The sequence below is a fragment of the Crotalus tigris genome, unplaced genomic scaffold, assembly GCF_016545835.1.
Source record: "Crotalus tigris isolate CLP2741 ecotype Arizona unplaced genomic scaffold, ASM1654583v1 scf7180000017576.4783729, whole genome shotgun sequence".
NCBI lineage: Eukaryota > Metazoa > Chordata > Lepidosauria > Squamata > Viperidae > Crotalus > Crotalus tigris.
The window spans coordinates 1,130,622-1,647,320 of record NW_024096487.1 but is presented as its reverse complement, the minus strand read 5'-3'; the positions used below and the strand labels follow the sequence as shown (position 1 = coordinate 1,647,320).

The 516,699-nt window shown below is 38.3% G+C and overlaps 7 protein-coding genes, 1 long non-coding RNA gene and 1 other non-coding gene across 35 annotated transcripts in view; 3 read left to right on the top strand and 6 right to left on the bottom strand.

Annotated features, from left to right (window-relative positions):
- Positions 1–77,293: 77,293 nt before the first annotated feature.
- Positions 77,294–234,089, bottom strand: AMBRA1 (autophagy and beclin 1 regulator 1). Of its 3 annotated transcripts, none has more exons than XM_039358410.1 (19): positions 233,920–234,089; positions 225,244–225,480; positions 224,674–224,732; positions 223,971–224,154; positions 223,277–223,449; positions 221,961–222,027; positions 221,212–221,358; positions 219,854–220,935; positions 180,689–180,775; positions 174,463–174,645; positions 159,971–160,051; positions 159,769–159,869; positions 134,911–135,021; positions 123,315–123,503; positions 122,780–122,934; positions 106,142–106,281; positions 88,670–88,762; positions 87,858–88,051; positions 77,294–78,584 (listed from the first exon to the last, which is right to left on the bottom strand). In XM_039358410.1, exons 2-19 carry the CDS (start codon positions 225,376–225,378, stop codon positions 78,109–78,111), a joined length of 3,657 nt encoding a protein of 1,218 aa, XP_039214344.1. In that variant the 5' UTR covers positions 225,379–225,480; positions 233,920–234,089; the 3' UTR covers positions 77,294–78,108. The 3 variants fall into 3 exon arrangements, with proteins under 3 accessions (XP_039214344.1, XP_039214349.1, XP_039214336.1); XM_039358415.1 differs by having other exon boundaries at positions 219,854–220,266; XM_039358402.1 differs by having other exon boundaries at positions 219,854–221,358.
- A 2,642-nt stretch (positions 234,090–236,731) lies between these two features.
- Positions 236,732–241,785, bottom strand: HARBI1 (harbinger transposase derived 1). Its single transcript, XM_039358391.1, has 3 exons — positions 241,328–241,785; positions 237,716–238,414; positions 236,732–237,464 (listed from the first exon to the last, which is right to left on the bottom strand). Exons 2-3 carry the CDS (start codon positions 238,383–238,385, stop codon positions 237,088–237,090), a joined length of 1,047 nt encoding a protein of 348 aa, XP_039214325.1. The 5' UTR covers positions 238,386–238,414; positions 241,328–241,785; the 3' UTR covers positions 236,732–237,087.
- Positions 241,786–241,925: 140 nt separating this feature from the next.
- On the top strand, positions 241,926–275,958 carry ATG13 (autophagy related 13). 7 transcript variants are annotated; one of them, XM_039358306.1, is made up of 18 exons: positions 241,928–242,594; positions 246,678–246,759; positions 247,464–247,544; positions 247,977–248,096; positions 248,769–248,815; positions 253,827–253,967; positions 257,373–257,413; positions 258,061–258,157; positions 258,433–258,531; positions 259,331–259,421; positions 260,726–260,824; positions 264,028–264,138; positions 265,254–265,393; positions 266,335–266,452; positions 266,696–266,773; positions 266,943–267,059; positions 269,677–269,805; positions 271,925–275,958. In XM_039358306.1, the coding sequence occupies exons 2-18, from the start codon at positions 246,691–246,693 to the stop codon at positions 272,000–272,002; spliced, it is 1,656 nt and encodes a 551-aa protein (XP_039214240.1). In that variant the 5' UTR covers positions 241,928–242,594; positions 246,678–246,690; the 3' UTR covers positions 272,003–275,958. The 7 variants fall into 7 exon arrangements, with proteins under 7 accessions (XP_039214249.1, XP_039214266.1, XP_039214240.1 ...); XM_039358315.1 differs by lacking the exon at positions 266,696–266,773 and having other exon boundaries at positions 241,926–242,594; XM_039358332.1 differs by lacking the exon at positions 258,433–258,531 and having other exon boundaries at positions 241,927–242,594.
- A 2,150-nt stretch (positions 275,959–278,108) lies between these two features.
- ARHGAP1 (Rho GTPase activating protein 1) lies at positions 278,109–314,278 on the bottom strand. Of its 3 annotated transcripts, none has more exons than XM_039358370.1 (14): positions 314,140–314,278; positions 312,547–312,608; positions 308,099–308,253; positions 307,288–307,380; positions 292,619–292,706; positions 292,022–292,153; positions 291,410–291,496; positions 287,956–288,054; positions 286,914–287,021; positions 286,544–286,620; positions 285,981–286,058; positions 285,707–285,835; positions 284,990–285,093; positions 278,109–281,450 (listed from the first exon to the last, which is right to left on the bottom strand). In XM_039358370.1, the coding sequence occupies exons 3-14, from the start codon at positions 308,229–308,231 to the stop codon at positions 281,271–281,273; spliced, it is 1,308 nt and encodes a 435-aa protein (XP_039214304.1). In that variant the 5' UTR covers positions 308,232–308,253; positions 312,547–312,608; positions 314,140–314,278; the 3' UTR covers positions 278,109–281,270. The 3 variants fall into 3 exon arrangements, with proteins under 3 accessions (XP_039214304.1, XP_039214312.1, XP_039214299.1); XM_039358378.1 differs by lacking the exon at positions 312,547–312,608 and adding an exon at positions 297,771–297,800 and having other exon boundaries at positions 314,140–314,274; XM_039358365.1 differs by lacking the exon at positions 312,547–312,608 and having other exon boundaries at positions 314,140–314,274.
- LOC120314788 (prothrombin-like) lies at positions 314,251–367,591 on the top strand. Of its 6 annotated transcripts, none has more exons than XM_039358250.1 (19): positions 314,382–314,422; positions 314,539–314,732; positions 326,931–326,992; positions 329,219–329,523; positions 331,816–332,910; positions 347,964–348,065; positions 350,357–350,520; positions 351,191–351,215; positions 351,605–351,655; positions 352,471–352,576; positions 353,959–354,095; positions 355,623–355,934; positions 356,691–356,804; positions 359,019–359,145; positions 359,465–359,632; positions 361,250–361,423; positions 364,272–364,450; positions 366,529–366,599; positions 367,322–367,591. In XM_039358250.1, the coding sequence occupies exons 2-19, from the start codon at positions 314,553–314,555 to the stop codon at positions 367,463–367,465; spliced, it is 3,516 nt and encodes a 1,171-aa protein (XP_039214184.1). In that variant the 5' UTR covers positions 314,382–314,422; positions 314,539–314,552; the 3' UTR covers positions 367,466–367,591. The 6 variants fall into 6 exon arrangements, with proteins under 6 accessions (XP_039214201.1, XP_039214184.1, XP_039214210.1 ...); XM_039358276.1 differs by having other exon boundaries at positions 314,417–314,422; positions 314,539–314,647; XM_039358267.1 differs by lacking the exon at positions 314,539–314,732 and having other exon boundaries at positions 314,251–314,422.
- Positions 367,592–369,758: 2,167 nt separating this feature from the next.
- Positions 369,759–438,167, bottom strand: CKAP5 (cytoskeleton associated protein 5). Of its 8 annotated transcripts, none has more exons than XM_039358133.1 (47): positions 438,038–438,089; positions 428,727–428,774; positions 424,257–424,349; positions 420,007–420,200; positions 418,282–418,488; positions 417,571–417,742; positions 416,716–416,848; positions 416,395–416,498; positions 415,992–416,105; positions 415,303–415,407; positions 414,723–414,812; positions 414,470–414,634; positions 413,101–413,229; positions 412,254–412,436; positions 410,327–410,440; positions 408,933–409,043; positions 408,171–408,263; positions 406,744–406,929; positions 406,562–406,656; positions 405,752–405,809; positions 405,551–405,676; positions 404,945–405,081; positions 401,746–401,920; positions 399,616–399,729; positions 398,149–398,277; positions 397,162–397,356; positions 396,077–396,206; positions 394,841–394,929; positions 393,985–394,053; positions 393,553–393,678; positions 391,997–392,146; positions 391,429–391,632; positions 390,199–390,334; positions 389,428–389,621; positions 386,242–386,414; positions 385,969–385,992; positions 384,037–384,210; positions 383,281–383,401; positions 379,771–379,950; positions 378,573–378,760; positions 377,738–377,813; positions 377,177–377,365; positions 376,951–377,088; positions 375,485–375,568; positions 374,074–374,230; positions 372,831–372,985; positions 369,759–372,276 (listed from the first exon to the last, which is right to left on the bottom strand). In XM_039358133.1, the coding sequence occupies exons 3-47, from the start codon at positions 424,311–424,313 to the stop codon at positions 372,031–372,033; spliced, it is 6,189 nt and encodes a 2,062-aa protein (XP_039214067.1). In that variant the 5' UTR covers positions 424,314–424,349; positions 428,727–428,774; positions 438,038–438,089; the 3' UTR covers positions 369,759–372,030. The 8 variants fall into 8 exon arrangements, with proteins under 8 accessions (XP_039214067.1, XP_039214077.1, XP_039214062.1 ...); XM_039358143.1 differs by lacking the exon at positions 438,038–438,089 and adding an exon at positions 433,656–433,839; XM_039358128.1 differs by lacking the exon at positions 428,727–428,774 and having other exon boundaries at positions 438,038–438,167.
- On the bottom strand, positions 383,097–383,207 carry LOC120315688. The gene has a single exon (XR_005558750.1). It is a non-coding gene; the product is annotated as a small nucleolar RNA SNORD67 (small nucleolar RNA).
- Positions 438,168–438,324: 157 nt separating the features above from the next.
- On the top strand, positions 438,325–474,184 carry LOC120314786. Its single transcript, XR_005558528.1, has 3 exons — positions 438,325–438,504; positions 439,439–439,506; positions 474,070–474,184. It is a non-coding gene; the product is annotated as an uncharacterized LOC120314786 (long non-coding RNA).
- Positions 442,418–516,699, bottom strand: part of LRP4 (LDL receptor related protein 4) — a 112,452-nt gene continuing 38,170 nt past the window's right edge. Inside the window, exons 1-38 of one of the 5 annotated variants that reach the window (XM_039358232.1) lie at positions 504,556–504,667; positions 495,563–495,613; positions 491,342–491,458; positions 490,619–490,732; positions 489,599–489,715; positions 483,111–483,239; positions 482,755–482,874; positions 482,521–482,646; positions 482,297–482,422; positions 479,910–480,044; positions 479,077–479,202; positions 476,723–476,953; positions 475,934–476,090; positions 474,739–474,956; positions 474,074–474,250; positions 472,706–472,831; positions 471,084–471,292; positions 470,711–470,792; positions 469,720–469,825; positions 468,350–468,551; positions 465,997–466,186; positions 464,837–464,968; positions 463,806–463,946; positions 462,763–462,849; positions 462,345–462,516; positions 462,059–462,221; positions 458,688–458,913; positions 458,074–458,377; positions 457,704–457,922; positions 457,213–457,347; positions 456,778–456,886; positions 455,477–455,621; positions 454,034–454,147; positions 453,279–453,399; positions 452,801–452,868; positions 452,295–452,382; positions 451,300–451,441; positions 442,418–448,855 (exon numbers count right to left, since the gene is read on the bottom strand). In XM_039358232.1, coding sequence (XP_039214166.1) covers positions 448,523–448,855; positions 451,300–451,441; positions 452,295–452,382; positions 452,801–452,868; positions 453,279–453,399; positions 454,034–454,147; positions 455,477–455,621; positions 456,778–456,886; positions 457,213–457,347; positions 457,704–457,922; positions 458,074–458,377; positions 458,688–458,913; positions 462,059–462,221; positions 462,345–462,516; positions 462,763–462,849; positions 463,806–463,946; positions 464,837–464,968; positions 465,997–466,186; positions 468,350–468,551; positions 469,720–469,825; positions 470,711–470,792; positions 471,084–471,292; positions 472,706–472,831; positions 474,074–474,250; positions 474,739–474,956; positions 475,934–476,090; positions 476,723–476,953; positions 479,077–479,202; positions 479,910–480,044; positions 482,297–482,422; positions 482,521–482,646; positions 482,755–482,874; positions 483,111–483,239; positions 489,599–489,713 — 5,274 coding nt within the window. In that variant the 5' untranslated portion in view covers positions 489,714–489,715; positions 490,619–490,732; positions 491,342–491,458; positions 495,563–495,613; positions 504,556–504,667 and the 3' untranslated portion in view covers positions 442,418–448,522. Of the gene's footprint in view, positions 448,856–450,887; positions 450,954–451,299; positions 451,442–452,294; positions 452,383–452,800; positions 452,869–453,278; positions 453,400–454,033; positions 454,148–455,476; positions 455,622–456,777; positions 456,887–457,212; positions 457,348–457,703; positions 457,923–458,073; positions 458,378–458,687; positions 458,914–462,058; positions 462,222–462,344; positions 462,517–462,762; positions 462,850–463,805; positions 463,947–464,836; positions 464,969–465,996; positions 466,187–468,349; positions 468,552–469,719; positions 469,826–470,710; positions 470,793–471,083; positions 471,293–472,705; positions 472,832–474,073; positions 474,251–474,738; positions 474,957–475,933; positions 476,091–476,722; positions 476,954–479,076; positions 479,203–479,909; positions 480,045–482,296; positions 482,423–482,520; positions 482,647–482,754; positions 482,875–483,110; positions 483,240–489,598; positions 489,716–490,618; positions 490,733–491,341; positions 491,459–495,562; positions 495,614–504,555; positions 504,706–516,699 lie in introns of those variants that run through there. The other 4 variants (XM_039358223.1, XM_039358199.1, XM_039358213.1 and 1 more) reach the window with 4 other exon arrangements.

The window sequence follows — 516,699 nt, the reverse complement described above, 5'->3', positions numbered from 1 at the left end:
TCAGCCTCAACTTAATTCCGACGGGAATTTCAGCACTGGACAGCGGCTCGCGAAGCGGGGCGGAATGCGCAAGCGCTCCCCGGCTCCGAAGACGCGACCAGGGAGGGAGCCGCCAGAAAAGGCTCCTCTTCTGGATCCCATCAGCCAAAATTCCCAAAAATGAATCCCTATTTTTAGAAAATGGTCATTCCTGCCTTTTCTTTAATAAGCCTGGAGTTTTTAAATTTCTCTTTTGTCTTCAGGGTGTTTAAGCGATCCAGGAAGAAAAGCATATTATCACTTGGAAAATAATGGTAGTGTCTAGAGAGGTCATCCTCTCCAAGATCTCCTAATGCTTAATGAAAACCTTCCAGGTGCCTTGCCTTTTAGTAAAGAAAAATGCCAACTGTCTTGGAGAGAAGTGTAAGAGTTTCTTCCAATGACACAGAATTAGTTTTTCAAATAGTATGTTATGTATATACAATATTGCTGGACAAAAGCTGCCTTGATGACATCCAGCTACATCAGGGTGTCAAACTCAATTTCACTGAGGGCTGCGTCAGCATTGCGATTGACCTGGGGGTGTGTGTGGCTAGAGTGGGTGCAGCCTACTGGGTGGGCGTAGATGGAGTGGGTGTGGTCTACCGGGTGGGCATGGCCAGCTCTACATCATTTGCGTCAAGGGTGCCTGTGGGGGCCTGGGCAGAAGTGGGACAGATCTGAGGGTCTCTGGCAGAAGGGGTTGGGATCAGAGCAAGTGCCGAGGCATAGTCCACCAGGGCAAGTGCCAAGATGGCCACCACAAAATCCGGCCCCTGGGCCTTGTGCGTAACATGTCTGAGCTACATCAACTTGTGGCTATTGAAAATGAGCATTGAGAAGGGCAGATAAATGTATCTGATGCTGCTCTTAGGTGAAGTATGATAAGGCCAAACAAAATTAGTATAGAAGAAGATGAAATCCATAGCTTGCAAAAAAAAGGCTGAATATAACTTTATTTTAAATTATTCTAAGCTTTTCCCAACCTAACGCCCTGATGTACAATTCTTATAATTTCCAGTCAGTATAGATATTGCTGCTGTCCAAGGCACTGCAGATTTTTAGTTGACAGAAACGTTTTTGTCCTTTACAGTGACACAAATTCAACAATATTTGACACACTGTCATAGACACGGGTGAAATGAAAGGTTTTTCTCCTTGGGGTGGAGGCTGTTATTTGTTTTTAAGCTCATTTGAGCGTGATCATAATATCTTTGAACGATCAGCTCTAGTCAATATTTTTTTACAATTGCAAAACATTAAATATAGGAGTAATATTTTCTCAAAGTATTTAAAAAGTAATTTTATATTCATTTCATGTTATATAAGGCAGGGGAGATTAAACTTTGAGTCACAAACCCCCTCTAACATTGCAGGCAAACTGTGGGGAGGCTTGCAAATTTGGAGACAGAGTTTGTGCACACAAGGAGGACCATAGTCACAAAGCACATTCAGTTATTCTGGATGAACCAGCTTGTCCAACCAAACCCAAACAAAAAGCCTGGAATATAGTCTGGCTCCATCTTTGCTTGTGCCAACCTAAAGGTTTGTACCCGTACTTGGATTACTGTCAGAACTTTAGGCAACCAAGCAGCTTGCTTGTTCTGTCACAGCTTTAGCTGGTCCACCTAAAGCTGGATTGCCTTCAGAATTCACTCTTCCACCTGGGCAGCCTAACAGCTGGTGCCTCCAGACAAAGTGGAGTGCCAAGAACATGACCTGATAGGTTGCACAACAAACTTTGGGTCTTTGGCAGGACTTGCTCCTGATCTGCCTAGATAAGTGGATAACAAAGCTGGTATCTGCTACAGTAGCAGTTATAAAAGAACAGGTCTTGACCCAAAACAGTGTGAAATGAGAAATGCCATGACTGTACCAATAAAACCTAGATCTCAGGAATTATATATATATAAAGCAAGAGTATTCTTCCCATTAAACATACATGTGATTTTATTGCTTATTTCCAAGGAAAAAGTTTTATTTTATGAAATTGCAAGGTTCTATCATTGTTTTATTTGCTACATTAAATTTTAATTATTAAAAGCAAGTGACACATTCATTTCTGTCCAACCCTAACCTTAATGAAATAATTGGTTGCATTCATGCGGGGATCATGCAAATTCATTTATTGTTTTAGGAAATCATGACAATCCTGATATAACCTGATATAGCTTGAAACTGCTGGTATTTTTTAAAATGCAAAATATTTATGGAAGATTTTCACAGTAAGAGGGCAAACAATTTTGAACAATGCACCTTTAGACAAGAAGCCATTAGGTTTTGTTCTATTTTGTTTTTAATATGCTATAGGAAAGAACTGTGGAGAGAGAGAGAGAGAGAGAGAGAGAGAGAGAGAGAGAGAGAGGGAGGGAGGGAGGGAGGGAGGGAGGGAGGGAGGGAAGGAAGGAGGGAGGGAGGGAGAGTGATGGAAATATATAGAGCAATTATATTCTATGGAAAAAGAAAAAATGCCCCCACCTGCCAATACTGCAATGGAACTAAAACAATTGAGAAATATATGTTACATAGATACAAGTCTTATTTGAGTTTGTGTCAGCCCTAGGTGGCTTGACTAAAAATGATAGATGATGGGTATTGCAGGCCAAGAATGCCTGCAGAGTCTCCTGCTGCCTGCTCCTGATTTAAAGCTGTGCTCTTACAGGCTGGGCTGTGACACCCTTCCTCCATAAAATTTCTGGCTATGGGCATGGGACCTGCTCTGCATTGCTGGAATGGAAAATTTCACACAGACACACATGCACACAATAACTAGTATCAAAGTCATGACACTTAGTAAATGCTCCTAGGATGAAATATAATCCTTAGTAAATGTCTGAGTTAGAATCCTTCCTAAAGATCTGTTTGGCTGAAACTGCAGAACTTGATATAAATGCTTTTTCTCTGGGAGTAACGTTTCATTCCAAATTTTATCATTTATTTCCCTTTATGTATTTCTCTCTTACGCACAGAGAGAGAGAGAGAGAGAGAGAGAGAGAGAGGGAGGGAGGGGGAGAGAGAGAGACCTAGATTATGTTTGTCTGCTCTGATTATTCAAATACTTCTTCCAGTGCAACAGATCAGGGAGATCACTGATGCTATCATAAAAAAACAGTCAGAATCCACAAAAGCGGCAGCTGCTCACATTTCAAAATATGACACAGTGATCTGAAACCTGGCAATTTTACTTGACATTCATCTTAAATATTGATGAGGAATTTTATTCTTCTTTTTAGCATCCCCAATGTACTTTCAATTTGGCGGGAAATGCCATTGGATTTTTATTTTATTTTTTATTTTTACATTTATATTTACATTTATTTTATTTTTTATTTTATTTTTAAAAGGGGAGGGATATCAAACACTTTGCAGGTGGTTTTCATGGAAGTCTCTGTGCAGATATCCCCAAGAATCTAGCTTAGGAATTCAATATCAAGTAGCTCCATGGAAAAACTAGCCACAGATTAGCACCCTGGTCAAATTAGCACCCCGCTCAGAGTGAGCCCACTCACAACAGAGGAAAACATACACAGTGTCTTGACTCCTTTGTGATATTTGGCTCAAATGTATGCATTTTCTTCTAATGCATTCCCCTCTTTTTTCCAGGCTTTTATGTTCTTGTGCAGTTTGCTTTATTGCCTGTCTTCCTTGGGTGGAAAGCTAGTATATAAAGCAAGCAGAGTAACAGTTCAATTTAATGTCAAAGCAGGTCTAAGCCATGAAATTAGGTAGTGAAAGTGATAAAACTTGGAAGTTCCCCACAACAGAAGAAGAGACTCAAAAAACAACAACAACCAGTTTTGTGTATCTATTTATTTTGAAGAATCAAGTTAAAACTGTCATTTTCTTTTAGCAATCTGGCAAAACAACCCTCCACAATCATGCTACACCAGATAGTCCATTGGTACATTCATAAAAGTTATAAAGGGGCACCACCTTTTCTGATCTCTTGCTTCACATGTTCTGAAAATTGTTCATGTTTCTTTTTTACTTTTCCGGACTTTCCTCATTTGAAAGAAGGGCTCAGTGCCACAAGTTAGGTTAATATTCCTCAATCCAAACTGGATGTGTCATTTTTCCTTTATCTTGTGAAATCCAGACTCTGTAATCATAATAGTAGTATGGAAGAGGAAATTGCATTGCTGGTGGAATAAATTAGAATTATTTATTCATTCAATTTCTATAGCCACCCAAGTCAACCAAGTGACCCTGGGTGGCTAACAATCCTGAAATTATAAAACAAACAATAAATATTAAAAGAACAAAAACATCCACAAAAATAAATAAGTACAAACAGCAGCCATGATGATTAATCAACCACTGGTAATGCCATGTAATGGGTCCTTTAACATATTTTGAGCTCAGGCCTGGGTATATAGCCAAGTTTTTAAAGCTTTGTGAAAAGCCAACAGAGTTGGAGCCTTTTTAATCTCTGAGGAGAGAATACTCGATAAGGCCAGGGCTACAGCAGAAAAAAACCTGTCTTCTGGTTCCCTCCAATCAACACTCTTTCGCTGATGGGATCTGCATCGTGCCCAATCAGATTAGATGGGTGGAAACTCTTGGAAAAAGACAGTCTCTCAGATAACCTTGTCCTAAGCATAAAGGGCTTTAAAGATAACAGCCAGCACCTTGAATTGCACCCAGAAACACATTGCCAAAGAGTGCAGTACACAGAGCAATGGTGTTGCACGTGCCATGTAGCCGGCACCAATTATGGCATGTGGTTAATGCAGTTTTCAAGGAGAAATACAGTCTCCCCATTTAAAAAACGAAATAGGACTTGCTGCAACAAAATGCTATTTTTCAACCATTTATTAGCCTCTTAGCTACAGTTTGTTCTTTTGGTTAAAATATGTTAAATAAATTGATTGAAGAAAATAAATAAATAAAAATATAGAGACCTTCACGACATCTCATACAGATATTCCAAAACATTGGTGTCAGAAAATCTAAAAGTGTATTTTCTCCATTTAATGAAATTCAATTAGCAGAGAACACAAATGGGCAAAGGTTTTGTTAAACAAGAAAGGTACAAAAGAAAAAAGAAAGAAAAAGGAACAGTTCCTAATTAACTCCAGTTCTTTTCAGCGACATATCCATGGGTGAATGTCCTGGTTGATGGTTGCCTGGTTGAACATTCGCCTGTTCTTTATTGCTTTCAGAACAAGTCACCAGAGGCAGCTGCTGTTCCATATTTTATTCCAGGACTTTCCAAGCAACAGGCAGGACTCTTGCAAGCTTCAACCGTAGAACCTCTCTTTTGAGAAACTGAGCAGATTTTGTGGAATCCTATTAAACTGAATTGTCAGTCTTTCAAGACTCCAGAATGTAAAGATCAGTGAGGACGATGCTTGCTGTCTCAGCTGTTCCCTTCTTTGGACTTTCTTGCCCTGAAAGAAGAAGATATTTCTGAGTCACTGCCAAGATAATACCATATTGTAATTGAGGCCATTTTCACTCCTGTCACTTTGTCAGCACTGGAAGCTTCAAATGCATCATTCCGTCTCTGGAAAAGGTCAGGCACAGAATCTGCTTGCTACAGCTTCTTGTGTGTTGCTCTCCAGTGACTTGGGACAATCATCTATCTTCTTTGGACACTGGGCAGACCACAGAAACATCTTTGTTTGCTCTCAACACCAGCAAGTCACACGTACTGCTCAGCCTCAAGGAGGGAAACCGTGTCTTCTCTACAAGACAATAATACAGAAAACTGGGGCAGTGCAGGGACCCAATGGAAAGTGAAAGTCCTGGGTGTAGAATTTGTATTATTGTATTATACATTTAATCCAATCTATCACATAATGGCAGCCTTCCCGATCTACTAATTCCCCCTGATATCTGAATCCTGTTTTTCTACATCCTGTTGTTACTTTGTTTTATATTTTCATGTTGTTTTTACTGGTTTTATCTTGTTTTATTTTGGAATTATACAGTAGTGTATTTACTATATATAAGATGTTATAAAATGGTGCCATGATAAAGAAATACTTCTAATACATTAAATAGTTGTTTTTACTCCCAATGAATGTGCAAGTGAAGGAAACTAAATTATCCCCCCCACCACTTTATCTTCTTTCATATCCTCCATGGTGCCAATATTACATCCATTGTTCTCTGCAAGACAGAAAATGGGGAAGATTAAGCCCTAGTATTGGAAACTATCACAGGTAACTCAGAACTGGGAATCAGAACCAGGAGTTGATCAATTATGTCAAAATTAACATAACAAAATTAATCACAAATTGACGTCTTGTGATTTAGATATGTCAAATAGGTCTCTTATTCTTCAAGAGAAGTCCCAAACCTAAGGACACCATTTGCCATTATTTTGGTTTATACACTGCCTGTCTGTCCATGTGATAGATATCTCATAAGACATAGCTTTGATAACTTGCTGGAAGGGGTATCCAATATGAATAGAAAGGTTCCTGGATTCAATTTAACTTAACAAACAAGTAATTCCTCTCACTTGTTCACCTCTTTTGATACCACAAATCATATCATTTTCCTGCTGGAATAAATAATCAAGTTGAGTTTGCATGCAATAATACCAATTCACAGAATATCTCTCAGCATTTTTAGTGAGTCATCAGAAGAACCACTTTGTCTCTATGGAGGAGGAGTAGGTCTTATAACTTTATTGTCGTGCACAGCTTAATGCTGGGCTAGCAATGCCAAAGAAAGCATCACTATTTAAGCTTCAATTACTGAAGTGTGTTCATCCACATCTAGATAATTCTAAGGTAAATTGGATCATCCATCTCCTATTATCCCCAAGCCGTATGCTGAATGGAACAATAGAAGTCTAAAATATATGGACTGCCTCAGGTTGACGAAAAACTGTACGTATATTCTAATTCTCCCATGAGTGATTTCAGTATCGCTGGAACATGAGGTCAGCTCATCTGGCAGCAAAAGTGAAGACAATCAAAACTATGTTCCTTAGTATCTAAGGCCTAAGTAGCCAAATTATAGACACAAGAAGCATATACCCTGGAATACCTGAAGCTGTCTTTTGCTGTACTAGGTCAGACATCGGTCTATTTCATCCTTCTCCAGTTTGGTGTCCGCTAGGAAATTTGGATCCCATCAGGTTTGGAGAGGTGGGGTTTTTAGTCAGTCTAGAATTGTGATTTCAGTGGCTCTACCAAGATCTTAATATACTATTATTTGCTATCTGAACTTCTTTTGTTTTAGTGATGCCAGAGATTGAATCTGGGTACTTCTGCCCAAAGAATGCCTTGCCCTTAAAAATAAAAGAAATTCTGTAGTGGACTATTTATTTTTATTACTAAACACTTTTCCATCATGATTTTTTTTATTTGCTAATCAGTTGATTCCTTTCCTGCCCATTCTTTCTGTATCCCTTGTCCCCGACATCAAAGCTAAAGAGGAATTATGAGAAATTTTGTACTAAGACTGTTGGAGAAATGAGCCATATTACTCAGCTTACTTGGCTCCAAAGACAGTTTGATTTTACTGGAATTGTGTTAGGTTGATTGGATTCATGTTTCAAGTCTTGGCTCCCTACAGATGGACATAAGACTATAATGAACAGCATGGATTTTTTCCTCTAGAGGTAATCTGACACTAAGATAAAAACATGTAGTCGAACAGGATGGGAGAACATGAATGTTTGCATGGTTGTCATCCTAGTTCCATCCAGCCTCATTAGCAGAGGAATATAAGTCTGTACTGCAGGAGCAAATGTCTCACCTAATGGAAGGAGGAATAAACAGCTAGTCCTCCACACACCAATACATGCCGACAAGCTTATAGGCATATATAGAAATGCATATATACCTGCATTTTAATATGTTTATCCTTGGTTCCTATCGTTTTAGAAGATGCCATTGCAGAGAGTTTTCCCTCTCATATACTCAATAGAGAAAACTGTCTCTCCCACCCAGCCTGCAATTGTCAAATCTGAGCAACAGGAAGTGGGAATGCACTACTGAGTGGTCTTATATAGAGTGATCCATCTGCTCTTGTATGCACTGCAGCCTGTTTGCTTCAAAGGGCTTGCAATATCTTTTAGTTTATTAATCTACAGACCTTGTATAGATGTTTGCATAGCATTGATATATTACAGACAGGAATTGTGATGTAACTGTCTTCCAATGTTGGCTAAACAGGCTTAATTATTTTACACGTTAATGTATTGTATATATTTGCTATTTAATCCATGACCTGGTAAATCTAAAGTTTCTGATGATTTCCGACCTGGATTCTTCATGATCTCCTACTATTCCAATTCACGACTTACCCATGGAAATCATATAACATTTAATAACTTTTCTGCTGGCGTAATATTTTTTGCACGTATGCGTATTTGGGGACAGAGAAGCTGGAGCCTGTGGCCCAGCCCCATTGGCAAAAGATGCCAATGGATTCAGAGACATAATTGTTGTCAAACCTGTATGGTTTACAAGGCTGAACAAATTGATTCTTTTGTTAGCTTTGTATGATTGAACAAATCATTGTAGAAATGTTAACCTCTCACAGAAAGATGAATTGAACTTTGCAGGTTTACAATAGAAAAGAAATTGAAGCCATTGTCCTCCAATGCCCTTATGCTTTTGAGTACAATTCACTGGAAAACTGTTATGCAAAAAGGTCCATGGCTAAACATTGGCTGCCCAAGAGAATACTTCTTCATTGTACATTGTAATTCTGAAATTTGTAACTTTGGTGGCAAGAATAATACCTTAGTTCAGTGGTGGCGAACCTATGGCATGCGTGCCAGAGACGGCACTCAGAGCCCTCTCTGTGGGCACATGCACCATGCCCCAGAGATGGCAACCATCCCTCTTCAACCAGCTGCCTGCTAACTTATTGAGGTCCCACATGGCCAGATGCATCCCAGCACCCATGTGCTTGCTGGACTCTGTGTGCAGGGGCTGATGGTGTCAGGCAGCAGCCGCCCTGGCCCCTGCCTCACCTTGCCCTGTGACAATGGCACCCCTGCCCTGCCTCGCTTTGCCTTACCTCACCCCGCAGGACGAGCCTCCTGGCCACCACCCCACCTGCCAGAGACTCCCTGGATCTCCCCCAACCCTGCCTAGCCCCCACAGATGTCCCTCCTCACGAGCAACATCAAGGTGACCACACCCACCTTGGCCACACCCACTTAATCTGCCATGACCCCCCACAGCCACGCCCACCCAGTGGGCCACACCCACATGGCACCCGGCGATAAATAAGTGGGTTTTGGGTTGCAGTTTGGGCACTCGATCTCTAAAAGGTTCGCCATCACTGCCTTAGTTAATTATCCCCTACAGTTAAAGACGCTTTGCAAACTACTTAAAAAAAAGCCAGAAAAAGTGCTCAGTCTTGCTTTTGATTAAAGTACTAAAAAAAAAATCATGTCTGGAAAAAATAAAATTAAAAAAAGCCTGGTACAATACTACAATTCATGAGGCAAAAGACCACAACTGCTTGAAATGACAACTGAAAGGAAAGTTTCATGGCAACTTTCTGTCATGGCAATAGCAAAAGCTACAACTAAAGACAAGTTGATGAGGTGTTGTGATTGTGGCATATGGGTTTTAATGGCCTAGCATGGTTGCTATTCTGTTGGCATGAGCTGCCAATGGAGTGAGTAAAAGGGGAAAAGTAGCTCAATTCTGGTTTTGAAGGACAGCCGTGTTGTCTTGGGACCTGATGAGCTGACCTGGCTGCTAGCCAGGGCTTGTGTGGTGAGATGCTGGTGAGATGTCAAGACTGCAGCCCCATTGCTCCAGATTGCTGGAGACTAGCTCCTTGGGAGGACAGCCACCTCCTCAGTTGCGGAGGGACACGTTTATCTAAAAATTGGAGAGAAAGAAGGAAAGGGGGGGGGAGGAGGAGGAGACAAGGAAAGAAAAAGGAAGTCTGTGCACAAAACAAACAGGATGGCTGGAGAAGAAAGATGGAGAGAGAAGTTAAATATCTGGAGAAATTGTCGGCTCCTGATCAGGTCCAGGGGTGGCTTTCCTGGAAGAAGGGAAATGAAGGCCCAGAGGGAGGAGAATTTTACCCAAGACCCAAGAACAGAAGACAGGACTCAATTGGTTACAGGCAGCTACTTTACCCAAGACCAAGGGGAAGAGAAGTTGTTGATGATAAAGGCCTGGTCCCTGGGCAGAAGACCTTGACAAAAGATTCTTTCCCCAGTGGAGAAACAGTAGGTGTTGAGTTGAGCAGATCCAGGGGAAAGTCCAGCCATGCTGAGCACACTACAGCAAATTCCAGCCCATTACTTTCTTTTCATTCTCTTTCTTATCAAGACCAGGAACAGGGCAGAGAGAGACTGAGAGAAAGAGAGAGGAGGATAGACTGGGAAGGAGACTTAGGAGGGTACCTAACACTGGGTGAACACTGGGCCTGTGTTGTAAATCCTTCTTATAAATAGCCTGACTGTAAATAGTAAAAAACATAAACGCCTCCATTGTCATACTTTTCTGTGTCAATTGCCAACCTTGCAAAAGCAAATTAAACCTCCAGTTCAAAAGAACAATCCCATCATACCATGACAGTGACATACTAATATTATTTGCCTGTTTTATCAACAGGAAAATAAAGGCAGGAAATGGTGGAATAACAGTACATTACTATAATGCATTGTACATTGAAGATGGTTCAAAATAGACCGTCCACAATATATCTGCTAGATGACTAACTGAAACCAATTATTGGATGCAGCTTATATGGATTGCTGAGCCACTTTTTCAGCATAACTAAACCAATTATTATCATTTTCAAGGTCTTTAGAGCATACAATTTAGGAACATGAATAAAGCAATTGCCTCTAATCAACCTTATTCAACCTGTTCCTATCCAGATATGGCCCTTCCTAATCGTGATATTCTGGCTGAGAAATTTTGCCTGGTATAATATATAGAAGAAACGTACTTAAGTTGATTTAAGAAAAGTCATTATATATCCAATGTGCTCAGAACATCTGTGCAGAACCTTCTGTGGGTGTTGCTATTGTTTTAAATGAAGAGCACTAGGAGAAAACCTTTTACAGGCAAAGTATTGTAGTAGTAGACTTGTTTCCTCTGGAGGAAAATGCCTTGTGGTTTTTTTTAAAGAAACTGAATTTGTTTTTTGTTCAGCTAATGTTTTCTAACTATAGATTTGTTTCCTCAAAGTAACTCACCTTTTGTTTTTCTGAAGAAATTGAAGTTCTTTCATTTTCACTGGCTTTCCCCATCTGGTGTTTTTCCCTCCCATTTCACAAATATTTGCTTTATTGTATTGTACTGCTTTTATTTTCTGAATAGTATTGGCAGTTTATTTCTCGAAAGGTGAGGTAGAGTAAATAAATCCAGGGCTGAACCTGCCTTTGGGCTTTAGGTAGGTATCCAAGTGGCTGCATGGGAATTTTCTGTAGCAAATTATAGTGGAACAAAATATCATGCATACTCTGAAGAGGTTTTCTTTGGTTTCTTATTAAATTGTCTTTGGCTGTATTTGAAAGAATCCAATAAAAACTAATTATTCATCATCTTTAGCACTCTGATGCTTCTCTTCTTAGTCTCTGGAGTCTAGTTTTGTGTTGCTTACTTTCTGGGCTTATATACACTGATATCTATCAAAACTGCAGCCATTCATTAACATTAAAGCTGACTTCAGCCTTGATGTCCAAAGTGGGAGATGGGACCATAAGATACTTGTTTGATAACAAGGTCCATTGATCCTCCCAGCCTCTAAAGGCCTTGATTTGATGCAGTTTCAGTTCCAAAATGGCAGATTTTAAAAGAATTTTCAGCACGATAGCAAAAATGAGTCATAAAAGAAAAAAAAAATGAGGTCACCTACCTTCCAGAGGAGGATCTCACTATTATCCTACTTTATTATCAGTTTTCAAATGGCTCCTTTTTATTGCCTTTCCCATAAAATTATCTATGCCTCCTGTCTGCTTTTAACAATTATTTTGTCTCCATTACCCATTGGCAAAAATCCACCAGCTTCCTTTTATGTTAAAATTTCCCTGTTCCTATCTTCAATTAATAATCCTGGGAAACAATAGATGGTGTCTCTTTTATAGCTTTCCTCATAACAATATCTGTGACTTGCATCTGCTTTAATTACCCTGTTGCCATTATCAACTGGCATAGATCCACCAAGATGCTTTTGCTTGATTCTTCCATACTGTCACATGCTGTCTGCCAGCCTGAGAACCTATAGCTCTATCCTTCCAAAAAAGCAGAAAATGAAATACAATGGATCCTCAGTATAAATTTATACAATATTGTTTTGGCCTTGAAAGGATATTAATTTCATAAATGAGTAGCAATATTTTATTAATTACCACAAGGCAAATGAAAAATTGTTCCAAGAAGAGGACAGCCCCTCAGGAAATGAAAACAATTACACAAATGGAAATGAACAATTAAACAAACTCCTCATATAGTGTAGCAAGCTAAATTGTTGTTGCAAACCCTTTCCACAATATGGAATTCCGGTGAAACCATAATGACCGGTATCCCTCTGTACTTTGTGACTACATTTTCATTTCTTGCCTCACCACAAAAGAAGAGAAAAGATACATTTTTATGGTGCAAACTCAAAACTCTGTTCCCATTATATAAACTCTGAAAAAACATCATCTATCATGGTTGCTAAGCAAATAAAATGAGAAGTGACGATTTGAGATAATGGAAATCCTAACCTCTGGAAAGGAACTAGATGTAAAGACCAGCACAGGTAACAAAAACACTCCATAAATATTGTAGGTATTTCCCACCCCTTTGAGACAGAAGACTTTCTGCTGTCTTCCAGAAATAAGAAACATGGTATTTCTAAGTGGAGAATCAAATAAGCCCTGATACTCTGTGTGTATTTATAACATGCAGCATGCCTGCATTTGTTGGGCATGGAGAACTAGATCTCTAAACTAAAGTCCTCACTAATGTTTTAGTTTTCCAGGTTCAGATAGATTTATTATATATTTCTTTGGCAGATACTGTCCACTCCATCAGGAGGAAACTCATACTGGCAAGTAGAGACGTTGTTAAACATGACAAGATTATTTCATGAGTAGTTCATTTGATCGATGAGATGTTGTTTAGCTACATATGAACCGGTTCTGCACTTTAGTCTTGGAAGCTGGTCAATTCAGATTTGTCACTAAAGTTCCAGTTATGCCTTCCACAAGAAGCAGGATTAAAATGAACCCTAACACAGTGACAGGCAGAAATTGATTTAGCCATAAAAGTGAGGATACCGTATGCCTATGTGTATGCATGTGCATGTGTGTGCAGGTATGTATGTGTAGTGAAGCAGAATCTGCTTAAATATTGCAATATATATTAATTGTATGCCTTTCAAACTCAGAGCTAACTTATTCAAAGTAGCGTTTGATGCTTCAAAAGCTCTCCTTCCCTGTCTAATTCTTGCTTCCTTTTTCCTTACATAACATGCATACACACATAGATTATGACTGGAATAAAAACACAGTACAGGTATAAACTATGAGCAATGATCATGTGCAGTAAGTTTGTGAAATATGTTAAAAGCTTTTGCTTTCCCTTCTTATGGGTCCTCAGTTTTAAACCAGAACTGGACTGGACAGCTAGGTCTTTCAGAATGTTGATGAGGAAAAAAAAAAAGAGAGAATGCTATTTTCTTTTAGGATAAGCAAAATTGTGCAGAATTCAGAAAAAAGAGTAACCCGCACCCTTAGCATTTCACATATCTCTCCATATTTTTTTTATCCTTATAACTACGTATTCTTGCATCCTCTTTTTCATTCATTGCACTTGGTTCTTTATCGTCTTTGATATAATTACCAGGGATGATAAAGAAAATTGATTGAATTATCAAAACGGTTCCTGAACATGGAATGAAACAGGATATTTTTAGAAAGCTTTTTAACCAATAAACAAAACCTCTGCAGGTAAAAAACTAGACATCAAGAAGACATATTTTATTCTAGTCATTTCCTCAATAAGCCAGTTGTTATTCAGGGTTTTCTCCATTCAGAAGCATTCGAGCATGCATTTGGAAGGAAAAGCCGACTTTAAATGAAATACTTTTAAACATATATACTATACTTGTGATTGAGAGCCAATTTGCTGTAGTGGTTAAATAAGGTGACCAACTTTTTTACAACAAAAAGGAGGACACGAATAAATTGAAGAAAAAAATATCGTAAATAAAAGAAACATTGTATTTATTGCAACAATAATACAGAATACACTATAATATGATAAATACATAATAAAAAACATTTGTAACAATAACATTTTAAATTGTAATTATGCTTACATGCCTATTAATTATTTAAATGAGTACTTTTCCATTGAATGAATATTTTTTGTCAATGTATCATCTTCTAACAATATATTGGAAATATCTGAACAAGAAATATCCTTCATATTGAATGTTACGGCACGTGCTGCAGCTAGAGTATCAACATTCAATCTTGATTTCTCACTTATCCAAAAATCTACATGACTGGACTGCGTGGGGGTGGGCGGCGGAGGCAATTGTTGTGAGCCAGGCGCTCCAGGACAGCCACGTAGGTGCGCAGGGTGAGGTGGTGGCAGCGCAGGTCAGCACTGCGTAGACCACCAGCTGGTGCGGCCCATGGAAGATCAACTGCCTGCCGCCGCCCCTGCCCACAGCCGCCCCAGCAGCACCACTGCCCTGCTGTGGAGAGCTGACCCCACGGCTCGCAAAGCATCAGCCAAGCCATCTCCGGCCCTGCAGCAGCCCCCCCAGCACCACCGCCCACCCTGCGCATCCCCGTAGAGCCAGCCCCACGGCTTGCAAAGGCAAAGCACCAGCCGCGCCGGTTCCGGCCCTGCAGCCACCCCCCCCAGCCGCCCCCCAGCACCACTGCCCACCCTGCGCATCCCCGTAGAGCCGGCCCTGTGGCTCACAAAGCACCAGCTGTGCCCCCCAGCACCACCGCCTACCCTGTGCATCCCTGTGTAGAACCGAACAGGGAAGATCAAGAGAAACTTACTGCTCCAGTCTCCTCCAGCTATCTGCGGAACTAAGTAGGAGATGGTGTAGTTGGGTAGCAGTGAGGGGTGCAAAGTTCCTGCAACTTGCACGTGCAAAGTTTGCCGCCTGGGTGTTTTGGCACGCTTAGCAGCAATTCCTATTGGCTTTCGAAAGCTAATAGGAGGAACAGCTCCTCCTATTAGCTTTCAACAGCAAAAGTTGAAAAAAACCATCAAAAAAAGGTCCCAGAACGCCTTCTGAGTGTTCTATGAGGGGAAAAAAAGCCCTGCAGATAAGTGTTCAAATATAGAAAAAGAGGACATTTTCGAGGGAGGACAGAACTCCCAAAAGGAGGACTGTCCTCCCAAAAGGAGGATGGTATATGGAAAAGGAGGACATTTAGGAGGACACTTTTTGAGGGAGGACAGAACTCAAAAAAGGAGGACTGTCCTCCCAAAAAGGAGGACGGTTGGTCACCTTAGGTTAAGGCACCAGTCTAGTAACCGGGACACCATAAATTCTAGTCCTGCTTTAGGCACAAATCCAACTGAGTAACCTTGGGCGCTAGTCCCTTCCTCTCAGTCCTAGGGAGGCGACAATGGAAAACCATTTCTGAAATATTGTGCCAAGAAAACTGCAGGAACCTATCTAGACAGTCTCTGGGAATCAAGCACAGTTGAATGGAAGAAAAAAAAATATTTGTGATCATCGCCTAATTATGTTTGCTTCTTGAGCATTCTATAATAAGCTAAGCCAAGTACTGCAAGTGCCTTTGTTTCCTGAAGTTGGTGCAGCCCCATAGCGTGAAGCTTCAGGAAAAAGTGAACCATAATTGAAAAGGCCTAGGTCAGGGGTAGGCAACCTTGGCTCTTTCATGACTCGTGGACTTCAACTCCCAGAATTCCTGAGCCAGCATGGCTCAGCTTGGAAACCTCTCCCTTTCCCCTCAGCATGGCTGGCTCAGGAATTCTGGGAGTTGAAGTCCACGAGTCATAAAAGAGCCAAGGTTGCTTACCCCCGGCCTAGGTCCATCATAGTGAGAAAAATACTTGGGTCATAAAATACTTGAAAGGGCTCATCCAGGCTTATGGCCTGAAGGTTCCCTTTGTTTTACTTTCTAGTTTTTAACATGTTAGCATTCAAAAGAGAAGGATCAAGAGAAGCCCTCCAATAACTTCAGCAAAACAAATGGCAGGGCTCAGAGATAGCTTGGATAGTTAACACTTTGACAGCTATTGCTATGGCACTTCACCCAGCATGTTTCAGCGCTGGGCAAAGTAGATCATTGACCCCATTCTCACTTCTGCCCTCCATCATGTGGCCTAGCAAACTTTACAGAGGCGATGACAGGACAAACAGTGACAGGCAATGGCACTCTGTAGCTCTGAGGTGAGAAATGCTAGGCAAAAAAACCCTCCCACAAATACCATTTCCTGGAAAGATGCCTAGAGGAGGCAAAAGGAATTCAGGGAGCCAAAATTATTTAAATTAAGTATTAGCTGTGGATGGTAGAATCCAAAGAGAGAACATTTGCTGAATCTGAATCTTCAAGTTACCTGTTTGCCCATGTACAGATGTAGCTAGTAGCTCAGGTACAGAGCAATTCATCCGGTGTATTAGCAGATGTCAATCAAAGCAGTTGGCAATTTCTGATGTAAGATACTGAACAATGGTGATGACTTGGCATAATTCTTTTCCAAATTCCTTTAGCAAGGAAAGATGTTTCTTAGAGAAGCAATGAAGCCACTGTTGACAGACACCATACACATAGATCCACTAGGCCAAGGCAGAATTTCTCTTCTTTCCTGAACAGGCAGATAGTATCCTATTCTCATTCTTTGGGAACCAGTTGCTGACAGAGTCTCTATATTTTTCAAATTCTGAAGTCTGGCAAAATGCCTCACTTAGACTTCTTTCCCTTCTACCAGATCCAAACTTAGAAAAGGAAGAAATCTTTTTACCACCTCTTTGTGAGAACATTGATTTCCAACTTTTAATATATATCAGGCACAAAAGACCAGGTCCGCACATAAAGGTCCTAAAACTTGGTGTATTGCTAAATAGCCTATGCACAGGAATCTTCTCAACTAACGGTTAGGACCTGCTTGGAGGTAAATAATGGCCAATGGAATTTGGGGGGCAGGGGGAGGGGTTGGACTTAGCCAGTGGTGGGATTCAAATATGTGAACAACCGGTTCTCTATGTGGATGTCACTTCTGGAAGGCCATTCTGGGCCTGGGCAACAAAAAATTAGCTACCGGTTCTGCCGAACTGGTGCGAACTGGCTGAATCCCACCACCTGACTTAGTCTGCTTGTATGTAGCTATGAAGGGATTCTGGGCTGATCCTTGTTTTAACTCCACCCCCCAGTTTCTCCACTCCTTCTCCTACTCCATGTTTCTGAGGTGATTTTGCCTATGAAGTCTTTATTACCCCTGTTTGGTACAATGAAGGTTCAGCATCTGCCCACAGAAAAATGTGTATAAATCATCCAAAAGAGAAACATGTTTGGTTCATGTATAAGAACTAAAGAACTACTTTTCCCTGGCCTTCTTATAGTGGAAGTGCAAGCAATGTCAACTAGACATCTAATAGAGTCCTTCCCAAATATGCCCTTTAGAGATTTTTTTTAATTTCCATATCTCACATCCTCCTTCAGCTCTCCACCTCTTCCACATACTTTGACAGACCTCCTACCCGATTCCTATGCTTTTAGTATTCATAAAAGTCAACTTCAATCTAAAGAAAACATGTGGCTGCTGCTGAACGCATTTACATTGCAAATCACTTTTAATAATCTTTCTCTAGTTAATCTGGTGACATATTCTAATACTTTTATCAACAGAGAGAGAGAGAAAGAGAAAGAGAGAGACTTCAATTCCTTTCTAGTTTAGAATCTAAAGAGAGATTATAGAAATGTTGTCATTGCCACCTGTTTCTTTATTCCACTAAACTGAGACCATATGTGCAAGAATGTTATCAGAAAAAAAGGAGCCTTAATGGCTCCTTAACCTTAATGGCTAAAAAGCTAAGTGCAAAAAGTGTTAATATGCAAATCAGAGTGTATATGTGACTACCACGGAGGAAAGATCTTTGCATGAATGTGTTAGCATATATTAACCTTTTCCAACCCAGAACTCTCTAAATGTATTAGACTTTTAACTGGTAAAATTGCCAGAGATTTGTAGGAAATAAAGTCCAACACATCTGGACAACACCAAATTCATTAGATATGAACTCAGAGATATGAAAGTGAATTGTTAGTGAATTAAGGAAGACGAAGCATATTGCAAATTATATGTAACTTTGCCAAGTCTTACTCCTGTGAACTTGCTTGACCCTTTACAATCTAATGTCCTTCAATAGTGTTGAATAATAGCTTGCTTCATCCACCATCAATACTATACCAGATAATTGGGGTAACAGGAGTTGTAAGTCTGAGGGGGCACACTAGGGAAGGTTATACTACGTTGTGTATAATGTGGCAGAACAAGTATTTTTTTTAGAAAATAACTTTGAGACATAGAAAGCCCCAATCTCCCAACCTGAAATTTGACACTGTAGAAAACATGTTTTCATCTACACACAAATACCATTTAGATAATATCCAAATAGTGTCCCAACAACTAGGCATTAATGAAAAAAAAACTGAAAGATGTCATGCTAAAGAAAGAAGAGAATTGGGTTCTGTGATCAAAAAGTCTTCATCATAACTCTAGCAATCAGATCACCATTAGGCATCTCAGTCAGAGTGACCTTTGTGATCTCATCATCCCTGGTTTCCCCAATCATGGTTTATTGGGAAAGGTAGATAAATATTGGCAAGATCTTTTCCTTAAGATATTTAAGGTAAATTTTCCACTGATTTGTAAGTTATTCATCTTATTCTGTCCCCTGTCAACTGACAATAGTATCAGAAAAAACAATGGTAGTATAGTGTTATGTGAGTCAACAGAAAATATATCAGAATTAAGAGTTGTATAAATATGTAGCTGAAAACGTGTTTTCTACAGTGTCAAATTTCAGGGTGGGAGATTGGGGCTTTTTATGTCTCAAGCTATTTTCTAAAAAAGTACTTGTTCTGCCAAGAATCCAAATAAAACTCCAGGTTCATTCTGTTTCTAAAAATCTTGCTGTACATTGAATACACTGCATGGTAATGTTGAAGCAAAACTAACTCTGAGGTTCCCAGACACACACCATAGAATTTAACAATAATTTCCACAGCCAAACCCCCAATCTCTCACATAATCCATGTAAACAATTTCACTTTGTTATGGGAACCGTCTATTTCCTCTCCACACCTGTTGTAGCATCCTTGGAAAGGTTTCAGGCTCTAACAGTCTTCAGCGGAATCGTAGAGGTTTTGCTTCTCCATCTAACCCATTCTAAAGCAACACCTGCCCCTCCTTACTCTAATGGCAAGTTGAAACAAAGAGGCACATAGCTGCCAAAGTTTCATTCTTGACAGCCACATTATACATAATCTAGTATAACCTTTCCTAGTGTGCACCCTCAGACCTATAACTCCTGTCATCCCAATTATCAGGTATAATGTTGATGGCGGATTAAGCAAGTCATTATTTTGGAGGACCTCAGATTGTAAGAACCAATCAAAGCCTTCATTCCAGTTGATGGTGTTCCTCTTGTCAAAGAGATCTCCAATGGAAAGGAGGATTTTCTCCTGATAAACATGATCGCTGCCTGGTAGTTCCATTTAGAAAGTGGTTCTCAACCTTTCTAATGCCGCGACCCCATAATACAGTTCCCCATGTTGTGGTGACCCCCAACCACTTATACATCACCGGGTGCCAGGGGCATTGCCAAAGAAAAGGGGGGGGGGAAATGGCAGACAGCCTTGTTTGGCGACCCCCGTGAAATGGTCATTCGACCCCAAATGGGGTCCCGACCCACAGGTTGAGAACCACTGATTTAGAAGCAGAATAGAGAAACAGAAGTGGCCAGGCAAGACAACATCTGTGTTGGGTAATCAAAGCCACACAAAGATTGCTGTCTGAGATACAGACAGGAATTAGCTTGAAGCATTTCTTCTATCATTCAATGCTTCTCCGTGTAGGAAATGACATTCCTTTCAGAAAACCTATTGGCTTTCAAGTGTTACGGTGCCTAGCTTTCTGTGACTGCAAGCCCAGCAAAACTCAGACTAGCTCCTCATTTTTGCAAAGAAAAGGACATGTGAGTTTGGGTTTCTTTAAGATTGATCACCATATCACAGCTCATGTGTTTATGTAAAATCAAGTGCGGGAAAGCTGGGGGTGGGTGGGTTTCCAAATATTGTGTGAAAGTGCATTGGGATGGACTGGTGACTTGAATCCTAAGTTCTAGGCTTAGTTCTGTAGAGCTAAAAGAGGAATAATTCTAAGGAATCCACCTTCTCTAACTGTGTATTGAATTCAACTTTCAAAAAGTAATTAAAGCTATAGATGTACTGTACATTCACAGAATCTTATCACTTCAAAATCAAAGAGACTTACTTTTGAATAAATAGGGATAGGATTTCACTGCAAAAGCCTTTTCTTCTCTTTAAATTTATAATAACTATGAAAAAGTACTACATGCACACACATAGGGAGCTATGAATTGTAACGTTCCTCCGTTCCTTTTGGGGGAGGCGGGGGAGTGGTACATACCTAGATGGAGATCTGAGGTGATGAAATTAAAGGGGTTTTTTTGAATTGGTAGCCTCTCATGATAGCAACAATACAAGAGCGGTTATTGTTGCCTCCTACTGGAGATACTCAAAGGCACTTGAGGTTTTAAAAAAAACCCTTACTTTTAGTGGATTGTGATTTATGGGCATTTATATAGCATATGAGTTTTAATTATCACTTTGTCATCTGGGTTAACCAGTGGCCCTGTGACATAAAGTTCATAAATAGAATTAAAAATGTGTTCTAATATAAGCGCAGCCAATTTTTTTTAGACTAGAGGTTGCAGTCTTGCTGCTAAGCCACAGGAAGCTTGAGCAGTGATACTGTGATATCAATACAGTAGGCAAGATACTTTTTTGGGGGGGGGAGGGAGGAATGGCATAATAGGGGCAATTGGTTCTTTTTATCCCCACCAGAAGTACAGCAAAGATCTGCTCAATTTGTTCGGATTATTGATTTTAAGGAGTGCAGTGGGTATTCACAAAACTAAGCAAGGGTGCAAAAGATCCAGTGTACCAGCAATTCTTTTGAAGATTCTAAGACTGGGGGAGAGTCAAATAACGTCCTTCTTTGAGGAATTTTTTTAGGGGGAGGGGAGATTAGTGAATATTTTCAAGGGTAAAATAAATCCGTTAAGCCTTTAAAAAATTCACCAGTTCCACCCAAACCTGAGACTCCTTTAGATTCTGATTCCACTCACTCTCAATTTATGGAGTATCCCTCAAGCCAGTAGAAACTGAGTATGTGCCATTACGTGCATTTAAATTCTCAAATCCTCCTCCTCCTCCTCAAAAAAAAAAGATTTCAAAACTTCCAGGTCTATTCACTGTTCGGGTGGCTCTTGGAAGTAGAAATATCTTGAGGGTGGCATATAACTGGTGACTTGCACATCCCTGCTTTAAAAAAAAGGAGAAAATCCTCCCACAAAGGGCCTAATAATGGAATTATAGCTGCTTGATTATTCAGAAAAATAACAGCTTTAGTTTGAAGATGATTAGTTTGTAAGAACAATATTTGAAGCACCACATTTTGCAGGCTGTGTATCCAGACCCAGACTCCGGAGGCATCTCATTCTACTGTTTTAATTCCCATCATCTCATCAAGTATCAGAGTATGTAAACAGGCTACTAGAATGTTGTTATATTTATCATTAATAATAAGCAATTAGATGCTTATTTTTAATCACTCAGATGCTGGAATGGAGAAATCACTTAAACATTTGTAAAGCATTCTTCGATAAGATAGAAAAATGTGGGTTAGACAGCATCACCATCAGATGGATTCGTAGCTGGCTGACCGGCCATACTCAGCGAGTGGTCCTCAATGGAACTGCATCTACATGGAGGGAAGTGTGTAGTGGGGTGCCCCAGGGCTCTGCTCTAGGCCCAGTGCTCTTCAACATCTTCATCAACGATTTGGACGAGGGGATAGATGGGGAATTCATCAAATTTGCGGATGACACCAAGCTGGCAGGAATAGCCAACACTCCAGAAGACAGGCTTAAGATACAGGAGGACCTGGACAGACTTGAACACTGGGCGCTATCTAACAAAATGAAATTCAATGGTGAAAAAAGTAAGGCTCTACATTTAGGCAAGAAAAACCAAATGTACAGGTATACTATAGGGGGTACCTTGCTCAATAGTAGTAACTGTGAGAGAGATCTCAGAGTCCTAGTAGACAATCACTTAAATATGAGCCAGCAGTGTGCTGCAGCTGCCAGAAAAGCCAACACAGTGCTAGGCTGCATTAACAGAGGGATAGAATCAAGATCACGTGAAGTATTAATACCACTTTACAATGCCTTGGTAAGGTCACACTTGGAATACTGCATCCAGTTTTGGTCACCAAGATGTAAAAAAGATGCTGAGACTCTAGACAAAGTACAGAGAAGAGCAACAAAGACTGGAGGCTAAAACATATAAGGAACGGTTGCTGGAATTGGGTATGTCTAATTTAATGAAGAGAAGGATGAGGGGAGACATGATAGCAGTGTTCCAATATCTCAGGGGCTGCCACAAAGAAGAGGGAGTCAAGCTATTCTCCAAAGCGCCTGAGGGCAGGACAAGAAGCAACAGATGGAAACTAATCAAGGAGAGAAGCAACCTAGAACTAAGGAGAAACTTCCTGATAGTTAGAACAATTAACCAATGGAACAACCTGCCTCCAGAAGCGGTGAATGCTCCAACACTGAAAGTTTTTAAGAAGAGACTGGACAGCCATTTGTCTGAAATGGTGTAGGGTTCCTACCTGAGCAGGGGGTTGGACTCAATGACCTCCAAGGTCCCTTCCAACTTTATTATTATTATTATTATTATTATTATTATTATTATTATTATTAAGCATCATACACTTAAAATGCCCCTCCCTTTCAGTATTCTCTAGAGATTAGGGTTATCAGATGCAGGATACAAAAATCCTTATGGAAGTTTTCTGTTTCTCTTTCCTGCATCTAGTGGCTGTTTGCATCTATGGATGTTTGCATCCTAAATTTGACAAATATATTAGAGATATCATTGCTAGTAATTGCAGTCAGCCAAAAAAACAAAACAGGTAGTCCCCATTATTTCTCATGTGATTATATCAGTAATTTTGCCAAGAACTGACAAAATTCTTGCCACAGTCTTCATTGTACCCCCTTCCAATTTGGTAAACATAGATTAAGATAATGTATAAATAATAAACAGCTCTCTATATCGAAAGAAACCCAGAAAATTCAGAACTAACCTGATCAAGGTCAGTGTCAAAAGCGTCCTCATAATCAAGCACAGCCTACAGGCCTGAACTGCATAAGAAATACAGGGAAGTTTCAGATTCACTGCTTAGTATATTGTATGAATCTAGCCATGGATTACAGTGTGTGAACCCAGCCAATATGCTAGAGGGGGGGGGGACAAGAAACTACAGTATTTAGTCTGTCTGTCTGTCTTGTTGTCCTTGTTATATCCCGTGATTCAAAATGAACATTCTTGGATGAAACAATTTTATTCCATTGTACTTCTTACTGGTTGGACGTCATTAAAATCCAGCCCTAAAATATACCTATTCTCCATTTTGCTGAATTACAGAATTATTCCATTGTCACAAGCTTAGTGTCTCCTAATGGAAGACCTTCCAGATTCACACACTAAATCCCAGGAACAATAAGGATTAGAAAGTGAAGTTTCTGCTTCAAGATCAAGTTTTTGCTAACTCTTAATGACCACATAGATAGATTTTCTCCATGACGATCTATTCCTAGCCTGATCCTTTAGCTCTTCCAATGGTGCACTCATCACTACTATGAGTCTATCCATCTTTCTGTGTATCCTCATCTTCCAACTTTCCCAGCATTAGAGCCTTTTCCATAAAATGGCCAGTGTAGGATAATTTAACTCTAGTTATTTCTGCCTTGAGTGAGAACTCTGGGTTGATTTGTTTGATGACTCATTTGTTTTCTCTTCCCCCCCCCCACCTCAAAACCTTCCTCTTTTAGCATTATTTCTGAAGAAAAATCTTTGACTTGATTTTGACCAGTTCCAAGAATGCACAATGAAAGGGGAAATCAATACAAAATGTTCTATAGATGGCATTTAACACCTGCGAGATTGGCCAAAATGTACAGAAATATGAATCCGGATTGTTGGAAATGTAAAAATAAGGAGGGAACATTCTATCACATGTGGTGGTTGTGCCCTAAAGCAAAGACCTATTGGGAATGGATAATGAACTGGATACAGGAGATAACTAAGGTGCAAATTGAACTCAAACCTGAACTATTTCTTTTGGGTATAATAAATTTAAAGATGGAAAAACAACTCCAATACATCATTATACATATATTAACAGCAGCCCGCATAGTATATGCCCAGTGTTGGAAGGGTGAAAACATACCTACAAATGATATGATTATATACAAAATTCTAGAATGCGCGGAAATGAACAAACTTACGCTAGAATTAAAAGACAAGGAGGCAACAGAATTTTATGAAATATGGAACAAATGTTATGATTGGCTAGAACAGAGAAAGAAAAATAGATGATTACTGATGTAAATAAATTGTAAATAATATATATGAGATATATAACACAGTTCTGTTAAGGGGAAAATGTATTTTTTCATTTTTATTTTTGTTGTATTGTGAAAAAGGAATAAATAGAAATTAAAAAAAGAAAGAAAGAGTGGAAGTACACAGGCAGTTCTAAATCTGTCCTTAGCTTTGTTCTGGCTGGGCTTTCTTGAATGGTAATGTCCTGCTTAGTTTCTTTTCTCTATCTCAGTCTCTAGGTATCTAAAACTAGAGTTCCCCTTCTAAATCAACTATCTTTCCCTGAACCATTTCTTATCCCCTTAAGCAGCTTCCCTACTTCATAGGCAGATAGGTTATCTGAATTTCATAGCATCGTTTCTAGTGGGAACTATCGAGTACATTGGATAGAGAGCTAAAATGCTCAGACTGTATTCTAATTTCAGTATTTTCCTGTGTTTTCATATTACTATTGCATACCTAAAGGCCAAGCGCTACATAAAGACACTATGTAATAAATAACATCTGTTATCCCAGATTGTGATGTTTTAATGCTATATATTTCTTCAGCCAATAAGAAGGAATATATTTCTTCAGCCAATAAGAAGGAAAAAAGGAACAAGAGCACCACAATACAGCATAAACCATCACCTGTATATTATGCTAAAAAAATTCTTAACTTGTAGCCATTTTCAGCTACAGACTGTTTACCCTATGTTCTTTTCTGTTCCAACCCAAAATTGGAGCTTTAAAGTTTAGATTATTCATTTGCCAAAGAAAGTAGCTAAATTTAAATTCAGCATTTATCTGTGACGCTTTCCTTTTTTTTAAAAAAAGCAAATATTTAGTCCGTATGAATGTTATGAGCACTTTTCTGATGTTTTCTGCAAATAGTTAAATGATTTAAATATAAATCCTACATGTATATAATCTAATAAATGTGATAAAAAAGGAAAATATGGATGGTGATGGAACAGAAAGTCCGGCGTTAATACTTATTTATATTAAACTTTCTTCCAACTCTTCCCTGATATCTTTATATTTCAGAGATCTCCCATAATTTTATCCCAACAAAACCCAGTGGAATGGTTATTGAGGGAAATTGTTCTGGGACACAGACACACACAGACACACATACACACATGCAGTTTTTTTGCAGCTGAACATTATGGAGGCGCCTTGTTATTGGACCTCTTCCCCGGGACACTGAAGACAATTGAAATATGTTACAAAATGTCTGTCATAGCTTTTCTAAATCCTGTACTCTTTATATGTCTCCTGTACAGCTCTCAGAGCCAGCATGACCAATGGGCAGATGTATTTATAAAGGTTGAAGGCAGCAGACTGAAAAAAAAAAGAAGATAGGCTGAAACAGATTCTCCCTCTTTGATGGAGATGGGTAGTTAAGAAGTATAAATGAATAAATAAATAAATTTTCTATAATTTTTTTTATACTTGACATATTTCCTTATCCCTCCCATTAGAGATATTTTTAAATGCTAAGAAAATCAGGACTACAGTGTAAATTATACAAAAAAAAAAAAAGAATGTGTACAAAGTTGCTTAATTTTTAACATTTAAACGTGCTGAATTTAGTTGATCTGCATAGGTTGGTTGGTTTGTTTTAACGCAGAGCGGCCAAACAAAAAGTCAACCAAAAACAGAGCGGCAGTTGTGATTTCATTTTAAGCATAAAATGGGGACAATTGATAATTACATTGGGATAAAACACTCAGGGCAATAACCACATGAACGCAATCTTCTCCTCCTTGCTGGATGTGTAGGCCATGGCTTTCCCCAGGCAATTGTGACTAGTTGCATTTTCTCTTTTTCAGCGTCCCCCAAATACCGCACTCCATTCCGGTTCTCGATGCACCTTTTATGGAAATTTGAAAAGCAGCAATGCACAATAACAGAATCCCAGAGACCTTTGCTGAACGCCATTGATTGCCATCAATCCATGGTTAATGAACCTTGTACGCCAAGGCTTCATGTGTCATCTTGCATTTCATTACAGCATGTCACTTGTTTCCCCAGGTTATAAGCAATTTCAGAAAGAATCTGCCAATCCCCACCCGTATTCCAGGACACCGACTCAACTGGAAAAGAAGCATGACTACAAACAAACCTGACAAAACACCAGCCCATGTTCTGGGAAAGAGACCTGTTCATTCCTCTCAAAGTTAAGTGCACTATTCTTTTCTTCATTCTGGTGCACTATGTTCTCATTTCCCTCAATAATCATCCACTTTTGTGTTTTAAAAAGACAGCTGCTGCTATTTTAAGAATGCACTCAATTTTGTCACATTTGTCACAGAGGCACGGCATGAAGTATTTCAATTGTTTTGTTGCATACTCAGCTAGTCTAACTCTAATTTTTGATAGGCCAAAAAAAGGGGGGGGAGAAAATATTTCATTTTAAAATCACTCCTTTTATGGAGTTCATAAAGCAAAACCTTTACCGGATTGCATTGCTACTCTATTCCTGTACAGTTTTCCATGCTGATGAATAAGAATCAATTGCTTAAATACCGAGTCTATTAAAAACTCGCTCAGAAAGAACGCTGTTGGCAAGCTGTATAAAGAACATTTTAAGTAGATATCATTTCTATCTGATGATCTTACTTCTATCTATTACCCAGCATTTCTTTTAGGGCCTTGTAGCTATAGAAATGAATCTACTACGTATGAAATGCTACCAAACGATGCAGCAATATCACAGTTCAAACAGCAGAATGTCTTGGGCACAGAGGTGAGATTTCATCCTTCCATACTATGCATGTAGAAAAAGTGCAGCTAAAAGGCAGAGGCAGGCTTTGAATCAAGAAGGCCCTAGATTCAGTTAGTAAAGTTATGAAGGGCTAGGCCAGGAGTAGGGAACCTTGGCTCTTTTATGACTTGTGGACTTCAATACCCAGAATTCCTGAACCAGCCATGCTGATTCAGGAATTCTGGGAGTTGAAGTCCACAAGTCATAAAAGAGCAAAGGTTCCCTACTCCTGGTCTAGGCATTTCTAATCCTGAAAAGCTGCTGCCAATATGGGAACATTGAAGCAAATTGATTGAGGTGCTCACTCTACAGATAGCAAGATCCTATTTAGTACTGATCTAGAGTAAACCTTTTAACATAGTTATGCCTGTTAAGCAAGTGCTGGGTGTTAATAATACTTTTTTTTTAATTAATTTTTTTTAAAATTTTACAATAAAAACCCCTTCCCCAATCCCTCCCAACCCACCCCAAAACCCTCCCCCGTTCTTCCCAGAGCTGAATACAGATTTAACTAGATCTTAAAAGAAAAAAATTTTAAACCCAAATAAACCTTAAGCAAATATAATTACACTCAATAAACAAATTGTAAAATACTTTAACTCCATTATATATAAAAAACAAAAAGAGGAAAAACAAAAGAGAAAATAAAAAAGAAATAAAAAAATAAAAAATTAAAGAATAATAACAATTACACTTCTAAATAATATCTTAAACTTATATAAATTATTCAATAGCTAGATAATATTAATAATACTTTTTGACCTATTGCAGCTCAGGGAGTTTGAAAGAGCTAGATCTGTTAGACATGTTTGCAACTGATTCCTACAACTTTTTTCTCTTTGGCCTGCTTCTGTTCCTTCAGGTCTCTCCTTTGCACCCCACCGAACATTCTCAGAAATGTTAAAACCAGAGGAAAATATTAAAATCCCACGAAAACGCAGTTCCTTGAGGAGAAAAGACAAACATCCAACAGTCAAGACATTTAGGAACAACCATCTAATTTTGATTAGATGATTACATCTGCCAGATGCCAATTCTAAATATGATTGGGTTGTAACTCAGACAGCAGTTGTTTAATATGACAACAAAGCTACAGGAACCACAGATTCCATAACACCCATGCTGTAGGTTGTAAAACACTCCATCTTGGCTTGGTGTGACTGCCTCTACTGGAATGAAGCTCTTGACTGCTGTTTAAGGGGAGCAGATGTGACCACCCACCCCTAGAGCTCAAAGTCCAAGTTTGCACATCCCAAACTGAGGCTGTGATTTAAGACCTAATACAGTAATAGAAGCTGAACGTTAATCAAGCAGCCCATTACTAAAGATGGCAGACATAAAATCTGCAGTGGCACGTCTGAGGCTATGGGCTAACAAGTGCTCAAAACCCTTTTTCAAATACAGTGATACAAAAAACCATTTGCAATCACAACCATGCAAACTGCAAGCTGTACTGACAGGGTATTTGCCAGAGGAGCCTGGGCCAGGCTGATTTCAGGCACTGAGAGCATAATTACCCAGTACAAGCAGTGCTTGCAAAGACAATTTTAGTTACTTGGGGGGGAAGTAACTTAGAACTCTAATGAATAAGCAAGCAATCAGTTGTGCCGCAGTCGGGAACCTGAGTATTTTAGACAAATGAATGGGGGAAAGATGCTTATGCCCTAGAGTCAAAAGGGGGAGGGGGGCTCCAATGGCATTTTATCTCTCTTAACAATGAAGGCACCAGTAAATAATGCACAAGGAGCAAGCTTAAGGCGTCTGCTTTGCAGGCTTCCCAGACAAACAGCGTGCAATTGTGTTCCCAGACAAAGGCCGTGCTATTGAGGGTGCCCAGAAAGGAAGCACAGATATTACCATCAATATTGGCTAGGTCCATCACACCAAGCCATGATTTAAGTAAGGTATATTTGGTTGAAAAAACAATAGTTTTGGAAGTCACAATAGCTGGTTTCTCACAAAACCGTAGCCCAAGCCAAGCAAATCATATTATGTTGCATGTTGTGGGGCTCATGAGGTCCATAACTCCGTCAAAAATATTTCCAATTATGGGGATGTGGCAGTGATAGCAGTGGTAGAATGATAGCAGTGTTCCAATATTTGCGGTGCTGCCACAAAGAAGAATGGTTCAACCTATTTTCCAAAGCACCAGAAGGCAGGCAATGATCGGAAACTAATCAAGGAGAGAAGCAACCTAGAATTAGAAATTTGCTGCCAGTGAGAACAATAAACCAGTGGAATGGCTTGCTTTCAGAAGATGTGGGTTCTACCTCACTGGAGGCTTTTAAGAAGACACTGGACAGCCGTTTTTCTGAAATGGTATAGGGCAGAGGTGTCAAACTCGCAACGTTACGTGATGTGTTGTGACGTATCATGACTTTTTTTCCATTGCTGGCAATGGAGTGGGCGCGGTTTTGGCATGACGCATCTGGCCCGCAGGCCAGCAGTTTGACACCCCTGGTATAGGGTCTTGTGCTTGAGCAGGGGGTTGGACTAGAAGACCTCCAAAGTCCCTTCCAACTCTGTTATTCTGTTCTGTTATTCAGTGGTTCTCAGAGAATCAGAGTGGACAGGACAGCGAAAGGGATCTCAAAGTGGGTGCAGTCTTCCTGCCACAACTGTCAGCACCTGACTAGTTTTCACTCACTATCCCCAGCATTGTTGCATTTCAAAACTGAAGGTCAAGGTGTTTTTTTACCATTTCCACATCTCAGTTGTTGTTGTTTTTTTTAAAAAAAAGGAAACTGGAAAGGGTTATTAGATGGTTCCTCTCAATTCTTACAAGAATGGATTAGCCCTCCATACATTTCTGTTTGAGAGTGTCAAAAAAAAAAAAAGTCAAGAGTTGGCCACTACAGTGTGATTGAAAGTTCCCTCTGTTTTAGTGTGAATCACATGTGCACATAGAAAGCATCTGGAACCTCAATCACTCTATCTTGGCCTTTCGACTCATACCTTGCAGACACCCGCAGGTATGTCTGTGCTTAGCTTTTAAACGTACAAATGTTTCTGTGTTATTTATTACATACATTGTTTATATATGCTTTTTAATATGTCTTCCTGTCTTCCTCAGGAGCCTGTCTCATGCCACTCAGAAGTGTGTCTAGCCCAAAATTGCCCTGTCCCGAATCCCCATTTCATCAGAGTAGGGCTGCAGTCTGTTCATAATACGACTAATCTTGCAAAGAGAATAGTTGGAGATGCATTAGCAAAGAACAATGGAGTTGATGTGCTTAATATCCCCTCAGAATAAGAATTTATCACCGTTCTTATTCTGAGAGACAAAGAGTCTGCAAGCCTCTCGGTATGCAAGCACCACAACCCACAAATCAGCAGTTGCGGCCCTCTTTGTTATGCCTCTCTCCTTTGAGTTAATTTCTTAGTGAGGCAGCTTGATAAGACCTGACCTGCAATAACCAAGCAGCTTAATAAAGATTTGCTTTGATGCACACATTGTTCAAGGTTTCTATTAACAAGGACGGGAAAGTTCCCCTCTGCTAGATGTAATCACTAGCGTGCTCAGGCACAATGAGCAGTGTGTGTCTCATCCCAGGCAGCCCCCATCCTTATCGGCAGAGTTTTGGACAGAATTGAACCACCCACACACATATTTGCCTAAGTCAGAATCTCATTAATATTAATGCCAGGCACAGACCCATTTAAAAGCAATCAAGCCAAGAGAAATGCCATGGCTCAAAGCCTGTGAAACATCATCTTGACCTTTTAAATGAGAGTGCAGAGCAACAGTTGTTAAAAAACAGTCAGCAATTGCTGTGTCAACAGAGAGCTTAATACAGGCATGTAATTTCATCTTCTAAGAAACAAGGCAGGCTCTCAAAGACTGAAGGAGTAATTGTGCGAGCAGGCAATTTCTCTAAGCACAGCCACATTTATGAAATTCTCTTCCATTCATGCTTCCCTCTCCTTGGCTTCCTTGCAATAAGAACCTGTCACGCTGATTGGATAATAGGTAAGTTTGAAATAAGCCAACTACCAAAGCAGCAACTGTTTCTCTACACCCCCCCCCCATAGACCAGTGACTGCAGGAAACAAGCTAGCTCTATGGCTGATGGTAAATACTTGAGCTTGTTGCAAATTTGGATCTTCACCTAGAACAATGTTTCTCAACCTTGACAATTTTAAGGCATGTGGACTTCAACTCCCAGAATTCCACAAAATTGTCAAGGTTGAGAAACACTGACCTAGAAGTCTTTCTGAAGTTTTGTAGGAGCCTATAATGGAAAAGTTAATGAGTCATTGGTCTCAGCTGTCAAGTTCCTCATATTCACAGTCTTGGCAGATTTCAATATCTGCATGAAACTCATCTTGCCTGGGAGATGCTTGGGAATTCATGGCTGTCATAACAACTACGGGCCTATTCAACCAATATTGGATCCAATGCATGTAGCAGGATGTGGTGTTCTATTAAGGGAGCTGATGATTCATTGGCACAAAAATCCTTGCTGGCTGTTGGATAAGCCTGTTTAAGATGAATTCAAGCTAGCTTTAAGTTCTATAGAGGCAAAGGGCTGATCTGAATAGATCAGCAAGTTTTCTGAAATCTTCCTGGCAGTTTCTTGACATTTTAACTGACAATCCAAATATATCTGCCCCAAATGTAGAACAGTTTCAACCTTTTAATATTATGAAGCTTCAATAGTGAAGCACTTAAGGTAATGGTTTTAATTAGGTCCAATCAAAGATTGCTCAATTTATTTCAAGATCAGGGCTCCAGGAATAACCCATTCCATTCCTTATTGGCTCTAAAGCAGCCCACTACAACTCCTTCCTGAATATAGAATGTGATTTGTGGACATTTGCATTCTTATTATTGTAAGCCGCCCAGAGTTACTTCTTGTGAGATAGGCAGCCATATAAGTTTGATGGATAAGTAAATAAATAAAATTTCCAATCTCCCATTCTCTAGTATAAGATAACACATAAAAACGCTTAAACACATCTACTGTGTTTTAGAGTTTTAAAGAATTAGACTGCAAGTGGAGGAAAAGTTGATTATTATGAAGGAATAAAATAACATGTCACAATCCACTATATTCTTCCTCAGAGATACTATGAACAGAGACAAAATGTAACAGGGATGGAGTTCAATTTACCAAGGGAAAAAAAAAAACAGAAAGAAAGCAGCCATGTTTCAACTATATTATTTACAATTTTCTGCCCACATATATGTATTTTGGGTATATTTATTGTTATGCAAAGTACCAAGAAAGAATAAGAAATAGTACACTGAAGAAATTAAAAGTATGACAAAAAAGTAAAGGAAATACAGCTATACCTATTTTAGATCAACATAATACTTTTTTTCCTTGCAAACTATCCTTGCTTCCACCATGTCCATCCACTAGTTCATACTTTGCTCTTTGTTCAATAAGTCTCTTGCCACTCTCTTGTTGAGGACCTCATCAACGCTGTCCAAGCATAACTTTCTCAGTATTCTCTTTCTTCTCAACTCTATTTATTTTAAGATTCATTAGAATAAGCCTGCTGGGTTAAGCTGAGACTCATCTTAGTTTATAATTTTGATTCTCATAGTAGCCAATCAAATGCCTCTCAGGTGCTTCTGATTAGGAGATTGATACATCTTGTTCCCCTGAAACTCGTATTTGGAGTCATGCTGTCCCCAACCTGGAAGTATTTAAGTCTTCAAGACGATTAGCCATTGGTAGACTGTCTTCGATTAATTTATTCAATCCCTTTTTAAAATCATCCAAGTCAGTGGATATCTTATATCTTATAGTACATGTGCTATGTGAAGAAGTGCTTCCTTTGATCTACTTTAAATGTTTTTCTATTCAGCTATAGCAATAGTTTTTGGATCTAGTGTTTTGAAAGATGGAGAAAAACTTCTTTCTGTCCACTTGATTCACAACTTCCATGAATTTATATATCTCAATCATATCAATTGGTCTTTCCCAAGCTGAAGAGTTCCAACCATCCTATAGATAAGTTTGTATAGCAGAATTGTATTCTTTTTCCAAATATGGAGACCACAAACTATTCCAGATGCATATATTTGTATAAAGATCAATGCATAAATTAGTATAAAGATCAACAACATTGGCATTTTATTTGCAGTTCCTTTTCCTAACCTAAATTCCCTAACCTGGAATATGCCTTTTTTACAGATGTTCATGCTGAATGAACATCTACAATGTGCTTTCCTCTAAACCAGGGGTCTTCAAACTTGGCCCTTTTATGACTTGTGGACTTCAACTCCCAGAATTCCTCAGCCATAGCTGACTCAGGAATTCTGGGAGTTGAAGTCCATGAGCCATAAAAGAGCCGAGGTTGCCTACCCCTGGTGTAGGAGAACCTTTAGTGGCTAGGCTGGTTGACCTCTTTGCAGTTTCTCTTCTAGCAACACCTTTTGACTGGTGGTTTGCTGGTCCTGAACTAACCTGCCAGACTTGAGTCTGAAGCTCATTGCTGAGAGATAGGCCAGAGGAAGGAGAAGTGCAGGAGAAAGGGGCCATGTTTTGCCAGTGAAGTTAATAGTCCTTGATTAAATTATGACTGTGAGTTCTATATTAACTGTCTCTTTAGATTTCACAGCATAATTCTTGATGCTGCCTTGTCAGGGATCATAATAACAATCTTCCTACTTTATCAGAGCGTAATGAGGAAGGTGAATGCTGTGGGTGGAAACTACAAAGGGAGGCAGGGAGATGTGGGAAGCATAGCAATATGGTCAGTTTCAGCTTCTTGGATATTTACTGAATGTACAATTAAATGACAGAAAAATGTTTAATGATGCCACATGGCAGATGAGGACAACTAATGAGAACTAACAACAGGATCCAGAATTCACGTTTTATTAATTGAGGGGCTTAATTCTTAAATTTCAGCTTGTCCTTCCATACGGTAAAAAGAGACATTAATAGGACTATATAGTCTTCAGTTTGGAAGACGAGACAATATATATGTTTGCTATATATTAAAGCAGAGACATTTTTTGCAGGCTTGTGAGAGTTTGAGAGGTGTTTAGTAATTTCAGTTTATTAAAGCAGCCTTTCAGGCTCATGTGACTTTTTTAATGTGTAGGAGAAAAGTACTGTGCTTGTGTACAGGAAGACCTAAAGCACTTCTTCAAGATCATGTTTGAAATGTACATACCCCTAGGAATTATTTACTAGGGTAAAACAGATTATATAGGTCTTTATTTTAAAATAAATATTTCTTATTATCCAAACTATGGAACTACTGAACTTTGGGCACATACGTGATGAGTCACCATATGGAAAAAAAGAGAGAAAATGTAAATAGATTTGTAAGTTCTCAATGATAAGAACTTGGATTAATCCAAGAAAGGGAGGAGAGAAAACCACTACAGCATCAACTGGATGTAGGCACATCACGAACTGCATGCAGCCCCAAACCCATTAATAGGTTCCAATGCCTTTTTAAAATATATATTAGATCCTTTCTGGAATGAGAGGAGCTGAAAATAGTTGCATCTTTCATTTTTGTTGCTGTGAAGAAAAAAAAAATTAAGAAACAAAATTGGTACCTTAATTCTTGCCAAAGGTTCTCTGTGTGGGTGCCATTGATTCTGCCTTTGACTTCTAGTGACATGCAATTTCTTGGCAATATTTTGCAACTAGCTTGCCTTTGCCTCGTTCTTCTCAGGGTTGAGAGAGAATGACTGGCCCAAAGCCACCCAGCTGTCTTTGGTCCTAAGCAATAGCAATAGCACTTGTATAGTGCTCCATAGTGCTTAACAGAACTCTCTGAGAGGTTTACAGAGCCAGCATATTGTCCCCAACGATCTTGGTCCTTATATTACCAATCTCAGAAGGATGGAAGACTAAATAAACCTTGAGCTGGTCAGGATTGAATTCCTGGCTGTGGGCAGAGTTGGTCTGCAATACTTCATTCTAACCACTGTATCACTATGCCTCTAAGGTAGGATTATAACTCATAATGTACCGGTTATTTAGCCTGGTGCCTTTAGCCACCACACTACACGATGTCTCTAATTGCAGGGACTTAAAGGACCTTTAAAGTACCTTTAAAAAAATTAAAAAATATTGACTTTTTTTCTGAATGAACAAAATGGTCTTAAGTGACCCATATGGCTTATTCAACTCCCCTCAACTTAGTATTATCTATTTTGGCCACTTCCCATTTCACCAGACAAGCCACCTTTATCAAAATATTTGCCCTTTTGTGCTATAGATCAGTGTTTCCCAAACTTGACAATTTTAAGGCATGTGGACTTCAACTCCCAGAATTCCACAGCCAGCAATGCTGGCTGTGGAATTCTGGGAGTTGAAGTCCACATGCCTTAAAATTGTCAAGTTTGGGAAACACTGCTATAGATAAACAAGCTTATAAGTCTCTCTTCAGTCACATAATATATGAGATGAGCAGCTAACAAATGGGAATAAAGACTACTACAATCTTACCCATCCTTTCTTGGGAGTAAGATCTACTGGATATTACAAAACTTCTAGGGAGGGAGGGAGGGAGGGAGAGAGAGAGAGAGGGAGAGAGAGAGAGAGAGAGAGAGAGAGACTGAACTGCCCCATTGAAGACACATAAACTTTTGAAAGTTGTAAAACACACTCATTCATTCAAGAAGCATAAAATAGCATGGTTTCAACCCATGCTTTGCTTCTAAAAGTTTTTTAAAAAGTACATTTCTTTGTTTTTGTTTTCTTTTTCTTCTTTTACACTCTCAACAATTCAGACAACCTTACACCATAAAAAGGAATTTTCAGGGGAAGTAAGATATTTGCTAGCAGGTATGCATCATGTTTAATGGATTCTGTCCAGAGCCACAACTAGTTGATTAAAACACATCTGGAAAACGTCTGTGGTAGAACAGTCCTCCTCCAAAGTGAAACCAACTGGAAATTTAATGCACCTTCCAAGAAACTCCATTTTAATCTGATGATTCTGCAAAATCCCTACAAAATTTCCTGGCAAATAAAAGGCCCACAGTAAGAAGAAAGGGAAGCGGGAGAAAATTGTATGACTGATAATTCTAGTCTGATTATAGTTAAACATTTTATCGGCACTTTACAATCTTATTATTTTAAGGAGAAAATCTAATGAAGTGCAGGATCATTTCAGTTTCCAGCACTCTCTCTACTAGTTGTTTCTCCAAGGAGCAGGAATGTTAAAAGATTTTTTGAAGATGGATATTTGGGGAAGTTTGCATTAGATGCTTGCTTGAGAACGTGAAGATTCAAGTCCTTCTGCCTCTTCCAGTGCAAATTCTACCTCTATCATTCATCTCTTTTTTTACTGACTTTTCTGTGATTAAAAGAGCCGAGGTGGCGCAGCAGTTAGAGTGCAGTACTGCAGGCCACTTTAGCTGACTGTGTTCAGCAGGTCAGCGGTTCAAATCTCACCGGCTCAAGGTTGACTCAGCCTTCCATCTTTCCAGGGTAGGTAAAATGAGGACCCAGATTGTTGGGGGCAATGTAAATATATATATACATTGCTTACTGGTGTACACCGCTTAGAGAATGCTTGCACTTAAAGCGGTATATAAGTCTCATAAATAAATAAATAAATAAATAAATAATAGTGTCAACTGAAAAAAAAACCCATTCCATGGTATTTTCAATTGATGAAACAGGTTTAGATGTATTGATGCTAAAAAAAATTGACATTTTTTCCACTTTTTAATGCTTAGTGTCAGTCTCTAAACATCCCAGTTAAATTGATTAGAGAAGGACTATCTGGGCCCACTATTAAAAAAAAATGAGCAAAATTATAGGCTTGCCTTGTTTTGATTCCCTTCTTTTTATGTAGAAAGATCCTTAAATGTACAAATCTAACTTTCACCCAGACTCCCTAACTCTTGCACTAATCCTTCTGAAGTGTTGCAAATTTATATATATATAAATCAATAATAATTAGTTTCTATATTTTTATAATAAATATGTTAGTTAATATGTTTCTTACATCTTCACTTCACCTGATAGTTTTCTTTTTACTAATGTCTTTCTAATTCGTTTTTCTAGCCATTGATAGAAATTATCCCATGTTCTAAAATATACTGAAACTTCTTTCTCTTTTATCTTCAATGTCAATTTGTCCATTTCTGCACAATCTAAGATTTTTTAAATTAATTCTTCCTCCATTGGTAGGTTTTCATTTTTCCAATATTGAGCAAATACTATTCTTGCTGCAGTTAATACGTGTAAAATTAAGTATGTACATTCTTTCTCATAGTTTCCTACTATTATGCCTAACAAAAACAATTCTGGCTTAAAGTCTATATGTTTTTTAATCATTTCTCTAACCATATGTTTATTCTTGACCAAAATCTTTTAGCTTTAGGGCATATCCACCAGATATGATAGTAAGTACCTGGGTTTTGTTTACATTTCCAACACTTATTAGACATATTTTTAAACAGTTTTGCTAATCTCACCGGTGTTAAATGCCATCTATGAAACATTTTGTATACATTTTCTTTATATGTTGCTGCTTTCATTATTTTAGAGTTTCTTTCCCATAAGCTTTGCCACTTTTCTAATTCTATATTATATCCAAAGTTCTTTGTCCATGTTATCATTGTTTGTTTTACTTGTTCCTCTTCCATCTTTAAGCTTAGCAAATATTTGTAAAGTTTTTTTGATCAATTTTTCATCTGTTTTCAGCAATATCTGGTCAAATTCTGTCTGTTCTTTGTAAAATCCCATTGTTTTAACATATTTTTTGTATCTTGTTTAAATTTGCAAATATGGCCACCATGATAAATCAATACTCTGTTCTTCTAAGTCTTGTCTATAATTCAATTTCCCTTCATTGTCCAGAATATCTTTATAAATCACAACTTTCACGTAATTAATCAAGTTGGGTAAGCAAACACTTCCATTGTTGAAAACCATCCAGATATTTTAATATAAATTTTTGCTTTTTTTCCCATTCTAAAAACAATGCATTTCTTATATAATGATTTTGAAAATATGTCTGTATTTTATTCTTCCCATACCACAGAAAAGCATGCCATCCCAGTTGTAGGTCATGCCCCTCTAGGTATAGTAATCTTTTGTCTCTAAGCATTATCCACTCTTTTATCCATGTTAATGTAGTTGCTTGGTAATATAGCGTCCTGTCCGGCAGTCCAAGTCCTCCATTTTCTTTTGTTTCTTGTAACATTTTCAGTCTGATTCAGTCTGATTTTTTTCCTTGCCAAATAAATTTCAGTATTATTCTGTTTAGTTCATCAAAAAAAGGTTTTTCCCAATCTTATAGGTCAAGGGTAGGCAACCTTGGCTCTTTTATGACTTGTGGACTTCAACTCCCAGAATTCCTGAGCCAGCATGGCTCAGCTTGGAAACCTCTCCCTGCCCCCTCAGCATGGCTGGCTCAGGAATTCTGGGAGTTGAAGTCCACGAGTCATAAAAGAGCCAGGGTTGCCTACCCCTGTTATAGGTATTGTTTGAAATAAAAAAAGTATTTTTGGTAAGATATTCATTTTCACTGTTGCCATTCTCCCCAGCATTGAAAGTTGTAGATTTTTTCCATTTTTCCAGATCTAATTTTATTTGTTTTAATAATCTTACATAGTTATTTTCTTTAATTGTTGCACATCTTGCTGTTAGATGGATTCCCAAATATTTAACTTTTTTTAACTATTTGGAGATTTGGGTTTTTTGCTAGCTGATTTTTTTTGTTTTTCTTTAAGATTTTTAGTTAACACTTTCATCTTTTCTCTATTTTCAACCCTGCCATTTCTCCGAATTCTTCTCTTTTCTCAATAAGCTTTATGCTTGTTTCAAGCAGTTCTTCTAATATAAAAACCAAGTTGTCTGCAAATGCTTGTAGTTTATATTTTTCATCTTTTATCTCCAATCCTTTAATTTCTATATGTTGCCTGATGTTTCTATTCAGTTGAAGTGTTGCAAATTTCTATGTCCAGTATCAAAATACAGGAAAATAAACAGAACCTTTTTTAAACATTCTGAAACAGTAAGGACTTTAGTTATATGCACAGTTTTAAACATATTTGTACAAAAATTGATGTGCCTCATTCTCTTCAAAGTAGCAATGCCTTCATATGTGATATAGTCAGCAAGGTACTAACCAAGTCATCTGATAATCTTGTGTTCTTTTAAATCAAAATCTAAGTTAATACAAAACTACAATCTATTTACCAAAATTTTAGCAGGCTTCATCTCTTGCATGGATCTATCATTATTGAAGATTTGATCCAATTCTGTACAGCTAGATGTGTAAATATTTGCTGATTGGCAGAGATCAAGAAAATCAGTGCTGAAATTCTACAAAGAAGCAGATTGAAACTCTACGTTTAATTAGGCAATGGCTCTGAACTGATCTTAGATAAATTGGGCTGGTTTCTCTGAATTATCAATGTTCAATCTACATTAAAACCTGCTATATACCCTAGTTATGCAAAATAAATTATGATTTAGGTAATATCTTGCAGTTGTCAAAAATAATTAACCCCATAAGATGACTTCACTGAAACTTACCAGTCCTGCTGTAAACTCATTCTTTTCAGAAACTGCCTTTGATTCCCCACAGGGGAGTCAGATGCAAAGAATGACGCTTCTGAGTCTCAAATAGGGAGAAGTCAGTGTCATATTAGATTCAGCTTTCTTCAATCTAATATGCTAACGTGCACCTACCAAAATTGCATTTTCTCTGCCAGATAGAATAATTTATGATGCACAGGTAACCAATCTGCAGGATTAATATGATTGCCTTTATATTAAGTTGATAGAATAATTAATGAATATCTGCTTCCTTTCATGTATACTCTCTCTCAGCCACACATGTTTTCAGGAACAAGTTACTAACTAACTAAAAAGATGAAACTAAAAATGTGCACTGAGCATTTTCTCAGCACCAGTCCATTATTTTTGCTACTTAAAACAGATGGGATGGCACCCTATGCTATTTCATACAGAAAAACCAATAAGACAATTGAATCTTACTCTGATATTAAGGAAGAGAAGGCATCTTCGCCTAAGGACAGCAGGTGAATGTAAGGCATGGGAAATCTTTCTTTGTCCCTCTGCACCTGCTTTCATAGGCAGGAAGGATTTAGCAAGAACAATTCTTGACTAGAATGCCATAATATCAATTGAAATTTACAGACAACCCTTTAATATGATGGTTACCCAAGTTCATGCTCTAAGAACTGTTGCAGAAAAAGAGAAAGATTCATGAGTTTTATATCTGAAATGTGAAGTGCAGTACTGCAGAACATGGAAGGAAGATACTCGGCTTGTGGTTGGAAAATGCCAAAAAATAAAAACATAGTTGGACTGTATGAGCTCAAAAGAGGAATAAATCAGAAAAATGACTTTTGATTTCTGTCAACCCAATGATTTCTTTGCTGCTAACAGATTCTTCAGACAACCACAAGCAACAGCCACATACTGTACATGGTTGTTCACTGTACTGAGCATATGGGAATCAAACTGACTCTATTATTGGTAGAAGCAGATGGGATGGCTCAATTATAACAGCAAAGGTGTGATCAGTTGCTCACTGTGAAATAGATCATGAACTCCTCATGTACGTCCAAGCCAAGCTAAAGTGCAAGAACAAGGCCAACTAATTTTAATGATAGGATCAAACACTCATGAATTTCAAGCAAAAGATCAGGAATTGCTTTGAGGTCCTGAACCTCACTGAGAAGAAACCAGAGGAAATGGGGATGAAATCAAAGAGGTTGTTAAGAATGAACATGAAAAGAGACTGTCAAAGATGAAGAAACAGAAGAAATCAGTTGGGTGTTAGAACAGATTGTGGAAGTTGCCAAGAGGAGAAGAGGTGTCAAAATGAAAAGAGATAAAGGTCTCAGAAATGATTTTAATAAAAAAAAATCAACAGTTGTTAGAAGAGACAAGAAACAGTATTACAATGATTTCTCTAAAGACATTAAAGCAGAAACAGGCATGTAAAAACAAAGTAAGTTTTTTCCCAAAGCTCTTCAAACTCAGAGGGAGGCTGCAAGCTCAAATTAGTATGCTAATGGATGCAAATGGAGATATAATAACTGATTCAAAAAAGATCAAACAATGACAGAAATTCTGAAATCCTGTACAGCAGAGATGTCAACATCCAAAATACCTTAGAAAATGTTCTCCATTTATAAAACTCACTAGTCCTGGAAGATGAAGTTAGATTTGTACTCTGGTTATCACCAAGTGGGAAGGCTACAGAAATGGAATATCTATAGAAAGATGGCAAGTGGCAGAAGAAAAATCCATAATCTAACCAAACAATGCCAGCAAATCTGGAGAACAACCGTGAGTAACAGATTGTAAGAGATCAGTCTTCATTACCAATAGCAAAGAAGAAAACGTCCAGTGTGCAAATGCTTGCACAATATCCTTAATTTCACAAGCTAGCAAGATAATGCTTAGTGTCATCCAGTACAGATTAGACCCCTACATGGAAAGAGAAATGCCAGATATTCAAATTGATTTTAGAAAAAGCTAAAAAACAAGAAACATTGCTAAAAAAAAAACCCAAGAGACATTGCTAATGCATTATGGATAATTGAAAAAAAGCCAAACAATAAATGCTTCATTGATCATTGAAAGATATTCAGTTTTATGAATCATGTCAAGCTGTAGAATGTCCTTGAGAAAATAGGAATCCTAGAATATCTCACTGTCTCTGAGCAAAACCTATGGAGGGTTGGAAAAGCACAGTCTGGAAGGAATATGGTGAAGCATACTGGCTCCAGGTTGGCAAAGAAGTGGCTGAATACCTCCCCTTATTCATACTAAATATGTATGGAGGGTAAAAAGAAAATAATAATTATTTTAAATTGGAAGAAAAAAAGCATTAATAACCTACTCTGAGAAATAAAAACACAAGTGATCTGGAAGCTCTAGTGATGAAAATTAAGAAACTCAGTGAAAATATGGGGCTAAGATTAAATATAAAAAAAGACCAAATTAAAGAAAATAGATACAGCAGCCGGCCTTACAATTACAATAGACATTAAAGCACTAACTTCTACATTTTAGAGTCAAATATCAAGTGTAATAGAATCAGCATTCAAGAAATGCACGACAGACTACAAATTGGTAGAGTAGAGATGATGGCTTTGAATAGAGGAGTACAGAGAACAGAGATAGAAAAAGAAATTTACTAGATAAACACCAGTTTAGCCCTGGGGTTAGGGCTAATCCCAAGGCACCTAAGAATTCTGCCTCCTGAAGGCCCTACAATAAGTTTCATGAAGCTATATAGATGACTCTGAGTTATGAAAGGTTTTTCTTCTGCTCTCTATTGGAAGCCCCAGTATTTCTAAGAACAAGTTGGGAAAAGTCATATAAATGCTTTGCTAATGTTAAAAGTAACAGACTGAGTCAGGAAGGATCCATAGTTCTTAGAACTGGTTACAGTAGTGATAACTGGTTTCCTACAGGTAAGTATGCACAACCCTTCATAGTAGCCACGATAGTCTGATGGACCAAAAAAAAAAAGAGTGAGATTGAAGTCAAAGAATCTACATGTTTAATAGCTGTGTCTCTCTATACTTTAGATCTGAGGTCTGCAACCTCTCTGGGCTTGCGGCATGGAGGGAAAGAGAGCAGCTTCCAAATTGGTGCACGCATACACGCAAATGGACCCATGCGCACTAGCACGGCACTAGCGGCCCCGTTTGCACATGAGCAAACAAGCCACGTGCACATCCGCCCAGCACTAGCGGCCCCGTTCGCACATGCGCAAATGGGCTGTGCACACCCACCTGGTGCTAGTGGCTTCATTCGCGCCCGTGCACATGTACAAACAGGGCCGTGGGCACCAGTGCAAGTGGGAGGAGTGTATACATGCACCAGCCAGCCATTTCCATGGCCCGCCGTCCAAGAGGCTGTGGCCCGGTAGTGGCCCGCGGTCCATAGGTTGGGGACCCCTGCTTTAGATGCTAAGAGAAGAAAAGTGGCCATGTTGAAATAAGAAAGCGAATATGTTCAAAAGTGACCATTTTATTGTTTTCTCCAGTACAACCACTGGGCTGGATTAGATAATAATTAGAGCAGCTAATATTCTAAAGTTAGATCCAATGACTGGATTGTGTGACACTTTAGGCAAAGATAAAATGGAGTTTGTGAGTTCCAGCAAGTTAGATGATATATATAAGAACTGTGAATTCAGTCTATATGTCTATGAAAAGACAGGGAGAGAAAATAAGGAGAATCTTGGGAAGGGGGGGGGAGTGAAAAGATAAGAGAGCCCATGAGCAGGATATGTGAAGGTTTCTGTGTTGGGAGAATTTGGCAGATGTGGGGATGCTAGTCTTTCTTATTAGATTTTTCTAAAACAATGCTCTCTGTCTCTTTTTACCACAAAGCTAATCCCCAAAGCACCAACAAAGATACAAATTGGAATCCTCTGTTTAGGCAGTAATCCCCTCTCTCTATTTATTTCCCAGTAATTGCATCATTTATTTAAATAAGGCTCAGAGCAGCAAGTGTAGCCAAAATGAAGCTATCAGGCTAGCCTTGCTCTTCTAGGCAGCCTATTCTGCCCCCCCCCCCCGCCTTTTCACTTTTTAAATAGCATCCTATAAAGAGAAGTCACAGTGATGATGTCTTTGCATTACCCCATCCATGTACATCTGCAACTGACAGCCAGCTCCTTGCTGCTAAGTAGACGAGCTGCTAATAGGCGTTGTTGCTGCTGCTCTTTGACATTTAACAATTGGATTGCTCTTAAACCCAGAAATATGAAATAGTTTGATGCTGCTGTGCTTTTGGTTAACAAATTCCTGTTTACCAGAACATAAAGAACACACAATTGCTTTGCTCCCTTGCTTTTCTTTGGGAGCTTTGCCCAGCATTTGCATTTTATTTTTTCAGCTAAACCCCAGGCAGGACACAGAATTCCCTTTCAGAGGAAGGGGTTTCCTAGCAGTAGTAGATAAAGAATGAGAGGAGGAGGAAGAGGGGAGAGGAGGAGGAGGGGGCAAGGAGGAGAAGAGTTTGCATCTGGTTTGTGCTACCATTGATGAAATCATGTATTTTATGTGAAAAGTGACAGCAAACCCCAAATTTGGATTCTTTCAGCCCCAAAACTAAAGCATGTATTAAGCACTTTATTAATGGTGGGTCAGAGACCATTAGTGAGAACGATGAGAACCTTCTGTGCAGGGTCTCTGGCTGAAACAAAGGCCAGAGCGAGTTGCTAAAAATAACTGATCTCCATATCAGTTAGATAATTGGGGGGGGGGAGGGAGAGCAGCTGAAAGACTGAAGATGGGCTGCTGAAAACGTATGAGTGTAGCATGCAACCAAATAGGAGCACAAAAAATGATCTGCCAGAGATTTCAGGGAGAATGAATGGGTACAAACCACAAATCCAGATAGGCAGTAATTAATCGGGTCTACTAGAATCAATCCTTTTCCACCAAAACTGCACACAGAAAAGCATATTAGTGGAAAAGGTATATCTAAACTTAATAATAATAATAATAATGATAAAGTTGGAAGGGACCTTGGAGGTCATCTAGTCCAACCCCCTGCTCAGGCAGGAAACCCTATACCATTTCAGACAAATGGCTGTCCAGTCTCTTCTTAAAAACCTCCAGTGTTGGAACATTCACTGCTTCTGGAGGCAGGTTGTTCCACTGGTTAATTGTTCTGTCAGGAAGTTTCTCCTTAGTTCTAGGTTGCTTCTCTCCTTGATTACTTTCCATCCTTGCTTTTTGTCCTGCCTTCAGGTGCCTTGAGTGTATAACTGGGATATTTGCATATGAAAGGATGTGAAAGTATATACAGTGGTACCTTGGTACTCAACTGCTCTGAAACGCATCAAATTTGGTACTCGACACATTTTGACACGAAAATTTTGTCCCAGTACTTATAATTTTGTTCCAGTACCCTGGTACTCAACACTCAAGCTAGAACTTGTCAGTCTCGGTGCCTTGTGACTCACTACATTATTTCTTATGGGGAAAAAATGTGTTTGGTATTCATCATTTTTGGTACTCATCGCGCCTCCTGGAATCGATTAATAATGAGTACCAGTGTATTAAGAATAAAGATAATACACCATCCATATATACATAGGCATTCACCACAAAGAGCAAATGGTTTTAAAACCTGATTGCCACATAGACTCATAGAGCACCCATTCTTGCAACAGTCCCTTTTCTATCGGAAAACAAAGAATACTGTATGGCTAGTGCAGGTCTATCTTTCTAGGAATTCCAGAAATCATACACTTCAGTGGAAAAGGATTGTTAAAGGTCATCATTCAATGTACCTCAGAAACTGGCAGGAATGGCACAAAGCCTCAGAATCTGGCCTTGAGGATTGGTGCTCATTCAAGTGAAACAAGGGTTCCTTCAGGTGACCCAGACCCAAGCCACGTGGAGAGATTTGTTGGCCCAAACCAGCATTTTGAACTGCGCCTGGGGATTGTCTGGAAACCATTGTTATTGCAAAGCCAGACTGTGCAACTTTTAACATTCCCCTCATCAATCAATTACTCTGCTGGTTCATTGTTGATATTGCTTTTCCCTGCATTCCCTCCAGTCCACAAGAGTCTGTTGGGTATAGATTTTGCTTTATTTTAAAATCAGAGCTTCAAGGATGTTGATAAATGATCTGAAACTGACTGCCTCACATCATCCTTGCCGCTGTGCAATGCTGGTGTTCATCTTCCCTTCTAATATGTAAATGCTGCTTTCTATCATGCAACCCTTCATTGAATCTCAGATACCATCTCCTGCTCCAAGCCAAGTATGTAAACTGACCTGGCTTCCCTCTGCAATAGGAACAATTCAACACCATTTCACAAAGTTGTGTTTACTGATCTTCTAATGCTGAGACAAATAAATATGGAGCGCAAGACAGCAATGGTCCATGGGAATTACCTTGAGAGACAGGTAAAGACCACAGCCAGGGGGATGGTCAAACAAGAGACAGCTTAGTCTGCAGCAGGGGCATGGCAAACATCTCAAAAGGAACCCTCCCTAGTTTCTTAGGCTGTAAAGGTAACAAGGGAGAAATGTACTTTCAGACTTGTAAGATTTGTTAATGTAACCTTCCAATAAAGTACAGTTAGCTCATCTGAATGTGCCTTTTGTCTGGACTATCTCACAAAACTGACAAACTAGACTGGAGCAAAGAGGCTATGAAGAATGGCTTATAAATATTTATTTATTGTTCATTGTAGAGCTGTATAGAAACAAATAGTATCTCCCATGGGATCACTGGAACAGGAGGTGATAAGGATGGAAACTTATCTGACCACATCATATATTTCTAGAAAGGACATTTTTCACTGAGAGTAAGCCACACTAAATGTTGAGTCCGTGGCGGGAAAACAGACACGAGAAGCAGCTGGAGTTCTCAGTTTCATTTATTCAGCGTTCAGCTTACAGGAAGATGGCTTCAGCCTCGCCCAAACGCCTCGCAGCCTCTTATATAGGCAACTCCCGGGTAAATGGGTTACTTTTCCCGCGCCAGCACCCGCGCATGCGCACGGCGCTGGCGACAGCCTGTCTGGTCCCGGGCAGCTTTGCACCTGCCCGGGACTGCCTGCAACCGCCCGAGCCGTTTGCAAGGCTCGGGACATAACACTAAACATAATGGGATTTACATGACAGTAAACAAGAATGAAATAAAATGTATAAATGCTGAGAGGATTACATAAAGGTCCTGTGGCACTCTGATTATTTGAGTAGATTGACCGAGGGTTGATTTGAATGACAATCAAGATAGAAAACAATTATGTGGGGAAAATAATCTGTTCCTCCTTTCTGTGGCGTGTCAGCTAAGGCATGTCCACTACATGGCAACATTTATGTATTTATGTATTCAAAGTTTATACCATTGTTTTTAAAAGAAACTGAATAGGTATTTGAAAGAACATAGTGTACTATTACAAACTCCATTTTTCATATGATTTCTCAAAAACTGGTGCGTGATGGTTTTATTTCTACAGTTCACTAAGCCATGACTTCTTTAATTTTTGTTTACAGAATAAATCAGAAATGCCTGGATTCATACGACATTCAATGCCATAAAGAGGACGGGGCATGAAAAGAGGACCCCTGTTATGTTGTTAGACAGCAACTGCAATCATTCCTCACTACTGGCTAAAAGGGCTTGGACTAATATGAGTTCTGGTCCAATAGTATTGCAAAGGATGCACATTATCTGTTCTTGCCATAAACCATGGTTTACAATTTGCAAAGATTGGGGTCATAGAATATACAAAACAAAATAATTAGATGAGTCAACCAAATGACTCCAGACAGTAACTACACATACTTGTGTTAGTCAAAGAATTTATGGACTTGGATGGATATAGTTACTGGGAGCTGATTTTCTTTCACAAGGAACTATGAAGGTTGAATGAAAAGTAATGCTCCTGATATTAGAAGTTGCCAACAGATGGCAGTACTGATATGCTAGCAATTCTGGTACGAAAAGGTAGTTCTCACTTTCTGACAAATTGTTCAGTGACTGATGTTATAATGGCATTGAAAAGGAGTTTTTACAATTGGGCCTTGAAGTTGTGGCCGTTGCAGTATCCCTGCAATCACACAATCACAATTTGGGCACTTGGCAATTGGTGCATTTTTGTGATGGTTGCAACATTCTGCAGTCACATGGTCAACATTTGCAACCTTCAAAACCAGCTTCTGACAAGGAAAACCAGCAGAAAGTCATACATTGAGGTCATATGACTTTACACTTTACAACAATATGTGATTTGCTTCTCTGCTGCAGCCAGATCGGATGTTGTACGTCAGCAGTCACATGACATGTCACTTTATAGCAGGTGTGTCAAACTGCTGGCCCACAGGCCAGATGCATCATCGCAAAACTGCGCCCACCCCATTGCCAGCAATGGCAAAAATGTTCCGATACGTAGCGCGACATCATGCGATGTCACGAATTTGATATGTCTGCTTTACAGTCTTGTCACTAATGATGGGGTTGCTGGGCTCAGTTGCAATTGGAAAGTAAGATCTTATTGCTACTGTTTATGAAATGGAAGCCTGCAGCAAGTAATTGTCAGTGTAATTTAAACAATACACAGTGGTTTATTTATTTATTTTTACTGCCGAAGGATTCCCATTTAAAATTCATAACTGGGTAAAAGTTGTTTATGGTAAAGATTATTGTATTGATGCAAATACTGTGCATTGTAGGGCCAAAATATGTAAAGATGGTGAACCAAAACAAGCTGATTTGTATGATTAGGAACAAAATGGTCAGTTTGATCGCAACACATTTCACATAAGAAACTGAAGGAATATCTTTGTGACATCTGTTTGATTCAAGTGAAGAAGTGGAAATAATTGTAGGAAAGCAGATGAAGATTTGAAATATGGAGATTTATTTTGTTTTTTTAAGAAGCTTACCAATCATTGGCAGAAGGGTGAAGAAGCTGGTGAAGATTATGTGGAGAAGCAAATATGGTAGCAAAAGACTCAATTTATAATTATTTTTCTGTTTCATTTATTAAAATTCACTACTTAAATGAAAGTTGTGGGGATGATATTTTTCATTCAGACCTAGTATATGTGAAGTTCGAATGACCAAATTTGAGCTGGGGAAGAAAACAGTGGTAACAGAGAAGCTGAAGTAGGAGATTTTTATTTTGAGGGGACCTCAAGCAAATTGCCATCAGTATAGATGGTAACACAAGTTTCACGTATACCAGAGACAGTGGAACAATTTTCCTCCACCCCCATCTGCCAGTAATTGTACACCTCAGCCTATAAATATTTTCTAAGCAGCTTTGCCTATTTTGTTAATAGCTACAAAAACTCAATGCCCACTCACAGCTATACAAAAGCCCCCATTAAGCTTGATTGCCACAAAAATGCCAGCCAGCTGCTAGGAAAATGGAGAAACTTCAGGCACCAATATGTAGGATCAGCAAAACCATTTGTTTGACAAACAGCATGAAAACCAGTGATATGTCCTCCTGAAAATAAAAGCTTTAAATGAGTCATGCATTGCATTGAGTGTATTGATTCATTCACACGTGATGTTAAGTCAAGATTTCTTGGCTTGTTAAACAATTCAAAATGGCCAGGCCTACGTATTACTTTAAGTAGTAAGGGGTGAGTGCCAAGCCAGACGAAAACATTAGGATTTTCCAAGCTTATTTTCTCCAATTATTGTTATTCCTGACAGCTTGTATGGTACAGTAGTAAAGGTGCTGGTTTAGGAGCAGAGAGACCTGGTTTTGGTTCTCCCTTAGGAACAGAAGCCACTGTGTGACTTTGGGCCTGTAGCTTTCTGTCAACCCTAGACTGGGAAATCCAAAATTATCCCAGAATAAAGCAACAACAAACCACTTCTGCAATATTGCCAAGGTCATCTTCATAGACCTTTCATGCAGTTGCCCAGAGTTAGGATTGATTTGAAGGTAGCAAATCAATGCAATTTCAAAATAGATTTTAGGAAATCAGTATACAAATTTTAGGAAATCAGTATACAAATGATATGTAAGATTCTATTGAACATTGTGTTATTAGTAATTTCAGACCTCAAATTCAAAAAAAGAAAGTTGGAGTCATTTTTAATTATCAATCACGACAAGAAGTTTATAACAGAACATTATGCTGAAACCACAACTTGATTTCAATATTGTCTCCCATGTATAAATATAGATGAATGCTTTATTTAATCTAAATGTGCTTAGAGCATCTAGAAAATTTCCAGGTATTTGTAGGGAGAAAAGATAATGCATAAATATGGAGTTGAGGCATAATACTTAGGAACATATCGCCCCCAAATCTATCTTGATCCATCATATTCTTTCTCACAATTGCCAAGCAGACATCTCTGGGATGCTGGTAGGCAGAAGGTGGCAATGTACACCACAGGTTGCTCAGTATTTATGGAGGCATATGCTGTCCTCCAACTTCAGCGTAAGATTGAATGTTCGTGTTAACATACGTTGCATTATATATCAGACCTTTGGGATCTGACTGTTTATGAGAAATTGTGGTTGTACTGTGCAGGAGAGGGAAGGGAGGGTTAAAACATCATATTGAAAAATTGGAAAAATCATATTATTCCAGATGTTAAGGAATGGCTTTTGGAAATGTGTATCTTATTCACCCTGGAAAAGCCAATATTTTCCGTTAATCAAAGGATGTGTTCTTTATTTGTCACAGATTTTGTATTTTCCAATAATATATTGTATCTGATGCTACTACAGTATCACATGATATTTTTAGTAGATCAGTCACTATTTATACTTTCAATAAATAATGTGGGTCTTCCTCCCTTTTTTCTTTTTAAATTATTTTTAAGTTTAAGGATAATTTAATCTTGTTCTTGCATCATATCTTATTATATTTTGCCTATATTTTATCATTTAGCATAAAGGATGTATGCTAAAAAAAACAAATCTCTAAATTAATGGACTTGTTCTGCTTGAATTTATCCAATCCTTTTTTCAAGTTAATAGTAATCACTACATCATGTGGTGATGAATTCAATAGATTATCAAATATCACAGATCAATACTTTTGTTACTAATGAATAGGCATAATTAATATGCCTACTATTCAAATTGCAATTATGAATTTTAATAGAATAGAATTGAATAATAGAATAGATCAGAAGAGAAGAGAAGAGAATGACAGAGTTGGAAGGGACCTTGGAGATTTCTAATCAACCCCCTGCTCAGGCAGGAAGCCATATACTATTTCAGACAAATGGTTGTACAATCTCTTCTTAAAAACTTCCAATTTTGGAGCATGCACAACTTCTGGAGGCAAGTTGTTCCACTGATTAATTGTTCTTCTAACTGTCAGGAAATTTCTCCTTAGTTCTAGGTTGCTTCTCTCCTTGATTAGTTTCCATCCGTTGCTTCTTGTCTTGCCTTCAGGTGCTTTGGAGAATAGCTAGACTCCCTCTTCTATGTGGCAGCCCCTGAGATATTGGGGTTATCATGTCACCCCTCATCCTTCTCTTCATTAAACTAGACATACCCAATTCCAGCAACTGTTCCTTATATGTTTTAGCCTCCAGTCCCCTAATCATCTTTGTTGCTCTTCTCTGTACTCTTTCTAGAGTCTCAACATCCTTTTTACATCGTGGTGACCAAAACTGGATGTAGTATTCCAAGTGTGGCCTTACCAAGGCATTATCAAGTGGTGGTAACACTTCACGTAATCTTGATTCTATCCCTCTGTTAATACAGCCTAGAACCATGTTGGCTTTTTTAGCAGCTGCAGCACACTGCTGGCTCATATTTAAGTTATTGTCCACTAGGCCTCCAAGATCCCTCTCATAGTTACTGCTACTGAGCCAGCTATTAGTCTCACTCCCTGATGTTATTCTCTTCTTTCCTCTCCAATGTTTAGTATTTCAGGAGTAAAGCTATTCATTGATTTTTTACTAGTGGTGTAATATTTTATGGCAGAATGAAAACAATTGTCATGATCGATAATGAATTCTGCACTGCATTTTGATTCAGTGCAGAAGGTTTGAAACAGAACAATTGTCTCAAGAACCTGCTTTTAGTGACTCCATAGCCATCATTCTTTCTACTTTACTTTGACCAAGATGAATTACCCCAGTTGTACAAGATTTGCATTGGCTGCTTATTTGTCTCCAGGTTCAGTTTGAAGAATGACATGAACTTTTAAAACTTTAAACAATTTGTAGCCAGATTAGCTCAGGTGACATTTACTCCTAACTGTGTCTACATGGCAGTGAAATTGGCACTAAGAGTTTCTTCCAGATGCTGTGCTTCTGCAAGTTTGGGTGGGTGAGCACCAATAACAGATCTTCTCAATGTTCATATTGAGATTCTCAAATATTGAAGCGCCTCTCTTTTGAGGAGAATTGAAAGTTCTGTGATTTTAGCAAGCCTTTGAATTTTAAGTATTTCCCTTTTGTCTCAGATGGTTTTCTAAGATATTCTTTTGATGCCCTTAGCACTGGTTGAAGACATTGTGATGCCTAAATCGATAATCAGATGGTGCCTCCATTTTATATGCCAAAGCTGAACTGCTAATAATTCTTTTTCAGTTAAAGTTTGCTTTTGAGGTCTGATAAATGATGCCAACTGAACATGCTCTCCATTACTTGGTTGACACTTCAAGTATTTCATTTCAACTTGTATACCTACTTTTTCTATAAGAATCAATTCTTTTTTAATATTTCACTAAGCAAAATTCTTCATCTAAGGTCCTGAGAAGAGGTCATATTGAGCTTCATTATATTTTCTCCTAAGTAGTCACAGTTCTATACAATTTCACTATCATTCTTGTACATCACGTTGTGTTTCTGCAGACAAGAAAGAATGTTAATAATAAAAAATATTCATAAAGGTATACTAGGCAACTGTTTGTAATATAGTTGGAAGGGCATCTGTTTCATCTATTTTAATGTTTTAAGGAGAAAAACCATTGCCAACACTTTTGGAGGTGGTGCACAGAAGCAGCTGACTGGTTAAAATGGTATCTTTTGCATTTCTGGAGACTTACCGGAGAATCATCTAATCGCCATCTGCTGCACAGATAAAGTTATAAAGGGGAAAGAATAAGTGACTAACTTTAAAAATAAAAATAATGAAGTAGTTTCCATTTCAGTTGTTGTTCACTGAGTCTGTGAAAAAGCCAAGTGATATTAAATGTGGTTAGATGAGAGATATCCAGGACATCCTAGCTGTAAGTATCCATACTTCCATATTATTTTCCCATTAGTATTATTAAATAAATTTAATAAATAAATAATATTCTTAACTTTATCTGGAGATGCCAAGGACAAAATCTAGAAATTTCTGTAGGCAAAACAATATCGTATTCCTAAGCTGATCCCCATCATCATAGAAATACAAGTCTAGGGTAATACTATATCCTAGTATCCTATACTTTTTATTCTCTATTTTTTTTCCATTTTATTCTTCATCCCTTTGGGTTCGTTTTAGTTAAAAGTCAATCAATCCATTTTTAAAAGTAAGCAAATAAAACAAATAAGGATCAGGCTAACATTAGCAATGATTTCTTAACTATTAGCTTTTTTATTATAATAGCAGCAATGAATGATACTTTTTGAATTTTCTGCCTTACGCACCAAAACATTTTGGATCATGTCCAGCCTAAATGCCAGACATATCACCAGAAAGTCTAGCTCAGCACAAAACTTTAGGAATCAATGAAAGTTCAGAACTGAATGAAAATGAGTCTAAAATGAATATCATGCAATATGTTCATATAACCCTCGCTCGTTTAAACTATAGTTTGTTATTGGTAATCTATTTGGCTCTAAAAACAAGGGTTTTAAAAACAATGTAAGTTAAGCAAGACCAGACCAGTCTGGCATCCTCAACCTATTTTGAAGTAAATTCTAATCCTTCCTTCTTATTAAAAAATCTGGGATTGCTGAGAATCTGTTCTTGTCAGATAGCATACAGAAAATGCTAAGTATGTATTTTGTAGCCCAAATATGGTGATCCTACACCTACAAGATTCTCTGTATTACAAAAATCTAGACCACCTCTAGATGGCAACAATGAGCTAGACCTTTCTGTATCTTTTTTTTTTTTTTTTGCCATCTGAATTCTTGCTACCCAGGAAATGGTGGTCAAACTTTTCTCACATAGACACATTATTCAGCAAAAGGGAAGCTTTCCTTTTTCTGCAGCCTGAGAATTTTCTGAAAATGTTCAGTGATGGTCCCTACAAAATGGATTGGGACAGAATCTTTCCCACTCTATCAGGTGGTATCACATTTCTCTTTGTCTGCTGATCTGTTGTCTATTGCAGGGCTTTTCAACCAGTGGTATGGGTACCACCTGTGGTACATTGGCACCTGGCAGGTGGTACGCGACCATCCTAGAAAAGTGGTAGTGGGGGTGGGAAATGAGCTGAACAGTGGCAGCACCCCACAAGCCTGAGCGAGAGATGGTTGCAAGGCTATCAGGGCTCAGTGGAAATGCCAGGATCAGCGCCAGGCTCCAGCTGGAGCTCGGCACTGATCCTGGTGCTTCTGCTGAGCCCTGAAGAAGCACCAATCAGCTGGAAAGCAGCAATGATCCTGACGCTTCTGCTGAGCCCAGAAGAAGCACCGATCAGCTGGAATGTTGCAGCATCTCCAGGGTCTTGTGATTTACATTCAGATGCTTGGCAACTGATTCATATTTATGATGGTCACAGTGTCCCAGGGTCTTGTGAAGTGACCAAAACCTTCTGCAACCACCCAGCAGATGAGGGGAATAAAAACCAAACACCCCCCACTCCACCCCTGCTGCCAATCCTCAACAGAAATGCTCACAACAGTGAAAACCTCAGACAGGAGGAAGAGTGCCGTTGTAACTTCGAACAGTCACTAAGCGAACTGTTGTAAGTCGAGGACTACCTGTACTTCATCACTTTTTTCCTCTTTTTTTTTGGTCAAGTTTTTGACACCTTGCTAGGTAACTGGTGGTACTCAGATGTTGCCATATCCTAAAAGCGGTACAATGGGTGAAAAGATTGAAAAGCCCTGGCCTATTGAATTGGAAATGTAATAATCTACAGCAGCATTTCTCAGCCTCAGCAACTTTAAGATGGGTGAACTTCAGCTGTCAGAATCTCCCAACCAGCGTGATCTACAGAATCCATAAAATGCAGGAAAATGATTTCCCAGAATGTCTTCCTCCTCTGACAGTGGCAGACAATTAGACAACGGTTAAGAGGCATGTGTGTGGCTTGAGTACATCCTTTTTTTTTTTTACATCCTACATTTTTTCCTCTTTGAATCTACTATAATTTCTTCCTAATTAATTACACTAGTTGGGCCTGAGTTCTAATAATATAAGACACAGAGAAGAACCTTTGCTCTCTTCTTTCCTCAATCTATTCTAAATTAGAAATTTCCTTAGTGTAGGATTGAGACACAGATGGAGGTTAAATTAGTGGAGAAGAAAGCAGCCATTGTTAAACAGTTCATTAGTATTTAAATATCACCTCCTTTTCTGACCCTGATTCAGTCTGGTGATTATTACAACATTCTTTTAAAAAGAAGCATAGAAACAGATGCCCTTAACTTGGTTGTGGCTCAGAAAAAGGCGTGGGGATGGAATTGAATGAGAATTGGATGCTGGTTCCCTGCTGGTTGTCAAAGCTCTATTGGATCAAAGTATTGCTTCATTGACAATACCTAAAGAAAAAGAAGAGCCATGCCCTAAAAAAGAGGTGAACAATTTAACCACTGTGGTACATGATCAGAGTTCTGAGAAGTATGACTTCTAGGTTAGGGAATTCCTCTGTTATTCATCACTTTGATCAACAGAGATGGATGGGTTACCAGTGCAACTGGCATAAATGAGCTGGAATTCTTTAAGCAGCCCCGAACTGTGGCACAGATTATACTTTTATGAAGCTTTTAAATGGATTTTTAAAAAATTAATTGAGATGGAGCAAGAGCTGCTGAAAGCAAAAGGAATCTTAGTAGCACCAGCTCATTTATCACTGCCCTCAACACAACTATTCACATTAAGTAACTGGAAAGAGGGGGAGAAATGGTCTATGACATTTCACCATCTGGGAAGTGGGAATGCATGAACAAACCACACCTGACTGTTTGCTCACTGTGTGCATCTTTTAATTTTAAAGAAAACCTCAGCGGATGAATAAAGGCTTCATGCATTTCACAATCATTCCTTGATCTTAAACTACCAATTTTTGCTTCTAGTTTCTCAAAAGGTATTAAAATGCTGGCAGACCAAATAAGAACAATTCTTCAGCTATGAATTTTTTTTATGAGGCTATGCTGTAGATCCATAGAACTGCAATACAAACTTTATTCAAGAATGAAATTGTTCCAAAGGTAAATTTTCTAGCACTTTAGGACTTATTGTTAGGCGATCATACTGAAAAATTGAGGAATGATGAATGTTGAATTGAGCTAGTTATTGAAGAATCAAGAATGGGTTTTGTTTCTTTGCACAAATCATTTCAGTTTTGTGGAAAGAGTCCTAGCATCACTTGGGAATATGTCCAGATGTATGTTTTTCTAAATGTATTCATGGTCCATGTTAAAGCAAGTCTACTGATAACGTTGATCTCTCTTAATAACAAAGAATCTGAGTAGAAAAAGTGAGGATCTCTGAATCTACTGTTACTCTTCTCAGCAGGATTTCAAGAAGTTATAATTTACTCATTGAGTACATTTCTGCTACCAGTAATGTAAAGTGCCCTAGAAGGAAGGAGGTTGATTTCCTAATCCATGTTAGAAAGCCAATCTGTCCAGTGAATGTTGTGCCTAAATCTCAGACTTGACTTCAAAATCAAAACAAGTATGAATAACTTTAACAGGTAAGCTAATGGCCAGTTCTAAACCTTCTGTTGCTGCAATCTAATATCAAATGCAGGTAGGCCTTGAAGAGTGGAAATTTAAGAATCACAAGGAGAAGATCCATGAGAGTATTGTGAGATTATTCATGTCGAGTCACTGCTGTGAGCCCAGTTAAGAGTTTCATGATTGTAAGGTATTATTTTCTTCTTGAAGTTTTGTTAGCTGAATCATCCTCAGCATTGACAAGTTCTCCACCCACACAAGAAGCTACACTTTCCTTCTACCTTCCCCAGTAAAATGAGAGTTGACTTTCTTCATGCAACATAGCATGTGCCACACGTAAGACTAATGATGCCATGACAAAAGAGACAGCTAATAGAAATGGATGCATCCTCCTGAAATAATTAACTTGATGTAGACCATCCTTCAAAGAGTTAGTTTAGTGTATTGGTTAAGGCACTGCACTAGAAACCAGGAGACTGTGAGTTCTAGTCCCACCTTAGGCACAAAGCCAGCTGGTGATCTTGAACCAGTCACTCACTCTCAGCTCTAGGAAGGCGACCATGACAAACCACTTCTGAAATCCTGCAGGGATTTGTCCAGGCAGTTGCCAGGTGTCAAAATTAATACAAAAGCACATATACAAAAACGCCATCTATCAGATACAAATCATAGTAAGCCAAAAGCCAAGATGGTATCTAGAGTATTTTACCTCCCAAGGACGCATGGCAGAATGAGAGTTGGAGGTAAAGAAAATATGCAGATTGATAAGGATTGTGGGACATTTGCAAAAATGCTGTGTAGTAAATCTATGTAATTGATGAGGCTTCAGAGCTGTATATCAGCTTTAAAGTTGTTTTTTCTGTCCAACATTGCATACTTTTAACAATCAAGTAAACAATTAAGCAAAATATTTAAGCAATTTAAAAGGCAAACACGTGAACTGAAAAAAATAAAAGCGGATGTAGGGAGAGTTTGTCTCTGTGGAAAGAACATTATTTTACAGAAAATGTAGATACAAGCTATTCCCAAAGTCTCCCAGTTTGCTATTTCAACACTTTCTTAAAAACACGAAGCTGTGAAAGCTTAAAAGGTCTTTGCAAATCACCTACCAACAACAAGGGTAGCAAATCAGGAAGAAACTGACATTTGTAGAGTATTTATTGGCTATTCTGCCAACAGAGATATTGCTGCTGGGGTGAAAGAGGCCTGAGATTCCTGGGAGAAGGTTCAAGTTTCCCAGGGAACAAGGCCGCATATGCAGCATAGCTTCAGACAACTGGAAAACCAGGGGATTAAAGTGAGGTTAATTAAATTAAAAGCTTAAAATCAAAGCAAAATTGTTTCATCTCACTAAATTGTAACCACAAGTATATCATGGGAGAAAGCAAAAGACACAAACAGGAAAAATTTGCACACATATACTATTAAAAAAAGAGAGAATGTGCCATATCAAACTCAAGGTCCGCAAGCCAGGTCCGGCCTGCACTGGGTTTATATCTGGCCCATGGGGCCACCTTGGAAATAGCGAGTGGCCAGCACCCATCGCCTCATCCCTGGCCACCCCAGCTCGGCCGGGTGCTCCACCTGGGCGCAAACACCGGAGGCAGTGAGTGTGTGGGGGCTGGCAGTGCCTGGCTGCAGCTGCAGCTCATTGGCCCCTTGGCTGCTCATTGGCCAGCAATGATGGCCACCTGGATGTGAGCCAGGATATCCAATAAGCCACACTCGGCCCACTCCCATGTGCACCACATTCGTGCACCTCAGGCCCTGTAGCCAGGCATCCCACCCCACCCCCTGCCTCACTTTGCCTCACCTTGCCATGCCTCGCCCCATGGCACCAGCAGCAGCAGCCCTTCCAGCAGGAGCCCCACTGCCCCTCTACTCCCCTCCAGCCTGGGACACTGAGTCTAACTGAGGAGAGTGAGCATAGCAGCAGCAGCCTCGAGGAGGTAAATGTGGCTGGGCGCTCCCTCAGGGAAGCGGGTCTGGGCTGGACCGGTCTGTATGATGAAAAATGGGGAGATGGGAGCATGTTCAAATCTATTAAGATCCTTCTGTATCTTAAGCCTATCTTCTGGAGTATTGGCTATTCCTGCCAGCTTGGTGTCATCTGCAAATTTGATGAGTTCCCCATCTATCCCCTTGTCCAAATCATTGATGAAGATGTTGAAGAGAACTGGGCCCAGAACAGAGCCCTGGGGCACCCCACTACACACTTCCCTCCATGTAGATGCAGTTCCATTGAGGACCACACTCTAGGTACAGCCAGTCAGCCAGCTACAAATCCCTCTGATGGTAATGCTGTCTAACCCACATTTTTCTATCTTGTCAAGTAGTAGGTTGTGGTCTACTTTATCAAATGCCTTACTGAAGTCCAAGTAAATTATATCCACAGCATTCCTCTGGTCCACTAATTTTGTTACCTGATCAAAGAATTCAATAAGATTTGTCTGGCATGATCTGTTTTTGACAAACCCTTGTTGGCTTTTGGTAATGACTTTGTTTGCCTCTAGGTGTTCACTGATTTGTTGCTTGATTACCTTTTCCAGAATCTTCCCAGGTATTGGGGTCAGGCTGATAGGTCTGTAGTTTCCTGGGTCCATTTTTTTTCTTTTTTGAAGATGGGAACTACATCAGCTTTTTTCCAGTCCTCTGGTAGTTCCCCAGTGCTCCAGGATCTTTTGAAAGAATATAGTTCAGTGGTTCTGAGATCACATTTGCAAGTTTCTTCAGAACCTTGGAGTATAATCCATCTGGTCCTGGTGATCTGAACTCGTCTAGGGTGGTATTAGCTTTTTTTGGCTGCTGACTCATGTTTAAGTGATCATCCACTAGGACTCATTCAAGACCATTCATTCAAGACCATTCCTGTAAATGGCTTGATTTGAGTTCCACCCTGAGCAAAAGGCTGTTTCATAAATGTGAAAACGGCTGCGCCAGCACAGACATGTGTGAGGCTGACATAATAACAGGTAACCCAGAAGTTAGTATGAGGTCTGGCTAAAAGGTGAATGAATGGTCCTTGTGCTTTCTTCCCCACTTCTCACCCAGACAGTGTACTAGATTGATCTTGGCTGCCCTCAGAACTTCTGCTAGTCTATTCATACAATGAATGGAGGATTCTGAAATGCAAGGGGGTTTAGTAAGACACATGAATCCTGGCAGGTTGCAAGTGAATGGGTGAATGACCATTAGCCGACCTTCTGAGTTATGTTTTGGTTGAAAAAGGCCCATGTGAGACCCACATTTTGCTACTGATCAAGGCTGTGTGTATTGTAAAATATCTATGTGCCTCAGTAGGCTACAATTAGGCTGCTAATCCATAACACATAATTAGTCATATGGGAAGGGGCCAGAGCAGAAACATTTATCAGCTCCTTTCTGTCTCTGCTTTGATAATTGTTTTCATCTGGCTTATTCAGGAAAAGTTGGAGAACGTGCTCTGACAGGATTTTGCCTTTGTGTGACAAAACCTCCCAAAATTATGACCTTCCTTAAATTTGCTCATGAACCATAGTTTTAGAATCTGATTTCATGGTGCATTATATTGTGAATTTCACAGTTTCTAAGTCAAGATGCAGTCACAGAAGATACATTAAATCGAAGAAACTTGCAGATTGACCAGAAATTAATAATGAAGTCAACCCATTAAGAGGAGTATATAATTATAGTCTGGAATACTATAAGTCCAACAACACTCTATTTTCTTTGGGCATCTTCTACCTAGGCATTTATATAATGTTAGAAGGCAACTTGGATATGTAACTGGCAATTTAATATAATTAAAAATGAGAAGGGAGGGCATAATGAAAGAGAAAGCAACAGAAAGGGGAATCATGGAGATTAAAACCATATTGATGTCTTTATAGCATTTAGTATTTGTATTGTGAATTTCAGACAGGCATAATGATGTGTAACATCATATACTAGCAGAGAAAGAGAAAGTGAAAGAGAGAAAGAGGAAGGAAGGAAGGAAGGAAGGAAGGAAGGAAGGAAGGAAGGAAGGAAGGAAGGAAGGAAGGAAGGAAGGGGAAAACTACAAACAAAAGTGTACAAATTGTATATTCACAAATACATATATCTATATAAATTTCTATATAAGCTTTTCAATAAATAGTGATAAATTTCATTATAATTTTCCATGCCTATTTTATGTTGGTAAGTAATTTGTTTATATGTTCTTGTGTTGCTAATAACATCAACCCTACAGACCCCTGAGAAGTAGGGGCCATATGTTTATTATTGCAGTGCTGAAGAGTAAGTCTTATATGGAGCTCCTTTTTTTGTCTAGATGTCAATAATTTTTAAAACAGCTTTGGGGATTACAGATTTGTCATAACAACAAAACCACAAATAGGCTGTGTTAATAGCTAGTTTTGAAGTTGCAAGTATAACAAATATAACAACCTCTTGCACACAAGAGAAAGTTAGGGTTTCTCAACTCAAAGCAAAACCTTCTGGGATTATACCTCATTCACTTGATAAAGACTGAATGTGCATCAACAGATGGTTCTACTGATTTCAGAAGCTTGGTACAAGAGGCAAGAAATTCATCCTCTGAAAGAAATGACCTTCAGTGGTGGTGGGAGCTTAGCTTAAGCACAGAAGTTTCAAGAGAAGATCTTATACCTTTACTGGTTAGCAGCATGATTCATTGCCAGATTCTGATATTATTTCATTTGCAACAAAGCCAACGGCAAGCCACCAAATATATCTTTCTTTGATACATCAAGAGACTGAATACTTAACTAAGAAGAAACCAGAGACTGCCTTCATTTCTTACATACAATCAGGTGAAAGGAGCATTAAATATTAAATCTTAGATCAAGAAGTCCTATTTTGAATGGTTTATGCAAGATTATTCGAGCCTACAACTGTTGCTGGATGTTCTACTCAGTACTTTCATTGATTCTTATTAAGATTGGGCCTCAGTTAGGGTTTTGGTGTTTTTGTTTTGTTTTTTTGCTGGACTCAGTTGTGCCAAAACCAAGGTAAAAGTGTGCTGTGTAAGCTTCAAAGCTGTATGATCCCAAACAAGCAAAGCAAAAATGGCTATTATAAATTCGTATTACTCAATCCCAATCAACACAAAGGTTCATTTTTCTCAAACTGAAAGCAATAAAACAATAAAACAAAAATAAACAGAACTATTCATATTCCATACAACTCATGGATTGTTATCTAGATCAGGGTTTTTCAACCATTTCACGGATTGTACCACTTTTAAGATACGGCAATATTTGAGTACCACAAGTCACCTAGCAAGGTGTCAAAAACTTGATGACCAAAAAAAAGGAATAAAGTGATAAAAGTACAGGTAGTCTTTGACTTACAACAGTTCGCTTAATGACTGTTTGAAGTTACAACGGCACTGAAAAAAGTGACTTATGACCATTTTTCACACTTATGACCATTGCAGCATCCCCAAGGTCACGTGATTTACATTTGGATGCTTGGCAACTGTTTCATATTTATGATGGTCACAATGTTTCAGGATCACGTCATCCCCTTTTGCGACTTTCTGACAAGCAAAGTCAATGAGGAAACCAGATTCACTTAACAACCGTGTTACTAATTTAACAACTGCAGTGATTCAGTTAACAAATGTGGCAAGAAAAGTTGTAAAATGGGACAAAACTCATTTAATAAATTTCTCACTTAGCAACATAAACTCTGGGCTCAATTGTGGTTGTAAGTTGAGGACTAACTGTTCACCCACTTACCACACTTTTAATGGGAAACTTGTGCCTGTTTCTCTAACATTAGTCTTTGCACTGTTCTATCCCCTTCTCTCTCTCTGATTGTCTCAAACAAGCCCCTGCTCTTCTCCATCTCTCTTTCTCTGTCCCCTTCTCTTTCCCCATCATCTTTTTTTCCTCTCCCTTTCCTCCCCAAAATCTCCTCCTTTTATATCCTCTCCTCTCCCCCCCCCTCCTCCTTTTCTCTTTGGTGCAGATCCAACTGGCTCCTCTCCCAAGGCTGTGCACTGCTCCATCTCTCTTTCTCCATCCCCTTCTCTTTCCCCCTCTTTTTTTTCTCTATCTTTCCTGCCAAAATCTCTTCCTTTTATATCTTCTCCTCTCTCCCCTCTCCTCTTCCTTTTCCCTTCTTTGATAGAGATGATTAGTACAGGACTGCCAGCACTGTTTCTTGAGCACTTGTTCAGTGGGCAGATTGATATTTGGCCTGTTGCACTTCCTTAATATGTAAATAAGTTAATGTTGCCCTCCTAATAACTACCAGTCAATCTTCATTAAGTTATTGAATCCTTTGTAATTAGGCTTATGGCTGAACCCACTGCACTTGTAATTGAGGAAACTTCAGAATAGGCTTAAACATTTCAGCAGGATCAAGTTTCAGGACATTACCATGATATTTACTTGACAGAAGAACTTGCCATCTTTGTATTAATTATCTTCACTGTCTCATTACCAAGGATAATTGAAGATGAACTGTGCCTTCACTATTATCCAGAGGAAGGATGAGGTAGAATACTAAAGCAAATGCATTTCTAGAATTAATTATATCAACCAGTACTGACTATTCATTTCCATGGACTGGTTTCTGGGCTTCAATTGCAGGGATTCTCAAAATAAAAATGGTTCAGTAACGTAGTACAGTTGTGTAGCCAAGCAGAAAAAAAAAAGAACTAGTCTTGTATTCCAAAAGCTTACCACATTTACAGTGCAATTCAGCACATGCTCAGAAATAGATAACACTTTCTAGTTTGATAGGTATAACACCCTTCTTGAACTTGGTGCTCTACAGATATATTTTTCTCATTATTTCCAGTTAAAATTCCAATATATCTGTAGAGTACTAAATTGGTATATGCCTAGAATTGTAGCTTTCATAATTCCAAATTTATATATTATTTTTGTACATGGATGTACACTTTATGATCCAATAACTCCATGCAAACCTTAATATATATATTTGCTAGCCTGTGAACTCCTATGAATGTGCCACTGAATTTTATCTGTATAATAGTAAAAAATCAGTCCAACAATTTCTTGCCATTTTGAGAAGGAATTGTATGAAACTGTATTGTAAGGAAAAACATCTTTGTGGAAAAGCAAAGTAAAAATGTCAACTCTCTACAGAGCTTTTAAAATAATGTGTGTGACTCATCTCCATTACTGCTTGCTGTGTCCCTTCCCTCCCCAAATGTTAAATACAATTCCTGGACACCAAAGAACTGCTTTGTAACATGAGTCTTTCTCCCCTATTCAATGAACTTCAGAACTATGCAAAATAAAAGCAAAATAAGCCATCACAACGTGTGATGTGTTCCTTACATTAGTTACCAACTACGAATTGAGAAGAATTAGACTGTGCAATTTGAATATCAGATAGTATTCTTCATAGTATATAGATATTTCTATAGCACTTTCTGATGTCTAAATTAAGCCAATATTATTTACAGACATCATTTCTTCAATGATTAGTGACAAGTTCTTGTCTTTGGGAGAATAAAAATAAAAAAGTATCTTTATTTCTCAGAGAGATTTAGTATCTTTATTTCAGCACCAGGGACAGCTGCTATCTCCTTTTGACTTGTGGTGTTAATTATGTTTGATAAATAAGATGGCCAGCCCACAATGATTGCCTGTCCAACCAGAAAAGCAAATTTCTTAACTTTTTAAGTTATGTAGTCAAGTTATTTTATATTTGAAGGAACATTTCAGAAAAATGTCCCATTGGAAATAAAAGGATAATCATAATTTAACTGTAAATAAAGTTATTGACTTTTCATAACATCTGGTTTCAGTTACGGCATGGTTGTTGCCTTATCATTGTAATGGTAGGTGTCACTCATATACTTGAATATATCTTGGTTCTATTCACATGACTTATTCATGTGAATCATGGAAATAAGTAACCATGTCATGAAAATTCTAAAGGCTGCTTAATTGACTCAGATGATTGATTGATTGATCAGCTACAAACTGACCCTGTCTTGTTTCCGTTTCAGCTAACTTCCCAAATACATATCAGCTAACTATCCTGTCATGCACACTACTTCCCTGATAATTAGATGTCCTCTTTAACATTTATGGTTCTTAGGAAAATGAAAAAGAATAGAAACAAGTAGTTATGGGAACAGTCCTACCTGAATTTGTGATGCCAGGCCCAATAGACAAGTGTGTTTTACTCCTCCTGAGGGGAAGTAAAGCCTCTCAGACTCCTTTGAAATGGCTGGAAAGACTAAAAACATGGTCATAAATCAATTGGCTCAATCATTTCAGATTGTGAGTCCCCAGTACATGATGTTGCCTGTTATTTGAATGTTGCTTCATGTGGTTTGTTATCTGTATGCTTTATTCAGCTGTTTTCTATATTAAAAGAGTGGAAAAGCAAATAAATGCTTGAGGAAGCAAGGTCCAGTCACTTAGATAGGAAAAAAAATAATGGGGCCCAAATCCAGTTGATTAAAAACAAAGTTCCTTGTAAACTCCTAGAATAATTTAGCTACAATTGCCTTAAACTGTACTGTCTCCAAATAATAATGGATGGCTCTGATCTCTAAATCACACTATCTCTGGTAGGGTTTTTATTAAATTAAATGCACAGAAATTGCCTTGTCGCAATTCATTTAGGCTTGGGCTGAGTTACACATGCCCTAGTTGCCTCACATGGATTGCTGCAAGTTATTTTATGCTTAATTTAATAACGGCCTGGAAACTACAACTAGCACACGCTGAATGAAGCCACATACTAATAGGGCTAGTAGATGTGAAAATTTTAATTTAGATTATGCTTTAGGTGCAATAGCTACATCTAAGGGCGCAACCACAGTGCACGCCCAAATTACTTCCAGAGACTTAAAAAATAATTAAGTAATACACAGATGGATTATTAAAAAGAAAAACTCAGATTAAAAAAATAGTTGGTTCAAAAGATATATATTATTCTGCCAGGTTCCAAACCATCAGCTTTCTAGTACAAGGCATGTGTTATCACTATTGTGTTATTTATAGCATTTTTGACAAAAGTAACTGTAGAAAATATTATAGACCCTGATAATCATTTACTTACTCAGTAGAAGAAGCGTGCCTACCTCTGCTCACTTGCAGAGTGAGCTCTGGTATTAGCCTATCATGAAGTGAAGCTCACCATTCAAACCAGAGAGGAAGACTCAAGCAATTTAGGGGAATAAGCACTTTATTTATTTATGAGACTTATATACCACTTTAAGTGCAAGCACTCTCTAAGCGGTGTACACCAGTAAGCAATGTATATATATATATATATATATATATATATATATATATATATATATATATATTTACATTGCCCCCAACAATCTGGGTCCTCATTTTACCTACCCCGGAAGGATGGAAGGCTGAGTCAACCTTGAGCCGGTGAGATTTGAACTGCTGACCTGCTGAACACAGTCAGCTAAAGTGGCCTGCAGTACTGCACTCTAAACCTCAGCTCATCCTTTAAAAGTACAGCAGGAAGATGTATCCAGACATCCTACTTGAAATTGGAGTAGATGAGTAGGAAGTGACATTTTTCCATTCTTGCCTTCCAGAAGTGATTGCTGGCACATTTTGGCAATAGAGCAATCAAACTAAGCCCAATTCAAAGGCTCCCAAGCTTTAAATTTCCAAAAGGCTTGGAACCAGATTATTTGAAGGGCTGCTTTCATTCATGCAAAACTAGTTACCACTTAAATCCCATTTTTAGGCTTTTTCTTTAATACCCTGAAACCGTGACATTCTTTTCTAGCTCCTTTGAGCTTTAATGCCTGCTCAGGTATAAAAACTACTCTTCAGTTCTGCCTACAAACTAAGATTGAAATTAGTTTGTGCAGATACCAATTTCTCAAATTTTGCAAATGTGGTCATTTCTTTCTTTCCTTCCCTCTTGTTTGTATGCTATTTAAAAATATCAAATAATTGAATTCGACTTCTTTGGGCTCCAGGCTGCTTCAAATGGATTCAGTGCAGGTTTTCCCTGTCCTGAACTGTGTAATAATTCTTGATTAAGTGGAGTCCTATAAGCAATAGAGAAAAAAAAATAGATGAAAAATCTTGCTGGAGTTGGTGGAGGGACTGAGGTTGCCTTTGGAAACAATATACAGTAGCAAAGCATTTTGCAGCCTATTAAACCACTCGGAGGGAGGAAAAAGTTGCTGAAATGTCTGGTCAGCAGTCAGAGAAAGTGCTGATCCTTCTCCTTAGATGTCTTTTCTGTCACAGTGCCTCTCTTTTAGAGCAGCATCCATGTGGAGAGCCAGATGGTCCCACATCTTTTGGCCTTTTGTACAATGCAGGTGGTTCTTTCAGACATTTGGGCTAGAGTGTGTGAGGTGAGTCCTGCTGGTGGTTGTTTCTTACTGATTGCAAGATCATTCCATCTCACAATCAATAAGAAAGAACAACCAACAGGATTCACTTAACACTCTAGCCCAAATGTCTCTAGGCCCCTGGCATGTGATATAAAGAATGCTCCAGAGGGTAAGTTTAGAATTAATGGGATGAAACTGTCAGAAATAAGTCTTCATCCTGGTTCATCCAAGCCTGGAATAAATAGGCAACATGGAGACTGCTTTGGGAAGAAGGTTACAGTTTATTGAAGAAGCAGAAAGATGGTCCTTGCAGGAAGGAGCAGAGGAGAAGAAAGAGGGCGAGCACATGGGCAGTAGGTTTTTTATACCCTCTCTAGCCTTGTTTGGAATAGTTTCCTGTTCCTGTGGCATGAACTTTGAGGCTGTTTCTGAGTGTTTGTCTAGGCCTTGATATCTGTGGTTTAATCCTATTATCATATCCTGCTTCCCAGGTGATGGGGCTAATGACTCCTAGAGTTTGGGTGGGGTATGCAGATCTTCTCTTTGTCTTCTTGAGTGCTCTGGCTTCAACTCTCTGATGGTTTTACATCTGCATTTGTATGGGGCTAAAGTCTTGCTTGGGGCAGAGAGATAGATTTGGGGCCAGGTTTGGTTTTAAAAAAAGTCCTTTTGAGGAAAAATATATTTTTCTGCCCTTTTTAATATTTCCTTCTCTGGGCTAACTTCCCTCAAAACTGAAAGGCTGTAAACGTAGTTTCAATAGAATTAGACAATACAGAATTTGCTTAGCAGAAGAGTCAAATTCAGCCATATTAGGCAGCATATGAAGATTATCTAATGCCACAGATACTTGGTGACATGAAAGAGTCTAGATTTCAAGAGCCCTGCACTGTGATCTCTAAATTAGCTTGCTGACCTCCAATGCAATGGAAAAGGCTGTTCCATCCTCCCTGTCAACGAGATTCAAGCTCCAGTCCAGTTGCCTTCTTCATTGCAAATGTATACCTTGGGCCTGACTTAGAATGTCACAGGAAAAGGTGGCACGTATGACTGCCTGCTATATAGTACTCAAGACCTTTCCTTTGTTTCCTTTTTTCTTTCTTTTTTAGTTCCTTGCTATGGAACTTTGTTAGACCAGCCATTGTAGAATGGGATGAACCATCAACTTGTGAGTTGCTTGATTTATTTTTTTTTAAAAAAAACACAAAACTCTAAGTAACTAACAATGCTCCTGATTGGACACATGGTACATCAGATGTGGTTTTCTCTAATTTGCTACACAGAAGGGGACTTGTCCCATTCTTTTTCCAGACTAAACTGTTCCAGGAAGTAGTTTTGTACAGTACGTTTTTATTGCAGATGTTCTTGTTATAAATGCTAATAGATTTTGTTGCTAGGCAGAAACTAACTATTCCACACTTATTAGCATGAAGAATGGAGTGTTATTAGCATAACCATCCCTCGTTGTCTTTTTCATGCCCCTTTGCTCCTTGCCTTTTCCCTTGACAATCATTGGCGTTTTTCCTGTCAGTAGAGATCCCTTTTGCCCAACACTGGCACATGTTTTGTTATTAAAATGATTTAGATACATTTTGGAACATTTGGGGAAGGAATCTGCTGTGGTGGGATAACTTTTCTTATTCTCCAGATAAGTCTTGTAGAGACTGCCACAGAGCTCTCAGAAATAACCTATGGAAAATGCTTTTTGTGTTTTTAATAGAATAACAAAATTGGGAGGGATCTTGGAGTTCTTCTAGTCCAACCCCCTGCTCAAGCAGGAAGCTCTGGCCTATACCATTTCAGACAAATGGTTGTCCAATCTCTTCTTAAAAACTCCAGCATTGGAGCACTCACATCATCATCATCATCATCATAGTAAAGTTGGAAGGGACCTTGGAGGTCATCTAGTCCAACCCCCTGCTCAGGCAGGAAACCCTACACCATTTCGGACAAATGGCTGTCCAGTCTCTTCTTAAAAACTTCCAGTGTTGGAGCATTTACTGCTTCTGGAGGCAAGCTGTTCCACTGATTAATTGTTCTCACTGTCAGGAAGTTTCTCCTTAGTTCTAGGTTGCGTCTCTCCTTGATTAGTTTCCACCCGTTGCTTCTTGTCCTGCCTTCAGGTGCTTTGGAAAATAGCTTAATTCCCTCTTCTTTATGGCAGCCCCTGAGATATTGGAATACTGCTATCATGTCCCCCCTCGTCCTTCTCTTTGTTAAACTAGACATACCCAATTCTCGCAACCGTTCCTTATATGTTTTAGCCTCCAGTCCCCTAATCATCTTTGTTGCTCTTCTCTACACTCTTTCTAGAGTCTCAACATCTTTTTTTTAATATTGTAGCAACCAAAACTGGATGCAGTATTCCAAGTGTAGTCTTACCAAGGCATTATAAACTGCTACTAATACTTCATGTGATTTTGATTCTATTCCACTGTATATACAACCAAGGATTGTATTAGCTTTTTGGGCTACTGCTGCACACTGCTGGCTCATATTTAAGTGATTGTCCATACAAGCCTTTTTACTGTTGAAGAATGTGGCTTGCCTTTTTTGAAATCTTAACAGAAAGTTCTTTTATAGCCTGTATAATAAATGATATTTTTGTTTATATTGAATGCTAAACAAATTTCTCTTCCCAGAGTACTAGATCTGCTTCATCTATTTCACAGTGCTGTAATAAAATGTCTACCCATACATGTTTTGTTATATAACTGTTTACAGACAAAGAAATATTGGATTGTTATATGAAATTTTTATTCTCAAACGATTAAAAAACCTGCTTTTGATAGTGGAAAATCAAAGAGCTAGTTTTTGAATCTCTGATGTTCTGTTAAATGGAATTGGGAAACCCTCAGAAATGAGAGCTGAGGAAGATAATAAATACCTATTTCTGAATATAGTTTAAAAACATTTCATGGGGCAGAAAAGGAGCCAAATGGGAAGAATCTAGCAGAAAACTACCCTTTCATTAGCAGTGTCCAGGGCTTGGTCTGACAGCTTTAGGGCTTTGCTCCATCCTGCAAAAAGGAACATCAATTCCATAAGTACCATTCCAATCATCTTACTGCTACACAAAAATATTGACAGCAAAAGCAATTTGAAATATTTTTTTTGATGGTTTGCCTACTTGTACTCCAAACCACTATGTGATTCTAATAAAAATTGCCCCCATCTTTTAGAATTAAGATATGAGGGCTAATTAAATTAGTGAATTCATTCACAATGACCTAGTGTGATATGGGGAATCAAACAGCTAAAAAAGAAGTGGGGAATGAGTGGCCCTTCCTACATTGCCAACCATTCCCAGAACACAAGAGTATTAGAATTGTTATCGCTATTTGAAAACTGTAAAGACCATGTATTCCCCTCTTCTGATCTGCCATCACAGTATCTATTGGTCATTCTTTCAGAAAAAAGTTGGTCAAACAGTGGTCCAGAACCAGAATCAAGCCAATGACTTTGCTCTACATCCTACCAGTAATTAAAACAGTATCGTAAGGTGCCATGCATGGAGAATAAGAATTATGGAAAATAGTGATCCTTTTTATCTTTCTGTATTTTTCTATTCTGCACTCGTTTAAGGGATTCTTGGGCTGGAACAGAGGGAAAGATAAGAAGATACTTCTATTAATTGAAGCTAGCAAGATTTTTCTTTAATTCATCCTTCCGCATACAGCACGAATAATCTGGTTCATGAAATTGTTTTTTTCTTTTTGTATGGAAAATGGGCCCACAGTTTAGGGAATTAATCCTTATGATTATAGAACAACCTTTCTCAGGCTGGTAACTGCCAGATGTGTTGTGACTACCATGGCCATTAATTCCTAGCCAGGATGATTGAGAAATCTTGATTTTACAATCACAAAATATTAGGAGGCCCACAAACTACGGAAGGTGTTGTAGAATCCCTCCACAAAAAAATAAATAAAAAAAAAATTGAAAAGTGGAGGGGTGTTAACCATTGCAAGGAATATTTCTGTGAGTGGTCCTGATTGAAGGTTAAGACATCTGCCTTTCCTGCCTGGTTTCCTATTTTTGATATCCTAGGTAGGACACCAGGGTATGAAAATCACAGACCATTGGTGTGCCAGGCACTCCAGATTGGGTGCTGTTCCTTCCAGAATGTGCTGTATGCTAGCGACAATCACTTGAAAGGAAAAACAAACAGTAGCGAAGGGAAAGTAGCAGAGAACAGATGAGATGAGCTTCAGCGAGGGACGCTGTGGGGAAACATTTACGTATATTTGTTGGAACGCAGTGAACATGTTTTAATGAATCTCCCTCCCAATTACCAAGACACTGGCAGTTACAGCAGGGTGGGGGAGATGGGGAGAGTTCTCTGCTGGTTTGGGATGGGGGGGGGGAAATGAGGGTGGAGAAAACAAGGAAGGACCATGAGACAGTAATTGGGAGCATGCATGTCGTAGGGCATTGGTTGGAAATCAAAAGTCAAATCTCCTTCATACCCGTGCTCTCCCTCTCTTCACTGGATTTCCTTTGCTCAGATTCTGGGATGAGAATGACATTTACATGCTGTGCACTGAGATCCCAATTAAAGCTAGGACAGCTCACCACATGGCATGCTTTAATTAATATGCCTTTTCCTGTTGCAGAACACTGTGCTGACAGATTGTGACTAAGTGGGGAGAGCAGCTGCTCCTAAGCTGGCTGCTGCTTCCATCAGCCTCACCCGAGGGCAACCTGGCAGGTCTGGCCCTTGCCCTTCCATGGCTTGCAGAAGCAGCTTTATGATCTCACCTCCCTCAAACGAAGGGACTCTCAATCCCACGCAAAAGACAAATGTCTGATTTCTAGAGGTGCTCCAGTTTCCCCAAAATCACTTGCTTTGCCCACCAGAACTAGACTCATTCCTCTGCATGCTTTTCTTTGGGAATAGAGGTGAAGATCCATTTTTTTTTCCCCTGCAGCAGCATTGCAATAGCTCAAAAAGCAGATAAAGGAAATGGCAAATGCTGCAAGTAGGGAATGAAAGCAGGAAGGATTTGCAGTATTAAAAGCTAGGAGAAGCCAAAGGTACTGCATTGTCTAATAGTTCTCAGATATAAACGAAACTGAGCTGAGTCAGAATAGACTTTTCCTCCAAATGTTTCACAGGAAAAAGTTGAAATACACAAGAATGTATTATTCTTACATCCTCAACCTATTAGATTTATTTCTCTCTTTTTGTACAACTCGAGGTATACAGAATGTTCCCAGATCCTGTTTTCCTCACAACTGACATCTGTGAGATGGGTTGGGCTGAGGGGGACTGACCCAAAGTCTCCCAGCTGGCTTTCATGCCAAGGGAAGACTAGAATTCAGTCTCCCAGTTTCTAGTCCACCACCTTAACCACTGCACAAAATGGGCTCCTACATGGAAGTGATTCCATTGGCAGGCTCAGGAAATATTCAATACAGAAAGTGAATCAGGCCTTTAGGTTACAACATCATGATTTAGCTCGCTCCATAGGGTGCTTCCTAGCAACCTACCATTGATGCTGTAGAGGACTACCCTTATTGTTCCGAGAATCAAAAAACACTGTACATGATTTATTTAGCTATTTATTTATTTTGTTCAGCAATTGCACATCTAGTCCTTTCTTTGGCTCAGCAACACTCCATCATCAGCATTCTAACACAGGGTATGTGCTTTCTCTTCTCTTTATTCTAGATTAATATTAACTAGAAAATAAATAAAAAAGCATCCTCTGGTAAATTTCAAGAATGATGTGAGAGCTGCAATAATAAGCAGAAGTATTTCTTTCGGTTTTCATTTTCTCGTATTTTCTCTCCTCCCCCAGAGGCATGCGGTATTGAAAATATGGGTCCTAAGGCTGTTCTTTGACTATCTACCAGTTCTCTTGAGGTTCTACCAGACGTATATTATGACAGCCCTATTAAACGTTTTAACTTACAACATACTTTTCAGTCTTTTCCAACTGTCAGCCATTTTCTTGTTCTAGCTTCCATTTTCCAGTTCCGTCTTTGTTTTGAGTATCCTATTCAAATGAATAGCATGTTTATTCATTCATTCAATTTCTATAGCCGCCCATTTCAGCCAATGACTCTGAGCAGCTTACAATTATAAAATAATAATTAAGAGTTAAAATATTAAAAAACATTTTAAAACAATAAAAATACATCCAGATTAAACATACATAGGAGCAATGAACTTGGCCAGTTAGCAATAGAGGAAGAAACAGGGTCCTTAGCACATTCAGCATCCCAGGCATGGGAACATAGCCAGGTTTTTAGGGCCTTACGAAAGGCTAACAGGGTTGGGGCCATTCTGATCTCCAAAGGGAGGATGTTCCATAGAGCAGGAGCCACTGTGGAAAAGGTTTGTCTTCTGGTCCCTGATGGGATCTGCAGCATGCCTATTCTGCTTGACCTGATTGGACACTAGAAACTCTTGGAAAAAGGCGATCCCTCAGGTACCCCAGCCCCAAACCATGTAGAGCTTTAAAGGCAATCTCCAGCATCTTGAATTGCACCCAGAAACACACCAGTAACCAATGCAGCTCACACAAAAGTGGTATTATATGTGTGCTGTGTATATAGCACCATTTGCTACCACAGTGGCCGCATTTTTGCACCGGTTAAGAGATCTTCTTGCCCCTAATTTAAATAACACAGAGTTCAGATTGATTAGCTTCTCTTGGTGAGAATTGACTATTTCTATTACAACCAGGTTTAAAATCCACAGAAGAATCTTTCCTCTGTGTTAACATCTGTCTTTTATGAGATACTTTACCAAGTTTTTTTTTATAGTTCATTGGCACTATCTTTTGCAGGACCCTTTTCTCTTATCCATGGCTTTTTAAAAAGATAACTAACAGATGGCTGAGCATACAAGAGCCCTCAGGTGTTTGCTTGTTTTCTGCATTTAAAAGAAAGTTACCTCATCTCATTGCCACTTGGGGAGACTAGGAATATTCACAGGTTTGTGCATGATCTGGTTTACCAGGGCAGTTTCAAATATTATGTCTACAAATCAACACTCTCTCAAAGGTTGTGCATTTCAAAAAAATATGCAATGGTCAGACTTCCGGTAATTGCATACTGCCCAGTTGCTGTTGGTTAAAAGGGCAGCTATATAAATTAGATGAGTGAATGAATAATCCAAAACTACTTCTAACTTTTCATGCAACATTCTCCATCCTTTTGTGGTACCAATGCAACTTTTGTGGTATGAATCCCAGGAGTAATTATGGAGATGATGATGATGATGTGGGCTGCTTAGGAAACGTAGACTAGTTTTCAATGGATCCCAGAAACAAGTGTAATAATATAGGATATAGTAATATATTGTAGGTGTAACTACAAAACGCTTAACTCAAACATGAATGCTTGAATTGGGCTGATTGAGTATAGATAGAAAGGCTTACAAAATTACAGTATTACCCTGATTCCAGTTCTAGTCAAATTATGGTTCCATTATACTCTGCTTAAATAGCTAAGGAGGCTTTTCTCATCCGTGTAATTCAAGCACGGCCAGACATCGAAGACATCAGATCAGTGTTTCTCAACCCTGACAATTTTAAGGCATGTGGACTTCAACTCCCAGAATTCCACAGCCAGCAGTGCTGGCTGTGGAATTCTGGGAGTTGAAGTCCATATGCCTTAAAATTGTCAAGGTTGAGAAACACTGCATCAGATCACAGAACATTGCATTTGCATTAATGTACCACTCTTTCCATATGGTGTGTTTCCCAAAATTACAGAAGTGTAACTTTTTAAAATGATTTTTATTCCACAATCTCTTTGTTTTGTAATCCCCAGCAACAAACATGTAGTTGATGCATCCAGTATGGCCTGTATGAGCACTGCAAAACAAGTCAAAAATACAGTTCTCATATTCATTTGTCGCTTCCGTTGCTAAGTTGAAGGCAGAACTCTATGATTTGGGAATTTTCCTGGACTCACAGCAGCAAATAAAAGCCAAGACCAAGAAAGCCTGATCCCAGCTTGGGCTGGTGCACCATTCATTGGTTATTTGGACTGGGAAGCCTTTATGACAGAGAGTGATGTACAGGCCTTCCACATGGGTGTCCCCTTAGAGACTGCAGGTAGTCCAGAATATGGAGGCCTGGCTGACAACAGACCATTTCAACAGTATTGCGCTTGTGCTAAGGTTATGCTTAAGATTATGATTTCTGAATCTAATTGTGAGTGTTAGTTGCTTCTTTATGAAGTCCTAAATAGCTCAGATTCCACTTACCTTCAGGACGCTCTCTCTCAACTAGATTCAATCAATCCAATGACTGCTTTCCAAGAGGAGATGCTTAGGAACCCCTCCGTACAAGAGATTAGGATGGCAAGGAATTGTAGTCAATTTGTTTCTGTAGTGATAATGACATTCTGGAACAGCTGAGCTTAAATATACTTTGGTTTTCTTTTTGTTTTTTGGGAAGTTTGTTTTGCAATAAGAGTTTTATTCTAAGAAGCAATTGGTAGTAGTGTTCCAATACCTCAGGGGCTGCCACAAAGAAGAGGGAGTCAAGCTATTCTCCAAAGCGCCTGAAAGCTGGACAAGAAGCAACGGATGGAAACTAAACAAAGAGAGAAGTAACCTAGAACTAAGGAGAAACTTCCTGACAGTTAGAACAATTAACCAGTGAAACAACCTGCCTCCAGAAGTGGTGAATGCTCCAACACTGGAAGTTTTTAAGAAGAGACTGGACAGCATTTGTCCGAAATGGTATAGGGTTTCCTGCCTGAGCAGGGGGTTGGACCGGATGATCTCCAAGGTCCCTTCCAACTTTATTGTTGTTGTTGTTACTACTACTACTACTACTACTACTACTACTACTACTACTACTACTACTATTACTGGTCACTGTCTTTTGGGGCAGATACTGTTTTAATATTGTAGATGTGAAGTTTGAAGGATTGGGCCAGAGAATGTTTTAAGTTTGTTCCATTACTTTTCTTTCTTGAGTTATTTTGATTGAGTGTAAGTGTATGCATAAACAGAACAAGTAATTATACCAGAAAAATATGGGAAAGATGTATGATATAAACCTGAAATGTGTGGCCTTCTCAGGTAACAAAAGGTAATTCATAACTGGCAGCGACTTTCTGCAAGATTTCTGGATGGAACGCTTGGAGAAAATCTGTTTTTTAAGCATCACGTTGCAAAATCTGTCTGTAACCGTCTCCTCATTTTCTCTCGTAGTAGAGATAGGTACTCCTCCAGCCTATTGAGCCATTTGTGGATTCTGGGTTTAGTCTCTTCTGATGTAAACATGTTCTAAAACTAAAGAGAGGAATTCCATAATCAGGCTCCCGTAGCTCTGAAGTGCAAACCATCACAGGGCCCTTTTTAGTGCTTCATTAACACTCTGATGAGGACTGGCAGCTAGCTGATTTGATTTAAAGTTTATTTCCATGCTGTGATTTAAGGCAACATTTGCTGAACGTTCTCTAACAGACTTTTCTGACTGTGAGCGTAAGAGCTGCTTAACAAGGGGCCTCATTGTCACTTGCTCACGGTACTGATAACATAGAAACAGGCATATTGGGAGGAAAACCTCTTGCAGGTGCTGCATAAGAATTTGTTAAATGCATGGGGGGGGGGATCATTTCATTGAACTAATAGTTTAACCATTTTTTTTCTTTCCCTTTTCTTCCAGCAGCCAAGAGCTATAATATTGTAGTAGTAGTAATAACAATACCGGAAAAGTCAAAAATTATGCAGCTAAATAGATACAAACCTTTTTATGATTTTCCTGATTCTCTGGAACTAACAAGATTTCAGAGTAGGGGACTTCTGTGGAATAAACCGATCTAACAGAAAGACTTCCCCCTCCCCAAACAGCCATTATATTTGATCAAGAAAAGAAGACAGGAGACCAAAGAAGGGTCTGTCATATTTTAATGACGTTGATCTTTGGTGTTTCCCTCATTAGCACACACTCTCCCCCACCTTCTTGCTACAAGCTCACTGGGATGGAGAGTTACAAATGAAAAGGAAAATCACATTGTTGACTAGAAACAAAAAAAAAAAGTATCAGAGCCTTGATTTCTCCACTAGAAACTACATGTACAAGGTCAAGGTTTCACATGCAACACCTTACATCACAGACACATAACTCACGCCCTGACATGGAGCTAACCCCTCTCTCCCACCCCACATCCTACTCCTAACAGGGAAGTGCAACCTGGCCATGGCACCATGATCCTGCCAAATTTCACCAGATTGAATTACAATATGCTACAACTGGCACAGCAAGAGTTGCTAAGCCTTGGGCAATATCTGTGTTAAGTGCCATCTTTTTGGGGGGAACGGTTCCCACCCTACCCACATGCTTTACAACTATAGGTTGCCCCCCCACCCGCCCACAGCAGCCCTTGTAAAAGTTCTGCTTGCATACAAATTAGATATTCTGAAAACAAAAGGCCCACACTCCTGAGAGGTTCCTGAGCATGAAAAAAATTGAGACACCCAAGCACTGCTCTCCTAGCTCCAGTTCTGAACTGGAAAGGAAGAGTGGGACAGAGTCCTGGAAAACACTGCTGTGCCTTATCCAGCCTACATTCGTTCAAGCAATCCAAATTCTGAACTTCTGAAGAGTTTTCTAGTGCTTACTAGCAGTGTGGCAAGGGATAAAGCTCTGGACTGGAAAACGGAGCCACTCTAGTTGTAGAATCTAGGTGCAAATTTCCTCCACAGTAGCATTTAAAGTTATATACACAATTCAGTTAAGATTGAAGGTCTCCAAAGGAAGAGACGCAAGTCTCCCTAATCCAATTAGTTGGTAGGTCAAGAAGGGAAAGCACTTTTTAAAAAAATAAAATTAAATTAAAAAAGACTAGCATTAAAAGCACTGCAGGGTTAGGACAAAGCTTAATGAATTCCTGTAGCCAGTGAGCTGAGAAATTTACATAAGGCTCAGCTGAATATCAAGGTTTATTACAACTATTGTAGAAAATGTGCAGCAAAACAGATGTGGGAAGCTAAGACACAGAATAAAACCTCTTCAAGAATTCTCCCATACAAGTTATGGTTTCCCTCTATTATCCCACCCCTGCATATCAATGCCCACTGAATTATCAGCATCTGGTCAGAGCCAAAATCCCCCTACTCCTTCAGTTCCTGGTCAGCTGTGAGGTACAAGTCTTTGCTTAGCAGTACAAGGATAGCACCAATTCATCTCTACCTGTTCCGAGACTCTCCATTGGTGCTCTCATTACTATAGAAATTGGTATTGTCAGGAAGATGATTATTATTGGTTAGATCACTATACTCGACTGGTCCCTCAGTGTCCATTGAGGAGTGAGCCTGCTCTGACAGGCTTTGCCCATTGGCTTCTCCTTCACCCTCATTAGATGATGGGCTCAGGCCACGTTCTGTCACCTGCATGGACTCAGAAAGGGTCCGTCCCTCTAGCTCCGTTATCAGCTCCTGTGAAGTTGGTTGAGTCGAGCCTCCTTCTATCCCAATGGATTCAGTTCCAGTCTGAGAGCTGCGGTGGATCCGGTGACTCACAATTATGTTGTTACCAAAACCACCCATGGATGCCATGGTAGTGCTTTGCTCTCGTTGGACGACAGCAGTCATGCCACCTTCAGCCATTAGCCTTTGGATCCTAATCAGGGCATCCTCTCCAGTTGCTCCATAATCTGAACCACCTGGAAGAAAGAAAAGCTTTTTTCTTAAAAAAAAAAAAAAACTTTTAAAGTTTTATATTTGTCCAAAAATTGGTCTCCAAAGCAGACATTATTTAAACTAAACCTTTACACTAAGAACAAGCCAGAGGCAAGAGGCTCTAGGAATAAATCCTATTATAAGCTAAGAACAAAACTATATTTTTATTTCATGTCTGAAAAACAGAAATGTTTGGAACAAAAAAAGTTATGATAGAGGACTGAAAATACAGATGCAAGCAAGTCAAGAAAACATGGTAGTAGCACTTCCTAAATCAATGTATATTGTCGAGAATCTGTTTACCATTCCAGACAGCACAAGCATACGTTTTTTTTTCTTAATGTACACTGGGTGCTCATTTTTCTGCCCTCATTTACATCTGCCTTTAGGATGATGTTATTCTGTAGGGTTTTCACTTCTAAGAAATCAAATTCCCCCCCAGAAAGTTTCTACATTCTTCTATTGAAATTCATTCTAGTCTAGGCTGGAATGCAGCTGTGTATGGCAATAAGAGGTAGAGGACATCATGAGGCTGACCAGAAGCAATACACTCCTGAAATCAGCTTAAAATAGCAGTGCTGCAGAATGAGAGGATGGCAGAGAGGGAGAAGACATCAGAGGCTCAGCAAGGCCTAATATATCCTCTACTGTATGGCCCCTGGACTTTTGATAGTGTTATCAAACGAATTGGAATCAGAATTGAGCTGGAAGGGACCCTGGAGGTCTTCTAGTCCAGCCCCCTGCTCAAGCAGGTGATCCTATACCATTTCAGACAAGTGACTGTTCAGTCTCTTCTTAAAAACCTCCAGTAATGAAGCACCCACGATTTCTGGAGGCAAGCTGTTCCACTGGTTAATTGTCCTCACTTTAGGAAATTTCTCCTTAATTCCAGGTTGTTTCTCTCCTTGATTAGTTTCCATCCACTGTTTCTTGTCCTGCCCTCTGATGCTTTGGAAAATAAATTGACCCCCGCCTCTTTTTTTGGCAGCCTCTCAAATACTGGAACACTGCTATCATATCCCCCTAGTCCTTCTTTTCTTTAGACTTTTGTTGTTGTTAGTTGCGAAGTCGTGTCCAACCCCAAATCCTGCAACCATTCTTCGTATGTTTTAGTCTCCAGGTCAGGACACTGAGAGTAACCCTGATGTCTTGCCCTCAATATTCATCATGAGACCAAGTCAATAAATCTTTGGGTTCTGGCTGCTGTTATTGAACATCAGGTCGGTGAAATTTAACAAAGCTGCCCCACCGCCCTTCTCTGCTTGAGTTGCAGAGGATTCCATGGCTACATTGGTAGTGGAGTCCTTAAGGATGATAATTCTTGAGATCGCTAAGGCTTAATAGTCATTTAATAATACTCAATCTGGGACAGTTCAACAATTCATTGCCCCCATGGTTCTGTCCCAAATAATAGAGGACTCAACACATATATAGTGCTGAAAAAAGTGACCTATGACCAACTCTGGCACTTATGACTGTTGCAGCATTCCACAGTCACACCATCAAAACTCAGGTGCTTGGCAACTGGTATATACTTATGGTGGTTGCAGTGTCCTGGGGTCATGGGATCATCATTTGCAACCTTCCCAGGGGGCTTTTGAGAAGCAAAGTCAATGGGGCAAAAGCCATTTTCATTTATGACTATTATTACCTACTTAATGACCACAACAAAAATGGTTATCAAATCAGATGCAATTCACCTAATGACCGCAGTGCTTAGTCACAGAAATTACAGCCCCAGCTGTGGCCATAAAATTGAAGACTACTTGTAATAAATTTAATGAAACAAATAAATACATAAAATATGTGGGAGTTAAAATAATTAAAATCAAAAAGACAAAAAATGCTTACAGCCTGTTCGATTACATACTATGATTAAGGACTAAGAGTCTGACCTCATTAAAGTATTTTATATACACCCAAAATTTGCACACAACCCATTCTGCACTGTTGGAACTCATCATAGTTTCCTTGTTCTTGTACTCTCTGAGTCCTCAAGAATGGAGCAAGAATTAGATGAATCTGGAAAGGTGAACCTATCACCCAGAAGAACTACTTCTTGAAAGAGGACAAAATAAATTTTTTAAAAAACCATAGTATTTCAGCGTTTCTCAACCTGGGTCTTTTTTAAGAGATGTGGACCTTTGTTTTTCTTGTCAATGTTGAAAAAAAGAAGAAACAGCTATGATTGCCAGCTCATTTGGAAAGTAAGTCAAGTGTCACACAACTAGAGCTACCATCTAGTACAGTGTTTCTCAACCTTGACAATTTTAAGGCATGTGGACTTCAACTCCCAGAATTCCACAGCCAGCATTGCTGGCTGTGAAATTCTGGGAGTTGAAGTCCACATGCCTTAAAATTGTCAAGGTTGAGAAACACTGATCTAGTAAGAAAGGTCAGCCCATAAATGAACTGTTGTTGCTTTCCTTCTCTTAAAGTGGATATATGAGTTATGTTCACTCATTTAATTTTGGCTTTTTACTTGTTTAGTCTATTTAGTCTAGAGCAGTGGTTCTCAAATAGTGGGGCGGGCCCCCCAGGGGGGGCGCGAGGCTCCGTAAAGGGGGGCTCATTTGACCTCGGCAAATATTGTCATATTGGACGCACGTGACACTCGCAAAGGACCCGATTGGATAGACAGTCACGCGGGGGGGGGGGGCGCGAAATGTTTTCTTCTTCCTAGGGGGGCATGACAGAAAATAATTGAGAACCACTGGTCTAGAGAGAGCAGTGGTGGTGCAGTAGTTAGAATGCAGTATTGCAGGCTAATTAGGCCAACTGTCAACAGTTCGATTCTCACCAGCTCAAAGCTGATTCAGCCTTCCATCATTCTGAGGTTGGTAAATTGAGGACCCAGAAAGGCTGATGCTCTAAACCGCTTAGGAAAGGCTGTAAAGCACTATGAAGTGATATATAAGTCTAAGTTCTATTTCTATTAACATACTGCTACCTATCATTGTTCCTTTTTCTCCAGTGCTATCTATAGGCTCTCAAAGAATCATGTGATATGCAAAGTCCAGCTCTCCAAGGGCAAAGCAGAATTAGAAAAAGCTCATTCAAGCTGCTTCATGAAGAATGCGCAATTAGTGGCCTTGCAATTGTAAGCTGTGGAAAAAAATATCTTTATTCAATGGAATGTGCTGAATTGTTCCACAGAGGATGTAGTAACCACCGGCCACCTGATCCTTATTAAAAATATAAATCTTCCTTCCAGACTTAATTGAAGCATCAGGTCTCATTACAAAAGAGGAAGAAGTGGCATTAGCTAATCTACAATGCAGAATTCTGAAGCAGGTTTTTTTTTTTTTTTTGGTTATGTCTGTACAGGAAAACTTACCTTGCACCTTTAAATGCTGCCTAGTGATTCCTCAACCACTCAGAATCCTAAACAAGCTACATGAAAATGTTCTTTTTTTTTTTTTTAAAAAAAACCTTTTAATACTTTAAATCACAATTTTGCCCTAAAATAAACAATAAAAAAGCAACACTAACTCTGAAATATGAGAATAAATCTGTAAGACTTTATAATATTAAAGATTTTCAACTACTGAGGTTTTTGGAAGCCCACTTTCAATAATAAAAATTAAGATTAGTGGTAGTGTAAACCTAAGCAGACAGATTTCCGAATTAAATATTGGCTTAGTGCAGTGTTTCCCAAACTTGACAATTTTAAGGCATGTGGACTTTAACTCCCAGAATTCCACAGCCAGCGTTTGGCTTAGTGGCTTAGAGCCCTGTCTAAGTTCATCTACAGGCCTAGCTAGTTCAGCCCACTATGGGAAGTCGCTAAGCAGAATATAATGAAATTTATGTCCTGAAAACTGCAGGAGGTCAATTTTAAGATGCTAATCAGTCATAATTGCTAACTAATGCTTTATTGACATCAGTTCTAAATGAGCATGTGCTGAGCTTGAAGCCTCCATTTAGGCAGTCCTTGGGCAGAACATGCTGATACTCTACTCATCTCCCCCACCAAGTTCTTTCATACAAAACATCTGCTTTGCTTCTGTGGTAAGGGCAGAACTCAAAGGCTGGGGTTGTTGCCTAGTCACAGAAGCAGCAGGTGCTGTTTCCACAGCAGCAGGGCTGACTGCTCAGTAATTTATCATGTCAAGAGAGATCTGATTAATAAAGACTAGAAAATGCAAAAGAGCCAAAGTTAGTATTTCTATCAAGGGGCTGATCTTCAGCGTCACTGCTAGACCCACAGACGTTGTTTCCCACCCTGTTGCTTTCATTTCTCCGTCAATTTCTCAGTGCTTCAGAAATACATCTCTAAAACAGACACATTTCTACAGAAAAAGAAAGAGAACAGTTTTGGCATATTACGCCAAATATTTGGGGAGCTTAAAAATGAGTGTATGTTTTATATCATAAGCTTATTTCAGCAAACTCATCAATGATCTCCCAGATAATAAAAAATAATAATTATACTTGCAATAAAAATAGTCTTATTTATTTGTACGAATGAAAAGGGATGTTGTGAATAATCCAAAGGGCATAACATTAGGGGATAATGGCTATTTAACTGAAGTCATATGCTACAGATTCTAGAGTTAGATTTATATCCAGCATCTCTACAATCAAGGATCCTGGAGCAGATGCCCTTTTCTCACTATATATCACAACTACCAGGGTTGGTAAAATATCTTAGCCAGATCCTAAAATCTGAAACACTTAGTAAGTTCCACCATCCTCATAATATTAATTGAATATTAAATTTAACAAAAAGTCAGAGAAGGTGAAATTTATAATTTCTGCCTTGCACATTATGGGCTTCTAATGCATTCCCTCCCTTCTCAACGAGATACCTTTGTTTTGTGTATTTAGTTGCAAGGCGTTTAGATATTAGCTGATTTGATACAAACATATTCTCGGCTGGATGCAATAGAATAAAAGAATGTCATATCACAACAATCTTGCTGCTTTATCATTAAATAAAGCTCAGTTTGCACTTATTAGCATCAGCACAAGAAGCGCAACTTTCTAATGGCATTTTTCAAATAAGCATTTGAACATGGCCAGGACTAACTACACTTAAAAAAAAAAAAAAAAAAAGGAGATGCAGACATTGAGAAAGGAAAGTATAATTAAATTATAGCCTGGGAGGGAACCACGAATTGGCACCTATTTATTGAAGCAATATAAATGAGGAAGCAACTCCCATGTTTTTTACAATAATAATGAATTTAATCTAGACCCGAATATATAATAAACAAGTTACTGGGTATTCAGATTTTCTTCCAGTTTGGCTACATTTGTACTATATACAGAGGCTTGAATACAGTTCATTATCCTGCCCTTATTATCTTTTTATAGATACATACCTACTAATCTTTCCTCCCCCTATTTTTCCCACAACAATAATCTTATAAAGTGAATTGGGCTGGGATAATAAGTGTAAACTGAGCTTTATTTAATGATAAAGCAGCAAGGTTGTTGTGATACGACATTCTTTTATTCTATTGCAGGGGTTCTCAACCTTGGCAACTTTAAGACTTGTGGACTTCAACTCCTCAGCAAAGCTGGCTGAGGAATTCTAGGAATTGAAGTCCACAAGTCTTAAAGTTGCCAAGGTTGAGAACCCCTGTTCTATTGCATCCAGCTGAGATGGCTCATAGTCACCCAGCAGAATTTTCATGCCTAAGATGGGTGCTCACAGTGCTTCACAGTCTCCTGCTTTCTAGCCTGGTGACAAATCTAGGGAGTATTCTGATGAAACCATTTTGGAATAGCAGAAGCCAGACAGGCAAGTGGAATCTGCATGATTATGCTTTGAGATGATATACTAACCAATAATGATGGAACATAGATGCTTTTTCACAATCAGATAGTTCGGCCCCAGATTCTGACCACAACAAAAACTACCGACATTAAAATAACAAGGTGGTACTATGTCTTTTCTTTTTAATACCGGCATATTTAGTATTGTTGTTCAAAAGTAAATAGGGTTATTCTAAGAAGGCTTCGCTATTCTGCTAATGAAGTCATATTTCTGTGTTAGTGATCTGAGAGTTTAGCTAGGACTGATAACGATTAATGGATATGTTTTCAACAAATCTGAGTATTTTGCATTACATTTATTTAAATCAGTGGTTCTCAACCTTTTTAATGCCGCGACCCCCAACCGGTCGTAAGTCAAGGACTACTCAACTGGTGCAGCACCGTTTGCAGACTGGGACTTTTGGCGGGCTCAGCAGGACAGAGACAGCCTGGACAATTCCTATTGGCTTTTGAAAGCCAATAGAATTAGACTCTATTCCAGAGAGTCTATTCTATTGGCTTTCAAAAGCCAATAGAATAAAAGGGAGTAGCACAGCTAAGGAAAAGGGGAAAAAAATGGCGGACTGCGTTGTTTGGCGACCCCCGTGAAATGGTCGTTCGACCCCAAATGGGGTCCCGACCCACAGGTTGAGAACCACTGATTTAAATGGACCAAGAAATACGTGCTTGTATCTCCTTTCCTTAGAAGGCATCTTATATTTTTCAACAGCGAAAGATTTCTGAGCCTAACATTTATTTATGTGATTTTTCAGATTTTTTTACACTGAAACTTACTTTCCTTTGACTGATGCAATCTTCACAAACAATAATATACAAAAAGCAGCAATTATGAGACTAAAAGGAACTAGAGGGATTCACTGTTATTAAGTTTACTAACATTATCATCTTTTCAAAAATTCAATGATTTTTCAGAAAGGTAATTTTTACAGAGCCTACAAAGATAAAGGATAGACTGTATTTACTAACAAACAAAAGTTTGGGGAGATTTACTGAGGATTATTTTCAGATTTTTCCATATGACACACGTTCTTTGGTCCACTGTAACAAAGCAGAAAACACCATTTTCAATAAAGAGCTTGCTCAGTGGTACTGATACTACTCAGTTTCATAATTATTTGTACCAAGAAATACTAACTAATTCACAAACTTTGCTGGGGAAATACTGAAAAGTGTTGTTTCTGCTTATTTTCAACATTCAAGAATTTCAAAATCTTCATACAATATAACTTAACTTCAACTATATTATTGAATCCATAGAAAATGCTGTTTCCCTATAATAGTAATGGTTGAATCTAACTTTATAACCTGTCTTGCCTTGTAACTGACTTGATTTGCTGAATTTCTGGTGAAAAAGTCACTGAAAAAAAAAAGTGCTTTTCTCCAGTTTTTTAAAAAACAAGTTAGAAAAAAATCCATCTCAGTTGGAACTCACGTCTTGTTTTTCTACACTAGGTAGAATCACAGTAAGAAGAAATTTTTTTTTAACATGAGCCGTTTCCCATACTTTGTAAACCCTAGATCAGTGATGGCAAACCTTTTAGAGACCGAGTGCCCAAAAACTGGCCCTGTCCCCATCTGCCCACCCATAACCCGTACCGCATGCCCGCAGGGCCACTCACCACCTCCAGGGCCCACTGCAGATCGCCCAGGCAGCCCAGCAGCGCTATGGTGGTCATGCCCTCTGCCCGCGCCCTGCAGCATCAATTGTGCACAATGGGGTGTGAGGGCAGAGTCCTGTCTATGGTGCCTGGCTGCCATGTCCTTGGTTGCGCTGCTCCGCGTGGGCCACGCTCAGGGGCGACTCTCCTTCAGGGGGGCTGCTGGAAAGGAGGGGGTTGCGGGGGAGGCTAGGCTGGGGCAACGGCACGTGTGCCCACAGAGAGGGTTCTGAGTGCCGCCTCTGGCACCCGTGCCATAGGTTCGCCACCACTGCCCTAGATGCTGGTTGAGATTGCTAAGAATTCAGGAACCCAAATTCTTAACTCCTTTTAGGTTAATAGATTTAGGTGAAAAACAAAGTCCATTTCCTAACAGTAAGTTGAGCATGGTTAAAGGAATTACCAACATTCAGGTCTTAAGATTTTAATTGCTTTAAATCCTCTATACTAGCTTTGTCAGTTTTAACTCTCCTGTCTTACTTAGAAGCAAACCTTGGAAAGGTAGATTGGACACAAGAAAAGCATGGTGCTAATTCCTCAGTATTGTGGCCAACTAAAATGCAGATTGTTTTCCAAATCCCCAGTTCTACATTTTGATACACTTTCATTGTGCTAATAAGTTATAGTAGGTCACTGTAATCCAATGGATATATAGCATTGCAAACTAAGTATCTGATAATAATCTTAATTTTTTTCATATGCTCAGGATGACTCTTTTAAAGAACAGATAGCAGATCATAGTTTCCTAAAGAAACTTCCTTTAAGTAAAGATGCTTTTGTATGATAGCTTTGAAGAAATGTATCCTCCTTCCATCATTTGTTTCCTCCCTGTTTAATTGTCAGATTTTCTTCTTTTAAAATTATTTTAACTATAAGTAAAAATCGATGCATTTGACACATGTGGCTGGCTACTGGGATTTAGCACCATTTACATGTATAACAGTATATCATCAGTATTTTGTTTTTGTAAATAACCACATTTTATTACCACGCCCAACTCTAGCAAACTTAAGCTTAATACAAGTAATTAAATCAAGCCACTTTCTTGGCTTCTATATATTATACAAAGCTCAACTGTTTTCCTGTGCGACTGTTAAATTAATTATAATTACAGCAAGGACATAATGGTAAATTGCTGTTTACCTTTGAACTCAATGGAATAACTAAAGTTTATTATTTAAATTCAGGTTATGTTGTTATTTTGAAAACTAACAGTAGAATGACTGACCTGAGCATAAGTCAGAACATCTGCTAATAATAATAATAATAAAAAAACAGCAGCAAGGAAAAAAGTTGAATGGAGCCACGTATAAACAATACACTGCTGTTGATCAATATTTGTCTTCCATTTCTATCGAGTCAAGCCCCCAGTATTGGTTAATTTATCCAGTCTATAATATTTAAGATCACCTTTGTATGAGTTAAGTTTATTTAACCTTGGCAAGAGCATACTTCACACAGAAGTGGGGTTTTTTTCTTTACTAGATTCTTTTGTTTTTAATTTTTTTTGCACACTTGAGAAGCGGCAATAATCCACTGGTTTTAGAAAAAAAAATATTATAGAAGCAAACTTACCTCTCAGGATACACAAGAGATATAAAGGGCAATAGCAGAACAAACAATAAATATTCTTTCATTTTCTAAAAATGGAAGAAACGAATGAGCACATGTATAGCTAAAGTTATTAACTGAAGATGATGCAACTGCTGTGTTTAGGCTCATTCTGTTTGTAAAAATATAATGTCCCTGGTTTTCTTCAGTAATGTCCAGAATAATACATATTTGATCCTGACAATAATTCCCAGTATCTCTTACCTTCGTTAACCCCTGAACTAAGACTTCCTGGTTCCTGAACTTCTCTCTCAGTTTGCGTTTCTGCATTCTGTAGCTGAGGGGCCAGAGTCTGTGTGCCCTGCGAAGTCACAGAGGTGGTTGGGTTCCGCGGCTGCAGGCCAATGGCATTCATTAAGCCCAAATCTCGGTCTGTCCTCCAGGTGGCTCTGCTGGTTCTGAAGAGATGCGCAACATAATATATTTAGGAACTAAAGAGCAAATACAGAAATGCCTGTATGCCCCTGAAACACCCAGTCATTCCTTATGGTTTCAACAGGCATCCATTACGTATTTTAATGAAAAAATGATCGAGAAGGTATTCAAAATTTGGATATAGATAGTTGGCTTATCTATATTATGTTTTCACATCTGATTTTGACTAAAACGATAGTCCTGGTCCTACAGTTAGAAACAGTGTTGGATCCTATAATTGTTTCAAGGTTGGAACTAGTCCATTACTTTTGTAGTACTTTTCTAAGTTTTTAGTTCCCATAAGCTTAATGTTTCCAACTGACTTAGGAAGGTGCGGTATTAACAGCTGGAAGGACTGTGGTTGACAGATTTATCTGAACATTTCACTTTGCATTAGTGAGATAACCAAGTATAAGCAGTGATATTATGCCATCTGGAGTAGAATCCAAGTGCCATAGGGAAAAATTAGTTTTAAAATTTTAGAGCTGCCATCATAATAACACCCAAGGGTAAGCAATACAATTATATCCAGACCTTGACAACAACAATACACACATTTCTATGTATGACTGGTTGCCTCCAAACTCATTCTCCAGACTCACCCCGGGCGTTCAGTGCTTCTGCTGCTGGAATGCACAGTGAAGACAGTTTCATTCAGCTGGTCCCAGTAGTATTCTACACCAGAGTTTAATGCCCTGCCATCCAAAAGCAATAAGTCAAGAGATAAATGAAGCCTGCCTGGTCCATATTAACAAGATTATAATTCCCAAATTTCACTTTTCAAAATAACATTCAAAATCTGTAGCAGGTAATATCAATTGTTGCTGTGGAAACATTACAAGGATTTCATTTTCTGTCCAGTCTTAAGACATAAACTAAAAAGCCCGCAATCCCTAAAGAATCCAATCTGAAATGTAAATTTAATTCTAAAATTTTTACAGGTGGTTTGCACTGTACTAAATCTCGATATACATAGGTATGACTTTTTCCTACCTTCAATTTAAAGTACTTCTAGCATATACCAAACTTAAGAAGATACAAGAACTTTATTTCACAAATATAGCACTGAATATATATTCTTGACAGTAGCCAATATAAACATAGGCTATTCTTATGACCTAGCCCAGTGGTTATTTGTGATCCATGGACCTCTGGGGGAACGCGATGTTGTCACAGGGGGTCCATGCAGTCTAATGCTTTAAATCTTGAGTTAAGTCTTGGTAGTCTGTGGCGATTATTCATGGCCATAAAAGATATTTAAAGTGGGTCCATGGTGAAGAAAAGATTGAGAACCACAGGGGGCCACAATTCACAGGGCACAGCCCACTACTGGGATTTGGTCCATTCAGAAGTGGGCCGCATGAGTGCAAAGCAGCTCCACTTTGTGAGTACCTGCTTGCCATCTCATGTGAAGCTCCATTTGTGTGAGCGGCAGGCTCCCATGCCTACCATTTGCACAAATGAAGCTGCACATGCTCGTGCACGCACCTACCACTCACAAAGAACAATCCCCTCTCCCCCCCCAAAGGTCTGCAAAGCTGGAAAGATTGGGGACTGCTGACCTAACCAATAACTTATCTATAATACAGCAACATAGAAAACTACTAGCTAACTTTATTGTCATTTTTTTTACTGTGAGCACACTGGCCCACATTAAAAATGAAAATTCTGTTGCCTGCTCTCAAAATAAAGTATATATCTACCCACACCCATGCATAACACACATATACACGTGCTATATACATATATACACACACCACACATAGACACACACATTTATATGGATATATATATACAGTGAGAGAAAAAGTATTTGATCCCCTGCTGACAAAGAAATGATCAGTCTATAATTGTAATGGTAGGTTTAACAGTGAGAGACAGAATAACAACAACAAAATAAAAAAAACACATTTCAAAAAAGTTATAAACTGATTTGCATTTTAATGAGTGAAATAAGTATTGGATCCCCTATCAATCAGCAAGATTTCTGGCTCCCAGGTGTTTTTTTTAGAGGTAATGAGCAGAGATTAGGAGCACTCTCTTAAAGGGTGTTACCTGTATAAAAGACACCTGTCCACAGAAGCAATCAATCTGGGCAAGACCAAAGAGCTGTCCAAGGATGTCAGGGACAAGATTGTAGACCTATATAAGGCTGGAATGGGCTACAAGACTATAGCCAAGCAGCTTGGTGAGAAGGTGACAACAGTTGGTGCAATTATTCGCAAATGGAAGAAACACAAAATAACTGTCAATCTCCCTTGGTCTAGGGCTCCGTGCAAGATCTCACTTAATGGAGTTTCAATGATCATGTGAACGGTGAGGAATCAGCCCAGAATTACACGGGAGGATCTTGTCAATGATCTCAAGGCAGCTGGGACCATAGTCACCAAGAAAACAAAAAGTAACATACTATGCCGTGAAGGACTGAAATCCTGCAGCGCCTGCAAGGTCCACCTGCTCAAGAAAGAATATGTACAGGCCCCTATGAAGTTTGCCAACAAACATCTGAATGATTCAGAGGAGAACTGGATGAAAGTGTTGTGGTCAGATGAGACCAAGACCGAGCTCCTTAGCATCAACTCAACTCGCTGTGTTAGTAGGAGGAGGAATGCTACTTGTGATTCCAAGAATACCATCCCCACCATCAAACATAGAAGTGGAAACATTATGCTTTGGGGATATTTTTCTGCTAAGGGGACAGGACAACCTCACCGCATCAAAGGAACGATGGACAGGGCCCTGTACCGTCAAATCTTGGGTGAGAACCTCCTTCCCTCAGCCAGAGCATTGAAAATGGGTCGTGGATGGGTATTCCAGTATGACAATGACCCAAAACACATGGCCAAGGCAACAAAGGAGTGGCTCAAGAACAAGCACATTAAGGTCCTGGAATGGCCTAGCCAGTCTCCAGATCTTAATCCCATAGAAAATCTGTGAAGGGAGCTGAAGGTTCGAGCTGCCAAATGTCAGCCTCGAAACCTTAATGATTTGGAGAGGAGTGGAACAAAATCCCTCCTGAGATGTGCACAAACCTGGTGGCCAATTACAAGGAACGTCTGACCTCTGTGATTGCCAACAAGGGTTTTGCCACCAAGTACTAAGTCATGTTTTGCAAAAGGGTCAAATACTTATTTCACTCATTAAAATGCAAATCAATTTATAACTTTTTTGAAATGCCTTTTTCTGGATTTTTTTTTTTTTTTTTTTTTGTTATTCTGTCTCTCACTGTTAAAATAAACATACCATTAAAATTATAAACTGATCATTTCTTTGTCAGTGGGCAAATGTACAAAATCAGCAGGGGATCAAATATTTTCCCCCCTCACTGTATATGTATGTGTGTATGTGTGTATATACATACATATGGAAAGATAGATAGATAGATAGATAGATAGATAGACAGACAGACAGACAGACTGTATGGAGATAGATATATAATACGCACACACACACATATAAATATTAATCACTGTCCATTTTGAACACATAGTGGAAAGAGGAAACTTGAGAGTTCACAAGTTGATGCTATATGGAACAAAACTGTGGCTGAATTTGGATGTTCTGCTTTGGATACCACGAAGCCTCCTCTCAGAAGGTAACAAGGAAAACACGTTGGGAAGAGGATGTGTAGCATACTTTCATAACTCTGAACACCTATTTGATGTCGACAAAACATATGTAACACAGAATATACGAACTTCAAAAATTATGGCATTTCATCATTAATGGGATAGATATTTCAGTACTTAAGCCTAAATTTTGTATGCCCTGGTCTCAAACTGAAGGCATTCCAAGTTGACCTTTCCCCAAATAACTACTATTTTTACAAGGATGAAATGTAAATAATTTCAAATGGCTCCAAAAGAGCCATTAATGTCATTTGTCCTTACATGTGACTAATTGTTAGTGACATATTGAGTTTTCATCCGGATACGGTTATTTTCTAGGTCTCAAAAGCAGTTGCTTTACAGACTTGCAGAGATGTGCTAGAATCATACTCTTATGTTCACTTCCTTCTATCCTTCTATCCAGCACATGGCATATAAGTAATGCTTGACTAGGGTCCACAGTATTGTCAGGGACTTTACAAATCCTGTCCATGACTGGCTTTTATTATTGCCTTCCGGGCAGAGGCTTCGTAGTATTTGTATCTGTAGCAGGACAACAGATTTAGTAACAGCTTTGTTCCATATAGCATATTTTTTGAATCCAGTTAAGCTGTCATGGGTCTTGCACAGCTCCCATGCATACATTACAATTTAAAATAACATTATTTTCATTAATTTCCCACCTTCATTATTTTTTATAAACAATTCAAAGGTAGTGTACATATCGAATATTCCTTCTTCCTTCTATTGTCCGCACAACAACAATTCTGTGAGGTGAGTTGGGCTGAGAGAGAGACTGACTGGCCCAAATTACTCAGCTGGCTTTCACAGCTTAAGAAATATTTCGGAAGTATAGTATATTGAAATTTGTACCATGTTATGATATTACAAGCATGTAACACTACAGAATAAATAAAGTATGCAAACAGTATGTAGACTATTATATGATTTCATACAAGTATTAATTATGTTCCAGACAAAGAACAAAGAGCAGTTTAGCAACTGAGTGACTGTGATTTGACATTTAAAATTGTCCTACAACATGATACTTAGAAGATCAAAAGTGTTTTAAAATACTCCCTTAAACGAGTCCAAGTTTAGTGATGACTCTAAGCCTTCCATCTCTAATTTGGAACTCCTGTCTTGTAAAATAGCTGGCATATTCACAGCCATAATACAACAATTTGAAAATTGAGGTGATTTGGCAGGATTTTATGAAGCGCTTTGCCAGCTCTCAAGAATGTCTAAGGATGTTGCAAATTAAAATATCTGAATGTATCCTAAACCAGGGCTTTTCAACCAGTGGTACGGGTACCGCCTGTGGTACATTGGCACCTGGTAGGTGGTACGCAACCATCCTAGAAAAGTGGTAGCGGGGGAGGGGAATGAGCTGAACCGGTGGCAGCACCACACAAGCCTGAGCGAGAGATGGCTGGAGCTGCAGGGCTGTCAGGGCTCAGCAGAAGTGCCAGGATCAGTGCCACTTTCCAGCTGATCGACGCTTCTTCGGGGCTATTAGGGCTCAGTGAAAGTGCCAGGATCAGCGCCAGGTTCCAGCTGGAGCTCGGCGCCGATCCTGGCGCTTCCGCTGAGCCCAGAAGAAGCGCCGATCAGCTGAAATATTGCAGCATCTCCAGGGTCTTGTGATTTACATTCAGATGCTTGGCAACTGATTCATATTTATGACGGTCACAGTGTCCCAGGGTCATGTGAAGTGACCAAAACCTGCTGCAACCACCCAGCAGATGGGGGGGGGAATAAAAACCAAACACTCCCCACCCCACCCCACCCTGCCAATCCTCAACAGAAATGCTCACAAGAATGAAAACCTTGGACAGGAAGAAGAGCACTGCCGGGCGGGCAGGCAGGTGTCTTGCTCGGCTGTGGCTTGGGGGACACTTTTTTCAGTGTCACTGTAACTTCAAACAATCACTAAGCGAACTGTTGTAAGTCGAAGAGTACCTGTATTTTATCACTTTTTTCCTTTTGGGGGGGGGGGTCATCAAGTTTTTGACACCTTGCTAGGGGATTGGTAGTTCTCGGATATTGCCATATCCTAAAAATGGTACAATGGGTGAAAAGGTTGAAAAGCCCTGTCCTAAACCATATATTGTCAAAAATCACCACCAGTCAATTGCAAAGGACAGCTTTACTTGGAATAGCTTATATCCTGCAATGATATCTTTAACACCATCAAAACAGACCATCTGTCTATCCAAGGTCTTTGAGAAGGACTTGTGGGTGGATAAAATCATTGAATAAATATCTGGCTAATTGAGAAACAAACCATACTACATTAAAAATCTATATGGTGAGAATCACTCCAAGAATCAGATGGGTGGTGTTCTTAATAAAACTATTCTTCATAAAAAGGTACCAACAGTATCTTAGTTGATAGTTTCCGTGCCTTTAACTGAATTTAGATTTTCCAGCATGAACAAAAGAGAAGTTGCCAATAACTAAAGTAAAACTAACAGAAGTGCATGGAACAAGAGCCAAAACATTCTTATTTTAGTTGGCTTGAAAAATTAAACTTTTAATATTTGTTAACAGTCTGAAGCAAGATTTTGATGTTAAAGAAATTAATTTGATGTTGAATTTAATAACAGCAGCAAGGTTGTTGGTAGGGCAATATTGGAAGAAAGATTCCTTGCCGACTATAGAAGAATGGACCCTTAAGGTCTCAAATTTAGCAGAAATGGCAAAAATTTGGGCTTATTTGAAGGATCATTCACAAGAAAGATATATTTCGGTTTGGAGAAGATGGATAGATTATATTCAGAATAAATATGGAACTAAAAATTTCCATTTACTTTATGAATAAATTTTAGAATATTATTATTGTTATTATTATTATTAATAGTTTATTATAGTGAAATTTTTATTATATTGTATTGTTTATGAATTAGGATTTTAATTTGTTTATATGATCAAGTTTATTTGCAAATTGTTTATTCTGTGTTAAAGGGGAGTTAAAGCGCATTATATTTGTTTATCTATATAGTTGGTTAATGTTAGTTAGATTATGATTATTGTATTTGTTACCTTGTATTCAGCTCTGGGAAGTGGGGAAGGGGGAGGGGGTGGGTGGGTTTTGGGGTATATTTTGTAATTTTTGTAAAACTTTTTAATAATAATAATAATAAAAAAACAGTCTGAAGCAAGGGGTAATGAAAACCAAATCGAAGAAATCCTATAGTCTTTGCTCCCAGGAATTTTATCTCAGATGGTTAGAGGAAGGTTGCTAGTATCAACCTTTACAAAATTTTAAGTCATGGGTCCCAAGCATCTTAAGGACTGTTCAGAACCTCATTCTGTACTTTGGATTATCCTCAGAATCCTCCTCTGGATAGTCTTTCATGCTATGGTGGGACAAGAAGCTACTTGGGATACCCTTTGACCACTAACAGCAAAATGCCCTCCACAGTGAGGGCATCCCGCTGTTTTCTACTTAGGGAATTCTTGGCACCCACTTGGTTTTATTTCAAGTATCAGGCAAATACATTTTTTTGTTTCCTGTGTCTTTTAATATATTAAGACTTTAAAGTTATATGCTGAATGAAATCATTTAATTTTTCTGTTATGTTTACCTTGCTAACGAACTGTATTTTACTTATTGTTATTTCAGTTAAAAAAAAAGATTTTAAACACTTTAAAATGTGATCTTAATGTTTTGCAAGTAAACCCAGGAAAATCAGTTTTGAAGAGCAACATGTTAATTTTTAAAATAAAAAAAAAAGACTGAATTTCATAGTCAGGTCACTTTCTGTGATTTTGCCTCTCAGTGGCTTTACCTATTGTTAAAGTTATTGGTAAAGTGATCGCAGGGATAATGGATTCCTAGGGATTTTCTGTCTGATATGGTTAGCACTCCTGCTGAAACTCTAGGTACACCTACTCTATTTAGCTGCAGACTAAATTTGCACTACGTGTTGTCCAAGGCTTGGAGTCTCAGTGAGGACTGAGAGTGATTATTAACACATTAAAATCATTCTCACATATTGCAATGGAAAACTGATAAGTGCTGCATAAAGTAACGGGGAGAGGGCTGTCTTTGTTACTGATGTTCTTCTATCTATCAGAACTGACAGTCTTTCCACAACATAAGATCTTTGTGGCATTTGATAATCTACCCATATTCTTATTAATATTGTCCAGGAACACAGGATTATAGTTGTTCATATTGTGACAATTTATGACATGATCTGTAGCCAGATGCTTCTATACAATGAATATGGCTAGTGCTATCAATTCTTTTTTTTTTTTCCTATACATTCTTTGCTTACTGTCAAAGCTTTCAGATTTTTCCGGCAATTTCAGATGCCAAAGAAAGCAATTTTTCTTTAAAAGCTCACTCAAATTAATTGCATGCGTGTTGAGTACAGAGTCAGACAGCTATTTACTTCTAACAGATAGAGAAGGATTAAGTAGGAACTTTATTTACTTGGAAGTATTTTCACTTTAAGTATAAATTGTCATAAAAAAGCCAGAACTGTTATATGAATGTTGGTTTAATCATCCTAGAGCACGGGTGTCAAACTCACGTATCGTCGCAACGTATCGTGACTTTTTTCCCATTGCCGGCAATGGGGTGAACACGGTTTTGGCATGATGCATCCAGCCCGCGAGCCGGCAGTTTGACACCCCTGTCCTAGAGCAAAAAATTATTATTCTCCCAAACCAAAAATTCTAAATAAATATCCAGAATAAATCCATTACTGGTCATCTACATTTTTCCAGTCTTTCTTGGATATATTGAATAGTAAGGTAAGAATTATGACTCCAGAGATTGTTCAAGATGTTTCCTTCAAGAAAGCTGAAGCTGCTGCTGCTCTGCATATACACAACCCATTCATTTTCAGCTGTATTCCATATGTGCAACTCTCACACTGCTGGTTAAAAGCCTCAGGTTAGTAATATCAGGTAATATATTTTGTTTCAGGTACAAGTGGAGATTCCAATCAAAATTATGCATTAAACCAGTGGTTCTCAACCTGTGGGTCGGGACCCCATTTGGGGTCGAATGACCATTTCACGGGGGTCACCAAACCATGCTGTCCGCCATTTTTTTCCCTTTTCCCTAGCTGTCCTAATCCCTCTTATTGGTGGCCACACCCACTTGGGGGTCACCACAACATGGGGAACTGTATTATGGGGTCACGGCATTAGAAAGGTTGAGAATCACTGCATTAAACCAATAGGAAACGAATTTTTCTGCTCCTTAGGTACCAAATATTTGATCTCTATCGAAGTAGGGAGAAACCATCAGAATAAAGAAAAACAGGTTACTGTACAGACATGAGTTAATAAAAATGGACCCTTCACTCTCATCCCAGGAAGACATTGTTTTATGACAAATATATGAGCTGAAGCACAAGGAGAAAGAAAATTCTGCAGCTTTGGTAATTTCTTTTTTTTCAGTGATAATATCAATACCATTGAGATAATTGATGCAGTAGTTATTCACTGCCTAAATATTCCTAAAGCAAATAAAAAATATAACTGAGTGGACTCTGTTCAAACTCATGCTGTTTTAAGAAGCTGAGAACGATAGGTTTGCACAAGCATATGTGACCTGTGACATTTTATAACCGTCTTAAGAACAAAATATTGCTTCTGCTACAAAAAGTAGCCATTCGGTGTAAAGTGTAACAGCGTGAATAAAAAGGCTCAGATTAGAAAATTAAATCATTAACGTTAAAGATGATTTTTAAGAGAATATTAATTGCTATAGCCTAGAGATGTAAAAATTTGGAAGTATGAAATGGAGGACGACCTTCCCCCCCCTCCCATTTATTCAAAACCCACACAAACATTTGGGAGAGAAATTAGCACTATTGAAACATCTAAAAGAAATAGGTTATTGTAGGAATGTAAAATGTATTGTGATTAATAGGTTTGCTCATAAAATTCTTTTTATGTTAAATTTAGTGTGGTTAACACTTGACTTAAAAGTGAGTAGGGTGAAAGTTTTCTCACAAAAAAAGTAAATTCATTAATAATTTACATAACATACTAATGTAATTAAAGTTTTAAAATATAGTACAGAGAAGAGCAACAAAGATGATTAGGGGACTGGAGGCTAAAACATATAAGGAACGGTTGCGAGAATTGGGTATGTCTAGTTTAACGAAGAGAAGGACAAGGGGGGACATGATAGCAGTATTCCAATATCTCAGGGGCTGCCATAAAGAAGAGGGAATTAAGCTATTTTCCAAAGCACCTGAAGGCAGGACAAGAAGCAACGGGTGGAAACTAATCAAGGAGAGAAGCAACCTAGAACTAAGGAGAAACTTCCTGACAGTGAGAACAATTAATCAGTGGAACAGCTTGCCTCCAGAAGCAGTAAATGCTCCAACACTGGAAGTTTTTAAGAAGAGACTGGACAGCCATTTGTCCGAAATGGTGTAGGGTTTCCTGCCCGAGCAGGGGGTTGGACTAGATGACCTCCAAGGTCCCTTCCAACTTTACTACTATTATTATTATTATTATTCAATTCAGAGTGTTTACAGCGGTGTAAGAAAACATAGCATGCTTTCTTTGATTTCCTCAATCTTCTTTATTTTTGTAGTATAGGAGACAATTTCAAGGCTTGGAAAAGACGATCCTTTCTAGGTTCAAAGTGCCAGTTCTGGCTGGTCCATCTCTGGACCAAAACACGTGTCTTTTGGACAGAAGTGTTCTAATGTAGGGAGAGAAGAAAAAGGCAAGGCCCTTAAAGGTGGCAGCTAAGTGGAAGTAAAGGACACTAAACTGCTGGGGGAAAAAGATGAGTTGGTAGGAGAGGGATAGGGTAACATTTAATTTTAACTGAATTATAAATTTAAGATCTCTATTTATTGTTTTAATGTTTTATACGGCACATTTATTGAATGTGTGTAAGCTGTCTAGAGTCGCTTTTGGTGAGATGGGCAGCATATGAGTTTATTAAATAAATAAATAATGAATGAATATAATATAATATAATATAATATAATATAATATAATATAATATAATATAATATAAACATGGCCTTGCCCTACTTAACTTCTAAGACCCATCCAGACTGTGTCTCAGTTAAAATCCAAAACAATCAAAAGCTTCTCAGTTTCTGTTGAGTCAGACTGAGATCTCCCAAAGGTTCTGGCTGAACTTCTAAAACACAGTACCTTATGTTTGATTCATGGTTAGAATGAAATCATTCCCTGCCACAAAGAAGAGGGAGTCAAGGTATTTTCCAAAGCGCCTGAGGACAGGACAAGAAGCAACGGATGGAAAGTAATCAAGGAGAGAAGCAACCTAGAACTAAGGAGAAACTTCCTGACAGTGAGAACAATTAACCAGTGGAACAACCTGCCTCCAGAAGTGGTGAATGTTCCAACACTGGACGTTTTTAAGAAGAGATTGGACCGCCATTTGTCCGAAATGGTATAGGGTTTCCTGCCTGAGCAGGGGGTTGGACTAGATGACCTTCCAACTTTATCATCACCATCACCATTATTTAGTACTCTCACTAATGTATGTTAAATATTTATTTACTTTCCTCTAATACAGTGTTTCCCAAACTTGACAATTTTAAGGCATGAGGACTTCAACTCCCAGAATTCCACAGCCAGCAATGCTGACTGTGGAATTCTGGGAGTTGAAATCCACATGCCTTAAAATTGTCAAGTTTGGGAAACACTGCTCTAATACATGTGGTTCATAACGACCCCATCACATGATTCTATGTTATTCTAAGGCTATTATTAGTGTTTCAAAATGTTTGAATCAGTATTCCAAGTTCAAAGTTATGAAACATGGCACAGAATGTGGGTAAGCAACTTTGACAGAATTCCTAGAAGAATTTTAAGAATCAAGAAGTATATCTTACCGATTAAAACAAATTGCTTAATTGATAAGTATGTAGAAAAACATGTAATGTATGCTGCATCAGCCAAAGATATGTTTTCCCGAGGCTTAATGCAGGTGAAAGGTTATCCCCAAAATAATTGTCCCTGAAGGAGAACCGCTTTGGGGGAAATTCATTTCAGTAGTGAAACAAAGATAAGAATTTGGGAGAATTCTTTTTTAAATGTAACCTGGGCTAGAATGAGGGAAATCTAACTGGGATTATGGCAGGAAGGAACTATGATAACTGGGAATTAATTAGCATGTCAGATAAGAACAATGGAGGTTAGTTACATAGTTTGTGCCTACCCTTCCTGCTGCTATACATCTCACTCAGAGTAATTGCAGGTTACTCTCTCATCTGCTGGTACTGTTGTTAAATGCCAGAACAATGAGTATTACAATGCCAACCTGATGTGCTTATAATTAAAATGGGGACTGGGAAACTAGGAGACAGGTATGTCCTCCTCGTGCTTGACTCTGCTCCAGTTTAGATAAGAAAGGGAGGTTGCTACAGTCTGCAGGAAATTTCTTTGCCATTCTAGCTTTCTATGTAACTAAAATCATTGTGGAGCAAATAGTAATAGTAATAGTAGTAAAGTTGGAAGGGACCTTGGAGGTCATTTAGTCCAACCCCCTACTAAGGCAGGAAACCCTACACCATTTCGGACAAATGGCTGTCCAGTCTCTTCTTAAAAACTTCCAGTGTTGGAGCATTTACTGCTTCTGGAGGCAGGCTGTTCCACTGATTAATTGTTCTCACTGTCAGGAAGTTTCTCCTTAGTTCTAGGTTGCTTCTCTCCTTGATTAGTTTCCACCCGTTGCTTCTTGTCCTGCCTTCAGGTGCTTTGGAAAATAGCTTAATTCCCTCTTCTTTATGGCAGCCCCTGAGATATTGGAATACTGCTATCATGTCCCCCCTTGTCCTTCTCTTCGTTAAACTAGACATACCCAATTCTCGCAACCGTTCCTTATATGTTTTAGCCTCCAGTCCCCTAATCATCTTTGTTGCTCTTCTCTGTACTCTTTCTAGAGTCTCAACATCTTTTTTACATCGTGGTGACCAAAACTGGATGCAGTATTCCAAGTGTGGCCTTACCAAGGCATTGAAGAGTGGTATTAATACTTCACGTGATCTTGATTCTATCCCTCTGTTAATGCAGCCTAGCACTGTGTTGGCCTTTTTGGCAGCTGCAGCACACTGCTGGCTCATATTTAGGTGATTGTCTAGTAGGACTCCGAGGTCCCTCTCACAGTTACTACTATTGAGCATGGTGCCACCTATGCTGTATTTATTACACATTTAGGGATTTTGCTGATATACTTTCCACATCAACGCCCAGTTGTTCTTTTGTCTGAACTGATAAATATGGACCCAAATTTTGGGCTGAGAACTCACTGAACAATTGTTCTGAGTTATTTAAGCATCCATACTAAAAGCATCCATGGTTAGAGCAGCCTAAAACTTCATAGCCACCATGACCAACATGAGGTTATCCAGACTAGCCCAAAACATGTAGCTAGTCACATTCTGGATTTTGTGTTCCTTCATGGTTTACTTTGCAAAGCATATTCAGTTCCCTGAGATAACTATAAACTGAATACATGAAATTACTTTAAAACTTATTGGAATTTAAGGGAAAAATAGAAACACAAGGCATTTGAGAAGCAAGCCATTCCCATTTCCACCTTTTATCCCTCAAAAGCAGACACTTCATTCACCTTTCCACCATAAGTCCTCAGGAAAAAAAAAAAAAACATTGAAAGGGATTGGAATTTTGCAGTATTATCCACCTCCAGCTGATTGGGGGAGCCTGTGGTCCTGAGAAAATTGCCCTCCCCCATTTTAACATCTAAAATAAAAATAAATCATGAGCAGCTTCTATATGTGGTTATTAAAGTACCAATATACTCAGCTACTTAAGATATCAAGTTGTTTACCATATATAGTATGTAGCTGCTCTTCAATTTGCTAAAATTATTTTAAATGTATGTTAGTTTAAGAGTTTTACATACAGTATCTCTCACATTTGTCCAGGTATTCTACAGTGAACACCTGAATTTTCTAGCTGCAAGCAAGCTGCATCATATGATGCTTTAACACAGTGTTTCTCAACCATGGCAAGTTGAAGATGTGTGGACTTCAACTCCCAGCATTCTCCAGCCAGCATGGCTGGCTGGAGAATGCTGGGAGTTGAAGTCCACACATCTTCAACTTGCCAAAGTTGAGAAACACTGCTTTAACATATCTCAAAAGGCAGAGGAAGAAGCTTGCAAAGTAAGTCAGATACTTAATGTACTAGAAGGCACAGTCATTAAACAAAATTCTCCTTAATTTGATAAAAACATACTAAATTGAAAAAATGTAAAAACAAAACTTTTAAAAATAATATATACATATGCCTGACTCCATCTTCAGAAAAGTATGTTGTAAAGATCTCAATAAAATCTTTAATCTTAACAAAGGTAATTCTGTTTTGGATGACAATATTATGATTTAGAGGAGCATAGTGCTCCAATAATTACACATAAATTCCAGAATAATATCTGCTTTAGGTCTTCTACAGTGGAAAAAAAATCCTGTGTTTTCTGCAAAACTAACAAATCTGTTATGACAGGGGTGTCAAACTCGCAACGTCGCATGACATGTCGCGACGTATCGCAACTTTTTTTCCATTGCCGACAATGGGATGGGTGCAGTTTTGGCATGACGCATGCAGCACGTGGGCTGGCAGTTTGACACCCCGGGTTATGGCATTAGTTCACAGATGGTATCTGTATGAACTTTAAATCAGAGAACTAATCCAAGAGTAGAGATCAGTACAATCCTGTCTGTCTTCTCTTCTCTAAGCATCCTGAGCCAAGACTTATTTTTCCTAAAAGTAAAATGATGCACTAGGGCACAGGTCTGCAACCCGCGGCTCCGGAGCCGCATGTGGCTCTTTGAGCCTTCCCCTGTGGCTCCCAGCCTCCTCTTGCCATTTGCAGAGAGAGACAGAGACAGAGAGAGGCACTTGCGCTTCCCTGCTTCTCTGTCTCTGTGTGTGTGTGTGTGTGTGTGTGTGTGTGTGTGTGTGTGTGTGTGTGTAAAAGAGAATGGATTCACTGTGTTATCCGACAAGCTGAAAATCTTTTTGGGCGTGGCTCCTCCCTTTACTGCATCTCTGCAGGAAGCAGGAAGGGCAGGAGAGAGCTAGCTAGTCCAGCTATGCTGACTCAGGAATTCTGGGAGTTGAAGTCCATGAGTCATAAAAGACCCGAGGTTGCCTACCTCTGAGCTTGTTGGAGAACAGCTTGAAGCAGCTTGCCAGGTGAGCAGAAGATCGGAGAGAGGGAGAGGGGGGGAGAAAGAGAGAGAGAGAGGAAAGGGGGGGGAAGAGGACTGGCAGACCAAGGGCAGAAAGAAAGAGAGGGAGAGAGAGGGAGGGAGAAAGAGACACAGAGAGAGACCCTTTTGATATCTAAAATGAAGATAACACTGCATATATCCTTTAAATTGCCAACATACACTGGATCATGGAGAAAGCTAGGGAGTTCCAGAAAAACATCTACTTCTGCTTCATTGACTATGCTAAAGCCTTTGATTGTGTGGATCACAACAAATTGTGGCAAGTTCTTAAAGAGATGGGAATACCAGAGCATCTTATTTGTCTCTTGAGAAATCTATATGCAGGTCAAGAAGCAACAGTGAGAACGACACGGAACCACTAATTGGTTCAAAATTGGAAAAGGAGTCCGGCAAGGCTGTATACTGTCGCCCTGCCTATTTAACTTATATGCAGAGCACATCATGAGAAAGGCAGGGCTAGATGAAACAAAAGTTGGAATTAAGATTGCCGGGAGAAATATCAACAACCTAAAATATGCAGATGATACCACTCTAATGGCAGAAAGTAAAGAGGAACTAAAGAGCCTCTTGATGCGGGTGAAGAAGGAGAGTGCAAAAGTTGGCTTGAAACTCAACATTAAGAAAACCAAAATCATGGCATCCGGCCCTCTCAATTCCTGGCAAACAGATGGGGAAGAAATGGAGGTAGTGACAGATTTTATTTTTCTGGGCTCCAAGATCACCTCAGATGGGGACTGCAGCCAAGAAATTAAAAGACGCTTGCTCCTGGAGAAGAAAGCTATGGCAAATCTAGACAGCATACTAAAAAGCAGAGACATCACCCTGCCAACAAAAGTGCGTATAGTCCAGGCCATGGTTTTCCCAGTTGCAATGTATGGTTGTGAAAGTTGGACCATAAGAAAGGCTGAGCGCCAAAGAATTGAGGCCTTTGAACAATGGTGCTGGAGAAGACTCCTGCGAGTCCTTTGGACTGCAAGGCGTTCAAACCGGTCAGTCCTAGAAGAGATCAACCCCGACTGCTCTTTAGAAGGCCAGATCCTGAAGTTGAAACTCAAATACTTTGGCCACCTAATGAGAAGGAAGGACTCACTGGAGAAGGGCCTAATGCTGGGAAAGATTGAGGGCAATAGAAGAAGGGACGACAGAGAATGAGATGGCTGGATGGAGTCACTGAAGCAGTAGATGTGAACTTAAATGGACTCCAGAAGAAGGTAGAGGACAGGAAGACCTGGAGGAACATTGTCCATGGGGTCGCGATGGGTCGGACACGACTTCGCAATTAATAACAACATGTGTGTATATGTGTGTGTGTGTGTGTGTGTGTATGTGTGTGTGTGTGTATATATATATAGTAAAAAAGGATACATGCAGTGTTATCTTCCTTTTAGATATCAAAAGGGTTTTGCGGCTCCCAGTGTTTTGTTTTTGGTAGGAAACGGGTCCAAGTGGCTCTTTGAGTGTTTTGGGTTGCCTACCCCTGCACTAGGGGCTCTCTTGCTGGAAGACATCTACTGATTGAACAGTCTGGCAAAGAAACTGGGTCAGCCTCCAGAAATACACGATAAGGCTGAAGCTACATAGCTAGTAGGACTAAAAACTTGATTTAAAAAGTGCCTCACAGAAGGTGAAAGTGCTTCACAGAAACTACAAATACGTTATAATGTATTTTAATAGATTAATTAATGATTACACCAAACTATAAAGCTTTAGGTCTGCATATTAGGATTGTTCTTTGTTGAAGTTATTACATATTAGGAAATCTGGCACTGACAAAAATGTGTTGCTTTCAGATTAATAATTGCTATTCCTCCCAATGGATTTATTCAACCGTAAATTTCGTGCACATCTACGTATAACTGGAAAACCAGTTTAGACTTTTATTGCAAAGCATATTTCAGCTGGAATGGAAAGTAAATCTGTAAATAGAGCAAGGAAGTGGCTGGTACCAAGGGATGGGATTTCACTAGTGGGCATCCTTATTTTCTGAAGATACCAACCAGTTATGTAGAATAAAATAATTAAAGAATCTTATCAACAATCAAAGCCTAAATTTAAGTCTGATAGAGTCTTATGTTTTGCCTAGGATGTGTTAGTAATATTCTTTTAATCTCACCTATTCTTTGTCCACTGCTCCAGAGAATATACTACCTTCTGGAATTGTTTTTGCTTTATAAATTTTTAAAAGTATTGATTCTGTCTTCTGGTCAGCTCCATTCTTTTTTTATTGATACCTGTTGCTTTTTGGAAACATTATTAATTATGGCATAGACCTGTTATGGAGTTTGGTGGCCTCAACATTGAAATAATAAATAAAATAAAAAGTGGTAAGACTAAGAGGTGAAGTTATCTTTCTGATACTGTGCTGTTAGAGATGTTTTTACTGAGTTATGCCTAGCTCTTTTCTTTCAGTATAGCTGTGATTCAGCAATATACAGAAAGCCACAATTTTCCTACTTCTACCAAAGTTTCTAATTTTTACCAGAAGTTAGAAAACCAGTATAAAGGATTGAAGCCACAGAAGACTTGAATCATGGCATATTCAACTGAAAATGTCAACCGAATCCCCAATAAAAACCCAGGAGAGGAGGAGAGAGGAAATTGGCTGGCTCCACAGTATTATGAGTCAGACTTGTATCTTTGATTTTAATTATTCTTATTCAATATATATTTCTACCACAAAGCAATAGAAAATGATGTGCCTCATTTTTGTGCTACAAAAGAGGGTGGTAAATGAACTATAGGGTCTCTGATTCTATCCTGAACTTCAGTAACATCCAGAAGAAACATCTATATTATGTTTTTATTACTTCTAGAACAGTGTTTCTCAACCTTGACAATTTTAAGGCATGTGGACTTCAACTCCCAGAATTCCACAGCCAGCAATGCTGGCTGTGGAATTCTGGGAGTTGAAGTCCACATGCCTTAAAACTGTCACGTTTGGGAAACACTGTTCTAGAATTCAGGTCAATCTCTGAAATGAGGCTCTTCTTTTTCCTTGCAACAATGACACAGATTTGGTGAGCAAAGCTACTCAGATTTTCCTCTCTTTTCACAATCTCCAAATACACCTCAAGCCCATTTAGCTGTAATAATAATTTGGGTAAAAAAAACCAATACAATTTATCATAAAAAAGATTAACTCTTAAAATTTATTCCAAACAAATTACTGAAACTAAACAAATGCTTAAAAGGTTTCTAATAAAATCAAATTTATTATAATTTTCAAGTTTTAAATCATGCCACTTACTCTGGTCGGCAAATCACCAGATCCCCTTTATTAGTGCCGTAAGCTAATCCTAAACCTGGCTCAGGTAACCAGCGAGCAGAATTTATGCTGACGTGTCTCCTTTGATCGGCAGGCATTGGGTACAAGACATTGAATACTCTCTAAAACAAGAGAAACAAAATAGAATTAATAATAGTTCAAACAAGCAAAACTTAAGTTTGGAAGAAGATCAAACTACTTTTTTTACATCCTGCAAATAAAATAAGTAATATGAATCAAGAAAGTGAAAAATTTAGTATCAATCATCCTCAACATTAAAAAAAACTAGATAGCATTCTTTTCAACAAAACAATTCCAAGTATTAACAAGCTGTCTTGGCACTGTGTAATCTACCACTGGGCTGGACATCAGGATTTTATTTAGCCTGTCTATAAACATTGGCAAATATCACAGACACAAAGATGCATACATTAGTAAAATATAGATGTTGCATTTCTATTGCAAAAAACCACAAAACTATTATGTATCAAAGTTGAAATATCAGAGAACATTGTAAACCAGAATTTAAAGAGGGAGAATAGAATGGGGAGAAGGAATTAAGCTTACTAAATATGTATGTATAAGTCATGTGATTTCTTAATTTATTGACTCTTACTTCTTTCTCTCTGATCATTTAAGGAGATGAGGATATTTTTGATGTATGTATGTGTGCGCACACATTATTATCGGCCCAATCAATCTATGACAGGGGGAATAATGTCTTCCTTCAAGGTTATGTAGTGTAAGTGTAATCTACTAGACCAGAGCAGGCTGGGAGATAAAGGGGAGTTTTTTGTCTTTACAGTCTAGGGCTGAGATGATTGGCCCAAGTTGTCTGACTAGCTTCTATACCTAAAACTTAGCCCTACTCCTAGTCCAGTACCTTACACTAGTGGCTCTAGTGTGTTTGTTTATATGTGTGGGTATTAAAAACACAGTGAATAATGATAGCTACTGAGAAGTTAATAATGATATATCAATAAACTTTCACATCAATAAAAGGAGTGTTAGTGGAATACAAAATGACTTTGTCCACTTTAAAATAACATATAAATAATTTTGGGGGGGCATTTTATCTTCCCCAAAAGTAAGTGGCATTTGGAGAACTTCAGCGTAAACCGAGACCGTCAACTCTTTGGTGTTATCATTAATACCTACATAATTTCAGCATACCTGTCCTATTCTCTTGGCTGTGTAATAAAGAATCCAATATACACTGATTGTATCTGTTGCCATGGAGATTATGGTATGCACTCCAGTTTTAATGGGGCTATGATAACGAGAAGCTTTTTATAAGAGCAAAGTAGCGTTTATTCAGAAAAATAAGCATTGTTTTGAGATATAAGAGAAAAGAAAAGAATGCACCAGGGGATCATAATGCAAACTTGCTTCATGAATAAACAATTTCTCTCAGGCAACTGCTTCTTGCCAAGAAATGTGGCTGGAAATGACTCCTTGGATCTAGCAATTGCTATACCACACTTACTGTTCATTTCCATTGGGAAATTTTAGCCGGTCTGCATCTATCACAAAAACTCAACTTTCTTCACAAACATCAATTAATTGTCTATGAGAGCATAGCTCCATATGGCCTAAATCATCCATGCTAGGGATATTTAATATTGTGAATTATAGGAAGGAGGATGGTTCCTACCACCATGGTGGACAAACCTCCATACAAGACTAGGGGAGAATCTCAACTCCACTGCACTGTTTTGAGGAGAGAATTTCTCCTCCTATTCCCAATCTTTCCAGAAAAACAAAAACAAATCCAAAATTAATTTCCCCTGATGTATCTATCATTATCAGATAAATGGAAACAAAAATCTAACTTCTCTTTTTAATATACTTGATGTGAGAATAAAGATGGCATGAGTACATTTTTAAAAGATTTTAAAAAAGCAGCTTTGTTGGAATAAAATAGAGAATAACTGTTTAATGATGGGGTGTATTTGTTTAATTCCCACTATACAAATACTCCAAGTAGGATTAAGGAAAAAGGGCCGATTTAGGATGTATCAATCCATACTTACAGTACAAAAAACATTTCCTCTCTTATTCTATAGCAAATGTTCTGTCAAATATCACATCACCAAATGATATCCTATCTTCATATCCTTGTCAACTTACCTTGTCAGACTAACAGTAATTGCAACATAAGCAGTCTTCTTGGTAGAGAGCTCACTTGTTCCTCACAAGAACACTGCTGTAGGTCACAGAGATTACTTTTGTGCAGAGTGTTCCTGAGTGAGGTCTTCAGTATTTTGCCTATCTTGCTATGATGAAATTAACCCATCAGGAAAACCACAATGCTTCCTATTGAGTTTCTAAAACTAAAAATAAATTTCACTCCTTCCCCCCACCTAGGATCTGCTCTTATGCCTTTGTTTATTTTTCTTCCAAATCTATGAAATCTAAAACTCTCAAATACTGCTTTTTAAATTCAATATTTTTAGATGGTAATTGCACACCTCGGCACTTGTGTTGCTTAACTGGCTATTTATTAACTTGAACTTTTTCTTTAGCCTTTAAGCCACCTAAGATACCAATCTAACAACTTTTCCATATGGTTCTGAAAAGTTTATTAGACAGAACAGACAAACTAAAACAGTGTGATGGTCCTGAGGGGGAAGGAGACAGATAGGAGAAATCAGATTGTTGCTTTTTCCCTGGTATGCTACAGGCTTTCTATTCTCTCAATTTCTTTTAACACCTACATAAAATCACTAGGAGAGAACATCCCAATATGCTGATAATACATCTCATACATCTCATCCTGGGACATAACACACACTGCAGCAGAAATGTTGATCCAGTAATTGGAAACAAAGGATCTGAATGGGGAAAAATAGACTCCCTGCAAGAATGAATGGCTATGGGTTTCTGGATCTAATGATTCCAGGCCAATATTATTATTTTTTAAACTCTAACAAGAGTCATGCTCTCCCATTCAGAGATGGATTACAGTTTTGGAATCATCAAATACTTATAGCTCCTGCTTGACTAGCAGATGGCAGCTGTGGCAAGAAGTGTTTATAATGCATAACTTATATTTAATGTGTTAATTATGACCATTCCTTGATAACAGGAACCCTATTCTCATTTCTTGGTCACTTCACACTTAGATTACCATAATGCACTCTAAATGCGTCTGTTCTTGAAGAGCCTTCAGAAACTACAACGACAAAATACAATAGCCTGAACAATGATGGATATATCCCAATATACTGGATTAATACTGTTGCTTTGGGAGCTGCATTGGTTACTGGTTGGCTTACAGATGACCCATGGTACTGGTTGTCACTTTAAGGTCTTACATGGTTCTGCATCGAGTTATTGAGAGACCTATATCCATCTGCCCATCTTATCAGATCAAATATTGTCAACTCCTTTCAGGTCTCGTCCTTATGAAACTGTCACATATACTTTGGAATTCCCTCCCGAGCTACTCTTTTTCTCCCTGGTTTCAGTAAAGCAGTCAAAACCTGGTTGTTTCATCTAGCACAGGAGACGGTAAGCCGTGACTCACAGTGAAGCACACGACCTTGTATTTTCTGATTTATAAATGTTGATGTTAATCTTTGTTTATATTGAGGGCTTTTATGACTTTATAGCCCCGTCAGATGGGAAAGACAATTTAGACATAACATTAGCGCACAAAGATTTTATTTCTTGCCGTATACAACTCTAATAGCATTCATACAAATTGTCATTTTATACTCTATCTGTGACTGATTACTGGAAAAAAAACCCTTGCTTTTTGGTTGATAAAGATGATAAAGACAAGTTAGCTATAGCAGAGTAATTGGCCACTGATGTTTCCTCAGTCAAATACTTTAGGCTGCTATTATTCAAATTTGCCCATTATTTATGGATTCATTGTTGTTTGGATCATTGTTGTTTGGTAAAAGCACATTTCACCTTCTTGTATATTGAAGAAGACAAAAACTGCCCATTTAAAGAGATGTCAGAAAAAGTGCTAGTTTTAATTTTTGCACTGACTAAATATATCAGTAACCAGAAATTACAGGAATAGTTAGCTTCTTCTTTCCAATACATGACTGACACTACTATTTCCTATTTCCAACTTATTCTGAACCATGACAACAATACAAAGGCACAGTTCTTGGGGCCCTTTGAAGCTAAGAATAACAGCCTCCCTCCTTTAATTTTACAGGTTCTTTTTCCTAACAAAATATCTCCCCAATGCCTTTTAAAGTGTTAAGTCTTGTCTGAAAATTGAATAGTTTCACATACAGACACAAAAAATAACCCACAACAGTGTTATTTCATATCCTTGCTGTATTTCAGCTCATAAATGTATAAATTTAAGTCCATTCTCACCTGGACTGATTCCAAAGCAAACGAGCACAGTCAAACTAGCTCTTAGTATTGTTGCTCTAAACCAGAATTAATAACTAAAAATAATGTTGAAGCAGAAGATATTTAATGAAAACTAATCACTGAATCACAGAATGAGTATGTAGTAAGCCTCTACCATATGTACTATATAATTTGGTTGTGTACTGTTTTTAACAGTTAACTCAGTACACAGAAGTTAAAACAGACTCTTCTTGATACTGGTATTAATGAGGACAAAATAAACCCGTTGTCAGAAACCTGAAAGAATTCCAAATCAGATCCTATAGAGCTGAAGTAGAATTATAGATAATAAAGAAATAGGAAAAACAAAACCTAGCAGTTGGAGGATGACTATAGAGATAGTGCAGAGGTCAAACTCAATTTCATTGAGGGCCGCATCAGCATTGCAGTTGCCCTGGGGGGGGCATGTGGGTGTGGCCAGGGTGGGTGAGATCTACTGGGTGGACGTGGATGGAGTGTGTGTGGCCTAGTGGGTGGGCATGGCCAGCTCTACATTGTTCGCGTCAAGGGTGCTTGTGGGGGCCTGGGCAGGAGTGGGACGGATCTAAGGGTCTCTGGCAAAAGGGGGTGGGACCGGGGCAAATGCCAAGGCATGGTCCATTTCTTCATTCCTCACAAAGGATGACACCTCCCCAACATGCACCCAGGGGGTAGGGCCGATGTGGCAGGGGCTGGTTCCTCGCTGTTTCCAGACAGCTTTGTGGAGCTAAGACTGAATGTGCTTCAGCATAGATGGCCACCACAAAATTGTATATTGGCTCCTGGCTGGCCTGGGCCAGGGCCAAAGCAGCGGGGGCCATTCCCTCACTGTTTCCAGGATGGCTTCATGGGCCACATGAAACCACTCCGCGGGCCACATGTTTGACATGTCTGGGATAGTGTAATGTAACAAAAAGAAATGGATATAAAGGGAAAGAAGCTGAGAATGGAACAACTACAGTGATTCTCATATGTGCTATATGATGTTAAAATTAGTGTTTTATCTACAGGTTTGATATTAGGAAATTGTTTTTCACTGAGTATTCTTTTTTTTTAAAAAAACACCTCTTAATAGGATTAAAAGTATCAACAATATGGAATATTACGTTGGCTAACCTTTTTATTGTAAGAAATTGAAATTGAAAATAAACAAAAAATAATATTTTGTAAGAGTAATGGGTGCTGGCCATTCAAAAAGCTTTCTTATCCAGTTCCGATGTACAGAACATTTTAAATCAGTTGAAGAAATATAAATGGAGTAACCATTTCTTGATTTTTACGGGAGCTATACATCCTTTTGATTTCACAATTTGCCAGTTATTAAGCTGGAAAGCACCTTTCAGATATGTTGACCTATAACCTCCATAATCTCTAACCAATGCAGCTAGTGGTTGTACTCTCTGGAACCAATAACATTACTGTCCAATAATTTGAAATGTAGAGAAAATTGTTGTAATGTGTCACCAACCTAAACAGGAAGGCTAATGAACTGAGATTCTAGGTTTTTCAAAATAAGCATAAGTCCCAGTGAGAGTTACATTGTGTAACTCTGAAAAAGCAGATTAATTTTCTTCTAACTAGCTGATAGTTGACAGTCACTTAAAAGCATTTTCTACATAATTATCTGGTCTGTTCCTGAGAAGGGATATAAGATCATTCTTACTAGAACACTTTCCCAGATTGCTTTATGTAAGAGTCAGTAGATGGCAGATAAGTAATGAATGACAATTTACAAATCAACCACTCAGAAATGACAATGCTTAGTTTAGCTGCTCTCTAAGCCTACCTTTAGAATATACTTAAGCAGCTATTTAATACTGTCATGGAGATATTGTTTCAATCATGCACAATCAACACAATATAGTTCCTGTATCTGTATCTTCCCTGGGGAGCTTTCAGGAAGGTGGACCGTACACATTATTTCTCTTAACACTTACAAGTGTACCTTCCTGTAATTACTGAGCGTCAAGCCTTGAATAACTCCTAAAGCATTGTATAGAGTCATCTAAACCAGGGATCCCCAACCCCCATCCATGGATCGGCACCAGTAGGAGGCATGCCAGAAACTGGGTCACGCAAACAAGCAAAGCCCCATCTGTGGGATGCAGGCAGCACACGAAACCATGCCCCTCTCTCCATGGAACCAGTCCCTGGTGCCCAAGAGGTTGGGGGCCGCTGATCTAAACTACAACAGTCTGAGGTGAGGTTCTTGAAAATTGCCTCTCAGTCCTAGAATCATAGAATTGGAAAGACCTTTTGAAGATATCATGTATCTGGATACATAGATGTCAATTCCAAGACACTGCAAAGTAGAAAAATCCTAATTAAAATCTGCTTGAAAATTGAGCAATATAATGAACTGCTAAACTACACTGGAAGGAAATATTTTTTGCCAGTGTTTACGGACATTATTTTTGTTTTAACATTTAACATTATCCCACAGTTGTTGTTTTCACAATGAATTCTAAATCTACAGTACTTTTAACTAACAATGTAGCATCTTTTTAAAATATTAATGTCTGATTATGATTCTAGCTACCATCTCCTCCAGTTTTGCCATTCTTCTAACATATTTGGGGGACAAGTTATCTAGAAATGGGAACAATATTATATTATCTCACACTATCATAAGCATGGTTTCCCAAATTCAGTTCTTAAAGAAGAAGGTCCTCAAAAGTCCTCAGATGTTTTGACAAACATATGGATTTTAATATACCATGTTCTGACATGGTCTATATAAAGAAGGGCCTGCTCCATTCAATAAAGCAAAAGTAACCCTCTTTATTGTTTTCTTGCTGATTCCATTATGCATTTTTGTTAGCTATCTGATCTTGTGAGATCTATTTGGCATCTCTCTCTCCAAGTATAGAATGTTCCCTTAAACATGTGCTGAATTATTTAGAATGTGCTTTTTTAGTTCAGAATAAATGTTAAACTACGCTCAGCATTAATTTCCCTTGCAATAAAAAAATCCAGCATATCATGGTTACTATTATCAAATGTTAAGTCCTTCTCTATTGTAAGCTGATCAACTTCTTTCCTCTTTTTCTCAAGGAAGACAAGAAATTCCAAAAGGATCATGTTGGACAGAATCTGTCTTCAAATGATGTTAGGATAATTAAATTCTGCCATCTGATGCTTCATTAGTGTTTTAAAAATGTATAGGATTTGAAGGCAAAGTGTGCTTCCAAAAAATCTAATTTCTTACGAAGCTCACAGTATAAGCTAATTTTGGGGTGGAGAGGGATCGATTCAAACTGGATAATTTTATCAGATCCCCTAACTGTACTTTTCTGAGGGGCAGGATACAAAAACAATATATTAGAAAATTATTCTAGATTTTTAAAAGCGTTGATAGGGGATGGTTTTTTTTTCCATTTTGTTGTTTATGAGATCTGGAAGACTGTTGATTGTTTGCTTAGAAAATTTTGGGATGTTCAATTTCTTCTGTCCATATCGCTGATTGCTTCACATCTACTAATCATCTGTCTTCTACTGCACTTTCTGCAACTTTGGAAAAGAACATCAAACGTTCTTGAAACATTTTTGTTTAGACTTTTATTACACTTTTATTTATTTCCTATCCTCCCCTACATATTCTTCTCATTTTTTGCAGATATTGCTTAGGACAGTGATGGCAAACCTTTTAGAGACTGAGTGCCCAAACTGCAACCCAAAACCCACTTATGCATAGTCGAGTGCCGGGTGGGTGTGGCCCATTGGCTGGGTGTGGTCAATTGGGTGAGCATGGCTGCAGTGGTAACGGCAGACTGGGTGGGACTAAAAAATTCAATCAATTCCAACTTTGCAAGAACTTTTTTTCCCGCGAGAAGTTGAAATTGACTGATTGAACCTTTTTTTTTTTTTTTTTGCACATGGCGGCAGAGGCCTAAAGAAAAAAGGTTTTATAAAACCCAGCTGAAGGCCTAGGACTGGGGCGACGATGTGCGTGCCCACAGAGAGGGCTCTGAGTGCCGCCTCTGGCACCCATGCCATAGGTTCGCCACCACTGGCTTAGGAATTTTTTTTATGATAAATTCCATTTTCATCCAAATTTATATATAAAACCATAACAAAAATGAAATTATTTACTCTTTCAAACTTGAATATTTTCTTTTCCAATAATCACTCTTATTTTCCTTCTGAAGCTGTACAAATTTCTTAAGTAGGATATCTTTAGGCTGCATATTGGGTTTTTTTTAGTTGAATCAGTCCTAAATTAAATCCAATGGTCAGTGCCCATCCTTACTCCAAACCCTATGTTCTCTACAAATTTTCATTTGTGTAGCAGGCCTGCAACAGAAATATGCTCAGTTTACAAATACATTAATTGTAACAGTATGTGGGAATAATCTTGGAAGCCAAGAGCAAAGAAGAGCTCTGCCCCACTAGAAAAGGTTCAGTCCAAATTTCTAAGGGCCATGTTTCAAGTGGCTCTATACATTCCTAACACAGTATTAAGAGGCAGGCACAACTGACTAAACTTGAAACTGACACACGGATTTGCATTATTGCATACTGGTTAAAGTTACAATATTTTCTGAATGTCTTTTTTTCCCTATTGCAAACTATTGTGAATCGATATGGAATAGGCCAATTTTCTGCAAAGCCTACAATACTGGGCTTCTCTAGGGAGGACTTTTTAATGATAGGCTATGACTGAGCAATCATTACATTTAAGAAATGTACCGTACTTGAGATTTGGAAGCTCAACTGGATCAACCTGCCCTAACCAGGAATGACTTTCTGAGCAGCAGCCCCCCCACCCCCCCTTTTTAGGCCAGGAAGTATTTATACTATATAATTGTCCATAAACTCTGAAAAGTACCAATCTTAGCATGTTTGAATAATCTCTTTACACTAATACTTAAAGGCAGACATAGAAAAAAAAATCCCTATGAGTTAACACTGTGCCCTTATGAATATGTATTTATTGAATCCATAGCCCACATCCTAATATCTTGCCTTTTTTTAAATAAGGATGCAAAGCTCCCTATTTTACAATGTATCCAGGCAATTCTTATTTATTCTATCTACAGTTGCTAGTATCAGACCAATATGCTTTAGTTTCTATGAATGTGCCCAAATTTTGCCATACTTTTTAAAACCAGAGATGCTTTGAATCCAGAATCCTGCTGTAAACTACACTGTTTTATTTTGTTTCATCTACTGTTAACGTCTTGTATTCTGGTTGGTGTACATAATAAGATACTTGTAAGGGTTACACCGAAATTTGTCAATTAAGAAGTTATGCATAATTTTTAATTCTGAGCTGAAAGAGCATCATCAGAACCAAAATGAAATGTTATTGTGTTCTCATTTGTCAAACTTCTCATTAGCAATGGGAATGAACAGAAGAAAGGTTAATGAAGCAAAATAAAACTTTGAAGGAACACTTGAAAATATAACATATGACATCTAAAGAAACCATTTAACTAGTCCAAATTGACATTTTTACAGACTAATCAAGCAGAGATCTTGCATTTCATACCATTTTTACATAACAGATTGCTTAACCATTCAGAAGGAAGAAGGGAAGGAGAACAGAATATCAATTAAAGAAAACAGACTCCTCAAAGGTTTAAATAATGGACAATACACACAACAGTCTTGAACAGCTTTGCTGCTTATTGTGAATATTTTTCTGGTTTTGGAATGAAGGTATATAAAAGATGGTATAACCTCATCCGATTCAAAATACAGAGAATCTCGTGACTTCATTTTTTGAATTCCAGTAAAATCCTATAGTTTCATATCACGGCTACCTTAAGACAGAAAAGAAAATCAACTATCTGTCTAGACCTAGGTCTTCAGTTGCTGAAATGCTAAATGAAAAACTTCAGATGAACTCAGAAATCTACCCCATAATATTTACAGTGCATTCAAAAAATATTCAGACCCTCTTCCCTTTTGTAAATTTCATTATGCTGCAGCTTGATTCTACAGTTGTTGATATTCTTTTTTTCCTCATTAATCTATACTCAGTACCCCATAATGACAAAATGAAAACAGAAATTTTGAAATGTCTGTAAATTTATTAAAAAGAAAAAAACTGAAATATCACATTAGCATAAGTTTTCAAACCCTTTGCAACAACACGTGAAATTTAGCTCAGGTGCCTCCCATTTCTCATGATTGTTTCTGACAAGTTTCTGCACTTTAACTGGAGTTGACTTGTGGTAAATTAAATTAATTGGACATGATCTGGAAAGGCACACACCTCTCTATAGAAGGTGTCACAGTTGACAATGCATACTGTAGCAGAGCAAAAGCCATAGGGTCAAAGGAACTGCCTGCAGAGCTCAGAGACAGGATTATTGCAAAGCACAGATCTGGGGAAGGCTGCAATAAAATTTCTGCTGTACTGAAGGTTCCTAAGAGCACAGTGGCCTCCATAATTCTAAAATGGAAGGAGTTTGGCATAACCAGGACTCTTCCAAGAGCTGGTCGCCCGGTCAAACTAAGCAATCAGGGGAGAAGGGCCTTAGTAAGAGAGGTGACTAAGAACCCGATGGTCACTCTGACTGAGCTTTAGAGATCCTGTGTGGAGATGGGACAGAGTTCCAGAAGGATAACCATCACTGCAGCCCTCCACCGATCTGGGCTTTATGGCAGAGTGGCTAGACAGAAGCCTCTCCTCAGTGCAAAACACATGAAAGCCTGCTTGGAGTTTGCAAAAAAGCATCTGAAGGACTCTCAAACTATGAGGATCAAGATTCTCTGGTCTGATGAAACCAAGATTGAACTGTTTGGCCTCAATTCTAAATGTTATGTCTGGAGGAAACCAGGCACCGCTCATCACCTGCCCAATACCATCTCAACAATGAAGCATTGTGGTGGCAGCATCATGCTGTGGGGGTGTTTTTCAGCAGCAGGGATTGGGAGACTGATCAGGGTCGAGAGAATGCTGACTGGAGCAAAGTACAGGGATATCCTCAATGAAAACCTGTTCCACAGCACTCAGGACCTCAGACTGGGCTGAAGGTTCACTCTCCAACATGACAACAGTCCTAAGCACACCGCCAAGACAACAAAGGAGTGGCTTAGGGGAAACTCTGTGAATGTCCTAGAGTGGCCCAACCAGAGCCCTGACTTGAACCCTATTGAACATCTCTGGAGGGATCTGAAAATGGCTGTCTACCGACGGTCACCATCCAACCTGACTGAGCTTGAGAGGATTTGCAAGGAAGAATGGCAGAAAATCCCCCAATCCAGGTGTGCAAAGATTGTTGCGTCATACTCCAAAAGACTTGAGGCTGTAATTGCTGCCAAAAGTGCTTCAACAAAGTACTGTGAAGTGTCTGAATACTCATGCCAATGTGATATTTCAGTTTTTTTTCTCTTTTTAATAAATTTACAGACATTTCAAAAATTCTGTTTTCACTTTGTCATTATGGGGTACTGATTGTAGATTAATGAAAAAAAAATGAATTTCAACAACTATAGAATCAGGCTGCAGCAAAACACAATTAACAAAAGTGAAGGGGTCTGAATACTTCCTGAATGCACTATATAATACAGAAACTAGAACAGTTAGACTAGATTGGGCTAAAAGAGACCTAGATTCAAGCCACTGGATCATAATGCTCAGTGGGTAACTCTGGATCAGATACTTTCTCTCAGACAGCTAACTCACAAGACTGCAACAATGAGAAAATAATAAAGATGTCCTTCTGTGAGCTATGTTGAGTTTTTTAAAAGGACGACAAGATTATAAATGGAATGAACAAACAAATAAGTAAAATTAATGTTTCAGACTTGGTTTGATATGAAAGATATATAATGTCATCAAACTCTATAAGATTTGACATCAAGGTGCATACACTGTTAAATGAATAAAGTTCTATAATAAAGTTATTTTGTTCAGTGACTTTTAAGAGAATGATAAGAGCAATGCAAGTCTCATATATACTTGTCTACAGATATCGGCTTGGAATCTAGGAAATAAATTATTGTTTACATATGCAAAATGATTAGAGCTGCATTCATCATAAAACAAGCTAATATTAAATAGGCGGTTTAAGCTAACTATTTAATCTGCAGCTTAGAAAATCTTTCCGCAAATCATCTACAACTATTTTATACTATGTGTTTTTCTAGGATCCAATCTGGGTCGGTCACCAGGACCAGGGATTTTGTCTTCCGAGATTTTGGACTTGTGCTGGAGCCCATCTTCAGGGAGCCTCTCTCTCTAGCAGAGTGTGTTCTATAGAGTCTGGACTATCTGTACATGGTATTTATATGGTGTTTGTTCTATATGACTTTTTAGATTTGATTGGAGTGTTAATGGCTGGCTATTAAGTGTTGGCTGTTGTTTGCATGTGCTGCCAAGCCTTTGCCTCCTAAGTATTTGATAAGCTGCTGGTTAATCAGTACTCCTATTGACTAAGAGGGGTACTCTTTCCCAGGCTTCAATCACTTCTCTGGCTGCTTTTGTGCCTGTTTGTCCAACAATCTTAGTAGCTGCCACACACAGAGCAGCCCAAAGCACACACTCTGCTAGAGAGAAGTTCCCTGAAGATGGACTCCAGCACAAGTCCAAAAGCTCAGAAGAGAAAACCTCTGGGGTCCTGGGGACCGACCCAGATTGGATACTGCAACATTATCCTGGGGCATGTATCTATCTACCTTTATTCGGGACAGATTTTCTAGAACAATTTTGATTTCTAAAGTTTTAAAACTATAATTATAAAACATTCCTGCCCATCCCTAAAATTATGAAATACATATCATTTTATTATAAAATACATCAAATAAGGAATAATCATATCTACCAAATTATATCTAGATTTCATTTCTAATGAAATATAATTAATTGGATGCTGGAATAGTACATCTGGAATTAAAGAATAATCACCAACAGGCGTTCCTTGCCTGGGTGCTCCAAATGTTCAATCATGAAGCAAATAGCTCTAAGGTACTAATTTCTTTTCATTCCCAACAGTTTACAGTCTAATAATAGAACAAAGAATGAAATCTAGCAGAGTTTACCAGAACAGAAGATACTGGTATGTTCTCAGCAGTACTAAATTTATGGTGGGAACAATTGCTATCAAAGTAAATGAAAAGTTCAGGAGATTATGGTAAGTAGAAAGGGCATGGTTTCTCATTTTATTGGTCTTGTAGTTATAATTCTAGAATGTTTTCCAAAGTGTCCAGCCACTAGTCAGATTCCTTTTTCTCCCCTTCATTTATATATCACCAAAACCTTGTGCCAGATACTTTGTAACCATCTTAGGGCATGCTGTCAGGACCCAGCACTCCCCAGGAAATGAAATTTGGAGATTTTATTGCTACTTCAGCACTGCTGGGTTACTGCTGTTTAGCACCAGTGCCATACTTATGTGATTCTTCATTTTTGACATTCCCTAACAGCTTTCCACAAGACAATGGAGAACCTGGAAAAACCCGATATCATTGCCAAGTCTCCTAGGCACCTTTCCACTAGCAAAGTCTTTGCTTTGGGGAAGCCTGCAGGAAGAAAGTCAATGGGAAAAAAATGGTACAGGCTGTCGACAGAAAGAGAACACCGTCTGAAGGTAAATAGTGCATAACAGTTTTGGGGGCAATTGCCCCAAATTGGGGCATTGTGGGAATTGTGCAAGTCAGCCTTTTTGTGTGGCAGAAGTAGTGCTAGGGCTGAAGTTGAGGCGCAGCCTTGGAGCTACCACTGTTAGCCTAGATCAGGGGTGGGGAACCTTGGCTTTTTTATGACTTGTGGACTTCAACTCCCAGAATTCCTGAACCATCCATGCTGGCTCGGGAATTCTGGGAGTTGAAGTCCACAAGTCATAAAAGAGCCAAGGTTCCCCATCCCTGACCTAGATGGAGGTAGATAGATTGGGGCGGGAGACTGAAGTGTCCCCATAGTTGTAAGAGAAGGCACGCTGCCAAGTAATCGAGTTTAGATCAGATGACAGCAGGGGTGCTGTAACACTCCTAATTTCAGTCAGGAGTTGTAACTCCCTTAATTCATTGCCATCAGAATTTTGAATGGCCACTGATTGGTCATTATGCAAGAACTACCTATATTGGTTTCAATTCAACTTGTCTTAGAAATTGATTAATAATCAGGGAGGAGTGATCTGCCATCAGAGCCAAGTTAGGCATTTCCCAAAATTTTAACATGCTGAGCCCAGAATGTTGACTATTATTGGGTTATGATCAGAGCAAGAAACACCACCCTTGTTTTCAATCACCTCTGCTTTCAATAATGTCAACATATACTAAAATCAGGTTAATATGTATCATTTTGATATTATTTTTATACAATTAACAGGCTTTCTCAGAAGAAAAGTATTTTTCTTTCCAGAAATGTTTCATTCCTATCACCACCTCAAAGTGAAGCTCCAAAATCCAAACATTAAGATCCTTCCTTGAGAGGCCTGCCTTTATTTCAAACCAAATAGTAATTTTAATTTATTTTTTATTCTACGCCATTTTCTTTTTCAGTTTTGCATTCCCATAATGCTATGATATCTTATCGGTTGGTATTGCTAGGAAAAGGCCAATCAATGAAAAATCAGTGCAAACAAGTTTGAAGTAGCATTATTATATTTTGAATGGACAACCTGGATAACAATTGCTTGAGCTACAGATTACAATATTTGAAATCAATATTATTGTAGGTGATTTCAAAGGAAAAAAAACCCCGAGCACTTTCCCCTGTTTTTGAATGAAAATTTAGTGGGGTACTTTTACTGAAGGGATAAAAGTATGTTTCTATATAAAGAGAATTCCATTAGAATAGAGAGGAAGCCTGGATGAAATCCCACAATCCTCACTGTTTCCCATCAAAGCTGCCTCCAATTCAAACCCAATTTATTCCAATTTTCTCCTAACTCTCCATAATGCCCTTCCTCCTTCTGTATCTTTTACAATTTCTGCTCAACTGTTTCTTCATTTGCTTCCTCTCTAATCCTCTTTGTTTTTTTCAACTTTATTTTCCCACATTTGCTGCCAACTGTAGCTCATTTAGAAAACAAAACACAGTGCTGTTTTACCAGTAGATGAAGCTATGGCCGTTGAGTTTCAGTGTTTTATCACTCTCAACTGACAAAAAATAAAGCTGTAAGCTTTTGTTTTAGTGCTATTATTACGAAGATACCCAAGAACTTATAAAAGAAAACAAAGTAAAAATACAAATCACATCACAGTATAATAAATAATAAAATTAAAACAACAATTTCAAAAAGTTGCCACAGCCCTGCGTACTTCAAAGTAGTCTTTGAGATACTATGCAAAGTATAATGTTGCCATCAATACGATAAAAGTAATATATCCTAACTCTGTGCTTGGAACTCCCTTTTAGGCTTTCACAACTCCAAAAGAAAACAACTATTTTTAAACAAGTTCTTTTTAAAAAAAAAATACTGAGAATTATTTAGTATTGAGGAGTAATAGCACATAAATTATAACTGATTTTGAAAAAACTTTAACAATATAATTTTCATGTTGATTTAGTACACCATTATTCTTTCAGAAGCTATTTGATAAAATTCTCAAGGTCCAAAAAAGTATGGAATTATAAGTGCACAAACAAAATAAGAAACTTCATTCAGAACAGTATTTAATAAGATTTGGGGTGATTTCCAATTAAATAAATTGCTTGAGCAAGAACTTTAACTTACTATTTACAATTTCCTTTATCTTAAGAGTATAGAGCAAGGATGAATTATACCAAAATATGAAACAAAGGGCTAACAATTCACATACAGATTCTCTAATAATTTTTTTAAAATAAATGTAGGAGTTGAAGACTAATAATAACTCATGATTTAAGTTCACCAGAGAAACACTGTTTTCTGAAGAAGTACTTCATTTCCAAACACAACATCTAACACTAATATCAACACTAACATTAACTGCCAAATGTTATTTTCAACATAAACCAATTAATCCTGTTTGGATTGGATGTTTGCTCTTTATTTACCCCTATCTATCATAGACCCTATTGACTCACTAATATAAAGAGAAATATTTCTATTAAACTACATACTCCATTAAACATTCATCTGGTGGTACTATTTCACTCTTATACTATTTCTGCCACTAACAATGTCCCCATAGTATCTCCTGCTACCTGTCTATTTATTCTAATAACAACCCCAAAAATCAGTGACAATGAAAAGCAAGCACAGTGAAAAACTCTTACCTTCTGCAATCTTTTAAAGAGCTTTGCTTCATTAATATACCAATTCTGTTTCCAAATAAACAAACGCAGGTAGTTAAAACAAAAAAGCAGGTAATACCACTTACCCTCATTGAAGTTTCTCCTCCATGGGGTTGCTGAAGCCTGAAAACCTGAGCCACCATATGTTCTGTAGATGGGTGCAACAAGATGCGACGAGATGCCAATCCTACCATGACATACCTGCCCATTGGCGACAAGCTCACAGAAATGGCATTGGGACCTAGGCATGAAACAAAACATAATAAACATCTTCATTATGGAATCCTCCTTTCTTCCTTTTCATTTTCCTTATATAGACTGTAGCAAAGTTATTCACAGCTATTAATCGCTAAAAACAAATACTTTGCTTAGAATCATCTTAGTCAACTAACAGCAGTAGCCAAAGTTCAAGACTTAGCTAAAGAAATACATCATAGGAATCACATGGTATATAATTCCTATTTCACCATTCTGTTGCTACCAAATCAATCTACAGTTGGGATTACTTTTTCTTTGCAATTATTACATATATCAGTTAGATTTCAAGAAAAAAATGTACTTTCTAAGAGACTGTTAAAGGACTTGATAGCTTCCCCAAATTTTTGACACATAATCTCTTACCAAATCGCTTTGTGTACAGCATTTCACCCAAGTTGTGCGGCGCAAGGGAATAGACTGCGAGTATCCCCTCATCAGGAAATCCCCGCTGACTGCTAGGAATGAAAGCTGCTAAAAGCTGCCCATCTGCGGAAATATCACAGCTGGCATCATTGTATATCTTGCAGTTTTGAACGAGCACATTCACAGATGCTGCACAGGAGGGAAAAAGAGAAGAGTCTAGAATTTAATTCAGAATAACAGCAAAATCTTGAATTATTTATATTTTTTCCTGTATCACTAAATTAATTCTAATACTTTGTTATTTATATAAATGTGCTAGCCAGTAATGCAGTTGAATAAAACCTTATCCCCTTAAGATGGCAATTGAATGTGTGTGTGTGTGTGTGTATATATATATATATATATACACACACACACATTCATATATATATATATATATATATATATATATATATATATATATATATATATATTCCCAATTATGTTTTAATTTATTAATCTACTATTTTTTAACTTTCATATTTGTACTGTTAATTCTTTAAATTTCCAAGAAAAGGAGGAGTATCTTAGAATTAAGATGACTTTTTTACTGCTACAACAATGCTTGGTATTTATGAATGGGAATATCCACCAGTTGACCGTAAATTCTAGGATATGAACACCTGAAGATACCTGCAACAAATGCTATAGAAGTCAACAAATCCTCATTTTGAAGACTTGGGACTTTAACATAATAAATCATAGCTAGTAACAAAACATATTAATGAACATGAACCTTATATGATATTAAAATAGTTTTTCTCCCATCATAATGCTAAAGAGAAGAGTTGGAGAAATTTCAGTTTCCATACATTCTTTCTAGATACACACCAATTCTGTAAGAAAATTTCAGCACTCACATTTGTCCTTTTGTTATTTGGAACAAAGTCTAGTTGCTTTGAAAGCAATCCCATATGTTCAGTTTCGGGTTAACAATCCAGATATCCTTGCTTTAGGTGCTGTCTGAAGGTAGCTTACCACCCAACTTATGGGACCTTAATTTTTCATAACATGGCTCCACTATTCACTGATACATTCATATGTCATGTTGAGTCAAGATATTTAACCATGGTTATCAAGTAAGTCATACTAGTCCGATTTATAAATAAAGCTGAATCATAGTTCATGGGTTTAAATGTTCTGCTAAGTCAATATCCTCAAATCAGGAGTTTATATCTATGCCCTTGCCCGCTGTTTTCTTAGCACCCTGTTTTTAATTTTCCTGTTTAACAGTCTTGCTTTATTTGGTTCCTTGGATTCCTAGTCAAAATTCTTTGTTTCCTAAAGTTTTCTTTTTCCCACTTCTTTTATGCTAATTATATACAGGATCCTTTTTCTATGGCTGTTTGGTTTTCACTACTGCCTTTTCTGTACCTTATTTCTGCTTTTCTTTTCTTCCCTATCTTTTCCTTAGCTATGCTTTTTACCTCATAGATCAGTACTCAAATTTACTGGTGATGTCTCCTTTATCAGCAATCTATCCTATTTGCCTCTTAATTTCCGCTTTTTAAAGAAATTCTATAAAGACAGTTCCTGACTTATAAGTGGTCATTTAATGACCATTCAAACTTATGACAGACTTTTAAAAAGCTACTTATAACCTGTCTTCAAAGTTATGACTGCAAAACTCCCACTGGCAGTTGTGATTCAACTGTTGTAAAAACAGTTGTAAAATTGAGTCCAGTCATGTGGTATCTCGAATTTCAACCACAGCGTTATGACCAAAATTCTTTACTCCATTGTGTTTGTAAGTGGACAACTACTGTACCTATATCAGCTCAGTTTCCCTACTATGTCCTCACCACACCTATCAATCCTATATCAGTATATGACTTTGTCTCAATGAAACTGGTTTCTCATTGTACCCACAATCTTCAAGTACTGCCGATTTAATTTTTCTTAACATTCACTATCTTTGCTGTTACTTACATAGCACTATATTATAGACTTCATTTTCAAGTGAATGACCAGTGATCTTCAAATACTTGTTCTAGCTAGGTAAATTAAGACTATGAATTATTACCAGCAGTTCTCCCTTACCAATAGTAATTGGGACCAGGAACTCCTGCGCTAAGTGGTCATAAGCATGATGCAATGTAACCACACCAACTTCCAACAGCAATTTGGGCAATCCCAGTTGCCATCATAGGGCAGATCCCACACAGTCACAGGATTCCAGACTCATATGTTTTATGACCTTTTGTCCATTATCTTTGCTTGTTGGAAGCTGGCAGTAAAGGTTGCAAGTGATCCCAGGATGCTGCAACCTTGTAATTGTGGGCTGGTCACCTAGAGCCAAATCATGATCACATGACTGCAAGGACATTGAAATGGCCATAACTATGTGGACCCATTGTAAGTATCCGCTCAGCACTATAACATCAAATGTCACTGAGTAAGTAGATGTTAAATGGTGACTACTTGTATAATATCTGCTAACATGAGCATTTCTGAGAGTTTTCAACAATAGGAAAAATACTACAACAGCACCACTATTCAGCTCTAATTCTCTTTTATCAAACACTTATGTACAATACTGAATGTCTAGAACTGTCAATGAAAAACATACTTAGTACCTTGCATTCCTTAGCTAAAACAGAAATTAACAATAGCAATACTGATTATTCTTAACAACTCACTTTTTTAATTGGTGGTTTATAGTTATACACCTCATTCCCTGTTGAGCAGCATGCAAAAGGAGCATTTACAAAATCACTATTATTATTAAATTTGACCTATGATAATATGGTGACAAGAGGTTTGACTACTTGTCAAATGATGGTTGTGTACTACTATGATACATTTTTACCTCAAACATCCAATATAATTTATTTATAGCCATATGTAATATGATCCTCATCAAATCTATAATCTGGAGAAGCAGGCAATGCAGCCAGCAAATATTATAAGACTTTAGATCAAAGCCATGTAAATTTATGCATATTTACTTAAATGCAATTTAAATGCAATTAAAATCAAATTCAGATTCTACAACTAGTAATGATGGCACAATTTTTTGAACAACCTGAAAACCTTTCTAGAACCAATCTCTCTTGTATTTATTTTGTCTCATACAAGTAAGCAGAAAGTATCCAAGTATCTGTTCTGAATTAAGCTAGTAATAAACTCTTTTTGGAGGGGATCATGTGCTACCCCACCAAACTTTAGCATAATTATACTTGTCTTGAACAGTTATCACTTTACCATATCAATGGTCTTTCCAGAGCATTGTGCTATGGTTTAAATATTGCTGATCATCTGCATAGATTTTCTTGCTCAATTCATTCTCAAGCATTTCTGTTACATGTGTTTCCTACTTTAGATATTATGCATATTATTCCAGAATTTGCTTCTTAGGACAACAGACTGAACAAGATCAACAGAATAACAGAGTTGAAAGGGATCTTGGAGGTCCTCTAGTCCAACCCCCTGCTCATGCAGGAAGCCTTATGGTTTCAAACAAATGGTTGTCCAATCGTTTCTTTAAAAAATCCAGTATTGGAGCATTCACAACTTTTGGAGGCAAGTTGTTGAACTGATTAATTGTTCTAACTGTCAGGAAATTGCTGATCAACTTGGAAGATCTGTTTACATTTATTTGGATTTAAAGAGAAAGAAATGCCCATGGTTTTTTCTTCAGAATCTAACTAGCTGATATGGAAACAGGCTAGATTGGATAGATCTTTGGACTCATCCACTTTAATGGGACCAGTCAAACAGGTCTTAAAAGCACAGAAATCTAGGAGCAGGACTTCTGGCTTTCAAGTCCAATGCTTGCTTGCTTCCCCTACCTTTTCTCTACTCCCTAGCCCACAGGTGGGCAACCTGTGGCTCCGGAGCCGCATGCGGCTCTTTGAGCCCTCCCCTGTGGCTCCCAGCCTCCTCTGCCATTTGCAGAGAGACAGAGACAGAGAGAGGCAATTGCGCTTCCCTGCTTCTCTGTCTCTGTGTTTGTGTTTATGTGTGTGGGTGTACATGTAAAAGAGAGTGGACTCACTGTCTTCTCCGACAAGCTGAAAATCTTTTTGGGCGTGGCTCCTCCCTTTGCTGCAGGAAGCAGGAAGGGCAGGAGAGAGCTAGCTAACCCAGCTATGCTGACTCAGGAATTCTGGGAGTTGAAGTCCATGAGTCATGAAGATAACACTGCATATATCCTTTTTTACCTTTACCTTTTTATGTGTGTGTGTATGTGCGTGTGTATATGTGTGTGTAAGGTAAAAAAGGATATATGCAGTGTTATCTTCCTTTTAGATATCAAAAGGGTTTTGCGGCTCCCAGTGTTTTGGTTTTGGTGGGAAACGGGTCCAAGTGGCTCTTTGAGTGTGTTGGGTTGCCTACCCCTGCCCTAGCCTAAATTGACTGTTGGATGGTTATACAACGTATCATTGGATCAAACAGAAGATTCAATTAGTTCATTTTTCTACTTCCCAAAATGACCAAGTAAATATCTAAAAAAAGTCTATTAAAAATTGTATTCAGAAATATTCAACTCCATAAATATTTAATTTAACCATTGGAACTAATATCAGTTGGTACCACCTTTATGAAGCCTACTCCAAAAGCCAATCTTACTGTCTTTTATTTTTCATTCTACTGCCATGCTAGATATTGTGAAACCATTCTGGAAATCCAGATACTTAAGGAATTCTAAGCATTTCAGGAGCTTAGAAAGCAGGGGTTTTTGTTGTTGTTTAAAAGAAAGTCTGGTTAATTAACTCCTAAATGAGAAAGGAGGTGGTGCAGTGGTTAGAATGCAGTATTGCAGGCTAACTCTGCTCACATTGCCAGGAGTTCGAATCCTTTGATCCTGACAGGCCCACGGTTAACTCAGCTTTCCATTCTTCCAAGGTCGATAAAATGAGGGCCCAGATTGTTGGGGGCAATAGGCTGATTCTGTAAACCACTGAGAGAGGGCTGTAAAGCACAGTAAAATGGTATATAAATCTAAGTGCTATTGCTATACTGTACTTGACTCCTAAAACTAAAACTAACTATGTATAGAAAAAGAAAGCAGAAACACCGTGGCCTTTCCCCCATAAATAAATTAAGCTTTCAGAAATTTACAGCATCTGTAATCTTTGAGGATATGTGAAACAGGAAAGATGAAGGTTTTGTATTACTAATCTCCTAGTTTACTATTTGACTCCAATATTAATTATGGTTTCTTTTTAAAAAGTGTGCCCTAGTAATAAAAAAATAAGATTATCCACAAATAACAAATGGTTATCTTTTTAATAGAATTTTGTAATTATGTTTAAAGACTATGATTATCAAATAATGTGTGTGTGTGTGTGTGTGTATCTATATATCTATATATCTCTATCTCTCTCTCTCTATCTATCTATCTATCTATCTATCTATCTATCTATCTATCTATCTATCTATCTTTATTTGGGAAGCAGCATGTTAAACTCCCAAACCTGATTTAATAAATCAAATTATACGCATACTATATATGATTTAATTAAATAACTTATAGCATCTGAAATAGGACATCACTGAATACTTGCAAACAAGCCACATTTTTAAGTCAATTCTCAGTCATTATATATATTTCTTTAGCTATTAGGCCAGAATGGTCAGATAATATTACCAGTTTTCATATTTGTCCACTGCTTTTCAACCAGTGGTATGCATACCACTTGTGGTACATAAATGAGTGGCAGGTGGTACACAGCCCTGCCTAGCCAAGTGTAGTGGGGGAGGGGAAGAGTCAGCAGAGGCAAGGATTTACAGCAGCGGTTCTCAACGTTTGTGTGACGGCAACCCCCGTCACACAAACGTTATGCGCATGCGCGGCGCGCATGGGGGCGGGGCCCCGCGTGTGGCGCGCATGCGCGGTGCCATCCCCGCGCGTGGCGCGCATGGGGGCGGGGCCCCGCATGCACGGCGCCGCCCCCACGCGTGGCACGCATGCGTGGCACGCATGCGCGGCGCTGCCCCCCGGAGGCGCGCCGCCGCCCCACGCGCGGTGCGCAGGCGTGGCGCCGCCCCCCGGAGGTGCGCCGCCGCCCCCACGCGCAGCACGCGTGCGCGGCACCGCCCCCCGGAGGCGCGGCGCGCCCCCGGAGGCAACAAAATGGCGGATCGCCGCGTTTGGCGACCCCACAAAAGAGGTCGATCGACCCCAAATGGGGTCGCGACCCATAGGTTGAGAACCGCTGATTTACAGTGACAGAGTCCTCTGGAGCTGCAAAGGCCCCAGGCTCACTTCTGGTTCACCCTCCCGCATAAGAAAGGAGGAGGGGGGCAGAGACAAGAAAGCCTATAAAAAGAGGCAGTTTGGGCAGGAGAGGGAGAGAAAAAAAAAACAGCAGCCTTGGGAGGAGGCAGAGTCAGCTGCACCGGGAGAGGGTGGGGGGAGAGGAGATCAAACAAGAGGGCCATGAGCCGATCTACAACTGCTCTGGCAGCCACCTGTGCTGGCAGCAGCAAACAGGTAAGAAATGTAGCGGGGGAGGGGTCACCCTCCAAGAGGAATGAAAAAAGGCAGCAATGGCTCGAGGTGAGGCACGGAGGAGGGAAGGAGATGGAGAGTGAAAGGATTCTGATGTGCTTTTGTGACTTTGAAGTTCTGGGATTTGTGCAATGAGGGCTTTGTGTTCTTAAGGAGTGTTTGGCAATTTCTATTTGGTTGATGGCTGATGTCTCGAGTTAGCTTCTATTGCTCTGCTGTTGTTAGCTGTAAGTTTTGCTGCAAGGGATTTTGAAGTATTTTTCTCCTGAGTGGATTTTGCCTGTAGCATTCCTTTACTTATGAATGGAGCCATTTGGGGAGGTTGCCTTAGCCGGCAGCCAGTACTTACATTTTTTTCTTCCTTAAGTGCCGGCTGCGCTCCTTACTTTCCTTTCTAGCCAGTAGCTAATTCTTAAAGGGGAATGTGCCTTTTAAAGCTAGTTTACTGAGCAGCTTGTCTTTTCTGTCTCTGAAGGCCTTTCCTTGTTTGATCAATATATGGAAGAGGGAAAATATGGGGGGGGGGTTCAAATTCTTCCTTCAGAAAGAGATGGGAATGAGAAAAAGGGAGGCAGGGAAGGGAGGGAGGAAAGGAAGTCCCGCCTTAGCATTTGGCCACCAGCAGCTCTGCCATTGACTTTGCTTGTCAAAAGGTTGCAGAAGGGGATCTCATGACCTGGAACACTGTGACCATTATAAATATGAATCAGTTGCCAAGCATCCAAATATAAATCACATAACCCTGGGCATGCTGCAATGGTCATAAGTGTGAAAAATGGTCATAAGTCATTTCAGTGCAATTGCAACTTTGAACAGGTTTTTTTTTTTGGTCATTAAGTTTTTGACGCCTTGCTAGGTGGTACTTGAATACTGCCATATCCTAAAAGTGGTACAATCGGTAAAAAGCCGATGAAAAGCCCTGCATTAGTCAAAACTTCTCTTATAAACTTTTATTTGTATTTTATTGTTCTTGCTGCTGTTTTTCAGAATCATACTTTTTATTTTAGTAGTCTTATAGTGGCTTCATTACTATAGGTTTCATCCTGAGCTAGATAAAATGCCTTGGATTACATATTTCACTTGTATTCCAGGCACAGCAGAAAATATTTTCTTTTTTCCTATGTAAGTTAGCAACATCTGATACAGCAGGGATCCCCAACCTACGGGCCGCGGCGCACTACCGGGCCAAGGCCTCTTGGTGTGAGTAGCCCTCGTGCCATCATTGCCACGAGTGTTACGGCGCGCGGATAGCAGCATTGCCACAAACCTCATGCAGACAGTGGCAGTGACGCGAGCTGCAAGCAGGCAGCAGCGCAATCCTCATGCAGGGCTGTCGGCGGCACGATCTTCGCACCAGTGGTGACAACGCCACGAGCCTGGCATTGGCGTTGCCACAAGTCTCACATAGGTGCTGGTGTCACTGAGAACCTCTCACACATTGCTCGCAGCCCCGTTTGCATGGTGCACATGCTCGCGGCCTGTTTGTGTGTGCACACGGGCGCGTGGCAACATGTTTGCATGCCCGGCCAAAAGATGCCTGCCCCTCCTTTTCCCACCAGGCCACCAAATGAAAAAGTTTGGAGACCCCTGTGATACAGAATTTGCAGTTTCCATTTTTAATAATTTTACTGTCAGGATTTGCTGCCAGATATTAAAAAGATGGCAGATCTATATAATAGTAGTAAAGTTGGAAGGGACCTTGGAGGTCATCTAGTCTAACCCCCTGCTCAGGCAGGAAACCCTACACCATTTCAGACAAATGGCTGTCCAGTCTCTTCTTAAAAACTTCCAGTGTTGGAGCATTTACTGCTTCTGGAGGCAGGCTGTTCCACTGATTAATTGTTCTCACTGTCAGGAAGTTTCTCCTTAGTTCTAGATTGCTTCTCTCCTTGATTAGTTTCCACCCGTTGCTTCTTGTCCTGCTTCAGGTGCTTTGGAAAATAGCTTAATTCCCTCTTCTTTATGGCAGCCCCTGAGATATTGGAATACTGCTATCATGTCCCCCCTTGTCCTTCTATTCATTAAACTAGACATACCCAATTCTCGCAACCGTTCCTTATATGTTTTAGCCTCCAGTCCCCTAATCATCTTTGTTGCTCTTCTCTGTACTCTTTCTAGAGTCTCACATCTTTTTTACATCGTGGTGACCAAAACTGGATGCAGTATTCCAAGTGTGGCCTTACCAAGGCATTGAAGAGTGGTATTAATACTTCACGTGATCTTGATTCTATCCCTCTGTTAATGCAGCCTAGCACTGTGTTGGCATTTTTGGCAGCTGCAGCACACTGCTGGCTCATATTTAGGTGATTGTCTACTAGGACTCCGAGGTCCCTCTCACAGTTACTACTATTGAGCATGGTGCCACCTATGCTGTACTTGTGCATTTGGTTTTTCTTGCCTAAATGTAGAACCTTGCTTTTTTCACCATTGAATTTCATTTTGTTAGTTAGTGCCCCGTGTTCAAGTCTGTCCAGATCCTTCTGTATCTTAAGCCTGTCTTCTGGAGTGTTGGCTATTCCTGCCAGCTTGGTGTCATCTGCAAATTTGATGAGTTCCCCATCTATCCCTTCATCCAAATCGTTGATGAAGATGTTGAAGAGTACTGGGCCCAGAACAGAGCCCTGGGGCACCCCACTACACACTTCCTTCCATATAGATGCAGTTCCATTGAGGACCACTCGCTGAGTACGGCCGGTCAGCCAGCTACGGATCCATCTGGTGGTGGTTCTGTCTACCCCACATTTTTCTATCTTGTCAAGTAGTAGGTTGTGATCTACTTTATCAAATGCCTTACTGAAGTCAAGTAAATTATGTCCACAGCATTCCTCTGATCCACTAATTTTGTCACTTGGTCAAAGAATGCAATAAGATTTGTCTGGCATGATCTATTTTTGACAAACCCATGTTGGCTTTTAGTAATGACTTTGTTTCCCTCTAGGTGTTCGTTGATTCGTTGTTTGATTATCTTTTCCAGGATCTTCCCAGGTATTGAGGTCAGCTGATAGGTCTGTAATTTCCTGGATCCATTTTTTTTCCTTTTTTGAGGATGGGAACTACATCAGCTCTTTTCCAGTCCTCTGGTAGTTCCCCTGTGTTCCAGGATCTTTGAAAAATATAGTTCAGTGGCTCTGATATCACATCTGACAGTTCCTTGAGAATTTTGGGGTATAATCCATCTGGTCCTGGCGATTTGAACTCATCTAGGCTGGACAGGTGCTCACTCACCATTTTCTTGCCTATCTTAACTTGTGTTTCTATTTTGTTTTTTATGGCACTATTTTTGATAGGTTGGTCTGTTTTTTCCCTTTGTGTAAAGACAGATGCAAAAAACGAGTTAAATAGTTCTGCTTTCTCCCTGTTGCTTCTAAATGTTCTGGATTCAAATTGTCCCTTATTTTTGAATTAAATGATACAGATTAGTGCTACCAGCTGATAAACAAGACTATGAAGGTATATATACAGTGAGGTGTCCCCCCCACCCCGATTTAAGCTTGAACACATTTTAATATAACTGGAGATTAAACATAATGCTTGGTCAATAGCTTTTTAATATAATCCCAGGTTATTAAGAAGGAAACAAATATGTCTTTCCAAGTTGAAAGTTTTTTAAACTCTGGCTGTCAAGCTTTCGATTATCAAAGTAATATGAAAGAGCTAAAAGACAGGACTTCCGGTCCTGCGCAGTAGCGACTGGTTGTGGGCTTGCAGACCGCCACACCCCCGCGGCTAATTTTCATCCTGCCTGGAGACCCTAATGGATCCAAGCTGCCCCGGAGAGGCGGCGAAGAAAGAAGGGTGCCCCGGCGACTCTGGAATGACGGTGGTGATCTGTAATGGTCTTAAGTGTGACAAATGGTCATAAGTCATTTTTTCTGTGCTGTTGTAACTTCTAATGGTCACTAAACAAATGCCTGTAAGTCGAGGACTACCTGCAGTAAGTTTTATAACCAGGAGTACTTTACTTAACTGCTTACTTAACTAATATAAGGTATTTTGTATTATCTTCCTGAAAGAAAGCTGGGATAAAGAAAAGGAACTATATTTCCGAAGAGTTCGTTTACTAGTTATATCTGCAAGTGATAATGAGAAATTGGGTAAGGATGATATTGTTGTCTTCACTATCACTTGATTTGAACATTAATGCATTCAAAATATAATTTCTAGTGTGCAACTAAGTCCAAAAAACTGAAAACTATAATTTGACCTTAGATCTTTTAATTTGCATTAACCTCTATATTCTTCTTCTGTATCATAGTTAGGTGTATACAGAGATTAATGTATTGCCCAAATATTCTGGGTAAATAGGCTGTTGTCAAGGATAGATATGACAAGCAATTCCTAATTCAGTTTATAAGATTTGTGGTACATATGACAAAGAATTCCTAATTTACAAGATCTGTGGATATTTTAATACAAATAATTGTGGGAGAAGGGATGGTAGAACCTGGAGGTAGAGCAAAAAGGGGGATCAACTTAAGAGTCCTTACACAGCCACACTAAAAGTAAGTTCAACTCCCCCTTGAGTGCCATTGACCCTAATTTAAATCTCAGGTGCCAACCATTAGTTGAGAAGATTCCTGTGTGTAGGCTTTTAGCAATAAATCGGTTTAACTGAACCTTCATAAGTAGATCTGATCTCTCTCCCTCTCCCTCCCTCTCTCTCTCTCTCTCTCTCTCTCTCTCTCTCTCACACACACACACACACACCCAGTTTTAGTCTTTGCAAAGATCTCCTTCAGAACAAATAATTTAATTGGTCATTTTCAGGAAATCTGCAAACTCAAATAAATATTATAACATTTCTCCATTGTGATTTCTAGTACAGTAAACATTAATAGATATAACCCATACATAAAACAAAATTCTTTGGGGTCCTCAATTATTTTTAAGGAAGTAAAGGATTAAATTACAGTTAAAAGATTGGAATATTGGAGGATGAATTTATTTATTTATATATAAATATAATATATATTTATATATAAATAAATAAATTCAGCTTCAACGTATCTGTTATCTTTTGAGGAACAACAAACTTCTCCTTCTGTGAATATCCTTAGTTGTTTTTAACTACAGAGGTTAGTAGTTCTGTCTCCAACTTACCATTGCTTATTTCTGGTAAATCGAATTTAGTGAAATCCCACCACTGAAGCCGGTATGTGGTGTTCGCAATATTGCTGGCCACAGCAGACTGTCCATCTCCAATTACAGCCCCTAGGGACAAAAAGAGAACGGAACAGTGAATGAAACTTTCAAATTCAAAGGAATGACATCCAAAACACACTAACAATTTCACAATTCAGAAGTCAAGGTCCAATGACTAATTTTATTGGTTCTTACAAAAAAAAAAAAACCCTCCTGAAATTATAAAGAAAGAAAAAAAGTATATTAAATGGTATCAAACTGTTGGATCAACAGAAGTTTTCCTAGTCAAAATGATTTTAATATACTCATGTTTTAATTTTAAAATATATACACCATTTTATTCTTGTAAAGAAAATATTTAAGTAAATATGTCAATTTAGAATATTAGAGTAAGAATAGTAACAAGCAACGACATAGATGTTAATCATCAGTGATATTCAAGAAATTACGGCACCTGGATACAAAGATAATAATAAAAAATGTGTAATAAATCGCACACATTAACCCTATTCAAAATAATCCTACAGGTGCAAGAGAAGGAATTTAGATGTGGAAAAAGAATTGATCAATCTAGAACCAGTCTCAACTCAAAGCAACAAATCACACGTCCGCCATCCACAGCTACACCTTTTGCAAAGAAAGAAGACTGCTACACTGTAGAAATGTTTACTGCAGATATGAAACCCACAAGGAGGATCAATATCAAGATGGAACTGCTTAGTATGGCCCTTCTTCTCTCATATTTTTTCAGGGCATAACAAGCATTTCTAAGCAGAGCTAAAGTGCCAAAATCCTAGGACGGGGGTCTTCAAACTTGGCACGCTGGCTGAGGAATTCTGGGAGTTGAAGTCCACAAGTCATAAAAGGCACAAGTTTGAAGACCTCTGTCCTAGGACCATAGCTCCCTAATGTTTGTTCCTTTGGGTGAAGATAATCTAGGTTATTTCAAATCCATTATATCATAAATTTTGAAGGTAATTTAGCTATAATGATTCCTAATGTTTTCTAACGATTTAGTACTTCTTGCATTGGAAGAATGAATATTGTAATGGAAAAAAACAACTAATCAATATGTTATAATGACTCTGAAGTTAAGGACATGAAAGCTATCTCATTCAGTCATATGTTTGTCTGAATCACTAGGTCCTCGTGGCATCTGTCCAAGAGTTATTGAAGAACTCAAATGTGAAATTACTGCTCTCTTAGCAAAAATATGCAGCTTGTCCCTCAAATCAGATTACTTGCTAGAGCAGCAGTTCTCAACCTGTGGGTCGGGACCCCATTTGAGGTCGAACGACCATTTCACGGGGGTCGCCAAACAACGCAGTCCGCTATTTTTTTCCCCCTTTCCTTAGCTGTGCTACTCCCTTTTATTCTATTGGCTTTTGAAAGCCAATAGAATAGACTCTCTTGAATAGAGTCTAATTCTATTGGCTTTCAAAAGCAATAGGAATTGTCCAGGCTGTCTCTGCCCTGCTGAGCCCGCCAAAAGTCCCATTCTGCAAACGGTGCTGCAAGTTGTCTGCAGCGAAGGCGAGCTGTCTGGAAGCTTCCACCCCTCCCTGCTGAGCAACTACTAAAAATGTAAGTAAGAGAGGGCCAGGGGTGGGAGATGGGAGGCCGGCGGGCGCAGGGAGGGTTGCTGGCGGGTGTGGGGCCCGGCGGGGCCTGCTCCGTCTCTGCCACTTGCCAGCTACGCCTCGGCCGGCGCATGCGTGGCGCTCCCAGGCAGGGAAAGCCCTCGACTTACGACCGGTTGGGTAGTCCTCGACTTACGACTGGTTGGGGGGTCGCGACATTAAAAAGGTTGAGAACCACTGTGCTAGAGGATTGGAAAGTGGCCATTGTGGCATGAATTTTAAAAAGGGATCCAAAGTTGAACTGAGAAATGATAGTCCTAGTGCTTTAATCTCTATTTAAAAAAATACCTAAGCACATAGAGCAAAAGTCGAATAAAAATCAATATCAAGATGAAGAAGTGATCCTGTGTCACCAAGCTGCTAGATTCTTTTTAGCGCAAACAGGCATGTGTATGGAGCTGACCCTGTTGATAGTACAGTATATATTTGGATTTTTGGCAAACATTTGACAAAATTCTTCATCAAAAGTTCTTGTGTAAACTTAAGCAGTCATGGAATAAGATCTGTCATTTTATAAACTGATACCTGGTAAAAGGAAGAGTAGGAATAATGGCCATTTTTTCACATGGGCCTAGGGAGGCTGCAACGGACATAAGTGTGAAAAAAGGTAATGTCACTTTTTTCAGTGATGTTGTAACCTCAAACGGTCACTAAATGAATGACTGTAAATCAAAGACTAGCTGTAATTGTAGTTATTAAGCTCCATCCAGTTGCATTTAACAAAATGTCACACCATGGTATATTACTCATCTAAGTCAAGATTTATTATGTATCATCAAATAGGTATGTTATGGTAAAGCATACTTAGTGGCAGATGGATTAGAAGTTAACATTTTCTCTCACTTTAAATAAATTGAGAAATTAAAAACCAGCATAGCATCTTGTGCCAAGTATCATACAAGATACATGCAAGAAAAATAACAAGAAAGTAAATTGATGCATCTAGCAGTTTACTAAGCAATGGCTACATCGGTAAAGGGCTAGACATGCAAATCCAGCTCTTTCAGGAACCAGTCCTAGCAATCGTTTGACAAATAGTTTGAGAGACCTCTGTAGCTTCTATTGCCTGGAAGACTGAAAGGTGATGAAAGCAGCTATTCAATAGCCTGGTGCTTGCTACCGCTGCAGGAAAGACATCACAACCTCTCTTCAAAGGTTTTTAGATTTCGACATGCTGAAGGGCAATTGAAATGCAATAAACGTGGGTTTGACTGGCAACTTTCCTGCATCTGTCTATCACTGGATAATAGAACAGTGGGTGATGACAGAAATGAAGATAATTTCTTTTTACAGCTCACCCCCTCCATCCTGTTCCAAACACACACACACCATCAATATATGACAGAAGAGTGAAGGGGTGAAAACAATCTTTCAACCCAAAAATTGGGCTATATTCTCCTACCACTGGAAGTTAAAGGATGTTTTCCTATAATTTAAATGCCTCTAAATATTAATCATTCAAAAATGGTCTCTAAACATAATTAAACATTTATATGAATTAGGTCACTTTAACACTGGCATATATATTGGAATGTGCCTCTACAAGAATGAAGTGATCATGATGCAGGAAGCTCTAGCGCTTGTGTGATCAAACCTTCCACACTTTGACTTCTGTGCAGGATTCTGTTAATTTAACAGATCCATTTTTGTTCTCCGCTACAAGTCTGCCACAATAAAAAAAAAATGAAGCAGACAAAAGAGAATTATTTCTTTTGTTAACTTGCCCTCCAATTTTCAATGACAATTTACTATTGCTGTATTATGCAACAATAGGAACTGTAAGAGTTACAATACGCAATATGAATATGAGATGGGCAGTATATGAATCACTAGGTGTGTAGATTTGAGCTACAATCTAGGATAATCTAAAACCATCATGGGTCCGTGGGCTTCGCTATTTCTTCCAGTGCATCTGATGAACAGGAAAGGAGAAATGTTTATTTCCATTTTCAATTATTGAAATTAACAGTATATGCAAGCCATACAAATTAACAGTATATGCAAGCCATACATAGTTAATCTTAAACAGCATTTAGCAAACCCGTTTCAAACTGTGGTTTACAAAGCTGGTTTATATGAATAAAGGATGGTGCTGAGCAACCTGCCTGTTAGATTGCAGGGGCAGACTCAAAATTCACATCCCAATGAAAGAGAATTAGCTCACTATTGTGCACATGGATACAGAACCAAATTAAGTGAGATCCTCTCTCTGCTGAATATAAAAAAGTTTTTTCTCTTTGTAAGAAACTGGAAGGAAAAGGCAGAGAAAGAAGAGAGAGACAGGCTGTGTAAAGTAGAGGGCTCCCACAGTCCTCAGAAGTCGTTGATTAATGACAATTTACTGTTGTATCTACAGCAGGGGTCTTCAAACTTGGCCCTATTGTGACTTGTGGACTTCAACTTCCAGAATTCCTCAGCCAGGCATGATGGCTGAGGAATTCTGGGAGTTGAAGTCCACAAGTCTTAAAAGGGCCAAGTTTGAAGACCCCTGAGCTAGCTGGTAGTGGTGCATATTAATAAACATGGATAAATTCATCATACATTTGTCAGTACAAAGGAAAAGTGATTCAGCAAAGGAACAGCCACCAAAGAAATTAAAACTGGTACTTTTTTCCTTTTTTTCTACAGTTCGTAATATTTTTATTAGATTATAGAATAAAATACAAAAATACAAAAGCAAATAGTAGAACACAGTGGGGAGGGAAAAGGGGGGAAAAATGACGGGGAGAAGGGAAAAAGAATAGACTTCATCTGTTGCAGTAGAAGGAAGCATTAATTGTTGTTGTTAATTGCGAAGTCGTGTCCGACCCGTCGCGACCCCATGGACAATGTTCCTCCAGGTCTTCCTGTCCTCTACCATCTTCTGGAGTCCATTTAAATTCACACCTACTGCTTCAGTGAATCCAGCCATCTCAATTGCCCTCAAACAACATTAGGCTCTTCTCCAGAGAGTCCTTCCTTCTCATTAGGTGGCCAAAGAACTTGAGTTTCAACTTCAGGACACAGTCGGGGTTGATCTCTTCTAGGACTGACCGGTTTGAAAGTCCAAGGGGGAGTCTTCTCCAAATAGTTCAAAGGCCTCAACAGCCTTTCTTATGGGCCATACATTGCAACTGGGAAAACCATGGCCTGGACTATACGCACTTTTGTTGGCAGGGTGATGTCTCTGCTTTTTAGAATGCTGTTTAGATTTGCCATAGCTTTCCTCCCCAGGAGCAAGCGTCTTTTAATTTCTTGGCTTCCTTTTAGTAAAACCCCATGGACAGTACTAAAAGGAAGCATTAATACTGAACCTCAATTTTTTTACTTTTCCATAATATTATAAACTAGCCATTTCTATAACAACAAATGAATCTAATCAGTAAAACCCCAAATCCCCCCCCTTTTTTTAGTCATCAAGTTTTTGACACCTTGCTAAGCACTGGTGGTGCTCAAATATTGTCATGTCTTAAAAGTGGTATAATCTGTGAAAAGGTTGAAAAGCTCTGTCCTGCCTAGAGGACATGTTATGGCAACAGGAACTGCCTTACTACTATCAAAACAAGAAAAAAGACAAGGGTGTGAACAGTGAGAAGGCTTCTCGAACAGGAGAGCTGGGATCTCCACCTATCAATTCTGTGGGCTTCATTATTTGCTATATATAGTAAAATATCCAAAATTGCCCTGAGTACAGAGCAAATAAACACTGCAGTATAATTAGTTTTTTTTAAAAAAAGGAAAAGCTTCAATTTTCCTCTGTGGGTAATACATTTATCTTAATTTAACATTAAAACATTATATAAATGACAATTTTTACACTGGTAATTGGATTTTGCTGTATAAACCGTACTGAATTGCATTTCTTATGGGCTAGTCTCAAAGAAAAACATAATATGCATATGAAATGAAGATCTGATAGTACAGACTGATAATCTATGTGTGCAGAAAGCATGGATTGCTTCAAAGCTCTTCTACAAGAATTAGTTCAGTTTTCTGATATGAGCTATTCTCCCTCCGCTTTCCTGCTGCTTAGGAAAATAGAGGATGACCAAAAAGAGTACGCATTTCTATCATTTTTTTTTTTTTACTTTGACTTAGACACAGCTTGTTGTACAGCAATTAATAAGAATGATCTCTAACTTCTAAACCCAGACAAAGTTAGTCAATTGCAAAAACCTGCTGAGGTCTTTATGATTCACTCTGGTGCATTTGTGAAGTTATTTACAGTTGTCTTGTTCCATTAATTGTAACTCTTTGTATACATTGTGTATCCATTCAAATTCAAGCATGCAATGGGAGTGAGGATTTGGTATAACCACTTAGTCATTCTTGACTGGAGGACAAAAGTCACATTTTGGTTTTCAACAGTATCCACCAGTCAACAATTTAGAACATACTATAAAACAGTATTTTCCAATTATTCTTGTGCCATGTGTCATCAAATGCACTTTTCAATTACTATCATTTATCCATCTCTCATCTGTAGTGCAACTGATACAGATTTGTCTTTTTTTATGAGCTTAAAGAACTTTATGACTTAAAGAACCTTATGACATTCGTGTGTGTGTGTGTGTGTGTGTGTGTGTGTGTGTGTAAATGCATGTGTGCCTTCAACTTATTACTGACTTCTGCCAACTTCCCAGACATTCCATGAAGTTTTCTTGGCATTTTCATTAATGGTTTGCCATTGCCTTCTTCCTTGCCTGAGAGAGAATCACTGGGTCAAAGAAACCAAAAAGGAACTAGAACTCAGGGCCTCCCAGTTTTTAGCCTGGAGCTTTAACCCAATATACCTAAGTCACTCTGCATATGCAATTAGTATATTTAGAGTGATAGATGTTCTCTAGGACATCAACAGCAATTTCTGTGAGTAAAATTTTGTAAACAAAACACACTTGCAAATAGAGGAAAAAAATAAATACAAGTGTAATGTATTTATACAGCCATCCATCTAATGAAACACTTAATCAGTGGAACAATTAATCAGTGGAACAGCCTGCCTCCAGAAGCAGTAAATGCTCCAACACTGGAAGTTTTTAAGAAGAGATTGGACAGCCATTTGTCCGAAATGGTGTAGGGTTTCCTGCCTGAGCAGGGAGTTGGACTAGATGACCTCCAAGGTCCCTTCCAACTTTACTACTATTACTATAACCAAGAAAGGTATCAGAAAAGCACACCAACCACAATAAAAACTCCCAGTACTTCAGGATAATACTTTCCCATATATCCACATATCATTATACTGGGTCCAAACTTTATTCTATCAAATGTTCACAGCAAGAGCCAGCTCTTCAAGATCTTCTGGAAGATGAGGATGGAAGGTTCCTGCTGGATCTCTAGGGGAAGGATGTATAACAGGGCAGGGGCAGCAATGGAGAAAGCAGGCTTCTTAGGTCCTGCTGGATAACATTAAATGGAAGGGATCTGGAGTGAACTTGCTCTTTCTGGCTTCGTTGGATAGGCAAAATACACTCCGGGGGAGGGGGACAACCTGTTCCATATCATTTAGAGCTTCAAAGATAATAACTTCTTGAATTCCCCTACGGCAGGGCCATCAAACTTGCTCCATCACAAGACATGTCGTGACTTTTTTCCCCTTGCCGGAGCTGGGGTAGGCGTGGCTTCCACGTTTGACACCCCTGTCCCAGGAAGAAAAAAAACCTGGAGGCCAATGTAGCTCAGGCAGTTCAACAGCTATGGTGTAAAATGGGTAATCTATAGAGCACCCAGAATTGCTGTGCATCATTGCCTTCCAGATCAGTTGTGATTTCTGGATGGTCTTACGACAGCAACTCTGTGTAGAATGTTTTGCAGTAATCCAGCCAGGAAGTGACCAGGGTATGTAATCCAGCCAGTAGACCTCCCAGGCCAGGAATGGGCACCCCCAGATGCAGTTGCTACCTGCTTTTTGAGCAGGAATTGCAAATCCAGGAGGACCCCTGAAGTTGCACTTCAGCTCTGTCTGGGGAACTGCTATACTAGCAAGTGTCAAAAATTACACTTCACCAGTGGTGGGATGCAAATATGTGAACAACTGGTTCTCTGTGTGGATGCCGCTTCTGGAAGTCCATTCTGGGCCTGGGCAACAAAAAATTAGCTACTGGTTCTGCCGAAGTGGTGTGAACCGGCTGTATCCCACCACTGCACTTCACCATATTCAGATAAGCCAAAAGTTCTTGTATTTTCTTGTATGTATGTATGCATACTCCAACTACAAAAACTGAATTTTCTTATATGGAAGTAGTATGCAAAATTGAGTACTGCTGGCATAATAAGTTATAAAACGTATCAAAGAAAGGACTAACCATAAGATTCTATTCCTTAATCCCAGTGTCTGGCTACTTGCATCTTCACTGATGTTATAGAACGACTCCTCTCCGCTCCCCTTTTTCTCCCCTGATCTTTTTAAATCTATCATATCTTTATTCAGAAATCTGTACTCACAAGGAGAACTGTAAATATTCATATTTTAGAATTTCCTGCATTTTCACTTCCCATCTAACCCCCTTCCTTCTGATTATTACTGTCATGGTTTCAATAGATAAAACTGTTTAAAAAAACTTCAAGGCAAGGATTTCTTCCTTAAAGAACATTTTATTTAGGAAACAAGGTATCAGCACGTACAAGGGTGAACCCAAGACTAAATTTCCCTCCCCCAGGCTACAAAGTTACCAGTTGCAATTCCCACCCAAAATTACTGTCATAAATCACATTCACCAATTATTTCAAAACACGGGCTCTCCTCCCAGCCCGCCAAAATGTTATCAGCATTGACCTTGATTCTCACACAAAGTTGTTTTGGCTAACTGAAAACTACACCTCCCCCCCCCACTTCTTCCTTTAGCTAAAATCTCTAAACTAATATGTGGCAACAAAGACAAAAACGAAAACGGCTTCAGTTCTGTTTGTCACAGCGTTGACATTTATATTAATACCACCTTTTCTTTATTCCCTTCTTTATGTTGATCAGTTTCATAATTTTTGAACAATTCATAACATTCTGAATTGCCTTAACCAAGCCAAACCAATGGGGAATGGCTATTAGTCTTTGGAACCTTAATGCTAACTTTAATGTTCTACTTTGCATGTCTAATTCCTCTTACTTTCTGTGAAACAACCAGATTCATTTAATAAATTACTGTCTTCTTAAATAGATGCACAAGATAAGAGCACTCTAGAAGTGTGTTTAGACTCTAACACAATGTCACAGACATCAAAGCTGCTTTGCTGATGAACTCTTTAAGACAGAAAGCAAACTGTCATTTTCTGCAAAAAGACATAAAGCTATCAGCTATTTACTTAAATGCTATCAGCTTCATTTCACTATTTTTTTATCTTAACTATGCTAAGACACAACAAAAAAGCCACTTTAATCTTTTCTCAAGAAGCAAAAAAGAACTTTTTAGTTCAACACAGACAATAAAAACATGACAAATTAAAAATGGTCTTTGCTAAAGCCATAAAGAACTGCCTTTGACAGTTGCAATTTTCTGTTAAAGTGGCTCAGCTCAACTGCTATTTACCTGATCTGACTTCATATTAATGCAAGCAGATATTAAAGCTAATCCTGTACTCATATGGGAACTAGAACTTCATTAATATAAATGAAGTCCTTGACAACCTAAATAAAAACCTTTCTATAAAGGCACCCACAATATAACAAAAGATGACAGTTCATGCCTATGAAGTGTACATCAAGAGCACACTCATAACTCATTAAGGGTACCACCAATGATGATGACTTTCAAGCCAGCCACTGTGCCTAAGAGTAGTATTATTTTCCCTTCTTGAAACATATGAAGCTGAAGAACAAGGATTAAGGGAATAATTTATGTTTCTTTCTTAAATCTGATATGAAGGAGCTCTCACCAGGCTGTGAAAAGAGCCTAGTGAGAAATTCTCATGGTAAAGAAGGAACAAATGGAAAAATAAAAGAATTAAATTTCCTAGGAACAGTACACCAGTAAAATCAGTGGGATTTATAACATATAGGCATGAACAAAAGATTTGATGATCAGCAAGAAACAGAAAACATCTTGAATGAATCAATGCTAAAATAAAGCTGAATATTCAACAAGTATCAAAATTTGATACAAAGATACAATTTCCAAGTTGAAAAATTGCTGATGCTATCATTGATATGCAGCTTAATGAGCAAGCAGGCAGGAAAATAGGTTTCATGAAAAGAATCCAGCAAGCCGCTGGGCTAAATAGGACAGAGCAAGTCCTCACATGAAGGAAAGATACACAAACTGTTTTGAAATGAACTGCTACTGCCCAAGCATTCTTGGTTAAGAAATAAGAAAAGGGGGGGAAGAGAACCTATGTCTTGGGCTGTTGGTTTGAGCTCTCAGTTTGGCAATTTGGTTGCAAACATTTTGTAACCATTCGAGGAGACACCATCAGTGCACTTTGAATTGGTCTCATCTGTCAGAACACTGACCTTTAAATACCTTTTTATGTGATGCATGTTATGTGGTGAATGTTATTTGTTTGGATATTTTTGAGTCATGTTCTGATTTCGGGCTGTTTGATTGAATGGTTGTTGTTGCTACACTGCAGTCTTTGGTGTTTAAGTTTGGGAAACACTGATTGGGAGAGCGGAATCCCATTGTAACACCACGGAGGCCACGAAACTTCATCCGGAGATCTCTACATACAAATAACACAAACATTCAAAGCAATACAACAACTACAACAAGAACAACAACAACCAGACAAATCACAATTCCCTACATACAGAATGTTTTAGAAATGACAGCAAGATTACTACGCCAACATGACCTCGCTGTAGCCCACAGCCCTTTTCAAAGCCCTCTCTTTGAAGCATGCAGTATACAGGTCCTCAATGGAGGCAGGTTGGTAGCAATTTTTTTTTTCTGCAGTTCTAATTATCCATTGAAGTCTGTGTTTTGTTTGGTTGTAGTTCCAAACCAGACAGTTATAGAGGTGCAGATGTCAGGCTCAATAATTCCTCTGCAGAACTGTATCAGCAGCTCCTTAGGCAATTTGAGCTTTCTGAGTTGATGCAGGAAGAACATTCTTTGTTGTGCTTTTTTGATGACACTTTTAATGTTAGGTGTCCATTTTAAGTCTTAAGATATTAGGGAACCTAGAAATGTGAAGGTCTCTACTGTTGATACTGTGTTGTCTAGTATTGTAAGAGGTGGTAGTATAGGAAGCTTTCTCCTAAAATCTACTATTATTTCTATTGTTTTGAGTGTGTTTAGTTCAAGATTGTTCCAGCTGCACCACAAAGTTAGTTGTTCACCCTCCTGTCTGTTTGCAAATTTGTTGTTGTCTCAAATGAGACCAATCACTGTTGTATCATCTGCAAATTTCAGTACTTTAATAGAGGGATTTTGTGAGATGCACTAATTGGTATAATGATTTTGCCTAGTTTCACCTGATGCTTTCGTTGGTTAGAAAGCTTATGATCCATTTACAAGTGTGGTCAGGCACAGCTAGCTGATTTAATTTAGTTAGAAGAATATCTGGAATAATGATATTGAATGCCGAGCTGAAGTTTACAAAGAGGACCCTTGCATAGGTCTTTGGAGATTCATGATGTTATAGGAAGTAGTGCAGAGCCATATTAACAGCATCATCTGCCAATCTTTGCTCAGTAGGCGAATTGCAAGGGGTCTAACAGCGGTGGGCCAGCACTAGCCTTTCAAAGTTTTTCATAACTACGGATGTCAGAACAACTGGTCTGTAGTCATTCAGTTCCTTGACAGAAGGTTTCTTCAGCACTGGGATATAGTAGAGTGTTTGAAATAAGAAGGAACATGGCACATCTCTAGTGATTTATTAAAGATGCGGATGAAGATGGGGGCTAGTTGGTCAGCACAGGCTTTCAAGCAAGGAGTTATCTTGTCTGAGCCTGGTGCTTTTCCAGGCTTTTGTCTGTGAAATAGACCTTGGACATCATTTTCTGTAATCATCAGAGATGGGGGGGGGGCAAAGGGATGGGGTCAGTTGTAAGAGGCTTGGCTGTTGTTGGTATATCTGAGATGGGGATTGTGGAGATAGGTGACAGTGGTTTCCTCTCAAACCTACAGTAAAACACATTCAGGTCATCTACCAGTTGTCGATTCCCTTCATCAAGGTAAGGAGGTTTGCTATAAGCAGTAATATTTTTAAGAGTTTTACACATATTTGCTGGTTCATTTGTTGAGAACTGATTTCCTAGCTTTTCAGAGTAGCTTCTTCTCGCTGCTCTGATCCCCCTTCTTAATACATTTCTGGCTTGATTGTACAGCATTCTTTTTTTTTTTTAAAGTTTTATTAATTTTTCAATTTTACAAAACTCCAGGTGTTAAGGAAGCAACATGGTGATTGGGTAGTCCATGCATATATCACGTTACATCATCAAAATTTTCCTCTCTATTTCCCTTGGTTATTGTATCACATTCAAATTAATATATTGCTAGTTATAGCTTAGTCCGTTAAGACATTTATCTATATATTTTAACATACGCCTTCATATCCTGTTTTGAATTTTACCTAATTTCAGTTACAGTATTCCAATTAGCTTAATATCCATAGTCTTTAGATAGCCAAAGTTCCCTTAGTTCATTACAAAATAGTTGTCATATCTAAAATACATTTATTATTTACTCAGATAGATTCTTACTTTATTTCACAAACATATTCTATTTCTCATCCTAATACCTCATCACTTACTAATAAAATAACCTTTATCATCTCAATCCAACTTCTATATTATAATCCAAGACTATTATTCTAGTGACTATTTTTTTTATTTCCCTTATAGATCTAGATCAGTGTTTCTCAACCTTGACAATTTTAAGGCATGTGGACTTCAACTCCCAGAATTCCACAGCCAGCTGGCTGTGGAATTCTGGGAGTTGAAGTCCACATGCCTTAAAATTGTCAAGGTTGAGAAACACTGATCTAGATTCTAAACATTAAGTCAATTAGTATCTTTTAAAATCTCCTTAGGCCATTAAGTAAGATTTTAAACTCTTCCATTATAAGTCACATAAAAAAACCAATTTTTTAAAGTCTAACTCTAGCTTTCTTTTTGTGCAAGCAGGCGTCCATAGCAGTGCCTCTAGCTCCTCAGGTGGATCTCCCTTCATTCCTACATATGTCGTTTGAATCAAGGGAGACCATCCAATTATCAGTTTTTCAGAGGAGCTGGCCCCTTCATTATCATTAGATTGTTGGTCCAATAATTCAAGTCTCCATATTTGGCTCAATACATCTGTTGTCAGTTCAGTCTGGTCCTCTTCTTCCGGTTTCAGCTAGTTTAAGTAGAAAGTCATGTTCAGTGTTGTAGTTGTTTGGTTGTCTGATTTTTCTGGGTTCTCAATGTGCTGTACATGTAGGTATTCAGCACCTTCCATCTTATTGTTGCTGTCTTCAATTTCTGATGCTGTTAAAAGTTGCAGGTTTTTTGATTAAGATCAAAGTTTGGGTATCAGGATTCTCAGTAGGTTGTAGCTGGTATTTTTTAAAGTCCACTTTAATATTAGTTCCTTCCTCTTCTGTTGTCTTTTGGATTGTAAGTTCATCAATTGGAATCTGGGCTGCATTTTGTAGCTTTGAGGTGGCACCTTTATTTTTCAGTCCGGAATTCATTAGCTCAGTAGCCTCAAGGATTTTTTCAAGTGTCAGTTTTTAGTTAAGTTGTGGATAGTGTTCCTCCATTTCTTTGGTGTTTGCAGATAGTCCTTTAGTGGAGGCTATTTTTAATAAAAGTCAATAAGTGTCCACCTCCACTACAGAGAATTGTTTTCACCACCCAGCTGTTTCAAGTTCTTATCTTTTTTAATAGTGCCAAGGCAAAATCTTAGTTTCACAAGTCTCCCAGTCAAAAAGAAATTCACTTGCTGTACCAAATTTCGCCAGTGACATGTAAAGTCTTTCCCAAACTCAAGTTAGGTTTTTATCCGATTTAAATATTCTTTCCCCCCCCCTCCAGCTTAACAAATAAAGTAATAGGTCCCTGTAAGAACAGGAATATTTTGGGGTCCCAAATATCCAAAAATTACAAGTCCAATTGTTTAGTCGTGTAGTTTAGTTGTTCTTTTTTTCCCCATAGCTTTATGTTCCCAGAGTAGGCAGGAGCCGCCAAGTTAGAAAGGGGGAAAAAATTAGAGGCTTTTACAGGAGAATGGTTGGGATGCAAGAAAGGTAAGGTAAGATCTCACCCAATTCCTCCAAGTTGCTTTCTTCATGCTTGGTAGTGCTTTTGGCTGGTACGGCTTAGTGATCAGCCATGTTAATGACCAAACTTTTCTTCGTTGGTCCAAAGGAGCTGCCTTGGATCAAATGGAAGGGCTCCTGCCCTTCTGCGATCTATCGAGGGTCCTTCTCAGCAGTGGTTGCCCCTCCAGGGCGACTTTCAACCCTTTCCAGGATCTTCTGATGGAAGAAAATCGGGCGGCGGAGAGCACTTTCCCCGCGCATCCACTGGATCTGCAATCCGGAACTGGAAGCCTATTGTACAGCATTTATATCCTTTTCTGTAGGCTTCCTCTTCGGCACAACATAGCTGCTTGAGTTTAGCTGTGAACCAAGGCTGGTTGTTACTGTATATTCCCAAGTTTCTGGTTGGCACACATAGGTCTTCACATATCATGTTACAGTATATGTGAGTTCATCCAAGTCTGTATTTAATATGTTCTACAATACATATTAAATACACGGACTTTTAAAGTCAGTTAATTTAAGTTTCATCCACAATTCTGTTCAATAACACATTCATTACTGAAAAGATTTGAGCCATATTCCAATGATTTTTATTATCCATCCTTGAAGGAAAAAAACTGTTTATGACCGACCTCTTTACAAGAGTTTTTAATTATTGTCTCATATTGATTTGGGTACTGTAAATATATATTTCAAAATAAAAGTATAGTCTTGGCTGAAACTCCAATTATTTTCTTCAGCTAGTGTGATTAAACTCATTCTCTGACGTAATGTCTAACAAACTGTATTTTTAAAATAATTTAAACTCCAACTACATTTAGAATTAAATGAAAAACACATGTTCCAGGATTCTGGCAATTTCATTTTTATATTATAACTATGGATAATCCCAACAGAGCATTTGGCTTTTAGATTAAATGATGATCTAAGCAATTATCTTCTATTTGTCCTTCTGCCTATTTAATTATGATGTGCTTTAAGAGGCCTATTTGTAGCTCTTTTTATTTTCTAATGTCATACAGATTTTCCTAATAGCAAATGCATTCTTTAATGGAAATAAAAGTTGGACTCTGAAGATAGAAAGACTATTGATATGCTTGCACTCTGATGTTGAAGAAGATTCCTGAGTATACTATAGGCACCCAAGAAAAGAAACAAAGGGATTATAGAACAAATCAGCCTAGGTTGCTCACTTAAGACATAAATGATCAGGTCAAATTATTAAATTTTAAATACATTATGCAAACACCTAGTATGTGTGTAGTATGGGAAAAGAAAGAAGAAATGAGAAGAAAAGGACAAAGGTGGGTATACATAATTACATTAGTGATAACTGCATCATTGGGAGACCTGAAAGGTCAAGTCTTTGTAGATCATCTTGGAGATGGTCTATCCATGTGGTCATTAAGAGTTGACAGTGACCTGATAGCACATAACCAATCAATGCAGAAATTATAATTATAGAAGATTTTCCCCCTTTAAATACTTTGTTAGCACCTTCTTTAGTATCTTGTGAACATGCACACACACACAGCCCTATTATGATCCCCCAATGCTTCATATTTTGACATTTTAAAACCATTTTATCACAATATTATGATTCTGTTGTTGGTGCTTTTAATTTTTTGTGCTTTTAGCCGAGTAAGATATTATACTCTAATACTATTTTGTAAGTTTACAAGCGATTAAAAAATAAGGGGGGAGGTTGTTCATCAAAGACACTTGGTGAAATAACTTACTCAATGGAACCAGGAATCGTCGACAGTATTACAACTGAAGATCCAAATTACTGTAGATATTATGGTAGTTAAGTTGCCAGTTTTCAAACAAGGAACTATCTAGGTTTTTTAAAATCACTTCTAAATGTGCATAGTAATTACAAAATTGTTATGCAAACAGTGCAAGATAATATGAATACTATGAAGTGAAACTTTAAGTTGGACACATCTGTCAGAAGGCTAAGACTTTCTAAATCATATATTCCAATAATGATTCTGCACAAATCTTCTGCTTTATCTCACATTTTTCAATGTTATTTTACTTTTAATTGCATTGATTTGAAGGGCCATTGATCCAATTTTGAGTTACATAACAATCAGATTATGTAAGGCTTTCTAGAATGGAACAATTACCTAAATTGGAATGACCTTACAGAAAGCAACAAGGATGTTTCAAGTGCTAGAATTCAGTTGAAGAAAAATACTATGTATCTCAGTGTTTCTCAACTTGGCAACTTTAAAGTGTGTCGACTTCAACTCCCAGAATTCCCCAGCTGAGTCAAAGTCCACACATCTTACAGTTGCCAAACCTGAGAAACACTGAAATACATAGTATCTATTTTATATTTTTTGTTCTTTGAGATCGTGTTTCCATCTATTCCTTTCTTTAAATATCACCAAGATTATTTCGTATATTCTCAACAGAGAAAAGTTATAAATTGTGACTATGGGATTTTTGGTTTCCTGACTAACTGAAATTGTTTCGACAAGCAACTTGCGCAATTAAAAAAAAAATCATGCAGGAATGCACACTAGAACCATGGTAATTTTATGAACCAACCTGCCCCCACTAAGGACTTTAAGACAAGTATGATATTTTTTCTCCTTTCTGTTCAATTATGTCCAATTTGTGGACACTGTCCAGACAAGTCCCTGCAGTTTTCTTGAAAAAAAAATTTCAGAAGTGGCTTGCCATTGCCTCCTTATTAGGGCTGAGAACCAATAGCTGGCCCAAGATCATCCAGCTGCTTTTGTGCCCTAGGACTAGATTTCATGGTCTTCCATTTTCTAGTCTGAAGCCTTAATCATTGTATCAAACTGGCTCTTGACCATTAATTATCAAACAGCAAATTTATCCCTTCCTAGTACTCTATTCTCTACATGAAAGAGACATGCTGTCACATAATACATTTTCTTATATCTCTTGATATGAACTTTCTGAATATTAAACAATAGTTTTCTTAGGCAGTTGATCACTTCTAACATACAGATTGAGATTACAAATCTGGAGAAACCTCAGCAGATTGAAGGTACAACTAGTTGGAAAACTGCTTTGGAAACTAACTAATTGTTCATCTTTTAAATAATATATTACTTATATTACTCACAGATAAGGAAGCAATCATACATTGATATGAATAATAATGACTAATATTATATTATACATTAAAGATTTAGTCAGCTTCTGATGGATAAAGCTCAACATTTAAACTGATACCCAGTTAATAAGCCTGAACATAACACACAATTTCATTTACACAAAACTAAAGGTTTAGTTTTAATATGCTTCCAGACCCAAAAGAATGCTATCAAGCTGCCCTGGCTGCATCATTATCTAGCATTACCTTGTCATTTGGTGATGATTAACTACTGAAGTTCAATTTATATTTAGAGCTGAGAAGCCATAATCTAAGATAATGATTTCATTTGTCCCCCTCCAAACCCCAACCCTTAAACTGTTATTCAATAGGTTTGAATAGCACTTATTAAAAGTATTTCTAATCCATTGGAGATGGCTTCTCTTATTTCTTCACAAATATAAAAGTGGTTCATTACCCAAATCGATCATTTTTAAAAAGGAACAGTAGGGCCAATTTTGAAAAATATAGGAACACTGTGTCAACATTACTACAGAAAAATAGGTTGAGATTTGTTTTCCAAAGATTATTTCAAAAATGCCATCTAGATCAATGCAGCAGATAGTTTATATTACTTACAGAATCACACAATCCCAGAATCAGAAAGAGGTTCATCCAGTCCAATGCCTGTAGCAAAGCAAGAAATCCAGTATCCCTAATAAGTGTCATCCAGCCTCTGCTTAGTAACATGTAATAAAGATTTCAGAAAGTCTAAGAAGCAATCTGGTCTAATGTCAAACAATTGGTTCTATTTCACAATTGCCCCTAATATTTACATAAACTCTTCCTTCTGTATTTGACCATTCCTCTGGAACAACAGTAAATAAATTTGATCTATATGTATAATGCAACTGCCTTCCAAATATCTGCGGAGAGTGACAGTATCATTTCTCAGCAGTTCATGATCCAAGTCAAACAAATCCAGCTCCAAATGTTCAGAAGGTAATCCTGAGGCCATGTTACTATCTTGGACATGTTCCACTTCTCAATATCCTCCTTAAACATGGAGAAAGATATTGTCAAAGTGGGATGTGCCTGACTAGAATGAGTTTCCTTTAGGATTCCAAGCATAGGAGATTACCTTCTAAATGTCATGTGTACTATACACTCTCCAAATCCCCCCCCCAAAAAAAGAGGGCCTTAAAGGGGACTGTATGCAGGAAAGACATTATATGATTCAGGTCTGAGGAACAGCTTGGAATATGGTTTCCAAGGCAACTCAACCAGCATGTTAACATATTGACTTTCGTCATCAAAAAAAATGTGAAAGATAATTGGGTTAATTACTGAAGCAAAAGCTAGCATACTGCCACTAATTGTCCATTTACCTAAGGTGTTTAAACACCAGCTCTAATTGCTATCAAGGTAGAATGATTTATAAGCCTTTTGTCTAAATGAGTAGTTTACATAAAAGGCAAGTAATTGTCTTTTTACATTTTCAGAAAAGTTAAGTCTAAACCTAGTATTCCTAATAAATATTCCTAGCTGGTATTATATAATAGACAATGACGTCAATATTATAAGTTGTGGTACCTGCCCTGAGTAACAGCCTCCCACCAAAACCCCTTCTCTATTGGCCTTTGCCATCACGTGTTAGCAGTAGGATTGTTAGCAAAACCCTACAAAGGAAAATTTGGGAATGAGAATGGTATATGAGGTGCCTCAACTTTTGTTTTTGTATTTACTATAGCTGATTTTTAAGTTGTATTTTTGTTTTTATTGGTCTACATTGTTAGTCTCCCAGAATTATCTGGGTAATCCAGAACTGGTCCAGAATGTGGCAGCGCACACTGTTCTGGTTTCCCCACAGTTTGTCCATATTAGAACACTGGTGTGCAAGCTGCATTAGATACACTTCAAGGTGATGGTTATTACTTTTAAGGCACTAAATAGCATGGAACCAATCAAGTTATTTGTGGGAGCACCTCTCCCTAGGGATATCTAACCATCCTGCCAAGTCACATAGGATTCCCCCCCCCCCAGGTCCCTTCCTTTAAATATTGTCATCCAGTGTAAGTTCTCCAAGGCACATCAGTCTAGGAAACAAAGGCCTATTACACTTTTTATTATTAAAACTGTAGTAACAAAATCTTGTAAGTGTAAATGTACCACTTTCTCCTCTCTCCCTTCATCTTTGTGTAACTAGATAGGGCTTATCTGAAACATTTACTCACATTACATTATTGCTTGGGATTCAAATCCTTTTTTTTTAATCAAAAGTTTTACAATATAATTTATTACAATATAAACCCCCCACCCCTCCCCCACTTCTCAGAGCTGATTACAGGATATCAAGAAAAAAACAAACATAATCTAACATAAACCAACTATACTATCTATCAAAACCATAACACACTTTAACTCCTTCTCAAAACAAGTATTAACAAATTAAAACAAAAATAATAATATAATTAAAACTATTAATGATTATCTAAAATCTACTCATAAGCAATATAATACTTTTCAATTTCATATTTCTTTTGAATATAATCAATCCATCTTCTCCAAACCAAAATATATCTTTCTTGTGAATGGTCCTTCAAGTAGGCGGAGATTTTTGCCATTTCTGCTAAATTAGACACCTTAAATATCCATTCTTCCAAAGTAGGCAGTGAGTTTTTTCCAATATTGCCCCACCAATAATCTTGCAGCTGTTATTAGATTCAACATCAAATTGATTTCTTTAACATCAAAATCTAAAATAATACCCAACAAAAATAATTGCGGAGTAAATTCAAATCCCTTTTATCCGACCACTGTCTTGGTAGAAGCTCTCTTTTTTGTTAGGCACAGACAATCAGATCCACATGTACAGAATTCAACCTAACAACTTTATTATGTTCTGCCTATAATACAGAAATCTCCCCTAGGAAATGCATCTTGGGCTTCTGCCCTGTAGAACACCCTTCCCCAGAGATCTGGGAGTCCCCCCCCCCCGGCTTTTCAGAAGGTCTTAAAGAGCTGGTTCTTTCTAAAAGTGTTGAGATAAAGTGAGGCTGGAATCTACTAAGATGGTATGTGGATAATATATGACAAACTAATGCCCCAGGGTGCTATAATATTTTTATAAAGTTTTTCTGATTATTGGAGGGGGATTGTTTTCACAATTGTTTTGTTTTGTATTGCCCAAACTTTTGGTAACCATGCTGTATATGCAACTGTATTGCATTGCATTGCATTAATAAAATGCTTAAGATGAGTGGCCATATACAATCAAATCCTAGGTGAGATTTACTAGTTTCAAATTCTAATGCAAACCATGGTTTCAAGATCAATACATTCCATATATGTACACTCAAGAAATCTATTCTGTCAGTTTTTCCCATAATGGTTAACTGTTAAACATCTTCATTTAATTAAATCAAATCTTAATGTGTAATATAGATCCGACATGAATATATTCACTCTTTGGATTAAAGACAGATAAACCGGTTCATATATTATTTAGAGAGAGGTATGTTCTAAGATTAACAAATCCACCTTTAGATTGCTATACATTACATTTGGATTGAAAAGATTTTCACAATGAGTTTCCACTATGAACATTAATGCTTTATGATGACTTTTGTAAAAGAATACTCAGGAAGTCACAAAATGACTTTTTCACAAGATGAGCACAAAAATCATAATAGGACTTTTTAAAAGTGGTATACTCACTACTTTGCTACCATAAGTTAATGCCAGTGTCATAATAATTTAAAAGATGAAATCAAGAAAAGAGAAAGAAAAATAAATACACATCGTTACTTAAAAATAAAGCAAAAATGCAATTCAAACATTCTAGAAATTCAAAAATCAAAATAAGCTAAACAAAATATAATGAAAGTATAAAGTTGATCAGAACTAAATATAAAGTAATTGCTAAAATTACAATTTACTGAACAGACTATGGCTGCAACCTAAATCAAAGATTACATTTTTCCCTAAAAAAGACATTCAGAGCCCCAAAGGCCACAAACAGCAAGTCTTGTATGCTTAGATATAAAACTGTGAAGAAGCCAAGTTCTTTAAGCGAGGTCTAACATGATCATCTGGATCAATAGCCTTGTTATTGTGTTTCATAGCAATCTTTTCATATTTGGGGATGTCTACCATAATTTGCTCAGTAAATCAACGTGTACTTACATGCTATAATTTCGTATTAAACTTTTAAAATGTTCTTCTTTATGAGCATATATACTAAAGATAAAAGAAGTAACAAAAATGGCTACCTACAAAAGAAGCAACAGTATTCAGAATGGGGAGTAAAATCAGTTGTAAACCAACAAAGCAGAACTGGAAAAGAATCTTCTGTGTTCCCTGGCAGCAAATTATCACCTCCCAGTGAACTATTTCCACTTACCTCAGAATCCAACACAGAAAAGGATGTATCTCACTACAAAGCTACAGGCCTCTCCTTCAGACAGCACTGGCTTATAATACTTAGAACAGTGGTGGCGAACCTATGGCACGGATGCCAGAGGCGGCACTTGGAGCCCTCTCTGTGCACACACATGCCGTTGCACCAGCCTCGCCTCCCCCCACGACCCTGTCTTCTCCAGCAGCTCCCCTGAAGGAGACTCGCCCTTGAGCGTGGCCCACACGGAGCAGCGCAGCCAAGGACATGGCAGCCAGGCAGCGTAGACAAGACTCTGCCCTCACACCCCATCATGCAGTTGATGCTGCAGGGCGCGGGCAGAGGGTGTGGCTGCCATAGCGCTGCTGGGCTGCCTGGGCGATCAGCGGTGGGCCCTGGAGGGAGTGAGTGGTCCTGTGGGCAGGTGGGATGGGGGGCAGAGTGGGGGCAGGGGGTGGAGAGGGGGTGGGGCCAGTTTTTGGGCACTGGGTCTCTAAAAGGTTCATTATCACTGGCTTAGAATCTCAAAGACTTGTTGCCATGCCTAATGAAATTCTTTCTCATGATCCAAAAGGGTGTCTGCCTCTTTAAATATGATACAGGAAGTTACAAAATGTGGTGGGAGACATTTCTCTAGCAAAAGACTTAAGGTAGAACTAAAGTATTTGTAAGAGTTGGGAGGGAAGAATCTATCAGTGATTATCTCCTGCCTACAAAATATAATGGCTATCCTACTTCTGACTTCAAATATACACGCACACAGACACAGTTGCTATGATAACTGGTAGTTTACTGTTTACAAGAAGATGCAAACAAGAAATATGAATCAAAACAGAACCTCTAAAAATAGTTGGCATGAATGGTTGCTTTTAGGAAAAGCACACAGAAGAATAGTCCAAGTCCAATTCATGATTCTGAAAGTCAAATCAGGGTTGTCAGCCAATCCAGAGGTTAGAATTTCACAAGGAGAGTCCAAACAGACATCGTGCAAGACTCAGGGACCAGACCGTTGCTCCTGAGGGATCAGAGGTCAGATTTTTCCCTTAAATCAGGATACAGTCATCTGTTTTAATCAAGAGATTTATTTGCTTGCTTGGCAAGGAGCCTCAGAACCTCCCTACTCTCCTCTCCTTTCTAGTTGCTGGGGGGGAGGGGCAGCTGGGAAATCTTACATGATCATCACCTGACTTTTCCAAATGCTCAGGTGGTGCCTATGTTCTTTATATCTGCTGAGGCTGAACATTCCACAGGTCATGCAAGAGCAACTTCTTCACAGTCAGTCATTGTCTGATTCCTAGCTTGTGACAATGGATAACTATCCTACCTTTTTGTGGAATCAGACTAGCATATACAGGTAATCCCTGAGTTACGAGCATTCTTAGCGCCCATTCAAAGTTACACGATAAGTACCACCCAGTGTTTACGAGCAAGACCCGAAATTACAAATGTTGCAGCACCACAGAAGTTCTTCACCCTTATGAATGACTGCAGAGGTTCTGCAACATTCACCCTATTCCGCCTCCCTTCCTGTCGCGCAAAGATCTGTCTCCTCTCTGCCACGGTTTCTTTGTCTTTGAGGGAGAGGAGAGTCGATGGAAGCTCTTGGGAACCATAATACTGTGCGAGTTCAGGCACCCATTCTTTTTTGCAGAGAATGGATGCCTGAACTCTTGCAAGATTATGGACCCCAAAACTTTCATTATCGCCGCGAAAAGTATTTGTGGTGCCTGTCTCCTGCTCCCCCCCCCCAACTCCTTTCCATCGCCACCAGAACACTTTATGCCCTGACAGAGACTGGAAGCTTTATCTGCGTGCAAATCGCTCTGTTTCCAAGTGCCCCATTTGCAAGCAGACAAAGCTTTCAGTCTCTGTCAGTTCTCCATCTAGGCTTCCAAATACTTTTCATCCAGAGGGAGACTGGAAGCTTCATCTGCTTGCAAATGGGGCATTTGGAAACAGAGCAAATTGCTCCTTTTCCAAGTGCCCCATTTGCACACAGATGAAGCTTCCAGTCTCCTTCAGGTCTCCGTCTGGGCGAAAAGGGTTCCGGTGGTGGAGCAAAGGAGTTTGGGGGGTGAGGAGCAGGAGAAAGGCATCGCAAACACTTTTCGCGCCCAGGAACTTCCATCAACTCTCCTCTACCTAAGAGGCAAAGCAACAATGGCAGAGATTTTTGCAAGGTGAGTCAGGCACGGCAGGAAGAGAGAGGGAAGCATGAGGTATCTTAGTGGGTCGGGGAGGCCTTGGGGGCTTGTTTCATCACATGGCCTTTCCCAACCTGAGATACCTCATGTGCGCTTAACAAATTGTGCATTCAATTAGCGAATGCATGGGCAAAACCAGGGAGTGATCTTGTTCAAGGTACGAGATTTACTCCTACAAATCTTTGAGTGACGAATGGAATAGGCAGGCTCCTGTACTCTGAACTTAGATTATAGTACTTGAAAAGACAGACAACAGGAGCTAAGTCTAATTTTCAAAATGTTCCAGAACAATTTAAATGTCTAAGGAATAATGCAGATTATCCAATGCTTTTAAATACTAAAAATATTAAAATAAATGGAATCTGAAAGGGCTTTATCACAATTTTTCCAAATAAGACATCTTTTTTTCTTTGTTCAAGAACACAAGACTTGCAAAATACGAAATCTTAATGCCAAAGAGATTGTGAAGTCAATAGTTTCTAGCCATCGCTGGTGTCTATTGAAGACTTAATAATAACATATTTTGTGTTCATATATAATAATTACATTGGATACAATTATTACTGTTCTAAATCTTTCCCAGATCTAATTTGGTACATGTATATTCACATAATTCATATCAACTACATATTCTTCTATACTTCAACTTAAAATAGATTTTCTCAACTTTTTAGTTTAATGAAATACAGAAAATATAATAAATATACATGCTTGAACATAGTGCTTTCAAAATCCAAGGGCATAAAAACTATTAAATCATATTCACATCTGGTATTGAACAAAGGTCAACTTATGATCCTCAAATCACCTCTTTAAAAATCTGTCATAAGAAAATTTAATTTCCAGGCAGGGTCCTATTTTATTTGCCTCCTTCCCACTCACTTAAACTCTACAATTTCCTGAATACCATAAGCAGATGCTGCCAAAATTTGAATATGCATCTATTAGAATCATAATTGAATCAGAACTGTTCTTATGAAACTTTACAAACCAGAACATGAACAAGACACCCTATAATTGAATTAAAGGAACCTGGAACAAAGTAATCATTAGCTTGTCAGAATGTTATTTTTAAAAAGGAAGGAAGGAACAGGACCACTTAGAAACTGAGGCTTTGAAATATCTGCCCATCCTCTTTTTAGATTCCATTCTAGAAATCCATCATTGTACCTTCTTTCATAGTATATACAAAAAAATGTATCCATGTGGATTAGTCACTCACGTTGAAATATATTCTAGTTTGAACAGACAATACGACCACTGCAGAATTTGGTTTTCATATTATGCCTAATTCAATTATTTCAGTATTATTGTCACAAATAGGGAAGATATAATACTTACCTGCCAAAACTCTATTGACAGAGGAGTGAGTGGCCAACCCAGGCTGTCCACGTTCATGGAAAATCCCAGCGTAAGGCAAATACTCAGGCAACAAGAAGCGTCTAAAAAGAAGAGAAAAACACTGCTAAAAATGCTGTGAACCTGATAAAGACCTGAGTAATAGACGATTTCTTGCATGCATTATTAGTTATATAGCTCTTACCTTGGGACAAAGCGTCCAAGGGATGGTGCAGACATACGGGCATTCCGAGGAGCTCGGTGTCTTGACCTGTCTCCATTGTCCCTTTAGTGGGGGAAAAATAATTATTAATTCTTCACAGCAAGGTCAGATTTAGGATTCTTTCCCCTAAACTAATCACAGTAAATACTGAAGTAAAACAACTTCCTTATAACTTAATTAACTATTACGGTAGGTTGCCTTTTCACCTTTCTAATCTTCCTCAAAGGTTTAGGACACAACATAATAAAAACACTAACACAATATTATATTAAACATTATGTGAAATGCTACTTTGCTCCGCATCATTTTTATACAGTAGCCAGAATTTACTGAAATTACAGAAGGAACCAAAAGTGTAAACATTCTCTCTCAATTAAATTCATCAGAATCTGAGGTAGTAGTTTGTACAAACCAGCAAGTCTACATTGGCAGCAAAAGTACACAGATCTACAGAGAAAAACAGGCTGTTCTTCATTCTTCATACTCTTTTTATCTTCAGATCATTAGGTACCAGATCAATAGTATACACTTTGAGACCTCCTGCAAGCAGGATATCTGAAGCATGCCTCATGCAGTTTTACATGAATTATATAATCCTTTATCATTTTGCAACTTTTCACTTCCTTTGCTCAGAGGGAGAAAGAGATAAAAGCATTAAAAAGTTCAAAAATACAATTTAAAAATAAACTGCAATATAGAATAAAAAATACAACTAAAATAATTTAATTATTTGCAAGCTTTGCAGAGTTTATGAGACCTTGCAAAGAAAAAGATAAGACATTTAAGAACAAAATTAAACATGAATTAATGGGTGTGATAGAAGGATGGTTTGCAAGAATATAAAAATATGGAGAGGTATACAGAATGGTGTTTGTATAAACTAAATTTGGTTAGGATTTTTTTCTTTGATTTCCTACCTTTAATTTTTTTATATTACTTTAAAAAATTTTGCTTTATATATAGTTTACTTCAAAAAGTAATAGCATGGTAGGTATCTAGGTGCATCAAGATGCACACTTGACAGCACAAAGAAGCTAGGCCAAAACTTCAATATTAGATTATTTTAATAGCACTACTTTATTTCAATGTTTATTATTAGTTATTTATTCTTCCATAGTTAACATTTGCAGCAGAGATTCACATTTCTCTCTGACACTGAAAACTAGATTTTTTTAAATTATAAAATGCTTATTTAAGTCACTGTTGATGCTTCGAGCTAAAAATGATCCTAATAATAATGGAAAAGGTAGCTATTGCAAAAATAGAAGACCTTCCATTATACTGATTTCCCTTAATCACACATACTTTAATGCCTAGTTAAGTCAAAAGCTAATTTTCAAATGAGCAGAACTATAAACAGTTCTTGTATGTTTCTGTATTTCAGAGATCTAAAGCAGAGATCTAAAGCAAGAATAAGGCAACTGGAAATTTATAAAAAAAATCATAATCACAACAGTTTTGATGCAAACAGTTTTTCCCCTTGACATCAACTAACATTCTGCATTAGTAATGTCTGGTTAAGATTCACGTGCAACTATGGAAATCCTATCTCTATTACCTCATCTCGTTTTTCAAATTATTTCTACAACAGCTACAAAATGAAGTTTGTCTTTGTTCTCAGGAGAATTTGCTGTAGGGTAGAATGGACTGATCCAGCAATCTATTTATGCATACCAGTAACATAGTTGTTCTAAGAAAATCTCACCCAAAGAATTTGGCATGGCTATATTACTAAAGCAAGGTCACTGCACTCTGTTCAAAAATAAAACTCAGAACTCTTTTTAGTATGTGAAGATGGATGGATAGTGGTTTCTCCTTTCTTGATAGAATAGAGCAAGACAGTGAAGAAAATTACGTCTGCACTATAAAGAAAATAACTCTGCTAGGTTTGAAGTTTTCAAAACAAACCTTCAACTATATTAAGATTAAAATAATAATTTTTATTCTTACAGCATTCCAGGGAGCACATTTCAAAAGTACCGTATATGCCGGCATACAAGGCGACCCAGCGTATAAGACGACCCCCGTCTTTGTTGCTGAGTCGCATTCCTAGAACGTCGTCTTATACGCTGGAAACTATCAGTATTTCTGGCGTATAAGACGACTCGGCGTATAAGACGACCCCCGTCTTTGGCGCCGATTTTAACGCTTGCGGAAGTCGCCTTATACGCCGGCATATACGGTAAATGTATCATAAGCTTCCAACCTATTGGTGAGAATTGTATTATGTGTAAAGTTAAGGAATTGTGTACTTTTTATTTCTTATATCAAGAGTCAGCAAACTTTGGTATGGTCTACTAGCTAAAAATGGATGGACAGGTGGCTGATTGCCAGGCCCAAGCTTCAGCTAAGTTGCTGGGGCAAGTGGCAAGGCTGAAGACTGAAGGGGAGGGCTGTACCATTTTAGAGCAGTCTAGTTAGAGTCAACTCATGAGGCAAAATTCCTCAGCATCTGTTTCACTGTTGCCTTCTCTGGTATCTTCCTTTCAAAGCCATTGGTAGTATTGTGTGGAAAACTAAAATGTTCAGATGGAATTGTCAAAACAATCAAAGCCTTACAACTCAGAAAATCAACATAAGAAATATATTGGCTCCTTCAAGATCCAGGATAATTGGCAGATTTTTAAAATATGCTTTATTTTACATTGCTTTTTAAAGTATCTATAGGATAAAAATATACCAGATCCCCCCTCACACACACACACTAACCTCTTTTTTCAGAAAAAGAAAAAGGGCTCATTTAGAATTTAAGCTCATTTTTCGTTTCAGTACTTTAAAAACTTAAATACTAAGACAAGAAAAATGACTGATAGATGACAGCTTATTGAAAGTTTAATAGTTCAAAGCTATTCTCGTAGAGAATACAAAAATATGCATCTTGATAGAGTGGTAATGGTAGTAGAGTTGTGCAAATACAATTTCCTTAATTCTTAATGGATTATTTTTTTTAAAGAACGGCTAATCTCCAATATCTATTATAAACTACCAGTTAACAGTCTGACTGGGCAAATGTGAATAGATAACTGGGTCACTATCTTCAATACAAATGAGTTGATGGACATATAAAATACTAAGAAATTGTTATTAGGTTCCCTCTGTAAGCAAGGATGAATATGTTATTTATACCATAACCCAATAAATATAACTGCTGTAGATATGGATCAAATCATCACAAAAATTAAATAGCATTAACAATAAGGGAGAGACAGTTAAAGAAAAAAAAGAACACCAAATGCTTTTCTTAAAATCAAGTCTTAAAATAATGCTATTCAGATCAGCTAGCAAAAAAAATCTTCCATTAAAATGGAACAACTTTAATATTTTGAAGAATTCCATTAGCACTAAGAAATGTATTCTTACTCAATTATCATAAAAAGGGAGAAATGTGCTGAATGTTTTAAAAAGCATTCAAACTACACAAAAGCATTCTTTTGTATGTATTAAACTATAGACACAGTCTCCCAAGGGATGTAGCAATAATAAAATAAAGTCAGCTTTCATAACTTCTCACAGGATACAGGTAGTCCTCATCTTACAACCCTTGAACAATGATTCAAAGTTATGACAACCTTGGAAAAAGTGATCTAAAATCTGTACTTGTACTTATGATCATCCTGGCAGTCAAATTCAGGCACTTGATAATTGGTTCATATTTAGGACAGGCTGAAGCACCCAGTGGTCATGGGATCATGATTTGCAACCCTTTTTGACAATTTCCAGCAAAAACCACCCATGGGGAAAGCTGGATTCAGTTAGCAATCATGTGATTTCCTAATTGCGAGAAAACTCATTGTAAAATCAGGTCTGACTCCACTTTCGGACACAACAATGTATTATGGAAATTCAGTTCCAATTGTGGATTTAAGTTGAGGGTTAGCTGTATTTAAAGAAGAATAAAAAGAATTCTCTCAAGACTGGAAGATGTGGAAAGACCTGGTCCACAGAAATGCCAAGAGTCAGACATGACTGAATGGATAACATCATCATCAAAAAGGATTCTACTACACAGAATGCTCTTTGCAAGATCAAAAACCTCTTATAAGTATGAAATATAAAAGAATTCATCACCCGATCATTTACTACACATTGCAGTAGAACCCTGCTAAATGCTAATAATGAACTACTATTTGACAATCAATTCCAAAGAATTATATCACAAATCTATAATTCTGTCCTATAAGCTCAGTAATCTTCAATGACACATTGTTTAAACACTGCCAATCCAACATTTAATGATTGCATATTAACAATTGTGACAGGCCATTAAAAAGAAATGACCATTCACAATTTCAGGAGAACACTAGACCAATAGACATTTAAATAAGTTGGGATATTAATGGCTAACATATTAAAGCAGTACCAGTACAAGAATGAAATGTTATTAAGGCTATCCATATAAAGTCTACCATTTTAATATTGGAGATGAATATGGTTATTAGCTATACAAATAACCCTCACTTAGCAACCGCAATTGGAATCAGCAGTTCCATCAGCAGTTGTTGTGATTTATGTAAGTTCCATTTGCAGCTATTAAGCAACTCACCATGGGTTGTTATGTGCTACATCATGTGTCCACAACTTGTGACCTGGCAGCTTGCTCATTGACTTTGCTTGTCAGAAGCTAGTTGTGAAAGTTGCAAATTATGATCATGTGAATGTACACCAGTTGCCAAGGTCTCAAATTACAATAATATCACTGCAGGGATACTGTAATGGCTGCAACTTCGAGGATCCATCGTAAGTCTATTTTTTTCAGCACTGTTGTAAATTTAATTGAATGAGCAGTCAGTAAGTGACAACTACCTGTATCTCTTATTCCTTCTTGTTCACAGGTTTGATTTATTTTAAATCAGAGGGATAAATAAGTTGCTGCTATCTAAGATAGCTATATTATAAATTCCATGTTCCAAAACTTTGGCCATGCTGACAGAAACGAAGAAAAGCTGGTATCCAGAACAGAGGCATTATCTATGCTCCATTGTTCTGTGTCCTAGTTATAACAAAGCAGCAGTGGAGCAGCTTATTTTAACATCTGTTAATTTAAAAATAATTCAGCTTCCCATAAGTCAAATTTATCTTAAATACAGAGATGTTAACATTGATGGTTTTAATAGGTGTATGTAACATGTTGTTACTGACATTGTTTTAATTGTTGATTGGGAGCTGCCCAGAGTTCAATATTGAGCATCTACACACTTTTTAAATAACAAAAATGCATTTATTGTAGAATGCTATCTTCTTTTCATTTAAAGACTTTACATTTAAAAGGGGTGTTGTCTTACTTGAACGCCTTTTCTCAGCACGGAGATGGATAATCCACCAATGGGTTAACTCAATCCTCCTGCCCAATCAGATCAAATCAGCCAAACTTGCCACGCCTGTCCTGGGCCAGTTTTCCCAGTCTCGACGAGGGCGAAGCTACTGACTGACAGCATGACGTGTTGGCTCACAGAACGTACCGTAAATGCCGGCGTATAAGGCGACTTCCGCGAGCGCTGAAATCGGCGCCAAAGACGGGGGTCGTCTTATACGCTGAGTCGTCTTATACGCCGGAAATACTGGTAGTTTCCGGCGTATAAGACGACGTTCTAGGAATACGGCCCGGCTATAAAGACGGGGGTCGTCTTATACACCGGGTCGCCTTGTACGCCGGCATTTACGGTAACCCTAGGCCTAAGGACCTAAATGGGTGGGTGTGGATTATCCATCTCCGTGCTGAGAAAAGGCATTCAGGTAAGACAACGCCCTTCCTCCAGCACAGGAGATGGATAATCCACCAATGGGACATACCAACGCCCACTGTCCTTATGGGAGGGAAGCGGGCAAGTTTGGAACAGTGTCACGGGGCACCACCTGTTGCAGAACCCTCCTGCCAAAGGAGGCTTCAGCAGATGCGTACCTGTCCAGTTTGTAATGCCATATGAACAGCGAAGGCGAAGACCACGTGGCTGCCCTACACACCTCCTCGATGGAAGCTTGAGTGGCCCAAGCCACAGATGTGGCTGCACTACGCATAGAGTGAGCCATGACTCAACGTGGAACCGGCAAAGAATTGGACTGATACGCCCCCGCAATGCAAGCTCTTATCCACCGGCCGATCATGGAGGCTGAGACTATTCCACAGAGATGTGAGAACTATAAGCAGACATTCTCTATACAGAGTGTTCTCAACTTGCAACTATTCATTTAGTGACCGTTCAAAGTTACAAAGCCACTGAAAAAAGTGAGATAATGCTAATCGTTGTACTTACAACCGTTATAGTGTTCCTGTGGTCACTTGATCAAAATTTGGGTGCTTGGCAACTAGCATGTATTTATGAGAGTTGCAGCATCTCAGGGTCATTTAATTGCCATCTGTGACCTTCCTGGCTAGGTTCTAACAAAGTCAATGGGGAAAGCCCTTAATGATCAGATGTTCATTTAACAGCTGCAGTGATTCTTTTAATGACTGCAGCAAAAAAAAAAAAAAAAAGTAAAATCAGGCATGACTAACTTAGCAAATACTTTGCTTAATGATGGAAGTTCCAATCCAATTGTGGTCCTAAATCCAAGTCTTTCTGTAGATACTCTATTTGGAATAGATGATCTTGAAGACAAGCAAGCCCCAAACACATTAGAATGTTAAAGGTACGTAATCCACAGCATCTTGAATTGCACCCAGAAACAACCCAGCAACCCACACAGATCCTGTAATAGAACATCCTAATTAGCATGAAGGCTACTGCATTTTGTGTTAGATTTATTTTCTGGGTGATTTTCAAGAGCAGACTCTTGTAAAGCACATTGCAGTTGTTTATTTGTGAGGTTACAAGGCTTAAAGTGACTATAACTAGCACCTTCTTTGTTGTGAAGATGTATACCAGATGACGCTTCTACTCCAAAAGCATTGCTGAACTGTACACCAGCTTTTTCTGAGAGTGCAATCCTATCCAAAAGCAAAAGCTGGTACTGTCCCAGAGCCATTGGTTTCAGATTCACAGTTCAACTGTGAACTATATATATTCTCTGTTAATAATGTGGTTTTCTTTAACATGACTGTGGTTATGTGGTTCAGTTAAATGCCCTCAGGCACCACTGTGTTATTATTGTGTTGTTTTTGATTGTTATTTTTGTTGGTTTTTATTCCTGTTTGCTATCCAGAGCTGCAGCTGGCTTTATAAAAATCAATATAACAAAAAGCAAATCTGAACATCCTCTCTTAGAACCTCTGTAAGACTTCCAGCTATTTCTCTCTCTTCTACAGTTCCTTCCTTCTTATCCCTTTCTTCTCCTTCAAGTACTTCCCCGTCTACTCTCAGTTTGTAACAGTTAGGGTGCTTGCTTCCATTTTTAGCACTCTATGTCTTAGGAGTCTTCTTGCTTTATCACATTGGCATTTAAATATTAAATTCTACAGTCTCTACCTTCTCCATATTCTAGTCATTCTTCATTTGCCTAGTTTCCATCTCTCCCCACTCCCCCCCCCCGCCACCTTTCCCTTTCCAGTTTCTCAATCTCTTGCTTTTCAGTTCCATGCTGCCTTTCCAATCCTCCCACTCTTATTCAACTGCAATCCTCTGCTTTCTTAACCCTGGCTGCTCTTTCTCTTCTGCTCCATTTTGTTTCCTAATCTCCATTTTTGCCTTTTAGTACTGTCCATGGGGTTTTCATGGCAAAGATACTGGAGTGGTTTGCCATTTCCTTCTCCAGTGGATCACATTTTGTCAGAACTCTCTGCTATAATCTGTCTTGGGTTTTTGCAGGTTTTTGCAGGTTTACCTTCCAGTGTTTTTGTGGTGGCTGCTGGAATGCAGTCTACAGAGTTCACTCATTCACTACTCCAGTAATGGCGAACCTTTCAGAGACTGAGTGCCCAAAAACTGGCTCCCACCCCTGCCCCGCCCCCACCCCGCCTGCCTGCAGGGCCACTCACTGCCTCCAGGACCCACCGCAGATCACCCAGGCAGCCCAGCAGCACCATGGCGGCCACGCCCTCTGCCCGCACTCAGCAGCATCAACTGTGCGGGATGGGGCGTGAGGGCAGAGTCTTGTCTACGCTGCCTGGCTGCCATGTCCTTGGCTGTGCTGCTCCGTGTGGGCCATGCTTGGGGGCGACTCTCCTCCAGGGGGGCTGATGGTGAGGGGGTCATGGGGGGAGGTGAGGCTGGGGCAATGGCACATGTGTCCACAGAGAGGGCTCCGAGTGCCGCCTCTAGCACACATGCCATAGGTTCGCCACCACTGTACTACTCTATGCTAGCTTAGGTTTTTATGGTTCTATGGAAAACAATTTCTTGCTTTTTCCCAATATTGGCTGCCCACACTGCTCATGATTTTCTGCAATCGCTGCTTGTTGCTCCTCGAGTCAGCACACAATACTAAGTAGAACATTTTGGTTTCATCCTGTGTCTATTTCCACCATTTCTCTTTAATTTTTTTACTATTTCAATACACAGGGTACATTCTCTCTTTCACCTCTCCTTTATCTATGATAAGTCAAGACTTCTTAAGAACCTCCAATCCTCAAAAGGTAGTCTACTCTTATCATTTGACTGATATACTTTCCCTTCCTCTGGCATCTTACTTTTAAAAAAAGTAAAACAACGTGGACTGGCAAAGCTTCCAATTGGCACTTATAGGTTTTTCAGAAAAAAAAAATCAATTTCAGACTTATAAACTAAATATTTCTCTATCGGTTCTTTGTCAATGTTCATCAAAATGGACTCAATGCAAAAGGTGCATTTTCACCATTAGAAAACTGTTTTTGTTCATAACAGGGCTATTTCTGAATTTTATGCGTATACAATGAGATAATTTTTTTCCTCTCCTCAATGGAGTTACATTGTTTTTAAGTAATCTTCCATAAAACTGACTAGTTTGACAATCTAATGTATTTGCCGTTATTAAAATGATTATCTGGATAATTGTCTGTCCTTTCAGACATTATGAGCCTGAAAGTATGGCATATATCTTTTCCATGTGTAAATAATATGAGCATTTTATAATAATTACACACAGTTCATTTGTCTGATGTGTTCTAATAACAAAATCCTCCTGTATCACATTCTTCAGTTAAATGAGAACAAAGAAAGAGTTCAGTCATGCAATTGTGTTTCAAGGGGAAAATCATATAAGTAATTCAGATGAGATATGAAACATGTCCCTTTTAATGAGCTAAGTTATACTGCAACAGTTACAAAAAAAGGGCCTGCAGAATGAAAGAAAGGATGGATTTTAAACAAGGATTTTTGTACTATAGTTTTTTTTATCTGTATTAAGTAGCTGATTCTTGAAGGTGGGCAGGCTTCAGAGTTAATGAAAAGGTGATGAACAATACCAGCAAGACTTTCAGACTACAAAACAATAGTCTCCTATATTAGTATCTCAGTGGGTGCCAAAGAATACAATCTACATAGTCTTCATCACTTACTGAAGACAGATGGCAAAATTGAGCAAGGCATCCTACATACGTAGAAACATTTCAAAAGACCATGAGATGCTTCATAGAGATCAAACCTAATACTTTACATCCATGTATATAAAAATGATTATTATTTTTTTTACATCTAGTAAATTTTGAAACAACATATGAACTCTGTTAGGACAATTCCCTTGCAAAAAAAAAAAAAAGTAAATTGTAGTTTAAGTAGAATGATGTGTTTCCCTCCTCAAAAGCGGCTCAAGTTAAATGGAATCTCTTTGAAATGCAGAGAGCCCCAAAGCTATATATCCACCTAGACCAGTGTTTTCCAAACTTGACAATTTTAAGGCATGAGGATTTCAACTCCCAGAATTCCACAGCCAGCAACGCTGGCTGTGGAATTCTGGCAGTTGAAGTCCACATGCCTTAAAATTGTCAAGTTTGGGAAACACTGACCTAGACTAAGGGTATGCTGGCTCAGGAATTCTGGGACTTGAAGTCTGTGAGTCATAAAAGAGCCAAGATTGCCTACCCCTGACCTACACAGCTAGGTAGATATGAGAAATCAACTTTCCTTCATCAGCAATAAATTAATTGGGTTATTAAAGAATGTTTCCATATAACCCAGGAAAAACATCGCATAAAGCATTCAATTTTTTAAAGCATGTCGCACAAAAGAAACACCAAAATGACTGAGCTCATTTTCCAAGACCATAAAAGCAACCCAGCCTACACTTTCAAAGCAGCTATTGACAACTTTGTGCTACATAGGATTTACTTCTGATCATTTTACATCTTTAGACACTAAAACATCTAAAAAAGAGAGAAAAGGACACTCCACTCTTGACAAAGGGGGGGGGGGAGAAAAGCCTGCGTTGTTTTTTCCACCCAGGAAAGGGTTACTATAAATGTAAATAAATATATGCAAAGAAAGGAGGCCAAGGTAATCAGCAACAGATTTCTGTGAAATCTCAGAGGAGAAAGACTTTACCAGATTCTCTATTAGCCACAGAGGGAAAGTACATAGAAAGGATAGAATACCACCAATGCACAGAGAGGCAAGATCACAATAGAATGTGTTACCAAAAAGCCGAGCAAGGTCATACAACAGAAGCACCCTTTTTCCCCCCACTCAGCATGAAATCAAAAGCAGCCTTATTGCGGCTGACTGAATCACTCCTGAATGGAAACCTTCCGTCTGTGAATATTATCTGCAGGGGAACACATTTCCCCACAGGTATCTACCTAACTCTGTGAATGAAGATTTGCAGGATGCCTTTGAGCAGTCAAATTTCTTTCCCTAGAACACAAATAAGAGGCAGTAATGGAAATAACTGAGGATCCTTCTCGCTGAGCTCTCCCCATCACAATAGGCTCCAGCAGACTGCCTCTCTCCTACTTCAGCGGCCTGTGGTGTTGTTTAGGGAAAGCTATTAGGAGGCTGATGCTTCTACATCTGTCCCCTCATTTACATTTTACACAAACAAAACTACAATGAAAAGGAGGAAGATACATTCAATCCCTTTGTGGTTAATTGCTGGCGTGGTTAATTGCCGGCGCATGAAAATGACAGCTCCAAAGAGCAAGGGGTTTGCTTTTACCATAAATTCTCTTTTCTGAAGATCGCTCCCTGCTGTTCTAGAAGAAGGTGCAAGCTCAGATGATCAAGTTCAAGAGGTATTTAACAGCAATAGAAGCAAATGAAGGGCTGGCATTTCTATCCCAACTGGTGGCATTACAAAATGAGCACAGATTGCAAAAGAGCCCCCATCTTCTAAGACTCGGCTGGAGACTGTTTTTTAAGGATCATCCTTTACAGGTCATATTCAGAAGCTCAATTAAAGACAACTCTGTAGTTCTGTATTTTAAATTCAGAAATTGTAGCAAGGATAATGAACAAAAGAGCTAAGAATGCCTTCTCCCAGTAGAAAATGCCCAGTTATGGTTCTGGGGCAAAAGTACAGGTATTCATGTAACTTATGACCCACCATTGGACTAGATTTTCCACTGTAAACAATGCAGCTGTAAAGCTAGATATCATGTAACAGCATTGTTTAGCGAATATAATCACAGCAATCCTTGTTGCTGTCATTAACTAAGAAGTGGGTAGCTGTCGCTATCCAAGCCACTTTAGGCTTAGTCCCACCCAGCTCCTAGCCACTGTAGGTAAGAAGTCTGCCTCCAATTCCCCCACCTGCGATCTCCTCTCTTTCACTGCTCTTTTAGCCATCCTGCACTCTGATGTGCAAAGTGGCAAGCAGTCCCAGAATCATGTAGCTCTGGGGCTGTTTGCTATGCTATGGAAAGCTGCAACTGCCCCTATCCAGTCCCAGTTACCCTTACTTTGCACTCCAGAAGTCTTGCGACCCCTGTGCTCCCCACCCTAACTAGACGCTGTCTTCGTGTTCCTGCAGTGTGCTTGACTTGGGCTGCTGTGCCTGGCTTGGGCTGGGGGGGGGGAGGGAAAGGGGCAGAGTCAAAAGCAGCCCCATAGCTCCTTTGCATAAAGCTTCTGCAGCAGGCTGGCCTTCATACTGTGGAGGGGAAAAAACAGCTAAAAGCAATCCCAGAACAGCAATATCCCCCTCAAAACCCTTTGGTTTTGCTTCAGCTCTTTGGGAGGTGGCGGGGGGGGGGATGGACAGACATGAAGCTCAGCCCCACCCAGAAGCTCTTTGCAATGGGCCTTTTTGGTGCCTCACAGCTCTGGAGTTGCTTTGGGCTTTGTTTTGCAGCACAAAACCCAAGCCCAGCCATCAGATCAGGCACACCTTATCAGCAGCGGGAGCAAACAGATGATGATGATCAACTGGGGCACTGAAGCACAGGGTGGCAGGCAGCCAAAAGGACATTGATAGGGTGAGACACTTGGGTAGGAGGACTCAAAAATTCGCATGGATGACAATTATACTCATGAAATCACTAGCTGCTACCTGGGAAAACACTGTGACTAATCTAGATAAAATATTAAAGTAGAGAAACATATTAACAAGAAAGGGACACATATTATCAAGACTATGGTTTTCCCAGTTATGTCGCTGTGAAACTGGAACATCAGATGAACCAAAAAACATAATTCCTTTGAGTTGTAGTGCTAGAGAAAACTGTGGAGAAGACCTTGGACCAGAAAAGGAAAAGATAATACATTACTAAACGAAGTAAAACTAGGCAGCTCACTGAAAGTTCTAATAGAGAAGCTGAAGTTTAAATATTTTGGACACATAATGTGAAGACAATGGTCAATAGATAAAAACCCGCCACTTAAAGAAACAGCAGCAATTGAAAAAGATGGACAGAAGACAAAGAAGTAAGTGCTATGGATGACCCAAGCATAAGCTTATAAAAAAATTAAAGAAGAATTCACTGACACGCAATCCTAGCAAAATTATGTTCACTGTATCACAAAGAATCATAAATGACTGAATGATCGAACAATAACAAGCTACAGTTATTTCATGGTAACATGAAAATATAAATTTCTGCCCACCATAATCAATTAGAAACATAGTATCTGCAAAAAAGAGCTAAAACTCTCAATATCTATATTGAATTAATAATTGTACACGGATAATATGATAAAAATATAAAACTTTTTGAGATCTAAGAAATACTATCATGAAAGGCAAATAAAACAAAAACTCCATCCATATACATGAATACTTTTTCCTTCTCCCATCTCACCCTTTCTCTTTTATGTTTCTTTATCTATCACTACATGGATGATCCTGGGTATTTTCTTTAAAGAGTGAGAATCTGGGTCAGACCTGTTTAGTACTTAGATGAGAGATCAGCAGGAAATTCAGCTCAGTGGGTTCGACCAGAAGTTTTTAAGAAATATTGGAAGAAGCTAATGAGAAAGCACTTCCATATTGTTCACAAGACTCAATGTAGTCACTTGGAGTCATCTGAATTACAGGAAAGTTGATTTGCTTTATTGCTTTGTCAGTTTGCTTTGTTAATTTGTGTTGACTTACAGCACAAATGGATCTTAAGCACTAATTGCATCCATTCCTGGATCAGGAACCTTTGTTTGCTGCTAGTCACGTCCTAGCCACCTCTTATTTGGATTACCACACTGTACTCTCACAGAGCTGGCCTTGAAAACTATTCAAAAGTTATACCTGGTCCGGAATACAGCAGTATTATTAAGTTGGTGTACACCTCAATATGCCCATCTGATCTATTAAATTACCAGTGAGTTTCTAGGGTCAATTTAAGGGCTAGTGTTCTTCTATAAAGCACTTCACACTTCAGAGCTAGAATATTTGTGTGACCATTTCATTCTGATTGTTTCTGTCCATTTTTTTAAGATCAGATAAGGATGGTATTTTATTGATTCCCCTATCAATAAAATAATATAATCACGTGGGATCCAGCAGGTGTGCATTTCCTATTGCTGCATCTACCCTTTACAAAAGTATTCCCATCACCACCACTGCATGTCGCCAACCCTGTGCTGTCCTTTAGGCAGGCCTTCAAGGTGTGGCTCTTCCACAGACATTGGGTTAGGATGATATGTCAGCCTGCTAAATTTGTGTACTGGGCATCTGTCTCCTCCTGGCACAGATGTTTTTATTGTTGTGGTCCTTTTGTTTCTTTCTGCATTGATGTTTTTAATCCTTTTGTAAGCCTCTCAGAATCACTTGATGAGTGAGCACCCTTAGAAACTGAAGGAAGTAGGAAGGAATAAATATATATTGATTGTATAAATTATCTATTTTAATGCCCACATTTTTATATTCACTGAAACAACAGAAATGCAACTCTTTGGGGTATACACCAAATTAGTAATACTGCTAATACTTTGATTTTGACAGCTGAACAGATTCCCAGTATTCGCTTACTTAATTTGTCGTTCAAATGATAAACAGCTTGAAAAGTTAGAGAGGGCAGCAGTGGGTACAATTTGTCTTCCATGCATTTAAAAAGGACAAATTAATCAGTATTGTAAAGTCTAATTTTGAGAAAAATGTATTCAACCTACTTTCTTTTTAACATGTACAAAGCATTCTTAAAATAAAAAGCAGACAAAAGATAAAATAATTAATTCATTGTATTGGAATAAAGAACTTACTCAAAGTCTTCAAATTCCAGGTCATTTCCTTCTACAGATGGACCTGCATTCTCAGAAGTGGAAGCAGAAGATGAGGAAGAGCGGAGGCGATTTTGCTGATACCGCATGGAGCGCTGACGAATGCTATCTCTGCGTGAAAGATACTGGATCATTCTCTGGGCATAATAAGCAGCAGGTGACAATCTGAAAAATTAAAATATTGCTGTTAGCTCAAAAACAAATCCCGCTTTTTTACGTTGTAGGATTATAATATAATATTATTTCTTATATTTTTGTCTGAAATAAATAGAGGACTTGCTCTAGTTTCTGCATATGGATTTAATTATGAGCTAGAGATCTCTGCTTGGACATCTTTATCTAAAATCCTTTATGTTTTGTTTATGCGGTTTCAAATTCACTATATAATATAGAGGTTTAAAAACATTGATCAGAGTAATAAGAAGGCCGATTGACACTAGTCCATGCTTCTATAGATCCAGAACTACCCAAAGAATCCATGACTGCATTGCTCCACAGCACACTTGACTTAACCAAATACATGAAGATCAAAACACCCAGGATCATGGATCTCATGAACCTCTGCTTAGCTACATACTTCCAATTTGACGGACATATTTACCAACAAATAAAAGGGACACCTATGGGATCACCGCTTTCAGGACTTATAGCGGAGGTCGTCATGCAACTTCTAGAAGCCATAGCACTTCCACAAATACAACCAAAAATACGGATCAGATATGTAAACCATATCTGATTCACCCTAATAAAAAAAGACCAAATAAAGAACATCCACAGAGACCATCAATAACATTTTTAAAGGAATCTAGTTTACTAGAGAAGAAGAAAAGGGGCGTTGGTCTTACCTGAACACTTTTTCTCAGTACGGAGATGGAGAATCCACCAATGGGTTTTCTCTGTCTGCCTGCTCTTGAGACCAAGTAGCCAAAACCTGACATGCCCCCTCTTGCTAGAGGATCCATTCTTAACGAGGGCGAAGTGGCTGAAGGTTGACGAGGTGTTGGCTCTCAGTTCCCTAATAACGGCTTAACTGACCTTAGGGTGGGTGTGGATTCTCCATCTCCGTACTGAGAAAAGGCATTCAGGTAAGACCAACACCCCTTCTCCAGTACAACTCACTACCTTTCTAGACATCCTGATCAGCAGAGACCACAATGGCAAACTAGAAATGCAAGTCTACAGAAAAACCACCCATACTAACTAGGTGCTCCACTACCAAAGCAACAACCCAACCTCCCACAAGAGAAGCTGTGTAAGGACTTTATTTAGACGAGCCCAAACACACTGCAGCAACCTGGAACAGCAGAAAAAGGAAATACAGCATCTATACAACATACTTCAACAAAATGGATATCCACGCAACTTTATCAAAAAGTTCCTAACCATTCAACCCAATACAACACAACCAACACAAACCCTAAAAAGAATTACACTGCCATACCTCAAGAATATTTCAGAAACCACCCAGACTACTACAACCACATAGAATCAACAAAGCACACAAGCCAACTGAAATCCTTCAAAACATCCTAAGCAGACCAGAAGATCCAACAATCCCAGCAGAAAAAATAGCCATCATCTATGAAATACAATATAAGGACTGCAACAACCATTACATAGGACAAACAGGCAGAAGACTGACAGAACATATCCACAAACACCAACTAGCAGTCAGAAAACATGGTGAAAATTCTTTAATTTCACAACATAGACAGATTTAACTATAGTTTCAAATGGGAAAATGTGACCATCCTAGAACAAGGCAAGTCCAAAAAGACCAGGGAATTTCTAGAAGCCCGGCACTCTGACAAATCAGCCATCAATAGACACATAGACATTAACAACATCAAAAGACTATCACCCAGCCCAAAAAGGAACAAAAAGACCCAAGCATCTCTCCATCAGCCATCAGCACCTAGATCAGCATAGATTAATTCCAAGGTTAACTTCAGACCAGCAATCAAGTAAACGATACCCCAATCAAAAAACTGCCAAAGAAGCCAAGAATAAACAGCCCAATCAAAGAATCTCTAAGACCACCCTCACCAATTCTGACAGGCAAGCCACTAGAACAGGGGTGTCAAACTGCTGGCCCGTGGGCTGGATGCATCATGGCAAAACCACACCCACACCATTGCCGGCAATGGCAAAAAAGTTGTGATACATCGCGACACGTCACGTGACATTGCGAGTTTGACACCCCTGCACTAGAATATAAACTGACACGAAAGAGCACTCCTTACTGATGACGATACCTAGTTTTGGTAGTGAAACGTCTGCAAGAAAACAAGCAAGTTCAGAGAACACTATGGACCCCTTGTTATTTTGTCTTTAATTTTTTTGTCTTGTGTTTGTTCTTTTTTCCTCTTCCCGTATCTTTTTTCTTGAAAGCAATAAAATAGAGGATAGGGGAACAGCTGCTACAACATTTTACTACCACGTCAAATATTAAGGGTTATTTATTTTTTCAAAAATATCTTATGCTATATTCTTCCTGTAATTTGAAATAAAATATCTACTTCAAAAGAAAGCATTTTTTCATCCATTTCTTGCACTTGAACTCTGAGTGGCACACAAGGGCATATTCCAAAACATTATTCAAGCCAAGGCAAAATAGTAGACTGGGAGAAGGACAAACCAATATGAGATTTAAAGTAGAATATGTGTGCTTTTCTGCAAGTTTATTGTAGGAAATAAGTTCATACTCATAGAGTTTAAATATTATTTATTCACTTCTGGCATTAGACTAATATTGTGAAGTCAAGGTAAAGAATAGATTCGCTTGATTACTTAAACATAATTCTCCTTGGAAATGAAGTAGGTCAGATAAGTTCTTTTCAGGAAAGTTTTCGATTGTTCTAAGTCCTGGCCCAAATCATACAATGAGCTTCTTTGGCTTAGGGTAGACTGGATCTGGGTTACTCTGCTCCTAATCCAACTTTTTAACCACTTCACACGCCTCTCTCTGCTCTCCTGGCCTAGTGGAAAGACTTTTCCATCTGTGTCATGGGGGTCCCACCAGGAATGCTGAAATCATCCAAGATGATAAATCAAGGCCCACTTCTAGTTCAGTCAGAGAAGTTGCCAGGGAACATAATAAATTATCCTATCCTTTATCTGTCCTATCTTGCTGGCCAACATCAAGTACATGCCATCAAAACTGGTACCAGAATATGTTTCTATGTTCTTCCAGATTAAAACGAAGAGCATCTTAAATAAAAGCAGCCACTATAGAAACAATGGCATCCTTTTAATCAACTTTTATACAGTAATACTTTATTGTATCAATACTTTATTCCGATATTCCATAATTTGAGCAGATTGGCTGAGCTTGGACCACTGAATGCTCTTTATATGTGGGACTGCCCATGCAAAGCATTCAGAAGTTGCAATTGACCTATGATGTGGCAGTACTGGCAGCATATCAATATATGTGTATGTAAAGTTACTGCTCTGCAAGCTGCACTGGCTCCCAGTAAGAAATTCAAGATGCTAGCTGTTACTTATAAAGCCCTACATGGCACAGCAGCAAGTTATTTGCAGAACCATCTATTTCTGATGGTTTCTACTCACCCCACCTGCCTACGAATGGTCGCAGGGGCCAGGCCTCTGTCTAGACCGTCCAGAAGGTAATCTATGATCTGAGGGATGGTTAATTTGTAGACATCCAGATGCCGCCTCCTGCACCAATGGCAAAAAATTTTCCAAGTAGAATCATAAATGCGATTGGTCGCCGGGTGACGAGAGGCCTGAATCATGGTAATTGCCCGTGGTGAGAATAACTCTTGTGTCATGCTGCGCTCAAGCACCAAACGGTCAACTGCAACCACTGAGGGTCCGGGTATTGGAGGACCCCTGGTGCAAGGACACGCGATGCGGGGGAATCTTCCATGGAGGAGACCGGGAAAGATTCATCAGGTCAGCAAACCAGGGCCTCTGTGGCCAGTACAGGGCCATGAGGATCACTTCCGCCTGCTCTTGGAGCAGTTTGCAGATGGTCGCCGGAATGAACGGGAGGGGAGGGAAGGCATAAAGGAGACCTGGCGGCCATGGGGCGTCCGTCTCCTCCACTCCTGGAAAATAATAACTGGAGAAGTACCTGGGGAGTTGAGCATTGTTCAACGATGCAAACAGGTCGAGGATCGGATGGCTGAACCTGTGGGAAATCTCGGAAAAAAGATCCGGATATAATCCCCATTCCGAGGGGTCTACCGTAGAGCGACTCAGAAAGTCTGCCTGCTGGTTCTTGACCCCCGAGATGTGTTCTGCCTTGAGAGAGGCCAGGTTGGACTCTGCCCAGGAACCCAGTAGCCATGCCTCGGATATAAGGGACTTGGACCTGAGGCCCCCCCCTGCCGGTTCACGTGGGCTTTGGACGCCACGTTGTCCATGAGGATCAATACGTGACGGCCCCTGATCCAATGTCGGAATTGGCGACGAGTTAAATGGATGGCCCTGAGCTCCAGCCAATTGTGTTGTGTCTCAAGTCTGCGTTGGACCAATGGGCCTGCACAAACTGAGACTGTAGATGGGCTCCCCAAGCGAAGAGACTGGCGTCTGTCATAATAGTGATGTGGTCCAGCTCCTTGAAAGGTGACCCCTTGGTCACCGCTTGTGAGAACTACCAGCGCAGAGACCTGAGGGTGTGAACCGGAAGCCTGACCTGGCGGTTGGATGCGCTGGCATTCACTTGTTGAAATGGTAGTAGGAACCATTGAAGATCCCGCAAGTGGAGTCTGGCCCAAGGGACTATGGCTATGCAGGAGACCATCTTTCCCAGAAGCTGGGAGAGTAAGACCAGTGGAACAGTGCGGTCCTTGTACACCCGACGAGCCAGGTCCTTGATGCTGACCAACCGCTCCTGGGAGAGATAGACCATACAGTTTGAGGTGTCTATGATGGCTCCCAGGTGCAGAAGCCTGAATGAGGAAAACGTCTGGCTTTTTTGGAAGTTGACCGAGAACCCGTGCTGTTGGAGGACCTGAATAGTTAGTTCCAGGTCCGACTAGGCTGCCCGGAAGAAGGATGCTTGGATCAAGATATCATCCAGGTAACACTGGACGCATACCGGTACCTTCTGAAAGTGAGCGGCTAGTACAGCCAGGATCTTGGTGAACACCTTGGGTGCCGAGGAGAGGCCAAAAGGAAGGGCCTTATACTGGAAATGCCTGCCTCTGTAACAGAACCTGAGGAACCGCCGGTGAGCTGGATAGATGGGGATGTGGAGATACGCTTCCGTGAGGTCTATTGATGCCAGGAAGTCTCCTTTTCTGATGCCTCCCAGGATGGACTGGAGTGATTGCATTTTGAACTAATTGTACGTGATGTAATAGTTCAGACCCTTGAGGTCTAGAATTGCTCTCCATCCTCCCGAGGTCTTGGGGACCACGAAAAGGATGGAATAGAATCCCCCTCCCATGTGGTCCAGCGGTACCGGTTCTATGGCCTGAATCTGTCTAGAAGGTGTTGGATAGCCTCCTGCATAAGTCCCTGTTTGAGTGGATCCCGGGAAATGGGACAGATTTAGTTTAATAGTTTAAATATGTTTTAAAAAATACCTAAAACCTGGTCAACCCCCATCCCCTTTTCTTTCAAACCAGCCATTTAAACCTTGGTTTAACAAAGAATGTGCTGCTGTTAAAGCATTGGTAATTTGTGCTTACAGGAATGCCCAAATATATAATCATCCTTCTTCATGGAAAAATCTCAGTACTCTAAAAAATAATTACACAAGATTTCTAAAGGAGAAGAAACAACATTATGTATCAAAGAACTGGGTAAAACTTCAACAGACTATAACAAGCAAAGATGTTCTCATCTTATCTCCCAATCTTCAGTAAAATACAGTTTTGACTAACAACAATAATTTAATGTTTACTGATTCTTGGAATAGGCATTTTTACCTTTTATTCAATATATCTGTAGGTGGGGATCCTTCTATTTTGCCATCTATAAAGAACTACAAAAACTAATTTCTCAATTAAAAAATATCAAAGCTCAAAGAAAAGACATAGTTTTACTCCAGTTCCTAAAATCCAATCCCATCAGGTAAGCATTTGCACTATTCCCTCTCTTCACTGCCATAAATAATTATTTTCAGATTCCAAAAGATTGGCTTAATTCCATTGTTCTTCCTATACACAAAAAGTCTGATCCTACAATTATTGCCCTATCAGGACAATTACACAGAACCCAATTCTGTTCTTACCTAGCTGGATCAGGATAGATAGGATGTTCGCGGGATCCTGCCCCATCGTAACGTGAGAGTGAAATGAGTGAAGATTCCAACAGCCTCCTACAAAACAAAGCAAAAAAAAATATTAAGTATTCATTATTCCACCTCTTTGGTTTCTTGTCTCCTCCAAAATAAAAATTCTGAATGTCTTGAATATCACACATTTGTTTTGAAATTTTTTTTTTTTTGCTTATTTTGGCCCAACAGTCATTCTAAGCACAGCAAATACTTCAACTTCAATTAAAATATTGCCTGCTTTCTCCTTCCCCACGTTTATTATAAGGGTTTGGCTAAAAATGGTACCATTTATGATGTAATCACCATATGATCCAAAATAAAAATTAGCATTTGTGTGTTATATTAATTACCTACCAAGAGGGGGGAAATCCTACAGATTGGGAACCTGGAGCTGTAAGAAATGATATGCAGTTCCCAGGTAGACCTCCTGGTTTAACTACTGTAAATTCTTACACAATTTTGTTTTATTTAATATTACAAAAATGTAAATGTAATAGATTATGGAATTTCCACTGCGTTACAGATATTATGATACACATACAGAGTAGGGAATTGGACTAGAAGACCTTCAAGGTCCCTTCCAACATTATTATTATTATTATCGATCATCGCACAGTCAGCCAGATGTTCAGACTGGATTTGGCATTTTGTCTACCTATCGAGTCCTTACCCAGGACCTGGGATATTATTATTATTATTATTATTATTATTATTATTATTATTATTATTATTATTATTACAGTACCCTTGGCAATCACCATTTTCCCAGTACAAAACCTAGCTATCCTATAAGAAATATTTTTAATCACATATACAGCATAGAGCATATAGAGTGTCAAAAGAAGTGCCTGGGAACTCTTATGCAAAGCTTTCTGCATATATTTTTCAAGTTTTTTTTTCTTCTCTGTACAACAGTACTTTCAAGATTGGAATATAATTGTGTGAGGAGCAAGTCTAATTTCTAAAAGTAGGAAATTATGTGCTGCTTTTGAATACATTTGAGTTACCCATGTTTATAATGAGCAATAAATAATATTAAAAAATACATTGCAAATCCTTCCCCAGCTGAGTACAGGAAATCACAATTACTACATACCATAGGCCAATTGCCAATCTTTTTGCAACAGTAATTAAATTAGTGCAATATACTTTGCTCATGGCTGTCCTTGAAGACGTTTCAGAAGCTGCAATTGATTCAAAATGCAATGACCTGACTGCTGACAGGAGGATGTATGTCCATAGTATGACACCAATGTCGAAGTTGAGATTGTTAGTAATAGGCTTCCAGATCCAACATATAGATCAATTGGTTCAATCCCTCCCCAGTGCAGGAATCCACTAAAACATCCAAACCTGTTTGAAACCTTCAGGAATGTAAAATGTGCCCTAGTTCTAGGTTAGATCACTGCATTACTTAAAAGCTCTCGCCATCAAGAAAATCCCAATTTTCAACCTGAATCTCCATTGTTTTAATTTTAACATGATGGGCCATGTCTTGCTTTGGTTGCAACAAAAACAAGGCTGTTCTCTAGCCTTTTCAATATCTGAAGACTACATTGTACTCTTATGTTCTCTTCTGTGAGTTAAACATGCCAAGCTCTTAACTCTACCTGATAGGATTTGATTTCCAGATCCCTTATCACCCTTTTCTGTAGTGCCCAGTTTAATCAGCATTGAGAACAATGGAAATACTATCTGGACGCACTGCTTCTGATAATGAAGCCCAAGACTGCACTGGTCTTCTTAATGTTGTAACACCCGGTTTGATCATATTCTTTTAGTGATCTACTTGTACTCCTAGATCAGTGGTTCTCAACCTTTCTAATGCCGTGACCCCATAATACAGTTCCCCATGTTGTGGTGATCCCCAAGTGGGTGTGGCCACCAATAAGAGGGAGTAGGATAGCTAGGGAAAAGGGAAAAAGATGGCGGACAGCGTGGTTTGGCGACCCCCGTGAAATGGTCATTCGACCACAAATGGGGTCCCGACCCACAGGTTGAGAACCACTGTCCTAGATCCTTCTCACTGCACTGGTTATCAAACCTGTAGTTATACAATTTATTTTTCTTGCAGAAATGCAGGATCTTGTACTTGTCATAGCTGAACATCATCCCACTGAGTATCCAAGATGTTGTGGCAATTTTGAACTGTTGTTTTCTACTGTAAGCCAGTTTCTAAGTATCATCTGAAAATTTAATAAGCCCTATTTGGCTTGCCTTCTGAGGAGAAAGATAGTAATAATAGTATTTGGAGGAAATGATTCCAACAGTGTGGACACCAGTAACTCCAGTCTGAAGCAGATCCAGCAAGCCCCCAAGACTCCTTGTCTGCACCCACTGATAACCTCCCAGATTCTGAAGTTCACCCTCCCAGTCCCAAACAGAGGCACGCAGAGGTATGATGCAGAAAATAAGCAATCCTTCTATTTCATACTTTAGATCCTTGCCTTTAACCTAGGGCAGAATTTTAGAGGACCCTACTACATATTTCCCACCAGGACAATGCTGGATATAAGAATTCTTTAGGTAAGAATTCAGCCAATAAGGAATACATCAGACTGCTGAACTGATTGCTTGTTTGTTTGTTCATTTGATTTATATAGCCATTAATTTCACACACATAACTCTGCATACTTTAAATAGATAAAAACAAATAAAATATATAATATGAAATAAATACAGCAGCCAAGCTATTTTAGCCATCTTGACCTCAAGAATATCATGAGAGATTTCATTAAACACTTTATAGAGATTAAGCATTTTATATATATTAGCCACCTGAAGTCTTATGATTAGGACAACAGAAAACTTGTGCTAAATAAATAAATAAAGCTGATCCACCTTCACAGCATTCCTTTGCTCTACCAATCTAGTTACTCTGTCACAAATTGTGTCAGGTTAATCTTAACAGTGGAATCTTATCTTAACAAATTCACACTAGCTCATACATTGGTCACATTATTTTTAACTTAACTTAATTTTTATCATTAACTTAATTTTTTAAATTGTTCATTCTTCCTTTAGTGGAATCATTCCCTCTCATTTAGCCATCTACACTCTTTAATTATAAGACTTTGTTTCTTATACATTTCCTTTTTGTATCCCAGCTTGTCAATGAATTCACTAATCATCCATATAAGACTTTTAAAACATTTCTATTTTTTTCTTCTCACGGGGACTTTTTCAAAGATTTCTTATCCCTCTTTGTTTTTTTTTAAATCTTTAGGGCTTCAAATCATGTTATACCACCCATTTTCTGTCTGTTTTCAGCTTCTTTGTCTTATCACCTATGGTAGGGGTAGGCAACCTTGGCTTTTATGACTCGTGGACTTCAACTCCCAGAATTCCTGAGCCAGCGTGGCTCAGCTTGGAAACCTCTCCCTTTTCCTTCAGCATGGCTGGCTCAGGAATTCTGGGAGTTGAAGTCCACGAGTCATAAAAGAGCCAAGGTTGCCTACCCCTGACCTATAGCTTTAAGATCACCTGTGGTATCCATTCTCTTCTAGCAATTTCTTCTATCTCAGTGGTGGCGAACCTATGGCATGGGTGCCAGAGACGGCACTCAGAGCCCTCTCTGTGGGCACGAGTGCCGTCGCCCCAGTCCTAGGCCTTCAGCTGAGTTTTATAAAACCTTTTTGCTTTAGGCCTCCGCTGCCGTGTGCAAAAAAAAAAAAAAAAAAAAGGCTCAATCATTCAATTTCAACCTCGAGGGGAAAAAAAGATCTTGCAAAGTTGGAATTGATTGATTGAACTTTTTAATCCAATCCAGTCTGCCGTTACCACCGCAGCCATGGCCACCCAATGGGCCATACCCAGCCAATGGGCCACACCCACCTGGCACTCGACAATGCATAAGTGTGTTTTGGGTTGCAGTTTGGGCACTCAGTCTCTAAAAGGTTCGCCATCACTGTTTTATCTCAACAAAAACAACTAGAAATGGATACTAAATCATTCAGTTTGATGACCTTTTGTAATCTTTCAACTGTATCTTGAATTGATGCACTAAAAAAACAGTACATCACTCATGGTTGCATATGTCCTATAATGCTATTCTTATTTCGGCTCTCAATGGAAAGCTTTGAGTCCAAAAGCTCGGAAGTCAAAACCTCTGGTCCAGCTGCCAGACCCAGACTGGATCCTGCAATATGTTTATATATGTTTGTCATATGTTCATTTCTTTCACTGAAGTAACATCTTCCTCCTTGGGTTCACCTCTTTCTTGTCTCCTCTGTTTCTGGACAACTTGATTATCCCCTGTCTTTCTCTACAATATTATTCTACTGGCCTTCACAGAGAATTCTCTGTGCAATCTGTATTTTTCAAGTCCCCCCCCCCAGGTAAATCAAGTCCCTTTTCCTTCTTCTTCAGCAAGGGAAAATTTGCAACAGGTATAATTAGCATACTCTTCTGGTATGATAATAAATAACTGAACGCACCTGGCAAATCACACTGCTGCTCCTTCAATGTCCAACTTTTGGCAGAATCTGAAGTCAGACTCTTCCTTCCTGTATTAAATCCCCCCCCCCAAAAAACCCCACCACCTCTTTTCCTGTTTGTTCTTCTGATCAGACATTCTGGTTACAAGTTCCCAGACACTTGCTATAAGTCGTTCTTCCTACAGACCATGTCCTTAGACCAGGCATGTCAAACTCACAATGTCACATGACGTCGCACGACGTATCGGGACTTTTTCCCCATTGCCGGCAATGTGGTGGGCGTGATTTCAGCATGACGCATCCAGCCTGCAGACCGGCAGTTTGACATGCCTTGGACAGTCTGTTCAGCATATGCTTGTGTCTAACCACACAGACTTATGTAATTAGCCAAACTCTTTCCCAAATTTAGCAGATCAGCCCCTCAACTCCCCAGCTCTCTTGTAAAATCCCCTTGTTCCATTCATATGAGAACTGCATATCAAAATATAATTTTGCTGAAAGATCTTAAAACCAAAGGTAGGCAACATTTGGTCTACATGCAGCCCCACTAATATTTCATTTACAGTTTCCCAACATTTGAGAGCATGATACTGAAATTCCTTAATTTATTTTTAACTTTATAAAGATTGAAAATGGATTGGTATCTTTCTAGTCTAGCAAAAAGTAGCCCCTCCCCAAAAAAAGATCGTTCCATTTCTGGTAATGTCACAATATCATCAGATGAATACTTGGGGCGGGGTCCCTTATGAGGTAAGGATATTGAAATGCAACCTCTGACCCTTCAAACACTTCCACCTCTGTCTCAAAAGAGAATTCCCATTTATATTTGCTTAATACAAGTTAGTATTTTATAGACATGTAGATAGTCTCTTCATTGTGACAGGCTTCAGAGTACTTTAGAATTAAGACTAGCACGTTATCCTTTGCTTGGAAGACAAGAATGTTTTTATTCAACTGACATGAACAAAATTCCTAGGTACATGGAACAATCCTTGATGTATCAGGGATATGAAAGGCTATATATAAAACTATCTAACAATACCTGGGAACCTGCGCATAAGAGAAACCTGTAAAATGGTATCAGTTACTCTTGAAGGGGCAAGGAGTACCAAACAAATTAAGAGAACATTGCTCAAGGGGGCATTCAGTTGTGAACTTGCCTAACAGCTTAATTTTGAATAATCAGCTCTTCTAGTTATATAGCAGTTGAACAAAAAAATATCTAACCTGTCTGTATAAATCAGCTGAGTTAAATAGTTTTCTTAGTTTATTAATAAGGTGCTCTGTGCACCATGAATCTACTATCCCTGTCTAGAGACCGGTATCATCAAATTGAAAGCAACAAACCAACTAACCAACTTCTGAGCTCTGCATCTGTCGTGATTCTGTGCCAGCCTGTGTTCCCAACAGTTGAGTCCGGGGACTCTGAGGAGGAGGTGGAGGAGGCATTTGGAGGGCCATCAGGGTCAGAGGGAGGTTCTGATAAATTACAAGACTCAGGGTCTGATGAAGAGCCTGGCTCCTCCAGTCGTGTTATGGATGAAGCTCAGCTGTGTGGGGAGAATGAGTCAGACTTGGAGGATTCACACTTGATGGACATGATTGATGCTCGTAGACACAGGCAATTAGCAAGAGCAGATCAGCAGCAGTAGGCAATACGACAACTCCAGGGGAGGAGGAGAAGGCACTGAGAGGCAACGCCTTGGGACTGCTTTATAAAAAGGGAAGGTGTGGGCGGTGCTGGTTGCTGAAGGCAACCGTTGCAAAGTACTTCATGGGATCACGTTCTGTTAGTATTGCCGGTAACTACTTTTCTGTTCTGCATGGTGTTTCGTGTGGACAATTTCCTCCACTTGGATTATGTTTTGCTGCTTTTGTTTCTGGAGTATTTGGCAGGTTTGTTACCCATATTAAAAGGGGTTTGTTTTCTTTTGAATTTCCAGCCTATTTTCTCAACAGGGGTTTTGTCCTTGTGCCTTTAACAAGGACGGCCATAGGCTGGGATAGAACAGCATCCCAACTATTATATAGTTTGGAATTCCAAACAGGTCAATTTCATTGAAAATTAATTTGCTCAACAGCTTTAAATAAACAGCCTAATATTTATTTAGATTTATAATCTAAAGTATTATTTGAGAGATGATTTTATAAATTATGATAAACATTAAGTTTGTGCAAAGCAATCGGAAGAGCGCTTCTTAAAATGCCCTTGCACAGCTTCTTGACGCCTCTGGGTCCCTCCTCCCGCCCCATCACACCTTACTCCCTTACCTCTTCTGAAGATTGCCTTTCCAAAAGAACACCCAGCCAATGCAACAAGCAGCCTACCTTGCACCGTTCTGGAGGTGGGTGCCATTCACACAATCTCTCAGAAGGGTGTGATTTTTCACAATGATGCCAACTTCCAGTATGGCTTGAGGTAGCCTCTGTGGGAAAGACACACATCACATCGGCCTGTCGCTCTTTCAGAAAGATGATCTTCAGAAGAGATAAATGGAGCAAGATAAATGGGGTAGGGTGGAGGCCCAAGGTCTGCAGGCATCTAGATAGAGACGTAAGCTCAAGAAATGCAGCAGGAAGGGATTGGGGGGGGGAGATAAGGGGTGGGAGGCAAATGCAGTGTTGTTGCAGTTGATCGTAAGGGTGGGCACATTGCCAAGTGCCCAAATTGTGATCACATGACTGCAGGGTCACTGAAGCAGCTATAACTTTGGATACAGGTTGTAAATCCTATATCCTCTGTCGTAATTTCAGTCATTGAATGAATAGCTGTAAGTCAAGGACTGCGTGTATAAAGACTGTGACCTGTAATACTAATATGTTTATCAAAAATCTTCAAGGAACTCCAGACTATTGCTTTATGAAAATTTATGCTCTTTCAATCACAGGTTTAAACTCCACATAAATGCTGATGAGCAAAAATTATTGGAATATGCAAAAGTCAGAAAACTTGCAGAGATATGCTGATACAACTCTGACATATTCCCCCCAAAAAATCTCCACTCAACTCACTAGAGCATTACTGTCAAACCCTCTAGGGCTTCATAAGCAGCCAACCTTACAACATTCATGCAAATTAATAAACCACCTTCAAGTTTAGAAGACCTGGCCTAGCCTGTCAGTCACTGCTATTGCCTAGCTCAACATGAATGCCTTCCTATTCCATTTAAATTAGTAATACACATTTCAAAACATGTGGATTTGCAACTAGCAGCATTAGCGTCCAAGAGAAAAAGGCAAGTCTTTGATCAGCAGAACAGCAGGTGGATTTATTTTTCTTTACTTGTTAGGATTTATTTTGCCTTCTCTTCAGGAGTTCAAGGCAGCTTACATGAGGACTATCCTTTAATTTATCCCACCCGTGACCTTGAGGTAGGGAAGAATCAAAAAGAGTAACTTTGCTCAATCACCTAATAAATTCCATATCTAAACTAGAGTTGATTCCAAACTGTCTAGGCCCTAATCAAAACCTGCAGATCAGGTTTCTTTGTTTCTAACATTTATATAGCTACCCATCTTATAATCAACCAGTATGTTGGCCAGCTATACATGAGAACTGAGTCTGTGTTCGGTCTATAAACATGAACTGGGATTTTTGGCGGACGAGGAAAATTTAAGGAATAAAATGAAGAATTAAAGCAGCAGGCTTCACTGGTGTTTTCTCTTCCAAAATTGTCTTGCTATATTCTAGTCTACGAACCATCGGGGAATCCCCATCCCAATAACACTAATTTATCTTCAGCAAAAGCTGTCCAGATCTACATTAAGGCAACACTAAGCTCTTGAAGCAATTGGTGTACAAGCTGTCTAGACAACATGAACACTGTCACAAGTGCCATCTAAGCACAATTAGCTGAGAAATTATAATTTCCACCCTGTTTTCCTGCTCACTAGGAGAATTGAACCTTACATCCTTCAGATTGTCAATCAGTGCTTCAGTGATTAAGATTAACTTGGCACGAGTGATGCTGTAGACCTCACTTGCTAAATTAGCCCATGTCTACTTTTATTCTTTTTCTTTTAATATCTGAGGTATAAAGTTGCCATCTGTTCAACAGTGCTCTCTGTTGTGCTTGCAACAGATTGCCTGCCTTCCAGATATTAGCACCTGTAGAAAAAGCTTTGCAACTGCAACTGTTCTGTTCAATATTATTCATGGATTGTAAACACGTGCCGCTGTTGGGAACTGAAGAAAGGACGTGAAGACCTTACTTATATTGATGAGTCCGCTTTAGAAGTAAGTCTTCCCTGATCTTCTTTTTCCTTAAGAATATCACGACCAAAATTATAACACAAGAAGCTGGGATTAAAAACAGCAAACAGAATGAACTACTGAGATGTAATGAGAAAATCTTGTTACGCCTCTAGCACTTCTAGAATAGAAACTCAGAGAACGGATTAAAATATTCTGAAAACTGCTGTCATGTCATGGCCCAAAGCCTGCATAAACTAATTTGTCCAACAGCACCTGCTCCAAGAAGGAATCAGAACCAGAATATTTTAAAAAAACATTCAAGTAAGATATTCCTCCCTATATTTTGTACCTAATTCTTCAAATTCCAAATAAGTATCACTCCTCCAAGGGATAGACATTTAACTTCTCTAACAGCGATTTTTCTAAAGTGATCTTTGTTCCTCAGAATCTCACCCTGCAGAAAAAAGCCACTAATGGTTCAATATCACGACGTGAGAAGCTTCGAGAAAATTTCTTCTCTATACTAGTCCCGAGAAACATATCTTCATTTTAAAAGCAGGACTTGTATCTACAATTTTGAGTCTGAAGTCCAATATTCTTGCCTTGCTATGTATTCTTGAACTATGAATTTTAAAGTGAAGAGGTGTTGTCTTACCTGAATGCCTTTTCTCATCACGGAGATGGAGAATCCACCAATGGGTTTGGACTGTGTTCCTGCCCAATCAGATCAAGTCAGCCAAACTTGCTCCGCCTGTCCTGGACTAGGGTGTCCCAGTCCCAACGTGGGTGAAGCCATTGACTGACAGTATGACGTGTTGGCTCACTGAACCTAACCCTAGGCCTAAAGGTCCTGTGAGGGTGGGAGTGGATTCTCCATCTCCGTGCTGAGAAAAGGCATTCAGGTAAGACAATGCTCCTTCTCCAGCACAGGAGATGGAGAATCCACCAATGGGACATACCAAAGCCTACTGTTCCTGAGGGAGGGAAGCAGGCTGGTCCGGTGGGACGCTTCGAGGTACCATCTGCTGGAGCACTCTCCTGCCGAAGGAGGCCTCTGCATAGGCGAATCCGTCCAGTTTGTAATGTCGGATAAAGGGCGAGGATGAAGACCACGTAGCTGCCCTACAAATGTCCTCAATGGACACCTGAGTGGCCCATGCCGCAGAGGTAGCTGTACTGTGGTAGAGTGGGCCGTGACCCGACGTGGAATCGGCAATGAATCAGACTGGTATGCCCCCGCAATGCACACCCTAATCCACCTGCCAATCGTGGAGGCAGACACCTTCCAACCCCTGGAAGAAGGGTGGAAGGAAACGAAGAGAGCCTCAGAGTTGCGGAAGGCCCCCGTTCGTTTGATGTAACAACGGAATGCCCTGTGAACGTCCAGCAGATGCCATTGCTGTTCCAGATCATGAGATGGATTAGGGCAGAAATCAGGAAGCATGATTTCCTGAGCCCTGTGGAATATAGAGTTAACCTTAGGGATAAAGGTAGGGTCTAATCGAAGGACAACCTGGTCCCGGTGAAAGATGCAGAGGTCATACCTGATGGAAAGTGCCGCCAACTCAGATATCCATCGTGCGGAAGTGATTGCCACCAGGAAGGAGACCTTTAGAGACAAGGATCGCAGATCACACGTCCTGAGAGGCTCAAAGGGCGACCTGGTGAGGGCCCGAAGAACTCGCGGCAGTTCCCAAGAAGGTTACCTATGTGCAACAGGAGGCTTAGTGTTTGTGGCACCCTTGATGAGTGACCTTATCAATGGGTGTTGACTCAAAGATACTGCAGTGTCACAGTTAGCAAGGTGGAGAGAGCTTCAACCTGTCTGCATATCGTATTAGGTGCTAAGCCCCTGTCTAGACCGTGTAGTAGGTAGTCCAAGATCCTTGGAATCGTCAATCCGACAAAGGTAGGTGGTGTTTTGTGCACCACTGACAGACATTTTTCCATGTGGCCTCGTAGATGTGGTTGGTAGCAGGCCGCCAAGAGGCCTGGATCACGGAGATAACGCTTGGTGAGCAGGACTCCTGGGATAAGATCCTGCGCTCAAGTGCCAGGCGGCTAGTTGAAGCCACTGAGGATCCGGATGATGCAAGGTCCCCTGGTTGAGCGAGACGTGATCCGGAGGAATCCTCCATGGGTGAACTATGGAAAGATTTACGAGGTCGGCGAACCATGGTCTCCGTTGCCAGTAAGGGGCCACCAGAAAAATCTCCGCCCTCTCCTGAAGGAGCTTGCGGACGACCGCTGGAATAAGAGGGAGAGGGGGAAAGGTGTAGAGCAGTCCCTCCAGCCACGGACTCCAAAGAGCATCTGTCCTTTCTGCTCCTGGGGACGGGAAATAGGAAAAGAACCTTGGTAGTTGGGTGTTCGCCGGGGAGGCAAACAGGTCTAAAATTGGTAAACCAAACCTGTCGGAGATCTCCCCGAAGAGGTCCGGATGCAGGCGCCATACCGAGTGGTCCACTGTCGACCTGCTCAGGAAGTCTGCCTGTCTGTTTGCCTCCCCTGAGATGTAGTCGGCCTTGATGGAGGCAAGGTTGGTCTCTGCCCAGGAGCCGAATAATTGGGCCTCGGTCATGAGGGCACGGGATCGGGTAACCCCCCCGTCGGTTCACATGGGCTTTTGCCACCATGTTGTCCGTGAGGACCAGTATGTGGTACCTCGCAACCCTGTTGTGGAAGTGGCGGAGAGCCAGGTGTATGGCCCTGAGCTCCAGCCAGTTGATATTGTGCCTCAGGTCTGAGCGGGACCACCGGCCTTAAGCCCACTGCGAGTGAAGGTGCACTCCCCAGCTGAACAGACTGGCGTTGGTCGTGAGGGTGAGCTGACTGGGTTCCTTGAGGGAGGACCCTCTGGCCATGGCTGGGGAGAGCCACCACTTGAGAGACTGCAAGGTTTGATGAGAGACTCTTACTCTTCGGTTGGAGGAGCTGGTGCCCAACCTTTGGAAGGGGAGTAGGAACCACTGGAATGCAGCCTGGCCCATGGAACGATCGCTATGGCTGATATCATCTTCCCTAGTAATTGGGAGAGGATGGCCAATGTCACTGTCCGGTCTTTGCATATTTTGAGGATCAACTCCCTGATACTGTCTCGGCATTCCTGGGACAGATAGACACGGCATTCTACCGCGTCTATGACGGCCCCTAAATGCAATAGCCTGGTCGTGGGAACTGTCTGGCTCTTCAGAAAGTTTACTGAGAACCCGTGGTCCTGGAGGACCTTTATCACCAATCTGAGGTCTGACTGGGCGGCCGGGATGGACAATGACTGGATGAGGATGTTGTCCAGGTAGCATTGGACGCAGACCGGCACCAGTCTCAGGTGAGCGGCCAATACCACCAGGATCTTGGTAAACACTCTCGGAGCCAAAGACAGGCTGAACGGGAGTGCCCTGTATTGAAAATGGTGACCCATATAAGCGAACCATAGGAACCGGCAATGGTCGAGGGAGATGGGAATGTGGAGATACGCTTCCGTGAGGTCTATAGACCTCAGGAAGTCTCCCCTTCTTACGCTGCCCAAGATGGACAGGAGCATCTACATCTTGAACTTTCGAAGTGCAAGATGATAGTTCAGACCCTTGAGGTCTAGGATTGCTCTCCATCCCCCCGAGGCCTTGGGGACAAGGAAGAGGATGGAGTAAAATCCCCGACCCCTCTGACCTTCTGGCACCAGTTCTATAGCCCTTATGTTCAAGAGGAGACGAATAGCCTCTTGCATGAGTCCCCTCTTTGAGGGATTTCTTGATTGAGAGCAAGATATGAAGCGCCCCAGTGGACTGGAAATGAACTCCAGAAACAGGCCGTGGTGGGTGGTGTCTTGGACTCAGGCATCCGTGGTGGTGGCCTCCCACTGGCGGGCAAAGAGAGACAACCTGCCCCCTATGGGAAGGACCGCCCGAGAGTCACTTAGACCGTCTGAATGGGCCTCCACCCTCTCGAAAGGGCCGTTTGCCCTGAAATTATTGCCTGGGTCTAGGAGCCTGTCAGCCGGGCGGTCCTGCCTGGCGGTGAAGGGACGGTTGTGCTGAGTATAGCTGGGGCTGGCTCCTGACTGAAAGGGCTGTCTCCGGGCATAAGGTTGGCCCATCTGTCGGCGCATCTGGTAAGGTGATTAAGTACCTTACGTTTGTCTTTGTTTTCTGTCAGGTATGGCGCTAAGGCTTCCCCGAATAATTGACCTCCCTGGTAAGGAGCTGCTGCCAGGCGCCATTTAGACTTAGCATCAGCATGCCAGTGTTTTAACCAGAGCATGCCATGTGCTGTCACGTTAGATGCCATGGCCCTGGAAGAAAACCTGCAGAGTTGCATCGGAAGCATATTCCATTGCCGCTACTAGCTTGCCCAGGTCCTGATGTGTGCGAACATCCTCCGGGGGGATCCTGGCCTGGAGCTGTCGGAGCCAGAGGAGAGAGGACCTGGTATAAAAGGACGCTGAAGTGGTTTAGTTCCTCTGAGAGGGGAAAGGCTGAGTCATACAGAAGCGGGAAGAAAAGGAGCCTGCGCACCCCACTGCACAAGGACCCAAAGGTAGCTGGACAACTCTTAGTTGAGGATCCCCTCCCCCATCGTGTGCCTTGGCTTGTAAGTTAAGAATCCACATGGTCCGCAAAATGGTGGCCACGTCGAAGAAGCCAAGTCCGGAAAGCAAATGCTGTGGCCGAGCGAGAACCGGCCCGCACTTCCACCCAGGGAACCATCCAGCGAAAGGGTAAGCCAGCAACCACCCAGGGGGCGGTGGCCGAGCCCGAAGGCCAAATAACATTCTAGGAGCCTGAGCGATAGAGTGCGAGTATCCAAATAGGTGAAACAGCTGTTGCGCGGATGAGCGATTGCCGGAGCTGCGATCGTAGGCTCCGATGAGAGGAAGCAGCGAAAGAGGTCAATCCCTGACAAAAAACAGAAGGAAGAAAGGAAGGCGCAGCACTGAGCCCAGTGCTTGTCTGGTGAAAGTGGAGGACGAAAACCTCCGTTCTGCCAGAGGGGTGTAGGAGTTGCAATCTTGCTGCATGGGGAAAGGGGGGGGGATGGGAGTCTCCTTTCTGCCAAGGAAGCAGACAGAAACTCAGGTATTTGGCAGTCAGACCGAAGCAGCGCTGATCCCAGCGCTGCTCAAGAGACTGAGGTAAGATGAAAAATCCACCAATGAGACTGCCTATCTGTCTATGAGCCAAACTTACACGTCTGTCCTGGGCAAGATCAAGTCAAGACTGGGACACCCTAGTCCAGGACAGGCGGAGTAAGTTTGGCTGACTTGATCTGATTGGGGAGGAACACAGTTTAAACCCATTGGTGGATTCTCCATCTCCTGTGCTGGAGAATAACTCATTTTGTCCCAGACCGGCTTCCATCAACTCTCATCTTGTTTTTCTTTAATCAAGTTTATTAAATTTTAAAATAGCATAAAATACAAAATAACAAAAAGGGGAAAAAACAGGGGGAGGGTATCCAAACAGGAAAAAAAGGTAAAAAGTGACAAAAAAGGAGGAGGGAATTGCCTTCTGACTTTCTTCAGTATACAGGTATATAGTAAAAGAACTTCTTAAGTTAAAACAAAAACACAAAAACATCATATCAAATATACAGATTAAATAATCAAGGTAACGTTAAAATTATATAACAGTGTTTAGTATAAAAATACAGAATACACGTCTGTTAATATGAATAAAAATACACAATATTCTATAACCATAACAAGATCACTCTCATCTTATATCTTCTCACTTGAATCACTGCTGTTGGGAATATGGAAGCTTGATGAATCACGGCACAGCATGGCTGGCTGCAATTACATCGAAAAGTATTTTGAACTCCAGGGTAATTTCTCCACAGGCACATTAAAAGGAAGAAAATCACAAAGAATTTAATGATTTTTAGGGCTATGTCATAGTCCGTGTGTGTGTGTGTCTGTGTCTGTGTCTCTGTGTGTGTCTGTGTCTGTGTCTGTGTGTATTATTATTATCCTTTTATTCTTCTGCTGTCACTAACTGTAGAGAGTAAAGGAAGATTATATTGCTGGAGATATGAAACTGAAGCATTTTGTTTTTGAAGTTGAGAATGAGATAACATTTGGAACTGGCTCAGATATATTCCTCCCTAATTCACTTAACTATAAGAAGGAGGAACAACACAATCAAACTTGTAAATTTTGTTTTTAACAGCCAACCCCTATAAAAGTAGTGTTGGTTTTCCTGTAGGCTTGGTTTCCTGATCTAGTCTTCCCTAATGGGGCTGATAGTAACCTACTGTGAGCATGCAAAAATGAATTAAAAGTTTCTAAGGTAAGGTAACTAATGAAAAGTTATGTAGCACAGCACAGTAAGGAGAAAAATGATTTTTATTTAAAAAAACCAAAATAGTAAGTTTTTTAAAAGTTCACATTTGTACGAATTATATATATATCTCCCCTCAATACTAGCTAGTCCTAACCCTAATATTATCTCTACCCTGTATCCCGGATAGAGGGAGTTATTCTCAGGGTTGGTCTCTGAGAAGCCCTTAGACCAGGGGTCTTCAAACCTGGCCCTTTTATGACTTGTGGACTTCAACTCCCAGAATTCCTCAGGCCGCTTGCCTGGCTGAGGAATTCTGGGAGTTGAAGTCCACAAGTCATAAAAGGGCCAAGTTTGAAGATCCCTGCCTTAGACCTATGCTTCTACATGCACCTCCACAATCTCTCTTTCTTTAGTTCCTTCCTCCTGCTGCAATAAAATCTGGAAGAGGAAATCATGAACTTGAAGCAGATGCCTCTAAATCAGTTCAACAATTTAGAAGAATTTTAGGAATAGACAAAATTTAAAAAAAAAACTTCAGAGAATTGATTTAGTCCAACGTTTTGAATCCAATCCTCAAATCAAATTGATGCTGATCTTTACACCTCTAGAATTTATTTTATTTTTCATCAACTTGTCTTTAAAATGAGAGGATCATCTTAGAATAAAGAAAAATATAATGGTGGTAGCAGATAATTATCTTCTGTTTAATATTTCTTTTGGATGCATTGCCTTAAAGGTAAGTATTTCTCCCTTTCAATTAATATGCTGCTTATCACTCAAACCATTAATTAGCAATTTGCAATTAATTATATCTTTTCAGATTTTTCTGCTACGTTATGGATAGTGCTTAAATTTAAACATACATTATATTCCCTATGCAATATCCAATACTTTGTAACTATTTGCTTTAAAATAGTGCCCAACCATTTACAAAATCTCTTTCACTCTGAACCACCGGCTTGATATTAACTAAACAGATCTCTCTTCATATGTATCAAGGTTTAGCTTTATAATATGTATCAGATACAATGGAACACTATATGTAACAGAGGAGCCAATATCTTCGAATCTCCTTGCTTTGGCCATGAACTCATTATATCCCCGCTCAGTCCAGCAGAAGGGACATGCTGTGGATTCCATCAGTCGAAGAGTTTTGGCTGACAGGGTCTAGCTCAGGGGTAGGCAACCTTGACTCTTTATGACTCGTGGACTTCAACTCCCAGAATTCCTGAGCCAGCCATGCTGAGGGGAAAGGGTAGAGGTTTCCAAGCTGAGCCATGCTGGCTCAGGAATTTTGGGAGTTGAAGTCCACAAGTCATAAAAGAGCCAAGGTTGCCTAACCTGGTCTAGCTAGAACAGTGGTTCTCAACATTTTTAATGTCGCGACCCCCAACTGGTCGTAAGTCGAGGACTTTCCCTGCCCGAGAGCGCCGTGCATGCGTGGTGCTGCCCCCTGTGCCGGCCAAGGCGTAGCTGGCAAGCGACAGAGACAGAGCAGGCTGACCCCGGCTGGGCCATCAGCTGGCCCAGCCCAAGAGAGTTAAGGCACCCACCGGGCCCCACATGCGCCAGCAACCCTCCCTGCGCCCGCCGGCCTCCCACCTCTGGCCCTCTTTTACTTACATTTTTAGTAGTTGCTCAGCAGGGAGGGGTGGAAACTTCCAGACAGCTCGCCTTCGCTGCAGACAACTTGCAGCACCGCTTGCAGAATGGGCCTTTTGGCGGGCTCAGCAGGGCAGAGACAGCCTGGACAATTCCTATTGGCTTTTGAAAGCCAACAGAATTAGACTCTATTCAAGAGAGTCTATTCTATTGGCTTTCAAAAGCCAATAGAATAAAAGGGAGTAGCACAGCTAAGGAAAAGGGGGAAAAAATGGTGGACTGCATTGTTTGGCGACCCCCGTGAAATGGTCGTTCGACCCCAAATGGGGTCCCGACCCACAGGTTGAGAACCGCTGAGCTAGAAGAACCTTCTCTGCCATGGCCCCCACACTATGAAATATCTTTCCACCCAAAGTGAGGTCTTCCCCCACCCTTTTGGCCTTTCAGAAGGGCACTAAAACCAGGCTCTGCCTATAGCCTGAGTTCTTGACAGCGTGCTCAATATTGGAGGTAGTTAGCTGGATTAAACTGAGAAGATGCTACTGCTGTGCTGATCCTTCCTTCTTTAGTTCTTGTCTTTGTCTTTAACGTTTTAATTTTATATTTAAGATTGTAATTGTAAGCTGCCAGGAGTTTTTAGAATGAGATGGGTGGCATATATATTTAATTAATATGATCTTAGTCACAGTCACAGTCTTTATGTGATGGAATAATACTGGCTTAATTTATAGATCTGCTGAACGGATTACAACTAGTAATACACTGAAAAACGCTCTGATAGGCTAGATGTAGCACTGAGACAACAAGAAATCACTAGTCATTTCTCATTAAAAAAAACCCTACTGAAACCAATTAGTTTGTACAATATTTAAGTAACTGGATGATTTCCTAAATAGCCACTTTTTACCATCCATATGAATTGTCCTTTTTTATATGTAACCAATTAATCCATATTAGGATATAACCATGACAAACATAAATTTAGAAAGGTGGATCCAAGATCAGTGGGAAAGCCAAGAAACATGGAGGCAGAATGCATTCTGCATGCCAGCTGAAAGTTGAGCTAGGATTAACATCTGTAACTATTAGAACCAACCCTTATTTCAATGTTTGCTTGATAATAGCTCTAATAAAAATAATAAATTGCAATAAATATGCAGTGAGACCATTGGGTCAAAAGCTAAGATTTATGAAGGTGTAAATGATCACAAATCTACTGCCACTCTCACTCAGTTTGGGGCAAGTTTCATAAAATATTGAACAAGGAATTTTTGCAATCACATTGTGCATAAAAAGAAAGCTTAAATGATGAATCAAAATGGAATTCCATTCTGAAACTCTGATCACTTGAACAAAGGAGAAAGTATTTGCTTTAATAAGAATGCTTCACACAGGTAGTCCTCAACTTACAACCACAATTAAGCCCGAAATGTCTGTTGTTAAGGGAGACATTTCTTAAGTGAGTTTTGCCCCGTTTTACGACCTTTCTTGCCACAGTTGTTAAGTGAATCACTGAAGTTGATCAGTCAGCAACACGGTTGTGATACGAATGTAGCTTCTTCTCTTTGCTTGTGAGAAGTTGCAAAAGGGGATCACATGACTTTGGTATACAGCAACGGCCGTAAGTATGAACCAGTTGTCAAGCATCTGAATTTTGGTCACATGATCATGGGGATGCTACGAAAGTTGTAACTGTGAAAAAGGGTCATGTCACTTTTTTCAGTGCCGTTGCAACTTTGAATGGTCACTAAATGAACTTTAGTAAGTAGAGGACTACCTGTACTTGAGGATGTCCCGACAGAAAGTGTTTACAGTATTTCCATTCCAAGAAGCTTTGCAATAAGAAACTCATTAGAGACATCTAGGGAAAATACTATGTAGAACAGAATGATTTTATAATTTGATAAAGTAGAATATATAAAGGGCAATTCAGAAGAAGTATCAGTATAATATTAAAAAGCAGAACCTTTTTTATATTTATATTTTATATTTAAAATGCTACGATATTGTTTAGACTAGCATACTGATTACAATCAAAGATCTGAACAATATTCTGTATCATTATTTCTGTTTTAGTACAATTCTGTAAAAATTCTGTAGTAACACAGCTTGATAAGAATACTATTTAGAATGATTAAATCAATCACAGCCAAATCTGCTATCATAAAGCATGATATTTTTTTATTTTAAATAGTTTATTTGTAGCTATCTAGAGCTGAGAGTTAGACAGCACATCAATTTTAATAATAGTAATAATAATAAAAAAGCAAAAGTAGTACCAGTGGTAATAGCCACCTTGGGTGCAATCCCAAAACAACTTGAACACATCGGCATCGACAAATTCACCATCAGTCAATTGCAAAAGGCAGCTTTCCTTGAACAGCTTACATCCCACAATGATATCTGTAACACCATCAAATATCCACATCTGCCTATCCCAGATACTTGTGAAGGACTCACTAGGCAGTTGAAAATGCTAACTCCGGTTTGAACATCTGGCTAACTGTGTGATGGGCAATAATCAGTCAATTGCAAAAGACAGCTTTACTCGAACAGTTTATATCCTACAATGATACCTTTAACATGACTGAACATCAAAATCTGCCCATCCCAGGTCCTTGAGAAGGACTCAATAGGTGGGTAAAAATGCCAAATCCAGCCTAAATATCTGCTGATTATGCAACCAGCCACAATAATTATAATGCATACCTCCTCCATGGATTCCCCCTGGTTGTGAGGGGGAAACACCTATGATGCTCTGATGAGATTGAAAACTATGCTGGTGGTAGTATATGCTACCAGAAGGTCACCCGTGCCAAACAGGTCTTAACTTGGTGTATACGGCATGGGGTATGAACATCTGTAGGGCTTTCCTACAATTACCCAGAGTACATCTTTCAGTGAATTATATATTCCAATCATTTTTCCCTGTGTCTAGACTTGAGAATACATTTCTTCTTCCCCATCCACCAGAAAAAAATAAGGGAGAGAGGAACAGCTTTGGAGTAGAACAGCAAGGGACAGCTAGTAAAAGCAACAACCAAAGGAAACAGGATGAATCATCTTTAAAGCAAGCAATGTAGATGATAGTGCTCTGCATTAATTTGTTGGATAACTGGAAAGGGGCCAAGAATGTCGAGTCCAGCTTTGTCGAAAGACAAAATTCTGCAAGAAGAGCTCAGTCCAATTGTCCTATTGGTAACAGACACAGCCCTAATGTTCCAATAATTGATTCACTCTCGCTACTTACCCTGGATGATAAATGAATCTTAATGCTTAATAGCTGGAAAACAGCTTTCCAAAACATGGATGTAAATTGATATTTGCAATGTGAAATCACATGAGTCACTAAGCTCTTGTACTAAAAACAATATCTAGAAAAGGTTGCACTGTTTCCTGAGCCTGGAATGTATTTGCAAGGAATGAGATGAGCCATCTTTCCACACAAGCCCCCACCACAAAAGTAGTCACATAACCCTCAACAGCAGGAAAATGATTTACTCCTGCTTCATCTTGAGTCGACCATTTGAACCTAACCGTCAAGACAGCAGTCTTACACATTCTGCAAAGTTACAGATGAATTTTCTATGAAATTTAGCAACTTCTACATTATACTTTATTCTAAAATTGGCCAAACCCCATCTTAAATATACTCCCTAGTCTAGCAATAAGGATAATTAGGATACTAGGAAAAAGATGGAATAGAACTGGGCAAACTTAATCTTGAGAAAAATAACTTAGGAGAATATAATAGCACTCTTCAAATACCTTAAAAGATGTCACATAACAGAAGTTCTCTCTCATTTCCGCGTGCAGGACTTGAAATGAGGATTTAAGTTAAATAAAGATTCCAAGAGAATACTAAAAAATACCCTTCCTTCCTAAATTGAAAGTAATTACTGAAAAGAGCACTGGGCTCATCTTCAAGGCATAGGTTCAAGCATATACCAACCATCATTCTCCAATGCCTTCATATAGATTCCTGCACCACTAGAGTCTTAATTACTTAAACAGACCTTTCTGATTCTATTATTCTATTTAGTCTCAGAAACTGGAAAATTAGTCTACAGATAGACAACATGCCAGAAGAGAGAAAGCATCCATATAATATGATTCTGATTAAGGAGACTGACTACTCTGGAGGAAAATGATGCTCTATTGCTTTTCTGATCACTCTACAGAAATGTAAAAGCAAACAGAGTTATATTTTGAACTTTCAGTCACCTAATGTTTTTGAAAAATCAAAAATCAAAGGCTAGGTCAGCAGCAAAAACAAGCATTCGGAGAATGTGGAGGAGAGGGAGAAGATGGTGGTGGAAAAACTAAGACAGTGTCAACTGAAAAAGTTTCAACCCAAACATGAGAAGTTAAAGAGTGGCTCATGAGAAGAAAAAAAATCCCGGCTCTATGTAGCAAATTCCATCATTTTATCTTCTTTTTCTAACAAAATTTTCTGCACCATTTTTCTTCATCCAAGACATCTGGAGGCTACTTACAGCCATTGCAGAAACAAAACAAAAAAAAAATGACTAATGCGCAAATACTACGATAATATCATATTTCTGTTTGACGGATCATGTTATCTTTTAGGCAGTTTGAAATAATGTGTTATCACCGATGGCTCTGTAACATCTTGTCAAGTATACATCTAAACAATTCAAAATGTTTGAATACATAACAGAACCTTCTTTTTGGTAATGTTTTTCCATAGGAGAAAAGAAAACTATTACTGCACTGGTAAATAAGGTGCAGACTTTAAAAGGCTCTTGGGGGAGAAAAAAAAACTGTGGAAAATGAATGAAACGAAGACGTTAAGGGTTAGAAGCCCGTGTTAAATTTAAACAGTGAAGAGCTGTGCTTGGTTTTAAGAAAGCAATATTGGCTGATGATTCTGAGAAAGACTCAGAATTTGAACCTGCTGAAAGAGCACAGGTTCAAGAGAAGTGTAGGTATCCTGAAGTGATCCAGGTCAAGTTTCTGAGAAGATCTCTGAGAGTTGCAGATTTTAGAGTAGCCTGAAAACCACAAAGAGGAGGAAGCACCACACATTTTTATCCCTCACAGAAGGCATCTCAGAAGTTGAAGACAGAAATAGGAGAGACCATGTTCCACCAGCCAGAGACAGACTGCAAGCTAGCATAATTGCTTTTATTTACCGTAAATGCCGGTGTACAAGGTGACCCGGCGTATAAGACGACCCCCGTCTTTATAGCCGGGCCGCATTCCTAGAACGTCGTCTTATACGCCGGAAACTACCAGTATTTCCGGCGTATAAGACGACTCGGCGTATAAGACGACCCCCGTCTTTGGCGCCGATTTCAGCGCTCGCGGAAGTCGCCTTATACGCCGGCATTTACGGTATCTTAAAGTATGCCTAGAACTTAGGAGTGGCAATACACCTATTTAGCTAGCATGATAGATTACACACAAAATAAGATAAGAGTTTACCAGCTGCAGAAGGTTTTACTTTGCCTTTAGAGGAAGCAGTCATTTAAAAAAAAAAATACCTGTCTGAAGTTACAAGGAGTCGGGTGGCAAATCAAATTTAAATTATTATAATTATTACTAGGGCACTATTAACAGTGACATGGAAGATGGAGCCTTAGAGTGAGCAGCTATAAAGTAGGAAGCTTAAGAATGAAGTTAAATGCTTGCTTTGTTTTATTATAATTATTTGGTAATTAAAACATAAATTTGGTAATTTTAAAAAGATAAAAATGTAAGAGGCATTTACAAGTTGTACCTGAAAGCCTACAGAAATCCCCATAATACAGTCTCTATCAAAAGGGCTAATGTTCGTGACTGCATCTTTAGATTTCAAGCACAGGTTTAATGTATCTATCAACATTTTTCCATTTTTCAATCCACATATACTTCTATCATTCATAAGCAATCAAATGAAAAAGGGAGAGGGAGCGGAACTCCTCCAAATTGCAAAAAATCAGTTTCGTAAAACCATCATATTCTTCTATTAAATATAAACAAACAAACAATGGAGTCCCAACCTTTGCAATTGTAAGGACAGATTAAATCACACTATTGATAAGGAATGGTTGCTTAGAAGTAGAGACTTTACCTTTTTTTTTCCTAATAGAAAGTTAGCCCAATTTGTATATCACAAAATCATGTGAGGGGCAGGTGCGTGCACGTGCACACAGCTTCATTTGTATGAGCAGTGGGTGTGTCTACACAGAGGTAACAGCAAGAAGCTCTCATTTTGTTACATATAATATTTCTACATCAGAAATCTCAGTTTCGCATATGCTTTTAAAAAGTCACCTATTCCAAATCTCTATCCTAACACCTTACGCATGGGTCCCCAACCTGTGGGCTGTGGCCACTACTGGGCCATGGCCTATTCACAACCAGGCCGCGTGAGTGGTGAGTTGGTGGGTGTACCACATGCAGCCCCACTTACAAAAAGCAGCTGGCACTCACAGCCACACTTGCCTGAGTGGTGGGTAGACACACCCACTGCTCGTACAAATGAAGCTGTGTGCACGTGCATGCACCTGCCCCTCTCATAAAACCATCCCCTCTCCTCCCCCCTTGTTGGGGAACACTGCCTTACAGTACTACAGTATACAGTTTAAAATCTTCAGATCCACAGGATTCACTCATTTACTCACTGTTCGAACTTTGTACTGTTCCAGCCAAACTCTGCTGGAAGCAGATAACCATTCTATCTGAGATTTCAATGTTTATTTCCAGTTTTCAAAGGAGACTGAGTCACAGCTCCAGACTTTTCAAAGAGGAGACATAATTAAAAGAACAATTATTGCAGAGGAACATGTATTGTTCAGATAATGATCATTCATACCTTGGAATTATCTAACAATATCTCCAAATTTTAATTCAGAAAAAATAAACAAATATTTCTTACATGTAAGAAGTTTCTATCAGTCTTTTGCTTCAGGTGCCATTTTTTATATATTTTATTGAGCCGGGCTAATTGTTTTTCTAGTTTAGTATTCTATATCCAAAAGTAGCAATTATCTTGAAGTAGGAGGACAACTTTGCAGCATCTCTGGAAGATAATATTTCCTATATTTTTTTTAAATCTTTTTCTTTAATGAAGTCACCCATATAACTAAATTTGTAGCAATTCAGAGTTTTTTGAAATAATCAGTTAAGTGAACATGCAAAAAATAATAATTAGAATGCACGTTACTCAATAGAATATGCATTGGACAAGGCAAAAATTATCACTTTTCCATTTAAATCACTGATGTACAGAGGTCCCCAGGTAATGGATCTTAGAATCCTAACTGTGTGTTCTGAAAATGTTATTGTGGTCTGCAAATAGCTAAATTAACTTGGTGTTGATAACAGAGCCTAACATATCCTGAAATAGATTTTACAGGCAAGTAGCTTTGTGTTGCTACAAAATACAAAATTAGCACAACAGGTAAGTTGTAGATTAATTTAAAAGCTCTTTCTCCAAATTCAGGGGAGGAAGAGAACTGTATCACTAACACATCTACTAAAATAAGAAGACGGACATTTAAAATCACAGTATTTCAGCACTGAAATGACCGGCTATGAAAAAGGCTTCCCAGAAGGGAAAACCTTTCCAATGTGAAGCTGGTTTTACTACTTTTTTAAACCATTTGCATTTTAAACAAAATAGATGGATGTGGATTTTTCAGTTAATTTAATTCTTCTGTCTAAGACAGTTTTTTAACGTTTTGGTGTGTTTTTTTAAATATTAATAATATTTATCTCCTAAGCTTTCCAAGAAACATACAGTGGTAAAATAATATATATATAATAATATTGACTCATTTTCAGTCTCTTGATCCACTTCAGGACTATAAAAGTTTTAAGATTGCTACATACAAAGTAAGTATAGCTAACACTAACCTCTTAATAAAATACAATGTCTAAACCCTAAAACCCATGATATTCAGCAACAGAATAGCCCATCTTCATTAAAGGCAATCTTCTCTTAGGCGTACAGATAGTCCTAAATCAGTGGTTCTCAACCTGTGGGTCACGACCCCATTTGGGGTCGAACGACCATTTCACGGGGATCGCCAAACAACGCAGTCCACCATTTTTTCCCCCTTTTCCTTAGCTGTGCTATTCCCTTTTATTCTACTGGCTTTTGAAAGCCAATAGAATAGACTCTCTTGAATAGAGTCTAATTCTATTGGCTTTCAAAAGCCAATAGGAATTGTCTAGGCTGTCTCTGCCCTGCTGAGCCCGCCAAAAGTCCCATTCTGCAAATGGTGCTGCACCAGTTGACTAGTCCTTGACTTACGACCAGATGGGGGTCACGGCATTAAAAAGGTTGAGAACCACTGTCCTAAATTTACAAACACAACTGGGACGTAAATTTCAATTGTTCAGTAATGCGGTCATTAAGGGAATCATCACATGAGGGACATGATCTTACGACCATTTTTATCAGCTTCCCAAACTCATTTTGCTCGTCCAAAACCAGCCAGAAAGGTCACCAATCACGATCACATGACCCAAAGGTACTGCAACCGTTGTAAACCACTTGCCAGCCATGCTGGTTCAGGAATTCTGGGAGTTGAAGTCCACGAGTCATAAAAGAGCCAAGGTTGCCTACCCCTGCTCTAAAGAAAGAGCTTGCATGTTTTCTCTCCACCCACCATTAGCAAGGGACCGAAGGCAAACAGTAAGCAAGGGAAAGGGAAGGAGGAAAAAGATGTCTCTCCCTCGCCATTTGCCTTCACTAAGGAAAGGAAGACTAGCGTCTGGCAACAAAAGGAAAATAAGAGAGAAAACTCAAGGGCTATCTGTATACTATTGTTATGCTTTTACTGTTGTATGGTTATTATTAGACTGAGAATGCCGTGCAAAATTTATTTTCACCAGTCTTGCGATCCCAGTCAAAACTTTTCCTTTTAACTGATGATTCTATTTAAAGACCATCAAAAACTCCCGATTACATACAACACTCTTCTGCTTCCGTGATATTCAGGGACTCTCTCTTTTGAACAATCAGGGAGTCTGAAAAGATGGATATCTGGTGTATTACATAACTTCATTCATACACATTCCAAAGAAAAGATTTTTCCCCCCTTAAATGTAGAACTGTTTATTGTTTCGCGCCACAAACGTTTGTAGTATATACCTAGTAGAACTTATGCCTCTCATCAACAGCTACCAATACAGGTAGACTTACAACCATTCGTTTAGTGACTGTTCAAAGTTACAACAGCGGTGGAAAAAAGTGGCATGACCATTTTTTCACACTTAACGGCTGCTGCAACATCCACAGGGTTATGTGATCAGATGCTGGGCAACAGGCATGTGATTTATGACGACTGCGGTGTTCCAGGATCATGTGACCTTCTGACAAGCAAAAGTCAATGGAAAGCCAGATTTGCTTAACAACCATGCAACAAACTTAACAGCTGTTGTGATTCACTTAACAACTACGGCAAGAAAAGTCGTAAAATGGGACAAAAGCCACTTAATAACACTCTTGCTGAATAATGGAATTTTGAGACTCAATTGTGGTCACAAGTCAAGGACATGTAACAACCCAGGAAAGTTCACACATGAGCTACTTCTTGCTTACTTAGCCAAGTTACATAAATCCGATTAAAATGACTGTTGATGATGAACTAAGCAAAATGTTCTTGACAATTCTAAATAAATTATCCACCTTCCCAAAATAGGCTCTTAACACCAACTGCTCTGTGTGAAAAATCCCTGAAGAGAGAAGGCTCCTATAACAATGGCTAAGTATTTTTATGATTTTATTGAACATTACTTGTAAGCTACCTTTTATCCTGGAAGGTGGTCCACATAGAACTAATTAAATAAAAGAAACATTAGTTTTCTTATAGGATGTTTAGGCACCTTGGAATCTGCAGAAGCTTAGTTTTAGAATGACACAGACTGTTTAATCTGGACAATAAGCTATGATTAGGGTGACTGTGTAACACTTCCTGTTCCTACCATAGGTTTGATGACAGAGTGACTAAATCTAGAAAAAAAGCCGCTCAGATTTTAATCTGCCTCTCCCAAGTGATGCTGATGGTAACGTGATGCCTTTCACTCTCCTTTATGAAAGTGAACTGTGTATATTCCCACCAAATCTGAACGATAAAAAGAACTGAAATAAAGAAATAAATGAAATAGTTGCAGTGAAGTTTTTTAAAATAGAAAGCTACAATGGAGAAAAAAGTTTGTTCAAGTAGGATTCGTAAAAAGATGAAATAACTGCAAAAATTCAAGCTTCTCTTTCCACCACCAGCAGTTTGTTAACATCACTGGGAATAGACAAAATGCCATTTCCCACATTTTACTGTTCTTGCTCATGATTGGTGTTTTTGTTTTTGCAGTCATGAGAATTCCCAATTGTAAATCCTTTCTTACTTGCCTGTTTTACAATCGTGTTTTTATATTAACTACCTCTGATCAGAAGGATTTTTTTTCACATGCCATGACCGCAGTCAAAAAGGAAAGGACTGGGAAATCTATAAATTCATGTAATGCACAAGCTGCTATTACAGATGCAGAGAAAATACATGCATGAGTTAAGAAGAAATGATATCGAACTAAATTTCTCTTTCTGTGACAGAGACTTGATAAAGAAAAATACCCAAAGTATATTTGCTGAAGAAAAAGCGGAATGCTTTAGCCCTTAAATTCTGTGCTACAGCAGTATTGTGATACCATAATTAGAGGAAACGTTATTGACTCACTGTTTAAAGTTTGAGAAATGCACCCTCTGCTGGTTTGAAAGGAAAAAACATTCTAACACATAGAATAATAGGGCTATGCCAGGGGATGAAGGAAGAATGTAATTTGAAGTTTATCTGGGCATGCATGTAGCACCTGTCAAGAACTTAAACCAAATATGTCTCTTTCAAGGAAAGATGTTGTTAATATAAGAAGTTCTCAAGAGACCCTACGTTCACACCTAATCATATTTCAGCCTTCCAATGCTGTTCACCATATTGCCCTACTAAATAATGTACACTACTATTGTATCTGGATGTTCCAGGAAATCTGGGCCAGCCCACCATGACATAGAACCATCCCGAATAATAATTCTAATAATCCTCAACCGGAATGGCCACAATGAACATTGCAATGTTTAATCCCCTGGAAGAATGGGGGGGGGGGGAGAGAAGAAAGCCTTCAGGAAAAATATATGTAAGCTTCTTTACTTTGGCCAGAAGAGAATAATTATTTAAATAAAATAAGTATTTCACAGGAATGCTTTGGAGACTTAGGAAAACTCTCATCTGAATATAACTGAACAAAATTTTAAAAAATGATTGCTGCCAGCAGAAGATAGGGAAAACATGGTTTAGGAGTATGGGCAAGACAGGTAAGACTATGAGGATTTCAAGATCAGTCAGCATTAATTTAACAAATTAAATCCCTATATTTGCACTGTATGATCATACCCTTGTGAAGGGGGCAGAGAAATTCAGTAAGCCTTAAATAGGCAATTTGGAAACAGATGGAATCAAATTCAAGTGGATTCAAATGAATGAAGCTGCTGAAGTCTGAAATTACTTTGATCCTAATTTTAAATTATAACCACGTAAGAGATTTTACAAGAAAAAGGAACAGAATGCCAGGTACAGGTCATCCTCAACTTACAACATTCATTTAATGACTGTTCAAAAAGTTACAAAGGCACTGAAAAAAGTGACTTATGCCTGGTTTTCATATTGGGACCATTGCCGCATCCTCGTGGTCACATGATCAAAATTCAGTTGCTTGGCAACTGGCATGTATTTATAATGGCCCCGTCCCAGGTCATGTGATCACCATTTGTAACCTTGACTTTGACAAGCAATGTCAATGGGGGAGAAGCCAGATTCACTTAATGATCATCACATGATTCACTTACCAACTGCAGTGATTCACTTAAAGGTGGTCATAAAATAGGGCAAAACTAACTTAACTGCTTTGCTTAGCAACAGAAATTTTGGGCTCAATTGTGTGTCGTAAGTCAAGGACTGCTTGTACCTAAATTCAATGGTAGAGCTTCTAGACCTAGTTCAGGGCTAGGCAACCTTGGTTCTTTTATGACTCGTGGACTTCAACTCCCAGAATTCCTGAGCCAGTCATGCTGGCTCAGGAATTCTGGGAGTTGAAGTCCACAAGTCATAAAAGAGCCAAGGTTGCCTACCCCTGAACTAGTTGATTTTTTTACATTTTCCAAACTGCTTAGAGAGAGCTGTAAAGCACTATGAAGCACTATAGAAGTCTAAGTGCTATTGCTATTAACCTTAGCTGATCACCCCCTCCCCCACAGAGTAAGCCATTAATTGAGGTATTTGAGCCAATTCTAAAATATTACGAAAATATCTGCTCTGAATTTGTGCCTAGAACAACAGAGTTGCTTCCAGGGAGGAATGGCAGCCTGACACTCTCCAAAGTTTTCTAAAGCTTGGGGAGCTGCTCCAACTTTAAAAGCCGGCTGGAAGTTGATTTATGGTGGGTTTTTCTCTCCGCTGAATCAAAGAAAGATTGAGAGATTAACTGCACATGTTCTGGACAGCAATCCCACAGTTCATTCTGATAAGTGCAGAAATGGAAAAGATTTTGTAGATAGATCGGAAATGCTGGATTATTATCTACACTCCTAACTCCAACAAAGCCATTACAGATTTTACAGCCTTGCTATCCCAATCTCTTAATCACTTTAAAAAGTAATCAATTATAGCTGGAGAGAGATTTCTTTTTACAGCAAAGACTCCTTGCAGAGAGTTAAACTATTTTTCGAAACTACAAAAAATGCAAGGTAGAGTTTGGTTTAAAGGTCTTCAGATGTGGCCCTTTTATGACTTGTGGACTTCAACTCCCAGAATTCCTGTCCACAAGTCATAAAGGGGCCAAGTTTGAAGACCCCTGCTTTAAAGGTGTAAGACTTATTGGCAAAAAGCTCTATTAAGAGAGGGTCTGAGTTTTCAATGGCTAAGGAAATAGTCTTTGTTTTTTATTCTGCTGTTTTCATTTTTACTACAGGTTGTTCTTAACTTACAACCATTTGTTCAATGATAGTTCAAAGTTATGATGGCTTTGAAAAAAGGTTATTTACAAATGGTCCTTGCACTTGTAAGCACTGCACCATCTCCATGGTCACATGATTTCAGGAGTGAAAAATCAGGCCCACACGTGAAGGTCCAATGAAACTGATTTATCACCAATCACGCCTATGTATAGGAATCTTCCCAACTAACTATGAGGACCTGCTTGGGATTAGATAAGAGTCAACGGAATTCAAGGGAGGTGGGACTTAGTTCGCTTGTGGCTATGTAGGGATTCTATCCTGATCTTTCTCTTAACTCTGCCCCCAGGTTCTGCCACTCTTCCTGCACACGACTGCCATTTGGATACTTTGTGACTAGCTCACACTTATGACCAGTTGTAGTGTCCTGTGGGTCATATGTTGGTGATTTGCAACCTTCTGAGAGAGTTTCTGACAAAAAAATGTCAGTTGGGATATTTGGATTTCCTTAACAACTGTGGTTAAAATGGTTGTAAAACTGGTTGTAAAACTGAATGATGATTCACTTTATGACCCCACCTACATGACGGAAATTCTTGTTCCAATTGTCATAAGTCAAAGACATTACCTGCATGTATAAGTTAGTTCACATTACTTATGCCATTACTAAGATAATTAAAGACGTATGCCATTACTAAGATAATTAAAGATAACAGCACTGCATAAGAGTATTTCTTAATCTTCTCTAAAGTTCTGCATAACAAAAGGCAAAAACTCAGATGTGAGGTTGAGTTACTATGGAGACGTGATATCCGTTCTACTTATAAGAAGGAAGGCTTTTCTTTTTCTATATTGTCTGCCTGGGACATTTTTGCTTTTAGATTAAAAATGACTATTAGAAAAACAACGAAACAGGACAGAAGAGAATCACCAGAGTAACCTGCAATTACACAAGATACACTTCAGAATTTTTTTTTCAATAAATGATAAATAAATTTGGTCAGATGGGGGGGGGAGAAATTGATATTTTGAAAACCCAAATGGAAGATGTGTAAAACTAAGACAGGTGATGAAAGATGTTGATAAAATATCTGGAAAGGTAAAACAACTTAATAGCAATGGGGAAAATTTAGAGAGTAAGTCAGGAGTCCAAGGCAGGGAGTTAGAAAGAGAATTGGATAAACTGGCTCTACTAGAATTGAGAGGAAAAGGATTTTGCCTGAGAATTAGACCTATTCTAGAGGTTCCAGTTGAAAATATTAAAGACAGGCTTATTAATGTTTTGGCAATTTTTTAGATCTGAATGAGGAGGATAAGGAAAATAAAATGGATAAAATGTTGAAATATATTCCAGATTTGCCAGACTGAGAAATGTTCCTAGGGAAAAAGAAAAGAAGAAAAGGGACCAGTCTTGCAGCAGCATTTTAATGCAAAATTGAAATTGGACACTGAATTGTTTTGAAAGTGATTCACATCAGAATTTAGAATCATAGAATCATAGGGCTGGAAGGGACCTTGGAGGTCTCCTAGCCCAATTCCTGCCAAAGGCAGGAGATCTTATTCTATCCTGGACAATCTTTTCTTGAAAACCTCCAGCAATGGAGCACCTACAAGAAGTTCCAGATTGGATCTTTTTTTAATGAATTTCTACCTGTTGCTTCTTGTCCTGCCCTCGAGTCCTTTAGTGAATAAATTGACCCCGTTCTCTGTGACAGCACCTCAAGTCCTGGAAGACAGCTACCATGTCACCCCTAATCCTTCTCTTCATTAGGTAAGACCAGGGGTAGGCAACCTCGGCTCTTTTATGACTCATGGACTTCAACTCCCAGAATTCCTGAGTCAGCTGAGTCATAAAAGAGCCGAGGTTGCTTAACCCTGGGTTAGACATACTTAGTTTCCTTAAGTGTTCATCATACAGTTTAACTTTTGGATTCTTTATCATCTTTGTTGCTCTTGTTTGCACACTTTCTAGGGTCTCAGCATCTTTTTTATATCATGGCAACCAGAACTGGACACGGTATTCCAAGCATGGCCACATTAGGGCACTATAGAACAGTACTTCTCGTGATCTTGATGCTGTCCCTCTGCTGATGCAGCCTAGGACTGCATTGGCTTTTTTGGTAGCTGCAGTATATTGCTGGCTCATATTTAAGTGGTGGTCCACCAGGACAAGTTTCTGGTCCTCTGTTTGATACGGTTTAATACCTTCATTCATCACCTCTTTATTGAGGTGCCTCTTAGTTTTGAGCATACTGATGTTCATGTTTTTCTTTCCAAATAAATATTGTTTCTCGATGAACAACAGAAAATTCAGGAAAAGAGAGGAAAGGAACAAGAAATGTAGATTCCTTTAATTTTCCTTTTCTGCATGTCCTGTTCAGAATTAATAGTTAAATTTGGGCAATAAAAGTCTAAGGTATTATCATTTATTTTTCCTTTCTTCTCCAACTTTTCCTCAGGTCACCTTTCTTACTTTCTATTTTGATGGAAACCTAATATCTGAATATCAAATTAATTTAAACTCTTTAGATAACCAAAGGGCCTGAGCTCTGCATCCATGAAGAGATCTATAGAAAATAAGGAAGCTGACCACAGGTTCAGCAATATTATCTCAGATGAATGGAAAATCTCCCACTCTTCGGAATCTTCTACTATGTGCAATTCAAAACTTTGTCTACCCCCTTTAAAGCCCAATATGACTTAGGACCTGTATATCTATGTGACCATCTTTTCCCAATGAACTGGGAGATAGGGGAAAATGTGCCTAGTCCGGATCCCTTATCTTAGGGAATGTCATCTTTAGACCTCTCTCAATAGGTACTCCCATTCTTAGAAAAGCATTCCTAATCCACTGGTTTTTCAGAAAGCCATTAAAATCTTGTTTTGGGGGAAAGATTTGGGAATAAAGTGATGGGGGGGCCTCCCGCTATGTGTTTAGATGTTGTGGCTGTCCTTCAGGATGCAACTATTGTTTAGCTGTTGTTTATTACGGAGTATTTTGTAATGTTATATTTTTTATTTTATTTATTTTAACCCATCTTGGATCCTGTTGGATAGAGCAGTATATAAAATGTAGTTATAAATAATCTGGAAACGTGAATTAGACATTACTATTTTAAGTTAAAGAGAATCTGCAAACTGTCAATCAAACCTGTAAGTATCTATAACTCAACAATAGAATTTCTATACTATGTTATATTAATATTGTAAATATATAGTAATTATAGGCTTTGTTCTTTGCTCTACTAAATCTGCAATCCTAAGTATACATGCATAGAAATAAATCTACAGAACACAATGGAAGATTCATCTAAGTAAAATGTGTAGATGAGAAGTAAGGCTGAAAGACTTCTTCTTCATGAATGCTACTCAATTATTTTCCTCTGGTCCACTATTATCACCCTCAATTATTCTACGCAGTAATAGAGCAATATTTCCATAGCACAATCACCCGTGGGTCCAACAGATATAGACAGATGGTGAAAACATCTGTAAGCAAATAGTCCTATCTTTCAAGCACCATCAGTCTGAAGATCACTGGAGAAAATTAAAATTTCACACCTTTATTGCACGAAAGCAGACATATGGCCTTATTTCATCTTAATATGTATATGCATCCACAAACTCTTGCATAGTACATTTGCCAGTGGGTCAAAATCCCAAGGCTACATCGGAAGTTATATGCATAGAGTCCAGCTGCTTTCAAATTAAACTCTGTGGATGGGTACATACGCTCTCTTTAATAAGGTTCTAAGTTATATCCTCCAGTTAAAAAAATAAGACCAAGGTCAATTATGAAAACCAATTGGAAGCTTATTAAACACTATGTAATTAGCCTAAGATAATTAAACAAGATCGCTCCAAGATCAGAACATTCTTCACACATGTCCACTCTGTAAAATATGATACAGCAGACAGCCTTCATTTAGCCATCATTAATTCCATTCCCCCTGTGAAGACATGTGGTTACCAAACGTGTAAATTCTTAAACTGACAAACCAGCTCAAGAAAACCAGACCCAAAGAGATACCAAACAAAACCCGTTTTCATTATTTAATTTATCTAAACCATTCCAATAACTGCATTATTGAGTGAACTATTTGGACAAATAGAACTCAGTGTTAAACAACAGTATTAGAGCAACTCATCACCAACAAAACCTAATAGAAATAAACCAAATTTACAGGAAGATGAATTTTGCTAAACAGAAATATTCTGAGAAAAATAATGAACCAGACAGTTGCTGATCTGGCTCTGTGAAAAGAACAAGAGAAAATAATTATTAATCTGGGAATGGTTTTAACCCCAGAGGAGATGATAAATGAACCTGTTAAATACGACTCCAGATTGTACAGCAAACAGATATTATATTAGGAGATTAAAGAATACTTAAATATAATACAGATCATAAATTTACAGATCAGCAAAAGAAGCCCTTAATAAACAAATTACAGAAAATAAAAAAGAAGCAATACCAAAACTGAAACTGAATAAATTCTCTATACACCACTATATTCCTGCAATATATTATAGGATTTTCCAAGAAATCTTGATAAAATCAGGTCATAAATGAGATATAACAATGTCCTTCTTTGTCGCAAGAGGCTCTTTTTTTAATTTACAAAATAGGAAATGCTCCAACCCACCCAAAGTCTTATAGCAGTGGTGGCGAACCTATGGCATGGGTGCCAGAGGCGGCACTCAGAGCCCTCTGTGTGGGCACGCGTGCCGTCGCCCCTGCCCTAGGCCTCCAGCTGGGTTTTATAAAACCTTTTCGCTTTAGGCCTCCGCCGCCGTGTGCAAAAAAACCCAAAAAAGTTCAGTCAATTTCAACTTCTCGAGGGAAAAAAAAGATCTTGCAAAGTTGGAATTGATTGATTGAACTTTTTAGTTCCACCCAGTCTGCCGTTATCACCGCAGCCATGCCCACCCAATGTGCCACACCCACCCAATGGGCCACACCCACCCGGCACTCCACGATGCATAAGTGGGTTTTGGGTTGCAGTTTGGGTATTCAGTCTCTTAAAGGTTCGCCATCACTATCTTATAGGCATTTCTTGAGTAGATTATAATTCTGTAGACTATATTTTCAAAGAAATTAAATGGCTTTTTAACTGATCCAATACATCCTGCCCTGACTAAATTTGCTCTAAAGCACGGGTCTTCAAATCTGGCCCTTTTATGACATGTGGACTTCAACTCCCAGAATTCCTCAGCCAGACACGCTGGCTGAGGAATTCTGGGAGTTGAAGTCCACATGTCATAAAAGGGCCAAGTTTGAAGACCCCTGCTCTAAAGAAATATAGAAGACACATTTTGAATGGCACTGAGAATATAAATCAGAAAAAAATGACACAAAAAGATTTTGATAAATTGAAATGGCACTTAGCAAACATTACTTTGAAGAAGGTGGACCATGGTTTGAATTTTTTTCACATAAATAAAAGGCATTTATAAAGAACAAGAAGCTAAGATAATGGTAAATGTAATTTATTACAATAATTAAAAAAATTGCAACCAATAAAAGAAAAAAATGGACTAGCAATACATGTTAAATTATACTTAGACAAGATAGCTGTCTAACTTAAAGACCAGATTGTATCACTTATAGCTACATTACTTCTCCTGAAAGAGCAGGATTCCTAAAAGGTTTGCATAAATAACTTGGAATCAAACAGAAATGTGCTATCTGTAAGAGATAATTAATTATAAACAGCACACTAAATATATGGGATAAACACAGAAAAAATAAGTCTACACTTATCACTTCTTGCTTTAACATTGATTATTTTCATTAAGGTGAAGTAAAAAAAAGATTAGTGGAAATTGTATATCATACATGATTTAATTTTTAATAAAACAAAGATGAAACCTCTCAAGACTCTCTGGAATCATTAAAATTAAAATGAGTTCAATGATTTTAATATTTCCAAGTAAGCAGCATATTTAAAAGGAATTACAAAAACAAGTGAGTACTTAAGAAATCTGACTGATTTTGAAAAACTCAAGAACATCTGTTGAGATTTAGTTACAATTCAAAAACCATACACATTAAAGATGACATGATGAAATGAATGTAAGCAGTGCAACTGGTAGCAACAATGGGAATATCAATGGAAGACAAATATTAAATTTATTGTGAACATTACACTTAAAAATCACTAGTATAAGATGCTTCAGTGCTGGTATATTACTCTAGTATTGATTGCTGAAATAAATAAAAACTGCTAGAAATAAAATAAGGTCAGATATCTTTTTCATATTTGAAAGAATGTTATAAAGTACAATAATTCTGGAAGATGATGCATTATAGAATGAAATAAATCTTAAAGGTTGAATTCTTTTTCCTGCCAGCTATTTTATTTCCCCAGTAAATATTACCAAGTTAATATCTTACAAAGTATACAGAATTGGCTTTGTATAGCTGCCAGGATACTTTATTCTTCCTACTAGAAATCCATGGTATTTCTCAATATTCAAGATGTACTTCAACAGAACATATAACCTATTGCCATGGTGGCGAACCTAGGGCACGTGTGCCACAGGTGGCAAACAGAGCCCTCTCTGTGGGCACGTGCGCCATTGCCCCAGTCCTTGGCCTTCAGCTGGGTTTTATAAAACCTTTTCGCTTTAGGCCTCCGCCGCCATGTACAAAAAAAAAGGTTCAATCAATCAATTTCAATTTCTCGCGGGAAAAAAAAGATCTTGCAAAGTGGGAATTGATTGAACTTTTTAGTCCCACCCAGTCTGCCGTTATCACCGAAGCCACGCCCACCCAATGGCTCATGACCACCCAATGGGCCACGCCCACCCGACACCCGACGATACATAAGTGGGTTTTGGATTGCAGTTTGGGCACTCGGTCTCTAAAAGGTTCGCCATCACTGACCGTGTGTGTGTGTGTGTGTGTGTGTGTGTGTGTGTGTGTGTGTTACCCGCTTACCTTAGAATAGTTGCAATCAGGCCTCCCATGCCCCAACACCTGCCTTGCCAGCCCACTTCTTCAGCAGCCACTCGCCGCCACTCGCATGCGTCGCCCCCGGTCTCCATTTCGCCATCAGAAGCCTTTAGGCCAGGGGCGATGCGCACAAGTGGTGGCGAGCGGCCAGAGAAGAAGTGGGCCTTCAAGGTAGGTGTCGGGGCGTGGAAGGCCTGGCACCAACTGTCCTAAGGTAAATGGGTGTGGGGTACGTAGGGCAGTTCCACCCCCCCCATCCCCGCCCTAGCTTTTTACCCATGCACCTTCCCTATCTCGTACAGCCAAGTGCAAAGGAGTAAGCGGGGTTTTAAGTAGGCTTATTTTTGGGGTAGGTCTTATATTGGTCACATGTGTAAAAATCAAGCTAGGGCTTATTTTCACGGTAGGTCTTATTTTTGGGGAAACATGATATAAAGTTACCATAATATGGATCCTACAGCCAGGCTATTTCTATCCAGGAAGACTATATTATTGTAGACCTACCAGCCTAATTTGACTGATGCCATCACAGGACACATTTAATAAAAGGATAGCTGAAACTTTGTTTAAACTTTAAAAAGACTATTCCACAAGGGTTCATTAACCATGCATTTGATCATTTAGGGAGAATGCAGCATCTGCCAAAGAAGGTCAAGTCCGAGAAAGATTAACAACTCCAGAAAGATTAACCACTCACTAATGCAGGAGTGGGCAACTTCCATGTAGACAAAAGCAGCAGTTTTCTTTTCCAACTGGCCAGCAGGCTAATTAAGTGTTTCCATTACCTCATTTTGGTAGCTTTGTAAAATAAACAGATTGAGAGACTTTTAATCCTGTTATTTTAATGCATTTGCTCAGAGATTTTCTATTGTTAAATAATATCAAGAATTAAATGAAATCCTGCAGAACCTGAAAACATCCCCCTCTCTTCATTTAAGAAGACTGTGATCATTTCCTTCTATAAGGTGGATCATATAAGCAAGCACAGTGAAGGCATTACTTATCATAAATATAAAATCTTACAGGCTGCATTATTCAATAATCTGATTAAATTCTACTGGTTTTGTTTTTTCTTTTGGTTATGTCTAGTTTAATGAATAGAAGGACTAGGGGTGACATTATATGCAGTAGCAGTATTCTAATATCTAAGGGATTGCCACAAAGAAAAGGGGGTCAACCCATTCTCCAAAGCACCCGAAGGCAGGACAAGAAGTAATGGACGGAAAACAACCAAGGATAGAACCAACCTAGAACCAAGGAGAAACCCTCCGACAGCCAGAATAACCAATCAGCGGAATGACCTGCCCCCAGAAACAGCAGGCGCTTTACCACCAGAGGCTCCCAAGAAGAGACCGTACAGCCACCTGTCTGGAATGGCACAGGGTCCCCCACCCGAGCAGGGGGGTGCGCCAGAAGACCTCCGAGGTCCCTTCCAATTCTGTTATTCTGAAATGTTTTCGTAACTCTGAATTCAACTACCGCAAGTTAAAATGCAGACAAATTCAAGCCACAAGTGATGAAAAAAAAAGTTACAGTGGAAAATTTGTAAGATCTTTCAGAATCCGTTTAACACGGTCTGATTCCCCAAAAGTACAGGCGCTAACTGGTGTGACCCAGTGGCAATACAGATGATTTGCAAAATCCCCTTTTCTGTTCTTGCTTCAGGCTAATGCTGCACTGAAAACGTCCTTGAAAAGTTAGATCAAGGCCAAAGTGCCTTCCATTCTCCATTCTGTGCCAGTGGCCAGCCAGATGAATTCAGATTGCTCTCATACGTGTATGGTGGCGAGGGTGGGGGTGGGGAGCACTTCTTCTATTGTCTTGTCCCATTGTTCTCTCTCTAGCGTTGCATATTTAATGCGGGGGGGGGGACATCAAACAATTTAATAATAAAGAACAGAAACTGTTTAGATTTTTGCAGTTTTGCAAAGAAGGCAAGTATTTGAGTGCTAGAGCAGTAGGCTATCTAATACTTCCCTGCTTTGCTTCAACTGTAATTGACTAGCTGAGGCAAATATAGAAGAAAAGGTCTAGTTTTATCATCAGAGAGAATAATTTCCTTTCAGTTAGCCTTCTGTCTTCCATGGAAATCGCTGTTTCATCACAACACTGAAGTAAGAGATAACCACTAATTCAGTCAATTTCTAAACAGAGAAATGGGAACAGGCAACATCTAGTCTACTACAAGCAACAAAATATCTCGACCTCATTCTCACCGAGAATATAGCAATGCAGATCAACAAAATCCAGACAGACACCTAAATATGAACAACAGCCAAGTGTTGTGTTGGTTACATAAATATACCCGCATTTCTCCCCTGTCCCTTTTTATCAAAATAATAAAATGAAAGTGCATTTCAGAGCGTGTAGCCACTGATATTCTGTCACAAAAAGTTTGATTCTAGCAAAAGATCAGGCCACCAATACAGATGCTTCTTTCTCAGTGTCTAAGAATGAGGGCTATGAAAAACCTTCACTTGCTCTCCCAGATATCCTCACAGATCTAACTGATTACATGGCTTCATGGCGGCACTGTGTCCTGGAGATCACAGCACTATTTTGCAATTAGTTTTTTTTTTTTTTGATAAGAGCATTTTCAGTTTTCTATTAGAACACTTAGAAAAGGTCAGACTTGGTGAGGCTTTCAAGACAAACCGAGGTGGAATCTAGCTAGAAAAGTCTAGCAGTCTTACCTCCTGAGTGAATCCTCTTCTGAAATTTCCTCAGGCATTTCCTGGTTTAAGGCGTCCTGTGATACATTCTCAGGTCTATTTGAAGCAGATTGGCTGTAAATTCTTTCCCAGTGCCCCGTCTCTTGATTAAAGACCCCTCTCACAGTCCTTTCCTCTTGAGGATTAGAAGATCTTCTCAGGGGCAGCCTGCTAGAGGGAGAAGTTCGGCTTTCCATTCTCTCGGAAGGTGGTAGCTGGCTACTGCTGGATGGCACCCCCTCAAATGTGCTTTGGGACTGCCCTGGTGCATAGCTGGGTGTGCTTCTTTCCCAGCGAAGTGTGTCATTGTTAAAAGTCAGCAGGTTGTGACAGGCGCGACAGCGGTTCAGATGCCCCCGTGACAAATTGGAATTGTTTTCACTGCTATGTGGGGTCTGTTGATGAGAAGGACCAGGCCTATCAGGCTCAATGTTGTTATTAAGCATTTCCTGGGCCTGATGTGACTGACTAGGTTCACCACTTATCCCCTGATCTAGTTCTTGAAGCCTATCATATTCCAAGAAGAACCGCCTCAAGTCACACTGAAGCTCATTGCGAAGGCTGGCTGGGTTGCTTGGGCCAGTACTACTGGTGCTTTCTGCTTCAGCTTCAGGAGGAGCTGGGAAACCCCTCCCTTCTGTAGCTGAAGTATATACAGAGGATTGGGAACTTCCTTCCTGCTGTCTCAGTACCGACAACAAACTCACTGAAGAGGCACTGGTTCTAGGAGGAGGCATACCTTCCAACTCAGAGCGAGGGCCCATATTTAACACTGTTCGAGTCCACTCAGAACCCTCCAACCCTGAGGCCATCTGTCTTGGGTGGATCCTGGACGGATGGCCTGACAAAGACCCAGTAAGGGATCTACGAGTGGGGCCCAGGCTAAAGTTGCGCAGGGTGTTGCCAGCAGTACTGCTCTGAACAGTGCTGAAAGCAGATGGTCGATTAAGGAGTCCCTGCTCCTGCTGTGTTGAAGATGCCTGCTCCTGGGGTTGGTAAGGTTCCATTTGCACAGAAGAAAAGGAAGTGCCAGTGGACCCAGAGGATGTGGAAGGGGCGTTGTCCTGGGATGGGAAGAGAGAAGATGGAAGTCTTGCACTAGAACATCGCCTGCAAAGGCACAAAACCCCCAGATGCTGGCAACATTTTACTGAGGGGTAATTGACAGGCTCACTGAGGCCATTATAGGCAGATGCTCTAGAGGTTTCACTAGCTGGAGGTGGTGGTGGTGGAGGAGGAGGAGGAGGAGGGGGAGGGGGAGGTGGTGGGGGAGGAGGAGGCGGAGGAGGAGGAGGAGGGGAGGGTGTAGCAGAGTCTTGCATGGCGTTTTGCTCTCCCACCTGGATACCAGAAGAGCGTGATGACAGCATATGCAGGAAATTATGAAGGAGTGGTGTGCGTCTCACTGGTTGAGATTGGAGAATGGAACGTTGACGATAATGTGGTATTTCTGTACTATCCACAGGTATTTCCACCTCTTCATCGTTCTGCAGAATAAAGTGCACACAATCAATCAACTCATGGGGGGGAAAGACTCTTAAACAGTTAGAAAGATAAAGCAGAAAACGCTTTTCTTGAGTTCGGTAAAATTATTAATAACCTTTCATTAGAATGATCAGTTAGATTCAGAAAATTCCATGGAATAATGCTGTAAATTCCCACAAAGATACAGTAGAATTCTTTCAAAGAAAGCAGTGCAGCTAATAGGACTCAAAAAGTGATCAGCACAAAGAAAGCTTTGGGGCCACCAACATGCAATATGGTCGTGGAAATATTCCTATTAGCTCAGCCATACATTTCATGCCTTAGTTATGTATAAGCTTGTCTTTTATTGGGTCCTCCCATTCTGTACCAAAGACTAAAATGGATAGTCATTCATTCAAATGCTTTCAGATTACTACCAAGAGTTTTAAAGATTCTGGATCATGTTATTCCACACTAGTCTGTTTAAAAAATTGCATACATACCGGTAGCTAAATTAATAACACAGAGAACTATATTATGAAGCATCTTCATGCTACATCCAAAAGCTGAAGCATCTCACAGACAGAATATTTAATGTCTTCCAAATGATTCACAAAACAATTACCTGCTGGTTGGAAGGGTTAACAATTGCTGTGAGTAAATAATGCCCAAGGGGATCAAATCGTACTAGTCTGAAATAGAAAGGAAGATATAATTTCAACTCCAGCTATTCAAGACAATAATATCTACAAGTTCTAACAAACTTGCCACATTTCTAGTTTTTGAAAGAAAAAAGTGCCTGATTTTAGAAATCAGATTGCATCTAACTCTCTAAGCAGCAACACTTTTGCAAAGTAAGATTTTTAGTTATCGTTTCAGTTGTACACACACACAAAAGCTCCTATATTTCAGAGATGTTTCTAATTTATAATTAGAATAGTTTCAAGTTACACACATTATATAGAAGTTGTTTAAAGTAAATGATCATTTCAAAAGTTAATGTTAGTTAATTTAATTCAACATGATGCATTTATTACCTTTTGTGCATTGGGTAATTGTAAGATTGTTACTGGGATCACCTACTTTTTTCTGGCTTTTATTGGCTTAACCTAAAGGACAACCTCCAAAAGAACCAGCATTTCATTCACTTAATTGTCTCCTTTCAAACCACTAATTCCTAGATAAGCACAATTTTTGCAGAGCAGTTTCAAACAGTCTTTAGTTTTCAAGTTCACCAAGACTTATTTTGTAATTTGATCCTATCAGCCAGATAGTTGGGCTTTTGATGCCTCTGGCTAACAAAATATTCAGAGTAATATTAATCAGTAAAGCAACTGCCTTTTATCATTTAATATTTTCTTTTAATAAATATTTATGCCCACTTGCATATTCTATGTGCCTCAGTTTCGGCTATGTCATTCAACATATTACATACCGGTATTGTTGCCCAAGTACCTTGCTGTACTACTTGTGAAAGGCTATAGTTGTTAAAGAAGTGTAACAGGATAGGTGAGTTGGAACTCATTAAAAATGGCATACATCTCTGATCTAGATAAGCAATGCTACTTCAGTCTCACTTTATTTCAGATAAAGAAATATAACAGTAGGCAGTTGCAGCTATGAATTTGAATAGAACTATTGGTAATTCTCAAATTGGACTACTAACCACCACTTCTGAATATATTCTTCCTTTGGAAAATTTGAATAGCTTATGTATCACTCCCTGATAATTTCCAAACTATAAACCATCATCATGTGCTAATATCAAATTTAACACCGAAGCCAATGTAGCGATCTCCCATAGTACATCCAGTTTGTCAATTACTCATTCTCATTTTTGATCTATAAATACACCTCAAGTGATTTTATCTGAGGATTTCTTCTAACAACAGTTACTCCCCTACTTCCTTGTTAACTAGATACACTCCCAGGATTACTCACCGGACGCGCTCCATTTCGCTAGCTGTTTTCACAACCGCAAAAGGCTCCCGGCGACTCCAGTCCCAGAAGTGAATCTCATTGGCTGTTGCAATTAGCAGAAGTTGGGCCGTTGGATGAAAAGCCAAGGATGCAATGGCATTGTTGCTATCTGTAAACCAGCTCTCACTTCCACCCTGAGAGCAAGTCAGTGTAGAGTCACCAATGGTTTTGAAACAAAAAAAGTCAAAAAGAAAGTAACCTGTCTAAAACATGTTTCTATTCTCTCTCACCTTTAGCTAGATCTAGAATTGAATAAGGATCAGTACATATCCTTTCATGTTTTTAATCACACAGGCCCCCATCCTGCAGTGAAACTAGGATTCTTTACTTCATTTACCACAAGCACATTGCAATATATTGTCTATAGAAGTTACCTAGGAATTATCATACATTCTAGAGAAATGAGAAAAAAAGTCATTTGAGTTGACACAAACATTTCAGCTATGCTGCACTAGAGAAAAATAATCATGAAAAATACCCATTCATGCAAGAGTTTTATTTAAAGACTTTTTAAATATATAAAACCAATCCAGAACCCACCTGATGTTTCTTTACATATTTAGAATGGAAAGGGATGTACACTTAAAGCAGTAACTCCATGACCAAATCATCCATGCATAAAAAGAGAAAGAGACGTGTGCTAGAAAGAACTTACATGCAAATCCCAGATTCTAACCTCTCCGTCAAGGCACCCTGAAGCAATAAGCCCTGGGATAGTGGGATGAAAAGTTACACACCATGGTGTGCGTCGATGTCCAACTAGCGAGTGAACACATTTGCCCGTTTTCACCTCTGTGATGTAAATATTATGGTTCACGTGAGTTGATGCCATGAGAGTCCTGGGGAAAAAAAGACACCATAAGCAGTTAACTGAGGAGGGGGAGAGGAGAATCTTACTTTAAACATCACAGCAAGAACTGTGGTGGAAATTAGTCTTCCCCAACCTGACACCTCCAAATACCTTAAACCAGAGCTCTCATCACGTCAATGTACACAATAATGGTCAAGTTGACTTGAAAGTATAAGCTGGGATTATCGTCCAACACTTCTTGAGAGCTCAACTTGGGGAAGGCAATAATAAATTAGCCTGTTTTTAATTTAAATGTGTAGGATTATTCACAAACTGGAATTATAGATCTTTTCAAAGACAGTAGTTATTTTAGCATTTCAAAGACAATTATTATGCAATATTTGTTTTTATGATCATTTCATTCTTCACTTTAGTCACCTTAAAGGTTATTTTTTGGTGGAAAGGCATAACACACTTCAAATTTTCAAAGTCTGGAAAAGACTGATTGCCAAATGTATATTTAGAATACAATAAAAAGCAACTAAATAAATAAACAAATAAATATTACCTGTCTGGACTGAATGCTAGCAGAAAAGTGGAGCGTGGACTATCCGGCAACTCAACTTTCTGGAAGTTAAAAAGTACAGAACATTTTCTAAGCTCAAAGTACTTGCTATATGTACCATCATTTTTGCTTTACGAAATCAACATTGGGAAAATCAGATATGTTCTTAAAACTTCCATTCATTATATCATTTCAAAAAGGCTTCAAATCACACATACGGTATCAATTAATCCAAATCTATTAACTGTGCAAGTACAGTACATTGAACTAGCTACAAGCAAAACACTCATATACCACAGCTCACTGAAAGCTACATTCTTTATATAATTAAGGATGTGTCAATCCAAAATGTCCTCATATAAGGGGTTCCCCTAACTCTAACCAATTTGCTCAAACTGAAGAAGCTAGTTGGATGAGCAGCAAAACATTTCGAACCAAGAAGAAAAAAAGTCCAGTTGCCATGACTCCATTTCCAGACAACTCTACCTGGATGATTCAGAATCTTCATCGACATGCCTCCATATAAAGCAGGAAAACATTAAAACCCTTTAGAATTCCTGCCAATTGTCTCACCTTGCCTTCCCATTTCATCCAACGGGTTTTGTCTTCAACCAACTCCTGCAAAAGACGCTGTGCTCCCAAAGCTTGTGTTCCACGTTCTCGGCCCCAAAGGATTCGCACAGCATTCTTTTCTGGTACAACCTTCATGATTTTAGTGCAAAAAATGAGTCACTGACAGACACTCAATCTCAAGTGCCAAGGATCTACAGAAGGGCCATCCACATCTCGCAAGTCTATCTTCATGGAAATCTAGATAAGAGACATTTCAAAACAGTCAAAAGACAGAGGTTTCCAAGGGTCAGTACAAATACATACAGTATAGAATTCATGCGTTTATGAAGTGGTTGTTTTTAATTGCATGGCACTACATAGGAGAACAACCCCATCAGGACAAGATTCAGCAGTCCATCTGCATTTAAAAGACAAAGGCCACTCTTTTGAAGACAGCGAAGTCCACATTTTAGACAGAGAAAACCACTGGTTTGAAAGAGGGGTCAAAGAATCATCTATGTCAAAATTGAACCACCCTCTCCAACAGAGGGGGAGGGATACGACATCATCTATCTCTAGTCTACAACAGTCCTTCAGCATTTCCAAGAAGGCTCTATACCCATTTGCACTACTCAAGTAAACTATACTGCCGCATAGTTCCCAGAGACCGGTGAGGTCCCACAGATTGGGTCTCCTTCAAGTCCCGTCGGCCAGACAATGTCAGCTGGCAGGCCCTCGGGGAAGGGCCTTTTCTGTGGTGGCTCCGACGTGGTGGAATCAACTTCCCCCCGAGATTCGAACTACTCCCACCTTGCTGGCCTTCAAGAAAGCTATTAAAACTCTCCTGTTCCGGCAGGCCTGGGGTTGATGTCCTCGGGGGGACCGGGATTCGATCGGGACATGCTGTATGAATGTATTCATTTTTAATTGTTATACTTGCTGTTTTAATTTTGTACGCCGCCCTGAGTCCCTAGGGATTGGGCGGCATATAAATTTTACTAATAAATAAATAAAATAAATAAAAACTTGAGGACACAAATAAATCACCAAGTGGCCTCAACCACTCTCTAAAAGAATGCAAATGACCAGCTGTTTGCAAGGAATATAAATCCTTCCATTCCCCACCATTCAATCAGAGCTGAAGAAGCTTCTTGGATCAGAAGTGAAACATCTTCAAAGAAAAACAAGAAAGCCCAGCTGCCTCCTTGAAAATGTACCTTTGGGACAACCATGACCTGGATGCCTGAGAATCTCCACAGACATCAGGCTAGAAACCAAGAGACTGTGAATTCTAGCTCCACTTTGGCCATGAAAGCCAACTGGATGACTTTGGGCCAGTCACTCTCTCTCAGTCCAATCCACCTCACAGGGTTGCTGTTGTGGGGGAAAATAGGAGGAGGAAGGTATGTTGGATATGTTGGCCACTTTGAGTTATTTGTAAAAATAATAAAGGCAGGATATAAATAAAATATTATTTGTAATATAAATAAAATATTATTTGTAAAAATAATAAAGGCAGGATATAAATTTTGTTAGACTGGAAATACATAAGGAATCAAATCCCTGATTTTTTTATCTAATACTTATTTCATGATAATTTTGTAATATGGACATTCCAATCACGTCTTTAATTTCAATAAAGGTAGGGATCAATTTGCATTATTCTTTTTGAAATATTTTGCATACAATGTATTATCTAGAATGAAATCAGATAATTTTAAAATTTATCCTTAAAATTGTCTCACTCAATAAGCAATGTAGCCAAACACACAGAAAAATGAAGTCCTCTATTGTGATAATGCTAAATAAATAATGCTAAAAAAATAAAAGATGAATTATTCATTTCCAGAATTTTCCTGTAGGTTTTGCCTACAGAAATAAGTGATGTAGCAGATGCCACATAACAAGTGAAGTAAAATGTAATCTTTAATTAGATTATGAAAGCTTACAAAAAAAAATAATCATATCAATTTCTATAAACAACCAAAAAGGAAACTGGAGAGTTCTTATTACCATTTTAAACTCACTAAGGACTTCCAAACTGCTGACCTAGACACCAGCCGTTTATGAAGGATAATATTTTTAATTAGTCACAAGAGAAATTTTCCTTGTTAAACAAAGTTGATGGAGTTCTTAAATGAATCTTCTGCAGAAATTACTGTTCTCTGATAAAATAAATTCAAAATTCTCAATCTTTTATTTTTTACAGATTCTATATCCTAAATAAATTTTCTCCAAGGTCCCTAAAACTGTAACACAGAATTCTAGTAATTGTTCAAAACTTGTTTAGTCGACATAATGTTTAATGTTTTCTTAGTTGCTGTAAATCACTTTAAGTGCTTATACAAATATAGAGGTGTGGTATAAATCATCTGTATTCCAAAGGATAAAGTTGCTAGTTTAATTTCTACAGTAAACAACTTCTTCAACTTAAAAGCACTTGAAATAAGTATTTGGCATGTCTTGGAGGAGTTCTTGGCCAAATATGGGTATGTTAAGTCCTCTTTTCTTTCATCAACTGAATGTAAGGATGGTTAAATCTTTACTTTGATTAAAAATTGCAAGTTGGTGGCTAAATATTCCTACTATTGAAAAATACCCTCAACATTCTGGTCTAGAATATAAACTTTTCATCATAGATCAGGCTCACAAAAAAACTTTGGTTATAGAAAATAGCATTTGGAATTAATAAAGTCTCTTCATCCTCCTAGTAAAGCAGGAATTAATGGATTTCTGAATTATAAACAAAATAATTGAAGAAAGACATGAAGAAAAAAATAAGCTTTTACTATACTTCATAATATGACAAATGAGATGTAAGAAGGCATCAGAGATGTAAGAAGGCATTTTTGTAAACAAGTTTCTTATTAATAGCTTCTGTTGGAACAAACTAAGGAAGGCAATAAATAAACTTTCCCAATCAGAAAGAACATTCCATTACACAGATATTAGGAAAACTACTCATAACACAAGATACCCAACTATAGAACATACTTCAAAGATTAAAATACTGAAAGATATGAAACATGTAGTCTAAAAGACTATTATCACTGGAAAACAGTCCTCTCTTATAAGCAATTACATTTAAGTGCTGACAATTCAGCCAATACATTGAGTGCCCTGAATCTCATGTCTGATGTCTCACTTTTCCATACTCTATGTCAGGAGTCCCCAATCTATGGGCTGCAGCCTGGTACCGGGCCACGGGCTCTTGGTCAGCGGGTCGCAGAAATGGCTGGCCAGGGCACGCACTCATGGGCTCACATTCCCCCCCCCCACTCACACTAGCACCCAGAGCCATGTTTCTGCATGCACACGGGCGCAAACGGGAATGCTAGTATGGGGGGTGCCCCGTTTTGCATGTGCGAACAGGCCATTAGCGCAGTGTGTGTGTGTGGCCCTTTGCATATGTGTGAACGGGCACTGAGCCAGTGGGCGTGGGCCAGTTTGTGTGCATTCACACAAATTGCTGCTCTCCCCTCCGGGCCATGAGCCCAGAAAGGTTAGAGAACTCTGCTCTATGTGGATGATTTGGAATAAATTTTAAAGAATCCTTCCCATCAGAAAATATTTTTTGAATTCCTTAAAAACATGACAGGATGGGACTTTGAATGTTGCACGCTACAGTCCTTGACTTACAACAGTTTACTTAGTGACTTTTCCAAGTTGCAACAGCACTGAAAAAGGTGACTTATGATCGTTTTTCATAAGCATCCCTATGGTCACCTGATTAAAATTCAGATGCTTCATAGTTAGGAATGCATTGCTACAGACTTGGGAAAAAATAAAACAAAAACATTATATAAGAATTCCAATGTGGTTATCTCCAACAAAAGCTTTGAAACACCCAAACTTACTGGATATAAATAAGATAATTAGATACAAGGAATTAGTAAACGAACAGGGAAATTTGAAAACAAAACAAGAATTGGAACAAGATATAGGCAGAAAGATTGACTGGTGGACATTTTCACAAATTCAATCTAAATATACAGAGGACAAAAATTTATATGAAAAACAAAAAGAGCCGCAAGAATTGGATAAAATTATACATGGTACAGAAATAAAATTAATTAGCAATTTATGGAAGACGAGGTTGTCAAAGACACAATGATTAGATGGGCAAAAAATTTCAGATATAATATAGAATTGGAGAAATGGGAAAAAATATGGGAAATAAACATAAAATTGACTATGTCAGCAGCATTCAAGGAAAACCAGTTGAAGATGTTTTACAGATGGCATCTTTCACCAGCAAAGTTTGCCAAGATGTTCCAGAACAATTCGCCAACATGTTGGAAATGTAAAAAAGCACATGGAACATATTATCATTTATGGTGGACATGCCCAGTTATAAAAAAATATTGGACTAAACTAAGAAGATGGATGAAAGAAATAATAGACCAACCAGTAGACTAGAAACCAGAGATCTTTTTGCTGGGTATTTTAAACAGAAAATATAATAAAGAAATACGGTATTTAATTCTACATATAATAACAGCAGCAAGAATAGCATACGCACAGTTCTGGAAAAATGAGAATATAACACCAGAGGAAGAAGTGATAAGGAAATCCTGGACTGTGCTGAGATGGATAAATTAACAAAAGAGATAAAAGAAAAGGAAGACACTGAGTACTATCTAATATGGAATAAGTGGTAGGATTGGTTGGAGACTAGAAATAATAGAGGAGAATAAATGTGGAAAAGTCAAAAGTGGAAAATGTGTGTATAATAATGTATAGTAAAAATAGTATGTATTATGAAGGAAGAAAAATGCAAACAAGAAACAATGGGACAAGGACAAATATATCTAAAGAATAAGGGGGGGAAATGTAAATAATAGATTACCGTTACGAAATTGCTGTTTAAAAAAAAGGAGCAGCACATACTATGTGTGTATGTGTGTTATGTTTTGTTTTGTCTTGTTTTGTTGGTTTAAAAAATAAAAATTATAAAAAAAATATAAAAAATAAAAAAAAATAAAATTCAGATGCTTGGCAACTAGTTCATACTTATGACGGTTGCAGTGTCTGGAGTTATGTGATCCCCTTTTGCAACTTTCTGACAAGCAAAGTCAATGGGAAAACCAGATTCACTTAACCTTGTTACCATTTTAAGAACTGCAGTGATTCACTTAACAAATGTGGTGAGAAAAGTTCTAAAATGGAGCAATCTCACTTAACAAATTTCTCACTTAACAACCTAAATTTGGGGCTCAACTGTGGTCAAAAGCTAAGAACTACCTGTACAGGGAAGCAGAAGGAACTAAAGATTATAATGAAAGGAGAATATTTAAAGTAGACTTACTAAAATAGAATAGAGCAAAATATTTTAACATTGAACATACTGATAAATATTTTGAACAATAGATCCAGAACTTAATTTTATAGATAGACTGTTTAAAAGAAATCATGGAACAGGAAGTTTTACCAGACAAGACTGAGACTGATTTGAAAGTGGATTTAAAAATGACAGGCTACAAGAATGATATTGAAAAATATGCTCCACTGGATACACAAATGAAACTGGCATATAAAATAACAAACCAAAGAGTGACCTGGATATCTATCCTATATTGGATTTACAATAGAGACTGCTTAAGAACTTTGTGAGAAGGGAAAAAGAAATAATGAAAAGAAACCAAGTTTTAGGACATTATTTGGAGGGATTAAACTCAAGATTGTTAAAAATAAAAGGAAGAAATATAACATTAATTTACTTATTTGATCAAGGTTAGAATAGATAAGTTATCTTACTTATTTGATCAAGGTTAGAATAGCTATGTTATCTCTCATAACCCTTAATGCACTTTTGCTGACCAGAACTGAATGACAAGGTTTAAAGATTTGTTTATAGATAAAAGATAAGATATGGGAAGAGATCATTTATTGTATGTTAAAGGTGATAATTTACTAAAATTGTTTATACTTGTGATGAACGGCAGAATTGTTTGTTTTTTCTTTTTTTACTATATTCTTTTTTCTTGTTTTCTATTTTTTATTTTCTACACTTTTTATTTTTTATTATTCTTTTTTTAGTTTGTATCAGCTTTTATCTTTTTAATAACATTTAATAAAATTACTGCTAAAAGATCAAACACATTACTCTGGACAGCTAACAGTACTTAAAACAGTAAACCAAATTATTATTATTTTTAAATGGGGTAAAGCATCTGGCTACATCTTCATGAAATCTCAAGATGATATATAACTAACTTAAATTAAATACTAGGGAAGATAAGCTAAAAGTTATTTAAATGATCTCAACATTTTTTAAAAAATGAGTTAACTACAAAGTGAAATTCATGAAGATAAATGTAAAATGTACATTACTAGTAAAGTATTGGCAAGTTTATTTTTGAACGCTCTTTCCAAGTATTCTTCTTTCAACTGTAATATTCAAACACAAGTTGTTTGACAGCCACGTATTTGCCAAATGTGGAACAGAACCACTTTCACAGAACTCTATCCAGTCTGGTATTTGGTACCAATATTAGGATATAATTTTTCCCTGCCATGCCACTGGAAGAGCTGTTAATATTTTGCAAGTTTGATTGGGTGTATTTTGTGTCTCTGTGGGAATTCTGTTCTATAAAATCTGATTTGGGTTTCTTTTCAAAATTTTAAGAGGGTATGGAGTTGTTCAGGATGATTTAAAAATAACAGTATAAAGTGGGCTAACAGAGACATAAAATACACCAAACCAAACTTTTTTTTTAAAAAAAAGGTAAAGGATTCCCTGAAAATTTTACTCTGCTAGTCATTGCAGACTATATAGGCAGTGGTGCTCGTCTCTGTTTCAAGGCCATTGAGCCAGTGCTGTTCGAAGACGAATCTGCAGTCATGCAGCCAGCATGATGTCATGGAACACTATTACCTTCCTATCAAAGTGGCATCTATTTATCTATTCGCATTTGCTTGCTTTTGAACTGCTAGATTGCCAGGACTTGGGGAGAGAACAGGAGCTCACTCCATCTCACAGCGCTCACGTCTCGAACCTGGGCTGTCGGTTTTCCAGCCAACAAGCCCAGCATCTTAAACCACTGAGCCACTGCACCACCCCTTAAAATCAGCTTTGGAAAACATTAAAATATTTAAAATTATATTGTAATATTGGCACCAAATATCAGACTGGATAGAGTTCTATGAAAAATGTCTATTCTTCACTTCGTGAATAGAACACATGGTTCCTAAGATGCTTCATTTGCATATTCAAAGTTGAGAGGAAGATACCTGAAATGAGTTATTCAAAAATATACTTGCAAGTACTTTATTAGTCTATCTAAAATATTAAAACCCGTACTTTTTATTACTACCCCAGTTTCCCAAGCTATTATTACATTAGATAACATCCAGGAGAAGGCAAGATAGACTGAACCCAGGGTTTATTTATACAATCTTTCAAAGTACACAACATTTATTTTTGACGGATTTTATAAATAATGGGAGAATTACCTTGAAGCAGAAGAATTAAAGCTTTCTTGCTTACGGATTAGTAATTAGCATACTCCTATGCTTTCAGTATGTTTTATTAGATTTACTGGTGTTATTAAAAGCACAAATGTTGACAGAAAAGTAACAGTTTTCTACTGGCAATACACTGAGTGTTTCTGGGTTTTGTTTTGTTTTTTGCAACTGGGATCCTTGCATCTGACACATATTACATCATAAAATGAGGGTTTGAAAAAAAAAGGAATTTATTTTAGAACTGTTCAAAGAAGACCCAATTTTTTAAAGAAGTTTTCTTTGTATACATGTGGCAGGAATACAGATTTTAAAGAAAAGGATGTTGTTTCCTTTTCTATAAAAAAACCTGCACACATATAATTGTAGCTTACCGTATGATGTTGGGGAGATTAGCATGGGTAAGACTGCATTCGTTGTCTCACAGTAAGCAGCACCCTTCTTAAAGGGCAAACAGTTGGGTCTACCTTGCAATTCTAATTACATATACATGTCTCACTGTGTTTTCTCTTCAATAAACATACACAGGGTTACTTAGTCGCTCTCCACTAAAAAGAAAAAACCTCTTGGTAAAAGAGAACAGGACTCTGCTTATGAGAATTTTTCTAGCAAGGCAGAAGATCGAAAACGCTCCTCTTTGGGACGGGAGCAAAACAACCCCATCTCTGCCTTCAAAGAGGAACAGAGAAGCAGGAAAAGGAAAAGAACAGAAGGAAGCAGGAAAGATTACGTACCCGTATTTACGTGTACTAAAACAAACCAAAAACCCAGGGGAGGGGGAGGGGAATGAAATATGCCAGAAGATGCCACAAATAACAAGCCAGCCAGCCCTGCCGCCTCTTAAGCAAAGGCCTCTTGCTGGGAGGGAGGTTGACCGCCATGAAAATATCCGCGGTTAGGCCTGGGAGTCCCCTCAAGGGATCCCAACTCTTAGCCAGACCTGTTAGTGGCACCGAGACTCCCGAAAGTCTGCCCGAGCCAAAGAACGGGGGATGCGGCTAAGCGGGTAGGCTCCCCCACTGAAGGACGGGTGGGTGCTCGAGGTGGGCGGGCTGGAGAACTTCAGACGCCAGGCTAGGCCTACCGCCTCGTAGCCCAGGCGACTCGACCTTCAGCGCCCACCGGCCCTCTCCACTCTTCCTCGCCATCCCCTCGAAATCGCCACTTGTGGCCTCTCTCCGCCGCAACTCCAGGAGGGGAAGCAGGCCCAGAATCTCTAGGCCCGGAGCCTACCTGGGGCAGGGAGGGACCAAGGCCCGGCGGCGCACTCGAACGCCCCAAAACCGGCCGGACGATTGGGGCGGGGGGGGGGGTCGGCTACCGAACTGGCCGGGATCTAATCGGGGAGGAAACGACCCAAATCCGGCGACGATCTCCCCCGCCTTCTCCTTCCAATGCAGCTTCTCTTGTCGTTGCCTCTCCGGGTTACTATCAAGGCCAGTGCGCCTAGCCGAGCACCTCGCAGTCGAGTCTGGAGCCGTCGCGGAACGAGCACCGAGTCAATCGAACGAAGGAGTCGCAAACTAGAGCAGAGCTGACGAGCGGAATTCAGAGAGCGAGATCCGGGAGGGAGGCTTCTGGAGAGGAAAAGGAAGGAGAAAGCCGGATTTGCAAGATGTAGATCTTTCAGTTCTGATGTCATCTGATCTTCGCCACACATCCGGGGAAACGCCTGAGGATACCAATGACCTATCCTTCCCCCCTTCGTCTTTCCTTTCCTTTTCATCTCTCCTGTCCTCTCCTCTCTTCTCTCCATCTTTCAAAATACATATCCATAATTTCTGATTAAAAAGAAAACTCACTCATGTAATTTAAAAATATATTATGATATGAGGCTGTCCACCTGCCTTTAAAAGAGTTCTGTGTTGTTGTTGTTGTTGTTGTTAATTGCGAAGTCGTGTCCGACCTATCGCAACCTCATGGACAACGTTCCTCCAGGTCTTCCTGTCCTCTACCATCTTCTGGAGTCCATTTAAGTTCACACCTACTGCTTCAGTGACTCCATCCAGCCATCTCATTCTCTGTCATCCCCTTCTTCTATTGCCCTCAATCTTTCCCAGCATTAGGCCCTTCTCCAGTGAGTCCTTCCTTCTCATTAGGTGGCCAAAGTATTTGAGTTTCAACTTCAGGATCTGACCTTCTAAAGAGCAGTCAGGGTTGATCTCTTCTAGGACTGACCGGTTTGAACGCCTTGCAGTCCAAGCACCATAGTTCAAAGGCCTCAATTCTTTGGCGCTCAGCCTTATGGTCCAACTTTCACAGCCATACATTGCAACTGGGAAAACCATGGCCTGGACTATACGCACTTTTGTTGGCAGGGTGATGTCTCTGCTTTTTAGTATGCTGTCTAGATTTGCTATAGCTTTCCTCCCCAGGAGCAAGCATCTTTTAATTTCTTGGCTGCAGTCCCCATCTGAGGTGATCTTTTGTACTGTCTATGGGGTTTTCATGGCAAAGATACTGGAGTGGTTTGCCATTTCCTTCTCCAATGGATCACATTTTGTCAGAACTCTCTGCTATGACCTGTCCGTCTTGGGAGGCCCTGCACGGCATAGCTTATAGCTTCATTGAGTTACGCAAGCCCCTTCGCCACAACAAGGCAGTAATCCATAAAGGGGAGTTCTGTGTTGGGATTTAGCTAATTCATAAATCAAAATATAATGTATTTTAACTGATAAAAATTATTTCTTATAGAATATTTGTAGCATGGGTAATGTCATCCAGTTTGGTATTGAAACGTCTGCAAGAAAACCACCAAACTCAGAGACTACCAAAGACCCTACAATTATTTAACATTCAGCATATTCTATTTCTCTAAAACACTGAAACTTTACAGACAAAATGATTATATGCTTTGCATCTCAAATCTTTTAGGCATTTTATTTTGCTTTTATTTTCTGGAATGTCAGTTGCTCTCTTGATTTAATCTTATATTCCCCTTGGTAATTTTTCCAATAATCCCTTTTATGTTAATCATTTGTCTCTGCCTGTTGTTTTTCTTCTATGGAGTGCTTATTGTAATGAGATCCTCATAAATGCTTTCAGACAAAACTTAATATCTATTCCATATTCTCAATATGGCACATCTAATAAAATGGTTTTTCAATAGAAGAGAATGTAGTCCAGGATTGAACTGTGGTAGGATTAATAATATTATCTAGTTTGGTAATGAAAGGTCTGCAAGAAAACCACCAAGCTCAGAGAGCACTAATGACCCTAAAATGATTTTTAAAATCCACATTAGTTTCAACTTTATCCTACTATAAGTATCTGTGCCATCCAAATGTCAGGTTGTGATATTCTAAAACAGGGGTGTCAAACTCACAACGTCACATGATGTGTCGTGACGTATTGTGACTTTTTTGCAGATTCAGTAAACTAAAAGGAACTATTTAGTCCAGTAAGCAAGTCAGGAGTCTAAATTAAAGCACCTGTGATAGATGTCTGTCTAAGGATTGAATCATGTCTCTGGGTAACATTTTCCACTCTTAAAATTGCATTTAAATAAATTCAAGAGACTGGATTTAATTTCCAGTCCTCTGAGCATTCTTGCTTCTCTGAACGTTTCCAACTTCTCCATTTTTTTCTTAAAGTACATTGCCAGAACTGGACATAGTCAAACTGAGATCTGGCCAATGCAAAATAAAGTGAGATTTCTCTATGTGTTTGAGAAATTATATTTCTTTTGATGCTGACTAGATCTGAATATGTCTTTCTTGGAACATTATAAATTCACACAGATTTTTGGCAATTATCACAATAGTTTAAGGTGCATTCAGATTTGCTCATAGGTGTCACATGGAGGGAGAAGCAAGCTATGAAATGTTTCTTGACATAATCCTTGTGACCTACATTCTTGAAGGTGATTCCAAGATGCTAGTATAAAAGAATACTGATTTTCAAGTGACATATCCTTTGAGAATTCTATCTTTTCAACACAAATGTTTTTACACAAATATAGTTGATAATTAAAATGCATAGTAAATTATGCAGCAAAATAAATTATATAATTGGGGTGGTGAACAATAAATTGCAATTAGTCATATGAACTTAATAGTTTTGAATTTAATTACAAAGAAAACAAGATATTCTTAATATTTTGCAAAACTTCAAAATAAAGCATTTTATCAGGAAAATAAACCTGTTAGATTTCATCTTACCGTATATCTTTAATGATTTTTTTAGTAAAGGACAATAAAGACAACCATATATTTCATAGACTAAAATACAACATGTACACAATAGAATCAAAATACTTAGAGATGCACACATTCAACATAATATTTTTGCAAAGTACTGATAAATAATATACTCCTCTTGGCAAATTCTATAAAAATAAAGGTCAAAGTATGCTTCCTTCTATCTTTTTTCTTAAAACCAACTTGATATTCTCAAATTCGGTTAGCTAAAATGTGTTAGCAATAATTCCTGGCGAACTCTGTCAGCTTCAGAGTCAAGAGATTCCATGTGTTCATATTCTTCCTCTGGATGTTCCACTTGTTCCGAATAAGAGGAAGACCATATATCCATCCCATGCTCCAGAGAGATATTATGAAGGACGCAGCAAGCAAGGATGATATTACCTGCTTTTTCTGGAGAATACTGTAATGTCCCTTTTGATCCATCCAAACAACGGAACCGAGCCTGGAGAGTCCTGAATGTTCGTTCAATAATATTATGAGTTGCTGAATGTGCCATATTATATCTGTACTCTGCAGGTGTTTCAGGAATATGCAGAGGAGTCATTAGCCAGGTGCGAAGAAAGAAAGAACTATCACCTATAAAATCAAGAAAGAAATGAGATTCCTAGTAAATAGCAAACGATTCTAATTTTATTTTCAGCAACCGACATTTGAATCTGAAATCCTAGCAAAGGGAACAAAATATACATCTTAAGCTCCATATATTTATATTTATAAAAGTAGGCATGTTATGATGCAACTGTGTTTGGGTTACTTTACATGTCAATAAATCAATCAGAACTTTATTGAAAATAGATTTAAAGAACTAGCAATCAGCATGAACTTACCAAGTAGCCAGCCATCTTTCTGCATACCAGCTTCAAATTGATTTCTTAGAGCTGACTGCTGAAGCACTGTGCAGTCCTGCAGGCTTCCTGGCCAGTGTGTTTCCGCACTTAGCAGCCTTCCCCTGGCATTACACACCATCAGACAATTTAAAGAATGAAGGCCCTTTCGATTCACATACGATAAATCCTCAGCATTGGGTGCTTTTATTGCTACATGATTGCAATCAACCAATCCTAGTACCCCTGGCATACCTGCCAGCCCATAAAAATCGTCTTTCATATGTTGTATTGACACTTCATCCTCTGGGAGATGAATAAACTGAGAGGCTCTTTCCACCAAGGCATCGGTAACATTGGCAACACAACGACTCATAGATGCTTGGCTAATGCCAATGGCATCTCCCATGCGAGTCTGAAATGAGCCAGAAGTATAAAATCCTAATGCAGCAAGAATCTGTGTCTCTGGACTGATGGCCCTGGATCGTTGAGTAGGACGAGAAAGATTGGCACCTAGAAGATCCACCAAATGATAAATGAACTGACGTGGAAATCCGTACATAGATACAAGAAATTCATCAGTAACATCCTCCAGCTTGAAGCGATCCAGTGTCCTATGTCCACGTCCATATAGTAAGAGATCACAATCAATAACTGCTATGGGAATAGCCATAGTAAGTTGATCTTCCTTTCTGCGTTGACCTTCATTAGAAAAGAATGCCGGTGAAAAGAAAGCAAAAAGAAAATACAACATATTGATAAAAATCATGCACATTTCCTTTGCTGTTCTCTTCATCCTACTTCAGTTCAACATAAATCACATTGACTTAAGTAGAACAATATTTTACTAGGACTGGAAATTCATTTATATATAGGAACTCTCCTTTTATTGATATTATTGCTGTAAAACCAAAGTACTGTATAACTTTCTGTGAATGCAAGCAAAAGATAAGTACGTAATAAAATGTCCTGCAGTATTATGTGCCACACTCCTACCAAATAAATTTTATTGGAAAAAATTGAAATGAGGCCTCCATGAGATTTTGCTATTAACCTTCAGTTAATGATAAATTATGGCAATTTTTCTGGCAAAATACTAATGATTTGTTTTTAAAAAGCTAAAATTTTACAGGTCAGGGAATATGTTAGCATGAAAGAATATACAATTAATATCGACCCAATGTCACATATAAAACTTGAAGTGTATATATTCCACAGGAAATTGGTAGCATATTCTCCAAATCAGTCAAACAAGTTTAGGAAAATGCTTCCTAAGCATTAATCTGTTTGCTCCATTTTTGTGCCATTTATATATAATTTGTGATGATCATTTACTCAATTTTCCCTGTTAAATAAATTATCCTAACTTATTAATTTCCAGATCTATACAATTTAACATTTGATGCCAATTATATGTGTTTTCATCTAAGAAGTCATCATCTCTAGAAGCAAAAATACATGCACATTCATATCCCCAACTAAACATGTCTTTAACTTTAGAAGTATTACTTCTGGTGCTTAGCCCAATTTTTGAACTTTATCTCCAATTTGTGGCTTCCAGGTAGAATGACATATGTCAAACAAAACAAAAGAAGTCAAGCCTTATGGTTGGAGATTAATCTTTAGCCAGTATTTGAATATACTTAACCATGCCCTTGTTTGAACCGTCAGCAGCCTGCCCCCAGCCATAACGTGGCATTAGAATCTTGCTTTCCCTAGCCTCTAGAGTTCCTACTGAAGTATAATTAATATAAAGTATTAATTTATAAAGTATTAAACATTTATTTATTTATTTATTTATTTAAAAACAGATTTCAGATTTCATTTGAAAACATTTATTATTGAATATATCCTTAAATAAGGGGCACAATGGCTCACAGGTTAAAAACACTGAGCTTGTCAGCTGGAAAGCTCACAGGCCAGGTTCAGGTTCAAGATCCAAGCACTGCGCAATAGGGCAGACATGTCAAACACAAGGCCCGCAAAGTGGTTTCATGTGGCCCGCGAAGCCATCCTGGAAACAGTGAGAGAACGGCCCCCACTGCCTTGGCCCTGGCCCAGGCCGGCCGGCCGGGAGCCAATGTACAATTTTGTGGTGGCCATCTAGGCTGAAATGCATTCAGTCTCCCTCTGACTTTGCCCTGGTACCCATCATGAACAACTTGGCTAAGGAGAGAAAGCACAGCAGCAGCAGCAGCCTTGAGGAGGAGGTAAGTGCAGCTGGGCGCCCCCTTGGGGAAGTGGGGCTGGACTTGGTGCCACGGGTGCTCGAGGGCTAGGCTGGGCATTTAACCTCTGCTGCCCAGGATTCCAGGCAGCCTGCACCACCATCCAGTCCCCTTCACATGATCTGAGAGGAACAGAGAGGCTCCTCCAGTGGACCATGCCTTGGCACTTGCCCTGGTCCCACCCCCTTCTGCCAGAAACCCTCAGATCTGTCCCACTCCTGCCCAGGCCCCCACAGGCACCATTGATGCGAACAGTGTAGAGCTGGCCATGCCCAGCCAGTAGGCCACACCCACTCCCTCCATGGCCACCCAGTAGGTCGCACCCACCCTGGCCACACCCACCCGGCCCCCCAAGGGCAACTGCAATGCTGATGCGGCCCTCAATGAATTCATTATTGTGTTAGACACCAGCACATCTAGAGGGGATTATTTGTGCAGCCAAACATATTTCTCAAGTTGCAAACTGTTTGGAGAACAAAGGGACCTTCAATAATGATGCTGGCAACATCTGTTTTATTTTGGTAGAAAACATGTTTGTATGTACTGAGCTTGAACTATGGTGCTGGAGAAGACTCCTGCGAGTCCCTTGGACTGCAAGGCGTTCAAACCGGTCAGTCCTAGAAGAGATCAACCCTGACTGCTCTTTAGAAGGCCACATCCTGAAGTTGAAACTCAAATACTTTGGCCACCTAATGAGAAGGAAGGACTCACTGGAGAAGGGCCTAATGCTGGGAAAGATTGAGGGCAATAGAAGAAGGGGACGACAGAGAATGAGATGGCTGGATGGAGTCACTGAAGCAGTAGGTGAGAACTTAAATGGACTCCAGAAGATGGTAGAGGACAGGAAGACCTGGAGGAAGTTGTCCATGGGGTCGCGATGGATCAGACACGACTTCGCAATTAACAACAACAACAACAATGTACTGAGCGAGAAACCACACAACCACATTTTGAAATAGCATGTCTTTCAGGTTACTTGGTGTGGTCCTAGACCAGGGGTCCCCAAATCTTCAGTACATTGACCCCTTCATGAAATTTCAGACTGTTCATTGACCCCCAATATTATATGAAAATAAATAATAATAAATAATGCCATCAACCCTTGAAGGTCAATATTGATCATTTTGAGGAACTTTGTCTTAGATTAAGATACCAAAAACTATTTTAATTAAAGAGAATGGGAAGCAATGGAAATGGATGGTGCTAAAGATGCATGAGAGAGAGAATGGGCATTAGCTGTACATGATAAAGTGGGGCCTGAGGACAAAAGAAGTAGCTGGAGAAGGGCAGAGAAACATGAAATTAGCCTATTTCAAAACAAGTTACAGCTGACTATGGGTACATTATATTCTATATCAATGTATTTATGATACAAACTAAGACTTACTTTGAAATGAGCGGCCCAAACAGCAATCAGCTAAGTTGCACAAGAGAACGCTTTAAAGCATGAAGCATTTCATCGATCGCCCTAGCCAGATGCTCTTGCCAGGGTCAAGGAACTAAGCCAGAGAAGGGTTTGCTTGGAAGTCATTTGGGGGGGACCAAAAGCCGATGTTAGGAACTTAGGCTGTGAAGGATGTGCTAGATATGTGATTAAGAAATAATAAACGTATGTCGTGGGGGAGAAGAAACAGCCTGCACACGTTCACCTCTTTTTCCCATCCTAGGATTAGTCCAAAGGAGCCAAAAACGCTGAATTCCGGTTTTTCTCCCCAGCGCCGGGAAAAGCGAGGCGCAGCTTTCCGCTCTCGCACGACGCACAAGCTGCCGTTTCCCAAACGCAGATTCTTCACGTATGATTTTTTTAATATATATATATATATATATATTGCAGCGGGCCTTTTTATTCGTGAACTTATGAGCGTTGCGGCCCAATTCTCTTGGAGGGAGGCAGAAATCAGACTGCGGGAGAAGAGGAAAAATATTTCGACTCCGTGTGAAAAGTGCTGCCCCGATTGCCTCGTTTGCCCTAAGCCGATGAAAACAAACATCAGCAATGGCGGCGGGGGTGACGGAGGTTGCGGGATCCCGGGAGAGGCCGCGGTCGTGAGGCATCGTCGCGGCCCCCGCAGTTTCCAGCGAAGAAACCAGGTTAGGGGACCGAGGAGCCGACTGCTTTCTTTGGCAACAAGCGTCCCTCAGACAGCTCTTCCAGGAAAGAGCGCCTCTGGGACCGGAGTCTATTCGTAGTCGAGCTGGGGACATTTCTCCTCTGTCTGAGCCTGGAAAGAGAAGCTGTTGGGCCAAATTCTGATTTTTAGCTCGGGGTTATAAGGCTCCACCGCGCTCTTCACCCCCCTTCCCTCAAGAGCCAAGCTGAGTACTTAGACTCCTTCTCCCCTTGCGCCTTTCCTGGCTGTATCCTCGCGGAAATTAGGCAGCGCAGCCGGTCGCTTGCCTAGTGGAGACGGAGGTTCCTTAGTGCTTTTCCTTAGTTGGACAGAGAAGGTTCCCTTGTTAAATATACTGATTTCTCTGCTACCTGAAACTGAGAAGATCCTCAACAAGAAGAAAGGAGGCGTCTTCCATCCTGTATCAAGTCGAGAGGTCGAGAGGAAGAGACGCCAAACGAATATGGCCAAGCAAAGAGGCTAGGATAAGCCTCTGGGTTAATCCCGGGATGAAACCACGAATTGTCAGCCTCTCTAGTGCAGGTAATGATTATACCTCTTGCATCTGAAATGTACATAGATCTTCATAGATTATGTTTACAAATATACTGCTCTTCATGAATTACAGTAAAACAAGGGGCAGGTGATGATGTGTGGAATATTGAATTGCAGAAACAAAGAGAATTATGCATATGATGTCTACACACTCTAGTCCAGCTTTTGGATTTGGGAAGGGTTGGTGGATGATCATCTCAATGGATGAGTCAAAGCAGAAAATGGGCAGGGCAGTTTAATTCTCCTAACAGACTGTCAACCATGATATGTATCTTCCTGGGTTATATTCCTAGTTGGTGTTTGGGATAGATTTGCACATTTCATTAATTCAATCATTTAAGCTAATGTGCTTGTTGAGTGAATGTAGCCACTGTCACTTTTAAATAAATCATGGATTAACATGTGTAAATTCAACTAATTTTGATAAAGAAAAACATGGCTTACTGTGATATATGAGTTCAATCACAGAGCTATTATAATGAAAAAAGTGACTTACAATCATTTTTCACACAACCATTGTGGCACCCCCTGGTCACATGATCAAAATTCAGCCATTTGGCAACTGACTCATATTTATGAGGTTGCAGGGTCCTGGGGTCATGTGATAACGTTTTGTGACCTTCTGTCAAGCAAAGTCAGTGGGGAAGCCAGATTCAGTTAACAATCATGTTACTAACTTAACAACTGCAGTGATTCACTTAATAACTTTGGCAAGAAAGATTGTAAAATGAAGCAAAATTCACTTAATTGCTTCACATAGCAACAGAAATTTTGGGCTCAATTGTTGTCATTTGTCAAGGACCTATTGTATTGTCTTCTTGTTTCTCAAGCCATATTTAGAGCCTTAAATAGAAGAGAGCTGTTTGAGAGATGACTTCAACTTATATGTACATGCTTCGTACTTAAATTTGGGCTTCTGGGATCTTTCCATCCACCATATTAGTAAAGTAATTAGTCTAGTAAATAATAATCTATCTTTTAATTCTTTCTCCTTTCATTTACCACCTCATTTTATGCTATGACTGATTTTAAAACATTCCTTCCTTTTCTTGACAGAAACTTGTATGCTGCAGTCACTACCGGTAGCATGTAGCATCTTTATTTCCAATAATAGATCTGGGCCTCATAAAGGCATTGCAGACATTCTTAGGAATGATAAAGAATTTTTTGAGGTATTTTAATATCATAGGAAAAATAAAAGCTGCAGTTGCAGGAACTACTGTATCATGAAAAGCTTTGTGAGATGAGTAACCTCAACAGCTTTCCTTTTTATGATGGTGTGCTGGGTGGCTGTCCAAAACCATTCTAGCAACCTTTATTGAAGGGCAGAGCCTATTATACCCTGCCCTCCTCAGTGGAGATCATTTTATAGGAGAATGCATTTCAACAATTTCATATTTGCTGACTAGGTCAAAAGCGTTGCCTATCCTTGCTTTATGTAAAATTCAAAACCAGTTAGCTAATCTCTGATGCCACTAATTTTCAATCTTTTGAACAAAAAGATTGAGAGATTGTAATGTGAAATGTGAACAAGATTCTGTTTGGAAATTTGGCCCTGCCTTGATCTTAATTATGATAATAGATTTTACTTGATCTGTGAACACTAAATAAGCATACAATGCTAAGACTGTATTATCATTCATTATAGTTATTTAACTTGAACAACTTGTTTTTCATGTTTTCAAATTTGAGGGAAAGGAGCTTTTTTATCCTTGCAACATAAAAACTATTTTCTACCTAGCATGCTCTAACCTAGGTATTTAGTGCTATCAAGTCTGGCTCAACATTAGTGGCTATATAGACAAATGCTCACCATCTTGACTTGTCTCTGAGCACAGTCCATAGTTATGGATATTTGTGGACTGCAAGTAATAAATTATGATATACAAAATGCTAGTACTGTACTTGAATAAGATATTAGGAGGCAAATATATGAGAGGGTCACATGCAGCATGCCATCTTCTTCACAGAATCTCTGTTAGATTGTTAGACTTCTCCAAATGTGGTTTAATAACCTCCTTGGTAACATTATCAGTGCAGAAATTTTAGAGAAATTAGGTTTATTGGTTGGTAGAGATTATACTGTATATCTTGCCTTTCCTGCTGTGTTCATGCTTTTGATGGGATGGCCCTGTGAGCAGATGGTGTTTTGTAAGTTATTGATGCCTTGTGCTGTGTAAATTATTTGGTTGTTAAGGTGGTGTCTCATGTCTTTGTTGGTTGTTTCTTATGTGGTCTGTGATACTATGATGGAGTGATGGAATGGTTCAAGTGGAGACCTTTTGATATAATAAAGTTAAAATATCTGCAGCTTGTTTCAGTGCTTCCAATAGGACCTCGGAGTCCTAGTAGACAATCACTTAAATATGAGCCAGCAGTGTGCGGCAGCTGCCAAAAAGGCCAACACAGTACTAGGCTGCATTAACAGAGGGATAGAATCAAGATCACGCGAAGTATTAATACCACTCTTCAATGCCTTGGTAAGGCCACACTTGGAATACTGCATCCAGTTTTGGTCACCACGATGTAAAAAAGATGTTGAGACTCTAGAAAGAGTACAGAGAAGAGCAACAAAGATGATTAGGGGACTGGAGGCTAAAACATATAAGGAACGGTTGCTAGAATTGGGTATGTCTAGTTTAACGAAGAGAAGGACAAGGGGGGACATGATAGCAGTATTCCAATATCTCAGGGGCTGCCATAAAGAAGAGGGAATTAAGCTATTTTCCAAAGCACCTGAAGGCAGGACAAGAAGCAACGGGTGGAAACTAATCAAGGAGAGAAGCAACCTAGAACTAAGGAGAAACTTCCTGACAGTGAGAACAATTAATCAGTGGAACAGCTTGCCTCCAGAAGCAGTAAATGCTCCAACACTGGAAGTTTTTAAGAAGAGACTGGACAGCCATTTGTCCGAAATGGTGTAGGGTTTCCTGCCCGAGCAGGGGGTTGGACTAGATGACCTCCAAGGTCCCTTCCAACTTTACTATTATTATTATTATTATTTTCTTATATTTTTAATCTGGCTTGTTCTAAGGTTTCTAGTTTCCTTTCTGAAGTTATTCTTGAGCTATCTTTGCAGAGGGAGATTAATGAAGTTACATTGTGCCTTTTGGGAGTTAGCTGATGTTTGAGAATGCATTCTGCTGATTTCTGTTGTTTGTTTTATATAATGTAATTCAGAATCCTTGCATTTTATTATATAGTTGATTCCCTATTGTTTTCCTTTGATATTAGATCTTTGGCTACGCTCATTATTCTTGGTAGGGATGTGTTGGCATATTTGCCATATTTATTCCAAAGAGCTAGGGTAGTGTGTTAGTAGATTCTAAAGTACTTTATTCTTTTTGTAGAATATGCATTGAAAGATATGTGGAGAGTATATTTCTGCTTTCTGTAATCTTGGTTTGCTATGTATATCTGTGTCCACAGCACTTCCAAGGACTCTCCAATAATATGTTTGATCTATCCACCCATTTTATCTGTTTGTCTTCTGGTTCTCTCACCTTTTAACAAGCATAGTTGTTGTTTTTTCTAGTGTACTATCTGATCACATCATCTGTCCAAAATATATGGGTTTAAGCTCCTTTATAATCCCTCAATACCAATCTTCCTCTTCATTAAAACAGTATTCTATTGTATTGATCACACACATGACATCAGCTGCTGCTGAGTTCAGTTTCAGATCTACTCTGAATAAACTTACATCACATGTCAGCAGTTACTCATTGTCTCACACTACATTACCTAGAAGTCAACACACGAATGATTAATCTTATTCACTACATATCTCTATCAAGTTTATGGGGTTAAATAAAAAGTTACTTGATTTTGCTCTTCTAGTTTTGTTACAACTGAGGTGATTCTGAAAGTGCAGTTAGTTACAATAGTTCAGAATGTAATCTTCACTGAATCTTCTTAATTTCTGTTTATCTAATTGAACAAATTGATTTCACCAGTAGTGGCTGACTTAAAATCTACTTGTTGATGTTTAAGACTAGTTTGGCTAAATAATAGTAAGAAGACTTATAAAACTGGAAATGTGACATCATTTTTTTTTTTGTCCTATTTCAGACTTTCATATGCAATGGATACTGACCTCAGCTCCCAGGACAGGAAGGACTTGGACAAGTTCATAAAATTTTTTGCTTTGAAGGTAATTATTTGCGTATTATGTTTAGAATACAACATAACAAAAGCTAAAGTTTTGTCCAACAATTCAGTGGCAGTAATACAAAAACGTATAATTGAATTCTGTAACATTTTTTAAAATTAAGAAATTAGAAGAAATTAAGAATTTCAGAAACATCTTTTCAGTTTTATGATTTTAGACCTTAAAAACAGAATACTGAATTTCAGTGCTAAAGTTAAAACAACCCTAAAGAGGCCGGCCGTTTTCCTCAGCTATAAAGTAATAAAAATGTGAATTCTTCATTAGAGGCTCTTGTACTCGCTCAGAGTCTGAAGAACTTCTTCAAAATTTCTGTCATTTTTAATTCTGTCATTTTTATTCTTGCTTTATTCTGTTTTAATTAGCCACCCAAAGTCATGCATATGAGATGGGCAGCCTATAAATTTATTAAATAAACAAAAAGCTTTTTTGAAGTGCACAGCCCTAATTCAGAGAAACTATAGATAAAACGATTAAGAGATATAGGGAAAGTTGTATGATTTCCTAAAGTGTTCTGCTCAGTATCTGAGCGATTAATAATGCATGCATATATTTCTGACTTCTGATATTTAACAGTTGAATAATTTGGCTTTTGTACCTCCTTTAATTTCTTTTCAATATGATATTCTCTACTTGACTTTTTGACTATTTGTCTTTTCTCAGTGTAGTAAGCATGCTTTGTCTTTCAGACCGTACAGGTGATTGTGCAGGCCCGACTTGGAGAAAAAATCTGCACTCGCTCATCCTCCTCCCCAACAGGCTCTGACTGGGTAAAAAGTATTTTTGAGATCAATCCCTCTGTTGTGTCATTCCTTTTGCCACATTAAATGCCCTTGATTTCTACTTTCCTTCTCTTGTAAAAGTAGTTGTATAAATATAGAACGTATCTGAGCAATTCACCCCCCCCCCTTTGCAAGTTCTTATTAGATCTTCTGATTGATATAAGATCTCTAGAGAGGGGTAGTGAAAGCAAATGGGATTTGTGTATATCTGTGTGTTTGTATATTTTCTCTTTACAATAGTATGAGGAAATCAACGTTTATTAATCTGCAGTGTATGACAGCAAAGGATATTTTGCTTTGTAGTTATGAGATTAATCTATTGTAAACTGTGTTTTATTATACATATTTCTGCAGTATGGTAGACAATAGGTTTCTAAAGTAGGTTCCTGAAAATTAAAATCTACATTCTTAATTTTACAGTTCAACTTGGCAATCAAAGACATACCAGAAGTTACTCATGAAGCAAAAAAAGCTTTGGCAGGACAGCTGCCTGCTGTTGGGCGCTCAATGTGTGTGGAAATTTCTCTTAAAACCTCTGAGGTATAAGTTGAACCAACCATTTTTTTTCTTATTAAATTTCATCTCAGATTTTATTACATGGTTTCAAATCATGTGAAGATTAACCAGAGAGGGCTGAAGTGAACCACTGCTGGCAGCATTATAATTTTCATTTTTATATAAAAAGCAGAAACTGCTCTGTTTAAATCACTGAAATATTGTTACACATAGGATCTTCTTTCCAGGAATTCTATTTGGAATTGCCTTAAATGATGAGATAGTAGATAGAACTATTTTATCTACTACTAAAATACTGGTTCTAATAATCTTTAACTGGGTGAAATGGGACAACAATTTTTGAACCAAGGTACTTCAAATGGACTAACTTACAGAGTGCATCCAAAATCCAGGATCCAATTCCCATTTAATTGAAATTTGGCAAGTTTTATCACGCATTTTATCAATCCATTATTTTATGTCCTGCATTCTGCAGTGACAAAACTTGAGCTTCTTTTGTGTGACATTCTTTCAGGTATATGATGGTATCACTTTTCATAATTTGGAAACTGTACTAATGTTAAGTCAGCCTAAAGTTTCATTTTTCTTGTTTTCAGCAACACCCATTGACTCATCTGTACTAGGTACCTTTTTTACAAGTAAAAGGTTTGTCATTATAAAGGCTTGGTTAAAATGCTTTTTTGTTTTCCATGGCAGGGAGATTCCATGGAGCTGGAAATCTGGTGTTTAGAAATGAATGAAAAGTAAGTAACTGTTTAAAGTATTTTCATTCTTATCTTTACTGGGGAAAAAATCTATTGGAAAGATTCAACCAATAACAGAGAGGACATTACCTGTCCCTAGGATGCTTGGAACCTAAAAGGGATAGTGTAAAAGAAAAGAGAAGTGAGAAGAGAAACAATGCAAATAACAAACACATTTACCAGTTTTAAAGCTATAATGGAAACAACAGGCTTGAATGTAAACAGTTAATATTAGTGAATCTCTAGAACCAATGGGCAGAGGAGACTTCTTGTTAAAAATAAATAACAAAACACTGGTTCCCATTTTTTTCTTTACATTTTAAAATGTGCATAGAAGTAGTAAAAAAAATGAATTACATCCAGTATGTCCATCATAATTAATTTATCAGTTAAATTTGCTACAAATGTTATTTTATTATACAAAATAAAAGTATGCGAGGTATTTCCCAATTTTAGGTAAAAATAAGCTGTTCCAACTCACATGAAATGTTTCCGTGCAGTTTCAGTCTTAGTGGACGTGTTCTGAATTCAAAAGGGCTTTCTGAATTTGAAAATGGTTCTTTTTGAGGGCAGAACTCTTCCAATAAGGTCAGCTCCAGTCTTGAAATGTTTCATATGTAAAATATTTTTCACTTCTATTACAGCTGCTTAGATGTTTCCTATTTACACATTTTCAAACATTGGTAAATTGATAACAGTATCATGCATAATTACCCTCAAACTAAGGTCTTCAGCATTGTACCAAGCATGCTTATTGTTCTGCTGACATTCCCCTTTATGGCTTGCTTGACTTTTTACATTTTGGAAAAAAAAATCCCCTTTCAATTAAAAAGTGGCAAGCTGACATATTGTATGTCAAGGTGCCAGTCTATAGGAACATCTTTATTTTCAAGAACGTCTAAAGAGCAAAAATGAGCTCAGTAAGCTTTCATAGAAGCTAAAAATAATAATGCAGAATAGAGCCTGCTAGCCCTGCAAATTGATGAAGGTGGAAATGCAAGTAATCGGGGCCGGAGATGGTGGCATAAAGCATTGGGATCTCAGTCTTCCAGGGTAGGCATTTTGCTAGCACTCCAACAGTGTATTGCAAATTATCCAATTAAAAATATTTGTTCATTTCACAGTTCCCTTTTCATTAAATACAGTTATGTATTGCAAAAAGTTATGGGATTTAGATAAATCTGTTATCATCAGTGAGCTTCATTCCATTCCATAATAATATCTTTATAGGTATAGTAATTAGTTAATATTGCATTCCTGTTCAAGGAATGAATATAGAATGGAGCTTCATTTTAATTGGGATGAAGGGAATATTCGTTCTGACAAATGTACAAGTTGTCCTTGCTTAGTGGCTCCCTCATTTAGTGGCTATTCACAGTTATGGTTGTGATGATAAAATATCTCTCGCAATAAAGTCATAAGAGTTGTGATTTCACTTAGTGACCACTTTGCTTAATTACCAAGTTGCCAAGTCCAGTTGTCATTACATGAGAACTCCCCATATGCAGAAATTCATCTTATTTGCATGATGCTGTAATTAACCAAATAATGCAAATTACTTCATTTGCATCAATGACATTTGTGTGATGCTATCATCAAATGCAAATGATATAAATTGCTGTGAAAATTTGGCCCCATTGCAAATGAAGTCCATTGAGTTGGGATTTGGTAAATCATAGTTTCACTGCATTAGAAAACAAACTTTTTTGTTTTCTGGTGCATCCAAATTAAAAATAGCCCATTTCCACATTCCCCAAACATATCCTATTCTAATTTATAAACAATGTGGAAGAAACTGTTTTATGTATTCTGTATCAAACAAAGATATATTGTAATATGCATCCATTTCTTTTTTTTTTTTTTTTTTATTAAAATTTTTCAAAAGTTTTACAAATAAAAATCCACCCCCCCCTCCCCAACCACCCCACCCCCCCCCCGACTTCCCAGAACTGAATATAGGATTATTTAACAAATATTTTAAAAATAACATTTGCAATTTATAAAATAATTAATAATAATAATAAAAATCACAGTAATAATATATATAATAATAATATACATAACATAAACTTTAAAATGAATAATATATACTAAAAAAGAAAAAAAATAAAAAATAAAAAGAGAGAGAGAGAGAAAGAAGAAAGAAGAAAGTAGACGAAAAATAAAGCATATATATATATAAAAAAAAAAAAAATATATGAATAATAATACATTAAAAATGTATATATATAAAAAAGAAAAAGAAGAAAGAAAGAAAGAAAAAACAATCATTACAAATTATAAAAAGGCTAAATAATATTTTTCCATATCCAAATTATGTTGTATAAAATTTATCCATTTTTCCCATACCGCAAAAAATTTTTCTTGAGATTGCTCCTTTAAGAAAGCCGAAATCTTTGCCATTTCTGCCAAATACGAAACTTTATGAAACCATTCTTGTTAAGTAGGCAAAGATTCCTTCTTCCAATATTGTCCTATTAACAACCTAGCGGCTGTAATCAAATTTAACATCAATATAACCTCCTTAGCATCACAGTCAATAACAATACCTAATAAAAATAATTGCGGAGTAAATTTTACCCTTCTTTTAAAAATTTTTTGAATATTCCACCATATCTTAATCCAAAAAGCTTTTATATGCTTACACGTCCACCAAATATGGTAATAGGTAGCATCCAAATATCCACATCTCCAGCATTTCGGCTGTAGATTAGGGTACATAATGGACATTTTCTTTGGGTCAAGGTGCCATCTCTAAAACATCTTATAAAAATTCTCTCTTAAATTTTGCGCTTGTGTGAATTTAACATTTCTTATCCAAATAAGTTCCCAAGTATCCATTGAAATCGTTTCACAAATATTCTGTGCCCATTTAATCATACAATCTTTAACTAGTTCAAGTTCTGAATCTAATTCCACTAAAACCCCATAAACTCTCTTAATATGGGTTGGCCTGTGATCTCTTACTTGTTTTAAAAAAATTCCATCTTCTCTAAGCCAGCCCATTTTACAATCCATCTTCCATCTATCCACTATTTGTCTATATTGGAACCATGAATAAGTTAAGTTTTCATGTGTTAATTCTTCCAAAGATTTTAACTGCCAGTCTTGGCCATCCCATCTTAATAACTGTACGTAAGAGACCTTGTCCATATTTACCCCTTTCCTTATACCTTCTATGGCATGCCGAGGTATAGCCCATAATGGTATTTTGAAGTCACTTTTATAATACTTTCTCCACACTCTTAGCAAAGAGTTTCTTATAATATGAGACTTAAAAACCCAATCCACTTTTTTATTAAATATTAAATAGGCATGCCATCCAAAAAGTAGGTCCCAGCCTTCCAAATGAAGTATTTCTGTATTTGTTAAATTCACCCAGTCGCTAATCAATGTCAATACTACAGCATAATAATACAATTTCATATTTGGTACCTTGAGTCCACCTCTCTCACGAAAATCTTGCATTATTTTAAGTTTCACCCTTGGTTTTTTCCCTGCCCAAACAAATTTATTAATACCTTTTTGCCATTCATCTAAATTACGTTCGTTCTTTAAGATAGGTAACATTTGGAACAAAAAAATAAACTTTGGCAGGACATTCATTTTAATAACTGCAATTCTGCCCATAAGGGATAACTGTAAATTATTCCAAATATGCATCCATTTCTTTATAACTTTACGGTATTCATGGATGAATGCATTAATTATTACTTAATTAATTGTTCCTCTCTGATATTTGAGAAGCAAATATTTTCATTTGAAATAGAATTAATTGGTGTATTACACAAAATCCATAGATATATTAATTTGCTTTGAATTCTGTAAAAGTATAATCTATAGTTTTATTTTTTTACAATGATAGTTCAGTACAGATAGTCCTTGACTTACAACCATTTGTTAATGACTGTTCAAAGTTACAACAGCACTGAAAAATGAGACTTAGAACTAGTTTTCACATTTACAACTCTTGCTGCATTGTCACAGTCACGTCATCAAAATTCAGGCACTCGGCAACTGGCATGTATTTATGACAGTTGCGCTATCCTGGAGTCACATGATCACCATTTTTAACCTTCTCAGCTGGCTTCTGACAAGCAAACTCAGTGGGGGGAAGCCAGATTCGCTTCTTGTGCCATATCCGTTATCGGACGTTGGTGATCATGTTGGCGATCCTGTTTTTATTAACAGCTGCACGAAAAAGTGCTGCTGAGTTTTGTTCAAACCAGTCCCTTAGATTTTGAAGCCATGATGTTCTTCTTCTGCCTGGACCTCGTCTGCCTTCAATCTTTCCCTGGAGGGTTAAATGGAGTATGCTTTTTTTTTCTGGGTGTCGCATCACATATCCGAAATATTCTAATTTTCATTTTTTAATTGTTTTGATGATTTCCTTGTCCCAGGCGGCTTATCACCTCCTCATTTCTGATCTTGTCAACCCAGCTTATACGTAACAGCTGCCTGTAAATCCACATTTCAAATGCTTCTAGTCTCTTCTGTCAGAGACCAACTCTCTACTCCATAGAGCAGGATAGAAAAAATATAGCATCTGACAAGCCTGATTTTCAGTCTTCGGCTTATGTCATGACTGCAGAAGACCTTTTTCATTTTGAAGATTGCTGTTCAAGCTTTTTCTATCCTTGTCTTTACTTCAACAGTCATGTCCCAGCTTTCATGTATATTGGAACCGAGGTGTGTGATCTTTTCAACTTTTTCTAGTGGTATTCCTTCTGAATTTATTGGTGGTAAATTGACAGGTTGTTTGCTGACGACCATGATCTTCGCTTAATGATCACATGATTCATTTGACAGCTGCAGTGATCCACTTAACAAGTGTGGCCAAAAGGTCGTAGAATGGGGTAAAAATCACTTAACAACTGCCTGACTTAGCAATGGAAATGTTGGGCTAAATTATGGTCATAAGTCAAGGACTATCTGTATTTCAAATTTGCTTCATTTCAGAACTTATCGATTCTTGGAATGTTGGACTAATTATTTTTATTTATGCTTGTAGATGTGATAAAGAAACCAAAGTTTCCTACACTGTGTATAACAGGCTGTCTCTACTGCTGAAATCTTTGCTTGCTATAACAAGGGTGACACCAGCCTACAGACTCTCAAGGAAACAAGGTCATGAATATGTCATATTGTACAGGTAATACTGACTTTGATCATCCTTAGAACCAGAAAATAGAACTTCTAATACATTCTGTATTGTCTGCATCAGGTTTTATATTTCATGCTCTTGCGTTTCCATTATTTTTATCCACCCTCAGATTTTTTAACATAATTGCATAGGTCTCTCTTTTTTTAATTTTTTAATTTGCTGTTAATCTTACCTTAATAAAGAAGTAGATTCTCATGTATAATTGATGGTTTACTGCATTCTTCTAATATGTGTACAATTTAGGAATATCTGGATTTATAGCTATATTTTTCTTTGTGTTTCTTCAGTATTTCATAACTTAGACAAAATGTAGTTAACAAATTTTATTTCATTTCAAAATTTCTCAAAATAGGAAACAGACCGTTTTTTAACTTAGCAGTTTTGCTTCTTAATCTTATTATTCAAATTATAATTCTATGCATAACCCATAAAATAAAAAATGAACAAAATAAGTTGCATATATTTTTTCCTTCTTTTTTTATCTTTAGTGCAATGTTATAAAATCTCATTACATAATATTAACAAGCCAGCATGATAGCAGTGGATTCAAGAATTCTATAAATATTTGGAAATTATTTTAACAAATCTAAACTATTTCATAATTCCATGTATTTCTCAACAATTATAGGTTCATTTGTCCTATAATAATCTTTCCTCTTTTTTGGTTTTTAAATCATTATGGTCTCTAGGACTCAAAAATGTCTTGATGGCAAATAATCACTCAATCAATGATTAATTTACAAAGATATCAGAGATTTAGTTTATTCTTTTAGTGAATGAAAAATTAAAGCAACTTAATTCCTTTACTAATTGGGATCCATGCTATTTTAAGCATATTTCATAATATGATAGGAATAATAATTGAGCATTTTGTAAATGTCATAAATTCTATTGTTGTTAAGAGGAATAGAATAGAGTAGAGTAGAATAGAATAGAATAGAATAGAATAGAATAGAATAGAATAGAATAGAATAGAATAGAATAGAATAGAATAGAATAGAATAGAATAGAATAGAATAGAAGGTCTTATAGTCCAATCCTCTGCTTAGGCAGGAAATCCTATACCATTTCAGACAAATGGTTGTCCAATCTCGTCTTAAAATCTTCCAGTGTTAGAGCATTCAGTATTGGAGGCAGGTTGTTCCACTGATTAATTGTTCTAACTGTCAGGAAATTTCTCCTTAGTTCTAGGTTGCTTTTCTCTTTGGTTAGTTTCCATTTGTTGCTTCTTGTCCTGCCTCCAGGTGCTTTGGAAAATAGCTTGACTCCCTCTTCTATGTGGCAGCCCCTGAGATATTGGAACACTGCTATCATGTCCCCCCTCGTCCTTCTTTTCATTAAACTAGTTATTATATGGTTGCGTATGTGCGTCGGAGGCCAGCCGGTCAGACCGGGAGCTGCTTGTGCGTCCTTGGCAGCGCCTCCCCCTTTCAATCGCCTTCCTTTCCCCTTCAATCTTCCTTCCTTCCTTTCCCCTCCAATCTTCCTTCCTTTCTTCCTTCCATCTCCATCTCCATCCCTTCCCTTTCAATCTCTTTCTCCTTCCTTCCTTCCTTTCCCCTTCAATCTCCTTCCTTCTCCATCTCCTTCCTTTCCCCTTCAGTCTTCTTCCTTTCCCTTTCAATCTCCTTCCTTTCCCCTTCAATCTTCCTTCCTTCCTTTCCCCTTCAATCTCCTTCCTTTCCCCTCCAATCTTCCTTCCTTTCTTCCTTCCATCTCCATCCCTTCCCCTTCAATCTCTTTCTCCTTCCTTCCTTCCTTTCCCCTTCAATCTCCTTCCTTCTCCATCTCCTTCCTTTCCCCTTCAATCTTCCTTCCTTCTCCATCTCCTTCCTTTCCCCTTCAATCTTCCTTCCTTCCTTCCATCTCCATCTCCATCCCTTCCCCTTCAATCTCTCTCTCCTTCCTTCCTTCCTTCCTTCCTTCCTTCCTTCCTTCCTTCCTTCCTTCCCCCTTCAATCTCCTTCCTTTCCCCTCCAATCTTCCTTCCTTCCATCTCCATCCCTTCCCCTTCAATCTCTTTCTCCTTCCTTCCTTTCCCCTTCAATCTTCCTTCCTTCCTTCCTTCCTTCCTTCCTTCCTTCCTTCCTTCCTTCCTTCCTTCCTTCCTTCCTTACCCTTCCCTCCCTCCCAACATTTTTGAGCAAGGAAGAATAAGCTTCTCCAGCGAGCATTGCTATATTGTTTTTGTGATTAATCACTATGCTTTAATTATGTTCAATTCGTAACAATGAAAATACACCCTGCATATCAGATATTTACATTACGATTCATAACAGTAGCAAAATTACAGTTACGAAGTAGCAACAAAAATAATTTTATGGTTGGGGGTCACCACAACATTAGGAACTGTATTAAAGGGTCGCGGCATTAGGAAGGTTGAGAACCACTGGTTTAGATTCTAAACCATGAAAATCTTCTCAAAAGTCAGGGGTCGTCTTATATGCCGGAAAATATGGTAATATTAATGATAACCAAGAATGGAATAATTTTGAAATCAACTATATACCCTATTTTCAACTATAAGCTCATAGATCTATTGAACTCCAAAAGTATATTGCTGTGTTGTGTTTTCTTAAAAGGAGAGAGAATTTAAAAGAAATTATGTTAATCCAAGCTGAATATCACTGATTTCATTTAATCCAATCTTAATGTCAGTAATTTCATCACTTGAACATGTAACTGGCTAAATATGTAGGTTAAACTTCCTGTTTAAAGCAACTGAAATGTATTAACATGGGGAAGCTTTTTGAAATCTAACGGGCAAATAAAAGTGTAATAGTCTGATATTATTGTGCAACTGTGTATTTTCCAGTTAATCTGCTATACTTATTGCCAGTTGCCTGGTCTAACTAGTAAAATATTCTTATATGATTTATATTTCCACACTACATGTGCATTTAATGAATGGCCTCAATAAAACTATAGTTTCAGACAGAATACAAATGATCTGGCTGGCTCCTAGTTTTTCTTATTATCCTCAAAATCAATTGGTTGCTACTACTTTGAATTTTTGTTGGTTATTGTTGTGTCCTAGGGTCTATCAATTAAAACTGACAATATATCAGTGGGGTTTTAGACCAAAACCTTGTTACAGGAATTTATTTGATCCTATATTTCTTTTGATTCTTTTTTTGTTGTTGTCTAGATTCTGTGCCAATAATAATATCATATGTTCTAATTTTGCCATGATTCTTATTTCCTTTAATGCTGACATTAGTAGATATTATGGTTATTTTATGTTCCTTGTTCACAGAAGATCAAAAAGTGACCAGATCAAGGGTTGTAGAGTCATTGTACATTAAGAATAAAAAATAAAATTTAATCTCTGCCTTGCATCCTGAATCAACATATATGATGTATATAATTTTTTTGCCTACCTATCTGTTGTAGGGTATACTTTGGAGAAGTGCAACTGAATGGCTTGGGAGAAGGTATGATTGAGTATCAAAAAATTTAGATCTAGGCTTTTTTTACTATCAGTATTGACAGACTGTAGAAAATAAAAATGAGCAATTATAGACAGAGTCACATGTTTAGAAAAGAAACATGCATAGATGGATGGATGTTTGTTTATAAGAGATTGGTGAAGAATTGAAACTGATAGTTTGCATCAATCTCTTTTGAGTGTATCATAAGCATAATAGTAAAATTACTTTTATGGGATATAGTCACAAAGTAGAGTATCATCTCTGAAAAAGTAAATTGGTAAGGTTAAAATAAAAGCAGCTTCTCAAGGTCTATAGCTAAGTACAAGGTAGTGGTAATTTCCAAATAACAGGCTTGTTCTTGAGTTTTCTGTTCCACTATCTGAAATGGGTTTCAGATAGTGTCTAGAGATATGCTTGTCACTGTACTAGTTTCCCACAAACCATATTGCACTAACATTAAAAATGAGGCAGAACAGTAGAGACTGATGAACACAAAGGGTGATCTGCATGGACATCACCTTGGGGACTTCACTTTTATTGGTGTGCTCAGCTAAGAATAGAGCAGTAGCAAATCATTTTATTTTTGTGGTTGACAAGTATTAACATAAAGAGTAGTTGAGACAATGATCATTTCTCTTCTGCCTGTGTAGGATTTCAGACAGTCCGAGTTGGGACAGTTGGTACTCCACTAGGCACAATCACTTTGTCATGTGCCTACAGAATCAACCTAGCATTCATGTCTACCAGGTGAGGACTTCTTAGTCAAACTAAATAATCTCTTCTAGGATATTCTTCTTTAAGCCTGACAATCTGAGTTACTTGGATTTGGCAGATTGATATTGGTAGTGTTAAGTTTTGAGCAAGTTCCTTATTTATGTGTGGAGTTGCAGGGTTGAATTGTGGTGATGCTCTGCTCCCCATAAATTTACCCAAAAGAGCAGTACGGCTGTCAGAACAAGTTGTAAAATAAAAAGAACAGTCCTATGAATAATACAATTTGCTTATTACTTATTGCCTTGCAGGCAGTTTGAGAGGACCCCACCTATCATGGGGATTATCATTGATCACTTTGTGGACCGTCCCTACCCCAGCTCCTCACCCATGCATCCCTGCAATTACAGGTGAGGAAAGAGGAATCATGAATAGTGGAGGCAATTATCCCAGGTATAGAGCCTTTACAGCTTACATTGCCGGGTAGAGAAAATTATGTGAGTCTTGCTCACCACTTTAATTGAAGTGTAGTATGCAGAAAAAGCCTGAATTTCTCACACTATTAGAATTGAATGGATAGAATGAGAAAATTTTTAAGACACATCCATTCCAGATATCACATTAGTCAATGAAAAATCTTGGGATTGTAATTATTTTTCCAGAATAAAGTGCAGAATGAAAATAATTTCTTTTTTGACAAACAACTTGGCACTTGTTTTACAAATTGCTGTTTGCATGATTTTATGATAGTATAAGTAAAGCATGCATAATTCAAACATATTTTAATAGATGACCTATTTTAAAAAAAAAAAACCTTTCCTGAGTTAATATTTTCTTCATTGGCCAGAACCGCAGTGTTTAGAAATGCGTTTTGTGAAGCTCTGACACTACATTAGTTGTACATCTCTACAACTAATAGCATTGAAATGAATTTATCAGTAAAACCTTCCTTTTAAAAAACAAAAGACAAAACTAAGAAAATATTTCATTCTTTTCCAGGGAAAAATTATGAACACATAAAATCCAAAATTATTAGATCCACCCTACCAGTTCCACTCTTTAAAGGAAAGAGTGAGCTCTGTCATAATTCTCCTTTCAACTCCACCCAAATCTTCTAGTTCATGTCTGTGGTGTGTTTATCCGTAGAACCTTTGCTTAGCTATCATTAAACATTTCCATTTTTAAAAATGTATCTTTTGATTGTTACAGAACAGGTGAAGAAAATGCAGTGGCATATCCATCAGTAGAAGATTCTCAAGAAGTATGCACAACCTCTTTCTCTACTTCTCCCCCATCCCAGGTAAGTTGTTTTTCCAAATCAATTTAGGCGTTTCCTAGTGTGACTAGCTGATAGCAAAAAAATTGCTAAATATATACAAAATGAAGAGCATGACAACTAAACACTGACAGACGTTGATCAGAATACACTTCCTTAATGCATATATACCAAGAGGTTGTATTTTTAATTAATAAGAATAGAGTATAGATGTATGAAAAAAATAGGTTCAGTTCAAGCTTGATGACCATCTATTGATGATAACATATATACAGTCTAATCTTTTTATCCATCTGTAATTTTCAGATTTTTAAAAATTCTATACATAATTTGGCAGATACTCCTGCAAAACATTTGGATTAAAAATCAAGACATAAGGCTTAGTTTTAAAACTGGCATGGAAATAAGTTTCAGTTCTTCTTTAATGGCAGTGTTGCTGGTTGTTGTTGGGAGAAAGTTAGGTTGCATGTAATTGATTATATAGTCATTTTAGGGGGGGAAATATTCTGCTGAGTATGAGTTATAGCTGATTTTTTTATCCCCATTTCCCCAGCTTATTATACAATGTCAAATCATACCTGATTTAGAGCATTCTGTAAATTCTGTCTTGTAGACAATTTCTTGAATAATTAATTGACCATCAACATTTAACAAGAGTTACTTCTTAAGATGTTCTGAATCTGGTGTTGCCATTGTCTTAATTATGTTTAATATGAAAAGACATCTCTTCTGGCTATAATTATAAAAGTTATAAAATTTGTGATCAAAAACTTCGCTCTGTCGTCTTATATGTCCACTTTAAATGGAAAACCAGAAACCCCACCCATTATCTGTTTATATTGGATGCAAATATATAAGGGTTTGTATCGTGATTTCAATGGCACAATTCATTCTTTCCCCATTCCATCCCTTCTGCATATGCCTGTCTCCTGTCTTCATTGGAACTGCATTCTTTTAAGCTAGTGCAGATAGAGGTGGTTGTGCTCATTGGAATATTTGATAGTTTTGACTGAATTGATCTTTCCTCCTCTCTGCTGTTACCAATAATCCTTAGAAGGCCCATGTATTTGCAGCAAAATCTTTTTCCTGATCTAAACTGAATTCTCGAATGCAACATAGCATTAAAAAGAGATTAATTTGGAAAATACAACAATGAAATGCTAAATCTCTTGCAAATCATGGTGCCTTGCAATTTTTTATATGAAGATTTCCAATATCTGTCTGGACATAACATTCAGTTCATCAAACTCTTTTCCATTTTTCTTTCTGAAGTTCTTTTCTTTCTCTTCCTTGTGTGTTTTCTTTTGTGTGTTCCTGTCTTTGTATAGTGTGTATTTACTGTCACTAAAGCACATTTTCATACCCCTCCTCCTGTGGTGATGGATACCTTGAAGGGCCCTATGATGGGGCTGGCCTTTTCACATCAAGTGAGTTTTAAAAAAAATCTTGTAACTGTAGGTTGGGGGTTCCAGCTTTTGTCACAGTCATGCCTATTATATTTTTTCCTCCTCCAAAAAGAGGAAAAGAGACACTAAGAATTGATTGAGAGTTATGGTATATGAGGTTTTATTTGAAATTTTGCTGCTGAGCCTGGGAAAAAGCATAGCAAGAGGATGAGGGAAAGGTAGGCCATTGCTAAGAGGATCCATTTATAATTCCAATCATAATACAGATAAGATATTTTCTGTTTTATATAGATAGTCCTTGGCTTATGACCGTAATTAGGATGGGAATCTTGGTTGTTGAATGAAATGGTTGTTAAGCGAAATGTCATGTGACCATAATTCTAACTCAATGACCGTAAATGTAGCACTCTGCAGGCCTTGGACCTGCTTCTCACCCTGCTGGATCCCAGCCCCTCCTCCCTCTTCCCTACCCCATCCCTAACCATTCACTTACCTTATACAGATCTCCAAAGCTCTGGAGATCATGTTGGAAAAGGTAAGCAGGCCACTTCATCCCTTGGCATTCCTAAGCCATGTGGCTCAGCCCATAAATTGTGGCTGCTCCCAAAATAACGTCCACTTCTGGGCTTCCCCAGGCCTCCCCCACCCTTTGAGGTACTCCATTCTCTACTTAACGACTGCAATAGGGAAGGGGACCATTAAATGAGATAGTCATGTAGCAAATTCCATTAGGGTCATAAATGAAAGACTGCCATACCTGTAATGAAAGTATAAGGAAACAGTATGGTTGTGCAGATGATTATGCTAATCATACTCCTTGACAAAATAAATGCTGCGGGGGGGAGGGGGAGAATCATCATTTTCAATGCTGTCTTGCACTGGTCAAATTAAAAAATAGTGGGATTTTAAAAAATCTCATAATACTAATGAGTGCCTCTCCCATTAGCAATATGGTGAGATGTAATTTACAGGAACCATACTGGATTGGGTGTCACCTTGGTCAACAAGGACTGTGCTAGATGTTGAAGTTCATGGACATCTGGTGAAAAATGGGGTAAAGGACTCAAGATGTTGGCTAAGGAATCAGAGCCAGCAGTTGCAGGACTATTGGAAGAAAAATTATTTACCCATCGCAAATATACCCAGATTGAAATAGTGATCTATTATTACAAATAAAATTCAATGAGAAGAGGATATCTGAAAAGAATGTACAGTACTAGTTCTGGAAAAAAAAATCCAGAATCAGAAATAACCAAACAGAGGCTGCCGATGAATGTTGATTTATAATGTGAAATAAAATATTCACAGAAGCAGAATTGGAATAACTATAAGGTCCACCACGGGCAAAAAAATTGAAGCCTTCCAGAAGTAGCTCAGACTGTAGAGGCAAACCAGGGGAAGTTGGAGCTAGAAGAAGCCAGGATAGCTATTAAATCATTTTTGTTCCCAAACACCAGATACCTCCTTCACAGAATTAAAAAAAGCCCTCTAGTTAAAAAACAAGAAGAATTGAAACAAAAAAATAATTGAACATCTAGAACAGCACAAAAACAATGGAATAAGGCTGCCTGTGAACAATTAAAACTTGTTCCAAAGAAAGAGCTAACACAAATATTAAAAGATGTCAATACAGCAATATCAACTATAAATGCCAGCTCACTGCAAGAAACAAACCAACTAATGTACAGCACAGTTGTATTTGTAACTGAATACCTTGGGGGGGGGGGGAATCAACAAGAAGAAAAGCCAAACAGTGCACTACCAAAATGGAAGATTAGGCTGCAAAATAAGATCAATATGCTAAAATCAGATGCAAGCAAACTGGAATGGTTAAAAGAAGCTGAAGAACAAAATGACCAAAGAATATCTAATTAAGAAATATTACTTAGAAACAAGGAAGATTAAAAAAACAATGGAAATAATTCAGCGTCAAATAACAATAGCCAAGAAAATCAGCAGATATGAAGCTTGAATTGAATATTATAGGTAGAATCTCACATTTCAGCTGAATTGGAAACATTTCTACCAAGTCATCCATGGAGAAACTGTACTGTACTGTACAGTCCACACCTGACAAAGAAGAAATAATGCAGTTCTAAGCTCAACTATGGGGATTTCTCAAAAAATATAACAAGAATGCAGCTTGGATAGAGGTGAATAAGAATTAAAAAAGAAGCTGAACTGAGAGTGCTTGGAATTCAAGAAATCTCATCACTCTGGGCTTGAATGAGTAGTTAAAAAAACATCTTGCCAAAAAAAAAAAAAAAAGCAATGGCAGAACACCTTTCTATTAGTCACTACAGCAATCTCCTCCTACAATACAAATCTGATTCGTTAATATAGAGATGGTACCTATGGAGTTATAGATTATAGGATTTACCATCCAACAGCATCCAAAAGAGTTCAGGTTTCCTGTCATTTGCTTTACTAGTGCTAATTGGGATAATGATACACTTACACATAGAGATGCACACATAAACATACACACAAGCATATTTTCCTTAGCTGGGAAATCATATGTACAATGCTCACAACAGGTGTGTAATGCAACATACTATGCAAATTAGTGCATATATGTATATGAGAGTTTTAATTCCAAACTTTATTTTTCATAGAATCTGGAATATACATATTCTGGAAAGTCAAGAGTAAGAGATTTAATACAAACTAAGTATCAGTTCTGTCCTCTGCCCATCTTTTGTGTGTTTCCTAATTATTTTAATAGATGCAATGAAATGTCTCCGATATTAATTTTGGTGCAGGCTAAGATTTCCCCTCTGATGACTAGAAGTTCTGCTTTGCAAACTTTGCATTTTATGGCTGAAATTCAAAATATTTTCTGGGGCATATGACTGATAATTATCTAACACGGTATTCTTTTGGTAAGCTTCTGTCAAAGCAATGGTTGTACTGTCATTTGCACAGATTGTTTCCTTATTTAAAATGTTAAATGCTGGACTATAGCATTCTTTAACTTTCAAACTATATGAAAGTCATTTCTTTAATTAGCCCTTAAAAATCCTGAATATCAGTCATAAGTTCCATGGAAACTAGCTTAACTTTTTTTGTGTGTGTGTGTGTGAGAGAGAGAGTATTAGAAACAGACTAGCCATTTTATTTTGGAAACCTGATTTCCTTTTCTTTCCTTTCCTGTATATCTAAACATTATTCAGACTCTGGGGTTTCCCTTTCTCTTCTTTTTCCTCATCACCCCTATTTCTTAGCTCTCCAGCTCTCGTCTTTCTTATCAGCCTGCAGCCTTGGGAGTTGGATCAGCTGACTTGGGCTACCCAGTAGTCTTTGCTGGCGGCTTGAGTGCTACACATCCCCATCAGGTACTCTTAGAGGTTTGCTGCTCTAAAATGTGTCTCATTGACAGCTAACACTTTTTCTGAACTTATTCTATTTGTCCCATATTGGCAAAGAAAACAGGAGAGTAGTTGAAAAAAACAAAGAACACTAACATTGTTTTTGGGATTCCCATGAAATAAGGCTTTAATGAGCATTCTTTTTAAAGTGAGGAGCTAGAGCAGGCATGTCAAACTCGCGACATCACGTGACGTCGCGCAACATATCAGGACAGTTTTGCCATTGCTGGCAATGGGGTGGGTGCGGCTTCCGTGTGACGCGTCCGGCCCGTGGGTCGGGAGTTTGACACCCCTGACCTAGAGAATTAATATGCAGTTCAGATTTATTCATATATATGTTATTGCACTAAAGTGAGAACTTCTGTTTTTTTCTGATTTCATCAATTGCATCTGAATCTATCATTCTTGATTTGCATCTCAGAATTATAGAATTTCATTTCTTCTTGGATACTTGACAAACACCTTATGGAACTTTGATCATTCCTTCTTTGCTTAACTTTTAGAAGTGTGGATTATTTTATATGATGCTCGAAAAAGTGGAAGACACATCTACTGTAGTCATATTTAATACAGTGTGGCTATAGCTGAATGTTTTAAGTGACCATGAAAATGGGGCAAGATATAAATCCATGCGCATTGAGTAAAATTTATAAGTATTACAAGATATTCTCATTAAAATGTTGCTCTGGTACAAAGTATCTTACTTTTAATGTATACTCTGAGAAACAGCTCAGTTCTGCTTGCTAAAAAAGTTTGAAGATTCTCTGACAGTAAGCCAAAAAAAAAAAAAGTAAAAACTGCTACAGGGAATTCAGGGCAGCTGTCAATTGTTCAAGTCGTTGACTTACATTTAGATCTACTTTAATTCTTCTCCCTCTATACTTTCCTATAAATTTGACTGAAATTCTTCCTCAAGCCTTTGCCTGTTGGTAGAAATCATTCAAGTTCTTGAGAAACAAGGCACACTGCTTCTTCCATAGTAGCCAAAGTATGTCATCGATTCCATAACTTTTAATTGAAAAACAAACCCTCTTTTCCCAAATCACTTCAAAAATAACAAGTTTGATCTTTGTACTTTCTAGTTGGTAGTTCCAGGAAAGGAGGGAGGAGTGCCCCTGATTCCTAGCCAACCGATGCATGGCACCCAGGCAGATCATGAGAAAATAATGACATGCACTCCCCTGGATGGAGGCCACTATTCGGCAGTTACTCCATCAAGTAGGTAGGTATTTAACTTTCCTTAATGGTCTATTTTATGACTTTTACAAAGCAAAATTGAATTTGTTTGAGAATTAATGGCATTTGTTGTGTGGATTAGTAGCTTTGGAAGAAAGGCTTAACATCATCCTTTGAAGTTCCTAATTTTTTCTAGGAATTTTCTGGGGTTTTTTTTTTCCAGTTTTCTTCTACATTTCCTGTAAGTAGCACCCACATGGGAAGATAGCATAATTCTCAGACTCTAACAATATTAATTGTTAAAACTCATTCTTGTTAGATTATGCCAATGCCACTAAGTGCCAGAAAAGGAACAAAACCTTTAGACCCTGCCTCTTCCCTTTGGAGATCTCTCCACTCTTTGAAAAAAATACTTCAGTGGGGGGGGGAGGAGAGAAAGCTGTCTTAATCCTAACTACACTACCTCAATTTTTAAAATGTTGCATTATTTATTTATTTATTTATTTATGAGACTTATATACCGCTTTAAGTGCAAGCACTCTCTAAGCGGTGTACACCAGTAAGCAATGTATATATATATATATATATTACATTGCCCCCAACAATCTGGGTCCTCATTTTACCTACCTTGGAAGGATGGAAGTTTATTGCTGCTGATAACAACTAGTCAATGTTGAGGAAACCTGTGTCTTTGTGTGTGTGTGTGTGTGTGTGTGTGTATGTGTATGTGTAATGAGTAGACTGATGCTAGAAGATAAAGCATAACTGTTTCAGATAAAAACTATGTCATTGGTTGAGTACCCAGAACACCTTTAAAATCTAAGTTTTAATTCTGTGGTAAGTATTATATATACCTTTAGCAAAAAGCTAGAAAGGATAATTAGGAAAAATATGTACTTTGTATGTAGTGCTTTGTACCAGTGGCTGTATATCTCTAATGTAATAATAATAATAATAATTACACCCGCTTTCTCTTTCAACGTTCAGTGAGGATCCAGAAACTGTATCGAACAGCAGTGAAGGAAAGAGCGGATCTCCACGTGATGCCTTGGAGACCTTCTTTGTTCGAAAGGTGGGAGCCTTTGTCAACAAGCCCATCAGCCAGGTAATTGCTTTAGTTCACTGCTTGCATATGGCTTCAGAAGTGAAACACAAGGCATGACCTTTCCCATCACACAGGAGAAATGCCATTCCAGATGGCTGTGTTTGGCTTTCTCTAATCTCCAAATTTGTCCTGACCAGTTTTAGGGCTGTAGGCATGAAAATGTGCAGCAATATATTGCATCCTGGCAGAAACAGTAGGATTTGTCAGGAGACATTTGAGATTCTGTCTTTTGAACCTCTTTAGGTGACAATGGCCAGTTTGGACATTCCTTTTCAAATATTTGCTCCCAAAAGCTTTGAACTAGAAGATAACGATCCCATGGTAAGAACTGCTGACCTTTCTCGGTTCTATACAATTGCAGTCAGAATTGTGGCTCCTGAATGCCAGGCCTGCCTATAATTTCTGTCTGCAAAGATAACTTCTTGTTTCTGCTTAATTTTGCACATCAGGACTTGATTATGTTAATTAGACATTTGAATTTCTTCAACAGGTAAATCCTCCTGATTCTCCAGACACAGAGTCTCCCTTACAAGGTAGCCTACACTCAGTTGGTTCCAGTGGCAGCAGCAGTGGGAATATCCATGATGATTTTGTTATGATAGATTTTGTAAGTCCATACAACACTTTACATTCATTACACAAGTAACTCGTATTTAAAACTCCATGCTCTGGTATTGGGGGGAAAGTTTTCTTCCAAGAAACTTCAATCTCTTTGGTGAATCTGTGGGGTCCTTGGTGCTCTCTGAGCTTGGTGGTTTACTTGTAGACATTTCATTGCCAAACTAGGTAGCATCATCAGTGCTAGAAGGGGTTTGCTCTTATTTTTATACATTAGTGGCTTGTCCTGTCAATGTTGGTGGAAGTATTCTTGGCGGTTCCTTGATTAGGCTGTTGTTTACTGTTAGGTTATTTGTCTGCATTGGTAGTTCCTCAGTTGGGATTTTGTTTATCCCAATAATCTTCCAGATCAGGAAGTAATTCATGGGGTTCTACCTGGAGTAAAATCCCTAGTCTATTTTGGAACTGAATCACATCTGTGATAGTTCAGATAATTTTCTATTCCAGAAGATTGCTTTCCAGAAATATATGAACTCCTACTAGAATGGCCATAACATGTTCCAATACAAAAATGAATTATTATAGGACAGTGGTGGCGAACCTAGGGCACAGGTGCCAGAGGCAGCACTCAGAGCCTTCTCTGTGGGCACACCCCAGTCCTAGGCTTTCAGCTGGGCTTTATAAAACCTTTTTGCTTTAGGCTTCTGCCACCACGTGCAAAAAAAAAAAAAAAAAAGGTTCAATCAGTTTCAACTTCTCGCGGGAAAAAAAAAGATCTTGCAAAGTTGGAACTGATTGATTGAACTTTTTAGTCCCACCCAGTCTGCCATTACCACTGCAGCCATGCCCACCCAATTGGCCACGCCCACCCAATTGGCAACACCCAGCCAACAGGCCACACCCACCCAGCACTCGACGATGCATAAGTGGGTTTTGGGTTGCACTTTGGGCACTCAGTCTCTAAAAGGTTTGCCATCACTGTTATAGGAAATACAGGAGTTTTTTTTTCCAAGCCCTTCTGGAACCAAATGCTAAATTAAGATCACAATAATTAATTAAACTCTTTGAATAAATATAGCTTTGTAGACCACTGCATTGTTAGTAGATAATTCAAAAGCTGTGCGTCCTAATTTTTGCAAACCAAAAATTACTGCCAAAAGTTTATTTCATTATCCAGAATACATTCTGGTATGAGCAAAGGAAATACCTACAAGGATGCCTTTAACAAAAAATGTAACAATTCGGAAATCAACCATAGCATATTACAAAATCAAAATATTTTTAAATTTATAATCAAAATTTGTTCTTTCCGAAAGTTCAGAATAATATGGGAAAAAATATTTTATCAAGCGATTAATAGATACTATGGAAAAGTAAGAATGGGAGAGAAATCTATTGATAGCTGATACATATTTGAAGCAAAACCTACAGCAATACAACAGTTATATTTTCATTTTTAAAAGACTCATGAAACAGTGAGCAGACCTGGAGTGAATTAAAAATAACAATGAGAGACTAGGATTATGTGTATCCCAAAATGGTACCTAGAAGGAAGAAAAGAAACAAAGAGAAAATTACTGGTTTATTGCAGCATAGTATTAAATGATTTTATTTACGTAACAAAATGTATATACTATCACAGTCACACAATTCTGGGCAGTTCATTAGCTTTTTAAGCTCAGGCTCATACAATTAAAAAGTTCAGTACAATAGATGGTGACCCTTCACCTTCAATAACTATTAAAAATGGCTAGAAGGCCAGTTCAAAGGGTATATTTTTAGCAATTTCCAAAAAACCAAGAATGAAAGCACTAATTAAATCCCTGGGGTAACCCATTAATATTGGGGATGTATCTGACAAGGCCTGTCTCTGGACCTATATATCCATTACTTTATATGGTGGCAGGATTGAAAGCAGATCTGTTGATGGCCTCATAGAAAAAAAAATCTAATTTTTGGACAAGGCAGGCTCTGAGGTAACCTAGTACCATGCCACGTAGGGCTATATAGATAATAACCAATACTTTAAACTGTGCATTGAAGCTACTGTACTGACAACCAGTGCAGCAATTGTAGATTGGGCATTAATTCTATTCTGGTATAACTTGTCATGGTATTCTGTATCAACTATCTCTCCATGTCATCTTCAAAGGACGAATAGGCTTGTAGTAGTCTAATCATATGATGATAAAGGCATATAACTGTTGCCTGTGCTTCCTGGTCCAGATAAATTCATAACAGACATACCAGCTGAAGCTGGCCAAAGTTCTTGCCACAGGCTCTATCTGTTGTTCAAGCAGGATGTGAAAATCCAGGAGAGTGGCCTGATTCAGAGCTAAAACTGGAGCTGATATCTTTAAGAGATTAAGATGTTTCTGGATGAACATCAGTTCCGTCTTGCTAGGATTTAGGTCTGATTTTGTGTCTCCCAATCTAGTTTCTTATACTTAACACTTGTTAAGATGTCTCCTCTATCTCTCTATTCCAGGAAATCTAATAATCTAATACATAGCGGTACCGTAAGATGAAACATTGACATATAGTATGTTAAACAATTTTTACTTGTTTGTCTTCTTTTCAACAGGCAAGAGTTCAAAATGAGTGATACCTATTTTACATTTTGTTGCTTGTGCATAGTTGACTTAAATCTTCCATTTGAATTCCAGAAGCCAGCATTTTCTAAAGACGACATTATCCCCATGGACCTAGGGACTTTCTATCGTGAATTTCAAAATCCTCCTCAACTCAGCAGCCTCTCCATTGATATTGGAGCTCAATCCATGGCAGAAGACCTGGTAGGCAATAAGATTTCTATGAGGGACATTTATATCTATAGCACTTTTCACTTCCAATTTGGAGAGTGGACAAATAGGCAGAGCTGTGAACCAGGAAGTTCAAAGTCCAAATGTTAGTTTTTACAACCCTGCATTTATATGTACGTATTTAATTTATATATTTATATGTACGTATTTAATTTATATCCTACTTCTTACTTCTGAGCTTAAGGTAGCATACATAGTGCTCCTTTCCTCTTTTTCCCACAATGAATATATGAGATAGTTTGCTAAGAATAACTGATTTTCTAGCAGTTTTGACCTTCCTTAAAATTATTGCTGGAATTTCTGAAATACCCTCAGTCAAAACATGCTGAAATATGTCTAAAAATCCGCCAAAGTGAGATAAATCAGGCAAGAACTGCTTGGAAATCTGCCTGGAAATGCCAAAAATATTTTAATCCCTGGCTCGTGATATGTAACAGCCACCCTAGGGACCCTTACAGCAACAAGATTTTCTTTCTCTCAGGGGTTTGAAGCTTTTATACAAATTTAAGTCTGTTTTCTAACAAACTGTAAAGGGCATTGATGGTTTGAATTTCACTCTGATGCCTAATAAATTCAGAACTTCGATCAATAAATAAGGTGTGGTGCTTTTTTGCTTTTTTGCATATTAGTTCCTTTGTTTCAAGAATTTTTGTCTGATTGTAGAAAGTTTTTCCCAATGCTCTCACTTTTGTTAAATGCTGGGAAATAATTGATATTATGAAATCTGTTTGATGAGAAATAGCATAGTTTTAACTCTATCCCTCCATGCCATTTCAGTAGCTGACTCTTTCTACAGAGTTCTGTTTGGAAGGAGGGAGCTAGTTAACCTTGAGTCTTGGAGGAAACATCAGTAATAGATTCACTGTCATGGACTCGTATTGACTTCTACAGAGGTGCTCTTCATGTTCAGTTAGTTGCTGTTTTATATTTCCTTTTTGTATTATTGGGCCCTGTATGAGTTTGAAAGTTTGAAAGCATTTTTTTTTAGAAGTACAAATATGGACAGCTGCATTCAAACATTTCACTTAGAAGCTTATTTGCGAGAAAGCAAGCTATAATTTTACTAACAATGAGTGTCTTCAAGATTTATATGGGGGATTAGTAGATTGAAGTACAGTGTGAACACTTTGCTGTTGTGTGCTTTGCTTAGGTTTTATGTGATAGATGTACATTTTTCCTAGGTTTTGAGAGTTGCTTTTTATATTTTGTTGTATTTTGTCAACTGTAAGTATGACTTTACAGTTTCGAAAAGAATCATATGTATATTGATGTGTTCCACTGAGAGTCACTGGTTTCCTTTCTGTGAGCTAAGTAGTTTATTGTTGGCAACTATGTAATTTAATACCTGAGATTCAAATCCCATTTCTTCTTTTTAAACTCAAGTGTTTGGCCAAATATTCTCATATTTGTTTATTTAAATCTATTGTAGCAGAAAACTTATGCGTTCAAAATGTTAATTTTGAAGCTCAGATTTATTTCTACTTGTATGTGTGTTCTTGGGCAAATTACTACTTGCCTTATTAGTTTGCCCTCTAGTCCATTTCTGGCTTTCCGGACTGGCAGTGGGGAGAGGGGATGGTTCCATATGAGTGTAGCTGGCAAGCATGTGTGTGCCGCTCCATCTGCACGAATGGCATGCACCTTTGCCTGCCACTCACTTAAATGGAACACGTGCTCGCTGCTCGCACAAATGAGGGTGCACGCGCATTCACCAGCCATTTCCGCAGCCAGGTTGCAAACCCCTCACGGCCTGCTAGTGGACCGTGGCTCACAGGTTAAGGACTTCTGCTCTAGTCAGTGGATATTTTTGAAATAATATCCAGAATGGCAATCATTTGTTAAGTCCAATCTTTCACAAGCTAATAATTTTGTGTGGTGATTATAACGCTAAATTTTGATTTTTTTTTTCTACCAAGCCAGAAATGGCTGACGCAGTCCTGCCATTTCACAATCACCTGCAGGAAAAATGCAAGTTTTCAAGTTAATGAAAGAGCTTTCTGAATGGGCATGCATTTCTTTCCTGCTGAGTATTGCATCTTTTGCCCACAGAGGTTTCAGTTTAGCCACTTAACACATTTTTCTCTTTTCACAGGACTCACTGCCAGAGAAATTGGCTGTTCATGAGAGGAACGTCAAAGAATTTGATGCGTTTGTAGAAACCTTACAGTGAAATTGAACCAAGCTAGAACAGCATCGTACGTCCTCTTCGGCACTCTGGAAAAGCAGGCCTATACATTTTGCACCTGCCTCTTCTTTCGAGTCCTGTTATGTTGCAGCAACAATTTCATTTGCTTTCTGGGCTTTATCCAATGCAGAAACAAATGTGCATCCCTTTGAACTGACCTTGTGATGAATTAATTAATTTTCCTTCTTGTTACAGTTGGCATCTGAAGCAGTACAGTGAGGAACAAAATGATCACTTCTGCCTTTTATTATCTCATCTGTAATGATTGTCTATTCCTTCTGCTTCCATCACCCATTGTCTCTTTTCACTTGATTCAACAGAACCATCAACTGAAAGGAACAAAACAAACAGAATAATCTATGCTACATTGAATCCTGAACACTAGCACTGCAGAATTAGTCTATTTTCAGTCTGTTTCAGAGGATAATAGTCACTTCTAATGCTCTAAATAATGGAAACAAAGTGTTGCACATCATTTTTTTCCCCTGCTGTACAGTTGGGAATTAATCCATAAGAGCAGAAAAAAAGTGCTTCTCATATATTTTTCCACCAACAGAGTCAAAAACAATGCCTGCCTAAGACTAGACAAAAAGTCTTGTTGCTTTTGAAGAAGGTTCAGAGTTCATGGGGTCTTCTTACAATTGCTAATTGTAAATACATATTAGTGATCCTAATTCTTTAGGATTACTTAATTAGGGATCTTTAGTCCAAAGTTTTTACAGATGCTGCTGCTCTATGTTAAGAGAAATAAGAAATATTTATTATTCTAAAGGAAATTATATTTAAAGAAAAATTGTATGTTATGTTTTCACATTGTTATATAGCCATAGGCTGCTGTGTTCTTTTGTCACTGCAAAAGTGCTATGAACAACCTTACAAAGAATGAGGGCATCTTCCTTTGGTTTTTGTTTGTTTTTTTTTCAAAAGTGGAAATGTTGTGCTGGGAAATTTATCTTTCTCAGAGATTGACTTGATTTCATTCTACCCTCTTGGGGAGGGGTCTAGAAATGTCATAATTAAGATATGTGCTCTGCTGTAGTGAATTTGCAGAGTTCTAAAAAGTTAAGCTCTGTCATATTTGTAAAATAAATTTACTATAATCTGCGATGAGTTAGAAAGTAACTTGGTATAGAAGTAACATTTTACGAGATTTACGGTACTTGTTCTATCGTACAATGTTTTGTTTAAAGTTGTTTTTCTAATGAGTTAGGCATTAACTAATGCAATCGACTGGCATTTCTATGTGTTCTGTTTGCTCCATATTCCACACCAACTATGAGGAAGGAAGGAAAAAGACACTTATATGAGTTTAGGGATAAATTAGGCTCTGGGAACAAGTTCTTCCTTTCCACTATCAAAACCAGGCTGAGAATTCACCTCTATGCATATTTTAATTGGAGCAAGTATTTTTAAACTTTAGGAAGGTATTTTTAAGTAAACCTGTATAGAATTGGACTGCCGTATACTGTATTGAAGAGAGATCATATCCCCTCATTCCTTCTGTCTTTCATCTTAGATGCTTTTGTATGAGTGTTGCCTTTAGATATGAAGGATATTTATAGTTTAAAATAATGGAATGTTGACTAAATGCTCTGCTCTTAATAGATTTTGCTTGCTTGGGGTCTAAGACGGGGTGATAGGGAGGGTAGATTATTAGGGCAGTATACATCTTTCAGATAGGCTCTGGAATTTTCTGTTCCCTACTGCTTTGCTGAAATGAGCAGAAAATTAAACCTTTTGTCTTCTAGCATGTAGTTTATCCTAATGCCTCAGACGGTAAGAAATTTACTTAAATTGACCGAAAAATATCTTTAAAGTTTATTTTCAAAGTACTTGTGATATTGTTATTCATTATTGGACCACTGAAGAACACACATCTAGGTTCATACCTAAATTGCTCCTAAGTAGGGTGTGTGGGCTTGTTTTGGGGCTGAGAATGATAGTAACATCAAAATTACTTCAAAATAGGTTGCCAGAAAGAGCTTCCAACCCACAGTCATATCTGCATAAAATAGGGCTTGATTTCCCAAACCTTTTAGCTTTCTAATCAAAACATTTTATGAATATGAGGGGGGAAGCATTCCTTGTTATTATTCATGAGATATCAGATGATGTAGAGCTATTTATCTGAACAGGCTTTTTCACCATTGACTACAGGAGAGCCTATTCTTGTAAATGATAGTAAGGTAAGGAAATTACTTGTGTTTCTACTGTTTCTAATGTTCCTAAAAGTCATTTTTCTGCCAAAACTAATTTTTTTTTTTTTTTTGCAATTTACCTTGACATTTATGCCACGGCATTTATTTTGTTCCTGCTTCATTTTCACAGTAAAATGCTGTAACGATTAAAGAAATTTAGTCAACTATAGGTAGTCCTCAGCTTACAACCATTCATTATTGACATTTCAAAGCTATGACGGCCTTGGAAAAGTGATATTAAGGCCCATCCTGTAAGCTGCGACCATCGCACCACTGCCGCAGTCACACAATTTGGGTGTTTAACACTTGCAGTGTCTTGCAGATTCATTGAATTACCATGTAATTTGCTTACCATAGTTAAAAGTGGACATAAAGTTGGGTCCAGTCACTTGATGACTCACTTAACAACGCATTGCTTAGTGACCTAAATTCCAGTCCCAATTGTGGTCGTACATTGAGAACTACCTGTAACTATTTATTCTCATAGTTTAAAATTATACAGATAAAATAATATAACTACAAGTCTCTTTGAATAGAATTTCAAGTTACTCATGTTGATATTCATTTCTTGTTCAGTGATTTTCTTACACTGAAATATGTGCTGGATTGTAATTTAGTGGTATGATTCTGATATTCTACCAACAGAATAGCCCTTTGAGAACATCACAGATTTGGGGTTCTTGCGGGGGTAGGAAATAGCAAGAAGTACGCTTACATAATATTATAAGATGCTGTTGTCTCAGTCCTGGTTTTGTTTATTTTTTGAAGACAATCTTACTGGTTCTGCCTAATAAACACATCAACTTACTATCCTACATAAATCCTCTTATCAGGGATTCAGTTATAGATTGTCAGAGGATACATTTCTAATTACAGTGCTGTGAATCAGAATTGATACGTTGTAAGCAATATTCAAATGCATCAACTGAATAAGGTTCCTCCCCTGCATTTGTTTGGAAACACTATTCAAAATATTCCACTACACTTTCATATAATTTCCAATAAAACATTTGTGCTATTTTAAATTCATCTGTTCCACTGTCTTTTCTACCCAAACTTCAGATTTTAGCAAGGCAAGATAAACAGCTATCTTCCTGTTAAAGCCCCCAAACTTCTAACTCTTCAGCTACTCTTTGTAGAATTGCCATTTTCATATCACCTTTCCCAACATTTTTTTCAGAAATATGCCTCTCCAGATTCAATAATAGCGTATGAATGCGCAGGATTGTATGAGCAGACACACACACACACACACACATCAGCTATGAAACAAGTAATTTGGTAAGATTTTCTATGACATCCACCTTGTCTCCCTTGCAGTTTAATGAAATAGTAGAAATTTGATAAATTATACTGCTGACTCTAGAGTATTAGTACTTGAGAAAAAATAATTCAGATATTCCAAAAGCAATCTACAGAGATTTGCTGTTGTCTTCATGAAAGACTAGAAGTGTCATTTAGAACAGGAGAGAAACATGTGCTCAAAAGCCATCTAGAGTGATAGGAGGCAGCATATGCATGTGTAAGTACATATATAAATATAGCTAACAAACCTGCGATAGAGGCCTAGCTTTGTCAATATTTACATCAATAAGAACTTTTATACTTCTGCAGAATGGAGGCAGGTTGATTTAATTATGCTATCAGATTTTCATTTGAGGTTGGCAAGGATCTTTTGATGGGGATTTATTTTTTTAATCATTTATATAACTACATTATTAATAAATATATGTGCTGATAAAAGTGTCTCGTTTTTTTCCATACTGGAAATATTTGTAATTGGAATTCTAAGTAAAATACAATGTTATGCACAGTAACAGTGAGGTAAAGTTGGGAAATATAAGTAAATGAAATCTGTTCATATACAGTATTGTACAATAAATTGATCACATATTAAAGCTCAGAAATTGGCTTGTACACGTAGTTTACAGAATGCACATATCTCAGCTATTACAAACATATTAAAAAGCAGTTACTAGGCTATAGTCATGCAAATACTAAAACCTTAAAAGCAGATTGTCGGATACTATGAGCTAGTCACAACATTTGTAGGCAAGGCCAAACTTCACTTTGTCGATGGATGCCTTAAGCCAGTGCTTCGCAAACCTGGTAAATTACTCAAAATTGGATAAAAGTGGTCTTTCTTTGGGTAACAACACCCAAACTCATTACCCAACCATAACCAGGACATTTATTTGACTAAAAGTATTTAACCTACATTGGGTAAAAAGAACTTTCTGATAAGTGATTTGAGGTAATTTTGTCCCCTATGCTCCCCAGCTCAACCAGGAAGACAATAAGGGGCAAAATGAATGTATTTTGCTTCTGCAACGCTTAAGATGTTTAGTTCTCTTGGGTAGGTGAAAGAGTGAAATCATCTTTTGAATCTCCATATAGTACATTTCAGTTGCATGCAACCTATAGAAGAAGGGTTGGACACATTTGGCTTTGCATTTCCAGAGAAGACTTAATATCAGTTTAAATTCATAATTATAAGGAACAAAAAGGCTTTTGCAGCTATAGTTTCCATAAAAATCATCCTGGAATGGGAACCAAATATTAGTTTGGATAGCAATTACTACTCTCTGAAATCTCCCATATTTCCCCAAACAGAAAACATGCTAGTAACCATATTTATGCTGGACCATGTTCTCAGCATTTTGTATGGACAGTATGGAAATTTTTAAAAAATAAGAAAAATGGTTGTGAGAGCAAATACTTAGAAAAAATAAAGTGAATCTTGTCATATATTTATTATAAATTATAAACATTTGCCTGATGCATTTCTGTATTATGAAGGACTATATCCAAATCCTAAAAGTAGGCTCTGGTTTTAAAAAAGTAAATAGCTTTCTACTTGATAGTTCATGAAAAATGTATGACAAGTTTCTATTTTTTTATTTGATTGCATTTTTTAAAAAGCTAATACAGTACTAGAGTCGAAATTCAGTCTCCTACTTGAATTCCATATAAAATTAACTAATCACAGGACATATCAGTGGATGAAATATATTAATACATTACACTGAAATAAGTAGTGTGATTCTTCCCCAATTACCTCACTAATTTCAATGAGACTAATCATGTTATTAGTCAATTATCACTCAACCTGTCATTTTCTTAGAGTGAAAGCCAAAATTAAGAACATTTTTTAAAATATTATTCCTTTTACTGGTTACTTTTAATATATCATTCCTTTCATTTCCCAGTCTCTATATTTTCATTTTTTTCCTAACAGCAATATGATTATATTCATATTTGGTATATTTAGCTGTACATTTAGATAATCGTTAGGACAGAAGAAATGTTCATGGTTCTTATAGTTGACATTGTTCTAGTTTTTATAACAGTCCACACTACTGGCAAGCAAATATGCTCTCCCTCAAAAGAACATATGTACCTCACATAGGACCAAGGTTTATCTTCAAAAGCTGGGTGCTTTCTAGCTTTCTTTTCAAGAGTTAATGAGATCATTACCTAGAAAGATAGACGTAGTAAGAGTCTGTTCTAGATAGGTTAGCCATCGATGAGGTTCTAATTTTAAATTTATTCCTCTTTAGTTATAGTGGAGATACAAACATTTGGATGTGTAGTAACATTACTTCAGATCTGAAAGCAATTCATTAAAACAGCCGTAGTAGAGTTGGAGAAACTCTAGATAAAATGGACTGCACTATATCTAATAAGCATTGATTTATACGTAATAGGGACAATTATGCTAGATCCAGCCAACACAATTGGTTTAAGAATGAAAAAAAATAGCTTCTATATTTTCAAGTATTGACTTAAGCAGTCAATACTTGAAAATAAAGGAGTTAATAGGAGGTGCCTATTATTAAACAGCATCTCTTAATAACTAGTCTTAGAATAACAAATGGAGACACACACCAAAATTTGTTAATTGGCTTTGAGTGTTTATTGAAGTACAAAAAGTGCAAACTGTGAATACAAGATTGGTACCACTGGAAGGAAATAAACAAGGTTATGTAAATAAAAGTCACAGTAACAACCCCCAGCCTTGCTCCCAATAAACAATCAAAAGAAGTAAAATATAGGGGAACAGCAACAAAAATTACATTAAGACCTCACTGGAGAGTGTGCAACAAGGACTCATTTGGCCATGTAATATTTGGCTGAGGCAGCAAGACATCCAGATTGAGCCTCAACATCAGCAGTATTACCCAAAAACTTGTGTCAGTACAAGCAGAGGAGTAGCTGCTAGCAATGTGGGCACAGAATGTGTTCCAAGGATGCCAAAGAATCAGTGGGTTTATTGACAGGCAGAAGAGTGATGGAGTGGAGACATAGTGCTCCATCTACAAATACTGGGGTCAATATCTAACAAGAAAGCCAAGCAACAATAAACAGGAATACATAGATGTACCACTGAAAGGACAGAAGAGGAGAGGAAGTAGAGCCAGAACAAGCTATGTTTAAAGAAAGGAGGTGGGAAGACATAAACAGCTACATGGATGCTGCCCCTCTAATTACTCTGACTGCCTGCTTGGAAGCCCCAGTTCAGGCAGCAGGCATTTTGGAAATCAAAACTTGGGACAGCAGTGTAATTCAAACCACATATTTCATTCTTTTAAACAGTCTAGCCCAATCACAGGTCCATGGCTAGCTATAGTTTCAAGAAGGCAAAATGAGAAAAGAAAAAGAAACAAAGCAATCACATGCTTTAGATTTTTCTGGTCGCTCTCAGCAAAGTGAGAAAATTAAGAATTATTTACACTGGCTCACTTCTACAGTTTTGCAAGTTCACTTTCATAATATGGTGCACTTAACAAGATATATTTTATAACCTGGCAACGCAAAGTCACATTCAGGAGTTTGAAATATATGTAGTTGATAAATGTGTCATTGCCCAGGTCTGACAATACTGAACCCCCAAGAAACTATTTTCTCCTCAACTTGTGTTAACATAATTCTGAAACTAATTCAGTATAGAAATTATAGTTTGAGTGCAAGGACTAAACTTGAAGCACTGGGACCTTACTATTCTAAATTGCTGTTTCTGTACCATCAGTTTCCTTTTCACCTGGGCATTTTTAATAAACAAAGCAATACTTCTACAGCTTAGAATCAGACCAAATCTAGTCTCAGTTCACAATGGCATGCTATAATATAAAAAACAGCCTACAAGCTATTCATGGCCTGAAATATAAAACAATGAAGCTAATATTGATAATGGTTTCTATGCAAGGCCACTCCTCATTTAGTCATGCTAAATAATATATATACAACACATTAAAAGAAAACCCCTTTTGATAATCTTTATAACTTTTCATTTCTAGCTGAAAGGGTCCCATGTTTCTTTAGACTAAGCACTATGTAGAATATATCAGATTAATCTTATATGCTTTAATAAAGGAGAATGAACAATCTTAGCACATCAGCCCCTCTTAATAGCTTCAACCACTTTAATCTGCCATTCCCTGTTATCACTAATAGTCTGGGAATTCTTTCAATTACGAACTAGAGCTTTTTTACCAGCCATGGTTGAACTACTGGCATTGATAACCCAGGTACACTTTTTAGTTTGCATTGATCATGTGTTAATTATGAGCCTAACAAATAATTTTATTACGTAATTGCACTGAACTATGGGGTAAAAAACATTGCTAGTCTATATAATTGTATGACTTGGGCCCTCTGCTTTGTAGGGTCAACTTAATGGCTATGTGGTCATATTCAGCTGCCAACAGAGCGGTCAGCAGGACATAATGGCAATGTTAAGATTTTATCTTAAAATTATGAGTGCTAAAGACATTGCAGGGCAGTGCTATTTTTTTATAAATTAAGACTAGCTTTTTCAAAACGAGACAGTTGAAAAAAAAAAACCAGATAAACCTACTGCAGGCCTATCTCAGTTCCTAGAAAAAGAGAAAGCAATGCTTCATCCCTCTCAAGTGCCAAAGAAGGTGCATCGGGGTCATTTTGACTTAAGTCAGAAAAACTACAATGAAGCCCCATCAGGAAAAGATGGTAGAAACAAAGTTATTCTTTAATAGTTTTGGCACAGTAGATCCCAGCAGATTAGAATAAGGTTTGGCCCTGTCATGAAGCTTTTGCTTGAAAACAATCTAATTCCAATGTCTAAAGTGCTGCATCCAGAGCCGCCTAATAGCACACTTCCTGTGTTTCAGTCCCAGGCATGGCCAATATTTGATCTGGACTTTGGCAGAGAGGAGCTGGCCTGGTTGAATGCATGTCAGTACACGTACAGGTACTTGCATTCATTATCTGCCAGTTCAGAAGGAAAGGCTTGCTGCCAAGGCCATTCTGAAATAAACTGCTGGCAAAGGCTACAGGAGAACATGGACAAGGCAGAAAAGTGAGCTCCGGTACATCCAAGAGCACGTAATCTTTACATAACAGGAACACCTGATAACAGATCAAGTGTCAGAGCTGCATGAAATCTATAGATAGGTTTCCAGACACTTAAGCCAGTTGTATTACGGTTCAGTTTTGCCAGGGACTAGGTCTATGCTGCATCCATCCAAGGTACAAAGTGTATTCAGCAAGTCACTTATCAGTATTAAACAGGACTGCCTGACTTGGGCACCTGTGAAGAATCAATTTGGACCAGAGAACTGACTGAGATAAATTCCACTCTAATTCACTCGCCCAGGGCCTGGTACTAAGAGAAAGCAGTTCCACTGACAGTTAACGAGACTTATCTGATAGGACACCTTTGGAACAACCTGAATACTAGTACAAGTACCCAAGACAGAATAGAACAACCTGAATACTAGTACAAGTACCCAAGACAGAACAACCTGAATACTAGTACAAGTACCCAAGACAGAATAGCCAAGGTAGAACTTGATTTTTGAGATCTGCTTTCCCTCCTCATCTGATAAGCCCCCTTCCTGCAAAACCCTCCATATATATGCACAAGCAAACTGTATCCATCTTTCACACTACACATCACCTGGAACGTCTTCAGAATGGCCACATCTCCAAAGCAAGGTAGAAAAGAAAAGGAGGAGGAAGAGGAGGAGGAGGAGGAGAAAGGAATGATCACAGTGGACACAGGAACAGGTTATGGCTCAAGCCTCTGTGTTCTGGAAAAGCTGCACCTGGTTGTCCAAGAGGAACTTGGTAAAGGTGTTGATAGGATTGATGGCTTTGAGGGTTATAGCTGCATCTTTAGCCCACAACAGATTTGGGCCAAATACTACTGCCAGATTGGCATTGGTCATCTTGTTGATATCACTGTTGGCAGAGACCTACATGTGAAGTAACGGGAGAGAAAGAGGAAGGAAAAATTTAAACACTCAAAAAAAAAAAACCAGGAATTTGATTCAATGCTTCTTAGCTCCTTACCATCTATTCAACTCTCAGGTTACACATAAAGACCAAAGTTGTCTTGCATATAAAATAGTGATATTTGGAGTTTAGAACACCTGCAGTTTAATAGACTATTGGTCTTTAGTTACCATTTTTTTTCCTTCCCTGTTTACGGAATCAGTCATCTGCTAATTTCTTTTAGTGTGTTGGTTTCAATCTCTTCTGGAATAAAGTAACAAAAATCTAATTGGTAGATATTTATTTCTTCAATTTATAAGCCACTTCAACTGTCCAAGGACATGTGAGCAACTTGCAACAGAGACATTGCAAGTTGAGTGAGCTTATAAATTTGATTGATTTAAGATATGTATAAAGCTATCCACTTTTACAATGACTTTGGATGTGTAAAAACATACTATTATTATTATTGATCATCGCACAGTCAGCCAGATGTTCAGACTGGATTTGGCATTTTCTCTACCTATCGAGTCCTTACCCAGGACCTGGGATAGGCAGATGTGGATGTTTGGTGATATCGTCACAGGATGGAAGCAGTTCATCATCATCATCATCATCATCATTATTATTATTATTATTATTTTAAAAAAAGATCTGAAAAACTGGCCCTTTCTCCAAGCCTTCGGCTAGAATGGATCTGTAGGATTTATTGTCTTTTAATGGCTGCTTTTCTTTTGAAGTCTGCAGGCATTTTATTATTATTATTATTTAAATTATATTGTATGACTGTTTTTACACATCCAAAGTCACTGTAAAAGTGGATAGGGAAAGAAACATCAAGAATAAAGAACTAATAACTTAAGATCAGTGTAGCGTCATAAAGTGTCCTGTGTCACCCTTGAAGACCTTTCCTAAGTTGACAACATGACTGGGGCCATGCAGATATTGGGCTTCTTTCCCACACAGCAGGTAAGACTACTGAAAAGATACATCTCTGAAGTCTCGCATGGTGTCATAATTTTAACAATGGGACTTAGAATGTGCTTAGTCTGTTAGATCAAATAGGACAGCCAGGTATAACTATTAAGACTGAAAATCAGGCTTGTCAGATGCTATATTTTTTCTATCCTGCTCTATGGAGTAGAGAGTTGGTCTCTGACAGAAGGCCACCTGAAGAGACTAGAAGCATTTGAAATGTGAATTTACAGGTGGCTGTTACATATAAGCTGGGTTGACAAGATCAGAAATGAGAGGGTGATAAGCCACCTGGGAAAGCCAAGGAAAATCATCAAAACAATTAAAAAACGAACGTTAGAATATTTCGGACATGTGATGCGACACCCAGAAAAATACAGCATACTCCATTTAACCCTCCAGGGAAAGATTGAAGGCAAACGAGGTCCAGGCAGAAGAAGAACATTGTGGCTTCAAAATCTAAGGGACTGGTTTGGACAAAACTCAGCAGCACTTTTTTATGCGGCTGCTGATAAAAACAAGATCGCCAACATGATCGCCAACATCCGATAACAGATATGGCAGAAGAAGGAGGAGGAGGAGGTATAACTAATTTAATTCAATCAGAATAGAGCTGGAAGGTCTTCTAGTCCAGCCCTCCGCTAGAGCCTAGAAGCAGGCAGCCTCATGGATAATTGGGATGAACCTCAAAGAGCTTTAAAGATGACAAGCACACATACACAAGCTCATACACATTTATATATAACTTTTGGCAATCTTGTTCACCTGCCGCAGAATAGGAATACAGGTTTCGTATCTTGTCCCTTATACTCTTAGAGATACTTTCAATTGCATGGATAACCCTGAGGAAAGGGAGAGGATATGCTGCATAGGAAATCAGATAAGAGACAGAGGCCAGGCACCCGTAATTGTTTAATGGTCAGAGTCTTAGGAAGGACCCACCCTAACGGCTCTAGCAGTGAAAGTGGCAGGTGGGAAGTTTGTACTTTCAGACTTACGAGGTTCTGTTAATGTGGCCTGACAATAAAGCAGATTTAGTTCATCTGGTCGTGTTTCCTGACTGGTTGAACTGGGAAAGCCAACATCAATCTTGCAAGTCTGAAAGTACAAATTTCTTGCCTACCGCTTTTAAATGCTAGGAAGGTGTGTCATTCCTAGGTTTCTTCTTTGATTAAACAATTGAGGGCTCCTGTCTCTTTTGTCTGATGGTTTCTTAGGCAACATTTCCTTCCCTCGTTCCTCAAAGTTATCTATGCATTGCATCACACTAACAAGGAATTACATTCTGTTAGTATTAATCTTATTTTTATATTCACTTTTAATTTTGTTTTTTTTGCCACACAACACATAATGAGGTGCACTTTGGCACAGTGGTTAAGGCATTAGGATATAAACTGGGAGACCACGAGTTCTATCCCACCCAGGGCAGCTTTGGACCAGTCACTCTCTCTCAATCCTAGGAAGGAGACAATGGCAAACCACTTCTGAAAAAAAAAATCTTGTCAAGAAAACTGCACGGATTTGTGTCTGAGAATTAGACACAACTGACCAGAAGAAGAAAAAGAAACATAAATTGTAGCAAGAAAATGGATATATATAGTATATATAGCAGTGTTTCCCAAACTTGACAATTTTAAGGCATGTGGACTTCAACTCCCAGAATTCCACAGCCAGCATTGCTGGCTGTGGAATTCTGGGAGTTGAAGTCCACATGCCTTAAAATTGTCAAGTTTGGGAAACACTGATTATAGTGATCAGATTTCAGCATGGATATAGAAATTTTCTAATTACTGCTCAGCAATGAAGTGCTTTGGCGGAACCTGAGCCCGATCCTTTCACAAGTAGAATATTTGTCAATAACTGGGGAAAGGGCATCAGGATGGAGCACTATAGAAGGGATACAGATTGGATACACAGGAAAAAATTGGGTTCACCTATTTCAGCATCTTGTTTCCAAGCAATGGCTAATAATAGCTTGTTAAACTTGTATTCTGCCCGCCTTTCCACAACTCTGGGCAGCTCACCATAACCAAATTAAAAAAATTATGATAAATTCAATCAAACATGAAAGATTAAGGATGAACCCTCCTGTTCCGGCAGGCCTGGGGCTGATGTCCCCGGGGGGGGCGGGATATGATCGGACTCGTGGTATGACTGTGGTATAACTGCTTTATTTTACTGTTTTATCATTGTTTTTAACTTTGTACGCCGCCCTGAGTCCTTTGGGATTGGGCGGCATATAAATACTGTAAATAAATAAATAAATAAATGTGGAAGCAAAGGGCCTTATGCTCCCTCACCAGAGCGAAGATCAATGTCTTCACAGGCCTTCTAACCAGTTTATCTCATATTCAAATTTAGGTTATTTCTAAACATACAGTTACACAAAATTAATGGAGGGTGCCTATCACATGATGATGATTAATAATAAGTGATAGGCACCCTCCATTAACTTTTCAAATTTGTTTTAAAATTATATAAGCTAACCATCATCACCACACCTTATGACTGAGGATCTGAAAAGTATGTCATACACTCATCTCACCTGCCCAAGAAAGTTCATTAATAAACATAGAACTTGATAGTTTTCCTCTGGGAGAGTCTGAAGTGTTTTGCGAACAATATCTATTCTCTTTTCTTCTTCCATACCTTAAAGGAAAAGAAAACAAGCGTGATAGGCACCAACATCCCCAATTCTAGTTAACATAGGGAGAGATTATCTTGCAGAGAAAAAATACTTGAAAAGAAATAAGAGTCTCCTAATCAATAGAAATTTAATTATATTAACTTGAAAACTAAGTCTTCTCCTACTGCAGTGCTTCTCAATTATTTTCTGTCATGCCCCCCTAGGAAGAAGAAAACATTTTGCGCCCCCCGCGCGACTGTAAAAAAAATTTTTCTGTACAGAGGACCGATTTCCGGGTCTAAAAGTCACACGGGCGGGTTTGGCCAATCAGGATAGAGCATCATGTCTATCCAATCGGGTCCTTTGCATGTGTCACGTGCATTGGCGGTCATGTTGTCCTCCGCGTCGGGCTGCCGCTTGCGAGTGAGTCGAATGATCCGATCTAGAAATCCAATATGACAGTATTTGCCGAGGTCAAACGAGCCCCTCTTTACGGAGCCTCGCGCCCCCCCTGGGGGGCCCGCCCCACTATTTGAGAAGCACTGTCCTACTGTCAAAGAAAATCATAACTCTGGGTCAAACATACTGAGAAAAGATTACTGATATGGGATTAGGACCATCTTGGTAACAACTCACTGTAGAAATTGACAACATCACTGTAGAGACCAAAGGTGAGCAGAGGCTCAGGCAGATCCCTCAAGAAGGTCTTGAGAATCACAGCTGGAAGATGCACATCTTCATATGTTGCAAAATCCACAGGTAATCCTGGGTAAGAGAGAATAAAGTGTTTCTGAGCAATAGCCAAAGCATAACCTGCAATATGGCAGAAGTTCCACGTGCCAAGGGCAAATTTAAGGCCTGTACAGAAGGGAAAGACAAATGGAAGGGACTACCTCGAGCAGATATTTACCCATGTTGTATTTCTGTTGAACCTCTCTTACTGTTTGTGTATTTGCAGATCGCCGGAAAATCCCCTGTATGGTAAGAGCTGAAAGAGGCAGGAAGGGAAAGAGCTCAGAGTAATCATATTATTACAAACATGAGCAATAAACATTATGTAGCCCTAAAAATAATGTCATCTATTATAGAACCGGACAATGAAGCAAGAAGGTTGCAAGTTCTCCAAATGATTTAGAGAAATTTTGCCCATGATATTTACAAAGAAACAGCTTACAATACTGATATATATAGAATTCCACTGTTTTTCAATGTGAAGTTAGAAAAATGCTAAGACATCTGAAAATAACTAAGCCGATCCAAGCAAAAAAAAAAACCTGTAGGGCAGTGTTTCCCAAACTTGACAATTTTAAGGCATGTGGACTTCAACTCCCAGAATTCCACAGCCAGCGTTGCTGGCTGTGGAATTCTGGGAGTTGAAGTCCTCATGCCTTAAAATTGTCAAGTTGGAAACACTGTTGTAGGGGATACCAGAGGGGGCAGATCAGTTTGAACATGGATTCTCTTTGCTCTTACCATGCTGTTGTAGATAAGCAATGGTTTCTCTGATCACCAATGGGATAGGATTCCGATCTGAGTTCTTCTCCCTCAACCTGTTGGTAAAGGAGAAGCTTATATAATGTTTATCTTTCCTTTGCAAGGTGCTAGAAATAATTTTATACCAATCTTTCTAAAATAATTGCTCACACGACACACATATTATTTGGGAAGGGTGGAGAAAAGAGCTAATATCCAGGGTCTCCCTGGCCAAGATCTTGGTAGCTCAGCCTGGCAGAAGAAAATTAATTACAGCAGTAATTGGATTGGAAACATTGATAATATTGCCAGAGAAAGTGTGCAGGCATCACTAGTACATCAACTAAAATAAAGAGACGGAAATACTCACTGTTGGAGAGAAACTCCAAACTGCTGATTTGGCAGAGGCGGACGGGGTGGTGTTACTTTCTGAGGCACCTGGGTAGGTTTTTGTAGTGATCTCAGATACTCATCATACCTACAATGAAAAAAAAACATTGGTATGTATGAAATCTGTCCTACACTAAAAAATCTTATTTAACTAATATCCATTGATGCACTACTTTATGAAAGAATGCCCTACAATATACCCTCTAGAATAGTTACACCATCTACTATCTAAATAACTAACTAACAGAAAGTTAGAAACCCTCTAATACAAGTTAGGACATCCAGGTCACAGGCAACTGAGCAGAAAAATAATTTGGAATGAGCAGGTTAGATCTAAAGATGACACCTAAACTACCTCTGCTTAAGAAAGTTAAGAGTAAGTTCTCAAATACAAGATAAAGGAACAATAAGACAGTTGAATAACTGGAAGAAAGTCTCCAACACAAAGACTGTAAGAAAGGGAGATTAAAAATGTTTCCCCATCTTTTGCTGGGGGACATCAAATGGTTCAAAGTACAGACAGTCCTCGACTTACGATCACAACTGAGCCCAAAATTTCCATTGCCAAACAAGACAGTTGTTAAGTAAGCTTTGACCCATTTTATGCCTTTTCTTGCCACAGTTGCTAAGTGAATCATTGCAGTTAAGTTTGTAACACTATTGTTAAGTAAATCTGACTTCCTTGTTGACTTTGAAGGTTGCAAAAGGTGATCACATGACCCCAGGATACTGCAACTGTCATAAATACATGCCAGTTCTCAAGCATCTGAATTTTGATCATGTGATCATGGGGATGCTGCAACAGTTGTAAGTGTGAAAAACAGTCATAAGTCACTTTTTTCAATGCTATTGTAATTTCAAATGGTCACTAAATGGTTGCAAGTCAAGGACTGCCTGTGTCGCACCATGTATGCAAAGAAATCAAACTCTGAAGGCGCTTTTCTTGACTCCCCTTCTTAATACATCATCCTCCATTTCAGAAGCTGGAAACAAGCAAGTCAAAATAAGCAATCTGTTCTCACTTTAGCACCTGGCTTGGGATTCCCAACTGTTCCAACTTCACATGCTCCTCAAGGTCACTCAGATAGTTTGCATAGAATATCTTTCTTCCAAACTTAAAGCTGCAAAACAATTGACAGCCCAGTAAATGAAAAAATAAGTATTAGTACACTCAAGCATGAGCCGAACAAAGAAAAATGGCATTGAGAAAGATGCTCTTCTGCATTAGTTAGAAGGATATACTATCCTGTTGTCCTTACACTATTGTCAATTTATATATTATTAAAATTCTTCATCTTTAGATTTTGAAGTGGACTAAATCTGATCGTTTTCCAAGGGTAGTGCCACAGTTATGTATAAAAAAAACTTCAGTCTTTTGCAATAAATCATTTACAAAGGATAATAAATCCTCAGTAATCAGTTGGAAGATTTCCAACACTAAATAAAAGTTAAGAATTTTTGATCCCCATAGGGCAAAGGCACTTGTTTAAGATATGTAAAAACAATAATCCTAAAGTAGCCACGTTATGGAAACATTTAGTAAATAAGAGTGAGTTTCAGTATCATTTTTCCTAGTGTCTGGACTGCAGGCAATATTTGCACTATGTCATAAAGAAAATATTTAGAAAATCGGAAATATGGTATTCTTTTTCCTTTTGCTTCTGAGGAGTATGTAGTGCAAGTCATATGATATCAAAACTAACTCTAGAGGGAAAAATGCAAGAACATTTTGAACAAATATGGAACATTAGTGTAAAACTATAGCATTATGGTATATGAGATGAACATATAAAGAGGTGGCCTTGCATCTCATCTGCAATTTCATTGCTTGGAAAATCCAATCCAGTCCTGGTTATTTGTACTGAATGATTTATGTAGTTCCGGTTTTGAAATATTTTGTCTATTTTGGACAAATATAATGGATGGGCTTTTGAACACGTGCAAAGTAGTATCACTTCTAGATGAGTTAGGTGGCATGCAAATCAAATCAAATCAACCAATACAATAAAATAAAGTATCTCTTTTCTTGGTTCCATCATGTGCAAATTGCTTAATTAGAAATATAACTCCCATAACTGGAAACAAACTGACCCTACTATGCTGAGATAATGTCATGGCTAAAATATTAAACTTAAACTACTGCTACAAACAGTTGGGTTGTGACAGAAGAGTTCGAATTCTAAGAGATCCAGATGAAAAATGAAGTTATCTGTATCCTCTCATAATATTCCATGAACTACACAGCACTATAATAAATCCTGGAATTGTAGTGTTAGAAGGTGCCATTTAACCCATGCGGTCCAACTCTTGCTCAACACAGTAATCAAATTTAAATCATTCCCAACAAATGCCTAGCCTCCACATGAAGGCACCCAAGAACAGCCTACCATCTCTCAGAAGAATTGTTGAAGTGCTATTATTATTTCTTTCAATACTCAATTAGCATCTGCCTTCCCATTATTTTCACCCATTTTTCTGTGTTTTGCACAAGAACATAGAGAATTTGAGCCTTTTCAAATTTTCATACTCTTATCCTATTTTTTCAAGAGTAAATGTATTTAGTTCTCTCAGTCGTTCCTTGTAAAATGTAGTTTTCCATCCTCTGATCAGTCTTATTGCCCTTCTCTGCTCCTACTCTATTTCTCTGAATCCTATTATAGTAGGATTCAGTGCAGTGCCCAGAAGTGGAGAGTTTGTTGATTAGTTTTTTTATACTCAAATCACACTATCACAATATTTGGTTTGTAGTCGCCTGCTGTTCTAAGAACATCTTACAAATGCTATTGCCAAACCATACAGTTTCCCAGCCTATGGCTTTGGATTTAATTTTGATTTCCTAACTGAAAAACTTTATATTTGCCTCTATTCAATTTCATTCTGCTACACTTAGTCTATTTTTTCATCTAGCAAGATGCTTTTGAATTTTATTTATGGAATTGACTATCACATCCATTATTGTGTCATCTGCAGATCTGATAAGCATTGCCTCCACCTCTTCAATCAAATCGTAAAAATAATGAAAAACAGAAAGCCCAGGACTACGCCATGAGCATTTCACTTGATACCTTTATCTAGACCGCGGTTCTCAACCTGTGGGTCGCGACCCCTTTCACAGGGGTCACCTAAGACCATCAGAAAACACATATTTCCGATGGTCTTAGGAACCGAGACACTGCCAAAGCTGCCTCAGGAACGCGCAGTGGACGAGCCAAGGAAAGGAACTGAATGAGGAGAGGGGGCGTGCCCGCCTGCATGTTTGTGTGTGCGTTTGTATAGAGTTGCTATTTTCAACTCCAAATATTACGAAGAAAAAAAAGATTGACGTGAATAAAATGTGGTAGAAGACAAGCGCTGTGTGTGTGTGCGTGCGCGCGCGCACGCACACACAGTGTTAATCATATTCTTTCCCTCATCATGCGCCTTGAGCCGCGACGCCAATAACCGTCTGCTCTCAGTTTGTGACGAGTGGGGCGCTTCTTTTTCCATCCCTGCTTCGAGCGAAACGTTGAAAACCATACGACACCGAGAGGCGCACGTCCCGCTGGCAAGGCTCAGGGGAAGCACCAGGATCAGCGCCCCTTTCTGCCAGATTGGTGCTTCTCCTAGACCGGGAGAGCTCAGGGGAAGCACCAGGATCAGCACCCCTTTCCGCCTGATTGATGCTTCTCCAAGGCTGGGAGAGCTCGGCCCCTTTCCACCTGATCGGTGCTTCTCCGAGGCTGGGAGAACTCAGGGGGAGCGCCAGGATCAGCACCCCTTTCTGCCTGATCGGTGCTTCTCCGAGGCCGGGAGAGCTCGGCCCCTTTCCGCCTAATTGGCACTCCTCCGAGGCTGGGAGAGCTAAGGGGGAAGCGCCAGGATCAGTTCCCCTTTCTGCCTGATTGGCGCTTCTTCCGGAGCTGATCCTAGTGCTTCTCCTGAGCCCCGAAGAAGCACCAATCTCCTGGAAAGCAGCATTGATCCCGGTGCTCTTTTAAGTTTGATTTTTGAGCCAGGTATGTGGCTGTTCAACTAACATCTCACGAGCCTAAATTTACAGATTGGTAATCATGAGACACCCGATCAAATGCTTTGCTAAAAACCAAAATTTATAACACTCTTAACTCTTGGCCTTAGTGTTTTAACTTTTTTTATCTCTTAATCTTTTACACACATTTTATATTTATCTTCATTTTAGAATGCTTAATTATTAATATTTTACTTGAATAATGTATTGAACCACAAGGGTAAAAACAATACTAAACAATTCTGAAATTTACATATTAAATAATTCATCCATTTTTGTAAGGAAAAAAATGGGGAAATAATGCATCCTCAAACTCCTTCCTGGAAAGAAGATAAAAACAATATAATTTTTAAAATTACAACTTATTATGTTAAGCCTACTTAAAAAAAGCACTGAAGACATGCTTCACTTCCTAATCACTTTATGTTACATCTATACTATACCAACAAAGCATCTTCATGTTTTCATACCTGATCAAGGGCTTAAAAAGAATCAGCAATGTCTTGATGAACATAGTTGGATGCACAATGAACAATGCTTTGATGTTCTTTTTGTATCTGAAAAACAAAGAATTATGATGTATATAAAACATTTCTTAACTAAAGTATTATCTTGCTTACGAGTAGATTTTAGGTTATTGTTAATAGCTTAATATGATTGAATTTATACTATTTTTAGTGTTATGGTTTAACTGTATTATTATTTTTATTTTTAATTTGTTAATATTTGTTTTGAAAAAGGAGTTAAAGTATGTTGTGGATTTGATTGTTAGTAGAGTTGGATAATGTTAGTTAGATTATGATTGTTTATTTGTAACCCTGTAATCAACTCTGGGAAGTGGGGGAGGGGGGGAGAGGGGGGAGGGTTTTGGGTTATATATTGTAAAAAAAATTCTAAAACTTTTAATAAAAAAAAACATTTCTTAACCGAAAGGAACTTGATCTGCTATAAGAAAAACAGAGAATCAACCTAAATTTCTCACCAAGAAGGCTATAAAACTATATTATACTCTCATTTTTATTTCTTTTATCGTTATCCATACCATCTTAACTCTTTTAAAATCCAAAACCACAGCAACTCACTTGCGATCAAATTCCCGGTAGGCATCCCGCAGCCAACCTAGAGATGGTTTGTTTTCACTGGTCAGACCATGATGCAGATATATTAGGGTGTAGTCACTCTCCACATACTGGTCCAATGTATACTTCAAATAGCTGAAGAAAGAGATAGGAATGGTCGGTAATTTTATCAGTACTTAGTCAAAATAAGAACTATCTAATTTCTATATATAAAGACAGACATGGATTCTAAAATGTGACTGGGAATATCTGACAAATGAACTATGAGTGTTTAAAGAATTTTCCCTGAACAGTTGTTCAAAAACATTCCAAAGGTGCTTTTTCCAAAAGGCAACTGGACTTTTTGGTTTTTTTCCTTGAAAACATTTTACTTCTCATCCAAGGAACTTCTTCAGTTCTAACTGTATGGTAGAGCATGGAAGGATTTATATTCTTCTCTGAGAGCTAATGGCCAGCCCTCAGAGTACTAATGACCAGATGACTACAAAAAATATAAATCCTTCTATTCTCCACCAGTGAGTTAGAACTGAAGAAGCTCCTTGAATGAGAAACATTTGGGGAAATTCAAAGATTAAGCAAGTCAGGTAGAGCAACACTCACCTTAGCAGCTTCACGTGATCAAGCTGATAGCTAGGAGGCATCCGGCAGGCACTGAACAAAATTACTTTCCGCCCATACTTATCATCACCTAGGACAGAAATGCTACAGGTCACAGCATAAAGCACAAAGTAAGGAGCCCCAAATAGTAAAGCAACAAAGCGAGCTTAATCACATGCTTAAATATTCCAATGCCATTTTCAGTTCCACACCAAACTAAAAACTGCCACATAACATTTGCTTGCAAAAAGACCAATGACACAGTTTGGATATGGCTAATGCTTGAGGCCCACCCAATGTCTTGCCAATGAAAGGTGGAAGAGTGATATGTTTTTTTTTAAAGCAATAAAGATAATGGCAACCCTGGGCCATGAGATGTCAGTGTGGATTTGCTCTCTTTAACTCAATTTAGGAACATCCACAGCATCATCATGACACATATTTGTGATTCCAAAACAGGGGGGAAAAGCAAAAAACAAAACTCTTCTCAACACAATCTGAAAAAAAGTAACTGATTAATTTACAGGAGAGTATTCTTGTTGTACCTTTTTCCCCACTGCATCCAATTTCTCAACACCTGCTTGTTCTTGTGTACTCAGTATGAAAAAGGAAAATTCCCACAAGGAAGCAAAGCAAACAAACTCAAATAATGGGCAATAATTATCTGCCCTCAAGCTCTATCAACTGACAAGCGAACCAGCAGAGTGCAGAGTCACAAGAAATTCTGCTACTGACTTGTAACACTTATTGTATAAAATAATCATTTTTTGCAACCCAGAATCATGCAGATGACTAAACAAGTCTGTGGCAACAGTGCTGGTGAGTATGAGGTTTTCTCCCTGTTTATATACAGCAGGGGTGTCAAACTGCCGGCCCGCAGCAACTTACTTGCTATGTTGGTAGGGGTGTGATTTCTTCCTTGGTAGTTCAAGCAGAAAACAATACCCTAATCAAGGAACTCCACAGATCAACAGGTACCTGATTATAAACTTCCCCCAGTTTTTTCAATAATATCAGATTACATCTAATATCAGAGTGATCATCAACAGAAGCCTTTTAAGCAGCCTATAATGAAAACTAATAATACTGTTATCAACAGGAGACTTCAGAAACAGAGGTTCCACTACCTTGCCAGGTCATGAGAAGATGAATTGGTTTTTTATGAAAATAACAGAAAGGCTGATGAATATGATTTTGTACATACAAGGTTTAATCTGCTGTTTAGAAACCTAGTTGCCATTATATATCTATTGCAATATATAATAAAAGTAGAATGTTAAAGATCTTGAGCTTTAGAATAAATTACTTATTTCCCAAAAAACTACATTTGACAATCTGACTTCTGTGATAAAACACAAGTTTGAATTAACCCCTACCTAAAACACATTTTCTTAAACAAACATATGCGTATGAAAGGAATTCTGTATTTTCCCTATGGGGACTATCTGCATAGGATAGCTGGGACTATCTGCATAGGAGGCTGAAATTATATGTATTTTCTTGCTGTTTCATATTTTTACTATTATAATTGTATATACATTGTTAAAGAAAACACAAATTTCCTGTCATAAAGATTTTATTTTGATTGATCAGTTTATTGTTACTTCAAATTCATACGGGCGGAACATTTTGTCTTTTTCTTTTAATTAAGTGTATTTACAACTTCTACTGTATGTATTCCTGTGACAAATGAAGCTCACTCGTGACTGATACAAGCCAAAATACAATGCAAAATATCACTAAGGCCTATAATCATTTTAACTGCGTTTAGATCACATTTCTACACATACCGAAATAATTAATACATGTTTAAACAGCATTATTCTGCCAAGCTTCAAATGAAGCGAACTCCTTCACAAGAACATCTTTCAACATATTAAATATACAATATATCAGGAACAGTGATCAAGCAAGGGACAGTTTATGTAAATGTAAAAATGATGGGAGGGGAGAAAGGAATTGTATCAAATGAGATACGGAGCTACATATGGACTCATTTGAAATAAAACACTGCTTATGTAAAAGACTGATGCAAATAGCAGATACAAATGGAACCTGCAACAAGGTTGGAGTACTCACTGTTCTTGTTTCCAGACACTCCATTTGCCATTTTCCTCATTCCCCATTTTTCTATGCCTTCCACCCAGAGTTCAGCATCATTTCATGCCTATTAAGTATATTTGTCCTTATTAGCTTGGAAATCCCTCTCCTAAGATTTTCTTTTCTTTCCTTTTTCTTTTGTACCTGTGCAAACATTAGGATTTGCCATTCAAGCACATGATGGTAGAAGGCACTTGTGACAAAATGGCACCTAAGAGAGACATGAAACCAGGACGGCAATGCAGAGCTAATCTGAAACAATTATACACAGTTACCAGTCAAGTCACAAGACCAACATTCAACAGTTTATCCCATGGTTGCCCAAAAATAAAGTACCTCACTAAGAAACAGTCATATAGTTCCCCAAAAATTGAACTACTGTGACACAGTACGCATATCCAATGTATGCACTGGAGTAGATTGCAGATGCTCTTAATAGTTTACTGGGATAACGTTGTTTTGCAGCTAATACAGTACAATGGAATCCCTTATCATTTTTTTTTATCTTACATCTATTTCAACAAAGGCAGATACACTTCTCTGTTCTGCAGGATGGTATTCTGTATACTACAGTCAAAGAGAAAAGATCCTTTTAAAAAGTTGCAAAAAAATTAGTCCTACTGCTAGTATGGCAGTGTTTCTTAAGTTATAAACCATAACTGTTTTCAGAGACAGAACGTGAATATTATTTTACTTTGACAAAGTGGTTGTTTCAGTGTGAATTTATGAAATGAGAACTGATAACAGGCTTTAAATATGGACAGGTTAATATTTCTGATGTGGAATTTCAGTACCCACTCACAATGACGAAATATTCTATAATATTCTATAAGTAGCCCTTAGTTGACTAATTTAACAAAATCTGCTAGTTAGAACAAAAACATCTATAAATGCAAGATGAAATTATATAACCTTCTACTGCTCTATAACAGCATTCCTGAATGGCAACAGAAGACTTTTGCATCAGATAATCAGGCTACCACCTAATTTTTGTTAACAGGATGCAGTGCATATAATCAGAGTTTAAATTCAACATTCTGAGTTTGAATTTAAAAGTGGAAACTAAACAAACACAGAAATAGCTGGATCTTTTGAAAACTGTTCATAGGCAATGATCTCCATCTTTAATGTTTATTTTTAGAGCAAACCCAATTCTCAACTTCTTAGAAAAATCAACATCAATTCAAAAATAAACCATGATAATACTTAGCTTCCTGGTTACTCTAATAAAATATCAAAGTACTGTTCAAAGCAAAGGAGAAAACCTTCTAATAACTTGAATTATTTCCAACTAGTCTAATATCAACAAGGTTAATTACTATTGTGTTTTAGTTTTGCAAAAAAAGCTATCATTTATGAAGTATGACAACTGATTATATCATAATATGTGCCTTAATATTTAAAAATATTTTTATATAACAGGGAGAAATATTTCTATTGACAATTGAATTCAAGGTGTAACAAATAATAAATGATTGAGTTCTCATTATAATAAAAATGAAATCAGCTGGTTAAATCTACATGAAACTGCATTGATGAATTTTAATTTGAATGCTGAATTGTAAGAATATCATATTATACAACAGAATCTCTTTGGTGCACTAAGAAAATGTGTCACTGATATACAAAATGCACCTGCAGTATCTGCCAGACTATCTTCAAATATTTCCAGGGCTATGACGTATTTCAAAATTGTCTGGGATATTTGAAATTCCAAAAACGAATCCAATGTGAGATAAAGATTTTTTTATAATATGCAAAATACTTTAAATGTTGTTTAAAGTATAAGATTTTTTCCTCTAAAAATTATTTAGTTAATAAGCCAGCCATCCAAGTTCTTTCCATGAATAAAGATCTACATAAGCAACATATTACTTTCTCTAGAATCACTTCCTCCTTTTAATGCACTGTTTAGCTAATAATGCTAAAAATAGGATATTGAAATGAACTTGGCTATAACTGATAAACAAAAAACTGTAAAGCAATGGCAACTAGAAAGCTCAACAATAGCAAACTTGAGAAACCAGTGTGTTTCTATACCTAGATAATGCAGGTATGAGAGTATTGTTAGGCTAAGGAAAAACAGGATTTTAAAAGGCAAAATATTTAACAGCTCAGGGAGATTTCTTTTCTGTCCCTCCTCATGACAGTCCTTTCATTCCGCATTTAAAATCATAAATTAATCTGCCTTAAGAAAAGAGGAGCTGACTACATTTACAAATTTTAAAATGGTAATTGCCAATGTTTCAAAATTATATTAATCAACCTGTCTATTTAGACAAGTGAAGATAAATATATCCTCACAGACATTTAAGATACAATCTTCAAGAAATGTAAGCTTATGACTATTTACAGGAAAAGATTATAAAAATGAAAAAGACATGGAATAAACTGATCTTAAGTAAATTTGGAAGAAAGTAGCAATCTAGCATTCATGTTGGAGGTTTTAAAAGAAAGTGATCAAAGAAGTACCAAAACACAGAGGATTAAAAAAACTGCCCATTCTCTAGATTTCAGGAATCAGTTTTGATACATTTAATGATGTCACAGCAAACATTGAATAGCAACTATCTCTTCTTCCAGAATTTCAAATTAAATGTTAAATTAAAGAAATATTAATTACCGAAGAAACTGTCCCCACAAAAAATTCAGAATGGGAAAATTAACATTAATTATTTCCTAATGGGTACAATACCCATCAGTGATCACCATCCAAGAAAAAAGAAGTTAACAGGTGAGAGAAGAATACCCAAAATAAGCCCACCAGCTGAGTCCACGGCAGAGCTCTGCTAGGAAATTTCAAAGTCCCACATTCAGTTTAGATTGATTGTATAAGGTAGTATGACCAAAATGGCTGTATCACCAGTTTAGAAGAGAAGCATGGCTGCAATCTACTTGGCATAATGCACAAAAGTGAACTTTGAGGACAGGGGTTTAGCCCTCAGCTTCACAGAATTTGGGCTCCCTTGAGATAACCCAGCGGCAGGTCACAGTCATGCTAAAGAGTGCCATGATCTCAAATGCCAATGACAAGAAGGCTAGGCATTGTACCTACCTGGCTGGACCCCATCAAGTACACCCTGCCCTGGAGGAATAGAAACAAAGTTACATTATACCAAAAGTCCTTTAAGTCAAACTGACTCCTTGGACTGATGACGAAGGTTGGAATAACAATCTACATGCAAATACAAAGACATACAGAGTATCAAAACATTCCTGGATATTTTTGTTTCCTGTTGTTACTCTTAACAAATAGAATGCTCTTCCTTGATAAATCTAGGACATAATACCATTTTTCAGACTCTCCAAAATCTAAACAAATACTTTTTTTGTTGCATTTTGCTTTTTTTCTATACTAGAGAAAAACACTATATTTCTGGCTGACACAATAAAGTCTGATGTTTTCAGACTACAAAACTTATTTAAACATAAAGGTCTCTCAGAATGTTTCACAAAGTCTGACTTCTTTCAGTCATTGAAATGCACTTAAAAAGCATGAACTGAAAACAAAAGTTTAAACTCAAGAGTTTCCTGTGTCTAGTTCATATATTACTTCCTTTTATATCAGGGTGCTATGAATACAATATACCATATTTTCCGGCGTATAAGACGACTCGGCGTATAAGACGACCTCCGACTTCGGAGACGATTTGCATAGTTAGAAAGTCGTCTTATACGCCGGAAAATACGGTAACTCAAAAGAATCCATCACTATTTTCACTTTTCTTGCATGTTTTGAAACTTAGGGTAATTGATCATACAGATAGTCCTTGACTTATAACATTTCAATTAGTGACCATTCAAAGTTACAATAGCATTTTAAAAAGTGACTTATGACTGTTTTTCACACTTACAAACGTTGCAACATCCCCATGGTCACCTGATCAAAATCCAGATGCTTGGCAACTAGTGCATACTTATGACAGTTGCCGTGTCCTGGGATCATGTGATCAGCTTTTTTGATCTTCTGACAAGCAAAGTCAATGAGGAAGCCAGATTTGCTTAACAACCATGTTACTAATTTAACAACTGTAGAGATTCACTTAACATGGCAAGAAAAGCTGTAAAATGGGGCAAAACTCACTTAACAAATTTCTCAATTAGCAACATAAATTTTGGGCTCAATTATCATCGTAAGTCAAGGACTGTCTAAATCAGGGGTAGGCAACCCAAAACACTCAAAGAGCCACTTGAACCCGTTTCCCACCAAAAACAAAACACCGGGAGCCGCAAAACCCTTTTGATATCTAAAATGAAGATAACACTGCATATATCCTTTTTTATCTTTATTATAGGTGTGTGTGTGTGTGTGAGAGAGAGAGAGAGAGAGAGAGAGTTTGTGTATGTGTGTGTGTGTGTATACACACACACACACACACATACACACACACACGTTAAAAATAAAAGTAAAAATATGACTCTTGGGAATATCCATACTATTAAAACAATGATCACCGAGAGAATGCTTTAAGAGAATAAAATTCCATACACACACAGGTAAAAAAAGGATATATGCAGTGTTATCTTCATTTTAGATGTCAAAAGGGTCTCTCTCTCTGTGTCTCTCTCCCTCCCTCCCTCTCTGCCCTTGGTCTGCCACTCCTCTTTCCCCACTCTCTTTCTTTCTCTCTCTTTCCTCTCTCTCTTTCCCCCTCCCTCTCTCTCTCTCTCTTTCTCTCTCTCTCTTTCTCCCCCCCCCCATCTGCTGCTCACCTGGCAAGCTTCAAGTTGTTCTCCAACAATCTCAGGGGTAGGCAACCTCCTGTCTTTTATGATTCATGGACTTCAACTCCCAGAATTCCTGAGTCAGCCTAGCTGGGCTAGCTAGCTCTCTCCTGCCCTTCCTGCTTCCTGCAGAGACGCAGCAAAGGGAGGAGCTCCCCCCAGAAAGCTTTTCAGCTCCTCGGAGAACAATGTGAGTGCACTCTCTTTTACACATACACACACACACACACACACACACACACACAACACACACACACACACACACACACACACACACACACACACACACACAGAAGCAGGGAAGCGCAATTGCCTCTCTCTGTCTCTGTCTCTCTCTGCAAAGGCAGAGGAGGCTGGGAGCCACAAGGGAAGGCTCAAAGAGCCGCATGCGGCTCCGGAGCCGCAGGTTGCCGACCTGTGGTCTAAATAAACAGCTATCTCAGTTTCTTGAATTTCATATAAACATAATTTATTCAAGAATAGCAAATCTCCCATTATAATATCACATTAATATCCAAGAAAGCTGGTACACACAAACTAGTTGCCAGTTACCAAAAACAAAGAAACATGCATATTATTGGGAGACAAAACTAACATCTCCCCCCCAAATGTCCTAAAGTAGTACTCTACAATCTAGAGTCCACCAGATTTGTATGAGATACACTGGCTGGGAAACATGGGAACCAAATCCCAATAGAACTGCAGGGATATACTGTTCTGTATGCTGAAAAAAGTACATATCCTCTGAATTACAGCTTCCCTGTTTTTTCATTGTTCACCATATCTCACCATATCTGAGTCTGATTTTTTTATAATTACCTCCTAGTTTTGACCTCATCTTTAATTATCTCTAACTTGTCATTTAGTTGTTCTCTGACAACTCAGTCCTGACCTCAGAGAATGGTCCTTGCAAACAATGCAATGCTGCTGTATGGAAATACAAAATATGAGCTCAACAGACTAGAATGCTTCTAATTTTAGGTAACCATCTGGATGAGAACTAGAGCCAAGATGAAAATTGTGGGTGGTTACATTCAGTGACTCTCTACTATCTATGCATTCCTAGATTCTTTTATTTTTTTAAGTTTTAGGCACTACAAATGACAAGGCTAGCACCAGCTATGTCTTCAAAGAGATTCTCATTAAAAGATTGAAATCAGCAGAGAATTCTGTATCACATTTTCTGCTACCACCTAGAGCAGGGGTGTCAAACTGCCAGCCTGCGGGCCAGATGCGCCATGCCAAAACCACACCCACCCCATTGCCGGCAATGGAAAAAAAGTCACGATACGTCACGACACATCACATGATGTTGTGAGTTTGACACCCCTGACCTAGAAGTTATACTCACTCTTTTTCCACCACTGCCTTTATAACAGCCTTCAGAGCCTATGAATCTGGAGGTCTCTTTTCTGCCATCACTAAAACTAAGCTGTACCTGTAAATTTGACCAATTTCATTTGAAATATCCAGTCTTCAAATTATGAGCTGTCTTCCATACAAAGATTAGGAATTGTGAGCATTAGCTGCACTTATCACATTGAGAGCAACATTGCATTTACTCAGGGTCCCATTTGATTTTTAATCAAATTACTTCTGAAATTTTGTTTGCAGTTCAAAATTTCTGTGTATGTAGTTTATATTGTCTTACATTTTCACCATCAAAGACATGGTGAACTTTTTTTTTTTTTTATTAAAAGTTTTATAAATTTTACAAAAAAGAAAAAAGAATACAAAACAAGAGACAACATATACAAAAAAAATAAAACTAAACAATACATATATATTAAAAAAAAAAAACCCCACCCCTCCCAAACCCCCCCCCTCCCTTCCCCCCCCCCTGAGCTTCCCAGAGCAGAATATAGGCTTAAGAAGTAAAAATAAAAATTAAATTAAGAACTTTATATTTATATATATAAAAAGATTATCTATAATATATATGAAAATAAAACTTATGAAAAAACTATATAATATTTTTGTATACCCAATCTAAATTGTATAAATTTTATCCATTTATCCCAAACAGCAATAAACTTCTCTTGCGTTTGTTGCTTTAAGAAAGCCGAGATCTTTGCCATTTCCGCCAGATAAGCTACTTTAAGAAACCATTCCTGCAATGTAGGCAAAGATTCCTTCTTCCAATATTGTCCTACTAACAGCCTAGCGGCTGTAATCAAATTTAACATCAAAACAACCTCCTTTGTATCACAATCTGTAACAATACCTAACAAAAATAATTGCGGAGTAAATTTTACCCTCCTTCTAAAAATTCTCTGGATATTCCACCATATTTTGATCCAAAATGCTTTTATCTCTCTGCATGACCACCAAATATGATAATAGGAAGCCTCCTTATAACCACATCTCCAACATTTGGGTTGTACGTCAGGGTACATATAAGACATTTTTTGTGGATCAAGGTGCCATCTATAAAACATTTTATAAAAATTCTCCCTTAAGTTCTGTGCTTGTGTAAATTTGACATTTCTCACCCAAATATTTTCCCAGGTGTCCAATGAGACTGGCTCACCAAAATTCTGCGCCCATCTTATCATACAATCTTTAATTAGTTCCGTTTCTGAATCCAATTCAACTAAAACCGCATAAATTCTCTTAATGTGGGTTTGTCTTGAATCCTTCACTTGCTTAATAAGATTTTCATCTTCTCTAAGAAAACCCACCTTACAATCCATCTTCCATCTGTCTAATAATTGCCTATATTGGAACCAAGAATAAATAAAGTTTTCTTGTGCTAACTCTTCCCGTGATTTTAATTGCCAGTTTTGTCCATCCCATTTAAGTAACTGTCTGTAAGACACCATATCCATTTTAACCCCTCTTTTTATTGCTTCTATCGCATGCCAAGGTATAGCCCATAATGGTACTTTGAAATCACTTTTATAATATTTTCTCCAAATCCTAAGTAAAGAAATTCTTAAGATATGAGATTTAAAAGCCCAATCCATTTTTTTATTGAATATTAAATAGGCATGCCACCCATAAAGTAAATCCCATCCCTCTAGATAAAGTATCTCAGAATTTGTCAAATTTACCCAATCACTGATTAGTGTTAAAACCACCGCATCATAATATAATTTCAAATTTGGTACCTTAAGTCCACCCCTCTCACGGAAGTCTTGCATAATTTTAAACTTAACCCTTGGCTTTTTCCCTGCCCAGATAAATTTATTAAGACCCTTCTGCCACTCATTTAAATTAATCTCATTTTTCAAAATTGGTAACATTTGAAACAGAAAAAGAAACTTGAGTAAAATATTCATTTTTAAAAGACATGGTGAACTTTTGTAAGCAACGTGATATGTCTCTCTTGCTTCCACTATCTGCTTTCCACTATTGGAACTATTCATACAGCTCAGTTTTAATTTAATCAAGAAACTAAAATATAACTTACTGCCTACCCAACCAGTGCTTTTTGGCCATGGAGAAAAGATAACCACTGCAATGTCAGATCTTTCACTCACAAACCCTATACCCAGTGAAGAATACCATAATGTATTGTTTCAAAAGTTGTTGAGAGATCAAAAACAACCAGAATAGTTGCACCACTAACCCAGCTCCACCAAAAGTTATCAACAAATATAATCAATACTGTCTCTGTACTTTGCTCCAGTGTAAAACCTGACTGAAATGGTCCCAATAATCTATTTCTTCGAAGGCTCTTTGGAACATTATCAAAAGCGGAAGGCTGGAGACTGGAAGAGAATTATTTTCCTCTGTTATAAATCTTGATACATTGTATTGTTTCAATACCTTAATGTTTACATGATACAGTTAGATATTATTAGCATTCTACTATTTATATAGCTCGAAGTACTGAAAATAGAGACAGGAAAGAAAAAGATATCCATATTTATTACAATATAGAATGTCAATATTACAAGCATATTATTTGTTTTTTTTCTTTCAAAGCTAATATAACATTAAAAAAGAACCACTGCAATTCACATCAAAATATTTGTAACGCAACAATGGTTTTGGTCTTAAGTAATTAGTTAATATTAAAATCACCATTGTATTGTTATTACAGATAGATAGATAGATAGATAGATAGATAGATAGATAGATAGACAGACAGACAGACAGACAGACAGATAGAGACAGACAGACAGACAGACAGACAGGGGAAAATGTAGCTTAAGCACATTTAACAAAAGTTAAAATATCTAAAAAGTAGAAAAAATAAAAAATAATAAGAAGTACTACTGTATTGTTTCTGATCTCCATTACTTTTATACATTTACTAATCTGTAATATTTGTAGACATTTAGGATCCATTAAAACCAGACTATAAGTAGTTATATACTGCATTATGTGTTGCATGTGTGATGGAAATGTAGAATAGAATTGCCTTGGACAGCAAATTAAAGAGAGAGAGAGAGGAGAGAGAGAGAGAGGGATGGATGGATGGATGGATGGATGGATGGATGGATGGATGGATGGATGGATGCTCAGGACGGTTGGGTGCATTCCAAAAAAATAAGAGACAACTCAGTCCAGATATTTTGTGTGAGAGGCAGATAGAAGCATCCCTGTCTCAAGGAAGAATTTATTTTCACATGAATCCACACATTATCTGCTGGGAGGCTATGAAGAAGAGGATCTAATAAACAAGTGGCTAGAGACTAACAGTTGTGAAGATTTATCCATTTCCCCAGAAATCACAGCATGAAATACTTCCCAGGCAACAAGACAGAGCCTCTGTCATCTCAACAATACCTCACCAGCTGGAGTCTAATTCAGAGCAAATGCAAGCAACTTTACCCACCAGATTCCTAGAGTAATCCCCACAGCAAGTGAGTCAGTTACCTATTCATACAGCAGGGAATGGATCACTTTAAATAAGGCTATCAACCAACAATAACAGCATAAAGAGAATTGTGTTTTGAAGCTCTTAATCCCTAAAATGGGCTCTTATACTTGGTTAGATTCACTTTTTGTCTTTTTCCAGTGAAACTCTAGGTATCCTTTAGCTGTTTTATCTCTCAAAATTCCTTGAAAAACCAGGGAGCCCTATAAGACTGGCAGAGAGAAACTACATAAAAGCATCCAATCTAAAATCCTTACCACACAACCATTCCATGCAGAGATCATTCCCCCAGAACTTTGGCATATACAATTCTGGCCTTTAGGAAGGGCCTGAAAACCTGGTTTGGCTTTCTTGCCTAGAGATTCAGTAATGGTGGCGTGGAGCCTGCTAAATGGCTACTATATGTTGTAAGGAAGTTGGATTGTACTGTTACATATTTTACTAGTTTTAACATTTTTATTGTTCCTAATGGTCTTTGTTATATTATTTTGGTTATTTTTTTGCATTTTTGTTTTGTGTTTCAACTTAGTGAACCACACAGCTTCACATATGTGAGATGGGCAGTTATATAAATTGAACAAATAAACAACTGTAATCCCATTTCATTTCAGTTCTATCAATTCATAATATTGGACAAGTTATTTGTTTTTTAGTATTTACAATTTGCCCTTCTCTGAAATGAATATAAATAGGGACAGAAAATTGTGGATTCAAAAACTAGGCCTTATTTTAGTAGAAGACCGCTTCTACACACTGCAGATGCATATGATACAACATACTTTTAGGAGACCCTTTCTGAACCTCTGAAAAATGCTTTTGTGCATACAGTAAATGAAAATGCAGAAGAAAAGTGAACTGAACAAACTTTCAATACAGTCCAGTTTTTGTTTTTCTAATAAACCAGACCTAAAATCAATGGGCATTTGTAGTATCAGAAATATTTTTTTACTTGTCAACAGGGTATTTAGAGGTTGGGCACATACACAATCAATAAATAAACTTCCAGAAAACCAAGAAATGAAATTACATGCATAACATATATTTATTTAAAGCTATTCTTGATTTGCACCTGCTCCATAAATGAAGAGATAGATAATAAATGAATCTTCTTCCGAACTACAATTTCCTGTTTACAATGGAAAACAGATAACATAGAAAAATAAAATTAACATGAACACAGAAATAATTAAACTATATTAGCAGTATAGAATATATGAACATCATTTACTTTCCACAATATATACATGCACAATGTTTCTGGAACATATGAACATTATTCATAAATTCTGTCAAATGGTAGAAATCTGAGGAAGTTAGCAATAGAGCTATTCTTATGTATTTGAACACAATGTGTACTACAGTTTTCTTTTGTTTAGCCCCATCTAATAATAACAGTGGAGACCTTGATTCATGAATTGTTCAATATCTAGTTACAGACCCAGAGAACAGAAAGGCATTCCTATCATATTTGCATAGAGAAAGAAGATACTTCCTGTGCTGAAAATCCCTCAGAAACAGACACTATAAAATTATATATAAAAGTTATTTAAATACATTTTGATGTAGAGGACTGGAGCGTTCCTTGAATTACCCTTTATATTCAAAATGGACAAAAAACCAATGGGCAAAAAAACTACATAATTGCAGTTTGAAAATTCAAAACAATTGTTGCTATCAAAGAAATCCAGGCAGATATGTCCAAAAGCTATCCAGCAACTGCATTTATCCATATATCTTGGATAATCCATAATTTATCATTTATTTTCTGCAAATAACCCATTCTTCATTTCTATTCCTTAGTGACTAAGAAAATGATTAATATTAATCCTAGATACAAGTTAAAAACAATGTCCAGTCTTCCAGTCTCATGATATCGTTCCTAGTAACCATTAACATACCACATTCTTCTCAAAAGACAATTTAAGTCTGCATGTAATTCAGATAATAGTTGAATTTAGAACTACATATAAATCAGTTACCTGCAGAAAACAGAAATGTCAGCTTTGTAGCCTAGTTATCAGTGAAATAGCAAAGGGCTTAACTGTTTCTTTGCAAGTCTATGGAGCCAGGATTTTGAAAAATGGGTTGATTCTTCACTTTCAGATGTTCCACAAATTAATCAGACAAGGTACCCAATAATTTAGTTTGAGAATTAAAATGCTTGCTATCGCTCAAAAAATTAAAAGCATTTGTAGGTTCTGAACAGATCACCTTATCTGCCAATTGTCTGTCAAATGTTATATAAAAGTATGAAATTAGTTGACACTTCAGAACACCAACATATTCTGATGTTTATTTTAAAAAGCCCTCTGAAAGCAAATCACATCTTATTGCTGCTTTCTAAGAGCCTTTTCCAGGAAGAGGTTACTATCCCTTTGCCACAATGAATGAGACAAAACTTCTGAAAGAAAGAAAGAAAGAAAGAAAGAAAGAAAGAAAGAAAGAAAGAAAGAAAGAAAGAATCCTACAAAAAGTTACAAAGTTCAAAATATATTAAAATAATTTGGAAACTATCTTTTGTAATAATTTTGATATTTTTTTGTACTGTTGTTCTCATTTTAGTTTTTCAAATAATTATTCTGCTGGAACTGATTTCTATTATATAGTTATGATATATAATCCAGAAATGTCAAAAAGCAATTGTAGGGCTAGGAGCCCATTAGAAGTCCAAGCTCTGTGAACAATGTGAATTTAAAGAAATATCCTGGAAATAGGCTCAAAACCAAGTCTCTATTTTTATCAAGAAAGCCACAATGGATATAGCCATTTAGTCGGCAGTTCAATCTGAGAGAGGTATTGCTTTTTATGACAAATAATACACGCACTGTCAAAGACTTTGGATCACCACCTGTTCTTCAAAATTTAAAATTATTTCCATTCTTTGCAACTTTCAATGATTTCCTAGAGAAGGTATCATTAAAATTTTCTACGAGAAAAGAATTTTTATTTTGACTGTTACCATTATTACAAAGAGATTATTTATTTTATTTCAAATCATTATACTATAACAAAAGAGTACCTGCTACTTCCACAATCTGGTGCCTAGCAATGTCATAGTACGGATCATCCCATCGCAGATGTGAGGCAGAATCCGGGGTGCTCTTGGTATCATCTGTACAGCACATATGCAAATAAACAGAGGAAGAAATATCACATAAAGTCAAACTTACAAAATAAGGGTCCAAAAGCACAGAGAAATGTCTAGGTGCATCATCAGTAGAATGGCTATATTCATTTCTCTCTATCCCTGCACCTTTATTCAGGTATGATGGAGTACAAATGGGATACATTTACTTGTTCATTTGGTATTTCAAAACCACTAAGATAGTTTAAACATATTTATAAAAGCATCTGCTTTAACTATATAATGACACCATTAATGGAACAAAACAATAGACTTAAAATCTTCTGCCACAAATCCCAATTTGAACAACTATAATCTACTGCATGGATAGCTATACTGTACAGGTATTTCTTTGCTATATACAACCTATGATATTCCAGTTCTTATTTGCTGATGAATATCTGAGTTCTGCATTACAATTTATATTCAGGATACCAAGCAAACTCTTTTGCAACATCTTAAAGAAATCTAAGATGAATGCTGCAGAACAGGGTTGTGTAACATTTTGTATTAAAAGGCAAACAAGTGCTTCTGAGTATGCAAGCATCACTATCAGTCAATCTTTTCCTGTGGAGGACAGTTGGGGTCTCCCAGAGAAAGACATAGCTGGTTTAACAAGCTGCAGGCCGGCAATATTTTCATATTATGGATTCTTTAAAACATGACAGTCACATCCTGCTATTGTTTTATTAACAGAAACACTTACCAGACTTTGGGAAAACAGGGACTTCATCTGATGGCCAATTTTTGTCATCTAGAGAGGCCAACTTGAGCTGATTGAGAGACTCACTGGTATCTTCCAGACTCAGGTCCTCTTGTAAATCTGGGTATTGCTCCATACTTCAAGTACTCAAAAGATTACTAGAAAAGAAGCAGCAGAAATTCACAAATTAGCAAAGAAACATCTCACAATGTTCACTGGCATTTCCCAAAGTGTCCTCCTTTAAATGCCATTCTACATGTGACAGACATTTCATTCATATCTAACTTGAGAGGAGAGCACAGATAACAGTGTTTTGATTGCAGTTGCATTTCATTTCTTTGTCGCTCACAGGCTAATAATATATTTGCTTTCCCTTCAGAGCCTCATAACAAAGGCAATAGGAAAAGTTAAGGCAATAGGCCTGTCCAAATTATTTACTGAAGTACTTCTATTTAGTGTACAGGTCAAAACGGCAACATTGCAATGAGGTCTCTCTCTCCCATCTGTTTAATATCTATGTGAAACTATTGGTGGAGATTCTCCGTTGGTTTGGGATTAGGTATCATCAATTTGCAAATGATATAAATACCTGTATAACTTTATATCTAATATCCAAACTAAATATCTTTAATATCTAGTCTAGGCCAAGTAGAAGTGGAAATCTAAACTTGATGTCATTAGTCTGTGAGAGACTGAGTGTGCCGAAGTAGACTAAGACTGAATCCTTACGAGACAAGAGTTACTGTTGGGACAGAAATCCTCTACTTCCTTTGATACTCATGCTGCTTCTAAAGAATCTGGTGTACACTTTGGAGGTTCTTCTGGCTTCACAACTTCTGCTGGAATAGGAACCAGGAATGGTCAGCTTCAGTTGTGCCCCTTCTTGTACTAGGAAGCATTTGTCACCTCTCGTGTAGTTACTCACCCAGATTGCTGTAATTCATTTTACATGAGGTGTACTTGAACACAATTTGAAAACTGCAACTGACACAGAATGCTCAGCCCAACCAGTTCAACAGAATAACATCTGTTTGTGAGATCAGCACTTGTTGCCAGTAAGTTTCCAAGTGTAATTACACATAAAGTTTGGGTCCTTGTTGCCTCCAGAATCATCTCCTGCCAGACCTATACCAGTTTTTGTGATATTTTGTGAATTCACTTTTCAAAATTATAATAGCGTTTCCCCACGCCCACCCCACCCCCGCGATCACTTGACCACTTTTGGAACACTTAGCAACCAGCCCACATTTATGGCTGTTTGCAAGGTCCTGCACTTATGTGACCGTGATTTATGACACCAATTATGGACAATGGATTTGCTTAAAGACCGTTACATTTGCTTAATGACTAGTGATTCACTTAACAACCACCACAAAAAAGTCAAAAAGAAAAAGTGACTATCCAAAGGGCATCCACCTGGCTTTGTGCCTATGGTAGAACTAGAACTCACGATCCCTGGTTTCTAGATCGATGACTTAACCATTACATCAAACTGGCTCTTATTAGAGAATCCTTAAAATCAACTCAAGCAATATATCAACTCCAAAATAAAATATGTAAAAAATAGATCAAAACAAGTCTATATCTAACATTAGAAATTAACATCACTTCCATAAAGAAAGCAGCAAAAATATCTCCACATATTAAAGAATACCTCAGCATTCTGCCATAATTTCAGTGAAAACACTGAAGGGAATTTAGCTGCATATTTTACAGCTAATATTAATATATCTTTATATCAAAATGCATACCTACATTACACTTACATTTCAGGTGACTATAAAAGTATTGTGCAGAAAGCCTAGCTTGACAAAATACAATATATTGGTAGGAAGTATAAATGCAGACTGGCAAATCTGCAAAGTTAACCTCAGCTATGGTTTGTTCCTCTCACAAAGATGGAAGAAGCTGCCAAAGGGACAAAGAGCAGGACATTTTACTCTTTTGAATGAATAGCTAATGCTAGAAACATGCTTAAATTGCAACCAACCATCTGTCTTTAGCAATATCCTCAGTTTCTATGGAAACCTTAACCACCAAATGAGGTGACTCATTCTCTTCAAAACAACTTCAGCAGCATATTCTCAAAATTATCTAAATTTATCCAATTAGAAAAACATCCCTAGTATCAACATAAAAACAATCTCCTACTTGCTTATAGTGATTCCAATTTTCTCAGTAATACAACATAATCAGAGTACAGTATTTATTAATTTTATATTGGTATTTATATTCTATGTTTTCTCTGCAATATATATAGCATATGGTAGATATTCACCTAATGCCATCCCAAAATCTAAGTGATATAAGTATATGCAAGTAATATTTGATCTCTGGTAGTGTTTCAATATGTTGTTAAATCTTCACTGAAGAAATGACCCAAATACTAGAGGGAAACTAGTATTTATTTTCATATAAATCTCAAAAATATCTTCCACTGACATTCATATTTTGAGCAGAAAATCAGATTAATGCATAAATATAGCATTTTTCACAGTATCTGTAGTTTTTTAACTATATTTCTGTTCCATTTGAAGATGAACATAGTACAAATACATTAAAGTGTTTGATGTTCTTGGCCATATTATTCCTATTACTTCTTAGAAAACATCTAATCCATGCTTAAACAAAACACTTCCAATCTGCGATATTCAGCTTTGGACCCAAATATAATCTAATCTCTTAAAAGATGAGACATATCTAATTTGCTGTATTTTTTCTTCAAATATTAAACTCCATTAGAGATTTCTTATTATTATTACAAGACAAACTACCGGTTGACATTAAAAAAATAAAATCTGAGGAGCATGGGGAAACCTAAGGAAACCAAGAGTTAGAAGTTACCAAACTAGTTTCTGGTTCTAAATATGCAAATCAAATATTTGACCTTTTTCTCATAGCACCAAATCATGGGTGGCTGTGTTACCTAAACAGCATCTGTAAAGCATCAATTGTCTGATTCTTTACCAAAATTTATTGTTTAACTTATGCTTTGCTGAAACAACCTACAACATCTTGCAGATTACTAAACATTTAAACATCACCTAGAGCATATATCTTTATAGTAGAGATATTTGCCACTTGTAATCTGGACATAGAAAGATAGGAGATAGTCCAAATGACTTAACATTAGTTACATCTATTCTGTATAGGGAGTCTTTGAGTTACAATCCACGATTCTTGCTTAATAATGGCAGGTGGGAGTAGAATTTCCATGGCTAAGTAATGTGGTTGTAAAGTGCACCATCATGTAATCACATCACAGAGCAACAGCAATCCCTGCATTTGCTCTTGCTATAATTGAGGGACATTAAGTCGGTCCCTCCTTGCAACTTCCTGCCAGCTTCCAACAACCAAAGTCAATGGGGAAACCAGCAGGAAGCTGCAAGTCCCAGGCAGCTTGCAAGCAGGCCAGCAGGCAGGTAACTGGCAGCTGCTGGATAGGAAGGAGGGTGCATGAGGATGCGCAAATGGTTGGGAAGGCACAGCACAAGTGCAACCAGGTTCAAGAAGAGACTACATGTGGGAGAATAACAGAATAACAGAAGGGATTTTGGAGGGCTTCTAGTCCAACCCCCTGGAGAGACTTACTCATGCAACCTGCGACCTTCCTTGCTGGCTTCCCTGTTGACATTGCTTCTCGGAAGCCAGGAGGAAAGGTTGCAAATCACAATCACGTGACTGCAGGATGCTGCAGGTAAGTGTGAACTGATTGGCAAGTGATGAGATCGTGACCATGTGACTAAGGGACTGCTGGGACAGTTGGGACTTCAAGGAGAAGTTATAACCGCTACTCATTCTGCACTGTCATAGCTTCAAATGGTCATCGAATGAGTGGCTGTTAATTGAGGACCACCTATCTGGTATTCCAGAAAACATTACCTCTGTTTTTAGACATATTTATAAGAAAATGCAAGGTTATAATTAACTGAAAGGAAAAGGTAATTAATTTTAGATATGCACTGTCTCAAACTTCCTCTATTTTTTCCAAAAGTTTCCAAAGTAATGATTATATAAAGTCACTAAAACATATGATTTTAATACTTCAAAATCATTCTATTTATACACTGAGGCAAAAAATAATACACGTACAATACATAATTTGTTCTAAGGTTGGCAAAGAAAAATAGAACAATTAAAGAAACCAGCCATGAAACACAAAAGCAACTGTACTTGATCATTTAGCAAAACAGGTAAAAGTGTTACTCTTGCCTTTCCTTTTCATTTTTATGTAGGCCCTCTAACGAATCTTAGAGCAGTATTTCTCAACCTTAGCAACTTTCAGATATGTGGACTTCAACTCCCAAAATTCTTGGAGTTGAAGTCCCCATATTTTAAAGTTGCTAAGACTGAGAAACAATGTCTAAGAAATCTATATCCATACATGTACTTTAATATACTTTTATACATTAAGCATGTATATGTGTGAATGGGAGCTCAAGAAATTATACCTGAATTGCTGGTGCTCGTGAATTCATTTCTATCTTTAGCTTATTTCCTGCATTCAATAAGCCTAACGAAGGAATAAAATTAAGTTATATACTTTTGTTTGCAACTCCAGCATTACTATTATAATAAAATCCACTGAAATCTTGCAGCAATAGTTGAGGTACTCAATAAAAATAGGCATTTAGCTTGTTCAACCAATAGTACAGTACAGTTCAAGAAAAAAAAAGAAAGTTGACCGAGGATGATCCCCATACTTCACGGCTTTCAGTTTAAATCAAAAAGATCCACTGACTGTATGACACAATCTGCTGAATCACATTATAGTTTGAAAAATACCACACTTTTCTGCTAGAACATAACTTCTTCTGAGTTTGTTGAACAATTCTACTGGCTCAGCATATTTGATTCTGGTGATACTACAGCAAATTCAACAACTGGGGGGGGGGAACCACATTAGTAACTTCATGCCTACCACTACTCCTAAATCATTCCTGGCCTTCCATTTTTTTTTTACAGCAAATCCAATACACCTGAAAGAATTTCAGCCACAGTACACCTATATTGCCATAAAAATGAATATCCAGCATAAAAATCTTCAGACATCTGGTAGAATACTCACTTAAAAGGACCCCTCCTTCAAAATTTCCAAACAAATTCTGCTATACTATAAAATACTGTATTCTACACAGTTGTGTTTGTTACTGAATCTCTGTCCAACCTTATCCACATATAGACCACTTCTTTAAAACATCCATCTGTACATCCCAAAATTTCCACTTTCTGTTAGAAGAACCTTGCAATTACCCAGATCAAAGTGGGATAAAGTTTTCACTATTAATTAGCACATCAACCTGATCAGTACAAACTAAGATTAAGACAATGCATATAGTCAGTGACTTGATTGAAATCCTCTAGTTTGCATAAACAAGCTAGTTTTAGCAATTTCTCCCTCCCTTACAATGTTTTATCTTACTTAAAATAATTCTCTTTCTAAACAGTCTTTCTAACACAAATCTACAATTCAGATCACACATTACAGCCATGTTTAGCTTTGCATGCATAATGTGTCAATCCAGGTTTTATGGTTGCATTAATCACAGTTTATGGCCTAAAACAATGTCAAATTCAGCCAGTTGTGGTTTAAATAACAAAATGTGGTGAAGCAAATTACGGTTGTGCTTGCTAAGAAGGTCTCAATTCTGCAATAACAGAAACAGGATGCTCCTTTAGAAACAATACTCGGCTCTGCAAAAGTAAGTTAACAGAAGGAAGTTGATGGAAGAAATGTTTCCACCTGTAGATTTCAGCGAAACCCTTGCAGAAGGCTGAGGAACGCTTCTGAATAAAACAAGGTATGCTAAAAAGGAAAGGAATTGCCCAAAACAGAGTTGAGGGGACGTCTACACCTGACCGTAGTGACAAGGTGGGAAAATAAAGGCAGGAGTTCAATGCAGCGGCTCCGTGCCTTGGACTTTGGCCAAGGAGTTCCAAAACATGCGCCCTCCGACCGAACAAGACTTTGTCCCGACGAAGCAAGAATATTCCCGCCGAGAAGGAGCCTCCCCCAGCCATTCAACCCTCACAACCCGATTTACCTCGAAACGGGTGAGCGCGCTCGAATCCGCGAATTATCTCATGTAGAAAAAAAAACTCTCCACTTCCGACTCTGACTATGCGCGTTCGGAGCGCTCTCCTCGCTCGCCAACAGCCGCTCCCGCCTGTCAAACACCTTCGCAAACATCCGACTATGAACCGGAAAGCGAACCCGTTTCCATGGAAACTCCTTTCCTCCCGCGCTCAACGTCAGGCGTTGTGAAAGGAATATTAGCCCGGGTGCAACCGAGGCTCGTGGAGTGCGCCGTTCCGCTTCCTAACAGGGTACGAGAGTCATCATACGAGGGAAAGAGGCCCGGGCCTTAGCGAGGGCCTTTTTGTGGATTGTGGGGGGGGGGATGTAGCGTCCTGCGCTTGCGCTGATTGTCCTTTTATTGAAGGCCGCACTCTGGATATGTACGGCGGTTGTCCCTTCTGTTCAGCGTGGCATCTTCCTCGGGGACTGGCCGTGGGACCTTCGTTGTCCTCGGAGAAGAGTCTGGGAGTAAGGTGTGTGGGACACGCTCTGCAGCCGGGAATGTCTCTGCTTCTTGGGCCGCAGGTCGAAGAACGCAAGGCGGCCACTTCCTTGTCGGTGAGCTTCAGACGGGGGGCAAGAGAGACAGGTGGAAATAGGAGTGAAGTCGGTAGGGGTGCTCTCGTCCCTCTCCTTGCTGACCGACCTGGTGGAAATCCGGTCTAGATGCCTGAATCTGGAGGCTCAGGTTGGTGTAGTGCTGAAGGTGCTGGCCTAGAAACCAAGATACTGGGAATTCTGGACTCCCATTAGGCATGAAAGCCAGCTGGATGGCAATAATAATAATAATAATAATAACAACAACAACAACAACAACAACAACAACAATACTTGAACACCATTGGCATTGACAAATTCGCTATTAGTCAATTGCAAAAGGTGGCCTTATTAGGAACTGCTTCCATCCTGCGACGATACCTGTAATACCATCAAACATCCACATCTGCCTATCCCAGGTCCTGGGTAAGGACTCGATAGGTAGACAAAATGCCAAATCCAGTCTGAACATCTGGCTGACTGTGCGATGATCCATAATAATAATAATAATAATAAATGTATATAAAGTCAAAATTGAGAAGACAGCAACAGACAGTAAGTGCCACCTATGCAAAGAAGATGAAGAAACAGTGGACCACCTGGTAAGCTGCTGCAAGAAGATTGCACAGACTGACTACAAGCAGCTGCATGACAAAGTAGCAACAATGGTGCATTGGAAGATCTGCAAGAAATATCATTTGCCTGCAAGCAAGAACTGGTGGGATCATAAAATAGAGAAAGTCATAGAAAATGATAAAATTAAACTGCTCTGGGACTTCAGAATTCAAACAGACAAGCACCTGCAACACAACACCCCAGACTTAACAACTGTCGATAAGAAAGACAAAAAAGTCTGGATAGTGGACGTGGCAGTGCCTGGAGACAGCAAAATAGACGAGAAAGAACTGGAGAAGATAACAAAATACAAAGACCTACAAATAGAAATAGAAAGACTGTGGCAAAGGCAAGCAAGGGTAGTACCAATAGTGATAGGCTCCTTGGGTGCAATCCCAAAACAACTGGAGCACCGCTTGAACACCATTGGCATTGACACATTCGCCATTAGTCAATTGCCAAAGGCAGCCTTACTAGGAACTGCTTCCATCCTGCGACGATATCTGTAATACTATCAATTCAAACATCCACATCTGCCTATCCCAGCTCCTTGATAAGGACTCGATAGGTAGACAAAAATGCCAAATCCAGTCTGAACATCTGGCTGACTGTGATGATTAATAATAATAATAATAATAGAGTTGGAAGGGACCTTGAAGACCATCTAGTCTAACCCCCTGCTCAGGCAGGAAACCTTATACCATTTCAGATAAAATGATGCAGCTTGTCATATCAATGGATATACGCTCTCCCAACTATCCTAGTTTAAATTTGTAGATATGGAAAACCTCGTCTATTGTAATTTTATTTGAGCAAATGTTGGCTTGAATATATATATTTATCTGGAATATAAATCCTTTCTTTCTCTACCATTGAGCCAGAACTGAAGAAGTTTCTTGGATGAGAAGTGAAATGTTTTCAAGGAAAAAACAAAGTCCAGTTGCCTTTTGAAAAGCAGCTTTGGGATAACCTGTAGCTTAGATTACTTTTGAAGTTTAGACAAATTAGCAGAAAGCCCAAATAACTAGTAGTCGTGATAGCCACATATTGTCTATAGTTCAGAGATAAGGGCTATTGTTAGGGTGGAACCTCAAAACATTACCATTGACCTAATGTTCTATCTGCAACACTCCAGAAGACAGGCTTAAGATACAGGAGGATCTGGACAAACTTGAACACTGGGCACTATCTAACAAAATGAAATTCAATGGTGAAAAAAGTAAGGTTCTACATTTAGGCAAGAAAAACCAAATGTACATGTATAGTATAGGTGGTACCTTGCTCAATAGTAGTAACTGTGAGAGGGATCTCGGAGTCCTAGTGGACAGTCACTTAAATATGAACCAGCAATGTGCTGCAGCTGCCAAAAAAGCCAACACAGTGCTGGGTTGCATTAACAAGACAGATAGAATCAAGATCATGTGAAGTATTAATACCACTTTACAATGCCTTGGTAAGGCCACACTTGGAATACTGCATCCAGCTTTAGTTGCCACGATGTAAAAACGATGTTGAGACTCTAGAAAGAGTACAGAAAAGAGCAACAAAGATGATTAGGGGACTGGAGGCTAAAACATATAAGGAACGGCTGCTGGAATTGGATATGTCTAGTTTAATGAAGAGAAGGATGAGGGGGGACATGATAGCAGTATTCCAATATTTCAGGTGCTGCCACAAAGAAGAGGGAGTCAAGCTATTTTCCAAAGCGCCTGAAAGCAGGACAAGAAGCAATGGATGGAAACTAATCAAGGGGAGAAGCAACCTAGAACTAAGGAGAAACTTCCTGACAGTTAGAACAATTAACCAGTGGAACAACTTGCCTCCAGAAGCGGCGAATGCTCCAACAGTGGAAGTTTTTAAGAAGAGACTGGACAGCCATTTGAAAGGGTATAGGGTTTCTTGCCTGAGCAGGAGATTGGACTTGATGACCTCCAAGGTCCCTTCCAACATTATTATTATTTTTTTTTATTGAAAGTTTTTTAAAGTTTTACAGAAGAAAAAAAGAAAATCCCCCTCCCCAAACCCTCCCCACCCACCCCAACCCTCCCCCAACCTTCCCAGAGCTGAATATAGGCTTAATTAAAACTTAAAAGAAAAAATTTTAGACATGTGTATACCATAAACAATTAATTACAATAATTAAACAAATTATAAAATACTTTAAAACCAATATATAAAAAACAAAAAAAGAAAAAAAATTATATCTAAAAATACACTACTTATCTAGAATTTTCATTCAATCTCCATAATATCATACTTATATAAAATCTATCCCTCTTTCTTTGTCATCAAACTCAAAAATACACATATAAACTATATACCATAAACAATTAATTAATTAATTACAATAAACAATTTATAAAATACTTTAAAACTAATATATAAAGAAAAAAAAGGAAAAAGAAAAAAAATAATCACAATCATTAGACACATTATAAAATACTCTAAACATTTTCTAATATAATGCTTATATTATTTAAAATTTATCCATCATTCTTTATAAACACCCTCAAAAACACACGTATAAACATTACTTATAAAAAAAAATTATAATTACAATCATTAGACACATTATAAAATACTCTGAGCATTTTCTAATGTCATACTCATATTATTTAAAATTTATCCATCATTCTTTATAAACACCCTCAAAAACACACATAAAAACATATTTATATTATATAAAATCTAATCTCTCCCTCTTTCTTTATCATCAAACACAAAAATAAACATATAAGCCTCGAGAGAAGTGCTTGGAAATCTGCCCTTAAAGGTTGCTCCAAAAAGTTTATGGATCTTGCTTCTCCCGCAGACTCAGAAACAAATACTTGTGAGGCTTCCTTAAACTCCTTCTTCTGTTGCTCCTTTTCTTTACGTTTATGTGTTGCACAAGTTATCCTCTGCTCCTTCATCTCAACTTGTTGAGGCCCCTCACCCTGAGATTTCCCAATTTTCATCAATATAGGCTCTTCAGACTGCAATTCTACCTTCCTCTCTTCCAAAACAATAGATGGCGATGAACATACCCCCAGGACCGAAGTATAAAAGTCTTTTGCTTTAAAGACAGTGTTAAGTCTATAACATGTCCCCAGATAGTTCACCACCATTCCAGTCGGGACATCCCATCTGAACAACATTTGCCTCTTTTTAAGCTCATCTGCTAAGAAAGGAAACTCCTTTCTTCTTCTTAGAATTTTAGATGGGATCTCCTTTAAAATTATAACATCTTGTGAAGCAATCTGAAACCTCTTATTATAAAAAGCTTGTATAATTTCATTGCGCAGGGATCTTTTCCCAAAATAGATCACCACATCTCTTGGCAGATTTCTTTGCTTTGCCACTACAGAGTTAACTCTAAATATTTTTTCAATTGCACTAAATATTTCCTCTTTTTCTCTATTCAGAATCACAGCAAAGTCATTTGCAACCATCTCTCTCAGATCTCCTTGCAAAGACTCCCTCAGGCCTCTGATTCTTAAGGCATATTCCATCTCTCTGTATTGAAGCATAAGAATCTCATCTTGAGAATTTTCCATCTCTTTTTCCATACCTTCAAATTTTTCCTCCAGCAGCTCCACTTTCTCTACTACCTCTTCGACATGAAAGTTCAACTTTTCAAGAACAGAGGCAACTCCTTTTAAAGCCAAAACTATATCTTGCCTCAGAATCCTATTATTTTCTGCTAAAATCTCTTTCACTTCTCCCCTGATTTGAGATATAGCATTTCCCATTATGTCTTGCAACTCCTTTACCGTTAATAACTGTGCCAAAGGAGAGGGTGAAGCTGTTAATTTAGATAGTTGCACTGATGATATCACCGAAGAAGAAACCACCTTAGTAGCTGTGGGAATTACTGGACGCTTTGGAGCCATCTTAAAAAATCTTTACTCCTTCTTAAAAATTACCCATAAAGAAAAAAAAAGGAGAGGGAAAAATAAAAATCAGCCTTTCAAACTAAAGTCCAAATAAAAGTCCAAACTAAAATCCAAATAAAATCCAATAAGAAGGAAAAGAAAGAAAGAAAAAAAAGAGATAATAATAATTAAATAAAAAAAAGTCCGTTCCGTTTTTTTTTCAAAAAAAAATACAAAAAACAAAGAAAAATCCTTCAAGAAATAAAAAAAAGTTAAACAGAAGTTAAACAGAAAGGGAAAGTAATCCTCCTAAAATCCAAAACATCATTATAAATAATTAAATCCATTCCATTCCGTTCCAGTCGGAAAAAGAAAAAAAACACCAAAAAGCCTACCGATCACCATTTTACTTTCCCTTTCAACAAAAGAAAAAAACAAAAAGAGAGAATAAAAATAAATCTTTAAATTTAAAATCCAAATAAGATCAGAAAAAACAAAATCCTGTACTCAGCTCTGTCCGCTTTTTTAAGAAAACTCACCAGATCACTTCAATCGCGGAGGTGGTTGCAGCGGCTTGTTTTGTCCCTAGAGACAAAAACAGCTGGAAAGCGGAGACAATCCGAACTCCGTGGGAGCACTCTTTTCACCCCCCCCAAAAAAAAAACCTTGGGGGTGCATAAGAGGCTCTACCACTATTCGAATGATGCTCTTCTCCCTCCCTTTGCCCGGGAGGGAGATTTTGAACCGCAGAACAGCTGATCTCTGCTGTTCATAGCGGTTCTAACACTTTCCCAGGAGGACGGCTACGAAGTAGCCGCCATCGCGCGCGCAGATCCACCAGAAGTCCCCAACATTATCGATCATCGCACAGTCAGCCAGATGTTCAGACTGGATTTGGCATTTTGTCTACCTATCGAGTCCTTACCCAGGACCTGGGATAGGCAGATGTGGATGTTTGATGGTATTACAGATATCGTCGCACGATGGAAGCAGTTCCTAATAAGGCCGCCTTTTGCAATTGACTAATAGCGAATTTGTCAATGCCAATGGTGTTCAAGTGGTGCTCCAGTTGTTTTGGGATTGCACCCAAGGAGCCTATGACTATTGGTACTACCCTTGCTTGCTTTTGCCACAGTCTTTCTATTTCTATTTGTAGGTCTTTGTATTTTGTTATCTTCTCCAGTTCTTTCTCTTCTATTCTGCTATCTCCAGGCACTGCCACGTCCACTATCCAGACTTTTTTGTCTTTCTTATCGACAATTGTTAAGTCTGGGGTGTTATGTTGCAGGTGCTTGTCTGTTTGAATTCTGAAGTCCCAGAGCAGTTTAATTTTATCATTTTCTATGACTTTCTCTATTTTATGATCCCACCAGTTTTTGCTTACAGGCAAATGATATTTTTTGCAGATCTTCCAATGCACCATTGTTGCTACTTTGTCATGCCGCTGCTTGTAATCAGTTTGTGCAATCTTCTTGCAACAGCTTACCAAGTGGTCCACTGTTTCTTCAGCTTCTTTGCATAGGCGGCACTTACTGTCTGTTGCTGTCTTCTCAATTTTGACTTTGTATGCATTTGTCCTTAAGGCTTGGTCTTGTGCAGCCAGAATTAGTCCCTCGGTCTCTTTCTTCAATTTTCCTGCTCTTAGCCATTGCCAGGTCTTGTTATTATCTGCTTTCCCAGCTATTTTTTTCATGTATTGGCCATGTAGTGCTTTGTCTTCCCATGCCTCTATTCTGTTCTTCATTTGGTCTTTCTTGTAGGCCAGTTTGGTCTCTCCAGTAGTTAGTAAGCCTTCCTGATATACTAATTTCAGTGCATCTTCATCATTGTTCTTCAGATATTCTTCCAAAGCCATTTTTTCTTCTTCAACCATCTGATGTACTTGTAGCATTCCACGCCCACCTATTTGCCTTGGTAGATAAAGTCTATCAATGTCACTGCGTGGATGAAGGGCATGATTCATTGTCATTATTTTTCTGGTCTGCCTATCCATTGCTTTTAGTTCTGCTTGAGTCCAGTCCACTATTCCAGCTGTGTACCTAATGACTGGGATTGCCCAGGTGTTGATTGCCTTTATGGTATTTCCTCCATTGAGTTTGGATTTTAAGATCTTCTTCACTCTCTTGATGTATTCACCTCTAATCTTTTTCTTGACTTCAGTGTGCTTGATGTTGTCAGCTTGAAGGATACCCAAGTATTTGTAGTACTCTTCCTCATCCAGACTCTTAATGTTATTTTCGTGGGGCATCTTGATTCCTTCAGTTTTCATTATTTTTCCTTGTTTGATAGTAAGTGTGGCACATTTGTCCAAGCCAAACTCCATTACAATATCTTGGCTATATATACGGACAGTGTTGAGCAGCGATTCTATTTCAGATGATGTTTTTCCATACAGCTTCAGATCATCCATGTAGAGGAGGTGGGATAGTCTAGCAGATGTTTTTGATGTTTGATAGCCATGTCCTGAGTTATTCAGTATTGTTGACAGAGGAAACAGTGCAATAACAAATAGTAATGGTGATAATGAATCTCCTTGAAATATTCCTCTCTTGATATTAACCTCTCCCAGTCTCTCACCATTGATCTGCAACTGTGTCTTCCATTGTGCCATCGATCTTTGCACAAATTTTCTGATGTTTCTACTGACTCCTGTTATTTCTAGGCACTTTATTATCCAATCATGTGGCAGAGAGTCAAATGCCTTTTTGTAGTCAATCCATGCCACATTCAGGTTGGTCTTCCTTCTCTTGCAGTTTTCCAAGATCATTTTGTCTATTAGGAGTTGATCTTTTGTTCCTCTGCTATTGGGGCGGTTTCCTTTCTGCTCAGGTGGAAAGAGATTGTTTTCAACTAGATGCTGTTGTACTGCATCAGCTACCTACACCAGTTAGTAATTTGAAAGTTGTTGGTAAGCAGGTAATTGGCCTGTAGTTACCTGGTGTTGCCCCTTTTGCTGGATTTTTCATTATTAGGTAGGTTTTCCCAGTTGTTAGCCACTTTTCAATTTCTCCTCCTTGTAGTATATTGTTGAACTGTTTGGCAATGAGTGGGTGTATAACAGTTAGATGTTTCAACCAAAACCCATGCAGTTCATCTTCACCTGGTGCTGACCAATTTTTGATTTTCTTTGCTCTTTTTTCTACCATTTTTGTTGTTATTGCTAGTTCTTTCATTTCAACTTCTGTTTTATTTGCATCCACCTCTTTTAACCAAGCCGCATCCTTATTGTATTTCTTTGGGTTATCCCATATCTGCTTCCAGAACTGTACTGTTTCTTCCTTGTCAGGTACTGACTGATTCCTTGCAGTTTCTCCATTGATGGATTGGTAGAAACGTTTCTGATTGGATTGAAATTGGAGGTTCTGCCTATAGTTTGCAATTCGAGCTTCATATCTACTGATTTTCCTGGCTATAGCTGTTATTTGTTGCTTTATTATTTCCAGTGCTTCCTTGATCTTCCTTGTTTCTAAGTGGTATTTCTTGATTAGGTATTCTTTGGTCTTCTTGTTCTTCAGCTTCTTTTCTTTCATCTGTTCTAGCTTGCTTGCATGTGATCTTAACTTGCTGATCTTATTTTCTAGTCTAACCTTCCATTTTTCTGGTGCACTGTTTGTTTGTTTTTCTTCTTTGTTGATTTTGCATCCCAGGTATTCTGTTATAACTGCAGCTGTGCTGTACATTAGTTGGTTTGTTTCTTGCAGTGAATTGGTGCTTATACTTGATATTGCAGTATTTGCATCTTTTAATGCTTGTGCTAGCTGTTTCTTTGGAACAAGCTTCAATGCAGGTAGCCTTATTCTGTTGTTTTTGTGCTGTTCTAGATGCTCAGTTATTCTTTGTTTCAATTCTTTTATTTCTTTAGTTAGAGGGTTTTGTTCTTCCTGAGGTAGAGGTGCCTGATTTCCAAATGAGAACAGTTGTATATCTCTGCTAGATTCCTTCACTGCCAACTCCCCCTGGTTTGCCTCTACATTCTGAATTACTTCTGGTAAGGCTTTGATTTCTTTGCCCTGGGTAAACCTTTGCAGTTCGTCCAATTCTGTTTCTGTGAATATTTTATTTCGTGTTATAAATCGGCGTTGATCTGCTAGTCTCTGTTCTGTTATTTCTGATTCTGGATGTTGTTCTTTCCAGAACTGGTGCATTCGTTTTAGATATCCTCTTCTTGTTGGACTTGATCTGTAGTAACAGATCATTATTTCTTTGTTTTCCATCACTGTGTATCTGCGACGGGTAAACACCTTTTCTTCCAGTAGTTCTGCAGCTGCTGGCCCTGGTTGCTCAGCCAACAGTCCTGAGTCCTGTAACCCATTTTTCACCAGATATCCAGGAACTCCAATATCTAGTGCGGACCTTGTTAACCCGGGCGACGTCCGAGCCGGTATGGCATTCTGAAATTTACGTCTCACCATATTTTTTATGGGAGAGACACTCTTTGTCTGACTCCTCTGATGAGACCTGTCCAGTATGGTTGAACCTCTGGCATAGCTCTCATCTTCCTCAGAGTACACAAGCCCCACAACCACGTCAAGGTAGTGCCTCACTGGGGGTACCAGAAGTCCCCAACATTATTATTATTATTATTATTATTATTATTATTATTATTGATCATTGCACAGTCAGCCAGATGTTCAGACTGGATTTGGCATTTTGTCTACCTATCGAGTCCTTACCAAGGACCTGGGATAGGCAGATGTGGATGTTTGATGGTATTACAGATATCGTCGCAGGATGGAAGCAGTTCCTAATAAGGCCGCTTTTTGCAATTGACTAATAGCGAATTTGTCAATGCCAATGGTATTCAAGTGGTGCTCCAGTTGTTTTGGGATTGCACCCAAGGAGCCTATACTATTGGTACTACCCTTGCTTGCTTTTGCCACAGTCTTTCTATTTCTATTTGTAGGTCTTTGTATTTTGTTATCTTCTCCAGTTCTTTCTCGTCTATTCTGCTGTCTCCAGGCACTGCCACGTCCACTATCCAGACTTTTTTGTCTTTCTTATCGACAATTGTTAAGTCTGGGGTGTTATGTTGCAGGTGCTTGTCTGTTTGAATTCTGAAGTCCCAGAGCAGTTTAATTTTATCATTTTCTATGACTTTCTCTATTTTATGATCCCACCAGTTTTTGCTTACAGGCAAATGATATTTTTTGCAGATCTTCCAATGCACCATTGTTGCTACTTTGTCATGCCGCTGCTTGTAGTCAGTCTGTGCAATCTTCTTGCAACAGCTTACCAGGTGGTCCACTGTTTCTTCAGCTTCTTTGCATAGGCGGCACTTACTGTCTGTTGCTGTCTTCTCAATTTTGACTTTATATGCATTTGTCCTAAGGCTTGGTCTTGTGCAGCCAGAATTAGTCCCTCGGTCTCTTTCTTCAATTTTCTTGCTCTTAGCCATTGCCAGGTCTTGTTATTATCTGCTTTCCCAGCTATTTTTTTAATGTATTGGCCATGTAGTGCTTTGTCTTCCCATGCCTCTATTCTGTTCTTCATTTGGTCTTTCTTGTAGGCCAGTTTGGTCTCTCCAGTAGTCAGTAAGCCTTCCTGATATACTAATTTCAGTGCATCTTCATCATTGTTCTTCAGATATTCTTCCAAAGCCATTTTTTCTTCTTCAACCATCTGATGTACTTGTAGCATTCCACGCCCACCTATTGCCTTGGTAGATAAAGTCTGTCAATGTCACTGCGTGGATGAAGGGCATGATTCATTGTCATTATTTTTCTGGTCTTCCTATCCATTTCTTTTAGTTCTGCTTGAGTCCAGTCCACTATTCCAGCTGTGTACCTAATGACTGGTATTGCCCAGGTGTTGATTGCCTTTATGATATTTCCTCCGTTGAGTTTGGACTTTAAGATCTTCTTCACTCTCTTGATGTATTCACCGCTAATCTTTTTCTTGACTTCATTGTGCTTGATGTCAGCTTGAAGGATACCCAAGTATTTGTAGTAATCTTCCTCATCCAGACTCTTAATATTATTTTCATGGGGCATCTTGATTCCTTCAGTTTTCACTATTTTTCCTTGTTTGATAGTAAGTGTGGCACATTTGTCCAAGCCAAACTCCATTACAATATCTTGGCTATATATACGGACAGTGTTGAGCAGCGATTCTATTTCAGATGATGTTTTTCCATACAGCTTCAGATCATCCATGTAAAGGAGGTGGGATAGTCTGGCAGATGTTTTTGATGTTTGATAGCCATGTCCTGAGTTATTCAGTATTGTTGACAGAGGAAACAGTGCAATAACAAATAGTAATGGTGATAATGAATCTCCTTGAAATATTCCTCTCTTGATATTAACCTCTCCCAGTCTCTCACCATTGATCTGCAACTGTGTCTTCCATTGTGCCATCGATCTTTGCACAAATTTTCTGATGTTTCTACTGACTCCTGTTATTTCTAGGCACTTGATTATCCAATCATGTGGCAGAGAGTCAAATGCCTTTTTGTAGTCAATCCATGCCACATTCAGATTGGTCTTCCTTTTCTTGCAGTTTTCCAAGATCATTTTGTCTATTAAGAGTTGAATTATTATTATTATTATTATTATTATTATTATTATTATTATTATTATAGCACAGAATATGTATACATTATGAATACATGTTCCACTTTATAACTATTCAAGACAAATCATATTTTGTTTTAATTTACCCAGTTTTTATTTAAAGTATGTTACAATAAATGTCTTGCCTTAAATAATTTGCTTGGCGGTATCATCTAAACAAAGTTTTGGCATTCCAGATTGTCAGTCAGCACTAACTATATAACTTTCTATGGATAACTTAAAAAGGTTTATGGAAACAACAGATTTCCTGGATTAACAATGCAGTAATGCTCTCAATTGTAAGCTAGTTATAAAAGCTGGGTATCCAAAATACATTAAGCTAAAAGGTTGCTGACATCGCTGAAAAATACACACTTAAATGTTTAGTTCAATTTCCTACAGTTAAATGAAATATTAGTTGTTGGTGAACTTATACACTACATGAAACTACAGTATAATATTTTTTAAATTTGGTTTATAATTAGGCAGCCATGCCATAAAAAACAATAAGTTCATCAAGTCTGAAAAATTCTGCTAAATATGATTTCAGTTATTCCCTAATCAGTAATCATTATGAAGGCTGGATTATGGCAAATTATAAACTATGATGTGAGAGGTTAGTTATGTGAATACAGCTGTGGTGATTTATAAACCACAGTTTAAAACTCAGGATTAATTGTAAACCTAACCATTATGATTGTTTAACAAACCATGATTAAAACGTGATCACCATTTGCAACCTGACCTGCTGGCTTATGATAAGCAAAGTCTATGGGGGAAGCCAGATTCACTTAACAATTCAGTGATTCACTTAACAATTTCAGTGATTCACTTAACAACTGTGGCAAAAAAAGGCTGCAAAATTGGGTTCAACTCACTTTACAACTACCTTGCTTGGCAGTGGAAATTGTTGTAAGTCAAGGACTAGCTGTACTTCCTTTTTTTCTAAAGAGTTCTAATAGCAGCTTGAGATAGAGGAGGTGGTACTCTCGGTTTGGGTTCATGGCTGCAAGAATAAAGCCTATTTGCATAAATCTGCATTCTTCAAGTTTATTTTCTTTTATTTATTTGTTAAATATATTTGCCGCCTTTCTTGTTGTGGGGCTGCTCTAAGCGACTTTAATATGTTTAGTATGTTACCTTAATTGTGTTAATTGATCTATGGATCAAAGAAATAGCCCCAAATTTGCTCTCTATTACAGGCATGTCCATTGCCCAACTGGAAAGAGGCATCTGCTTGCAATGGGATATCCAGCTGGAGGAGGTGAGGAAAAAAAGCGTATGGATAATTTAAAATTTTCTCAGAAATGTTCATGTATGGCAGCGGTAGACAATTTTCACAAGGGGCCGCATTAAAAACTGGGACTGTTGTGGGGGGCAGCTACCCCCCTGCCCCTTGATATCAGTGCCCCTTCCCACACCAACACCAATGCTGCAGGCCAGACAAGCACAGCCCACAGGCTGGATGTGCCCTGCAGGCCATAAAATGCCCAGGTCAGATCTACAGTAAGGTAATAGATTGTTGACTATAATGATATAGTTAATATCTTAAGATTAATTCTTTTAATTTGTTTTTTAATTTATTTTTAAGATGACTTGTTATTTATTTTATAATCAAGTTGAAAACAATTCTACTACAAATTCTTTCATGTGGTGATATACACAAATTAGCTATCATATTTGTGACTTCACACATTTGAAGCCTGGAACTAAACATAAAACAATCACTGAGGTGCCCATTTTTATGTATGCCTAGAATCAGCTTTCAGTCAAACGTCTTTATCTGTAGTTAACTTTGAATTTTCTAAAGATTGCTCTATAACTTGAATAGCTGGGGAACCTCTCTGGCTATGGTGCGTATTTAATAAAGTTTAAAAAAAAATCAAGAATGAGAAAAGTTATATGTTTAGGTAAGCTTAACCATAAGTAAATAAATGATAGATTATAAATAAATATTGTATTAATGTTGTAGAAATTCAACTTTCAATGATAACTAGAGATTTCCTTCATTTCTGGCATCTTTATTGCTGATTAAGATTACCTCTTCTTTTGTCTTGCTGCCTTGGAACTTTTTCCTGATAATAAAATAGGCAACAATAGATATTTAACAAATGTAGCAAGGCTGTGTAGACCGACTTTGTTTTGATTATCTTATGTTGCAAAAGCTATATACTAGGCCTCTTATTCTAAATGGCTTCAACTTTTGATGCTAGTCTTCAAATCTGCAGCTTACTTGATGAGATAATGTTGATCTGAAATCTGGATAATTTTTAAACCATTAATCAGTTCTAGTAGAAATTGGCTGTGTTTAGTTAGTCACTGCTACTCTTTGTAATTTGATAGGTGAGAATATGCTCGTGTTTAAGCAGGCGATACATTTATTTAAAAATAACATTTTCCCATCAAGTATCTGTCAAATACCATGCATTTTTCTATAAATTGCTTGGATATCTTAGAAGTTACCCAAGCAATTTAGAAAATGAAATACTTTTCATATAATGCAAACTGTGGCAATTGCACATGGAAATGAAAAGTAAAGATGCAGCAACATTTTTAATTATTATTTTAAACATACCCAGTTCTGATATAAAACTTCTTAATCAGCTAAGAATTCTTTAATACTTGACATAAATATGAGCTGACAAAACTTGTAAGAGATTACCACCCAGTGAAAATAATAAAAATATATCTATTAAATGAAAGTAATCTATTAAAGAGTAAAGCATACATGCTAGATAAATTATGAAAACAAATACAATTATGAAAGGAAAAAATGGAATCTTCTCCAGCATAAGTGATTAAGAAGACTATAACAGGTAGAGAAGGAAGGAAGGAATGTGTTCTTAAATTTGTTTTAGTAGCAATGTCTAGCAAAATGAGTATCTATAAAGGCAGGTGAGAAATTGTAATCTTCATGCAAGACATAGACAAGTATAGGAGGTCAAATTTTATGATTTCTGTAATTGTTTCTGCAACTCTCTGAGGTAGCAGTTCCTATGTTCCATTTATTCACTAGATTTCTCTTTAATCATTAATTCTTTCTAATATTAAAATACTATTTATATCTTTGACAAAAGGATTAGGTTAAGCGGTACCTTCAGTATGCCATCATCAGCTCCACATCTATATCTATATACTTAGCAATCTTTCAGTTCCTTTTTGTAGTTCTGAGACAGGAGTGGTAAATACATAATAAACTCCTTACGGGTAAGATTGAAATCAAATAATGGTCACAGATACAGAGATTTAGCATCAGCTTTAAAAAACTGGTACTCCATGTTTACACCCATGACAAACATTATTTCTGTACTCTTTTTGTCCAACTATAATACAGAAATATGAAATAATAGATACATGCTTTCGCTTAAATTTGAAGCATGTACTACCGCTAAAAATTTCCCTTGTCCTTAAGGGGTTTTTTGAGGGGGGGTGTCTGGAATGACATTGCATATTGCACCAAAATGAATATATATCACTATGTTCTTTATAGCCTAGTGAAGCAAAGCTGTGTTGAAGATGAAGCCAATGTAACGTTAGAATGGATCAACGGGGAATTGCACATCAAAGTCTGCTGTCCTGTGGATGTGGGCAGTGAACTGCTATGCTGGCTAACTAAATCAGCAGTCAGTCCTACTTGTCTGAAAAATAATATTCTAGCACATACTTCAGATGGGGAACTTGATACAGACAAGAAAACACTGCAAAAAATGCCAGTAATAACCACAGCCAAGACCACAGATTTAGAAGAGGACACTTTGATGCAAAAAGATGATATTATCCAGGATTCTTCTGCAGGTACTGTATGCGGTTTAGAAATTTAGAATTTGGAACGTAGTATCACACATAATTCTGGCAAATCAAATAGGAAATGAAATATACAGCCAGAGTTGGGCCCAAAATCCTCAGTTATTGAGCCAAGTGCTTATTAAGCGAGATGCCACGTGACTGCTCAACAACCACAATCCTGACTCTCCCAATGGCGGTTGTTTTTTTTTTTTTTTTTTATTAAAAAGTTTTATAAATTTTACAGAAAATAAAAGACAATACAGAAACAAAAAAACAACATATACAAATAAAAAACAAACATTACCCAACAAAACCCCCCTTCCCCCACCCCTACCCAAACCCCCCCTTCCCCCCCCCAGGGCCTCCCAGAGCAGAATATAGGCTTAATTAAAAAAAATTAAAAAAAATTTATATTTAAAAAAAAAGAATATAAAATGAAAAATATATGTATATATAATTAAAAATTATGAGAAAACTATATAATATTTTTTTATATCAAGTTTAAATTGTATGAATTTTATCCATTTATCCCAAACAGCAAGAAATTTCTCTTGCGTTTGTCCCTTTAAGAAAGCCGAAATCTTTGCCATTTCCGCCAAATGAGACACTTTAAGAAACCACTCCTGCAATGTAGGCAAAGATTCCTTCTTCCAATATTGTCCTACTAACAGCCTCGCAGCTGTAATCAAATTTAACATCAATATAACCTCCTTTGTATCACAATCAATAACTATACCTAACAAAAATAATTGTGGAGTAAATTTTACCCTCCTTTTAAAAATTCTCTGGATATTCCACCATATCTTAATCCAAAATGCTTTTATCTCTCTACATGACCACCAAATATGATAATAAGTAGCATCCATACAACCACATCTCCAACATTTAGGTTGTAAGTCGGGGTACATAAAAGACATTTTTTGTGGATCAAGGTGCCATCTATAAAACATTTTATAAAAATTCTCCCTTAAATTCTGTGCTTGTGTAAATTTGACATTTCTCACCCAAATAGTTTCCCAGGTATCCAATGAAACTGGCTCGCCAAAATTCTGCGCCCATCTAATCATACAATCTTTAATTAGTTCCCAATGGCGGTTGTTAAAAAGAGCACCAGAGAGGGGACCTAGGCCTCTCAGGTGTGATGGGACGGGGAGAGGGCACGGGCCCCCTACCACATCTGAGAGGCCCAGGCCCTCTCTCTGCCCCAGCAGGGAGAACAGTTATGAGAACAACGACATTCGCTAGCCTTTTCACCAGATTTGAAGTCCGTTCCTCCAGGGCACCAAGGAGCTTCACCTCTGACTCTACAATTATATTACAAAGGGAAGCTAGTTTGGTCCGGTAGTTAGGGCACCAGGCTAGAAACCAGCAGAATGCGAATTCTAGTCCTGCTTTAGCCATGAAAGCTGGCTGGATGACTTTGGTCCAGCCATTCTGTCTCAACCCATGATGTCAGGGTCAGGTGGCAAACTGATAAATTCGGTAAATTCTTACCACAGCCAAATGGATCAACACTCGGTTGAACTGAAAAAAGCAGATCCTGCACTTGTAAAAAAACACTAAGACTCTTTTTTTTTTTTTTAATCTACAAACCTGTGTTTGGTTTCAGTTCTTATAACTGCTGCATTTTGTTCCAAAACCTGGCAGTTGTTCAATAAATATACAGAAAATTATCTTATTCGAAGGCTTTCCCACAGATTTTAGCATGAAATGAAATAAAAATATTAAACCATTTTAATCCTTCGAGAAGAGTTTTTCTCTGATTTACTTTAATATCTGTATAACTACTGCAACATATTTTTATGTAGAAGCTCAAAGTATGGACAAGTCTGAAAAAGACAGGAAATCCTCTTTTAGCTACCCCAATTGGGACAGGCAATTCAGTTGTTAAGTAAAGTGGTCACTAAGTGAACTTGCAACTGTGCTTATGATCTTACTGCAGCTTTCCTTTGCTTTACAGACCTGCAAAGGTTGTAAATATGAGGGTCGGTTGCAAAGTTACTTTTTCATCACTGTCATAACTGTGAACAGTCATTGTCCAATGACATTGCTAAACAGTGACTACCTATATAGGATATTTATAATTCAAGTAAAATGCCCTTGTTATAGTTCTCAAAACTACAATTCGATCAATTGATGACTACGTCAATTGATGACTACTTATTTAATCTGTGTCCTGAGTTATATTTCCAAAGGCCGAAGGTGTGATAAGGTATGGAATTAATACATTTTACTATAACGTGACTATAACTAGTCGATATTTTGTTAAGAGAGCTAACAGTTCCTGATTCAACTCTTCAGGTATTCCTGGTATTTCCAAATTTGCAGAGCTGAAAGACAAAGCCCGTTGTGTTTTTATGTTAAATAAGAAGCTACAGATGGAACAGATTCTTGGATTAGATGTCAATCTAAGAAAAAGCAGTAGAACGTCCTCCTTGCAAGTTGAACAGTGGGATACCAAAATTAAGAGTAGAAATAATAAACTTTTTAACAGATATCCTGTTTCCAAGGATCATGAAGGCAAAGAAGATTCTCAGGAAGAGCAGATGGCTGAGATAAAGCCAAATGCAACATTGGCTGAAACCTGTTCAAACCCACCACCATGCAGTACAGTTTGCATCAGTGCCATTTTGGCTGATAATGTAGAGACATTAAGGAAAGAATCTGGTACCAAAAGAATCTCGAATGGTTATCTTCCAAGTACACCCAAAGACAGGGCAGAGAATCCTGGACAAGAGGAGCAGTCACATAGATACAAGCTTGATGATTCAGCTCACACAGAACCAAGCACTAAAAGACGACACAGGTGTAAAGAGTGTGGGAAAGCCTTCCTTCAGCTTTGCCACCTGAAAAAACATCATTTTGTGCACACTGATCACAAACCATTCTTGTGCACAGAATGTGGCAAAAGCTATAGTTCAGAAGAGAGTTTCAGAGCACATATGCTGGGCCACAGCGGGGTACGTCCTTTTCCCTGCCCACAATGTCACAAAACATACGGCACCAAGCGTGATCTTCAAGAACATCAGGTACTGCATACAGGCCAGCGTCCCTATATCTGTCCAGATTGTGGAAAATCATTTGCCCGGCGGCCTTCCCTTCGTATCCATCACAAGACACATCAAGTTAAACAGCGAAGCTCTATCTCTTCTGCCTACCAGTGTGTGTTATGTGGACAGCACCTGGCCAATTCAGGATCACTGCGGAACCACATGCGCCTGCACACAGGGGAACGTCCTTATACTTGCCCCTACTGTTCCAAGTCATTCCGTCAGCAAGGCAATCTACGGGGGCATCTTAGGTTACATACAGGGGAGCGTCCTTACCGTTGCCATTTCTGTGTAGACGCCTTCCCACAGCATCCTGAGCTGCACCGTCATCTGATTTCTCACACAGGTGAGGCTCATCTGTGCACAGTATGTGGGAAAGCACTGCGTGATCCCCACACGTTAAGAGCTCATGAACGCTTGCATACAGGTGAGCGGCCTTTCTGCTGCCACCTTTGTCCCAAATCCTATCCTCTAGCTACAAAACTCCGACGTCATCAGAAAGCCTGTCATGGTGACGAGCCCCATCAGTTTAACATTTGTGGTGTAGGCTACAGCCTCCCTCAGAAACTTCAGTGCCACAAGCTTGAGTACAAAGACAATATAGTCAAGGATTTGTCCAAATCTGACATTAAAGATCACAAGGATATTTCAGTTTCAGAGCAGCCTGCTGCATTGGTAGTGCACACGTTGAGTATAGCAGAGCCTGGCAGGAAAGCAGAAGTCCTCATCTCTAACACTGAGTACAGTGCAGCACAAGAGAGCTCTGCCCAGCACAAAGATGTCATTGAAATTGCGGTCTCAAACACTGAGGAAGAATGTATCATTGTGCAGGAGCAGGCTTCGCCCAGTAACATGTTTATTCTTCAAGAGGGTGTTGGTTTTAGTACTGTGGCAGAAGTCATTGAGGCAGAATTGGGAAGCTGAGCTTTGCATTTATTTTAGATTATCTGGAATTTATGTATTTATTTTATTTATTTAGAGAATTGATATGACCTCCTGTTCACTTTCAGTGACTCTAGGTGGCTTACAGAAAATAAAAACCCAATGTACAAAGAGTAAAAACAATAATTCCCTTCCCCCCCCCCCGCTTTTTCTATATTGGGGGAAAGGGCAATATGATGTCTTAAAAGCACAGAATACCAGAAAAGTGCAGGTAGAGGTAGTCCTCGATTTACAATTGTAATGAAGTCGTAAGTTGAAGACTATCTACATTTGACTTCAAATTTCACTCAATTCTCGGTATCAGTGCCTATGATTGAATTGGATGCTAGGCTCAGTGAATAGATCAGAAGTTATTTATTAAAAATGTTCACTAACTAACCTTTTTTGCACAGTCAATATTGGTTTAAACTGAGCGAGGACTATTTATCTATTTGCAGTTCTTTAAAAAAAAGTACAGTGGTAATGCATACAAGCACGGATCAGGTGGTTCAGTTAAATAGTTTGAATAACTCAATTAGTTATATCCCTCCACATGGAATGTTTAATGTGGCTGTGAGAGCACTCTGTCCATTAACTAGCGGAATCATATGATTGATGAGTGCACACAACTTCTGCAAGGTCATACATGATGTTGGACAGGCTAAATAAAATCATATTTCAGTCTTGCTGAGAATTATATGCCCTGGTAGTTGTGACATAGACAAAATATTTCTTTTTGAGATCAAGTAAATATTGAAATTAATAAAACAGTCTTTCCCAAGTCTCATCGTGCAATGTGGTGAAACTTTTAATTTCTTTAACTATTGCTATTTCATATACTCTGAACTTTCTTGGTTCACCTGCATAAGAAGAATTTAGCTTTTTTCTTTGCTTAATAAATCCAAGTAGGCTATAGAGGGTAGCCTTACAGCCTATAAACTACAAAATAGAGGCTTTATTTTAAAAATAAGATAAACACATTTGTTTGGGCCCAGAAAGGAAAATACAAAAAATTATCTCTTTCCGCTTGGGTTTTACAGCATATTTATGAGACAGAGATCAGTTAGAAAAACAAAGTTGTATTCAATAACATAGAAACTATGTTATGCACATATTGCTATATTGGTCTATTTTAGACTGTAAATTAGAGAATTAAGTATTTAAATTAAATAAACTTGGTATTAATAGAAGGGAAGTCTATACTATATTCATGTTATAGCATACAAAGGATAAAATTAAAAATGAGTTGATTTAGTTGCCAGATTTGTTTCTTCTTGTACTTTTTAAAATGATCCTTGTTTATAAGAATTAGGTTTTGCTCATTACTCATGTTAATTCATATTAAGAAGCTACAGTCTGTGGTTCCTAAAAATGTATTTAAAGGTAAATGTTTTCCTACAAGATTTGATAGGGATAATATTTGTAGTTATTCTTTTCTGCAAGGCAGCATTTTGGCCTCTTTATTATTGCCTGAAATGGTACAGTTGAACAATAGATATGTCACAATGAAGCTGTTGTGTGATTGTTTAGTAAACACTATTTGGAAATGCATGTGTGTACAAAACATATATTTCTTATAATTCTTCAAATCCACAATTCTACCTACTTTTAATAAAGTATAGATAAGCAAGTTCAGTGTTGCCTATTTTATGAAGAAAAATAGAGGCTAACAGATTGTGCTACTTGTACAGAGCAAATACTTTGACACATTATTTTATTTGAAGCTGAACCCTCAATTTCTAACAATGGTTTCTTCATGAAAAGCTAGTTGAATATATAGTAATAGTACTAGTAGTAAAGTTGGAAGGGACCTTGGAGGTCATCTAGTCCAACCCCCTGCTCAGGCAGGAAACCCTACACCATTTCGGACAAATGGCTGTCCAGTTTCTTCTTAAAAACTTCCAGTGTTGGAGCATTTACTGCTTCTGGAGGCAGGCTGTTCCACTGATTAATTGTTCTCACTGTCAGGAAGTTTCTCCTTAGTTCTAGGTTGCTTCTCTCCTTGATTAGTTTCCACCCAGTTGCTTCTTGTCCTGCCTTCAGGTGCTTTGGAAAATAGCTTAATTCCCTCTTCTTTATGGCAGCCCCTGAGATATTGGAATACTGCTATCATGTCCCCCCTTGTCCTTCTCTTCGTTAAACTAGACATACCCAATTCTCGCAACCGTTCCTTATATGTTTTAGCCTCCAGTCCCCTAATCATCTTTGTTGCTCTTCTCTGTACTCTTTCTAGAGTCTCAACATCTTTTTTACATCGTGGTGACCAAAACTGGATGCAGTATTCCAAGTGTGGCCTTACCAAGGCATTGAAGAGTGGTATTAATACTTCACGTGATCTTGATTCTATACCTCTGTTAATGCAGCCTAGCACTGTGTTGGCCTTTTTGGCAGCTGCAGCACACTGCTGGCTCATATTTAGGTGATTGTTTACTAGGACTCCGAGGTCCCTCTCACAGTTACTACTATTGAGCATGGTGCCATCTATGCTGTATTTGTGCATTTGGTTTTTCTTGCCTAAATGTAGAACCTTGCTTTTTTCACCATTGAATTTCATTTTGTTAGTTAATGCCCAGTGTTCAAGTCTGTCCAGATCCTTCTGTATCTTAAGCCTGTCTTCTGGTGTGTTGGCTATTCCTGCCAGCTTGGTGTCGTCTGCAAATTTGATGAGTTCCCCATCTATCCCTTCATCCAAATCGTTGATGAAGATGTTGAAGAGTACTGGGCCCAGACCAGAGCCCTGGAGCACCTGTTTTTGTTTGTTAATGGGTATACTGTATGTGGAATATTGTACAAATTTTTAATTTGGTGAGCTGTTTCCTAGTTAGTAGTGCTATCACCGCATTGCAGTTTACAACAATGTTGCAGCATTACAGTACTGTGACATTTTGTCATATATTTATCATATGATTCTTTTCCTTTAAAAAAAATGAAAACAAGTATGCTGTGAAGCAAAGAAATTTCAGTTGGAATCTTTATTTCCAATAATGCTTCAAGGACCCTTATATGTCCTGCAGACATTCTTGGAAAGTAAAATATATGATATGGGTTGTATTCTAGTTCTTTCTTTAGGAGCGTGTGTATCTGACCAGAAAAAAACAAAATAAAATCTAACGAGGTTAAAGCACTCTGGGAAATTAGAACAGTAGTAGAGGACAATATTACCAGCTTACTTTCTAGTAAGCAGATGCTTTGTTACTAAACACTTTCAAAATGTCCTCCACATACGTGGAGACTTATTTTTAAAAAAAATTGTCTCTGAAAATTACTGACTTCCCACTGGTGTAAGCATTCTGTGATAAAATTTACATGCGGTCTCTACTATAAGCAGTTGTGGATCTCTGAGGCAATAAGTTTTAGAACTCCAGTGTAGAATAGCTAGTCTGTATTTTTCGCTGTTCCAGGACCTGGTCTAACATTTGCATGCGACAAATATTGACACAGCTGTGACTTCAGTGAAACTAGAACTTAGGGACTCCTTGCATGAGTCAAAACAGCTGTCTTCTTCCTTTGCATTGGTATCCAACTTGCTCTTTGAGCTCAGTAACTGAAGTTCCATTGAGGCATCTCACTCCTATGCTGATCTGAAGTACTAAGTGGTGCTTGCTCACAGATAAGGAAGGCATTCTGATCATTGCTTTTTAATTGATAAATGTTATTGGTCAGTTTTACACATGAAGGTCTGCAAGGATTCACTACAGACTTTCCCATTTTTACAGAGAATGCTGGTTCTCTGTTTTAGGTGATAATAATTGTATAACTTGTATGACCCATTGCTGACAATTCAAAACCAGCTTCTAGTAAAAAAAAAAATCTAAGGGCCTTTAGACCTTTGGTTAAGTATCTTGCCGAGCTACAGATGTCAGTTAAACCAACTAGTTAGTAATTTACTGAGCCCTCCTTTCCCCTTTTGAATAATATAATTCTGTTTTTCTTTCTCTAATCTTTCAAACTTCTTCCTGTTGTCCACAAGTCTTTAAGTATTATAGTAAATTCTAGATTACTTTAATTCATTTGACCTTGAACTCTTAAATTCATTTAAGGTTGCAAGTAGATTCTTGCTCTATCTTTCTCAGTCCTGAATTTTATCTCCCTTCCCCATTTCTTCAATCAATTGAGACAAAGTTTTAAAATAATCCCATCCTCTCCCTATATCCTTTTATTACTTTCCCATACAAAAAATGAATAGCTGTCTTGATTCTTTTTTTTTATTTCTGATGTACTCAACTTACCCCCCTCACTAACCTCATCTTATTTGAGTTTTAAATCCCAGCTCAATCCTAAACCTTGGGCTATCACTTGTATTCCTCATTAACCCCTGCTTTCTTTTCCTTTACATCTTTCTAAGCCTGACAGTAAAGCTACTGTTCATCTAGCCAGACTTATTTTTCAGTTTTTCTTATGGGGATTGTTGATACCTGTTTATCTCCCATGCTTCTTGAGCTTGTTTACCTTTGAGGATTTTCAAGTAGGGTTGTTCTCAGTTTTGACCTAAGTTCATTAAAAACTGCATAACTAGCTTTTCTCAGGATTTTGAACTTCAACATTGCATATTGCTCTAGGTTTTTTTTTTTCCTTTTGGTCGAGATTTGGTCCAGTTAATTGAACTTGTTTCTTCAGGTTTCTGAAAAAATGAAATTGTCTGCAAATAAACTAGAAAGCTGTTGGATCTTATATTTTTATTTGAGTTAAAATCCAGGTAATCCGCTTCATTCTGAGTCCCTGAAGCTATTGTACAACTACTTGCTCAATAGTAGTAACTGAGAGGGACCTCGGAGTCCTAGTGGACAATCACCTAAATATGAGCCTGCAGTGTGCTGCAGCTGCCCAAAAGGCCAACACAGTGCTAGGCTGCATTAACAGAGGGATAGAATCAAGATCACGTGAAGTGTTAATACCACTTTACAATGCCTTGGTAAGGCCACACTTGGAATACTGCATCCAGTTTTGGTCACCGCGATGTAAAAACGATGTTGAGACTCTAGAAAGAGTACAGAGAAGAGCAACAAAGATGATTAGGGGACTGGAGGTTAAAACACATAAGGAACGACTGCTGGAATTGGGTTTGTCTAGTTTAATGAAGAGAAGGACGAGGGGGGACATGATAGCAGTGTTCCAATATCTCAGGCTGCCACAAAGAAGAGGGAGTCAAGCTATTTCCAAAGCGCCTGAAGCAATGGGTGGAAACTAATCAAGGAGAGAAGCAGGAGAAACTTCCTGACAGTGAGAACAATTAACCAGTGGAACAACCAGCCTCCAGAAGCGGTGAATGCTCCAACACTGGAAGTTTTTAAGAAGAGACTGGACAGCCCTTTGTCTGAAATAGTATAGGGTTTCCTACCTGAGCAGGGGGTTGGACTAGATGACCTCCAAGGTCCCTTCCAACTTTACTACTACTACTACTACTACTACTACTACTACTACTACTATTATTATTATTATTATTATTATTATTATTATTATTACCTTCTCAACCAGTTTCCCCAAAAAGCAAATTAGATTTAGATACTGGGTGAAAATTGTCCATAGGCTTCAGCAATGGCATTTTGAGGAGAAGGAGAATCAAGAGATAAAGATAAATAACTCCCTGCCTTGAAGAATTTACTACTGCCAGAATCCAATCAACAACACCCCTGGGCCATCTTAACAAGCCAGGAGGGGCAAAATTTAAAGAACAGATGGCTGAGTTCACAATCCTAAAGACTCTGTCCGTGTCATCAGCTCAACAGGTTCAAACCATTCCAAACATCTTTTCTGGACTAGCAACCAGCCCAGCATCCAACTATGAGTAAATATGAGCAAATTTCTAACCAATGTTAAACAAATTCTTCCACAAGTCCCTGCCAGGGGTTCCCTGAGCTCCCTCTACCCAAGAAGGCACGTGTCACCTGAAATAGAGCCACAAGATGGCAATAAAGGCAAAGAAGTACTGGTGTTTCATCACCTTTACCACCACATGGAAGTCCTTAATAGTGGCTCTAACCTGTGTCCAGTCAAGTTTTTCTCTTGTAGAATGCCAGGAATGGTCTAGATGTTTCTTCTGTCATTTCATCTGCCTTAACTTTTCCATGAGCCATGGGGAATGCCAAATCCACCCACGAGAAAGGAGAGATCACATAGGAGCAATCTGCCTCATCTGCCTCCTTATTCCAAGTGGCAACAAAAGCTTTGAATGGATTGCAATAACCACTCCCAGCTCCCTCTGAACCCCATCGGGGTCCATCAGTCATGGGGAAGGCAAACCTATCTAATGGAGCTGGCCTCTCTGCAGTAGATGGTAGCACCAGAGAATCCTATAGTAATCAGCATGATGTGACCATGACAAGGGGAACACAAAAAGTCCCCTAATTTTAGGTCACATAGCAGTTTCCGAGAGTAACACCAGATGTGATGTGCGGCCACTATCTTTCGTCAGGCTCTGGATGATTTGGGATAGGTCCATGGCTTTCATGGTGGCCATAAACCCCTGGACCACCTCAGATCTCACTGAGAAGGTAGATTAAAGTCCCCCAAGACCATGAATCTGGGGAACTCCACTGACAACCCAGAAATAATTCAAGGAGAGCCTGACTGGGAGGGAGGTTGGTGCAACAGCAACAATCCCAACTGATCCTTAGAACCCAATTTAATGAACAGGGTCTCACAACTGGTGACCTGTGGTGCAGCACTCCTGAAGACCAAAAGTGGTTCCTGGATGACAATTGCCACACCTCAACTCTTGCCCTAGTGTCTAGGCTGATAGTACACCCCGAACCTAGCTGGGCATATCTTAGAAAGGACCACAACCACATTTTCAGGCCCAGCCAGGTCTCAGTAATACGTGCCCGCTCCGCCCTCTCATTAATTAAATCTCTGATTAGGGAGGCCTTATTACAAATTGAGCCTGACATTTAGAAACAGCAGCCCAAAGTCAGCCCTTTCCTATCCCATTACCTACTTTTAATTTATGGCCCTAAAGTAAGAAGAGTGATGGTAGATTATGTTTTATCTGATATAATAACAATGTATTAAACCTATATGGGGTAAATCATATCTGAGATCTGCACCTCCGTAGGTGATGAAACATCATTAGGTGATTCCTATAATATAGGACAATATATAAATCAAGATCTCTCTATTCAAAGTTCATTTGTTCCCTACTGATAGTTATACTGATAGTTATGTTAATTTGCATGAAGGCTGCCAATTTCCTTCTTGGCTGGCAGGTATAGAAGGGCCTCCCACGAGCTCTGCAATTATCCTATGAATCTACATCATCTTGTTCAAAATATATTGTTCCCCGGTGAGGAGGATCATGGGCTTAAAAGACAGCTGTGACCTTTTAGGCAATCAGAGGAGCCAACTATTGTTAGAAATATGAGGACTAGAGAATTAACACACGTTACACAGGAGAGATGATTGAGAAATTTCCAGCTCAGGACCTGGGTTATGGGTCTTATATGACTGCACTGAAGACTGCAAGATGAGATGTATTACTTTAGCAATACTTGGGGGGGAAAAGCAGTCAGACAGATCATATAATAGTAATAATAATAATAATAATGTTGGAAGGGACCTTGGAGGTCATCTAGTCCAACCCCCTGTTCAGGCAGGAAACCCTATACCATTTCAGACAAATGGCTGTCCAGTCTCTTCTTAAAAAGTTCCAGTGTTGGAGCATTCACCGCTTCTGGAGGTAGGTTGTCCAATGGTTAATTGTTCTAACTTTCTTGCTCTTTCTAACTTTCTTGCTCTTCTCTGTAACAAAGATGATTATGGGACTGGAGGCTAAAGCATATAAGGAATGGCTGCTGGAATTGGGTATGTCTAGTTTAATGAAGAGAAGGATGAGGGGGGGACATGATAGCAGTGTTCCAATATCTCAGGGGCTGCCACAAAGAACAGGGAGTCAAGCTATTTTCCAAAGCGCCTGAAGGCAGGACAAGAAGCAATGGGTGGAAACTAACCAAAGAGAGAAGCAACCTAGAACTAAGGAGAATTTCCTGACAGTTAGAACAATTAACCAATGGAACAACCTGCCTCCAGAAGCGGTGAATGCTCCAACACTGGAAGTTTTTCAAGAAGAGACTGGACAGCCATTTTTCTGAAATGGTGTAGGGTTACCTGCCTGAGCAGGGGGTTGGACTAGATGACCTCCAAGGTCCCTTCCAACTTTATTATTATTATTATTATTATTATTATTATTATTATGGATCATCGCACAGTCAGCCAGATGTTCAGACTGGATTTGGCATTTTGTCTACCTATCGAGTCCTTACCCAGGACCTGGGATAGGCAGATGTGGATGTTTGATGGTATTACAGATATCGTCGCAGGATGGAAGCAGTTCCTAGTAAGGCCGCCTTTTGCAATTGACTAATAGCGAATTTGTCAATGCCAATGGTGTTCAAGTGGTGCTCCAGTTGTTTTGGGATTGCACCCAAGGAGCCTATTACTATTGGTACTACCCTTGCTTGCTTTTGCCACAGTCTTTCTATTTCTATTTGTAGGTCTTTGTATTTTGTTATCTTCTCCAGTTCTTTCTCGTCTATTCTGCTGTCTCCAGGCACTGCCACGTCCACTATCCAGACTTTTTTGTCTTTCTTATCGACAATTGTTAAGTCTGGGGTGTTATGTTGCAGGTGCTTGTCTGTTTGAATTCTGAAGTCCCAGAGCAGTTTAATTTTATCATTTTCTATGACTTTCTCTATTTTATGATCCCACCAGTTTTTGCTTACAGGCAAATGATATTTTTTGCAGATCTTCCAATGCACCATTGTTGCTACTTTGTCATGCCGCTGCTTGTAGTCAGTCTGTGCAATCTTCTTGCAACAGTTTACCAGGTGGTCCACTGTTTCTTCAGCTTCTTTGCATAGGCGGCACTTACTGTCTGTTGCTGTCTTCTCAATTTTGACTTTATATGCATTTGTCCTTAAGGCTTGGTCTTGTGCAGCCAGAATTAGTCCCTCGGTCTCTTTCTTCAATTTTCCTGCTCTTAGCCATTGCCAGGTCTTGTTATTATCTGCTTTCCCAGCTATTTTTTTTAATGTATTGGCCATGTAGTGCTTTGTCTTCCCATCCCTCTATTCTGTTCTTCATTTGGTCTTTCTTGTAGGCCAGTTTGGTCTCTCCAGTAGTCAGTAAGCCTTCCTGATATACTAATTTCAGTGCATCTTCATCATTGTTCTTCAGATATTCTTCCAAAGCCATTTTTTCTTCTTCAACCATCTGATGTACTTGTAGCATTCCACGCCCACCTATTTGCCTTGGTAGATAAAGTCTGTCAATGTCACTGCGTGGATGAAGGGCATGATTCATTGTCATTATTTTTCTGGTCTGCCTATCCATTGCTTTTAGTTCTGCTTGAGTCCAGTCCACTATTCCAGCTGTGTACCTAATGACGAATTGCCCAGGTGTTGATTGCCTTTATAGTATTTCCTCCATTGAGTTTGGACTTTAAGATCTTCTTCACTCTCTTGATGTATTCACCTCTAATCTTTTTCTTGACTTCAGTGTGCTTGATGTTGTCAGATGATGATGATGATTATTATTATTATTATTATTATTATTATATGATCTGACTGACTGCTTTTTTTCCCCAAGTATTGCTAAAGTGATACATCTCATCTTGCAGTCTTCAGTGCAGTCATATAAGACCCATAACCCAAGTCCTGAGTTGGAAATTTCTCAATCATCTCTCCTGTGTAACGTGTGTTAATTCTCTAGTCCTCAAATCCTCTTCTCAACCAGAGGAGGAGACTGTGTAATTGCTCTTTGTACAAGTGGCCAAAGAGTTGTTTCCAGCTGACCTAGTACTAATATTTGCCAACCTCTGGTAGAGATAACAGATATTAACCCATTTGTGAAAGGGACAGATAGAAAGTGGCAAGTTTCTGGGGTTGGTAATTCATCTCCAACATTTACTTTTTGTCTCAGATAAGAATCAGAAAAATTTAAATTATATTTTGTATCACTTTGGAATAATTCAAAGTCTGAATTTTCAAATAAAGTTAGGGCCTTCCAAATGTTTTAAGCTTCAGGTCCCATCAGTCCAGCCAACTCAGAGAACATCAAGGAGTTGTGGAAGTTGTAGTTCAAAAGAACTAAAAGACCCCAGGTTTTATTTCTTTATTCAAAATGTTTCATGTTATTTTTTTTTCCTTATCCAAAATAATGTAAAGGTTACTCTTTAATTTTAATAGGTAGGCTGGATCTGTTGAGATAATGGCAGTGCCGGCACTATTTCCTAGTAAAGCTATCAAGTCTAGTCTATTAGAAGCAGCAGAGAGGGAGATAAAAATAACGTCATCATCTGTAGTGAAGATTAAAAACTCACCCAAGTGAAGCTCAATTCCTGGTGACTACATATTCAAACTGATAAGATCTTATCATATAAAAAAGAGTTTTAAATAATCAAACAACCAGTGGGGTCACTTTGCTGAGTAGCTTTATTCAATTATTCATATTCATTATTATTCAAAATTAGAAATAAAGTTGAAACAACTTTACCAGTCCTCTTTGGGATTGTTTTTAATAATGAAAAGTGTATACATACATGGGTATGTAAAATAACAAGTCTGGTGGGAATGTTGTATGGATCATCAAGTCAGAGTGGGTTGGAATAATTTTCAGTACATGGTTGATGTGGGCAAGACCCATGAAGGCAGTTACCTAAATCTCAAACCTTAGTCAAGCCAAAATCTCCTTCATACATACGCTTTACCTTAATTTAACACAGTGATTCTCAACCTTTATAATGCCGCGACCCCCAACCAATCGTAAGTCGAGGACTACTCAACCAGTCGTAAGTCAAGGACTACTCAACTGGTGCAGCACCGTTTGCAGAATGGGACTTTTGGCGGGCTCAGCAGGGCAGAGACAGCCCGGACAATTCCTATTGGCTTTTGAAAGCCAATAGATTAGACTCTATTCAAGAGAGTCTATTCTATTGGCTTTCAAAAGCCAATAGAATAAAAGGGAGTAGCACAGCTAAGGAAAAGGGGAAAAAATGGCGGACTGCGTTGTTTGGCGACCCCCGTGAAATGGTCGTTCGACCCCACTGATTTAACAGAACAGTTTTCCTAGGTTGCAAGGGAAGAGAAATCTACAATTCCTCCCTGTTACCCTTTGAGATAATCAGGAAACAAATACCACAAGAAATACTAGGATTACTTTATTGCTATAAGCTGTAATAGTAAAATCTTGAAAAAGCTGAGGGTGTTTCCCCTTCCCTCTCTCTGAAACCAAAGAGATATATGGCAGGGCAATCCTAAGCTTTTTCATACCTTCCTGTTTTCCCAGATTAAATTCATGTTTTCTCAGTGGTGGCCATTTATTTTTTTATGGCCATCTCTGTTCTCCTCTACACTCTTTGATAATATGCTAATTGACAGACAAGGAAATGCTTTCATGGAGAGTAGGCATCCTAGCATAATAGCAAATGGTTTTACAACAGCTTGTTCATTTGACTGATTACAAAACCAATGAAGTGCCTATCACTGGCTACCGGTACTACTGTAGTGTGCAAATGGCAGTAGGAATCATATAATCTGAAAACATGGTGTGTTTTCTATCTGCTGTCTAATCTCACCCAATGATTTTGCCTTGGCCACAAGAATTTAGAATTCATTGTGCCTGGTAGTTCCTGGCTGAATTTCTCTAAGCTTTGAAAGCTAAGCAGGGTCTGAATCAGAGATCACTGGGAAATATGAGGCACTGTAGGCTACACTGGAAAGTTGCAAACATCAAAGAAACAAACCCTTAAGTCAAATTTGTAACAGAGTAAAATGTTTATCTCAGCTGGCAAGCAAGAAGACAACCTTTGTCTTTCTAGATATGCCTTCTAATCCTTGAAGTTGATAAACAAGATCCCAAATTCTTGAAAGCTAGATTATTCAATAGATACAACACTTCATAAAGAGGCTATTTGTGGGACAGTCTGGTTTAATTTTAATGCAAAAAATGTCTATGCTCTGGTTTATTCATGAATAAATTCTACAGTCTTCCCAAAACTATATTCAATTCATATTCAGTAAACAGAGATCATTGCTATTACATATGCACATCCATATAAAATATATATTCTACAGTCAAAGGCAAAAATCTTATACCTAAAAAACTCAAACTTTCTTATCCAATTACTATGGAAATCCATCCTTTACCTTCTACCAAATCTATGAAGTTTTGGAGTTGTTTGCCACATCCTCAGGTAACTGACTAGCTGTTCCTTTATAGCAACAGCTTCTCTGCAAAACGGGAAATAATATGGCAATTGTTGAGTTTGACAATTGTTCTCCTAAAATGGTATGGCAACACAGTGCAGTGTTTCAGTGCTATAACAAATGGTAGATAATCAGGCATCTATGTAACATTATCCAGACCAACAGGCACATAGAAATAAACATCTACATACCATTCAAAAGAGACAATCAAAAAGCCCAAAAGGAAACAAAAAGACTAAAACACCTCCCCACCAGCAATCACCAGCCTGTGAGCAGAGATTAACACCAAGGTTAACATGAGACCATCAAGGAGCAAACAATACCCCAATCAAGGAACTACCAACTCAAACAAGCTAACAATAAAAAACAATCCAATCAAGGAACTACCAAGACCGTTCCCACCAACACTGACAGGGCAAGCCACTAGTATATAAAATGAGAGAAAATCCAACTCCATACTGGCACTGACGATGTTATCTAGTTTGATAATGAAAACAACAAAGCTCATAGAGCACCAAGGATTCTGCAGTGGTATTGTAGTTATTGCAAACATGACAGCTGAAATGTTCTAGCAAGGTAGGCATGGAAATTTAGCAAGAGTTGGAACTCTATTTTGGGAAATGGAATAAAGATTAGTATATTGAGCGAGAACTCAGTCCAGGTGGCAAAGCTAACTTTGCAGGTAAGCAACTGTGTGTCTTCCCAAGTTAGCATTACAGATTCTTCACATGCTGAGGCAAATTCTCTTTGGCAAAGGAGAATTTAGTATACATCATGTTGCCCCTCCCCCTTTTTTCCACCCATGTGCTAATTATATATACCAGATCTGTCAAAGAAAAAATACTACTGGAAAGGTTCCTGACAAGTGTTCTGTGAACATATGTACATATTTCTGAGATTTACACTGGAAGTGACTTTAGAATTCCAGTCTTCTTGGTGGACTTTGCAGAGATGCTTTTCAAGCAGCTCAGTTGTTATTGGGGTTGGCATCTATCCATGATGAGGCTTTTCAAGCAGCTGAGTTGTTATCGGGTTGGGCATCTATCAATGGAGATGAAACTAGTTTATTATACAATGCATGAATCCATGCTGGTAGAGCTTGACGCTAAATAGTGGTGGTAGTGGTCAGGATCTGAAATGGATTTTCCCATCTGGATTCAAGTACAACTTTTTGCTGAAAGCTCTTAAAGTAGTCCCAATCTCCAAAGTGCAAGAAATAGCAAAGCTGAGCCTGAGTTTTCCGTGCTAATAAAAAAAAATTGTCATTAGAATAGAATAGAGCTGGAAGGGACCTTGGAGGTCTTCTAGTCCAGCTCCCTGCTCGAGCAAGAGTACCTATACCATTTCAGACAAGTGACTCTCTAGTCTCTTTTTAAAAACCTCCAGGGACGGAACACCCTCGATTTCTAAAGGCAAGTTGTTCCACTGGTTAATTGTCCTCGCTGTTAGGAAGTTTCTCCTTAATTCCGGGTTGCTTCTCTCTTAGATTAGTTTCCATCCACTGTTTCTTATCCTACCCTCTGATGCTGTGGAGAATAGTTTGACCCCTTCTTCTTTGTGGCAGCCCCTCAAATACTGGAATGCTGCTATCATGTCACCCTGTTTCTTCTGTTCTTTAAACTAGCCAAAGCAAAATCCTGCAGCTGTTCTTCATAGTTTCTGACAATATCGTAACAACATCATCCATCAGATGAATCTCCATTTGTGCCATATTTGGTGGTGGTGGTGAGGTTGAACTCTCATTAGCTAATCAATCAAAATTTCACATGGCTTTGACTTTTATGTTCATAGAGTAGGTACTAAAGCAGGGGTTCTCAACCTTGGCAACTTTAAGACTTGTGGACTTCAACTCCCAGAATTCCTCAGCCAGCTTTGCTGGCTGAGGAATTCTGGGAATTGAAGTCCACAAGTCTTAAAGTTGCCAAGGTTGAGAACCCCTGTACTAAAGGTATGGTACAGAGACTTCTTTCATTGCCTTTTCATACTCCCTTATTTTAAGCCAGGAGAGTCAGATGTTAATTTCATGAAGTATAAGATTAGCCCACCCCTTGTTTGGTGTCCTGGGTCCCCTTAATGTGTTCCCGGGTCCTTCTGTTTTATTGATTGTGTGTGTCAATAAGTTTAGAGAAAGCAAAAGTGCATTGAAGACGAGAGAAGCCAGGAGGGGGTTCCTTGGCATTATCGTCCCTGACACATTATGACCTAGCTTCCTGTTTCTTCATACTGGTTCAACATTAACCCAGGCTAGGCTGCAACATTTCTTCATCCACTTTATTTGCAGTTCTTCTGCGTTTAGCAGCATCCAAGATGGGGCAGAACAAAACCAGAATGCTGAGGACTCTCCTCTTTGCCGCCTTCTTTCACCTCACCCTGGGCAACAGCGGTAAGGGATTAAAAGCAGGGAGGAAGAGGGAGAAGTTGAAAAAGATTTGCCAGGTTAACCAGCCTTTTTAGAAGAGAGCAGTCTGTGCTTAGAGAGGGAGCAGTTTAGGCATCAATGGGATTTCACAGAGGAACTCTATAACAATGTTGCCTGGGTAGAACAACAAAGCTCAGGGTTGGTTTTGTGATTGTCCTGTATGTGGTAGAAAAGCTAGGAGATCAAGCACCCAGGAGGCCTTTGTCATACAAGAAGAAGCAGCACCTTTGCCAGGCACAGTGACTATGGCAGGGAATGGAGACAGCACTTGTGGAAATAAATCCATAGTGCTGCATATGACTCTCAAGAGAAGAGCAGAAAAATATTGGGGGAATTTATGAAGGAAAGAGAGGAAAGCAACTATTTTTGAGATTTTTTTAGCCAAGCTGTTCTTTTTTTTAACTTTTTAAGTTGGGTATGTGTATTTTAAGAATACTCACATCAGATGAAGCTGTTTGCAGTTTTCTGTGTGTGTTTTGTGATATTGATGGGAAAGGAGCCCCCTTAATCAGTTCTTTCTGGTTGCAGTTCTTTCTTATCTTAATAGAAAAGCTCTTCTTTATACTTTACCAAAGATTCAAACGGTCTCTGACCTTTGAAGAGTTTGTGTATTGGTGTTTCTAGGCAGATATTCCATCTTTCTTTTCTTAATGTTTTTTTGTTGTTGTTGTTTCCTAAAAAGTTAGGAGAGGTAGTGGGAAAACACGAAAGAAGAAGAAATCCTGGATCAGTGGTATAAATCTTTGTAGTAAGGTGGCTCTTTGCATAATAAAAGCTAACCTGGAAAAGGGCCATGGATATAAGGGAGGATAATCATGTCCAAGTCTTTTCTGACTCCTCTTAGGTGACAAGAGCACAGACATTAGCCTGCCAAGCTTCAGCTGTAATACATTTGTTAATTCTTAAATTCCTCCTCATTGTATCTCTGGTATTTCTATCTACACTGTCCCATTTCCTCCTTTTTTATTACTAGATGGCCATTTTTGTCTTAACATTCTCCAGAGCTTGATTTGAAGGTTCTGATATCTGAATGTAGAAAAGAGAAAAAAAAAATGTCCCAGCATGTTGCATTAGGAGAAAACTACAAAGGTTAGATAAATAGACATCCAACTTTGCCATCACAGTGGCAGTCATGATTTGAGGGCGAGTAAACAAGTTTTTTTCCCTACAGATAGGAAGAAAGAAAATGAGAAAAAGAAAAGGAAACACATATATAACCCTTAACTTTATATTATGAGGAAATTGTGTTTCTGCTATCATAAGTTCACTAAGATTTAATTTACACAATCATATCTTATTGTGGTTATTAAAAATAATAATGCAACCATGAGATTTCTTTTAGAAAGCAATCTTGAATACTTCCAGACTGAGCAAAATCTTCCTCTTTGCAAAATGTTCACTAAATCTTTTGTTACTAGTCAATGACAAAGAAAACTGATAGAAAAAAACAACTAACAAAGTTCAAAAAAAAGAAAGGGAATAGAAAAGCATAGCAAAAGAAAAAAAAGCTAGATGCAAAATCAGTGTTTGCTATTGAATAATTAAAAGGCATTTATGTTTTTCAATTTTGGGGAGATGACCCATGATCCTCTTTTAGGACACACCTTTGTGAGACTTTCTAGTGTAAATTTTTAACAAGGGGGCCCGCCAAGCTTTATCTGGTCGGCAACAACTAGCGGAGTAAAATCCATAAGGATTCCTTTATCTTTACCTTTACTTTCAAGCTTTATATAGCTTAGGGCCTCATCAAGTCTAAATCCGGCACTATTTCCAAGGCATTATATTTTTTTAGACTGCTCTCTTCCAGTAGGTGTGATCTAGCTCACCTGACTGAAACATTTGGAATTTTACCTGAATTAGCATTCTGGACGGTGCACTGTGCTTCTTGCTGTTCAGATCATAGACTGTAGTTCAACCACTGGCCTCCAGATATTTTACTGCTACACTTCCTACAATTCCCAAAAGTATGCCCTACCGAAATTCTGGAAATTATAGTTCCAGTACATTTGGAAAGCATCAGAATGAGAAGGCTGATGATATACATTAACTAATGAGAGTCCTACTTCCAGAAGAAAACTGCTTTTCAGACATTTCCATTTTTATAGTTTGAAAAATCGGAGCTGATGAACCAGTGGCCCTTTAGATGTTGCTCAACTTTAACTTCTGGAAATTCTAGCAAGTGTGCAAGAGACAGATATAAAAAGAATCAATCTTTGTCTTTTTGGTCCACTGACTGGATGTTTTGTTTTTACTAGTTTTTCTTGAGCAAAAGGAAGCTGTTTCATTGCTGAGGCGCACAAAGCGAGCTAACAGGGGGTTCATGGAAGAGTTACGTAAAGGTAATCTAGAACGGGAGTGTCTAGAGGAAGTCTGTGTCTATGAGGAGGCCTATGAAGCCCTTGAGTCCAGCATCCAAACAGTATGTATTATTTGATATACTAGTTCCTACAACTAGTTAGCCACGTATTTAGAGTCTATGTGCAGTTCAAAGTGTTTTCTCTACTACATACAGTAGAGCAAGAGTTTTTTAAAAATTACTAGAGTTATCTCTGAAATATTTGCTATTCATTATGTAAGGGTTGGAAGGGATCTCAGAGATCCTCTGGTGAGTGATAGTCTCTCATTATTTGAGCCAGTCTGTTTCATTGTGGAATAGCTCTTACCATTAGGAATGATTTCCTGATATTCAGTCAAAATCTACTTTCTTGCAATTCCTTTTAATTTAAACCTAGTGCTCCCAGTGGTTCCTCACAAGTTTTTGCTTCTAGATCCTTAACATCTTGGTTGCCCTTTCCTCTGCTCACCATATTCTAGTTTGTCTAAAATGCAGTGGCCAGAAGTCGATGCAAAGTTCTAGGCGTGATTGGCCCAATGTACTACAGAGAGGAGCAATGGCTTTTCTTGATCATGATGTTATATTACAGCAATAGACTGCATTATTGACAGCAAGATGTTTTGCTCAGTTTCCTTCCTTTTTTGGCTGAATCATGTCTCCTTCTTGCTTCAAAATTTCAGTAAGCATCTCAGTTTACAATACTAAATCAGTTTAGCACTGGTCAGTCTTCTAAGTCAAAACTTTTGTTTTGCAGGATATATTCTGGGCAAAGTATTCAGGTATGTTTTGTGTGAGTCATTTCAGATAACCAGAATTTTGCACATAATATATTGTTGAATGTCCAGTCCAAGTTCTTGATTATTCTTAAGTCAATGGTCTGTATCAAATATATGTATACTACATACATTCTAGTATGTATTAAAACTGACAGCTTCCGTGACTATGCTAGACGGGAATTAAAGTCATAAATACCAGGAGAATGAGAGATTGAGGGAAGTAATTCTATGGCTTGATTATGGGGGAGCAATTTGTGGAGAAGCTGAAGAAAAGGCATTTATACTTTTAGGCATGATAATAAATTCCAATTATAATTAGATTTGATTATTTTCCACCTTTTACAAATGAGCTGCTGGTCTCTTTGGACTAAATATTTTTCTTCTTTTGCTAGCTTGTAAACCCCTACTGAAAAAGAGAGCAACTCTGGATGAGTGTTTGAAAGGTAAAAACATTGTGGAGGATCCATGATAGTGAGCACAGGGAGGTTCCTTTCTTTGAAGAGAGTGGAGGCAAATTCTGAACTGATGACAAAGTAACTTTTTGAGCAGTAGGAGAAAGGAGAAATATATATACATGGCTGTGTACACATGAGAAGGAATTTAGTTGCACATATTCATGCTTAAAGATATTGATAATTTCAAATATGTTATATGATAATTTACAACAAATATTTTATATATTTATGGAATATTTAAGCTACTAGTTCTAGCATGGCTTTAAGCCTTCATGTTGTCCCAAGGCATTGAAACAAGAGGAAAAAATAATCCAGTACTGTCTCTTGTTTCTTTACATTATGAAGCAGATATGGGATTGGAATACTGTATGTATTTTGTGATGAGTTTAAAAAAATAGATTTGGGTATAAAATCTCTTAATATTGTGAATATGTCTTTGATTTCACTGTACTTTTAATTCTTAAGTCTCTTTAAATTATTTTAAATATTAATTGTACCTATCTTTTTATAAAGATCTGTGATTCAATCAATGACAACATCACTAGATAGTTATTTATATTAGTGGTCTATTAGAAATACTATACTGAATTTTCATATAGCTTCTGACGTTTAAAAATTAATTTGGTGGACCCATTTACAACATTCATTGGCCTCTTCTCAAAAGCCATCACAAATATAGACAAATGCAATCAATCCTGTATGTTCTGTCACCCCAAATCCAAGCCTATACCATGAAATCTTCAACTTGTTTCTCCACACTGCGATTTCTGTTTCATTCATTCTATGCTTTGAATTCTTGATAGGTTCCTGTGCCGTAGGAACAGGACAGAATTACAAGGGAAAGATTTCTGTCACCAAATCAGGAACTGAATGTCAGTTCTGGTCCAGCAAATTTCCTCACAAACCTCAGTAAGCTTATTTATCTTTAGAAAGTGTTCTGTATTGTCTTTTAATTCCTAAAGGCAGATCCTAAGTCAGCTTACAATGACAAAACCTCAGGTGAATAACAGTTTTCAGAGCCATTCAAAAATTAATAAAACAAGACTATAGTTACCCAGTTTAAATATACTGAAAGCCAACTGGAAGAAAAATATATTTGTTGTTTGACTAAAACAGAACAAGCAGCCTTCCTTCCCTGAAAAATCATTCTAAATGCAAAAAATTAGTGGACTGTGAAGTTATATCTTCCACATTGACAGTGGAACACCTTTCAGCAAAGATAGAGATGCAAGCTGACATGTGTGGTCTACAGCTCTCTTCAGCACATACAGCAGCTGAGAAAGTTTACCTCTGTTGTCTAACTCTAAGGGGCTGTTTGCTGGCAAAAGCTGATAATTGTGCTCAACTCCTTCTCAGCCCCTGCTAATTGTGGGGTGTTGGAGGTAGATGTCAGGGTCCCTTACAAGACTAGTTGCTCATTTATCTGTCTGAGGCAGAAACTGGTTTTAAATCACCAACTGGATCACAATTAAGAGAAGGTCTGTTAGGTCAGTGATGGAGAATCTATGGCACGTGTGTCACAAATGACGTACAAGTGACAAGCCAGGATTCACTAACACCCAATAATATCTATTCTCAAAAACACACTTGATTCTTGCATGATTTTTGGAGGCTACGCAAGAATGATTTGGAAGCTGTGCTGGAGGGTTGTGTTCTTGTGTGGTCTCTGGAGCCTTCAAAAAATGCGCAAAACCAGGGCGTACTTTTGCATGGCTTTCAGAGGCCACAGAAGAGCATTCTCTGAAGCCACTTCAAGAAAGAAGGCTGTGTGACCTGGAGCAGTCTTCGCTAGGCCATAGGAGCCTGTCAACAGAAAGAGAACATCACCTGCATGTAAGTGACATGTGGCAGATCCTGGGGAGTGCCGGGCTCTGGTGGAGCAATTTTGCCTTGGTGAACAGCATGAGATGGCTTTTTTGAGTGGCAACAATGGCACTAGGGCTGAAGTCAAGGCCTGGTCCTCTACTTGAGGCCCAGCCTCAGTGCTGCTACTGAGTGCCACTGTTTGGGATAGCCTAGATGGGGGGGGGGGCAGGAAAATAAGAGAATTGTTTCTCTTTTGCTCAAAGTGGGTGGGTTGACACACCAGCAGAGTCTGGTTAGGCATTTATTGACATGCTGAGACCAAATGTTTTGCCATGACTGAAGTAGAGCATAGGAAAAGATATATGCAGTAATCTTGCTCTGATATGTGTTTGTGATTTGCAAACACTGGCTGGTTTATACCTCCCTTCCTGTACATTTCAATGTTGGGGAAGGTCCTTTTTACTGTATAATGTGGGTGTTTTCAGGTTCAATGATACAACTCATCCAGAAGCCATCCTCACTGAAAACTACTGTAGGAACCCCAACAACCACTCTCAAGGACCCTGGTGCTACACCCGTAATCCAGCAGTACGAGTAGAAGAGTGTGCTATTCCTGTGTGTGGTGAGTCTCAGTGCTGGTACAAAAGGTAAAGTTTGATTAGGTCTCTGCCTTAATTTATATGAGTTTGTGCACAATATATCCTCTAAATTCAGTTTCCATATGGTGAGGGAAGGACAGCCTACATGAGATCAGAGGTACATTCTGCTCAGGTATTAATTTATGTAATATGGGGATTAAACAAGTGTGACTTTTTTTGTTGGGGTATATGTTGCCTTAGGAGTCAATTGTAGGGGGCACAAATGTCAACAGTGTCTGAAACTAAGCAAAAAGTGGATGTGGCTGGAATCAAAGGTGGATGAGCTTCTGGCCTTTGCTTCCCCCCCCCCTTTTTTTAAAAAATAATTTTATTCAAGTTTACAGATGCAAAGATAAAAAACTAATACAACTAAGAAAAATAGAAAAGTAAAGAAAGAGAAGTGCAAAGAGACAGAAAACAGAAAATAAAAAATAAGAAAAAAAGATAGGTAAAAGATGACGCCCTCCTACCTCCAGATAAACATAAAACAATTTCAGTAACTTAACACCTTCTCTACTATCTCAATTAAAAAATCTCTTTTTTCCACGTATCATACTTTTATCAATAATCAATTATAAAAGATCATTGTTCAGTCCTAATCAGCAAAAGTCCATTAAGAACTACAGAAATGGTAACATAAATATTTAGTCAAATAAATCCATTTTCTATTTCAACTTACCACTTTCTTTAAGAAATAAGGCAAAAGAAATCTCTCCCTATTTATAAACAGATCTTGAAAGCCCCATCATTTAATTTTAGTTTTTCCTTGACACTTTCAATTTTCTCTTTCTGATTTTTTTTTTCAACCTACTCCACCCTTTCCTTTCTTGCATAGCAGTTAGGATAAATTACTCTTACTAGAAGTCTGCATTAATTGCTTGCACACGTCTTTTGGAAATAGGCAAAAATCTTCATGAAATTAGACACACAATCATACAATCACAGGTTGGCCATTTTTAAATTTATAATTGAGATTCAAAACCAACTTTTGACCGGCATCCTGGGCAATCCTAGAATCTAGAGTTGAAAATGACCAAAGGATCATCTAATCTAGTCCTGTATAACATGCAGAAAAACGACCATGAGATGTGGTCAGCCTTTTAAAAACTTCAAGAGATGGAGAATCGACAGTGCACAATCTTCACTGTTGTATAGATTTTTTCCCTTATATTCCAATGACATCTGTTTAATGAATATAATGAAAATGGATAGTAAATCATGGCCTCCTTCCCTTTAAGTTCTCTCCGTGGACCTGAACACAGCTATCATGTCTCTCCAAAGTTCATCAAACCGAACACCCCAAGTTCTTTCAGACTGTCCTCAGAATTCAGGCTAAGATAAATACTTAATGTAAAGTAACAATTGAATGACACGTGTAGTATGAAGCCAAACCACCCACTTTCAGATTTGGCATGTCTATGTCAGGGAAAACAGATGCTCTGACTGCTTTTTTTATCAGCTCTGAATTGCTATTTCATCAATGCTCATGGTAATCTTGCTCTTCCTTTTAGGTGAGAACCGGACAACAGTTCCCATCTCTCCAGCACTTCCTCCTTTGCCAGATCAAACACGACAGCGGGAGGAATGTGTATCTGAGGAAGGATTGCTTTATACAGGGACTCTTTCTGTCACAGTGTCTGGAGACCAGTGCTTACCATGGGCTTCAGAAAAAGTAAGACAGTTGAGCTCTAGAAAAAACTTCCTGGAAGGAGTGCCCCTGGTGGAGAACTATTGCCGCAACCCTGATCATGATGAGGAAGGGGTCTGGTGCTACGTAGACCACCCAAACATGACCTACAATTATTGCAACTTGAACTACTGTGGTGAGGAGCAGACTTTTATTTCTGTGGTCACTGAAGGAATGGAATATTTGGGAAGGCGTGCTAATATTTAATAGAGATCACTTCTTAAGGTTCTACAGTGGAATTATTGTTTTCCAATTGTAATTCTTTGAGTATAACATGCATTGCTGATGACAAAAAGTCTTCAGATGAGTCCCCACCAAATCCAGGAACCTATTGGACCCCAGCAACTACCATAGCAACAGACTACTTTTTTTTCCTTCTAAGACTCCATGGGCTTCCTGATATATCCTCAGTAATGCTCTAGTGCAGTGGTGGCAAACCTAAGGCACGGGTGCCAGAGACGGCACTCAAAGCCCTCTCTCTGGGCACGTGCGGCATTGCCTCAGTCCTAGGCCTTCAGCTGGGTTTTATAAAACCTTTTCGCTTTAGGCCTCCGCCTCCATGTACAAAAAAAAAAGGTTTAATCAATCAGTCAATTTCAACTTCTCGCAGGAAAAAAAAAGATCTTGAAAAGTTGGGATTGATCAAACTTTTTAGTCCCACCCAGTCTGCTGTTACCACTGCAGCCACGCCCACCCAATGGGCCACACCCAGCCAATGGGCCACACCCACCCGGCACCCGACAATGCATAAGTGGGTTTTGGGTTGCAGTTTGGGCACTCGGTCTCTAAAAGGTCGCCATCACTGCTCTAGTGTCTAGTCCACTGATAGAGAACTCACAATGTTGTTAAATAAATTACTTTTTTGTATTTTCCGGTCCCTCTTCCATTTCAGAAAACAATCTAAGTTATGCCGATGATGTTGCTGAGGAAGAAATAGGAGGACGAACTACTATCCAGCAACATGAAACTTTCTTTGATCCTAAGACATTTGGTGCAGGCGAAGCAGGTGAGGAAAGGAATCAATTAAAGAAAGAACATTTGTGAAATTAGAGAAAAAAGATAATATAGCTCCTCATTTAATATGGGGTCAGCACAGAGGTACGTAATATTTTTCAGTCTAGAGGCTACACATTTGAATGGCATACCAAGGTCTAAATTCATTTAGAGATAATTATAAATAATTATTCAGCTAGACTGGGTTACAATATTTGCAATTCTGCCCCAATCCCAAATGACTATGGGCAACTAAAAATGTTAAAATATTTGATACAAAAGAAAACATATATAAAACAAAAAGCTAGCCTGTAGTTGTAACCAGATGACTTCTTTATGTGCATTTTCTTTTTTCCTCAAACGTTTTATCATTGGTACCTGCCCATTGTCCAATAGGAGGTGGGCAGGTAGAAATAAGGGAAATAAGTTTATTTGCTGTGAAAAGTAAGAATGATAGGAAGTCAGTACTGAAGTCTCTCTCCATATCTCCGCCTCCACCTTTTGGGTATATCCAAACAGGCCATTTTGCATGCTTCGTTCAGGCTGCACCAGCACATTTCTTTTTTCAACATAACTGTGTGGACTCTGAGTTATTAAGGAGGCTAATGAATGGTGCTGTCATAATAGCTAATTGTGGGATCAATTAAGCGCAGCAGATAGAAAGTAGCCCACATTGGAGGAGGAGAATCCTGCCTTGGCAAGTGCTGTCATCTAAAATGATCCACTGACACACTACACAAGACACCGCAGGTTACTCAAACACTTTGTTGTCACTCCTGATAGTGGCTAAGGTTGGTAGAAGAGAGAACCAATGTGCACTAAGGCGGGAATTTTGCACCTTTTTGGGTATAATAAAGGCAACATCCATGTTGGTAAGTTGCACAGAGAGAACTTGTTGAACTGGCAGGAATCCCACCCCCCTTGTGTGTAAGTATGCACCTATGCTGGGAGGGTGACTTGCCAAGAATTGATTTAATTTGGCACTGTCTGACTCTAGAGAGACTCTGAATGACTCTCAGTACAATAAACAGAATAAAAATAATATGATAAAAAGAAAAGCATACAACAAAAGAACTAGAAAGAGGGTGTGTGTGGGGGGGAGGAAGAGAACTAGATGGCAAATTCAGCAGACAACACAGAACAATATCCAGAGGTGAGTCTCCAGCCACCTTAGCCAAAGGCTTGGGAGGACAGCAACGTCTTATGCCTCGTTCCCCAAGAACACCATCGCTTCATGTCACATGGCTCTCACAAGGAATTTCGTTCTTAAGTGCAGGCTTCATGATAGGGAAGATAGAGAGTAGAGAGGTAATAGCTAATTTAACTAATAGTAAGACTTCTGCTGGAAGAAAGTGGAGAGGCTTAATTCAGCTTTGGCTCCAAAAACTGAAACTTCACAGGCCATGGCTATGAAATGCAAATAAAAAGAAAGCTGAGTCTTGCAGAGATCTCTTTCAAGAACAGTTAGCCAAATACTCTTAAGCCAAATTTAGAAGGATGTATAGATTGCCCTTGTGGGCGATGCAGTGGCCTAGAGATGGAGCTCTCGCCTCACAATCTGGAGGCTATGAGTTTGATCCTAACGTAGTGGCAGATATTTTTCTCTTTGGGTGCAATGAGTAATTGTCTGCTGTGAACTCTGTGTAGGCGTCAGGAAGGGCATCCGGCCATTAAAAACTCAGCTCCATTCAGTCGTCTGGATTCCACCCGGATGCAAAGGGCCCTTGGGGAAAAGAAATTGACCTTGGAGAAATTCAGAGGGGCAAATTTAGAAGGGGCAATTTAGAAGCTTTTAACCAAGATCAAGAGGATAGAAAACACCGTCCTATTTCCAAAGAATATTACATTTAAATATACAATATAGACATTTTGACAGAACCTTAACAACATTTTGTGGATTTTTTCCAAAGACTCTATTTTACTGATCAGACCTTTTGTTCACAAAATGAGGAAAAAGGAGGTAATGGCAATGTTAGACAGGTGCCTTAAATTAATATCAGTCATACAGGGAATAGCTAGGAACCAACTCAATTCCCAATTCATCTTCCGGTAGTTATTCCAATGAAGAGAGGCTAAAAAATTTTGCCCACACACTTCCCGTCAGGAACAGTTCTGATGCCAGAAGCTAGCTACTCACTGTCATCTCTTCCTAGTAGAAATTTGGCTTATGAAAGACAGGATCACTTGTGAACTAGTCAATCATGTGTGGATGGGGCTATATTTCCAGATTGTGGCATCCGTCCCCTGTTTGAGAAAAAGAAAATCTCTGACCCCACTGAGAATGAGCTACTGGAGTCCTATTTGCAAGGCCGAATTGTGAAGGGGGTAGATGCTGAAGTGGGCAGCGCTCCTTGGTAAGTCTGGTTGTGGGAATGAGATGGAATGGGGAGAGTTTGCTTATTTTCCTTCCTGTGTGCGTGCCTGATTACTGACACTGACTGTATCAGTTGATGTATGAGTTGCTGCTGCACTTTCTAAAAGAAGTATGACCTTGGTAGTTTCTGCCTCTTTCCGCTTTGTGAACCAGTAAGAGGAACTACCTATCAATACAAAGAAGATAACCTGCAAGTCACATCTGACAATTGCAGTCTACCCATTCTCTATCTGTAGAGTGTTTCAATCCTGAAAAAGTTGCCTCCCCATACTCTGCATTTCAAATTTTATTGTACTTAGGCAAGTCATGCTATTCAAGAAGAAACCACAGGAGCTGGTATGTGGTGCTAGTCTCATCAGCAATCGCTGGGTCCTCACTGCTGCGCATTGCATTTTCTATCCACCCTGGGATAAAAATTACACAACTGATGACCTCCTTGTACGGCTTGGCAAACATAACAGGATACGGTAAGAGCTTAAAAGGTTATGAGCCAGTCAAATTGTATACTGAGTGTAGGTCATAACTGTCAGGCTCCAAAAATCAAGAAAGTCACACTGAGATTCTTCTAAACCATTTCCTCTATTGTTTTTACCCGTAGGCAGAAATCTTGCCAAACTAAAGCAAACTACTTGCACCATTGAACTATATTGTATATTGTGAGAATTACTGGGGAGGCCCTACCTTAACTCTCTCTCTCTCTCTCTCTCCCACACAACTATCCAAATTTCACTGTATTTTGCTCCTCCTCCCTCTCTCCTGGGAATGCAGACTACATTCTACCACATAACAGCCTTCTATCATCCCCCTCTTCTGCTGGGAGGTGCTGATCTATTGAAAGGGGGGGGGGGCAGAAATGGAAATCACAAGGACAGAGCAGCAGGCTTGTTAGCAAGGATGAAATGCCTCAATCCACCCACCTTAATAATATCATCACAAAATACAAAGACCTGCAAAAAGGAGTAAAAATTGTGATAGTTGTAATAGGTATTTTTGGGTGCAGTCCCAGAATACCTGGAACACCATTTGAACAACATCAGCATTGATAAAATCACCATCAGTCAATTTCAAAAAGCTTTATTTGAAACAGCTTACATCCTGCAACAATACTAACACAGTCAAACAACAACATCTGTCTATGGCTACCCAGGTCCTTGGGAAGGACTCAACTGGTAGATAAAAATGCCAAATCCACTCTAAACATCTAGTTGACCAGGTGACCAACTATAATAATAGATTAAATTTATATGCCACCCAACTCCCAGCGATTCTGGGACTCTTAAACCCTGCTCCTCTTATTTATAGTTCCATTTAGTTCACATCTGCAGGCAATTAGAAGTTGCAGGATGCAGGGTTTATTTCAGTTTAGTTTTCTCTAGATAGACGTGACCCAGGTCTTGTGGACTTAAAATATTTAAGCTTAAAATATATGAGCTGAGAGTAGGTAAAGACAAACATTAATGCTTTAAAGAGGAGACGAATCCCTTCAGCCACCTCATAAACCAGCTTGCACAGATATCTGTTTCTGTGATATTGCAGAGCCCCATCTTGCTCAAAACTGCAATCTCCTTTGATGGCAACCCCTACAGTTGTAGACTACATAACCTTGTGCTGCCAGGATGAAAGAAATGAGCCTTTCTTACAATCATTCTTCTTACAATATGTTATTGAGAATGACTGAGAATGGTCCTATATTAAGAAACTACCAGTTAATAATTAACTGTGATGGACACATACAATATCCCTTGACTGTCTTCAGTTTCCAACCCACGTGTTGGTGAATTAAAAAATTGCTTGACAATTTTGTTAAGCTGTTGAGACCAGTTGAATCTCTGGTTCCATCGTTTAATGTTTAATGATAATAAACTATAACTTTATCCTACTTGTTAAGCTCACAGTGCTCTGTCTGGATAAACATTCAGTAATGTTAATAGTAATCATAATAAAGAACTAACACAAGGGGAAGACGAAGGGAAGTCAGTTAAAGGCGCTTTGATGTTCATACTATAAAGAGTATAGAAAGGTTAAAAATGTCCTGACATTAGCATTTCAAAATTCCATTTTTTTCCCCATCTCTGGATATTCAGATATGAGCAGGGCAAGGAGAAAATTCTCTTCCTGGATAAAATCATCATCCACCCCAAATATAACTGGATGGAAAATCTGGATCGGGACATTGCGCTATTACGTCTGGCTAAGCCTGTACCTTTCAGTGATTATGTACACCCAATATGTCTGCCTACCAAGCAGGTTATTCAGAGGTAAGGAGACAAAACTTTGTAGTTTCTTTAAAAACTGGAAAAGGTGTTAAAGTAAATCAAGATCAATTCAATATTAGGAAAAGAAACCTGGTGCCAGCATAATTCAACTATTTTTTTTTTTTGCCAAATATGAATGACATAATCCCACAATGCAAAAGGGGGAGGGCGAGAATGGATACATAGCCAATAATTAAACAAATGATGGATTTTATACTAATAAGGTATAGTTGTACGATTTAATATTAGATACAAGTAAATATGTTGGACCAGAAGACCTCCAAAGTCCCTTCTAGCCCTGTGATTCTATGATTCACATGCATTATTTAAAAAAAGTCAGCGTGTTTTTCTATGTATTTACACAATAGGATAGAAATATAAGAAATCAAGTCTTAACTTATTTAATTTTCTCAAGTCACTTTCGCTCACTTTCCTTTTGTAATGTATATGCCTTCTTACTCCTTATCTCAATGATCGATACTGGAACGTCTGCACGTTTTTCACCTGGTGTCTTGCTACCAAACAAAGCCACTGTCCAGCACTTGAGACTTTGTACAGAGTCTCTCCTCCTAGGCTTTTCACAGTCTCACAAGCAGGAAGGATTGCAGTGTTCTTCAGTCTCTGGGAAGGAACATTTAATCTTTGGAGAAACTGACAGTGGTGCTCATAAACGGCAAGACCCTGAATGACCAAATTGTGATTCTGGCATGATAATGCAAAGGCTGGAAACATGCAACAAAAGCTGAACTAAATATGGATACACCATAAAGAGCCACTGTGTGGAGGTGTTTAAAAGTGAGAGGATATACAATTGTCAAGACTTCATTATCATATGCATTAAAGGAAGCACTAACGATGGGGCTGAATAGCTATGCAAGAATCGGTTAAATTCAGGGAAAGCTTAGCCCATTTACAGTTTGAAGCAGGAATTCAGCAGGGGTCAAAGTGACCCTCTGGTGCATTCAGTAAATTCAAACCTCACAGTCCACAAGATGAATGCTCCCATCCCACTTTGGGATGGTACAAAGGTAAAAGTAAATATCTTTGATGGTGAGATTTGAGAAACCTAGTTCAATTATCTCTTTGTCTTCGAAGAGTGGCAACAATGGGGGAGGGGTTAGCACTATGTGATATTGAAGTAAATGATAAGAAATTCAGCTCCATAACTACTACTACTAATTTCTAGCCTCTAATTGTCTCACTAGAAGAGAGTATTTATAGATGAACTGTGGAGTTCTTGGTATTCTGAGCTTGATTATTTTCTTGAAGATGTTTATTACTCAGCTAGGTTACGTCTTCAGTGCTATCTGCAAGAAAACAACCAAGCTTAGAGAATACCAAGGATACTCTTAGCCGTCTGTTGAGTTGCTTCTTTTGAGTAACAAAAAATGAGAAAATCAGTATTCACATCCACTAGTTTGGAAAAAATAAAGCCAAAGGTGATGCAAGAGGCATCCGTAGATTAGCTGTGTTAAAATTGTTGGGACCAAGTTCTAAGAAAACATCCAGGAACCTTCAGTCCTCTGTGGGGCAGAAGGATAGAATTTGGTAGGAAGTTTTAGCCCTTTGGCACCAAGATCACGTTCAAGGAAAAAGGAATGGCAATAAGCGGTAGCATTCATAAGAAGCAATGTAGAGCTTTTGTATCTGTTTGAGCTCCTCACTGGCCTTTGTATGCAAAAGATCATCACTGTCAAATGCAAAATCTTCAGCATGATTTCTGTCCTCCTTGGAATACAGCTAGGCATGATGACAAAAGATGATTGGTCCTGCCTGCATTGTTAGACGTGTTAGGCTACTGGCAAACAAAGTGACAAGGCTTCTAATTATCTGATTTGTGTTTTCATTTTATCTGACTTCTGATTTGTGTTAGCTCATTATGTTGAATGGAGGAAATCCAAGAGACATTTTCTACAGGATGTTTACAGCATGTCATACATATTGGGAAATTAACTCTGCACAACTTTGTGGATTGAAGCATTCTCTCGATATCTAGATTCCATCTTCTCTATCCATTGGCACAGTATGAATTTGAATTCTGCCATGGGCATCTGCAGGTCAAGATAAAAAAGCATGATGGCAGACCAAATGGTACAATTGCCATGGACACCATTTTGATTTTTTTGACTTGATAACTGAGCTCTGTTAGGGTTCCCACCATCCAGCTCTCTTGTAGCTGAAGATCCAAGCATCACAATGAAGGAGTTCAAATATCTTAACTGAAAGTCTTCAGTTGCAGAAACCTTGCAAGAGAAAAACTCCCTGGGACTGCCAAAGAAACTGGAGAGTTCTCACTTCTTCTGTAGAAAAGAACCAAGAAATATAGAGAGGAAGGAATTCATAGTGTCACAAATATTGATGAAGGAGTTAGGCTGTAGGACAGCAGATGGAAGTGTAATGTAAGAATTTTTAAAAAAACTCTCCATTTTCACATTTTAAGAAAAGCCATTTTTTTTTCTATTTTCAAAGCAATAGAAAGAGAGTTTGCCTGGGAGCGTTCAAGCTTTGAGCAGTGTTTGCAATGAGCAAAATACTTAAGTGTGCTCTAAAATTTGTTTATTTTTACTGAATCCTCCCTTTTCTTCTTGTGATTTCTACAGGCAATCTCTTCACCCAGTTCTTAATGAGATGGTTGACTTGTTGTGTCATCCTTCTTGTCATAATTTGATCTCTGCCAAACAATTCAGATGGTGTGGGGGGGGGAGCAAGAGGAAGGTCATCTTATACTGCCCAGATTGGGCAAATATAAATGAGCTGTTTTAATGATACACCATATCTCTATGACTTATATTAATCTATCTCATTCTAAGTTCTCCAGAATCTTTTAATCCACTTCACTTTTGTTCCGTAGCCTATTGCTAACAGGATATAAAGGCCGTGTTACTGGTTGGGGTAATCTGTTTGACACCTGGGGTGCAGGATCACGACAATTGCCTAGCGTGCTGCAAGAGGTGAACCTCCCTATTGTGAGACGGGAAGTCTGTAAGGCATCCACTAATATTAAAGTCACAGACAACATGTTCTGTGCAGGTGAGTTTTCCTAGGTACTTGATGCTGAGGCAGAAGTAGGCATGATTCTTTGTGTTTGCTGTTGGGTACTGATCAATTCAAAGAACAGCTTTCATGGCCCACCATGCAAGGAACATCAGCCGGCCAATAGGATGAAGGAAAGTTATTTTCATCGTACAAGTGTGAAGACTATCAAGTCTCAACCTGTTACTACTCCTGCCTCCATTTTTTTGCTCTCTAGTGAGCAAAAGGAGTAACTGAGTGTCTTTCTCCAAATATAAATACATGAATAATGGACACCAGTGTGGCTAGGCAAAAGAACCCTTCTAATTCACTTACCACAGTGTTTCCCAAACTTGACAATTTTAAGGCACGTGGACTTCTGGGAGTTGAAGTCCACATGCCTTAAAATTGTCAAGTTTGGGAAACACTGACTTACCATTATGATTCCCAAATTACAACACTGTACAACATAGAACCTCTCACATCTTTCTCCTTTACCTCTAGAAATGGCACACATCAGTGTAGACCCATACCCTAATTTAAGTTGCCTTGGATATATCCTAAACAAAACTTAAATGAGGGTGAAAAAACTGTTTCTAATTTAGAAGGTTGTGTTTTCTTAGATTTCTATCCCTCGTTTCCTCCAAGAGCTCAGGCAGCTTACATGGAAAAATCTCTATTTTACTTCTGTAACGATCAGCTAGGTTGGGCTGAACAACATTGACCAGCCAAAACTCATTAACAGTGCATTTCCATGGCTGAGGGTGGGTTTGACTCTGGTCTCCACAGTGCACACTTTGGGCACTATGCCACATCACCTTTTGCCATACATTGGCCAGGTTCATCCATTACTTTAAGCCATGTTTAGGTAAAGCAACATCGGCTTTTTTTAATTTGTAAACTATAATGACTTAGAACATTCTGTGAATCAAGCTAATTGCTATTCAAACTATGATTAAATGCTTGTTTAGTGAAATGTGAAAAATAGGCAACTATGAAACAAATGTGAAAAGCCAATGATTATGCACTCTCCTTTTACCTTGTGTTCAAATGTAGTCTACTGCAGATGTAATGGACATTAACTCTAGTAATTCTCCAGTCAACAGCTCTGCCGCTTAAAATTCCAAGTCATTAGATAGGACCAGGTTGTAGAGCAGTAATGACCAAATGAGTGACAAGCAAATTTAATTAGTAGATTTATACCTGAGCTCTCTCTGAAAAGTGCTATGTTTTTAGTGGTGTAATTTATTTATTTAATGCAAACAGCCAGAAATGCAACTTCTGTAACAACTCACTCCTGGCTTAAACAAGTTATATCATAATGAGTTGAGGTTTATAATAGAAAATATAGAGAGAGAGAGCATCTGACCCAGTGTTTCTCAACCTTGACAATTTTAAGGCATGTGGACTTCAACTCCCAGAATTCCACATGCCTTAAAATTGTCAAGGTTGAGAAACACTGAATTCTGACCTGAAACAAAACATCAATTTTCTACCATATTATTTACATTTTATTTTATCATATTTAGAGACCATCCATCTCACTTATGGAAGAGCTTTTTATGACTTGTTTGATTCATTAACCCGTCATTTTATAAAGCCCTCAAGAGATTATGGCGAATTGAAAGAAACCATTTCCAGAGTTTTAGCCAAATGTTTTTAGGTAAAATGTAGAGAACTTTGCCTAGGAATAAAATAAAATAAATAAAAGATCTGATATTAAATATAGCATCTTGTGAAATTGTTTGAAATCATTCTATATAGATTGATCATTTAAACCATGATTGCCTGCACATCTTATGATAGCAAACATGCTAAACACCTCACAAAGTCATGGAGTTTTTGTGTACCAAGAAAACAACCAGTAATTATCCTTTGGTGTGGAGTGAATCCAGCTGAAAATAACTCCAATTAAACTGAGTAAACCTAGGTTTATAAATTTAAGTAAGACATTACAGCAAAGGAAGCAGGTCACAGTTTCGTAAGTTTCAAACTGATTAGCTCAGGAACTACATTAAAAGCTGATGGGAAAAAAAAACAGAAAAATGTAGGAAAGACAGTGCAGCTTCTTTACCAATTGTTCTTTCTTTTTTTAGGTTATAGTCCTGAAGAAAGCAAGAGAGGAGACGCTTGTGAGGGTGACAGTGGGGGCCCTTTTGTCATGAAGGTAAGTTTCTCTGAGTGACTTCAAAACATAAATGGGCAAACTGCTGACGTCACAGGCCCGCTGTTCATCAGTCTGTAGCAAGGACCAGTGTGCCCTTTTCCCTCGCTAATGCCACCATTCATTTCTTCTTTCCAGCAATATTCTTAAAAGGCCTGCATCTTCTTCACTTTAAGAGCATTACAGTTAATTAAGCATATCATTAAGAGCAGGAAAGCAGGAATTTCCCCAATTACCACCGAGTGTGGCGTACGCGAGTGTGATACAAGTTGATGTACACCGCAGATTTAGCCCTTGACTTGTAACAGTGCTAACTTTTGAGTTCAGGTCAGTTTCAGACAAACCTCAGCATGTCAGAATTTTTTTAAAAGCAACTATCTCAATCTCAGTTTAGGAGTCTTACCAAAAGCAATCACCAGCCAGGGTTGTTAGGATCGTTTTAACTTAACCTCATTAACACAGCCCAAATGCTGAAGTTCCTATCTTGACATAACCCGTAATTTATTCTGTTGTTGAATATTTTCCCCATCCCAACCCTTTTCAAATAAGGGTGAAAAACTAGACTCAGAAATGTCCATGGGCTACCTTTTTCTTGCTTATAGTCTTATAGATTACATGATCCTGCTGCTGCTATTGTTCATCTTTCTTTAAATGACCTACGTGTACTACTTGCAATTTGCTGACCCTCCCTTTTTATACTGTGGCACTTCTTTCCTTCCTACCAGCATCCAACAGAAGAACGGTGGTATCAAGTAGGTATTGTCTCCTGGGGAGAAGGTTGTGATCGTGATGGCAAATATGGATTCTACACCCATCTGTTCCGTCTGAAGAAATGGTTGCAAAAGACTACTGAGAAACATGGCAGTTAAATAGGAATCAAAATCTGCATTTGCACCTTGGTTTACAGATATAGAATAATCAAACAGTACAGTACTAAAAGCCTATGAATGGAAATAAACCGGAGTCATCCCTGAATAAAGATTTTTAGATAAAACGCTCGTTTTTTTTCCTGGTTGTCAACTGCAGGCAATTTCTACTGAATGCATCAGCCAAATAATCCAGATAACGGAAGGACATCCATGCACGATTACCCAAAGACAGCTTTAGAATCAGAACATTTCTGCATTCCTAAATGTATACCTTTAACGTAAGAAACTGTGAGACAAATAGTACAGGCTTGCTGGAAGTTGGCTTTCCTGGTTTTTTTTGGGAGAGTTCTGAAGGAAAGAAATTACACATAGCAGAATTTTAACATGGCAGAGATTACAAATAGGCAAAGATTTGCATTCAACCACATCCTTTCTTCAATTAGACAAAAACCAGCCTATTTATGTGTGAGAGATCCCTTCTGATGGAAAGGTAACAACAGCTTTCATCCTAAATGTCAGAGAACTGATTCCATTGTTAGAGAGGTTGCTATCTCCTTAAAGGGCAGGCTGATGAAAAAGCATCTTTGGGCCAGTGTTGTCCAAGGGTCATGGCCACAAGCCCAGAAACAAGAAGATATGCTTGTTTGTTAAAGTTTGGCAATAACAGCATTTATTTTGTTAAATGTTTTCCCCTGAACAATCAAGGAGTATCCATTGGAAGAGGCTAATTTACAGTCTCATTTGTAACTTCATAGCCTTAAACCTCTAGCAGACATTCTAATACTTCAAACACTCCATGGTTTAAAGAAAAGGTAAAAATCAAACATAGATGCAATGGGAGTTATTTAAAAACAAAACAAAACATCAGCTTAATACTCTTAACGAACAGACATTTGGATTAGATTTTTCACCCAACAAATGATTAAGGAAAACATTGAGCATTACGGTCAATTTTTCTTGGAACTATTTATGACAATTTTGCATGTCCATTTTCCTGCATCTATTATACTGATTAATACTGATCAATTAATGCTGTTGTACACATACTATTTTTCTGTTAGTTTAGTGCAACAGACATTAAAAATGAAACACTCCTATATGGCAATTGGAAAAAAAAGCCCTGAGTTAACTAGTAAAAGCTACTACTTTAGACAAATACAGTATTTTAGAGGCAGAATTTCTATCAGAATCTTCTAATTCCATGCATTTGGAGGCATGGTAACTAAAACGTGTTTCACAGACATCATGGAAAAATTAGGTCTTAAGAAATCAGGAGAGAAAATTAAAGCTATCATTAAATGCTTTTTCATTCAGACTAATATTTAGTATGTTTCAACACACTAAATACCAACTAAACATTTGGTTTAATTTAGTTTGAAAGCATTCTAATTTCTGTAGTTCATGCAAAAATTCTCTAATTAAAAATATGTCCAAATTCAGTTGAGAAACTCAAACTAGCATTATTAACAGTAACAGGACATATAAAAAGCCTTGCATATTCTTTTATCACACGATATCTTCTGAAAAATAATTTTATCGTAAGTTCCCCATAAAATGAAGCAGAGCCAGTCACGTAGTACTTCTCCCAGTGGTCTGATGGAATTGTGATGTTGACATTGGGACCAGCTGAACTATCAATGTTCTCATATGTTGGCATCAATGACATGTGAGAACCAGCCACCAGACAGGAGGTTTATATCAGAACACATACGCTACGGTTGAGTTATAAATGATTTTGCAAAAATTAGCTTCTTTATTTGTTTCTATATTGCTAGTTCTATTATTCATTTAACCCAAAAAGGAAAAAGGGAAGCCAAGAAGACCAGGTCAAGCATATAGCCCACTTTGCACTGAATAGGACACACTGTAGATCAGTGGTTCTCAACCTGTGGGTCGGGACCCCATTTGGGGTCGAACGACCATTTCACGGGGGTCGCCAAACAACGTAGTCCACCATTTTTTCCCCCTTTTCCTTAGCTGTGCTACTCCCTTGAATAGAGTCTAATTCTATTGGCTTTCAAAAGCCAATAGGAATTGTCCAGGCTGTCTCTGCCCTGCTGAGCCCGCCAAAAGACCCATTCTGCAAATGGTGCTGCACCAGTTGAGTAGTCCTCGACTTACGACCAGTTGAGTAGTCCTCAACTTACGACCGGTTGGGGGTCGCGGCATTAAAAGGGTTGAGAACCACTGCTGTAGATGAACAGATTCATAAGGGGCAATAGAACAACAGTCTGCAACAGCAATGAGTAGCAACTCCTTCTCTTCGGATAAAATCATAGCGGCAACAATCTCACTATTTTTAGAGCTGTCAGTCACTTTTAATATAGCAGCAAACATTTCTCCACTTACTAAGTGAAGTTCTATAAAGACAGAAGAGGAAATTGAATATATTACATAAGCATCCATTAAAGTTGATACCAATAAAAATGTTCTCTATATAGTAATTGAGAAAATGTCATCCTCTGAACCACTGGCAAAAGAATTCTCTCTTTCCTAGAAAAGATTTCATAGTTACTCCACTGAGTAGTTATATCATCAAGATTCAGGAAGTACAGAGAAATTAATAATAAAAGGTAACATTTATTCAAATGTACTGTAGAAACATTTCCATTAGTTCTAAGTTAAAGCTAAAAATGGTTTAAATACTAGAGGGAATTTTGGAAATCAATATTAAAATGTATTATCAAAATGATAAAAGCCACACACTGCAAGGAGAAAAGGAAAAAAGCAAAGTATATTGTTAGACAACATAGCTAATATATTTTAGCTCAGAGACTTCACTTCCAAATATTATTTCTAATACTCACTAAATATTATAATCCAATGTTTATCTCCAGATTATATGAGAGAAGTGAACTCTTGTGTATTATTGAAAAATTAGGAATTTGTTACTATTTCTAATAATGTACCAGAAGAAAACTATATGTTAGCAAAATACATATATTTTTGGCACCATTTCAAGGCCCATCATAGTGCTAGTAAGTTATTATTGTGGTTTTTAAACACAAAACATTTACCCACTTGGTTAGGTGCTGATTCATTCTTTAATATTCCTAGCTAAGGCAAGTAATTCTTTATGAAGTAAAGTTTCAGCTGAAAAGACTGCAAATTAGAATAGGTTTAACGGCAAGTATAGCCAATCTTCTAAGTAGGAAAATGTACATATTACGGATAAATATGCTTGTTACACCAAATTTCCACCAGATTACATATTATATATGCACCTAGTGACCAATTATATTTTTACAGATTATTACCAAGCTTGATTGGTTGCAATATAGAACTACTGTATAGCACCAGAGCTATCACCCAAAGCTTAACAGGCATAAAGATGTAAATGAAATCTGTGTCAGACATAAAAGCAGTTGATGCTCCAGGAAGAATGACACAAGACATATAATAGGAACATGGGAAGTGCTAAGAAGACTACAGAAATTCTGAAGGATGAGATCTTATGAGGCAATCATGAATAAAAGAGATGCAAATCAGCCAGAGAATTAACAATTCTAACAATTATGCTCTGAAGTGGATAATGTAACAAATAGTATCACCTTTAATGGTCACAATAACCATTCATTTCAAAGCACTATCATTTTGGAAGTAGAGTCCCAAAGATCTGTCATTATTAGCAATTGCTGGTAATACATTTAACACAAACGTGCTAGCAGCTTCTGGGATAGAAAGAGAAAATGGATTCACCATGATTAGAGTAACATTAAGAAAAACCAAGATTATTTACTCATCTTAACTACAGAATACTTCCACTATCTTGAGGAAATTGAATGTTCAAAAAGGTTTAAAACCAGTCCTCAATTAAGATTCTAGGAAAAGATTTGGAAGATATTGTCTGAGATGTAAAACGTTCTGGCTTTGGGTCAAGAGTTTTCTGTAAGCACAATATTATTATTAACATTAAAAGTTTCCTTTATCTGGAACACATTGGTACATTAGTATCTCAGCTTCTCCTTGTTTTCCCAATTAAAGTTAATTTGCTATAGTGACTCAGACACACACTCATTTAACAATTAAAATGCAGAGTCACAATAGCAATTAGGAACATGGTTGAACATTTGCCACCAACAGTCACTGCTGCTCCCACAGAGAGTTAATGCAAACTTTATTTACAAAAAGACACTTAAATTACTTGCTTCATGCCATGCGTCCATACAGAAACAGTTCAAGGATTATATGGAGAAATAATTCACAAAATTAAAAATGAATGCAACGAAAAGTTTCCAAGATTTAAGAGAGCTAAGATAAGACAACTTAACAAATAAAACCAAGTTTTGAGAAACTGGACTGAGCAGGAGAATTGTTTACAGCTCTGTACACGAAAACTAATACACAGACTCTCTTCTACGGTCAAGAAATGCTCACAAAAAAGCAAAATATATACAAAGATTTGTGCCACATTGACTTGGATCCTCCTCCAAGATCTGCTGTATTATACACAGAAACCAGTTTGTATACATAAGGCCTGCATGAGGCCACTTAACTATGAAGACTTCTAATTTAGTCAACTAAAGATGGACAGCTCTGCAATAGCCAAACCGTCTCACGCAATTTCACTTGCGACTGCTTTTTATTCTCTCCAGTCTTTTTTTCAAGTCATCAATATTGGAGGCTGTAGAAGAGGAAGTGGTACTTCCAATGCCAGCATGGGTCTGATTGGAGTCCAGATCAATGTGCTGGTATTGTTCCCGTGATTCACGAAGCTGGGAAAGCTTACTATGGAGCATATCTGTAGAGGATGCAACAGTGGGGGCTGATGGCTTGGACAGTGTGGTGGCCAGTGATGCTCTGTCTTCTTGCTGTGGGGAGAGATATTGAAAACTCTTACTCAAAAAGCGCTTTAAGTTACCAAATCAAGCAGGTTGGCTCTAACAATACCACTATAACTCATCTTCTAAGAGGAGGTTTACTTCAGTTTTAGAAATGTAAAATATATACTTGAAATTAAAGGATGCTAAAATTTTATCCTATTCTTTATCTTTCACTATGGCCAAGGTCATAAACAGAATTAATATTTTCTTGCAATGTTTTTTTCAAAGCATGGGGTATGCAGCCTTACTCATTATTTTGCCTATGCTGATATGATAATATAAACTTTACTACATACAATGAAAAAAATCACTAGTAACCAAAAAAAGAGTGAAATATGGATTTTGCGGCATATTTCAATTTTTTTTTGCGATGGTGCTTAAAGGTTGGTAAATCCTTTTGAATTTTCAACAATTCTGTACAACTATGACCTAAAACATTTACCTTTCTCCACACAAGTCCTAAAACTAGATGAAGTGTTAAAAATTAGATAAACAATTAAAACAAATAAGTCAAAAACTTTCTACTTGTTCTACTTAACTACCTTTGCATTGTCAAGGCCACATCGCTGCCTGAGGATTTTTAATCTTTCCAAATAGACAGATGGCCCCACCTCTTCCCCATTTGAATTTCCGATAGCAGAAGAAACTACATTGGTGGGAGTGGGAATACATGATACCTCCATCTGTGGAGAAACTCCTACAAAATAAAAAAAAAAAATCACAAGCCACAAATGAGTCAAATCTAACTTCAACAAAAGATTGAAATGGGATGTTACCTAGGTTGGGGTAGGAGATGACCAGGCTAACCCTGAGGGTGGGGTCAAATGCATCATCAGTCTTGAGTCTCTGTTATGCCCACAAGAGATTTAAGTCCAGCCCACCTTGAATTCCATTGACTCTTATCTACCATCAACTTGCTTTGCCTGTTAGTTCAGATTCTGTAGAGAGTTTAAGCTTGCAATAAACCCTTATATTCATTTGAACTGTCTGAACTCCTGATTTCCTATGCTTGACAGTTTGTATGGCGTAACTACTTATGTTATCTTTGTGCCTTATTCTGGGGGTGCAAAGTTGGACCTGGTAATGCCCAATCAATGAAGTAGGTGGAACATTTTATCCCCTTCTTTATGCTTTTGATATTTACTGGACCATGTGGGATGAGTTTAGAAAATGACTCTTTCCTACGTAAGGACTGTCTTTATAACTGAAATAAAACAGGCATGGGAAATCACCAGTGGTGAGATCTCCAGCTAGAGACTTGCAAGTTTGGATTCCCTTCAGGGGAAGGCCTGACCTTCCCTAAAATCCTTGAAGCCTTTATCTGCCTATTCCCAGGAGAATGTAGTCCATCTGGTGAGATTCTTATAAATTAGACTAGAAACTATAGAGAAGCAATTCTATCTGACATCATCATAGAACAGACCATTCCTGTCTGCCCTGGCCTTCTGACATTCTCTCTGTGTTACAGGAAGAAGAGCTGTGCTGACTTTATTTTAACTATCTTTACTTTAGGTCTTTATTTTAAATATCTTTTTGGTTAATACTAATCAACAAGTCTACTGCTATACCACATGCAATACTCTAGTAATTCTATTTGTAGATATTACCTGCATAATGAGAGTATTATGGAATAACCACTATAATTGCTTAACGCCACACTCACCCTGTACTTTAAGAAAGTTGATATATTACTTCTGAAATTCTCTACCTGTTCTGCTAACCCTGGAAAAATCAGACAACTCCATCAACACAAGAGCTGTTGCTTGCAAGTTCATATCAAAGTACCTGTGGAAGAAATCCGCCCTTTGCCTTCCCTTTCCATTTCAATCAGCCGGAGACCTCGTTCTACATAGCTCTGGAAGAACTGTGAGGAGTTTTTTAGGAAGGGCTCAATATCTGCATCAGAATATTTCTTTTTATATTCATACAGCTCTGCCAGACCCTGTTTTAGAAACAAAGTGCCTCAGCTATTAAAAATTGTACATATAAAAACAGGCATTAGCGCTGAGGATTTAGGTTCTGAATATTGTGTACTAAATTCAATATCATGGCTCTGAATTCAAAGCACTATTATTTTGATCATTAGGATTTCAAATGGATCTTTCCTAGGCCTACTTTAAAATGTCAGAGGTCGATTTAGGTATTCCTCTGTTTAAGTTCAACAGCTTGGTTCTAAACCTTTCCTAAAGGCTAGCCCAGTGAGACTGCAAAGCTGTCATTTAAAAAAAACCTCCAACAAAAAAATACTGTGCAACTGATAGAGATGGGCAAAATGCTCTGTGCATAGACCACAGCCTGCACAACAGAGTAGGCTTAAGTGGTTTGTAGCTGGATCTGCACATGCTGGTCCCAGTTATAGGCATTCCAGGTTGGAAAAGATTGGAAAAAAAATGAAGTCAGCAGCAGTGAAGAAAAAGAAAGAGCTGGGATGACTGGGGGGAAAGGATGGGTACGAACATATTGGGTTATGCTGTGCTAAAATACAAACACAGCAGTGGCATGAAATACAACAAGAGAAAGGGTATGACTTAGCCAGGTGTTCAGCCGGGATAGGGAAGAAAAGCATTGAGACTATTGTTCTACAACAGAGGTCTCCAACATTTCCAGGCTCACAGCCTGGAGGGAAGGAGAGCAGCTTCCAAATTGGTGTGTACATACACCCAAATGGACCCACCCGCACCAGTGCAGCACTAGCAGCCCCATTCGTGCATGAGCAAACAGGCCGTGCACACCCACCTAGCACTAGCAGCCACGTTCACGCATGTGCAAATGGGCCAAGCACACCCACCTGGCGCTAGTGGCCTCATTCACGCCAGCGTAAATGGGCCACGCACACCCGCCTGGCACTAGTGGCCTCATATGTGTCTGTGTACATGTGCAAACAGGGCCGCGGGAGCTAATGTGATTGAGGGGCAGTGCACATGCGTACCAGCCAGCCATTTCCACGGCCCACTGGCTAAGAGGCCGTGGCCCAATAGTGGGGCACGGCCCATAGGTTGGGGACCCCTGTTCTACAGGTCCCATCTGAAAATTTTGCCAAAATCCCAAACAATCAACACATTTTATGCTTCTGTTGAGCTGGACCATTATTCAGTACAGAATCAAGTGGACCAAACCCTGAGCCATAATGAGTTTCTTCCATGTTTAGAAAAAAAGAGAAGGTTTTTTTTTTTTTGGTTCTAAGCATACTTCTTACCTCTTTAGTGTTTTCTTTAGAGCCAATTTTTTTAAATATCTCTGCTAAAATATCATTTACTTTGGCCTTTGGTGACTTTTCATCCTATAAAAGGAATTTGGGCATTAATTAACAAACTAAAGTAAAAATCCAAATAACAACTAAAGAATGCACAAAAACAAATGAAAAAAAATCTAGAGGAATTGAAATTTCAGTAACTGAAGCATCTTTAGAACCTTTCTATGACAGTTAAATCAGAGTTATAAAACATAAATGAGGAGAAAAACTAGGACAGTATCTTCTAATTTAATTAAACAAACCACTATTCTAGAAAAGAAATCAGACAGCATTAATCTCAACTTATTAGTAATACCAAACAGTGATTTCAGCCTCACTAGTAGCAGAGTTCTCAAAACTATGATAGAGGTCACTAATATCATCAATACTGTACTGAACATACTTCTGTACAAGCAAGGTTTAAATGACCATGTGTAAATATAGTGGCCTGAAGGGACAAAATTTAGGAGAAAGGAAAGAGCTAGCTATCAAATGTTGCCACTCAGCAATAGACAAATTTGTTATCTGTGCTGTTTTGAGAATTCTGAGTGTCAACCAGAACCAGAAATTAACCTTGTAATTGTGGCTACACTAAACACAACACACTTAAGCCATCTCTCTTGAACATCATTTCATGCAAGGCTTCTTTTTTCTTGGCAAGGACAATATCATGGATAGATAGACAGCGTTCTCTACTGTACAGGTAGTCCTTGACTTACAACCACAACTGATCCAAAATTTATGTTGCTAAGCGAAAGATTTTTAAAGTGAATTTTGTTCTATTTTATCGCTTTTCTTACCACAGTTAAGTGAATCACTGCAGTTAGTAACAGGGTTGTTAAGTGAAACTGGCTTCCCCATTGACTTTGCTTGTAAGAAGGCTTCAACCATCATAAATATGAGTCGGTTGCCAAGCAGCTGAATTTTGATCATGTGACCACGGGGATGCTGCAATGGTTGTGAGTAAAATGGACATAAGCCACTTTTTTCAGTGCCGCTGTAACTTTGAACAGTCATTAAATGAACTGTTGTAAGTTGAGGACTACCTGTAATTCATCTCCTTTAAAAGAAGTCAAAGTGACTACCTGAATCTTTTTAAAAAAGATCTGTTATAAATAAATGCATGAAAAAAGAGAAAATTTATTGTTTATAGGAAATAGGCACGTTGTCCAATTTGTATACAGCCTAAAACATACTGTTGTGCCAGAGGTACTCTGTAGTTAACCAAACGTTTTGCAAAATGCCTCCCTGCATTTCTTGACACCTTAATCCAGCCACATCAGAGAGCTTCTTCAGCCTTCTATGCAATCCAGAACAAAGGTCCAATACAGTAAAAATGATATAATTCCCCAAGATTCTAACTGTGCAATCATAAAATTAACCAGCTGTATAAGTGACAGCTATTTTATTTTAAAATACAAAATACTTACAGTACGTGAAGCACCTTTTTCTGTGCCTTTATCAGATTTGCTTCCAGTTTGGTCCAGGGAGTGTTTCATCATTCTACATAGATGAGCCTCCAATTCAGACTCATTCTTGTTATCTATCATTGTTAAATGATCCAAAATCTAGAAATAAACATTATAAATTTAGAGAGAATCTTTTAAATATTCCTGAGAACCATTCGTAGATTGGAACAAATCCATTTGGTCTTACCTTGGCTCCCTTCAGTTTGCATAATGTATGAATCAAGGTCTTCAGAGTCCGTATTGGGAATTCACTTTTACACTGCTTTAATTTCTCTTTTGGAAACACTTTCATAAAGATGTGAATGTCCAACATTATTCGGTCCAGGTTGATACTGTTGATAGTTTCAGGGAGAAGTCTTACCATTCTCCATAAGCACTTGGAGACAGGAGGGAAATGTTTACAAACAAAAATCAGTTACTTATGGAAAAGCATATCCTAATGCAGAGTTGTCAGTGGTAAACTTGATGCTTTAAAAGCTTAAAATAAATGGTCATGAACAAATACGGTGATTGTCTGCTCAATTATATTGGACATAAGTTTACAGATCATTAAGACACAACTCTTAACAGAGATTTTTAAACCTTTCATTTTTACTGTCAAGCTTACCTGTTGATAACAGCATGCCACACTAAGTTGTATTTATATTGTAATTTTTCCAATAGAAAAGAATTAGGTCTATAATTATGACAAACTGGCAATACATATCATTATGCCATTTCAAATTTGAAAACAAACCTACATACTCACTTTCATTACAAGTTCTGAGAACTTTGGAGAACTAGCAGTGGCTAATAGACTGTCCTGGAGTAGAACAAGCAGGGCACTAGAAGAATTAAATGAAGTAGCATTATTTATTTGATTTATACAGCCCCCCCCCCATGTCAACGTGATGATTTTGGGTGACTAACATTTAAAACTGTAATACAAATAACATAAAATTACAGTGCATGTAATAACAATTGACATAAAAGCCAGTCTGCCATAAAGCAAGCGACAATCTCCTAGGTTCCATCTAAATATAACCATTGCAAGAGTTATACATATTTTCACAGAGAATCAGCAAGCACCATGCAGAGGGGGGGATAATACTTGGGATTTTACTTGGGAGATTGTTCAAAATACAACAGAATATGAACACACCACCTATCTGTAACTCATAAAAGCATTCATGACTTTTTCTAAGACCGCATGGCTATTGCAGGGAGGCCTCCACTGTAATCAGAATTAGAAAAACAGACATGGCTGCTTTAATTAGCTACAGATGGTGTTTATGCTCTAAACTGGGGATGTTAAACTGCGGGCTGGTTGCATTATGCAGACGCCACGCCAATCTAGGCTCCGCCAGTGTGAAAAAAGTTGTGATACATCGCGACACGTCAAGCGACGTGGCGAGTTTGACACCCGTGCTCCAAACCACCTCTTCTTAGGAATTAAATTTGAAGCATTACTCAACTGTACCCAATTATAATGAGGAAGAAAAGTATTTCATCAAGCACATGCCGGAATATTAGTGTTAAGTGCTATGTCAGAAGGTTATACTATGAAAAAATAAAAGACCTTTTTCATCTTATCGTCATCTTACCTTAATATGTTGGTTTGGTCAGATTTTTCTAGAACTTTTACCACCAAGAGGTTGACAGATCTGATAACCTGCTGGCCTTCTTCTAGATCTTCAACTCTTGAATCCAGCATTAAGGTAATGAGGCCATGCATCAAATCCTTCAACACTCCTGCGGAAGCCTCCCTTGCCAAGCTTTCAATCTGGAATAACTGTCAAATGAATTTAAGTTTTAGATATAATTCTTTCTTCTGAATAAAACTTAGGAGTCTCAATAGCCCCTTCAGAACCCCAATATTAGACTGGTTGCTATTTTGAAAAGACTGTTGCATTTTGTTTGCCTTCCCAGTAAGCCTTGTTTTAAGAAATACATTTAGAAGTGTTGGTGAGCAGAAACAACCTGTGGTGCAGGACTGAAGGGAAGGGGATGCTTTACATGCCAGCCTGAAGAAATTCAGTGGCAAACTAAAACACAACAATAAAACACAAGCCGCACCTCCTAAAGGCATGGTTTGTTCTTTATTAGAATGTTGATGTCAGATGATTGACACAGTAGCTGAAAATTGCAGCAGATTAGAACAGTGCTATAAGAACTGCGCTTACTTATCTGGGGATAAGCTATATTTATTCATCCCTGAAAATAGCACTTCAAGAATTAAAATACTAATATGTGTAAAATATCTAGACCAGGGATAGGCAACCTTGGCTCTTTTATGATTCATGGACTTCAACTCCCAGAATTCCTGAGCCAGCCAGTTCACGAGTCATAAAAGAGCCAAGGTTGCCTACCCCTGATCTAGACCATTTAACCCAAGCACGTCAAACAAAATAAATTACTACATTATGAACCCCCACTTTGCTAAATAAAAACCATTTATCTTTTTTTCCAAACAGATACACAGTAGACAAACATTTTATTTTTAAATTTTAATTAAGCTTCTAGGAACTAAGTTTGTGAACTGCTTTTGGTAACACTCAAAATTCAGAAAGATGATGAGTAAAAAACATGCAACCTGACCTATTATGTACCAAGCAACCAGATTGTGCATTAAGTTTGCTAGATGTGCAGCATACTTGACTTTTTTCAATAAATTTATATGTGTTCTAGAGTAAAATAATAAATTTTACATAAAAGAAATAATAATAAAATAAATTTATACCTGACCGAATTTTAACTGTTTTTGCTCATTTTACAGTGGCAAAGAAAATAAAGAACTCTTACCGAAATCATGTTTCCAATGATGCAACTGTACAACTTGACAATCTCCTCCTTGTCCAGTTTCTCATCAGCCATATGAGTATTATAAATGAGTCGGAGCTGCATGAATGTAGCTATTAAGAACTGGTCAATGTGGCCAGACATTGCTTCAGCTTTATCCTCTTGTCTCAGAACCTCATCAATCTGTATGCAGACATAATAATAATTTTTATTCACACAGCAGAGTATTTAAGACATTGGCATGCACTAGCTGCAAAAACTATCACCAATATTCTTAACTATTATTTTTCCCATTTTACTATTCTATTACAATTCTTTAAGAATCCATCACTTTGTTCACAATCTTAGGATATTAGACCAAACATCAGATGTGCAGTGCCAGCAAAAGCTAGTTATTCCTGCATTATCTAGTCTTAACAAATTCTGCAGCCTTCACACTTCAAAGAACCTATCTCAAATATGTATATTACTACAAACATTTAGAATTTATTTTTTCCTACTATTGCAGTAATTGTTAGCCCTAGGGCAGGGGTCTGCAACCTTAAACACTGAAAGAGCCACTTGGACCTTTTCCCAGAGAAAAGAAAAGCTTGCATGCACACAAAAGGGGTGGGGAGCTTGATTGAAGAGTTTAATTAAAAAGAAATAGAGGCTGCTGTGCATGAGTTTCTCTCCCTCTCTCTCTCTTTCCTCTCCCCCTCTCTTTCCTCTTTTTTTCCTCTCCCCTTTTTCTCTCCCCCTTTCTCTTTCCTCTCCCTCTTTCTTCTCCCCCTCTCCCTTCCTCTTTACTCTCCCCCTCCTCTCCCTCTTCTTTTGCTTTCCTCTCGCTTTCTCTCTTTATTCTCCCTTTCTCTTTCCTCTCCCTCTCTCCTCCTCTCTCGCTTTCTCTATTCTCCCCCTTTCTTTCCTCTCCCTCTCTCCTCCTCTCTCTCACTCTTTCCTCTCCCTCTTTTCTCTTTCCTCTCCTCCCTCTCTCTTTCTCTCTTTCCTCTCCCTCTCCTCCTCTCTCTCTCTCCCCCTCTCTCCGATCTTCTGCTCACCTGGCAAGCTGGCTTCAGGCTCTTCTCCAACAAGCTGACACACATTCTTATTGGGGTGGCTCTCTCCTGCCCTTCCTGCTGAGACGCAGCAAAGGGAGGAGCCCTGCCAATAAACTTGTCAGCTCGTCTGAGAACAGCGTGAGGCCACTCTTTTTTACAGAGAGAGAGAGAAAGAAAGAGAGAGGGGGGGGGAGGGAGAGAGAGAAGGGAAGCGCAAGTGCCTCTCTGTCTCTGTAAATGGCGGAGGAGGCTGGGAGCCGCAGGAGAAGGCTCAAAGAGCCTCATGCGGCTCCGGAGCCGTGGGTTGCCAACCCGTGCCCTAGGGAAATGCAAGATGAAAATGTGAATTCACCTATGAGTATTGAAAGCTTTTCCATAAACTTTTTCATGTTGTTTGGAATAGTTGAGAAACAGTATCCTTCCTTTTGAAGACAGCAAAGTAAAAATGATGGCTACTCTGCAGAAAACCTCAGTGCAGACCCATTGGTAGACTAAGGGTCATCCAATCTTATTCTAAAACTTACAACTAGAGGCCAGAGAGAAATGAATAAAATATAATGAAAACGGAATTCCTGTATTTTTTAAACAAAGAACCTCATCATGCCTAAAGCTGGTATACAGTGTATTATTGGCAAGGAAGTGAAGAAGGAAAAGCAAAGAAAGCAAACAGACTACTGGATGCTTATTATGGGACTATGTTTGAAGGAACAATCAGCAGTGAGTGGACAACATGGTAAAAAAAAAAACAGAATCCAGCAATCTGTCCGATCTACAGATACTACTAACTTCGTACCCTGACAATTACTAAAGTCTTTTGATAGTTTCCAATAAAAAATATATTTTCCTTATTCATTTTTTTATCCTGCCTTTATTATTTTTATAAATAACGCAAGGCAGTGAACATAGCTAATACTTCTTCCTCCTTCTATTTTTCCCCATAACAATCCTATGAGGTGGGTTTGACTGAGAGAGACTGACCCAAAATCACCCAGTCAGATTTCATGACTAAAGTGGGACTATAGCCCAATCTCTTGGTTTCTAGCCTGGTGTCTTAACTACTAGGTCAAATTGGCTCTCAAAATTAGAATAAATTTTCTTAATAGGAGAAATAAAATTTTATCTACAAAAAGTTATTTAAGTACTCTTTACTGATGTGCGCCAGCATAGAAATATACTTAACAAAATGAATGCATCACAAAAGCCTCCTCATTCGTTTCCTCTGGCTTACTCTATTCAGCCAAAAGCCAAGTCTGTTGCCAGCCCATCTCTCTGCCCCTCCCCACCTAAATACTTCCTGGAACGAAAGGGGCCTCAGCTGGCAAATGAGGACTGCGCTTCATGGTTAAATAGACTGAAATCCAAGTAGTGGAGGGACAGGAAGGTTAAATAAATGCTGTCTTATTAGATAATATGAAGAGTTAAGATATCCATGCATACCTCTTGGTATCAAAAAGAAAGTCAGGGAATTATCTAGAACAGTGATGGCGAACCTTTTAGAGATCGAGTGCCCAAACTGCAACCCAAAACTCACTTATTTATCGCCGGGTGCCAGGTGGGTGTGGCCCACTGGATGGGCTTGGCTGTGGTGGTCATGGCAGATTGGGTGGGTGTGGCCAAGGTGGGCGTGATCACCTCAATGTTGCTCGTGGGAAGGAATGCCTGTGGGGGCCAGGCAGGATTGGGTGAGATCCAGGGGGTCTTTGGCAGGTGGGGCAGTGGGCAGGAGGCTCATCCTGCAGGGTGAGACAAGGCGAGGGTACCATTGTCACAGGGCAAGGTGAGGCAGGGGCCAGGGCGGCTTCTGCCTGACACCATCGGCCCCTGCACACAGAGGCCAGCGAGCACATGGGTGCTGGGATGCATCCAGCCATGTGGGATCTCGGTGAGCTAGCAGGCGGTTGGTTGAAGAGAGATGGCTGCCATCTCCGGGGCATGGTGAGAATGCGCACAGAGAGGGCTCTGCGTGCCACCTCTGGCATGCGTGCTATAGGTTCGCCACCACTGATCTAGAAGGTGAGAATATTCTATGTTCTTGCATTTGAACATAAGATCTTTTTCTTTACAAGACGTGGTGCCTGCTCCCAGCTTGGCTGGCTTCAAAAAGGTTTGCATCAATCTATGGAAGTCATGGGGTTTAATAGTTATTAGTCTTGTTGGCAACTCTATAGGCCATCTGCTGGGAGATGGGCTTCCTCATGCAGTTGTTGACCACTGTGAGAACAGACCGCTGGAACTAGGTAGACCAGAGGTCTGTTCCAGGAAGGCATCACTTATGTTCTTTTTGAGAACTGCGAGTCAGATGGCCCCTGTGCACTTAGTTATGTCATCAAGACATTTCAGAGTGGTGCGTGTGTCACCTGACACTCAGCTCCACCAAACGTGCAACTCATCACTCTCGCAAATAATTTGTTGATCTGTGAAATAGTAGCTTAAGAGCACTAAATTGCTGCCATCCACAAGGAACACCATTTACCTGTGCAAGAGCTTGGATACTAGTATTGATATCCCCGCTGGCTACCTGGGAGATAACAAAGTTGATAGTAGAAGCGGTATTGCTGTGCATGTCATCGAAGTGTGGGGAGACAGCACGGATCCTAGATGGAAGAAAGATCCTGTAATTACTGGAAGACAATCCTTGCCACCCTACTTTCCAAATAACACTTGCAAATTTTGCAGGGAGTCTTAGTTTAATTGAGAAAAACAAAATACGCTACTGAAAACAAGCACATAGCTGGAAGTACAAATGGCTGCAGATATAGCTAATAAGTAGGTGCTGCTTGCCTGTGGAATTTTACCATTTTTCCCTGTAACACCTGAATAGAGCTTCTCTCATTCTTTCCCTTCCCTGTCAAGTCAGCTCTTCTCCTTGTCTCATCTCTATCTAGTTTTGTTCCTCTACTTTTTTCTTCTACAATTTCCTACCTCCATTCTGTGGGCAAGGTATTTTTTTGTGTTGTGTTTTGTGTTTTTGCTGGAAGAAAGGAGAAGAATATGGATGTATGTATCTCTGTTTCTCTAGGAGACAGTGGCTGTATCTGCAGATGAGAGAATCAATGTATTTTGTAAATGGAATTTAACTATAGTTACATCAATTAGTAGTGACTTGTTTTTGTTCTGAGCTTTTCTTTTATGGCCTCGGGTAGAACTTTCATATGTGAGAAAGAAGAGAACACTATACGTCTAATATGCACATACTGGGTCAAAACAGATGAAATTTCCCTGTACTTACTTAGGTTCAGGAATCGAGACTGGCTCAAAGATGTCATCCAGTTTGTGCTGAACAAGTGCTGGCATTTCACATCGCACTGTGCCATTATCATTTTCTATTTCATCCAGATCCAGCTGAAATTCCCGAGGAACTGTATGCATTGCCTCTGAATGGCCACTCAAATTACGGGCTTGGCTATAAAAATCAAGCAATACATTTTCCTTAATATTTCAGGAAGTATGCTGCCCTCCCATAGAAATCCTCACAAGTTACAGATGGAAAACATTCTTTTCTATATTATCTGGGACTTTGTTGAATACAGTCCAACTTTGCGTCAAAGAAATCTCCCTAGTTTTCCAACATTCTCTGCAGTTCATAAAGAAACTGGGAAGGTTATTACTCACTACTACTCAGTTTTTGAAGGGCTTAAGGAAATGAAACAACAAATAATGACTTCTGTTATTCCAACATAACAAACTTTGTCGTCCTCTAACAATTATGTTTAAATATAGGAACCAAAAAAAAAAAAAAACCCTGCAGGAAGTCCTTGACTTACAGCCGTAATAGATACCATAATTTCCTTTGTTAAGCAAGGCAGTTGCTAAATATGCCTTGCCCAATTTTACAACCTTTTTTACCACGGTTGTTAAGCAATAACTGTAGTTGTGAAATGAACCGTGTGGTCATTAAGCAAATTCAGCTCCCCCCCCCAATTGATTTTGCTTGTCAGAAGCTGGCTGGGAAGACTGCAAATAGTGATCGTAGGACCCAGGGACGCTGCAACAGTTGTAAATAAATGCTGGTTCCAGGTGCCCAAATTTTAATCACATGACTGCGGAGATTTGGTTGTAAGTGCAAGACCTGGTCATAAGTCACTTTTTTCAGTACTGTTGTAACTTTGAACAGACACTAAACAAACGGTCGTTGGTCGAGGATTTCCTGCAGTAGTTTTTATAGCGTTTGCATTAACCAAGCAGTATCAGCAATGGCTCTAAACTATTGGGAATCTGTACTCTGTTTAAGATGTTATGGTTCGGGCTAACTAAACACTTCAAAGAACTTCCAGGCATTTATTTTCCTAAAAGTCAGTGATTGTTACAAAAATGTCAGCACACGCATAAGGGAGGGATGCTAGGATCTAAGTTCTCTTCCTCTGAGCAGTTAAATTATCAACATGTTCCCTCCCTAAATTAGCTGTCATATCTCACATTATGCAATTAGTGTGAAGGTCAAATGTTTTCTTCCTCTTTCTTTCCTGGGCTTTACCCCCAACGCCCCTTCTGCTCTGTATTAACCCCATAATTACCAGACAATTCTGCATATTGCATATTGCAGCGTTGACATAAGACTTGTTAGACTTCCCTTTCCCTTTACATCTTACAGCAAAATATAGGCACCACCACAAATATTAAAGAGAGAATGAGAAAGTATGATTTCATCCAAACGAATCCAGTTTTTATTCATCTATGGAAAAGGCATTATGTTAGGTTGCCTTTCTTAGTGACAACTGTTTCTGAACCCAGAATATTTCCAGCTGAGTTTTATACTCTTCAATTACAACTTGCCATTTGTTTTATTTTGTTAGGGATTTCCTACTAAGTAGAGGATTCTAGAACAATGGCATAAAGGCATAGCAAGAGGAATTCTAGGAAGGCTTCAAGAATCATATGTTAAACAGAGAGGGGCCTCTTAATTTCACACTGGATGGTATCCAATGCCACCTGAATGACTTCCACTTGGGTAGAAGTACCTCCCTTAACTTTTTTACCCAAGAGATGGAACTTGACACTATTTCTCATATCCATCACCAGTTTTTCCTAGAACCCTAACTTTTAAGAAGCTTTATTATAATATGTGGAACTTCTTCCAAAGGGTATTTAATAATTAATGACTGGGGAAAAAGACAGAAATCGTACAAGCCCTGCTACCAAGGATTTAGGGGTTAGTACTTACATCCTATAAGTGCGATACATAATTCTGTCCATGGAGAAGCAGTGAAAAAAGGCACAATACCATTTAGAAAGCATTCAAGACATGACAAAACGAATGAAGAAAGGTTCAAACATTTTGCTTTGCAGTATTTTTGTTTTGTTTTGTTTTGCAATCTGTGTCTCATGCATGCAGCAATGAAAAAACAAAAGACAAACACAAGGCAACAGCAAGGTATGTTTTAGCACACACTGTGAAAATGTGGCACACAGATGGCATTTTCTCCACATAACATACTTGAGTTTGGAAGACATGTCTTCAGCTGCTCCCTTCCGCAGCATGTTTGCACTGGCATTGGCATTTTGTATGCGCTGGGGTTTTTCATCTACCTGCCTTGATAAAGCAGTATTGGGCTTCTTAGCTGACCGTTTTATTCGTTCCTCCAACATACTCATGTCCTTCTCAGAAAGCTGTACAAGAAGAAAAATTTCAATGTCATGAAAGATTTGCCTCTAAGAATGCTCCAAAGCTTCATAATTTCTAAAGTGCAGTTTAACTCCCAATACAGGTCTTGTACTTAGCAATTATTCTTTTCTTCCCTTTATAAGTACAGCATAAATGTTTCCTAAGACACCTCTAAACGTGAAAAATAAGCAAAGGCAGAGTCTCTCATTTATTTATATTCATCAATTTCTCTCCCCAATAGATGTAAAAGGTGTAAACTTTCTCATATGAAAAATAAATTTAAGGAGCTTGGAGATACAGCAACTGTATGATGCTACACATATTCTCTCTAGAGCAGTGATTCTCAACCTTTCTAATGCCGTGACCCCATAAAACAGTTCCCCATGTTGGGGTGACCCCCAAGTGGGTGAGGCCACCAATAAGAGGGAGTAGGACAGCTAGGGAAAAGGGAAAAAAATGGCAGACAGCATGGTTTGGTGACCCCCGTGAAATGGTCATTCGACCCCAAATGGGGTCCCGACCCACAGGTTGAGAACCACTGCTCTAGAGACAACACTACATGTCAGTAAGTCAGCATCCACGTTTTTGCAGTTGGACATCTATCCTCCTTAATTCAATGAACTGTGACCACTAGGCCAGACAACTTACTATTTAAGTCAGGGGTCTTCAAACTTAGCCATTTTATGACTTGTGGAGTTCAACTCCAGAATTCCTCAGCTAGGCATTCTGGCTGAGGAATTCTGGAGCTGAATTCCACAAGTCATAAAAGGTCTAAGTTTGAAGACCCTTGATCTAAGTTGTCAATTACCTAATTCTCTAGAACAGGGGTGGGCAAGCATTTTGTGGCCAAAAGCTAACATTAACAATTGGGGGCTGGGAGAGAGCTGCAAATCAGAGGGCCCACATCATACAATATGCCTATTTTAGCATTTATATCCAGTTTTTATCTGTTTCTCAGTGCAAAATAATTGGGAAATCTATTGTCATTTTTTAGCAGACATGTTTGAAGGGTTTCTGGGGGCCTCCCTTACCTGTATAAAGCAAGAACAGATTATAATTAATTTTTGCCAGTGGAATACATTTTTTCCCACGGTTTGAATGAAACTATGGGGCACAACAAATATCACTCTCAGAAATGTTAACCCATTTTGTTGACACAGGACTGCCATGTAGGTCAGTGGTTCTTAACCTGGGCGATATTGCCCCAGGGGGCGATTTCATTTTTCAGGGGGGCGATGGAACGAAAAGGGGCGACATGGGGGCGAAGGAACAAAAAGGGGGCGATATGGGGGCGATGGAGCAAGAAGTTTTGGGGACACTTTTGAGACTTTTTCGTACAGTGAATGGCTGTATATCTGTCATACAAAAACATCAGATCACTTGCTATTAGTGGATTGAATTGTTTTCAAATGTTCCTCCAGCTAGCTTCAGTACAGAATGCTGTATATATGTAAATACGCATTGCTTATCTTCATGCGTGTTGTGCAGCAGCCTCTACTCATACAAAGGCGCGCCATTAGCCAGAATATGGGAGATATGGGGAAAAGACTGGAAATAAATTATTTGCATCGATATGTCCTGATGAACAATTTTAAAGAAAACAAAAAAAGTGTTTGCATAAATTGAAGAATTATTTCCCATGTTGTGATTGAGAGGTTATGTTGGGGAAGGGGGGCGATGACAACTTCCTCATTGGTTCAAGGGGGCGATTCGTTCAAAAAGGTTAAGAACCACTGATGTAGGTAAATTCTGGATGCTTCTATTATTTTCCTACTCCCAACCTAGGAAAGTGTCTTGAGAAACAGTAAGACCTAAAGCAGCAATTGACTTAATTTACAATTTTCCCAATAGCTAATATCTTGCAAGAAGAATATGAGATTCCATATCCAAGTGCAGAGATGTTATCTAAATTGAATAACATTAATTTGCCATGTTAGATTTTCAAAATGAGAATAGGAAAGTAGTCGTAGGATGTATCAATATATCTTCAAACTCAAAAGCATTCAAAATTAAAAAAAAAAATAAGATAAAATCATCAATACAGATGTTCTCCAATTTTGCGGGGCCTTTACCTCCTAAAGTTTCATCTAAGACTGACCTTTCTTACCATATTGATGTTAGAAATTCAGAAATCTGCTCTAAATAATACAATTTAAGTAAAATTAAATTGAAATTTTGACAAAAGCAGTGGTTCTGAAATGTAAGAGACAGAAAAAATAATTCCATGTAAGGTACTATTTTGGAAGTAAATGGTACTTGATGTCACCGGATTTCTTTACTCTGAAATAGCTTGATATCCTACTTGAATGTGGATGGTGAAACTCTCAGAAAGATTTTTATCTTATTTAACCCCAACTTTTTGCAATTTTGTACATAATTAATAAATATTTTAAAATTGTTGTAAAGAGATAACAGCTATGTTCTAAGTTCATTTTAGTTGCATTTCTATTTAGAATTGGGTTGATATAAAATAATTTGTATCAAGAGACCTAGTGGCCTAAATAGGCATTTAATGATCGATCCCTAACAAACATCTCCAGGCTTTCCTTCCAGCTTTATCTTGATATGCACAAAATATGTGACTTTTGGCTTAGTTGCTTTAATGCTTGGAACAGTTTAAAAACTGATTCTCACAAACTGGACCGAACTGGCTAAATAAAGATCTGCTCAAATGCTTTTTTTTCTTTTACCGATGCAGTTTCCTCCAATTCTTCACTGACATAGTTGTCAAACTATTTTGAACAACATTTGTGGTACACAAAGTTCAATTAATTTTCATGGTACCGCTATCGCAGATTTAACAATAAATGCTTATTTATTTACCATCTTACAATTCACTGACATCTGAATGATCAATTAGCCATCAACTAAATAGTGTAAAGTACAATTTATCTGTTCTTGATAATCAATATTCAGTCAGTTGTATATTGCAAGTCTGTTGTGACTTTGTATCACTTCACCTGAATCATCCAATACACTGTAAGAATTTAATTTTTCCCCTGATTCCCATTTACTTACATTTCCAATCAGCTTGAACACCTGGTCCCCATGCACATTGTAAACAGTAACAATGGTATTAAGTGCAGCATTTCTGACTGTGTTGTCCCTGTCACCAATGTGAATTGCAATTTCCTTTAAGGCTTTGCCTGGAGTTGGCTGACACACATTCATACCATATGATTCAACTAGACATCCCAGCTCTTCCAAGCACTCTAAGGAACAACAAAAGAAGATGTATATAAAACACAAAGGCAGCAACACTTCTTAGTAAAGTGAACTGTTATCATAGACAAGTAAAAATTCTTATTTATGATTAAAAGTCTCCAAGATTAAACTGGGGATTCACTGTAAAACAATGCATGAAATAGCCACAATTGCCCCTTAACTATTCACTTTTATCATCAGTAGCCTGACTGAATTTACCAGAACAGGCACTAAAAATAATTTTTGTAACAGGAACACAATTGTTGACTCTCTATTTATTGTATTTTTATTTTTCATTTCCTTCCTATTTCATCGTTTCCTATCCCATTCCCACTTCTAAGTAAAAGGCTCCTACTGCTCTTTTTGGAAATAATTATGTAGAAAAATTGCATATATGAATGTGCACCCCCAATCCCTTACTAGGCTGAAAACAATTATCTACCCCTGCCTACATCAATGCATCTTCCCGGTATATTTTATGCATCCAACACAGAACTTGACACACCAGTATTTCAAGTAGGACTTGCCCATTCCATTGTTTTCATGACTGTAATAACATATTGTGATCTGTACTACACGTCTCACCTGCCCGCTGTTTTGAATTTTTTGATTTTGTCCCATCCATGATAAATGTGAACATCTTGCTGGCTGGATAGACAAGGCACATCCTGTTCAGAATGGCACGCACATCCCTTCGAATAACATCTTTGGATTCCCCAACCTAAAATCAGAGATTTTATTTGGAGATTTAGAGAAACTGGAAGCATAATTAGTATTCTTAGTATTCTCATCCACGGCCTTCAGGGAATCACATGCACTCCTAAGTTTTCAGATTGTATATTTTTACTCTGGAATTTTAGCTCGTGACAAATACACTGGAGCAAACATGAGTATATTTAATCTTGAGCATAATAACATATTAGAAGAGGCTATTCTGGTGTAGATTACTGTTCTCACTTGCTCTGAGATTTTTGTAAATTAGAATCTTTCCAAATACAGCAGCAAAAACTGATATAAAATCTCATGAGTCATTATAGTAAATAAGAGATAGATGTTCTCTAATGAACTGAAAAAATTCTGTAAAGGTATTTGCTCAACAATTCTCCAGTAATTTTTTATATCTATGTTAAAAAACATTGTTCTCTCACACACACAGTTTCATGTATTACAGTTAATGTAGTTGTTAAAGATCAGAATTTCTAATTGATGTATTTGTTGTTGTTGTTTTTTTTGCTAACAGACATAATTCTACTACCATTACTAATGCAAGTATTTTATTTGAAACTGCTCTCATATTTTTTTATTAACATTACAGGTAACACCTAGCTCATCTTGATTGATCTCATAAAAGATAAATTTTGTTCTCTACCTCTTGCATCCTATTTTTCTGATTGTGCCTAATATGATGTATTGACTGAAGTTTTAATGATATTGAGTATTATTCAAAATCTTAGTTCAAGCATTCTACAATTGAAACATAAAGGCAATTTTTACTGTCCTTTAAATCAGTAAAAATCGAAAAAGCATTATTAGCAATGTTTTCCATTTCTATTATTTAAAAAAGTAACTATATTTCAAAGCTGGTTTTCTTGGCTCCTTTTTTCCAAATAGGGTTTTTTTTTCTTTTCCAAATACAGTATCCTCTAGTTCTATTGGCTCAAATCACTATTATTCTCTATACTGTCACACAGGGAGCTCTAATTTCACAATTTGCTTTTTGTTATATTTTGTGAGAAACAATACCTAAATTTTCCATTCTACCCACTCTAAGAGGTCAACCCACACCAAATACGCAGCTTTTTAAATTCTGGATACCTTCAAGATAAGATAGGGAATGAAAGAAGTGGCTTCGTTTTCAGTCAGGTGGTATTCTTCTTGGTTCAATACGATGAACAGCAACTTAAGATACTCCAGAGTTTTCATCAGAACACTTGTGTTGGTGTCAAAGAACCTCAGAGTGATCCACTTCAGAATCAGATCTAAACAGCTGATAACTCCATCTTTTTCACTCTCCAAGTGCTTGAAAGAAAGAAAAAATCAATGTGATTTTTTTTGCTACACACACACACACACACAATAAAATAAATCAAGAAATAAATCAAGAAACGATTATCCCACAGTTTTTCTAGTAGCAAAGGGACCAAAGATAATTGTTTTGTGCATGCATAATTGCTACTTGCATCAGCTACTCTGCTATTTAATTTTGTTTCGAAGGCTCATGTTCAGTGCCTTAATGGAGGCCAATACTAATTGCACTGTTCTTATGAGAATATTATGCAGGACTCTAAGCTGAATAGTGTATTTCCAAAAGCTGCATGCTCTAGAAAAGGTTATTCTAATGTTCTTATTGTTTTATCAATTGCCAGAAATCAATGCTCCTCACCTCAACCATTACACTAAGAGCTCTGTTGTGGCGTTGAAAATCTGCATGAAACATTTCATCTTGTAACCACTTGGCAACACAGCTAGACATCTGAGTCTTCAATTGCTCAATATATTCATCACGAGGAGTAGTAAAGTTCCATTTCAAAATCTGAGGAAAGAAGGGAACATAGTCTTCTTAAAAGGTTAAAGACCTGTAACTTTATCTACCCACAACTTAACTTTCACTTAAAATAATTAGTCTGCAAATTGTAAGTGGCATGTATATAGATACTATATATTTGTCTAGGTGTTCTCCTTATTTACTAAGACTACATTATTGAGCCTCAGGTAATTTTTAAGTAATACTGGTCCTCTTAACATAACAAAAAAAATTCGTATTTACAGAAGAAATATTTTTTTCCTATATAGATTATTACTTGACTATCCAAAAACATGGCATCTTTGTAATTTTCACTTTTTTCCTTTCACTAAAGCTAGTTTGGTTAAACTTCAAGCAAGCAATTTCTACCTACCCCACTTTCAAGACTGCCATGAAGAGGATATCAGAAATAATTGATTATTTTAAAAACTAAGGATGATTTATTCTTGTACCTGAATAGAAACAAGTCCAGACTGTTAAAAATAGATTTATGCTTCCACCTTGGCATATAACATGTGTCAACTAGATCTCTTGTTGGATTTGTAATAGATTCTCACAAACATCACCTGGTGAGCATTCATTGCTGAAGTAGACCTAATTTTGGATCTTTCTATTTTGTATTTTAATACCTCAGGACATAGATGCTTAGGTGCATACGCATGCAGTCAGTGGTTTGAGGCTTGTTTCTGCCTATTCATTCTGTGCAGTATTTCTCAAACTTAGTAACTCTAAGTTACGTTGATTTCAACTCCCACAATTCCCCATGCCGGCTGGTGCAATTTTAGCAATCTTCCCATTAAAAAAATAGAATAAAATTTTGTTATTGTAGAAACATTCCCTAATACTGAATGAGACACTTCCCAACACAGTAATTCCGAACAAATTTGGTAGATTTTGTAGACCAAACGTAGCAAAAAAGAATGATAGAACAACTTCTAATTCTGCTTGCTTATCCAGTGAACTGTTAAGAACATTGATAAGTATATTACAGCAGAATATGCGTTTGTACAATTAAAAGTGAATAACTTTAAGTGATCTCCATATTTATTTTTAACTGTAGATTTCCAGTGTTAAAGTAAATATAGTTTATAATAGGAGTTAACGGGTGGAAACTAATCAAGGAGAGAAGCAACCTAGAACTAAGGAGAAACTTCCTGACAGTGAGAACAATTAATCAGTGGAACAACTTGCCTCCAGAAGCAGTAAATGCTCCAACACTGGAAGTTTTTAAGAAGAGACTGGACAGCCATTTGTCCGAAATGGTGTAGGGTTTCCTGCCTGAGCAGGGGGTTGGACTAGATGACCTCCAAGGTCCCTTCCAACTTTATTATTATTATTATTATTATTATTATTATTATTATTATTATTATTATTATTACATTGACCAGAAATCAGACATTGAGCATTTCTCTCACCTTTAATCCTTTCTCATCTTTCATTCTTTGCTCTTTTCCATTTGGGACTAAAATAAAAACTGGGCCAGACCTGTCATCATCATCTTTCAAGTTGGACTTGCTTGGAACCTTTTTCCCTTGTATACCCTAAGAAACAAAACAATAGTCAGTTATGATATCCCCATAACCAAGCTCCTGTAATCTAGTTTTAAACCACTTTCCATTCTGCATCTCTGGACGAATTTCATTGAAGTCAATAGGAATTCCTTTATTTAGAACAAATCTATCCCATCAGCATGCAAGTCAAGTATTTCACCTCTACAAAAGTTTGTGTTAGAATGTGCACTGAAGACCTCAAGTACCTATTGAGCAGAATAAAGACAAAGGCCATAACAGTGTTTAGTGCAGTAAAGGTCAGTGTACCAGCCACTCTAAGTGGTACTTGCTTATTACCTGTTTGATAACTTTGTTCTTTGTCAGATTATTATTGCCTTTGGTGAGGCCTGAATTTGCATCAGAATGCTGAAACAAGTCATAAAATACTCTTCTGTAGTTAACAGTATTGACCACATAAACACTTTTTAAAAAGATTTTTATTGCATAAATTTGAATATAGTGCACAAGCACTCTGCTCCTATTTACTGACCGCATGTGGAATATTTCATATCTAAGATCACTAGTATGTGAATCATACTGAGGAAGAACTGAGTTAGAAGGGACCATTCAGGCCACCAAATTCCCTCTCAGTGAAGACCATGAGGCTCAGACTCCAATTGCTATGAGTGCTTCACAAGGATTATTTCATTAGCCTGAGGCCTGCAGCATGAATTTTTTTTCATGCATTGACCCAAAAATCTCTAATGAGTCATACTATTACAATATACCATGAAACAAAAATTTATTAAATAAAGCTTTACTATGAAACAGAATGAGCTGCAAAATGGAGCTGTGATAAGGTCATTTCATTCTGCCACATAGCTGGTAGTACTTTTCATAGCCAGGGCTGTATCAGATTTTATTTCTGAATTGATATGCAGTACTGTATCTAGGTTGATATAATCCAGGAAAGAGAGCTTGCTTGCCTGCTTGTGGTCCTTGCCACTCATTGCCTGACAGAGAGGATTTAGTCCTAACTTCTTACAGCCTGTCTTCCATGGCAAAGTCTCGCTTTTTCACTGGCCCCTATCTAGATAGATAGGCATTGCTTCAATATGAATAGGGGCAGGAATTCTTGGGGGTATTGCTACCCCAAAGTTAGAAATCTCATAGCAATGACTGCAAAGCTAAGCAAACCATTGTTGCCATTTACCTTGGTTTTAGGAGCGCTTCCTCCAGTTTTGGCTTTTTTGGCATCAGGTTTAGTCTCCACTGTGTTAGATAAATAATCTTCATTGGAACCTAAGGAATAATTTGATAGTTTACGGTTACACTATATAGGCTTGGGATCAAAATTACCAAAAACAAAACTTCTTCTGCCAGTTTACAAAACATGCTGTAATTTTCAAGATATACTTTAAACCAGGGGTCCGTGGCCCGTTAATGGGCCATGAGGGGGTTGCAACCAGGCTGTGGAAATGACCAGCGAGCATGCGCAGACACGCATCCTCACTTGCACAAACAGTGGGTGAGCATGTGTGCACCTGCTCAATTTGCATGAATAGCAAATGGAGCTGTGTGCGTGTGCGCTTGCCAACTGCATAGAACCATCCTCTCTCTCCCCCCCGTCAGTCTGCAAAGCCGAAAACGTTAGGGAACTCTGCTTTAAACTATTAATTAATTGATGTAAACTTAAAAAATATTTTGTACATGGAAAAGTGTTCCATTTAAAGGTAAAAGAATTTGAACATGCATAAAAGAAATATTTTACCTTGAAGTTTAGTTTTTTGAGAAACAAAATTATGAGATATATTTTTTAAAACTTCCTAGAACCGTACAAAACAGCAAAGTGATACATACTGAAGTTTCACACAAGAAACGAATTGAATTTAATAAAATTAGTGATTTATTTAATTTTTGTGCTGCCCAACTCACAGTGATGCTGTAATTTGTTCACTGCATTTATACATGTTTAATGTGAGTCTGAATGTACACAATACATTGGACCATAAACAAAATAGGGTAGATATGTATTGTAAGTGTTAAGTTCTGAAAATACAGTGCTGATATATCTAATAAAATAACAGTAGACTATCTTAATCATTTTCATGTAGCTACTGCTTGATTAGCTGTATATTTATTGTATAGTGAAACTTTTAACATTTTTATTGTATACTTATTATTTTAAGCCACTGTGAGTGTAGAGATTTTTAATACAGGTAGTCCTCGATTTACAACAGTTTATTTAGTGACTGAAATTACAATGGCACTGGAAAAATGACTTATGACCGTTTTTCACACTTATAACTGTTGCAGCATCCCCATGGTATGTAATCGAAATTCAGATGCTTGGCAACTGACTCATATTTGTGATGACTGCAGTGTCTCAGGGTCTTAATTTTTCTTAAAACTAGGGTTCTCTCAAGTAGGACAACTGTAGAAAGATTACCTGATGCAGCTTGAGATTTGGCTGGAGCTGCTCCCATTGCTCTAGATGTCTTACTTGATGGAGCAGGTTTGGCAGGCATATTGGCTTTAGCTTTTTCAAGCATGGCCAGTACTTGATCTTTCGAAGTTGGCTACAGAAAAATAAATAGTGCGTAGGTATCTATGTCTAAGCCCCTTGATCAAATGACTACAAGCCAAACTTTCTTTTCCTTTCCAGGTCTTTAAACAGAAATTAATTTTTGTAAACAATTCCCAGCTTGTCAGCGCACAATGCAAAGGAATGGTGGCTACCCACAGCAGGAATGGGCAACCCATGGCCCGCCGGTTGTTTCCCACCACCCTGAGACCACGCTGCAGTGAATTATATAGCAAAATGGCTTCTTATGATACCATTTTTGCCTCTCCAACCTTCTAAAATAGATTTGAACTACTTTTAAAAATGGTTCAAAGTCATCTTATCAAAGTTCTGCCATATCAACAGATGTCCTAAAGTCATCCAGAGTTGCAGCCCAACTGCTCAAAAGTTGCTCATCCCAAATTACCCAAACTTATATACCGTAGATAAAAACCCATATGCAGACATTTTAGATTTCCTAGATTAGATTTCAAAATCCCAATAATTAAAGCTACTTTGGAAATCCTTAATTTCCCAGAAACTTATTCATGGTATTATTTACATATCTATATACCAGGGGTCACCAACCCCCCGTCCGTGGACCAGTACCGGGCCGCGGCATGCCAGCAATCGGTCCACACAAACAAGGAAAGCCCAATCCATAGGATGCAGGTTGCACACAAAACCACACACCCTCTAGTCCGCAGAAAAACCTCTCTCCACGTAATCAGTCCCCAGTGCCCAAAAGGTTGGCGACCTCTGCTATATACCATTTGTCTTTGCCACTATTTATACTCCATTAGTTGTTTGACCCTGTTCCCTCAGAATTTTTTAAACTGATTTTTTATTGAAGAAAATTTATACGACCGTCCAATTCAATTTCAATGACTCCGAGTGGCTTACAAAGATGAACATTCCATATAAAAAAATCTAGTGACAACGATCAGTCAATTTATTATTATTTTCTGTACCTTCAATTTACCAGTGGATTTGGCCATCTTCTCAAAACCCAGATGCATCATAAAAAATGGAAGAGCATCCTGTGCCTTTTTACGGACGTCTCCGTTTCGATCCTCCAGGCAGGAGTACAGGTGAGGTACACATAAAACTAAGTCTGATGGGACAGTTCGGAGAGTGGGCAACTTGTCAGCGAGCCAACCTAAAAGCTAAAGTTAGGAAAGATTACTAGAAAGGAACACACTGTGTTCTAAGTAAAGATCATACAAAATTTACATGTGAATAATTAAAACTGGGGGCATTTTGGGTCAACAGCCTATTAAACCGGTGTATTAAAAATTAGATAGCCAACTAATCTACTAACAATTGATTTGGAAAATAAAATGAATGGAAGGGAAAAATAGCTGACTATCAGATACCACAAAGAACAGGCCACTAGGGGGAACAAATAGAAGCTTCCCTTCTCCCTATTTTTTTGTAGAATAAAACACTTTTTAGGGAAGGAATTGTAAGAGAGATTTGAAAGAGACAATGAGGAGAAGTAACCTCTAGATAAAGATCTGATACATTTCTGGTCAGTTAATGATATCTCTCTTACAGTACTGAGACAATAACTAAGCAAGTGGATGCGAAAACTGATTCAATATACTTCTCCCAACAACAAAACACATTATAATCACCTTTTAAGTCTTGGATTCTCTTTTGAAACTCTTTTAGAATGTTAACAAGTTTTTCACTAATGTAATAGTCTATTCAAAACCACCTGGCACAATGGGTGCAGTTAGCCACAAAACACCCACTTACCAACGTCTTCATTTTTCCCCCTGCTCTCCTCAGAATCACTTCTACTCAGAGGAGGACTGCCACATTTTGGATTATGCACAGATGAGTTGAAACGTAGTATATTGTGCACCAATTGTTTTGCACATCCCTACTGAACTGACACTTCTTCCAAGATAATAGTACAAAAGCAAACCCATTGACATGACTAAAATCCTCACCTCTTGCCTTAGAAAAGGGTTCTCCTTCTTGAATTCTTCTGACAAATCCTCCCCTTCCAACCACTCTTTCATGCCTGTCTGTTCGGTCCAGGCATTCACGGTTGCTAAAGATGCTGCCCGTACATTGATCTGGAAACAGGGGAGAGGCAAAATAAGATATAATAATAATAATAATATTGTTGTTGTTGTTAATTGCGAAGTCATGTCCGACCCATCGCAACCCCATGGACAATTTTCCTCCAGGCCTTCCTGTCCTCTACCATCTTCTGGAGTCCATTTAAGCTCACGCCTACTGCTTCACTGACTCCATCCAGCCACCTCATTCTCTGTCGTCCCTTTCTTCTGTTGCCCTCAATCTTTCCCAGCATTAGGCTCTTCTCCAGTGAGTCCTTCCTTCTCATTAGGTGGCCAAAGTATTTGAGTTTCAACTTCAGGATCTGGCCTTCTAAAGAGCAGTCGGGGTTGATCTCTTCTAGGACTGACCGGTTTAAACGTCTTGCAGTCCAGGGGACTCGCAGGAGTCTTCTCCAGCACCATAGTTCAGATACATGCACAAATACAGAAACTTATGTATGTTCCAGGAAAGTGAAAAGGTCAGCCAGATAATGTTCTTGCATCTGTCTATCTACCATCTATATTCATTGCTGTGAAACAATCAGAGTTTAACACCTTAAAGCACGGGTGTCAAACTCGATTGCGTCATGTGACGTTATCGCGTCATTTTTTTGCCCTTGCGGAGCTGGGATGGGCGTGGCCTGCATGTGATGCATGAGGCCCGCAGGCTGTCAGTTTGACACCCCTGCCTTAAAGAGAAGCTAATCTTCCACCGAATCCCTGAGATGCCAATTTAAAGCAACACAAAAAATGCATGTGTTAAGTTCAAGAAGGTACATACTCTTAGGAAACAGATCTTTCAAACCACTTTCCTTTAAACCCCAGAAATAGGATGGGCAGTAAGTTAGATGCAAATCCAAAGGCTTATCTGAATCCATATTTATTCTATCTGCATTTTACCATTTTCAAATGAAAAGTCATTTGTTTCCCTTCAATTTTCAACTCAGATCCCAGAAAGATGTAATAATGACTGCACCTTATTATCAGCTGAAGCTAGGACATTAACACCACATACGGGCAATTTCCATCTTCAGCTGATTTAACTGATTTATTCAGCCTGTTTTATCATTCAGCAACAAGTACACTTAACAAAAAATATACTAATATTAGATGATGAAACATTCAAAATAAAGGAACTGGAAGAGACCTCTGAAGTCTAGCCCTTAAATGCAGGATTTCCAAGACAGCCAGCACATTTCTGTCACATGCCCATCCAGTCTCTGATTTTCTTCAAATTCAACTTTCTCAATGAGAAATCGTCATCATCTTTTAATCATATATACAAAATTCAGAATGTATAACATGGATAATATAATCTGGAAGAGTACCATCAAAATAGTATGCCAGTCTTACCTTACTATCTCCAAGAATTGTGATGATAGGAATTCCCAAATTTTTCACATATTGCTTGATATTTGGGCCCATAGCGGTGGCCAATTGCTGAAGGATGGTCAGTGTTTGTTGTACCTGAGTGGACAGCAAAAGAGCATGACAAATACCTGTGTCGACAGCTGTCAACTTCTTAAAAAATAAGACAACAGTATCATTTTACAGGGTCTGAAGCTCATAGCTCAAAGAACCAAACTTTAGACACAGAGACAATTTTCTACCTTAACACAATGAAATATCATAAGCCACCACAATCACTTCGAACTGTGGAACTTGGAGGAAATGTGATAAATTTAAATAGGTAGATATTACATGCAAGAATCGTTCAAAACGGGTGAGCAAAACAGCTTCCTCTGTTGTTAGTATATCAAGATTTGTTTGGTTGTAGTCCTCGACGTACGACCACAGTCAAGCCCAGAATTATGATCATGTCTTTGCAGTCATTAAGTAAGATACCCACATGACTGTCTTGCTTAATGACCATACAGCTCTTCCTATTGCAGATGTTAAGTGACCATGTGGCTGTTAAGCAGAGCATGGGGTGCCTCAGGAAGTGGGTCTCCCAGGGCCTCCTCTACCCAGAGGCATCCCTTGCGGAGCTTCCCATTGGGTTGGGTCCCACATCCTTGGGTCTCCTCTTCTCATTGCACCTCACCCCATTTGTTTCTTCCGAAGATCGCCTTTCCAAAAGAGAATCAGCCGATGTGCCACGCAATCTTTTACAGAACCTGCCTTGCACCATTCAGGAAGTGGTTGCCATTCTCAAGATCTCTCGGAAGGGTCAATTTTATTTGAGATTGCAAATGGCGACTGCCTCCAGAATGGCCCAAGGTGGCCCCAGCAGGAACACTGAGCATTGTGTCAGCTGAGCATTTTTTTGGGAAAGGCAATCTTTGGAAGAGGTAAGTGGAGCAAGGCATGACGGGGTATGGGAACCAGCAGGGCAAGAGGCAGGCCCAAGGCTTGTGTGAACTCAGCCTGGTGGGAAGTAGACCTAGGGATCCAGCAAGGCAGGATGGGGAAAGATAGATAGGTGGGGTTAGTTAGTGTCCCCATAGTCAGTTGCAAAGGTGAGAGGATTGCCAAGCATCCGAATTCTGATTATGTGACTACACAGTGCTGTAGCAGCTGTAACTTCAAGCACGTGTCATGAATCCCTTTGTTCAGCACTGTCATGATTTTGAACAATTGCTGAATGAATAAGCTAAGGAAAAAATACTGGGGCTGTATTTCATATAAGATTATATATTTGTTTTAAAATATCCCCTAAATTCCCAATCACTTCTTCCCTATAAAGAAAATCTGCAGTATCCGTGTGGCCTTTCTGCCTGTTATAATCTCATAAAACTAATTAAGTCATTAAGAAACAATGCTAGCCAAAAAGTTGTATTTAGTCACATAAATGCATACGGGGGAATTTTAGGACAATAAAAAGAAAATAGGAAAGCCAATTTCACAAGACTAAATTGGAATAATATTCCAAAGTCATTTAAGACAATTAGATATATAAATCTGCTAACTTTTCTTTCAAAGAATATCTACTGGCTATACTCACTGGAGCTCAGGAACTATATAAATTTAATAAATTATTATCATCATTATTTACCATACAGGAGTTTATATTGCATTACATGTGGAAAAACATAAACCACGTTTGAATATTTATCTATAACCTTAAATTAAATTTCAATTTGATTTAAATCACAAGATTGTGATTCTCTGTACTAGGCTTTCATGACAAACAGAAGCACCATTAAGAGGAAGTCACACAATCTCCCCAGCTGTGCTTCGGTGTATGTGCTACAAATAGATTTAACAAAGCTCAACTGTGTTCTTGTGCATATTATGGGAGAGTGCATTTCCTTTGCAGTAACCTCTCTGATGTTCACTGAATACAGCAGTACCATTTTCCCCACTTGTGCAGCACGAGATGCATCAACAGACAAGCTAGCAATTGTAAAAATATTTCCTTACTACATAAAATAAATTAAATGGCGGTAATGTTTAGTGACCTTTTCATTTCATTTCTGTTTATAAGAAATTAAGCTGGTATATGACTGACTGTAACAAACTCGTTACTAATTTTAAGCATACCAGGATTTTATTGGAATCACTGAGACGACTCTTCAAGGCAGGTGCAAGTTCGCCTATATTTGGCTGTATGAATTTGGCTTCACTGATGATGTTTGTTACTTCATCCAGACCCTCCTTTCGGATTTTCCAGTTTTTATCACCAATCTTAGATATCAGCTCAGATGTGATCTTATCACTGTAAAGAAAAAAAAATACCAACAGCTCATCATCAATTTTCTTTAAACAAGAAGCAAACTATAAGCATCTTATGCTAGGGGTCTGTGGACTGGCACCGGGCCGCGGCATGCCTGAAACCAGTCCGCGCAAACAAGCAAAGCCCCATCAGCAGGATGCAGGCAGTACATGAAACCACGCCCCTTCCGGTCCACAGAAAAACTTCTCTCTACAGAACCAGTCCCTGGTGCTCAAAAGGTTGGGGACCTCTGTCTTATGCAGTAACAGTCAAGAGAGAAAATGCAAATTATAAAATATGCTATAGATGAGTAATTAAGAGTTTACATGCCTATAAATGGAGAAATGCCTCACTTACAAAACATAGTTGCTATCTGCCTTTTAAAATGCTCTGATGATGCCCTCGCAGGGCTCTATGTTTGTCAGTGATCCTCACACAAGTCCTCCAGCTGACACATTTTCTCCGTTTCCTTAAAGTTGACACTGATAAGCTTTAATACCAGCTTACCATGTATTTGTTCAACTCAGGCTTTTTGTTAAATCTGTGCTATTCCGCCTTCTGTTCTGCTTTGTTATCGTCTTATGTATTTCAAGATGTTCTATCATTTTAAACATACTATATTTCAGAGGATTTAGCCGTTTTTGTTCTTTTCATTGTAAATTTATTTTATATATATTGTAAGGTGTCCAGACTTGTATTTAAGATGGGGAGGGCATATCAATCTTTTAAATAAATTAAATATTATTTTATATTCAGATTATATTTCAGTATTTTACCAACTAGTATTCCTGCTTTGTCTCCCACCCGCAAGTCCTATGCTGCCTCCTGACAATAAACAGGAGAAGGAATTATCAATTTCTGCCATTCCAACGACTTCTTTATCGCTAACAATTGTCCTCAAAGAACCAAAACAACACCTCTATATGCGGATATCACCAGATGGCTATACAGAAATCAAATTGACAATATTGATAAAAAGGGTGGAGGTGTTCACTTATAGCATCAAAGACATGATGAAATACAGAATGTAGAATGGATCATGAACTGTTCATAGGCAAAGTCCAAATTAAGCTAAAGAAGAAAACCGGTCAATTTCCACAGTCAAACCTTGGTGATTGCCAAGAGGGGAGGAGAACCCAAAGGCAAGAAAGCCAAGAATCTCAGAAAAGAACTTAACAAAAAGTTTCAAAGAACTTTTAAAAGAGACAAGAAATAAGTTTTACAACAACATCCGTAAAGACATTGGGATTGGAAACAGACATGGAAAAACAAGGAGTCTTTCAAAAGACCTCTGAATTCAGGAGGCTCTAACCTTAAATTTATATGCTAAAGAATGCCAATACAGGTAGTCCTCAACGTACGACCACAATTGAGCCCAAATTTCTGTTGTTAAGTGAAACATTTGTTAAGTGAGTTTAACTCTGCTTGTCAGAAGGTCACAAAAGGAGATAATATGATCCCGGAACATTGCAACCATCATGAGTCAACTGCCAAGTGTCTGAATTTTGATCACATGACCATGCAGCGGCTTGAACAGTCATTAAGTATGAAAAATGGTCGTAAGACACTTTTTTCAATGCCATTGTAACTTGGAACAGTCACTAAATGAACCGTTGTAAGTCGAGGACACCCTGCAAATGGATTGATTCAAAAGAAATCAAACAAAGATGGAAGGGGGAAACTGAACTATTATGCAGTAGAAATGTCAAATATAAGATACCACCAAAAATATTCTCTACTTATAAGAACCTCTAGTTCAAGAAGAAGAAATTAGATCAATATGCTGCTCATTTCCAAGTTGGAAGGTTATAGGAACTGATGCCAGACCCACAGAAGTATGGCAAGCAACAGAAGAAGAATCAGTAATCGTTCCATCCAAACTATCCAAGCAAATCTGGAGAATGACACAGTGGCCAACAGACTGGAAGAAGTCAATCTACATTCCAATAACCAATAAAGGAGATTTAATTGAAATACAATATGCTTGATTTTACCTGCAAAATAAACTTAGGATCACCCAACATAGATTATAAGCCCTACATGAAAAAAGAGGTTCTTAGTTATTTTAGAAAAGGCTGAGGAACATGAGACGTTATTGCTGATGCACTCTGGATGATTGAGAAAGTCAAAAATACTGGAAAGAAGTGAGCATGTGCTTCACTGATTATGGAATGTTTCAGGAAAAATGGGAATGCCGGAACATGTCATTAATCCTTGTGAGAAGCCTATATATAGGCCAGGAAGCCATCATAAAGATAAAACAAGGGGAAACAGATTGAATCCAAGTTGGAAAATGAATCCTCTCCACTTATTTATTCAACCTACCGTATTTTCCAGCGTATAAGACGACTGGGCGTACAAGACGGCCCCCGACTTTTGAGAAGATTTTCATGGTTTAGAAAGTCGTCTTATACGCCGGAAAATACGGTATATGTTGAATATATATTAGGAGAAGGTGGTATGGAAGAAATGAGAATGGTTTTAAAACTGAAGAAACAACAACAATAACCTGTGCTATGTTGATGACACTACCCTGACAACTGAAAATGCAAAGGATCTGTAAGCTCTAGTAATAACAGTAAAGAGCATAGTGAAAAATGAGACTAAAATTTAAAGAGGACCAAACTGGCAATAGAACCATTTTTAGAATTGGCAATGGTAGTAAAGAACAAGCAGTCAAGAAATATGCCACTTATCGCTTGGTGAACTAACCACCAAGGCTCAAATTACCCTGCTTCAGACATATAATGCAAAGATCTAAATCTCCGAAGACTTCAAAGCTAGGAAAGGTGTAAGGAAAGAGGAAGCCAAGCAGCAACATGGATGGACTCAGTTACATTGGTGATGAATGCATCATTGGAAGACTAAAATACCAGTTTAGGGATAAATTATCATGGAGAAAGTCTACGAGTAGTCGCGAGCTGCCAATAATGACTTGATAGCACACAATCAGTCAACCAATTCCTGCTTTGGGCTTCAATAAAAAGCAGCATAAAAACAAATCAAATAGAAACAAAGTATAAAAACCTGATATCAGCTCTAGGCAAGAGGTCCACAACATCATTCCCTGAATCCTCCTGTTCTTCTCCTTCCTCACCATCATCATTGCCAATACTGTGCCTTGTATTGCCTCGAGTTGCAGCAGATGGTGTTTGTCCTTGCATCTGAAATGCATATACTTACCAAATTACTTTGTATCTTTTTGATAGGGAGCATTTGGCATTTTAATTCATATGATTGTAAAACACTGTGTTGCGCTAATTAAAAATCATGCAAGTAATGCTCAAAATGGAAGGATCAGGCAAGAAATAGGACATGACACTGGGTGATACATCACTGAACCTGCTGCTTGTTTAGTGTATTACCCAAACATTTAGTTTCTATCACCAATCAGTGAATTTAGAGTATAGTAGTCTTGAAGAATTAATACTCATATTAATAACGGTTTGACAAACATTTCCATCTGAAACACTAGAAGTCATTTTCAGTCAATCATCAGCCAATCTTCCAAGACCGACTTAGTAGATTGTTCATTTACTTCACTGGGTTATTAGCAACATTAAGAAAGATACTGGAGTCAATCGAAATGATCATCCATACAATAAATGTTTTAGCATTTTAAAGAAAACTTACTTTTTCAAACTCTGCATCTATTTGGGAAAGAAGAGCAGGCTTCTCATCCTCAAAGAACATTCGTAAAGGGGGACCAACATACAGAAACATGACGCCTAGTAAGGTTATGGCGGATGTCCTCACAGCCTAATAGGAAATAAAGATATTTAAGCTCAATATTCACAGAGTGAAAGAATTTAACTTGAAGGAAAAAATACTCACGGGATTTGTAGCGGCAAGAGCTGTTCTAACATTGCTGATAAATGCTTTCACGTTCAATCTGAGAGAGAAGACAATAAAGATTAGCCAAATATAGCATAAAATTGTATAGAGCAGTGAAAAATATAAACATTCCTTACACATTCTCAACCACTTTGTCAAAAGGTTATGAAATTTAAATGTGAGATAATAGTATTGGCTATGATGGAACTGCTTCTCAAAATAACAGGACACATCTTACATAACAGAAATGCATTTCTTTAAAGAAATGACACATGAATACTTTTCAACCAGCTCCGCATGTTTTTTGTATTTCCAGGGATCATGGGGAAAGATGGAAATTTGTCTCACATCAAGCAAGTGGACACAGTAATATTTTATTCCTCTTTTTAAAAAATGTGTTTGAACTTTTAAGGTATGCAAAGGGTATTCAAAATGATAAAAACATTTTATATTCCTTTTTTAAAATCCCTACTGGATGGCAATGGAGTCTGGGGGCTCACATTACACCAACAGATTCTAAATTCTAACTACATTCTATATAAACAAAAAATAAAGCACTGGGGTAAAAGAAGAGTACCAGACTGTACAAAACTAGTACAATAGTGAGAAAGAACTTGGTTCACACATGCATATAACAGCTGTAACAAACATATAAATATACATTCATCTCATCTAAAAATATACAAATAATAAGGTGTATTAGCATGGTTGCTATTAACATTCTCTGTGTGCTAATCCATCTTTTATGTCAGTTATTTAATAAACAGCATGTATAGGTAAGCAGCATGCTACTCTAATTTTGAGACTTACCCAGTAAACCCAAACTCTTTAATGGCATTTGAGAGCCAGTTTAAAGTTTCTGATTGGTTCTTTGGATTCTTCTGGGAGAACGCCATGGACATAACCTAGAACAAAAGGAGACTATTTGCAACTGATATAAATGAGCAATAGTTCTTGTGATAGTAAGTGTTCTTTGAAAAATATATATGTACCTGCTCAGCAGTCCAAGGCAGCTGACAGGCTTCTGCTATTGCTGTTAGTGCTTCTTTGGCATTGCTACCACATTTCACATCACCAATCTTATCCACAAGGCCATCCAGGACAATTTGTGCAGATGTTTTGGAAAAGGTTCCCTTTTGAGCAATCAAGGCAACTATATGAAGTTTTATTTGCATCACCTGCAAACAAGAAGTGGAACCATTGCTATTTTCAAGCCAATGATCTGCTGCACAGTAAGATTTGAGACCTGCCATTTCATCAAACATGACTAGTGCGTAATCTGCATTATCTACCAGGCACAACCAGACCACACTGTCTGCGGCAGACAAAATTTTCAGGACGAAAAATGTTTTTAAGCTGTATTCCCTAAAATTAGATATACTTGATATTACTTTATTTATACATACATTCAAAATGCATTGTGACTTTTTCCTTGAAAAATACAAGTTCAGAGAATAGCTTTGTAACTGTGTGGACTCACCAGCTGAAGGAAAGGGGGACTTTCTAGGGGGATTAAAGAGACATTCCAGCTTAGTGTTGGTTTTGGGGTAGGAAACACCTGAGGTTAAACCTGTAGGTCTCTATTTGCCGTTTCCCAAGGGAAGGCAGACAGTCTTGTGAGATTTTTGTAATATAAGGGATTAACAATAAAATTATCAACTTGGGCCTACTCTTGAGTTGTTCTGGTTGCTTGTGCCCGACAATAAGCTAGTATCCAGATATTATGGAAATGAGGATCCCTAAAGGCCTAGGGCAGTGGTGGCGAAGCTATGGCACGGGTCCCAGAGGCGGCACTCAAAGCCCTCTCTGTGGGCACATGTGCCATCGCCCCAGTCCTAGGCCTTCAGCTGGGTTTTATAAAACCTTTTCGCTTTAGGCCTCCGTCGCCGTGTACAAAAAAAAAAGGTTCAATCAGTCAATTTCAACTTCTCGCAGGAAAAAAAAAGATCTTGCAAAGTTGGAATTGATTGAACTTTTTAGTCCCACCCAGTCTGCTGTTACCACTGCAGCCACGCCCACCCAATGGGCCACACCTACCCGGCACCCGACAATGCATAAGTGGGTTTTGGGTTGCAGTTTGGGCACTCAGTCTCCAAAAGGTTCGCCATCACTGGCCTAGGGCCTAAAAGGCTCTTAATGCTGTGGAATTAGAATTTAGAAGTTTTTCACATGCAGGTTAAATATAGATACTATAAATATTGACACAGCTCTCAGCATCTTTCTTTATATATATATTATTATGCTGGATGCAAATAAGAAATATAGATTAAATTCCTTGCATAAAGCTTTTAAACGTTAAAAGGTCAAACCTACACATAAGGAATTCCAGGCTCAATTCTAATGTAACTTTGTGAATAAAGTTCATTAATTATAAATTTAATGTTAGTAGAACTAACCCTAAAAATTAATATTGTTCTACCTGAAAATTGGTCTCTTTCCATCCAGGTTTCTTCGCCAACATTCTTACTAGAGCCTGGCAAGGCATTTCAGTTTTATCCATCAACTCAACAGCCTTAAAGATTAAGAACAGTGTTAAACTGTGAGAAATGCAGGAACATAAATACTGCCAAACTGCGTTCTATAAACCTACATTCATTCAGATACATTTCATGTTTAGCATCATAAAAACCATAGCCCTTAACAATATTATTTTTTCCTTCACTGGAAAATTTTGTAAAGAAATTACCTTTAGTTTTTGCAGTCTTCAAACCCAAAGCTGGATAAAAGTAGATCAAAAATGATCTAGGTTTGGGTCTGAAAACTGTAAATATTGTAAACATAAATTTAATCCAAACCATATAAGAATTATTCTTTCTTTACAAATATATTTTATTTACAAATCAAGCTTTATTTTAGAAACTTTATTCTGAAGAGAAATGTGAAAGTGATAGGATGTTTGAACCAATTCTTATTTTTCCACAGTAAGGAATTAACTATTGTTAATTGGATGCCTCCCTGTATGAAACTGACTAGTGCAGATTTTACAGAAATTAAATCTTTAATGTATTTTAAAAAAGGATCAGATCTGGTCTAACAAACTTGCAGTACCCAGAATAATCTGAAAAGTCATGAAATACAGTCTGACACTAAAGGCTTCTGTGAAATGCCAAAATAATTTACTATGGAACAAACAAATATTTATAGGGGTGAGACACTTTTTAGAAGATCTTGTCATTATTACCTTTTGAAATTCTTCCATGCAAGCCAGCCTTTCCTTCCAATTGCCACTATCTAACTGCTGTATGCAAACTTCTGGGAGGACAGCCGAAGCCTTCTCCTCACACATCTCTATCTATTAACAAAAGAAAAATGGCATGCCTGTTAATAGCTTACTGGTACATTCCCAATATGCCTTCATCTGGCTATTTGGCATTTTGACCTGTATCAGGTTCACTACCGCACAGCAACCTCGATTCAAAGGAAATTGTTACCTCAGAGCACATAGATATACGCATATAGTGCCTAACAGTAATTTTTAAACCCAATGTATCTTTTCCTGCTTATGTGACTAGCCTCTTGAATGATGGAACAGCTGTGCCATGTAGGCATGTACACATATCACTTTATTTAAAAATGGATTTCATTCTACAGCACTGTTCTCCTCAGACTTGAGATTCTTCCTTCAAGGATTCTGCTGAACTGCTATACAGTACGTAGCACTTTCCCCATTATGAATATAAATTCATATTCATATGAAGACCAATAATTTGACATTTACATTAGGCAAAAAATTAAATACTGACTCTAGTTTTAGAAATAATACATTTGAGATGTTGAACCACAATTGGCAAATGGGACAGTCATTCTCTGCCAATGAGATATGTGCAAAATGTTCTATGCTGTACACAGATCAGCCAATTTGTTGCAGCCCAGGCTGTTCCTGAAGCATGTGTGTTTTCGGTGCATTAGTGAGCACATGGACAAAGTGGAATTATTCTTTTTTTGCATATAGATGGAAATGTGGTTGCCTCAGGCTGAATGGATTTGGAAAATGGGAAACAACATGAAAAAGCAAGGACAGTAGACACAGAGGCTGAAGGAGAGAAAAGCTGCTGGAAAAATTGGGTTTGGATAGGCTGTGGGGATAAGTTGCATAGAAAATGATTATAGGGGGAAGGGAATGCGCAGGCAGTGCATACCAGCCTTACTTGCCCCAATAAAATCATTTGGAATCTCAGATTTTGTTTCATCCAAAACTCACAACAAAATGTTCCGTGTTTTGTTCTGCCAAACCATGACCAGTCTGAAACAGTGTGGCAGAACTCCCAGGGTGCAATGTTTTGTTCAAGGTTCGAAACATAACATTTTCTAATTTGTTCACATTCCTACTATCACGTCAATTGAAATCATTTTGAATTCCTGCAGGAAAACATGCCCCCTAGGTTTATCAGCACACTCATAAGATTTATAGAACAAGTGAAATCTAATGTAACATAAAATACTAGAGAAATAAAAATGTTCCAAATGAAACACCGAATCTCATGCACATGTAACTGAATAACAACTATTTTGAGCAAGACCATCATTGGTTTTTGAAACATTTTTAAATACACAATTTGCACAGAATTCACTTACTGAGAGTTCTGGCTCAAATATCTCTTTTACTTCAGTTCCTTTTTTGGCTTTTGTTCCAGTATTTCCTACTCCACCAGCTGAAGCTGGTTTCCCTTTCTTCACTGGACCACCAGCCTGTACATACAAGAGGTGGAAAAATATTTGAAATGAGCACATAATTCACTGTTTTCCAAAAGGTGTTTGTAAAAATTGATGATTAAAGGGAAAGGGAATAAAACATCACCAACTGGATTCAGATACAAGATTGGGGGGGGGGGAACTATGCTTATAAATGTTCAACAATCCTTCCTTCCTCCTAGACTTCCCAAGTCAGACCACTTACCCTGACTTTTAGGAGAACCCTTTCAAGGAGTAAGAAGTGGAAGGTCACTATAGGACAGCATTCTGCCGGTATTATAGTATCTAGTTATTCTATCTAGACAATATTGTCTTCTAAAGATGGGTTAATGTAGATAATAGCATATTTTCATAGCTTTGGCACTAAAGAAGAATGTTGGTTCTACTATATGCTATCTTAACCATTTGTCTGAAATGGTATAGGGTTTCCTGCCGGAGCAGGAGGTTGGACTAGAAGACCTCCAAGGTCCCTTCCAATTCTGTTATAGACTCATAACTTTCCAAAAACATATTAATTACAGAAAAACTAAGTGCTGGAAAAACATACTGTGCAACTAGATTATTTTTGAATCAGTCTTCAAAAAGTATTTGAAAATTTCAGCCAAATCAAAAACAATGGTGAAAAGACCATTGTTGGTTTGAATTCTGGCAATGGCAACAGCAAAGTACAAAAACATCAAATAACATCCAGCAGAAGCTTCTGAAACCACGGATGACTAAAACAAGAGCATCTAAACTGGAGTCTTCATACAATTTCAAAGCAGAGACCCTTCTATATTTCCCACTATCACAGTGGTTCTCAACCTTTTTAATGCCGCGACCCCCAACCGGTCGTAAATCGAGGACTACTCAACCAGTCGTAAGTCGAGGACCACTCAACTGGTGCAGCACCATTTGCAGAATGGGACTTTTGGCGGGCTTAGCAGGGCAGAGACAGCCTGGACAATTCCTATTGGTTTTGAAAGCCAATAGAATTAGACTGTATTCAAGAGAGTCTATTCTATTGGCTTTCAAAAGCCAATAGAACAGTGGTTCTCAACCTTTCTAATGCCGCGACCCCATAATACAGTTCCCCATGTTGTGGTGACCCCCAACCACTTATACATCACCAGGGGCGTGGCCAAAGGGGGAAAAATGGTGGACAGCCTTGTTTGGCGACCCCCGTGAAATGGTCGTTCGACCCCAAATGGGGTCCCGACCCACAGGTTGAGAACCACTGCAATAGAATAAAAGGGAGTAGCACAGCTAAGGAAAAGGGGGAAAAAATGGTGGACTGCGTTGTTTGGCGACCTCTGTGAAATGGTTGTTTGACCCCAAATGGGGTCCCAACCACAGGTTGAGAACCACTGCACTATCACCTAAGCAAAAGTCCTGTTGTGGTTTCCAAAATGGAAAACTTACTTTGGGAAAATGGTCTGTCCCACTGCTGATTTGTTTTTTATTTTTTTAAATATTAACTACTATTCCAGAACTTTGCTGTTTTCTTTGGGAAAATTTCCATCTAATTAAACTTTACTGAATTTGCCATTCTTGTAGTGTGTGCATAAGCCTGTTAATTCCAATGTTCATTTTGTAATGTTTCATGGGAACAAGATACACAGACCATACTGAATGCAAAAGTCAAACATAGCAATCCTGACATTACATTTGTTTCTTTAAAAATTGGACACTTTTTTTCAAAACACCTACATAAAATTTAGCTCATAAGGAAATGTAATCTATTCTGTCACTTCTGAAAATGCAATGAGTTTGTGCTCATTTGAATATATGCAAATTCAATCTGTTTTAATTCAGTGTGTAATTTTCATACCTTAGTAGTAGGAGCCTTTTTCGGTGGCCCAGATTTAGCTGAGTTATCTTTCATATCCTTGTCCCCTGCAGCTCCAGAAAGAACTGGAGTCTTGCCAGCCGCAGCTTTGTTTTCTCTTCTATCAGCTCCTCCACTGACTTTACCTCCACCAACCAACTCTATTTTTTCAGCAGACTCCCTAATCTAGTAGGCAAAATTAGATTAACATAAAAGAATTAACATACTTCATCTAGCAGTTGCTAAACTCTCCTAGGTCCTTGACAAGTGTCATAAATTACAAAAAATTACAATTCTTGATATTGGCACTAATTATTTGGATTTTTCTATTTTTCTATTTCTGGTATAGATGCAGTACAATCACAATCTTATGAGTATTCAACTCAGAGGATAATATACGTATACATATTTTTGTCCTTTTGAATTCATGTTTTTATCTTTTCTAATGTTTTGTCTATCTTTGTTTTGGTTAAAAAATCTTTCTTTTTCTTTCTTTTTTCTTTTTGGAGTCTGTATTTTACCTTAATTTTCTGAATAAAATAAAATTTTATTTGGGGGAAAAAAAGTTTCAAATATGCACATGGCCCCTTCCTGAGACTGAAACTCTGCTGTTTGCTTCGTATATCCAACACAAGCTTTAAATAATGAAAGGTTCACAATTTATCTGATAGAAATGACTTCACTATTTTACAGAACCTAAAATTCATACCATGTTCCAAGATGGCAAGTCAAAGCCCCGCGTTCATCCACTGAAAATATTAATAGTTAACTCACTGACTTATTCTCAGGGCTCCTCAAATAACATCCTATTTGAACTCTACTATACACAGGACGGTTTAGTGTTACTTACCCGGTCTAGTTTCAGTTTGTCCACATCTGTTAGAAAAGGATTCACAGCTTTCTCACCTGCCACTTTTAGGGCAGTGCCCAAGGCTTCAAATGCAGCATCTCTAACCTCCGGTGCCGAATCATTAATATGCTGTGGTGAAATAAAGAAAATCTGAGTACTTTGCTTGATGGAGCTTTGATTCACAGAATCATATAAAGCAGTGGTCCCCAACCTTTGCAACTTGGCGGGCTGGTGGGGGGAACGGGGAACCAGGCCGTGCAAGTGGCGGGCGGGCAAGGGCACGCAGCTTGACTTTCTCGTGGCTTGGTTCCGAATAGGACATGACCCAGTAGTGGGCCACAGCCTGTTCGTTGGGGACCCCTGCTATAAAGTGAAAGATTTCTGTTTCTCTCCTCTGAATTGATCTGTATTTTACATAAAGCTTGGCTTGGAACGTCTCTGTTCAGAGAACTTCAGCTGAACCAAAATGGAGGGCAATGAAGAAACTGAATTCAAAAATATGAACCAGTTACATGGTTTTCTCCTTGCTTGGATATGAAAGAGATGTTTATATATTTACCGTATTTTCCGGCGTATAAGACGACTTTCTAAACCTTGAAAATCTTCTCAAAAGTCGGGGGGGGGGGGGTAGTCTTATACGCCGGGTAGCTGTTCTCTGAATTTAAAACCAATCTGCCCCCTAGTGGCCAGCCCTATTTTTTTTTTTTTTTACAGAAATAAGCACTAACACAGTGTTTCTCAACCTTGACAATTTTAAGGCATGTGGACTTCAACTCTCAGAATTCCACAGCCAGCAGGACAAAGCATTCAAAAATCCCATTTAAATTTTTAAATTTTTCTTTACAAATATAAACCCAGCAAACACACAGTTTACCAACTATTAAGTGATTTATGTTTTAAAAAATCAATAAAATATATAGGGGAAAAAATACCAGCTGAGTTCAGGAAGCATTAGGGAAGCAGTGGTGGGCAACACTCGCTTTCTAGCAGCAAAGGAATGGAGCTCCTATTGTGCTCATCTATAAACGGAAATTCAATATTGTACCGTATTTTCCGGCGTATAAGAAGACTTTCTAAACCCTGAAAATCTTCTCAAAAGTTGGGGGTCGTCTTATATGCCCAGTCGTCTTATACGCCGGAATATACGGTATTTAAATTTATTTGCCATCCTTCTTGCGACTCTGGGCAGCTTCTTTTGTTCTGCATAACACCTCTGTCCTGCCTAGATAAATTCTTCCACAATATACATCAATATTTTGGAACATCCCAACTTACGTATTAGTAAAGAATACCTTCCAGCAATAGAAGCTATTATTTTATTTCAAATGCAAGTTCTGCAGATTTTTTTTTTTTTTTTTTTTTTTTTTACCTTGAGGAGAGCAGCGCAGAATGGTTTCAGGAGACCTTTGGAAAGGGTAGAAGGAGTGCAGTGACGAAAGCTTCGTGCAATGAAAAGAGACGTCTGCTGCTTGATTGTTGGGTTTTTGTTATCCATTACAGCCAAGATATCTTCACTGAGATTTTGCAATGTAGTCTAAATTATTGGGACAAGAGAGATTCACTTTGACTATTCAAGAAGAACCTATTAATCTTTTTCAGAGTATTGGTATCAATTCACTTACAGTAAGAAAGATAGCATCAATGGCTTCTTGCAAGGCTTGCACAACCTGAGGCTTTTTCTCTTTGAACTTCTCCAGAATAGTTGGGACAACCTATTGGATATTATCAAGACATTACAAATTGTGCATCCACCCCAGTATCAATTGTATGTAAGACAAGGAAATCTTCATCACTATCCCATACGAAGGACAGAGAAAATAATCTAATCACACTAAAAGGTCATTACATCAAGAAACACTCTGATGCTACAATCTAGCTAAAGCAGCTTTTTAAAAAGAAAAATGTTTGCCGTTTTCAAAACTGTTTTATTTATTCCAAACCAACTTCTGAAGCAGATCACAACAAAATACTCCTCTAGAAACATTTTCCCCTATCTTCCTGGATATTCAACCATAACAATTCCAGAATCCTTTTTCTTTTAATAAAACAAAATCCACAAGAAAATTTGCTAGAAATATGATAAAAGGAAGATTTAATACGCATTCAGTAGAAATTAGTATCAGGCTGGTGCCAAATCCTTATTCCACAATTAATTTTATGGACACAGAATTTAAAAACAAGTACCGAGCACATTATACTCACATGACCAGCATATTGTCCAAATTTCTTCCTGAGACCAGTGGCTAGTCCAGCAAGGGATTTGGCAGCCAAAGCAACCAACATCACATTTGTATCCTTTCCAATAACCTGTAAAAAAAGAGCATCACAATCTAATGGTGTAAAATTTCAAAATGAATTCTGACCAAATTAAAGATGAATTTGATTATAACTCCTCATGCCATTCACCTAAATTTATATTAAACTATCTCAGAGTTACTCTCCAATTTAACAGCTCACAAACAAAGAATGGGAGAGAGATTGTTTTCCCCTGCCGGTTTCCTATACACTCACAAAATATGCTCTATTTGGTGGGGTGTGCAAACCTGTGGTGTGCAAATAGAGGAGAAAATTATGTTTCATGAGCTGAAATTCAGGATTTTATTCTAGATAGTAAATGCTAGAATTTTAGAAAGCAAGAAACCACAGATTCTGGGCAATTAGCTAATGCTAGCTGACTTGCTACCTACTTAAAGAGTTCAAAAACTTGTTCAATTATTTTTATTTCTATTTCTATGCTATTATGATCTCTTATCCACTTAAATCTGTGAGCAAACATAATTAAGCACTCTATATTTACCAATAAAAGATTAAAAGCTCCTTATAACTATACTAATACTGAGACCTTGTGTTTAGATTTGAGAGGTCCATTTGAGTAATACAGAGAATCTTGCCTTCTTAAGAGCTTTCACCAAGTCTGCATAATCTCCAGCTTCCAATCTGGGATTTTTAACCAGCACTTCTACTGCTTCCAAAGCTTCTTTTCTTTCCTGCCACTTTTTGGCCTCCTGCAAGGCAAACCATTAAAGACCTTGATATATGCATTATTGGAAGTGATACATTCTAGTCACATGTCATTTCTTATTTGTACAAGGAAAAAATACACGTACAATACCACTGTGTTTTCACAATGATCTACTGCAATTGTTCCTAATAATAGTACCTCTTAGACATGACACCATATACATTCAGTAGCAGAAAAGATAAATTATTTTGAAGATATGTTAATGGACACAGTATTGATACAAAGGGAAGTTACAGAGATTAATATTAACATATTGTTTTATCTCTACTTACTATTTTGTCATAGAAATCCTTAGGAAGTTTGGAGAGAATTTCAACAGCTTCCAAAAGTTCATAAGCATCTACTTGTGGAACATCCTCATCACCATCATCACCCCCTATGGAAACAGCTATCAGACACAACCACGTACAGGCCAATTACACTACAATACTACATTTTACTAACCATATGATCAAAATTCCCAGAGTAAGAACTTCTGTGCAATTAATGATACTGTCTAGATACTGATATGCATCTAACTTTTTTGTCAGTTTGGTGAGTTTCCCTTTTTCCTAATAACACTTTCAAGGTTGAAGTTCCAGATCAAATGTTACCTCCATCTGCATCTCCACCAGCTGCCTGCTGTTGCTCAAACTTTGCTTTCATTTCTTGCTGGGATCGCAGAAATCTGGACTGCTTGGGAGTAGACGATGGCAGTTTGACCCATTCTTCTTCCAGTTCTTTTAACTACAAGAATTAAAATAGCAGAAAGATGCATAAACAAAATCTTGACCCCCCCCTGATGTTTGGACTATTCCCTACCTTCAAAGAGGTATAAAAGCATAGCTCTTTAGGAAGGCTTTTGAGGACTTGACCCAACATATGGTGAACTGGATTAAGGGGCACATTGTTGTTACTGTATTGGATTTTTAAACTGTTTTTCTATTTTTTCTTCCTCTACATTTTAGGCTTGTTATTAGCCACTCAAGTGTTACAATTAGAACAAATGCAAGGTGGAGGAAGTGAGCGATTATATGAATACAATTCATTATAAATAACTTGCTACAGAAAGAAGGCCTACTAAGAACATTACTACATTATATGAGTTCAACATCTTTTTGCTGCTTTTTGACATCTGCTAATAATTAGCAGAGGTTCCAGGAGAGAACTCATCTTTAAAGCTTGATGTTGGATGATCCCCTGTTAACTCTTAGGATAAGACAACACAATTTTTTCCAAGCCTCTTGAAGACACTATATGAGATTTGTTAGAATTCCAGTCGTTTCAGGTCTTGGAGCCCATGCCTATGTTATAAAATTTCCTCTATTAGAATTGTATCTAAAAGGAATAATTTTCCAAAACAAAGTTTTCAATTATCTAAAACATTTAAGAAAAAAAAAATCCATTTCCTTCTGTTTACTGGTCACTTCCTGTTAAGATTATCAGAACACAACATGCCCCCAACTTACCTGAAGAGAATTTATGTTCTGTAATGGAGGCCTAAGAGCATCCTTAATCCATCGATAAATCTCAATTGCAAGGAGTTTGGCTTCATCTCGAACAGCTTTCTCTCGAGATTCAAAAAGTTTTGGCAACATTTTGATTATTGGCTTCAGGGCGATTATTTTTGAACCAAATTCACTGAAATATATACATGCAACTAGTTAAATTATGTTATTACTTTAATGCTACTACATACACTCTTTGACAAATATTTAGACATTCTAAACAGAATATAGCTGTAGCAATTAGACTTATATACCGCTTCAGTCACTAAGCAATGTAATCATAAAGGGTGACATCTTATGACCAGGCCTTTTTCTAAAGACCACTGACACTATTCTGCAAATAGCACATGCTGTTCTTACAATGTTTCAAAAGGTTTCTGAAGGCTTCTAAAACCTCATAAAAAGGTCATGTCCACCATTCTCATGATGCTTCAGAAAGCTTCTGAGGTTTTCCAGAGCATCATGAGAAGAGCACTCACAATTTTGAGAACAGTGAGCATCTTGTGAAGTTTTAGAAGGCCTCAGAAGTGATGAGAGCAGTCTTGAGCAATGTATATAATTTAGCTTTTTTCCAATGACCACTTAAATGGAAAATAGTAATAGAAAATTTAATTATTTATAAGAAATTCCCTTATTCTTAGAAAGTCTGATTAAATTTCCATTAAATCTTACCTTAGTGCTTTCCTCAGTGTCTCTATGCATGCCACTATAATCTTGGGGTTCTTGTTGTCCAGGCCTTTAAGCAGTTCTTCTTGTACTATTTCCCCTTTCTCAATTTCAATAAACATGAGGCATATATCTATGCCTAGTTCCTTTGCTTTAGCTTTAGGCTGATTGAACACTTTATTTACAACTCCAGATACCACCTCACCTGTTGTTCTTAAAAAAGGAAAAAGGGTAATAACAACAGTTAGTCAACAACAGAATGAACAATTTGATTCCCTCTCATCCACCTTATAGCAATACTTGATTTCCATTAAACACAGGATTCTTCAATATGTTGTTATATTTATTGCAAGATAAGTTAAGATTGGTTTTGTTGCATTTATGAAATATTCCTAAGAGATCTAAAAATCTGAAAAATTTCCCTGAAATGTAAGCGTTTTTTTCTTTTTTTGCATTCAAGGATATTTATTAACAACCTCATTCATACACATTATTCAACTGAAACCAGAACTCAGGATTAATGGATAAACAGTTAGAAAAAAGCCATGGAAAATTATTTCAATATATGATCACAGCAGCGAGATTACTGTGTGCACAGAGATGAAAACGTTTGATGCTACCGGCAATGGAGGAACGGTTGTTAAAGTTGAGAGATTTTGCTGAAATGGAGAAATTAACTTCTTTGATTAAAGAAAAGACATTATGTACATTTATTTTTGATTGGAAGTCTCTTATGGACTTTTGTGTAAAAATAAAAACAAACAAATTTGTAACTTCTGGTTTCAATGATTAGATGGGAAAGATCAGGGGTAGGCAACCTTGGCTCTTTTATGACTTGTGGACTTCAACTCCCAGAATTCCTGAGCCAGCCATGCTGAGGGGAAAGGGAGAGGTTTCCATGCTGAGCCATGCTGGCTCAGGAATTCTGGGAGTTGAAGTCCACGAGTCATAAAAGAGCCAAGGTTGCCCACCCCTGGGATAGATATAGAAAAAAGAGTAAATATGATGTAATTTTAGAGAAAGAGAGGTTAAAATATGTTTGCACTTCTAACTGCTGTGAAGAGTATTAGAAGCCAATTTATACTTTTTCTCCCTTTCTTTTCAATTTTTCTTCAGCTTTTTTCCCCTTGCACCTTGTTTTTCTTTGATTTCTTTTTCTTTACATTCTAAAGTTTGTTAGATTTTATCTTCTAGTTTAAAAGCTTTAATAAAAATTATACATGAAAAGACCTGATTCATAGGCATGCATGCTGAACACTTCTCTGCTACATTTACAGACAGTTTAAATGCATGCATTGTATTAAGTGAAAATATTTTTATAATGTGAAGAGCAACTACAATGTGTATCTATTATTTAATTACTCTAAAATTATTCTAGAACAAATAGAATTATTTTAGGAGTCAGATAATTATCAACGTAAGTTATCTTCTACAATATTTGCTACCCGTGCAGTGGGGAGGGGGCTGTCAGTTTTTATTTGATGAAAGAAAATAATTTCAAAACCCAAATTGGGGATTAAATGAATGATGTATTGTAGGCATGTTCCAAAAAGATTTATGGTACAGATTTCATTGTAGTTTTAGCCTCAGGGCTCTGATGAAATTGTTCAAAGCATTGTCCTACCTCCTATGTTTGAAACTGTTCAAAGCTAATATGCAAATATAATTTGGGATCTTAAGCTCATCAGTAGGAGTAAGAGTTGTTCTAAAGTACAAATACAAATGACTTACTTTCCTGCTACATGAGCATTTTCAACATAAGCAAGTGCAGCTTCTAATCCTTTTAGCTGAACTACTGCATTTGAGTCTGTCACAAATTTCTTTATAAGTCCAAGGTATTTGGACCATTCAGGGCTCTTTTCATCCTCTATTTTCTCAAACAGCTTCAGTGCTTCTTCATATCCATTTAATCTGGCTTTCCATACCTAAGAAAAAAATGGAAATAAATTAAATCTCTGCATGTCCCAAGAGAATTATATGCTATTCTCTTATATGACCAACTGTATATTTTTATTACAACAAATACTGAAGAACTGTAGTTTTCCCTGTTAAGTATTCAAATGATAGGTATCCAAATACCTACTAAAATTCTGCAGCATTTATCAGATGTACTATCTGCAGTCCCAATAATACATTTAAGGAGTTCTGAAACTGCGTTAGTCATGATTGGCATTTACAGCACAATACAGTCATACAAATCAGTGAGGAAATTTCTATCTCATCTGAGCCATCATATACAAAAGTATTAATAATCTTGAAAATAACACAATCTGAGGTTTTCCTCACAAATTTAGCAATTTGCTTTATTCCCCCTCTTCAGACCTCTACATCATTCTTGTCATGCCTCCAAAGTGCTACCATCATATTTGGACTTCTGTTGCTAATTGCTGTGAGAGAGGTGCAGAGATAAGGAAAGATACAGTGAAGAGGAAAAGAGAGGAGCAGGGAGAATAGATGGTCTCATTTTTTTTTTAAATAATTCTCCTTTCCAATAAACACTGTCGGATATTTGTAAACTATTTGAATATTTTAAAAAAAATAATATATGACATGCCCTAAATAAATACGATTATAGCAAACTTATAAAAACATTAAGACACATCATACTTTAAAGAAAAATAATAACGGGAAAAATTAGCAACATTAGCAGCATAAGTTAAGTCATTTCAACTTTATTTAGAAACATAGAAAACTGATGGCAGAAAAAGATCTGGCGGTCCATTGAGTCTGCCCTTTGATGTTTTTTTCTTGTTTTTGTTTTCTTTTTATTTATTTATTTATTTATTATTTTGAATTACTATTTTTATTTCTTTTATTTTTTAAATTTAATTTAGATTATTAAACTGAAGATATGAAGATAATTGTCAACTCTACAAATAAGCATGGCTGCAGCCATTTTTCCTATTCATTTTCGGTTGCCACATAGAATTGAGGGAGGGGGGTTGCAAGGTGCTTTGCTAGTCAAAATAATTTTTTGTCCTGTGGGAACCAAGGTCATCGGCTGCTCCCTAGACTGCAGGCTGGGCGTTGTGTAAAAAGCCCGCCAAGAAGATGTATTGGCGAACATAGTTGCTTGCATAGTTTTAGGGATGGGATTTTTAACTTTGTATTCGGGAATTGTTTATGTGTGTCTCCAGACTTGGTTTCACTTTTGACATGTTGATACTTTATAACTAATAAACATGTTCTTTGAGGAATTTGCAAGCCTTGGAGTGCTGCTTTATTCATCTGTCGGAACCATGACAATAATTGTAGAAATTATCTATGTAAAAAATGTGAAATCACAGAAAAAAGGGACAAAATGATACAAATATATTTTGTGTAAGCATCTACATAACTTCATATATCTCTTATTGCAAAACTGGGTAAATCAGTCATAGGATTTCCTTAAAATATGAGCCCTTATATCAATAAGTTTTCTGTTAATTATCCAAGATGAAAATGGCATGTTATAAAACTGAAATCAAGCAACTTTTGAGTAGCTCTCACAGAATAAATCTTGGACTATTGTTACAATCAGCATGACCATACAACAATATCCAACCTTTCTTTTTCATCCCCAATATAGGGGAGAAGCACTGGAGCCAGTCCCAATCATTGCTAAACTTCTAATTTTAGAAATAGAAGGAACTATCATCATGGCCTCATTGTAAGGTAATTTGTTCAAAATTTTTATGTATAATGAGAGCAAAGTCCAACATAAAAAGAAAATATTTTAGAAATAGTTTGAAAGTTAGTCTAAAATGAAAATGTGGAATTGGAGGAAGCAATGATTTAATCTCAAACTGTTGCCTAACACAGATACCACCAGAATGAAAAATGAAATAAAGAGTTTGGGGCTTTGTGGAAGCCTACAAAAACCAAAACGTTTCCTAGAGAAAAAAAAAATAGGACCTGTTAAATGTATTATTTTAATCATTATGCCAGACAACTATTACATTTTGAGAAAATGGCTTCAGTTTTATAAACTGATATAATGAACAAGCATGTAGTCTGTCTGGTGCTTTCTTTTCTTTCCCACACGCTGATTAAGTAAGCTAGAACCAGGTTCACATATAAACTAATCACTGTTGCAGTAAAACAGGGGTGTCAAACTCAATTTCACTGAGGGCCGCATCAGCATTGTGGTTGCCCTTGAAGGGCCAGGTGGGTGTGGCCAGAGTGGGTGTGGCCTACTGGTGGGCGTAGATGGAGTGGGTGTGGCCTACTGGGTGGGCGTGGCCAGTTCTACATCATCCGCGTCAAGGGTGCCTGTGGGAGCCTGGGCAGGAGTGAGACAGATCTGAGGGTCTCTGGCAGAAGGGGGTGGGACTGGGGCAAGCGCCAAGGCATGATCCAACAGGGCAAGTGCCAAGATGGCCACCACAAAATTGTACATTGGCTCCCGGCCGGCCTGGGCCAGGGCCAAGGCCAAGGCAGCGGGGGCCGTTCCCTCACTGTTTCCAGGATGGCTTCGCAGGCTACATGAAACCACTTTGTGGGCCACATCCAGCCCCCGGGCCTTGTGTTTGACATGTCTGCAGTAGAAGGAAGCATTAACATTGAACCTCAACTTTTTATTTTTCCATAATATTATAAACTAGCCATTTCTATAACAATAAATGAATCTAATCAGTAAAACCCAGAATCCCCCCCCCCCTTTTTTTCAGTCATCAAGTTTTTGACACCTTGCTACGCACTGGTGGTACTCAAATATTGTCATGTGCTAAAAGTGGTACAATCTGTGAAAAGGTTGAAAAGCCCTGCCTGAGAGGATATGATGTGAGAACTCTGGATCACAACAGACAGCAAAAATATGAACTCAAAGAACCTTAATTGGATAAACTAATGATTGTCAGCTGAATTATATCAGCTAAAGGAAAAAAACAATGAGTCCAGAAAACTTTAGAAAAGGACAACTGCTCTGAAGCAAGAGCTGAACAATGGAGTCTTATTTTTGTATAAACATTAAGAGATATAAAAATATAGTCAGATCACCATTCAACATTTGCTCTGATTACCAAATTACTGGGTGACAGGGCAGAAATGCAATTTTCTTAAACCCTAGCTTGACCTCAGATGAAGGCATATTTATAAGAAAATCTGTTCCCCAAAATTTCTATTGTTTAGTTACTCTAAATAGATAAATGATAATTTATTTATTTATTTATGAGACTTATATACCGCTTTAAGTGCAAGCACTCTCTAAGCGGTGTACACCAGTAAGCAATGTATATATATATTTACATTGCCCCCAACAATCTGGGTCCTCATTTTACCTACCCCGGAAGGATGGAAGGCTGAGTCAACCTTGAGCCGGTGAGATTTGAACCGCTGACCTGCTGAACACAGTCAGCTAAAGTGGCCTGCAGTACTGCACTCTAACTGCTGCGCCACCTCGGCTCTTATTAATGCCACAGCGTAGCCAAAACAAATACAGGTAGTCCTTGACTTACAATCATAATTGAGCCCAACATTTATGTTGCTAAGTGAAAAATTTGTTAAGTAAGATTTGCCCCATTTTATGACCTTTATTGCAGCATTTGTTAAGCGAACCACTGCAGTTGTTAAGTTAGTAACACAGTTGTTCAGTGAATCTGGCTTCCCCATTGACTCTGCTTGTTAGAAGACCGCAAAAACTGATCACATGACCTCAGGATGCTGGAACCCTCATAATTATGAACCAGTTGTCAAGGACTTGAATATAAATCATGTGAGCCTGGGGATGCTGCAATGATTGTAAGTGTGAAAAATGGTCATAAGTCACTTTTTTCAGTGCTGTTGTAACTTTGAACAGTCACTTAAACAAACTGCTGTAAGTTGAGGACTATCTGTTGGTCCAGTGGAAACATTTTCAAATTTGATCAAATGCATTTGAGTTAAACTAGTGCAGGGAAAGATTTTCAAAATATGATTCTAACGTTTGCCCTTTCCTTAAACTCAAAACAATGTATCACTCAGTAAGTAGGGAAGTGCCAGTTCCTTAAACAAGGCAATCTTACCTTGTGTTCACATTTTTGATCAATCGGTAATTTCATCCATTCACTATCTTCTGCCATGATGCCTCAGTTTCTTGTAGTTCTTCACTGTAATTCCTAGGAAATACCAAAAAAAACAAATAAGGCCCTAAGTAAAAAGGCTTGCGGAAACATATGAACCCGGTAGAAATGAACATACATACAATAGGATCTGAATAAAATTTAACATTAAAAAACTATAAGCTACCTAATAGCAGCACTAAATGATTATAGTTATCTTAGCATGTTCTGTCTATTTTGAGTTTATATTCCAAATCCAAATTCTATGCTCAGGAAATATAAATCTGAATTTATTCTATTTAAAACAGGTACATTTTCTTAAGAGTCCATTTTTTAAGTAATGATAGGAACAGAAGAAAAGCAGGATGAGTACTAAAAGTGTAACAGAAAAACCAAGTTTCAAAATATACAGCTGGCCAAAATTATAATGGAAGCAGTCTATAAAAAGCATATGTCAGTAAGCCAAATCACCAGGTTACATGACAATATTTTCTAGGTGGGGCTGAGGCTGGACTGAAGAAACAACAGATTTTGTTTCAGCTTTTAGCAATGCCTCCCTTTTCGTTTCTGGTGCCAAAATATCTTGCTACACATGAGATGCAGTGATATAGAGTATTACTATCATTTATGCATATTAGTGCTCCATTTACTAAGAGCAGTATCAAAATAGTATGCTCATTCTAGAGCAGAAGTAGGCAACCCAAAACACTCAAAGAGCCACTTGGACCCGTTTCCCACCAAAAACAAAACACCGGGAGCCACAAAACCCTTTTGATATCTAAAATGAAGATAACACTGCATATTCCCTTTTAACCTTTTTTATTTATATATTAAAGGTAAAAAAGGATTTATGCAGGATTATCTTCATTTTAGATGTCAAAAGGCTCTCTCTCTCCCCCTCCCTCTTTTTTCTCTCTTTCTCCCTTTCCTCTCCCTCTCTTTCCTCTCTTTCTCTCTTTCCTCTCCCTTTCTTTCTTTCTTTCTTTCTTTCTTTCTTTCTTTCTTTCTTTCTTTCTTTCTTTCTCTTTCCTCTCCCTCTTTCCTTTCCCTCTGTCTTTCCTCACGGGAAGGCCAAGCATGGGGGGGGGGAGGAGGCAGCAGAAGGTGCCCGGGGCACAACGGACCGGCCTGGGGAGATGTGTGGCCAGCTCCGCTGCCCAGGGACAGCCCAGGGAGCGATGCCCCCACCGGTCCAGCTGGGACTGACGCCCGGCCTGAGGACACATGTGGCTGGCTCAGCTGCCTGGGGACGGCCCAGGGAGCGATGCACCCGCCAGCCGCCGCCCCAGCTGGGACTGCCGCTTGGCCTGGCCCGGGGAGATGCGTGGCTGGCTCACTTGCCCAGGGAACGATGCCCCCACCAGCCGCCGCACCAGCTGGGACTGCCGCCCAGCCCGGGGAGACATGTGGCTGGCTCAGCTGCCCGGGGATGGCCCAAGGAGCGATGCCCCAGCCGGGACTGCTGCCTGGTACAGGTAATCCGGGGGGGCGTGCCACCTGCCCTGCGGACTCGGAGCCCCCTCCCTCCCCCCGCTACCAACCTTCCATCTCCAGTGCTGCTTGGCCAATGGTCGCGTCGGCTGGGCATCGCAGGGGCTGTTCTCCCTCGGAGCTGCGGCTTGCAGGAGGGCTGGCCCACTCAGCAGAAGCTCTGGTGGGCCGCTCCCAGTGGGGATCCCAGGGCTTCCCCACACGGCTCTCCAGCCACAAGCATCTCGGACAGGGCCAGCCCGGGAATGGGACTTCCTGACTGCCCTTCTCCCAGGGGGTGGGGGACCCGGGCGCAGGGCCAATCAGGAGCCCTGAGAGGGGGCAAGTCCACATGAAAGAGAGGGGGGGAAGCACAAGTGCCCCCCCTCTCTCTCCTTGTCTCTCTCTGCAAATGGCAGAGGAGGCTCCGGAGCTGCAGGGGATGGCTCAGAGAGCCGCATGCGGCTCTGGAGCTGCGGGTTGCCAACCCGTGTTCTAGAGTGTTCTCACAGCTGCTAAGACAGAATGGCAGTTTATACATTTCCCTTGAAAAAGTTCACTAAACTAGCAAAACTACTCATGCAAATGCATCATTTATGGAATACATCAACAAATGCCCAAAGAGGTGACCCTCTCTTCTTAAGAAAGCTATCCTTATAAATGTTTCAAACAGAGAATTTGACAGGAACATGCTCAAAAACTAAATCTTTTCCAAGCATCTTTCATTACTATATAATTAATCTGAAAGATATTTTAAATTAATAGACAAATATTGTAATCTTGTCACCCTCCTGAAACGATTACACCTCTCAAAATTCTCAGCATTAGGAATTGTAAGTATTTAAGCTCATATACATCCTGAGGATGTGCCAGATGAGAAAGGCTGTTATAGAGTGACTGCTTTCCTAGATTTTTCTCAGTTCAAGATCAAATTCAGTACAACCTAATTCATAAAGGGTACAACACATTACTGTTACAATCCTGCACATAATAAATGGACAATATTACTGAGTACAATGCCACACAGATAATAGAAAAAAACCTCTCTCCTCCACCTTCCCTGTTGGAAATGAAGCATATTGTTAGAGACTCAGTCTTACTCTTCTCAGTTCCATCTTAGTGATTTATCTTTAAAAAGTGTGATTGCTTATTAACCATGGAAGGAAAACTTTAATCAGAAATATAATTTATCACTGTTCTCTTACAATCATTCCAGAGCTATTATTATACTCAGTTCTGCACCACTGCCACCATGTTTACACATTCACAAAATTAATCAGGCTCCAATAATCTAATTAACTGTTATACAACATAAATATTTCTATCAACTCAAGGGATTACTTGTCATTTAATAACATTCAACATTATGTTTCTCAGCAGAAGACAGCACCCAGTTAAACTTCACTGGTCTCAAAAAATTAAGAGTGAGATCTGATTACTGCTTGGAAAGGAGACCAGTAGGAAACACTGGGCTACATGAATAAAAGGGGGGGGGGAACCAACATTCTAAAGAAGGAAATATCAAATTGTTTCTCTATTCTTTTATCAAAAGTATGTAGAAATATCCATGTAGCTGCCAGAAATTAAAATACCGTAGTCACTTTCTTCTCCAATTTCTTAGGAAGGCAATACAACAAAATAATTTGATTAACCACTGATAATGAAATAAAATCTGCTCTTGGAAAAAATAGGAAGTGAAAGAAAGCTGTACTGTAAATGGATTTACCAAGGCAGTCTTCTCCATGTCCAATCCTGTAATGTTTCATTCTCTGTAGGAAAGGTGTTCTTTTAATCCCATCTTATTTTTATAAATAACTTAAAGCAGCAAACATACCTAACACTTTCCTTTTCCTATTTTTCCCACAACAATAATCCTATGAGATGAACTGGGCTGAGAAAGAGTGACTAACCCAAAATCATCCAGCTGGTTTTCATGTCTAAGGCAATACTAAAACTTTCTAGCCTGGCTCTTTAATCACTGGACCCAATGCTGTCAATACTTTTTGTTCCCCCCCCCCAAATAAAAATGAACAGAATCTAAGAAATGAATACGCATACTTTATTATGTAGCAGAGGATTGTTGTTGATGGTGGTGTTGGTGTGTGTGTGTGTGTGTGTGTGTGTGTGTGAGAGAGAGAGAGAGAGAGAGAGAGAGAGAGAGAGAGAGAGAGACTTTCATATTTTCAATAATGTAAATGTAAAAAAAAAGCTTCCATCTTCTTAAAGAGCTGTTAGGACAAACTTGGCCTGGAGAGAAAATAATTTTGCCTTTGTGAATGTGGGAAAGCTGAGGGAGAGGTTAGAGACATTACCATGTAACCTCAGCAGTGGGACAGTATCATACAGAAGGGGGGGAAGAGAAGTTATGGAGGTGGGATTTCCCTCATGGATTGCATATCTGAGGAAATTCTAAAGGTGACCCCAAATTTCTGTGGAAAATGGGGAGGGGGAATCTTAAAAAATTGCTTTTCTCTTTCACTCAATGTTCAGGCCAAATTTCAGGCTATTTTTCTGCACATCCCTAGAAGTGGTTTATGTTATGACTAAGCAACATTGGGACTATGCCAGTGACTACTCTGCATCTCTTCTACCCATTAATATTTACTCTGAGTAAGCTGCATGGATAGGCGGGGCTTACAGATATTCACTGTAAAGGGCTGTCATAAAGAAAAATAATTGTTAATACAAGTTTCCCTAACTATCCAGAGCCGCGGATACTTTCAATGCAATACAGCTCAGATTAAACACATTCATTCAGATTTTTGTCTCATTTTATATTTAACAGTTGCTATATGGGCAGATTGTGTGTTTGTGTGTGTGTGTGTGTGTGTATGTGTGTGTTTGTAGAAAAGATAAAAATAGTATTCATTCTGGGCTACCTAGTAAATATACTAAAAAGAGAGGTACCATTAAGCTTTCTTTAAGATATCTCTCTCTATATATATGATGTATCTTACTACTGACCTTGATCTTCTTTATCTCAGATTCCAGTGCAGGATTTCATTTATCCATCTACAAAACAAAGCTATATAAATAATAAATCCTAGATTGGTAGTGATTTAGGTGACTAGATCCAACCTAACAGATACTTTTGTGGCCTTTGTTTAAAAGTTATATTTAAAAATTAATTCTAGAATTGATTAAAATGGACAGTTTTCATTAAAATTTACAATAGCATAATCAATAGCATAAAAAGCATAATTATGTGAAAATAATCTGCTGCAATCCTAACCACATATATATTCTAATTTTTATTTGACAGTTCAAGGCCAATACATGGAGGATCTTCCATTGTCAGCCCTTTTAAAATGGACAATTTAATGTGGTTAAGGTTATTTATTATAACAAAAACCTGTTGAAGTTTCTTTTTATCTCAACTTATTCCTAACCTAAATCAACACAGAATTGTTTTAAGTTTCTTTCTCATGCTTCCTATTTCCACAAGCTTGAAATATATATTTCTGTAATAATTCAGTTCCACATTATCCTGATATCCCATCATACCTCTAATTTTATACATCCAGCAACAACCATATGAACTAGATTAGGATGAGACAGAGTGACTAGCTCAAACTCAGCTAAATAACTCTATGATCAAGCTGGGACCCAAATCAAGATGTGATTGGTTCAAGTCCAGCTCCTTAACCACTTCATTGTACAAATCACGTAGGAGTCATCATATTAAACAGAGTAGTTGGGTTTGATGCACATTTGTCTACGGTCAATTAAACCTCCAGTTTACTTGATTAACTCCATTCTCTTGATTTTGGCTTTATTTATTTCAATTTCACGACTCTAGGTTACCTAACAACAATTAGAAACACTATTAAAATAACTGTAAAAAAATACACATATAATCAGCAGCCCAGGTAAAAACAAATCCACCAACAACAAATCAAACTTTATTTTATTTATTTACAATATTTATCTACCAGCCCATCTTGTACCAAACTCTGTGCAGCTATATAAATGTTTTAAAGAAATAAAATGAATATATTAAGAATTAAAATATGGATAATAAAACATTAAAGTATTACTTATTAAAACCATTAATACCACATAAACTATTAATACCACAAACATTAAAAACCAAAACTGGGGACCAAATTAAGCTTCTGACGTGCAGTCACTTCATCCTATCCCGGAGCTTAGGGGAAAAGACAAGTCTTTTCAGAAGGCTAGGAGGCCTGTTGAACTTCAGGAAGAATAAGGTTGTCCTCGACCTATGACTAGAATTGAGCCAAAACGTCTGTTGCTAAGCAAGAAGTTGTTAACTGAGCATTGTTATTCTAAATCAGGGGTATCAAACTGCTGGCCCATGGGCCAGATGTGTCATGCCGAAATCACGCCCAGCCCATTGCCAGCAATGGAAAAACAGTCCCGATACACCGTGACACGTCACGTGACGTTGTGAGTTTGACACTCTGTTCTACATAGATAAATGATAATAAATGTCACAGTGTAGCCAAGACAAATACACCTTGTCAGAAGTTTGCAAAAGATGGTCACATGACCCCAGGACACTGCAACCGTCATAAATATGAACCAGTTTTCATGCATCTGAATGTAAATCACATGACCACAGGGATGCTGCAACGTAAGTATGAAAAATGGTCACGTCACTTTTTTCCAGTGCCGTTGTAACTTTGAACAGTCACTAAATGAACTGTTGTAAGTCAAGGACTACTTGTATTACATAGGGTAGGGGGTTGCCACAGAAAAGGCATGCTTCCTACACCCATAAGGTGACGGTGTTTAAGGGAAGGGACTAGGAACATGCCACCATTATCTATTTGGACAGGTAGTTGTAGTTAGGAAAAGGGAGTCCCCCAGATAATCTGACCTTATGGAACACAATTATTGCACAGGCACCGCCATGCATCAGGATCCCCAAGCTAGGTAATAAACCATGTATTGAAGGCAGAATTGGGGCCAATCTAACGTTTATTGGGGGGGAGGGGAATGATGCCTTAAAGGGCAGGTGCTGCAACATTAAAGGTTCTCTTAATGGGGTCTACCAGATGGCACTTGTTAATAGACAGGATCCCGACCTCTCTTTCTTGCTGAATCCAATGGGATAAATAAACTTAACTTGGGAGATGCAGCTCTCAATGTTTTGTTCAGTCCCATGAATTAAGACTTGTACACCCTGCTTCATAGTTAGCATTATTATGTGAACCAACAAAAGTTAGCATTAGCGTGTGAGCCAACAAAACATTATTATGTGAACCAACAAAATATCATGGCTTAATACATATATAAATCTTGTATATGTAATTAATTATAATTACTGGAGGCTAAAACATATAAGGAACGGTTGCTGGAACTGGGTATGTCTAGTTTAATGAAAAGAAGGATGGATGACATGATAGCAGTGTTCTAATATCTCAGGGGCTGCCACAAAGAAGAGGGAGTCAAGCTATTCTCCAAAGCACCTGAAGGCAGGACAAGAAGCAACGGATGGAAACTAACCAAGGAGAGAAGCAACCTAGAACTAAGGAGAAACTTCCTGACAGTTAGAACAATTAATCAGTGGAACAACCTGCTTCCAGAAGCTGTGAATGCTCAACACTGGAAGTTTTTAAGAAGAGACTGGACAGCCATTTGTCTGAAATGGTACAAGGTTTCCTGCCTGAGTAGGGGGTTGGACTAGATGACCTCCAAGGTCCCTTTCAACTTTATTATTATAATTATCATCGTGGTTATTGTTATTATTTTTTGGGATTACTGTTCACAAATAATGTAAGTAGTCCAGGTTATTCAACTTTACTGTTTATAGTCAGAAGCAAGTTCCATGCATAATAAATTTGTTCCCCGGAAAGCAAGTGCAGGATTTTGGAAAAAAAAAATAACTGGGATGTTATTTGAAATAAAGTACAGTTCCAATATGAATATGTTTTTAAAAATGTAAATAATCCCTGTAATCACAGCATATTTTAATCTAGAAAAATAATTAAATCATGTTTAACTTGTTACTTGATTGATAATGAAGAACAGTTTTAAGGAAAGAATTCATAAAATTTTGTTCTAATTTTCTAACAGTGTATAAATAATATAACCATAACTTAAGGCAGATATATTTGCTATAAAGGCCCCAAATCTATCCTTTCATTGTCACAATTCCCATACTTTTGAAGGTACACAGGGTCACAGGTTACAACATCTGTACATAACTCTTTCATATCCCTATTGAAGTGCAGGAGCCCACCCTTTCATATATTGGATTTCTCTGCATATCGCTTCATGTTGTCACCTCACTAATTATTATTTTTTCTTAACAAAAGTTATTTTAAAGAAGACCAATGGTAAAAATAAGTATATTCTCTTAACGTTGATAGATATATTGTGCTATGCTATAGAGGTAGTCCTTCACTTATGAGAACAATTGAGCTCAAAAGCAAGACAGTTGTTAAATGAATTTTGCCCCATTTTATCTTTCTTGCCACCGTTGTTAAGGAAATCATTGCAATTGTTAAATTAGTAACACAATTGTTAAGTGACTCTTGGCTTCCTCATTGACTTTGCTTGTCTGAAGTCGCAAAAGGTGAACACATGATCCTGGGACTCTGCAACTGTCATAAATACATGCCAGTTGCCAAGCATCTGAAGTTTGATCACATGATCGCAGAGATACTGCAACATTTGTGTGAAAAACTGACACAAGTCACATTTTTCAGTGCTGTTGTAATTTGAACAGTTACTAAATGAATTATTGTAAGTTCAGGACTATCTGTAATGCGTATGTGTGTGTGTATGAGCTAATTACACCCTGGTTATGAACTAAACCATGATTTAAAAAACTACAATTTGGTGTACAGTGTAAGTCACAACACAGCATTTTTTAAAATAAACTCTTCAATTATACATCACTTAGTTGCTTCTACCATCTAACAATGAAATTCATATTGTGCAAAGTAAAAATGTGCTAAAAACACCATAATTGGCTTCATGGAATGCACTAATTTTAAACCAAGCAAACTATATCATGGCCTAGCACAATTTGTAAACCCTGTCATTGTCTTTCAGTTCAATTCAGAAAAATCTGAGATGCTGTGATGATTTCCCTACTCTTGAAACAAATGCTCTTTGGAGCAAGCTCTTTGAAGATTGATTACGCCATTCTCTCCTGATCTGTTATTTCTATTTTGCCTATTTCCCCGATAATGCAAGTGATATGGTTTATTTCACTGAAGCTCTTTCAAAATATTGCTCTCAAAAATACAATATACAGTAGAGTATTTTAAGGCATATATCCAATATTTTTTGAACAGAGAGAGCAATATATTTATACTCTGCATAAATTCCACTATCTTTCATGATCTATGTCCTCATTTTATTTATAGTGCTCATGCACTAATATCAGTTGAATCAGGCATGTCACTTAGAAGTCTTATCTCTTGTTATTTCTGATGATTTTAGGGGGCATCTCATTGTTCTCCACAGCCGGTCTTCTCAGATGTTTCAATATCGTTATGTGCCTATGCATTCCCTTATCCAAAATCACCCTCTTTGCCCCTGCCCACAAGATATACACAGCTCTGGGTCGGCGACATCATCAGAGCTCCCTTTTTCTGCGACAGGACTTGCCAGGAGGCTAATCATCACCACCGCTTCTCGTTTCCCGCCCCAACAGAAGGGGCCACATCTCCCAGCAGTTGCAGCTCAGTCAGTCGACATTGACAAATTCAGCATCACTACTGCCACTCCGGAAGAAAACGCTCTCCGGCATCTCTAAATCTACTCCGAAGTCAAACGCCACCGAGTATCAGGCCGCTCCCCGGGCATTGTTTATGCCAACAAACCAGCCTAGCAAACCTCCGTCCTGGAGCTTTAGGCCCCCGTAGATCGGTCGCCGCCCTGCCCCGGAGCTGATGCCGGGCAACGACGACTTACCCAGTTTGAGCTAGGCCGCAGGTCTCCTTACCCAGCACTGCTTAAAAGGAGCTGGCGGGTAACTGCATCTCCTACCGGCAAAAAAAAAGACACCTCCTCCAAGGCGGGGCGGAGTGCATTGCAGCCGGCGACACCAGCCTCCGACTCCCACCGCACCTGAGAGCAAGGCCTTCTCCGGGCCATGTGACAAACAAAGGCCGGGTGTCCGCCTCCCAGGAAGGAGCATGCGCACAGTCCGCTCCTCAGTTCGCCTTGGCGGCGGAGGACGGGAGTTATTCGAGATTCGTCTTCGAAGAGGAAAATTGAAAGTACGACTTCGAGAGGCAACTTCAATTGTTTCGCGTCTCGCGTGCTGCTGCTTTGATCTCCCTTCCAAGAGGGAACCGGGTCTCGGGCCGCACAAAACTCAAGAGTCGTCCAGGTGCGCAGTTCGGCCGGACTAAAACCATTTGGACGCAACAAGTACAGCGCGTGTAAAGCACCCGCTATATGTCTCACAGCTGGTTTTATTAGCATGCGAGATGAAGAAGCGCAACGGATCCTACTCTGCTTATCCACAGAGTAATACAGAAAAAACAAAAACAAAAACTTTCTTACGCAGGTAGCAACCTACCCACCCAGTTCAGTGGATAGCATCTTTTACTATACGCTACTGAAAGAAAGCCTGGAAATTCACTGCCAGTCTTGAGACCCTGGTTTTCTGAATTTAGACTTGGCTATCCTTAGAAAACTATTGAGATAATTTTGGCTACCAATTATTGCCAAAAATATGTCTTTTTCTAACAATTGCCCTGCCATGTTAAAATAAAATACATCTGTGCACTCAGCTGAAAAAGTTAATGCAATGTTAATTTTCTATTTAAATTTCATAGTTTGAGTTCTCTTGCTTCATATTTACAAGAAACTTTTAATTAAATAGAATATTGCTTTTTACAGCATGTGAACTAAAGAATTCATGTTTAATATGCAAACCTTTCCCCCTTTAAAATCTTTTTAATGATAAATTAATCCAAAGACAAATACTGTAACAAATACAATGTCTGGATAGGAATTATTCATTCATTGTCAGAAAATACAAGACACTTAAAAATCCATTTCTTTAACATTTCAAAGCTTTTTGTACGTTAGAAATTTGTAGCAAGAATCACAAAAGAGTAAGAAACAGGTACAAATTAATACCTATCTTTTTTTACAAGTATTTGGAAAATGGACAAAAATTTGGTGAAAAAAATCAGCATCAAGAACATTCTACGAAAAAGTATTCACTATAAGTGCAATCAGCAAAAACACAAATGTTGACACAATTGGCTTCCTTTCCTTCCAATAGCTTCTGAGGAATTATTATTTTCACTTCTAAAATTCTTATTATAACAATTCTATGCATAAAGTTCCATTAAATTCAAAGGTTTGTTCAATTTATATCCCACCTTTTGTATAAGAGCTCAAAAAGATATACTGTACACGGTGCTCTCTCCAACTTTTACACATACCAAGAACCCTATGAGATTGGTTGAACTGAAACAACAAATGGCCCTAAATTGCCCAGTAACTGTGGATCTGGCTAGACTTCAGGTCTCATTTTAGTCCAGCAATGAGCACCCTTAAGATCTTGCTGTTGAAAACAGCATTATGTTGCAAGCTATATTCCTTTTGTACACAGTCTGCAATACATACATACATACATACAGTTGCCATTTTTAGCATTCTCACCCCTATATTTTTAATAACTACTATTTATCAGAAAACTATGACTTTAAAAAATAAAAACAAAAGCTATAGTTAAAAAAAGGAAAATAAACAATCTACTACCAAACTAAAAGACATCTTTTAAAATGGTATAAAATAAGCTCTTTTGCATTTTTCTCAGCACACAATCACAACTAAACTGAGGAAGCCAGCCTTTACAACACTGAAAGCATAGGATTATTTCAGCATATATTTACTAATGTTCTGCTTTATGCAATGTCAACCTGTCACTTGAAGTATGATCCCATTCAAATGAAACATTCTCAGTCATTAATCTGCAATCCATTCATAAGCACTGAAGTCTACCATAATATCTACATCCAGAAATCTAAAAATCAAGTGCAAGATCCAGATCCTAAAGCTACCCTTGATCTCAGTGATCCCTAAATGTGGGTATGTACCCTACCAACAAACTGAAAGAATCTTGTAGATGTTATTACCATTGCAGAGAAATTGCTATTAGAAAGAATGCAGTCCCTGAATCTATTTCAGTACACCAATATTTGATTAAGACACTGAGGCAAGATATTCTGACATTATAGCATGTTCTAGAGAGTATAAGTACAATTGTGTTCTGAAATAGCAATCCATTATGTTCTATTGACTTTCCAAATTCTGGAATAAAGGGCACTTAGCAACCATAATGAAAGAAACATTGAGAGAGAAAAGGTAGCAAGGAAAATGGCTTCAGCAGTCTTATATTTCAATAGTTTGTCCTTTGAGGAATTATCAGTTTCATGGAGAGTTTAGATATTTCAGATTTCAAGGCATCACTATCAAATATTTAAACCAGATTGCTAGGATATCTTTTCATACTTGTTTGGGATAAGCAGATTTTTGTATTTTTGAAACTCCAGCTTAGAAATAAAGAAAGCACATATTTCAATTTAAGATACATACTTAAAAAGACCTTGTATTTTGTATTTTCAAAACTTAAAACAAGGCGCTTGATATATGTAAGATAAATGTAGTATATAAATGTAATTTATGTGTAGTAAAGGTGTCATAATTCTAAAAGAAGAAATTGCAAAATCTTGGATAAGCTTTTCCAAAGGCCCCTTTGCACATTACTGAATACAAGTAATTTTGGATTATGCAAGCAAAAGAGGGAGGCTTCCTGCCCACTGATCCCTATTTTTACTATGTTCTTATCTCCATCCCCCTCTTCTCAAAAAAAATGATTCTACCGGTACTGAGGAAGTTAAATTAACTGCCAAGAAATGAAGACAGCTGAGAAGCCAATTTGAAAAATCAGAAGCAATTACTTTCAGCTGCCACTGTTGCTCAATTACTACACCATCACAACACATGAACAGTAAGCATGACCAAGAATAAACTTTTGCATGCTCATCTGTCTCCTTTTGGGCACTGGCTGTAGTTATTAACAAACTTTTTTTTCTATTGTGAAGAGCAAAAGGTTCTTCTGTAGATAATTATGTGCATGATGTAAGATTGGGATTACCTACCCTTACATTTTCAATATATATGATGGGTGCATCAGTATGGAAACAAAGCTAAGTTGTTTAAGGGTATTTATTTTCTCCTCGTGAAAATATAATTCATGTAGAACTTAGAGAAGTTTGCTCATTTCTTTATAGTGCTAATAGTAACTCCTAAAAGTCATTCACTCACACAAGGAAGTGAGCCAGTAGGAGTATGGCTTTGTGCTGTGTTCCTTTAGTTAAAGAATGGAAAAAAGCCATTGCCTAAAACTTTAGGTAGCAGCTAAGTCCCCAAGTCTGTGTGGAGGATACCCACTGGGCATTAATTGTAGCTTATAACATCTAACTGGCAGTGGTGGAATCAGATTCCTTCTGAAATATTCTATGTTTGTGCCTTTAGGGGTGCTGTTCCCTAAGACAGTGTCTTTTTTCCACCAATTTTTCCACCAAAGATAGAAAATGTAGTTACTACTTCCAAGGAAAAGAGCAGATGAGCAAGTGGTGACAGGTGCTTTTTCTAATAACTATGAACCATTCATTCATCCATCTACAAAATAATCCACTAGCAAAATATTAAGAATAGTAATGGCTTCATCTATTTACACAGCTGACTTCTTCCTTTAAGCAATGGGAATAATCAGATCACATTAGTTACTAATTGGCTCAATAGCCAGTAAGCTAAGATCCCCACTTTCTTCCACAAGACAAAAGGTGGTGCCAACAGCTGTATTCCACAGCACGCCTGCCCATCATTTATTGAATTCATCGACACTAACCTCCTGGACTAGTTCATACGTGCTACGATGATATCAAGTGGCCTAGTTGGTGGTTTAGCACATGAAAACACCGGTCTCGGTGATAGTACGGATTAAGAGACGCCCACTGGTCAGGAAGTCCCTGAACGCCTCTTAGATCCCAGTTAGCCCCGCCAGGGCCTCCACTGCCCACATGGGACCCGATGTAAAGAGAAGTGGGGCTCAAATTGCGCCAGCCACAGAGGCTGTCAGGTCGGCTTCTGGCTTTAGGTTCCCGGAGCATCCATAGCACGGGAGCGGCCTTATGCCGCGTTGTTGAGTGAGAGAAGCGGCCAGTGAAGAAGGATGGAGCGCGCCCTCCTCGTACCGGTGACTCTGCTCCGGAGCCCCAGCCTTCCCCGCTACTCAGATAATCCCTGATGCAGAAAAAGACACTTACCGAAGCCAAGGAGGAAAGGTAAACCCCAGGCCTCTCCTCGCCACCGTTTGAAATCACTAAGGATGTTCACACCGCCCAATATTCCGGCTCCTCATTGGTTTCCACCGAGAATACCCGCCTCCTCAACTTGGAACCTTATTGGCTAGTTTGAATCTGGCAGTTGTCCTCAGGAAGTGGGAGGAGGCGGCAGCAGCAGCTTTTTTTGCTTTTCTTCGACTGCTCTTTCTTACCCGTTTGTTCTTCTTTGTGGTCGTGGCGGCCCAGGCCTTGATAACAGCCTCGCTCTCTATTCGCAGAATCTTGCGGAAAAGAAAGCAAGGAGGGCGCAGCAGGAGGTGCCCGCTCTAGGCTTCAAAGGCGAGCTCCAAGAAAGCCCAGCCCCAAACTGGGTTGCCGTGCCTCCCTCCCCCGCCTTGCTCCGCAGTTCCTGACAGGGCTGTTAGGCTTTCCACAGGGATAATGGAAAGGTAGCAAAATAATGTCTGTCTATATTTGGTGAAAAGAAGGCGTGTAGTGAAAAGAAGTAGTAGTAAATTTTTATTTAGGGACAGCTGAAAAACTGAAATGGAGCGGATTTTTTTAAAAAATAGTAAAACGAGTGCCAGAAATCCAAATATCGCCCAGAATCTCTTAGGGACGGGGGGGGGGGGAAGGGTAGGGGGGGCTATAAATTGAATTCATTTGAGAACATAATCTTTTGAATTATCTATGAAAAGTCACATCTAGTGGATCTTGGCTTATCTTGAAAACACTAAGAAGGGATGGTTCTGCTTAATACTTAGGTGGGAGACTATGATAGGAGCTATAGGACAAATTGGAAAATAAAAACACATTTTGAAGGAAAACGGTGGCAAATCATGCCCATATTAAATCCTTTTATGGCCTGGTACCTGCTTACAAGACTGTTTGCTATGACCTCAGTTGGCCCAATTTATTAGGGAGAATCTACTAATCCTAGCCCACCTATGGAAAATTACAGCAAGGCGTTGGTTTCAATGGAAAATCTGATGTTTCTCCATAATAAGGCTGGAGCAATCCCTAAGTGCATTCAGGAAGGTGCTGAATACAAAGTATTCCAGAGAATGGTTTAATATGTTCACAACCATCTTTTCTATTTGTTTTATTATTTCAATACTATAAAACTTTGCTTTATTGGATGTTTTAAATGTTTTCTTTGTAAACTACTGAAAGATAACTTGGTGGTATTGGAGCACAAATGTAATACATAAAATATTGCCATCAGGTAAATAATCCTTTTCAAGAGGAGTTGACATCTACCTATTTTTTTAATCTTTTCAATATTGTTTTAATATATTGGATACTAATTGGAAAGTACACTCAAACTTACTTGCAGTTCAGCCTTGATGCAGTAAGTACTAAATCTCCTGTTACTTGCTCTAGGTTGGCAAGTTGGGTTTTGGAAGAGAAGTTGGCATTCAGAGCAAGTTTCTAAAATCTGCCCAGAACAGGTAACAAAACATTTGATTTTAAGTTAATTCCAGATTCTATGCCATGTTTTTGTCTTGTCTAATTAAACCATAAAACATTTTGCCTATCCTAATGGATATGGATTATAGGAATCAAGATGTTGAATTTACAATCAAAAACTGGCATATGTATACAAGCATTTTCAAGGTGAAAATTGAAACAGTGCACCAGTTCCTACATGCAGCTGGAAGTAGAGACAGGCAAAAAAATAGGTTGTTCTGAAGTTAATGCTCATGGCATAATAAATATTGATAAGGGAATAGATAAGGGATATGGGAAGAATGAGTTAGCATATGTAGATCATATACATTCTACTAGCAAAAGTTCACACTACATATAAAGCACATCATCTCTTTGCATTTACAGTATTTAGGTTTCACATTAGATTATTACATAGGTTGATTTCAATTTCTAAAAATATAAATATAGGAAAGTTCCAAGTTTAACAGGCATGAAAATAGTTCAAATTAAATTGGCAAAAAAGCTTTAACACATATTAGACAATATGAAAATAATCCTATTATGAGTCTGGTATGAATCATTTTGATTCTAGCAGTTTGGCCCAGTGGTTAAAGTGCTGAACTAGAAGCATAGAAACTTCACTTTACTTCTGCGTTAGGTTCAAAAGCCTGCTGGATCACACTGGGCCAAACAGTTTCTCTCAGTTCTAGGAAAAAGGAAATAGCAAATAACTTTCAAAAATGCTGCCCAGATAATTGGACTGATTTGTCCATTTGGTCACAGGAGTCAAGTCTGACTTGAAGAGAATAAAGTATCATTTAAATTTGTTACTCATAAATTGCCCAGGTAGAAATTACTTAACTCGTAACCAGCAACGAAACATCATTTAGGAATGCTAAGAATTGTTAGGCTGTATATGTTTCCTACTTTTAAAATGCAGACAATTTCTAAATAACATTTATGTTATAGTAAGAAATTATAATTTAGAGTATCAGTTCCTAGATAATACTGTGTTCTGGGACAAAGTTTTTTTTTTAAATTTATCTGTCTAGCCATCCTATTGATATTTAGGCTTAATGCCAGGATTAACTGACTTTAAGACAAAGTACAGTAGCCTAATCTTACACATGGTTAGTGAACCATAGGTACTACTGTGTTTAATGGGACTTAATTTTCAGGACACAAAATACAGAATTTCTGTCTCAGCTATTATTAATGGTTAAGTCACTTAAGGAGATATACGAGATTTGTCTTTACATGATTGAGCCAAGACTAGAGGTAATCCTCAGCTTACAACCGTAATAGAGCTTGGAATTAGGTCGTAAGTCACTGTGGTGATAACTAGAAGCATCATATGACTAGACCCAATTTTTGACATTTTTTGTAGCAGTTAAGTAAACACCAGGTCACTAAGTGAACGTCACAGTCATTAACCATATGCTATGTTCGTTAAATGAATCAATTTTCCCCAATGAGCTTTTTGTCAGAAATACAAATACAGAAACTGGCAAAAAAAAAACCCAGCACAAATTGTAGTCATGTGACCGCGGGACATTGCAAACAGCCATAAAGGTAAGTTGGTTGCCAGACACCCAAAATGTGATCATGTTACAGCACACTTGCGGCCATTGTAACTTTGAAAACAGGTCATAAATAACTCTGGGGACGTCCGTCATAATTTCAAATGATCATTAAGTGACCAATGGTAAGTCAAAGATTACCTATAACACATTTTAATGACAGGTGAACATATAATCCTTTGCAGCCAGATTAATTGTTTTTGTTTATTTCCTATAGTTTGTTCTTTTTTTAAAAAAAAAATATTGCATGTACTCATTTAAAATGCCCACTGTTTTGACCAGTGAATTGAACAGGAGAAGAAATGAAATATGTGTCCAAGAAAGTTTTTCCCCAAACTGGTTGCTTACTTTGAGCTCTGACAAGATACATAGACTCTGTTGCTTATCGATATACAGTATACTCCCTTCTATAACCAGAATCCCAATCCTGACATTTTAGGAATCTTTTAAAAGCCATCTTTCCACGTCTTTATTTCCCTTGGTATTTTTATTTTGATTTTTTTTATTCTGTATATACTTAATAGTTTTTTAAAGTGCTTCAGGATTTTCTGTATAAGTATATATTTTAGTAATATTTACGGGAGCAAAGAAAGGATTTATGTGGGGTTTTAGAATGATAACTTGTTTATTCCATGTATCTGCTGAAAGCCTATAACATTGTAATAGTTTTAAATTATAGTGCTTTGATGCTATCAATATGCAAATTTACATGTGAGGATTTGAAGTGAGAAATATGCCATTTAAGAAATCCTGCCAATTCACAATAGCTAGATTGGACCGTGTGTAAGATTGATACAAATTTTTAATCTTCTGGGTACTTTAAGTCCGTTTGTCAGAACCATAGGGAAATATCTATGTTATTCTAAGGCGTGGAGTCCAAGCTTAAGTTCACCAAAAAAAATGACTATGGCTTTATTGTACCAAACTACAATTTCAGATGTGCTTTCCATGAAGCTCTCTAGGTTGAACCCCACAGCAATGCTATTGTTTTGTCTACTTTAACTTCTGTCCACCATTCTTTTGCCTATATGATATAAAGCACGTTTTCTTTATTTATTAGTAGTTAATACTTTTAAAGATAAACAACCTGGATTGAATAGGAATGGAGCATGTGTTTCAGCTTTTTTTTTAAAGCTAGCAAGTTCCAGTTTGGGCTACTATAGTATTATGAGGAAAATTAAAATTGAAAGAAAACAAATTAACTTACAATCCTGAAAAGGAATTTAAGAAAACCTTCATTAATGAGATACCTGTTTTCATTACCATCTTCTAGACTCTGATTTTATAACAAATCAGTTCATGTTTTAGATTAATCAGTCTTATTTATATAAACAGTAAAACTCTTGGAAACTTTGAATTGGTTCAATTTTATGACATGGTTCTGGGAAATGGTATGTTGAGAATAAAGACACTCTGATCTAAGGTGAAAACATTCACATCTCACAGATTTGTTAATAGGGAGTAGAAAACATGATTGTACACTGTTGAAATGCCTTATTAGCATTTATATTATCAGCATGACAGATGCAAAGATCTTTATGCTACACTTGTCTTATAACAGAATCTAGACAATATCACTGAATTAAGAAAATTAGAACTTTTTAACATTCAATTTCAAATGTGTAAATTAATTCCACCAATGAATTCCCATTTCCCTGGCTTCATATTACTTCCAAATCGCTTGTATCTTTAGAGAAGTTGAGACTTTATGAAGTCTTATTTGTTTAGGAGGAGGTTTGGTTAATGTGTAATTCACAATTTAAATGGACAGAAAATTGATTTTTAGAAAGCTAAGTTAAATTATCATAATTCCCTAAGATATTAAACATAGTAATAACTATAAAAATGACATTTCTTCAGCGGGTAACATTAAAACCATGACAAATGGGTGAAGATTAATTACTGTCATTTCAGAGCATATAGGAGAAAACATGCTTTTTACATCACTGCTCAAAAATTATTCCCCACTCCTGGCCTTTCCACATTCTGTGTAGTGTAATGAGGCTTGCTTTTCTTTTTTAACATGCAAGCAAAGAACCATGAATTAGGTAATGTTCAGTCAGAGCCTGCTAGCACAAGGAAAGTTGATATTTGCTTGTTTCACAAGTGAAATTAGAAGAGTTGGTGCCATTCCTTCAGTTTCCTGCTATCGTGCTGACACTGTTTGGGGTAAAATGGAGGAGAAGGGCAAAGAATGTGCAACGGAAAGCACCCTTATTTATGAAAAAGGGTTCAAGTGCAATTTAGTACATATAGATGAAAACACTACTGATCTATGGTGAAATTTTTTCTGTTAACTGAATTCCTAAATTCGAAAACTAACGGAAAAAAGTCAACTAGAAACCATGAAGGATATATACATTGAAAAATGAAGCAATTACAACTCCCCAAATTTATTGCCAGCTTTGGATATGTGGGGTGGAATTTCTGGGAACTGCAATGTCAACATCTCTGGAGGACTCTCAGATTAAGAAAAGCTGAATTAGACCTAATAATGGCTTACACCTGCATTATTTCTCTTGTAATATTAATGTATTTTAAGTGGAGATTTTACAGAAAATCAGTTCCTTTGGACTTAAAATTATTCTCCTCACTGCTTCCACATTTCAATCCATAACCAAGATCCAAAAATGTGGACAAGAGAATCCTTGCAAAGGAGTATGAAAGTACATGGCTTAAGCACCTTGCCAGCTGTCTTGAAAGTGCAGCACCTGTTTTTTCATCACAGTTTATCTGACAATGGGGATATAACATGAATCTCCTAATTTTCATCTATATTTTTAAATGTATACCTGCAAATGGCAAAGGAATAGATATACTTCCTCGGTGTCTTACAGATACATTGGATCTTATGCTAGGAAAGTATGAGAGTTGAGCTTCAGTATGTCTGAATTATATAAGGGTGAGGAAGACAATCTAAGAGCTAATTCTCATAGTTCTCCTAACAAGCAAACAATCATAGCTCACCTTCATTAATGTGTCTTAATTTTAGAAAGGCAATATTTGTATGAATTGGCCTTTTGACAAACATTGCCAACAGGAATTTCTGCAATGAGAAACTGTTTTCCCCGCACGGTTAGTAAGGTAACAGAAATCATTGTAGCTGATTTATGAGGTTGGTCATTGAAATTTCCAGGATAGGATATACCAATGTATAGGAAAACCTGTGAACATCAATTTGACATTTAAGGCCCTAAAGCTTCAAATTAATGAAAGAGGCTTAGATAACCCTGAATAAAATTATAAGTAAACAAAAGATATAACGCCTACATGGTACAAAGTTAAACATATCTATCTGCCAAATTTGAATTCATACTTTTATATGCATTTGTTTATAAATCCAAAGTAAGAAAACAATGTACAAAGAGATCTAATTTAAGTAACCACTGAAGTGATCCCTATGTGAAAAAATGACGTGGCTGTGACTGCATAGGATTTTATTTTAGCTTTACTTTGCTTTACAGGATCAGAAGAATATGAATATATCTCCCATGGTATCTGCCTGGCAGGGTTGATCTGGCAGGGTTGGTATGCTCTGGGTTCCATCAATTAAACAATGTCATCTATTGGTGCTTTGGAAGTGTGACCTTCTCTATAGCAGCGCCTGGCCTCTGGAATTAAGTTACCCCTGAGATTTAAATAGCTGCCACCTTGTTTCAAAGGCTTGGCTATTTGGATTGGCCTTTGGAGAGGATGACTGAAGCCCCTCTTTAAATTTCTGCTCCCTTCTCAATTTATTCTCTTTGCCACTGAAGTTCTTCTGTCTTGTGCTGCTTTTGTGTGTTTTTCTATTCTGTGTTTTTAAATGTTGTACAGTTGTATGGCATCCAGAGCCATTTGGAATTGGGCAGCATATAAATTTAATAAATTATTTTATTACCCAAATGGGTGAGCTCACATCAGAGGTTGTTTCTGGAACATGATTCACAAGGAAGCTGGGAAATAGGGAAAATCTTATATCCCTTTCCCCCCCATTCCTCTGTCCTTTTGGAATGCTCACCCCAATGCTGGGATAATAAGCAAGAAGAGAGTTGATGTTTATATTTCTATTCATTGGAAAAGGAGAGATTACTAAAGAGTAGGCAGGAACTGGGGAACACACATTGAAAGCAATGCACTAGTGGCTGTTTGCCTTGCTTCTCCTGGTTGAGAGCCAGAATTCTCTTAGGGCCAAACAAAAGGCTTTAGTGAGAAATTAATTAAGATCTTATCATTTTCAAGCAGCAGCTACCAGCTGGCTGGAAGGTTCTAATCAACTAATTAAAGTCACAGAGCTGAGCTTGTTAAGTTGTGTTAGTACTTTTTAGGGACTTGGACAAAAGCAGCTCAGGAAGAGCTAAGATCTCTGCCCTGTGAGGGGACAAAAGGAAAAAAATGGGTCAGACATACAACAATATGATACCATGCTGACTGCCTGTAATGGCAAACATGACTGAGAGTGAAGGAGGAGATGATGCAAAGGTTGTAAATGCAGGCACTGATCATAGATTTTCATCACATTTATAACTGAACAATCGTTCTTTGAAGCAGTCACTAAATGAGCACTACCAATATATGGCAGATTGCAAAAGTCTGGATTCCCTTTTAATTAGCACTTTCTAACATCTTTATAAAAAATAACGATTTTGGAATGATCCTTACAATCCCCAGTCTTTAATATAATTGAAAATCTGTAGGAAATCTCAAAAGTGCAATAAATGTAAGATAATTCAAGAATATTTCTGAGCTAAAAGATTTTTGCAAAAAAGAGTGGGGAAAATTAGAAAAGTGAAAATAGATTCTAAGCTGGTTATCAGAAATATGTGAAACTATTATTTTTGTCATGGAATTACATTATTAGATACAAGATTTGAGACTAATATTAACTGCAGGTAAATTTAAATGAGATCAAATTTAGCTCTTTCTAACCGAGCCACTCTTCTTTAGATTGCATTTTTTTGTGTATCACTAAAATGCCAGCTGGCCTGTAAAAGTTTCATACCTTGATTTACTTTATGAAATTAGAAAATAACCATTATACATTTTGTTTTAAAAAAAAAAAACTGCAAAAGGAAGGCGTATTTAATTATTACATTCCAATGTATACCTATAAAGCCACCAAATAGATTTTCAAATCCAGATTAAACTGATGTACAGCAGATACAGGTAGTCCTTGCTTAGTAACCACAATTGGGAGTGGCAATTGTATTGCTAAGCCATGTGATCATTAAGAGAACAGACTTATCACCACGAGAAGTTATTATCACCAATCAGAACTTGTGACCTTACGTCTTCAATGACTCTGCTTATTGGAAGCTGGTTGTGAGACATGCAAATGGTGATCATGTGACCATGGGATGGTGTAATAGCTATAAATGCCTGGTGGTTGTGAAGTGCTCAAATGGTGATCACGGTAGTGTGGAGATGCTGCAACAGTCATAACTTATTTTTTCTAAAATCTAACTTTGTCATTGTAACTTCAAACGGTTGCTAAGCAGGGCAGTCATTAAGCAAGGTCTACCTCTAGAGTGATGAATCTGGAAAGTACAGTTCAATATATTGAGACCTTTGATCAGATTACTGTATTTCCCCCAAAATAAGACTGGGACTTATATTAATTTTTGCTCCAAAAGACACATTAGGCTTATTTTCAGGTGATGTCTTATTTTTGGGAAAATGCAGTATTAAATACGTCCATCTGGCTGATGATCTTAACTGTGGCTTATTTTTATGCATGTATTATTATTACAGATGATTTATCCAATGCTTGAGTGGGTAAATTGTTAAGTCAACTTGCTGATAGTATAGGTTTGGAAAAGAACAGAAAGCTATGTTTCTTTCAATGGTAGAAATGATGTAATAAAATTACAACATGATGATTTTGAACAGAGGTAAAAAATAATCTTGCTGTCGTCCATGAATCCATTTAAATTTTTCCTGCCTTCCTGCTTGAACAATGCACACAGCAGAAAGCAATTGGATGACTAGTTTGGGCACAGGAAATTTGTACTCTATGAAGATTAATAACACAGGGACACAACCATTGTCCATGCATCTTTCATTGACCATGGGAGAGCAGCTGCAGGACTAGAATGAGACTGAATCACATTTTCCCAGAGAATACCTCATATGGTTAATAATTCTAGATAAAACTTCCATAGAACTTCTCTGTTGTCAAATGAAGTCTGAACAATGTGCAAAACACTGTTTGTTGTGTAAATTGTCACCCACAATGCATGTTGTGAAATGGCAGTTTCTCAGCTATTGACTTTTTGTTATAGCATAGAATTAATAGCATCATTTAAAAGGGAAGGATTTTTATATAAGTAAATTATTTGTAGTGTGCCATCTGTCACCTTAACTACATTATTTCCTATCCACATACATTATTTTTCAATTGCACACACCCACTTTTTGACACATTTTGTCTGCTCAACTAATACAGCAAATATGAGAAAAAAGGTGCAGCTAAATTATTCCTTCCAGGATTTCAAAAGAGAAAAGATTGGCAGAAAATAAGTTAGAAAAACTCCCCTATTTTTTTACAGAAAATTGGAGCTGGATTTTTACAACCAATTTGTTCCAGATAGTTAAACCTAATACACTGCCTTTGTGTTCCACACATATTTCAGCAGCAAAGTTTTTCAGCAGTTGGCCCTGTGAACCAGGCAATAAGAATGATTAAATAACATTGCTCCAGGTCAAAACTTCCTTGCAGGTCAATATGGAAGCCAGTGAAAATGGGAAAAAAGTCTATCCAAGAAAGTTCTATCTATATTTTAGAAAGGGTATTATAATGGATGTCACAGGACCAATGACTGTTGCCAGCAACAGACTAAGACTTTACCCTCTTAAATTCCTCATACCCTACATTAGACGCAGCAGTGGTTCCCCATTTTGTAAAAATGGTAGTGATATTTTATTGTCCCTTGCAATTAAGTTGTAGATGTATTTGCTCTCCCTGTACAGAACCTGTAAAAGTGACCTGTTCTTGTATCCCTTTGCTCACTTCAGGCAGTTCAGTTGGCCCTAACCCTTTCCTCTTAAAACAGAAGGAGTACAGTGCAAAATCCAGTTAGTGCCAATACCCTCTGAGAAAAGGTAACAGGCATCAATAATGACTAAGTTCATAATACTGGCCACTGAAGATTTGGAATCTTTGACCAGCTTATGCACAAGCCCAGATGAAAGCTGCATCAGATTCAAGTGAAAAAGAAACTGCTACTAAATTCAATACCACAGCTTCTAGGATGAAGGGACATATAAATAAACATGATCTAGCAGTGAGTGAAAAGGGTCCCTTAGCTGTGTTCCATCTGCCTCAAAGGCACAGTCCAGCTCAAATGCTTCTGCAAAGGAAGTCTCTGGACTCCATGATCAAGTGACTAGTCTCTGACTTTTTCACTGAATAGAAGGCAAGATCCTATTTCATCATTGTGAAGGATGACAGTAGGAGGGACAAGTCTCTGCATATTCTTTAGACTTCACTTTCTGTTGAAGGTTTGCGCTGGTGCTTCCAGCCTGTGTCTGGAAGGGAGCCATGACATTCAGGAGTAGTGGCTGCAGTAATGCTGCTGCATTCTGACTGCTCCTCTTTCAACAGTTGCTCAGTTTCAGTGTCACCCAGTGAGCCAGAGCTGGCTTGGATAGAGACTGTGTCAGTCTTCATGCATACATGGTCACGGAGAATACACCCCCGAGAGCTTCTTATCTGTTTAAGATCATCCCATTCAGATTCATCATTGGACAAGAGGCATATTCCTTCAACAATCTTGATCTTGTCCTTGGTGTAACTATGATCAGGACCATTCTGCAAAGAAACAAAACCAAGACATGTACCGTCAAGTGTAAAAAACAGTACTTTTGAAAGACTAATTCTTGTCATATGAATAAAGAAACAATGGACTATATCCTCCAACTAATGGGGCAGATCATCTTCCCAACATCATTTAGATGGAATCATAGTTCCATCTAAATCAGACTTTCCCAGCTTAGTGTCCTCCAAATGGGAAGACTAGTGAAGTCCAAAAATACAGTTTCAAGTATTGAAGACTGATCTGAATTAATTCAGACTTAACAGTGTGCTACAAACAAAACAAAGCACCTATAGGGGAAATAGTTGATCTAAAGATGGGATTCTAAACAAGAACGATGGCAATATTGGTAGTAGCCTCCCAGGTGCTATTCAAAATAACAGTCATCATCTATAAAGCCCACTATAACAAGACCAGGCTATTTGCAGGACCACCTTTCTCCCATTGTTTCTGCTCACCCTGCCAGAACTAGTAGAGACATTTTTCTGGGTCCCCTCTGTTAAACACTGTAATCTTGTAGGACCAAGTGTGCCTTCTCAGTGGCAGCACATGTCCTATAGAACAGCATTCCCCCCCCCCCACTTCCCAGAGATTTGGAGACTGTTAGCCTTCTGCAAGACTTGACTGTTTCCAGACATTTGGGATAGACAGTGGATGCTGTGGTGGTGGTGGTGATGAGTGGAGTCAAGTTTCCTTGGGTAGGTTTTGTGTATGTGTGTATACATTTTAATCCTGTAAGCCATACTTAGAATCACTTGGGTGAGATAAGTTAAATCAGCATGTCCAATCTGTAGCCCGTGGGCCACATGCATCCATGGGCAGTTAATAATGTAGCCCCAAAAGATATAATAAAATTTATTTAAAAAAACAGAGGAAGCTTGTTTTTTATATATGTTAACTGTATTATATATTTTATTATGCTGCCCAAGACAATTTCTTTTGACCCAAATGCAGCCCAGGCAAGGCAAAAGCTTGGACACACCTGAATTAAATAAAGAAACAAACATAGTATCTTAGATTAATAAGAGATAGAAAAACTTTCCTTTGACTCTTAAAATGTAATGTTGGGGAAACAAAGACTGAAACAAGCACACAAAAGCAAAATGTTACATAGATATGCAAAATATTATTCTTAATTGACAAATCAAAAATGAAGCACATTTGTACAAGCATATTAGAGCTAAATATCAAATAGTAATGCATTGTTGTGAATTTCTCTAATTTGTAACATTCTGCAAGTATGAAATACTATCTAGCCTACCAGCTGTTCTAAGAAATGCTTTTGCAAATTCAGTTTACTAAGTGTTAGTAAAAGAAGCAATAAATATGTTGAGGGACAGCGGTAAAAAATAATTTAAAAATTACAAGAAACTACTAGAAACAGTGATATAGCAAAATCCTGTTCATATAAGCAATTATTAAACTAGGAGTCAATACCAAAATAACAAGTGCAAAAGTTTCCTATTACATAAGTCTTACGGAGCCCCCTCTCTGTCCATAGTTCTGAGATTTGCATCTAATCTTCAGCAGAAGTATAGTAAAAATTGGAAATATTGCTAATATCTGATCTATGCAATATTAAAAATGTCCAAGGGAAAATCTTTATTGAAAATGAGAAATGCTACATCAAGCAATCCATAATTAATTTTAGTATAGAAACAAGCAACACAAGGCAATATATCTCCAAAATGAGCAAGATGCATAGGAGAGAAATACTGACTATTCAAGGTAAAGTAGCTTTTCTCTGAATCATGCTTCACCTCTTTCAAAAGGCCTCTTTTGGCTGATCACTTTTTGATTATGTGCTAGGTGCAAATGTAAAAACAATTCAGGCAGTATAAAATGACACAACTAGGCCAATTATAAAAGAACTTCCAGTACTTCTTTCTAGGGGCAGAAACAACAACAGTAGTTCAACAACACAGAACAGAAAGTTAGCCAAGCAGAAGTTATATCAGAGAGCATTCGGCTACTTAACATCACAGAATTAAGAAAGGTGGAAGTTGCACAAACACACAGCTATGATACCTGATATGAGGCTGTGGATGGTCAAAAGAGGAATGGTGAAAGGCTATCAGAGGGGTGAGAAAGATGCTGAGGAAGAAACAGAGGAGACTTCAGCACCAAAAGAAATCATGGCTAAACTATTAAAACTGTTGGTTTCCTTCAACCAGAATATTAATGGGTAGCAAAGCACCAATAGACACAGGGCACTAAAAATAACAGATCAGCTGGACCAACTCAAAGTAGAAAACACACATTATAAGTTCCTAAGATTAAAGCAGCAAAGACCATAATTAATATAACTAAAACAAGCCATTCCAATTTTCTGACTCCCAAAGGCAGCTAAAAATTCCAATAATGCAAATAAATTATGCTATTGCAATTCTGTTTTTAAATGCCACACAGGTTAATATCAAGTTCTGAAAACAGCTCTTACCTCCTTCTTAAAGCAGAGCTGATTATATATGGTTGGTTTGGGAATTGTTTCAATCTTCACTTCTTGGGTAGATGTCCGATAAGAGGGATTACTGTAGGTCAGATTACTTAGATTAGGATCTGTGAATTTGGACTTCTTATGCCTGCAAGAACAGTGTGATAAAGAGAAAACATTTGTCTATTAGATTCCAGTCCACGCATTTACTGCTACCATAGAGATCTCCCTTCATTTTATTCCCAATTCAACAACCCAGTGAGACAGTTCAGAGTGAAAAGGTGTGACTAGTCCAAGGCCACTCTGCATCTCAATGCATGAAGGTCCTAATTCCCTTACAAACATCAGCTTTTACAAAGTTCTACAGCCAAACCCTCATCCCTATACCAAAAGCCCCTAGTGAAATTCATGACAAAATAATATGTACTTCATCAGATCTCTTTGGTTAATTGTATAGTCATTAGTGCATCTGTTTAAGCAGACAAAGTGTATTTTATTTCATCCTGGCAAAGTAATAAAAATACCATTCACAAACAAGATAAATATCCATTCAAAAATGAAAGGTTTAAACCAAAGCATGTTTAATATTCCATTATATACTGTATCTACTGAAAATTATCAGGCAACATACATAGATATAGAATACATATATAATAGAAGTCTAATTCTTTTTATGGGAGAAAAATGAAAATGAAATTCTGTTACCATTTATCCTACCTATCTTGAATTTTACAGAAGTATACGAAGAGGAAGGTTTCCTTACAAATTAAGTTTTGTAAATAAACAAGCAAGCATCTGACCTTTATTGTTTAGCATTATTTTGCTTCTAAACTCCAGTTATCCTGTAAGAATACTACACTGTCACATCTATTAGCCTTGCAAGCGAAAATGATAAAGTTTCCTAAAATTTACAGAGGTCAAAGAAAGCCTGGCATGTGCTTAAAGTATTCTGACTGATACATTAATTCAGAAAGACTGAAGGAAGGAAGATATAGAATTACCTGTATATAATCACAGCACCAATCAGCAGCAGAATACTCAGTATACTGAGAAGACCTCCAGTGATGTAACTGACATGTAGCCCTTCTCCTGAAAGAAGATAAAGAGTCAGATTAAGGATGATGCTGTGTTTCTAGAACTATATATTCGAGTTAGTAAAAGTCTGTGTGTCCTAGATGATTAAGTATTTATTTACATTTTATTACCTATTAGATTATGATGAACAAAACCAGATTAATACATGTATGGTATCTGAAATCACTAAGTGATCTGAAGTGGTTCCATTCAACATTAGCATTTTAAGGCCCATTTTAAGACTTATTGAGCAATCCTCTGAAAAGCTGCAAAATAAAATAGCTGATATGCAAGATAGTAAACTAAACATATTACTCTTTTGTCAGCCTACATAATTTCATTCAGTGGCTCCAATTTAATTACAGCAATAGTTGGTCATTTTTATTGTTCCTGAATCCCTGAGAGGAAGTGAAGATAAAAATGAAAAACTCACCTGCAGTTGCCAATATTGCTTCATTTGCTCGGTTGCACAAACCTTGACCAACTTTCTTGTCAGAGCAGCTATATAACAACAAGAAAAAGAAGGTGCTGAACTTCAAATTAAGCCATCTTCCTATTAGAAACTGTGTTAAATTGAACCAAGATAAAGCAGAAAAACCAGGTAAAAAGAATAATCATTATAGCCCAAAGTTATTGCTGCTGTTATTATTAGAAAAAAACCTTTATTTAATATATCACAATGAATTTCTGTCACTATAGGGGAAGAATGCAGTGCTATATCTAAATGGTTTGAATTAATGGATTAATTAATCCAAGCTGTGATCCCTTATTATCTGATAAAGAAGTAAAAAACTTTATGATACCAAAATCTGGCAGTTTAAAAAAAAATAAGATGGAAAAAGGAGTCTTTTAAAAAGAGAATGGAGCCCACATTTCCCCCTCAATCACTTTCAGTCAACAGAACCACTCACTTTCCTTCTATTTCCACAGAAATATGTGGCTTGGTTGTTGGAGTTTTAAATCTGTCAGTAGAAGTCTGGCTCCTTTTGCTTGTATGAGTTGTCTCAGGATTTGGAGGCCCCATGCTAGGCGCTAGATAGAAGAGAAAGGAAAATAACCTGAGATAAAGGAGACAATTAAGCCTGACATTTTATTTATGGAAATATACATTTTTCATTATTCAAGGTAGAGCAGAAATGTATAAGATTCTTCTTGTAATGAAATATGTAGTGTTGTACTGTGAGAACAAAAATGAGAAGAAGCACTTCTAGTTTGCCAGGCATCTACAAGTTGTGTAAATGCAATGGAAAACATATATTAGAAGGGTCTTATTTTTATATACCAATGAATGATTCCTAAATTACATTTAATATTATATGTAGGAAAATGTTTGAAGTCACTACACACAAATTACCAGTGAAATATAACAAAGTGTTCTGAATTGTACTGGATTCTAAGATTAAAGAATTGAAGAATGTATATATGGGACATCTGCAGGATAGAAGAATCATCTCAAGGAAAAAATACTTAACATTTTAAATAAAACAGTGCAAAAAAAGACAAAATCTTACTCTCTTGACCCTAGGCATTTGAATGTTTTTCCAAAGAGGTACTTTGTAGCTGTAGTTTATTTAAGGGAATGAAGCCATTTTTCTGAAGCAGCCTTTAATAAGAGAAAACATGGGCTATGATTCATGCTGGGAAATGTAGTATACAAACAACTTACCATGAGAGCAAGGCCGTCCATCTGGTTCATCGGGACATGCACAAACGAAGTCAGAAGCCCTGGCAAAGCAGAGATGGGTACAGCCTCCATTATTCACTCCACAAATGTTTGTTCCTAGAAGGTACAGACCAGATGTTTCACAAAAGATATAATTTTCTCCTCCCTAGCATAGGATTTCATGTTCCCTTACTCAAAATATATTAGGGTATAGTGAGAAGTATCTCCTCTGACCAAAGTGCCAATATCTTAAATGACTATTCTCTTTACCAATAATTACCTACAGTACATCACAAAATCTGAAACATCATGCTTTCCCCAAGACCCAAAGGAATAAACACTTTAGAGCAAACACAACACAGACATTTTAAACTTTTAAAAAGTCAAATGCTTGTCATGATGATGTACAAAGTGTATGGGGTCTTTATTTTGCTGGCTACCTAAAAATATATGAATGTATCTCTTTGAGCTCTGCACATAGGGTTTTTTGATCTCTACCTGGAATCCTTTTAGCAGAGACCAGGATGCTAAACAAGAGGAATAACTGGCAAGCTTGTGGCCTCATTTTAAATGCAGCAGTTTACTCTAAATCCTATTGAAATGAATAAGAGCAATTTGCTAGTATCGGAGTTAAGGAAGGAAATGAAGTGGAACATAACAGCAATAATACCAGGATTTAGAATGAGGAGTAGGTTTTGCTTTGTTTTGCCAATCATACATGTATGCTGTACCTGAGGTTACTCCTTCAACAAGTTTTGCTCTTTTGGGCTCACCCAGTAGATGGCCGTACTCGGAAAAGGTTCATAAAGCATACCAGTAGTGGTGGTCGGGTGTAATCACTTGCTGCCATCCAGCTGCCATTTTCTTAATGCTTTGGATCAAAATCCTGTACTTTCAACATCTGACGTGTATTTTCCCTTGAATGGGTTGGGGTATACACAACAAGGGAGGTGTAGGTTTCCTCACATACTTCTTGCCTAATTCATTATTTGTACCAGTCTGGGTTTTGTTTAATCGATGTGGGCTAATACGGTACTAACTAACAGCCAGAGCCGAAAGGCAGTTTTATTCCTATATTTTGTATGGTAAAGCCATTATTCCTAGCCTTTGTGTCTGAAAGGAACATAGATAATTTCACAAGTACGATCCTAAATCCAAACAGCTTTCCATAATGATATGCTTTCAACTACTTTCTTCACATGAATCCACACAAAGGCAATAGAGACAATTCAGAATCATTCATCAAGAGGAAAAACGGAAAAGAGTTGCTCTGTATTTTGATTATTACAGCCCCCAAATTATCCAGCCACCTCTCAGGGCCATGCCAGATCAGTTGATGAGAGTTGTAATCCAACCATCTGGATTGCAGAAGACTGGTTTAGAGAATATATTATTCATTAATCTGATAGAATGAATTAATAAATAAACCCAGGTGATTGCATATACCTGTTTGCCTTTGAGGAGAAACCACAATAATATCCATAAGTCCTTCCACGTTGGCTAACACAGTCTCCTTATTACGACCAGAGTATTTGTCCACACGCTGAATAGATTTTGTTTGCCAGTCTGTCCAATACAGCCACCTATCCTGCTACTCAGAAAAGAAGCAGACACATGATTAAAATACTGTCTAATAAGCACAGAGGAATAAAATGGAAGTATGTAAACTTAAAACTTGTTCTTTTCTATATTTTTTCAACATATTACCATATTTATTTTGCAAGTAATACTTTTTAAGTAATTACATTAACATAAATTATTTTATTTATTCTAATTTTTTGAAGTCTCTTCTGAAATTACTTTTGGTTAATTAAATTAAAAGAAAAAGTTTTAATTAATTTTTAACATTGCTTGTCTCTTTTTAAATTTTATGTACAGTTATGTTTTTAATATTGTATTGTACACTGTCCAGAGTCCTTCTGTGAGGGAAATGGACAGTTTAAAAAAAAAAAGATAAATAATTAAATAACATAAATAAATAACCACTGGGAGGCATTGAAATAAAATGTTAAGCCTTGCAAGAATTTTCATATTTTGCTAATATTTTAGTAATAGGCATATCTAAATATTATAAAGATTTATATACTACTGGATCCCCTAAAGCTATAGAAATGGCCTTCTGAGGTTTTGGAAGAGTATGAAAAATCAGATGTGATTTACGAAAATTAATTGATAATCCTGAAACCTGTTCAAATTCATCAAAATTGTATCATCCACAAATATCTCCCACTTTCATCCCACAAATCTGATTATTGTATCTGAGTGCTATTGCCAATGCTTCTAAGGGCTAGCTTAAATAATAAAAGTGATAAAGGACAACCCTGCTTAGTATCTCTTAAAATTATAATAGGATCTGAATTATAGTTATTCAGTCTTATCTGAACTTTAGTTGATCTATCAATGTGTTTAATCATCCTACAAAAACTGGTCCCAAATTTAAATTTCTTTAATATTTGTTTTAAAAATTGGATTTTCAGAGAATCAAAAGCCTTACATATAGCTAAGGAATCAATATGATTCCTTAACTCTTCTATCATGAAAAAACTTGTTTCCAACTATCTGCACATTAGCTGAACTGTACTACATTACTTCTCTTTAAATGATTATAGCATCACTTAATAATATACAGGAAAAAGAAAAAAGAGCCCTGTACAAGCTTTGTCCACTGTGCACAAAGTAAACAAACTATTTGCAAAGAAGTTAAGTTTCATTTCAGCATTCACCACCACCACCATCTTCCTCTGTACCTGTGTCAAGGCAAAGGGATGTGACACTTGACTGATCAACACTTGGCGTAATTTCCCATTAAGATCAGCACTTTCTATGCGGTCTAGATGAGCATCTACCCAATAAATCCTAGAATGACAGAAAGAATGGAAATTAAACTAATATCCACTTCTGAAACTTTCTATCAGTTACAATTTCTGATTCTAAGGCAGTGTTTCTCAACCTTGACAATTTTAAGGCATGTGGACTTCAACTCCCAGAATTCCACAGCCAGCGATGCTGACTGTGGAATTCTGGGAGTTGAAGTCCACATGCCTTAAAATTGTCAAAGTTGAGAAACACTGTTCTAAGGCAGCTTGGGGACATGCCTTAAAAAAAAGAAAGTTTTTTTTTTTTAAAAAAAAACCCACAACAGTTCTACAGTCAATAATTTTGAAATGCAAGGTTATACTGACCTTCTGATGTCATAATCTAAAGTCAGTCCATTGGGCCAGCCTAAATCAGTATTGATCAATATCTTTCGTTCAGAACCATCCAGGTTCGCACGCTCAATTTTAGCAATATGTCCCCAGTCAGTCCAGAAGAGGTATCTAGAAGAAAATAAACCAAATGCAAAATGATACATGTCAGTCAGCTCTAAAAGATGGCCTATCCACCAAAGGAATCCCTTTGCCTCATGTCTGAAGGCAGACCTCTACTTTAGCCAATCCTCTTCCTTTTTCTTTCCTACTCATTCTATCCCTTCTTCAACCTGGCATCCTCCAAGTGTAACAGCTCCTTCCTGATAAGATAACTAGTAAGAATAGTAGTCCAAAATATATTAAAGGCACTAAGTTAAGAAAGCTGCTCTACACTTATCTTTTCGGCTGGTGTACCAACAGAAGAGAATATTTGTAGCTAATGCAATAAATCGTTTAAATAAATATTTTTGCTAATATTGACTTACCCTTTTCTAGGAAAGACAGCAATTGCCCGTGGTTCATCCAGACTGTTATTTATCAGCACTTTCCTGCAGCTTCCATCCAATCTTGCAACTTCAATTGTGTTGCGGCCAGTGTCTGTCCAATATAGATTTCGAGCTACCCAGTCCACAGACAAACCATCAGTTCTCTTTAGTCCTTGGCCAATAATAGTTTCCATATTACTTCCATCTAGATCTGCTCGCCTGGAAGAAGATATCATGGAGAATAAAGAGAACATTCTATCTAAACATTTTTCCATAGGGCAGATCCATTTGACAAAGAACAGTTTGGGGGGGGGGAAGAAATGATTATGTAGCTAATTAACATACAATGAGGAATTTGGAAGATACCTACCTGATGACATCTAATATGACATCTGTGTAGTAAACCTTGCCATCTACACTGTCATAGTCCAAGGAGATAACATTGTTCAGCTCTGGAACAGGGACATAAACATCAATGTGATCACTAGTATCTAGTGAGATTCTCCTGATGGAGCCCCGGCTAGAGAAGAGCAGGTAGGTTTCAGGAGAAGGGTCGCAAGATCTTTCATCAATCTTCAGTTGAATTCCAGTAGGGCAGGCACATGAGAAGCCTTCAGGGTTTGGGAGGCAGAGATGCGAGCAACCTCCATTTTTCTTGCCACATTTGTTAGTACCTTAGGAGAAATGGATCGTCTCTGAGATTACCATCAAAAAGGCTAATATTAATTCAGTATAGCTTTCCTCAGGCTGATGCCCTCCAGATATCATTGAGCTTTTGATTTCATAACTCCCAGGCAACAAGGCCTAAGGAATTGTGCTTGAACAATTAGAAGAAACATTGGAGTAAAATCTACAGAAAATGTCTGGAGGCCAGATAAGCATGGTGTTTGCTTTTTTAAAAAAAATGCATGAGTGATTTTCAAGAATTAAAGCATGCCCACGGACATTCAGGAAGTCTGGCTTAAAGAAAACAGGAAAACTTACCAAGAGGCCTCCCTTTGTCAATGGCCTGGATGTCCATTAATCCAGGGAGATTTGTTCTCACCAAGATGACATTAGCACCAGTGTTCTTATCAGCTCGGTGAATGCTTCTAGTTTGCCAATCAGTCCAATAGATGTAAGAATCTAATAAAGTCAGGCCATAAGGGTGCTGCACAGGGGAGAGCAGGGTGTGGCGGTTTACACCATTTAGATCTGAAGCCTCAATACGCTGAAAAGAACAGAATGTTGGAATGTTAAGGAACTTCTGATTATGGGATACAGAGGCCTCCAATAGGTAGCAACTCTTCCTATGATCCAAGAAGCCAAGAATAGTATAATCTAGGGGTGTCAAACTGCCGGCCTGTGAGCTGGTTGCATCATGCGGAGGTCACGCCCACCTCAACTCCGGCAATGTGAAAAAGTCACTATACATTGCAACACATCACATGACGTGGCGAGTTTGACACCAGTGGTATAATCCATTGTAGATGCTTATTTCTAGCATTCTGCTAAATTGTATTTTATTTTCATCCAAGGATTCCATAAGATAAAAAAGAAAAGAGAGGCCTAGCCCAGAAGAAATGAAGTCAGCAAAGGATATCTTGACTCCCCAACTATGCTATGCCTTAAATCAACCATTGATTGGCTGGATTTACACAACACTCTGGAGTAGGCTAAAATAGTAGTCTACCCAGTTGTCAGCATGTTGTGTTGATCAGTCCATCTTATGTGTTTGAATCAGCAGGTTACGAGAACAGGAAATGTATTCTGGGTTTAGGATTTACAGTAATTTATTGTATGAATCTAGCTATCAATAATGCTGTCATGTGGTTGCCTCTTCAGGGCATACCTTTAAAAAAATCAACAGTGAATTTCAAGACATCCATGCCTTGTAAGACAGACATGTGAGTGAACTCATCATTCCAGGTTTTTTTTTTTCTCAGAGACAAAGTATGTTTTTAAAAGATTGAACCAAGTTGCAGGAAGATTCCAACCCACCATATCTAGATTCTAAAATTTGATTCTCTTTGCTTCTTATCTGTAACTCATCAGATAGCAATACAGGTAATTCTCAATTTACAACCATTCATTTAATGATAGTCCAGAATTATGATAGCCTCAGAAAGGATGCTTTAAACATGAGAGCTTCCGGTATGACGTTGTAGTGATACGGACACAGGAAGGCAGAGCTCTGCTTTCTGCGCTTGATTTCGCCCTGCTGGGGGGCCCAAAAGGGCCTAAAGTTGCCCCGAAGAGGCTATGAAGAAGGAGGGGTGCCTCGTTGATCATGGAGAGATGGTGATCTTTCCATTCGATCTGAGGAAAGCCCTCCAAACTGGCAGGGGATAGAATGGCTGCATCCCTGTGGCCAGCCTCCAGCTAGACAGCCGAAGAAACAAAGCACTAACTAGCAGATTATAAACAGTGTGTGAAGAACTGGGTAAGAATATTGATTCTTTCTCTACTATTTTTTAACTGAATTTCCTGGAAAAGGCTCCCAAGAAGCTAAAAACCTCCAAACGTGGGGACTGTAGCCCCACCCTTCAAGAGAAACGGAAGAGGTGTTTTAATTTTTTTATGGGGGACAGAAATATATAATACTTAAGTGGAAACAATATAAAGCTACAACTTTGACAAATTTGAGAAATGAAATAACTGTTAAGATTTTCTCTTTGAAAAATATTGGGGTGAAATATAAGAAATCAACCTTCTGTTCTGAGAGTGGAAAATGGATATAGAATGACATCTATTGATAGATTAGAGAATAGCACTACAATTGAAAGGACTGATGCTGACCTGGTAAGAAGCTTAGAAACAGATAATAACCTAGCTTCTGGGCTGCTTGGTGACTCCTAGCTCAACAGACAACACCTGGCAACAGAACAAAATATTTTGGCATACTTATCACCCTGATAAGGACTTCATGGACTATAAATATCTACTGAGCTCTGACTTTTAATCTTAAGAGCTACTTGGAGAGAAAGAAAAATTTGACTTTTGGCTATGTTAGGCTGGGAGAGAGCTTTGGATTGTTTTTGGGTTGGTTGAATATTTTGAACACTTTGATGAGGATGTTTATATTTAATTTTGTATGTATTAATAATAGCAAGAAATGTATTTGCATAATGTTGGAAAAATGAAAACAATTTGGGAAAAAAAGGATCAATGAAAAAACAGTGGATTGTGTAGTATTGAACTGATTGATATTGAAGAAATTAATGTTAGATATGTGAACCTAGACAACACATTGTTTACTAAGCACTAAAGATTGTAATTGTTAAAAATTAATAAAATATTTTTTTTAAAAAAAGGAAGGATCCTTTACACACCATAAATTATGACACCCTTGTAATCTGGTTGCTTGGTAACCTGTTCATACATGACTGGTTGCTAAGCATACTGCAGGTATGTGATTGCCATTAGCAATCTTCTCTACCAGCTTCCCCTTTGAATTGGAAAACTTGCAAGCTGCTGCTATCTTACTAGAGAACTCCCTCTTGTCTCTGGAAGCTGACTGAAAGAAGCTGCATCCCAAGGAGAGGTGAACTTCTTTAGCAGGGTGCAGAAACAACTGAAATCCTGAAAATATTGGCTCTGTTTCCTTCCCTGCATGTAGGGAACTGAGCTCATTTGGTTCTGGAGGATTTTTGTTTTTCCATCCTAATGAAGGAGTTCCTTCCATAGGCAGGCAGCTCTTACAACCAGTCCCCAGAGACAAGAGAGCCAAAATCCAAGCAGAGAGTAGATAACCAGTGTGGTGAGGTAAGGAGCACGGGGTACCTCATGTGGTGGGGACACTCTGGGAGACATGGCACGGGTCATGCACAAGTTTCTCTTCACTCAGGGCTGAAAATCCTGCTTGGATTTTGGCAGGGAGGATTTTTAGCTCCTGAAGGGAGCCTCCCAGGTCTCCCCTACCACCTGAAACATCCCGCACTCCTTACCTAGGACTTCATCTACCTAACAATCTGCTCAATGACCTAATGACCACAACTGGATTATGGTCATTGAGCGAAGTAGTCACATGACATCTCACTAAATTACCGCTTCGCTCAACAAAAAAGATTCTGATCTCAACTGTGGTCATAACTCAAGGACTACCTATATACAAATATATTCAAGTAAAACAGAAGTTGAGGCAATGTCAACCAATATGAAGTTTAAGCAATAAAGTTTGATTGATTATAGATGTTTTAGAAACGTAAATCATCCAATGGTGTTAGAATCCCAGAGTGATGAACATCCGTATACGTACAAATTTACTCTTAATCCCTAAGATCTCATATTCATCCTGACATTCCATTGCTTCACTCTGAGGCAATATTTTACACCAAACATTTAAAATTAGAGACTGCCCCTCATGTCATTCTAACCTCAGTATGTGCATCAGCCCAAAATAGTTGTGATCCAGCTTTATCCACAGCCAGACCATTAGGCCATCCCAGGTTGTTGCTAATAAGCACCATGCGGTTAGAGCCATCCATCCCTGCTCGTTCCAGTTTAGCATTTTCACCCCAGTCTGTCCAATACATATACCTAAAAGAAAAGAAGGGGCAAATAAACTATCCATTGAAAAGTCAGCATATTACTTATTGTCATGTTGTCTTCTCCTCTGCAAACTTTCCCTTGAAAACAAGATAATCTATTGCTAGCACTCACCCTGTTTCATGATATAATGCAATTGCCCGTGGGCTGTCCAGATTTTCCCATATTAAAACTTTTCTCATTGTCCCATCCAGGTTAGCCACTTCAATTCTGTTTGTTCCTGTATCAGTCCAATATACTTTGCGGCCAATAGCATCCACAGCTAATCCATCTGTGGTTTGCAACCCTACATAAAAATAAATATATTATTGTTATAGTGTCAGTAACACACACACACACACACACACACACACACACACACACACACACTCCTTTTTCCACAGAACATCCCACTGGATGTTCAAGGCAACCTTTACATTAGAGCTTTAGAAGTTGCATTAGGGAAAATGCAAAAAAGAAAAAAAAAGTTCACCTCATTGAAAAGAATCCATATCTTTGATGTTCAGTATTTATCAAACCATCTATTTATTACCTGTAGTAATGATATCCTCATACTGAGACCCATCCAGTGAAGCTCTGCTGATCTTCCTCAGTGTGCTGTCTGACCAATAAACCTTTCCTGTTGAAAAAAATATAAGTACATTAATATCATTTATTTAAATTAAATCTCCTTGTTAGTCCATAAATATCTAAGATTACTTTGGTGAAAAACAATATTGTAAAGTGTGTCTTCAGGATCTGGTACAATCTATTATTTAATCTATTATTGCTAGAAAAGGAATTTCCAAAAATGGAGAAAAGTAAAGAAGAAAGTGTATATCTCTATATCCCTCTGCCAAGAAAAGCAAAAACAGCAGCAATTTATTTATGAATATATCATATGTATTTAATGAAGACACACACCATCACTATAATATTAATATAAAATAAGTTATTATTCCATACACAAACGCAGACACATATATGAGTGTATATGTATATGTTTGTTGTGTGTGTGTGTGTGTGTGTGTGTGTGTGTGTGTGTATATATATATATATATATATATACATACATACATACATACATACATACATACATACACACATACAGACGGACACATCAAAGCTTTCATCAGTTTTAAGATTTGTTACTTCAATTCTTAGAATACTGCAGCAACATGCTCTGAGGTGAAGGCCACACATCTTAAAAGTTTTCAAGGTTGAAAAATATAACACTTCACCAGGGCAGAACTTATGTGGAATACAATTGCCTTGAAAATTATTTTTGGGGAAAACTGCTTTTAGATATATTGGGACTACAGCTTCCAAAATTTTCAGCCAACATGGCCTATAGGAATTCTGGAGTTGTATTTGAAGGTGTTTGTAGACATATTAATTTGGGAAAGGTTGTTTTAATGAGACTTGGGACATTAAAAAACAGCTTCTTTTATAATGATTTCATGAATATTTGGGGAATGTATTGTTTAATATGAATCACACCATTTATTGGACAGGTTGCTTTTCATTTACTGATAAATTTACTCTGCCCTGAACAATTCCCTACATTTAAAAATGGTTAAATTACATATTGCCAACCTTCTTCAGGATCCACTCCAATGGCGATGGTATTTTTCATAGTGACGTTGACTGAGACAACTACATCAGCAAAATATGGAATATCAAGTGAAACCAGACGAATATCTGATCTTCTTGCAAAGATCAGGAAGGCAGACATTCCTGCAAAGTTGAAAATGGAGTTTAGTGCATAATTACAGGAATTCTTTTTCTCAAATATCCCTTCTTAATGCAACAAAAATTTCAGCTGCCAAAGGTGATCTTGGCAATGAATAAAGCCACCAATTTATCCAAGACCATAAAAGTAGGGCCATAAATGATGAAAGATCGTAATAAATACTGAATGTGGTCATTCAACTATGTAATAATTATTTTTAAGCATATGCTTGAAGAAAAATATTGTTTAGTATAATTTACCAATAGTACCTTACTACATGTAAGCCAAATAAAATACTGTATAGTGTGATAATCAGAATCAGTACAAGTAAGGTCCAGTATCTAAAAAATTATTCATGTCTTCAAATTATGCATATATTAAACCAATACAAGAATTATGCATTTATCATGTTCACCAGATCATATACTACAGGTTTCCAATAAATCCTAGTGACATTCTCATGCGTAAACTGCTGTCTACTTACAGTTTAAATTAATGTTATTAAAATTAGTAAAATGAAATATTGCACAATATTGCAAAGCGGCAAGGATTCCACAAATACAACTACTTTGCTTTACCAAGAAGTCTGTTAATGCATTTATGTCTGATACACCTCTATAATGCATAGGGCTTCCTCCAAATTCTAGCTACTTTAGTAACTGATCAGACACAATTTGTATAGGAACAAATTTTTATGCAGACATTTCATCGTCATCGAAGCTATTGCAACTTTTGCCTGACTACACTGCAACCCGCATTAAATTCTACTGGAAGCAGAAAATGTAAAATACTTCTTGTAATTCGAGTATATAACTTTTCTAGGGTCAGAATGTGGGGTTTAGGAGACATTACTGTCTTCCAGGGACTAACAGAACCTCAGAAGGTAGAGACCCACCCGATAAACATGTTCTGCCATCCGGTTGTAGGTTGATACCAGTAGGGCAAGAACAACTGTAGCCTTTAGGAAGTGGAGCCAAGAGACAAAGATGACTGCATCCACCATTATTAATGTGGCATGGTGTATGTACTGAAAGAGACAATAATGAAACCATTATCAAAAGAAAGCAATTAGGAATAACTGCGGTTTACAATTGTTTACAGTTAGGCATATATATATACTGCTCAAAAAAATAAAGGGAACATAAATAAATAAAGGATCCTATACATTTGTGTTCCCTTTATTTTTTTGAGCAGTATGTATATATGTATCTGAATCTGAAAGGGAGTACTTTCCATAAAAACAAACAGATGCACAAACTGTGGCTTCAGGGTCCCAAATCTTTCAGCAAAATCCCCAGCTCATCAAAAGTCGATACCAATTTATAGTTTTTAATCTAACAAGGGCAGAGTGATAGATAATACTTCCATTAACTGGATTAAATTAATGTAATTACTGTTCTAATGTAGTTAATTGTATAAATAAAATAAAATCTAGCATGGTTCCAGCTGTTTTTACAACTGGTCAGGCCTAATTTTTTTAAAAAAATAATATTACAGGTAGTCCTTGATTTAGGATCATTCACTTAACAACCACTCAAAGTTATTGATGGCACTGAAAAAGAGTAACTTACAACTGCTCCTTACATTTATGGCATCCCCACAGTCATGTGATCATGATTTGGACACGTGGCATCCTTTGAGCATTTACAGCAATTGCCATTTGCAACCTTTCCAACCAGTTTCTGACAAGCAAAATCAATAGGAAAGTTGGCAGGGAAGGTCATACAAGTCGCAGTCACGTGATGTCTCACTTAATGACTGTGGTGATTTGTTTAAAGACTACAGCAAAAAATATTGTAAAATTGGGTGTGGTCACACAATGCCTCATTCATGACCACACCATTTAACAACTAATTTTCCAGTCCCTGTTGTAAATCATAAGTTGAGGACTACCTGTAGAATTAAAAAAGGGGACTCGGTGGGTATCAATGGGTGTCATCGAGTGGTACCTTAAACGTTACGGCATGGTCAGAGTAGAATGAAAAACCTGAAACTTTTTCTATCTGTAGCCCAAAGATGTATAACTTCTTATCTTGATGCAGAAGACTTCCATACCTGCAAGTCTCTGCCGATGAAAGACATGGATGTCCATAAGATTTTCTAGGTTGTCCTGTAGAGTCTCATGATCCAGCCCTGTTCTTTTGTCAGCACTCTGGATGCTTTTTGTCTGCCAGTCTGTCCAGTAGATCCGAGCTCCATAAAGAGTGAGCCCAAATGGGTGAGGCAAATTGCTCCCGATCAATATCTGTCAATCCCAAAAGCAAATCAACCGACTGCCAGAAAAAGAGCAGGTTTTTTTAAAAAAAAAAAAAAAAAAACAGCAATGCACAGTTGTCCAGAAGTGTAGAATCCAATCTGGGTTGATCACCAGGATTGGCGGCTTAGTCTTCTGAGCTTTCAGAGTCGTGTTGAGGCCCATCCTCAGAAAACTTCTCTCTAACACATTCCAGTGAGAGAGACGTTCCCTGAAGATGGGCTCCAGACGGGTCCGAAAGCTTAGAAGACTAAACTCCAGTCCTGGTGACTGACCCAGATTGGATTCTGCAACATTATCCTGGGGCATGTATATTTGCCTTCATTTTTGACAAACTGTAGAGTAAGTTTTCCCAGCCTGATCCCTTTCAAATGCGCTGGACTTTCAGGGACCTGGCTGAGAATTATTATGAGCACCAGGGGAAGTCTAAGGCTGTTTCAACAATGCAGCAACAAGTTTCCATACATTTCACTATCTATCATCTTCGCTCAAAAGTTATTCATTTGTCCCTTTAGAGGAGCAACTGAACTCCTCTGAAGATCAAAACAAGGCATGTTGGCTCAAAGAAAATACATGTATGTTTTCTGTAAACAAACATTGCATATATCCTATTTATCCTTTCCCAGAAATCAGTTCAACTTGGCTATTCAACTTGGTTGCTGGAATTGAGTATGTCTAATCTAATGAAGAGAAGGATGAGGGGTGACATGATAGCAGTGTTTCAATATCTCAGGGGCTGCCACAAAGAAGAGGGAGTCAAGCTATTCTCCAAAGCACCTGAAGGCAGGACAAAAAGCAACAGATGGAAGCTAACCAAAGAGAGAAGCAACCTTGAACTAAGGAGAAATTTTCTGATAGTTAGAACAATTAAACAGTGGATAACCTGCCTCCAGAAGTTCTGACTGCTCCAACATTGGAAGTTTTTAAGAAGAGACTGGACAGCCATTTGTCTGAAATGGTATAGGGTTTTCTGCCTGAGCAGGGGGTTGGACTAGAAGACCTCCAGGGTCCCTTCCAACATGATCACCATCATCATCATCATCATCATCATCATCATCATTATTATGGATCATTGCACAGTCAGCCAGATCATTGCACAGTTCATACTGGATTTAGCGTTTTGTCTACCTATCGAGTCCTTACCCAGGACCTGGGATAGGCAGATGTGGATGTTTGATGGTATTACAGATATCGTCGCAGGATGGAAGCAGTTCCTAGTAAGGTCGCCTTTTGCAATTGACTAATAGCGAATTTGTCAATGCCAATGGTGTTCAAGTGGTGCTCCAGTTGTTTTGGGATTGCACCCAAGGAGCCTATTACTATTGGTACTACCCTTGCTTGCTTTTACCACAGTCTTTCTATTTTTATTTGTAGGTCTTTGTATTTTGTTATCTTCTCCAGTTCTTTCTCGTCTATTCTGCTGTCTCCAGGCACTGCCACGTCCACTATCCAGACTTTTTTGTCTTTCTTATCGACAATTGTTAAGTCTGGGGTGTTATGTTGCAGGTGCTTGTCTGTTTGAATTCTGAAGTCCCAGAGCAGTTTAATTTTATCATTTTCTATGACTTTCTCTATTTTATGATCCCACCAGTTTTTGCTTACAGGCAAATGATATTTTTTGCAGATCTTCCAATGCACCATTGTTGCTACTTTGTCATGCCGCTGCTTATAGTCAGTCTGTGCAATCTTCTTGCAACAGCTTACCAGGTGGTCCACTGTTTCTTCAGCTTCTTTGCATAGGCGGCACTTACTGTCTGTTGCTGTCTTCTCAATTTTGACTTTATATGCATTTGTCCTTAAGGCTTGGTCTTGTGCAGCCAGAATTAGTCCCTCGGTCTCTTTCTTCAATTTTCCTGCTCTTAGCCATTGCCAGGTCTTGTTATTATCTGCTTTCCCAGCTATTTTTTTAATGTATTGGCCATGTAGTGCTTTGTCTTCCCATGCCTCTATTCTGTTCTTCATTTGGTCTTTCTTGTAGGCCAGTTTGGTCTCTCCAGTAGTCAGTAAGCCTTCCTGATATACTAATTTCAGTGCATCTTCATCATTGTTTTTCAGATATTCTTCCAAAGCCATTTTTTCTTCTTCAACCATCTAATGTACTTGTAGCATTCCACATCATCATCATCATCATCATCATTATTATTATTATTTTACCTTCCTATCACTGCCATCCAGGCCAGCATATTCAATTGTCTTCATGCCAGCATCTGCCCAGTATAAGCGCTGAGACTCATAGTCAATAGCCAGTCCATTGGGCCATGTCAGGTTGGAAGAGATGATCACCAGGCGATTAGAGGCATCCATTCCTGCACGCTCAATCTTTGGATTAGCTCCCCAGTCAGTCCAGTACATGAACCTGCATATAAATGCCCAAAATGATATATAACTGCTATTTTTATTAATCTTACAATTTTTGCTTAACTGTATTAGGAAAGAAAGAGAACAGAAAAGAAAACTCTAAACAGGTGAAGGTTTTTCCAGTTTTGCAGTGGCTAATTTAGGTATTTGTTTACATTTGCCAAATATGCCAGCATCTTTTCATATGGTGTTGAGTTATAAATTACAGTAGCTCCAGCCAACTTAGCCAGAAGTAAGGAATGCAGGGAGATGTAATTTTCAACATCTAACACATTAGTCAAAATGGCTATATATTACTCATCTCTTTTCTGTAGATAACTTTAATATGGTCATCCTCCTTATTCTTTGTGACATATTAATGTTTGTTTGTAAGAATTAACTCCATGCCCTTCAAAAGATTTTCACTCGGCCTCATTAGCAATAGCATTTAGACTTATATACTGCTTTATAGCGCTTTACATCACTCTCTAAGCCAGTGGTTCTCAACCTGTGGGTCGGGACCCCATTTGGGGTCGAACGACCATTTCATGAGGGTCGCCAAACAAGGCTGTCCGCCATTTTTCCCCCTTTTCTTTGGCCATGCCCTGGCACCCGGTGATGTATAAGTAGTTGGGGGTCACCACAACATGGGGAACTGTATTATGGGGTCGCGGCATTAGAAAGGTTGAGAACCACTGCTCTAAGCAGTTTACAGAGTCAGCATATTGCCCCTAACAATATGTGTCCTCAGAAGAATGGAAGTCTGAGTCAATCCTGAGCCAGTGAGCTTCAAATTGTTGGCAGTCAGCAGAATTAGCCTGCAATACTGCATTCTAACCACTGCACCACCATGGCTATAGCTATCATGACCAATGACCAGGTTTGGTGCCAAACTCAATACTAGATTGTCTATTCTCAACATTACAGAATACCACATTGTCTATCCCTGAACTAAACTTTTAAGGATATTGGGTATATAGGATATTAGAACTGAGTCTTTTTCAGTTTTGTTGTTTTGTAAACACTGTAAGTATTAGCACATAAGAATCAACTCTACAGACTTATATATATATAATTATATATAAAATTATAACAGCAAACTTTCAGGGATATCACTGTCGTGATAAATCAAAATGCAATGGCATACAGGAATGGCAGCAATGCAGTCTTAAAAGAAAAGTTCTCACCCTCCAACAGGGTCCACCACAATATCTCTCGGTCTGTCTAGGTTTTCCCATATTAGAACAGTCCTCATTGTCCCATCTATGTTAGATACCTCTATGCGGTCTGTTCCTGTATTAGATAGAAAAGGGAAAGAAAAAAATAATCAGCCTTCAAGACCAGGAAAAAAAAATCATAAAAGAAAATAATCCATACTGAAATGTCATTCACACACCATGGCAAAGAAAACCAACAAGATATATCAGCAAAATGACTTTTTCAGCAGCCCTACAAAGTATCCTCAATCTATAATAATCACTCTGACCTCTACAAACATTTTTTTCAATGAATTGGATCAGCATATCTAGTCGCCCTTACTCAGAAACTGTTGGTTCTATTAAAACTAGTAAAACACAGGATCATTTTACCAAAACCTTTCCTTTACTATTACCTCTCAGATTGCAGGTTTGAATGCTCTTCCATGTTCTTTTTATCCATAAGAAAAACAAATTTACTCAGATAGGCTGAAAATTCTGTCTACTGGAATATTTCAATTTGGAAATTCAAAAATGCCATTTGAATTACTCTGTAATTTCAGTACCACAATATAAAGCAACCTTTCACATTTGCATTTGCCGATAATATTGACAAACCAAGTACATCAGTGTAAGATTAAAATGTGTAATGGAAACATTTCAAATAAAGTGGCAGGCAGGGACATTTCTGCAGGCATAAATTGATATGATAAAAATTTTCCTATTTTGGAACACTGCTTTTTTAAATTACAGAAAGTAAGTTCTTACTGCCAGAATTTCTAAGCAACCTGTCCACTGTTTACAGGAAGGTGAAATGTTATTAAAGTCTTCACGATCATAGAGTTTGAAAGAGTCTTATTCATATATCTCAACAGATGCATTGGGAATAATCCTGTTAAGAATTTGGAAGGCAATTTTTCAGTGAGTGGTTAGCTTTTAGAGTAGCAAATGAACTCTTGCATATAGCAGTGGCCTTCAGTACCTGCATCTGTCCAGTACAACTTGTTTGTGACCCAATCAACAGCAAGACCAGCTGGGCTTTCAAGACTGCTCTCCACCACAATCTGGCAACAAAACAAACACAAGAATGAAACTTAGAGGGCAGTATTGCTCTAACCCAAAGCACCGCCTGACCTTTTTGGACTGATGAATGTTCAGTTGTGTGTATGTGTGTGTGGGGCTGTTTAAATAGAGATCTGGAATTCATCACTTTAAGACATATGCATAGAATATATTCCTCAAACAATTGAAAAAGTAGAATTTAAAGATTACATATTTATAATGAGCCAAAACAAAACAAAACTCAAGAAGACAAGCAACTTATGTATTTCCACTGAGCTTCTATGGGATATTACCTCCTGGCCTGTTCCATTCCATTTTGCCCGACTAATGGAATCAGTGCTAACATCTGTCCAGTAGACATAGTCACCCTGCGCATCCCAGTCCAGAGCCACAGCACTGCGCACATCTGCCAAGGGGATGACAACATCAGACAAATCTTCTGTGTCGAAGCTGATACGACGGATGTCCATCCTTCGGGCAAAAAGCAGGAACTTGTCAAGACCTGATCAAAGGTCGAAAGGTCTTCTTTTAATATCTCTAACAGAAAATTATGGTAACAAGCACAAAAAAGTGATCTTGGCACAATGAAGTTCTATTATATCCATGCCTATTACATGGATATAAAAGTCCAATCTATAATGCAGGCCAGACCTGAACTAACACTAGTACTTGAGTCTTATATACCACTTCACAGTGCTTTATAGCACTCTCTAAGCAGTTTACAGAGGCAGCATATTGCCCCCAACAATCTGGGTCCTCATTTTATGACTTCAGAAGGATGGAAGGCTGAGTCAACTTTGAGCCAGTTAGGATCGAAAGAATTGAACTCTTGGCAATGAGAGCAGAGTTAGCCTGCAATACTGTGCTCTAACCACTGCGCCACCATGGCGCTTAACTAACAAATCAGTACAAAGCAAAAGGAAGTGAGCATACAATGTTGGAAGAAGTATTTTAGGAGTAGAAGAAAAAAGGACATGTTTTTAGATAAAACGTCTCTGTATGTAAGGACATGACAAGGTACATTAATTGGCAATTCCATCATTTAAAATCTTGTTCACTCAGACCCAGGACCTATCATAGCCACTGCTAACATTAGCTAGTCAGGCGCCTTTAGAAAGTCCAGAAAGAAAAAATGAATCAAAAACTGTCCTTCCTTAATGCTTCTAGCAATTGACTTTCTTCTGCCTCTGATCCTATAGGTTCAACGTAATTTTTATAGCATTAAGGGTTGACAAACCAATTTTCCATTAATAAACTAACTTTAAAATTGGTCGAGCCACAGTATCGCTGCATCTAGAGGCAAACTATTCTACAAACTATGTATTGTGTGGAAAAGCAATTGGTTGTGAACTGACAAATAATTTCATTGAGTGCTTGCAGTTCTAATATTATCTCTATCCAACTTCTCTCTACCATTACATTCTCAGCATTTTATAAACTTCCACAATCTTCCTAACCCAGCCATTTTTTTAGTTGTTTGAGATACTTATACCATATTTTCCAATTAAGTAAGAAACCATATCAAACTAAAAAATACAAATATTCTTTCCCCAAGGCAAGAACTCCCTCTTTCCTTGCAGAAAAGATACCCCAAATCCTTTATCATGCCACCGGTGCTTTTCTACAGCTGAACTTGTTTGTTTTTTGTTTATAAAATTGGAAAAAAATATTCTATATTTTATATGGGAATTTGGAAAAACAGCAACAACAACAAAAATCCAAATGTCATCCTCCCATCAATTTCATAAACATGTTGTAATGTTGGCAATCTATTGTGAATGCTTTCCCCACAACCCCTTCACGTGAAATTTACTGTTTCATTTAAATGTAATTTTGCTAAAAATTCTTTACTCTCTCTCATGTGTCTGGACACAGACATGTTATGAAGGTACATAAACTCTTTAATTACACTTACTCTGGGCACAAGAATGGCTGCTAGTCCTCCGAAAACCTGTGGGGCATGCACAGGTATAGCCCTTGTTATTTGGTAAACAGAGATGGGTACAGCCACCATTGTTGGTTCCACAGCGATTTCTCCCTGCTCGAATAGCCAAACAGATATTTTATATATATATATGTCTTTGGTTATTCAGGTTTTCTCCTGCGTCAAATTGGAAGTGTCTTGGCGACGTTTCGACGAAGTCTCATTCGTCATCTTCAGGCTGGTACTTTCGGCTTCGTGCTTCTAGAAACACGAAGCCGAAAGCACCAGCCTGAAGATGACGAATGAGACTTCGTCGAAACGTCGCCAAGACACTTCCAATTTGACGCGGGAGAAAACCCGAATAACCAAAGACCGTGAAAACCTCAGAATATATATATATATTCTGACGATGATGGCAGCAATATAGCCATCGAAAGCTAGGTTATTTATTTATTAAACATTTAATTGTTTTACCTCCTGGTGCTCATTTTTATCTTTTATATATATATATATATATATATATATATATATATATATATATATATATATATATATACACACACACACATACACACACACACACACATATATATATATATACATATATATACACACACATACACATATGTATAGATACAACCATATAAACACAAATACCACGACCTATACAGGGAAAAGAACCAGAGATACAACGAAGCCTATTCTATTTTGGAACTGCCTGGTTTATTGTGCATTTGTATCTGACTGGTGTATTTCTAAAACAGAAATATTCACCACGGACATATATAAAGGATATATAGCCATTTACTTTTCATACTTTGAAATTATTTTTGTGGTACAATCAAACAGATTGATAAGCCACTGGTAGCAGTATTAGACCAATGGTAATTTTTATTATATTGTGGACTTTAATACTACCTGGATAATAAAGTATGAATAAAATTAATGAAGATGTTCATTGCAATTCAACATTTTTGACAATAGTAGAGTTGGATTAACTGGGAAATCTTTTTCCAGGTACACAGAAATATGCCAGTAACAATAGTAATATAACAACCACAGTAATGAAAGATTATCACATTATACCATCATTTATGAATTTATGTGGGGAGCTGCTTGGCCATTGCTGCTAAGAAAATATATACAGTAGCTACTCACTTATACCTGGGAATATGTCTTTGGAAACACTGCATGTTTTCTGAATGTAGAGCACTAATCAAACAATTTGATTTGAAGCACTAAGACAATTTTTATATTCTATAAAGTGTTAAGATTCAGGAAGTATTTGCTTGTCAATATCTTTGTGATAGAAAACTTGTCTTTTAGCAATAATATCTTGTTTTTTCTCTCTGTAGTTACCTGCTGGTTGGCGTTGGGGATGCAAAGTATGGATATCCATGGGGAAATGAAGCTTGTTACGGATGATCTCCTGATTTTTTCCAGTAAATTTGTTGGCACTGTTAATACTCTTGGTATGCCAATCTGTCCAGTACAGGCTATCTTCAAATACAGTGATAGCAAATGGATGTGGAAGGCCTGCAGCAAGAATCCAGTAAAAGCAGATGAAAAGGTTATGGCCACTCTTTACTGTTTCTAAAAGTTGCTTCTATCACTGAGCCAAAAAAAAAAAAAAAGGTTTCTTTCTTTCAATAACATCTTCAAAACTAAGCAAACTTGCTGCTGATTTCCTCTGCCTTATTACTCTACATTGCCAGTTCTCCTGGAAATAAAGGCTGACATCACAGTGCAATTTGCTACTCACATTGTATATCCCAGCCATTGAGATTTTATCACTTGTTTATGAATTGGTAGATATCAACCACAAGATATTGTTTTGAGAGTACTGCTGGCATTAGCGTGATGGGAAAATAGATGTGGGACCAAAGTAGACTCCTGGCATCAAATGATTTCAACTCCTGGCATCAATGATCTGATTTGCTACACAGTATTATGTGAGTTACTCAGAGCATCCCTTAGCACTGTTGCTTATCTAGTAAACAACAGTCCCAATTTCGTTATCTCACCTTGACTAATAACAGCCTTCCTGTTCTTTCCATCCAAATCAGCCCTCTCAATAACATGATGCTTGGCATCTACCCAGTACATCCGATGTCCTGCATAGTCAATAGTTAGCCCATTTGGCCAAAAAAGATGAGTGTCAGCAATAATGCGCCGATTGGAACCATCCATGTTAGAGTATTCAATACAAGGAGTGTTTCCCCAATCTGTCCAGTAGATGGTACTATTGGAAAAGAGAAAAAAATGTGAACTGTGGAAGTTCCTTGAAAGGACTACAGATATTGCTCACCAAAACAGCCACTTGTTTAGCAATCTAAAGCTAAAGTCATAATTCAACTGGAGCTGATGAAAGCCAACAAGGATAACAGATTCAGGCTATGATTATACAAGACCACAATCTTTGTCAATCAACTATTAACCAGAATCCTTTGGCTTCAGAAATGAGCACCTATAATGGCTTTCTTCATACTGAGTATCCTCCAGATCAGGGGTTCTCAACCCCCGGCCCATGGACCAGTACCGGGCTGCAGCATGTCAGCAACTGGGCCGCACAAACAAGCAAAGCCCCATCCACGAGATGCAGGTAGCACATAAAACCACGCACCCTCCGGTCCGTGGAAAAATCCCTCTCCATGGAACCGGTCCCTGGTGCCCAAAAGGTTGGGGACCTCTGCTCCAGATGGACAAAGTTAATTTTCCAGAATTTTAGCTGGCATGGTAGTTGCTCAGAATTCTGGGAGTTACTTCACACAACAGGAAGGTAATACTTTTGAAAAAGACTGCTCTATGCTAATATAGCTTACATTACAGAACATAGGAGAATCCTAAGGCTATGAAAATAGTACATTAAGTTCCAGTATATAAAAATATTTACAGGATATTCCAAGTTGAGTGAAGAGAAGATGATTTTTATATTCCTTCTATCTGCATTTCCTCTAAAATGGGGAATGAGATGTCATCAGGCGCAACAAGCAAAAAAAATAATAGTAATAACACGTTTGTAAAAATCACCAACACATTCTTTCCCCTCTAGGGGAAGTTGTCATTAGTTTTCATGGCGTTTTTACATATGGAAGATGTTAATTCATTTGTAGAATGGCAACTCTAGATTTGGCTCCAGGTAGCCAAACTGGAGTCTTCATTCAGCAAATTTCATCTGATAAATTAAGATAACAAGCAGTGAGTATATCTCATACTCACCCTTCCATAGGGTGAAGAGCAATTGCACGAGGTTTTTCTAGATTCTTCCAAAGAAGCACCTTCCGATGCATTCCATCCAGATTTGCCACCTCAATGCGAGATGTCCCAGAGTCTGTCCAGTATAACTTGTCATGGATCCAGTCAATAGCTAGCCCACCTAGGACCCAGAGGAAAGAAGAATGTGACAAGTAATGACTGCTCAAGAATAGTCCTATTGAGCTATGAGTAAGGCTATCCTGTTCTATAAATGGAAAATGGAAACAAGGGTTTTTCCCCCTCTTGTCATATAAATCACTAAAATATTTAGATAACTATTTGAACTATCCATCATGCCCATTATGACCAAGATGTAGACGTAGATATATAGATACACACGTGTGCGTGCACGTACACACACACACACACACACACACGGCTATAAGCCACACTCGATTTTTGAATGGCATGGTGCACTCTGAAATCCAAATGGAGATAGGAAAAATATAGGCCTGATTTACATTTACATTTAATTGAAGATCAAGTTAAATACAATTCATTTTATTTTATCCTAATGTTCCTCTTATTCCCCAGTAAAACGTATGATTGGTGGTTACTATGGGGGAATTCTGAGGGCTGCAACAAGGTCTTAGGGGTTATAATCTACTATGAATACTCAGGTTATGCAGTGTTAGAGTTGCTTCCGTGAAGATAGGCAACATACAAGTTTGACAGATAAATAGAAACAAATAAGTACATTTTGCTACATACAGAGCTGCCAGTTTTATTTCTGAAACTACTGAAGACATTTACCTGGACTTTCTAATCCGGTAGACACCACTTCCTCCACATTGCTACCATTTAGATTGGCCCTCATAATGCGGTCCAGTGTGACATCGGACCAGAATACTAATTCCTTGCTATGGTGGAAATCCAGTGCAATAGCATTTTCGAGGTTATTCAGAAGCAAAGTATATTCGGAGCGGTGGGGTAAGACCTGCCGGATATCAATCCGATTGGCAAAAAGCAGCACAGGTTCTGGCCCTGGAGGATACGTGCAAAGAGATGTGAGAAGACTATTGTATGGACGTCAGTGAGATTACAATGGCAGCACAGAATCAGTTCACAGGTAGAAAACAAACATAGAAATATTGTATGTAGGCACATTCACACTGTTTAGAACAGCGGTTCTCAACCTATGGGTCGCGACCCCATTTGGGGTCGATCGACCATTTTACGGGGGTCGCCAAACAATGCGATCCGCCATTTTCCCCCCTCGGGGCGGTGCCATGCATGCATGTTGCGCATGGGGCTGCCGCCGCGCATGCGCACCGCGCCACACATGCGTGGCACGTTCGTGTGATGGGGGTTGCCGTCACACAAACGTTGAGAAATGCTGGTTTAGAATATAAACTTATATACTGTAGTTCCCTCCACTGTATTTTATTTGATTATTCGGCAGTTCGTTAGACATGTGGGAACCAGCATTCATGAAAAGTGATTGTTCAGTAAGTGGATTCTGTGCAATGGATCGTATCATCCCCAGACTTTTTGTTTTTGCTGTTATCTGAATCTGTAGTTCTTGACCTGGGATTTAGTCTTTTCCTGGGATCTGTACAGTTACATTTTTATCTGTTTCTTTGTGAAATTTATATACTACTGTATATGCCAGCGTACAAGGCGACCCGGCGTATAAGACGACCCCTGTCTTTGTCGCCGAGCTGCATTCCTAGAACGTCATCTTATACGCCGGAAACCACCAGTATTTCCGGCGTATAAGACGACTCGGCGTATAAGACGACTCGGCGTATAAGACGACCCCCGTCTTTGGCGCCGATTTTAGCGCTCGCGGAAGTCGCCTTATACGCCGACATATACGGTACCTTAGTCCAGTTGACCCTAGGAGGTTTACAGTAAAATATAGTCATAATAGTAATAATAACAGAAAACAGTATATCAATAAAATATAATTTATTGCCTCCAGAATCAATCCTGAAAGGCTGCCCATAAAAACAGACTTTTCTAACATTCTGAAAAGCCACATGAATGCCATCCTCACATAACCTGGCTTCTCAAAAATCAGGTAATTCCATATCAGAGATATATAAAAAACTTTGTCATAGAATATTTCTGTTCATGGTCAGATCTCTTTTAGAACAGGGGGCCCCAATCCCTGGTCCGTGGACCAGTACCAGTCCGTGGCATGCCAGCAACCAGTCCGTGCAAACAAACAAAGCCCCATCCGCAGGATGCAGGCAGCACACAAAACCATGCCCCCTCTGGTCCGCAGAAAAATCTCTCTCCACAGAACCGCTCCCCGGTGCCAAAAGGTTGGGGACCTCTGTTCTAGAATATCCAGAAAAAATCCACTGCATGCAGGGGTTAAGAATAGAACGGAACTCAAGGTGGACTGGATTTAGATGTCTTATGGGTGTGAAGCAGACATGTCAAACTCAAGACTTGCGGGCCAGATCCAGGCCATGATGAGAGCACTGCATGAAAAGGCCAGCTGGGCAGTGAGTGAATGTATGGGGGAGGAGAGGGGAGAATATAAGAGGAGGGGGTTTGGAGGGAAGGAGTGAGGGGGGAGAGAAGGCGATAGGGAGGATAAGAGAGGCTTCTGTGGGGCAAGCCTGAGGGAGAGAGTGGGACAGCAACTGGACATTTCAAGGCAACCATAATGCTGATGTGGCCCTCAATGAAATTGAATGACACCCCTGGCCTAAAGGGACTCATGACTGATGATGTGTTTGACCCCTCCCTTGGGCTCAGCCTTGTTATCTCCTACAGAACCAATATTATCACATTTTCTATTTTCAAAAGAGGCGTGCAGCTGAAGAGAGAGGGGGAAAAAAACTCACAAAATACTAGTCTAGCTTTTTCCAGCCTAATCTTGTCCAAAAGTGTTGGACTGTAACTCCCATCAAATCTAGTAAACACATCCCAAAATATATTGTCAATGGAATAATGGAAGCTATATTCCAGTGCAACTAGAGTCATCAGGCTGTGGAAAAATAGACTAGCCTGTTACGCAAGCAGCAGTTGAAAATTAAATACCATGGGGAAACGGAAGCCGTGAACTAAGCCAGCAGTCATCCATCAGGCACATGGAAGGATCCTAAGCCCTGAATGATCCCCAGTGCCTGGAGCTGAAGACTCTTTCTTACCCAGGGCTTTGCAGCTACGCTTGTCTGGGCGAAGTTCATAGCCTTGTTCACACCAGCATTGGAAACCACCCTCACTATTGGTGCATCCCTGACTGCAATAACCTTCCTCTGCACATTCGTTCACATCTGGAATAAGAAAAGAAGAACAAAGAGTGTGAAACTAAAGAGAAAAGGGTAAATAGGTTGGTTTTGGATTCCATACTTCGATGCCTATTTGTTTATTTTAAAGATTTATATATTTATCTGTCTTGTAAACACAACTCTAGGCAACTCACGAAGATAATAAAACCAAAACAGTAAAAGATAATCCAAAATATCAAGCACTTAACTCATCATCTCCAATCTATCAATCTACACAATTTGTAAGCTATATATACTATGAATATAATAAAAAACCTCCCTTTTTATGACCCTGGAATTCTTTTTTTTCTTTGCCCTGTTACCTTCATACTATGAATGTAATAGTAAAACAAGAAAAAAAAAGTCAAACTAGATGATTTTCTACTGTAGGTGCTTTGAAACAAGGCCATTATATGCAGCTACTGGTTTAAATCATAATTTTTTCTGAAATTCAGAAAATTCTCTTTCCATTGGAATCTTCCTCATTTTTCTATTGATTCTACCTTGCTTTTTTTTAAAAAAAATGACTAGGATTGATAAAGGGCCTTTGATTGATAGTGTTAGGATCAGTGGTTAGGAAGCATCAATACAAATCAAAAAGTCCCACATAATTATACAGTTGAACTTGGTTAATGCCACTGCCTGTCAGTGCTTTGGCAAGGACAATTTCATTCCTAGTCATACAGATGTTCTTAAGTGTTCAGGCTGTTTACCATGACATGATCTACCATCCTCCAGAAGCCTGTAACCTGTATGACAGGTACACTGAACCATTCCACGAATCATCTGGCATTTCTGGGCACAGTCCCCATTATTGACATTACAATTTTCCTCTCCAGTTCGAGGACCTGTGAAAAGATCAGAGATAAAAAATGGTTATAACACAGCCATTCTTTTAGAATTTTCCTCTTATCTAGAACAAATTATGAAAACTGTCTAAAGTAGTTGTCAGGAGGGAAAAGAAGACTTTTGTGTTCTTAAGTAAGGGGTAGGCAACCCAAAACACTCAAAGAGTGACTTGGACCCGTTTCCCACTGAAAACAAAAAGGATATATGCAATGTTATCTTCATTTTAGATGTCAAAAAGGTTTCTCTGTCTCTCTCTCCCTCCCTCCCTCTCTTTCTGCCCTTGGTCTGCCAGTCCTCTTCCTCCACTCTCTTTCTTTCTCTCTCTCTCTCTTTTTCTCTTTCCTCTCCCTCTCTCTTTCTCTCTCCCTCTCTCTCTTTCCTCTCCTTTTCTCTCCTCTCCCCCCCTCTCCCTCTCTCTGATCTTCTGCTCACCTGGCAAGCTGGCTTCAAGCTGTTCTCCAACAAGCTCAGGGGTAGGCAACCTCGGCTCTTTTATAACTCATGGACTTCAACTCCCAGAATTCCTGAGTAAGCATAGCTGGGCTAGCTAGCTCTCTCCTGCCCTTCCTGCTTCCTGCAGAGACGTAGCCAAGGCAGGAGCCCCGCCCAGTAAGCTTGTCGGCTGGTGGAACAGGGTGAGGCCACTCTCTTTTTGAGAGAGAGAGAGAGAGAGAGAGAGAGAGAGAAGGGAAGCACAAGTGCCTCTCTCTGTCTCTGTCTCTCTCTCTGCGAATGGCAGAGGAGGCTGGAAGCCAAAGGGGAAGCCTCAAAGAGCCGCATGCGGCTCTGGAGCCGCAGGTTGCCGACCTGTGTCTTAAGTGGAAAAAGAGACCCCATATTTCACACAAACAATTGCTCCTAATTTGTCAAGAAATGAATAATTCCTATATGTTGGCTGAACTTAGCTTGGCTCTCCAATATATACCTGGAATGCCATATTGTTCCACAAATAGTCTACTCTCTTGCATCCACAAAAACAACCCAGAAAAGACAGAATAGGGTTTGATAAGATAATAAGTGAAAATGCCAGAATAGATCATCACCTCAACATTCAGAATATTCTTACAACCTGTCTTCAATTTACAACTTTCACTTAAAGATCCTTTAAATTAATGATGGCCTTAGAAAGGGTGTTTTACAGCATATAAAACACATCCTGGTCATTGTAAAACGTCAACATACACATGCACACACCGCACCAGTCAGGCAATCATTAGCTAGGTGCTGGGCAACCTTTCTGCAAGCTGTTATAACTGATTGCCAAGTGCCCGTGATTACATGACTGCCATTTGCAAACCTCTCTGCCAGTTTCCCCAAAACATCAATGGGGAAATGAGCAAGGAAGGTTGCAAGTTGATGCTACCTGCTGAGAGGACTTCCTCTCATCTCTGGGACTGCCTGAAAGAGCTTCCTGCTGAAGGACTTCAGCGTCAAGCAAACAGGCATGAAGAATTTCAGCTCCATGCTAACAGGCATGGAGCGAAAATCTTTTGACAAAGAGTTCTTTCAGCCAGCCCCCAGAGATGAAGCCAAAATCCAAGCAAGATTTTCAGCCACTGAACAGGCAGCATGGGAAGGTAAGGAGTGCAGAGCACCTCATGGGGGTGGGGGAGGCACTGGGAGACCTCAGGGGCTGAAAATCCTTCTTGGATTTTGGTAGGAAGGATATTCAGCTCCTGAGCAGAGAGACACTCACATGCTGACCGCTCTGCGTCTCCCTGAGTCTTCCTCATCCCCTTGAGACACCTGCATTCCTTATCTGGCATTTCGTACCTAGACCTCCGTCTGCTTAACAACCCACAAGATCACTTAACAACCGCAAATATTGGGAGTGCTGAGATTGAAGATGTTGAGTGACCGAGTTCAATGAATGAGATTCTAGTGGCAATTATGGTTGTAAGTCAAGGACTACCTATACCTTTTTATTCTTGAGGTTGGTACCCAAAGAAGCACAACTAGCTAATTCAGAATGCACTATTCAAGGGGGGGGGAGTGTTCTGTTTGGTGTTGTATATCTCACTCAGATCAGCTAATCTGAGTAGATGTACAACACTGAAAAGAAAACTCCTATTTTTTTTCCTTGAACACTGCACTCTGAATCTTCAGAGAAACTGAGGTCAAGACCCTCTTTTTTTCTATCTTTTATATGATGATGAGAGACATCCCTACAGATACATCTGTTGTTTTTTTTAAAATTAACTTGAAAATCCATTGTGCGCACCCATACTGAAGTTGGTATGAGGTAACTTACGGCAGTTTTGGGCAGGGCTCTCATCGCTGCCATCTCCACAATCATTGGCACCATTACACAGCTTCCGTTGGCCAATGCAGCGCCCATTTCCACATAGAAATTGGTCAGGAGAACATTGTGGGATTCCTGAATGAAGATTTTTTTCAAAATTATAAAACCGATAGCTGAACTTAGCACAGATTCTAGCGCAAAAACAAAAAGGCATTCAATTGTACAATTTTTACCCGAGTCCTCACAGTCTTCTTCATCACTGTAATCAGAGCAGTCACCTTCCCCATCACAGCGCCAAGACAGCCGGACGCAGCGGCCAGATTTACATCGGAACTGGTCAGCTGTGCACATAGAGGTAGCTGAAGAAATAAATATGAACAAGAATTTCAAAATAGTTTCATGACACATTTTTCTATTACCTTACTGCCCCTAAGCTGGACCTGATTTACAAGTCCCAGGTTACTCACTGCAGTTTTTCTCATCTGATTGGTCATCGCAGTCAAAATCACCATCACACCTCCAGCCAGCATTAATGCACAAGCCACTGTTGCACATGAACTCTCCAGAGCGGCAAGGCTGGTGAGAGGCTACGGATATAAACAGTATATGGTAATTTACACTCTAACTCAGCCCAAATTAAGCCCAAGAGATTCAATTTGCTATCTGGAAGGAAAGCTGAAAAGCTTCTGTTTTGAATATTGGAATGACAGAGGCCCATTACAAATTTTCTCTGTTACTCCTAACATGAAGCACATCTGACCTAAAAACAACACAGCAGTGCCATTTGATCTGAGTCGGCAGGCCCTTGCTTCAAGTAACTTACAGCAATCAGATTCATCAGACCAGTCCCCACAGTCATCATCCCCATCACAGTGGTAAATATCCAGGATACAACGCCCATAGGCACACTGGAATTCCTCCAGGCTACATGTTGCTGCGGGAACATCTGATGCTAAAAGGGGAATGAAAAAAATAAAGGTTAACAGGAGATTCCCTAAACTGTTCTGTGATTCTGGTGATGCACAAAATAGAAATCAATAGCAATTAGACTTACATACTGCTTTATAGTGCTTTACAGCCATCTCTAAGCATTTTACAGAGTCGGCATATTGCCCCCAACAATCTGGGTCCTCCTTTGACTGACCTCGGAAGGATGGAAGGCTGAATCAACCTTGAGCTGGTGAGAATCGAATTCCTGGCAGTGGGCAGAGTCAGCCTGCAATACTGCATTCTAACCACTGTGCCACCATGGCTCCTAGCCAAGCAAATAGAGTGGCAAGCATCATGCAAAAACTTTCACTACACTGCAAGTTATCAAACACTAGCAGTAATTAGCCCTCTGCCCCCCAAAAAGCCTATTTTGAACAGAATATTTGTTGCTTCATAAAAATCCACAAAAAGATCCACAGTAAGATCTTCCACCATTCTTTAAGATTATTCCATGTCACAGCCTAGGAAATATAAATTAGGAAACTGTCACATATTCAAGCTACTTATATTGAATAGCATAGATCTTATATCATAAGCTTACCTATCAAGATGATATCATGCATAGAATTAGGACACTGAAAGCTGATGGAGACATAGACAAGGTTCTCTCTGTACACTGAAGTGCAAGAGGGATTATGCAATTGAAAAGCAGCATTTATGAATATGAAACACACTTTATGAATGTGGACAATAACAAAATCCATGGAGCAAATCAACATAGACACTTCCATAATAAACACAGAAATACCACATCAGTAGAGTTACTACATATTCAATTCCACCACTGATTTTATCATATGTCAATTACAGTTACCGGTATTATGTATGCATTCTAATGCGAAGACTCATATGTTACTGACCACAAGCATTCCGATGGCTTTCCTTGTGTTCAAGAGAATGAGGGCATGGTGTTCTCCAAAAGCCTAAAGAGCAGGTTAACCTCTAAGATAGCTTCCAGGCAATACAAAGCTATAATTTTCTGTATCTCTGGAGATGACTATGCAAAGGTTTGCAATTAGCCAAGTTGTACGATTGAACAGAGGAACTGTTCATTTGAGGATTTTTCTTCTACCAATGCTCTTAAGCATAAGTCACTGTGAATTGCTGTGGCAAGCCTTTGAAGAGTACCATTTATCTCAAAATGATGCCAGGACAAACATCTCCCTTTCTCTCCATTCTGTAGAAGAATTCTTCCTAGGCACATATAACATTAGTGCAGAACTCAGTTTAATTTAAGACAAAAGATGTACGATGCTGCCTTTTCGCGAAGGCAATGAATTCCAGGGAACAGAATTCTTGGTGTTATAAAGTCAAACATCAGCAGCTTGTAGAATGCAAGGATTTAAAAAATCACTACTGCAACAGAAAGGAGGTTTTGGAAGGACGTTCAAGCAGAATGACCCCAGCAAAAACATTCAGGTCCAAACGACTCCAATAGCATCTGGGTCAAACCTTCTGGCACTGCGCCTGTTTTCAATTACAAATAGTAAGAAGCAGGGGACAGAAAAGTGCACAAGATGTGGTCAAGTATATTTGAAATCGGAGACCCAGGACTTCTTAGCTATCTTGAGTGCCCCCTGGTTACAAATATAGAAATATACATCAAGTTGACAATAATAATGGTTCAGCATAGGTTAGAGGGTACCATGTTGGGGAAGGCTGGTTTAAATTGAGGGAAAATTTCTAGTTTGCTTCTGTGGGGTTTTTTTTTTTTTTTTAAATAAAGCATTAGACCAGTGTTTCTCAACCTTGACAATTTTAAGGCACGTGGACTTCAACTCCCAGAATTCCACAGCCAGCATTGCTGGCTGTGGAATTCTGGGAGTTGAAGTCCACGTGCCTTAAAATTGTCAAGGTTGAGAAACACTGCATTAGACTTTTAGAAATATACAGGAGAGCTTGTTAATCTCACTAAACCCATGCCTCTAACACAGCTAAGTTTCTGAAAAAAGTACATATTTTAATAACCAGCAGGAAAAGCACAGCCAATGACAAGAGGAGAGTGAAATTGGCGTCCTCTCCAAGACTTTTCTGGCTCTGAAATCTTTACAGCTCTGGCTTTTTGCCAGCTCTCATTATCTCTGAAGATAAAAGACAAATCCCACCCCACCCCAGGATTCCCCACCCTTGCCCTTCAGGAGCTGGACGCTTTTATTGTCTTCTCCCTCCAAACCTTTTGAAGTCTCCTCCTATCTAGAACATATGATGAAAAATGCCCTTGAGGCAGAAGAGGGGGAAGAGACTTTGCCTGTCTGCTGAGAATCCAGTTACTTTCCTGATATGGGAGGAAGGGCAGAAATAGAAAACTCAATGAAAACGTGAGCTACTCTGGAAAGGGAGCAATTCCCAAAGGTTGGAGCTGGTTTCCCTAATATTAATAAAAAGTAGGTAAAGGGGTCTTTGAAATGGATGACTCAAGTGCAACCAGACTGGGAGAAGAAAGGCAACAAAGAGTGCTGGAAATCATTCATCCAAATAACTTCCTCCAGTGTTGGGGTGGGGGTTGCCTATATAATGAAGGACATCCTCTCTGATCATTTACTTTAATGTAGCCACTTTGTTGAGCAGACTTAAGTCTGGTTCAAAGTCCTAATAATCAGAAAATAAGCGGAACTCTCTCGGTCTATTTGAAGATACCACAAGGTTACAAAACCAAATGTGTAATATGCTTCACAAGGAGCTCCAATGGTGTAAGCACTCACAGAATTCTTTGTTCCTATTTCAAATGTATCATTTATGAGCAGGAAGACTCAAATCCAGGATGCCCCGACTGGCACTTGCACAATATCTGCCCAACAGCTTAAACATCAATTCCCAATGGAAAGCCCAGATATTGGAAGACATATAAATGACCCCACAAAAAAGTGCCAGGCTTTGAACGACCACATCAGCAATGGACAATCTTGAATAGGATTTGCACCTCACATGACCTCTGCCAGGACTCTCTGAGTAAATGGGGCACAGTATCCTGCCCTTAGTGTGACTGCGGGGTCCCACATTAAACTGTAGATCACATTGTAATTGGCTGTAAGCTGAGGGTGTGTACCAGTCCAGTATCTTGATTTTTTTTAATGTAAATAATGCTGGCTTCAGTGGTTAGATCAAAGGTCCCCAACCTTATGGGTACCAGGGACCGATTCCATGGAGAGGAGTTTTTCCATGGATCGGAAGGGGAGTGGTTTTGTGTGCTGCCTGCATCCCACGGATGGGGCTTTGCTTGTTTGTGTGGACCAGTTGCTGGCATGCCCCGGCCCGGTATCAGTCCATGGGTTAGATCAGTGGTTCTCAACCTGTGGGTCGGGACCCCATTTGGGGTCGAACAACCATTTCACGGGGGTCGCCAAACAACGCAGTCCGCCATTTTCCCCCCCCTTTTCTTTAGCTGTGCTACTCCCTTTTATTCTATTGGCTTTTGAAAGCCAATAGAATAGACTCTCTTGAATAGAGTGTAATTCTATTGGCTTTCAAAAGCCAATAGGAATTGTCCAGGCTGTCTCTGCCCTGCTGAGCCCGCCAAAAGTTCCATTCTGCAAACGGTGCTGCACCAGTTGAGTAGTCCTTGACTTACGACCGGTTGAGTAGTCCTCGACTTACGACCGGTTGGGGGTCGCGACATTAGAAAGGTTGAGAACCACTGGGTTAGATGGCCTGGATACTGATATTTGAACATATATCTTCATGACATTTGTATTTTATTGGGTTCTACTAATCTAGTTGAAATGTTAATTTATATTGCTAGTCCATGTATGATATGCCATATGCTAAATAAATCCTATTTTGAGCAAAACATTATTTCCAACATAACTCTGTCTCTGCATGGTTTTGATTAACATTATGAATGGAAGTTGTGATATGGTCAATTTGCTTTCCTGCCCTATTTAAGACACCCATTATTACATGTAAAACCTTTTGTGTTTTACACCCAAATTACCTGCAGGGTTATCATTTGAAACCTTTGTTCTTTTCTCTTTCATCCTAGGAAGTCCCACCCCAATTGAGAGAGGATGTTTACCAAATTAGACACCCCCTAATAATAAATTTAAAGTGTGACTAGGTAGACTGGAGCAATCAATGAGCAAACTAGCAACAGAAAAATAATGGAAGCATATTAAAAATACCTTTAAAGGAAAAATATGAATAATGATAAAATTATGGATCAAACAAAGCAATTGCAGTGCAACTAGATAAACTCATAATAAGCATTATATAAAAAATAAAAATAATCAATACTTTAATGAATATTAGTATGAATCAGGAATATATATATATATATATATATATATATATATATATATATATATATGTATGTCTCCAATCCTTGCTAATTCAGCTTCTAGTGTAAGCATATTTTAGCATTCCAAATATTTAAGCAGAAAGAAAAACTCTTATTCTACTATCCCAAAGGTCTCAAAGGCACTTTTGAACTAGTGTTCAGATTTAAATAAAAGTGCCGAATATTGAGTTCCATAAGTTAGAAAAGTTCAGATCTAAAGAGAAATTTTTCCCCCTGTCATCTTAGCAACATCGGATTATAATAGCCTGTTTTGCCATCTTGGGAAGGGGGCTAAAAGGTTAAAGTTAGAAGGAATTCAGGAACTGTTCCTAATCATCCAAGAAGAATGTTGTCTTTTATCTGTGTCATGACTTTCATTCACTCTTTTATCACTTAGCGGCAAAGGCATGCCATCTCATGATCTGATTGGTTACTGTGCACCTGTTCACCTCCTCCCTTCATTGGTTGTTCATTACATCCTAAGGCCTACCAATTAAAAGTGACACTTTGTTGATGGATTGTTAGGTCAAAACATTGCAAACTTCTTTCATCCTTGCCTTCTGGATTACTTTTCACACATCTGGACTCTCCTATCAGTAACAAAGTTTTAAAATCCTCCAACTCCTAATTTTCTGTTTTTGGATTCCACTCCATTCCTCCACTTGCTCGATTATCTACAGATAGTTAAGCTTAATTCTCACCTTAGTATCAAAAGTCTTATGTATACAGAGAGTGCTTGACTTTGAACCATTCATTTAGTGACTGGTCAAAGTTATAGTGGTGTTGAAAAAAGCAACTTGCAATTGATCCTATGGCCGTTGGAGCATCCCCACAGCCACATGACAAAAATTAGGGCACCTGGCAACCAGCATGTATTTAAGACAATTGCAGTGTCCTGTGGCCACATGATCATCATTTGCCGTCTTCCTAGACAGCTTCTGACAAGCAAAGTCAGTGGGAGAAGATGGATTCTCTTAATGACCATACAATTCACTTAATAACTACAGCAAAAAAAGAGCCAAAGAAGCTTCTTGGATGAGAAGCAAAATGGTCTTCCAAGAAAAACAAGAAAGTCCAGTTGCCTCGTGAAAAAGGCACCTTTGGTACAGCAAAAAAGGTTGTAAAATCTGACATGAGTCACTTAACAACTGCCTTATTTAGTGATGGGAGTTCTGCTCCTAGTTGTGGCTGTAAGCCAAGGACTACCAGTAGACAAAATTTAGAAAAAAATAATCTGTGATATACCAACAAAGCAAAATAAAATGCTCTCTCTCTCTCTCTCTCTCTCTCTCTCTCTCATACACACACATACACACACACACATATACACACACATACATACACACATATATATACATACATATATATATTGATTCTCATTGATATACAGTAAAATTAATCAAAACTGATGCTAAAGTTCAAAATTACTGGAGTAGGACAAAAACAGTCTTGTGTTAAAATACCATTTGCTTGCCATTTCAAAATACTGCATCATAATCGGTTTTCATGATTGATTTTACAACAATTATACAACATTAAATGTTGTATAATATAAATTGGAGTACATGATATATAACTTGTTTAAATAAATAGGCAAGAAAAATCACAACTGAAAATGAAGTCAGTTTCTTTTAAAAACGGAATTTAAAATTCTTGAATTTTTTTAGGTGGGATTCTTCGATGAAAGATCTGATATGACTTTTTCCATTTATCAGAATCAATTTAAAAAAGCATTACTGTGGGAGAAGATGTTATTCTGTTAAGACAGAGATAAAAGAGCAGCACTAACAGCTGTAGTAATTGATACCCATGATCATTTCAAAGCTTAGAAGCAGATGCTTTTATCAAATGAAGGAAGGGTGATGTCATCTCAAGTAGCACTTTTGACGGCAAAATGCCTGGAGAGATTTGCACTACTCTTCTATATTTTTTTAATCCTACACAGCAAAGCTAAGGCCAGTATCATGAAAGAAAAAACTGGCACATATTCCCAGAAGCAGAACTTGGGGCTTAAATGCTAGAAGCAACAACAAAGAGAGGGCACTTACGGCAGTTCTCTTCATCGGACCCATCTTTGCAGTCAGTATCACCATCACAGAACCAGTGCTCAGCTATGCAGCTGCCATCACTGCAGCGAAACTCTTTGTCGGAACACTTCCTCATATCTGCAGCAGAAAGGATAGCTTAGGGGGAAATAGCAATAGCACATAGTGCTTTACAGCCCTCTCTAAGTGGTTTATAGAGTCAGAGTCACCATATTGCCCCCAACAATCTAGGTCCTCATTTTACCAACCTCCAAAGGATGGAAGGCTGAGTCAACTTTGAGCCTGTCAGAATTAAACTTCTGGCAGTGGGCAGAGTTAACCTGCAATACTGCATTTTAATCACTGCGTCACCACCAGGGCTCTTCTTCTTCCCCTTCCCCTTCCCCTTCCCCTCCCTCACTGCAAGTGAAAGTTCTTTAAAATCGATAATATCCCCAAACCTTCCAATATTACAATTGTACAGAAAAATGACTACTTGCTTAGTGTGGATTTTTACAGAGATAAACTGAGATTGTACTACATTATAGTTTGATATGGCCTGGAAGACTCCCCAATTTCCTAGCCCAGCAAGCAAAATATCTCATTTTTTTCCCCATGAAGCCTGAAGCCTAGATATATCCTAATCTCATTCCCCCCCGCCCCAGTCCTCAAAGCCCCAGAAACTGTAATGTCAAACTACAGTTGCAAATGATCAAGAAACAGGGGGAAAGGAATGGGCTTTCTTTAGGCATATTAGAACAAATCTCGCCCCCACAAATCTTGGCTACTACAGTGACTTTATCATCTTGTTGCTTCAGCTGCAAATTGGGTTTTCACTTGTTGAGAATGGGCATTTGTCTCTTGCACTGATAACATCATATCTTCATAAAGAACAAAATATATGACCTTCAGCCCACCATGTTAGGACTGAAACCTAGGCAAAAACTCTGTTCCAATCATCTGTGCTAGAACTATATTTTTTCTCGTGTCATTTGGCACTCCAAAATGCTGGATTTTGGTCCTATCACAACCAGGTTTACTAACCACATTGCTCGTCACTGTTGTCTCCACAGTCATTGTCACCATCACAGTGCCACAGACTGCGTATGCAGTATCCATTCTGACACGAGAACTCATCTTCCTCACATTCCCGGGGAGCTGCAGGAACACAACGCACAAAAAGATACATCAAATGCTGCATTGTGGTTTACTCAGCCAACAGAAGCCTATATGTACCAGACAATTTAGGAGTATCTATTAATGCAATTCTTCATTATATATTTATTCTGTTCATTTAAGTTAACTGAACATATGATAAGACTATTTTAAAATAAAATGAAACAAGAAAATACACGTCATTGAGAATACAACTGTTGGTAAGCATACTAAATAAATAGCCCAGGAAATATGTAATATTTATAAAAGCTTGATCTCAGTGTAATACAATTTGAAAGCATAATTTGATAAGCGATACATATCTCTGGTTGGAATTCACCAACTAGAATTCAGGTAGCACAAGTAGACAACTTTCAAATGTTTGCACAAATGTATCCACCTACCCAAAGCCAATTCTGTAGTATATCAAGGAACAACCACAAACCAAATTACTGAGGCTAGAGCAAACCCATGTAACCGGGTATTTTTATTTTTAGCATACACCATCTATTCTAACAGCTACTCTACTGCTTAATCATCTCTAAAAGCCGACTGCAGTTCCAACAGTGACATTCTGTTTGCTCTCGCAAAATGATTATGTGTTTAACGTACGGCAGTCCTGCTCATCAGAATCATCCTCACAATCATTGTCTCCATCACAGACCCATGAGCGACGGATACATTTGCCATTGTCACAGTGAAAATCCAGGGATGAACAAGTAGGCAGCACTGAAATGTAAGAAGGAGAAAAAGAAACAACTAAGAACATTTAATAAATTGCCCTAGATTTACTTCCTAAATCATACACCCATATGCCAAGGATGTAACAGTACTACTACTGTTAATTATATTTTAATTTTAATATTTTAATTATAATAATTAAAATATAAAATGTTCTAATAATTATAACTGTAATGAGAACCAGTTTGGTGTAATGGATAAGGCACCAGGCTAGAGACCAGGAGACCCTGAGTTCTATTCCTGCCTTAGGCACAAAGCCAGCTGAGCTTGGACAGCCATTTTCTCTCAGCCCTAAAAAAGAGGCAATGGCAAACCATTTCCAAGTATGTTGTCAATAAAACTGCAGGGACTTGTCCAGGCAGTCCCTGAGAACTGAACACAATTGAATGGAAGAAAATAATTATAATGTATAATTTAGTAATAATTATAATTACAATTATAATTACAATTAATACCAGTAGTATTACTAATCATAAGTATGAGGGGATGGGAAATACTGCCAAATTAATAACTCCCCAAACTTAATTCTTTTTAAGATCAGTTTCTACACTAAATAACAAGTAACAACTTGGTGATATCACTAAAAGTGAGCTAAAATTGTGCTAAAAGAACAGCCAATTTCCCTTTACTGTGTTAGATAATACTGTTGTAGAGGTTACTGAAAGTGATGCCAACTTTCAGCTGTATTATAGTCAAATCAATTTTAGCCTATAAAATGGGAAGAAACAGTCAGTGCTCTCAATATGGTATTTATTTGAAACTGTGGTGAATTAAAAGAGACATGAATTTTCAAAGTAGGAACATAAGCCCTGGCCAACATCCTACACTTACATTTTATTTTGAACACTCACCCAATTTCTCAGTATCTGTTAATTACTTCAGTCTTGAAAATCTCTCCCTCTCTCCTTTTGCCTCGAACCCTAGTCCACTTCTTCCAAAAACTGAAAACGCACTCATTTCTCCCTATCATGTTAGATTAAAACAACTTTTAAGTTCTTCACTGCCCGCCAAAGAGCACAAAGCAGAGTTGTCAGATTTTCCACTGCACACTTCCAAACAATAGTCCCGCAAAGTATTTGGGAACAGATAAATCCAGTTTCCAGCGATCTGCACTCCAGTGCATAGGAGGAAAAAAGCCTTTTATCTGAATTCTTAAGAGTCTCCCCCCCCACTCAAAGAGGATGAAAAATGTCTGCATCAAAATGCTGTCCCCTTCCATGATATTCCTTCAATTACTTCTTCCATCAGTTAATCAGTTATAAGCCCTAGTCTTACAAGAGTTTATTTACTGACCGTTCAAAGTTACAACGGCACTGAAAAAAATGACTTAGGACCATTTTTTTCAGTTACAACCTTTCTAGCATCCGCACGATCATGTGATCAAAATTGGCAGTTGGTTCATATTTGTGAACGTTGCTGTGTCCCAGGGGTCATGTGATCCCCTTTTGTGACCTTCTGACAAGCAAAGTCGATGGGAGAAGCCAGATTCACTTAACCGGGTCCCTAGCTTATCAACTGCATTTAACAACTGAGGCAAAAAGGTCGTAAAATGGGACAAAATTCACTTAACAAATATCTCACTTAACAACAGAAATGTTGGGCTCAACTGTGGTCATACGTAGAGGACTACCTGTAGCATTTCATGGTCACTGGATGTCTACAGGCCACATTGAGCTGCTTTGGAGGTTCCTCCCCCTTTCCTTTTTTAAAAATGGAAATATATTTTATCCTGACAGATCCTTTGAAACTTCCCACTTTGCAGGCACAGTAGCACTCCCTTTTTCTCTGAAGACAACATGCAAAAGGAAAAACATATGTAACCTTGACACAGGGAAGTGAGAAACTATTTAGCAGGTGACATTCCCAAGCCCCTTGATATTTTTAAATACCTTGGACAATATTCTAAAAAACCCTTTTGCTATCTTTCTATTTATCCTAAATTTTGCTTGATACCCAGTATCTTCTCCACCATTGCAAGTCCCAAACATCCACACCATGGGTTTTTATTCCCCAGTATTTCCCAACTCTTACAGCCTATGCTAGGCTGAGGAAGCTGGCTGAGGAATTCTGGCAGCTGAAGTCCACAAGTCTTAAAGTTGTCAAGGTGCAGACCCCTGGCCTATGCCAAACGAGGAGGCATTGCTTCCAAATGTTCATACAATGCACCAAAGTTAGTATTTAACTTCATATTTTACTCTTACGTCTTCTTCACAGCTGTTATCATCGCCATTCAATCAAATACAGGTAGTCCTTAACTTACAACCTGTTGCTTAGCAACTGGTCAAAGTTACAACAGAACCCCCAAAGGTACTTATGATTCAGTTCCAAAGTTCTGATGGCCACACCCCCTAATCACGTGATAGTATTTTGAGCCCTTGGCAACCAGCCTGCATTTATAGCCATTTGAAGCATCCCATAGCGGTGCTTTGGCTCAAAACTGGCCTTTATTTTCGCTTTTTGGCACAAACACCCCATAGCAAACAATGGGCTTGTTTTACGCACCCAGACATCTTGACCTACTTTACAGTCATCATGACTGATGACCATAATGGACAGTCTATGTTATAGTAGTAAGTCAAAGACTACCTTATTAAGCAAATCAAGATAATCATTTCCTTACAGAAGACAGGCTAGAATTATTTTTACATGACATCTCTCTCTCCCCCTCACTCAGTTACTCTCAAAACTAGAAATGAATATCTTTCGGGTTGCTTCTGAACCTTCCTTTTCAGCATTTGGGGAGAATATTCTGGAAGAAAAAGAAAAATGCTGAATATACGGGTTAGCCACTTGAACTTACAGTTCCTAACCTAGAAGTCTCGTCAGCGGAACTGGAGGATCTTATCTCATTTAATTTCTTCCTCTTCCTTAGCAGCTTTGCTTAGGCTCCCAGTGGAGCGGAGAAGTTAAAATGGGTATAAGGAAAATCTATGTGGTATGTTTTATATAAATAATAGATAATCCTTTTAATCCTTTTGATTAAGCAAGAAAAGATGTTTGGATTTTGCACAAGTATCGAGCAACATGTGCACATTTGTTGCTCTATAAACTATTCATCTGAAAAGGCCTCCAATGTAGCACAATGAGTATGCCCATATATTGAATTAGACTAGCCTGCCTCCCCCTCCCTCCCTCTGTTTCTCTTACAATGTCATTCATAAAGGCTTCCTCTTTGGGTTGCAATAAATTCTTAACCTATGAGGACTGTGTTTTCAAGGGCTGCCAACTATTCCTAGAAGAAGAAGAAGAAAGGATTTTATACCAGGTAGCTGTGTTTTTCAAAGGAACAGGGTTTATTCAACCAAACAAGCAACAAAAAGAAACTCTTTCATCTCTGCCCAGCCTGCTGATATTATCTTACAGCTGTCATCATCTGCAGTAGTAGCCCAATAAACAGGAAGAAAGGTGGTTTCTTTGCAAATAAATGGCCATTTGGATAGTTAATGTTTCCAGTTTTCCAGTATCCTTATCCTGAAATTGCAGCCAGGAACTATCTGTGCAAAACTACTTTGGGATTTTTTTTAATTATGAAAAGCAGGTTTTAAAAGTGATAAATAAACACATTAGACATGTTAACCTCACAGCTGCATTTTAATCATACTGGTTGAAATTGTACAATACCTTGAGGCAAAAACTAGTTAAGTACTGATCAACCAAATACTTAGCATTTGTGGCAACTTATCTAGGATCTGTCAACAGCAGTTTTCTCCAATACAGTGCCATCCAGGCTTATCTATGCTGTAGTCTCTACCATCCTCAATCAACATGGCCATTAGTGAGAATGGTTTAACCTACAATTAGCTATACAGATGCCCTCTTTTCCTGTTCATTAATAACCTGGTTCATTCACAGTGCTTCAATTAAAGCAAAATTTTATCCAAACTTCAACACCTAATCAGGCTTGTACCAATCTGGTTTCCTTCAAATATGGTGGGATTAAACTCAGAATTTCTAGCTGGTATGACAATCAAAAGCTTCATTATTCCAAAGAACAATCAACATTATGTCTGCCAGCTAGAATCAGGTTGTGTTTCAATTACATCAAGCAGCTATAGATAATACAGGAAATGCTCTTTGTGAACTGTTTATTACCTCATGAGGGAACTTCTAATGTCAAATCCATGTCAGGTACTACGAGAATATCTAGAGATGGTTAAAGGACAAACATTATTATGTACATACACCATGGACAATCTTCATAAGTCACAATACAGTGTCATCCTTTTTAATATCAATGACACTTCAATAAGTAGCAGTGTCTCTAGCTAAAATCATCTGGCCAAAGAAGCTGACTGATTGGTATTTGAATGGGAAACTACCCAACAGGGATACCCATACTAGAATGGAATGTTGAAAAAAAAATCTTATAAGACAATATCCAACCACTTCCATTATGTTGTCAAGAAAATTTGACTCAATCTTGAAGGAGGCTTTGCTTTTCTCCTGAGCATGGTTAAGTGGAGGATTAGTGCAATGTAGACCCCATTAAGTCAGGAATTATTGCGGAAGGAATACCAACTTCTCTGGAGTACAACAAATTGGAGAAGATTGAGCTAGTGTTGGACACAGACTAGAGAGTACAGGTTCTCTGGTGTGAATGGCAGTCTAATGATAAAGCTAAATTGATTATTTCTAGCAATCAAATAACTAAGGAATCAAAAGGAATTTCCTATGCAGCAAATTTTCTTGTCAATTTCAATTTAGGGGAAAAATAAGGAAGGCACATAGAGGCGTACATAACTATGTATGATATGGTAAAGGCATCTAGAAATAAGTTTTTCTTAGAGCCCAAGTCATCCAGTGAATCTGAATGACAGAAAGATTAGAATGTGTGAGACATCACAATTGGCCTTGACAGTAATCACAGATCTCCAGATAGTTAATCCTTAATTCACCAATTGGTTAAACTTGGCAGAAGACTCTCAGTTTGGTTAGTTTTGAATTTTTGTTGCAGATAGTAAGGAAGTCTTGAAGACAACTGCAGAGCAAAGTCAAGAGTCTCTCTCTCTCTCTCTCTTTCTCTCTCTCTCTCCCCCCCCCAATTAATTTCAGTTATTGCAATTTTGTTTAGCACAAGGGCCATTAACTGGCTATAGAGTCTATATCATCACTAACTTGTCAATAGTGCATATCCTTACCCACAAATCCTACAGCAAAACCAAATAGTGCCAATATCAAATACTCTTTTTTAAATGGATTGAAAAGCTAAGAGATGGCATATATACATAATCACAATACTCATTCTAGTTAAAATAATTTTAAAAATTAAATGCAGTAAATCTTATTTCCAGAATGCACTTTTATTTTGACAGCTTTCGTCATTTTGTCTTCTATTACAGATCTTCCCTTTTATCTGAATTGTTGCCATTACAATATATTTATATTCCCCCCTCCCACCTGGAGCTTTATGAAACATATATAGCACTCCTTCTTCTAATATTTCCCCAAAAATCTGTGAGTGGGTTGAGTAAAATAAAATTCTTTTTTGCACCATTCCATCTCTTAACTTTTGATATCCACATACTCTGAAGTTGATGATTATTGTAAAGCTATCACCGTGTAACCTAGTCTTCCCCAATCACGATTGGGTAAGATATTTTCACCATTAACTCCCCTATTCCTAATAGTTGACAATGCTGGTTTGGATTAATGGAAAATGTAGCCCTACGCTCTGAAAAGAACCTAGCTGTGGGAAAATGGATGCAGTTCAAGATCAATGTTTGCCCAGTTGGATAATCTGGATCACATGTTTTTTGAATATTATGTTCCCCATAAGAAATCTTAAATGCTTTTATACTCTTTCCTTTGCTGTCCCTCCATAGAGAGAAATCAGTGGGTCAACCCTGGGGTAAGGCAGTACTGAATGTGTGCCCCCTGCTGCTGACAGAAATTAAATTTACATTTGCAGTTTAAGTAATCTAATCTTTATATGATGATGAAGATTCCACAAACCTAAGACTGACTTCCAAACTCTCACTGGAGAGGAAATTGCATTCATTCATAGCAGCACCCTGACAACTTGAGCCCTGGAAAAAACTGCAGATATAATTCATTTGTGTCTATACTTTTTCCAGCTCGGAGACAGCCAGGCAACCAAATCTGAAGCATTTTAAAAAGCTCAATAAAGACATGCACAGACATCAACTGTTACTTTCCTGAATCACAAAAAAAGCCAGATTCAAGTTCAATATATTTTTCTTTAGATATGAAGTCTGCTAAGCAACTCAGCTAATATACGTCAACTTTCATTATTAATCAAGCAAAACAATGCCTTTAGTTAAGGTACTGGTCCTTTAATTAAGAAAGTATGAATGGATTATTTTTTTCTTAATAATAATCTGTTATAATCATTTTTTAAAAAATGAAAGATGTCTATGAGGAAAATATGTCCAAAAAAAATAACACACATACACAAAAGATCTAGAAATAAAAGCAAATTTCACACCAATTTCCCTCACACACACACCCCAGACTGTGATCAAAATCACACTTACTTTTTGCAAATACCTTAGACAAATCCTGAAACAAAGATGATGGGTGTGGAAACATTTCTCTCCCCCCCCCCATGTTGACAAGTCCAAATATGTTAGAGTATATTTCCCATCATTCCTGGCCATTAACACATTTAGAAAGTGCATGGTAGCAAGAGTAATCTAAACAATAGGGAAGAACATCCATATTTTATATGAGGATTCCCATAGATTCTTCCTGATAAGCAGAGTTTGAGAATACACACTTATAAGAAGGACACCGTTCAGTCAACAGATAAGTAAATATTTGTTTTGTGTGTTTGCTGACCACATAGTGATCTTCCTGTTTAATGGAGAACATGTCTCAACTCAGCTATGCTCAGAAATTTTATCACGGCCCTAGGAAACTTGGCCATGTACTTAAATAGCCATTATTCAGAAAAAAGGCTTCCAAGGCTTTTTCATTAAAATCAAGAGTTTCTTTACAGTCTTTGCAAATGTCACAGTCTTTCAAAATACTCGTCCTTCTCCTGATATGGTATTTCTGGTTCCCTTAAGAAAGCTTCACCAAATTTATAAAGCTGGCTGACCAACAAATTAAACACCACACCCAAGTACATATGATCCTGGGAAGATTCAGCTGTCATTTTGTCCTATATGATTCTACTCAATGAATGTCTAAGAGCAAGCTTCAGTCTCATTAATTTCCTCTCCACTACCTCCCTCCTGATATGAAGGACTACTGAAGGATCTCTCAATACCTGAAATCTTTTCCAATCTAACAAAATTACATCCCTATTTTAAAGCACTCATTTAATCAGAAACCTTGGGGGGAACGGGTTAGGGAGGAGATGAACAAGAAATTGCATGACCACTTGATAGGATCAAAAAAATAAAATTCTCTCTCTCTCTCTCTCTCTCTCTCTCTCTCTCTCTCTCTTTCTCTCTCTCTCTCTCTCTCTCTCTCTCTCTCTCTCTCTCTCTCTCTCTCTCTCTCTCTCGTCATCTAGTGGTCATCCATATTTAACAGCCTTGATATGGCATTCCTAAATCAAAAGTCCTGTATACATTACCACCCTTATCAAAATAGAAAACATAAATGCAGGAAATGCGCATATGAAGTCTAATACCATATAAGTGGGACACGTGTAAATAGTTCTTTATAAATAAATATACCACTTTTGGATTATTAATGAGTAGGAAAAAGGAGATTTAGGAGAAATATGAAAAACAAGGAGACACATTTCTTGAGAGCAGAAGACCATTCAGTGTTCTTCAGGTCTCAAAAGATGAGAGACTCAGGAGACAGACAGTAACTGAGTTGCAGGCTGGTTCGGGTGTGAGATTGACAAAATCTATCAGCTGCACTGATAGGTCTCAGAAAGACTGATAGAAATGCAATGATTGTGTTTGTAGAATAATCAAAGCATGGGAAGTCAAGCACAGAGAGAAAAGGCTATGGTATATTTACTATCTACTGAAATATCCAGTGGGAACAAATGAAGCTATATTTTCACTTCAGTGATAAATATAACTCTCCTTCAAGATATGAGATGAAATCTAGGAAATCGGGCACTCTGAAACAAGGAAGTTATAGAAATGAGAACAAGACTTCAAGGAAGTAAGTCTCTCAGAGAAAAATGCCAGGAGAAAATAAATGCTAAATTCAAAGACAAAGAGTAGGAAAATTGGGGAACTGATCAGGACATTCAACAATCAAAACCAACATCTAATAATTTAAAATAAAATAAATAAAAATCTTATATCAAAACTATTCAATGGGACTTGTTCTCAGATAATCTTTATATACTGTTAGTTGTTCACTCCAACATTTTTATTCTCTAACTTGAAAGTGTTGCCAAATACTATCCAGGACACTGAATTTCCATTTATTTATAGTGGGACATGTATATAATGAATGTCTTCAATCAGCAAGATTCTGCTTTTAATAAATTATCTAATGCTAATTCCAGTTTCTGGAAGGTCTTGTCTGTCTAGTAGGCAAGGTTTCCTCATAATTTAGGCAAAGACCGATGTTTCAAATTCTATCAAAGAATTACTTGCAACACCCATTATGCAAGACTGAGCTTGTTACATGTTTACTATGATTCTGGTCTTCTTCTGTTGGGGAAACCCCAAAATCGTATTTACAAAATTTCCACATTGAAGGGGGTTTGGAGCTAGTTCACTGCCACTTCAGATATTTTGAGGACTGGTTGCTGAAAATGTCCTCACATATAAAGGCTGCCAAGTATACAAATATTTCCTACCTCCTACTATTATATATATGCCTCTTCTTTCCTGGTTCACCTATGAATGCATCTAATTAATTATTCTTTGTCATGCTACCATTTCCAGCTTTGAAGAGGTTATGCAAAGGGCTGCCACTTTCATTAATCTATTGTACAACAATAATTAATCTTTTTTTCAAAACCCAAGGATGGATGCCACCTCAATCAAGGACTCTACCTCCCATTAGTTGCAGAAAAGCAGACAGACCAATAAAGAGCAGTTTCCCTCTAATGGGAAGTGGCATTTCTTAAGGAGACTGGCAAGAGGATCTAACCACTATCAAGCACAAACAAGGTGCTGGATCATGGTGGGATCAGTAAAAAGCTAAATATGAGGGTTCTTTATAAAAAAAAAAAACACCAGAAGAAACAGAATGCAAGATTCAGTAAAGAAAGCATAGCAATACTTAAACAGACTCTACTAAAACCACAGCAGGCAACTGGCTGGAAGCTGCCAAAGATGAAAATTAAGAGATCCCATCAAATCTATATCTCCATTTCCAGCAACATACTTCCTTTGGTCGTGTCTGGGAATCCCCTTGCTCATTTACTTCTATATGGTCCTTCCATAAAGTTAGCTGTTGGAAGACATAATTATTACTATTCTTTCCAATGTAATTCTTTACCCTCTTTTTGCTCTGAGTTCAAAGTGCCGTTCCCCCCCCCCAACAATTTAACATAGAAGAGTGGGGCTTGTTTCTTTACTGACCCTCACCCACCCATACTCAGTCTTAAAAAGCAGTCAGTAATTTGATCTATAACTTGAACCAGAGGGTGGAAGAAAACATCTCAAGAGAAAATCAAAGCTGATCCAGGAATGGGAAGCGTAGGCAAAACGCAGAGGTACATTGTGAAGAAGATACAAGGAAACTGGTTGACTCTTATTTACTTATTTCAGTTTTGTTTGTTTTTTTGCTTTGATTCCTTCTGGGAAAGAGAATTCTGTTTTGCCCATGTACAACTGCTGTAATCTGATCTGAGTGTGAGATTTCCGCTCAAGCTGTTCTGTATCCTTTTCTATTTCAAGCATCGTCTGCTCTGCAAAGCTTCTCTGCTTGTCTCCTCAGTTTGCATGGAGCTTCCCCATAACTGCGAAAGTTGCCAGTCTAAAATGTCACAATTTTAAGCAACTGGTGCTTACTGAGGGGCATCCCAAGGGGATGATTAAGGGATGGCGCTTTTGTTTTATGTTTTACTGTTTTATGATTTTTTTTTGTTTTATAGTTACTGGTTTTTATTGTTGTTGTGAGCCAACCAGAGTTGTATCAGATGGGCAGCTTTATAAATCTTTAAAATAAATATATGAGCGTAGTGGAAAAAGCTGGAGATTTTTGGTGTGGTGGTGGTACATTCAGGGCTTACATACAGTTTTAAAGGAGTGAAGTAAATAACCCAATGCTCTGAAAGTAGCGACAATGCTAGCGACAATAATTTTGCTCCTTAACTTCCAACAAATCCCTCCTCCAATACACTTTTAAAAAGCTGTAAAATGTTCAGCTAAGCCCATTCTGTTGGGCTTTAGAAGTTATATATGGGAGACTGGAGAGCATGTGGAATTTACAACCTACCAATTTCTAGCTTGTGTGAACCAATTGTTCACACAAGCTAGAGCGGGACAAACAAGTCAGGGCATAAAGCAATATAGATGAATACAATCACCCAAACAGGTAGGGTTACAGCCCTACTGCTTCAACCATCCTTATTATCTAAGACTAGGACGTGTTCAGTTCTTCCAAACATTATATACAATTATCATTTCCATTTAAAAGAAAGGACCACAAAAACTGTCTTAAATTGCAAAATATCCTCTATTAGTTACTGGGGCTCCGTGGTGGTTCATATTTGATTCCAGGATGGAGCTTCAGAGAACATGTGGGTACGTACATTGCACCATCCTTCTGCCACCAGCAGCTGCACTTGGCACCCCTTTGAAATCAAATATGAAGCACTACACACGCAGACCCATCAGTTGCTAAAAGTGATGAAGCCAAAGAAAAAGTCACTAAAAACATGCAAAACACCTGAGGTTCACAACTCTTTTCACTTGATAAGGTTTACAAACTTTTGATAAGGAAAGGGATGGGAAGGTAGCGACAGAAAATTTTCAGAAAGGGATGTTGCACAATTAAAAGATGTAAAAAAAATGACATAAAATGGCCCTAATATATATATATATTTAAATAAATTTTGGAAATCAGATATTTCAGTGAGATAAACTTGTGAGATCCACTTCCATCTTGGATTTCTATCCCTATAGCAGTGGTGGCGAACCTACGGCATGCGTGCCAGAGGCAGCACTCAGAGCCCTCTCTGTGGGCAGGTGCGGCATGCCCCGGAGATGGCAACCGTCCCTCTTCAACCAACCGCCTGCTAACTCACCGAGGTCCCACATGGCCGGATGCATCCCAGCACGGCTGGTTTCCCTCCCCCTGTCCCATCCCTCCTGAACTTGCATGCTCTCCTTTTCCAGGGCATGACCCACTGCATCACCTCCTCAGCTGTCAGCCAGCCATCCAGCTCAGAGGCAGCTTCTCTGAACTGCTGGCAGTGGGCTGTGGAGCCCCAGAATATGCCAGTCAAGGGGCCGGCAGGCTGTGACTGCTGCCGGACACCATCGGCTCCCATGCGCTCACTGGCCTCTCTGCAGGGGCCGACGGTGTCCGGCAGCAGCTGCTCCGGCCCCTGCCTTGCCTTGCCCTGCGACAATGGCACCCCTGTCCCACCCTGCCTCACCCTGCCTCGCCTCACCCCACAGGACGAGCCTCCTGCCCATCGCCCGACCTACCAGAGACCCCCTGGATCTCCCCCAACCCTGCCTGTCCCCCACAGGCATCCCTCCCCATGAGCAACATCGAAATGAGCACACCCACCTTGGCCACACCCACCCAGTCTGCCATGACCACCATAGCCACACCCACCCAGTGGGCCATGCCCACCTGGCACCCGGCGATAAATAAGTGGGGTTTGGGTTGCAGTTTAGACACTCAGTCTCTAAAAGGTTCGCCATCACTGCCCTACAGTATATACTGTCATTGTACTAAAAGCTATATGCAAAGGGGATGTCCCATTTTTCTCTGCATTCCTTGTAATGAAGATTCTTTGGCAAGTAGATGGTTTATTTGTAAATGTCAGATCTAAAAACTATAATTATTTCAAAAGAGACTCTCCAAGGGGAAGCATTCATTTATCTACTTTCCTAAAATCCACTTAGATGGGAGAAACTGCGGTTTGGACCTCCTCCTCCTTTTTTTTTTAATCCTAGCAAAAAGCAATAGCAAATAATTTTGCAAAGTATATATAAAATAAAAGAATATTTGATTTTTTAAAATATTACTCATCTCTAGCTCCCAATTCAACAAGGATACTTAATGCATATAGGGTTATTTTTGCAAAACAAAAATATGTATTTGGAGAAAGCATGGGAAAGGGGATCCTCTTCAGTTTAATGTGGTACAAATTCACAGGTATGTATAGTACTTGTTGTCTCCCATTTCAGTCTTTGGAGGAATTAAATTCTATCATTCATCTCTCTCTCTATCTATCTCTCTATCTCTCTATCTATCTATCTCTTAGAAAATCGGTTCTCAGATAATCCTACAAAAAGGGCTATAGAAATAATTGCATAAACGACAAAGAAAACTAGTATCCAAGATCTGCCATCACGACTGTCTTCTTTCAGAAGGAATCAGAGCAGAAGGGCTGAATGCTATATTCTTTCTGCTGCTACCATGTTTCATTCTGCGTCCTTCCTCCATTTCCAGTCCACTTTCTCTCCCCTCTAATCATCCTCATTCTCAATTTATGAGTGTATTTAAAAATCTCCAAGATCTCTATTAGCTTATACTTTCCTCTACCACCAGCAGCAGTTATAAACTTAGCCTGCAACTGCCAATCAATGAGTGGTGATCTCCAAATGTGAACAGTTCAGAGTTCATATCACCACTTACACTTCTTTTCATGGTGTGATAATACAAGTGAGTCCCTGCTAGTTCATAAAATAAAGAAACACACAAAATGCAAAACTCGATTTTGGCTCCGTCTGCTATATCCGTGGAGCACAAAAGATAATGTAACAAAACCTTGCCTCTACTAGTTTCCAAGAAGGTCAATGACAGTGGTTGGAGAGTGGTCAGGTTTCAGCATTTCATAAATTAGCAACATGCATTTGGTCTTCCGGACTCTAATAATAGAATCTTAAAGTGACCCTTTAGAAAAAATAAGGCATATTCCTTTTTAAAAGAACCAAATACAAAAGCATTAAAAAACACATGGAAGTCTTCTTCAGCCTCAATCCCTCCCTCCTAATTATGGATTATTTTCTTACTACAACCATCTTCATCACTATGATCTCCACAGTCATTGTCGCCATCACACTGCCACTGAGCAGGAATACAAGTGCATTCGCCAAAAGCACTAACAGCACAGGTGAAATGATTGCGGCCACAGGAACATTCAGAGCTGCTACTAGCTGCACCTGCAGGAAGAAAAGAATCAGCATTATCTTAGAGAAGAGCCTGGAAAAATAAGGATACAAAAAAAGCATTCATACAAGGTCACCTTGCAAAATATTTTCCAAATAATATATATTATTCTACAACTAACTGGGTGCCACTACTAAACGCAACCAAACCGTGTGCAAATGATAGGAAATGCATCCATTGTATTGAATAATCAAATGGCGTGATTAATTTCCAACTATCAGACTGATAAATGAATTAAAAATTAGTTATCCTATGAAAATTATATTTCTCTGAGCATTTCTGGTGCTATTCTCAGATGAAAGTTTTAAAGTGTGGAAAAATGTATATATTCTTCAAGGTAAGCAAAAATGCATTTATCAGGAAATATGTTGCAGAGATATGAATATTTAGCAAAAATTATGTGCATAGATAGACATGCAAGTTAGAAAGAAATGTGTGTGCACTGGAATCTTGGACAAATAATAAATACAGAAAAATCATAATAGATCCAAATGCTATTTTTAATTTATGAAGAATTTCACATATGATGCAATGTAAAATTTGGTTAACTTTACGTGCACAAGAAAAAACTCCATCTTTAATTATGCTATGTTGCATGGCAATGTATGCAATCTGTGGTAATAATATGTGTTCTAACAAGACATGTTAAAAGAAATGTTTTAGATTATCCTTACAGCTTTGGGGCAGAAACAAAAATGCCAATCAAACAAACAGTTATTAATAATAATAGCTAAACAGAAAGATAATTAAACAGTTATTAATAATAATAGCTAAACAGAAAGATAACACAACAATGGGACAGATAAAAATGTCCCATTTTCAACAAAGACGATTAGAAGACTGAAGGCTAAAACATATGAGGAACAGTTGCTGGAATTGGGTATGTCTAGTTTAATGAAGAGAAGGACAAGGGGGGACATGATAGCAGTGTTCCAATATCTCAGGGGTTGCCACAAAGAAGAGGGAGTCAAGCTATTCTCCAAAGCACCTAAAAGGCAGGACAAGAAGCAATGGATGGAAACTAGCCAAAGAGAGAAGCAACCTAGAACAATTAGCCAATGGAACAACCTGCCTCCAGAAGTGGTGAATGCTCCAAAACTGGAAGTTTTTAAGAAGAGACTGGACAGCCATTTGTCTGAAATGGTATTCCTGCCTGAGCAGGGGGTTGGACTAGATGACCTCCAAGGTCCCTTCCAATTTTTTATTATTATTTTGGATCATTGCACAGTCAGCCAGATGTTCAGACTGGATTTGGCATTTTGTCTACCTATCGAGTCCTTACCCAGGACCTGGGATAGGCAGATGTGGATGTTTGATGGTATTACAGATATCGTCGCAGGATGGAAGCAGTTCCTAGTAAGGCCGCCTTTTGCAATTGACTAATAGCGAATTTGTCAATGCCAATGGTGTTCAAGTGGTGCTCCAGTTGTTTTGGGATTGCACCTAAGGAGCCTATTACTATTGGTACTACCCTTGCTTGCTTTTGCCACAGTCTTTCTATTTCTATTTGTAGGTCTTTGTATTTTGTTATCTTCTCCAGTTCTTTCTCTTCTATTCTGCTGTCTCCAGGCACTGCCACGTCCACTATCCAGACTTTTTTGTCTTTCTTATCGACAATTGTTAAGTCTGGGGTGTTATGTTGCAGGTGCTTGTCTGTTTGAATTCTGAAGTCCCAGAGCAGTTTAATTTTATCATTTTCTATGACCTTCTACTATTATTATTATTATTATTATTATTATTATTATTATTATTATTACTACTACTACTACTACTACTACTACCACCACTACTATTATTATTATTCTCTCTCTAGTGGCAGATAGCATGAAATAGCATTTCATGATGATATTTATTTATTTATTTATTTATTTATGAGACTTATATACCGCTTTAAGTGCAAGCACTCTCTAAGCGGTGTACACAGTAAGCAATGTATATATATATATATTTACATTGCCCCCAACAATCTGGGTCCTCATTTTACCTACCCCAGAAGGATGGACAGCTGAGTCAACCTTGAGCCGGTGAGATTTGAACCGCTGACCTGCTGAACACAGTCAGCTAAAGTGGCCTGCAGTACTGTACTCTAATTGCTGTGCCACCTCGGCTCAGTTATATTAGCCATGTTATGGGAGAAAAGAAGGGAGAAAGAAGATAGCAGATTTGAGGAAAGCCAAATTCCTTTCACGTGAACAGTACCTCTAAAAACAGGACCTGTGTTTTTTGCACCATTCAAAGGGTTTCAGAAATCCAGAAGAGGGTTCATGCCTATGAATATGACTCTGTCTTCACCTTGCATTCCAACCACAGTCAGCCAAGAGATCAGGAAATGCTTTGGAAGTCAGGGCACCTGACTACTGGCAAGCAAAGCAGTTATTTTAAGGCATAAAATATACTCTTATCCTTGTTGTATCAGAATGGTCCTGATGCTGTTAACAATGCTTCAGATTCTAAATCAGAAATAGCCAAGGGATCTCTTCTTTTACTGAGAAACTTTCAAATTGGCAGAAGACAGGACAATAAGGAATGATTATGAATCATTTTCCTTTCTAAAAGTAACAACAAGCACAAAACTTCAGACTTCCAAGATGCACTTGAATGCCTTGCTAGTATGCATGAGAGACAGAGTGAATCCAAAATCCTTCCAACCTTAGCAGGCTGCAAAACTAGGGACTCAAATTGGTGGGACAAATGTTAAGCATTAAAAACAAGGCACTGCAATAGCACGTGCTCAGCCCAGAAATTTGTGATTTACCCAGAACCAATCTCACAATCCTTTCACGCACAGATATGTTCTTGGTTTTTCCCACAAGTATTCTTTTTCAGCAAAGCTGCTGAGTTCTTTCGACAATGAGATAATTAGGAGGCAGAAACACCTACAATATAATGCAAATACCCAGAAATCTGCTCTGACCGATCTTTTTACTCACTCCTATTTTATTCCAAGCATTGTTTTATAGGAAGACCAGAGGTTTTTTTCCACTTTCTCCCTCCCCTTGCCAGAGTCTCCAATTGCATGATTAATCAATTGCCTCTACAGTGAGGAAACATTGATTACAAGGCAGTGGGGGTGTGGGGGGGTGCTACTTGCTTTGGAGAAAGGCCAAACAGCAACTTATTCTCTACTTCTCTCTTAAGAAACTGATTCGATCCTCAAGTGGCAATTCTTCAGTGAAAGAAAGTACAGTTAATCCTGTTTTAATGGAGGGATTTGTTGACCCATTGTTTAAATAGAGAATTCTTCAGCCAGAAACTAAGAAAGTCACTTTGCATTCATACATACTATTATGGAAGAAACAACACTCACTTACAGAGCCCATCTAACAGAAGTGGCAGAATTTATTTCAGATTTAGTCCTTTGGCTGCAAGTAGAGTAAAAAACTTTACAGAGCAACACAATACACAGTATACAACACCTATACTGTGTTTCATAATAGCTCTGGGAAATGGCCTGTGATTAAAGCATATATACAGAGGAAGAGGGCAAAATGTTTTAACTCACTCTTCCTGCAATATTCCATGATAAAATGAATATCTGAAGCCAAATGTTGTTAAAGCTTCGTCCAAATTCAGTTATTGGGTCATTCATAAGATCTTATACTAATATATTAATATCTAATCGGCATATGTGATTACATAAAAAAAATAAAAGACTGAGTTAATTCTGACTATAGATTAATTGCTTCCTCAATGGCTTGCTAGAGCCTTCAATACACTTTCGTTCATCTAAAAATATTGAGGCTTTCACAGAAAATTTTGACATTGAAAACTCTCCTTTTCATTCTCAAGAAGCCGTGAAGAATGCAACAGACAAATGCAGAAATGTGCCTTGAAAGCAAATATTGCAAACATCGAAGTCATTTTTTTTTCCTGAGTCCCCAATGAAAAATTCTGAAACTGTTCAACAATGTGTCTTATTTGTTGCTGTGTAGACAAGCAACTAAGAACCCAAACCATTGCTATTTTACTTCAAATGTTCAGAAGTGTCCTCTGATGTATTTCCAGCCTACCGGTACTTTAGGACAAGGGTCCTCAACCTTAGCAACTTTAAGACTTGTGGACATCAGCTCCCAGCAAAGCTGGCTGAGGAATTCTGGGAGTTAAAGTCCACAAGTCTTAAAGTTGTCAAGGTTGAGGACCCCTGCTTCAGGAGCAAGAGAAAAAATCTAGAGTGAAGTATTAAGTATCAGATTTATTTTGTTAAGGGAAACATTGTAGAGAATTCATACTGAAAATAATAGGTTTTACACCTTCTATGTAAATCAACAAAAGCCCATGAAACTGCAAAATAAGCAAAGTACTAAGGTAAAGTTACAAGATTACTTCAAGAGAAACTGAGCTGCAGGATCCTGCATTAACAGAACTGCAGACACTTCTTCCAGGATAACTGCTAGTATCTCAAACAGACAACTGTCTGTTTACCATCTCTGTCAGATAGCAGTTATTGTTCTTATCTCCTGTCTTTCAGAAATCCTAGAGTATTGTCACTTCCTAGTTTTTAATACCCAACCAAGCATCATTCTTTCCTATAAAGGTAAAAGTTTGCCCTGTCCATTCATCCCCATTTCTAGGGGGCAGTGCTCATCTCTATTTCTTAGCTGAGGGAGCCAAAGTTGTCTGAAGACATTTCCATGGTCATGTGAGCAGCATAACTATACACCAAAGGTGCATGGAACGCTGTTATCTTCCCACTGAAGTGATACCTATTTATCTACTCGCATTTGCATGTTTTTGAAACTGCCAGGTGGATAGCAGCTGGGGTAAGTAGTGGGAGCTCACCCTGTTGAGTGGCATTGGATCTCGAACCTGTGTTGTCAACTTTCCAGCTGACAAGCTCAGCATTTTTATCCGCTGTGGCATGGCACATTCCTATTCTTTCCTATACTTATTGGTAAAACACCTCTTGATATTGTACTCAAAATGTATTTAACCACCTCTATATAGTATAATTGTACATATTATCTCTAGATCATGTTCCTAGAGAAAAGGTTAATCTGTAATAGCACCATGCTTTTAAACTATATTCACAATCAGGACCTCTAAATATAACTTAGGGGAAAATCCTAGTTTTAAGACCTAAGTTAGGCATAGCCAACTGATTTGTTGGACTACTCACTTGATGGAAGATGGACTTTTTAATCATTGGTGACTGGACAGGCAATGCCTTCATGTCGATTTCAATTAACAGCTATTGAGCATCCTGTGCATTCCAAAACAGTCCTTGATGGTATTCAGTCTCCCCTTACTTGAAGCCACAACATTCTGCCAAAACTCTGATACTTAGATACTTCCAAGGCGCTAGCTGCAATCCATCTCCTTAGTCTACTATATCATAACTACTAAATCGGTCCTAATTCACAGAGGTCAAATTCATCGTCATTGCTATAGACAGCATATACAATTCCAGAGAGTAGAGATGCTATGCTTCCTGTTCTTCATAATGCATTTCCTGATATTAGAAGTGTATATCGGTATGTTCTAATATTTCATCTTAAATGTAGTCTCACAATATCACATTGCAAGCTACCCAATAACTCTCCAATAGGAAAAAAAAAGCCAATTCATTTAATCTTGAGATAGTATTTTATGTTTATCTTTTACCTATGTATGAGAATGCATTCTAAAATCAGTATTTCCCAAGGCAGAGATTCCCTGTGAAAACTTGGGGCTTTTTAGCTCATTCAAACAATGAACAATGATGGAAATATATAAAATGATCAAAATATGGAAAAAGTATTTTAATAGTAAATATATTAAAGTTTATGATTACAACAATAAAAACTAATTCAAACTAAAAAAGACAGAATAAAAAGAACAAATAGAAGGTGCAGAAAAGAAAAAGAAAAAAAGAGAAAGAAACCTAAAAATATAGTAATATACATGTGTATTGTGGGTATATATCTATATCCATTGATGACATAGATATATAGATATAGATGAGATTTGTCACCTTCGTCACAAGTATAAGCAATTCTAGTAATATCATCTCTTAAAATACAACAAATGATCTCTTCTTCCCGTATTCTATCCCTTATCTATAAACATATTCATAAATCATTGTCATTTCAGTCCTGGTGTTAGTCCATTAAGTGTTACCAGAAATAATAGCATATCTATTTTAGCCATGATCAAATAAACCAACTTTATATTCTTTCCTTTTACTTCTAACAATCTTAATCTTTAATCCATTCAAAAAATGTCTTAGAACTTGATTTCTTTTCAATTTTTTGTCCCTTCTTATGAGATTCCCAATAAGCCCCTTTTGTTCCAAAGATATTTTTTATTAAATTTTGAGATTTTACAAAAATGAAACAATCTTCCCCCCAACCTCCCCAACCCTCCCATTCCCTCCCCCGACCTTCCCAGAGCTGAATATAGGCTTAATTAAAATTTCATCAAAAAATCTTAAAAAAAGATATAAACCATAAATGAATCTAACATTAGTTAGAAATCTAAATACATTAATTAAAAAAATTATAAAATAATTAACAATAGTATATATATAAAAAAAACATAAATACAAAAAATAAATGTTTAGAAAGAAAAAGAATAAAAAAAAGGAAAAAAGAAGAACAAAAAGAAGGGAAAAAAACAAAATATTCCATTTTAAATATAAATTATTAAAAAACTAAATAATATTTTTTTTATATCCAACTTATATTGTATAAAATCTATCCATTTTTTCCATACCACAACATACTTCTCTTGCGATTGATCCTTCAAGAAAGCCGAAATCTTTGCCATTTCCGCCAAATGAGAAACTTTGAGAAACCACTCTTGCAAGGTAGGCAAAGATTCCTTCTTCCAACATTGCCCTACTAACAACCTTGCGGCTGTAATTAAATTTAACATCAATATAATCTCCTTAGTATCACAATCAATAATGATACCTAACAAAAACAATTGTGGGGTAAATTTTACCCTCCTTCTAAAAATTCTTTGAATATTCCACCATATCTTAATCCAAAAGGCTTTTATATTTTTACACGACCACCAATAAGCCCCTTTTGTTAATCTATTAAATCAATATATAAAAATTATCCATGTCACTCTCTTAGTTTATTGTTTATATATCCCTTTTAATAATTAAGACATCACTCAGGGGATATTATAGGTGAAAGCTTTTCTCTCTTTTTCAAAATATTCAGAATCATTGAAATAAAAATAGTGGGACACTCAGAACAGGAAAAAAAAAGTACTACTTGCACAGTCAATAATTAATCTATGGAATTTAGCATTATTAACTCAAGTTGACTTGGCTTTTAAAGGTATTACACAAAGCAATTATTGAAAAAGAAGCCTTTTGTCTCCAACTGAATGAATGGACATGGTTCATATAACTGGCATTAGAATTAAGTCTGGGCCCCTTTTTATAGACGTGATGTGGCTTAAGGACTGGAAACAAATTGAGCCAAAGATGTCCCTAGAACTGGGGGAAATGTCAAAAGTACTGTTGTACCGTAAGCTCCACCCCTTTTGTATATGCACCACAACATGCATAAATGTATGAAAGGGGCAGAGCTTGCACTGTAAAGCAGCAGCAATCCATCTGAGAGGAGACAGTCCGTCAGAAAGAACTTTCAATCTGCTATTCAAGGGAAAACCATTCATCCACCCCACCTTCATTTTTCCTGACCTGCATGAAATTGATCTTATGTACAGTTTTGGATGGAATTTTCAAAATCCGTGCCATTCGAGGATCCTCCAAAAGTCAAAGATTTGAAAACAAGGTATCATTTCCCTGAGAACCTACTCTAACCCAAGCAATTTGTGACTCATTTCACTCACTTCTGTGCTTGGTAATATTCTATAAATTTTAGTCCTCTGTCTCTAACCATTAGTTAACTAACTTCCTTAAAATCTGATTAACTTGCATCAAGTATTCTGATTAGCTCTGTCTAGAACTAATTCATATTAAAAGGATCTGGTCCCTGATCCAGAGTTTGTAGTGTTAGCAATTTAGCAGCATGGAATGTTCAATATTCCCTTCTCTCTCTACTTATGTTCCTAAACTATCATCCCACAATACGTTAAATATGTATTTATACAACCCCTTTTCTATGTTACTAGGCTAAGAATTCAATTCACTAATAGGGCTATAATTTTCCAGCCCTGGAGCATGGGAAGGAAATAAGAGCTTGTTTCTGTATCAGATTTTTGAGGGCTGTAATCTGACTCTTTTCAGGACTGTGATTTGCAGAATTTCAACCAGAACTCTTTTGCTAAAGTAGATTTCCCCAAAGTGACACATTCCAGATGTGTTGGACCACAACCCTGTCATCTTCAGCTTCCTCAGCTAATGACTTGGGAGGGAAGCAGTTGCAGCCTGAAGTATTAGAATGACACCAACTTGAGAAACATTTGTGAAAGGGTCGGGCAAATGAGTTATTTTGGTGCATTTTTTTTCTTGTTAATAGTGGAGCATCTATGCACACAACTTCCTTGTCACAATTTGATGTTCTACCAGAGGCTGGGAAAGCAAGCCACAGCAGCTTAGTTTTGCAAAAGAACGTCTCTGGGGAAGGAGAGGATGGTAAATGTGGCTTCATGGCAAGAATGAGGTAGAAACCTCTATTCTGCAATCCCAAAGCAGAGAAGCTTCAAAAGCAGAACCACAAGATAAATGCAGCTATCTTGGGAGAAAGACGATTTTTTAAAAACATGTAACAAACACACATATAGTATTAGGTTTCTCTCAAAGAATGAGCAAAATAGGAAAACTTATTAACTGCCAGACTGATCTGACTATGTCAGAACTAGGCCAAACTCATCAAGTAAGGAGTGCCACACAACCACAATGTCGTCACAGGTCCCCTAGTGCTTACCAGAAAACTGAAAGAAATTCAGACTTGAAGGGAAAAGAGCCTTGGCCATTATTTTACGGGATGAGGGGAAACCATCTGATAAATACTTTTTATGGGTTCATATGGGGCTAGACATTTCCAATAGTGTTGCCAGAAGCAGAACAAGATGTTCAGTGGTGAAATTACAACAGCGCAGCAATCCAAGCAGGAAAGTTTGACCCTGCACAGCCCACCCGCATCTTTTGCGTACTTCCAAAGAGGTTCATGAACTGTTATGTTTTAGCTCTTGCTATTCTTGTGCTTCAGCCTTCTCTACTGAAAAGGAATTTCCTCCATTTCTTAAGAACAGAAACCATCCCTAATTCTTCCCAAGATCTGGTTTTTGGATCTATTAATTTGCCAGCTTGTAATCAATTCTGATAGATAGTACTAAGATTTTTTTCTGTATGTGGGAGTTAACAAGGCTATGATCTTAACTGAAAGCCAAAATAAGAGACCACGGAGAAAACAAATTATTTCGGCAACTCTCTACCAGAAATTATCCGGGTTTATTTTGTGCTTTATTATTTCTGAGGCAATAAATCACCAACTGGCTGATACACATCAGTGAATATTAAATATTCATTGTTTAACTTCAATGCATACACTTCACTTGTTGATTTAGTCTGACTCCAGAATACAGCTAGACACTAAAACAAGACATTTTTCAGTTGGTATCAAATGTGCCAATTTTTCTTTCTCTCTATCCTTACTAATCTCATCTGTCACTAGTCCAGCTTTGGCCAACAAACTGCTGACTGAATGTGTGGAAATTACAATTCCCAGAGTTTCCAACCAGCATGGCCACTGACCAGACTGACCGAGATGTGACATCTGGAATCTGTATCCCAAACACAAATGCAGGGCACCAAGTTGGGGAAGGTTGCATTAGACACATCATTAAACAAACTCTACGGAAACCAATTTAGTGTTATGTTTATGTGCCAAGATTTTCGTTTTTCAACTCAGGAAGCAAAAATAAAGCCTTTTGCTCTACTTCAGCAATCAAAGTGCCGTTCTTCTCTCTCATTCCCCCATCCGCCTCTGCCTTGAGCGAAGGGCAACTGGTATTCCATGTTATTGGAAAACAAAGCTCAGTCAGACTCTAGGAACATTGATGTAGGTACCGTACTACTTTTAGATTGTCCAAAAATCTAATCTTAAATAGGAAGAGCCAACTCCAAAACAACTATTGACACTGGAATTAGATTGTCCGTCTCCTGGCAGAATCCCAAAACTTAAATGCTACTGTTATTCAGAGTTCTGAATTAGTTTTGGATATGGGGAGTTTGTGCTGACCAACAGCCAAAGGTAACAAGAAGGCTGGAGAGAAATTTGTCAAATGTTGATAAAGCCATAGGAGGAAAAATTCAGGGATGCTACCAAGAAATACAAAGACGTTTAAAATATGCACAATAAAAAAGTGAGAACTTTAGGGAAAACTTGCTCTTTATAGAGACAGCTCTGGAAGACCCACCAGACCCACTTTCTCCAGTCTGATCTTATCTACTTGTACTGAACCATGTTGGCTTATAAGCTGCAAACTAAGCTGCCTACAAAGTGTCAATTTGGGAAAGGTTGGCTGGGACAACTGATCTTCATTCAAATATAGTCATTACTGTCATCTGAGAACCTTGGAAACAGTGGCTTTCTGTTCATTAAAAAAAAATACCATATATGATTCAGGATCAACCTCATTGCAACAGTTAGCACTAGAATATGGTTCTCAATGCAGAATACATCAATTTTTTAAAAATTGTGTTTGTGGGGGATATGCAGAAAATTATACAATGCTTATTCTAGATGAACAGAAGATGTAAAGACAAAGAACTCAAGATTTTTGTGATCAGATTTCAGAACACTTTGTTACCTGCAGCTACATACATTGCTTAGTTGGGGAAAACAATGAACAGCAGGAAACATGAAACATCCTCACAGGAGATCTTGAAATACATAGAGATTTTCTGTAGTTCATTGTTCCTTGAGTCCTGCAGCAATCTAATTTTGCAACTGGTGAAATTTAGGAACAAAAAGCTACAGTGGCAATTAGGTAACAAGAATAATGAGAGAGAATGGGATGACGTGATGATAGCAGTTTCAAAGTTTTAATGCCAGGTGGTGAGCAAATAATTCATGATTCAGTCTACTGCAGCTTAACAACAGGGCTCTCTTTTTTGCAGGTATTCAGCACAAGCTGTTTGGCTTTAACAGGCAAAACTGGAGCAAAAAACATTCATTCCAATAAAAATCAGCCTCAGCCAATGTGGGAACTCTTTAGATGTACAGACAGAATTCTCAGCAGTGATTATGCTAATTGGGAACTCTAGGTATTGTTGAAGAAAGATAGGATAAACTAAGATGCTACCAGTAGGAAATAGATAAATAGCAACTATTGGATCCCACTGTTAAAAGATTGTTAAAACCTAGCCCTCAGAAATATAACTAGCAATGTATGTTAATATTTCTAAGACGCACATTATTATTTATTGAATTCTTTCCATTATTGCTCAAAGTCCTTTACATACCTTAATCTTTTCAAAAATTCATGAAGCTAGACCAAGTGTGTCAAACTGCTGTCCCTTGGCCCGGATGCGTCATGCCGAAACCGTGCCCAGCCCAGCTCTGGCAATGGGGGAAAAGTCACGATATGTCGCGACACGTCACATGAGGTTGCAAGTTTGACACCCCTGAGCTAGACCAGTATTATCATAAAATGATGGCAAAGACTAATGATCTGGAGGATTTTTAGCTGCTTTCACATGTTCTTAACTTGCACGCCAGAACCTTCCTACAACTTTAATCAAATAGCATTATTTAGAGGACTTATTTATTCAGCAGTTTTATATGGCCACCCATATAATATACATGGCTCTGGGTGGCTAATAGTATTAAAAATGATAAAAACATATGCAGAAATAAATAAAACCCATAGTATTCAGAAAAAAAAATTAAAAAGCTGCAATCAAACACTCAACCAAGCAACTGGCTCTGTCTTACACCCAGAGCTCCAGACTCACACAGAGAGCCTTACATAAGGCCAAAAGGGACAAGGCCAATCTGATCTCTGGAAGGTGATTTTCCAAAGAGCAGCTGCCACAACAGAAAAGGCTTGCCCCGGACTTCACCAGCTAAAAGTCTTTAGCA

Bases quoted from the DNA above. Each gene is read 5' to 3' on its own strand.
- AMBRA1 (XM_039358402.1), bottom strand. From the start codon at position 225,378: ATGAAGGTTGTACCAGAAAAGAATGCTGTGCGAATCCTTTGGGGCCGA. The intron at 224,155-224,673 runs GTAATATTTATT...TTTTTTCCCCAG, and splicing joins CTAGCATTCAGTCCAGACAG to GACTCTCATGGCATCAACTC. The intron at 223,450-223,970 runs GTAAGTTCTTTC...ACTTGCTCTCAG, and splicing joins TTAGAATCTGGGATTTGCAT to GGTGGAAGTGAGAGCTGGTT.
- HARBI1 (XM_039358391.1), bottom strand. From the start codon at position 238,385: ATGGCTATTCCCATAGCAGTTATTGATTGTGATCTCTTACTATATGGA. The intron at 237,465-237,715 runs GTAAGTTCATGC...TTGATTTTATAG, and splicing joins GAAAGATGGCTGGCTACTTG to GTGATAGTTCTTTCTTTCTT.
- ATG13 (XM_039358306.1), top strand. From the start codon at position 246,691: ATGGATACTGACCTCAGCTCCCAGGACAGGAAGGACTTGGACAAGTTC. The intron at 257,414-258,060 runs GTATGATTGAGT...CTGCCTGTGTAG, and splicing joins ACTGAATGGCTTGGGAGAAG to GATTTCAGACAGTCCGAGTT. The intron at 267,060-269,676 runs GTAAGTCCATAC...TTTGAATTCCAG, and splicing joins ATTTTGTTATGATAGATTTT to AAGCCAGCATTTTCTAAAGA.
- ARHGAP1 (XM_039358378.1), bottom strand. From the start codon at position 308,231: ATGGAGCAATACCCAGATTTACAAGAGGACCTGAGTCTGGAAGATACC. The intron at 292,154-292,618 runs GTGAGTGTTGCT...CTCTTTCTTCAG, and splicing joins GATCACGTGAAGCTGCTAAG to CTATTTGAAGTATACATTGG. The intron at 286,059-286,543 runs GTAAGAGCAAAG...TGCCTCTTTCAG, and splicing joins TGCTTATCTACAACAGCATG to CTCTTACCATACAGGGGATT.
- LOC120314788 (XM_039358250.1), top strand. From the start codon at position 314,553: ATGTACGGCGGTTGTCCCTTCTGTTCAGCGTGGCATCTTCCTCGGGGA. The intron at 329,524-331,815 runs GTACTGTATGCG...TCAACTCTTCAG, and splicing joins TATCCAGGATTCTTCTGCAG to GTATTCCTGGTATTTCCAAA. The intron at 355,935-356,690 runs GTGAGGAGCAGA...CTTCCATTTCAG, and splicing joins TTGCAACTTGAACTACTGTG to AAAACAATCTAAGTTATGCC.
- CKAP5 (XM_039358128.1), bottom strand. From the start codon at position 424,313: ATGGCAGAAGATAGTGAATGGATGAAATTACCGATTGATCAAAAATGT. The intron at 406,657-406,743 runs GTACATATATAT...CTTTTGTTCTAG, and splicing joins TGCCTTGGACTGCTGAGCAG to GTTATGTCCATGGCGTTCTC. The intron at 394,930-396,076 runs GTAATCTTTCTA...ATTATTCCTTAG, and splicing joins CAAATCTCAAGCTGCATCAG to GTTCCAATGAAGATTATTTA.